Source organism: Anolis sagrei, chromosome 2, assembly GCF_037176765.1.
Source record: "Anolis sagrei isolate rAnoSag1 chromosome 2, rAnoSag1.mat, whole genome shotgun sequence".
Classification (NCBI taxonomy): domain Eukaryota; kingdom Metazoa; phylum Chordata; class Lepidosauria; order Squamata; family Dactyloidae; genus Anolis; species Anolis sagrei.
In genome coordinates, this window is record NC_090022.1 from 60,562,707 (window position 1) to 61,132,733 (window position 570,027).

At 39.2% G+C, this 570,027-nt stretch overlaps 7 protein-coding genes and 2 long non-coding RNA genes across 31 annotated transcripts; 6 read left to right on the forward strand and 3 right to left on the reverse strand.

Moving 5' to 3' along the window:
- The first annotated feature begins 397 nt into the window (after positions 1-397).
- Positions 398-3,717, forward strand: LOC137096393 (uncharacterized). Its single transcript, XR_010909430.1, has 3 exons — positions 398-713; positions 2,489-2,566; positions 3,358-3,717. It is a non-coding gene; the product is annotated as an uncharacterized lncRNA (long non-coding RNA).
- Positions 3,718-13,859: 10,142 nt separating this feature from the next.
- On the forward strand, positions 13,860-28,467 carry ACTR8 (actin related protein 8). Its single transcript, XM_060766058.2, has 13 exons — positions 13,860-14,224; positions 16,139-16,309; positions 17,516-17,626; positions 17,855-17,959; positions 19,047-19,220; positions 19,994-20,087; positions 20,954-21,086; positions 21,931-22,084; positions 23,477-23,572; positions 23,943-24,083; positions 25,783-26,041; positions 26,908-27,071; positions 28,218-28,467. Exons 1-13 carry the CDS (start codon positions 14,009-14,011, stop codon positions 28,359-28,361), a joined length of 1,962 nt encoding a protein of 653 aa, XP_060622041.2. The 5' UTR covers positions 13,860-14,008; the 3' UTR covers positions 28,362-28,467.
- A 1,449-nt stretch (positions 28,468-29,916) lies between these two features.
- Positions 29,917-48,816, reverse strand: IL17RB (interleukin 17 receptor B). Its single transcript, XM_060766060.2, has 11 exons — positions 48,693-48,816; positions 41,930-41,954; positions 40,876-41,001; positions 37,104-37,219; positions 35,842-35,968; positions 35,100-35,147; positions 34,028-34,182; positions 33,757-33,822; positions 32,930-33,014; positions 31,720-31,821; positions 29,917-30,482 (listed from the first exon to the last, which is right to left on the reverse strand). The coding sequence occupies exons 1-11, from the start codon at positions 48,750-48,752 to the stop codon at positions 29,917-29,919; spliced, it is 1,476 nt and encodes a 491-aa protein (XP_060622043.2). The 5' UTR covers positions 48,753-48,816.
- A 13,576-nt stretch (positions 48,817-62,392) lies between these two features.
- CHDH (choline dehydrogenase) lies at positions 62,393-83,743 on the forward strand. The gene is made up of 8 exons (XM_060766057.2): positions 62,393-63,079; positions 66,405-67,199; positions 70,495-70,646; positions 73,013-73,142; positions 73,249-73,383; positions 74,742-74,884; positions 78,803-78,905; positions 81,860-83,743. Exons 2-8 carry the CDS (start codon positions 66,449-66,451, stop codon positions 82,276-82,278), a joined length of 1,833 nt encoding a protein of 610 aa, XP_060622040.2. The 5' UTR covers positions 62,393-63,079; positions 66,405-66,448; the 3' UTR covers positions 82,279-83,743.
- A 6,821-nt stretch (positions 83,744-90,564) lies between these two features.
- On the reverse strand, positions 90,565-362,927 carry CACNA1D (calcium voltage-gated channel subunit alpha1 D). Of its 22 annotated transcripts, none has more exons than XM_060766034.2 (49): positions 362,189-362,922; positions 353,682-354,003; positions 350,510-350,615; positions 265,526-265,665; positions 262,894-263,036; positions 257,842-257,994; positions 256,641-256,837; positions 245,216-245,319; positions 233,196-233,365; positions 225,779-225,866; positions 224,721-224,747; positions 218,331-218,491; positions 217,374-217,599; positions 216,990-217,197; positions 213,954-214,074; positions 210,626-210,740; positions 208,657-208,726; positions 207,841-207,910; positions 207,597-207,741; positions 206,896-207,025; positions 196,572-196,631; positions 194,575-194,681; positions 193,168-193,255; positions 191,968-192,075; positions 191,821-191,873; positions 191,561-191,707; positions 189,480-189,681; positions 188,515-188,673; positions 186,935-187,045; positions 182,290-182,373; positions 181,891-181,974; positions 164,677-164,715; positions 164,132-164,260; positions 161,363-161,428; positions 160,574-160,665; positions 157,907-158,066; positions 157,426-157,553; positions 157,235-157,331; positions 154,767-154,869; positions 151,763-151,864; positions 147,392-147,522; positions 110,376-110,489; positions 105,852-106,252; positions 104,417-104,443; positions 103,075-103,224; positions 101,623-101,786; positions 97,586-97,707; positions 95,316-95,636; positions 90,565-92,809 (listed from the first exon to the last, which is right to left on the reverse strand). In XM_060766034.2, the coding sequence occupies exons 1-49, from the start codon at positions 362,235-362,237 to the stop codon at positions 92,516-92,518; spliced, it is 6,588 nt and encodes a 2,195-aa protein (XP_060622017.2). In that variant the 5' UTR covers positions 362,238-362,922; the 3' UTR covers positions 90,565-92,515. The 22 variants fall into 22 exon arrangements, 21 of the variants coding, with proteins under 21 accessions (XP_060622017.2, XP_060622018.2, XP_060622016.2 ...); XM_060766035.2 differs by lacking the exons at positions 196,572-196,631; positions 245,216-245,319 and adding exons at positions 196,432-196,491; positions 245,906-246,009; XM_060766033.2 differs by lacking the exon at positions 245,216-245,319 and adding an exon at positions 245,906-246,009 and having other exon boundaries at positions 362,189-362,921.
- Positions 362,928-420,822: 57,895 nt separating this feature from the next.
- Positions 420,823-459,394, forward strand: DCP1A (decapping mRNA 1A). Of its 2 annotated transcripts, XM_060766031.2 has the most exons (10): positions 420,823-421,004; positions 425,383-425,423; positions 430,696-430,823; positions 437,066-437,132; positions 439,231-439,345; positions 444,771-444,881; positions 446,369-447,121; positions 447,797-447,862; positions 453,026-453,244; positions 455,153-459,394. In XM_060766031.2, the coding sequence occupies exons 1-10, from the start codon at positions 420,870-420,872 to the stop codon at positions 455,231-455,233; spliced, it is 1,716 nt and encodes a 571-aa protein (XP_060622014.1). In that variant the 5' UTR covers positions 420,823-420,869; the 3' UTR covers positions 455,234-459,394. The 2 variants fall into 2 exon arrangements, with proteins under 2 accessions (XP_060622014.1, XP_060622015.1); XM_060766032.2 differs by lacking the exon at positions 430,696-430,823 and having other exon boundaries at positions 425,383-425,401.
- An 11,309-nt stretch (positions 459,395-470,703) lies between these two features.
- TKT (transketolase) lies at positions 470,704-510,521 on the forward strand. Its single transcript, XM_060766029.2, has 14 exons — positions 470,704-470,945; positions 484,654-484,771; positions 485,889-486,002; positions 487,275-487,372; positions 495,784-495,975; positions 497,648-497,766; positions 500,908-501,101; positions 502,690-502,854; positions 504,744-504,900; positions 505,810-505,940; positions 506,614-506,697; positions 507,262-507,355; positions 509,037-509,159; positions 510,178-510,521. The coding sequence occupies exons 1-14, from the start codon at positions 470,839-470,841 to the stop codon at positions 510,363-510,365; spliced, it is 1,884 nt and encodes a 627-aa protein (XP_060622012.1). The 5' UTR covers positions 470,704-470,838; the 3' UTR covers positions 510,366-510,521.
- On the forward strand, positions 471,672-483,668 carry LOC137096038 (uncharacterized). Its single transcript, XR_010909153.1, has 2 exons — positions 471,672-481,127; positions 482,339-483,668. It is a non-coding gene; the product is annotated as an uncharacterized lncRNA (long non-coding RNA).
- A 2,257-nt stretch (positions 510,522-512,778) lies between the features above and the next one.
- On the reverse strand, positions 512,779-533,712 carry TMEM40 (transmembrane protein 40). The gene is made up of 11 exons (XM_067463556.1): positions 533,466-533,712; positions 524,818-524,874; positions 522,551-522,643; positions 519,249-519,284; positions 517,950-517,982; positions 517,397-517,402; positions 515,754-515,822; positions 515,143-515,214; positions 514,988-515,062; positions 514,536-514,598; positions 512,779-513,662 (listed from the first exon to the last, which is right to left on the reverse strand). The coding sequence occupies exons 2-11, from the start codon at positions 524,864-524,866 to the stop codon at positions 513,643-513,645; spliced, it is 516 nt and encodes a 171-aa protein (XP_067319657.1). The 5' UTR covers positions 524,867-524,874; positions 533,466-533,712; the 3' UTR covers positions 512,779-513,642.
- Between the last annotated feature and the right edge of the window lie 36,315 nt (positions 533,713-570,027).

Sequence of the window (570,027 nt, forward strand, 5' to 3'; positions counted from 1 at the left end):
GTGCCTTCAGATTGTTTCTGACTTATGTTGTCCTCAGGCAAATATATCATGGGGTTTTCTTGGTAGGATTTGTTCAGAGAGAGAGTTTTACTTGTTTTCTTCTGAGGCTGAAAAAGAGGGATTTCCTCAAGATTATCCTGTGGGTTTCTAGGGCTAAGCAGGGATTTCAACCCTGATCTCCAAAATCCTAATCCAACACTCAAACCACTACACCATGTTTGTTCCACCTCCTCCTCTTCTTCCTCTTGGAGTCATGCCATCCTCCAGAAATTGTTGGACTGCATTTCCCACCAACTCTATCCAATGTGATGAGGAATGTAGATAGTTGAGTAATAAAGTCATGTTTTGTTCTCTTGCATAATAATGATGGGTCCTTGATCTATATCCAGTTGTTAATCTCAAGAACAGTAGACCCACTGATCTCGGAGAACATGCTAAATTAACTTTTATGTAAATTCCATTGATTCAATGGGTCTACTCTCATAGGGACTAACAGTGGATTTAGAGCCATGTTTTAACTTGTATATTATGTATTTTTAAATTTTAGTATTTTCCTATTTGTAGTAACGCACACTTAACTGCTTTGAGATTATATTTGTGATTTTCCCCACCTCTGTTGCAGGACAAGTGTTGGATAACTGGAGCCGAGCTCCATGGAGCTTCTCATCTATAACTGGCTTCTTTTGGGGAATAGCAGACTTTGTCGTTACGTTGTAAGTAGAATTATTATCCTAATTGACCGCTTTGAGTCCCCCCAGGGTTGAGAAAGGCAGTATATCAATACTGTAGATAAATAAATAAATAAATTCTTTATTTGCATAGCTTTCTTTTTAAGAGCCACCTGAATCTTGTGTACTGCCAGGAATGGGAGAGTCAATACATATATGTGCAGATGTGACTCAGTTAACAAAGCTCCTCTGCTTTTTGATGACCCACTTTTTTACCATTTTGAATTATTAGCATCTAGCCCACTCTTTCATGATTAAAACTGTATTAAAATGAAATCAAATTAAAATGACATCATTACATGGGCTTCCACATTTCGATGATTTCCAGTGTTTCACATTGCTCTGGTTCCTAACATGTCACATAAGTGTTAAATTTCCAATCTGAGATTAAAATGGGTGTAGATAATCTTTCTAAAGATGAAATGCCTGGAGCTGAGAAGCTTTAGCAGACATCAATACGTTGCCCAGAAACTTCATCTTGGTGACTGATTGATCATGGTTCAATATGGTGGGATTCAGGGAACTGGCATGGTATAATGGTTTGAATATTGGATTAAGACTCTAGGACAGGGGATCTCAAACTTTTTAAACAGAGGGCCAGGTTGCAATCCCTCAAACTGTTGGAGGACCGGATTATAATTTGAAAAAAAAATGAATGAATTCCTATGCACACTGCACATATCTTATTTGTAGTGCAAAAAAAAGCTTGAACACAATACAATAATTAAAATGAAGAACAGTTTCAACAAATATAAACCTATTAGTATTTCAATGGGAAGTGCTTTTGGCTGATGAGATTGGATTGTTGTTGTTGTTGTTGTGTGCTTTCAAGTCTAGACTTAGGTTGACCCTGAGCGAGGGCCAGGTAAATGACCTTGGAGGGCTGTATCTGGCCCTCGGGCCTTAGTTTGAGGACCCCTGCTCTAGGAGACCAAGGTTAAAATCCCTACTCAGCTATGGAAGCCCTTGGGCAAGTCAAAATCTCTTTGCCTTATAGGAGGGCAATCAGCAACCCCTTCTGAATTGAAACTTGACAAGAAAGGTCTATAGTAAGGTTGGCACTGGTCAAAGTTTACTTGTAGACACAGAAGATTTGGTGGACCTAAAACATCCAAGGCATTAAAGATATATAGAATTTAAAATAGGTTTTACTTCAAGAATAAATAATTCTGGTTAATTTTTAGTTCAGTATATATAAATGAGCAAAAAAGTGGGCCAACTTTTTAAAAAAACATTCAGTTACAAGACAACAAATATTTAATACAAATTTTACAATTTATAGTTCACTACTTTTGGTCCCCTGGTGGCGCAGTAGAGTAAACCATTGAGATGCTGAACTTGCTGACCAAAAGGTTGGCAGTTAAAATCCGGGGAGCAGAGTGAGCTCCCACTGTTAGCCCAATTCCTGCCAACCTAGCAGTCCGAAAACATGCAAATGTGATTAGATCAATAAGTACAGCTTCTGCGGGAAAGTAACAACTCTCCATGCAGTCATGCTAGCCTCATGACCTCGGAGTTGTCTTTGAACAATGCCTGCTCTTTGGCTTAGAAATGGAGATGAGCACCACCAGAATCAGACATGACTAGTTTAAATGTCAGGGGAAACTTTTTCCTTGCTGTTGCTGAATGGTGTTTGCGTCTCACTTAATATGTTGCTGAATATTGCATACAATTCTAGCAATGCTAAACTGTTTGGAGGGTTTTGTTTTGTTTGAGGTTTTGTTTCGGCTTTCAGATAACAGTAGTGTTCTTTTTATTAGTTTCCAGAGCATTATTCATCCAGACCTGACGAAAGGGTCTACATCTTCTCCTACTTCAAGATACGCTGATGGAAGAGGGTACAGTCTTTTCCCTTTAATTTAGATGGTACACATTATGCAAAATCCTGCTGTGTTAGCAAGCAGGAATAGTGTGTGGGTTTCTCTTCTAACTGAAATATAATTACATCGAATGGAAAGACTTTAGAACCTGTTCTTATCCAAACTCAATAAGTAGGTTTTACTCAAGATGTGGAATGAGAAGGACTTGACTTCTCATACGGGACTTGTGAATGAATATGCCTATACAAATCAACCTTAACCTCAGCCAATCATATCCTATCACAGTAGATCGATTGCTTATGGAAGTTTTGCTTTATGTTGAAAATTTGAATATGAATTGAAATGGCACATCAGTGCTGCATTAGACGTTAAACTTATGTGCAAGTTTAGTAAAATTAAACTCTTCCAAACTCAGTTCAATGAGAAGGACTTTTATTTGAGTACTTCCTGATAAGAAGTTTTCTCCATTATGTTATAAACTGATTCTAGTGATCTGAATGTGTCTCATCCTCTAATTTTAAAATAGTTACTGTGTGAAAGTCTATGGGATACCTCAGTTATTCTCTTTGAACAATATATCAGGATTTTCTTGCTTTTTAGCATTTTGTTAATGAGATCAGAAAGCTTAATTGGATTTATTTTAGAGTCAATGATAAACCTGAGATAATTGATTGTGGGCTAATAATTCATGCTGTTGTTCACTTATTAAGCAAACTGATGAGAGGTATACATAATTCAGCATTTGTTAAATTATGACGGAAAAATGGAGTCACTAGAGGGGCTTATGAAAATTTTCTCTTTCTTTTTAGACCTCCAAGATTACCTCGTCGTAGAATGGGCCAAATAAGTCATTTTGGTGGTCCAAGCCGCCCACCAATGGCTAGAGGTAGATGAAGAAGGTAATCTGTGGCCTCGTGCTTCTTATTTGCACCATCAAAACAATTCCATAGTAAATTCAAAATTGTATTGTGGCTTTTCATGTTCACACCTTATTTATCACCCAAGGAGTGAAGTCTTCAGCATATAAAATATATTTTCAGGTTAGGAAAAAAGATTTGTGAGTGGAAAAATAATTGAATGTTTAGGTTTATCAGGATTTTTCCTTCCCTTTCAGTAGTTCCCAACTTTTGGGCTTCCAGGTGTTTTGGACTTCAGCTCCCACAGTTCCTAAGCTGCCTGAGATTTCTGGGAGTTGAATACCGTATATTCCGGCGTTTTAGGCGACTTTTGAACTTTTTTTAAAAGTTGGGGGTCGTGTTATACGCCGGGTACAGATTGGCGAAGGTGGAAGAGAACTTCCCTCCAAGCCCGCAGGGACAACAGCGGCCTAGCGGCCTAGCGGCAGCCCTTTCCCAACCTAGCAATAATCGAATGCCTTCTTGGAGCGAGGGAGGCAGCGGCGTCCTACCTCTCAACACCTCCACCGGGGTGTTGCTGGTTGTTAGGCCAGGACACCTCTCCTCCACCCTGCCAACCTGCCACTGTGTGAGCAGGCCTAGAGGAGCAGCTGCAACCCAGCAGCAGCTTGACGGAGGCTGATGGAAGTCCTCCCCTGCCTGCAAATGGCTCCTGGAAAAGTGGGAGAGGAGGCCTTTCCTCCGCTCTGGCAGAGCAACCCAGCTAAGTCGCTCTGGCAAGAGAGGGAGAGAGGAAGATAAAGTGTATGCAGAGAAAGGGGGAAGGAAAGAAAGGTGCCCACGGAGTGAGGGAGAAAAAAGGAAAAGCACACACAAGATGAGAGAGAAGGAGAGAAAGGCACGCAGAGGGTGAGGGAGAAGGAAAAAAGGCACACATGGGGCGAGGGAGAGGCACACGCGAGGTGAGGGAGAAGGGAAAAAAGGTACACGCAGGGTGAGGGAGAAGAAAGGTGAACGTGGGTCGAGGGAGGAGAAAAGGGCACGCACATGGCAAGAGAGAGGGAGAAAGAAGTGCACACGGGGCGAGGAAGAAGAAAATAAATGTGTATGGGGCAAGGGAGAAGGAGAGAAAGGTGTGCAGCCAGAAAGCGCAGAGGAAAGAAAGGTGCAATGAAAGAGGAGGAAAAGACAGCTGGGTTGCTATGCAGAGAGTTGAGGGTCCTAGCAAGAGGTTCCTGCGGCTGAAAGAAGCCCTTCTTTCAGCCTCACACCTTCCTGGCATCATCCTCCGTGGAGCAGCTGCTGGGCTGCAGCCGCTCCTGTAGGCGGGCCCAGGAGCGGAGGGGAGCCATCCCCAGGCCTGCGGAGAAGAATGGAGAAGGCTCCGTGCTTTATGTTGCAGCAGCGTTTGCAGGCGCCTCCCAGGAGATAGCTGTGGCAGGAAGGAAAATGCAGGCTCCCAATTTCCAAGGTCTGTTTTCCCCAGAGCCCCCAGTATTCTCTTGTTATTCATGGGAGTTCTCTGTGCCAAGTTTAGTCCAATTCCATGGCTGTTGGGGTTTCAGAATGCTCTTTGATTCCAGAGAACTATAAATCCTAGGCAGCTCCCAGTTTCCAAGGTCTGTTTTCCCCAGAGCCCCCAGTATTCTCTTGTTATTCATGGGAGTTCTCTGTGCCAAGTTTAGTCCAATTCCATGGCTGTTGGGGTTTGAGAATGCTCTTTGATTGCAGAGAACTATAAATCCCAAGCAGCTCCCAATTTCCAAGGTCTGTTTTCCCCAGAGCCCCCAGTATTCTCTTGTTATTCATGGGTGTTCTCTGTGCCAAGTTTATTCCAATTCCATGGCTGTTGGGGTTTCAGAATGCTCTTTGATTCCAGAGAACTATAAATCCTAGGCAGCTCCCAATTTCCAAGGTCTGTTTTCCCCAGACATCTCAGTATTCTCTTTTTGTTCATGGAAGTTCTCTGTGCCAAGTTTAGTCCATAAATCCCAAGTTTAGTCTATAAATCCCAAACAGCTCCCAATTTCCAAGGTCTGTTTTCCCCAATGTTCAAATTTGGGCATATTGAGTGTTCATGCCCAGTTTGGTCCAGATCAATAGTTGTTTGGGTTCAAAGTGCTTACTGGATGTGTGAACTACATCTCCCATTAATTCTTTCCAAACCCCTCCAGTATTTTCTGTTGATCATGGGGGTTCTGTGTGCCAATTTGGTCCAGGTCTGTAATACATGAAGGTCTCATTGGTCTGTAGAAGAATCGGTTCAAGGTACTGCAAATCCGATCATCTCTTGTCTATCGTCCCCCAAACATTGTTTTTCTGATTAATCACTATGCTTTAATTATGTTCCATTTGTAACAATGAAATCCTGCATATCAAATTTTACATTACGATTCATAAGAGTAGCACAATTACAGTTATGGATTGTGTGATTTTAATAAATCGATGTAATTGTTTTTAGATGTTTTTAATTCTTTCGTTTGGATCTCCCTCCTTCTCTCCCTCCCTTCACAAGGTGGGAGGAGGAGGCAGAAGAGGGGTGGTCTTATACGGTGAGTATATCCCAAACTCCATATTTTAACTGGAAAAGTTGGGGGTCGTCTTATACGCCCAGTCGTCTTATATGCCGGAATATACGGTAATAATAATAACAATAACAACAACAATAATAATATATTAAACTTTATTTATACCCCGCTACCATCTCCCCAAAGGAGACTCGAGGCAGCTAACATGAGGCCAAGTCCAAAAATAACAATCCAGCAAAACATGATTCAAAGAAACAAAATAGCATCAAAATTAACACAAGAAATGACAAAATAAAATAAACAGTCTCAAAATAACATGGTAGAGAAATGAAACACGGAGCGGGCCAAATGTGCGAAGAATAAAATTGATACAATTGGTAAATCCCTGGGTGAGATATGAAAAATGTGTGTCTGGGGGATAATGTGTTTCTAAGGGAGGAGAAGCTAAAAAGCGGCAGAAAGAGGTAGGCATTCAAACATCTGGTGGCCCAAAGCTTGGGAACCAAATACGGAATATGTGCAATTGACATTTGGAATGGCCCAGTTTATGTACTTGGATCATGTGATTTTAATATTTTTATTAGGTGTTTTAATCTTTATATTTCATGTTTTATGTCTTTTTATTGTATCTTATGATGAATTGTCCCACTGATTTTATACTTTGTTATGGCATTGGTTGTAATTTGGTGTACGTTTGTAAGGCATCGAATTTTGCCACCATTTCTGTGTAAACTGCTTTGAGAAAAGCAGTTTTCTCACAGGTGTGAGAAAAGCAGTATATAAATATTGTAAATAAATAAACCACTGGACATCTCCTTCAAAGAGGAGGCAGCCAGACATACACATTCACAAGACAGGAAGGACCTGCCAGATGAGTTTTCAGTAAAATAAGTTGAGAAGCCCCATAAAAACGAGAGAATAACCTGACATTTACTTATAATGTGTTAATTGGTGTAGCAGTATGGTCGTGTTTTCTTCATGCAACCTGGATATTGTGAGTTATGTTCAAAATACATACTTATACACCAGGCTAGATATTCTAATGCATTGGCAAAGATACTAAGAGCATAGTTTCTCCTAGAACTAGTTTCTTTGGTTGTAGCCAATGTAAGGACTATCATGATGACAAATGTCAAAAAATTAATCAGATTTTCCTTCCCTTTAGGTAAATGCCTCCTTCAAAAAGGAGGCAGCCAGACATACACATCTGCAAGATGGGAATGACCTGCTGAGGGATGAACTGATGGGGGCCTGTGGGTTGCAATTGTGTTGTCTGAAAGATTCCCTGCTCTGCCAATTGGCAGAACCATGACGTTGTCCTGGGAATTCCTTGTTCTGGGATCCAGGGCAACTGAAAAGCAGTTCTGTTAAATTAAATGCATCTCTGTACTGCCTTTTTGTATAGCTTGTGATTATGTTGTTGTCGTTGTAGAGTTCCTGGGAAAATATATGGCTTTGCAAAACTCTGGCTTTGTGTCTTTATCTTAAAACGGAAAATTACTGGTATTTTAAAGGCTCACACATCATGGACATGAAGATATATTTTATAAAGGGAACTTCGATATACATTAAATATGGGAGAGTGAATAAAAAAGATCCACTACGTTCTCTTGAGTATTTATTTATATTATTTTAATTTATTGTATGTATAGCCTTCCTTTCTTCCAAGATGGGATTCAAGCATAGCTAGCAATGAATCAGGCCAGATTCCTTTTATCTCTGTTTGATAGGCTGACTCTTAATAGAAATATTCCCTCAGATGTAACTCTTTTAAATTTTACTGTTTTTTGCTGTCGAAAGGCCTGAGCTTTTAAAAAAGGTCATTCCATTCTTCCCCCTCTTGTTTATCTCCCGTATTGTTTACTGTTCTTAAGTTCCACAATTCCGTTTTTGTTTGTGTCAGTAGTTGGATGTGAGTTGACTGGATAGACATACAACTGAACACAACATAGGGTGAGGCCGGAAAGTGATAGCATTTGTCTTTGGCCTCTTCCACAAAAATCCCACATTATCTGCTTTGAACTCTGGGATATATGGCAGTGAGTATTCAGATAACCCAGTTCAGAGCAGATATTGTGGGATTTTTTTGCCTTTATATTCTAGGTAAAACCTTTGTGTCAACCATCAGAGTAGAGGAATGATTTTCCACCAACAATATTATTTGTTGTTGTTTTTAAATTGTGTTAAGATTTTAGCCCGTTCTTGTAAGCAGCTCCGAGCCCCAGGGGAGTGGCGGCATATAAGTTTGAATAATAAATAAATAAATAGATAAATAAATAAATAAAAATTGTGATCTATCCCTGCTTCCATGCCAAAAAATGGGGTTACTTGGTCTTGTATGAGCTATTAAAGATTAATTAGCTTTTACTGAAAACAGAATGAAAACTGCTAGAATTTAGATCCCACGGTGGCGCAATGGGTTAAACCCTGAGCTGCTGAACTTGCTGATTGTAAGATCACAGGTTCGAATCCGGGGAGCAGCGTGAGCTCCCACTGTTAGCCCCAGCTTCTGCCAACCTAGCAGTTTGAAAATATGCAAATGTGAGTAGATCAATAGGTATCGCTCCAGCAAGAAGGTAATAGTGCTCCATGCAGTCAGGCATTTGAGGTGTCTACAGACAACGGCTGGCTCTTCGGCTTAGAAATGGAGATGAGCAGTACCCCCGGAGTCGGACACGACTGACTTAATGTCAGGGGAAAACTTTTACCCATTACCTTTTACAGCTACCTTTCTGAGTTCAATTCATAGCAAAAAGGTACACAATCACAGTAACAATAGAAAGCTAGTGTGGTTCAGTGGTTTGAGCTCTGAACTATGACTCTGGAGACCAGTGTTTGAATCACCACTAAGCTATGGATGACCTTGAGCATGTCACACACTCTCAGCTTCAGAAGAAGGCACAAGCAAACCCCCCCCCCCCAACAACTTTTGGGAGAATAAAAATTGATAGGTTTGCTTTTGCATCACCTTTCCTTTTCGTGTCAGGAGCGATTTGAGAAACTGCAAGTTGCTTCTGATGTGAGAGAATTAGGCCGTCTGCATGGATATTGCCCGGGCAACGCCTGGATGATTGACGTTTTACCATCCTGTGGGAGGCTTCTCTCAAGTCCCCGCATGGGGAGCTGGGCCTGACAGAGCGAGCTCAGCCCACTCTCCTGTAATTCAAATCGCTTACCTGTCTGTCAGCAGTCCTGCTGGCAAAAGGGTTTAACCCATTACATCAACTTTTGCATCACCAAACATTGGAAATATTTTGAAGGCGATGATGTGCAGCTGATTACATGGTGGAAGTTATGCTCCTAAGTTGAACTTCTGTTCATCTCCCAAGTCAGCAGTGAGAAGGATGTCCAAATGCTTACGTAACAAGTGGCTGCACAAAGGATCACATGTGCAACCCCTGAGAAAGCAAAAATATTTCTGTGTCCACTGACAGTAAGCCCCTAAAATGCAGTATTTACCTCAACAACCCAGCTGCAAGTCAATGTGAACTATGCTAAGCAAGGACTGGCGGCTTCTAGTGCTATCAATATGCTCTCTGTTTTTATTTCTTTACAACTTCCATAGCCATCCATGACCAATACTGGGATTAGTCCAAAAATTTATAGTCTATGTGCACTTAGAATCATATAATTGGAGAAGACTTCATGGGCTATTTAGTCCAACCCCCTGCCAAGAAGCAGGAAAATTTCATTCAAAGCACCCCCAACAGATGCCCATCCAACCTCTGTTTAAAAGCCTCCATAGAAGGAGCTTCCACCACACTCCGGGGCAGAGAGTTCCACTGCTGAACAGCTCTCACAGTCAGGAAGTTCTTCCTAATGTTCAGATGGGATCTCCTTTCTTGTAATTTGAAGTCATTGTTCCAAGTCCTAGTCTCTAGGGCAGCAGAAAACAAGCTTGTTCCCTCCTCCCTATGACTTCCCCTCACATATTTATACATGGCTATCATGTCTCCTCTCAGCCTTCTCTTCTTCGGGCTAAACATGCCCAGCTCTTTAAGCCGCTCCTCATAAGACTTGTTCTCCAGACCCTTGATCATTTTAGTTGCCCTCCTCTGGAAACATTCCAGCTTGTCAACATCTCCCTTCAATGTGGTGCCCAGAATTGGACACAGTATATTGGACACACTTCTGTGTAATGACATGGGAAAACATAGGAAGAGATTTATTACCCCTCCAGTTTACACACTGGCCTATTAATTGTCTGTAGGAAACACACCAGAGCCGCTTTGGTTTACTTGTAATGCTTGGCAAGGGAAGTTATAGGAAAAGAGGAAGAGTGAAAGACTTCCAAGTACAGTCGAAGGCTTTCATGGCTGGAATCACTGGGTTGCTGTGAGTTTTCCGCGCTGTATGGCCATGTTCCAGAAGCATTCTCTCTGGACGTTTCACCTGCATCTATGGCAGGCATCCTCAGAGGTTGCGAGGTCTATTGGAAACTCGGAAAATGGGGTTTATATATCTGGAATGTCCACGGTGGGAGAAAGAACTCTATTCTGTTGGAGGTAGGTGTGAATGTTTCAATTGGCCACTTTGATTAGCATTGAATGACCTAGCAGTTTGCAAGGTGTGGCTTGTTACTGCCTGGGGGAATTCTTTGTTGAGAGGTGATTAGCTGTCCCTGATTGTTTCTTGTAAATACACAATTGTCCTGTTGCTATAAACTTCAGCAAAAGTATCAATTCAATTAATCATGAGAATACTCAATTAATTTGTATAGGACACAAGTGTGGGGAACAAGTACGATGGGACTATTTACAGTGGTGTAACTAAGATAATATTCATGTTTTCCAAATAATTAGTCTGACCTTCCAAAAGCCGTGTGGACAAACTTTAACATATCCAAAATAGTCAGATGTGAGTTCAAGGTGAGATCAAAAGTCTTGAGAATACTACAAGGATTCCTGGGTGTTTGTCGCCCTTGTTTCAGGAGGAATATCCCTTCTTCAGGTCTCTTTCAAGGTTTCTTCAATCGTTTGAAATAATATCTTCTTAGGCTTTATAAACTGAACTTGAAGAGGACAAAATAAAAGGTATGCTAACCAGCACCCAGTTGCAATATAATACGTAATATAAAATTTAGCAAAATAACATACATTTCTAGGTGCAAAGATTACTGCAGACGCAGACTGCAGCTAGGAAATCAAATTACTTCTTGGAAGGAGAGCAATGTCCAATCTCAATAAAATAGTGAAGAGTAGAGACATCACACTGGCAACAAAGACCCGCATAGTCAAAGCAAAGGTATTCCCCGTAGTCCCCTACGGATGTGAGAGCTGGACCACAGGGAAGGCTGAGCAAAGGAAGAGAGATGCTTTTGAACTGTGGTGTTGGAGGAAAGTGCTGAGAATGCCTTTAACTGCGAGAAGATCCAACCAGTCCATCCTTCAGGAAATAAAGCCCAACTGCTCATTGGAGGGAAGGATAGTAGAGGCCAAGATGAAGTACTTTGGCCACATCATGAGAAGAAAGGAAAGCTTAAAGAAGACAATGATGCTGGGGAAAATGGAAGGAAAAAGGAAGAGGGGCTGACCTAGGGCAAGATGGATGGATGGCATCCTTGAAGTGACTGGATTGACCTTGAAGGAGCTGGGGGTGGTGACGGCCGACTGGGAGCTCTGGCGTGGGCTGGTTCATGAGGTCACAAAGAGCCGGAAACGACTGAATGAATGAACAACAACAAAACATACTCACTTCTCATGATTAATTGAATTGCTACTTTTGCTAAAGTTTATAGCAACAGGACATTTGTGTATTTATGTTGTACTTAGAGATATCTGTGTAGTTAGACTGATTGTTTCTTGTCTGGAGTTCATCTGTTTTTGAAAGTCTATATCTGTGACATTCTACATTATATATTTGTGACATTCCACAGATATATAAACCCCATTTTCCTAGTTTCCAGCAGACCTCACAACCTCTGAGAATGCCTGCCACAGGTTTATTTGTTGTGTCAGAGCAACCAGTCCATTATATTACATTTCTAACAGAATAAAGCAAAACAAACAGACAAAATACAAAACTTGTGAGTTTGGTAGTTGGTTAAATGTCCTTTGACCAGTATCTGGCCACTTGGAGTGCTTCTGGTGTTGCTGCAAGAAAGTCCTCCATGGTGCATGTGGCAGGGCTCAGGTTGCATTGCAGCAGGTGGTCAGTGGTTTGCTCCTCTCCGCACTCGCATGTCGAGGATTCCACTTTGTAGCTCCATTTCTGAAGGTTGGCTCTGCATCTCGTGGTGCCAGAGCGCAGTCTGTTCAGCGGCTTCCAAGTCACCCAGTCCTCTATGTGCCCAGGGGGGAGTCTCTCATTTGGTATCAGCCATTGGTTGAGGTTTTGGGTTTGAGCCTGCCACTTTTGGACTCTTGCTTGCTGAGGTGTTCCAGCGAGTGTCTCTGTAGATCTTAGAAAACTATTTCTAGATTTAAGTCGTTGACGTGCTGGCTGATACCCAAACAGGGGGTGAGCTGGAGACGTCTCTGCCTTGGTCCTTTCACTATTGGCTGCTACTTCCCGGCGGGTGTCAGGTGGTGCGATACCAGCTAAGCAGTGTAATTTCTCCAGTGGTGTAGGGCGCAGACACCCCGTGATAATGCGTCATGTCTCATTAAGAGCCACATCCACTGTTTTAGCGTGGTGAGAGGTGTTCCACACTGGGCATGCATACTCAGCAGCGGAGTAGCACAGCGCAAAGGCAGATGTCTTCACTGTATCTGGTTGTGATCCCCAGGTTGTGCCAGTCAGCTTTCGTATGATATTGTTTCTGGCACCCACTTTTTGCTTGATGTTCACAGAACATCACAGAACCACATCACCACAGAACATCACCACAGAAGCGACCAGCATAGATGCAGGTGAAACGTCAGGAGAGAATGCTTCTGGAATATGGCCATACAGCCCGAAAAACTTACAGCAACCCACTTCCAAGTACCATCAAGAGTCCTGATCAGGTCTTGCAGGTTTAGTGCTGCGGCTTGACAACTAGGGGTGCATCTGCACAGGGCTGTAGCCAGAAAAAAATTTCAGGGAAAGTTGACAATTTTTGGGGGGTTTGACAATTTGGGGGGGGGGGGGTTGAAAATTTCGGAGAGGGTTGAAAATTTGGGGGGGGGGTTGAAACCTGCCTCCTAGCTCACGCTGAAGCAAAGAGCACAGCAGGGGGCAGAGCAACCTTCCATAGCCTGCAGCTCCACCCAGGCATGTAGCCGGGGGGGGGGGGGGGGGCTCGGGGGGCTTCAGCCCCCCCCCCCGAAATTTTCATGGTGGTTCGCGAAAAGGCCTTACTGGTGCATTATTTAAACTGTTATGTTTATTCATATCATGATCTGATCACCATACTCAATATATCCCATATGCATGGGGGTATTGGGGTAATGATACAAAAGGTTTGCTAGGCTAGACCCTCTTTCGCTCAGACTCAGCCCCCCCCCCCCCGAAACTCAGCCCCCCCCCCCCGAAACCCCCCCTGAAAAAAAATTCAGCCCCCCCCCCCCCCCGAAACGAAATCCTGGCTACGGGCCTGGCTCCACCCCTGTTAACCACCTCCACCAAGTCTGGCCTCCTTAATGAGAGCACCAAGTTCTCCTTAATGAGAACTTGGTTGCTTCACTACATCGGCTATTGCTGCAAGTAATGACAGTGTGAATAAATTGTCAATATTTGCTTGAGATAGTGCTTACAGTTCTGGAGGGACTCTTAATTGTTTGCATCTCATAGACTTAGCATGGGGGTTTGGTTAACCAGTTAAAATTCATCAGTAAACCAGGTTTTTAAAAAAAATCTGAAACATTTCGGGGGGGGGGGTTGAACCCCTAAAACCACCCCCTCGCTACAGGCCTGCATCTGCACCAGGCAAGGTGGAGCCATCCAGGTGTTCTGGACTTCAACTCCCACAATTCCTAGCAGCCGGGGCAGATGCATTCCCTGGCATAAGCCGGGGAAGAAGCGGAGGCCTGGCTTGTTCCTGGGGCGGCGCCCTGCCTGGCCCCGCCTTCTTCCAGGAGGAGCCGCTTCCTCCTCTTCCTCCTCTCCGTCTGCAGGGCAACTTCCTCGCCGTCCTCGCCACCGCCGTCCCGGGGATGACTCAAGCGGAGAAGGGGGAAGTGGCGGCGGCGGCCTCCTCCTCCTCCTCTGCGGCGGCAGCAGCAGCAGCAGCAGCAGCGGAGAATGGGAAGGACAAGGAGCGCGACAAGGAGAAGGAGCAGCGCGGAGGAGGAGGAGGAGGAGGAGGCGGCGGAGGCGGAGGATCCAAGAGGCCCATCGTCCCCGCCGCCGTCCCCGAATCCTTCCAGGAGGTCAGGCCCCTTCCGGGACACAAGAGCCCCCCTCGCCCCCAGCCCCCCCCCACACACACAGGCAGGGCCTGACGTCAGAGGGCCTCTTCTCATTGGACTAGTAGTATTAGTATTATTAGCAGCAGCAACCCTTGTGCAGAATGCTTGGGGTCGCCTTGTATTATTATTATTATTATTAGCTGAGCAGTCCTTGTTCAGAATGCTTGGGATCACCTTGTATGGTAATGATTTATTTATTATTTATCGTGTCATCAGCAACCATACCATTGTGTTACAATTCTAACAGAACAAAACAAACACACAGATTAAAAAGGAAAAGGAAAAAAAAAACACAGAGATTTTGCAAACTTGGTAGTTAGTTAAATGTCTTTTGACCAGTATCATGATGATGATGATAATTAACTGAGCAGTCCTTATGCAGGATGCTTGGAGGCGCCATTATTATTATTATTGTTATTATTATTATTTTACTGACATTATTATTATTATTATTATTATTATTTGAAACACAACAAGATGTTGAATTGGATCACACGTCGGACACTTCCCAAGGGGCTAGGACTGTGTGATGTATTGGCAAATAATGCATGCAGATCCCAGTAAGGTGGCCTTCTGCAGCTGGCAGATGGTAATTTTGTCAGCACCGATTGTGTTTAAGTGCAGGCCAAGGTCTTTAAGCACTGCACCCAGTGTGCCAGTCACTACTGGGATTACCTTGACTGGCTTCTGCCAGGGTCTTTGCAGTTCTATTATTATTATTATTATTATTATTATTGTTTTACTGACATAGAATCATAGAATCAAAGAGTTGGAAGAGAGCTCATGGGCCATCCAGTCCAACCCCATTCTGCCAAGAAGCAGGAATATTGCATTCAAATCACCCCTGACAGATGGCTATGCAGCCCCTGTTTAAAAGCTTCGAAAGAAGGAGCCTCCACCACACTCCGGGGCAGAAAGTTCCACTGCTGAACGGCTCTCACAGTCAGGAAGTTCTTCCTCATGTTCAGATGGAATCTCGTTTCTTGTAGTTTGACATCATCATCAACATCATCATCATCATTAACCGAGCAGCCCTCATGCATTAAGCTTGAGATCTCCTTGTATTATTATTACTACTATTATTATTATCTGAGTAACCCTTATGCATTCTGCTTCTGATCTCCTTGTACTGTTGTCGCTGTTATTAGCAGTTGAGCGGCCCTCATGTATTATGCTTGGAATTGCCTTGTATTATTATTGTTATTATTACTATTATTAACTTAGCAATCTTTATGCATTATGCTTTGGATCACCTTGTATTATTTTTGTTGTTATTGTTAGCAGCTGAGCAGCACTTGTTCAGAATGCTTGGGATCACCTTGGATGATGATGATGACGAGTAGCTGAGCAGTCCTTATACAGAATGCTTGGGGTCACCTTGTATTATTATTATTGTTATTATTATTATTATTATTCGCTGAACATCCCTCATCCATTATGCTTTGGATCACCTTGTATTATTATTATTACTGTTATTAGCTGAGCCCTTATGCATTATGCTTCAGATCGCCTTTTATTTATTTATTTATTTATTTATTTATTTATTATTAGCTGACCATCCCTCATTCATTATGCTTTGGATCGCCTTGTATTATTATTATTACTGTTATTAGTTGAGCAGCCTATATGCATTATGCTTCAGATCACCTATTGTTGTTGTTGTTGTTGTTAGCAGCTGAGCAGCCCTTGTTCAGAATTCTTGGGATCACCTTGTATGATGATGATTAGCTGAACAGTCCTTATGCAGAGTGCTTGGGGTCACCTTGCTAAGCACTGTGGGATTTCAGCCAACACTGCAAACAAGAGTAGCTTTAACTGTTTATCTTGGGGTTTTTTTTGTTGGCATTCTGTAATTTTTTTTGTTTTGCCTTTTAGCAAATACAGAGTAACTTCATCGTCGTGATACATCCTGGCTCAATGACCTTAAGGATTGGCAGAGCTACGGACACACTCCCCATCAGCATTCCTCACATCATTGCAAGAAGAAACAAACAGACAGGACAATCCATTTACAAAGACAGTTGGCTTCTAAGGGAAGGGCTCAGTGTAAGTCCTGCACATTTGCATATCACGTGAAATTACATCTAAAGCTGTTCATTTGGAGTTCTGTGTTTTCCACATTTTGTTTGTTGTGCTCAGTTTGCTTGGCCATCTACGCTTCCCATGGAGTGGGCCTGACTTGTACAATAACACTTGATATATATAGGAAGTTGTGTTTCTCTTGCATAATCTGAACCAGTTATGTATGGGAATTTACGCAGACTGTGGCAGTAAGTTATACATTGCACTAGATCGAGGAGCGGTAAACCTGACACTAAGATCAACATTGCACAGGATTGTTTCTTTGACATTTATATCAGTGCTGTGCAAGAAAACAGCATGCATGCTATTGTTTTTTGGATGTACACATTTGTACCTCACTGTTTATCTCTCAGAGTAATCAGCTCTCTACACATGTCAATGTTCTTTTCTATGGCTCTTCAGCTGTTGAACTCCAACTCTCCTTTTTAAAAAATGCAAGAACATTGGACTACAGAATTCTCTGCCAGGGTGAGGCAACGTAACATCCTTTTTAAAAATGTGCGCCATTCAGTCGGTTGAAGACATAGTGAAGTGCTAGTGGTCTCGTTCGAGAGGCGGGAGTATAAAGTTTTGTCCTGGCACAGTTCAGTCGCCATTATGCGTTGGAACAGTGAGGAGCATGCTTTTGCCGTTGAGGCCTACTTTTTGAGCGGATTTGGAGTGGCCGGCTGCCTCTTTTCTATGGGGTTTTTTGAAATCCTGTGTTTATGTGAACCGTACAAGGACCCTACAAGATTTGAAGACCAACATCCAGGAAGAAATTGCCAACATAACGCCTGCTATGCTGGCAAGAGTCATGACAAACGCCATAAATCGGTTTACTCAGTGAGTGGAGAATGGGGGATGTCACCTACCTAATTTGATCTTCAAAACTATGTAAAACAAAACTTTAGGTATGCGCCTACATTATAAAAAAAAAATGATTCATATAATGGGTTTTATTAAGTTTTGAAAAAAGGAAGTTATGCTGCCTCACCCTGTATAAGGTCTTCTTTCTAAGAGGTATAGTTAAAAGGTTATGAGAAAAATGAGTAATAAAAGATGGTGATCTGGATCTTTATAAAGATTTATTTTGCAGGGTTTTTGTAGCATAGGTTTTCCATGCACTATGGCTGTTGTAACATCAAGTGTGAAAAGAGGAAGGCTAATGTGTTGTTTGCTTTTATTTAGAAACCTGAAAGTACTGAGCAAAGACAAAATGGCCTCAAAATGGTTGACCAAGCAATATGGTCCAAGAAGATGTCAAACGGTGCCAGACGTATACCAGTGTCACCTGATCAGGTATCCCATCTGTGAATTGGCATTAATTAAAAAATATGTTTTGTGGCGTACAGCAGCAAAAAATATAGTAGTGCCTAAAAAACAAATAAATGATCTGAACAATCTTATGTGGCGAAGAATGGAGGTAGAGATTATTGACCTGCTACTTCTTGATCTAGGATTAGATGGATCTCAAATATGCTAATATTTTTTTTCCTCCCTGTTTCTTATTTGGATTCTCCATTTCAGGCTCGATCTTATAATAGACAGATGAGACCTGCTATTTTAGATCACAGCTCTGGGACAAAATGGACAAACACCGGGCATCACCCAGAATATCTTGTTGGAGAAGAGGTAAAAACTAAAAGTGAAAGTATTTGGATCATCTGCAGTGTATACAGAGCGGTTCGCCAAATCTACTAGTATTTCACACAGAAGTACAGTGATTAATCTTCCCCGATAAAACCCTTAGAAAAAGCTGAAAGCAATGTATAGCATGATAAACAAAGCAAACCAGCTAATAAAGAAATACAACTATTTAAACTAGCAGCAAAATGTATTTATGCAGGCCAAAATCCCATTGGCTTTTTTAGCTACCGCATCACATTATTGGCTCATGTTTTACTTGTTGTCCACAAGGACTTCAAGATCTTTTTCACACATACTGCTGTTGAGCCAGCAGTATGTGTCCCCCATTCTGCAAATATACAGTACGTGTGAAAAAGATCTTGGAGTCCTCGTAGACAACAAGTTAAATATGAGTCAACAATGTAATACAGCAGCTTAAAAAGCTAATGGGATTTTGGCCTGCATAAATAGGAGTATAGTGTCTTGATCCAGGGACGTAACGCTACCCCTTTATTCTGCCTTGGTCAGACCACACCTGGAATACTCGGTCCAATTCTGGGCACCGCAATTTAAGGGAGATGTTGACTCTAAGCTGGAATGTGTCCAGACGAAAGTGATTAAAACAATAAAGGGTCTGGAGAACAAGCCCTATGAGGGGTAGCTCAAAGAGCTGGGCATGTTTAGTCTGAAGAAGAGAAGGCTGAGAGGAGATATGATAGCCATGTATAAATATGTGAGAGGAAGCCACAGGGAGGAGGGAGCAAGCTTGTTTTCTGATGCCTTGGAGACTAGGATGCAAAACAATGGCTTCAAATGATAGGAAAGGATATTCCACCTGAACATGAGGAAGAACTTCCTAACTGTGAGAGCTGTTCAGCAGTGGAACTCTGCCCCAGAGTGTGGTGGAGGTTCCTTCTTTAGAGGCTTTTAAACAGAGGCTGGATGGCCATCTGTTGGGGGTGCTTTGAATGTGATTTTCCTGCTTCTTGGGAGGGGGTTGGACTGGGTGGCCCACGAGGTCTCTTCCAACTTTATGATTCTATGTAAAACAAAACAGATCAGAGATAATCTGATGTTGGAATTTTCTTTTCAGGCCCTATATGTTAACCCTTTGGACTGTTACAATATCCATTGGCCTATTCGACGAGGACAACTTAACCTTCACTCGGGGCCTGGTGGCTCCCTTACCGCAGTCCTGGCTGATCTTGAAGTAATATGGTCACATGCAATACAGAAATATTTAGAAATACCTTTGAAAGATTTAAAGGTAAGCTAATGACTGGCTTTAACAGAATCTAATTGTGACCCAGATTTTTCAGCATTGTTTCTGTAAAAGAATTTGACTACTAAAGGCAATAGTAGTAGTGAGGTAGCAGTTTCTTCCATATACCCCTCTCTCTTGGGAGAATCTGTTTGCCCTACTCTGTTTTAGGAAAAGAGGTAAGAAATTAGCACACAGTAGACCATAAAATGAGAGTGGAGTTAATAATAATAATAATCATCATCATCATCTTTATTTATAGCTTGCTCTATCTCCCCAAGGGGACTCAGCACGGTTTATAACAATATAACACACAATGGGAAACATTCAATGTTCAACAGAAATGTGTCAACAGAAATGAACAAGAGAACATATGATAAGTGGGAAAATCAGAAAAGAAACAGTTACAGTAGCTTAGATGATGCATGTTCAAATCATGTATTAAATTTTTAGCAGCAAATATAAAAAAATAGAGGTCTGGGAAGTGCTAAAAAGGAAGTAGAAGACTGCAGTTTTCTAGGAGGTAAAGTGGAAGAAAAACTTCATCTTAGATTTGGAGACCATATAATAACCTCACTTGCAAAAAAAAAAATGAAAAACGGGGGAGCAGTTTAGTGAAAAGTGATGAAATCAAGAGAAGAATGTGGCATCACAGAGCCAAAATCTAAATCTGTTATGTTTTCTAATACCCTCCCTTAACTGAAATACTTTAGATGATTAAATTAAGCAATTACTTAGATTTTTCCAACATAAATGCTAATTTTTCCTCTCTTTCTAAGTATTACAGGTGTATTTTATTGATTCCAGACATCTATAATAAGCAGCATGTTAAGGAAATAGTAAATATGATCCTCATGAAGATGGGCTTCTCAGGTAATAAAGTAGTGTCCTCTGTGGTCGTCTGTGAGGGTAGTTAAGTGAGAATTTGGAAATGTTACCTTTTTTTATCACAATTCCCAGAATCCAGCCAATGTGGCCTTGTAGGTATATACAAATATCAACTGCTTTTACCACGGGATTTCAGCATGGGCCCTAAAAATGAGACCTGCATCTCCATTATTGGGTGTTACATAGTTATGGGTATATATTGTTAGATATAGGAAGCAAGGTGCAAATGATGGTGACAATTATTTAAATATATTATTAGGTGAATGCTTCAACTTCACTACTTGTCAGACATCTGCAAACTTTCATGTACAGCTCTCTGGAACTTCACAAGGAGAGACTATCTCTGGTGGTCACGTTTTGTATGAAGGTGGTATGCTGCTTGCAAATCTAGATCTAGAGATAAGATTTTATTTAATGTCTCATTACTTCTCAGCCAAACCTTATAAAAATGAAACTGATTGGAAAGTGCATAGATACAATAATAGGGAAGCAGTGTCTTATGGCGACATACTGACCAATTTACAAAATAAATAAATAAGCACATTTTCTTTGTTCATTTGTAGCATGTACATGTGACAAATGTATCTGGAGCTACACAGTGGAATTAATGCAGTTTAATACCATTTTAACAACCATATCTCAATGCTATGGAATCCTGGGATTCGTAGTTCGATGAGACACCAGCACTCTTTGGCAGAGAAGGCTAAAGACATTGTAAAATTATAGCTCCCATTATTCAATTGCATTGAGTCAGGGCAGTTAAAATGGTGCTAAGTTGCATTTGTTCTACGGTATAAATGCACCCAAACAACAACAGTAATGATAACAATAGTCTGCTGCACTTTTTTCAGGAATAGTGGTGCATCAGGAATCTGTCTGTGCTACTTTTGGAAGTGGCTTGGGTAGCGCATGTATTGTTGATGTGGGGGATCAAAAGACAAGCATCTGCTGTGTTGAAGATGGCGTTTCTCATCGTAACACCAGGTAACTATCAAAAAGTAGAAGCGCATATATTTAATATTCCCTTATCATCGTCAAACCATGCCAAGGAGTGATATGCTATGTAAAGCTTTTTAACATATTGTAATAGTCAACATTTTCCTGAAAAGCTTTTGATATATCTTTAAAATACAGGTTGAGTATTCCTCTTCTGAAATGCTTGGAACTAGAAGTGTTTTGGAATTTGGATCTGGAAAATCTATATTTGCATATATGTAAGTCAAGAGACATCTTGGAAATAGAACTCACATATAAATGTGAAACTCATCTAGGCTATACAAATAGCCTGAAGTTAATTTTATACAATTTTTAAGTAATTTGTGGATGACACAACATTTGTGTACATTTTGTTTTCATGTCAGGAGCAGCTTGAATAACTGCAAGTCACTTCTGATGTTAGAGAATTTGCCATCTGCAAGGACATTGTCCAGGGGATGCCTGGATGTTTGATGTTTTACCATCCTTGTGGGAGGCTTCTCTTATGTCCCCACATGGGGAGTTAGAGCTGATAGAGGGAGATCAACCCACTCTCTCCAAATTGCCAACACAACTATCTCAACTACCTATTTAGCCAATTTTCAATTTTGGAGTATTTCAGGATTCCAGATAAGAGATGCTCAACCTGTACAATTTTCTGTTTGTGATTCTGAGATTAGTGAAACCAATGAAGTGCATAAGTGTAGTAAACCATGTTTCTGCTCAAAGACATAAATAGATAAGTAAAAGCTGACATAACATTACATTATTTGTCTTCTTGCCTCAACGTGCAATGATTTGTTTCTGAAGAAAGACATCAGAACTCTTAAGGGCTTCTTTATTTTTGTGGTAGGTTATGCCTTGCATATGGAGGCTCTGATGTCTCCAGATGCTTTTATTGGCTTCTTCAGCGAGCTGGATTCCCTTACCGAGACTGCCATTTATCTAAAAAGACAGATTGCCTTCTCCTCCAGCAGTTAAAAGAAACATTTTGTCATTTAGACCAGGTAAGGTCTAAAACATAAACTTCATGGTCTGCAGTGCTGGTGACTCATCTCTTGATCAGTTTGCTGTAATCAAAAGGGCCATAAATAATTTAGATGTGTGATGCAAGATGATAAAGCCTTATAAAGTTAACAAAAAGTTGAAAAATGTTAAGCACGATGAAGAAATTATTTCCTTGGGTCTGAAAACATTAGACTTTCGGAACAGCCAGTTAGTTCTCAGTTGAAATAAGACAATGGAGAAATACCAGATGTTTGTTTGGGAGATGAACTAAGCAGAACAACTCAAAAAATATTGCTGTTCAACTACTCATTTTTTTGTACTACGTTTCTGTATGAGCAGCTTTATTTGGTGTGTTCAGATGTTATTGTTTCTGTTGCATATGTATATTATTCTGTGCAACCTACCTATGTGGACAATTATTAAGTAGAGAAGAAATCCAATGAAATCAAGAGACTCAGAGGAAGTAGAACTAATTGCCAGGGGATATTATTGCACCCATAGATGTGGGTAATTGTAAAAGAAATGTCAAATTAAGGGAGGATATTTCTGTCAATGGCTGTTAGCTAGGAAAGCTAAAAATCGAGCTTATCTGAGAGCAATTTGCTTCCTGCTGCCAAGATCAGAGGACGTTCTCACTGTCAGATCTTGCTTGTGAGCTTCACAAAGACTTTTTCTGGCCATTATTGGAAAGACTGTGATGAATTCAGCTTTGATGTTATCTAGTAATGCAGTTCTTTTGTTCTTCAACACCAATTTTCCTACATTACTTGAAAATGCCAATATTTCCAGTACTTTTACAATTATTATGTCCATCCTAAGAGAACTTCAGAAGAGCTATGCTCTATCTAATGACAGTCCTATCTAGTCCAGCATTGTATTCATATAGTGGTTGATAAAGTTTGTCTATTTTTTTCAACAAAGAAACAATTGTTCATTTCACTAGAGTAAGAAGGAAAGCAGACGTCTTTAAGAAGCCAATGCAGTATTTCAGAAACTTTTTAACTTTTCTTGAATTCCTACTTGCTGTGTAATGCTGACGAAAATATTCACCAGCTGCAATGAATTAGGCCAGTGGTTTTCAACCTGTGGATCCCCAGATGTTTGAGCCTTCAACTCCCAGAAATCCTATCAGCTGGTAAACTGGCTGGAATTTCTGGGAGTTGTAGGCCAAAACACCTGGGTACCCACAAGTTAAGAACCACTAAATTAGGCAGAACTCTCTTTTGTCAACTGATCTCAAAGTTTTGCCCACAGAGGATTTATGGTCAATATTGTTTTTCTGGCTAAGATTGGTGTACAGATGACCAAAAAGGTCAGTTCAAACCTACTTCTGAACAGATAATTCTTAGGGTGCACTGTAAAACATTGTAATTTGTTGTGTTTTTGATCAGGATTTATCTGGACTAAAAGACCATGAGTTCCAAGTCCGTCACCCAGATTCTCCAGCTTTGTTGTATCAGTTGCGCTTAGGAGATGAAAAATTACAGGTAAAAATTATGTTGCATTTCTCCCTTGGGATTGAGGAGCTGTAAAGTCAAATGGAAAAGGTGTGATGTGGATTAGTTTCCTGTGTTTTATACTTCTAATCTTGTTCAATCTTCAACAAATGTGCACTAATCGAATCTTAACACCTCTAATGATTGCTTTTTAAATAAGGAGTTTCCCAATTATATGTCATCAAATCAACTATTTCTTTCTACCCATTTTGTTGCTAAGAATTATGTCACCTGTGATGGGAAGTTCATTTGATTCTGTGCCTTCTTGTTTTAATTGTGAAGCAAGTATAACCCAATATTGAATGGAATTCTTTTAAAAAGTTTGCGAGAAAGTGAAATGTTTTCTGTCTCTCACAAATAGGCTCCAATGGCATTGTTTTATCCAGCAACATTTGGAATTGTGGGGCAGAAAATGACATCTTTACAACAGAGGTCGCAGGGTGATCCCGAGGATCCACATGATGAACATTATCTCTTAGCTACACAAAGTAAGCAGGAGCAGGTGTGTGTGCAGCTGCTGCTTCTTTTTGCATATCCTATGGGACTCATTCTCTACAGAGATCCAATTATACTTAATTGGAGCTTTCTTTTTAGGGATCAGGTAGAAGAATTGTACTAACTGGGTAGATTCAGATGTAGTGCTAGACAATAGTTTTGCATTATGGGAGCTCTGTGCAGTATCATTTGAGCTAGCACATTTCCCCTTCTGGTGCAGACTTAAGAAATATCTAAGTTCTGTACCATATTTCAATTGTAATACACACACCCTAATTTCAGTACCACCACCAACAAAAATACATAAGATACAGCTATGATTCTCTGATGTACCTCATTCTCACAGATGTTTATATAGTGGGGAAAGTGTATCTTAGAATTGAAGAAATTCAGTATTTGCTTTCATTTTGGAGTAACCACAGCTTAGGCCATGACTACACCTGGTCAAAAGTCATCTCATCTTGTGACAGCTATTTGGAAGAAGCCATTTTCAGATCGTACTTTATTAAACAGGCATGTTTTAGCTAACCATAATATTAATCACCTAATTAAGATTCATCTTAAATAAAAGCAGTTCTCCTTTTCATCACTAAGTAGAGAAAAAATGCCATCAGAGAAGGGGGAATATAAGTCTTTGAGCTTCCTTGTAACTGAATACAACCTGCTGGAATGGCTTTCTAAGGCTCCATCTACACTGCCATATAAAATCCAGATTACCTTTTTTGAACTGGGTTTATGGCAGTTTAAACCAATATAATCCAGTTAAAAGCAGATGACGTGGATTATCTGCTTTGATAATCTGGATTATATGGCAGTGTAGAAGGGGCCCTGCAATAACGGTGGAAAGACCGCTGCTTTGCTTCAGATCTTCCCATATGACCAGACCTGTACAACCTGTGGCACTTCTGGTGTCTTGGGCTTTGGTTCCCAGAATTCCTGACAATTGGACAAGCTGGCAAGGGCTCCTGAGAGTCAGACTCCTAAACCCCTGGAGGGACACAGGTTGTGCAGGCCTGCAGATAAGCCACAATTTGGATATCCTCTTTCACATTCCTTCTGTAATTAATTGCTTTGATGCAATACAGTGCTGTCCCCACTGAGATATCAGTCTTTACTGTAAATTGGATAGCAGTCTTTGGAAAGTCAGATTGTGGAACTGGACGAAGATAAGTGCTAAGCCTATTGAATATAATAGAAGCCCCCAGTGGTGCAATGGATTAAACCCTTGTGCTGACAGGACTGCTGACCGAAAAGTCAGCTGTTCGAATCCGGGGAGTGGGGGGAGCTCCTGTCTGTCAGCTCCAGCTTCTCATGCGGGGACATGACAGAAGCCTCAGGATGGTAAAACATCTGGGCGTCCCCTGAGCGATGTCCTTGCAGACGGCCAATTCTCTCACATCAGAAGCCACTTGCAGTTTCTCAAGTCACTCCCGACATGAAAAAAAATGAATATAGTCAGTATAGACAAACAGAACATGGTCTGTCAAAGTAAATAAATGTAACTTGTTTTGCTTGTGTTACTTTATTATTTTACTTAGTGTTAAAGGCCACACACAGTCTTGGAGTTTTACAGAAATTGATGTTTATTGTCTCGACTGCATGGCTACTCCAACTTTTAAAAAGATGTTCTGGAGAATATACTTGCTTTATAATGTAATATGATCTTCTTGAAAGATAACTTATTGTTATTTTTTCGCATTGTAAAGTCTGCAAAAGCAACAGCTGATCGGAAGTCCAAGCCTGGTGGATTTGAGGGCGACATGCGTGGCCAATCTGCAAATGCTGCTGAAAATCTCTATCCTCCGGAGGTGGAGTTGGGTGCTTCTCATGGAGAGTGTATTCTTGGTGGAAATGATTCTGAAGAACCACTGACAGCTCACATGTCCAGAAAATCGGCTGTTTCACAGTTTGAAGGGAAAGCATTAGGCCTTGACAAAGCAATTCTACACAGCATTGATTGTTGTGGTAAGAAAACAATTACTAATTTTGATAATATAGCAAAGATTGCATGTTTTCATAAGTGTACATAAGATAGGTCTCTTAAGGTACATCTGCATTGTAGAATTAATGCAGTTTGACACCATCCTTATTATTTTACCTATATTCTGTTAATTGTGGGTTATGTATAAAGCTATATACAATCAGTTTCCAGGTTCTTTGAATGGCTGTACTCTTTCTCGTGTTTTGAGATCTTTGGAGAAACCGTTTCCTCTCATGCATCCACATGATATGGGATGTAGGGCCCTTCCACACAGCCCTATATCCCAGAATATCAAGGCAGAAAATCCCAAAATATCTGCTTTGAACTAAGTTATCTGAGTCCACAGATAGATACTGTGGGATTTCCTGCCCTTATATTCTGGAGTATAGGGCTGTGTAGAAGGGAGGGCCTTCTTAGTGGGTACTCCCACGCTCTGAAACTCCCTTCCTAACATAGAATCATAGAGTTGGAAGAAACTACAAGGACCATTCAACCCAACCCCATTCTGCCATGCAGGAAAAGTACAATCAAAGCACCCCTGACAGATGGCTGTCCAGCCTCTGCTTTGAAACCTCCAGAGAAGGAGACTCCACCATACTCCCAGAGAGCAACAGTATATTTCACAGAGGTTAGATTGATAGCTTCATCACTGTTCTTTAGGCAAATGAAGACTTCTTTTGTTTTGTTTCATCATGCCTTCAAAGATGGCTCAGATTGAAAAGGGCCTTGTCCAAAGGAATTGTCGTAGTAACTGTTGTGAGTTTGTATTAAAATAGCTGTTCAGTAATTCTGTACTATTTTAAAATTTAAAGTATACTTAGTGTATAACTCATATTTTTTATTTTTTCAGCATCAGATGATACAAAAAAGAAAATGTACAGTTCAATCCTGGTAGTAGGAGGTGGCCTGATGTTTCACAAAGCTCAGGAATTTCTTCAACACAGAATTCTCAACAAAATGCCTCCCTCTTTCAGGAGAGTTGTTGAAAATGTAGAAGTCATTACAAGACCCAAGGTACTTATGTGGAAATATTGTGTGTTCAAGTCATACTATAATGGTTGGAAACAAGGATAAGATAATGAGAGCTGCTATTGACAAAAGGAATGGGCATCAGGAAACCCAAGGTTGTTTTTATGGTGTCTAACACAAACTCCACAGATGGTTCTTTTTGGGCCAAAAAATATAATATAGTCAGACATTCACATTGCGTGGGTTTACGGATATATAGGACCCCTGTGAAAGTGGGAAAATGGAATAATAAAAAACATTTTTTACTGAGAAAACACCCTAGGCATCTCTAGGTCCTTCAGCAAGACTTTATGGAATCATGCTGGAGAACCTCAAGATTCCCAAAATAATATTAATCAAATTTGCAAATTGCAAAAGTCAAACCCACATATATGGAAAACCATATGTATTGCTCATCCTGGAAGCCTCCAGGAACATCAGTTCACTTTTGAATAGACTGCAGGTCCTCCTCTCACTTTTAGTAATATAAAATTCTTATTTTTGAAAAATATTTAGGGATTACAGTCATCTTCACAGCTTTTGTTTAATGGTTTGTTATTTCTAGCAGTCGATGTGGTTCCTGAAGGTGCCAAAGTAGAAGCCTGGTGCCTGGGCCCACCAAAATTGCCTTTTTTTGTATTAGAAGGAACTCAACTAACAGACAAGACTCAAAGAGTCATCCTCCTCTAATTAATTTTTAAAAAATAGGATTAGTTATCCAATATAAAACTTTCACATAGTCTTATATTGATTGTAACATTGAGTAATTTTCCATTTTATTTATTATGACTAGTTTTATTTCTGATGATTTAAAAAATTCATTTGTTATGTGTTTTATTATTTATGTTACTGTTTTGTTGACAATCGCCCTGAATCCATTTGAGAGACGGGGTAGGATATAAATAAAGCTTCATTCATTCATTCATTCATTCATAGATGAGCAACATTTTCATTTTATAGCTTTCTTGTGTATTTTTGTGGCGATGAGTACCTATGGGCATAATCAAGGAATTTTAAAAGAAAGCGCATTTTGCAGTAAAATTTAGCCACATTTCTGAACAAGAATTGCATGAAAACCACATATGTGAGGTTGTGCTATTTAGATTTCACTAACTGGCTGACCAATTTTGTTCATGCCTCTCTTAAACCCAGGACATGGACCCTCGTTTGATTGCCTGGAAAGGGGGTGCCGTTTTAGCATGTCTGGATACAACACAGGAGCTCTGGATATATCAACGGGAATGGCAGCGCTTTGGAGTTCGGATGTTACGCGAAAGAGCCGCTTTTGTGTGGTGATGAAGTGTAGAGAAGATGGGATGCTGGTTTTAATGTTTTTCCTTTAGAATTCCAAACATGCCCATGATCCCGATGTTTGTGTTTTTAATAAAATAAAGAAAAAATACGATAGATCTCCTGTAATATCTAAAAAAATGGGGGCATAACAATACAAGAGGATTTCTAAATACTTTGTAGGGATCTCTGTGCAATCTGCTGGTTTGATCTAGTACAATAATTTATGAACATACCAATAATTCTGAAGCAGAACATCATGAAACCGATCATTGACTGCCAACCCCATCTTTATTTTTCCATAGAGTTCCTTTTTAGCAAAAGCAAAAGAAAATTACATTTTTTACATAATCTTTTTTGAGATGTTTGTAGATTTTGGACATCTCTTTACTGGATTGACTTGAAGAAACATTCAGCAGCAAGTCATCTGTCATATATGTTTCTATTGTTGACTATTACAGGGATGCTTAGTTGCAGTAGCTGCAATTTCCAGAACTTTAGTTAACAAAGATACTCAAACACATACCAATGTTATTTTTCTTGAAACTATTTTTCTTGAAACTACAAAAAATACATAAAATATTCTATAATATTGTGATAGAAATAAGTCATATGTATATGCACTACTGTTTCCTTTTAGAGTTTGTAATCAGTGTTTTGAAACCTTCCAGCAGCAGGATAAAAACAGTGGAATAGGAACACTAAAACTGTTCTTAAAAATAGCAATGGGCCTTTTTATTTCAGATTATGTGTGTGTGTTATCCTTCCACTATCTAAACAGCATTCAAAGTTGCTTATAACAGTTTTAAAATAGATCTCCAAATACAATCCAGAAAATGGTAAAAGTAATTTTTAAGAAACTAAAGGAGCAACAAATCTAAAAACAAGGTGTACAGATACTGGAAAATGGAATCCAAGCCTTTTTTTTGGGGGGGGGGGGGGAATCTTAGTTTTAGAACTGGTCAGATAGTCCTGATGAGAGAGTTCCCCTAATTTAAGTGCAGGTGTGTATTTACACGCAGACACAAACAAAACTTCTTTCTTTGTATATCATTAGAAAACAACATTGTTTCCATCAGTTTAAGATGAAAGACTCATTTGACCCAAAAGGCCTATCCACACTGGCTGAAAGTTCTGTTACCTTCCAGGACTTTTTGTTTCAGTTGTAGCTGTAGATCTCTCTTTCAACTTCTAGAAGTTTCTTGAGATATCTTCAGATTGCTTTTTCAAATGTATGCTTCTCCAAAAAGTACCCCAGAAAGAATAGGAATCAAACCTGGATTTTTTAATCAGTGTCAATGATTAAAGCCCAGAATTCCATAGCACTGAGTCATGGTATTTAATGTGGTATCAGACTGATAATTCTGCAGTGTGGGTGCAGCCATGGCCCTATAGACATGCAGCTCTCCAAATACTGAACTGCAGCTTCCAGCATTTCTCATAGCTGTGCTGGTTAAAGTTGATGAAAAGTGTAATACAGCAACATCTGGGGGCTGCATGATTCCTCCTATCCTGAACATAGTCCTCTACTAGTAATTTGCTTCAAGTATGGTATTATCGACTATAGACTCATGAATTTCATCTTAGATCTCCAACTGCACTTTGTCTTTGTTCCTTCATGCAGCGAAAGGGAGAGGTCTCTGCAAAAGGAGTCCATATCCTTCATTAGAAAATATTTTGAACAACTGTTCAAAAGACTCGGGATACTCTTAGCCTGTTGTGTTTCACTGAAAGACACAACCATATATTTGTGAAGGGAAGATTGATTTTTCAAGTCACTGCAGAAGAGGTTCAGTGCAAGAGTGAACATACTTTCAGAGTTTTTGTTGTTTTCAATTGATTTTTCACAAACTGAATCGCAAACTGTACTCATATGGCTTTGGCTGAGAAAAATGATTTTATCTGCTGTCTCTTTCTGAGAAGCAAGCCACTGCACTGGTCCTGTTTCAGCAATCTTCCTTCTTTGCCATACATCTATTGCGACATCACTCCGGCAACGTTCACGTAGAAATTCAGCAAACACAAGGACTATATGTTGGAAACAAGCATCCGGGGAATATATAATAAGGATTCTGATAGGTATGGGTTTCACCTTACGATAGAAGAAAACCCTGTTGTTGGCTACACCTATTAATAAAATTAAAAGTACACACTGTTAAAGCCTTCTGGAACAAACAGATTTAAGTAGCTTTTCTAAATAAAAAAAACCAACATTTGTTATCATGGGCATTACACTTACTAAAAATGCATATTTTTTAAAGCAACACACTTTCTACAAATGCATATTTTTAAAAGATAGATGAAAGAAAGAAATTTATTGACAGGCGAGAGTAAGCATAGTGTTGTGGTTTGGGTGTTGGACTATGCCTCTGGGTACTAAGGTTTGGATCTTCACTCGGCCATTGAAACCCACTGTGTGACCTTCAGCAAGTCACATACTGCCAGCCCCAAGTAAGTCTATAATAGGATTACCTTAGGGTCATTGTAAGTAGGAAACAACCTGAAGGTACACAATAAGAGGAAATCTAGAAATCGGTATTGTCTAGGAACATAAAATATAGCACATTCACTGTGGCCATCTGCACCAATGTAAAATTGTTCTGCAGACCCAGATGGAAGAGAAGAGGGGAAAGTGCTCAAGGGACACTGGATCTGACCTAAAGCATGTGATACTACTCTGGACATAGTCCTATACTAGCAACCTGGTGGGGACGAGAGACAGGGCCTTCTCAGTGGCGGCTCCTCAGCTATGAAACTCCCTCCCTAAGGATATTAGATCGGCCCCCTCCCTACTGACATTCTAGAAAAAAACCCTGATTTTTTGAACGAGCCTTTGAAAACGCTGTGTAATTTATGAATATGGAACCCAAGAAAGAATGAACATGGAACGGCTTGACAATGTCTTTGGAAAATGAGCTAATAGGAAGTTACTGGTGTTTTATGCTTTTAATGCTTTTTTACAGGGTTTTTATAATGTGTGTTAAATGTTTTTAATTTTGTTTTAATTTTGTTTATGTTCATCATGGCATCGAATTGTGCCAGTGTAAGCCACCTTGAGTTGCCTTCGGGCTGAGAAAGGTGACATAGAAATGCAGTAAATAAATAAATAAATTCTATCATGGATCCAAAAGAGTACGCTGAGAAACAAATGTATCACAATGGGGGGAAAAACTACTCCACTCTATTGGTTTCAAATATATGTATTTTTGCAGAAAGGGAATAAATGAAAGTCAAATGTGAATAAAGCTTTCCTCCTTCCATACCACAAGTATTTGAGGATTGAGATGACATCCCCACACGTACATAGGTAGCAAAAGTGTTATGGTCTTATGGCTTTTCTCGTTAGAATGAAAGAAACTCTTACCATGCCTCCTCTTGAAATATAGTACAGCTGTAAATGTGCATATGATCAGAAGTAAAGCCACTGTTATGTAAACATAATTGCCTGCCAAAGCTATTTCAGGTTCTAGGATAGAAAAATTAGACTCATAAATAAATGCTCAAACAACTTCAAACAGGTGAGGAGAGAGATGCATTGTCAATTTTATGAAGGGATAATAAGATGCAAGTAGATAGGCTTGTTATGTACACTAACAGAAAAGATTCTATTTGGCATCACATTCTCCTAGTTCACATCAACCCTGTTGACCCCTCACACATTATGCACACCATGATGAACTCCCAATAAACACTCACTCATTTTCACATGGCAAACTCCCCTTGATGTCCATATTTCCAATACCTCACATTATCTTAAGGTTCAGAGCCATGGCCTCTCCAATTTTTTTTGTTGTTTTCCCCCCTCATGCACCTGAATAAACATATTTTCTGTTAAGTGGAGGTGTGCTAATGCTAATATACTGATATGCGAGTACCTGCAACAAATGAATCTTCTTTTTTAAAAATTCAACCCAGGAAAGAGCCACTTCCTGTTGGGAATGCTCGCTGCCCATCAACCATTTCCACCCACGGTTAGATCAGAGAAACATTCACAGAATCATAGAATCATAGAGTTGGAAGAGACCATGCCTCCAACCCCCTGCCAAGAAGAAGGAAAATCACATTAAAAGCACCCCTGACAGATGGCCATCCAACCTCTGTTTAAAAGCCTCCAAAGAAGGAGACTTCACCACAGTTTAATTCAACAGGGTTACTCCTAATTATTTCCTGCTTTTCTCCCAGTGTCCACACAGAATTGGGTGAGGACTTAAGCCAGGACTTCCTCCCTATCCCATATGAAGCAGACACTTGTCACCTTGTGAATTGACAGCCATTAGTTTTATCTACTGTTGTTTTAAAATTGTATTATTTTGATTTTATGCTACATGTGTTGATGGGGGTTGTTGTTATAATTTTATATGACTTGTTTTATACTTTTGTACTGTTTTTACCTGTTGTATGTTAAATGTGCACCTTGGAGTGCCTTGTAAGCCACCCGAGTCCTTTTGTTGAGATTGTGGTGGGATATAAATAAATATGATGATGATGATTATTATTATTATTATTATTCCAGCTCTCTAGCTATAGTTCATCATTTCTATCAATTAATCAAAAATACGAATTTCTTATCTGACCTTGTTCTTGATAATTTGTACATTGTTCTTGATAATTTGAGTATCTTCGGCAGTCACCTCCACATCTTGGAAAATAAGGAATTAACTGGGAGGGAGGGAGAGAGAAAGCATTTATTGGTACAGAACTAGAATACAACTCCTATACACAAAGGGGTGATACATGCATCTAACACAATATGTCAATTCTAGGAATTTCCTAGGTCCTCAATACATGCATTTGCCAGGGTTACAATAGAATCTTGCTGGAGGATCTAGTAGTTCTTAGATATGATCTCTCAAAACAATGAGACAAGTTGGACAGGGTTACACTCCCCCTGAAGACGCAGGTTCACAGTTTGGGAGTGATCCTGGACTCACCACTGAGCCTGGAACCTCAGGTCTCAATGGTGGTCGGGAGAGCTTTTGCCCAATTAAAATTTGTGCCCCAGCTACGCCCGTTCCTTGGGAAGTCTGGTCAAGGTGGTCCACACTCATTACATCCCGAATACACTACTCCAACGCATTCTACGTGGGGCTGCCTTTGAAGACTGCCCAGAAACCTTGGATAAAGTGAGAGCTAATCCCGTAAAGCATACAAGAAAATGTATTAGCCTTCAAAGTGCTACAAGAGTTTTTATTATTATTTTTAACTATATTTGGGAGCAGCTACATAGCATTTGAAGAACATCCCTTTCCACCTCTATAATTCCTCTCCCACAGATACTTTATAAAAGCACAACTTAACTTTAGATATGATCACTAATAGAAAGTCATGCAAATGAAATATTCACTGGAAACAATATGTAGAATTTCCATGGATTATTAATATAGTTTTCCTTAAATCTTACCTCTATAAAAATTTTGCTACTTTGATCATTCACTGATATTCTTTGAGAAATCCTCATATCATTACCCTGTGGCATGGGGAAAAACCCAGAAAAATATATTATATAAACCCTTGTAGAATTTTTAAAATAATAACAACAACAATACATGCATGTATAATACCTTTTATTGTTACACCTTACCCAGGAGCTTTGCCCATAAGACCCTTTAAAAACTAATATTTTAGTTATTTTTAACTAGTTCCCATCTTGTATCTTATGAACAAGAAAATACCTCAGATGTAAAGACATGCTGAACTGTGGGATCATTGAATATACTGGATTCATAAAGGAGGATTGTATATTCAGGACAAAAGGGACTAGTTGTAAAATTCACTTCCACTTCTGATTCTCTGTAGCATATAGTGATATTTGGGTCCCACAGACTTCCTGAGAAATACAAAGAAATTCTAGGTTATTTCAACTGGTCAACACACCAAGTCAGCATGCACAATGATTTTATTCATTCTTTAAAATTAGAACATCATGGCACCAAAGCAAAAAGAAGAAGAAGAAGAAGAAGAAGAAGAAGAAGAAGAAGAAGAAGAAGAAGAAGAAGAAGTAAAAAAAGTGCACCTAACAACACCTCAAATGGCCACGTGAGGAGAAGTGAACAGAAGCCTAGGACAAAATAAATACACAAAATGTAAACAATGAAAATTTAAGTCAAACTCCTTGCCGGTGAAGGAATGCAGAGTCAAAACATTCCTTGAAGCCTGAGAAATAAAAATATGGCAGAAGCTGCAACTGTTAGAAAGGAAATAAGTTGGAAAGCACTAACAATGTGCCGGGATGAGCACATGGGTACACTTAGCTTTGGAAAGGAGTGGAGAACATGTGGCCCTTCATATGTTGGGAAACTAAAGCTTTCATCATCTAAACTAAAGCTTTCATAGCCTACTCTAGTTGCTCTGCATATCTGCAAAATGTAACAATAGGACTCTGAAAAACAAATAAGCATTGACCCTGGTCAAAAAACTGCCTTTTCCCAGTAGCTATTCTGGCAAGGCATTGCACTCCAGTATCTGGAGAGGGTTGTATTTTCCTTAGCCTACTCTAGTTGCTCTGCATATCTGCAAAATGTAACAATAGGACTCTGAAAAACAAATAAGCATTGACCCTGGTCAAAAAACTGCCTTTTCCCATATGACCCAAAGTAATTAGTGCTCCTGCAATTGTTAGATTGTCTAGCAGAGGGTTTTTTGGGCCACTGTTACTTTTAGTATTGAGAAATGTTAGCTTAGGTTAAAAAGATTGTTCTACATTGTTAAGGACAAAATTTTAGTGAAAAATGACCTGGAGCTTACCTTTTTCTATGCAGGAGATGCTATGTTTCAAAATGTCATTTTGACAATCTAGATTGAAATAAAGATTTAATTTATATATTTAGATATTGTGAAAAAATGCATTAAATTATTCCATTAGAGGTGCAAACTGGGGGAAAAAAAACATTTCAATCAGCACGACATTAGGAAGCATGTACTAGCAGGATGAACTGTTCAACATTACCTTAGTGCTAATGGATGGAATCCTGTTGCCAGGATGGCATTGAGATGGGAAAAGTGGGGTAAGAGTCTTAAACCCTTTACCCATACAGTGCTCTTAGTCCACTTATATAAGTTAAAAGGAAAGGAAAAGGAGGAACAGTTGGATGCTATATTGTGTTTAGTTTAGCCTCCAGCTTCTCAAATTTGAAATGTATTTCACGAGTTTACATAACAGAATTTTTAAAAGTTACACAAAGGGCCTTTTTCACCTTACATAGCTGCACACCTATCACTACTTGTACACACAACATGATGCCTCTGCCATACTTAGTTTCCTGCCATGTATAATACCTGCATGAATGCACCAATGTTTTATTTATTCATTGGTTTTGAAAAAGCTTTTTACATTGAGGAAAGCTTTGCCAGATCCGAACCATTATTTCTTGTGCTGTAATATGTAACATACATATTAATGGTATCAAATGTTGCTCTCCTTTTAACTACGGTATTATAGGAAAGTAATTGTCGGATGAATTTATTGCAGAAGTATTTGTTCAGTTACCTGGAGAATGTAGGTATGCTATTTTATTTGGATGATCTTCATTTAAATTTGCTGGTGGTAGATTATAAGCAGAAATCATGTACTCTTTATTCTCTTCTACAGGAAATCCAATATAGTGAAATTGCCACTGAAAAGAAACAAGCATTCAAGGTCATACTGTCCTTTCAGAGTTTTCCAAACTATGCTGTATTTTTGCATCCAAGTAAAATGAAGATGCCAGAATACAAGCAAAAGTGCTGTGCAAAATCATATTTCTTGTTTTTCCACGTTCCATTAGTGTCAGCCTTGTGCCAAAAAAAAGTATTGAGTTGGACATGATGCCAAGGAGGGTCCTACAAGAAAGTTTGGTGGAAGAATTGCTGATAAGGCTGTAGGATTATTGATGTGCTTTCAGAATTTAAGATACAACTTAAGACCTATATCTTCCGGCAGACCTATCCAGTCAATTTTAGCTTGTGAATTTTAACCTGCATTTCATCAGTTGATTTTAACTTGCATTTTAACTCTGTGTATCCTGTTGTATGTGTTTTAATAGTGTTTTATCTCTTGTTTTAATAATGTTGTACCCTGCCTCAAGCCACAGGGAGAGGTAGATAATAATTCATTACTACTACTACTACTTTTACTGATACTGTGAACTGTTAAAAGACAAATCAATGGGTCCTATGAAGCTGAATTTTCAATAGAAACTATGATGAATAATCTGAGACTATTGCATTTTTACCACATAAATAAAAAGAGGGTTTTTTTTGTCGTGTCAGGAGCAACTTGAGAACTGCAAGTCGCTTCTGGTGTGAGAGAATTGGCCGCCTGCAAGGACGTTGCCCAGGAGATGCCCGGATGTTTTGATGTTTTATCATCCTTGTGGGAGGCTTCTCTCATGTCCCCGCATGAGGAGCTGGAGCTGATAGAGGGAGCTCATCCACGCTCTCCCCGGATTCGAACCTGCGACCTGTCGGTCTTCAGTTCTGCCAGCACAGGGGTTTAACCCACTGCGCTACCGGGTGCTCCTATAAAAAGAGACGACTCACTCGAAAAAACAATAATGTTTGGTAAGATAGCAGGCAGCAGAAAAACTACAAAGACTGCATTTCAGATGGATCAATTCAATCAAGGAAGCCATTACATGAGCACGACTGTTGAAGATCGGGTTATTTTGAAGCTTCTCATTCATGAGCATTCCATAAATCAAAGTTGACTTGACCACAGTTAACAGCAATCCAAGAATGGCATAGTACCATAACCTTTAAAAATACACTTACATTCTGAAGATCAGGTTTGGTTAGGTTTTGAAACTTTTCTGTGTAACGGCATCTAACACAGTATGGTTTTCCAGGTGTCACACATATTTTGGTGGCATTCAGGTAGAAGATGCCAGCTGAAAATGAGGAAGACAGGAAAGAAATAGAAGACTCAATATTATTTCAGATAAAAGCTACTAAAAGATGTTCTAAATGAATAGTTCAACAGTAGCAGAACTACATTTCATTGCAATCTCTGTTTTCTGCCTTGTGTGTCTATGCAGTACGAATGGTGGTAAAAGCACATCTGTTATATGCAAATTATCTTTCCATATGTAAATCAGAGTATTTTGTGTATGCAAATGAAGCAGGAACCATAAAATGAAAGACACTGAAAGTGAGGCAAAGAAGCACCACAATTTTTCTACAAAGGTTTTAACTAAGGGCACTTCCAGACATACATTAAACCTGCTTTGGGGTGGGTTTAAGAAACCCACTCCAAAGAGGATTAAAGTCCCCACAACCAAGGGGGAAAATGAGCTTTTCTGTGGGTAACTATCGAGCTGCAGTGGGGCCACTCCAAATCCCCCTCTAAAAGTCTTAAAAATACAGGGAAATTTACTGGGCCACCATTAGGCCTCCAGAGGGCTCCTGGAATGTTCCAATGTTGTACAAGGAGGCTGGTTTGGCTCCCCCCACTGCCTCCTAGTATTTATTTTATTTATTTATTTATTTATTTACCGTATTTGTATACCACCCTTTTCAGCCCTCAGATGATACAAGGCGGTTTACAGAGGCAACAATTCAATGTTCAACAACACCATAAAAATTAAAAACAATAATATATAATATAAAACTATAACAAGAGCAATACAACATTGGTACATTTCAGGAGCCCTCCGGAGACCTAATAGAGGCCCTGTAAGTTTCCCCATATTTATAACTTTTAGAGAGGGACCTGGGGAGGGGGTGGCTGCCCTCTTCACTTTTTCGGGGTCATTGAGCCCAAAGAAGCAAATTGGATTCCCGGGACTGTGGAAGCAGTCCCAGGAGTCTGTCCCTTCAGGGCCCAAACCCCATTAGAACTAGGCCTTCCAGAAGGCCCAGATCTAATTGGCTATCTAATTACCGTATATTCCGGGGTATTAAACGACTGGGGCTATAAGACGACCCCCCAACTTTTACATGCAAAATAGAGAGTTGGGGATATACTTGCCATTTAAGACGATTCCCCAAACCAGCCAGGTGGTTTCTGTCCTCGGGCTTCTGGGCTGCTTCCTGCACCGCCTCCAGAAGGGCCTCCTGCGCTGCTCAGGCCTCTCTCCCTCTTCCTGACCAGGCCTCGCGAGAAGTGCCTCTTCTCCCGTGAGACAACATTGTCTCGCGGGAGAAGAGGCGCTTTGCATGAGGCCTGACCAGGAAGGAGAGCGGCCTGAGCAGCGCCGGAGGCCCTTCCAATTAGGCTGCTCTCCTTCTTCCTTGCCAGGCCTCACGCAAAGCACCTCTTCTCCCGCAAGACAATGTTGTCTCGCCAGAGAAGAGGCACTTCTCGCGAGGCCTGGCCAAGAAGGAGAGTGGCCTGAGCAGTGCGGGAAGTAGCCCAGGGGACCGGCCACCAACAAATGAGAGGCCTGGGCCTGAGCAAGGAATGCAGCCAGGAAGGGAGGAAGGACAAGGAGCCTGCCCGGGAGGCCGCCATGAGCCAAGGTGGAGGAGGAGGAGGAGGGGAGCCCAAGGCCAAAGCAGACATAGTATGTAATTTTATTATTATTTTAATTTTATACCCGGCGTACTAGACGACTCCCAAAATTTATAAGGTTTTACATGCCTAAAAAGTCATCTAGTACCCCGGAATATACGGTAATTCAAGATAAAGTAGGAATTTCCTGCTTTGTATCAAATCAATTTGCTTTTACCGGAGGCATCGTTTGGATGCCTTCGGTAAAAGCACGGTAAAAGCTCTGCCTGGATGGGCCCTAAGAGTTTTGAGGAGAACATATACTTTATGGGAATATTTACTCGCAAATTGCTTTTTGTTTATGTATATCTTACACCAAAATGACAAAAGTGTGCATAGGATCACACCACTGAGCATCATATTTGGGGAGAGATCTAGAGGCAAGATAAAAAATATGATAGATCTAGCGGCAGCCGAATCAGTTATAAAAGGATCAGTAGCATTATTATTATTATTATATTGATGCTTTCATACATCCTAACAATAATCATTGCAAACACTAAAACACATTACTATAGGCAATATATACTAATTATATTACTATATACAATATATGCTAACACAATACAACACATACAAACATATTAGATCACAATTTTCCTGCCCCATCTCACAAAATGCAGATTCACATGAATTCCCATTCCCAAAACTGAAAATGGAAGTGCAAAGAGTAATCCTTTCCTTATCTACGCATAGTATATATTGATCTAGCTGTCTTTCTTTTACAGAAGATTTTAGCATAGCTTCCATATTCAGACACAATCAGATCATGGAAGGGTATTTAGGAAATGACAGGCTAAAACTGGAATTGTCAGAGAAATAGAGTTTCTATCAGGAAATGTAACACTGGCTCAAAATGAGTTCTGGGGAACTTCTTCATATAAGTAGGGCATATATTTGCTTCCATTTATTGTTTCACTCATGCTTTTGTAAATGATGAAAATAATATAATGGCACCATTCAGGCATCCCTCTGCTGTATGCTAAAAAAAATTAAATGACTAAACAATGACCAAAAATGCCTAAGGCATAAATAAATTCCCTTAAAATGATTCTGTTCCGGACTGGTAAAATGACTCTATTATTGGATTTGAAAAGGAAGTATCTGGAACAAATGGTCCTAAAATGCACTAATAAAACTTTTGTTTCCTCCTGTTCCATTTCATTATAAATGTATTCTACTTAAAAAAAACTTTAACCCTTACTCCAAATATTCTCCCTTTTCTAAAACTCGAATGGAAGCCTTTACTCTGCTATTATGGGACACATCTACACTACTGAATTACTGCAGTTTGACAGTACTTTAACCGCCATGGCTCAATGCTATAGTAGTTTGGTGAGGCCCCAGCACTCTTCGGCAGAGAAGGTTAAATATCTTGTAAAATGACAACTCCCAGGATTGCACAGCACTGTGTTATGGCTATTAAAGTGATGCTAAACTGCATTAATTCAACAGTGTAGATGCACCCTAAGATTATTCCCCAAGTAGATGCTGTGCTCTATTACAATCTTTATTTTTTGCTTGGGGAATCTATTATTATTTTTATTTATTTATTTAAAACATTTATATTCTGCCCTTCTCACCCTGTAGGGGGATCATGGCGGAGCACAACATATATACGGCAAACAGTCAATGTCGGGACATAAAACCATAAATATATACAAACATTAAAATCACTTATATTCACATTAAAATTGCTTAAAACCATCTCAGGACACCATTTGCCTCATTGCACTGCACCAAGTAGGAGCCCCTGGTGGTGCAGTGGGTTAAACCATGTGCTGTCAGGACTGAAGACCAACAGGTTGCAGGTTCAAATACGGGGAGAGCACGGATGAGCTCCCTCTAACAGCTCCAGCTCCTCATGCGGGGACATGAGATAAGCCTCCCATAAGGATGATAAAACATCAAAACATCCGGGTGTCTCCTGGGCAACGTCCTTACTGACGGCCAATTCTCTCAATTCTCAAGTCACTCCTGACACAACAACAAAAAATGCCCCAAGTGGAGAGCAGTAGTTTTGCCATATCTCCATTGCCCTGCAATCAGACTTACCATCTGCCTTCAGAATCCAGGTGATATTAAGTTGGCATGTCCCATCCATTTCAACAATCTCGGCACTGATATTAAAAAGATCCGACGGTGTGAAATCGTGCTTCCACCACAACTCAGGAGAAGGCCCTTGCAAAATAGAAGATTATGAATTTTGTGCTTTTTGAGGGATCATCTATTTGCGATGAGCTTTAAAAACAATGAGCATTGGTTAGCATGTAAGTTTTATAGGCCCAGAAAAAGTATTATATGAACAACTGGAATATTAGAGTATTTAATTCTGGCATTCTTGAAGTGACTGGCTTGACTTTAAAGGAGCTGGGGGTGGCCATGGTCAACAGGGAGCTCTGGCGTGAGCTGGTCCATGAGGTGACTGAACAAATAAACAACAATTCATAGGCTTAAGAGGATGAGATGCAGAATTTTAAGGAGAAAAGTAACTTATGTTCAGAAGGAAAAGTGGATCTGTTGCTGATATTCCTAGATAAAAATGTTTTTTCACTTAAAAAAAAATAGCCAGATGCTCCTCTGGACACCAAGTTGGTGCATATGAGGGTGAGACTAGGCATGCATCTACACGATAGAATTAATGCAGTTTGACACCATTTGAACTGCCATGGTTCAATTCTATGAAGCCATGGGATTTGTAGTTTGGTGAGGTACCAACACTCTGGCAGAGAAGGCTAAAGACCCTGGAATACTTCAACTCCCATGGTATCATAGCATGGTGGCTAATGTGGCCAAACAGCATTCTTTCTCTTGAAAGAGAAAGTAGTACATTTAAAAAAAAATCTGACTATGTTAGTGCTTCCTAAAGAGAACATTCAATTTCAATCATTTGTTCTTCATTTCTTAATTCACAATCTTTCTCTATTTTTCATCCTAACCCCCCCCCCCCCCCCCCCCCCCCGCCCAAACAAATAATTTTAAGCCTTTGTGACCAATGATTAGAACTGGTCGATTCTACATACAAAATAGAGACAATGGCAATAAGCATATAACCCATATACTATGCTGCACAGTTAATATCTAAAATGTTTGTTTTATGTATACATACCATTTTCTACATGACACACAATAGACTGTAAAAGAAAAAAGATAATCAGAAATCAGATAATCAGAAAAAGAGAATGTTATAGAACATAACACAAATTACAGATAACAGTGTTCCCAGCAATCTTCTTTACCTTTGACTGTATTAAAGATGCAGTAGACTCTCAGGATGGATCTACACTGCCCTATAACCCAGAATCTGATCCTAGATTATCTGGTTTGAACCAGATTATATGAGTCCAAACTGCCAGATAACTTGGAATAAACAGATCATGGGGTATAGGGCAGTGTGGATCTAGCATATGTTAACCAGCACCCATGGAGATTGGCAGATGCCAGATAAATGTAGTTTCTGGTTGCTTGAGAGAAACTACTAAAATTAGGCCTAACTAATACTATATCCCATGCTATACTACGCCATAAACTCTATTACTTTATATAGAATCATAGAGTTGGAAGAGACCTTGTGGGCGCCCAATCCAAACCCCTGCCAAGAAGCAGGAAAATCACATTCAAGCACCCCTGACAGAGAGCCATTCAGCCTCTGCTTAAAATCCTGCAAAAAAAAAAAAAAAAAAGAGCCTCCACCACATGCTGGGGCAGTAAGTTCCACTGCTGAATAGCTCTCACAGTTACAGGTGAAATCTGCTTTCCTGTAATTTGAAGCCATTGTTTCACGTTCTAGTCTCTAAGACAGCTCTGCTCTCTGCTCCCTCCTCCCTATGACTTCCCCTCACATATTTATACATGGCCATCATGTCTCCTCTTAACCTTCTATTCTGCAGGTTAAACATGCCCAGCTCTTTACGATGCTCCTCATAAGGCTTGTTCTCCAGACCCTTGATCATTTCAGTCGCCCTCCTCTGGACACATTCTAGCTTGTCGACATCTCCCTTAAATTGTGGTGCCCAGAATTAGACACAATATTCCAGGTATGGCCTGACCAAGATATATTATTATTGAAATAGAATAATTATAAGCAAATAAATACAAACTTAATGCAACACATCTTTATTATACATGTATGTTTCATTGTATTTAAAGTATTATTTCACTGATGTTTTGCCAGTTGAATTTGATTAAATGACAATGTAGACTCAAAGCAAATAATGTGAATTAACTGTTTGATAATCTGGATTATATGGCAGAGCTGAAGGGGCCTTAGTCAACTTTGATTTATAGTGTTCCTATCTGAGGATTTTCTTGGCAGACTTATACAAAGGAGGTTTGCATAAGTCTGCCAAGAAGGTTTACATCAGATACAGCTTAATGGTGTCACATTAGAAAATGTTGACCATTTCCGCTACCTTGGCAGCCACCTCTCCACCAAAGTCAACATCGACAATGAAATACAACACCGCCTGAGCTCTGTGAGTGCAGCATTTTTCCGAATGAAGCAGAGAGTGATTGAGGACCGGGACATCCGTAGGGATACCAAGGTGCTTGTTTATAAAGTTATTGTCCTCCCAACCCTGCTATATGCCTGCGAAACGTGGACTGTCTACAGACGTTCCATGCAACTCCTAGTACGATTCCATCAGAGCTGCCTCCGGAAAATCCTGCAAATCTCTTGGGAAGACAAGCGGACAAATGTCAGCATGCTGGAAGAAGCAAAGACCACCAGCATTGAAGAGATGGTCCTCCGCCATAAACTCTGCTGGACCGGCCACGTTGTCCGGATGCCCGACCACCGTCTCTCAAAGCAGTTGCTCTACTCCGAACTCAAGAATGGAAAACGGAATGTTGGTGGACAGGGAAACAGATTTAAAGATGGGCTCAAAGCCAGCCTTAAAAACTCTGGCATAGACACTGAGAACTGGGAAGCCCTGGCCTGTGAGCGCTCCAGCTGGAGGTCAGCTGTGACCAGCAATGCTGCAGAATTTGAAGAGGCATGAATGGAGGGCAAAAGAGAGAAACTTGCCAAGAGGAAGGCGCATCAAGCCAACCCCATCCGAGACTGCCTTCCATCTGGAAACCAATGCCCTCACTGCAGGAGACGATGCAGATCAAGAATAGGGCTCCATAGTCACCTACGGACCCACCCTGGAGGATTATCCTTCTTGGACAATGAGGGATCGCCTAAGTAAGTAAGTAAGTAAGCATAAGTTAGCAATTACCTTTCTTTTAGGCCCCTTCTACACTGCCATATAAAATCCAGATTTTCTGCTTTGCTAATCTGGATTATACGGCAGTTGTAGAAGGGGCCACAGTCTGTGTGACCTGCTCATGGCCACCCAGGAGGTTTCCATGATTGAGCAGCAATTCAAAACCTGGTCTCCAGAGTTCAAATCCAATGCTCAAACCACTACATGATGCTGGCACCCACACTCATAAAGCATGGAGAGGAGGGTAACTCAGTAAGAGAAGACCTGTTTTGCACATAAAAGCTCACTCAATGTCGATGCCTGACAGGAAAAACTGAAGGGAAAAAAGTCTGAGGGAACAGAGAGGTCATCAGTACAATTCCAGATGGTCTTCTCCTGAGTAAAACAGTTTCCTATCCTTAACTCTGTTAAGAAATGTGGGTGTACATCAACCATATAAAAGCTACCACTCATGCTGCTGAGCATCTTAAATTACCCCTTTTTCCTTCCTAAAGAAGATAAAGAGCAATTTAACAGCAGGTTATGTGAACACTGTATTAACCCTGTCCTTTATCATATATCTAATTTTCTCCCTGCATAAGGCTTACAATTTTTAAAAGGACAAATAAATAATATGAACAGAAGTGCCTTTTTTAACATTTAAAAAAAACACTAGGAAAAATATCTATAAGAATAAAATGGTGTTGCCAACCTCCTGAAGCAGTCATTTTGGGAGTGATGAGTCCATAAAGTGTTGTATGTTTGACAGGGCTTTTGAAAAGAAAACTATTCTGCTTTCCACTTTTGTGGGTTTCACATCCATGGTTGAATTATTCAGGTTTTTGGAGAGGTTTTTTGCTGCCACCTCTGCTGCTGCCCTGCACCATTTTTAATAGGAATTGCAAGCTTTGTGTGACTGAGGATTGTATATCCCTATGAAAATTGGCAAAGGGGAGCAGCAGAGACAGTGGGTAGGAGCAAATAAAGGCAATGAAGCTCAGGTAGAGAAACTGTGGGCAACTGGGCAGGTGGAGAAAGGAAGGGGAGCTCAGTTCCTGTCTTCCTTTGCCTGGATAAAACAGGCATGGGCAGCAAGAGAAGAAGGAGTAAGCCTCCCAAAGCCTAGGGACTGGCACTGGCAGGGCAACTGAGGTGTGTTCTGGCCACAGGAGAAAGAGACAGGAGACAAGCAAGCAAAGGGGTGAGTGACTGGAGACCTGTAAGGAGAGTGAATGGACAGTCACAGAAAAAGGTAGAGGTGAATGGGTGGCTGGAGTAAAGGGCTGGGGAGTCAGAGAGCCACTTCAGCTACTCCACGCACAGGCACACACCAGACAACAGTGGCAATATGCCATCTCACCCCAGCACCTTACCACCTCTGAGAGAATGCCAGAAATATTTGCATTTTTTGATCTTGGAGCAAGGAAGCTGCACCACAAAACACACAAAACTGAAAGCCAAACTAGACATTTTTCTAATTCACGATCAACGTAATCTACACTAGAAAAACAAAAAAAAAAAACTAAGCTAAACAAAACCATATAATTAAACCTAAAGTTAAAGCAAAATACTAAAACATTAAAACACGAAAGTCTAACTAAAACAAAAACAAAAAAAAGCTGTGATGCCTCAATCCAAATTGTAATAAAAGAAAAAAATACAAAAGAAAAAATTCCATTACAGAGCAAATGAAATAATCCTGCTAATTACAAATAACCATAACCATAGATTGTTTATTGCTCAAAACATAAACATAGACAGGTCAATCTTTCACTCTGGGAAACTGGATTCAAATCCCTGCTTGGTCATGAAGTTTATCCTAACTTGGGTTTTGGTTTCAACATTTGGGCTAATTCAGCCACTTTTAAAGACCCATTCTTCCATCATTGGTGCTTCAGTTCACTTCCAAGTTTGAGGAGACAATATTTTGCTGCAATTGCTATGTATGGAAGAAATCGTCCATATTTACTATCAATTTGTTTATCCATAATGCTCAACAAACATGTTTCTGATCACATAATAAAATTTACCTTTAAATTCTTTTTTAATTAACATATAATTCTTAAACCATAACTTTTTGTCTTTTTTCAAGTTCACCTCATCTAAAACAAAAATGTCCTCTTTGTCTGCAGCATCAGTTTGCAACATCAAACTGATGCTGCAGACAAACATCAGTTTGCAACATTCGGAGATGTTTTTGACAGTTTATTTGTGGGGTTTGTTTTTAAAAGGCATGTCCTCACCCCAGCCTGAACAAATTTTACAGGAACCCCAAAAAACATGCAGAAGATATGCATTCTGTTGCTATAAAATGAAAATGTCCAAGCCCTGTACCAAAGTGAGTCAATACATTCGGACAGCTTTGTTCCTTACATAATATTCCACTTGTAGCCAACTACGGGCTGCCACCTATAACTCACATTTCAATTCATTTAGATTTAGTACCTTTTGGAAACAAACTTGACATTTGGAGATGTGTACCATTTGTACCTGGAGCCAGCATGATATACTGGTTTGAATGTTGGACTATCACTCTGGGGAAACCTATGGGTTACCTTGGGCAAGTCACATATTCTCCATGGTTCACTTTGGAATCTCCATAAATTGGAAATGTCTTGAAGGCACAGAACATCAAACCATTTACATAGGTTTTCTTTTTAATTTTTTTTACACAGGATACATTTTACAGTGAGTTCTTGGTATCAGGATCTTGGTTTGGTTGCAGGGTCCAGCATGGATACCTAAATCTATGGATGCTCAAATCGTATTATATACAATGAGGTGGTACAATGGTGTTCCTCAAATAAAATGGCAAAATCAAGGTTTGCATTTGTGAAATAGTGAAATATATATATACACACACACACACACACACACACACACATACACAAGCCATGGATGGTAGAATTTGTGGTTGCAGAAGTATATACCTTTAAGAATAGGCAGAAGCCTGTATGTTCCAGATAAAGCAGGTTCGAGTTGTTCTCTTGGGAGAATGCAAAAGAGTCGGTTGGTTATGTTACTGGTATTTCACTATGTGACAACAAAGGCTCAATGTTTCTTGTGGTATGTAAAGCAGAAAGGATGCCACAGAAGGAATAAAAGCATTTTGTTTGGGGTAAACCAAAACACAAAAAGACTTTGACCCCTCTCCCCCCAAGTCCAAAATGTGACAGAAGAAAAAAATACCAAAAAATGTCTAAGGCTATTCAATCAAGGTGATCAATTGCAACATTCACACTTGCCTCAAGCAGACAAGAGTTCTTTCTCCCACTCTGGACATTCCACAGATACCCTGTTTCCCTTAAAATAAGACATACCCATAAAATAAGCCATAGCAGGATTTCTATGCATTTGCGCAGTATAAGCCATACCCCAAAAATATGACATAGTGATAGGCATTTTCCCCTAGCACCAACTAGCAACAGTCTGTGGGTCTCTCTCACCCCACCACAGACACCAGTAAAGCTGCTGCTTTCCAGCAATGTCCAACAATAGTCTATGGATCTATCTCACCCCAAACAAATACCAGGGGATGGGAGAAAACTTCAACAAGCAGAGAGATCATTTCATAACTGCAGATTGCTGTACCATACTTCATATCTATCCATTTATCTATCTGTGGATATAAACCTCACTTACTTAGTTTCCATCAGATCTCTCAATCTCTGAGGATGCCTGCCATAGATGTGAGTGAAATGTCAGGAGAGAATGCCTCCATAACATGGCCATACAGCCACAGCAACCCAGCCATGAAAGCCTTCGACAACACATACAAAAAAAATATTCTTCTACCACTACAGATCCAACTAAATAACCAAGCTATTTACTAAGAAGTAATAACCATAACCATTGATTTCCCCTTGCTCCAAAAGTCCATAAAGAGTTTCCAATTTTTCAGAATGTCTTTGGGGGTAAATAGATTTGGGGATGATCTGGTTGATGCCTATTTGGAAAGCAGGCTCACAATAGATGCTATATCGTGTCAGGAGCGACTTGAGAAATGCAAGTCACTTCTGGTGTGAGAGAATTGGCCGTTTGCAAGGAGGTTCCCCAGGGGACGCCCGGATGTTTTTGAGGTTTCACCATCCTTATGGGAGGCTTCTCCCATGTCCCTGCATGGGGAGCCGGAGCTGACAGAGGGAGCTCATCCGCGGTCTCCTCGGATTCGAACTTGCGACCTGAGGCACCTTGAATATTTCCAAGCCTGGGGTGCTTCTGCACTGTAGACTGAATGCGGCTTGACTTCGCTTTGCCTCCCTGGGCTCTATGATATGAGATCCTGGGAGTTGTGGTTGGATGAGGCACCAGGGCTCTTTGGCAGGGAAGGCGAGAGACAACCCCCGTGATCCCAGGGGGAATTCATCACACTAGAGAAAAAAATCCACTTAACACCCAGTTTCTGCCTCCTGCAGAATTCTGTGGTTTGTAGTTTAGTGTGGCTGTGAAAGGCTCCTCCCTAAACTACAAACCCCAGAATTCTGCAGAAGGCAGCAACCGAATTTTAAGTGGATTTTTCTCTCTCTAGTGTGATGAGGCCGGCGCGCAGATCAAGTGTTGTGGAGCTGCATTCATTCAATGGCGCGGCTGTCCTCGTGGATGCCAGGGCTGTGTGTGAGAGCCACTCAGAAAAAGGACACTCGAAGGCGCAAAAGCCGGCAGGGAGTAGAAGGCTTGGCTTACCGGCTGGGCTTCTCCCAAAGTCAGCGCCGCGCTCAGCAAGAGCAGCAGCAGCAGCAGCATCCCCCCTTCCGCGCCACGCAGGTTTCGGCGGTGGCAAAACGCTGGCTTTCTCCTCTCGGCGTGAAAGTGGGGCTGGCGGGCTCCCTGAGCCCAATTTATGCCTCCCCATCCATCCCCCCCCCCCCCACCGCCCGCGCACGTGCTCGCCCCAGCCTGCAACTCTCGCTACCAGTCAAGAGCAGGGAGCCAAGGGCGCGCCTTCTTCCTTGTCGCTAAAGGGCTCCCGATTGGCTTCTGAGGTTGCCCGAGCCACCTGCTTCCCCCGGGGGGAGCCCCATTGCAGCACCCGCCTTGCCCCCTTCCCCCCTCCCCCACAGGTGAGAGGCATTCAAGGAAGTCCCAATGTCCTCTTGCCTACTGTTCACTCTGGCAGGCAAAAAAAAAAAGTGGCACCGGGGTGAAAAAAATCAGCAAGGTGCACGAGATCCAGGGAAGTCATGCTCCCCATGCTCTATTCTGCCTTGGTTAGACCACTCCTGGAATACTGTGTCCAATTCTGAGCACCACAACTGAAGGGAGATATTGACAAGCTGGAATGTGTCCAGAAGAGGGCGACTAAAGTGATCAAGCCTCTGGAGAACAAGCCCTATGAGGAGCGGCTTAAAGACCTGGGCATGTTTAGCCTGAAGAAGAGAAGGCTGAGAGGAGACATGATAGCTATGTATAAATATGTGAGAGGAAGTCAGAGGGAGGAGGGAGCAAGCTTGTTTTCTGCTGCCCTGGAGACTGGGACGCAGAACAATGGCTTCAAACTACAAGAAAGGAGATTCCACCTGAACATGAGGAAGAACTTCCTGACTGTGAGAGCTGTTCAGCAGTGGAACTCTCTGCCCCAGAGTGTGGTGGAGGCTCCTTCTTTGGAGGTTTTTAAACAGAGGCTGGATGGCCATCTGCCAGGGGTGCTTTGGATGCAATTTTCCTTCTTCTTGGCAGGGGGTTGGACTGGATGGCCCAGGAGGTCTCTTCCAACTCTATGATTCTATGAGATGATCTGCTATCAGTGTTACAACAACCTGCCTCTTTTAAAATGCCAACCAGTTGGATTTAATTAGGGCTCCATTTACACTGGCCATTTAATAGTAAGTTAAAAGTTTTCCCCTGACATTAAGTCTGGTCGTATCCAACTCTGGAGGTTGGTGCTCATCTCCATTTCTAAGCCAAAGATGTGTTGTTGTTTTCCATAGAAACCTCTAAGGTAATGACTGCATGGAGCGCCCTTACCTTCTCGCCGGAGCAGTACCTATTGATCTACTCACATTTGCATGTTTTCAAACTGCTAGGTTGGCAGAAGCTGGGGCTAACAGCAGGGGCTCACCTTGCTCCCCAGATTCAAACTGGTGATCTTTCAGTCAGCAAGTTTAGCAGTTCAGCGGTTTAACCCACAGTGCCACCAGGGGCTCCAGCCACTTAATGCAAACAACAAACCCCCATAAAAACCTGCAAAGGGAAGTATTTCATGTAGAACAGTGCTCCATTGCTACGTTCAGCAAAGGACCAGGGGGATCCTCTCACCTCTGCAGGAGTCTACCGTATTCCATGCAGCTGTGGACAAGTCTACACAGGGACCACCAGATGCCACCCAGACACACAGCAAGGAACATGAAGGGCATCACAGACTAACTCAGCCAGAGAAGTCAGCCATAGCAGAACACCAGATGAACCAACCTGGGCACAGCATATTATTTGAGAACATGGGGAAAACCATACCCTGCCATGCGTTACTCTAACCTAGTCTGTGTATATGTGTTTTGTGTGTGTATATGTGTATATATGTGTGTTTGCATATATATATATATATATATAGAGAGAGAGAGAGAGAGAGAGAGAGAGAGAGAGAGAGAGTATTGTGCATGTGTTGTAATGTATTTTTTTTTTTTTTTGGCTTTTTAAGTCTCTTCTGCCGTGTTTTTCGGTGTGTTTAAGAGTGATGGTCACTTTTTGGCCTGTATTGTGTCCAAATTTGGTGTCAATTGGTCCAGTAGTCTTTGAGAGATATTAATCCCACAAATGAACATTACATTTTTATTTATAAAGATTTATAAATTCCCTGATTCCCTGCAAAAATTCTAACAGTTTAAATTATGAAGCCTTCTATAAAAAAAATCCTTCCATCTTTTTTGTTACATAGTTTAGAAATAGTTCCCAGTCCTTGGAAAGTTTTTTTTTTTGGTGCTTTTAATTTGTTTCTTCGTTGCTAAATTGTCCATTTCTCATATTGTAAAGACTTTAACCACCTATTGTTCTATTGTTGGGAGATCTGTCTTCTTTCAAAACTGTGCATATATTGTTCTTGCTGCTATTATTATGTAGTGCAATACTTTGTAGTTTAATTATTTTGTTTGATTTGACATTCCCAACAAAAATAATTTGGGCTCCATTTTTATCTTTGAATGAAAAAAATTATTACAGGTTTTTTTGTGTGTACCTTGTGCCAGAATTCTCTACTTTTTACAGGTCCACCACATGTGGAAGAAAGTTCCTTCCTGTTCTTTATGTTTCCAGCACTTGTTTCTTCCCTTATACATTTTAGCTAGTTTTGCTGGGTTCGGGTACCCTCTGTTCATCATTTTATTTTTTAAAAAAATCTTCTTAAAATCATAGCATCAAATTTTCTTTAAGCCAGTAGTCCAAAATACTGCAGCCATGTTGCTGCAAACCAACACTGTTTTTCTCCAGCTCCTACCATTCTCCCAATGCCGATGCTGCAAAACAAAACAAAAGAATACCAGCAACGTTTTAGCTAAGTAGAAGATGAGAAAAGTGGAAGCTGGACTGGATCCTCTAAAAAGACTTTGTAAATAGGAGCTTTCTTTGACAGAGGCTTTGTTAACCGAGGTATGCCTGTACAACTAAAAAAAAATATCTTAGTATAAAAATAAAATTACAAACAATGACAAATATTACTTCTATTTTAAAAACACAGATAAAGGCATATTAAAAACTGGAAATAAGAATACCCCCATTGAAAGCTCCTTCTACCACAACAAATGAAAAACCAAACATCTTCCTAAATAAAAAGATCTTTTCCTGCCATTGAAATCATATCAGGAATCAACTGTTTTTCTCAGGCAGTGAGATTGTTGCCACATTGTTATAATCACTCATCTTTAAAATAATTTTCCAGCATTTGACAAATTGAAGCAGATAGATTTCAGTGGATCAGCTTCAACATCTGTAGGCTGTTAACTTATCAAAGTCACTTCTGCGTCTTTACACCCCATTATGATTTTTTCACACTTCATTCAATAACAGAACAAATTACAACATTAAAGGTGTTTAGAAAAAACCCTCCAATACTGTTCTACTAGTTGGAAATTATCTGCTGATTGTTTTGGCGCTAAAGATAATTTGCTGAGGTATTAATGGCCACGGGCCATCTAAAGATATTATTTTTAATGTGTTTTAATGTTCCGTTGCCAAGGAACATTATTTGGAATCAAATAAGCTGTAGTACTTTCAACGTAATTAGAACAATACAGTGCTGGCTGGGGAAGGGAGGAATAAATCAAACTTGCTTGAAAGGCAGTAATATCCAGGAAAGAAAAGTATCCTTTCAAGACCTTTCTTAATTCATGGCACACTAATTGCTATATCTAACAAAACTGTATTGTACAGAGAAAGGTTGATTTTGCATGTAGTGTCACATAAGGCTCCCGCTCTTCTTTCTGGGCTGTATTTCCTCCTTGCACCTGTGTTAGGTGATTTTTTTCCCCCAGCTCACAAGCTTTAGATTAATTGGCATTTATACAACTGTACCATCATCATCTAACAGGCAATATAAATGTTCATATAGTTATTTTTAATCTCAGAAACACAATTATTCTTTTTCTGTATAAAGACTTAAAAGCATGAAAATCATAATAATGGCTGGAATTCAATAAAGCCTGTTTTCATCTTTGTGTCTACAGGAAATATAATTGAGCAGTTCAACAACATCTGTATTTACCAAGAGGTTGCTGTGATATTACTATATAGGACAAGGATCCCTGAACTAAGGCCCGCAGGCTAAATCTGCCCCCCACCAAGGCCTTTTCCCCAATCCTCACCTTTACGTCCACGTGTGCACACATGCATGGCTACACAGTCAGTGGATATATGCATGCAGTGGTGGCAGCAAGTATTTGTGTGTGGTAGTGGCAAAGGCAAGTTAATGTGAGTGGCTGTACAGTGATGGTGGCGAGTACAGATGCATGTGACTCGGCCGACACATCACACACACACACACACACACACACACACACACACACAATGTATTCACAGCACATGCACACACACACAAAGTCCCCCTCCCCCAATAATCTGAGGGAACATGAATTGTCCTTCCATAAAAAAAAAGGGGGTGACCCCTGATATGGGGAACCAGCAATGTGACAAGCAAAACAGGAATGATGTGTATCAGGTTACCTGCTGGGGAGCTCCAATGTGCATCGGAAAAGCCTAATGCATATCAACATGCCTTTGCAAGTGTCCTGAAATGCATCTGCAAAATTCATTAGCATTCTTAGCACCTCTGCTGCATAGCTTAATAGTTCTACATAAAGTTATGTAAAATAGACTGTTATAGCATACTCCTCCTATTAATACAATATGACCCCTTACAGGACTGGTATCCACAGTTTTGCCTACCCACATCTAACAAATATGCTATTTCTAGGGATTGTCTAGGTCCTCTGGGTAATTCTACGGTACTATTCTGCTGGAGCCATGTTGGAAGATCTAGCAAATGTCTAGGAAACATACCTATCTAGGAATTTTCTAGATCTTCCAATGCAATTCTATGATAACTTCCTGCACGTTTTAGCCAATTCAATACAGTTTGCTATTATTCATGGTTTTTGGTTTCCATGGTAAGTATCCCTGCAATAAGTAGTCACAGTGCAATAATAATTGTACATTTATGTTAAAGTAATAATTTTTATTGGCTTTGTAAATATTAGCTGAAAATTGAATTGGATATAACAGTGTTTAAACAGGATTAGGTGGAGATAATTCTAGGGAAATCCTACTTAACTGTAGCTAAATTGGGAAAAGTGTTAAATTGTTACAGGAGTTAGATTGCAATTAATTTCCAAGGCACTGAATAACAATAATCAGGAATGCAAAAAACAGTTGTCATAGAAACACAGAATGCGTAAAAAATTTTCAGTCGGTTGCTCAAAGAATTGCTTTATAAATTAAGAGTCAAAAACATGCAGAATTGTGACTCCATTCCAGTTAGGTAATTGTTTACATCAGGGGTCCTCAAACTAAGGCCCGGGGGCCGGATGCGGCCCTCCAAGGTAATTTACCCGGCCCTTGCTCAGGGTCAACCTAAGTCTGTAATGACTCGAAAGCACACAACAACAACAACCATCCTATCTCATCAGCCAAAAGCAGGCCCACACTTCCCATTGAAATACTAATAAGTTTATATGTTTTTAAATTGTTCTTCATTTTAATTACTGTATTGTTTTTAAGTGTTTTTGCACTACAAATAAGATATGTGCAGTGAGCATAGGAATTAATTCATGTTTTTTTCAATTTATAATCCGGCCCTCCAACAGTTTGAGGGACTGTGACCTGGCCCTCGGTTGAAAAAGTTTGAGGACCCCTGGTTTACATAATGGTGCAAAGACTTCTGTTGCTGGGTGCAATCTAGTGAAGATTATTACTAAACTCCGTACAGTGTCAATCTCATCTTTAACCCTCAGCTGGAGTTCAATATGTGTGATTTAGTCTGGAGCTGGCAGATGAGAAGTGCTTTGGTAAACCAGAACAGAGGGCATTATCCTCCCATTCCTGGGGAGATTTCCATAGAATCTATGATGGAAATCTAATAGTTAATCCCAACTAGACAAGCACCAATGAACCAATGAAATCTAATAGTTGATTTACCAAATTCCCATTGATTCCGTTGGAACTAATTAGATGTCAGTTGGGATTGGCAACTAAATTTCAGTCTGCAGTTTTTTTTTCTAGTGGAAAAACATGAAGGTATAAGCAACACAATTCCATACTTAGGTTAAAAATTTGCAGTCTAGAAAGAAAACATAATTTCCCTGTGTCGCATTCTGGAGGAGACTATTGCATATACTACAGACATCAAGATGAGTAGTCATTTGCAAGTCTGAGCCATACACTCTTGATTCCTATGGCATTTAACCCTTCAATAAACTGTGTCAACTTTATGATTTTGTGTAACTTGCATCTTTTAAGTTTATAAAGTTGTACAAAATGTGGCCTAGGAACAGTCACCCTTCATGACATTGCTAAGATACTCCTAAGAATATACAGGTGGAAAATATCCTCCTGGCTGTTTCCCAAGCTACATAATCATCAGATTCATTGTTTATATGTAAAGACAGACAATCTCCCATGACAGCCAGGTGAGCACAGAGATGTTTGTGTGACACCCCTGAAGCTGAGAGCCTTTTGCCTTCATGGAAACAGAGACTTAAAAATATGAGCATTTGGTAACTCTTTTATTTGACAACCTGGTTTCTGAGCCTTGTACCTTTGTTTCCTGAGCACTGTATCATTGTTTTGCACAGAAATAGACAGTTGAAGTAATCAAAGTTCATCAGCATATCACTTGCATTGTCTTCTCCCAATTCGTGCCCTCCCAGGAAGCATCCCAACAGCTGATTGGCACTTTGCCTGAGCAATCCCCAGCCATCATTCTCCCTACCATGGGAATCCCTCAGCAGAGCCTTTGGCCAGTTCTGGTGCAGATCCTAGCCAGCCTTTTTCTGGCCTCACTCCCCTCTCAGACTGTTCCAACAAGATCCTTCTTGAAGCAGGTTTTAAATGTCATCTAGGTTAACCTTCTTCATCTAGGTTAACCTTCAGAGGATGGAGCAGGAGGTTTGAATGGCTGCCAGAACAGTATAAAATATTTTGTGTTTCTGTGATCCTTATGCTTATACATTTTGAAACACATTGATTGTACTTGCATCCTTTTTGGCCAAATGACAATACATTACTGTGGCTTATCTTCAACCCAGTGAGTTGTTTCTCTGTCATGGCCCTTCTGGTTTTAGCATAAGCTCGCCGGGCACGGATCCTCTTATCTGCGACCCAAACTAAATCACTACTAAACTACATTTCTTGTTGTTGTATAAGATGTGATCATTTCCAAACTAAACACTGTGATCTGAGTCACCATGGCTTTATATTATGCTCTAACAATAAACATTACTTTTCCTAACAACAATAAAAAGAACCATTGTACCTCTATGACTTGTCCATTGCTCGAGTTCAGTCACGTCCTTACAGCTGTTCTACTGTCAAGTAGTGGGATGTATATTTCCACAATAAGGATTAAACACATTCACACTTGTACAAGGGTCAAAATGTTCTGCCAAAACAATTTGGAGTTTTATTGGTTTTGATTCTGAAAGATAGGTAATTGAGGAGCAATAGTTTAGCTTCTCTGGAACAATTAAGTCAAACAACATTTTCCTGGAAAGAGATTGTTTACATATCATAAAAGATTGGGAGACTTGGAGACAAGAGACACAAATAGAACTGGAAAGAAACCAGCTAGCTCAGCATGAAAAATTCTATCTTGCAAAGTTTTGGTGGGGGTGAAGTAGGACTGGGAATACAAAGAATGCCATTCATTCTAAATAAGGAGCATTTCTTTTTTCCCTTGCCTTAGACAGACACAGGCCTCACTCCCCTCTCAGACTGTTCCAACAAGATCCTTCTTGAAGCAGGTTTTAAATGTCATCTAGGTTAACCTTCTTCTTCCACTGCATTCCTTACCATGCTAAGTGTAGTAAGAGAGATACTGTCATCCCTCCATATTTGTAGTTTTGACTTTTGTGAATTTGATTATTTATTAATTTGATTAATAATCTTCTTTCTAGGAATCTCTAAGTCCTCTAATGCAACCTCTGCTCAAGTGCCCCTACCATGTCAGAGGACCTAGAGATCTCAAGAGAGAACACCTTTCTAGAATCCAAAGGGAGTCTATGTATATTCAGCTTTCAGCAGAAGTTGACCATAGAGTCATGCTGAAAGACCTAGAAATTCCTAGGGAAGTGTTGTCTCAGTTTAAAAAAAAAAACCCAATTACTTTACTTGTAGTTTTTCAATTTCACAGGGATCCTGTGCCCCTAACCCTAGGGAATGTGGAGGGCTGACTTTAGTTTTACAAAGAATAATTATACAGGATATCTGATAAATGTGTAAATTCTTTAACTGCATATTTTAGCTATGGAGATTATTTGAAGGCCAACTAAAGATATCTACATTGAAGAATAAATGTTATAACAATGTTTTCATCAGTTATTAATTCCATCTTGAATTATAATTTTGTAATTTTGTAATGTTTTCAAATTTTTGACTTACCCCATGTAAGCATGCACTACTCATACTTTCCCAATATTTCTCTGCTATTGGAATAGTTAATTCTTTCAATATGTATTTTGTAAAAAGTGCAAAAAAAGACCCCCAGAATTATAAATGGTTACTGGCTTGACATTTTTTTGAAAACCATGCAAAAGAATATCCAGATTGATTAGTTAAGCATGTATTAGTGTGTGTGTGTGTGTGTGTGTGTGTGTGCTTGGAGGGGAGATGCAACTATCCCCAAAAGTATAAATTGAGAATGTATGCCTTTTTGAAAAAAGATGTCCCCCAAATTTCCCAGATTTATAAGCTGGTGTGTGTGTGTGGAAAGAGAGAGAGAGAGCTTAGTTTATAATTCTGGGAATATTTTGGCAATTATTTTGGCAATCATGTATACACCTTGAAACACCTTACAGTTCCAGAATTTTGCAGTCTCTCCACCCTCCCTTTCCCTCTCTCTCTCTCTCTCTCTCGATATATATATATATATATATATATATATATATATATATTTCTATCAGCTATCTATCCATCTGAAGTGGATAATAAAGACCATGGATAAAAGGAGCCATGCCTGGTAAGCATATGCTAAACCAAATGGGCCAGGACAAAAACACTCACCAAGCTGAAGACAAGCCACAGGGGTTTATTCAATTCAGCCAAAAACATAGCGAGTACAAGCGAACACAACAAAAGTACATGCATAAAACATTCAGAGAAACATGACATCTTATACGGTTTGACAGCTATTCAAAAAACCCACTCCCTCCCCTGATTGGTCAGAAAGGGGGCTGGTCAGGATCCTTGCCCTGACTGGTTGGGAGTGCCACTGATGTTGCCACCTCCAGGCTCCCAGTCTTTGGTGGGAACAATGGATTTTGATGATTGCCTGGGAAACCTTCCTGTTCTCAGAAAATTATCTCTGTCGAGTTATGGAAAGGTTACTGTCTCCAGGCTACATTTTGAGAAATTTTATAAATAGGTTTATATGGTGTGTGTGTGTGTGTGTGTTTATGTGTGTGTAGATACAGTACACTGAAAGATACAAGTTACACACAAAGTCAAAGAAAGCAGATACCATTTATTAAATGGTTGGAAACAATAAAGTCTTTGAGGAGGTGAAGATGCAACTGGTCGCTTCAATACTTCAAAATAGCTCTCTCTATATATATATATATAATGCTCTGTTCATTTTGAGTGACATCATAACTCAAAATCTGCTGGACAATTGCCACCAAATTTGGCCACAAGACACCTACTAACCCAAGGAGTGACCATCACTCAAAAATTGATTTTGTCATTTGGGCATTGTAGTTGCTGGGATTTATGGTTTACTTTCAATCAAAGAGCATTCTGAACTCCACCAATGTTCAAACTTGGCACACAAGACTCCCATGACCAATAGAAAACACTAGAAGGATTTGGTGGGCATTGTTCTTGAGTTTTGGAGTTCACCTACATCCAGAGAGCACTGTGGATCCAAACAGTGAAGGATCTAGACCAAACTTGGTACAGATACTCAATATGCCCAAATATAAACACAGATGGAGTTTGGGTAAAATAGACCTTGACATTTGGGAGTTGTAGTTACTGGGATTTAAAGTTCACCTACAATCAAAGAGCATTCTAAACCACATTAATGATAGAATTGGGCCAAACATCCCACCCAGATCTCCCATGACCACTGAAACTACTGTGTTTTCTGGCGGTCTTTGGCCACCCTTCTGATACCCCCTCACAACCCCTTCCCATGGGTCCCGACCCTCAGGTTGAGAAATGCTGCCTTACGGTCATCCGGTCCAACTCCCTTTGCCAGAGCAAGAAAACATAATAAAAGCCCTCCTGACAAAGAACCATCCTGCCATAGATATAGATATATATGATTCACATACACACATACACATATATGTATATGACAGATATAGTATCATAAATTTGAAAGGGATCCCTAAAGAAGGACAATTATATGTTGCATGTTCCAGAGTAGTCAAAGCAGACAACATCAACACTAAGAAACTACAAGAAATACTGTTTACCCACAAGCATCAAGAAATCACATATATTAGAAACCAACACTTTCTCATTACTTTATTTTCCAGACGGCTAGTGTGTGTGTGTGTGTGTGTGTGTGTGTAGTTTAAAAAGCTTAATAAAAATATTTATTATGGTGTTACTGGCAAACTGTAGAACTTGTGTGTGTGTGTGCAGGGGGGGGGGGCGGTCACCATAGTTCGACAACACACAAACATATATAGTAAAAACTGCTGTGTGAAGTCTGCTGTGTGTGTTTATACAGTTGACTCATAATTAACTGCCACCTGTGGGGAATTGGTAGATGGCAGATTAATACAGTTTCTGGTTACTTGAGGGTTCCTATAGAAAATAAGCCTGAGTAATACTATAAAAGGTAAAGGTTTTCCCTGACATTAAGTCTAGTCATGTCTGACTCTTGGGGATGGTGCTCATCTCAATTTCTAAGCTGAAGAGCTAGCATTGTTTGTAGACACCTCCAAGGTCATGTGGCCAGTATGAAGGCATGGAGCGCTGTTATCTTCCTGCAGAAGCGGTACCTATTGATCTACTCACATTTGCATGTTTTCAAACTGCTAGGTTGGCCCAACAGCAGGAGCTTATCCCACTCCCCAGATTTGAACCGCCAACCTTTTGGTCAGCAAGTCCAACAGTTGTTTAACCTGCTGTGCCACCAGGGGGCACCAAGTAACACTATATCACACCATAAACTTTGTATTGACTTGATATTAATATTGAAATATGGTAATTAAAGGCAAATAAAGACATATAAAGACAAACTTAACTTAATGCAACAGTTTCATAGCTTTGTGGATACAGTATTATTTCTTCATTTTTTACTGCTGGTTGCTCAAGAGTTCTGGTTACCTGAGTTCCAGTTAACTGAGAATCTACTACACACACACACATTTATATGTCTATATACATCCACAAACACACCCACATATATACACAATCATATATCATTCTGGATTTTTGAGGGGCAATATGTATACAGTGCTGGCAGTCCCCGAGTTACAAACATCCGATGTACAATGGACTTATAGTTAAGAACGGTGCGAGTCAACAGGAATATTTTTTCTTAAATCTCTTTAAATCACTTTTTTCTTTTATTTGATTTGGGTTTTTTTAATAGCACTTTCTCCTCTTTCCTCCCTCCTGCCCTTTTTAATTATATATACTAAAAATTTCAAAATTTCAGTAAAATTTCAGATCTATATCCCAGAACTAGGTTATCTGTGCCCACACTCAGATAATGTGGAATTTTCTGCCTTGATATTCTGGGACATAGGGCTGTGTGGAAGGGGCCTCTGTCTCTGGGCCATTCCTATGCGCCAGGAGAGATCCAGCACGACGATAATGGAGGCTGGGTAAGTGCTTTTATTTTTAAATGGGGTTTTGCAGGGGTTGAAGAGGGGTGAGGGCTGTCTGCCTGGTCTCCTGATAGGTACTGGGAGATCATGTAGACAGCACCCATGGATAACCCAGATAATCAGATAACCCAGGGTCCTTCCACACTGCCCTATATCCCAGAATATCAAGGCAGGCAATCCCACATGATCTGAGTATGGACTCAGATAACCCAGTTCAAAACAGATATTGTGAGATTTTCTGCCTTGATATTCTGGGATATAGGGCTGTGTGGAAGGGCAACCAGTTATCTATCTACTTCCTTCCCCTCTTTGTTCTTGGGTGCATCTACACTGAGAAGTAATGCAGTCTGACACCATATTAACGGCCATGGTTCCATTTTATGGTATCACTAGCCATCCCCTGCCACGTGTTGCTGGGGCCCAGTCTGTGTATATGTTTTGTGTGTGTATATATGTGTGTGTATATATCTGTGTATATATGTGTGTTTGCATATATATGTGTGTGTGTGTATATATATATATGTGTGTATTTGTGTGTTTATATGTGTACATGCATATTGTGTATATCTGTGTATATATTTGTGTATATATGTGTGTTTGCTTATATATGTGTGTGTGTATGTGTGTGTATGTGTGTGTGTGTGTAAATATTTGTGTATTTGTGTGTTTATGTGTACATGCATATTGTGTATATGTGTATGTGTTTGCATATATATGTGTGTGTATATATTTGTGTATTTGTGTTTTTATATGTGTACATGCATATTTTGTATATGTGTGCTTGTCTATATGCATATTTGTGTGTATATATGTATGTATGTGGATAAGTGTGTGTATGTGTATATGTATATGTGTGTGTATATGTGTGTATATGTGCATATATATATACACGTGTGTATGAATGTGTGCATGTGCATAGGTATACGAGTGTATGTATTTTTTGGGTTTTTAAGTCTGTTCTGCTGGGGTTTTGTGTGTGTGTGTGTTTATGGGTGATGGACACTCGTTGCACTGTTTGGTGTGTTGTGTCCAAATTTCGTGTCAATTCGTCCAGTTGTTTTTGAGTTATGTTAATCCCACAAATGAACATTACATTTTTATTTATATAGATAGATGGTAACTGCACTATGTAACAAAATTTCTGTTCCTGGTATTAAAGAGTTATTTTTTTTTTGTTTAATTGCGCAGCATGTACTTTGAAAGTAGTTGTTATACTCCAGAAACTTGGTTTCTGTGACTGCCACAAACTATGTTGAATTTGTTAAGAATCTACGAGATATTCATTGAAAAACTGTATCAAAAGTGCTGTGGGGTGTTTTTGCAGTTTAATAAACTTTTCTCAATGTTTTCCTGACAGGAGCAATTAGGAAATGACATGTATTACCCAGGAACAACCATCATAGAGGAGAGATCTCTAGTGACTGTATCTATTTGTGGGGAGGGGGGGGGGCGTGCGTGGGAGGGTCTGCTCCCCGAGGGAACCTGCCTCCTTCCTCCTCCTTCCTGTTTCCCTGGGTGTCCTGAGCACCTGTTCCTCAGCCAAGGTAGGCGGGCGAGGGGCGGGGCCTGGGGCGTAGGAGGCGCTCGCGGCGGCCAGGCCTGTCTCGCGAGGGAGGGAGGGAGGGAGTGGGCGAAGTAAACTGGGGGGGGGGGGGGGGGAAGCGACACCCCCGGGCGGTGACAACCTGCACATTTGGGGAAGCTTTACCTCCCACTGCTGTGCACGCGCGCAAAGTGGCCCAAAGGTTTAACTTCCTGTGCCACTTTGGGAGAAGTTTTGGCAGAAGTATTGGCCAACTTGGGCCCTCTCTCCAGGTGTTTTGGACTTCAACTCCCACGTGGCAGGGGTCGGCTAAGGGGGGGAAAGGAAGGGGCCTGAGGCTGTGAGGAATGGTGGGAGTTGAAGTCCAAAACACCTGGAGAGAGGGCCCAAGTTGGCCCATGCTTGCCCTAGGTCCACCTCAGTCATGAATAATAGAAGAGCCAGTGTGGCGGAACGCTTTCAGCCTTGGCCCCATCTACACTGCCAGATAGCCCAGTTTCTGAATCCCAGCGATCTGCTTTGAACTGGGTTGTAGGGCAGTGTAGACGCAGCCCGTTTCATTGGTCTTCTGTCACGGTTGCTGTGAGTCGCAGGAGAGGAATCAAGTGACTCAAAAGAAGAGGGTCCACTTCCCCGGCCGAAGCCCAGCGGTGGTGGCGAGCAAGGCCAACTCTCTCAGCCTTTCCTTGCCCAGGAAGCCCAAGGAAACCCGAGAAGTGGGTCACGCAGAGTTGGAAACCTCCGTTGCCTTCAGTGCAAAAGTCGGGCGCGACGTGCGGAGGCGGCGTGTCCTTCCCCGTGGAGGTTCCCCCAGTCCCCGGCCACCCGCGAGTTCCAAAGGGCAGATTCCACGCCACGAGAACAATCGCGGCGCCGAGGGAGGGAGAGAGAGAGGAGGGGGGAGAGGTCGTTGCCCCAGAGAAGCGCCTCCTTCCCTCCCTCCCTCTCTTCTGCCCTTCTTCCCCGTGTCAAAGGCCGCTCGGAAGCGCTCGGGTTGTTTGGACGTGACCACCGGAGGCAGCCCTAAGACAAGCCCTCGGGGGAAGGTAATAAGGTCTGGGACCCGCCTCTGTCCGAAGGAAGCCCTCCCTCGCTGGCCTTGCCTTCCTCCCCCAGCGCCCCTCCTCCCTTGCCCTCCCCAGCCGGAGACACACACACGCAGCCTCCTCTTGGAGGACCCCGTCCCCACAGTACTGACAATCCTCCTTTGGCGTTTGGAGCCTGGACTTTTGGGGGCTTCATTATTCACGGATTTCATTAAAACGCTCATTCGAGGGCCTTCCACACAGCCCTATATCCCAGAATATCAAGGCAGACAATCACACATTCTCTGCTTTGAACTGGCATATCTGAGTCCACGCTGCCACACATTCCAGTTCAAAGCAGCACATGTGGGGTTTTATTGAGCTGTGTGGAAGGGTCCCCAGACAGACCCTATATCCCAGGATTTGCTTTAAACTGGTTTATATGAGTCCGCATTGCCAAATGATCTAGGATAAAGAGACAACCTGGCAGCAGATCCTGAGATATAGTGCCTATCTGGAAGGGCCCTAGGACTCTCCCCGAGGCCTTCCACACTGCCCTTTATGCCAGGATCTGATCCCAGATTATCTGCTTTAAACTGGAATATATGAGACCCCACTGCCAGATTACCTGGGATAAACAGATAATCTGGGATCAGATTCTGAGATAAAGGGGCAGTGTGGAAGGGGCCTCCCTGCCAGGCATGTGGGGGGGGGGGGGGGGCTTGAGGTGCTTCAGCCCCCCCCCCCCGAAATTCTTATGGTGGCTCACGAAAAGGCCTTACTGGTGCATTATTTAAACTGTTATGTTTATTCATATCATGATCTGATCACCATACTCAATATATCCCATATGCATGGGGGTATTGGGGTAATGATACAAAAGGTTTGCTAGGCTAAACCCTCTTTCACTCAGACTCAGCCCCCCGAAACTCAGCCCCCCCAACCCCCCCTGAAAATTTTTTAGCCCCCCCCCCCCCCAAAAAAAACAACGAAATCCTGGCTACGGGCCTGCTCCCTGCGACCCACTTCATCACACTACAGGAAAAAATCCACTTAAAATCCTGGTTCTGCCTCCTGCAGAATTCTGGGGTTTGTAATTTAATGAGTCTGTTAAAGGCTCCTCCCAAAAACTACAAACCCCAGAATTCTACAGGAGGCAGAAACCGGATTTTAAGTGGGGTTTTTTTCTGTTGTGTTGGGACTCCAGCTCCCATTCGCCCTTGTCCAATAGCCAGGTGCAACTCTGAGGTCAACTTCCACCAGTCATTCTGGAGGACCTGAAGATTAGATGACACTTCTCTAGGGGCACTTCCACACAGCCCTATATCCCAGAATATCAAGGCAGAAAATCCCATAATATCTGCTTTGAACTGGGTTATCTGAGTTCACACTCAGATAATGTGGGATAGGGAAGTGTCATCTAATCTTCAAGTCCTCCAGCATGACTGGTGGAAGTTGTGTCTGTATCTCTTATAAGGGGTTGGTTTAATATCAGAGTTGCCAGGAAAATTGAATTATTGTGTCACAAAATGATACATGTCTAAAACATGTGCCACTGATATTAAATATTTGGAAAGCTGTGCTCTAGATCCTCAAGTGCAATTCAGCATTCAGTCTCCAGCAGACATTGACCATAGAACCACACGAGAGGACCTCGAGATTCCAACATCCTCATCACACTAGAACAGTGCCCAGTGTTTCTCAGACTCTGCTCCTTCAGGTGTTTTTTGAGCTTCAGCTTCAGCTCCCACAATTCCTAACAGCTGGTAAGCTGGCTGGGATTTCTGGGAGCTGAGTTCCTTAATATCTGGAGGAGCATAGTTTGAGAAACACTGCACTACAGTATGGATCCACTTTAAATCTGGTTTCTGCCTCCTGCAGAATTCCGAGGCTTGTAGTTTAGTGAGGCCCAGGACCTGCCTGGCTGACTAGTTTAAAGGCCCCTCCTTAAACTAAAAGCCCCAGAATTCTGCAGGAGGCAGGAACTGGATTTAAAGTGGATCCATGTTCTAGTATGATGAGGTCCTAGAGAAGTGTTCTCTCAAGTAATAAAATAACACTTTATTTATTTGTAGTTTTTACATTCACAGAAGTCTTATGCTGCTAAGCACAGTGAATGTGGAAGACAAATATCCAAAATATCTGTTTTTTCAGCCCCCTCTTCCCCCGAAAACCTTTACACACCCTTAAGATTTGCATAGAAGAAAGGTGTCACAAAATGACACGTGGGGTTGCCTTTGAAGACGGCTCGGAAGCTCCAACTAGTCCAACGGGCGGCAGCCATGGCACTAACAGGAGCAGGGCGCAGGGAGCATACAACTCCTCTGCTGTACCAGCTCCACTGGCTGCCGATTAGCTACCGGGCCCAATTCAAAGTGCTGGCATTGGCCTTTAAAGCCCTAAACGGTTCTGGCCCAACATATCTATCCGAACGTATCTCGGCCTATCAGCCCACCAGGACCCTAAGATCTTCGGGAGAGGCCCTTCTCTCCATCCCGCCTGCTTCACAGGTGCGGCTGGCGGGAACGAGAGACAGGGCCTTTTCTGTGGCGGCCCTGCGGCTTTGGAATGCCCTCCCTATAGAGATAAGATCAGCCTCCTCGCTGATAGTATTTCGGAAAAAACTCAAGACATGGATGTTTGAGCAAGCATTCGGCTAATCCGATGCGATGAAATCTCTGATCAAGGACTGGCAATCACAGACAACGAAATTGGATTATGATTTTAATTTAAGAGATGCATTGGTCTGTATTGGTGGCCCAATACTGTGTATTGTATATGTATGTGTTTTATATTTTTAATTGGAATATTGTTGTTTTTAAATGTTGTAAACCGCAATGAGTCGCCGTTTTAGGCTGAGATATTAGCGGTATACAAGTGTACTAAATAAATAAATAAATAAACATTTAAGTGAGGTGTGCAACTCTGTGCTTCATCATTGCCAGCAGTGCATGGCAGACCAGGGATGATATCTTGAACACCAGACATAAAATTGTGATTTAAGGTGGAATCTGTTATCGATGAAATCACTATTATTACATTTGTTCTTCCATATAAATGTATTTCCAGTCAGCTCCTCATTTCCATGGATTCTGTACTCATGAATCCAATCATCCACCACGTGAAAATATTTAAAAACAAAATCCAAAAAGCTAAGCAAATGAGTGTGCTTATACAATGTTGTATAAGTGGATACAAAAGAATTAGAAAGCAGCAGTTAATGTTAACAGTGTTTTTGCTTTCAAAACAACAGAAGCAAAGCCCAAAACTACTATTCAGCCTGAACATTATCGACTTGGGTTCTAACGCATTTCAGTTCGGAACATTTTTCTGCCTCTTTTTCTAGGTGAAATCCTCTTATTGTTTCCACCCGAAGACACATAGGAAAAGATGTCTTACTTAATGAAAAAAGTTCTAAAATATAGGTCTGCCAGTCATCTTCACAATGTCGGAAGATTATTTAGTAAAATACAAATGCTAAGTGGTTCTAAAGCCTTCAGTGGTCAGAATATGAGAATACAAGCATTTTCTCAGGCCAGTTCTGAAAAAACAGACTCTTTCAGTTATGTGATAGTTGGAGCCGGATCCGCAGGGTGTGTCTTGGCCAATCGGTTGACTGAAGATCCTCACAGCACTGTTAAACTGCTGGAAGCAGGACCAAAAGATACCATTTTAAATAGCAAACTATTACTGTGGAAGATTCATATGCCTGCTGCCTTGACCTACAACCTGTGCGATGAAAATTATAACTGGTATTACCATACCACACCACAAAGGCACATGGATAACCGTATCATGTACTGGCCCAGAGGAAGAGTGTGGGGTGGATCATCCTCTCTCAATGCCATGGTTTACATCAGAGGCCATGCAGAAGATTATAACAGGTGGAGTAAGGAAGGGGCTGTTGGTTGGGACTATGAGTTCTGTTTGCCGTACTTTAAAAAAGCACAGACTCATGAACTGGGTCCTGACACTTATCGAGGTGGGAACGGCCCACTCCATGTATCAAGGGGCAAAACCAACAACCCCCTTCACCATGCATTCTTGGATGCCGCCCAACAAGCTGGGTACCCTTTCACAGAGGATATGAATGGTTTTCAGCAAGAAGGTTTTGGCTGGATGGACATGACAGTACACAAAGGTTAGTCTTAAAAATATTATGCTTGGAACGTTGTGTACCAACAACAATTACTCTGTATTAACTTACCACAAACTGTTTTGAAATTGTGTTCTTGGGAAGCCCTGTGATAACTCAAATTGATTTGCTGGTTCTCCGGAACTGGAAATGTTTATTTTAGCCAAGAGAATTTTCTAGATTGCGGCCAGGTTTTGTTGTGCTCTTGTGAAATAACCTCTGATAACACGAGTGATTTCTGTTTGGATTTTTGCTTCATTTGAATTCATGTGTAATTCTTAAATGTAGATGCAAGACCCACTTCACATTCACTGAGGATTGGGGTGCAGGACCCTTGCAAAATAGGAAAACAGTAAATCAAAAACTTTTTATAACCCATGAGAGCATCTTTCTAGGAATGTTACTCCAGGATCTCCAGTGCACATCTGTGGTCAGATGTGCACTGGAGATCTGGGAGTAACATTCCTAGAAAGATGCTCTCATGGGTTATAAAAAGTTTTTGATTTATTCCCTGTGGTCAGTGTTCTCTGTAAGAATGCCTAGTTTCTGCAACACAACTCTATGATCAACTTCTGAAGGAATTGATGATTCCTAGAAAGACCATATTGATCAAATCTTTGAATAATCAGATCCACAAAAGTCAAACCTGTCAATGTAGGATGTCTGTATTTTTTAGGTTCAAGGCATTATGCAGATAAGCCACTTATTTGTGACTGCAAATAATTAGTCCTTCCCAGCTATTACCCACTTTAGCCATCAGCGGTAGCAGCATGTGGCCTATGTATGTTGTTTTAAAAGTAGATTGGAGGAGGTGAAACTGGCAGAGTTTTCAGCAACGTAGTGATGTAAACCCTTTTAAGTTGGTGTGTGGGGTTGCATCAGGCTGTGAGCATGTACACAATGTACGCATGCTGATGCAATTTAACCTAGGGAAAGCCACTTAATGCATAATGTGGGTGATCCCTGGGTAAGAAAATACAGGGAAAGCCACAATCCTGTAGCATGATTTGGGTTTTCCCTCATCTTAGGGCAGTATAAACACCCCTTCCCCTAATTTCTATGTGAAATAGTAGCCGGTTTTCAGGCATAGCTGACTCAAGTGTTTGTTCCCTAAGATGTTTCAGTACTAAACAATGCACCCCTATTTCCTGGAAATTGTTCAGCCCTCAAATGAGTGATTACTGTATAAAGTTGTGTATAATTTGAATTTATTTAGATATACTAACTCCCAAAACCTGGGTTTATCCATTGGTCAGTGTAAGCTACAGTATTAACCTGGATAGAAAAATGGTGATGGCAGATGCTTAGTGTTTCTCTATTATGGCAGAAACATTAGAGGGGGCCAGTGTTTTTGAGCTTCCCAGAACAGACCAAGGACCCTTCCAGACAAGCCCAAAATGCGGGACCTGTCTTGTTTTTACCTGATGTGTACAAATGACACCTCAGGTAAAACTGAATGAATCCGTAGAAAACTGGGATTTTCCAGTTTTCTCTGGATTAATGAAACACCTAGAAAGTTCTGGACCTTAAGTTAAGCTCTGGATCTTTCCAGGTGAGAGCCCTGTGGGATTGCTTTTGCAGTTCCACGGACGATCCCCATAGTGAACCCAGTCCTTTGACCTCTGAGAGCCCAAAGAGTGGGATAGTTTCCCCCCCAGCCCCCCATTCCCCCCCCCCCAAATGTACCAGAGGGGTCTGACGGCAGCGCATAGGAAAGTGAGGGTGGGGAGGAGGGAAACACTGTGCCGTAGGGCTGCTCTGGGACTGTTGCCATCACTACCAAGCATGGTGGCTGTTCTTTTGTTTGAGAACCAGAAGAAAGAAGTGCATCGCTGCCAGAGCCAGGGAAGGAGTTATAATAAGAACATGAACACAGTGTCTCACCAGTAAAGAGGAAATGGCAGCTGCAGGTGAGACTGGAGACAGCCTGAGCAAAGGGTGGAACAGTAATCTTCCACTTGCTTAATTGCTTGTAAGCCACTCTGAGAAGCCTGGTAGGAGCTGCATAGGGGTAACACTATGTGTTCCATGTAGGTTGGAGGATTCTGGAAGTTGCAGCAGTGGCCATCATTTGGTGTTTCCTCTGTGATTCTGTCAGCCAGAGCAATCCACATCCCCCTAGTGACTCCACTTGTGAAAGGCCTGGATAGGAATGCTTAGGCAGAAAAATTGTGGTGGCAGTGGCCTGTGGTAGTACTACTTTCCCTCCTGTAAAATACCCCTGGGCTTATCCATGGATCATTCAAAATACATAATTCCGACCCTCAAACCTACCCCCAATTTATACATGAGAGTGATGTATATTGTAGCATAATCATTCTTGACAAATGTTGAAACTGGGAGTAACTCAATTGCACTTTGAGAATAGAGCACAAGGTGTTGGATATTCTGTTCTCTCCCTAATGCTGTAGACTGGGCCAGTATTGTATGGATAACCCAAAAGATGTAATAAGAGCACCTCCTGATCTAATCCCTATCCCTCCCAACTCATCTATGGCATCTTGCATACTAAACCTACGGACCCACTGCCAAGACACCACATTTGGAAGTCAATCATACTTGGACATGAGTGATGACCGATGATGACGGCTAAATCTGCATTGGTGGATGTCTGCTATAGCAATGGAATAGTCTCTCCCTTACTGCCTGCAGCCCTCCATAAAACTTGCTCCACAGGGTTTCTCAGACAATGGAGCCGGTTTTGTGGATGCCTGGGGCATTATGACAGCAACTGGGAGGACAGGAGCAGAGGAGATAAACAGCTTCTTCCCTGTACTTGGAAGGAGATAGTTCTATCAGTAGATTTACAGCATTGGATCCTTTTGCATGTGGGGAAATGTATGGGCACATATGCACACAAAGATGTGTGTGGGTGCATGCATGCACACACAAAGCTTTCTGTGGATGTAGCTCACCAGTTGCTGGTCTGGACTCAGGAGAATAAAGAATATGCCGTTGATCCTCAATTTTCATGGGGTTAGGGGCATAGGGTCCCAGCAAAAATAGAAAAATTACAGCTATGAATCTAAATCATGAACACTTTTTTTAATTGGTGAGGACACTTGTTTAGGCATTTTAGGTCCTCCAATGTGATTCTGTGGACCATATTTTTTTATTGCACATAGGATAGCAAATACAGTCATTTGTGAATAATCAACTCCATTAATGCTTAATTGGAAATGTAGAGGGACAATTGTATAATAATATTTTAAAAAGCAAATTGCTTATATATTACAATAGTACAGACAATCAATGTTGCACATTAGTTTGGTAACCGTTAACATAACAATGTATTTTATAGGTCTCAGATGGAACACAGCTAGTGCCTACCTTCGCCCTGCATTATCACGTCCCAACTTGTCTGCAGAAGACAGCACATTTGTAACAAAAATTTTGTTTGAAGGCACAAAAGCCATTGGCATTGAATATATTAAAAATGGAGAGAAGAAAAAAGTAAGATTATTTTTATTTTTTATTTTTTGAAAATAAAAAACCCCTTGTTCTTACTGCATTATGGCTATAAACAAGTTTACTGTAGTGTTAGAAAATCAACTGTTGAGACAAATTAAATGATAGATAAATTTCATCTCCTTCATTAATCCAGAACCAATGCCAAAATGATGTGATCAAGGGAGAGGGCAAACCTAACTCCACTTTCCTGCAGATATCCTCCAGCTAATGATGTTCTTCATTCACACAGAGCTTTTTCTCTGGGAGATTTTATTGGACAAAATTGAAGAATGAAGCTGTCTAAATTATTGCAGTGGGGAATTTCAAATATTACAATATTGGATAAGGAATCAGTGTATACAAAATTTCAGTAAACATGTGAAGTGAATAATCCAAATGAATGTTCTTGGACTAGGTTTTCTTGTCAGCGGTGAATGTTGTTCATAGAGCAAAGTGACTGTAAAAACAGATTCTTACTATCAGACATATGCTAGAGGATGGATTTTAAACCCAGGAAGCAATTGAAAGTGATGGTGATTATGATGGTGATGATAATTATTTAATACCCACCTCTCCTTGTGACTTGAAGTGGGGTACAGCATTCAGTGCTCTAGAGCTTCTAGGGAAGAAAAGGAAAGAGGCATGAAGAAAATGCTGAGAAGGTTAAGAGAAAAGAAGAAACTGCAAGCTGCATGCTAAAAACGGAAAGAACTGCCAATATACTTCTTCTCATCTACAATATGCATCTATACTGTAGAATTAATGCAGTTTGACGCCCCTTAAACTGCCACAACAACACTGTGGAATCATGGGACTTGTAGTTTGGTGTACCAGCATAACTTGGCAGAAAACTACACCTCCCATATCCCATAGCATTGAACCATAACAAACTACATACATTCTAGAGTGTAGATCTAGATCGCAGTGCTTCATGCCGGGCAACTCCTAAACCACACATTCCTTGTCATGGTAAGGCATATTAGGTTCAAAATTCCTGGTTAAAGAATATTAGCCACCTCCCAATATTCCCTGCAAGACAAAGCACATATTGCACCCCAAAACTACACATCAGCAAGGAAAAATGCGTGTTGAACTATGGCAGTTAAAGTGGCATCAAACTGCATTAATTAAACAAGTGGATTTGGCCTCCGTCGATATATCATAACAAGGCTTAAACAGCTTAAAATGACAGTGCTGTTTAACTTGTTGCATTATTTCTAGAGTTTTTCTGCCTTCATCAAAACCATTTGTTCAAGGTTTCCTGGGCAATGACTTTAAAAATGAAGGACCTGTGATGCATGAATAACCACTTGTTGTTTAGCAAGAGACATGTGCTTTTATACACTTTTTTTAACACTTCAGAGTAAGGGGTAATGAGTAAAAGCACCAACTGTGGTTTAGAAGCAGTAAACATTTTTGATCCAATACTTAACTTACTAAACAGTTGACATAGCTAAAAAATAGGAAATCAAATTCATCCTAGTCTCAAAGAAATGCTCATGTAGTGTCCTCTCATGGTAGGACATATTTAAGTAGAAATGGTATGATTAATGTTAAGCAGTCATCTCATATTAGCCATCTAGAATTTGAAAACTGTAGGCCTAATTCAAGTAAAGTGTACGTTAGGTATCCACTGTTGGTTGATCTGAGAAGCTCCCCCCAGCCACTGTGGATACAAAAATCCATTGAAGCTGAAGCTTATACAATGAGATCTTAACTGAAGAACATTCTAACTTAAGAACATTTTGAATTAAAAGCCATCACTCGACCCGGGTTTTGCTTTGACATACAAGCGGCATTTTGCTTGAAGATGAAGTGCTAGAGGGAGCACTAGCACCCAAGCTTGGTTTCATGAACAGAGAGAGAATGAGAGAGAGCAAGAGAGGGAGGAAGGCTGGAATTAGTACAGTATGAAGAAAATGATGTTTCTGCCTCTTCACTTTGTGCTTCTACCATTTAGAAGTTTATCTTATTTTATTGTTTCACATGAATGTGCATTTATATATTATTTATTATTTATAAACTACATTTTCTTATTCAAAACGCATAACAAAAATGGGGAATTTTTTGCTTTGAGATAAGAGCTATTTGGGTTAAGCGCTCAGCCACAAAACAAATTACACTCTTAACTCAAGGTATCACTGTATTAGATATAATAGCTTAGTAAAAATGTATCCCAAAATCAAGGTTTGCTTTTGGGATTTTTAAAACAATATGTTCAAATCTTGGATGCTTGAAGCCATGTTTGCAGAATCTGTGATATAGAAAATGCCACAGATATGGCAAAGTTGTTTTCTGGGAAGGCTTTTAATGGTATTAATTCCATTCTAAAACTACCACTATTTACAGTTATTTTTCTTTTCTTTCAGGTTTTTGCTAGCAAGGAAGTCATTTTAAGTGGGGGTGCCATAAATTCTCCACAGCTCCTTATGCTCTCTGGAATTGGAAATGCAGATGATCTCAAAAAATTAGGAATCCCTGTTGTATGTCACCTTCCAGGTTTGTACAAAATAAAATATAATTGAACTAAATAAGGTTCCCTTAGCTCTTTTGTTATATGTATTTGCTTTGAGATACATTCGTTGGTGTTTCTCATTTCTGCTAGGAGTTGGACAAAATCTTCAAGATCATTTAGAAGTATATGTACAACAGAAGTGCACTCAGCCGATAACACTGTATAAGGCCCAAAAGCCTCTTCAAATGATCATGATTGGCCTTGAATGGTTCTTGAAAAGTACAGGTATGATTTAAAATTATTGTCCCATTATGCTCTTTTTTGGATGATGATATCAATTTGCTTTTGAAATAAAAATTGATTGCCTATGCACTTGAACTAATGTACTGTGAATGTAAATAACCTTTGACTACTGATTAATTATGGGTTTGAGCCAAGTTTAGACATCGTTACATAGTTATTATAAGGATTAATGAGATAAAACACATTAAAATGAGTGCTATAGAGTGCTGAAAACATGCTAAGTACTGCTGAAAAGCCTGTATTCTTCCTTACCTTTTAAAGAAAGTGTTGTAAGAAGGGTTTAGGCTGAATCTACACTGCCCTATATCCCAGGATCCGATCCCAGATTATCTCCTTATCCCAGATTATCTGGCAGTGTATGTTGGGCAAGTGGGCTTATTAACAGAAGACCCTCCTCATAAATGTACAGCAGAGTAACTTATTAGCAGCAGTGTGACCCAGCAACACTAGCCCAAAGTGATAAAAAGAACAAAAACACCGAGACCAATGTTTTATAGGGCAGTGTAGATCTGGCCTTTGAGGGGCTGTTAATTTCAGTCAAAGGACCAAATCAGTTTCTGAGATGTCGCTGAAAGCCATAATCTTGTGACAGGCAGGACCAAAGACAAAAGGCTAAGACCATATTTTAGTTTAGAACTTTTACTGACAGCAGTGTAAGCCTTGGGGGAGACTTTTAATCTGTTTAGAATAGGAAATTATGGTACAAAATCTGGAAACCACCAAATAATGAGGAAGGAGGTGCAAGTGTCTTGCTGGGGCAGGGGGCAGATTCATCCCAAGGTCCCTACTCTTCTTACTACTTCATTGCTAGTATTCAGACCTCTTCCTGACTCTTGTTTTCATCACAGTGTGACCATAATATATTTCACACCTTCTGTCTTCTGAATTCACCAGATATCTCATTGAGTGCACATCGCCACAGCTCGCAAAATGCGTGAGCTCCCGTGCTTTTATCTGTGGGCCCTGTGTGGATTGGCTCCAGGGGTCACATTGCGCAGCTTCTGGGCCCAATCCACACAGCTGTCTCAGGAATTCCGGGCTCCTGGAGCCCAGAAAACCCATGATATCCCCACCCCTCCCCCAAATTACTTACTTGGCCACCATTACCCTGCTGGCGGCCTCCTCCTGGCACATCATTTCTATGTGCCAGGAGACAGCCAGCAGCAAGGTAATGGTGGCCAGGAAAGTATTTTTTACTTTTTAGGGTTTTTCGGCGGGGGGGGGGGGGGTTGTTAGTGCTTCATGTGATGTAGGGTGCTGAAATTGAAACTGTTTGTGTGGTTTTTAAATCTTGATGCATGATTTTTTTTTAATTTGGTCCATGATGTCCCCATTTCCAGGTAAGGGAGCCTCTGCTCACTTGGAGACTGGTGGATTTATTAGAAGTCGGCCAAAAATTTCTCACCCAGATATTCAGTTCCACTTCCTCCCTTCTCAAGTCATTGACCATGGACGTGTTGATTCCCAGATGGAGGCTTACCAGGTGAGTAGTACCTAGACACAAATCACCATGAAGAAGTTCCTAGACAGTTGAAATACTTTCTCTGTTGCCATTTTGTGAAGTAAAGGGCAAGATTGTGTCCATTTTAAGTCACTGGTCCTCCTCCCCCTCCCCCTCAGCTAGAGGGTTAAACCGAATGCAGTTGTCTTTTCTCTTTCATAATATATGTTGTTCATTCGTTCAGTCGTCTCCGACTCTTCGTGACCTCGTGGACCAGCCCACGCCAGAGCTCCCTGTCGGCCGTCACCACCCCCAGCTCCTTCAAGGTCAGTCCAGTCACTTCAAGGATGCCATCCATCCATCTTGCCCTTGGTCGGCCCCTCTTCCTTTTACCTTCCACTTTCCCCAGCATAATTGTCTTCTCTAGGCTTTGCTGTCTCCTCATGATGTGGCCAAAGTACTTCAACTTTGTCTCTAGTATCCTTCCCTCCAGTGAGCAGCCGGGCTTTATTTCCTGGAGGATGGACTGGTTGGATCTTCTCGCAGTCCAAGGCACTCTCAGCACTTTCCTCCAGCACCACAGCTCAAAAGCATCGATCTTCCTTCGCTCAGCCTTCCCTATGGTCCAGCTCTCACATCCGTATGTGACTACAGGGAATACCATGGCTTGGACTAGGCGGATCTTTGTTGCCAGTCTGATGTCTCTACTCTTCACTATTTTATCGAGACTGGACATTGCTCTCCTCCCAAGAAGTAAGCGTCTTCTGATTTCCTGGCCACAGTCTGCATCTGCAGTAATCTTCGCACCTAGAAATACAAAGTCTGTCACGGCCTCCACATTTTCTCCCTCTATTTCCCAGTTGTCAATCATTCTTGTTGCCATAATCTTGGTTTTTTTGACATTCAGCTGCAACCCGGCTTTTGCGCTTTCTTCTTTCACCTTGATTAGAAGGCTCCTCAGCTCCTCCTCGCTTTCGGCCATCAGAGTGGTGTCATCTGCATATCTGAGGTTGTTAATGTTTCTTCCAGCAATTTTCACCCCAGCTTTGCATTCATCCAGCCCCGCACATCGCATTATGTGTTCTGCATACAAGTTAAAAAGGTTGGGTGAGAGGATGCAGCCTTGCCGTACGCCTTTCCCAATCTTGAACCAGTCTGTTGTTCCATGGTCAGTTCTTACTGTTGCGACTTGGTCCTTGTACAGATTCCTCAGGAGAGAGACAAGGTGGCTTGGTATGCCCATCCCACCAAGAACTTGCCACAATTTATTATGATCCACACAGTCAAAGGCTTTAGAATAGTCAATGAAGCAGAAGTAGATGTTTTTCTGAAACTCCCTGCCTTTCTCCATTATCCAGCGGATATTGGCAATCTGGTCTCTCGTTCCTCTGCCTTTTCTAAACCCAGCTTGAACATCTGGCAACTCTCGCTCCATGTATTGCTGGAGTCTTCCTTGCAGGATCTTGAGCATTACCTTACTGGCATGAGAAATAAGGGCCACTGTACGGAAGTTGGAGCAGTCTTTTGCATTTCCCTTTTTTGGTATGGGGATGTAAGTTGATTTTTTCCAGTCTGATGGCCATTCTTGTGTTTTCCATATTTGCTGGCATATGGCATGCATCACCTTGACAGCATCATCTTTTAAGATTTTAAACAGTTCAGCTGGGATCCCGTCGTCTCCTGCTGCCTTGTTGTTAGCAATGCTTCTTAAGGCCCATTCAACCTCACTCCTCAGGATGTCTGGTTCTAATGTATTCACCACACCATCATAACTATCCTCAATATTATTATCCTTCCTATACAGATCTTCTGTATAGTCTCGCCACCTTCTCTTGATCTCTTCAGCTTCTGTTAGGTCCCTGCCATCTTTGTTTCTTATCATACCAATTTTTGCCTGAAATTTACCTCCAATGTTTCTAATTTTCTGGAAGAGGTCTCTTGTCCTTCCTATTCTGTTGTCTTCTTCCACTTCCATGCATTGCTTGTTTAAAAATAGTTCCTTGTCTCTTCTGGCTAACCTCTGGAATTGCGCATTTAACTGGGCATATCTCCCCTTATCCCTGTTTCCTTTTGCTTTCCTCCTTTCTTGGGCTACTTCCAGTGTCTCAGCAGACAACCATTTTGCCTTCTTCGTTTTCTTTTTCTTTGGGACGTACTTTGTTGCCGCCTCCTGAACAATGTCACGGACTTCTGTCCATAGTTCTTCTGGGACTCTGTTTACTAAATCTAGCCCTTCAAATCTGTTCTTCACTTCCACTGTATATTCGCTAGGAATGTTAGTGAGATCATATCTAACTGGTCTGTGTATTTTCCCTGATCTCTTTAGTTTTATTCTAAATTGGGCAATAAGAAGTTCGTGATCTGAGCTACAGTCAGCCCCAGGTCTTGTTTTCACCGACTGGATGGATGTCCGCCACCTTTGGCTGCAAAGGATGTAGTCAATCTGATTTCGGTGCTGACCATCTGGTGAAGTCCATGTATAAAGCCGTCTTTTAGGTTGTTGGAAGAGAGTGTTTGTTATACACAGCGAGTTTTCCTGGCAAAATTCTATCAGCCTGCGTCCCGCTTCATTTTGTTCTCCCAGACCATGCTTGCCTGTGATCCCAGTTGTCATTTGACTTCCCACCTTGGCATTCCAGTCTCCTGTAATGAAAATAATGTCTCTTTTTGGTGTATTATCCAGTAGGTCCTGGAGATCCTCATAGAACTGATCTACTTCTGCTTCTTCAGCAGCTGTGGTTGGGGCGTATATTTGGATCACTGTAATGTTGAAAGGCTTTCCTTGCACTCGAATTGAGATCATTCTGTCATTTTTTGGGTTATATCCAAGTACTGCTTTAGCGAATTTCTTATTAATTATGAAGGCTACTCCATTTCTTCGATGTTCCTCTTGTCCACAGTAGTAGATCTGGTGGTCATCTGATGTGAAGTGGCCCATTCCAGTCCATTTCAGTTCGCTGACCCCCAGAATGTCTATCTTTAGTCTTGACATCTCACCAATAACAACATCCAATTTGCCCTGGCTCATAGATCTTACATTCCAGGTTCCTATGGTGTGTTTATCTTTAGAGCATCGGATTCGTCGTTCACCTCCAGTACCGTCGGCCGCTAGCCTTCCTTTCGGCTTTGAGCTAGCTGCGTCATCACATCTGGGGCTAGTTGAACTTATCCTCTGCTCCTCCCCAGTAGCATTTTGGCCATCTTCCGACCTGGGAGTCCCATCTTCCAATGGCATACCGACATATCTCTGGTTGTACTGGTCCATTTAGTTTTCTTGGCAAGGATACTGGGGTGGTTTGCCGTTGCCTTCCCCAGGGATCACGCTTGGTCTGACCTCTCTGCCACGACCGTCCCGTCTTGGGTGGCCCTTCACGGTTTCGCTCATGACATCATTGAGGTGCTCAAGCTCCAGCGCCACAACAAGGCGGTGACCCTTTGCTAGAGTCATAATATATATTAGAGTCATAATATATACTATATATTAGAGTATATATATTCTTATATATATATATATATATATATATATATATATATATATATATATTAGAGTCATAATATATACTATAGAATAAAATCTGTGTTAGAGATTTTCTGCAACAGCTAACTTGCTTTAAAATAAAGGGAATTCTAATGTATTTATGAATCTATTTGTACCTTGTTTTCTTTGATTGTTAATTGACATTATTCTCAAGTCCCTAGTCTGGGTAGAAGAGTAAACTCTAGCATAATACAAGTCAGATTTTTTTTCTTGTGAAGCTTTTAATGGTAAAAGAGGGATAAAGGGTGAGAAAGGAATGCTTTGCCCCTTTGCTCATTCCTGATTTCCAGAACCATGGTTTATGAAACCTGGCAAAATAGTCTAACCAATATCATAATGTGTCCAGAAAATGTATAAGGAAACTCTGATTCAGAATAGTTCCTTGCTGGATGATTTATGACCTTTTCCATGGGTTATTCCAGGTCCATATTGGTCCCATGCGAAGTACCAGCATGGGATGGCTGAAGCTGAAAAGTGCTGACCCCAGGGAGCATCCTATCCTTGAACCAAACTATTTGTCTACAGGTAAAGACAGTGTTGGCTATGTTCTGGACTTTATCTTTTCAGTTTATGGTCCTAACACATCTATCAGTAACACTTATATCCCTTGGATAGGTAGGGCCACTTTATTTTTGTGTCTGTGGAGTCAGCTTGCTGCATTAGTGGATTTAACTTTTGCAGATTTGATTATTCACATATTTGATTAATAGGTTTGATTAATGCTTTGCCCCTATGTTTAGGTCCTCCAACATAGCTGTATGGTGCAGAACATAGATTTCCTATAAAGAACCCCTCTTCAGAAATCTCTAGTTTCTCCAGCAAATATTTGCTAGGTGTTGACCATAGAATCCTGTTGGAGAACCTAGAGATTCCTAGAGAGAACCTTTATTTAGGCATTTGTATGTCCTGCAGCATGATTCTGTGGACAACTTCAGCAGAAATTTCCAGGGAGATGTTCTTACAAGTAAAAATAATGTTTTTTTCATCCTTGTGAGGGGTTTGCACAGCAAAAGTGAAATGCCTACTTTTTATTTTTTTTTACCAAATGTGGATACAAGGTAACAAAGTGTAAGGAATGCTGGAGCTATAACAACTTCCATAGTTTTGCCAATTAATGTGAAACAGGCAAAAAATGGAGAAAAGACCATAAGAAGCCATCAAATTTAACAAAACAAAGGGAATTATTAATCTAATGTAGTCATCCATAGCCTTAAATGTTTATTCTCATAAAAAGAATTCAGAAAATGAAAACAAGACCAGGAATTGCATTGATTCAATATTGTATATAGTCTAGGGCAAAACTTTGTTTGTAATTTGTCATATCTATTTTGTAAAGTTTGAACATGGAAAGTGATATTAAGAAATGCAAGGGGTGCCCATGCAAAAAACTTAAGATTCAAAACACTGACCTATGACTTTCAGAAGAGTTATGCAAGTCTTGTAAATAGCTCCAGGTCTCAGTCACAGGCTCTACTTCTCCCCCAAAATGGCTGGCTTTGGTTCCCCCAAAAGGCCTTGAGGTGAGGCCAGAATGGAAGGAGGAGCCCTGTTCTTTCCCCAAAGGGGTGGTGAGAGAAAGAGGGATGCCTGGCTGGATGGCTGTGCAAGGAAGAAACTCCCCCAGCACATGGCTGGCTCAGAGAGAGACAGGCAGAGGCATAACACTGAGGCTTTAATGAGGGCAACCCCAATATTCTGAAGCAAGCAGAATTCTGTGAAATGTAGTTTAGGACAGGGCCTTTTTAATTCTCTGCCACAGGGGTCCTTGCTTTCCCAAACCACATTTACCAGAATCTGCTTACTGCCTTGTGCCTTCTCCTCCCTGAAAGTTTTGGTGGGGGAAAACCCGTGTTCATTCTCTAAAGGGATTTCAAGATAAAAGGGGGTTGTTGGGAGTTGAATCAACCCTATGAGGTAGGCAAAGTTGAGAGGCAATAACTCCAGAGTCTATCTAGTAGGTTTCCTATTATTTATTTATTTATTTATTTATTTGAAAGGCTGGATGGGAATCAGTTGAAGGTGCTTTTACTGTGTTTTCCTGCCTGGCAGAAGGGGGTTGGACTGGACGACCCCTGAGGTCTTCCAGTGGAATAATTCTATTAAGTTTATGCTGGTTAAAATTCCCTAAAAATAATTTTTTCTGAAACTCAGGGGTAATGATGCCCTTGTTATGTTGTGTCATTGAAAATAGAAATTCAAGGATATAGCTCTTGTAGGGTTTTTTTTTTAAGGGGGGGGGGTTGTGCATAAAAACTTTTTAAAATGTCCAAAACTCAGTGGATGGGTGAAATGTTCCAAAACGTAATGGGGGGAGTAACAGTGGTAAATGTGTTTAACCACTGTAGAAAGTTTCACCCCAATAGCTATAAAAACGAGGGAGAAAGAAGCCCCAGAAGCTTCCCCACTTGCACAATTACTTAACAAAAAATTGTTATATCATTATACTTATGATATGCACCCTTAATGATATTTTAGAAACACTTTAGAAATGATTCACCACCTCTCCTAATTTAGTAATGAGCATTGAAACATATTTTTCATTGTTTGCACATGCCTAATAGTCTTATATGAAATTTACCCAATAACAGGTTTTTTTAAAGGAAATGGGGAAAGCATGTATACAAATACGATGTCTTAAATTTTAATCTATCATTCCAAAATAAATGTGATATAACTCCTTTTTCCAGAAAAAAAGGATTTACAGAAAATCCAGTTTCCCTCCTGACTTTTTTCTGTGCCTTCACTTTTTTCTTTCTTTTTTGTTCATAATTTTTTATTGAAGATAAAAAAGAAAGTTCCTTTTACATAAAAAGTGAGAGAACAATGTGATTAAAGAAAAGTGGGGAATAAAGATACGAAAAATGAAAAGAGAAAAGAAAAAAGAAAAAAAGTTGACTTCCATCTATTCCTTGGTGGTTGTATTTGATCTCTTTTTTATATGGAACTGCTTATGTGAAGCATCACACTCAGTTGCAGAATACAGATACGAGCCATAAATTCCTCAGTCTTTTACAAATAGCTCAGTTTACACAAATTGCCATTATACTTGTAGTTACCAAGTAGCTGAATTGAATTGCGTAACCAATGCAGTCATAATCAAAATACTCAAACTTTTAATGATTACAGTGCTTTTTGCATAGTGGAGAAAAAGGTTAGGATTGTTCTCTCCATAAGCAATGAGAAAAGGAATATTAAAATTATCATTCCACTGAAAGCCATAAAGTGGATATTTTGGCCTTTCCAATTATTAAGATTTTATATGTGTGGAAAAAGATTTCTACTTCTGCTTTAAAAAGCAAAAATATGATAAAACATAGACATTATTTCCCACCTGTTCCTGCTTCATGTTTTGGCTGTTTTTGACTTGCTTTGGCTGGACATTGCCTCTACGCAATACATATACTGTACAGAAGTATTGTTCAGTGTTAAATATGTTCAGAACCACTGCCTTCCTCTTCTCCTCTCCTTTTCTTTTTCAGAAATAGATGTCTGGGAATTACGGCAATGTGTGAAGTTGGCTAGAGAGATCTTTGCTCAGAAAGCCTTTGATAAATTCCGTGGGCCTGAAATTCAACCTGGAGACCATGTTCAGTCAGATGAAGAAATTGATGCTTTCATACGAAAAAAGGCTGATAGTGCCTATCATCCTTCCTGCACTTGTAAAATGGGACAGAGTTCTGATACGACTGCTGTAGTGGATCCCCAGACCAAAGTTATAGGAACAGAAAACCTCAGAGTGGTCGATGCGTCAATAATGCCTAGTATTGTCAGTGGCAATTTAAATGCCCCAACTATCATGTTAGCAGAGAAAGCTGCTGATATAATCAAGGGTGTGCCCTCACTGCAAGAGAAAAATGTGCCTGTATATAAACCCAAAACTCTGGAAACCCAGCGCTAACTACCTCCTGTTTTGTGTCCAGGATGCAGACGTTTCTCACAGTATATGAATCGTGTCCTTAACTTTGCTGTGAGAATAAATATAAAAAGCTCTGCCTTATTTCATAGCCACTAATAAGTTTTATTTGGCATACATTTTCGTGGCCTGCAATCCACCTCTTCAGAGAACTTATTAGTGTGTGTTTTTCTGTAGAGTCCTATAGCTTTGTTGTCTTGTTGTCTTTTTAATGTTAACTTCTTTTATAATAACAAATCCAAAGCCACTTCCAGTTGCAGCCAACTGAAGTGATGAGATGTCTTATAGAAGTTACTTAGAATGAGTTGATTATACTGCCTTGTAATAACAACTTATCTCAGAAACTACTGGGCAAATGACACAAAATTTATCATTATGTTTGCTGATTATTTTTTTGTTATTGTTTGAAGCATGTATATCTTGCCCTGCAACCCAGACAGTTGCCTATGTTGCCTGCTAATAGTTAATTTGGCAGCTGCATTTTTCAAGATTACAATATAAGTAAGATGTCACACAAGGAAAAGAGATAGACATGGGTGTCTTGTGATGGAGCTGATCTGTCATCATGAATTGAGATATAAAGACTTGGGAGTATGACTGGAATATTGGGGGGGGGGGTTCCTCTCTGTCTCTTCATTTTAGGGGAGATGCTTGGAAACATGGGAGCAAATTGTGCCTTTTCCAGCATTTTGCATCTCTAATCTTGAATTTTCTTTCAAATAGCTAGAAAAACAGTTATCCAAGCTGGGCTGAAATTTAACCTTCTTGCTTATTCTGAGTTATAGGTGAAATGGATGTTAGCATGCTTCCTCAGATCTAGCTAAGTAAGACTAATGGTTTTATTTTTGTGTTTCTTCAAGCCATTTCTAATCTATAGCAATCCTATTATGGAGTTTTCTTGGAAAGGTTTATTCAAATGGGGTTTGCTATTGTCTTCCTGTGACTGAGAGACATGTCCAAAGTCTACCAGTTGGTTTCCATAGCTTGAGCAGAGATTCAAACCCTAGCCTTAGTCCAGTGCTCAAACCACTACACCAAGCTGGCTGTGTGCATCCAAGAAAAAAAAAATCTTGACAACTTCCATTGAAAGTCATGAAAGGGGATTTATCTTCTGCCTTGCTATCTTAATCCCAATGAGTTTTGCTTGTGATCCAAATGATTCTTCTTTGTTACAATAATATCTTTGCACTGGATCATATGAATAATATGATGTAATTTAGACAAGTGTTCTCAGGTAATGTTTAGTTCAAAAATAAAGAAAGAAAGAAAAAGAGGAAAAAGAGATAATCAAAGTATCTCAGTTGTACTCATCAGCCTGTTGTTATTTCATGCTTGACATGCTTTCAGAGATCTCTATCAGCTGTGTAGAAATCATGTCACTTTAATATTTTTATTGTTTTATTTTCCACTTCCAAAGAACCTTGTAGATCAATAAAAAACAAAACTGTCATTTTCTACATGATTACAGTCTGTAAGATGCAGCAAAGAGAAAAAGAAATGAGTGGTAAGAAAAATTTGACCAAGATACTATGGAGTAAAATGTAACTATGCCAGTGGTAATGGAGGAGGAACCATACCTACAGAGGTAATGTTGCTGAAGGCATTGTAATGATGCAGCAGAAGCATCATTACATAATGTGGCCAAAGATGAAGTCCTTTGGCTACATCATGAGAAGACAGGAAAGCTTGGAGAAGACAATGATGCTGGGGAAATGGAAGGAAAAAGGAAGAGGGGCCGACCAAGGGCAAGATGGATGGATGGTATCCTTGAAGTGACTGGCTTGACTTTGAAGGAACTAGGGGTGGCCACAGCCGACATGGAGCTCTGGCGTGGGCTGGTCCATGAGGTTATGAAGAGTCAGAAGTGACTGAACAAATAGACGACAACAACAACAACAGAAATCATCTCTGTCCATCTGGTAACTTGAAAGTTCCCTGGGAGCTGGCAGGGCAGCCGTTAGCAGCTTTATTTCACAATAGAACGGTAATCATGTTCACCAGTGCAACAAATCTTTATGCTAGCATAAACAGCTGGATCTAAACCACTAATGCTGAAAAATTACAAAGTTTTTATAGTACCCAGCTGAAGTAGAAACAATGCAGAAAATCTCTTAGTAGAGTCAGGTGCTATAGTATTTTTGTACTCCACTTCTGTGGATTCAACCATTTGGAGATTAATTTTTAATATATACATAAAATCTCAGTCCTGCCTCAGCAAAGTAGCTGGAAGATACAGAGGGTGCCATGAAAGTAATGTTGCAGAGCACCCATCTGTGCCATCATGTCACCAGCAGCCAGCAAATGGGGTTGGCCAGCTAACAATGCTGGACTTGCAGGCTCTGTCAGGCCCACCTCTTGTTCTTAGGTGGCAATTTTGGAAGATGATTGGTGTCTCTTAGCAAAACTGAGCATAAATTATCAGAGAACAGAATGTGTGAACTGACTTTGTGTTTGGATTAAGTGATTTGACTGCTGTTTGATCTGTCTTGATCTGTGGGGATTTTACATAGAAATGATGTGTTCTGCCACATAATGAGAGGGGATACTTGAGAAAATTCCTGTAGTTTACATTAGAATAAATATTCCACTCTAAAAGACAGCACAGGGTAAAAATAGTAATGAATTAACAGCCCTCCTCACACCATTTTACTAATCATCTTCTTCAAGGCCACACATTCCACCTGCAGAGTCATTCGTATATTTCAAAGCAAAAGAAGTGTATAGATTAATTAATCTTTCTGGGGGACTGAGTTAGAAGGAGTTTTAAACATATGAATCATTTTTATTAGAGAGTTCTAAACAATTTGTTATGTTTAGTTTTATGTACTTGTTTTATAATACCGAAAAACTAAAAACAATCTATCATCATACATTGAATTGACTGATTACTGTAGATAACACCTGTAGGAAGGATGTGGGATTATATTTTGAATCAATGTAATATGCAAATACTGGCGGGGTGGGGGGAGGAGCTTGGTGGTGATGCTTTCCCCTGTGGGATGAGTAAATGGTGAGGCGGGTGATGGAGCGATGGTTTCCCCCTGCTGCCCGCTGGATTTGTCCCACTGCATGGTGAATCTCCCTGCTATCGCCTGCCATGTGGACCTCAATGTGTTGAGGTTCTCAGTCTCAATGCAAAGTATAGGGTGCACAATCACAATGCACAACATGTAACCACAATGCAAAAAAAGGAGAAACGATCACAATGAAAGAGTAAGATGGAAGCTACAATAAGCAATATGCAATGCACAGCTTGCAAAGACGACAGAAATGAACATGACTTCTATGCAACTTTGTTTTTTCTATAATCAGCAGTATACATATATTACGTATTGGTTACTTTTTGACCCTGTACAATGTATACATGCATATGTCCCTAACAGGACAACAACCCATCATTTATTTCAGAGAAATGGAAATATATTTTTGGGAACACTGCTGACTCAGAAACTGGCTGGAGGGACAACTGCAGCCACTCTAAGCAGGTCTGGTTACCTGGTGTTGCTGCAAAGCAGTAAAATTATGAAGCATTTGGGAGAGGAACAGCTGGTTGGAATAAGAATGCTACTGAGGAGCAATTGTGTCTGCAGTGAATGCTGTCTCATAAGGAATCAGGTAAATACTTTCTGTTAGAGTATATAATTGTTCTGTCATTAAACAGAGGCCAGTATGACTCACTTAAATGTGGAAATGTCTATCACTCAACATGATACATAGCATTTTAATATTCAGAGATGTTGAGCTTTAACAGAGGAAAGAGGGTTGTTTTAGTGTGCAGTAGTACATTCAGAGTGTTCATATCATCGATGAATAGTATTATCTTTGTGGCTATTGGGCTGCAGACCTGCTCAAAATCACCTTCGTTCTATTGTCCTATTCTGATGCAATCTATGTGGGGATGCTACATAACCCTGCTGTCTGGTGTGTGTGTGTCAGCTGTAATGGAAAATAGAAGTCATTTATGTAACTAGGTGTGACTCTAGTTATCATATCACAGCTGCAACACAACATCCATTCAGCATAGCATAAATATCTGCATGCCAGCACTACACAAGCCCCATGTGCAATAGCACCATTGGACAACATATGTAAAAGACTGGGCATTGTTCCACACTTTGTAACCACAATGTACTATAGCAAGGCGAAACAACAATGTACAATATTGCTGTTAAATGCAACAGCACATCTGCCCACTGTCAGCAGAATAGGCATGGTGCAATATATGGGGGTGTGTGCCAGTCAAAGGGTACATCTACACTGTAGAATGAATGCAGTTTGACATCAATATTTGTGATGGCTTAATGCTATGGAATCATGGGAACTGTAGTTTTAGCTTTTTCTGTCAAATGTTGCTGGTACCTCACCAGCTCCCATGGTAGGCAAAGTGCTCACGCCGATCTGCATTAATTCTACAATGTATGATGATGATGATGATGATGATGATGATGATGATGATGATGATAATACTTTATATTCCGCCCTTCACACCCCTAAGGGGACTCAGGGTGAATCACAAGTACACACAGCAAACATTCAATGCCATTTGTATAGACAGTACACAGACAGACAGCACAGAAGGAGGTGTTGTTTTGATGCCATGGATGGTTGGGCTCGAGTCCACAGGGGGTGGTGTCGCTCCATCCTCTATGATGAAGAGCCATCAGGACTTCCTCATTCCAGCATTTTCTGATCTTTTTATTTCTGGCGTTGTAAAACACATCCCCTGCTTTTAGTGATACCTAATTTCTCTAATTACAGCTAAAGCTGTTTGCTAACTGCTTAGGTAAATTGTGAGCAGGGCTGACGGTCGGCCACTCATGCCAATTTGGGGCTTTGAATTTGCAACCTTTCGGTTGATAGAGCTTATAGTTGTTGATGATTTACCAGCTGTGCCGTGCCCTGCAGTATAAATAACTGTATGGCACAGTAGTTGTTCTTTATGTTGTCAGATAATTTTTAATCTGTGCATTATTTGTTGTTTATTTTTATTTCCCATATTGCTTTTATACAGTTGTCATGATAAATACTCCTCTTATCCAATACCTGACTTTAAGCAGGTTTGGAGATTAAAATCTTCTTAAAATTCAAAATACAGTTCTCAGTCATCAAAGATGATTCCCACACATTTACAACATGCTAACAAATGCACAACCAGTAATGTAACTTTTTCTTGATTGTTGTTAAGCTTGATGTATAAAGTGATGTGGTATGGAAGAGCGCGGTACACTTGTATGTCAGGAAATATAACCATATTTATTTGAAAACATGCTGTAATCTACCAGAAACAAGGAAGGATCAGAAAATAACCTCAGAAGTAATTTAATCCAGGAATTTTCTACTACAGTATTAGGTAACTACGTGGGGCTGCCCTTGAAGACGGCCCGGAAGCTCCAGCTAGTCCAGCGCGCGGCAGCCATGTTGTTAACCGGAGCGGGACGCAGGGAGCACACAACGCCCTTGCTGTCCCAGCTCCACTGGCTGCCGATTTGCTACCGGGCCCAATTTAAGGTGCTGGTGTTATCCTACAAAGCCCTAAACGGTTCCGGCCCAAAATACCTTGCGAACCGCATCTCGGCCTACGAGCCCACGAGGACCTTAAGATCATCTGGGGAGGCCCTTCTCTCGGTCCCGCCTGCCTCACAGGCACGCCTGGCGGGGACGAGAGAGCGGGCCTTCTCGGTGGTGGCCCCCCGGCTGTGGAACTCCCTCCCTGCTGAAATCAGACAGGCGCCTTCCCTCATGGCCTTCCGCAAGGGCCTGAAAACCTGGCTCTTTGAAAAGGCCTTCAGCTAGTGCTATGTTTTTTGGAATGACCACCGGAATGGACTATGACTATGAGACTGGCTATGACCCCAAACTAGACGAAGCGGATTTTTATATGTTGTGTTATGGTCTTATGCTACTGTAAATTGTTGTCCTTTCTATGTTATGTACACCGCCACGAGTCGCCTCCGGGCTGAGAGTGGCGGTTAACAAGTGCAAATAATAAATAAATAAATAAATAAATAATAACTATCCAACCTCTATTTAATTAAAACTAGGAATGGGAACTTGATCACTTTCCAGGGCAGACTAGTTCACTGCTTGAAAGTTTATAGCATTATGTCTTTCTTATGTCATCTTTCTTTTAATTCAAACCCATTGGAGTTGGAGCCTGACATCTAGAATGGAGCATTCCAAACATTTTATGTTAGTGACACACCTTTTTAGACATCATTTCGCAACACAGAAATTCAGTTCTACTGGCAAACCAGAGTTTAAACCAATCCCTTATAAGAGATATGGATATACACATGTATTATAAGAAGAAATGTATGGGGGCACAACATATCTCATTGAAATCTTTATATTTTTTATGATGTATTGCTTATTTCACATAGACTCAGTGGTTTCCCATTATGTTCACACAACACACCTACATACCACAGCAGACACACTAAATTGTCATGACACATAGTTTGGAAAGTTCTGATCTAGAGCAATGGAGAATAAATCTGCTCCGCTACCTATGTGACAGTTATTTAAATATTCATAGATCTGCCCTATCACTTCTTCACATTTTGTCAACTACAATATACACACAAAATGAAAAAAAAACACTTCTCATGATTTGAACAATATCCTTCTGAAGTAGCAAATTATATCAACCTTTTTGGTTATTGCATCACAGCCCCTGGTTGTGCAATGGTTAAACCCTTGTGCTGGCAAGACTGCTGACCAACAGGTCTGCGGTTCGAATCTGGGGAGAGTGGGTTGAGCTCGCTCTGTCAGCTCCAGTTCCCCATGCGAGGACATGAGAGAAGCCTCCCACAAGGATGGTAAAACATCAAAACATCTGGGCATCCCCTGGGCAATGTCCTTATAGACAGCCAATTCTCTCACACCAGAAGCAACTTGTGGTTTCTCAAGTCGCTCCTGACACGAGAAAAAAAAATCACATTGCTAACTTGTGTTTAGTTTGTGATCTACTGAAATCACAGGATACTGTTTTCAGCACAAATAGTTGCTACAGAAAGCGTTGCCTAACATGTTTGTTCATCTGCTTTCCTTTTTTTTACTTAAATGTAAAAGTTTACAGTCACCTTTATTTACATTGATTTTATTATTTTTGGCCATGTGCTCCATCCTGTTAAGATATTTTGAATCCTGATTCTTATCTTGCAAGAGATATTCATTGACCCTCCCCAGCTCAGTATAATCTGCCAATGTGATGAACATTTCCCCCACTCCTTTGATGAATTCATTTAGTAATATCTAGAACAGACATGTGAACAAGGATTTGTCTAGTACAAAAACATTGTAGCATACCATTGGTCTCTCCAGGCTGACCGGGAGTTATGGGTGAAAAAGTATTATTTGGACACTTACTAATAAATGACCATCGATCTGCAAATTCACACGGGTTTTTTTTTTTGGGGGGGGGGGGATATTGTGCTAAGACTGTGTTCTCACCTTCAAAGGAAACCAAACCAGGAAATACTGGGTACTAGACATGTGCATTCGGAGCAAACTTTGTCCCATTTTGTGTCCCGACTTTCGTTGAGTGCCCTGATCCTTTTTTTGAAAGCCTCCCGAAATTGGGATAGATGTTTTTGGCTCATTTGTTTTGGGGCCAGAAAATCAGACCATTATAGGGGAGCTTCCCACCCACTGGTTCTCCTTCCTGGCCTGTGGCATTATTATCTACCACCTCTTGTTTCTACACTAGAGTACTAGAGTAGAAGGTGCTCAGCTGCAGGCATGCTCTGGGCCTGCCTGCCTGCACGCCCCACCACAAACATCCCACCACACTCCAAGAGTGCATGTGGTGGGGTGTGCAGGCAGGCCCAGAGCGTGCCTGCAGCCAAATTGCAGACCTGCCTGCCCTGTCATTTTCCAAGGCAAGGAGGCCAATTCAGATTGAGCAGATTTTTGTGTGGGGAGGGGGCTTCTCGTTATGTGCTTCCAAAGAAATGGAAGACACAAAAGAAATGGTAGAAATGAATTTTACACACAACCCTATTGGATATTATTTGAAAGTGAAAGTAAATACATATCTTTATGATTTACCATGTATTTTATAGCAGATCATTTACTGGGAGCTATTCCCCTTCAAATTAATTGCACAATACCCAATTATTTCAATGGAGAATGTCCCCATGGATTGTGCCCATTACTGTCTAGTAAATGTTCCAAATTGTGATTTTCTCTTCCTTTGTATTTTACAAGGAAAAGTTTGCCTCTAGGATTTTATTTGCAAATACAAGTAAAAAAAAAGAGTCCCAAGTATAATAAAATTATTACACATTTTTATTCTGAAGAATGTTTTGCATTTCTTTTTATACAAAATGATGTAGGTCAAGAAACAATCTGCAAACCTTTAAATTCTTTCCTGGCATTTTAAAGAAGTGATTCAAGAAGAGGTCGGTAAGGTATCCATAGCAAATTGCCACTGTGTACAAAATGGTTACAGGAGCAGAATTCACATATGTCACACTTTGATAAATGTGACTGATTGCTACCTATTTTGTTAATATAGATAAAACCTGATCAGGTTACTTGGCCACAAGCCAATTGATTCAGTCTTAAGAAAACAGACACTGGACAGTACAGGTTTCCAAAATCGTATTAGCCTCAGTATCACTGCATCACAAACAACATCCAAGCCCTCCTTTAATTGCATAAAAATAATTCTGGAAACAGTACACATGGAACCACAAAATATGGGGGGGGGGGGGATCATCCTATATGTCCAATATTTGGAATATCTGGGATTTGTAAATAGTAGTTTCATCACATATTCTGCTTCAAGTCTAGCTTTTATATGCGCCTGCCAAAGCAATACTTAGTAGTTTCAGCACAATCCTATGCATCTTTATTCAGAAAAAATGCACTGTATTCCATGGGGCTTACTCCTGGGAAACAATGCATATGACTGGGATCTTAACCTACGAATAGCCATGTATTTAACCGCATGGTTAAAAGATATCTTGTTAAAATTGGCCAAGTTTGGTTCTTTATTTATATTTACCTGTTATTGCAGGAGTTCTAGCGTAAATAAACAGACAGCTTGTTGTCATTCAAACGAGATACAGATAATTCCACATCCCTTATCTTCCTTATATCATACTATAAATAGTAATCTTTCATGTCTTCCATTGTATAGCAAGACTGTTATTGACTCAAAATATTTTTAAAAAAATCTCTGTAGCATCAATTGTTTTAAAATCTTTACCTCAAAAGCATTTTACAATGAAGAAATAAGAGGTGGCTCTATTTAAATATTTAATCCTATAGCTCTATACAGTCCAAGTAAAAATACTTCTATCTAGAATCCTGTGGAGAATAACAATAATTAGGCTCCATAAATATTGCTGCAGTTCAATTACGGTACAATAATTACAAAATATAGAACATCTCTTTACAAATACAAATGATTGTAGATTACAATTTATTTACAATAATCTCTGCTATATAATTTTTTAAACAAACTATCATATTTGACTTTACTTTAACCTGGTTGCAAGTGCATTGGTAAAAATGCAATTTATTCCAGTATATTTTGCCCTTAATGTGACAGTCATAAAACAGACTATCTTTAATGATATTTTGCTATGTAAACTGGTGTTACATATGAGAGAAATGCTTTTCAGCATCAGTCCAATAAAATAATCTCTTGAAGGAATTTGACAAACTGGATTAGACAAATGATAATAACAATAAAAAAATAGGAGGCAAATTTGAAAAATAAGATTGGAGTGGATATGTGAAACGCAGTGGACATTTGATATGCTATGTAAGCAGAGGTAATGACATTTTGATTGTCATCACCACATCCTTCTCCTGAAGACATTTATTTTCAGTGCCAAACCTTCCACTGAGAAACTTTTTTCACTCTAAAGGGCAGCAGCACAAAACGGAAAGGCAGCTATCTTTCAAATTTTCTTTCATCATTTGAAAACAGGCTGGTTAGAATCTCCATGGATCTAAAGATCAATCTTCATTTACCGACGAGCTCAAGATTCAGTAGCCAAAGGCCTTGTTCTTCTGTAGCAAAGGCCTTCTCCTGCCACTCGGATCCTCATTCACCCTACTGGAGACTCTTATTAAAAAATAAAAGTATGGCTTCCTTGCATTGTGACAAAATCACCCGTGCAAAGCTTGCTTCCAACTAGTGCCTAGCATCTTGGAAATATGAGGCACTTTGTTTATTCAAAATCAAAGATATTTTTCTTACTAAATACTATAAGGTTGTAATGCATATCATTTCATCAGCTAAATCTTCTTCATATTTATTAATCTCTGGCTCTTCATCACTATAGCCAGGACCAAAGTCTTGAAGTTCATAATCTTGTCTATTTAAAATAGGGAACATATCACCATTGGCGCCATTGCTAATGTTCCCATTGAGAAGGTTACTTGCAGCACTTTCCATCTCATCAATAGTCATGTCACAAGCATCTGCAATTTCATGTTTTGTGGCAGAAACAAACTTTGGGTCCTTTGCGTATCGTCCTAGTCCTTCAGATATAAGTACCTGGAACAGATATAGAATAAATGTTAAGGACTAATTAGGTATTTAGAAAGCAAAGGTAAAGTAAAGTTTCAATATTTTCATTTCATTTTATATAGTGTAAAATCTTGAGCAGAGTTTGGAAACTTCTTAAAACAGTTAATTACAGCGATAGTTTCATGGACATCAATGTAGTCTTAACCAAATATTTACCATTTCAAAAGCTAATACTTTGTTATCAAAAAGTACTATTGTATATCATTGCACATTAGCCATCACTGCATAATACTTGCACTCCCCTTTATGGGTCCTGATTTCAGTATTTTAAGATTCTTCTTAAAATTTTAAGGCTGGGATAATAGCCACACCCTTGATTTATTGCAATGTAAACAGGCTAGCTTTTCCTTCTATGTGTTTTTCTGCCCTGTTCTTTACCCATACTTACTTGCTAAAGGGCTCTACCCACTTGCCCGCACCCTTCCAGTAAGGTTGCATCACTCACTCACCCATCCATCTGCACATTTTTCCTTGCTCAACAGGCACACACCCCCTTTTAATAAAAATATGTAACTATTATGTGATGAAATATGGTAGTTACTTTTAGTTACTCTAACAACATCAGAAAGCTATAACTTGCTTCTCTGAGGTACCAAACACAAATATCCTTTAACTAATTATAAATAGGAAGGCCACCCCACTCTAACTAACGTATATCTACACATAGATGAATCAGCCTACATATCCCCAAAACATTAGATCTCATCTGATCTTAGGTATTAAGTCAAGTCAGCAGTTGTTAATATTTGGATGGCAAACCACCAAGAACTGGCAAAAAAACTGTGTGAAAGAATTGACAAAACACAACTGAGAATTTCTTGTCCAAGAAAATCCTATGAAATTCCTAGGGTGGCTATAAATCAACACACAACTTGAAGGCAACACAAGCACACACAGAACTGTCTTTACTTCCTGTGAGACTGAGAAAGAGGGAGTTGCCCAAGATCACCCAGTGGGTTTCCAAGGCAAGATGGGGATTTGAAGTCATAGTCAACCTCTCAAAATACTGTACCACATTGGCTTCCTATTGCTAACATATGCACATCTAAAAAGCACCAAACACAAAGCATAACCAACTATTTTTAGTTTAAACAATTACCATCTGTATTAACACTGAATTATTATTATATGATGATAAGAGTATGCATTCTTGCGGTAGAAATATTTACATTTATAATGGTTCATTTTTTGAATGTTATTTTCTTGGCTGTTTTCTCTAAGCTCATTACTTAAAAAACAGAATGCATAAAACAGTATTCTCATGCATTTTTCTGTAACCAAATCAATCTTGTCACACAATCATTATTAAATTAAACCTTGATTGGGTTTCTTCTTCACAGAAGCTCATGTGCTTTAGAGTGTGGGTGTAAGTGATCCAGTTTACACCAGGGTGCCTACACTTGGGAACTGGGTGAAAAATTATTAAAAAAAGCCCCACAAAGCTCCACTGAATATCTTAATCCACATTCCGATCTGGATTGAGTGTTTCTGTCAAAATTCAGGATTTTTTATTACCTGCTGGCAAACAGCTTCCCCAGCAGTCACCTTACGGTTCGGCAAAGCAAGGCAATACATCTGAGTGTTCCCTGGGAATGCTGGGCATTTAGGTGGACACTTTATTTATTTCCCAGTTGAGCTGCAGCTCCTTTCTTATTCTGACTGCTTTCCCATTGCTGTTTACTTGAGCATTCCCTATTAGGTATTCACTCCTTTTTGTGCTTTCGTCATATACAGGAGAAATTCTGAGGATTTTATGACTGGACTTGGGATTTCTGAGCATCATGTTGTTGCTAGTGAGATGCAAGTTGGACCTTGCGGGGGGAGGGGGGATATTTTCTGGACACCCTGACCTTGAACTGGTTTTAAGCCAGATTTTACTGCCTCTATAAACAAGACCTCAGATGATGCCTCCAGTGAGTTTGTACTCAGATGAGGCACTGGAGAAGAACAGTCTCCAGCACTTCAACTTCAATTCAGTTTGGATCATTGTCCCATGCAGCATCCCTATAATTTGAGTTTTGATCTTGTACTTATTTTCTTCAATTACATGTTTATATTGTTGTTGTTGTTGTCATCATTATTTTTTGGTAAGCAGAGTGGAACTGGCCATTGGATCTGTAATAGAATCTTTCACAATTTCACATTGTTTTCATAGAACTAGGGACAGAAATTACAGACTGCGAAAACAAACACCAGATCGATCTGAAACCTAGCAACGATTGAATAAAGAAAATGTTTATGTTAGCTGAAAGCTGTGCTCTGCTTAAAGTAACCCTTACTGCGTGCTTGGGTTCATACAAGAAAACAAAGCAAAGTGCACTGATTCTCATTCTAGCTACAGTAAAGTTAACAATATAATATCACTTCTAGTGATTAAGGTAAAATGGACTATGTATAATACTAGGCAATGCCCCAGTTTTGAAAATTATTTAATTCCCATCACAAAGTATAAAACTAAAACCTGAAGTCTTACCGCTTCTACTAAACTGTCCGCACTTCTCTGTTTGTCACTGTGCTTATGCCTAAAGTCACTCGGTACAGTCAAATTAGCTGGTGTAAATGTCCGATAGGCAATATCAGGATCATCCGTGTACCAGGAACTCCTGTGCAAAGAAGGTAGGCTGCCATTCATATATTCTGTAGAGTCAGCTTGGTCTACTTGGATGAGAGGAGTATAATAAGGAGTACGATCACGATTGGGTGGGGTGGCTGGTGGAGTGGCCCACGAACGTGTTGAACGACTAGGAGAATGTCTATGAGCTTTTGTGGCATCCAGACCTGCAACAGCCATGACCTGAAGAAAAGATGAAAAGGTAATCAGTTCATGTGTTTATAGAGGAGGTAGCTTGAAGCATAACTGTAACTACTAACCAAAATGACTTGCTGTCTCAAGTCTTAAGCCATCTGTTGGGGGGGGGGGGGCTTTGATGGTGCTTTTCCTGCATGACAGGATGGTTGAACTAGATGGCACATGTGGTCTCTTCCAACTCTTTGATTCTATTATTCTGATTCTATAATTCTAAGTAAGATGTCATAAGATATTTTTTTTAAAAAAAATTCCATAAGAGTAAAGAACAGAAGTATGTTCTTTAACTGACTATAAATGACCCAGTGTTCATTTTGTTCATACATGGAGCTTTGATTTCCAATTTCTCTTTTCTGCTTCTTTTCATAAAATTTGTAAAAATAGGACTTAAAATGTTCTCTGTTTGGAAGTTGCCTGGGGGCTGGGGAGTTTGTGGTTTGTGTCTGATGCGAAGAGGTCAACCTGTAGCTCTCCACAGTGAATTTGCAATTATGTCCAGCCTCCATTCCCAGCAATTTAGAGTCTGGTGACTCAGAAAGTCTGTTCCCTTGTTCAGAGAACCCTAAATGTATTGTGTTCTGCTGAGATGAAGAGGATAATCTCCTCAGCCCAGGAGAGGAGTTGCTGGGTTTTCTTGTGTAGAGAGATTGTCAGGTTGAGATTGCTTTTGCCCCATTAGATTGTCCCCTTATTTCTGTGTTGCAGCCACCACTCTTCAATGGCAATGGAGCTCCCTCTGAACTCCTGGCTGTCACCTTTTGGATGTGCTGAGATCATAAACTGGTTAAGTAGACATTCCAGTCTGACCTCAGCAGAGACCATGCTTACAGGGAGTTCCATGGCTGGAGAGGACCAGTGGCAGGAAAACAATGATGGTAGCAATGTATACACAGACAATTGATCGGGCCAGAAATGGATTGAATCCAGCTATCCAGACTGACACAAATCATGTACTAGTATGTCCAGCCTCTGCTAATTGGGGCCTTTAAGTGTGTTTTGCAGCCTTAGCTTCAAAGTTGGAGGCACAAATAAGTTCAGCTTCTAAAGGGGATATATTCAATCATCCCTCCAATTTTCAGTGGTGACTCTGAAAAGGACAGTTGTTGTAGTGGGGGTTGCTGGTGAGTGTGCATCCTTACTGCTGCCATGAGAAGAGGATAAGAGTGCTCACCTGTCTTTCACTATTCAGATATAATTGAGGACTGAGGGACTCTAAGCAATGATGCAACCTTTAGATTTTGTTTTACTTTCCCCATCCTCAGCCCAACCAAAGAAAAGCAAGCAGAGACAAACAAAGACAGATATAAGGAATGAAGGAATAAAGAATAGAGGTAATAAAGTTACAACAATTTTAAATAAAGAAGTGGAGAAGAAGAAAAAGGCAAGTATCCAAGGGAAAGATAGACGAATAGGGTTAGACAACTTTTCCTGGGCTAGGCAAGATGAAAGAATTGGGGAGGAGTTAGGGATCCAATAGGAATACTTTCTGCAAGCATCCCTTGCTTCACCTGGGCAGCAATAGGGGTCAACAAATTCATGGATTGCTCCTTCGTTTCTGGTTTGGAATAAATTATGTGCATTTTGACTATAGCAATTCAGGAGGTAGCAAAGTGCAATCTTGTTGATTGTATATTCAGAAGCAAAGTCCTTGAGCTCATTTAGGTTTATTTCCAGATGAGTGAGCAAAAGGTTCCACCTCTAAATCCACATTTTGTTCCTAAACCAGTTTTTTTTAGAGAATTAGAAATAACAATAACGATTAACACAATGCTTAACACAATTAATTAACCTTTATGCCTGCAAACCACAATGAATTGAATGTTTGAATTTACCACCAATTAATTACATGGATGTTGTAAGTGCTGATCTTTGCATGTTCTCAAGCAGTGGCATACAATTTTGCATCTGAAACCAAGTGTGCATTTTCCTTAACTCACCTGCTGTTGCATTAAGTGCAGGGGTAAAGCAGTGCGGTGAGGAAACGTAGGGGAGAGGGGAATTTCATCTTGACTGCTCTGTCTGCGGAGGCATTCAAAATTAAAGGAAGAACGGCGATTTGCTAAAAAAATAAAAGAATTAGGTGTTACTATTTCCCCACAACAGTTTAGAGAGACTGTGCTAGTATGTTGCAACACAGATGAGAAAACTCATTGTTCACATTTAAGAACTGCTAAGCGAGACATTTTGTTGCTATTGTATCTGTGCAACCTCTCATTTTTCTCTTTCCAGTGTTTCAAATTATCCTACTGCCATTACAAGAAGTTTCCCCCTCGTTTTCTTCATCTAATACACCACTGTTATTAGGATGTGTTGATATTATGTTTTAAACCTACCTAGCAAAAAGTCGGCCCTCCCCCATTTGTATATAAAACAGAGCAGACTGCTGCCTGGCATTATTATAGCTCTTGGCTGTCTTGTTAAAGATTTCAGTCATCTTGTTAAAGGTTAATGCTTAACTCTGATCATTATCTTGTCTGAGAAAATGGTTTTATATAGCATTTCTATCTCAGAAATTCCAAATAAATAATTTATGGTGGATTTTCTGATGTTGATGGGAATTGAAACCCAACAACACCTGGTTGTAGACTACAAACACCCATGATAAAATGGCAAACCACAAAGTAGAAGGGAGGGTACTGAGGGGGTATTGCTTATATGAGAGAGAATCTGCAACTTTATTATTATTTATTTATTACTTATTTATGATATTTCTACCCCACCTTTCTCAACCCTGGAGGGGACTCAAGGCAGCTTTACACATAGGCAGCTATTTGATGCCATTAAAACATTGTACAATTAAAATGAACATTTTAAAATAGAATTATAAAATACATCAAAACACTCAAAAACATTTAAACCAATGTCACCACTGTTAAACCATGCTATTCATGCTAGCATTTTTTAGCAGTGACATAACTTTATCACATAACAGAAGAAAAATGGGGGTACAAATGGCAAACATCAATCCAGAGTAAAATAAATCAGTTGTGACTAACCACCATGTAAGCTCTTCCTGATTTGGCAGGGTCCCAGTTAATCCTCAGCCATCCCCCTTTGTTAGCTGCTTTTAAAATATCTGTTTTTCTCTTCTCCTACTTTCCTCTCAAACCTGGCTTACTTTAGTTTCAGTTCAAATTTGAGCACTCCCAGACTGGGGGTAAACCCATGATGAAGCGGGTTTAAGAAACCTGCTTTGCCATTGGTTTTCAGCCCATGCTTGAACAAAATCCTAGGCTTTCCCATGAGTGGGGGTGGGGTGGGTGCCCCCATGCCAGTGTGGTAACTACTGTGATGAAATGGAGCCACCCTAACCCCCAAAATCTTCACTGGGTCACCATGATGCCAGCCCTCCTGGCATGTAAAAATGATGCCAGCCCTCCTGGCATGTAAAAATGGTGCAAGATACAATTTGCTCATAAAAATAATGCACCAGGGAGGGCTGCTGAAGTAGTATCATAGTGATCTGGTATGGATTTTTTTTAAAAAAAAGGCTTAGGAGGGGGGTTGGGAAGAGGGTGGGCACCATCTCACATCTTTGGGCTCCAGGAGCCCAAAGGGTGCAAGATGTGTTTGGAGAGGGACCCTGGTGAGTCCCCACAGGTCCAAAACCCTATTAAACCCAGGCCTTTTAGGAAGGCCCAGTTCTAACGGGATATCAAATTAATTCAGAACAAAGCAGGGTATACCTGCTTTGTCCCGAATTAATTCTCTCTTCACAGAGGTGCCGTTTGGATGTCTTAAGTGAAAGCAATCTGCAAAAACTTCGTCTAACTTGTGGGTTATTTCTCATTCATAACCTTTTCTCTCTTGACCAATTCTCATCTGTAAAATATTGGATGGTATTCCACTCATAACACATGGCTTCTTGTCGTGCAAGTGACAGGAAGCTGCCAGAAAATGAGTCACTGCAATCACTGTCCTATTTACTGAATTTTATATCAATATTGTATTCCATTCATGTTTACACAATTGAAAGAATTTGTATGGGAAAAGGCAATATAAATCCCCTAATATTCTTTGCCAAGCTTAGTACCTAACTCTTTCAACAGAGAAACTTTGATTGCATCAGTTCCAGGAGAAAGGATGCAAAACCTGTTTATATGTATGAAAGATTATAGTTATTAATATATCTTGGGTGTAATCTTAAATCAAATGTAAATATATCTTATCCTGTCTATGAATCAGAAAGGCAGTTGAGTTAATCTGTCAAAATAAAACCAAAAAGATCACTGTGCCACCTTGAAAACTAACAACATTATCACAGAACAAAATAAAGCTCTTTGCTATTGTTTCTCCATTATTCTTCTAACAGGAGTGAAATGTTTACTTTGAATATAGTAGGCTTTACAACGTTGATTACGTGCATTTCTACATCTAGCTTTAGCAGGCTTGCATGTGGCTTTGTGGCTAATGTTGCCAGGTTGTCAAAACAGCAATAAGGTAGTCAGGCAGCAGTTCTCAACAGGTTTCTGTTTCATTTGAATACCAAATAAAAGTACTGATCTCAGTTGTCTTAGCCACATATTTCCCTGTAACATTAACTTAGGATCCATAAACTACATGATATACTTCTTTCTGGCTGTATGAAGGGCCCACACCTAACAACAGGGAAAATTTTTTGCCATATTGTTCAGTCACAATAAAAGGAAGTGTCCCAACCTTCAAAGCAAGGGAAGCCTGCTAGCCTTATGAGGTATAAACTTTCCAGCCTTCAAATTAGGAACCTCCCTTATAAGAAGTGATATTTGGCAACCCTGTTTGTAACCAATAATTTTGGACTTTAAATCAACAACAATAACAAAAGGGACTTCAAAGCAATCATGGCTTGTAATGTAAGAGCAACAGACTGGTGTATGTTGCAGAACTGTTCCTGTTCACAACTGGAGTGGCAAAAGAAATCATGTCATGCAAATAGCAACACAAACTGAGGAGGTACCCTGGATTCTTTCATGTGTTTGGGGGAAAATAAATCAGAGAAGTGTGAAGTTCTGTGTTTGCATAATATAATTTGTTTAACTGCTCTGACTATGAACAGGAGCAATTGTGCAGCACACGGCTAAACATTGCTCTTACACTACAGGCCCAAGTTCCTGTGAAGCCCAAACATGTCATGATGTGCCTATTTGCCTCACTGTTGCTTATGGCTTGGACTTTAGGCATTCAAAGACGTGAGACAGGAATTTGTGAAGGCTCTCCTCCAATTTTCCAGCTCCTGTAACTGTTGTTAGATCAGTCACACATGTCACAGCCAGCTTTAGCGGTTCTTATAGGGTAGCTATAGGGTAGGGGTAGCTCCCTCTAGCTATTTCTTTTGCTCTCCCTAAATGAATTTTCTGAGGAGAATACACCCAAGTTTTCTTCTTTTTTACTTCACTAGAGAATCTGAAGTAATTACCTTACTTTTCACCATAAGCTCATGCGGCCATGGTTGTGACTCAGCAAACCATGTTTTGTTGTGATGTGGAAACCCAGACCAGAAGCAGTTAGTTTAAATTATTTGTCTGAATAAGTCAATATCTGAGGATGGTTAATAAACCTTGGTTTATTGAGAAAAGCCATTGTCAGCATTAAACACAGTTAGTGACATTTGTTTGTTTGTTAATTTCATTTAGGAGGCTTAAAACGTCAAACAAAGAAAAATAAATTCTCATATTGCTACAAATATATAAAAATGTAAATATATTTCAATTGTTACTAAGCCCAATGAAAAATGCTCCACTCTTCTGTCTGTGGCTTTTCTGAAGGAAGTAAAGGGAAGGTTAGGGCAGAAATAAAAAGTTCATGACATTATGTGCTCGGTAGTTACTTAAAGAAATTGCAGTGTAAAATTCTTGCTTGTTAAAATGTCATCCTAGTGTTTCTGAATGACTTGTCTCTTCAAGTGTGATGGCATAGAAATCACTAAATAAACTTGGTAGTATGCATCCAATGAGAAACTATATATATATGATATGAGCTTTTCTTGTCTACTCACGTGTAGGAGTTGGAGGTAGCAGCCGTCTCCTTGGAGATCTTTTGGAATCATAACACATTTGTGACTCATCTTCCTCATAAAAACCATGGGGGTGATGGTAACCTTTTGGTCGTTCATAATCTAAGTCATTACAGTGATATCTACTGTGATAGTCATGTCTGTGCCTAAGATAAAGAAGCAGATTGTTAATGACAACCACACTAGCAATTAGCCTTTTGCTGAGTAGCTCCTAACCTCTAATGCAGACATGCACCTTGCTGATTTATTCTATAATGTATAGGCTGACCCACTATTTAAAGACAGTATTAACACATGGGGTTTTCAGCAATCACAAAATGGGTAATATTCATTTGCATATAGGAAAAGATGCATTAATCTGGGCAGGTATTCTACACAGCCATATAACCCAGAATAGCAAGACAGATAATCCACAATATATGTTTTGAACTCAATTATCTGAGTCCACACTGTCATATAATCCAGTTCAGTGTGGATTTTACAGAGCTGTGAGGAGGGGGCCTAAGAACTGTTCAGCAGTGAAATTCACTTCCTCATAGTGTAGTAGAGGCTCCTTCTTTGGAGGCTTTTTGGTAGATGCTGGATGGTCATCTGTCAGGGATTCCTTGACTGTGTTTTGACTGCATGGCAGGGGGATGGACTGGTCTCTTCCAACTCTATCATTCTATGATCAATATACTGAACTAAGTATAATTAATTAACCTTTCCTGGCCCAGCCTCCCAAACCCCTCTGTCATTTGTTTCTCAAGTTGCTGACAGACTAGATCTCCTTTTTCCTATGCAGCTGCTGCCCAGTAAAGGAGGTTCTGAGTTTGTGGCAATATGGTTGTGGCAATAGTGTCACAAAAATAAACAAGTAGTGTTCATGAACATGGAAAAGTTACAGACAAGTAAATGCAGGTAACTATTCAATATTCTTGATCATGACTTAATAACAAACCATCAGACTGAACTTACATTATGGCTATTATCATTCTGTTGCACAACTATAAGATATGTTTTATTAGTTTGCGTGCTTTCTTCTCTTTCCTCTACCTGACCTCTTTTCAGAACATATGATTCTCTTGATATTGCATGTGGAGACCACTCACAGTGCAGAATTATAGAAGTCTGACATCACTTTAACTGCCATGACTCAATCCTATGGAATCTTGGGATTTGTAGTTTATTGTGGCACCAGAGCCCTATGACAGAAACTACTATATCACAAACTTACAAATCCCAGAATCTAATAACATTGGACCACGGAAGTTCATGCAGTTTTAAACTGCTATAATTCTGCAGTGTAGACACAGTCATAGACAACAATCCTATACTCATCTAAAAGTAAATCCCATGGAACCTAGTGGAGTATACTCCTAAACTGGCACAATTGCAATGGTAGGCACATAGGATTTACTAAATTAATTTCATAGTGGAGACAAGTAATCTTACCTGCTTCCTGACAACATACTATCATCTTCATAATATTCTTCACCACTATAATACTCCTGATCGTCCAAATAACAATCATCATTATAATAATCTCGAACTTCATGATCTTCTCGACATATTGTGGGTAGATGCCGATCACCTGACTCTGACCTATATTTAACACAAAGATGTGGGAATACCATTTTATTTGGTTTATATTTAACTCAACCTCTTAAAAGAGAAACTCTTACATAAATCTTCAGTAGCTACATAATTGTGTTACAATATTGTTCATGGACTCCAATATTCATATTATCATGAATCTGCATATATGCCTATATTACCATTGTTGTATATGGAAAATATCATACTTGTTATCTTCAAATTGAGAGAAATTGACAAATGCAGAATAATAAGGAAACTTAACAAGATATGCTGCAGAAAACACATTCAAAGGCATCAACTCACAACAGCACATCATAGCTGCAAACCCAACTTCTGAAGCAACCAAATGACCATCAATGAAACCAAGCTACTGTGCTTTTACAATGACTTTGAATCCTAGACCACTGTTTATTTAAACTGTGAGTCCCCACCCCAAATGGCGTCCACTTAGCTAAATGTTTGGGTCACAAAAATTGGTAACAGTAAAAGGTTTCTGAATGCCACCCAGTTACACAAATCTGTTAGCATCAGCAGGTAATGTTTACAATGGACTCTACAAAAATGCTTTAGCTGTACTTCATAAAAACTAAAATCAGTCTGTTTAGCAAGCCTTTCAAATGCTGATTTATTATCAATAAATGTTTGATTTTTATACCTAGTTTTGTACACTTATATATCTGGGGTCACATTAAAATTTCTCAAGCAAAAAGGAGTTATGATTATACAAGTTTAGACCCAGAAGCAGATTTCCGCCGCCCTGGACTTTGGGGAGAGACAAACCAGCAGTATCTGCTGAATTTACTCCTCTCTCCAACTGCCATTCCTTTTTTCTTGTGTGATGGGTCTTATTTAGATTGCAAGCTTCAGAACAGGGAAATGTCAAACTAACAATTTGTAAGATGCTCTGATAGCCTTTATGGCTGAAGAGTGGGATACTCTAAATAAATACTCATAAATAAATAAATGTCATGTTTTACTTTCACTAGACATTATAAGATAAATTCACGAGGGAGATGTGGGTTAATGTAGTGCTAAGCTCCCTGTAACCCTACTAATTCTATCTCATTACAGAATGGCCTTAATATGATGAGCAATTACTAAGGACACCACAGTATTTAATTGCTTACTGACATCATTTTAAAAACATGTGATTTGCCATTGCATGACCTTGTATGTATTTTATATTCTATGTACTTACCTAATATAAGCTTCATAATAGCGAGATCTATTGAAGAAAGGAAAAAGGATAAATCAGTGAAGGTGAATGAAATAGTGTAATTACTGTTAATGAAAAAGAAAGATAAATCAAATTTCATGTTATATTTGTACACTGAATCAATCATTTTTTTTAAAAAAAACAAACATTTTAAACTGGAGAAGGGAATCAAACAGCTTTTCAGATATTATGACCACAAATCACTATTTGTGTTCCTTACCATCAGCAATATGACACGGAATGTCACAGTTCTTCACTATGAAGTTTTGCGTGTGGATGGGCAACACTCCTCCCACCAACAAAACCCAAAAGATAACACAAACACACGGCTGGAGTGAAAAATGGCCACAGCTAGTTTATTGATTACAGGAACAAAGAGGTTGGCAGCCAGGCATGGGTTCTGGATCATGATTGGTCAGCCCACTGCTGACCAATTCTGCTAAACATGTCAAGGTGCCACCGGCACAATACCGGCCCACATTACACGGCACCCCTGAGGACCACGAGACCAACTGGTGGGGTGGCAAGTTGAAGCAGGCACAGTGCCTGTTGCCCAGGGCAGTCCTTTTGAGGGCTGCTGGGCAGTGGGAAAGGCTGGCCCCCAGCCAATCAGGAGGCCTGGGCAGGGCCGGCTGCAGGTTGGCCAGCTGGCCAACTGGCGGGAAAAACGGCACAGTGCAGGGGGCTTCTGAGAAGTAGAAGCCCCCCCCCACCATTTTGTCTGGTGGGAGAATGCCCCCCCCCCCCGTCACAAGAAGCCTCACCCGATAAGTTGGGCAATGCATTTTGTGGGGACTTATGGAATCAGATGGCCAAATGTATGGAAATAGATGAATGAAATGCTACACAGAAACCATGGTCAAGAAGATCCTATTACAGTAAAACCCTCATGCAATAGAGCATAGGTTAAATGGTTTCACACTTTCATCACTCATACACCAAGACTTCTATGACCTCATTGCACAAGTAGGCAAAGGACAAAGGCAACCAATGTGTTCATTTGCAAGCAGTGTTAGTATGCTTACAGAACCTTCAGCTTTAGTTAGCTTTTGGCTCATGTTCTAACTGAATAAAGCCAATTGTTGGGGTGTTTTGATTGTGCTTTTCCTGAATGGCAGAGGGTTGAACCAGATGGCCCATGTGGTTTCTTCCAACTCTATGATTCTAAGGACTCCAGGTGAGAGATGCTATACTATCATTAAGCTAAATAACATACCAAGGCAAGCGAGACAACCAAGGATAAGTGGCAAAAGAACCAAAATGAATCCAAAGATTAATCAAAGAATTGACAATATTAGCTTTGCAATGCAGAACAGGAAACAAAGTTTTTAATTGTAGTTCCAAACTCTTTAATATTAGCAGTATGTACAACATGATTTGGAGATAACAGTGAATTCAGAGATATATTTGGATTTACCTCCTATTGGCTGATCTTCTACGCTTTTCATGACGATCACTCCTGGAGTGTGAACGCCGCCCAGTTTCAGATATATGCTCACGACTTCCAGACCTCGTGTGTTTTCCATTAGCCACTTTTGACATGTTGGCATTATTGAGGTTAACATTTGTTGAGTTTGGAACATGCTTCCCTACTGAGTTGTGATTATGATGGCTATGATGGTTGTGATGGCTATGATGGTTATGGTATAAAGAGTTTGCTGTTGGAGGATGCACATTTTTCTCTGTAGTTTCACCCGAGGATGGAATAGAAGGCCTTTGGACATGCAGGGGACGATGCGTAGTATTGATCTGCTGAAATGAATCTCTTGTCTCGCTGCTAACATGGTTTACATGGTTTCCAAAGAGTGTACCATTTCTCTGAAATAAAATAGTAATAGTTAATTAATATAATACTTTGCTACGAAATCAATCTTGCATCAGACTTGTGCATACTCTATGTGGCGCATCCAGGGTCCCAAAGTCAGGCTGTTGTACAGTCATAATGCTCTTTTTATTAAAAAAAGGACTTGGCGTGATATGGAATGTGCCCATGATCATGGCAGTTATATCATAATGTCCAATTCATAATTTGCTAGCAGTGCCAGGAAGCAATTGTTTTCTTAACCTTTTATCAAGCATTATGCCATAGATACCCAGATTATAGTGCCTGCAGGTGATAGCCAAGCAAAATAAATTCACCTGAAAATGTATCTATGGCAAATAAAAATCATACTACAAGCAGCAGAAAATTTATAATATCTACTTGCTATGACTGACTTAAAGCCATGCCACAATCATGATGGTATTGCAAACAATATAGAGGCCTGTGATTTTACTCCTATACAGGCAGAAGTTCATGTTGGGCCCTACTGCATTGGCCAACTATGTGGCCCTAGTTGACCATCCATGCAGCTCAACCTCTATGGATGGATGGAAGTTCATACAGTGAAGTGCTCTGAGTTTCTTATTTAAAAAGGTGAATACCATGCAACTCTACGATTCTTTTACACCTAACCCAGATGCTCCAGTCTAGCCAGGACTAAGATGGAGATAGGACCAGTATCTCTTGAAGCTCAATCTAGAGAAGACAGAAGCAATGACAATTGGCAGAAGGAAATGTCTGATGAAGAGTCTGCCTTCAAAATCTTACATCCCCATTATTAGTATCCATGCTGGTTTTAAATGTATATGTATGCATCTTCAAATCACCTGTTAACCTATGGTGATCACATGAACACCACAGGGGGTTCTGAAGCAGTGGTGATTTTGCCAGTTTCTTCCTCTGAAATATAGTCTGCAGCACCTGGAATTCACTGGTAGCCACACATCCAAGTACTAACTAGAATCAGATATGATTTATTGCCATTGGGGTATTTAGTCTTAAGTGACTAAAACTTCAATGTTACATTTGCAGAGAAGGGCTTTATTTTGTTCAACTTTATTCTATTGTCAGATTGCATTTTTATTCCCAAATTATAAGGCAGTTGACTCACAGGTTAAGCACAAGATGACAATAATGTGTTGTTTGGCTCTACTATGGTATTCAAAAATCTACTGCTTCTGTATATAGAGTCTACAGTTGTTGAATTCAGCTGACTTCCACTAAACTTATGTTGATAACTAAATAATAATAATAATACCAATTCATCAGGATTGCAGTGTGTAGGAATAGAGATTCAACCACTCCTTGCCCAGCCATAATTGTGTGCTCCTGTTACTTTTAGAAAAAAAATGGTAATTAGAGATTTTTTCCTACCTGAAACAAATACCACCATAACTGAGTATTTTCAATGAAAATCATGTCTAGCTGTGCTCTAAAGTCCTCATGAAATGAACTAGAGGTGGAGTGATATTGTAAAAGAGTTATTTCTTGGGATGTTTTGAAGTGGAGCAGTTTTCTATTTTGGAAAAGGATATCCTCTAGTCACTATATTTCTAAGAAATGCTGTTACCAGCAGGAAAGACTTTCTACTCTTCTAATGTAACTGGCACATTTCCTAAGATGACTTTAGCAAATGCCACAACAGAGACTTTCTGATCTTAAAGATTTGAATCATTCTTTTCCATCCACAGACAGAGAACGAGGTCAGGGAAAAAAAAGAAAGCATATCCAAATCAGTGGAGATGAGTGCATGAAGGGTTTAATTTCTTGAAGTCCAGCTCAGTTATATCATGTGCCACAGCTGCAGCATGGGTTCTCCTCCTCACAAAGACACAGGTGGGAGATAGGGTGAACACAAAGAAACAGGAACCTACCTAAATATGCAGCCCTCCAATTGGATGGCTTTTTGTCACTTGCAATTTGCAAAGAAGGAGAGGCACTTGGAGATAAATACTACTCAGGGAGCACAAGGAGAAAAGCAGGGGCACAAAAGTGATACCTCATCTTAAGAATTGGTCTTTACAATGATGAGGATTTTCAGGTGCATTTCTTAAGAAAAGGCAAGAAATTCTGGAATGTACCAAAATACAAGGAATGGCAAGGAAAGAAGGGACTGAAGACACATTTTCCACACGTTTGGTAAAGATAAATAAAAGAGAAAAACATCTAAGAGATCTGAGAGACAGCTGCTCAAAAAAGAGGGAGATGGTTAAATGCAGGCCATGATCTGATAGCTCAGTGCCCGTGGCAAACAAAGGCACCAGATTTATCAGCATTGCACCTGGCCACATCAACAGGAGAATGAGCAAACTGATCCATTGGAAAGTGAAAAATCCACAATGAAACTTCCCCCCCTCTGTTCTCCCAGGGACTCAGGAGCTCAGAGAAGGAAAGAAGAGCAAGGACAGTCTGGGAACTGAGGAGGAGAGTGACTCATCCCAAACTGATGGGGGAAGGCATCCCACCCCTGCTCAGACCACAGAGAAGACCATCATACAGAGGGGGTGACAAAGACAGATTTAAAAGGAAGCATCCATTTCCTTTGGGCAAAGTTTGACACTGACTCAGAGGCACAGGAAGCATAGAAATAGAGAGAGAGAGATTCCTGGTGCCAACATAAAGGATCTAAGTGCTTTTCTTCAAAGTGCTTTCAGAGACTTTTGGACAGGACTGTTGAAAATAAGTGAAAATCTGTAAATGGGATCCATATGCATGCTTCAAAATGTTATGTATTGAATTGTAAGAATATAACTATAGAATAATTCAAGATCCCATTGATAAATTCACCAGGGGCAGCCCCAGACTCTCATGATCTCCTCATAGAATAACACAACAAATGCACCAAGGTAATATTACACTGAAGCTTGGGCTTGGACTTTAACACCCTGAACTTCTCTACCTCTTTTAACTGAGAAGGGGGAAAACTGACTAAAGCTTAGACAGATTTCCTCAAGTAAGCAAAGATGAATTCTGCTACAATGCGTTCTTGAATGCCTTGTAGTAAACATATGTCTCCTGCACAATAGGTTGACTTGCTCTGCTATATCACTAAAATAAGAATACTACCCTCACTCCAGAACCTCGACAGATAAATCATATATTTTGGTTTTTGGAGATTCTTGTATGGCACAGTCATCTTGCTCTTCAAACTACAAGAGCCTCATAAGGAAGGATTCAGCAGAGCTGTAGACAACACAGCATTTATTTATTTTCTCTTTCCTTGTTTTCTTTGGTGTTGAACTCAGTCATTGGCTCATGGTTAAAAAACTATGGATCAGGAGGTGGAAAGGATCTGGCTTTCATTGTTACTGCCCGTTTCCTTAAAATATAAGACATCAGCGAGATCCTGCTTCTTCATCAATCTGGTCTGCATGGCCATGTGTTTGTCTGGTTATGTCAGACTGCATATTCCTTAGTGGATATGGTTTTTGGCAAACATATCTGGCAGAACACTTTGTAGGGTACTCAATATGTGTCTGCTGTAATGGACTGGCTTCCTCTGCTATGTCACTGAAATAAGAATACTACTTTCCCTCTAGAAACTCCACAGATTTACCACAAATTTTGGTTCTTGGAGATTCTTTTATGAAGCAATCTTCTTGCTCTTCAGAAACATCATAAGGAAGGACCCAGTGTGATTAAAGAGTTGAGTGAAGTGGCCAGTTTAAGACCCATTGTGTTTTCTTATCACTTATGCATCTTAAGACTTGCTAAAATGTAAGTGTCTGCCTATAGAACAATTGTATGTTCTTTTAAATTTATTGCCGGCCTATTATTTACTAGTGATTTGTGATACCATAACATTTTCTGATGAACATTCTAGATTGTTCCCCCTGACTGCATTATTTTCTGAGAAATACTAATTGGTTGCCAGAAGAAACAATTTCCCAAAAGTAGAAGACTGACCCACAATGTAATGTCTAAGAACAGATAATGTTGGCTAAGTCTGAAATTTGAATTTTTGGATCCATATCTAAGGTATTGTCAATCGTATAACTGAGAAATAAATCAAAAGCACTGAAACTCTTGGAGAAATCTTGAATACAGTGAGCAATAAGGTTTACTGTGTTATTTTTTCAAACATCATAAAGCCAATAAATATGTTATACAATTGTTTACTTTATATACTTCCTCTTCCTCATGGTGATTTTGCTCTGGTTCATCTTCTTGTAAATCACATGATATAGCTCGCCGTATTTCAGGTCCAATGTCATGAAGTGTCCTTAGTCCAGCCTAAATGAGTAAAACATAATGTGTTAAAGATAGCCAGATTTCCTCTTTTATATTCAGCACAGAGTTTGAGGAATGGTGTTAGAAGGACTTTCTATATTCTCACAGTAACACTATGATGGCATATATTGGTGTCAGATTTTATATCGAATTTAAGTGATTGGGTGCTATTGCTTTTGCTATTCCTCCTGCCCCAGGCCAAGCCAAAAAGGTTTTGCCACAAAATTAATATGAAGTATAATATTCTAGACTTCATTCAGGTCAATTTTAACCTAGTCCAATGGCCTAAATTGAACTATTAGTTCTAACAAGAGTATTCACATTCAGCAATGGAAAGTTGTCAGGTGTATATTGAGGTAAAATCCATTAATTCATTGGGTCAGCTCTAGAGGAAGAATAGACATTAGATTTATATTAATTGATTTCTGTTGTTGAAAAATAGCATTACAAAGGCTGAATCTGGTATCCTAACCACAGGAGGAAGATGTTTCTATGCCTTCTCAAATATCAGACATTAGAGAATGACAGAATTCATAGATGGAAATATCCACATTATGCAAAATGAGCAATTCACACAACTGGACTGATTTACTTGAGTACTTAAATTTCACAGAATCTGCAGCTTTCTGCCCCTTGTTTGATAATGGGTTTTAGTATAGAACTCTCTGTCATGAGTTCAAGAAGAGTAGAAAGCAATCATGATGATTAAATATTAATATAATCTCTGGTGACTGCACAGTTAAACGGACCAAACACACCATACAGGAATCAGACCACATTCAATATCAGTAAGTGAACAGGTACACTCTTAACTAAAACTTCATTCATGTCTACCTCTACCTTTTCTTCCCCTTCCTCCTCAGCTTCAGCTTTCTTCTGATATTCATATCATGGAACCTTTCTAACCAGAGCTTTAAAAGGTTGCTATTGTTACAGTCTACTGTGATTTGTGGAAGTCCTATCTTAGAGGCGCTTTATTTTCCTCTGAGACTGAAAGAGTGTGATTTACCCAAGGTTATCTAGTAGGGTTTGATGGCTGAGTGGAAATTGGTTTCCTGGTATATCAGAGTACCAGCCTAATACCACTACACTATGCCAATTATCATGGCCTTTGAATAGGGATACATAAAAAGAAATATAGCACCATTCAACATTTAAAATGTGTAATCCCATTAACAAGAAGTGTAACCAAATTAGCAAAATCAATTAAAGCAAAAAGGGGAAAACAGAATGTAATGATTGGCTTCCTTTTATCCTGTAAAATTGAATTGCAGGAGGAGAAGAGGAGAAGTTTTTCACAGATCCATTGCTACTCCACTTTCCCCTTAACACATCAATTTCTTCATTTAGGAAATATGCATATTAGCAGTCTCCTAGTTCTATGCATATATTTATGTTAGTTGTTTTGCTTGCAATGCTCAATGTGACGCACTTTAAACACCTATAGTTAAATCTCTCAACAGAAGTGCAAACATTGTGAAGTTATCTTTACAAAAATCAATGGTAAGAGTCTGTAGAATAAAATCTTCACTCGTTACTCTAATTTCTCCTTTTAAAATAAGTTTCTAAAACAAGTGGTGGCAACACAATTCCAGGATTTCTAGAGTGAAACAGATTACTTATGACCCCATCAAACACATCAACTCCATCAGCCTTGGACATTTTCAAGTCTCTTTTGGGGATGAAGTGCCACCCCGGCCACCACACGCCCTTGTGTGCCCTTTGGTGAAGGCCCCTTCCTCAACTGGGGTGGAAGCATCCTTGGATGCTTCCCTCATAACATGGGGGGCTTCCTGTGTTGTGCAGGCTCCAATGGAGCCAGCACAGATCCCCCCCCCCCGCAGAAAGTTGATGCTTTCCACATGTGATGGGAGAAAAGTCACTGTGAGGGAGTTGCATACAAGGTGATGGATTTGTCCTGTTACCCCTCTCTTTCCTCCATGAAGCCAGGTGTAGTGTGACGCTTCACATGGCCTTTGTGATAAGGTCGCTAGAGCCCTTCTAATCTGGCTTCAGGCCTTGGTTACCTTGGCAGAAGACTTATACCAGGAGTGGGAAAGGGAGGAATGAGTCCCTCTTGGTCTTCTTAGAAGTTTCTGTGGCATTTGATACCATCAACCTGAGTATCCTTCTAAATCATCTGACTGATATTGGACTTGGGGGCACTGCTTTCCAGTGGCTCTGGTCTTTCTTGGCTAACTATTCTCAGAGAGTGGTGTTGGAGGACTGTTGTTCAGTCCTTTGCCCATTAGCCTGTGGGGTTCTACATAGATCAATACTGCCCCCTCTATGGTTTTCAACATCTGAAATGAAGCTGAAGAGCTTTGAGGTTGAGTGCCATCAGTATGCTGATGATATTCAGTTCTAGCTCTCCTTTAGAACTGATGCCAACAAAGTTGAGGTTGTACTAAATCATTGGGTGCAGGATAGGATTCAATATGGGGGAACATATTGAGGCTTCATCCAGAGAAGATTGAAGTACTGTTCTGGATGGGATTGTAGGTTGGGGCTACTTCTGGGAAGCCAGGTTGCTGCAATGGCCAAAACTACTTTTACCCAGTTTTGCTTGGTGCGCCCGCCTTACCCTCCTTGGGAAAGGCAGATCTGATCACAGAGGTTTATCATCATCATCATCATCATCATCATCATCACCACCATCATATTTAATCATTTATTAATCGCCCTCCATCCGAGATGCTCTAGGCAATTTACAAGCTAAATTGTAATAGATAAAAATACATATATACAAAAATTAATAATTAACATAGATCAAATGCTCTAGTGAAAAGCCAGGTCTTAAGTGCTAGAGTAAAAGGCCCTAAGTCACGCATGGCTCTCAAGTAGGGCAGCAAGGAATTCCATAAGGCAGAGGCAGAAATAGAAAAAGCCCTGCATCTGGTGCTTTCCAAGTGCACTTCTCTAGGACCCGGTATATAGAGTAAGTCGCGTTGTGCTGGTCGCTGCGGCCTCCGATGATGGGAGAAGGAGAGGCGGTCCCTAAGGTACAATGGACCCTGGCCGTAAAGAATGTTAAAGGTCAGAACTAACATCTTATACAGGCCACGGTACTCAGTTGGAAGCCAATGTAAACATTGCAGCACTGGTGTTATTTGGCATTTCATGGCCCTTTATGCCTCTTGATTACACAAGTGTAATGTGCTCTACAGGGGGCTACCCTTGAAAAGTATTTAGAAGCTGCCACTATTGCAAAATGTAGCAATCAGCACCAGGTGCATTAAGCAGTAGCAATCTGCTTTTTGTGTATGTGTTCCTCACCAGCCCCATCTGGTAATGCCAGAGATTTTTTGTTTTGATTTTGCTTACTCTGAAGACAGGGAAAATAATACTACTGAAAACCTCCAAACAGTTATTTTCAAAGTACAAGGCCTTGCTTCATAAAAACCATTTTGATTTTAGATTCACAAAGCAAATAAAATAGGCAAGTCTCTAGTCACTTCCAATTTTGCGAGGTAGGCCTCCCAAATTTTAAGATCAATTCTTCAATATGGTGCAGCACATTGTGGATCCTAGGAATGTGCATGTAATCATGATCTGAACAGCCCCCAAAGCTGCCCACTGAGGTGGTTAATAGTTATGAATTTAAGGATGTTTCTCTCCTTCTCCAAAGAGTCACAAATTATATTTGCTGGTGTCCATCCCTACCCCACAGTTCTGATCTTTGTTACTCCATCTCTGCTAATCATCCAAATGAGCTTTTATTGTGGTTAATTACTGTCAAGCTGACTTTGACTAAGAAGCCTACTTCTCAGCCACCCTGGAATCAATAACCCTCCTCATCTCTTGGTTATTGATAGACTAAAATTGTCTTCATATTTTCCTGCTGCTACCCACCTCTCTATGCATTATTCCTTTTAAAATAATCATTCCACATAGGTTAGAGCCTACTGGATCCTAAGGATATTATTTAGACAACTAATTCTGGATGCCCTCATTCAGTCTTCAAGACTGTAGCCTTGAAAAATCTCCTCTCTGCAGTACTGCATCATAATAATATCAACCAGAAATACTGTTCTGAATGTTCTGGGGCCTGCTAAACTCTGCCCTTTCAGTCAGTTTGGTATAATCTTCAGTGATACGTTGTGACATTTTAACTTGCATTTGGACAACAAAATAATTTCCATTAATCATGCTTTGGACTCTACTTTTTTATGCAGTTCAGTCTGTGAAGTTGACCACAGCACCATAGGATCAGATGTTAGGATTGTGATTATTATTTCCTTAATTTTCCCAGGCCTTTGCAAAATCAGTATTTTCAATATTTTGATAGACTGCTTAGGTGCTGTATATTTGTTAGTTACCTGCTTTTATCATTCTCTCTTCTGGAAATGTTTACATTGCAAATTCTCATGTTATGATATTTGTCTTTTATAATTTAATATTACCTGTCCACAGGGCAATGTTATTATGTTTACAAATCCCTAAATTCAGGAACAAAAAGAACTTCAAGCCCTCTAAAGCAGTAATCCTATGGTGCTTTACCAAGCAGTAAATCAACTGGACATAAAGGAGTCAAACTACTTGCTCAACAGACAATAATCAGAACACTTTAGTAATTTCTGAGGCTCCTGTAAAGAGATATCCTGACTTCATTCTTCAAACAGAAGTGTGATTGGTGTGTGACTATGACTACTTATTGCCATGGTTTGATCTGGTTTTCTCTGCTGCCATCATCAGGGAAGGGAACATTTTAGGGCCCTTCCACACAGACTCAAAACCTGTGATGAGTTATGGATTAATCCAGAGTAAACTAGGATTTCCAATTTACTCTAGATTTGAAAAACACCTCAAGAGATCCAGACCTGCAATGTTTCCAGGTGCTGGGCCTGTGGGGACTGACTCTTGGAACTGCCTTCTGTGATCCCAAGAGCCAATCCTCATTGCCATCCTGGTTCTTTGGGCTCTAAGGTACATAATGTCCTACAAGAAACCAACTCTATAGTAAACTATGTCTTCAATGACTGGCCTCAGAAGTATCACACTGAAGCAGCATACTATGGCAGCGTTTCTCAATCTAGGAGTCGCGTTCCTGGGGGGGGGGGGGGGGGGGGTGTCGCAAGGGGGTTCCAGACATATTTCTGATGGTCTTAGGAATCCCTTTGGCAGAGAAGGCCAAAAAGCTCTCTACCTGTCCTTCTCTTCCTTTTTTGAAACAGATGGTGAATATTCCCATCGAAAGCCCTCCTCTGCTGTGATTGTAGGTGAACTATAAATCCTAGCAACTGCCACTCAGCCAAGGGGAGAGCTGTTTCTGAAACTCCAAGTGGTGAAGGGAGAGCAGGCATGCTTGGCACATGGCAGCAAGATGTGTATGTGCAGGCGAGGGAGAGCATGCGAGGTTGGAAGGAAGTTGGTACCAATGAGTCCATTCAAGGCATGGAGGTTGTGTGTGGAAAATTTGGCCCAATTCTATCATTGATGAGGTTCAGAATGTTCTTTGATAGTAGGTGAACTATAAATACCAGCAACTACAACTACCAAGTGTCAAGATCTATTTTCCCCAAACTCCACCAGTGTTCACATTTGGGCATATTGAGTATTTGTGCCAAGTCTGGTCCAGATCCATCATTGTCTGAGTCCACAGTGGTGCCTGGGTGTCGGTGAACTACAACCCCAAAATCCAGGGGCAATGACCATCAAACTCTTCCAGTATTTTCTGTTGGTTATGAGAGTTCTTTGTGCCAAGTTTGGTTCAATTCCATCATTGGTGGAGTTCAAAATGCTCTTTGATTGTAGGTGAACAATAAATCCCAGCAACAATAACTCCCAAATGACAAAACCAATTACCTTCCAAATTTGGGCATAGAGTATTTGTGCCAAACTTGGTCCAGTGAATAAAAATAAGTTCCACAATATCATATATTTACATTACAATTCATAACAGTAGCACAATTACAGTTATGAAGTAGCAACCAAAAATTATTTTATAGTTCAGGGTCACCACAACATGAGGAACTGTATTAAGGGGTCACAGCATTAGGAAGGTTGAGAAACACTGCACTACGGGAATGGTGCCTTGGGAAATCACCATCTCAAAGGCAAAGGTGCTTTTCCAAACTGCTCTTCTATAATGGCTTGGAACTAGATACTGTGACCAATGGGTCATTATACTTTACCACAATAAATCTTGGTCAGAACGAAGTGGACAGGCTTCCCTATGATCCAGATCAATGCAGTTAATCCCCATTTTGAAACTGGATTATAGGGCAGTGTAAATCTGGCCTAAGATACATTAACAGAGTAAGGCAACGTTGTCACAAAGTGAACCAGAGTCTATCACTAGCCAAACAGCCATGCAGATTACAGATGTTATAAATTAAATAAAACAAATCTATATCAATTAAGCATTATATCTGCAAGACAAAATGTATGATTATTTTAAGGGATTTAATTTGCCTAAGTAAGAGATCAAGATTGAAGCTGGTTTATTCATTCTGACAATGTTTAAATTCTTATTTATATTTAAAATTCTAGCATGCTAAAAGGGAAATTAATCACTATCAGAATTTTTAAAATTATTCTTTTGAATGCCTTTTCTGAAAACCTGCTTAAAGCTCAGGTGTCAGAAAAGAAAACCAAGAAAAACTCCTCATGAATCATAGAATCAAAGAGTTGGAAGAGACCTCATGGGCCATCCAGTCCAACCCCCTGCCAAGAAGCAGGAATATTGCATTCAAATCACCCCTGACAGATGGCCATCCAGCCTCTATTTAAAAGCTTCCAAAGAAGGAGCCTCCACCACACTCTGGGGCAGAGAGTTCCACTGCTGAACAGCTCTCACAGTCAGGAAGTTCTTCCTCATGTTCAGATGGAATCTCCTCTCTTGTAGTTTGAAGCCATTGTTCCGCGTCCCAGTCTCCAAGGAAGCAGAAAACAAGCTTGCTCCCTCCTCCCTGTAGCTTCCTCTCACATATTTATACATGGCTATCATGTCTCCTCTCATCCTTCTCTTCTTCAGTCTAAACATGCCCAGCTCCTTAAGCCGCTCCTCATAGGGCTTGTTCTCCAGACCCTTGACCATTTTAGTCGCCCTCCTCTGGACACATTCCAACTTGCCAATATCTCTCTTGAATTGTGGTGCCCAGAATTGGACACAATATTCCAGGTGTGGTCTAACCAAAGCGGAATAGAGGGGTAGCATGACTTCCCTAGATCTAGATACTATGCTCCTATTGATGCAGGCCATAATCCCATTGGCTTTTTTGCCACCACATCACATTGTTGGATCATGTTTAACTTGCTGAGTTCAATGAGTTTGAATCATTCAAACAATTTCTGAAGACTTCATCTGAACTGGGGTGACCATAATTTCTTAATCAGATCAGTGTTGTCTTTTTCAGTAGGCTGTTCCAAAATACACAGGGTTATAACTTCAAAATGACATGATAAGTCAATGCAGCTGCTTTGGGGAGGCACAACTGCACCTAATTTTTCCTTCAAGGCAGCATTAATCACAGTGCATACTATACCACAGTGAGTGCTATACAATATCTGAAAACATTTCCCTTTGAGGGAAAAAGCCATGAAATGGTTATATACATCTGTTCTTTTCAAATTTAGTGATAACTTAATATTGAGGGATTATTCAATATTCCCAATATATTTCTTGAGTTTTAGGACAGGTTTAATCAGGGGCAGCTCAACCCATTACGCAAAGGAAGCCTTCGCAGTATAGTTGATTTTGCCCAGGGGCAGGCCCATAGCCAGGATTTCATTTGGGGGGGGGAGGCTAAAAAATTTTCAGGGGGGGGGTTGGGGAGGGGCTGAGTTTTGGGGGGGGGCTGAGTCTGAGTGAAAGAGAGTCTAGCCTAGCAAACCTTTTGTATCATTACCCCAATAGCCCCATGCATATGGGATATATTGAGTATGGTGATCACATCATGATATGAATAAACATAACAGTTTAAATAATGCACCAGTAAGGCCTTTTCGTGAACCTCCATGAGAATTTCGGGGGGGGGGGGCTGAAGCCCCTCAAGCCCCCCCCCCTCCGGCTACATGCCTGCCCAGGGGCGCTCTTGAGGCGCTCTTGGGGGAAAATAGACCTTGACATATGCGAGTTGTCGTTACTGGGATTTATAGTTCACCTACAATCAAAGAGCATTCTTAACTCCACCAATGATGGAATTGAACCAAATATGGCACACAGAACTCCCACGATGAACAGAAAAATATATATCAATGATTGGTGTTGTTGGTTTTTTTTGGGGGGGGGGGGTGCCAAAATACTGTTTGTTTACTGTTGAAAATTACCTACGGCCGCCTCTGGGTTTAATTAATATCAATGTATTTCTTTCCCCTCTAGTTTGCAGAAAAATGTTTTGATGTAAGAGAGTAATACCCAGGAATGGTATTTGTAATCAAGCTGTTATACAAACGCTCTATGAATATCTCAAAGTCAAACATACATTTTAAAGCTTTCTCCTATATTTATGTTGGTAATTTCTATTACTTTGCACACTAATTGGCTTTTAAATGAAATTGCTTGCATATTCTGCATGAATTCTACTCTATAAATAAAAATAACTTCTTTTATTGAAGTAGCACATTATGCACAAAGTACACTTTAAAAGTACACTTTATTGATTTTATTGGGATAATGCATGAATTGTTGGTAATTGTGAATTTGTTGTAGTTTTGTGATGATTGTTTTGTGATGCAGGTATCTAATCGTGCCTTTGCTGTTGTAAGCCACCCTGGGTCCCCTTCGGAGTGAGAAGGGTGGGATAAAAGAACCCCAAATAAATAAATAATAAAAAAATTATAACTGTAGAATTTATTGTCGAAGGTTTTCATGGCCAGAATCACTGGGTTGTTGTAGGTTTTTCCGGGCTATATGGCCATGTTCTGGAGGCAATTTTTCTCCAGCACTTCTGTGTTCAGCTGATGAACCAACCTGGACACAGCATATTATTTGAGAACACAGAAGTGCTGGACCACTCTCACAACCACCATGTCAGACTAAACAGAGAAGCCATTGAAATCCACAAGCATGTGGACAATTTCAACAGAAAGAAAGAAACCATGAAAATGAACAAAATCTGGCTACCAGTATTAAAGGACTCAAAAATCACAACAGCAAGACAACAGAGGGGAAACAAACAGGCACAAAAAATCACTCTCAACAAGGGATCCCCCCCCCCCCCCCGGCAGTTCTAAACCATTGAATGCTAATCAAGGTGATCAGCTGAAACATTCACACCTAGCCCCAGCAAACAAAAGTCCTTTGTGTCACCCTGGTCATTCCACAGATATATAAACCCATTTTTCCTACTTCCAACAGACCTCACTACCTCTGAGGATGCTTGCCATAGATGCAGGCGAAACGTCGGGAGAAAAATTGCCTCCAGAACATGGCCTCCAGAACCTACAAATTTGTCAGGAGAAAAATTGCCTCCAGAACCTACAACAACCCTATAACTGTAGATTTACAAAATTCATCTAAATGTTATTATTTACTTACAGTGGTAATAGGCTAGATTTAGGGAAAATAATGCCATTCAATTAATTTTCTATTTGGATAACGCATTATGAAATCATCTAGAAAAAAGACACACTGTAAGATCAAAAGAGCAGCCCCAAATGTTAAAAGCTTGCAAATATTGTAAGAGCAAATATTACTATTTAAAATAAAATCAAGGCATCTGGACATTTCTATTTAGTTTCTGGCACTATTTTCCTGTGTTATAACAAGATAAGGGGAAAACATGCTTATTTAGCCAATTTTACCATGTCAGTAACTAACACAATAAAATAATATGCCAAATGGGCCCCAAGAATACTGGTAACTTTGAAACATGCAGACACAATCACAAAATTAAAAATAAAGGGCACCTACACTGTAGCAGTGAATATAAGAAACATAGCAGGCAAGTCTGGAATCCTTTGAGCCCTTTATCTTCATAGACCCCATCTTATTTCCGCCCCCTTGAAGCTTGCTCTCTTCACTCTCGCTACAGAAAGGGTTCTGTTCTCTGTTGTTGAATCCAGGCTCTGTTCAGCCCTGAAGTGATCCCAGACTGAATATGGCAGGCCAATGAAGTTGAAACAGAATGACGTACCAGCCTCGCTTCCATCTGATGTCTACTGAAACCCTCTTCTACATTTATATCCCCACATTTGTTAATGATTATGGTAGATAATTGCTGGTTATAGACAATTTTACCAAAACACTGTGCAGCTTTGTTAAACATAATTGCATTTTAGAGTTTAAAAAGAAACAGCAGTATCTCTTTTCCCTCCTCTCTCTCTCTCTCTCTCTCTCTCCCTCTCCCAATCTGTTATATACTTTAATCATACAGGGATAGATAATCCATATGTATTTTCCACAGGGGAAATGTTGTGAACAAACGACTTGTGCCTATGCTAAGCATTAGACATTAATAATTAAAGTCATTCATGCTTGGTTAAACACTTATTTGCAAATGATGTTATGAACAGCATCATTTTAAATTTCCATTACTTATAAACTGACAACAGCATCCCTCTTCCACAGTAAGAAATGATTATATTGTTGTGGTTTACCAGATGTGACTGGGCAGAAAAATGGTCAACACAACAATATATCTATATCAATAAAATGTAATGTTCGTTTGTAGGATTAACATAACTCAAAAACCACTGGACGAATTGCAGCCAAATTTTGGGCACAAGACACCTACTAACCCAAAGAGTGACCATCACTAAAAAAAATTGATTTTTTCATTTGGGAGTTGTAGTTGCTGGGGTTTATAGTTCACCTACAATCAAAGAGCATTCTGAACTCCACCAACAATGGGATTGAATCTAACATGGCACACAGGATTCCCATGACCAAATGGGCATTGATGGGCATTGACCTTGAGTTTCCATATGCCCAAATATGAACACAGATGGACTTTGGGGGGAAATAGACCTTGACATTTGGGAGTTGTAGTTACTGGGATTTATAGTTCACCAATAATCAAAGAGCATTCTGAACTACACCAACAACAGAATTGGGGCTAACTTCCCACACAGAACCCCCATGACCAACAGAAAATACTTAAGGTCACTCAGTCCAACTCCCTTCACCAGGGCAGGAAAATGTCATCAAAGCCCTCCTAACAAAGAGCCACCCAGCTATAGATATAGATAGATAGATATGATTCACACACACAAAGATATAGTATCCTGGATTTGAAAGGGACCCCTAGAGAAGGACAATTATACAGTATGTTGCATGTTCCAGAGTAGGCAAACCAAACAATCTCAACATTAACACTGACAAAGAAACAGCAAGAAATACTGTTTACCCACAAGCATAAAGAAATTACATATATTAGAAACCCAGATCACCAGACTGGGTCACATCAACGCGTGGCAGGGGGTGGCTAGTAAGTACTTAGAACCTGGGCCCTTTCATAGTATGCAAGTATAGCACCATAGATTCATTGTAACTGCCATAGTAAATGCCTAGGGAATCCTCTGATTTGCAGTCTGGAGAAGCATCAGGCCCTTCTGGCTGAGAGTTCTAAATGCCTCTCCCTAAACTACAAACCCCAGGACTCCATAGGATGGAACCTTGGCAATTAAAGTACAATCATAGCACTATATTTAGGCAGTGTAGAAAGAGCTCAATAGACCTCATCCCATGAGAGGGGGAAAGCATCATCTTACTGCGGTGTTTCATTCCATTACATTTAAAATCGAATTATACCATTTCTTAGGTCCCATCACACATTGTTCTTTCTTGCCTTTTCTCCTGAAATCATCTGCTTGCAGATTTATTACACGAGCAAGTGCAGTTCCAGCCCACTCCATTAAAAAAAAGCTTGGGGAAAAAACTTTTGAGATACTTGACTTTCCCTTCCAATCCCATTACTCTAGAAGAGACTCAAGGCACTGTTCTTAAAACAGGCACCAGTTAAGGGATGCTTAACTTTCCCCACCAATCCTGTTACTCTAGAAGAGACTTGAGGCACCGTTCCTAAGGTGCTTGACTTTCCCCACCCATCCCATTTCTCTAGCGGAGACTCAAGGCATGGTTCTTAAGATAGACACCACTTTTGGGACACTTGACTTTATCCTCCAATCCCATCACTCACAAAAGAGAGGAGGTATCGTTCTTAAGGCAGACCCCCCCCCCCCCCCTCCTTTGGGCTCCTCTCCTTTCCTTCTAGTCTCCTTCTAGGATTTTGGAAGCAGGATTTTGGAAGAGAAATTTCAATGCTTGGTAGGAGACTGCCCATAGGAATGCCCAGTTCTCCACATCACTGAAGCAATACAACATGGGCAAATTTGACAGATCCAATTTTTTGAGTTTTCCCCTGCTTTCTCCCATTTCCACTTGAATCATGAGCTCAGAAGATGATTTCTCCCTGTCTCCTGTCCCCTCTCACCCTTTCTTAACACTTCTAAAACAGTTCCTGATAAAGCATCAGGGACCAGCAGGCAAAAATCTGTCTATGCTATTTGATGGGCTCTGTGATGCTTCATCCAGGAACTGTTTAAAAATGTGGGGGGGGGGGGGGGCTGCCTGCATGGGATAAAGTTCTGTAATTTGGTTTGACCCCCACATGCCAACTAGTAAAGGCTGGCGCTCACATTCTTTTCCATTGTGATCATTAATCCCCTTCATTTCCTTAATAACTGAATTATCTAGCCTTATCAAAAGGCACATCTACACTGAACACTTAGGTCAGTTTTAAACTGGCATTGAGCTCCACAGAGGGAGTGTGTCATTATTGGAAAACAAGAAGCAGTACTTAGCTTGGCCAGATTGGTAAATAGATGTCTGGCTATGGTTGAGGACAAAATAGTGGAGGCCTGGCAGAGATGTTGAGGTTGAGACCCTTCCTTCTCTCTTGAATATAAGACAAAGTAAAGCAAAAACAAAACCCGCAAAACAGGCAGATCTAAGGCGCCACTGATTGCAGGGTACACCCTGCTTTTGGAGCCCTAAAATTGAAAAAGTGCACCTTAGAATTGGTGATTTATGAGAGTTACTGGAGCCCTTATTACTAAAGCCTTTCTCAAAACTGCCTCTTCTTTCCTTCCTTTAACATAATGTCCCCTTCCTATTTGACAATCACATCAAAAACAAAGGCTGCTATTGATCCACCTACTAATGGGACCTTAAGAAACTTCATTTCTTTCCTCCAAAGGAGTATAGTCTATGAGAATAATATTTAAAAAATCTAGTATTCTGGGAAGCAGGGAGGTAGCCAAGGGGTTAGAGGTTAACCCCGCCCCCCAAATTGTACAGGTTTTTTTTTAAACCTGGTTTACTCATGAATTTTAACTGGTTAATGAAACCCCCATGCTAAGTCTATGAGAAGCAAAAATTAAATGAGTCTTCCAGAACTGCAAGCACTATCTCAAACAAATTTTGACAATTTATTCACACTGTCATTACTTGCAGCAATAGCAGGTATAGTTGAAACTATCAATTTGGCCCACCTATAACTGACAGGCAAATCCTAAGGCAAGGGGTGGGGGGTTGACAGGGCAGAGCTGCAGGCTATTTAAGGCTGCTCCACCCTCCTACTGCGCTCCATCTTGAGGAAGGTTCCTAATGGGGAATTAGGCCTTTCCCTACTTGCTCCGTCCCCACCCCTTTTCCAGAGGATAATAGGGTTCCCATTGCTATGGGCCTTTGCCCCAAGGAGACACCCTACAATTTGTCTAAGAGGAGGTACCATGTCCTGCTTGCTCGGGCTCATAGTCTAGCCCCTTGAAAGGCACAGAAGTTAAGCAGACACACTCTCTCAGCCATAGGGTAAGATACACACACTCAGCTTAAAAATAAATCTTCAATATATTACTTATATTCATTATGGTGAATATCCTGGCAGTATCTTTTAGGGCTGTGCTTTTGTATTATGCCAAACCTCATCCATTTGGGGGATTGTAATCTCAAAAAAAAAAAAACCTCCATAAAAAACTTAATTTTAAAAATGTTTTATGATTTTTCCAGGTATATAACAACTGTTATAATTTGTGCTTACTTTAAAAGATTATACTTTAATTTCTCCTAAACTACCAAGTAATTTTTGAATAATTGGGTACCAGATTAAAGTTATTTTATGTAGTTTCTAAAAAATGTATGGGTCATTGATCTTGATTTCTAGATATGCCAATTTAAAATAGGTCATTTTCAACTCTTAAACATTTGAAAACATCCATAAGAAGCACAATAGAGCAAGAAAGACTGACTGGACTTGCACTTGAGTTTCCACCGAAGTTTATCAATGGAGCTTGATTTCTGTCAAAATGTATTGACACAGTTTTCAAGTGTTGCCAACAGACTTTGTGGTATTCTTTTGTAACTATAAATTACCAATTAACAGTCATTTTCATTTATTTTAAGACCTTAAACTTTGTGACTAAAATAGAAAAATGATTTAATTTGGTCTATGTAAAAATATAGAATAAACCACACTATTTAAATTATTTTGTGTTATGAAACTACTCTTCATGATTTGCTAAAAAAAGGTTCAGCACCCCCCCTTGCTGATTTTTCTTCTTCTTCTTCTTCTTCTTCTTCTTCTTCTTCTTTTTTTTTTTTTGCTAGGGTACTGCTGGGAAGTTTTCCATCCAACATGTATTAATTCTTTAATTAATACACTCTGGTAAAGGTGCACCAATCCCTTTACTAAAAATTTTAATTATTAAAGCCACCTTATTTCCTCTCTTGTCTTCATATTGTGAATCTCCATCTGGACTTTCTAATCCCAAAGTTTTAATCATTCTTTTAAATAGATTCTTGAATGCCTCACATTGAAATAAATGATTTGAGTCCAAATCTTTCTGTCCTTCTCATCATTTCATCTTGCTCTGTATCATCCCCTTGCCATATATCTATTTCAATTTCTGACCCTTGAGTATACATTCCTTTGTAATGCATATCTTTGATCTCTCCTCTCTAAAATCAACACTAGAAACTGTGCCTGTATTCCTTTTCCTCTTTATTGTCATTTACTGTTGATCTCCTTTCTCATCTCTTCCCACTGGCAGTTACATTTAAATTTTATTATTAGAATCTTCTTTGTGTTGAATTTAATTTCCACAGTATGACATTCAATATAACCATCCAATTTACTTTACAATAATGCATTGAGTTCATCTTTGATGGCTTATTGGGTTAAAATTTATTTCATTTACTTTGCCAGAATTCATTGTATTAAAATTTGATTGACAACTCCTTGGATTAAAATGTATCTCAATGAAATTCCTCCTTTCATTAGGCCAAATATATCTTGATGATATTAAAAACTGTAACTTATTAATAATCACTTCTTTAATAATTAAGCATGTCAGTGGTTTCTATATTTTGTGCACATACTTTTTTTTAGTAATTCTAGAAACACCTGATTAGCATTAGCCGTAGTGCCAAGATGCTTTAACGTTCTCCTTTACAACCTAGTGCCATGACATGCCTCTGTTCTCTGCTCACATTTCTTGGTTTCATTACATCCTGAAACATTGTATTGAAAAATTCCATAATCATAGGCAACATGTTTATAAAGATTAGGGCTGGGCGGTTTCGTTAATTCATAATTCGTTAATAATTCGTTAATTTTTCCAATTACAAAACGATAACGAACCATTCTGGAGCAATTATTAAAAAAAACGAATTTTCAAAAACGTTTTGTAAATGCTTCGTATTTCGATATTGTATTCGTTTCGTTATTGTTTTGAGGTCGTTTCGTTATTATTTCCGCATGTCTGGGCCAGTTTTATGGTTTAATTAGTGAAAAAAAAATTATAATATCACACCAACAGTCAAGAACAGAGGGAGAGGGAAGCTTCAGAAGGTTTTGGAGGTTTTTTAGCGTATTTCGCGGTCGCGTACGCCATTAATGAATCGATTCGTTATTGTTTCGGAAATCGATTCGTTAATTTTTTTACCATTTACGAAATTTCGTAAATATCAAACTTTTTAAAAGGAAAATTTTGTAATTATTTTAAATATCGAAACAAAAAAAACCCCTAAATACAAATCGATTTTAGAAACAAATTTTTCCGTTGTTACCCAGGCCTAATAAAGATTATAAATCATACCACTCCCATGAGGCTGCGGTATTTCTAGCATGTCTTCACACTACACATCTATTAATACTAATGCTGGAGGGAAGAGACTTCATGGTTGCAACAGAAAAGAATGTGAGCTCCTGCCCCATCTGGTAGACTAACTAGTGTTAAACTCAATCATAGTAGATAACTAGCTGTGCCCTGCCACGCGTTGCTGTGGCCTATAGTAAAACTTATCAAAGTTGAGGTAGATATCTGGACTATTATGAAAGAGAGGTCCCTACCTATTCCTTCCCCCTTTTCCTCCCCCTTTCTCTCCTTTCTTCCTTCTCTACCTCTTTCTTTCTTTCTTTCTTTCACTACTTGATTTCATCCTTCTCTCTTTCCTTCATTCCCTCCCCCTTTCTTCCTTTGCCTTTCCTCCCTCCCTGTTTGCTTCCTTCTTTCACTTTTTATTTCCTTTTATTTTACCACCATCATAACAATAACAATAATGCAATGCATTGCCTCTGGGACCTGACACCTCTCCCATTCCCCCAGGGTCTCATAGGAACAATAGCATAATAATAATAATAATAATAATAATAATAATAATAATAATAGAAATAACAATCTTTACCCGCCACGTGTTGCTGTGGCCAATCTTCCCTCTTTCTCTCCTTCTTTCCCTCCTTCCTTGTGGGGTTGCGTGTGTGCGTGCGGTGGTGGGGGGAGTGATGGAGCGTGGGATTGCGTGTGTGTGTGCGGCGGCGGGGGGAGTGGGGTTGCGTGTGTGCATGCGGCAGCGGGGGGAGTGATGGAGTGTGGGGTTGCGTGTGTATGTGCGGCGGCGGGGGGAGTGGGGTTGCGTGTGTGTGTGTGCGGCGGCGGGGGGAGTGATGGAGTGTGGGGTTGTGTGTGCGTGTGCGGCAGGGTGTGTGTGTGTGCGGGAAGCGGTGCGGCGGGGCTTGGATTTGGCATGGTTTCCGCAGAGGGAACGTTGGCCGGAAGGCCATGTGCGCGTGCCAGGGAACTTGCGGCTGGGCGCCAATGCGCATGCTCAGTTGTTTTGCCCTTTTGTGAGTGTGTTGTTGTGTTGTTTTTCATTTTGAGTAGATATGTTTGTACCTTGTGGGTTGTGTTATGGGCATGGGAATTTTGGTTAAGTTTTGTTGGGGGATTTTTGAGTTTTGTTGTTTTGCCGTTTTGTGAGTGTGTTGTTGTGTTGTTTTTCATTTTGAGTAGATATGTTTGTACCTTGTGGGTTGTGTTATGGGCATGGGGATTTTGGTTAAGTTTCGTTGGGGGTTTTTTGAGTTTTGTTTCTCCGTTGGATGCCCCTAACAAATTTATATATATAGATTGTGCCATCCCAAGAATGTGACATGTACCTGGAAAGCATTCCAGACTTTCAAAACAGCAGGATAACACCCTTTTTAGTTTGCCTTTTGCTTCTCCAATGACAATTTGTGTTAACATTTGGAGTGTACACTTTCATCTTGAAGACATTCTTTGCTGCACTGGGGAAATGTATTGTCAGCATCCCTGGTGCCTAGCTTAAAAGCATTCAGGACCATCATCAAGCACTTAAGCTTCTTATGAGATTTTTCTTTTCTGACACACAGTTATTATTCCCATAAACAACAGGGCATTAATGTCTCTAGTGAGTTAAACAAAAAAAATTCCAAAACCTACAAAAGAATGGTACTTTTATTGGTCACAGCACAGAAACGCCATCATGCAAACTTTCAACACTTCATTGGCTCTTTCATCAGGTAAAAGAGGCTGAAAATCATACAGAAGAACAAAAGTGAAGATAGATCCAGAGGTCTACATTTTGTATCAGATATTGTTCCTGTTGTAGCTTAGTTGGTTTGAAAGGCTTTCAATGAAGAGGCAGTTATCACTCTTGGCCATGTGGGAACTGAGACAAAGGACAATTAAATTTAAACTTCATTAGCAGCAGGAAAGTAACTTCTCTAAGGATCCAGGTCTGTTACTCTGACACTGTCACTTTTCTTCATTTGTATGGTTTGTAATATCTTTTGCCTGATGAAGGAATCAGTAGAACTTATAAAGTTTGCATGTTGTATTTTGGTCATTTGGGTTGGCTGATAAAGGTATCACTATTCTGTCGGTTTTTTTATATTGTTCTACGTATTTTGCTGCCTGGCCAACACAGTTAGCTACCTCTGAATATGTCTTCCAGTGACAAAACAGTTTTCAAGTTCTGCAAGATAATTTCTCCCTATTCACTTTTTGCAGCTTTCATCAAAATCTAGGCACTGCCTTTTAAAATATATTTATGATCTTTTCAATTAACAGATTTTATTGCTGAGACCGATCTTTGTACTATAGTATTCAGCCAGCGCCATTTTCCCCTTCTCCTTAGCCCAGCCCATTCCAAATAGTCCAGGCCCCTTATTGAAATATTTGTCCCTGGCAGCTTACCTTGCATGAAGAAGAGAGCGGAACGGGTTTTAAATTGATTTTAATATATATGTTGTGTTAACAGTTTATGCCTATATTTTTGTTTTATATTGTATGTTTTTGTATTATTTTGTATATGTGGAAACTGCTCTTGAGTCCCCTAGGGGAGATAGGGCGGTATACAAATAAAGTATTATTATTATTATTATTATTATTATTATTATTATTTTATAGATTCTTTTAGGGTTCCGTTTTGTTTTGTTTTGAATGAATGGCTGTGGGCAAGGAGACAAATTCACATAGTACACTACAGCCAATACTTTCTATCTCAGAGTTTTGTGGTATATGTGCATGTCTACAGCGTCTTGATATTTTCCATTGTATGACTGTAGCTAATACTGTACGAAGTTCTCAGTTCCACTGCCATCCACTCCCTCCTACTTTTTGGGCTCTGCTTGCCACTTTGCATTACAAAGTGTTCTGTTTCTTTTCTTTTTCTCTCTCTTTTTGTTAAATGGCTTGAAGTTGATCTATGCCTTGCTTTTGTTTTTGTGATGTTGTTGATTGTTCAATTGACTCATTAGTCTCTGGTTTTGATCTGTCTGCTGCTGTAGGCAGCAGCTGATCTATGGTGTTGATAAAAGCAGCCAATTGCCATGGGCAAGCAATACATTGAAACATATTTTACAGCCAACTTCATAATATCAAACATAGACTCATATAACCCTACTTGAAGGCACTGCCAATGCTGCTAGATTGCTCAGAACACACCCACAAAATATTCTGTGAAAGGAGTGTCATTGTTGAATATGTTCATGGAAACTACTATGACAGGAGCAACAAAAATTGCAGATAGCAAAATATACACACTGAAGATGTGGCAATTACATATAATTATATCCTGCCTGCATTCATTGATTCACTGCAATATTATTGCAGTGATCAAAAGCAACCAATTTCATATTGCTTTTGATCTTAACAGTATTGTTTTCCTATGCATTTAAACTGCTTTAAATTTTGTGTTAAAACAATGGAAAGGCATCCATTTAAGTGTGGGACATATCATATTAATAAGTTAAAATACACAATTATCTTGAAAGAAGGGGTTTTGTTTCTCCAAGAAACCATGAATGGGGTGAATGGTAACATCCCAGACCTTGACAGAATCCATTATGATGTATGTGTATATTTATGCTAACTGATGTACAATAGATACTGCTAGAATTAAACAGCCATAAGAAAAAATGGGAGTATTTTGAAATGATAGCTACATTATATAAAGGTAGATTTTAACAGTCAGATACTAGATATATGGTTGGTCCTAGAGACTATTTACATGGTTAGAGGAAATCTAAATTATGAATCACTGATTGGACATTAATCACCATTCTCTTAAAGCCAATCGGTGGAGGATAGATAGCTAGGGATAGAAGTGGCTGGGATATTGAATCCCTGAAATCTGATTAGAGAAAATTAAGACTGTCAAAACACATAAGAAGGAAGCACTGAAAGACGCAAATAAGTAATAACAGTTGGAATTTTAGAAGCTGAATGAGAAATTCAGGGAGTGAAAGAGCCCAGAAAGAATAAGAAAGCATAATCCTGCAGATGGTATTAGGTAGTATCAGTGGTAAGACCACTGCTAAAAGCAGTGTAGAAGGCAAAAGTACGGTTTGCACAAGAGGGACATAGAAGAAGACTATAAAGAAAACTGACAAGTGATAAAAGAGCTGGATCTAGAGAGTTAGATGAGGGATCTGATTTAGAAGAAATCAGTTATGGAATCTCAGACATATTCAAGGTCAAGCAAATGGAGATTGTCATAACTGAGATAAGGTCTAGCAAACCTTTAATAACATACCATTTTAAGTGACAATGAAAAATAATCAATTATTAGTTTTTTAGAATATTAAAATATATATAACGGAAAATGAACTTAATGTAATTAGTATACACTTTAAAGTAATAAAACCTGTTTTAAAATAAATATATTTTTGTTCTTAGTTTTCTTTTCTTTTTTCTTCCATGCCTAGCTACATCTACCTAAAGCAAAATTAGAGCTAATATTATATTTCTAACAGTAGCCCAACAGGCCAGTATAATGATGACATTGTGGTGATATTGGCAGGACCCTATCAGGACAGCCTATCACAAGAAAACCCAAGGACGGGTAATTTTTAGCATTATTTAGACCTAGGTTTTGGAAGGCTTTAGGAATTAGGATGGGATAAACAGAACAAAAAGAGTTAATTATTATTCATACAAAGAAGCAGATTTTCAATCTGGTTTAGATAGGTTGACAGGATTTGATTCAGTTCAAACTGTGACCAGGACTTGGGTGGATAACATTTGGTTCTATAGATATTTTGGATCAAAATTCATAGTACTTCACAACTGGCCATGGTCAGAAACATTGCTGAAAACAACTATAGTGGTAAAGGATTCTCTACAGCAGTGGTTCCCAACCTTTTTTTTTTAACCAGGGACCACTTGACCAGGTTCCATTATGACCAGGGACCACTCCCCAACATTAGTACCAAAAGGGTTACAAATCAGTTTTCGGCCAACTAGATTCGGTTTAGTTATTTGGGGTGCTGATTCAGAAAATTGCATTTGGTAGACCACATCAGCTCTAGTTTTTGATACAAATCATATGCTATCCAGTAGTCGTCATCTGCTTGCCCGCAGAAAACCATATTTAATAAGCTTCAACACCATAGAATCATAGAGTTGGAAGAGACCTCATGGGCCATCCAGTCCAACCCCCTGCCAAGAAGCAGGAAAATTGCATTCAAAGCACCCCTGACAGATGGCCATTAAGAGAGCAGTCACTCTCGTTACAATGGGGTAGTAATGGTGGGGCCGCGGACCACATTTTAGTTGTTGTGGACCACTGGTGGTCCATAGACCCCAGGTTAGCAGCCACTGCTCTACAGTTTCACAGTATACGTTGCATAAATAGCAGCTTCCTGTAAATGAAGATTTCAATTTGTAAGAGTCTCTATGAAGCCAGAACTAGGAATTGGCACATGTACATACATATTCAAATATCACTTGCACAAAGGAAATATAGCTGCTATCATTTTTTCTTGATTGCTACTTTCTCTTCTACAAATAATTATAGCTAAACTGTTGTCATAGGAATTAATTCTATCAGAGCTAATTTAGCCCTGTGGGTTGTTTAAAAAACTTGGAACCAAATGTTATATTGGAGTTATTTGACTTCTATTGGCCATATAAATTCTCCCCCACACACCACAGCAGTTACAATTGCTATGGAGACTGCTTAAGCATATTTAATCACAGTAGCAAAAGAAAAACACTCTGTAAGACACATTATACTATATACTGTAGTATAATAAAATCCGAGAACTCTTTCTCTATAAGCCTGGTATCACAGTCTGGCAATCAGCCACAGAAATGGGAGCGGGGTGGGATTTGCAATGCTGAGATGAAGGAACATAGCTTGAGGAAGTTATATCAAAGTAACCGTATAACATCCACAAGGGCTTGGAGAATCAAAAAGAATTAAAATGTACCAAAGCATGACTTGGCTAGATACAGAAGAGGAAGGATTTAAACTTGTTTGTCCCCTTGAAGTGATAGTTAAACTCTCTTATTCTGAATTTTTAAAAAATTAACAAAACTAAATTATTATAATTTATCTTACATATGATACAATAAACTGTTCATCCAACACCAGTGGTAAAACATAACAAAAAAATCATGCCACTCATGCTGGCAGCTATGTCAGAGGTAACATCTCAAGTTTTAATGTTTGTTCTGGATGCTGACTTGGGTTACATGGCAGCCTGATGAGCTGCCTCAGTGGTTGCAAGGAGTCCCAACTGCCTAGCCATACCATTGGGTAAGCACCCTAAATCACACTCTTTTCCCCATGCTGTGGCTGTAGCTAGCTGCAATACCCCCTCCTAGCCAAGTCTACTGGTGCACTGGCTGGCCTCAGCCAATGCACCTCTCGCTAAGGGTACCTGGGAGGGGGCAGGGAGCTTTAATTCAACTCAATTTAATTTAGTCATATACTTTAATAGTCTATTTCCCAAAGACTTTGCACTAAAAAAAAAACAAATAGCTGCTCCTATCTCTGCTGGTCTTCTATATGCAGGTGAAGACTTTTTTGTAGCAGCAAACATTTTGGGGAGGATGAGTAGCACACTGCTGGGGAGGTTGTGAGGAGGAAGTTTACTTTGAAATGCCATTTTAATTGTACAAGTATTGTATTTTATCTTAACTGTGTTTTAACTTATATTCATGACACAGTATTTGATTGTTTCTAATTTTTGTCTTGGCCATTTTTAAATTTATTGGGTTGTGTCATGTAATTATGAGCCACCATGGGCCCCTTGGGGAGAAAAACAAAGGTAGAAATAAAATAATAAAATAAATACGATAGATAGTTCAGATAGTTCAGAAACCATTCCTGTTATTGATCCCAAAAAAGCTATCTTGAAAGAAAGCAAATGAATAAGACATCTTCACATGTGGCGCCACAAATTGCTCGGATCCATGCAGGGGGTGAGGGAACCCATCATCACACACTCTGCACTGTCCCAGCTTCCCCTCTACCTCATCTCATGGGGGAAGCCTTCTTGAATTGGCTCAGTCCATTTTCCCTAATGGAAAGACATGGAGCCTCCCGTTGATGGCTATTTTGCAGCAGCGGAAGGGTGTTTGCAGCACTTCAGGCACAGAGACACCACGAAAATACTTTTCCGAGGTATAATGGGAGCCATCGGGCTCTGTGCCTGAAGTTTAAAAACCCTGTTTGCTGCCACTGAATATTGGACAGTGTGAAGAGGCCCAAAGAAGCAGCGCTTAGGGGTTCAAACAGAGCCTTTGCCCTGAGTCCCTTTGGGGAGATAGGACAGAATATAATAATAATAATAATAATAATAATAATAATAATAATAATAATAATCTTTATTTATACCCCGCCACCATCTCCCCAAAGGGGACTAGGGGCAGCTTACATGAGGCCAAGCCCAGAAATGCATTACAATACAGTAATAAAAAAAATGTAAGGCAATATCATAATAAAATAAAATAAGACAAGTATAAAATATAACAAAATACTACAATACAAAATCAAACACAATCACAAGGAGCGGGCCACATGTGTAAAATACAGTGATAAAAACTCAGGATGAGATAAAGATAAAAACCTACATATTTCTAAAAGAGACTCAGGAATGGAGTAGTAGTGACAATCCTTCGTACGGACAGGAGACAATACAATATGAGGGCACCCCTTATAGAGGAACATGACAAAGGAGATGAAAAATCATTCCCCAAAAGCGCAATGGAAAAGCCAAGTCTTGAGGTTCTTCTTGAAAATTTCTAAGGAGGGGGCTAGCCTAATCTCGCTAGGTAATGCGTTCCAGAGTCGGGGGGCCAAAGAGGAGAAAGACCTCTCCCTCGTTCCCTTAAGTCGGGTCTGTGGTAATGGAGGGGCGAAAGAAGGGCCTCCCCCGAAGAACGAAGGGAATGGGCAGGTTTGTGGGAGGAGATGCGGTCACGAAGGTAGGCGGGTCCCAAACCATTTAGGGCTTTATAGGTGATGACCTGAACCTTGAATTGGGACCGGAAAATAAATGGCAGCCAATGGAGCTCCTTAAACAGGGGGGTTGACTGCTCCCTGAAGTTTGCCCCAGTTATTAATCTGGCTGCCGCGCGCTGGACCTATTGAAGTTTTTGGGCTGTTTTCAAGGGTAGCCCCATGTAGAGTGGATTACAGTAGTCCAATCTAGAGGTAACTAAGGCATGGACCACCATGGTCAAGTCAGACTTGACCAAGGTATGGTCGTAGCTGGCGCACTAGTTTTAATTGTGCTTATTATTATTATTATTATTATTATTATTACTTTGTTAAGAAGGAGATGTATGTGCACTTGGTGCTGCCAAGAACCCTTTTAGAAACCTCTTCACACGGGGATGCATGGAAAATTGACATCCATGGAAACGTGTTTCTTTAACTTATTTGGTCTAAGATCTCTCACTATTCCTCCCTCAACAAATTTAAGTATGAGCTGGACAATACTACCGTTAGGCGGATCTGTAATTGGTTAAGTGACCAAACCCAAAGGATGGTCACCAATGGTTCCTCTTCATTCTGAAAAGAAGTGACTAGTGAAGTGCCACAGAGTTCGGTCCTGGGCCCAGTTCTGTTCAACATCTTTATTAATAACTTGGATGAAGATTTAGAGGGCATGCTTATCTAGTTTGCAGATGACACCAAATTAGAAGGGATTGCTCCTTGTGGAGAGAAAAAGCGGGGTATAAATAAGTATAAGAAGAAGAAGTCCAGAAGAAAGGATCAGAATTCAAATGCCCTTAACAGATTAGAGAGCTGGGCCAAAACTAACAAATGGAAAAATATAAGATACTACACTTAGGTAGAAAAAAAATGAAAAGCATAGATATGGGATGGGTGCTGTCTGGCTTGACAATACTACATGTCAAAAAGATCTTGGAGACTTAGTGGACCATAAGTTAAACATGAGCAAACAATGGGATTCAGTAGCTTAAAAAGCCAATGGGGATTTGGCCTACATTTGATCTAGGGACTATTTGATCTAGTCTCTAGATCAAAGGAAGTAATGGTGCCTCTCTATTCTGCTTTGGTCAGACCTCACTTGGAATACTGTATCTAATTCTGGGAACCATAATTTAAGAGAGATATTAACAATGTGTCTAGAGCAGTGTTTCTCAACCTGGGAGTTGGGACCCCTGGGGGGGGGTCGTGAGGGGGTTTCAGAGAGGTCTTAGGAACCCTTTTGGCAGAGAAGGCTGAAGATCTCTCTGTCTGTCCTCATCCTTGTTGATGTTGGTGAATGACAACTCCCAGAATTCAAAAACAACCCCCCTACCCCACCAGTAGCTAATGTTGGCCATGTCGGTAGTGTGCCAAGTTTGGTGCAGATCCAATTTGGGCTGGGTTCAGAATGCTATTTGATTATAGGTTAACTATAAATCCCAGCAATTACAACTCCCAAATGTCAAGGTCTATTTTCCCCAGACTCCACCAGTATTCACATTTGGGCATATTGAGTATTCATGCCAAGTTTGGTCCAGATCCATCACTGTTTGAGTCCACAGTGCTCTCTGGATGTAGGTGAACTACAACTCCCAAACTCAAGGTCAATGCCTAACAAACCCTTCCAGTACTTTCTCTTGGTCTTGGGAGTTCTGTGTGCCAAATTTGGCTTGATTCTTTTGTTGGTGGAGTTCAGAATGCTCTTTGATTATAGATTAACTATAAATCCCAGCAACTACAACTCCCAAATGACAAAATGAATTTCGCCCCCCCCCCCAACCCCACCAGTTTTCAAATTTGGGCATATTGGCTATTTGTGTCAAATTTGGTCCAGTGAATGAGAATACATCCTGCATATCAGATATTTACATTACGATTCATAACAGTAGCAAAATTACAGTTACGAAGTACCAATGGGAATAATGTTATGGTTGGGGGTCACCAACGCATGAGGAACTGCATTAAGGGGTCACGGCATTAGGAAGGTTGAGAACCACTGGTCTAGAGGAGGGCAACTTAAATAATCAAAGGTCTGGAGACCATGCTCTATGAGGAATGGTTTAAAGAGCTGGGTATGTTTAGCCTGCAGAACAAGAAGGTTGAGAGGAGACAATATTGTCATGTTTAAATATTTTGAAGCTGTCATAAGAAAGAGAGAACAGGCTTGTTTCCTGCTGCCCTGGAGACTAGAACATGGAGCAATAGGTTTAAATTGCTTGAAAAGAGATTCCACTTGAACATTAGAAAGAACTTCCTGACTGTAAGAGCTGTTGAACAATGAAACTCACTACACCGCAGTGTGTTGGAGGCTCCTTCCTTGGTTTTAAACAGAGGCTGGATGACCACCTCTCAGGGGTACTTTGATTGGCTTTTCCTGTATGGCAGGGGTTGGACTAGATGGCCCAGGTAGTCTCTTCCATCTATATGATCCTATGATTCTAAGCGCACCATCAACTTTGATTTCTGTGTAGCTATCTCAATATACTGTTTGCCACTTCACAAAGGCTTTCTTTGTCATGTCATATATCAGATGTGTAGATTCCCTTCTTGAAGCCAAAATTGTATCCACCACCTTACCGGTATACCCCAGTTTGAATAGGATGTCCCTTTCAAAGTCCAGTTGGTCAAATGCAACCAATTCAATTTTTATGCCCCATCAGGCCCTGTTGTATCTAGTCTGATTTTCATAAATGTCATTATGGATCCTTGATTGATATATGCAACTAATTTGGAAACCATAGTTTTATCAGCCAATATAGAACAATCAATATAATGTTGACTTTCTCCATCCCTATCTTTGTCAACACTTTTGAAGAATGGACAGAGGCAAAAAAAGCATAATGTTCTGATGACAACACATTGCCATCAATTGAGTAATATCCTGTTAAATGTAGTTCTTTCCAGAACCAACCAATATATTTGGAATCGACCAGAAAATACTGTATTTCATTGTATAGTCATCACAGAATATCTGTCTTTTTTTCTTTTGCCAAAAAGTGAGGCAGTCATTATGTGAAGCTTTTTTAAAAAGAGAAAATAAAAATAGGATAGGCAGTCTCGAGTGACCCGATCCCCAACTTTGTCTCCTCCTTTTGGTCTGCCTCTCAAGTTTTCCCCTCTTCTCCTGGCTGTCATGGCTAGATTGGATAGCGAGACCAAGGAAATGCTAGAAGGACCAGCAGAGATGAAGGCCAGCAGCTCCCAACAGTCTGCCATGTCTATCTCCGTTGCTGCTGAAGACAAGCCCTCAGCTGAAGCAAACACTCCACAGCAGTCTGTGCAAGCCCCTGAGGGTCAAATTGGAGCAAGCACATCTGGGCAAGCTACAGAAGAGCTAAACATAGAACACTGGTTACAGAGGGCAGGACTCAGTGGGTTTCTTAGATTAGCTGGAAAACGGTAATTAATCAAGCAGCAGCTGAGATCGTGAAATATAATCCACATAGCGATGTGACTCCCTTGCTGTGGACAATGTCATTATCTGTCTTGAGTCCAACACACATTTGTTTTTGACTTAAGGCCAGACTGTACTGCTTCCCAGCTTGATATCAAAGGACTTCTGACTTAAACTTCTGGAACTCTTAATCTTGACACTGGCATCATTGTGGTTTTTTTTTTTTTTTGGGGGGGGGGGTTGTACTTCATGTTTCTGATTTCAGACTGGACTCCTGGATATTCAGCTGTTTTTCAAGATCTCTTGCATCAAGCATCTCTGACATTGGATGGTTGACATTGGCTAGCTTACTCATTTCTAGTGTTTGTTTGGATTTCTATCCTAATCAGCATCCTCCCATTCAAGCAAAGTGTCACGCCAAGGATCCTCCATGGAAAATGACTGTTTCAGCCAACCAATCCTCTTCCCCCCACCCCCCAACTGAAGCCAAGTGGTATGTTGAGGGTCTGAGATGAACAGAATGATCCATGCAATGATAATGCAATAACCATTTTTTGGACTAAAAACAGGGTTCAATTATGCAGTAACATATGGTACTTTCAATTGCTAGAAGACCTTCATGTTGTATGTCAGGTTCCCCTGGCAAATGGCATGACTGCTTAAACTTTCAAAGAACCTGTTAAGTAAACTATGTTCAACAAAGAACCTTTTAAGTAAACCTTGTCTCTTGGATTAGACTAGAATATAATAACTTTATTGTCTTTGTATATTGTACAATGAAATTAAATATTTTCCCCAGCACACATCACAAAAACAACACACCCATCCCTCCACACTTCAACCTCCACCATACAGCTCCCAATGCCACATCAATGCGAAACCGTGGAGTTCAATATAGTTACAGCTTGAGGATAAAAGTTATCACTCAGTGGTTGTTCTTGTCTTTGTCACCCTGTACCATCAGCTAGATGGTAATAACTCAAAAAAAAAATATGCTGGGTGAGATGGAGCCTTATTAATGTTCTTCCAAAGAGGGGAGAGGGCAATCAATGATTCTCTTTAGGCCCTTTGGAGCGCCTTACTATCTGCCACTGTGCAGTTATCAAACCATGTGCAGATGCAGCAGGCTAGGACACTCTCTATAGCACAGCAGTAGAAAGTCACCAACCAGTTTTTCATTCAGTTGTTGGTTCCTTTGAAGTCTCAGATAGTACAATCTCTGCTGAGCTCTGTTAACTAATGCTGCCATGTGAGTGCCCCAGATCGGATCCTCCTTAACAGTGACACTCAGGAACTTAAAACTGGTCACCAGCTACATTTGGTCTTCATTTATGACCAAGGGCTGGATTTCTGGTCTATTCCTTCTGTAGTTCACTATGAGCTCCTTGGTCATACTAATATCAATAACCAGATTATTGTCCCTACACCACGAGAGCAGTCAGTCCACTTCATTCCTATAGGCAGACTCATCCCCTTCAGAAATAAGCTCCACCACTGTTGTATGATCTGTGAATTTGGTAATGATATTTCTATGATGGATGGGGGTGCAATCATCGGGGTACAAAGTATAAAGCTGAGTACTCAACACATAGCCCTGTGACATCCCAGTGTTGCGAGTGAGAGCTGAAGAAGAGGTATTATTATCTAATATAATCCTCCGGGAGCGTCCAGACAAGAAGTCAATAATCCAGAAACAGAATGAATACAACAATCCAAGATCCATAAGTTTAGACACCAGTCTATGTGAGAAGATTGTGTTAAACGGAGAAGTAAGGTCTGCAAAAAGCATCCTCCCATAGTTCCATCATTCCAGTGGGTCAGGGCAGTGTGGAGCATCATGCTATGGCAGGCATGGGCAAACCTTTTTGCCATGGGGCCGCATGCTGGGCCTAGCCAGGAGGGCAAGTGGGTGGCCCTGTGAGGAGGTGGGGCTGGGGGCAGGGCAGGACTGTGGGGAGGCAGGGATGGGATGAGGCGAGCCCAGGAGGGGGTGGGGCAGGGGCTGGAGAAGCAAGGGCAGGAGGGATGGGGTCAGATCACTCTCTGGCTTTCCTCCCAGCATAAGGATGGAGCTGCTCACTAAATCCTTATGCTGTGAAGAGGCTGAAGCTCTGGAGCTCCCTCAGCTCCTGTCTGCCTCTACCTTCTGGCAGTATCAGGATGGGGCCTCATTTCGTCCTAACACCAGGAGAAGGGAGAGGCAGGTGGTGGATGGGGGGGGGGGGGGGTTGGAGCTCCCTTGGGCCCTGCCTGCCTCCTTCCCAAGGGCAGACTTCTCCAAACATCAGGATGGGGCCACACCTCTGCTGATGCCAGAAGAAGGGAGAAGCAGGAGGTGGGTGAGGGCACTTTGGAGCTCCCTCAGCCCCTGCCTACCTCCTCCCTCGGGCCAGGCTTCTCCTGGCATCAGGATGGGGCCATGCCTCTCCTGGCGCTGGGAAAAGGGAGAGGCAGGCAGCGGAGCGGGCAAGGGGGCTTTGGAACACCCTTGGCCCCCACATGACTCCTTCCCTGGCTGTGCTTCTCCCAGAATCAGGACAGGGCTGCTTGCCCCATCCTTATGCTGGGAGGACAACCCAAGGAAGGCATACAGCAGGCTGAGAGCACTCCGGAGTGCTTCCAACAGCCACATGCCTTCCTCAGTCATTCTTTCAGCATAAGGACATGGCGAGCTGCCCAGAGGATGGTGAAAATTTGGAGGACCAGGCATAAGTGCCCAGAGGGTCGTATCTGGCCCGTGGGCCTGAGTTTGCCCATCCCTGCGCTATGGCATCCTCTGTCAATCTGTTAGCTCTATATGCAAACTGATGTTTGTCCAGTGTATGTGGAAGGAAAGAAATAATATGCTTGAAGACCAGTTTTTCAAGGCATTTCATGATAATAGAAGTAAGTGCCATTGGTCTGTGGTCCTGAAAATTGTCAGTGGGGAACATTTCTGATAATGGAATAATGATGGGGGCCTTCAAGTAAGATGGAATAATAGACTGACATAAAGATCAATTAAAAATTATAATAAAAACACTGGCCAATTGGTCAGCATAATGTTTAAGCACCTGGTCCGAAATGCTATCTGATCCAGTGGCCTTCCTAGAATTCGCAGTCCTCAAAACACACCTTACCTTACTTATGTGAAAGGTACAGATTGTACTCCACTCTTGTTGCAAATGTATGGTTTCTCTATGATGTTCTCTATATATATTTGTATGTGCCTTACTTTGACTTTGGGAGAAAATCCCAGGTGCATTAGCACACCACTTTCAGCCCCCAAATAATCTACGCTAAATAAATACTAGATCCATATGAGTACATTCTTTTTGAATAGACTGGCCCTAGAAGCTATGCTCCCTAACCTAAAATACTTGCATTCACGGCCATAACTACTTTTGAATAGGCTAAAAATCATGTACCCTTTTTCAAATTCTTATCTTATAGCCACCACTTCAAAACCCAGGTTAGGGTGTGCGGTAATGACACCATGTCATGTTTTTTTCTCATAATTGCCAACTGATGGATCATCAGGTTTCCTAAAACTTTTAAGCATAAAACTTCACCCACTGTATCAGCTGCACTGATACATGTAAGCATGCCTCCCTTAGATCAAAGCCCTTCAACTCTTGTCAACTACATCAAGTCTTTGGATGTCATCTTCTTTAGATTTTTCATCTCTATTTATTTTCATTCTTTTCTCTTTCAAAAGAAAAAGAAAAACACTCTGAGTATCTATTAAGGCACACAAATAAGTCAGAGATTTGGTTGGCACTAACTGACTTTTCTCATAGTGCACTTTAAAAACAACATGCCTTCATAATATCTGGAGGGTTCTGTCTCCTTGTCTCTCAATCAATCCCCTACATCCAGATGTCATGCAAATATGGGCACAGAGTACAGACTGAATGGAAGGGTTCTGAACTGATCACGAAAGTCCCTGAAATGGAGATGAAGATACGTCCTGCAAACTGGAGTCAGTAGTATGTGTAACTAGGCCTCCCTTAAACTGATCAAAACCATACATTTGTTGATTTATAAATTTTCACTCATAGTCTGCAATGTTTCCATTTTGTAACTTGATACTTTAGATTAGTGTCCAAGTAGCTTAAATCCAACAATGGATGGTATACCTGTTGCTCTTCAGCACAGTGGACAGAAATATAGAAATGACCATGAACCTTTGAATCATGACACCAATTCTATGATCCCAATTTGCAGGAGATATTCTATTTCCTTTTGAATAATTTTCTAATTCTTATTTGGTTTTACCTTCTGGGGGAAGAAAATTCATGCCCCAAGTAACAACCCGGAAATACTTAATGATCTGTGGCTATCTCCCTCCAAATCAGAAACAGCAATCTTACCTCTACCAGAAATTCCTTCATGTCAATATTGTTGTCTGCCATTTCTAGCACAATGACTTGCTCCTTCTCTTTGCTGTTGAAATTATTTTCTTCTAATCTAACCTCTATATCTGTTCCACTGTAATCTTCTGTTATAAACACTTTCTCTGTCCTGTTACAAAAGGTCTTTAATCTATTTTCTTCCTATGCAGTGTAGATATTACCTGTTTTTACATCCCTCTTTTCCCTCAAGTATTTTTCTAAAGCCTTCTCTTCAAAAAGTAGTAGTTTGAATGGGATATATACCAAATTGCCCTTTGTGATCACTGGTGTAGCCACAGAGATCTATAGCCTACAGTAGTAGTGTTTGTAACTCCTTGCTGAAAATGCCACCAAAATATGGTTTGCACCTGTGATGCACTGCAGTGCATTCTGAATTCTATGCAAAGACCTATTTAAATTTGTACTATTGTTTTCCTGCGCATTCACAATATCCTGTACCTAAACAACAGCTGCCTGAGAAAACATCATAGAGCCTTGAATGACCAAGAAAGCGGCTTCATGTGACATCTTCAATGATCCATCTTCTCATCTACCTCCTTGAGAACTGCATCTGCATTTTTTTAAGGAACTATAGCTTCATAAATAAGGGCAGCAATTATCTACCAAAGGCACCTTAAAAACTCCACATCCTGAGTAAGTACTACATCCAAGTGGGGTGTGGAGGAATCTAACAAGCTATTTGTAATCAATGGTGTTTTCCATTCCACTTCTACTACCTCCCTGAAAATATTTGGCAGTAGGTTCCTTAGTACTTTTGCAATCTTCGTATCAGTATTCTCATTCTCATTATGACCACCAGACTGGTTGCAGAAGCTTGCATTCCCATTGCCATGTTACCAGTAAGCTCAGGGTTTTTTTTTTTACTCTTTTTTACATCATTTCCCCAAAATGATTTGAATTTTGTTTTTGCTTTCTTTTTCTGTCAAGGAGGGGAGATGATGCTGTAATCCACCACATTCTTACTTGATAAAATAAATAAAATGCTGCCTTTTGTTTTACCTCAGACTCTTTCTGGATGGTGGGCATCTGAGTTTTTTGCTCTTTCAATTTTCCTGAACTAATAACACATTGGGCAGCAGTCAGTGAACTCAATTCTGTTCCAGAAGTGGCTTGGTTTATCTTTTTTCATGAAGTGATACTACAACCATATTATTGACTTTCTCATGTGTTGGCTTCCCCTTTTTAGTGTTAGTCTCCATTTTAGATCAGTTTATTTAACCATTTTAATCTCTGTAACACTGAAGGAGAACTGTAGTGTAAAAATACGAGTACAGGGAGTCCCCAAGTTACATGCACACACTAGCTTTGGATAGCACAGGAAAGGGTTAACACCCCTGTGATGTTTGTCTTCCTGTCTATGTCTCTGTTCAGAAGATTTCACTTTGCTTTCTGTTCCTGTGATAGTTGGATTTTGAACATTTTGGCTTATTGGTGAGAAAACTTCAACTGAGACATCTTTTCCTTATGATAACTCTTCCAGGGGTGAATTTCCTTTCCTAGAGGTAGATTTCTCTCACTTTCTGTGATCTCAGAACCTGTTCTTAAGTATAAGTTGTTTGTAAGTTGGATGTTTGTATCTTGGGGATTGTCTGTAGTTACTTTATTTGTCTGTGACATAACGTCTATTAAAAATATTTACAACAGCAGCATTTTTACCCCACCCTTCTCAACCCCCCTGAGGGGGACTCAGAGCGGCTAACATAAGCAGCAATTCGATGCCACAATACCAATAAACACCAATACTCTCATAGTACAGTGTACCTGGCATAGCAGATCATGTACTGCTGACACACTTGTTCACATAAGATAAAGGAATAACAAAAAAAGTCAGAAATAAAAGAACAGAACAGGAAATTATTGGATAGAATGCCAATCCAATTGTAATGATGGCAATTAGAAGAATTGCTTCACCTTGAAATCCACTACTGATGTCTTTAAGATTTTGTTGCAGATCTTATATGTTGCTACTCTGAAGGTAGCAACTTCCAGTATAATACCAGTAGATTTAGACTGTTCTGCCAACAGGACACAAATAATATGAGGCACTTTTCAACTTTTTTTTTTGCTCTCAAGCATTTTCCCAAAAGTGTGTCTTGGGGTCACTACCTAATGCAATAAATGCAGTGTAATAAATAATGAATTAGGTCCTCCTCCTCACCAGAGCCACAAATACATAGCCACTGTGAACACGGGATCTCTTCATACCTTTTCTCTAGATGAGCTGAAGGCATACTTTGAAAACAGAGGACAGTTTAGATTTTTCTAGAGACTACAAAGGTTACGTCTTGGAGTACTGCTGAAAATATTGTTCTCCTTTAAGATGGCTGTACTAAGGGGAGAACACTTGTTTATAAGGAAACAGAGTTTCATAGGAATCAAACTTAGATTCCATCTCTAGTAAAATATTTGTTTTATGGATTACAGGCTGACTACTCTCAAAATAAGACAGTAGCAATGAGCATATTGCTCCATGAAGCATAGTTTTGCTAAATTACATAGTGAAACATAGGCCTCATCTACACTGTTATATTTTTGAATACAGATTAACTGGATTATATAGAATCATAGAATCAAAGAGTTGGAAGAGACCTCATGGGCCATCCAGTCCAACTCCCTGCCAAGAAGCAGGAATGTTGCATTCAAATCACCCCTGACAGATGGCCATCCAGCCTCTGTTTAAAAGCTTCCAAAGAAGGAGCCTCCACCACACTCCGGGGCAGAGAGTTCCACAGCTGAACGGCTCTCACAGTCAGGAAGTTCTTCCTCGTGTTCAGATGGAATCTGAATATGGCAATTAAGATACACATAATCCTGTTCAATGAAGTTAATTTTCATTTGGAACCTGGATTATATGGCATTGTAGATGAGGCCATAGTTTTCCTCCATAGTTTTCCTCCAAGCTCATCATTCTTTTATCATAAAAACAAAACAGACACTTAATGAATTCTTGTCACTTTCAGTTTTGGCAATGAGGGGAAAGTTTACTTCAAAACCTTTGTTTTAATGGTCCGAACTGTTGTAACATGACCCACATCTCGATCACATTTGGCAATCAAGGTAATACTTTGCTATATTTTTAAAGGGTGAAGTCTATCTAGGAACCCCATTGATCCTCCCAGATGTCAGAACCACTTTTACTCCCAGATGTCAGAACCACTTTTACTGCCCTCCAGGCAAAAAAAAAAAAAAAAAAAAAGAAGTTTGCTTCTAAATACATGTTTGTTTTTTTAAAAAAATGTGACACTGCTCAATCAAATGACTAAGTGTCATTTGTGCTGGTGCTTTATTTTTAAAAAGATAATTACTTCCATTTCTTTTGTAATAATTAATAACTAGATTATCTTGACTGGAAATTCTACCCACTTTCCTCAGAAATCTCCTCAATACAATCTGGGAGATAAAAGGGCCATATAATTTGGATCTCTCTGTTTCTAGCAAGTGGAAAACAATCTGGAGAATTTATCTCAGAGATAAAATTATTTGCATAACATTAAAGAGAAAAGGGGGCAAAAAGTAACTCTGTCTGTTATCTCTTCTGTTGTTGACTTTGTCAGAGAGAGTATCAGCTAGATCAACCCACAATTCAATCAGTGTGGGAAAAGAACTGCTGCAACTAAATGTATGTTAGTATGTGGCAATTTCCCTCAAAGGTGGTCACTAATTGAGAGACCCAAACTGAAGATACGTGTTTCAAGTCACTATTTGATAAGCAAGTCATGTGAGCTTAAGTTGTATTCATGTAAGCAAGATTGTTTGAGGGGTCTGTCCCTCAAACAAAAATGGGACATACCCAGCTTGTTCCTCTCTGCATGATCTGTTCATGCTTATCACTGTATCTGCAGAACCCATATGTTAAACAGGTAACAGAGCCTTTCCCTGACATGCATGTTTGTCTCTCATTGGACAAAAGCCAAATGTTGATTAAATCAAATGTTGACGTACAATCCGCAAAGGCCACATACAGATTTCAAACTGGTTGCATCAGGCTTTTATGTCTCACTTTGCTGAGCATGAAACACTGGCCAATTATATTCCCACCATGCCAAAATCTAGCCTGACATTTTTATCTGCCCAGATTTGGAGTTCATTCAATAGGATCCTACCATAAACTTTTCACACTTTGTCCTGGGGGCTATAGCAGGCATGGCCAAACTTCAGCCCTCCAGGTATTTTGGACTTCAACACCCAAAATCCCAGCTTGCTTATCGCCTGGGATTATGGGAGTTGAAGACCAAAACACTTGGAGGGCTGAAGTTTGCCATGCCTGGTCTATAGTTTATAAAGTCAGAATTGTCATCCTTTTATGCAAAGGAATAATAATACTGGCTGCCATGCACATTCCAACATAGACCTCTTTATATTCACTTTGCATTCATATGCCAACTACGTTCAGGGATAGTGGTTTGCTTCTGGTGCATGTACACACTTACTGATACACAGACGATGATCTCCACTCAATCATAATATGCTCCTGCATAATCATCAAAGTATACTATACAGGCAGTGGTATTCCCACAAGCTTGAATTAATGGTGTTTTACCCACATCTGTTGTTTATTTTACACTTGTCATTACTCTTTGTAACTGTCTGTGGAGATGGGCATTCTAAAATGTGGTGCAGAGAGTTAGAAATACAACCACTGTATTCAACTTTTTATTTCTCTCCCTGAGATGTGAGAATGCATGTTCAAATCATGACTATTGTCTCTAACTCTCCGCTTCTGACATGTTTAGATATGCAGAGAGAAACAGAGCTCGTCCAGAGAAAATGCTACTGTAAAATCATACACAAGTGATATGTTACTTGAATTCTCAGGAAGCTTGATTCTCAGAGTTGTGTTGCAGGGCTTTGCAGACTGGAATTTTATATCGACAGGCCGATATAAAACATATCCCGTAATTTCTACAGGAACATCTTCACAGATATTTTGCAATCATTTGCTCTTTCATTTACAAGAAAGGCATTTTCCACTTACCTTATAATATACAGAAATATATGGTTACTCCTTTTAATGATGGAAGACCACAAAGTGTCTCAATAAAATACAGTCCTCGTGGCACTGCTTATTTCAGCCACAGCCATTTACCTGTTGTTATCAATAAACTTGCAACATGGTTAGTGGAAGGGTAGAAAACAAAGTCACCTGTAGTGCAATTGTGGTGTTCTTTGCAGGATATTTCCCCACCAGTCCTTGTTCTTTCCGTTTCTTGAATTTCCTAAAGTAGTCCTGTATCAGGAAGGTGGCATAGAACTTCCCCACGGTTACCTCATCATCTAAATGAACAGACCAGACAGATCTCTCCCAAGTCAGCACATTTCAATAATAGCCAGTAATACTCTTATTCCAATTCAGGAAAATGAAATATTGTGTGCGATGGGCTTGTTATTATGCAGCCTAAAATCTAGCATAAAACAATATTTAGCAGACAAACTAGGCTAAATTTTAGAAGTAGTTGGGCAAGTTACTGCTTTAAAAAGTAATAAATTATTTTATTGGCATTCAAGAAGATAAGAATATAAAGTGGATTGACAGTATAAGGGCCCTTCTACACTATCCCTATATCCCAGGATCTAATTCCAGATTATCTGTTTATCCCAGATTATCTGGCAGTGGGGACTCATATATTCTAGTTTAAAGCAGATAATCTGGGATCAGATCCTGGGATAAAGGGCAGTGTAGAAGGCCCCTAAGTAGATCTGAAATGATCATTTTGATCATTTTGAACCAGAGTGTCACAACAACAGCATTCATGAGGGCTGTATAGATTTTTGGATCTGGTCTCTTTTAAGATCAAATATATAAAATTACATTATTTTTACATGATATACTAAACTGGGATATAATTTTCTTAATCACATTGAATACTCAACAGAGTATTAATATAAGAATGAGATGAGGTTTTGAGGACAAACTGTAGCATTAACACTCAATTTATTTGGAGGTCATGCTTGATGGATTCTTTAGCATGATTTAGCAATGCTATGGGACTCTTCTTTGCCAGTTTCAAGGAACTCTTAAAATACAACACAACTGTAGGTAGACTTTAAGTAGATTGGTTGTAAGCCCAGTCTGTCCATGCCATCTTTTAAATAGCACTGTTGAACCTGCTCTCATAATGTAACAGATGTCTTCTCAAAGGCACTTATGTCCATAAACCTCCATCAGTTACCAATGAAAGCTTAGGGCAGTGGTTTTTAAGCTGTGGGTTTCCAGATGTTTTGGCCTTCAACTCCCAGAAATCCTAACAGCTGGCAAACTGGCTGGGATTTCTGGGAGTTGTAGGCCAAAACACCTGGGGACCCACAGATTGAGAACTACTGGCTTAGGGGTCCAGCACTTCAAGATCAAATCCCAAAAGAAAAAACCTGTTTATTTGGTTTGGATATTATCAACATAAAATTCAGCTATATCTCTGGGCTGGCATTTTTCAGATACAATATGAGTAATCTGTCTTGAAAATGCTTCCCTTAGCTAATTCTATTTTTAAGAAGGTTTGTTGAGAGATCCTTGTACACACAGGACCTTCTGAGATCATGATGTGTCCCGAGATAGGTGTACCAATCCAGTAAACTTACATTCACATAATAGATTTTAAAAACACAATTGTGTGTGAACCATAGTTTGAGAATATCCAAACAAGGCTACTTGAATATGAAGACATTTGTTGACTGGTGTGGGTCTAGTAAACCCAAAGAAAAGGAGTTTTCTGAGCATGAACTCTGACATTTATGGATCTAGAGAGGTTATGCATTACTTAATTTTTAGATAAGGGTATTTTTTTTGTTAAGACCATTGTTGCAATATGTCCATTGCCAAACTCCTCAAAAGGTTCTTCCCATCCTTTTTATTATTTCCGATAAAATATATGACCAGCAATAGTAAGGAAATAATATCTACAATATGGTTTTTGGGGAACAAACAAACAATTAAAATGGAGCTAAACACTTTCTATTGTAGTGATGGACACACAGCACACCTTATGTTAGCTCCTCATACTGTACAAGGATTTGTACAGCAAGGCATGTATACAAGTGGACAGACATACAAAGCACATCTGCAAAGGGGTTAAATTGGTTTGTGGCTTCCTAGCTGTAGTCAAATTTCTGGGTGTGTCAAAAGGACATACAAGATAGTTCAGAGACAAACATGGACAACAAAATCTGTCTGAACCATTTTGAACTTCTTACATTAGGCACGACAGACACAGCTGTATACATGAAGTAAAGCAGCTAAGCAGAAGTGATTACACATTACATAAGAAGTGAAATCAATATGAAAAGGAGATTCAAGGGAATTGATTTCTGCAAAGTAGATTCTGAAAGACAAAGGGTATCAGATGAGCTATTGTGCTCTGAAGCGTTAAGGATGGGAAATTGAGAGGAAACCTTGGAGTAAAAAAAGAACACGGACCTGTCAGTGGCCTGTCTGTTCTCTTTTTGCCATATATTAGCAGCAATAATCAATGTTAAATTGCAGGTTTTTAAAAATTAAATTGTAATCTGACATCTTTTCCCTATTATTAGCAAATGAAGGAAATACATTTTACAGATAGTGATATTAGTATCAATTAGTATCCATTTTCTTTTCTTAATTAAGTGTAATTATAGTGGGAAACAAAAAATTGTCTTTTTCTGAGCCACAATATTCAATTTGTTGAGAACTTGTTTGAGAAGTCTGATATGTAATTCAATACATACGTGGCCAATATTGTCACATACCATTAGTAGTTTGGCCTGTTTAAAGAGGTAAATGTGTATAATGTTTTTTTTAATTCAAAATTTGGACTCTTTGGCTTTATTAAAAATTAAATAAACAGTCTATATTGTCTTCCTCAGTTGTGATATTGCTTAAATCAAAGCTTTCATGTACTATTTCATTTATTAAAGTGTTACAGTTGTGCAAGAATCAGCTGGCACACTTTTCCGCATTGCCAAAATTTAGAAAATCATAGTTATTGTTCATTTCTTTTTCACTGTAATCTGTGCCTTGCAGTTGTGACATGTTTTCTTCATTGTATGTTACATTATGTTAATACAATTTGGCAGTGTTCTTTTTATGGCATTTTAATAGCGTTTGCTTTTACTTTGGTCTAAACAAGTTCACTACATCTCACTGCCAAAAATAAAAAGGAGATTAGCACAATTGAAAATCAATATTCACTTTGTAAGCCACAAAGAAATGAATCTGAACTTGCAATTGAACTCTGAAGAGGCAGTGTATTATGATTATGATTAAATGTATACTCAGCAAAGCATTTCCATGTGCTTAATTTGGGCTAGGCACGGCTTGCTATTCTGAAGCATGCGTCTGCATTTCAATAAAAAGAAGGGGAATCAAGTTGGCCAGAGGCAACGCTAATTCCATGCCACCACCCTAAAACAGAATTGCTTCAGAATATTCTGAAAAGACTGATAGTTGAAAGGAATAGAGGCTGCAGAAAAAGCTCAAGCACATAGTTACAACAAGAACAAAAGCAATTCATTTGGGCCATGCAAGCACTTAGGTAGAAGGCTAGAAAACAGCAGAGTAGAACACAGAGATGTTGTTTTAAATGTGCAGTATCCTTTTTGTCTTGACCACTGGGCTTTCTTAGAAATTGTTTGGCTTCATCCCATCCCCAGTCAGAGCTGCTTAACTGCAAGTGGCCACCTTCATTAACCAAGGCAATGCTACTTTTGGGGCCAGGCTGAAGAGTAGTGTGCACTTTTCCTAAAGACCAGGAATATCACCTTTAGAGAATCAATCTACCATCACCACCAGGAATGAGGTCTTTGCAGTCTTACTTCCAAACCTGAGCACTCTGAGCAGTTTTGAAAGTTGTTTACCACTATAAAATCAAAGTAAACTATAAAAGATATTGGATAATGAACTGGAATGGACTGATCTTTGGGATGGGACTGAGATATATTAGATGCCATGAAACAGATTCTGCACTTTTAAAACATGAAAAGCAAGTCGGAACATCACTTACAATTAACAGGTTATCATTGTTTTTTTACTAAAGAAAAACACGTGTGTGTGTGTGTGTTTGATACATACATTTGCACATGAGTGTAACAAAATACTAGGTGGATCATATCTTGCATTATCATAACTTGCCTAGTTAGAATTCAAAGACATAATATACAAATGGTTCTTGTAGCACCTTAGAGACTGAAAGCATAAGCTTTCATACACTAGACTTACTTCCTCAGATGAATGAAACAAATCCTAGAAACAAGCCTTCATAGGGAGACTGTATGTGTGAATAGCCATAGAAATGCAAAACATGTGTATGGTAATGAAGTGACAAGAGGTAGTTTTAGTGAATCAATTTTAAAAAGAGTAAAACACAAGCTTTGTTTAGTGTAGCAACTAAAATGTTTGCACATATACTGATAATTTAGAACCATTATGTTTTTAATTTCTTTAGAATTGACATGAGCATTCTGCTTTGAGTGTCTCAGTGTTTTTAAAACCTTACTAATGTGCAAATATTAAAATATAGAAAACATGTAATATTATTTCACTAACCACCAGCAGGGGGAACAACTTGATCTAGGAGCTTCATGCTAGTTTTCTTCCAGATTTTCTTTATAACTGCCCTGAGTTCTTCATTGGCTTGTTCTAGATTTCCTAGAGAGAGAAGGAAAGAGAGAGATTTTTTTTGGGGGGGGGGGTGGGCGGGGGGAGGAGAAAAGTGGGAAATAGGGCAAAATTGATATGGTTATATTTTATTTTGGATACCAATAAAATACAATTCCATTTCATGTTGTTATATCGACTAGGGATAAGTGAAAACTGGCAAGTGTGGTTCCACAAAGGTTCATGAAAAACATGCTTTCAGATGAAAATATCTCATCACTCTGAGTGCAGGAAAGAAGCACCACCTTTGCTCTGATTTGATTTTGTGATGTCAGTCTATGAACCAGGGTTGGCAAATTCCAGCCCTCCAGAAATGAAACAGCAACTTTCATTAGCCTGAGTCAGTACAGCCAATGACATGAGAAATCTGAACTAAAGTCCAACAACATCTACAGGGTCATATGTTGTCCACTCCTGAGGCAAATAATTCTGTTAAGAGGTACACATCATTAATTTTTTTACTTAAATTGAAAGCAATGTTTCATCCCCACTCCTTTCACTTTGTAATATATTTTTAAAAGCTAAATTAATGAGCTTGTGTGATTAACTGCCAGCTGGAATTACTTTAGCATCCCAACTCCCTTTTACAGATGAGGAAATACATGCTACATATCAATCAAAGTAATCATTGTAAGGGGAGTAAATATTGTGCAAGGAGGATAAGCTATAGTGGGGTTGCTCTAGCTTTCTTCCAGGTAAATCCTACTCTATACTCAACATTATATTTTCATAGAATCATAGAATCATAGAATCAAAGAGTTGGAAGAGATCTCATGGGCCATCCAGTCCAACCCCCTGCCAAGAAGCAGGAATGTTGCATTCAAATCACCCCTGACAGATGGCCATCCAGCCTCTGTTAAGAAGCTTCCAAAGAAGGAGCCTCCACCACACTCCAGGGCAGAGAGTTCCACTGCTGAACGGCTCTCACAGTCAGGAAGTTCTTCCTCGTGTTCAGATGGAATCTCCTCTCTTGTAGTTTGAAGCCATTGTTCCGCGTCCTAGTCTCCAAGGAAGCAGAAAACAAGCTTGCTCCCTCTTCCCTGTGGCTTCCTCTCACATATTTATACATGGCTATCATATCGCCTCTCAGCCTTCTCTTCTTCAGACTAAACATGCCCAGCTACTTAAGCTGCTCCTCATAGGGCTTGTTCTCCAGACCCTTGATAATTTTAATCGCCCTCCTCTGGACACATTCCAGCTTGTCAATATCTCTCTTGAATTGTGGTACCCAGAATTGGACACAATATTCCAGGTGTGGTCTAACAAAAGCGGAATAGAGGGGTAGGTAGCATTACTTCCCTAGATCTAGACACTATGCTCCTATTGATGCAGGCCAAAATCCCATTGGCTTTTTTTTTGCCACCACATCACATTGTTGGCTCATGTTTAACTTGTTGTCCACGAGGACTCCAAGATCTTTTTCACACGTACTGCTCTCGAGCCAGGCGTCCCCCATTTTGTATCTTTGCATTTCGTTTTTCCTGCCAAAGTGGAGTATCTTGCATTTGTCACGGTTGAACTTCATTTTGTTAGTTTCGGCCCATCTCTCTAATCTGTCAAGATCATTTTGAATCCTGCTCCTGTCCTCTGGAGTATTGGCTGTCCCTCCCAATTTGGTGTCCTCTGCAAACTTGATGATCATGCCTTCTAGCCCTTCATCTAAGTCATTAATAAAGATGTTGAACAGGACCGGACCCAGGACAGAACCCTGTGGCACTCCACTTGTCACTTCTTTCCAAGATGAAGAGGAAGCATTGGTGAGCACCCTCTGGGTTCGTCCATTTAAACAATTACAGATCCACCTCACTGTAGTTTTGCCTGGCCCTTGTCTCAAACGTCTCTCTTGGTGAAAATTTGCCACCACCATAATGATGAAAGGTTTCACAGGAAAATTAGATTTACAATACCTATCAGTGAACTGTCCCTCTTTCACTGCATCCAAAACTTTATTCAGTTATTACACCTGAAAACCTAGAATCCCTCAGCCAGAGTAGCCAATGGCCAAATTTAGCAAGCAAGGCCCAGTTTGGGAAGTTAATAGCCACACTGGTTGGGGCAATTTAAAGTATTTTGACACATATGAATCATGTATCCTAACAGCATGTCCAAATATTCAAACACATTTATTAGATTATTTGAACATCTGTGAAACAAGACTCTGGCTCTTGGTTTGTCTTTACATATATATAAAACTTAGTATATACTCTTCATGGGGTTTTGACTCCTAAAGGACGAAATATAACCATGTCTGGATAAAACAGAGAATGTATTTGACATGTGTTAGTTCTCCAATATGTGTTTGGGAGACATATTCACAAGATACCCTCAAGTTATCATAATCTCCAGAGAGATCCATACAAATCATGATGTAATTACAGCTACACGTGAGAAGATGGCTGGCTTCAGACACAGCTTTAAGGGCACTTTACTTCTTAATTATTGAAAAAGTAATGCTTTAAGTTCAAGAATTTCAGAGAGCTGACTCTTTGCAAAAGAAGCTGATATTTACATGAAAAAGAAAAAGTGCAAACTAGTTCTCTAAAAAGATGGATGGCGCAAGACTGCAGTCAGCGGTGCCGGATTGCTTGGGGCTAACTTTGTCTCTTCTCCATCGGAAAAGAGGCAAGAAGACAACTCCGTATACCAAATTTGACAGTACAAAAGATTTTGCCTTATAATCTTTGACAGTAAAGGAAAAGATTTTCCCAGAAGCCTGGGATTTGAGCCAAGTAACTCAGTTGGGAATATTTAAAAAGAACTGTGTGTGCAACCTTTTACACTTGGTACGTCTACTGGGATGGCCATGAGGTGCATCAACTCCATAGTACTGAGTAATAATTTCTGACAAGCAAAAAGAGATAGTGCTTGGAAAATCTGCATCTTATTCTCTTACCTTCTGTTTTGATCTTCAGGGCTGTTCTTACTAAAGCAAATAAAGTAGCATTAAACATAACTGTTCCATCACTGTTTAGGGGCATGTTCATGGCTACCAACCGCTGCAGATGTTCAAGAAAAAAGCACATACAAAGAAATCTTAGTGTATATTTGTTAGACACTGGGGAAAATACATTTCAAGACCATAAGATAAAATGCATAATGGTGGAAATTGCCATCAACTGGCAAATGATTTATAACTATGAGAGGCCTATCCTATGCCCATCCTACCTGATACAAATTCAAAAGCTGTTGTAGACAATATATGATTGTCACCGAAACCTTGAAGCTGGTGAGAGCTCCATACATTCTAATATTTTCTCTCTATCTCCCTCCCTCCTTGTGGGGCAAATACTGGGGAGACATTTCACATGTTTTAGTCTGATTGCTTTAAACTTACTCAGTATGAAGTTTTTGCTAGACTGAACCCCCTACAACAATTGTGCCCCCGACATGGAAGTGGTAGGTTTATTTTTTTTAATTATAAATAACTCTTTGTGCACTTCCAGGTTACAAATGACATCTGTGACAATCTTTCTCAACTACAGGACAAAAGCTGAATGTGGTTATTTTCTTCATTGGAGGTGCCCAACTGACAAAAAAATTGTCTCCCTAGTATGGGTGAATTGGAGAATCCCGCCAATGTGTCTGATTGCCAACCTTTGCTGCTAGGTGACACAAGTCAGTGCTGTTAAGCTACTGGTGGAATGGAGGAGACTGAGAAGAGAACAATGAGCTCTACCATGTTCTAGTCATTTCAAAAGCTGCTTTCTTAAGAAGCCCCAGTTAAAGAATAACAGTCTGAATTAAGGAAATTACCCAATAGATGGATGGATTAACGTCACCACCAATACTTCTACAAGCAACAAACTAAGTGAAACATTTTTAAATTTCATTTAGGACTGTGATCAGCACTTTCAAAATAATTGCTCAAGCTGAATATATATTTCCTTCTCCTTTTATACACTCTGAACTTTGTATTTAGAACATTTCATTTCCTGAATGGAGGTCTCCCACCAGCAGAGAGCAAGAAGGAAACATTTCCCAGTTAACTCTTTACTTTACAATCTCCAGTGCAACCACCATTTTCCCCATTCCACCACCAGCAGATTTTCAGGGTGGATATAGGACATCGGTGTGAAGACGGAAATTAGTGAAAATTTATTCCTTCATTGGAAATATCCTGCTGGAAGCTTTCTGATGGTGGAACTTCCCTCAATGGAAAAGAAACATTGCATCCATGCTAAGACAAAGTTTATTACTACATCTCAATTGGCACATGATGAATGCCAAATGAGATTTTGAAGCGTTGTTATCCAAAAGCAAACCATAGATTACAAGCCGTGGTTTCCTCCCCCTCCAGCCAGGCCCCAAAGTAAATAAGTGAACTACAGTACAGGGGTGGGAGAGAGAGCATAAGGCTTGTTCATGCAGACCAGGGACAGGAGATTGTGTGGCCTTCCAAATGTTGCCAGATTGTAACTCTCAGCATCCTACCACTGACTGTGACTAGTGGATTTTACAGGGTCCTGAAGTTCACTTGTTTGCCCTCTAAAGCAGACCAAAACATTTGGGGTTTGGTTTCACATTTTGTTTTGTTTCACAACTGAAACCCAATATAACAAGATAAACATTCTACAGAAACATTGTTTTACTCCAGCTAAATTTTAAAGACCTAGTTCTAGATTGTTGGCATAAACAGGGCTTTGTAATTTCCTCCTCAGAGTTGGAGAGGAAGCTAAAATTGGACTTTTCAGACTTCCTTGTTACTCCCAGATTGTTCTAAATCACTGAGCTGGGAGAGGAAGAAAAGGTGGGGCATTGTGTGTCCCTGTGACAAAATGTGTTTAAGATAGAAATGCATCAAATAACTTGAATGCACAGCAATTTTATCACTAGCAAATGACATCAGACCATTTGTCTCACTGGATTTCCTTTGAATTTACATGCTTAAGTTTTTTCCTGGATTGGATCACAGTTGTTTAATCAGCCACTTATTTTTGTTTTTACTGATTCCTTTAGTTGTATTTTCCTCTTTATTATGTCTTTTGGTCATGTCAGGAGCGACTTGAGAAACTGCAAGTTGCTTCTGGTGTGAGAGAATTGGCCGTCTGCAAGGACGTTGCCCAGGGGACGCCTGGATGATTTGATGTTTTTATCATCCTTGTGGGAGGCTTCTCTCATGTCCCCACATGAGGAGATGGAGCTGATAGAGGGAGCTTATTTGCCTCTCCCCAGATTCGAACCTGCGACCTGTCGGTCTTCAGTTCTGCCGGCACAGGGGTTTAACCCACTGTGCCACCGGGGACTCCATTTTATTTATTATTTTATTTATTATGTCTGCCATTTTGTTAGACTTCCACCATTGAAGTTAATCTGTAACAAATTTCAAATGCATTAAAAATACACAAAGTCAGAAAGCCCTACCTTGCAGGCAACTCTGTGAGGGCACAATTTACCAAAACCAAGAGGCGGCTGAATGCGTCGTAACAAAGTAACAACATCAAGGTGCTTTATTCTTCCCCTACAAAAGATGCAGTGTTCATTAAGTTGCCTGCTGTTTTTAATTGGTTCCTTAGATAGGCACATACTGTATCACAATGAAAACTCTAACTTACTTTGCTTCAGGATCATATTCTGACCATATTCTTTTAAATTCATCTAAATGATGTGGACCAAGAATAGACCAATCACGTGTCAAATAATCAAAGTTGTCCATGATGACAGCCACAAAGAGGTTGATGATCTTGAAAACAATTGAATATGCTATTTAATATTTGATATGAAAAATACAAATGATTAAAGGTACGATCAAATAATAAGTCAGAAGATTTTTGTGCTATATTGAGCCCTATATGATTTTCTCAGTTTATGACATATAAAATCACAATTGTTACCTGGATTGCATTTTGTAAATTTCTTTGGTGGAATAACTTACCGCAAGGAAAAGTATTAATTGACATTGAAATACATGTGATTTTGACAACAGGGTACAATGTTATTTTACTTAATGTAACATGCATTTTATAGACTCCTTTGGCTATTAGATTGTTCAGTCACAATGCTTAACATTTAATTTAGGCTCATTTTTGGACTCACCAAAAAAGCACACAACATATAGAAACTGATGAAATAAATAATAGCAAAGTTGCTTCCACATGTGTATTCTTCTCCTGGGCCAAAATCGGACTCTGGGTCACATCGTTTCCCAGGCATACAAGCCAACATGATTTCTTGCCAAGCCTCTCCAGTTGCACACCTTCATGGGAGTCAAAGCAAAGAGGAATGAGAATGATGCTATTATTTCAGTTCCTCTATTCTGACAGACTACCTCCACTAACTGTTTCAGTACATTGGATTGAGACAAATTTTCAGCATCTCTGATCCTTATGTGGGTCCAGGCCCGTAGCCAGGATTTCGCTTCGGGGGCGGGGGGGGGGGGGGGCTGAGTTTGTTTCGGGGGGGGGGGCTGAGTATACGTGAAAGAGGGTCTACCCTAGCAAACCTTTTGTATCGTTACCCCAATACTCCCATGCATATGGGATATATTGAGTATGGTGATCAGATCATGATATTAATAAACATAACATTTTAAATAACGCACCAGTAAGGCCTTTTCGTGAACCACCATGAGAATTGGGGGGGGGGCTGAAGCCCCTTAAGCCCCCCCCCCCCCCGGCTACATGCCTGTGCGGGTCTAAACATACTGCTATGGCCACCATTTTGAAAGACACATACCATCTTGTGGTGGTATAGTACTTTTAGAGTAGTGCTGTTGTTTTCATGTTTAGGGCTAAGCTGGTGGTCACATGGACTTGTGTTTCTGGGGGTTTTCAGGGATGCAAAAGCATTTTGGGCCACAAAATTAATTGGGAAGGGGTGTCCACTGAGGCCCTATATTTATTTTTATACTTATTTATCCATCTATTTACTTTCTAAAGGCTATAGACAGAACCATCAGTTTAACTCCAATTCAGGACAGGTGCACATATTCAGTTGAAAGTTCATTCCATTTGAATTCTGCATCCATTTATGACTATTAATTTTAAAAATGCTTGAAAATGAGCATGTTTTTAAATGTAGCCTTCCTTAAGAAATGCATTTTTTGTATATATTTTTGAAAGAAATTGTAAAGGTTAAATGATATCTATTTACACTATTGTAGGAGGCAGGCAAACTGGAAAACTAACTTACTATGGAGTGAGACAAGTTAAAAGAGGAACTGGCAACTTGATAGGGCAAGATGGACACCAAGGTTCACTATTATCAAGGCAAAGACCTCTGCCACATCCAGAATAGAGAAGAGCTTTATTTGTTTGTTTGTTTGTTTATGACATTTCTACCCTGCCTTTCTCTACCCTGGAGGGGACTCAGAGTGGCTTACATTTAGGCAGCTATTCAATGCCTTCAAAACAATGTACAATTATATAAGCATTTAAAATAGAATTATAAAATACATTAAAATTAAAAACATATAAACAATACCTTCACTGCTAACCACATTATCCAAAGTCATATTCTAGGCCATTCCAATAATAATTGCACATAATTTCATAATTTCATAATTGCCCTCCTGATGCACTTTACCTCATCCCCTAGCAGAAAAATTAAACACCATAGTTTGTCCCATCCATATCTCCCACCAGATAAACTACTCTATTTTCCTATCTCACTCAGAGTTGTCTGTTTTTTTCCCTGCATTTGGCCTAGCCCACTTTGTTCAGCTCTTTGTTTTTAATTTTTCATCTTACCTCATATCCTATGTTTACCCCATTGTATTATTTTTCTTTTCTTGCTTGTATTTTATTTGAGTTATTATCTGCTATATGTATTTTATTTTGTTTATTGTATTTGTCAGGCTTGGCCTCATGTTAGCCACCCCGAGTCCCTGTGAGGAGATGGTGGCGGGGTATAAATAAAGTTTAATAATAATAATAATAATCATCATCATCATCATCATCATCATCATCATCATCATCTATTGCACAGGATCTCCAAAGGCGTGATCAAAAAGCCATGTTTTCACTTTCTTATGGAAGGTCAGGAGGGAGGGGGTTGACTGAATATCCCTTAAACCACTAATATCACCAAGTGTAAGGAAACAAACTCTGCACTAGATTTAGGTCGCTAATCTGAAAGCATGTATACAGGCAGTCCCCAAGTTACGAATAAGTTGAATTTGTATGTAAGTCAGGACAAGTACATTTTTAAAGTATAATGCCAGCTATATGTGTGTGTGTGTGTATCATCCCTGTAGTGTTTGCTTTGCTGTCTCTGTTCCTGCTCAGAAGATTCCACTTCACTTTCTATCCCTGTGATAACTGGATTTTGAAAATCTTGGCTTATTGTGGAAACAGGGATTGGTGAGAAAGCTTCAGCTGAGACACCCTTTATGCATGATAGCTATTTCAGGAGTGAATTTCCCTTCCTAAGGGTATATTTCTCTCACTTCCTGTTGTCTCACCCCTGTTCTAAACTATGAGTTGCTTGTAAGTTGGATATTTGTAACTCGAGAACTGCCTGTAGTCATGTCCAAGCGAGGCAGTTACTAATCCTCTCTCTTCATTTTGCTGGAGTTCCAGCAGGAAGGTCACTCAAGTATTCTTAGCAGAAACCCATGTTTCTGATCTTTGAAAAGAAGAATCAACTTCACACAAGAAGGAACAACGTCATTGTCACATTATGCTATATTTAAACACTACCAGAGAACCTTTGCACTCTGCCAATCAGAAAGCATCAACAACAAAATAACCAAATAAATTCTACCGGAAGAGAAGAAGCACCGCTTGTGGGAAAGTCTGAAAGTTGTTGTTCCTGTTAATTTGACTACCATCCTTCAGAGCTACTTTGCCAAATACCTGTAAAAGTGAAAAAAATATTTACACAGCATTGTTTTTGTTTGATTTTCCAAAGAATAGTAATGATAACAGAAGAAAGGTTGTGATGGGTAAGATGAATCATCAGCTGGTTCAATTTCTACTGTTCAGTGATATCTCCCCATATTGATAACTTAGAACTGATAATTCTAATTTTTACTAATGTTATTGTACCATGAAGCTTACTGCTCCTTCATTTTTCCAGGAGCCCATGCCAACTGGCATTTCTGCTCCAGAAATCATCAAGTTATTGGAGAATGGTGTTTTGTTTTTTTTCAGTACTGGACCCTGGTTAAGAGACCACTGGTTTCATAAGCCTCTGGCATGGGGATCTTGGTCAAAAAGTTCTCACTAGTTCCTCAGTCCTTGAGTCTGTGTCCATGTCCACTAACAGACTCCTAAGTCATAGCAAGTTTACCACTAAAAGTCTCTTAAGATTTTGAAAGTTAAAATGAAAGCCATGGACTTCGTCTATCAACAACGTTTTCAAATACTGAGTTGAGATTTGAACAGCATGCAAGTAATCAATCAATTAGGTATCTTCCATCCCACCCAAATATCATGATTTAAAAAGTCAATACATCTTACACAATAGTTAAGCTATGAATAGCATGCTAAGAAATGTACGATTCATTATGAAATGATCAATGGAAATCCCTTTCTTTTATAAAGGAATTACCTGCATTCCAATAACTGCATAGATGAAAAACAACATTGCTATCAAAAGAGCAACATACGGCAGAGCCTGAAATAGAAAACATACATGATTTAAATAATGGTAAGTGGGTATTACATGAATATATTTAGCTAGTAGGTTTAAGATTATTTTCATATATCTATGGTCTCTGGTTTGAGGATTAAAAGCATATGCATATTCAAATGCTATGAGAACATGATGCCATTTCTTATTCAGCCAAATGCTATTATTTACTCTATTCACTAGTAACTATCTAGAGTCAGTTAAATATTATTAATATTGTTTAAATACTTATATATTAATGATGATTAATACTGTTTAATGCTTGTATAGTTGTATATTTTAAAATATATTGCAATGCTTTCAGTTGTGAGCTGCTTTGAGTCTCTGTATGAAGACAAAAAGCGGGACATAAATAAACATAAACATAATAATAATACTAGAGTTTCAGATGGAAATTCTTTCCAATGTTGTTATATATGAGGTCTCCACCCTCATACACTAGAAACTGGTTGTGGGAGTCTGAATCCTTTTAGTAACCCCAAGATCATAGAATTACTGCATGGATTGTTAAATGATGGGTCAATATGTGTGTAAATCACATTAATTTAATGACCTACTCTAGTTGGGACTACCAATAGAATTCAAACTCGTGTTTTGTATCATGGAGTTACACCTTTTCTATCTTGAATGGGTTGACAAGGGTGGGATTCAGATCCATGCATGCAGAATGCATGGGGTTTACTAACTCATTATTTTCCTTGCTCAGCAAACAGATACTAGCTGGACTTAAATTATATATCATATTTGCTAATAATCAAAGAAACTAGTCTACTGAACCACAGAGTGCTCTAGCAACAAATGCTTAACTTGTTAGCTTGAAATCAATTTTTTTTTTTACTATTAGGATGGTGAGACTCGAAAGATGACAAACTTCTTATATCTTTTACGAGTTGTGCAAATGAGATGATTTCATCTAAGGTATTATCAGTGAAATTTATTCTTCTGAATAACTATTAGAGGTGCAAGGCCTCAACTCTCTTTAGTATTTAACCACTCTGTCTACCACTGAGTCGGGCTCTCTTATGCAGTTTGGTTCTGTTCAAATTACCAGAACATTATCACTGTTTTGTATTTCAAAGAATGTCTGACCTAGTTTTGTACCTTGAACAGAAAAACAAATGGAAAGCTTCAACCACTTCCTGTTCCTAAATAAGTTAAAAGCCTGTGGAGACATTGTGTAAAAACTGCTAGAGATCACATCAGTGAAGTGTGGCCATTTTATGTCATTAGTAGCCGATTGCAATCACACATTGTGTCTCCAGTTTACCACTACCCAGTATCATGTGATGTTAGATAACGCAAGCTGCAACAGGACACAATACATCAGATTAAAGTTTCCTTGCACAACAAGATTTCTCAGTCAGCCCAAAGTGGAGACAAGCTGAGGACAAACTGAGCATTTGTTTTCTGTACACAGCATGTAGCTATGTATCCCGTTTTCAAATTAATTACCAAGATATGAAGAGGGAAGAATCTTTAGGGGGAACACAGACAGGGGAGGCTTATCTCTTTCTGCACCAGTGCCATCAGAACAAAAAATCCTTTCTTCTCTTCCATAACTGGAATGCCCATACTTCATGAGAATACATTAATCCCATAAAACCTTTTTCCTAGGTGATTTAACTACACACAGGAGTGTGCTATAGATTTGCTTGTGTCATGTTTATGTACAAAAAATAAACAATGTTTTGTCTCTTTACCTAAGAGACATCAGGATTTCATATTTTGGGGATCAATTTTTGCGAATGTTTCCCAACTGCTAAAGGTCTCAACTGCAGGACAGCTAGTGTCCTGCTGCAGGAAATCTGAACAATTAGAAGCATCAGGAAGCTTGTCTGTGTCTTTTTGATAAATGAGTCAGTCATTCTGTGCATACCTTGCTTCATGAACATAATAACTAGTCTTTTCGGGGGGAAATTTTGATTAATGTTGGAAACCCTGAAGAAGAAGAAAAGCTTTCCACTCTGAGTGCAAGCATGATCAAGGGTCTGGAGAACAAGCCTTATGAGAAAGCCCTATGAGGGGAAGTGATAGGGAGGTGGGAGCAAGCTTGTTTTCTGCTGCCCTGGAGACTAGGACACGAAGACTAGGACTAGGCTTCAAACTACAGGAAAGGAGATTCCACCTGAACATTAGGAGGAACTTCCTAACTGTGAGAGCTGTTCACCAGTGGAACTCTTTACCCAGAAGTGTGGTGGAGGCTCCTTTGATGGAGGCTTTTAAACTGAGGTTGGACGACTATCTGTTGGGGGTGCTTTGAACGTGATTTTCCTGCTTTTTGGCAGGGAATTGGACTGGATGACCCACAAGGTCTCTTCCACCTCTATGATTCTATGATTCATGGAAGGTGGTTCTTTCTTAGCAGGGGTTCAACAAGGTAGGAGTTACTACACTAAAATCCCTTCTGCCATGTGACATTATTACACGTGAATGGACAAGGTCCTAATGAGTAAGGTAATCCCCATAATATAATGGTCCCAAGTTTTTTAGGTAAACCTACCTTCTGGAAGAGGAAGATAAAATAGGAGGCAAGACAAAGATATTGTGTCCCCTTCAGAGTTGAGAATACCACAAATAAACATTGATATGTATAATTACTTTTCTATAATTATAGCTGATTCATGGGCATTTGTACCAGATTGTATTTTTATCATACAGATAAGGTAACATTTTAGCTTTTCTGCTTACTTGAAATGATTTAATAAACGTCCAGAGCAAAGTTCTGATCCCTTCACCCCTGCTGAGCAGCTTCACCAATCGCATCACTCGGAAAAGACGGAAAAAGGTGATAGAAATCCTCGCACTGTCTTCGCTGTTCTAAAAGGGGGTTATGGAGAAATCAGGCCAAGTGAAATGCAGAACATGGAACATTTTAGCAAAGGCAAAGCAACGACAAGAGCAAAGATGAAATAGGTAAGATCTGAAAATGTATTTCTAGGGCCGTTGAGGTTTATAAGCATGATATGACAGGAAAAAGTACATGCCAGCACACAGAACCTGTAGAAATGCTTCACACATCACATGCATTTCCAAGTTTCCCAGGTTGTTAATAGGGTCATGTTGGGTTTGCCTGTAGTAAGTAGGCACATTGATGACAAAATCAAACCACTGCAGACACCTTTCTAAGTATGACAATTATGAAAAATACAGAAAAACCAGTGGAAAAAGAGACATGGTAAAAAAAATAAACTGAAGTAAAGGTACATTTACTGGGGTTGGTTTACTAATCTTACCCCAGACTCATCAGTTGTGACAGTTTCAGTTGGCTTTGGCTTAAAAAAATTAAGAACATTATAGATTAAAATCAAATCAAAGACCTTGAAAAAATAATCAACATGATTATGAGGGAAAAGAAGAATACCTTTAATTTTAGAAAAATTAATAACATGATATATTAAAACTAAATCAAATTAAATCAAGGATCTATAAAATAATGCAACTAAAATTATTTAAAATAGAATATAAATTAAAGTTTGAGAATGTATTGCTGTTTGGAAGGGAGCTTTAGAATGTTCTTCCATTAGGACAAGCATTGCGTTACAAATGTCCAAAACCTTCCAAATGTCCCTTTGAAATTCTGTGTAATGCATTGCCTTTCAACACTGCAAGCTATATTTCCAGCTGAACTGTTCCAAATATTACATGCTATCATAACAAATTAGACAATTCTTACAAGTGGATGATGTCAAGGTAGCATGATGGCGAATCATTATGTTTATAGACCCCTGATTTTCAGTTTCTGAACTGTGATTCATCACTACTACGTATAATTGAGCATAAGTTGGGAAATTTTACTCAAAAATTGACTCAGAAAACCTGGGTCAACATCCATTGGTAAGTACTGCACTTTATCTCTTTTTAAAAAGGGAACTGTCCCCTTATCTGAATAAAGTGATGAAAGATGAGTGCTTAGTCCATCCAAGAAGAATTTAAAAGATGCAGCCACTCCCTCTACTTTATTTGCCATTTCTGCCCTTTTTGAATACCTGGTTGGAAAAGGGTGGTGGTTCTTTGGCACTTCTTCTCAAAGAAAGGCCAAGGAGGGGAGGGGGTCAGTGCTTCTTTTAAGTTCTCTTGGTATAGAATACGCTCTAGCTTTTCACCACTTTACTCAGAGAAGGAGGTGGTTCCTCTTTTAAAATCAATTAATACTTACTTTCATTTTTTAAATTCCCCTTTTCTGAGTAAAGTGATGAAAGGCTTTTTGGAAGGCCTAGGTGGGATTTGATTTCCAAGACTCATATCAAAATCCATAATTTTAGCACCCAAGACTGCTCTTGACACAGTAATTCCTAACTAATAAAAGTACAACCATATTTTAGAAAAAGAGAAGAAGAAATAAGAGGTAAGGGAAAAGACACTTAGAAGAAGGCAAATACATGTTAATACGTGTAAATATATTTTAAAGGGAGAGAAAGCATAAAAATGAGTAGGTCCCAGCTTGAGGTTAAAGGTGTGTTGCTTAGAATCAACTGAGTATTTATTTCTGATCCAAGAATGTCAATGAAGGGCCCTTCCACACAGTCCTCAAACCCTGAGCTTTCCCCCGGGGGTCATGGACCCAAACCCTGGGTTTCCCCAGGAGGGAATGGGAGGTCATGGAGGTTGATCCTGGAGGGCATGGAGCCAGCCCCCAGCCCCCAATTTAGCCCCAAATCTTACCTGAAGGGCCTAGCTGCATGTTCAGGCACCTCCACTGAAAGTTCCAGGTGCATCAAAATGAGGTTGGGAGGAGGAATTTTCCTTCCCTCACCTCCCGATGCATCATTTTGATACACTGGAAGCTTTCGATGAAGAAGCCTGAGCATGCAGCCAGGCCCCTCGGGTAAGTTTGGGGGGGGGGGATGGGAGGGAGGGCTGAGAGAGGAGGGTGCAGGCACCATCCTGCTCCTTCAGGCTCCAGGAGCTCAAAGAACTGGGATCGTTGTGAGGATTGACCTCGAGATTGTGGAAGTGATCCCAGGTGTCAATCCCCACAGGGCTCACACCTGGAAATATCTGGTCCTTACATTAAGGACTGGATCTTTCCAGGTGTCTAATTAATCCAGAGTAAACTGGGCAATTCTGATTAATTTGAGTTTACCTGAGGCGTCATTTGGACACTTCATGGAAACCTGAAACAGGAACCATGTTTTGGGCCTATCTGGATGGACCCTAAGAATGTAGTTAGGGATCTGTATAAAGTGATCCCTGACTATAGAACAGCAACTGATTAAATATTAAAGTTACTCATTGGCTGCAGAAGAACAAAGAGGAGCAGGGCCTAAGATGCTTACTTGGCAGATTGCATTTGAAAAACAGTGGTTTTGAAGACACCTGCTGTACAGATACAACAGCAGATTGTTGTTCCTACCGACATGTTTGCAAGCCTCAGGTTTGCATGCTTCCCCTCCTTCAGATAAGGAGGAGGAGACAAACTCAAAACAAACTATTTGTTGTTTCATCTATGGTTTCCTGCCACAAATCAATTTCAAATTATGGGTTGGAAAGTCAAGTTGTTCCAATAAAACCATAGTTAAGATTAACTATAGTTTAGGGTTAAACGTGGGAGAAAAAAATTAACGTATCCCTATGGCTGCATTGGAGGAGGGAGAGGAAGTAGTCCATGATTAATGCATATAATAGACCACTGTTCCTTATGATCAATGAATCATTCCTACATTGTAATAAGTGATTAAGAAGAATGTTTGGTAATCCCAGCCTAGCTCTCAACATGGAGAAGCTAAAGGCAGGAATTATAGAACATGATCTTGGAATACCGAAATGTACTTAAAGGGCCTGTTTGATGTTGTGAAAAAGCAAAGGCAGAAGAATCTCAGAAACAACTTGTTTTAAATCACTGGTTCTCAACCTGTGGGTCCCCAGGTATTTTGACCTACAACCCCCAGAAATCCCAGCCAGTTTACCAGCTGTTAGGATTTCTGGGAGTCAAAGGCCAAAAACATCTGGGGACTCACAGTTTGATAACCACTGATTTAAATGATGAAAAAGTGAAAGCTTTGATATGGCTGGTATATGTCAGCCTAATTTATCACATTCGGAATTGAAGCAATGTAAAAGAAATAAGAGACAAATTAAAGGAATTATATGATACCCTAAGCACAAGCACCCAGAGTGCACTAGTAATGTGACTTGTAAATACAAAATTAAAGAGCCTTCCATTTTTGAAAGAATATATTAATACAATTTTGTATACGCTAGCTGCTCTTCACATTCCCAGAGAATCTGTCCCAGAATTTTAGAAGCTTGGGCTGTTTGTTGCTTCCAAAACATTACTCTACAATTGCAAGTGATATGAGACATACAACTTGAAATTGCAGTTGCTATAATATTGGAAAACCAAGAGAACCATGAAGAGAACCACGAAGAACCACTCAAAATAAGATCTCAAACTGGAGAGGAACTAGCTCATCTAATTTAGGAAAATTTCTATGTAAATGACTCCACAATCTCCAGAATAATAAGGAAATTTAGTATTTGAAAGGCCAGAACCAAGCAAAATACCATATTTCAAGCAAGCAGCTAACAATAAGACAGACTTTAGCTCAAAAGTGATCTCTAACCAAAAGCTGATGTTGGTGTAGTCAAGGAACAACTCTTTCAGATATCTGAGAATCATACTTTCAATGCAATTGCTGTTAATAGTGAGGCCATTAGTCATTATTTTAATCAGAAGTAGTTTTTAACAGAGTTTGATGCAAATGTAAATTTCCCTGTTTACCTTCCAAATGTCAAAGAGATTAAGGCAGAAGGAAATGGCAGAAGGAAATGTCATAGTTGTTCTGCAAATGAGCCTTGTTACCAATAGTATATGGATTTTACAAGTCCCTGATGCCTTCTATGTGCCAGATCGAAAAGCCTTACACTTTAGTGTTCACACAACAACTATCAAAGGTAATCAAATCCTGTCCAGAAAGAAGAATTGTTTTGTTTTTCACAGGAAGTGTTTAATATTTAAATTAGTTTTGTGGAGTGACTGTTATAAAATGGCTGCTGCTCCTCCTGCTACAAACCATGTGACTCAATGCAACCATAATGACTGTCTGAATTTGTGGCACTATACACTGGGACATCATGGTGTAGAATACATTAAGAAACCTGCCAGTCAAAAACTTGCAACAGACATTGATTTCAAATAATGAGAGATGTAAAAATTGCTTAAAGGCAAAGGGAACCAGGGCTCCACATTTGCCAATTGCTGAATTTGATGAATTTTTAAAGGAGTATGGCAGAGAGCATCAAACCACAGAGGCTCACAGCCCAGAGCAGAATAGTGTAGCTGAGAAGATGAGTACAATTCTGAAAAAGATGGCAGTGGCTATGCTCTTAGAAGTCAAAATGTGCAAATGTTACTGGTCTAAGGCTATGCTGACTAAAACATATTTAAATAACAGATTGCCAACTAAATCTAGACATTTACCTCCTATAAGATGATCTAACTGAAGTCATCTTGAAGTTTTAGGAAATAAACCATTTGCTCATATTCCAAAGTAGAAGAGAGGCAAATTTGACTGCACTAGTAAAGAGGAAATATTTATTGGCTATGCTAGACATGCTTAACATTAACAACCTTACATACGCAGATGACACCACTTTGATGGCCAAAAGCAAGGAGGAGCTGAGGAGCCTTCTAATCAAGGTGAAAGAAGAAAGTGCAAAAGCTGGCTTGCAGTTAAACATAAAAAACCCAAGATTATGGCAACAAGAATGATTGGCAACTGGGAAATAGAGGGAGAAAACGTGGATGCCATGACAGACTGTATTTCTAGGTGCAAAGATTACTGCAGACGCAGACTGCAGCCAGGAAATCAGGAGACACTTACTTCTTGGGAGGAGAGCAATGACCAATCTTGATAAAATAGTGAAGAGTAGAGACATCACACTGGCAACAAAAATCTGCATCGTGAAAGCAATGGTATTCCCCATAGTCACCTACGTATGTGAGAGCTGGACCCTAGGGAAGGCTGAGCAAAGGAAGAGAGATGCTTTTGAACTGTGGTGCTGGAGGAAAGTTCTGAGAGTGCCTTGGACAGTGAGAAGATCCAACCAGTGCAAACTTCAAGAAATGAAGTCTGACTGCTCATTGGAGGGGAGAATAGTAGAGGCCAAGATGAAGTACTTTGGCCACATCGTGAGAAGAAAGGAAAGCTTAGAGAAGACAATGATGCTCGGGAAAACAGAAGGAAAAAGGAAGAAGGGCTGACCAAGGGCAAGATGGATGGTATCCTTGAAATGACTGGATTGACCTTGAAGGAGCTGGGGGTGGTGATGACTGACAAGGAGCCCTGGCGTGGACTGGTCCATGAAGTCACGAAGAGTCGGAAATGACTGAAAGAATGAACAACAACATGAAGACATGCTTACAAGATCATAGAAACTAAGGGGTGTAAAATAAAACTATTGAGTGTCTTTGTTGATAAAAGGCCAAATTCCAAACCAAGATGTGCAGTGGAAGATGACCACCAGCAACCTGAGCATGGAGAGCTCTTCTATTTTCTAGATGTTATACATCCTACTCATACTCCTGGCACTTAAGATCACCTGAGCTACAAGAAGCTGCCAATATAGGATACCCCCCAAGTGACTAGGAATCACTTAGTCTGCAAGTCTGAAGTGGAGTCAGATATCCATGTCAAGTTGAGAAAGTCCCGGAGTCCCATAGAGATGTGTCATCTGACAAATTTTCTTATCTAGCCACAGGATTTCCCCAGTCCTCTATTGGCAAGAGAGCAAGAGATTATCAGAGTCAGAACTGAGAAGTGGGTACAAACTGCAACCAAAGAGATATAATCTTTATATAAGAATGAAACATGGTAGTTTCTCAGAATCACCCAAAGGCAATTGACTGTATGAATCTTTGCCAAAAATAGGGTTGCAGAAAGGGAGATTCAAAGTTATAAAACAAGATTTAAAACAAAGAACTATTGTAAATTATGTGGTAAAGACTACAATGAAATTTTTGTTCCAATAGACACAAAAATAATCATTACAATTCTCTTAATTGTCCCTGCAACAAAGCAACAAAGCAAATACATGTTCATCACCTAGATGTTGAAACGCTGTCTTGTATGCTAATTGGGATAAGCAAGTTAACATGTTTCAGATTCCAGAGACTGCAAGAAAGGATGCAAGTTGTCAATTGGGGTACAAGTAAATAAGACAGGGAATTGTTGGAAATGCTTCTGAACCAAGCGCTCTCTTTAATGCTCTTCACCCATTTGTTATTAGAGCAATGCGGCTTTTAGACGATAAGCATAATACCCTATATGATTGTAACATTTGCGCAGTCATCCATTGTGGGAATGTGTCTAAGCAATCACACAATGTGACCAAAGGACCTTCCAGGTATGTTTACAAGCACATAAAAAAATCATTCCTCTCTTCCTCTCTCCTCTCCCCCCGCCTCTCTCTTCCTCCTCCCTATAGATGAATGTAGGCGCTGCTGAGCTGCACCCCTTCTTGAAACTTTCCTGGACTTAGGTATTACATATGTGTGCCTGTTTGGTCATAGCCTTAAATGTAATTAATATTTTTAAACTATAAAATTTGCATATTGTGTGCTTATCTTACTTTGTTGAGACTAATCTAATCAGTCTTAACTGATCCAGAAAATGGCTAAAAGCCTGAAAATACTTTCTACAATCTCATCTCCAGCACCACATTTCAAATGTGTTGATTTTCCTCCATCAACTTTCTTCAATGATCAGCTTTCACAATATAGAAGTGCATTCTATTTTCTCTTGATGATAAAATGGGAAATGCCAATGGCTGCCACATGCAAAAGATCCACATGGGCTCAGTAGGGCACCCACTTCCAGCCTACATTTGCACATGATCTCAACTAGCACATTGCTATATAGTCTGTGTGTACCATCCATTTATATATCTAACCAGCTCCTGCCACTCTATGAAATAACTTGCATTAAGCAGAGATAACATGTTGGCCATGAGAACACGATACACACTTCCTATATCCTCCAACAGAATATTAATGTAGCTTTGTATGCTAGTTAAAGGAAGGAGCGGTCTGCTGAATCTATATGGAAACTTTCACAGCCAAGTGCTGCATGTATGATAGACAAGTTCAAGCTGTAATTTTCAGTAGAATTCTAGGGGCTGGGTTGTTGTAGGTTTTTTTGGGCTATACGGCCATGTTCTAGAAGCATTGTCTCCTGATGTTTTGACAAAAGCCTTGTCCACTACCCAACCCAGTAATCTTATAGAAATTTTCATTTTATATAGAACTTTATTTATTTATTTATTTATTTATTTATTATGATCTAAGACAGGGGCCCTCAAACTTTTTAAACAGAGGGCCAGGTCACAGTCCCTCAAACTGTTGGAGGGTCGGATTATAATTTGAAAAAAAAAACATGAATGAATTCTTATGCACACTGCACATATCTTATTTGTAGTGCAAAAAAAACCCAACAACACTTAAAACAATACAATAATTAAAATGAAGAACAGTTTTAACAAATATAAACTTATTAGTGTTTCAATGGGAAGTGTGAACCTGCTTTTGGCTGATAAGATAAGATTGTTGTTGTTGTTGTTGTTGTTGTGTGCTTTCAAGTCATTTCAGACTTAGGTTGACCCTGAGCAAGGGTTAGGTAAGTGATCTTGGAGGGCTGTATCCGGCCCCCGGGCCTTAGTTTGGGGACTGTTGTGACTCAGCTGGAATCTCAGAGTGATTGTGTCAGTGATTCTGATGGGGATGGTGGGATTCAGATTCACAGTCAGGTGCAAAGCAATGATGTCCCTGTGTTAGACGAAGAAGACCAGGAAAAGGGGGCAGAAGTTCAGTTGTTTCCCACAGCAAGGGATGAAGCTGGTGAAAGTGAAACTACTGAGAACCAGGTGCATGACTCAGAAAGGGAGAACAGTTCTCAGCCAGGTAGTTCTCAGCCAGATAATGAGGGAAAAAAGCACTAACAAGGGAATTGACCTTGATGAAGCCAGAGGTTTAGATTGAGCTGATTGGTAGGAATTTAAGGTTCGAAGGAGTGTCAGGATCACTAGCAGGCGAGAGAGGGAGTCTCGGGGTCATAAGAACGCCTTCAAGTTGTCCAAAGAGTATTAAACAGACTGTTTAAATATGCCTCAGTGTCAGAGCAACTTCCCGCTTCAACCAAGAGACTTTAGATTTGTCGTACAGCTTCCATGTTCATGTTTCAGGACTTTGTCATGTTCTCATGGGACTTTTCCTTGCCTGTGTCTTCATGGATCTTATATGCCTATGCTACCTTGGACTGATCTTTTAAAATATACTTTTGCCTTTTTAAACTTTTTATCTTCTACTTTAATAAATCATAAAGACTATTGCTGGTGTGTTCTTTGGTGTGTTAAGCAAGGTGACTTTACTCTGAGGTGCAACAGGGACCCTGATCTAAGAAAACCAATGTAGTGTACTAGGTAATATGACTGAGGAGACCTGGGCTCAATTCCCTAATTTAACCATAAAGCTAATATGAAACCCTTGGACTGGTTATCACCTCTTAGCCTATCTTCTTCTGCAGCAGTTAAAGACTGAAAAAAAAAGACAGAGAACTGTAACTAATGCCTTGTGCTCCTTTGAGAGAAAGCAGGATAAAAATAACAGCTTTTTCTCAAAGTTGGAAGGGAAAATGGAAAATCACTCAATGTCCTGTTAATAATTTCTCTCTCTTAAAATGAGAGGGTGTGGGCGTAGTTAGCCTGAGAATAGCTATCCCACAAATAGAGAGCGACTACTCTCCATCTATTATATGAGAACCTAAAAATGCAGATGGATTGTTTGTAAAAAAAAAAAAACCAAAAACCAAAAAAACTCAGTATTTGTAGCTGCACTGTCAGTGTGATGGGGGAATGGTGGAAGACCACAAATGGAAAAGTATGAGGAAATATACTAAATTATTTACATACATTTATTTGAATGCATTGTCGAAGAGTAGAAACACCAGTCAAGGGAATCATTGTGAAATGTTGGCAGCTCACCACTGTGGTATATAGTATGTAGTAATGCAAATGACTACCTTTACCAAGAATACATTTGCCAAGAGCTAGTAGTCAAGAGGACCTTCTACTGACTCCTGATGAAGTTCTAATAATGAGAGGGGACTGTTGTTTTCATGCCTTGATTATGGGGCATCCTGGGCACTGTAAGGAAACAGAATTCTCAACCTTTGGCCATTGGTCTAACCCAACAAAGATCTTCATCTGTTCTTTATGAGCGCTCTTTGCTTCTATACCAGATTAGGAATGCTAGAGAGCATTTGTGCCACATTACAAATGTTAGAGAGAAAGCATTAAATCTTGTAGTCAGATTGGTGAAATGATAAAGGATAGAGAAGGAGAGAATGTGTAATCATTTATACACAATGCACAGAAAAAACAGGTTAAGAGATAAGAAGAGAGAACGAATGTAGGAGATAAGGTTTCAGTTGCTAAGATAATAATAAAAAAAAAACCCTCGCAATTGTCAGCCAACTGTAAATAATGTCTGACTCTTCTAAAGGCTTCATGGAACTAAGAGGTATCAAACATGTAGGTTTATTTATTCTTTTCCTTTCTGTTATTTTTTAAAAAGGAAACTGCATCAGTTAAACTGGCTGATCTATATTGATTTGTTATTTTATAACACTGATTGTCAAGCAAAAGGCCTACAAAATTAGCATCATATTTTAAGGGCTTGTCAGATAAAGCATTCTTGGTCGATAACTGTGTTTTTTTTTGTCATAAACATGTGCATATCAGCTACACAATGGTTAGTCCCTCCTTCAGGAAACCAAAAGATAACACTTTGAAGTAGCTAACAGTACCATTCTACACTTGTGAGAAGTCAGTCTGGAGCTTTGAAAGTTATGTTTGAAAAGTAATTTGCTATGAAACTGTTTAAGACACTAATTCTCACTAATTAATTGGTTTTATTTTGTATTTAGGTGGGCTTTAAAGTAATGTGTTATTTTTTATTTTTACTTTGCTTTTTCTATCATTTTTCTTGGGAGGGGCCTTTAAAAAAAACTGTAGGATTTATATAAGGAAATTTAAAACCTGAAAAATCCTGTTCCCCATACTTCCAGCATGCCCAAATATTGCCTTTTGGGTTGACTAGTATACGTAAAAGGTAGATAATATAAACATTCCATGCTTCTTTTGTTTGAGGAAAAATTACCAAAGGCAATTTCACAGATATACCTTTATCTGTGAAATTGCCTTAATCTATTTAATCATTCCCTCCCCACCTGTGCATGATTTTTTCGGTATAATATTCTATGATGTCAATTATCTTGGTAATTGTTATATGAATTATAAGGTTTTAATTACTTCCATCAATGGGGATCTTTCAACATTTTGTATTGTTACAAGATAATATGGTACATCCTTGTTATGAAAAAATAGTTACATGTAATATTAACCTTTATTTTCAGGTCTGGAATAGGGCTTACTAGATTCTATGATGTTTCATGCAAAGTAAGTATGCAGTGGATTGCAGCTTCATATAAAACAATGGGTTCTTTTGGGTTGAAGGGGAGCAAAGCAATGTTGGCAGGTTCCTCATTGATCTGTTCACTGAAAGCTTGAACAAAGGTCTTTCACACATAATCCTCCTTCTTTATCTCTTGCCACCTAATTTGCATTTGTCAGTATTTTGTATAGTTCATACATCTCTCTGTATTAAACCCCCTCATTTGCCTACAGCAGTGCAGGCTGATATCGTGGATACATTTTCTGTTTTTTTTATTTTTTATTTTTTTATGCATTTGAAGATAATTCCTTTAAGGAAATTAAGCACACAAATGCCTTATATATTTATGCAAGCAGTGCAGAAGGTGCTTAGAAGGCCAAAATGTTGCTGGTTTTCCTATGTAAAGGATGAATTAGCCTCTTCCTCTTAGAATTTGTGTCTTCCCCTCTAAATTTGGCAGTATTAGGGTGAAACCTGCTACATACAGCTAAAGGTGGCTTTTTGTTTTACTAAGCATGTGTAGGTGAGAGAAATTTAAACTGAAAAATGCCCATCTCTTTTTTACCTCCACATGTTTATTCATAAATGAATTATGCATCCTAATTAATCTTATAAAAATATTAAAGAGACAATGTCAGGAAAGATGCCTCTTTTGAATAAATGTCAAAATGATACTAATGTGGACAGGGCCAGTTTGATTTTCTACTCTGCCAAAAAAAAGTGTATTACTAAACAGACTGCACAGGAGGCACCTACCAACGAGAAAAGATATAAGCTCATTAGATCTAATGTACGCTTTGTACTTGAGAACATGTCAAGGACTGAAGAAAGCAAGGATTGTACTGTTGTGGTTAGTTTCTTCTTTTGCCAGCTACGATCAAACAGAGAAATGCTACTGTTGTTGTTTTTTCTCTCAAAAGGAAGCCACCCCCTAACTTACTAATACTATATAATGAAATCAGCAGAGAAATGCAAACAAAATTATTTGATGGAATGAGTAGGTGATATGGGTTGCGGGAATGCTAGGTGGACCTCTGACCCATTCCAAAACTTTCAATCAGAGACAGGGTATATGAAACAGAGGAAAAGATGTATCTCCCTCTATGTCCCACCTCACAGTTTAAGATCAACCGGGGAGGCCCTGCTCTCGGTCCCACCAGCTTCGCAAATGCGTTTGGTGGGGACGAGGGCAGGGCCTGCTTGGTGATGGTCCCCAACCTGTAGAACTTGCTTCCCAGTGAGATTGGGTCGGCTTCATTCCTCTTGTCTTTCAGGTAGAAATTAAAATCATGGTTCTGGGACCAGGCTTTTGGGCAGCAGATATAACAGCACTTTAGATGCAGAATTTGACTGGAATGGTTATATGGCTGACAATAATGCTTTTAATTGTTTTTAATTTAAGGTACTATCTATTGTTTTAAATTATATTGTTGTATCTGTTGCGGCATCAAATTGTTGCCGAATGTAAGCCGTCCTTGAAGGGTTGAGAAGGATGGGGTAGAAATGCAGGAAATAAATAAATAAATAAAATAGAGATGCAAAAAAGCAAGAGTTGATCAATTAAACCAAGTTTAGAATTTTAGGAATTATTTTCTTGAAGAAATTTTGCTTCAAGAAAATTATATCAATTTACTTGAGGCCCTGTATTACTGCAGACCTGCTTTTTGCTAACCAAATAATGCTTTAGTCCACTGGATATGGAATATAAGATAGCAAGTATGTGTCAGGACTTGAGGAACTGCAGGGATCAGTGCAGCCTGATGCATCACCAATCCTGACCGGCGAAGGAACAGAAATGCATAGGTAAGGTCAGTTATTTGTTGAATCCAACAAAAACTCTTGAGTCATGTTTTCTTGCTGGTCTGAGCAAGCGGGAGCTTGCTGGCTATAGACAGCCTTCATCTTGTCCAGCACTTGATAAGAACAAGGTCTGGCAGCAAGTGAACCCACCAAGGCTTTTTGAAATGTTAGCAATCCATCAAAGAGGCAAAAGAAATGGATTTTTAAAAACCAGCCAGCACTCTCTCCTCTATAAGAGCAAAGTTTTAAAGCTTTTTTTAAAAAAAAACAAAAACAAATCAAGCAGTGAAAACGCAAAGTGAACATGCTTTTGAAGCACCCTGCAAAAGCCATCCAAACTGCTTCTCAACTAGGTATGATGAATATTTTTGTGAGTTCTTCTAAAGCCAAGGTTTATGCAGCATGTGTATGTCTCATTGCAGCAATATCTGAATAATTTAGTCCAACTGGAGTGAGTTGATAATTGCAATAAAAGTGCATAGATATTGAGCTATTAGGGTCCTGAAGTGGTATGAGAAATGCCTACATAGTGATCATTATATCATTTTATATAATTCTGTTTTCGGAATATGAAGCTTGCAAATAGCCCATAATCACTGTAATACACAGTTTAGAAGAAACCATTTAGATGACTAGAGACAGGGCTTTTGTGCATGGTTGTAACATGTCTTTTAGACAAATGTGAGCAAAAGCACAAAGATATGTTATGGCCTTTAACAGACCTTTTGATCTGTAAATTCTTATACCGTACATATTCACTTGCCTTTAAAATTTTCTAAAAATAAAGAACATGAAAGCCTGTTAACAGAACAGAAATGCAAGATATCTAGCACTGTTGCATGATCACTTTAAAAAAAAAGCAGTCGAAAGAAAGAAAGAAAGAAAGAAAGAAAGAAAAAGAAAGAAAGAAATGTTTCTCTAAAGTATTATGAATCCTCTCAATATTTTTCTAGCTCTAGGATTTGATCAAATAGCTAAAGTACAAAATTCAGAGGTGGGGAGGCTAGTCTTACATTTCTGACTAATTTCATGGGCAATTGCTATCACTCCTTGGCTAAATTGTTGTCTCTAAGCTTTATCCTACTTCACAGTGTTATTGCAAGATTGAAATACCTCCCGGTGTCTCTGGACAACAGTTACATTCACATTGAATTGAAGGTTTTGCATATACTGTGGATGTTCCCAATTTTTTTTTTTTGCGGGGGGGGGGGGGGATATTTCTTTTTTTTTGTTACTCTTTCCCAAAGCTTCTTGGGGAAGCTAATGGTCTTCTAAAGCAGCAGTTCCCAATTTGTGTTCTTCAGAACCCCCAAAGTTCTGCAAAAACATCATAGGGATTCTGAAAAAAAATATTTATTTTAAAAAAATCTTTTTCAAATGTCCATGCCAGAATAAGGAAATCTTACTGAAATTCAATGTACCTCTGCTTTAAAAGCAAAAAGCCTGTATTTTTTGTGTCAGAAGCGACTTGAGAAACTGCAAGTCGCTTCTGGTGTGAGAGACTTGGCCGTCCGTAAAGACATTGCCCTGAGGATGCCTGGATGTTTTTGATGTTTTACCATCCTTGTGGGAGGCTTCTCTCATGTCCCCACATGGGAAGCTGGAGCTGACAGAGGGAGCTCATCCACACTCTCCCCAGATTCGAACCTGTGACCTGTTGGTCTTCAGACCTGCTGACACAAGGGTTTAACCCACTGTGCTACTGGGGGCTCAGCAAAAGACTGAATCTGTACCATTGGGTGACTTTGGGGTAGGACTGATAGATTTATAGCCATTGGTAGCCAGAAAGGCTATCTGAGTAATGCTTCCCTTTCATGTCCACCTATTGCAAAAACCAAGCTTTTCAAGTTAAACTGACACCAAAAACAAATTTAGGAGAAAGCGGAATGCCACCCCAAATGTATATATTAAGCTGTCAGACATAAAACGCACTTTCAAAATTACTTCAAGTAGAAAAATGAAATAATTTCATTCACCATTTTAATTGTGCAGGTCATATTTTCCTTTACCAGAATAAATGTTTGTGGTTATATCCAATGTTTTCTTATACCAAAATAAAGGTTTGTCTTTTTAATCAAAATGTTTTCTCTTTCTTTCCAAACCTACTACATTATGCAAAACACTCAGACAATTGGTGTAGCTGAAAGAAGAAAGAACCCTGTGGGTTCACAATGCTTAGGGACAGAGATGGGGTTTCGTGGGAAAGAAAAGTCTTTTAAAGGGTTTCATGACTATAAAGGTTTGGGAACTGTTGCTCTAGAGTAGCCACATCCAGATACTTAGTGGAGTAAGAAGCCAGAGAGCCTTAGTGTATGCTCTTGGGTGTATGCATGGAGCGGTGTAAATTCCAGGCACAAATTTTAAGGGCAGTTGAAGGTATTAAATATCTTTTGGGCTTGAGCATGCCAACAATACAATTGCATCAATTCTGTCCAGGACTTCTGCATAAGCTCATATACAAAACATTTTTCCTAGATCCTCATAATAGTTAGAATATGGCTTATGTGTTTACTGCACTATTATCATAATAAAGTAATATCTGTGCATAGGCAGCTCAGGACACTACCTAGATTTAATGTTCCAGAAATGGTTTCAGATTCATTATTCATATACACGTTTAGAATAAATATTGATCTTTCTAGAGTTCTATCATTCTATCAAGATTTTATATATACTACATATATAGTATTCACCTTTCATATACCTAACACAATTTTGCAAATGAGCATCACAAAGTTCTACTCATTTTTTAAAATGCACATGTCTATAGAAGAAAAGAATTCAAGAGGGCAATGGAAGCGCAACATGGCTCTTTGTTCTTTTTGCCATGGTAGAATGCAATTCCGAACCCTCTCAAAATACACATTAATCAGTTTCTCTGATACCATTCTACTTTTTCAACAGAGGAATGGGCAGAAAATATGGGGCCATTAGATCAGCTGCTAACATAGTATTTAGCCAAGTCAAACAATGCTTTCTGGGGGCCAGTAAGATATACAGTCAGCACAGGAGACCTAGATGCAGGAAACCTTTGATGTTCAAATTCTTGCCTGGCTACAAAGCTCACCAACTAACTTTGGGAATCAACCCACTCTATGATAATGTTGTCTGAGGATTAAATGGAGAACTGAAGATCATTATAACACTTGGAATTCCTTGAAAGATTGTTGATTTATAAATCAAGTGATTGATACTTTATGCCCAGAAGGTGGGAGTATGAGTTTGCACACTCTGTCTTCTACTAAGTCAGTCTTAGCTCCTCCTCAAGCAGATGCAATGCCTGGACCTGTTTATTGCTCCAGTTAGCCTACATACATCAATTGCCATACTTAAAACATTCCAAGCAATCCTATGGGATGACCCCTCTATTGCATAACCACCACCTCCCAACCACATTCCTGGGACTGAAAAAATTAAAATCTAATCCAAAACTATTTTCTTCCTTACTTCCAATAATGGTACTCTGCTAGCATTCTAAGCAGCCAGACATCGTATTTTCTTCATTTTTAAAAGGATGCTCATGTTTTTAAAAAGGTTAATACAGAAGACACAGTTAGTAACAAGTCACTGCAAGCTAAGTGTACAAATTATCAGAAATATAAAGCTATCAGTTCTGTTTAACAATAAGCAATTCTTGCAGGCTATTGCCAAATAAAACATTTTCTGCACAGCGTTAAATCCAAAGTGCTTAAAAAATCCATTAGATATCCACTATCCAAAATTAGCTGTTGTCACTTTTCGCAAAAGCTTCGCTGGATGAGCAAGTCTCTATATGCCTGGAGAATGAAAAACAATGTGCATACAAAATAAACAACTACACTGCCCTGCCCCCCCCCCCCCCCCACCTGCAGGCCTGAGTTTTGTACTTGGAGTAACCTTTCTTTTAAATGTGGAATGTGCAAATAAAAAGAGGGAAATAGACAAAAATAATAAAAATATTTTAAGCATGTCTGTCATCTCTAGATTTTTTATTTTCTGCATAGAATGTTTTTGCTAGAAGCAATAATTTAACCTATCTAAGAATTTCTACGGTAAACAAGAGGTGAACTCTCACATAAGAAATTGGATCTTCATGGGTAAATAATGGATATGAAAATGCAACATGTTCATGAAAATATAGCTTTTGTCCTGTGAACTTTATTTCAGAAACCAAACGAAAGGGTTTATAACATAACAAACAAGGTTATTGTATATGGTATTTGCCAAATTATTAAGCCAAAGAATCAGTTTTCAAAACTACTCTTTTAATGATTCACAGAGAAAGATATGCTTAGGACTAGATTGATCACATGGATGCTGACTAGTATCTATTTTATATGGAACATATTTGCTGGCATCACTGCTGGAAAAGGAAATGAGGAGAGGAACAACCATCTTTGGATCCATTAAATGACATACTTCGGGAAGTGGCTTGCTTATCTAATGGCATGAGCATAGTGTGATATTAATTTGACGTGATATGTGCTAACATGTAACACTTTGACAGTTTCCAGAAAACTGCCTTCAAGAAAGGTGAGGACAGTGGGTCTTCTTTACCTGTAAATGTTGATCAGCTAAATAAATAAAAACAAAACTGAAAGCAGAATCAATATAATAAAATCTATTCTTAATTTTATGTTAACACCTTAAACTGAGAACCATATGGTCTCTTTTTGAAATCTGGAGAGTTTTTCTTCTGGGAGAAGAGGAAGCAAAAGGTAATTGAGATACAGACTTCAACAAATGGCAGCCTTAAGAGATGAGTGACAATAGCTAAAGACAGGGGTAGCTATGTTAGCCATATAGCAAAATCCCCATACTGTGAAACCTTTACTGGACCAAAAATGGCAGACAACTTGTTTAAAGTTACTGGAAATGGAAGAAAAAATCCAAAGGATGGGCAAAGTATAGAATCATGAAAAAAATGGACAAATCTTTGAAAAGTGCTCAGAAACTTCCGTTGGCTCAAATTCTGTTTTTTAAAAAACTTTGCAAGATGGTCTAATGTGAATTAATTTTGTCTGTTCTAGCTTTTGTGCATTCATCCTCAGATATTATTAAGTGAAAAACAGGACCACAGCTTTAATAAAGAATAAAAACAAAGAAAGACAGTAAGAGAGAGACAGAGTTATGATTTGTCAACTCTATTCTACTCTTCTTTCTATTCTAATACTAGACCGTCAGTGATTACTTGGTTGTGGGGTGAACAGTGGTTACTTACATTAACTTCTGTTATAGCAATATCAACGACGCTACCAACAACAATTAAGGCATCAAAAGTGTTCCATGCATCAGTGAAATAGTGCTGTTAGGACAAGCATTCAGTAGCACGAGAAAACAGAAACAGAAAAGAAAGAGAAGAAAAAGGACAGTGTTATAACACGGAAACACAATCTAAGCTTCTGCAATGCACCAGTACTTTCCTCCTCAAGTTTGAGAAGGCAGAAGGCAAAAAGCAACTATTTCTTCCCCAGAACAAGATAACTGTAAACTGGCCTGGCCTGCAATCTAAGTTTAGAAACATATCCAAATTCTGTGACTTGTCCAGATAACAGAAATATGTCAGGAGACAGAAAAAAGAGAAGGTGGCACTGGAGGAATTCGGCTGGGGTATACTCACATCAGCTTCACTGAGAACGATGTCTACTATGCTGCCAAGAACGACGAGGGAGTCAAACGTGTTCCAGGCATCACTAAAATAACCCTGAACAGAGCAGGCAGGGTGCAAATGTTTGTGATTACAAATGAAAAGTCAAAATATTTGCATACTTCTGTTTAATTTCCTTTCATAAACAGAAATTATTTCATACAAAATTCAGTGGCATAATGAGAAAAACAACAATATTGTCTACTGAAGGAAAGGCAGAAATGTGACATAATTTGACCTTAACATGCCAGGAGGACTCTGACATGAATAAGGATTAAGCACACTTGTGGTGTGATAATATTTGGCAAAGGTACATCTACACACTGGCACTCCTTCAATAGGGACATGCTGGAAATTATCCTATATACTCATGTATAAGTAGAAATTTTATTCAAAAAACCAACCCTCAAAACCTAGATCAGCTTAACTATGGGACAATATGAATATTATACCATAACTTCTTTAAAAAGAGGAGCCATCCCCTTCTCTTAGTCGAGCTGATAAAGGTAAAAGCGTAGCCCATTTCAGGAGAACCTAAAATAAGCACTGACCCCATTTACTCTCTCAATTGTAGTGGCACTTCTGGCCTTTTTGAGTACCTGAGTTGGGAAATGGTAATAAAGGTGGCCTGGGGCAACTGGCTTCCTGGGGCAGCACAGATGTTTTCCCCTCTCCATGGAATGACACTTGACATATTCATTAGTCACATTAAAATCCATAATTTGGGACCCAAAACTTGTCATTGACTTATACATGAGTACATACAGTACTTTCTAAGGTACAGTAGATATCCTAATACCCTGATTCCGCCCTCTCTATCCCTGTGCCCTTTCAATATGTTTGATCAACAGAAAAAAGTCTTAAGCTACTGGAAAACAAGCTTAAGCTTATGTCCAGGATATACTTTAGTATTGTAAACTGATGCATTCTTTCTTTATTATTCACACACAAAAAGTTTGTTTACAATTTTATGGCCTAGAATTAAACTCCATCAATATCCTAATCATTCTAAGAACATAGAGGCACACATGTGTTTTTGGGAACTGACAAACTGGGAGCATGTTGAACAACAAAAATGGGTACAACAGTGCAAAGCTTCAAATACTGAGTTTTGGGGGCTATAATTACATGAATCTACCATTCAGCACAGTGGACATAGCTATGCTGACCAGAGGATTTGGAGAGATGTAGTTCCAAAATGTAACATCTCAAAAGCTTGGGGCAGTGTTGATGCAATTGCATCATTCAGATACAGACATTTTAAATCAATGTATAATTAATACTTATAAATAACATTGAACATAAAATTAAGCTATACTTTGGATATAAGATATTTCAAATGGGAAAAAATGGCCAGAAGAGAGGTACAGCCACATATACAGTGAAAGGGTGGGACAACACAAAGCTAATGGGCATCATCCAGGCCGTATGGGGGTTTTCAGCATGTATTTATTGAGTTCTGTTCCTAAAATAGATTTATACATGCACACAGAAAGAAAAATTGAAGCACCATTATTTTCTTTGGGTATGTGTATGTATTTCAAAAACCTGAATAAACTACTATAAATGGCACTTCTACATAGGTTTTTATGAGTCTTGAAGTACAGGTGTGCCTAATGTTCTGCCATTTCAAATTGTATGTTTAGTACAATGTTTCCATACTTGTCCATAGATCTTCCAGGACACTTCTTAACCACCTAGACTGTCACTGAATGAGGAAGAACCTAAAAGACTGGGTAAAATTCTGGTGTCACTGTGTACAAATCAAATCAAAGCGCTGAAGCTAGAGCATTACAGAACATGACATAGCAGCAATTTTGCCTTCATTAAACTGCACTGCTTTTTAAAATTCTTGTAATAATGTTGTAGCTTGTTGTGAGTGTCTACTGCCTCACAGTAGACACTGCTGTATATGTTCATTAGCCATAGCCGAAACGCTAATTCATACAGTGTACACACACACACACACACACAGAAAATTAGAAAGCAGTCTTTCAAAAACCATAGTAACTAACCAATGGACATAGGTCCATTAAGACGTTACAGAGAAAAGGATTTGAGAACGTGAGTTACAGTCAGACCCCATTAAAAATACTGCAACCATTCTGAACTGTTCTGTTATTGTGAAAAAGGCTGAAAAACAAGCTTAGCTACTAGCTGTACTTATTTGTTTCCCCATAGACCATCACGTTACTGTTCACCAAATTTTGTAAACAATATAGCTTAATACCAACATCTTTTTGTGAGCAAATTATCACATCAGAAGAGATATTGTTTCTCAATTTTCTTTTCTCTTTTCTTATATTAATTTTATGCAATTAAAAGAATTTTCAAGCAATATATAGTATGGTGAATTGTATTTTAGTTGGTTATTCAATGCATTTTCTCCCATAGCAACATGTGCTTATAAACGGGGAAGAACTATTGGTTGATGTGATGTGGCCACCTTGAAAGTGAAGAATGTACTTTTATGGGATATATATATATATATATATATATATATATATATAGGATATCTGGATATTTGAATCATATGTCACATATTCATTTCTTAAGGTGTTCCTTTCCTATCAGTACATACAAATATTGTTTTGATCATTGTGTAAAGCCAAAGCAAGCAAACATGAAGTAGCAGAAACAAAAGATGATTCTGGAAATGGGAAGATGCAATATATGGACAAGTCACAGCATGTAAACTTTGTATCACACATCTCAGAGTCTTCATCACTGCAACAACTCATGATCAATCTACTTACTAGATATCTTTTCTTTTTTGGCACACAAATCTGATACAGAATAGCAAGGGGAAATAATTCCATATTTAATTATGCAATATTTGGCTTTCATAATAATATACGTTTGAACTTCTAATTATTAAAATATAGTATGACCCTTCATCCACGCACTCTTTATCCACAGTTTCAGTTATCCACATTCCAAAAAGAAAACTTCCTCAGGTTAGCCCACCTAGAACATGATATCTGGGATCCATCTAGTAATACAGAGTCACTCTTTTTCAATGCATGACACCTTGTGTGTACATTACATGAATAGGGCTTGGTTGTATAACTAGGTATGTTTTTTAAAAGTCCCTGGGAGTATCTTACCCAATGTAATTGACCATAAAATCTATCATCCAAAGCATGTATCCTAAAATGTTGTGGTATATACAGGGTTAGTCAAAATGCATAGGCCAATAAGCCATGTATTAAGCATGGATTTGACAGTCAAACTACACATGTTATGATAACCCTGTGACTAAAATTTCTTATTCAGAGCCAGTTCAAGACATGTTGATGCATCAGGTAAAATAAAAGATGGCATCAGACTGGAAGTTTACATTTTCCCCACCACTCCAACTTGATAGCTTACTCCACAACTTGAGGGCATCAGCCTAGCTTTAAGAGGTATAGGGTAAGCTACTTTCCATAATACTTGGCCGTTAATATCACCTTTCAGTCCTAGTAAATGCTACCAAGAAAGATGCTTCATTCTAAATCCTAGTAGGGCATCCCCCACCCTGACATAATTATATTTTACAAAAGTCAATCACATGGCCATGATTTGCATCATAGCTGGCTTCTATTGACTGCCAAAGGAGAACCATACAGGTTTAAACCTAAACCCTTCATCAGCTAATAGTAGCCTGACAGGGATTAGTTGGGAAGCAGTCTAGAATTAAACCTCTCCAATATTATACCTCATCTCCAAATTGTCCTTCCCTTATGGCAGTTATTATAAAAGAAAAAAAATCATTGGGAGTTTTATTTATGGAATACCATATCCTATGTAGTTTGATTTTGAATTTATTTTTTATATACAGACAATAGTACACTATAATAATAAATCATGTCATCATTTTACACAGAAAAGGAGATTGTTCTCCAAAGAAAGTTGCTCCTTACTCTGTACAAAGAACAACTGTATTATATGGACATGTGCATAAGACAAAGGTTAAAAATAGATCATATGGATAAGAAACACATATCAAAACAATACAGTTTGCCAACATACAATTATGCTATGTATAATTCAAAGTTTATAATTTCATTTTTAAAATTTTATTTTTAATAGTTGATTTTAAACATATTTGAAATATTTTAAAATGTATATTCATTTACATGACTTTATATAGAATATATATATATATATTATACAGCAGTGTGTCCAACATGCTAATCTGAAAAAGCATGACATTTAGCTACTCAGTGGACACATACATTTACTGATCTGTAGCCTTTATCGGCTAACAGACCTAGTCTTGGGACTATGTCACAATTTTCAACACTAAGCTTAATTTCCAAATACGGAAGAAAAAAATTATTGCCATCTCTCATGTAAGAATGCTACAAAAGGGTGTAATTTTTATGGTATTCATAAAGTCACGATCTTATCTATTACTCAGCTATAACATTAAAAAAAACCCTACTTCATCTTATTTCATGCAGTAATATGGATAGGATCAGATTTAACATTTCTCTGAAGATTTTCTGACATTTTATCATGAAAACCTTGTTGATTCTTGTTGGTTATGCACCTATCTCATCAAAAACACAACAGATTGTCAAAGTAACACACCCAAAAGGCAATCTTAACTAAACCATGCATAATCTCTTACCTTCGGCTTAAATGCAATAAGCTTCAAAATCATTTCAACAGTAAACACTGCGGTAAAAACCATATTCAGAATATCCATTGCATCATTAAAAATCTTTGACTGTCCATAGTGCTGTAAGAAGAATATTAGGATTATTTTGAGGGTAAAAAACTAATGATAGTGATTTTTCAAATCATGAGACACCAGAATTCTCAAGTCTTAAGTATTTGTTTGGTTGGGAGAATTTTGGAATGGGCAGCCCCTCCAAAGAGAATATGACATTTTATTAAACAATGGTTTGCTAATTGGCTATTCCTATAGCCCTTTTTGTGTAACTGCCGTTGACCGTTAAAGTATCATATTTAATGATATCAGTGGAGCTGCCCCTTATTTTAAAATTATCTATTTCGATAAGTGTCAACAATAAAAAAACACCTAACAAGATAAATTATTTTGCAGTGTATTAATTCAAAAGTGTTCATAGCTAGTCTTACAACTAACAAAGACATGATACAGAACATCTCATGCTGTGAAAGAGATGAGAGCTTTTGCAAGTAGGCATTAACATATTCAACGAGAGTAAACCACTTTTTAGCAACAGGAAACATGTTATAACCACCTGGTTTTTTTTCCACATTATCCACACGTTTTTTTCCATCAAACTAGTATACCACATACATCTCCACCAAGTGGCCATTGAAAAAAAAACCCAATGTTCCCATTGTTAGCATTTTCCAATCTCACAATAATGAGAAGAGAAGCTATTATATCTTTATATTGTAACCCTTTATTCCCAGACACAAAGACAGGAAGTAAAAGGAGTGTAGGCAGTGGTTTCCAGTTGCTTTAAGTGTTTTATTTTGTGTAAATGTCTAAGATGTGATTATGCCTGCTAGGGTTGTTAGTTTGATTTTTTTGGTATATTATTATTTGGTATTAAATTTACAGTTAGGCTGTTTTATATTGTTTGATGTATCCCATTTTGATGAAATGTGTTGACACGTTTCTTTGTTGGCATTGAATGCTTGCCATATGCCTTGGTAATCGCCCTGAGTTCCCCCCGAGGAGATAGGGCAGTCTATAAATAAAGATTGTTGTTGTTGTTGTTGTTGTTATATTTTGTAATTTCATTCATGAGACTAATAATTCTAAGCCAAAATTGGGCTTTTTTGTGGTGCTCTAACCTACATGTAAATTAGCTTTATGGTCACAAGCCCTCCAACATGAGTATATGTACAGGAGTAATAAACCCGTTATAAATTAGTTTTGACATGCTTTCTTTTAATGTAGCAGATTTTGATTAAATGAGGACAAGTTCCATATTTTTAGCCAGTTAAAGTCAGAGAGCAAGAATTGCAAGGCCACCCCTTAGAACATCACCCTTGAAACATAATCAGGATGTGACATCAATCCCTGGGTCCCAAGCTTCTGACCTACATATTTTTCACATCATAGAAAATGGTTAAAAGGTTACTTCTAAGCACAACAAAATATGCAGTAACTCCATCATCATTAATTATACAATTTTAGCATCCAATGGGCTACACTTAGCTCATAGAGATCATGTTCAGGAGTAAATGGGACAGGGTTCCCATTCTTACCTGCATTGCCAAGCAAAGTGTGTTCAGCATGATGAGGACAAACATGATATATTCAAAGACAGTAGAATTGACCATATACCAGAACTTGTACTGGTAAGGATTTTTTGGGATGTATCTACGCAAAGGCCGTGCTTTCAAAGCATATTCCACACACTGACGCTGTAAAAAGGTGATACGTCCAATGCATCAGTAAAGTCACAGTTGCAGTTGAAAAACAATGAGTTTAGCACTATAGAAATAATCTATAAACTGGCAGTTATATGCATGAAACAAATTCAGGGATAGCCTTGCTGGATATGTAGCAAAATACAACAAAACCCACAGAACAAAGATACCCTTATCGGGCCAACTTAAAAAGATAAAATATATCTTGCAAGCTTTCAAACCCAAGTAGGAAAGTGGTTTCTGTCTGCACCGATATCCCATCTAGACAACAAAATGTAACACATGAAACAATGTGTAGGCCTAAAAGCCCCTATATTGGGAGAAAGGTAGGATAAAAATAAATTAAACAAACAGGGAAAGAGAAAGAGAGGGAGATTAAAACAGGAATGAGGCAACATCTTTAAAACTAACTGGTTCTTATTTTAGCACAACGAGTCATGTCTATAAAGAAAGATAGCTAAAGGACTTCAGTGGACAAAAAATGTAGACATAGTTGTGAAAATGCAACTGTTTTTATTGTATACATTCAACTTCCAACACACTTACAGACAGAAAGTCCCAATGAGCCACAAAGATTATAAAACTCTGAAGAATTGCTTTATTTTGGAATGAAGTAGGCTCTCTTATAATCTGTTACTGACAGTTATGTTTCATTATGACTTTGCAACAAGTGCACTCAAACTACGCAGGTCTGCTCATGAAAAGTTTGCCCAATAAACAAACTCAACTAAAGAGCGACCTCTTCTGAAACAACTGGTGTCAGTTTGGAATAATATTTTGAAATGTTATTTACGTATCACCTGATTCTTGTCCAGTTCACAGTTCTTGTATTCCTGTTCTCCCTGTTCTTGGAATGTAACAATTACAAAACCAACGAATATGTTCATCATGAAGAAAGCGATAATGATGATGTAAATGATGAAGAAAATAGAGATCTCCACTCGGTAATTGTAGATGGGGCCGATATTCTCTCCATTTGAATCTATAGCTTTATAGAGAAGCCTACAAAGTTCAAAAGAGTACACAAAGGAGGTGCTTTAGCATTCTAATTCTTTTTGAAATAGATTGGTACAAACGATGAAGCAAAACTACTGCATTCAGATATTTGCCAAAATATCCACCAATTCAAAGTGAACATGATCAAGTTAAAAAGTATCAATTTTTAATTTTGAAAATCTTCACTGTGAAGACAGTGAAAGACACCTGCCCTTGCGCTTTGCTACTCTGCTGCTGAGTATGCATGTCCAGTGTGGAACACATCTCACCATGCTAAAACAGTGGATGTGGCTCTTAATGAGACATGCCACATTATCACGGGGTGTCTGCGCCCTACACCACTGGATAAATTACACTGTTTAGCCAGTATTGCACCACATGACATGCAACCAACAGTGAAAGGACCAAGGCAGTGACATCTCCAGCCCATCCCCCGTTTGGATATCAGCCAGCACCCCAACAACTTAAATCAAGAAATAGTTTTCTAAGATCTACAGATACACTTGCAGGAACACCTCAGCAAGCAAGAGTCCAAAAGTGGCAGCCTAAAACCCAGAACCTCAATCAATGGCTGATACCAAATGAGAAACTCCCTCCTGGGCACACAGAAAACTGGGTGACTTGGAAGGCGCTGAACAGACTGCGCTCTGGCACCATGAAATGCAGAGCCAACCTTAAGAAATGGGGCTACAAAGTGGAGTCCACGACATGCGAGTGTGGAGAAGAGCAAACCACTGACCACCTGCTGCAATGCACCCTGAGCACCCACATGCACAATGGAGGACATTCTTACAGCAACACCAGAGGCACTCCAAGTGGCCAGATACTGGTCAAAGGACATTTAATAAAATGCCAAGTTTGCAAACTTTGTGGGATTTTTTGTTTTGTTTTTTAAATACAGTACAAATGTTTGGTTTGCTCCTGGTAAGACAAATAAATAAATAATAAAGAAAATAATAAAGAAAAATTATTAATATTTCAGGGCAGTGGTATATGAAAGTTAGAAGGACAGCTCTGAGAGTTGATAAAGACAAGTTTATTAAGTTTTAACTTCTTAAAATAAAAATAAAAGCTTTATTTCAAAGACTCAGAGGCAAATGGGATATAGAAAATATACAATGATGTATAAAAAGAAATAATGAAATAATTCAGATTTTCATTCAAGGTTTTCTGCAGGACAAGACAAGAAGGAGATCCAAGATCAAAAACTCCTTTCTTGAGCCACCTATTATTATTATTATTATTATTATTATTATTATTATTATTATTTACTGCTTTTTTCTAAAAGAAGTTCAAAGTGGTAGACAGTGTTAAAAACAGGTGGCAAGTCTGCTTTATCCCAGAATGCTAATTCCAGCTTCCCTGTTACCTCCACAGTGAGTAATTCTTGCTGAACGTAACTAAAAAAAATTGAACAAAAACACAAATCCTGATTCATTTTACTAATTTATTAATCAATATTCAGGAGTCTTGAAAAAAAGATTCTACATTGTCCAACATACATGCGAGAAGTAGTTTCCCTGAGGCTCTGGAAGAGATGGGAAATGGCTAAAAATGATCAGATCTCATAATAAGAGGAGAATGCCTAAGTGTGGCACAAGAGGAGTTCAACTATAACACATGTTTAGATTCTGTCTCTTTGCCATTATAAAATGCAATGGTTTGATACCTTGAGAGCACTAGAAACGTGAAGCACCAGTAAACATTTTAACCGTATTTCAAATAACAACAGTCAGAAATATGGAAGATTTCAATTTCCGCTTCAATGTTTGTAACACTCGTACATTCAAAACATTGCATGTCCTCAGATTCCATCTTCTGGAATCTATAAACAGTTGCTCACCACTGGCAAATGCCCAAAGAATCTTACAAATAATATACTTACGCAGGCCAGCCTTCAAAAGTAGAAACAGTAAAGAGAGCCATCATAGCCGTTAGCACGTTATCGAAATTGAAATCACTGTTTTGCCATGATCTCTCTCTCACCATTGGACTCTCCACATCTCCATCTTTATAAACAATAAATATTCCCCTATAGGAACAAAAGCAAACAGCTACAGTTGTCTATATGATAAGACTATTGAGAAGAGCAAGTTATTTATTTTAAAATGCATGCAGTTACGCAAATAAGAGAAACATGCTTACTGGCATTCTATAGGATTCTGCTTTGCTTCATCTGTACACCGATAGAACTTTCCCTATGAATAAAATAGAACACGGAGGTGTAAGGTATAATCTGCAATATTAACTATTGAGTACTCTTCATTTTTCAACAAACCTTCTTCTTCTTACCTTAAAGAGTTGTACACCAATACACGCAAACATGAACTGGAGCAGAGTTGTAACTATCATGATATTACCAATAGTTCGAATTGCAACAAAGACACACTGAACAACATGCTGCGGTGAAAGAAAAAGAAAAGAAAAGGGTGAGTATCATTCTAGTTAAATATCTCACCTTCCTCATTTGCTTTTTATTTTTTTATTTTTAAATTTTATGCATCAAAAGTTATCATTTCCATAAAAAATAATGCAAATTTTCTACACAAACTGTATAAATGATTGGAAAAATTGATCTCTTACACTGAGTTGGATGATACTTGTGATTTTTTTCCAACTCTATAATACTAAGTTCCACAAAATAACAGTGCCATTGGTAAGGCTGATCTCACTAGTGGACAATACTAATATGACACAATATAGGTTGACAGTGCAATCCTATACATTTCTATTTAAAAGTAAATTCCATTACATGCAATGGTGGTTATCCCCAAGTAGCTAAGGGGCCATCTACACTGATCATTTAAAATGGTTACAAGCCAATATTGAAGAAAAAATGTTACTCTGCTGGAGAATCACTTGATGGTGACTACACAAACCACAGAGCACTGAGAGCTTTGCACATTTTTGTGGAAGTTTGTTGTCTGACCAAAATTCAAATTGCATTAAATAGTCAATGCAGATGGGGCCTAGGTCTACCATTAGAGCCCCAAAGTTTTGCTGCTATTGCTTGAAACCTCAGGAACTAGATAAAATGAAAGGGCCCAAACAGATTTTAAAAGTTGATGTGCAAAATAGAAGGCCTGAGGAGGAGATAAGTGAGGCCTAGAAAAGGGAAGATGTGATGTGCTGGCATCATACTATTTGGATCCAGAATTGACAGGTATCATGAGGAAACCTAGAGGGTAGGGAGATTCCAGACATTCAGCACAAAATAGGACAGCTGAGTAGGAAGCCACATTAGGCTGTATAGAAAGGATGAAGGAAGCACCAAGAAGAACTAAGGGGAGAGACAATCCTCAAAATGATGCTTTTGTGTGTGTGTGAAGAGCGACTTGAGAAACTGAAAAGCAGTTTTATTGTAGACAATGTAACATTTATTGGTCCAATGTCAGGCAAAACATTGAAAGAGAGATTTTAATATTTATAACTATTATTATGTTTTGTTTGCAAAGAATATAAGAAAAATATAAAGAAAAATCAAACAGAAACCTTAAGTCCTTTTGCTCTGTTGATTGCCCTTAAGGGCCTTAAGACCCTTAAAACTCTCAGAATCTTCACAACTGAAATAGCACTTGATCTAGACGAAAAGTAGAAAAAAACCCCATTAGTTTGTTATGACTATTCTACTCATCTACAATGGTGAAAGTAAATAGTACATGCACAACAACCAGATTTCATTTACCTTTTGAAGTGAAAGAGTTTTATTGTATGAGCTATTTCTAGTTTTCTCTCCCTTTTCCTCCTCATTCTCTTTTGACACAATACTGTTTTCTGGCTGGGTTGTTATTAACAAGTTGAATTTTACAATGTTTCTTAAAATAAGTAGGCACAGAAAACTAGTACCATTTTTTTTAAAAAAACTACTTTTAACGTAATTCTTTTTCAATGAGTTACTTAATTTTTCAAAAAACAGGAATTCAAAATCACAGGACCTTATGTCACAAGTACCACCTGCCAGCAGTAAAGAATTGGTAGAATCATAAACCCGCAAAGGTCATGGAAAATGAACATGCAAAAATACTGTGGGACTTTCGAATCCAGACTGACAACATTTTGGAACACAACACACCAGACATCACGTTTGTGGAAAAGAAAAAAGTCTGGATTATTGATGTCGCCATATCGGGTGACAGTCGCATTGAGGAAAAACAACAGGAAAAACTCAGCCGCTATCAAGACCCCAAAATCGAACTGCAACGGCTCTGGCATAAACCAGTACAGATGGTCCCAGTCATCAATGGTGCACTGGGTGCCATGCCAAAAGATCTCAGCTGGCATTTGGAAAAATCATGATCTGTCAACTGCAAAAGGCCACCTTACTTGGATCTGCGTGCATCATTCGAAAATACATCACACAGTCCTAGACGCTTGGGAAGTGTTTGACTTGTGATTTTGTGATACAAAATCCAGCATATAGATCTCATTTGCTGTGACCTACTGTGCTTTTGTGTCAACAACAACAACAACAACAGGAATAATAACATACTATCAATAGCTGCAATCCTGTCCTGAATAAAAATCCAACAGAACTCAGGATGGGGCTAGAGAGATCCATCATGAAGTTACCAGTAAATAGGGACGGATTTAATTATTGGAGGACAGGGAAAAGATAACGTTTAACTCTCGTATCATTTGGTACCTGCTTTTACTTACTCCTGCATAATTTTTTGCTTGCTATGTATAGCTATAGGGAAAAGTAAATCACTATATTTAGAAACATGGAAGAAGCAAAAATCTGTCCCCAACGTATAACACTTGGTGGTTCATTGCTTTGTGGATGTACCAGGAGCATTGCACCATTGGGGGCTCTGCACAACTCAATTGAATGTAGTATAACCTATCAGGAGAAACAGAGGGTGGGAAACAGGGAGGGAGAACAAAAGATGCAGTACTTACTGAATGCCGAATGACACAAGAGAAACACCCACTACCAACAAGTCCAGCAAGTTAAAATAATTCCGGCAGAAAGATCCTTTATGAAGAAACGCTCCAAAAACGGTCAGCTAAAAAACAGAGTGGTCACAGTTTATTCATTGTTTCCTCTTCTGTTTCACTCATCTAAAGGCTGTTTACAAGATGTTTACAATCAACCAATCTTGCTTATTCAAGCAATCAGGTTACAAATAAGAATAACACTATTAAAATAAAAAGTAATTTAACTGTGCATCTCTAACTGAAATGAATATCAGGTACTCAATAAATAAAATACAGAGAGGCAGTTAAATCCTCAAAAGCCACTATTATCCAACACAATTATGGTTCAGTATCAGATGTTTCTTCAGGTTCTGGCTTTTACCATGTACAGTATTCTAGATTAGGGCACATCCATTTGAAATGGCTGTTGCATAATATAGCATTTACTAGAAATAAATTGGTGTTACATTGCTCTTTTTTTTTTTTTTTGGCTATTATTTCAAAACTCCTAACAGCATTTTAAATGATCCTTTGCTCTAATTAACAGCAGAAGAGAGATCAAGAAAAGAAACATTAAAATATTTTGGAAAAGCTGAGTATTCCTCACTGTTAATTTTTTTTGTTTCAATTGAATTAAACCTATTATTTTTCTTCATCTACAATTAACCTTTACATTTTCAGAGAATGACTACTAAAATCTGCCTAAAAGTAACAGCTGGCAAAACTAAAAAACCCTGACCTGTATTAAACTGAACATATTTATGGTTTTATATTGTGTTATATTGTGATATTGCGGCATTGAATTGTTGCCAGTGTTAGCCGCTCGGAGTCCCCCCTTGGGGGTTGAGAAGGGTGGGGTAGAAATGCAAATAAATAAATAAATAAATAAATAATCTTGTAAACAGCCCAAATCAGTGATATTATGTAGTATTAATCAAAATGCATTTTTAGAAACACACACAATCAAGTAGGAAATAGAGTTTGGTTATGTCTAATCCTCAGTTGGAAATGTAAAGTTTATGTACTGATTTGTAAAATACAGAAACTTGAGCATCGTATGGCAAAGCTAGCACAATAAGTGATTCAACAGTGATGAGGTTGCATGAAATGTATGTGCCCATGTTCATCTTCCAAAGGTTCACTGGTGTCATTTCAGCATAAATTGTATCTCAGGAGTATTTATGGGACTGGTATGCCAGGCTCAACTATATTTCAGAATTCTGAGCACCCCTGACAGTTATCTTTTTTAATCAGTACACAGACTATACATTAGAATACTAGTTCTGAACTCATGCATGGGCAATACATTTAAGCAGGCATGTGTATGCCTCTTCATGTATTTAAACGTATACCCTAGATAAAGTTATCTGAGTATGTCTTTAAAAGGGCATAGTATCTTGCAAGTTCTTTTGCAAGAAAATAGTGATCTACTATTTTGGTGCTGTGAAGATATAGTTCAGAAAGAGAAATGAGAAATCACATGCTCCTCCTTTCAAAGATTTAAGATCTTTCTTTTTGAAATGCCAGAAAAGGGAGGAGGAAAGCTCATGCTAGTGAAATATTTTTCCTTCTTCTGACAAGCCGGAAGTAGAAAAAAAAGGATAGTGTGAGTTGTTCGACTGATGCGATGATAAAAAGTAGCTTCCACATGCATCCAAAGGTCAAAAAAATAAGGAATAAAATCCATTTTTAAAAAGTATCCTTTGGGTTTTTTTGTATTTTTAAAGTTAAGCTCTGATTGCTGAGTGAAAAGGCAAAAACACTTCAAGTGCCTTTTCTTGGCAGGTGACAGACAGGAAAAAAGTCCTTTTAAGCAAACCTCTTTTATAAACCTGTTACCTTCAAAATGATCTCAAATGTAAACATACTAGTGAAGACATAATCTGCATACCCTAGGATCTGGAAGGTAAACAAAAAGTTACAAACATTATTGCTAAAGCTGTTTTTGAGTTAACAAGGATCAATTAACAGTTAATTACCTTTAACAGGATTTCAACAGTAAAGATGGCTGTGAAAGCATAGTCAAAGTAACCAAGTATCTGCAAGGCATAATATGTGCCACAGTAAGAAAGTCATCTACATCAGGAACATCAGAAATTATAACTTTGTTCATATATACATTTAAAGGAACAAAAGTAGGAATTATATGGAATCCACGTTATATGAAGAATGGCTGTTATTTCACTGAAAATTCCTTCACAACTATGCTAGCTCTCAAGTTTGCAGTATCTGCTCTTTAATTCAGGGATGGGAATCTGTGACTCTGTAGCTGTGGCTGGACTGCAACTCCCAGCATTCCATACCACAGGCTATGCTGGCCAGAGCTTTACAGAACAACATACAGAAGGCTGCATTATTTCCATACCCCATTTAAATCTATCATTTCATTCTTCATTCCATCCCTCTCTAGTATAGATGGCATGTAAACATTTAAAACAGTTGTATCCCTGCAACAATGATCAGCATTGATTTTAGAATAATATCCCTATGAAGAAAATAAACAGTAACACACAACACTGTGAACAATTAAGGAATAGGTGCAAGCAGCACTCAGAACTGAATTACTGAAAAAAAATGAATTCACAAAAAGTGCATTATCTAGTCGTGTTCCTTATCTTTTAAATTGGAGGTTCTCAAAATATGCTTCTCAGAGCCCCAAGGGCTCCACGAACCACAATCAGGGGCTCCGTGATTCCTCCCTCCTCCCTTTCCAAGTGTGTGACAGTGGGGAAGGAGGCACCAGCCAGATGGTTGCTTCCCCACTGCCAAAGTGGGAGCCCCATTGGCAGTAGCAGGGGCTCTTTGCTAAGAGCAGGTTGGGAACTGCAGCAGCAGTGATCTCATAAAGCATGGTCCAGAGCCCCAGGGGCGCGGAGGCAGCACCTGCAGGAAAGGCAGCCACTATGTCCTGTGAGGGGTAGCCCAGGGCCAAATGCAGAGCCCTTTCTGGAGGAAGTGGGTTCTTGCCCACCAAGGACTCAATGGAGAAGCAGTGCTTGGAACCATGATTTAGGCTGGCGACCCCAGCCACAAAGGGTTTCCTTCTCTTCCCTTCCTTGCCCTGCAGACCCTTTCATAGAATCATAGAATCATAGAATCAAAGAGTTGGAAGAGACCTCATGGGCCATCTAGCCCAACCCCCTGCCAAGAAGCAGGAATGTTGCATTCAAATCACCCCTGACAGATGGCCATCCAGCCTCTGTTTAAAAGCTTCCAAAGAAGGAGCCTCCACCACACTCCGGTGCAGAGAGTTCCACTACTGAACGGCTCTCACAGTCAGGAAGTTCTTCCTCGTGTTCAGATGGAATCTCCTCTCTTGTAGTTTGAAGCCATTGTTCCGCGTCCTAGTCTCCAAGGAAGCAGAAAACAAGCTTGCTCCCTCCTCCCTGTGGTTTCCTCTCACATATTGATACATGGCTATCATATCTCCTCTCAGCCTTCTCTTCTTCAGGCTAAACATGCCCAGCTCCTTAAGCCGCTCCTCATAGGGCTTGTTCTCCAGACCCTTGATCATTTTAGTCGCCCTCCTCTGGACACATTCCAGCTTGTCAATATCTCTCTTGAATTGTGGTGCCCAGAATTGGACACAATATTCCAGGTGTGGTCTAACCAAAGTGGAATAGAGGGTTAGTATTACTTTTTTTGCCGCCACGTTCCCCCATGCCTTCCTTGCTTCCAGGACATTTTCCTGCATGGCAGAAGGGGATTGAGCTGGATAGCCCCTGAGGTTGTTTCTTCTTCTTCTTCTTCTTCTTCTTCTTCTTCTTCTTCTTCTTCTATTATTATTATTATTATTATTATTATTATTATTATTATTATTATTATTATTATAAAAGCTGGATGGCCATTGGTTGGGGGTGCATTGATTTGTGCTTTTTTCTGCATTGCAGAAGGGGGTTGGACCAAATGGTCCCTGGGGTTGCTCTTATTACTACTACTACTATTACTACTACTACTACAAAAAAGGCTAGATGGCCATCTGTTGGGATGGTTTGATTGTGCTTTTACTGCATGGCAGAAGGGGGTTGGAATGGATGGCTCCTGAAATACTGTTTATGTTTATTATTTATTATTTTATTTATTAATGCGCTTGTATACCGCTAATATCTCAGCCTAAATCGGTGACTCATTGCGGTTTACAACACTTAAAAAACAACAATATTCAGTTTAAAAGCATAAAACACATATACAATACAAATTATTGGGCCACCAATAACCATCCAATGCATCTCGTAACTGGAGTCGCAATCCAAATTCATCGTCCATGATTACCAGTCCTTTAGTCATCATAATTTGTTGCAACGGATTAACCGAATGCTTGTTTAAACATCCATGTCTTCAATCTTTTCTGAAACACCATCAGCGAGGGGGCTGATCTTACCTCTATGGGGAGGGTGCTCCAAAGCCGAGGGGCCACCACAGAAAAGGCCCTGTCTCTCGTTCCCGCCAGCCGCACTTGTGAAGCCAGCGGGATAGAGAGCAGGGACTCCCCAGAAGATCTTAGGGTCCTGGTGGGCTGATAGGTTGAGATACGTTCGGATAGATAAGTTGGGCCAGAACCGTTTAGGGCTTTAAAGGCCAACGCCAGCACTTTGAATTGAGCCCGGTAGCAGATCGGCAGCCAGTGGAGCTGGTGCAGCAGAGGAGTTGTATGCTCCCTGCGCCCCGCTCCTGTTAGTATCATGGCTGCCGCCTGTTGGACTAATTGGAGCTTCCGGGCTGTCTTCAAAGGCAACCCCACGTAGAGAGCGTTGCAGTAGTCAAGACGGGATGTAACCAGAGCGTGGACTACCGTGGCCAAGTCAGACTTCCCAAGGTACGGTCGCAGTTGGCACACAAGTTTTAACTGTGCGAATGCTCCCCTGGTCACCGCCGAAACCTGGGGTTCCAGGCTCAGCGATGAGTCCAGGATCACACCCAAACTGCGAACCTGCGTCTTCAGGGGGAGTGCGACCCCGTCTAACACAGGCTGTAACCCTATACCCTGTTCGGCCTTGCGACTAACCAGGAGTACCTCTGTCTTGTCTGGATTCAATTTCAATTTGTTCGCCCCCATCCAGACCGTCACAGCGGCCAAGCACCGGTTCAGGACCTCGACAGCCTCCTTAGTAGAAGGTGGGAAGGAGTGACAGAGTTGGACATCATCTGCGTACAGATGACATCGGACTCCGAAACTCCGGATGATCTCGCCCAGCGGCTTCATGTAGATGTTAAACAACATGGGAGACAGTATTGAACCCAGAAGGTATCCCAGTAACACCTTCTGAGACCGACCCTCGAGGAATGAGCGGAGCCACTGCAGAACAGTACCTCCAAGACCCACCCCCGCGAGGCGTCCCAGAAGGATACCGTGGTCGACGGTATCGAAGGCCGCTGAGAGGTCGAGCAGCACCAACAGGGACACGCTCCCCCTGTCGAGCTCCCGACGCAGATCATCCACTAAGGCGACCAAAGCTGTCTCGGTACCATGCCCCGGCCTGAAGCCAGACTGTGCCAGATCCGGATGATGGTTAAAATTGTTATTCATTTTAAATATTGTATTGTTCTTTCTTTTTTGTACTACAAACAAGACATGTTCTGTATGCATAGGAATGTGTTCATGTTTTTTCCCAATTAGTTCACACAAACATTCTGCATCCACACGCCACTGGCCCAGTCCATCTGTTAAATACAGGCCCTGTGTCCAAAAGTTTACTCATGTCATATCTATCCATCCATCTATCTATCTATCTATCTATCTATCTATCTATCTATCTATCTATCTATCTATCTCTTGGGGCTCCACAAGAAACTTTTTCTTCAAAAAAGGCTCCACGAACCCTTTTTAAAAATAATATTGATATCTTATTTTCCACACAGGCAGGCATGTAGCCGGGGGGGGGGGGGGCTTCAGCACCCCCCCCCCGAAATTCTCATGGTGGTTCGCGAAAAGGCCTTACTGGTACATTATTTTAACTGTTATGTTTATTCATATCATGATCTGATCACCATACTCAATATATCCCATATGCATGGGGGTATTGGGGTAATGATACAAAAGGTTTGCTAGGCTAGACCCTCTTTCACTCAGACTCAGCCCCCCCCCCCCGAAATTCAGCCCCCTGACCCCCCCCCCTGAAAAAAATTCAGCGCCCCCCCCCCCCCCCCCCGAAACGAAATCCTGGCTACGGGCCTGCACACAGGAATGTCTTGTGAAATGATCTTGGCTTTATAGACAGATACTTCAAAAAGTCTCTCGGTACACATAATCTTTTTGGCATAGATCACAACATAATCCTTTAAGATATCCCTCTATGTTCGTATTTGTGAGAAAGAAATACCCAACGTCCACCAACATAACAGTTACCTGGTTATGTTGATGCTTTAAGTTTTCTTTAAAACAAATATTACAGACTGACAGACATTTGAGATTCTGGCATCTGAAGTAAAACCCTTCTATATATAACTGGAAAGTTGGCTAGGGATTCTGGAAATTGTAGTCCCTCAAAAAAAAAAACAACCAAAAAACCCTGAAAACTTTGCATGATATTCCTGTTAAGTTTTAAAGTCATTCAAACTCCGTAACATCTATTTGCAAAGGACAGTCTCTTATAAACTCAAGAAGACACAAAGCTATCTTGGGATGGGATGTTTCCTTAACAGTAAAATAACAATTCTCATAATTCAGAAGAGTACATAAATAAAGACCAAGAGATGTACTTTGTGCTATCAGCTTTGAGTGTGCCACTTAGCTCTCTGAAAACATAAGCAGCATGCATTTGTCTTCTTTGTCTCCACTCTGTAAAGATGAAAGCAGAAAAATAGATTCATATGCCCACCACAAAGAGCACTATGAGAACAACTACTGATCCTGTGCTGCATATGCAGCTTCTGACAAAGTTGCATGAACCATGAGTGTGGCATCACTCTCCCCATGTAGTTCCCAATGAAGCCTGCTGGATGAAGATATTAGAATTCCAGACACAGGTCTGATTTAAGAAGAACAGCAGCATAGTGAAATTACAGCATAATTGACATCTGTACCACAGTATCATCATTACACCATCACAATAATGTTTCAATGATTACACGTAGTAAACTCAAACAAACCTTGAATATATATAATTATTCTAAGTAACTCTTGTTGGGTTGCTGTGAGTTTTCCAGGCTGTACAGCCTGGTGCATTCTCTCTTGACGTTTTGCCCTCATCTATGGCAGTCATCCTCAGAGATTGTGAGGTTTTGTTGCCAAAGCCACACTTATGGTATTTCTCTATACTAATACACAACATCCCTTGGATTTTTTTTTGAAGTATTTACACTAATACAAATGTATATTATGGTTTAGATTTAGCCTATCTGAAAGCCTCTGTTTCCCAATATAAGTATATCTGGAGTTTAAGATCCTCAGAAGAGGACGCTCCCTTGCCTTCCCCACAGCCATCTCGGGTACAGTTGGTAGGGACATGGAAGAGAGAGAACTAAGGTGAACCTTCCTCTGACATCTTTCCTCTGGTAGGCAAAGACCATTAACTAGACATATGGAAAGTCCCTTAATGTGGGTGTTCCCCAGTACTTTTATCATCATCATCATCATCATCATCATCATCATCATCATTGCCATCACCACCACCATCATGATGATGTAATTGTCTTTTTCACCATTTTAAATTGATTTGTATGGTTGTTTATTTACTTGCTTTTTAACTTTTGTGTTGTTAGCATTGTATTTGCTACATTGCAAGCTGTATTTAACGCCATATTGAGGGAAAACCAGAATTATTAATTAAAATAATGAAGGAAGGAAAAAATAGAGGAAGGAACTGGCAAGATTACCTCTGAGTATACTTTTCCTAAGAAAATCCTATAAAATTCATCGAGATGCCATAAATTGATAGGTAACTGTAGGCACATACAGACACAGAGAAATAAATGCATGTCCCTTGTTAGTTTGTCAGTTTAAAGCAGGGGCCCCCAAACTAAGGCCCATGGCGCAAATGTGGCCCTCCACAGCAATTTACTTGACTCCCCACCCTAAACTTTAGACTTTAAGTCTGAAAAAACTTGACAATAAGAACAATTCTAATTAACTTCACGCTCTCATTAGCCAAAAGTAGGCCCACACTTCCCATTGAAATACTGGTAAGCTTATGTTGGTTAAATTGTTATTCATTTTAAATATTGTATTGTTCTTCCATGATTTTTTTGCACTACAAATAAGATATATGCAGTGCGCACTCAAGGAGGGAGACACAGTCACTTCCCAGTGTTCTTTCAGTGCTTGTTGTTCCATTGACTAACTAATGTTAGTTTTTAAATTGACTAACTAATTAGTTCATGCTTTTTTTCAAACTATAGCCTGCCCACCCAACAGTCTGAGGAACTGTGAACCAGCCCGCTGCTTTAAAAGTTTCAGGGCCCCAATTTAAAGTGAAGAAACTGCAAATGTAAAGTGAGGGTGAATTCCTTAAAAACAGAAGAATCCGTGGGGAAAACATCTTTCTTAAACAAATACTTGTATCACAAATAGAAAATGTAAAAACTGCTTTCCCACATATATCAACAATATGGCACTTAAAAATGTATTCACTTAAGTGAAACACGTAGTGCATGAATAATTCCATGATACAAGGAGTGAGTCAGAAAGTACCCTTTTCGTAGAATTCAGATATAATAATGACAGTAGAAAAAAATCTAATTGTGCCCAGCAGAAATACAGAAGAAAACTGAGAGTTTTGAAATTATACCTATAGTAGAGTTTACTCATGACTACAATGTCTTATATGTCCAATTTAAACGGAAGAAAACTTTATGATCTCATTTGAGTTAAGGCATTTATTGGGCACATATGGTGGTGCAACAGGTTGAACTGCTAAGCTGCTGAACTTGCCAATTGCTGACTGACACTGAAAGGTCGGCAATTCGAATCCAGGCAGCGGGGTGAGCTCCTGCTGTTAGGCCCAACTTCTGTCAACCTAGCAATTTGAAAACATGCAAATGTGAGTAGATCAATAGGTATCACCTTGGTGGGAAGGTAACGGTGCTCCATGCAGTCATGCTGGCCACATGACCTTGGAGACAACACCGGCTCTTTGGCTTAGAAATGGAGATGAGCACCACCCCCTAGAGTCAGACATGACTAGACTTAATGTCAAGGGGAAACATTTATCTTTACCTTTTATGTTACTGCAGACTACTTCCTTAGTTTGCATTTTCCTTATACACCACCCCAATTTCTTATGTTCTAGTTGCCTTCATGGGAACAACCTAAAATATGTATCTGTACATATACTATTCTCCAGGTCTTGTTTATTTAAATTAAATAAATGATATGCAGTGCTTTTCACTCAAAGCTTTATACAGACCTCTGGATGTTAGTGGTTTCTCTGGCGGTGAAATAGGGAATCATTCTGTGTTTTTGTCTGAACCCCATCTCCAAAATACGTTGAAAACTCTGGATCATGCCTTAAATTCTGCAATAAATTGTCTCAGCTGCTAAAAGGCAACCTCCAGAGTGGATTCACTATCCCAATGACATGGAAGCTATTAGTCACCACGGACATAACATGATTTCCTGCTCACACACTGAGGATGCACATTTCCATTAAGACTGTAATAACTGTTTACTCTGTTAGAAATGCTTCCATATCTATCTGCCCAGAGAGAAATGCTTTTGTTCTCCCTAGAAAGTCCTCTTGCAAGAAGCTGCAGGGAACCCATTCCTTAGTGCAATAAACAAACCAGAAGCCATAGCTTTGCTTAGAGCAAAGATTCTCAGTCAGAAGAGATGGGAAAGACCCCAGGCAAACAGATTGTTTACATATAATTTATGTGAGGAATGCAGGATATTGCCACACAGGAGCTTAAACAATTTGTCCACCTAATCTGCAATTGTCTACTCTGACAAGCAATGGCTCTCCAGAAACTTAGACAAGGGTCTTTCATATCACCTGTTATCTGAACCTTTTAAACTGGAGATGATAGAGGGCACCCCAGTTTCAATACCCTACAAAGAGAGAGACAGTCACTTCCAAGTGTTCTTTCAGTGGCCATAGTTGCATTCATATGTTTTTAAATGGACTAAGTAATTCTAATTTATTAGTGCTGACTTACAAATTGGTAATTTAGTGAGTTTACTTTTGGTGGGAACATCAACCAGATTTTGGCCATGGTATTTTATAGAGGAAGAACTTGCTAAATTTATCCCCTTCCTGCTAAATCACTGGACTTTAATCTCCCCTGATACAGTATATCAACTTCACCCATTTCAAGGTTCCCTGGATTTTAACCAATCAAGCATGAATGGATGGAGCCAGATTAGTTTTCTAATCTTGAGCTGCCAGAGTTCTTGCTGCTATCTATAAATGGAAAATTAATTCATTCTTGGACTTAGCACCCACCTCTTTCAAGATAACCTAAAAGAATAAAATTAGAGTCACTAAGTGCCTCTATTTTGGGGATAGTGGCTGGAGTGTCAGGGTCAGAACTCATTTCCTACAGGATCATCTATGTTGCTCCTGGCCTTCTAGGCTGACTAACAGGAGAGAAATGTGGGATAACGCTACAAGGCATATATGTGAAATAAAGCAGTGAGCATCATTCATCCCTACAGATGCTGCTTAACTTCAGTTCCCAGCATATCTCATCTGTGTTGGTCCCCCCAGAGAGGCTATGTTAGCATCCTCCTTACTATCTTTTGGCAAGCAGATTAAAAAATACCTTATTACATGACTGAAATTACATGGATGCCAAGCTCTGTTTCATTCCCATTTCTAGGAAATAGGACTGTTTCCTAGGAAATCTACATCTGCCCTCGTGTAGCTCTCAAAGGTAAAGATGCACTCTAAGCAACAAAAGCAGTAAAAAAAAGGAATAGCAATACATGTGGACTGGAACATTACATGGAAAGAAAAACAAACGTTCATCTGAATACTTTTCTGAAAAGAAATTTAGATGGGTGAAGGTATTCTGGTCAAACCTTTAATATATTGTTGAAGGCTTTCATGGGCTATATGGCCATGTTCTGGAAGCATTCTCTCCTGACGTTTCACCTGCATCTATGGCAGGCATTCTCAGAAGTTGTGAGATGATCTCACAATCTCTGAGGATGCCTGCCATAGATGTAGGCAAAACATCAGAAGACAATGCTTCTAAAATATGGCCATATAGCCCAAAAAAACCTACAGCGTCCCAAACCTTTAATAACTCTTCACATGATTTGCATTATAGCAAATAATTGGCAACCTCAACAGTTGTTCTAGAAAAGAAATATTCCTGGTGCTTCAAAAGGATGGAGAGAAGAGTTAGGACAAGGCAAGGCTCAAAAATAATGAGAGGCACCAGATTCTACCTGAACTTGGAAGCACGGTCAGTCCTGTTTATTACCTGGATGGGAGACTGGCAATTAATACCAGGTACTGTAGTCTATATTTCAGAGGAAGGATCTGGAAAAAAACACCCCTGAATATTCCTTTCTTGAGAAAATTCTTTTAAAAAAATGTGGGGTTATCATAAGTGGACAGGGATCTTGAATGCACATACACACAGGGAGAGAAAGCAAGGAAAATAAGAATTTAGCTGTGAAGAAAAGTGGGCAGAGGGAAGGAGGGATTCCAGGGATTGTGCTAAAGAAAACTGGGACCAACAGAATAAATTCAGGAGTGAAAAATAGTGCTGGGTGGAATAGTGGGCTTGAGCCCCAGTACAACTGTGTCCTTTTCCTAGCCAAAGCATAAAAAGAATTTTGCAGGACCAGACAGAAGACATCTTTAACCCAGGGGCCCTTTCACACTATGCAATAATAGCATGATTCCTCTCAGATGGCTAAATCCTGCAGCATCCTGGGATCCATAGACTAAAGCCCCCTGCTGAGAATGCTAAATACCTTTCTAAACTCTAAATCCCAGGATCCCATAACAGTTAAAGCAGAATCATAGTTCTGTAACTATATAATTCAATGTGTTCCCACAACAGCCACCCAGAGGTCCATGGGAGCCCCACAAGCAATAAACAAGTGCAGTAACAGCTTCCCACAAATGTGTTTATTTTCCAGCACACTTATTTCTGTACTGGCAGTGCAGAGGAAGACTCTGGGATTCATAGAGGAAAATAACTTTGAAACATAAAATACTTTTAAATTGTCTTTATAACTGAATAAACTTTCCTAGTTTGTTTCAATATCCTTAAACAAATACTCTATACAGTTTTAACTTAAATATCTTCACATATCCTTTGCCAACTTTAGCTACTTCTTCCCATTTTGATGGCCACATTTAAAAACAACCCAACATGCAGATCCTTTTGTGAGGTCTATTTTTTTCTTACGTTGTTTCGAAAAGAATGACTGCGAATGGGGTCCTCAGCTGCAAGGGAAGCACTGCTAAGCATGATGAAGACAAGAATGAGGTTGGTAAATATGTGGTGGTTGATGAGCCTGTGACATGCCACACGGATCCTGGATCACAGAATGAGAAAAGAGAACACCGGCATTACAATTGACAAGTTAATTACTTATGACATATATAAACCAAGCAGCCTAATTTGAAATGTCTTCATTTTTAAAGGACTTATCTAAAAAGGACTTCTCAAGAAATCAATGCTACTGTTTCAGGAAAATATAAGCCCACATATATCATACAGTAGGTGGAATATGTATGTATATCTCTCTTATGGAAAGTGGCCACTGAAAAATATTACAGATAACTGAATACAGCCTTTACTGAAGTCATGCTAATACTTTACTATTTGGTAGACCTACAACCTAAGTATTCCATCACCCTTCTAGGAGACAGATTAGCGAAGAAACAATATACAGGGTTAGTCAAAATGCATAGGCCAATAAGCCATTCAATTGAATGGCTTATTGGCCTATGCATTTTGACTAACCCTGTATTATCAACAGAAACAACACGTGGTTATCTGTTCAATTTTGTTCTATCGGAAATCAGCGTAAGTTAAGGAAGTCTCAAAATGGTATCCTTATTTAATACAATACTTCTGAAACGATGTATAAAAGATGTATTTACGGATTTGTAGCACTGAAAATAAAGAAGGAGCTTCCTTCAGGGATCGGTGTCATTTTCTCCTTCATATTAAGCTCAGATATTCTTCGGGGCCGAGGGCCAGCTGGAACTTCAGGCTCTTCTTCCTCTTCCTCTTCTTCTTCCCCTACTTTAAATCAAAACTTTTATTCATTATTAAATGAAATTAAATAATGAAATTTAATTAAATAGTATATTTCCATCTCAATGTATATAAATGAACTATTACCTGGAACATCACATGGTGGATAAGGATCTTTGTCTTCATCTTCTCCTTCTCCATATTCATTAATTGTAACCTATAATAATAATAATATATAATAATAATTATAATATATAATTATAATAATAATATATTGGAAAAACTTCTGAAGGAATGAAAACTTAATGGAAATTTTATCCCACACACTAAACTAAGTAATATAGATCTTCCTCCCCTACTATTGAAAATGCTTATAATTATTCAGCCATAAATTTTGGTTAAATCAATATATCTAAGGCCTACAAAGCTTGGGATAGGTCAGGTTGGGATATCAGCATTATCCTGATGTCTTAACATTTACATGCTTTGAAATTTGTATATTAATCTATACTTGTTTTAATATTTAACAAGATGCCTTGAGTTGGGTGGTGGTGGGAGAAGCAGAATATAAATACATTCGTCAGCAGCATCACTGTTATCATGATCATAATTGTCATCTTATGCACTATGATGACAATGAACTATAAACCATGAGCATCTCCAATTAAAATCTAGCACACAAATATCCAATTAAATTGCAAATGAATTGACTCAGCAGCTAAATATGCAGAACATGGAGGAAAAGAAGGGGCATTGAACACAAAAATTCAAGGAGCTGCCTAATTTGGAAGGTGTTTGCATTCTTGAGGGACGACACAAAGAGGCTACAATGACTCCACATATAAGACTGCAGGATAGAAAGCAACATTACAGATGGAAATTAGTGAACGTAGAATAGTAGAGGACAGTACGCAGCTCATGTTTTTTGTATCCATGATCTGCAGAAATGTGAACAGAAATTACCTTAGAATCCTTGGTCTTCTTTTGATCACCTTCTGCTTTGTCCCCCTTTTTAATATCCAAGCTTTCCTTTCTATAAAGAAGAGCAAGACAAGAAATGGAGAAAGATGTAAAATATAGCAGCTCAGGTGGAACATTACTGCTTCTATTAAAAGGAAAACCAAAAATCCACAGCAACATAGAATACTAGCAGGGTGAGTGAAATGTCAACATGTCAGGCATTTTTAACCATACATTATTCTGGGTGACCTTGAAGAATGACGGCAGGACTCACTTGATCATGAGACAGAGGCAACCATCTCAGGTGGCAGACAATAAGGAGGAAGCAGGCCAAAAGTTGTTCCTTCTAAAAACTCTAGGCTTTCTCCTCTCGGAGGATTGTGCCATGTGTGTCTGCCTCTCATTTCCTAAACTGGTCTAATACTATGATGTGGGACTGTTTTAACTATGAGTTCAACCAGCTTCTGCATGAAAAAGATAATATATGGAGCATCAGGGGCACCACTTCATCCTTTGCCTCTCTCCAGGTGTCACCAGGCAATTTAGTCTTGGATCAGTAATAGATTTGTGATTGTCTAAACTAAAAGCCAAACCAATGTAAACACCACCAAGTATGAAGGTATGTGCCTATTGCTATGTGAACGCCAGGTGCCAAATATCCTGCCAGTTTCGGTTTACAAAGCACATGGTTGCAAAATAAATGTGTACACTGTTTTTCACACATTTTCTCCAATAAATGCCAGAGAAAATATGTCTCTCTTCAGCTGTCACTTATGCCTGAGTTTTCTTCCTTTCTTTTTCCTGTTCCTTTTTCCTTTTAAGCTGTGCCTCGTTAGACTGGAAAGCCTGAGGGCAGTAACTGTCTTGTCTTTCTAAAGTGATGTGGAAAGTTATTTGGAAAGTCTTTCCAGTAGGATAGAAATATAGATACACAAGTATATATACATCCATAGATACTGACAGATAGGAAATTGCATAGCAACTGTAACCTACCCCAAAATGGATTTAGGTTTGACCATTTTCAAGAACAAAACTAGTGTTTGGATACAACTTTTCATGCATCACACATGTACTGTTTTCCTATAGTTGTTTCCATGTTTATTTCTTTTCCCTTCAATAGCTGAAGGACTAGGAGATGGAATTCCTGGGATGTTATCAATGGGCAGATTCTGAATTCCCTTGTCCACATACCTATTCTTCTCTTAATGCTGGACTCAGCGCTTTGCTTTACATAGAACTGAAGCAAAACTGAAAAATACATTTCCGTTCTTGTCTTGTGTAGTTTTTAAAATGAAACAAAATCAGAGTGAAATTGCACTAGAAAATTCATACATGATGGATTTTCATAAAATAAATATCTTGTTGTTTTAGTGTGTCTTCCAATCATTTCAGACTTACAGCAACCCTAAGACTAATCAAACATTGGGTTTTCTTATCAAGGTTGGTTGGGAGGGGAGGGGGGAGGGTCTTTGCCTTCCACTGCAACTGAAAGTGTGACGTGCCCAAGGTCACCCATCTTTGGGTAGGGATTTGTACCCTAATCTTCAGAGTCTAATCTGACTACACCACGCTGGCTCTTACAAACTAACACTGTGGAGTAACTGAACATTATTTGGCAACTGCTGGCCAGGCTGAAAATGCTGCTCCAAATTTGTATATAAATCTTATTGGAATCTAACTGTATCTCCTGATACAAAAAAAAACAGAACGTTGCCCATAAGACAGATTACAAAATACATATTTCGGTGATATGTTTACTTAGACCACCCAAAATTCCACCAAATAACAGTAACTTGTGCAGCCCTTTTGGCTATCATAAAAATTGTGTTTGGTATTATTGAACTATGCATTTTTGACAATCTCACCAACCTCCCACACAATTTACTGTGCTCAGATTTTTTTCCAAAAGAATCACAAAAGCAAACCAAAAGATGATGAAAGTGTTTGCATGAAATATTTATTTACTCTGTACCTGGCAGTCTTCTTTCTCTCTTTTTCTTCTGCTTCTTCCTTCTGAGCAGTGTTTAGACTTTCTGCATCTGCTAGGTTATCAACCGCAATGGCCAAGAAGACATTCAGCAAGATATCTAATTCAAAACATTTTAAGGATACTACACAGCTATGACAACTTATCTTTCATTAACAGAGAAGTATATGAATTCCATGCTCTTCAATTAACTAGGGTTAATATAATGTATAAGGACATATAAACAAAATCCCAGATCTCATTTAGTATGTTTGTGTGTAACACACAAACACACACACCAATTGCAAATATATCAATGAAAATTAAATAAGAAAATTTCCCCACAATATGACTGTTTTGACTTTTTGCCACATGATCATTTTATGAAGTGAACATAGAGATATAACTGTCTACTTTTGAAACAATGTTTTCCCTATGGCTCCTCTGATATGTTTCAGAGGTCCGTTTCTTTTCCCCAGGACCCCAGTTGACCCCATCCATCCCTAGATAAAACTACCTAGAATTTCTAGATTTGTAAAGTCCTTTCTAGCCTCTAGAGGCTTCAAAAAGCAGTTTTCCTCTCTTTTTTTGCATAAAAAATTGGGAGATGAAGGCAATTTTGGCTATCCATTTTATGGCTACCACAACAATACAGAATGATGTAAGAATAAATAACAGAAACAATTTGACAGGAACTTCTCTCAGACAAGCTTGTAATTAAATCACTCACTTTGGTCTTAATTTGTAACACACAAGATAAATATTCAACTCTAACAACATGTTAGAATTTCACAGAATAAATACTGCTAGCTGGATTTTTTTCCCCGCCTGGTCATTTCCTTTCAGTCTTACAGGATTTCTGAAATACACACAGGTCTTCTGTTCTTTCTTTCTTTCCTAGGGCCCTTCCACACAAACATAAAACCCAGAACATCAAAGCAAAAGAAAACCCACAATATCTGCTTTGAACTGGATTATCTGAGTCCACACTGCCATATATTCCAGTTCAAAGCAGAATATGTGGGATTTTATTCAACTGTGTGGAAAGGGCCTTAATCATACAGACTCACAAAATAAGCACAAGTATAAAAGGTGATTAATAATAGATGAAATCCTTAATGTCAAATATTTCCCCCGTATTTTTCAACAATACCAATTCTACCAAGTTAGGATGATGGGCATTTATTTCCATTGTTCTCTGAGAACTCAATGAGGTTTAAGGTGCATTATCTGTGCGTATGTATTTCTTTGCCGTTATCTGTGATACCGTTGCATTTACTATTGCTAGCACAATGTTGTTAGATGCAATATATAAGATGATAATAATAACAGTAAAAATGATCATGATCATTACTACTACTACTATTATTACTAAAACTATTTTATTTGCTCCCCAAATAAAACCACATGTCACAGATAGTGGATTCACTGTTCCTTCTGTGTTATGGACAGCTTGGAAAGGAAATGCTGGTGGAAAGCCCAGCAGTGCCCAGCAGCTCCCTCAGCCATGCTTTGAAGAAACACCCATGGAAACAGTTACTACTTCTCAGCCTACAGAACAAATGCAAGCAAGTTCCTCTGAGCAGGCTGAGAAAGACTCAACTGTTCCAGTTTTTGTGGACCTGTGAAGAGAGAGGTCTCAGTTGAGCGGGTCCTTGAGATTAGTTGAGAAGTGAGCCAGCAACAAGTAACATCTGTGGATTTAGGATTTAAGGAACTCAAGCATTGCATCTTGTTGCTGGCTGCAATGTCAGTGCTAGAAGCTACAACCGTGGACTTGCTGTGTTGTGTTTCCTGAACCTTGGACTTATATGGGACTTTGGCTATGGATTCTGATTCAACCTTGTACTTTGGATCTCTGGTATTTGACTTACAACCCTGTAATGGGTATTCAGCTTCTCTATAGTGTTATCCTGTTAATGCTTGTACCTCTGTTGGACTATCAGCTTGACCTTCACTTGTGGATTAACACTCTGCTAGTATTTGGCTTGAAGCTTCTGACATTCTGGCACATGCAAGAATCTCTCCTTTCCCTTATACTGTCTAAGCAGTTAGATTGTCTCCCATCTTCTGGTACCAGAAAACTGCACTAAAATGTGCATCTGATAAAGATAAACTGGTGACTCATAATTCTTTATTCCTATCTCCATTAAGCAAACAATTAGGAAAAGGGGCTCTTCAACCAGGTGGGGTGGTATGAGGTAGAATAAGAGTTATAATCATGTTTAATCAGATGGAATTTTATCTCATTCTATATATGTTAATAGGAAATTTGGAGGCAAAATGATGAAAGCTTTACAGCCAAAACAGCGCCAGCCATGTACAACAGAGAAACTTACAGAAGCAGGAAAACTATTTAGAGGGAAACGCAAGCAAAAAATACTCCAAAACAGCTCAAAGATATTTGAGAAAATTTAGTTCAAGAAATTGCTATGTGTCTGTTACATGCAGGGTAGAAAAACAAGAAACAGAGAATAAAATTGGTAGTATATGAGTTAGTTGCCTGGAACACTGAACGTGACACATTACAGGTCCAGTATGTATTTCCTACTCAAACAGACATTCCATTTCTGCTCTTATATTTTTCAATGCACTAGCCAGCAACATAATCAGTACATTGGAAATAATTGGCAAGAAGACTTGGGGCCCTTCCATACAACCTTATATCCCAGAATATCAAAGCAGAAAATCCCACATCTTCTGCTTTGAACTGGGATATGTGGCAGTGTGGACTCAGATAACCCAGTACAAAGTAGATATTGTGGGATTTTCTGCCTTGATATTCTGGGATATAGGACTGTGTGGAATGGCCCTAGGATCTTTTCATATGTTATGCTGAGATGTGGAAAGGCATGTGAATATGGGAATACAGTGTTCCCTCCCTTATTGCGGGGGTTCAGTTCCAGGATCCTCCGCAATAAGTGAAAATCTGTGAATTAGGGACGCCATATTAATTTCAATATTTATATATTATTTTATATATTATTTTCTTATCCGCGCTTCCTTACCCGCCTCCTGGTCCATCCCAAGGGCACCTGCCTGCCTCCCTGGCCTCTGCAGGACCTCCAGAACCACGCAGGCAACAGCAGACGAGGGAGGCAGGCCTTCCTCACTGTACCTCAGGCTGCCACACTTCCAAGGTCACTGCCCTCCACTGGATGTAAATATTTTATATTTTTTATTAATATTTTCAAAAACCCACAAAACAGCGAGTCCACTAAAAGCGAACCACTAAGTAGCAAGGGAACACTGTATCTGATTTAAATGCTTGCTCATGTTATTTAAAATGTGCAGTTATACTTTGAAAGATTTTTTTTAAAAAATGAAAGGATACAGTTACCACAGATGAAGAGGATAATGAAGTATACACAGACTACCATTCCAGATGATGAAGGACCACCATATGCCATAATGCCATCATACATAACAGCATTCCAGTCTTCACCTGTTAGAATCTAAAAAGTAGATGTCTGGTTACTTTATGAACACAGAAAATCAGCAACAGATGTTTTAATATAGTTCAAAGTACAGAAGTAAATATCCCATGACAAATGCCAAGCAACATCTCTGATTAATTAAATATCTAGAATTAACCATATTTTAGAAATGTAATGATCAAGTATATTAACCTGAAATTCCTTTAAATTGCACAAATGTTTGAAGGCACTTTCAAAAAAGACTTTTTTCATTTGTGGTCTTAATGAACATTTAGGGTTATTTTTGTCATTTTTTCATACAATTTTCAAGAGCATTAATACTTAGTATATAGTAACATAATTTAAACTAATGCAACTGTCTTCATATTGGCCTGATGTTGCGGGAACAGTGGATTGTGTAAATTAAGTAGTTATGTAGCTAAAATGAGATTTTAGTAGTCTTCTTAACCATTATTCTCTAACAGCTCTAAACTGACTAATCAGTGGATTCAAGTGAAAACAAATACAATAATTATTTAAAAATTGTAAAAACGGGATTTTAAAAAATACTGGATGAGAATATTTAGGATTTAATCAGTTAATTGATTAGTTATTTCATCACCAATATCTATAATGTCAATACATTTTCACTGAAATATAACAAGCTATGGTTTATAATTCCATGTCTAAACTTCATGCTTGTGAATTCTTTCCTCTTCTTTCCCATGTGGATTTGAAGAAGAGACCAGAAACTAACTTCTTTTGTATCTACACACTGTAGATTATTGAGCACATGTGATAAGAAGAACTCAAGTACATTAAGTACATTAAGAAAAAAACTGAGGATAGCATCTTTAGTACACCACAGCCAAGATTAACCACAGTCAATCTATCTCAGTCAGGTGTAATAATCATATTGCTATGAAATCAAATAACAATTGAAGTTAAAGATCACATAGCAACAAACCCTATTTATTATGGTTATTTTTTGGATGACAACTCTCAGATACCCATCAAACTTAACTACTCAATATGTGAACTGGAAGATTCTGAGAATCATAATCCAAAATAAATAAGTTGCCCAAGTCCTCATCCAAATGTGGTCACCAAGTGGGATGGCAACTAGACTAGCAAGTTACCTTCTAAACCTAAATTAAAAGCTTTGCATAGAAGTGAAACATTTCTAGAAAGCAGGCCACATTAATCAGGAGTCCTGAGTTCTAGAATTCCAAAAAGTCTGGAACAACTAAAAATCTTGTTTTCGTCTGTTTGGATTAAATTCAATTCCTTCTCCATATCACACAACAGAATTTGATAAAGCAGGAAAACTGAATGCCGAGTCAAATGGGGATTTCAGTCTCAGTGGAAAGAAGATAACAGATAACAAATATTTCTTCTCTCTAAAAGTCACTGCAAACTTATTCTAATATTAAGACTAATTTTATTTCAGACATCCCCTACAATGTCTGATTATTAGGAATATCAAAATCAGCTTCCGAATTTATGTATCCATAGAAAAAAATTACTAATCATAACATCTGACATTATCTGTAATCTTTTCAACTGGATATCTCCTTATAACCTTTTTACAAACAAACAACAAAAAGGTAAATTCAACTAATTATTCAACTAATTATAAATTGATGTATACTACATTTGCTTTGAATACTCTCAAATGAATTCAGTACATTAACCTCTGATTAAGAAGGAACTGGGGGTTGCCACAGTCCATGAGGTCATGAAGAATCAGAAGTGACTGAATGAGTAAACAAGTACAGATGGAGCTATCTAGTAAGGCCGAAGTCCTATTCAAACTAACTTGGAAATAAATCCCATTATGGCAATGAGATGTACTTCCAAAATAACCTAGATAGGACCACATTTTTTACAACATCTAACATATGTCAGAAAAGCAACTGCTGTGCCAACTGGTGTGTCATTTCCCAAGATTAAGATATCTAAACAGTAACACAGCAGGCATATTATTCTGGCATAAAGAGCAGTGAACCTAAAGAAAACACGTTCTATTATAACATATTCTCAAACTAATTTTTAATAATAGCAGTAGTATGTGCAAACTAGTAAACCCTTTCTATGTATGCAACTGCTTGTGTGAATCAATATGATTCTCTCCTTACTTTTCTTTCCCTCCTTTTCTTATAACTTTTAAATCAAGACACATCTGAAATTTATGCCAGTTTTAAAAGCAACTTCTCATACAGTACTGAGGTTGTATTTTGGAAGAAATTTGATAGGAAGAAAACAAGGAACAAGATCAAGTGTTGCATGACTAGATTTCTACTTATCCAACTAAGCATTCCCTTCTACCTCTATGCTACAATTTCTTGCACACTCATAAAACATATCCTGGAAGGCTCACTTACAGCTTTCCCAGTGGATCTGGGGTGGGGAAAACTACAGAGGACAAAAAGGAACTCATGTCTCTCATGGATCTTTTATATTGATGCACTGACATGGATTTCAACCAGAGTAAAGAAGGAAAGAAGCCCGTCTACCTACATGAATCTCTTTTTGGTCACAGCCCAAAGCCTGACAAATTTACCAAGTCACACACTTTAAACATATGAAGCAAAACAATTGTAAAAAAAACCAGCCAAACATGAGGGAAAGTTTTCTATTTTTGTTGTTTTTTAACATTTATATTTTAACATGTTTTATAAGCTAAACTTTGGATGAACAAAGACAACTTAATATTAATGACGTTAACATAAAAGCTATGCTGCATAAATAGATTGAATACATGATATGAACAGATGATACAAAATGATGCAGAAACTACTAGAATATTGACTATAATGAGCAGAATGCTATTTAACACAAACATAATTAATAAATAGTTGTGATAGTGATTTGGTTTTTTTTAGGAGACAGGATTACTTAGACACTTTTGTTTTCAAAGATAAAATGGCTTATAGTGGGTGAAAGAAATTTACCTGGAATACAGTTAAAAGAGCTTGTGGGAAATTATCGAAGGTGCTCCGTTTTGTTTGAGTTTCATCAAAATTAAATTTGCCTCCAAACAGCTGCATTCCAAGCAATGAGAAGATTATGATGAAGAGGAAAAGCAGAAGCAACAGTGAAGCAATGGACTTCATTGAGTTTAACAAGGATGCTACCAAGTTGCTCAGGGATGTCCAGTGCCTATAAATTAAAATGCGTGTGTTAACCAAAAAAAACCGTAAAAGAACAGTGCGTGATGAAATATTACAAAAGAGCTGCGGATCATACAAGTGTCAATAAAACTTAGCAAGTAAAAGAAAAACACAAAAAACAAAAACTAAACAAACTAACAAGTATCACTCTTGAATTCCTCTTACCTGGTTACTTTAAAAATCCGGAGAAGACGAACACAGCGGAACACTGAAATGCCCAAGGGAGACATGATTTCCAACTCCACTAAGATGGTTTCAACAATGCCACCACAGACCACGAAGCAGTCAAAGCGATTAAAAAGGGACACAAAGTAAGACTGCAGGCCCAGACTATACATTTTTATTAACATTTCACAGGTGAACAAAGCCAGGAGAACTTTATTTGCAATATCTGAGGGGGGAAAAAAACAGAAAATTAAATTAATTCATTTTGTGCAGAAAGTAAGCAATTATTTGTTTCTAGTTTAACCTTAAAACATTCCTCCCAGTGATACCGTGTATGCTTACTAAAATATTACTTACAAAATAATTCAAACAAATTAAATTTTCATTGCATTCCTATAATAAATAGTGTATTTACCATACATTTATTATAGGCATGATTCCAATTCCAATACTGTCCTGATGCAGGCACCAAGTTTAGCATATAAAGTGACTATCTTATTGTCTTCTGTAATATAGGGACCAATTGGGAATCTTGCACACTGAGAACAACTGATAAAAGTAATCAAGACATGACAACTGATAAAAACCAATAACAAAATCTCCCAATGTTCTGCAATGCAATGGGAATCTTTTCCAGATCTGCTAACATGGAGGAAGCATTTAGCAAGTGCAATCAAACTTTGCACAATTCCCAGAGGGGGAAAATGGATGGCACTCATTGGGAAAAGCAGGACTGACAAACAACGCACAGCCCAATAACCTAAGCTAATTTTCTTTACTGTGGATTTCTAAATATATATGCCCTGGTTAAACTGATACAATACCAAAAATTAGGTCATTTCTTCTCAAGGTTCTGTTTAAGACAATTTACATAACATAAAATGCCTAAATAAAAGTTACATGCTGAATTTGAACTAGCTATTGCATTAATATTTTTTTCTGGTATTTCATTTTTACCTTGTATTTGTGTCAACCAATCAGGCTGATTGTAATGCTCTGATGAGATAGTTAATGTGTTCAGGAAGACGAGTACAATAACTAACCAATAAAATGAAACGGATTTTACGGCAGCCCTGCATCTTCTTCGATTGAATCTGTTCCATCGTCGCCAGCGTCGACTAAAATTTAGAACAGTAGAGACATTAAATATAGACTACATTTAGAAAAATCAGGCATGAAGAAAAATTATGTTTGGCAAAGACATCTTAGTCTACCATTGTGGTGTTTCCACAGAACAGGTGCTACCCATATGCCTGTTCACAATAACACTGGGAGAAAAGGCAGATAAGAATCAGTACCTCATTTAAAGGCTCATGCAGGTCCATATAGCATGCAGGTATTTTTCTGCTTAAAGTCAGAATCTGCACTTGGAATTGAATTCCAGCATGTATTGGTAACCAGCATGGGAAATAAAGTTCTGGAGTTATGCACTCTGGTTTGTCTGATCTGAGAAGCATCCTGGCAGCTGCATACTCAAACAAAGGAATTTTCAGATTTTTTTTTTCAGAGGCAGCCTAGATAGGACACATCATACCAGTCCACTCCAATAGTGACTGAGGCACATATGACTTTGGTCAAACTTGAAATTTTGAACGACTGAAACTGAACTATTTGGATCAGTTTCAAAGATTTTACAATACAGAAATGCAATACAACCCTTGTAACCATGGGAAATAATTTCGCAGACTTTGCATGGATACGAGAAACTGTGGATAATAGCAGATCCTGCTGAAACAAAGACCCTTGGACCATGAATACCATAGAGCTGTGCTGGGAGACCTAGAAATTACATGTTTTGTCAAATGTGGATAAATGAAACCATAGATATTGGGTGCCCTACTGTACTAATATGTAAATGCCATCACTAAATCTAAAGTTGAAAGAACTGGGTAAAACCCCAAAGATTGTGTGCATTGACAAGTTTGTAGAACAGACATTGCTACTAGCACTGTTATCACAGACTGCAATTCAGGCAAATACTGCTTGAAATGTGAAAGCATATGGAATCTGCAAGGAAAGCATGAAGGCAAAGGATAAATCAGAATGGGAAATTAAAACATACATTACTCTTACATAAATATTTTTTGTTTCTCCAGCCCCATAGGTAGTTTATTCTTCTTAAACAGAGCTATTTGTACATTTTACCTCTACAAGCTAAAGGCAATTGTGCTTTTCCACATAAACACATGCACACTGAAAGAGAAAGTGGAATGAATAGGCCTAAAACATTCATCAGGCAAATATCTCCTCAATTGACAGACAGGCCTTTGACAAATAATCTGTGCTGCTCTTACTTTTCTGAGGTGTCTCTGTTGAATATTTTCCCTGAAGGTCCCCAGAACTACAGCTCTAGATCTTTCTTAAAAACAGTTCCAAAGACTTCTCCAGACTACAAATTTCAGGATTCCAAAGCATGGAGCCATGGTAGTTAATAGTATCAAATATATTACAGCTGGACAATTAGGGTACATTCAGAGGCTGAAGCAACCAGCAGCTATTACAGATGTAGTGGAAATAAGGGCCACATGACTACTGAACCAATCTCTGTGCAAGTCTCTTAAACAGCCATTTGATTTGCAGCAGTACAGTTCAATTCCATTAGATGATTTCATTCCTCTCATTCAGTGCTTCTGTGTGTAGGCAGAACCAATTTGACTTGCATGCCAAGGAAACAAGGAGTCGGACTATTTCAAGCCATTTAAGTGTACACTCTGCATTACGACTAGACAAAAAACCCTGCTTCCATTACTCAAAATATAAATATATATCTTGGTTTTTTCCTAATAATGGAAGTAGCCACAGCAATTTTTCATACGTTATGCTGATCACACCTATAATTTACTACAAGTCGTTTTGTATGGAGTACTGGAGGCTAAAATGGATACAAGCTAAGCCTCCAGAGCCTGCTCAAACCTAGCAATCAGGCAGCAGGGGTTAAAATAATGCAGTTTTCTTTGTGCAGTTCATGCCAATCCCCATTCTTCTAGGCTGGTAACAGAAAGCAGTTTAGCATTGTTTCAAGAATGTTGCAAAGAGTGCTCCACAAGCATAAGCCAATGCTGATATTACTTTAAAATGACAACAACCATGTCAAATTTGCCAAACTTGGTCAGACTAGCAAGTTTATTTTTCTTCTTGTCCACATATGTAAAACACTACCAACAAATATATTTGCTTTAAACTGTGCAATCAATCAATATTATATAGCAAGACCTTGTGCAAAGGAAAATGCAAAAAATAATTGTTTAAGTGATTTCAGACTCTCTGATCTAAAAGTATTATGATAATGATCACCAAAGACTTCAGATTGCAGCAAAATAATAATAAAAAAGTGTGAAGACTGAAATCTCCTGCTCATATTTGAAGCATCAGATGTTCTATAAAAGAATTGTTGCTTAGGGTGCGAATATGGAATATATTTTGTAAGTTTTTTAAACCACTGGTTCAGTGGAGGGAATTACAAGGCCTGCAGACTGCTTATGACCTCTGGGGCCCTTTCTTCTGCCCTCACATCTTCTCAAAAGAAAAAATTACAAAAACAATTTCTGCTCCAGACTGGCTCCAAAACAACTGGCTGCAACAGACAACTCCTTAAAGAACTCCTGTAAAGAAAACTCAGAGTAAATGTCCTAACAGCATGACTAGCTCCTTCAGCGACTGACCCACCAAACCCATCCTTGCCCCATTAGATCTCTTAAATGCATCTATACAAAGATGTCTCTGATTCTTTTGTCACTGAGTTTTTCCTGACTTTCAAAAACTCCTATGAAGAAAAATCCAGAGCTCAGTAAAAGTTGTATTGACAGTTTGAGGGAGTGAAGTAAACAGATTTAAGAGATTATACTTTATAGCGTAGTAGCCTGAATAAATGAAAGAAAGAGAAACTGTTGTGTTTTTTAAAGAAGCACATAGGTAGTTTTGAAACACAGTGCTTTTCAAAAGGTAAGAATCAGGAGAACAGAATACGAGGAACTTTATGTTTTCAGTTTTCGATTTCAAAGACAGCAAAGATAAAGTTAAGAAGCCAAACAAAAATATTGGGAATATGACTGATTTTTTATTGTGATTGTAAATTTTATTTATTAATAATCCATGAAATCCTGCTTGCATGCACTTCGTAAGATATTATATTTGTGCTATGATTTGGATACATTTTTACATTGCAGTATTCTAGAAATGTAGCTTAACGTATTTCACAGATGAAACTTATGCAAACATATCTGAAATGTTGCAAGTGTAAAGATCCATTCCACAAAAATTTCAGCTTGTTTTTTCTTCTTTCAATAACATAGCACAACACATTGCAGGAATCCATGATGTGCTGAAGATCTTGACAATTATGATGACAAAACATGGACATGACTGGTGTTACAGCTGTCATTTGTTTATGAATTCAAATATTGCTCCAAAACACATTCAGCAAAAAAAAATCTGAAAATTAATTACAGACTCTGGTTTCAGATTATACCAGCACAATATTAATCATACTTTAGCCATGGATTTGACTAATAAATAATGCAAAACCGTGATTTAGCATTACATGCACAAGCCTCTGTGAGTCCAAGTGATGCTTGAGTGCTCCTTGTGTTTGGTCCTTTCACCACATGGCTGGAAGGAGGGATAAACAAATCTTTACTTTTGCATTCCTCAAATCCTAGCCTGTCACTAAATATGGACCTAGAAGCATTGTTACAAATACACTAGCCAGCTGCTAAACAAGCTATCTTCAAACAATGGGTGATAAGTCTGATTCATTTAAAATCATAGCTAATTCATCCTTCTGGCCATGTAGGAGCAGAAGGGTAGCACGAATGCTGAGAGATTGCTCAAGCCTGCAGCAGGGCTTAGTGTTTCAAATGGTGATGCACACAATCTGAAGTCAAAATGTAGTATGCATGGCTTCGTACTGTAGTAGTATGGAGTAGTGACAACAAGTCCAATAAAATCAAACATGGTTGAGCTTTAAAACTCCATTTATGTCAAAATCCAGAAAAACCGAGTGAGTTTTTCTGGGTTCTGACCCATAATAGAGATATTAAATAAGGCTGACTGATTAAGAGGAAAGTGTCTAAACCATCTAAACCACCAGAAGCTAATTTTACATCCATTTTTTAATTAAAAAGGAGAAAATGAACAGAACCAAAAACATAGAGTAATGCAATATGATCTCATTTGGACATAATCCTGCATGATGGCTTAATATTAAATGAGTAAGGTCTCAATGTAACTCTATCCTCCTCTCTGCAGTCCCAGAGTAACTGCAAGAAGATCTGAGATACTTGTTTCTTCCTATAGCTATATCCATGGTTTACATCAGGGTAGGCAGTTTTTATAGACAAGGGGGCCTCAAAGGGCTGTACCTCCACCACTGTTGCAGTGTCCCTTCAAGTCATTTCTGACTTATGATAAATCTCTTCTTGGGTTTTCTTGGCAGAATTTGTTCAGAGGTGATTTGCCCTTGCCTTCCTGTAAGACTGAGTGTGTGCTATGTGCCCAAAGTCACCCAGTGGGTATACATGACCAAGTGGGCATAGGAGCCCTTATCTCCTAGTGTTCTAGATATAATATTCAAATTACTACACTATTATATTTTTTAAAAACCCATTTATTTTGTTCCAAAATGCATCAAGCATCCTCTGGGGACAAATCAGCTTATGGGTTACTACTTGGTGAAAAAAAAGCTCTCTCTGGGTTCCAAATGGGTAAGGGTCTCTCAAAATATGACATCATTGCCTACTAATAAAAGTAATTTGGGAGCATTGTGAGACTAAAAACCGTTTAGACCTGAAGGATACAAAGTATACCTGAGGGGTGTATGTGCCCACTTTCCTTATCCCGAGAATGTATATGACTAGTAAGAAATATGATTTAGGATAATAATTTTACTTTAAGACATGGTTTATGATCCTAGCTGCCCAAACATGATATATTATACTTCCTGTATGCATCTGAGGGAGCTTCCACACAGTGCCAAAACACAGCTGAAGTGGGTTCAAATAACTTGTTTCAGCACAGGTTCCTGTTCCCACTCCCCAACAAAAACCTGGGCTTTTCTGGGGAGGGGGGGGGCTACATGTGGCCACCTTGAAGACCTCCAATTTTCATCTAAAAGTTAATTAAAAGGCACCTGACCACTGCAACTTCCCTCCTTATGTCCTCCAGGTGTGGGGAAATCACACCTGAGGAGTTGGGAGAGGCACCCCCATCTCCTTGCCCAAAGGGTGTGGTATTGCAGTGGAGAATTGCCCCTGGATAGTCCTGGGACTACACAGAAGTGAGCATCCACTGGCCCAATACCCGATTAGATCCTGGCCTTTCAAGAAGCCCCTGATCTAATGGGGTATCTAATTAATTCATTTTTAACAGAGGCATCATTTGAACTGAGACAGGTTCTGGCTTTTCGGCCTGTCTGGATGGACAGTTTGAATCATGAGAGGTTTATCATTGTCATACCCTGTGAAAATTACTCTCCAGATAGGGATTAGCATGAAAAGAGATTTTTGTTGTTTTTTTTTAAAAAAACCCTATAATATAAAATATATCCAAGGTTCCTCATATCCTGCCTCCATTATTAGTTGTCCTTGGTGACATCATCTTGCCCAACTATTGTGATTGGCTGATGATGGTTTCCTGTTACATGCAATTGTATAAGCCACACTGGAAGGCAGCAATCAGAGAAGGGTACTGGTTGCAGGCTATGCCAATCATTTCTTTTTCTTGTTTCTTAATATAAAATTCCACACCTACAACTCTAATACCTTGCAGAATACCTTGGAGCTGGCAGGACTGGTCAACCAACAGGTTGGCGGTTCGAAATCGGGGAGCAGGGTAAGCTCCCGTCTGTCAAGCTCTGGCTTCTCATATAGGGACATGAGAGAAGCTTCTCACAGGATGGTAAAACATCAATCATCCGGGTGTCCCCTGTGCAACATCCTTGCAAGCTGCCAATTCTCTCACACCAGAAGCGACTTGCAGATGCTCAATTTGAGCAAATTGGGTGGGAGCAGAAAAAACCACAACCACAACTTCCAAAGTAACTTCTCAAGGGAAAGGGGAAATGCATTTAGTTACTTGCATACACTGGATTTTTTTTAAAAAAAAGAAAATCTTGAAAACAAGATGTCTACTCACTTGTAGTTCAGTTAGCAGAGCAATCTGAAGAAAATTGTTGTTCAATGACAACAATAGAACATACTAAATCATATTGGCACATGTTCCTTGTATATTATTTACTCACACAATTTCAAAAATTCAGTCACATTCCAGCATAATTTTAACAGATTAAAAGCATAAAGAGATAAGGTATATTCAAGGGAAACAGAAGGTTAAAGAGAAGAGAATACTGACCTGAACTTGGTTTTTGAGATAACTTGACTAAAAGAAAAGGAAAACACATTTTTAAAGAATATTTAGAAGCAATAATCTATACAACCCCTTCTTCCTTGAATCCTATACAATATTGGAAATTAAAAGCTGGTTGATTTATTATTTCTTAGATGGCTGTCTGATGTAGAGAAGTCTGATATCTAAGTGTATACTGAAAAATGCATGTCTACTTTTGACTGCTTTGGCTGGATCAAATAGGTAATTCTATAGATAAAAAAATAACAGTCCTTTACATTGACTTGTAATCCCTTCATAACAAGGACTATAATTTTTATAGAAGCCAACATAAAATCAGATTACAGTCATAATGTAATAATGAAAAACCTTTTTAGAATAGTTGTATTTGGCCATTTCTCCAAGGTGCTCAAACCTGATTTTCTCCCCTCCTTAATAACTCTGTGAAGTAGAAAATGCTCACCCAGCACCACATAGTTAACTTAATATGGATTTACTTGTGGTTCCACAGTCTAAATCTAACAATCTTAGTATTACATTACTTTGCAATAAATCAGAGTTCTAATTATGCATCAAGGGCAGCAGTTCTAAGCCACTAAATCCAAATCCCAAGGTAACAATTTATGTGATAATATTCTTAGCTCCATAAACAATGCATCCAATTAATAGGAATCTATAAAATCAACAATCGTGTAATGTCCATTAATTCAAGAGTTCTAGTCTAGATGGAACTAACAATTGCATTTAAGCCATTATGCTCCCTAGTAGTGAAACACTCACTAGATAATTTCATGAATTAAACAAGTAGCACAGTAGCATTGAAATGCGTAAAAAAGCATTGGAATGCTTAAAAAACCCATATATTTTAGAAAAGTCTATTTTGTCCAACAAAATCTACATCATAATTCCAGTTATTTTTTTTGAAGGGGGGGGGGTCATTAACATCACCGGCAGAGCTAGCAGTTCTAAATATATTCATCTTAATACATAGTTCAGGAGTTTCTTGCTTGTTTGTTGGCTGTTGGGAGAAAAAAGAATGGCATTCCTGCCATATTTATACATACCACAAAGTTCCACAACATGCTGGACTCTCTCCTTCTCCAGCCACATTTTCAGTATTCACAGATTCCGTTTCGCTTGCTTGCATGCTTGCTGTTGTGGGAAAATAAGAATGAATTAGATTTTGGGTGATTGAATGAAGCTAGCTATACTGTGATGGGAGCATGCACTGGGCAGAAAGTCTGTGCTGCAAATTGTTTTTAAAGGGTTGGAACCAGCTTTTTAAAAGCTGACCAGTTTCCCTTCCCTCTTCTTTGATTGAAAAGACCAACAACAAATGGAGCTTAATCCATAGTCTTTCTCACAGCCAAACTAAGTATCTAATGCTGGACTCATGTAATAAATACTCCAGGTCTCACTTCAAAAGTACTGAAGGACTGTGGACAGGTTTCCAAAATGGACCTTGAGATCATGTTGGACTGTAATTCCATGAATTCATATCACTGACTCTGCTACTTAGAGCTGCTAGGACTTTCAATCCAACATCTAGAGAGTGATACTCTAAAACAGTTGTTCTCAACTTATGGGTTCCCAGATTTTTTGGCCTTCAACTCCCAGAAATCCTAACAACTGGTAAACTGCCTGGAATTTCTAGGAGTCGTAGGCCAAAACACCAGGGGACCCACAGGCTGAGAATCACTGCTCTAAAAGCTTACCATGGGGTCACAACCCAAAGAAGATGCTAGTTTACAAATCCTGCATGTGTTTTGGATACTCCCAGGGTTGGGTAAATTATGCCCCAAGGAAAAATACAACAGTCTATGTTTTTCTATCATGTGGCACTTTCACCTAAGCTTGAATCTGGAGCTACTGAACTTAGTGGAATATAATGGTGCATGGACTTAATGTCAGGGGACTACCTTTACCTTTATACATGTATTATATATATATATATATATATATATATATATATATATTCTTGCACCATGAGATTCATACAAGTTTTCTGCCCTCAACCAGAGCTATCCAAATGCAACAAAATTTACTTAGATATGCAAAGCTTCTACAAATTATGGCTTTAGAAACCAGATCCAAAAATCATAAAAGTTAAAAATATTAAAAATAAAAATAATTACTAAGGTTTTAAATGATGTTTTTGGATGTTATAATCTATACTGGTTTTAGTAACTTGTAATCTGACTTGAATCCCATTGCTGAGGGAAAGGCAAAATATAAATGGACAAAGGTAAGTAAGGTTGTGGATGTAGCATCTTAACATGAACAAGATGTTTGAAAAGTTGAAACTCCAAAATTTCCCCCTCAAGCATGAAGTCAGTGACCATGCTGGCTGTGGAATTTTGACAGCTGCATCCAAAAAGTACTTTCCCTAGCTTTTCCACTACTCACTTTCTATGAATGCTGATAATACCCACTGCGCAGCAGAGGAAGAATATTTCTGCCAATAGGAGAAACTGCACAAAAACAACCATTAGAAACTAGAGCATGATTACGGTGCCTTCATGTGTCAGTTAAGATGAAAGGCTTGCCTCAGCAGACACCGACACAGAGGCAATTTCCTGCCAGTCTAGGAAGACAGCCTGCCATCTAAAGCGGAACAAACAAACAATGGATTGACTTTTAAATTACTAGGACCAAGTGCCAGTTACATTTCTGTTTTCAGCATATTAGCAGGTTTTGCAGAGGACAATGCTGACAGCTTTCGTTATCTTGGTACTCCTTCTAAATAAACAATTTCCTCAGATGTCAATGTTTTGAACAAGATTTGTTCCTTCAGAAGTTTTAAGGAGCAGCTAGGCCAAAAATGCATCGTTTCGGTTCAGCAGAATTTACACTACTGGAACATGGCCATACAGCCCAGAACAATCACAGCAACCCAGTGATTCTGGCCATGAAAGTCTTTGACAACACACAGTATTTACAATTTGTATAGTACCATCAAACCAAATGCAACCTACTGTTGTGATTCCTTCTCAATAAAGATAGGAAATTTATTTTACCAGTCAGATTTTACCAGTCATTTTACCCCCTATCTAAAAGTCAGATAGGGGGCTCCATAAAAATAAATAAGTAATCTGTTGTCACCTAAATTTTTATGTATATTCTATGCTTCCCTGTTGCTTATTATTATTTATCTTAACAGCCAAGTTGCTTTAAAAACATTAAGCTATTTTCTGAAATGGCCTATGGTTTCAGGAGGGATGGTTCATCCCCCAAATATCCAAATGAGGTACACATATACCTTACTCATACCACAAACCATCTCTGCTTTTTGATTGTATGTTCTGGCGTCTGTCCTACAAAAGATGCTTTTATCCAACAGGATTGATCCTACTGTGGGTTAGAGATTAAGTGCATCTTACCACTAATAAAATGGCTAGAGAAAATTAGTTTCATGGTAGATGGTGAAATGTGTGTATGTAGGGGAAGGTGCGGCCATTTGCACCACATATTTCTCATGTGTGTTCTGTCACATTTAGGAGAGCTAATAATTTTATTACATTAATTGAAATACTAGCTGGCTTTCCCTGTGAAGCCCTTCCTGTTTCTCCATGTTCTTTGCAATGGCAAGAACAGCTTTGCTCATATCCAGGAGGAACATCCACCATAAAACACTGTTGCTTGCCCACTTAAATTGGGGGACATGGAAAGAGCCTCCTCAAAGACTGAGTAAATACAGTTGGGCATCCCCTGGGCAACATTTCTTGTAAACAGCTAATCTTTCCAAACCCAAAAGCATTGCTTTAAAACATTTTAAGGTTAAAGCTACAGATAATGTGGTCGCTGTTGCTTGGTTTTGTTCAAAAATCATTTAGCTGCTTTTGCTTCTTCAATTTTTTTTCAGTTTTATACTTTTTTTATGCAATACTTTTGACATGAAACAAATAAAACCTAGTTTAATTCCAAGTAGTTCAAACTGCATATGTTATAAGCAAACTAACTTAAGTATCTGACAAATTAGAGGAAAAGTCTGTTCAGAGTCCTTTCCCATTTGGTCTCAGCAGGGAGTGGTAGATGTACAAGATCTCCCAATTCTCATTGAAAGGACAGCCTCAGGATTATAGTTGGGACAGGCAACAAGGCAACACTGTGAGTTGGACATATGACAGAAGAAATGAAGGGTTCAGTAAAGAATTTGATTAACTCTTCACAGCTTCCTCCCCATGCCCATGTGTCATACTTTGCTCAAAAGGGATATATGTCTTATCCCAATTCACCCTTTCTGTGTGATTTACTAATTTTAAAGCATAAAATAATTGGGTCAGCAGATGCACAGGTCTTTGTGGCTTGGAATTTGAATAGTGGAAAATCCAATAACTGTGTGGAACAAGAACACTCGATTCAAAATTCCCAATTGACATCAAGGTGGGTGTATTGTCAAAGTCTAGCATATGTAAATATACAAAATGGACACAGCTGGTATTTTGGGAAGACAATCTGTTCTTTAAAATTCCCTGTAAAAATGTGTTTTCAGATATTACATATAACTAGTTACCTGCAATTGTAACATTGTAAGTAGTGCGCTAAATATTGAATTAAGAAGAAAAATACCAGAAGAACAAAAATCAAGCTGTTCTGCAACAAATTGTTTACAGCCTATGCTCCATTAAATTAGGGGAGGTTTTGAAACGCTTTGATTTCCCCTCATATCGGAACTAATGTAACATACTTATTTCTGGCTCCTTTGCCTTTTTAGATGCTAGCACATTAGCGTGACTGAGAGCCATTCTGTGGAAATCTGAGTAAGTATAAATGACATTCCAGCATATTTAAAGCACTCCAGCAGTTATCTCTTTGAAGCATGCATTCAAACAACAAATCACTTCCATGCAAGATAGGAGTCTGCATGCACTTTAGGAAATATGTGCATTCCTGAAATGTGTGGTATGTGTGTCTGTGTGTGTTTAAACAAAAGCACTCAAAAACTCATTGCCTAGACTAAAACACCCCACTGCAAAACAGAAAAGATTTTACCGTGTTTGTTGGCCCCACGGCAACAGTTAAATCTGCTTTTCTTCTTGTCATCTAATAAATCAGCCAGCGTAACCCCTTCATGTTAAACATATGCAATCCCATCAATAATACAGTAGGTGGCAATAGAAGCAATGGAGAAGACAATAAAGGATCTATATCCAGACTTAGCCAGTTGAGATGTGACACAGAATGGCTATACTGACTGCTGGTAATAAGTGTAATCTAAATCTTAAACCATATGCACTCTGGAGCAGACCTCTGGGTTTTACTAAGCTCTCTCGACTTCTTTCTTCATAATCTGATCTATGGATCAAATCTTGGAAACTGAACATGTACACTGAGGACTGGCTGTTTGTGAACACAGTGAACAGGTTTTCAAGAGTTCTAGGATGAAGTGAATAACTTCTGCTACTTGAAAGAGAACTACAGTATGGTCCTCAAATCTAAGGTGGACACATTCCAGGATATCCTGAAACCGGTAAATACATGAATCCTATATTTTGACTATATTTGCACCTGAGGCATACAGTAGAACCACAATGCAAGCCTTGGAGAGGCCCACAAATATTTCTGCAGGGAATATATTTTGAAGAGTAGTTATGTGAAACCGTGGTTACTGAAGTTGTGGATAAGAGTGCCATACTGTATATATAACAAGCCAATGGGACCTCTGTCATTTCTGCAGGCTACACAGCTGTAGGTTACACCTAAAGCAGAAGTTTTGAATGCAAACATGGTTCAATCCCATACATTTCCACATAGGGATGGGAAAGATTTCTGTCTGTAACCTTGGTGAGGTGGTGTCAAAAATGCAGACAATGCTGAGACAAATGGAACAATGATCCGACAAAGCTACTTCCTACATTCTGAAAATAATTTTTATTTTGTGATTTTAAACCATTATTTCCTTCTTCAAAAGCAAATCGTGCACGAATTTCATGTTCTAGACCTAAGCTGTGGGAGTATCCACAATAGATTCCAAGAGAAATAAAATGAGTCATTTCTAATAGTTTTGCAGACCATTCACAAAGTCTTCTTTTCAACTATTAGTAATTAGCACCCAGATCGCTCAACAAAAATATTGCACAGAGTTAAAAAGGTTAAGGACTGATTCACAGGAAAACAGGTTGTGCGTTTCTTTCAACTCAAAACTAACTGGTTTGACTGCCAGGGTCAAATGAAGCGACTCCCACAAACATCAACTGTATGTAGATATTAGCACATTACACAACTCATCACAGGCACTGGCCTGGATCGGTGGCAAATAGTTTGCCGCACATACATTTCATTCAGGTCAACAAAGCTTATTTTATAAAATCAGATGTATTTGCATTCCTGTGACTCTGCACAGTCAATCCTCAAAGAAAGATAGTGGGTTTGGATCTGAAAGACTAAGGCTGCAAGTCTGTTAGATCAATCTAGGAATACCTCAATGAACACTGCTGGAAACCCTTCCAAGAACTTATATATGCAACCAACCTGCACATGGATTACTAGCTTACCCCTAGATTTTCAGTCCATGGCTAAAGAAATCTTAATCATATTTACTAATTCTATCTTGGTTATAAAAAAATGGAAAGGGAACAATCCTGAGGATTAACAATGGCATTGCAGGTTAATAATAAGGAGCAAGAACACCACAATGGACATGTAAAGATTAACAGTAACCTAATGCTAATTTTACTGTTTTGCAATTAAATTGGCTGTTACCACATTATGTTGATGAAAATAAAAGCATTATTGTATAAAAATTGTCACAAATTCTCATCACTGGGGCCACCTAGTATCACTCTGCACTCATTGACAAAATCAGTTGACAAAGTGAGTGTCATTCTCACATAAGATAGCAAGTGTTTAATTTTTTTGTAGCCTATCTACAGTTATCAGACAGTGACATTTTAAATGGCAGGGTTTTCATGAGTGTTAAGAGAAGGGATCTCTGTACTATTTCATGCACCACTCTAAATAGTGTTTTGTGAAGTGTAGATTTATTAATGAAGGCAAAACAAGCAGACCAATAAACAAAACTTTTCCCCATAATTAGGTAAATTATAAGTTACAATGAAATATAATAGCTGTGCTGAGTAACTAATCTGAGATGGATTCCATAGCAATATTGTTCATATACATATTAACTCTTCCACTACTAGATGTTACTCAACACAATACAAACTGCTTATTTCAGATGCTTTTAGCTATAAGCTTGAAAGATATTGGATGTTTGACTGAGATAAAAAGCATATCAGTAGAAAACAATAGTATAAGCACTGTTGGAAACTGAAATAGGTGACACCTAAAATTAGTTGAATTCTAATTAGTTGAACACTAAAATATTCATTCTTCTTTAACAAGCACAAATATCTCCTTATAATAGAATTTCCTCCACATGCAAATGACGTTGATACCCTTTCAAAAAAATAACTTGTCACTGGTTTGAGGAAAAAGACTAAAAAGCCAGGAATTTTCTCCACTATCCAGATCTGCTTTCAGCTACTCCAACCCAAATATATTAAAAACTAATCCATTTTTAAAGATATCACTTAGCTGGCTACTCTACAAACTAAAGGAGTCAGTGCAGACATGGAAAGCTACATGTTAAAGAGAGTTTTAAAGCAATGTAGAACTTGATATTAAGTCAAAGAGTTCTAATCTGATTCTCAAAAACATGATGGTTTGACTTCATGCTTAATTGCCTTAGGGTCAAACAACTTGAAGACACACAACCAGCACCACCATTCCTTACAACATTTTTGGCTAACTACATAAAACTTATGTCAGAAAGCATTTAAGTAATATAAAACACAATCTGATATTTCACAGTAAAACAAACCTATTAGATCTCAATGAAACATCCCAATACAGCATGACAGTGAAGAGATCAATAGATTTTGTGTCTGTTTTCAATTAGCTGCATTGTATTGTTATTCCAATTTCTAAACTGGGGTTAACTGTTTTAGCAAAACATGCTATCTTTTTAACCATTCTTTTGGAGCCCCTGGTGGTGCAATGGGTTAAACCCCTGTGCTGGCAGGACTGAAGGGACATGAGAGAAGCCTCCCACAAGGATGGTAAAACATCAAAACATCCGGGCATCCCCTGGGCAACGTTCTTGCAGACGGCCAATTCTCTCACAACAGAAGCGACACAGCCAGTAACATTATTCCCATTTCTAAATTTTAATTAAGAAACCTTGGAATAACTTGGTGGTAGTTATTGTGGAAACAAACTGAGTTCTGTTCTATTTTAATACTCAAAATATACTGAAAAGTATTTCAGAATGTGCTCAGAAGGACCCTGTTTTTTTTTCATTCTAAGGGTATGTCATTTCAGCTTGGGTCCAGCTGATAGATCTTGGTCATCCAGAAGGAAAGAAGAAAAACAGTATAGATTTTTTGAAGCCTAAAGTCTGTCCACCCCTGCTGTTAGATATTTCTGAAGTACACTACATTCTTCTGTTAGTAATCAATGAATTGAGAAAACTTGACGTACTATTCCGTTTGCCTTCGCCATCCCCTTCTTCTTCATTCTCAGGGTCAATATCTTCTGCTTGGGTAATCCAATCCAAATAGCCTTTAAGATCTTCTTCAAGCTGCTGCTTTTCACGCAGCTTCTGAAAATCTCCTCTGGCCTTGGCTTTTTCTCTTTCTTTGGAAAATTCCCTATTGGGTTTAGATAAAAAATAACAGAGATATTGATTTATATTCTGAAGAAAGAGTTTAGATAGCAGTTTTTTCTTCTAGACACAATTAAGCAACAAAGAAACTGTACAAAATGTGAACAGTTTCCACATATCACAACAGTGGTGCAAATTAGCATACCATGCTGCATTCCTGATGCATTACATTTTTAAACAGTGATAAAAATGCAATTTACAAAAAGTCTGTTTTGACACAATATAGTTACCAATATTGTTTACTGTATTGTGCCATTTTAGGTGCTATATTTTACTTTATTCTACTCTCTCAAAAATGTTAATTGTGATTCTAGCATCAAGTTGGAAGGAATATGACTTCATGAGATTAGTTTAGGAAAGATGGTGTGTATAAATGGAATACATGAATGAATCGAGACAGTTCCTTTCAAAGCCAACAGTAGGATCTGTGGACATGACCCACATATATTACAGTGTATCCTGAGGAACCTTTTAGAATACACAAAAACAAAGGTTCCTATATACAAGTATCCAACTAATATGAATAGAGGAAACACGTGATTGACAATGGAGGCAAAATGAAACCCAGAATGGCAGTGTTTTGAGAGTGTTGGTTACAATTTTTAAAGCAAAAACCAATAAAGCAAGACAGAATAATCTGCTTTTGATAAAGACTCTTATTAAAAGAAACAACACAACACCTTTACCTGAATAGAGATTCTACTGTCCTTAGAGGTGAATGACAGAACCACAATTAGCCTAATTCAACTGAAGACTGGTTTTGATAGGCTGTGATTGCTCACACAAAAAGCAATAGGAGCAAAAATGAAAGGGCAAATCTTTATGGCAAGTATAATACCAATCACCCTGTCATTTTACTTGTCCAGAAATATTATTTCTCTTATTTATTAAAAGGAATATGCATTAGGAAGTCAATTTCTTTTGACTGGGAACCACACTGGAACATAAAAGTCAGAATTCCAAAACAAGGTCAGGTTTGCATATGCATATGGTCTTTAATAAGTTTACATATTCCTAACTCTGTTTTTCAAAAGGGGAAGCTAGCTACATTTAAAAAATGATGTGATTTTTTTCATTATAGTTGATGAAATTTCAGTCCCCAAACACAGAATAATGTGTTTGAGATAGAAGCAGATTGCAACAGTAAGGGCACTTCTACACAGGCCCAAAACCTGTGATAGATAACAAGTTTACCTGAGGGTCCAAATGACACCTTGGGTAAACCCAGATCAATCCAAAGTAAATTGGGTTTTCCCAGTTTAATTCAGATCACTGAAAGGTCCAGATCTGTTGAGGTACTAGGCCTGTGAGACCTCGTTCTGCGATCTTGGGGATCAATCCCCACAGCCATCCCAGTTCTTCAGGCTCCTTTGGTTGACCCAGGATGACATCTAGCCCCCCCCCCCCCCACCAAAGGAAAGCCCGGGGTTATGAGATAGGGTGGGGACTGAAATCTGAGAGGAAGTGGGGGTTTTTAACCCGCTTCCTCTTGAGTATTAGTTAAGTGTAGAAGGGGCCTTAGATTATGTCTTCAAGATTTATGAAAAACAAAAAGCTGTGGTACTGCAGTCTTCATTTTGTTTCTTCTTCCACCTTTCTTCCCAACCAGCACTAATAAAGCCTCCAATTATGTTACAAATCAAGCAAAAGAAAGAATATAATGTAAGGGATAGATAGGTAAAGTTGCATCTCCATAGTAACAGTATTCATAACTGCAAAATATGGATCTTCAGGTCATACCTTGCATAAGTTTAATACACTAAGATTAGACAGTAAGCCTGATGGCAAAGGCTGCCTTGTTTTCATTGATCCACCACTGTGGTAGACCTTCTGACTAAAAAGCAAGTATAAGTCCTTGAAATCGATAAATAATTCCATTTCAGAACAAGCTTTGAACTATAAACCCCTTGCAAGCAGACTGACTGAAGAAGTTATCTTCTGAGACACTAAGAGCATTATCAAAAGCCCTTCTTAAGTGTGTTCCCACCAAGCAAGGTTGAGTGGGTGGCTAAGAGAAAGGGACTTTTCAGTGCTATACCCAATTTGTGGAATGCTTTCCACAGAGAAGCCCACTTAGTTGTGCTTCTTTTGGCATCAGGTATGGACCTTATTATCCTCCTAAGCCGTTCGATATAATTCAAAGGTTGTTATATTCTTTTAAAAGCATTTTTCTAGCATAGATACTGTTTGATTGTTGCTGGTTTTATCAATTTAGTTTATATGGGAGATTGGATTAATCTGTTCCATGTTGACATTTTAGGATAGTTCAAATACGGGGAGAGCATCCCCTGTGGAGGGCATCCCTTGAGCAGTTTCTCAAGTCGCTCCTGAAATGAAAAAGAAAAAAAATCCACTTTTCCAAGGACTGTGAGCTAAATCCAATGTTAGTCTCAATTACTGTAGACCCACTAAAATTATGAGATTTATTAACCTTAATTTAAATAAACCCCACATATTTCAATTGTATTCTAGAAAGATGTAATGTTGGATTTCATTGTTATTACCTTGGAGATGGTGAAAACTATACTTCATAACCTAGTTGGGATTTAGATCTTACTTTTAACAAACGTATTATGTATATTATTTTGAATAGTTTTTCCTCATGGTTTAAATACTCTATTGTAAAGTGTCCCAAGTGTTGCTATATCATTTGAATGACAGTATGACCCCCATTTTTGCAGGAGATATGTTCCTGAATTTACCTTGGAAATATGAAACTGAGGATAATAATGAACTCTGCTGAAATTAACAAGTTCTGCCAGAAGTTATCATAGATTCTCATTGGAGAACCTAGAAAATTCCTAGAAAGGTATCCTTAGGAATGTTCTAGGTTCTACAGTGAGAATCTTATGCTCATTTTTGATGGAAGCATACTATAGGATCACCTGCAAAATATAGAGAATTCATAGCACATTGTATTGTCGAAGGCTTTCATGGCCGGAATCACTCAGTTCTTGTGGGTTTTTTTCGGGCTATATGGCCATGTTCTAGAGGCATTTCTCCTGACGTTTCGCCTGCATCTATGGCAGGCTTCCTCAGAGGTCATAGCACATTTTTTGTGGAATGCCAACAGGCGAAACTGTCAATACAAATCCCATATATATATCATTTTTTAATTTTAAAAAATAAAAAGATTAAAATGTCAGTATAATCCTCAACCAATTTTACAATTTTAAATAAATTTGTAAAAATACAAAACATTTTAAAAGGCACTTTTAATTCCTTTCTGTATAAAAAATATTTATGCATTTACAAGTCATATGGATGCTAAAAGAAATTTTTTACTTTTGAAATTGTAAATTATATTTTTAATGCTCCAATGCAGTGGTTCTCAGCCTGTAGGTCCCCAGGTGTTTTGACCTATTAATCCCAAAAATCCCAGCCAGTTTACCAGCTGTTAGGATTTCTGCAAGTTGAAGGTCAAAACATCTTGGGGGCCCATGGTTGTGAACCACTGCTCTAATGTAACATGACACTACATGTTTTAAAAAACTTTAAGATGTGTAATAGATAATAAAATAGAGCAGATCCCACTTATGTAATTTTTTTTCATGTCAGGAGCAACTTGAGAAACTGCAAGTCGCTTCTGGTGTGAGAGAACTGGCTGTCTGCAAAGATGTTGTCCAGGGGATGCCCGGATGTTTTACCATACTGTGGGAGGCTTCTCTCATGTCCCTGCATGAGAAGCTGGAGCTGACAGATGGGAGCTCACAAGGGTTTAACCCATTGCGCCACCAGGGGTTCCAGTTATGTAATTAAGGTGTGGGCTAAAAATGTTAAGTCATCCCTCCTCCTTCATAAATAGACACACAAACCACACACACCAATTTAATTAATACAACACGTGATTTTAAGAGGTATTACATTGGTATTTATTTTATTTGCTTTTATGCATGTGAGGAAGGGACACTTCTTTCCTCTCATTTTAGATTCTTCTTATTAATTCCTGACTCTGCTGAGAAAAGGAATATTGTCAAGACTTGTTCCTTTTCCTCTGCCAGAAAACTGCAGCTGACAGTTCATTGCCATCTTCTATTTTGTGCATCATTATTTAAATGCCTTCTCCTATTAATCTTCTATGTACCAAGCAGGGAAGTCTTCTTAGGTATATATGTGTATAAGCACCACTATATTTATTGCAACATTTAATATTATATACAGCACCATTTCGTATCCCACTAATCCCTAAGCATCCATTGCAAGAGCAGCATGACTGCTGTGTGAGGCTGCAAGAAACATCAGAAGATATATGCTAACTGAATAAAAATATTTCTTTAACCTGCAATACTTGCCAACAGAAGAATGTACATAGGAACATTTCAGTGCACATTCATTTGCTGTCCTCAAGCAAGGAAGTAAATGCAACTTATGGAGATTTTATTATTGTGTGTTTGAAAAGATCGTATTTGTTCCCATGGTGACCCAAAGAAATATCATGCCTTCAGCTAAATCTGTCTTCCACAGAAAACATCCTCTACTGGTTAGGACAGTTCTTGAGGAATAGATTATCATGCTTCATTAAAAGCTGTTCTACTTGTAAATAAAAATGATGCTTACAACGTCAGATTTTCTTTGCTAACAGTAAAATATTTCAGTTAGAAATTCTAATCACACCATGTGAAGGTGATTTCATGATCTATTGCATTTCCTCCAGTTACTGTTCCTTCAGGTTTTAACCAAAAGACTGCAGGAAATGCAATCCTGTACGAATTTTCATGCTGAACATGTATTTATTTATGTATTTATTTTATACCCCGTCCTTCTCACCCCGAAGGGGACTAACAGTGGCCTACAATTACCACTCTCAAGCAAATTTTCTGGGAAGTCATGTAAAACAGCTAGGAATCTCCTGTCCCAGAAACTGGGAATTGAAGAGAAGTGTGATACTTCTTGTTAACAGAGGTTATATCTTTTGAATTGTAGCTATTTATTTTGGCATTCACCAGGCTCCAGGGATGTATTTATTCCTTTGAGAAGCTATTTGAAGTACAAATCATCACCACATCTGTCTTGTAATCAGAACCTGGAAAAATTGCCTTTCTGTACTACAACTCTTAAATCCTTCAAAAGAAGGGGAGCTCTGGGATATTTGGTCCAAAGAGGTAGCTCTGAGTTGTGAGGGCGGCATATAAATGTTGTAAATAAATAAATAACTTTTGTTAAGTTCTGGTGATAGGCGACACTATAAAAACCTTGGATGATCCAAGGCTGAATGGCTATCAGAGACTGAACTGGAAGCTCTTAAATATTCCATTAAAGACTGACACTGATTTTAATTTAGATTCTTTTAATTTAATTTTTATGGTCTTGCTATATTTTTAGCAACATTAAAGTCACAATGTTTGGTGCTTATTAAATTATTTCTATCTAGTTAATGCTTTTTATTGTAACTAATATCCTTTAATCAGCCAATTGAATTCACATGCATAGAGTAAGGCTTTGGTGCACTCTTTGTGTTCAGCAAAAACTTCTTTTTATATTTACAGCGCACCCCTGAAGAAACTCCCCTTCCTATTTTAGTGACAGATATTTAAGTTCACAACCTACTCTAGCTTTGGATTTGCTGGGGGCCTAACATAATATATTTTTTTTAAAAACTATCCTTCTGACTCTGTAAAGTTAGAATAGTGCCTCATAAGTGCATTGTGAAAATGAAAAAAGAACAGGATTAGAAAATGTCCTGTACAATTCTTTGGAATTTTATTAAAAATTACACACAGAGAAAAAGAGAGAATTCTTGCAATAATATAACTTTTTAAATCGCATCCTGCACATGTAAGATTATAATACATGTACACCCTCACCCCTATGAAAGCTCTGCATGAAATGTGCCCTTACAAATGCATAATGAGATTTGCACATTCAGTTTAAAGTTTACATAACTCACACTCTTTATTGGGAAAATTGTACTTCCAAAATGTGGCTGTAAATCTTAGGTTGCCAAAGGATAGACCTCGGGATCCTGACTGCAACTTTCAAAGTTCCTCACCACTGACTATAACCACAAACGCTGCTGGAAGATGCAGCACAACAAATGGAAGGTTGGACTTTACCATTCTTTCCTTAAAACAAAGTCAGTTTGAGAAGAATGCCAAGCATGCTGAAGGAAAAAAGTGAGCTCCACTCAGCAAGACTTTAATCTTAAACATTATTCTCAACAAGACCAAAATGCTATTTCTAGGCTGCTTAAATCTAGGCATTAGACAGGATCTGTCTGTCTGTCTGTCTGTCTGTCTGTCTGTCTATCTATCTATCTATCTATCTATCTATCTATCTATCTATCTATCTATCTATCCATCCACCCACTCACCCAACTATCTTCCTAGGTAAACAACTTACAAATTCCATAATCAAAGAGTTTTCCAGGAAATTACAACTGTTTCAACCTTCAGGATTTATATTTGGAAAGACATACTTAGAACTACTGTATGATAATGAGAAAATAAATTAATGGATGTTGACAAAATGAATTAAATGTATGATAGCCATCTAACATTTGTGTCCTTCAAATACACAGAAAATGTCCTCTGCTGCCAAGTCTTCTTGATTTAAAAAGGCTGCTAAGGACATGCCTGCTCCAGGTTCTGTATGTTATAAAAACTAACTGATAACAATTATCATATAAATAACGGCTTCATGTGTAGTGCTTTTAAAGCAATGCCAACTGTTAATTTTCATACACTTACCTTCAGAGATGGCTACATGTAAAACAAAAGATCTCTCAAATTATGTCTTATCTACATATTCATCATTCTAACACATGCACATCACAAAGAGAAAGACAACACAGAAATACATTGGACACGTTTCGAGCAAAAGCCAACATTACAGGATATAGTTATATAGAAACAACTTTAGGACAACATTCCAGATTTTAATTACTAAAATCCAGAAAATTTAATACAGCCATGTTTATACATTGCAGGGATTATTTAGAAAACCTCTTTGTTTCTTCAATTTTTTTGTGAAGTTCAAGTAGTGTTTTCTGAAACAGATCATTTATATATTTTTATGTAGACTTGCAACTGCAATCTCCTAGTAAATGGGACTCACTCACAAGTAAATGTGCATATAATTGTAGGCAGAATACTATTTTAGACCTTCAGCCTGCAAAAGGTTAATGCAATTTTATATATTGATGTCCTACGCCGTGAATACAGTACTTCTTGTTCTCACCAACATTAAAAAAAAATTTCCAAACTAAAAACTAAAGAGCATGAAGTTTGGGAACAATCTGTGAGAACTATTCCTGAGTTCTTCAGGAAGAAGAAAATAAATGCTTACATTGGGTTGTTGTTGGTTTTTCGGGCTGTATGGCCATGCTTCTAGATCATGGCCATACAGCCCGAAAAGTCTACAACAACCCAGTGTTTCTGGCCATGAAAGCCTTAGACAATACAATGCTTACATTTATTTCAAAACTTCTCGCTCAGGAAAAATTCCAGTCAGATGATAATTTTCTCCTTTAATTACATTCGAATATATATATATATATATATATATATATATATATATTTGTCTAGATCTGAAAATATTTTAATATATATGGGTTAGAAAGTTAGAAAAATATGCTTTGAAAAACTAATGTATGTATCATCTCACAACAGAACAGTCAACAATGCCCTTTGATGAATATGGCAAGAATAGAAGAGAAACAGCTTGCTTTATTTCATATCCTTCATAGCCATTATAATCTAGTTAAGTCTCCTTTTCTAAGGTAAGGATATGCACAAATTTTATACAGCTATTAAGGATTTGGTACACACATACACACTGCACTGGTGACATCCAACTCTACTTCGCCTTTCCACCCAATTCCAAGGAAGCTCTCCTAGTTCTAAATCGGTATCAGTAACATATTAGATGAGGGTGACCAAATTGAAGCTTAATCCAGAAAGATCAAAGGTGATCCGGTCAGTCAAAAGCAACTCACGGAAGGGGGATTTAACCTATGTTGGATGGGATTACACTCTCCCTGGAGATGCAGGTTGGGGGATGCTCCTGGATTTAACTCTAAGATGATGTGTCTGTGGTGGCCAGGACTAAGTTTTCACAGTTATGAACACTGCTCTCATTCCTGAAATTGTCAGATCTGGCCACAACAATATATACCTTAGTTATATTTGGTTTAGAGTATGAAGTTCCACACAAGGATGGCTATGAAAAGTATTCAGAAACTACCAAAAAATCTGGAAAGAACTCTAATAATAAGCAAAGATACCAAATAGTCCATAATTATTTCATTTCAAGAATCTCGATGAAACTGGAATCAGGAAACATTTTGCACAATATCATGAATAATGCTGACTTTGAAGGATCATTGTCAACTCAGTGTATAAAGAGGTAGTCAAAGACATTAGCAGCATAGCTTTAACAGATTTAAATCTGCTTCATCAGATGTATGAGCTGAAGTGCCTAGAAAAATACATTTATATCTAATAATGAGTTGGCTGTATGTACGAATGACAATATAAATGCAAAACCTAAAGATATTATGATGAAGTGACAACTTTACAGATGGGGGACAAAGGCAGAAGGAAAGATGTTCCCTAAAGACATGTTACTATGTTGCCTAAAGCTGCAGGTGACAGACCATTAGTGAGATTCTGCTATTTCCCACCTTTAGTTTGTTCTGTAATAGATTAGACCTTGGTACAAATCTTCCCTTGTTGATTTGCTTTTAAAAAAAACATATAGTGAGTACTGCAGCTTGAATAATGCTTTTTAATTTCCACAAGTTTGGCATCTCTATGGGTCTAACCAAATGTGATAATATCAGAGGATGCAAACTATGGATTTGGAAGTGTTTTCAGAATGGAAATTGGAGGCATGTCAGTACATGTGGCAATTAATATTTGTGATATAGGGTGGTATAGCCATCTTCACACTACGTTCCAATAGCTCCCTCCGCCATACATATGCTTATCTACTCATCTTGGCTTTAGGCAACATTTCTCCTGCCTTTGTTCCTCAACAGCTACCGTTAAAACTGAGTTTGTCACCTCTTCATCATATCCATGAATTTTATACAGACAGTTCACAAGTTACAAACATCCAACTTAAAAATTACTCATAGTTAAGAATGGGGGTGAGACAACAGGAAATGAGAGAAATCTACCCCTAGGAAGGGAAATTCACTCCTGAAAGAGTTATCATGGGAAAACAGTGTCTCCACTGAAGATTTCTTACAAATCCTTGTTTCCACAACAAGTTACATTTTTCAAAATTCAGTTATCACAGGGGGGTTAACACTTCCCTGTGCTATCTGAAGCTAAAAGAAATATACATTTGGCTGGAGTTCCAATTTACATACACATTCAATCTAAGAACAAACCTACAAAAGCTATCTTGTTCATAACTTGGAAGCTCCCTGTATTATTATTGCTATTCAAACCTACAGCCTACTCATTCACAACCATAAAGTCTGTTCTAGGCACTTCACTCCATGCATCCTGATGAAGCAGATGCCAGTCCACAAGAGCTTTTGATACTGAATTTCTAGTCTGATAAACTCAAAGTTGCTCCAAAATCCCTTTACAAGAGATATGTCATTATTTAATTTGGCTAAACTGTAAGAAAAAAAATCCATAGTTCAAATATCAAAAATATTGTAACTTCAGTGGGGCAATTTTGAGGATCCTATATAGAACATTTTTTCTACAACATGGCTGTTCAAACACAAACAATCAACATAACACAAATGGGAAGGGGTTAGAGTGACATCACAAGCCTTAGTAGTTTTGCTAAATTTAGAATTGCTGCTCTGTTCTGAAGCAAAGCTTTGACAGTGACCAGTAATGGTTTATAACTCTTAGATAACCACCCTGTTCATTTTACCACAAAACATTGAGTTGTATGTGTTGAATCTATTATTATATGGAAAATACCAATACGATAATTATGACACAGCTACATTGTTCAAACTTACATAGTTCATGAAACCAACAGTTTGGAGAAATACAGCTTACTTTTAAATGCATGAAACAATGCCATTGCTGATAATTGCATTATAGAAGCCCATGAAATCCTGACTTTTGGTCCTAACATCCAATAAATGATTTTGTCAAAACTCTGTGTAGACTTTTGTCTATAATGCCTACCTTCTTCTCCTATGCCTAAGGGGTACACTGAAAAGGCATGTGGGTACACACACACAAGCCCTGCCTTGAGCATTTACGCACACATCAATGCTCTAGAGGTCCTTGTGTGTTTCAGACAGAGATCTGAAGGGAGGCTTGTAAGTGTCTTTGGCTGAATCCACTTACTTCCAAGACTGTTACCCAGAGACCCCAGTAAGACAGTGTTGCTGCCAGGCATGGGTAGATTTGAAAGCACGTTCAGCTGAATGTCCTTACATAACCTTCTTTTAAATCTGTTTTCAAAACACTAAATAAGAGCTGGCTGTATGCAGAAACAGGAGAAGGGTCTCACATGCACACCCATGTTCCTTTCCTTGCACACCCATGCACACCCATCTCCCGTTTCAGTCCTCAGATTTTGAAGGTTTAAACCAAGCACCAAGCAGAAAGTATTATATTCTAATTAAGTAAACATGCACAGAGTGAAGAAAGTGATCCAAAGATTTGGGTTGAAAATTATAGCCAAGATACTTTAGCAATTCAGAGGCTTAATCCAAGTGCTAGTCAAAATTAGAGCAAACTCACTGAATCAATGGCACTAGGTAAATCAATACTTATATGCATTCCTTGGATTCAGTGCATATATTCTAGCTGGGGCTAACAATTAGATTTAGGCCATATACTTGTTGCTGTCCAGTGATCCCATTCAAATTAATTTAATTTTGGAAATCTGCACTAAAACTATATCTCTGGGGAACATTAATTGCCAGGCAACAAGATAAATCTGTTCTTCTGTGAGCGCTGTTGACTTGGGCTAAGGCTATAAGATGAAGTTGAAAGCTGTGAAAAGCATTTATAGGCTTTACTAAACTTTCAACGCTTTTTTTTTGCTTGTTTTTGAAAAAATATAGGATACAGGGGCTTTGTACAGGGCCTAATCACCCCAAAGATCTTATCTAATCTTGAAAACTAAGCAGGGACTTCCAAGGAATATCGTATTCCGTGGGCTGTATTTCAGAGGAAGCAACTGACAAAAATCCTCGGGTGTTCCCTCCCTAAGAAAACTCTTATGAAAGTAATGTTCCACAAGCAACCTGAAGGGACCATTACACGTAGGAGCTATGTGAATGTCCTGGGGATACTGGGAGTTTTATTGGATGTAAATATAATACATGTTATGCAGGGATTTCCTTAGGCCTGTAAATTATTTCAAGGGTTTCTCCATGCCCAAAACAACCAAAAAGGTTGAGAAAGGCTGATCCACAAGCTGGAAGCATAGAATGATTTGTAAGTATTAACAATGGCTGTAAGTAAAAATAAAAACTGGGAAGCATCTGTTAACAAGCAAACTCAGTTAGCTCCTTTGTTTGTACCAGCTTTTGAGTTCTGAAACTAGTATTTCAGAAACAGACAATGGCCATAACAAACATCTAAAAATAACTGGGGTTACATGGATGTTATTGATCACCCATTTGCATGATTTTCTCTAGCTACTGGAAGTAATGTTTTAGGAGGTCAGAACTTCATTTAGTGACCCTTCAGAGATGGGGGCTGACAAGCACTGTGAACACAAGAGTGTCATAGGCAGATACACACACCACGTTCACGCGTTCAGAAGAGCAAACATCAGTAAAATGACATACCAATCCAAGGCACATGCAGAAAAGCCATCACTTGTGAAGCTTCAGCAAACGCATAGGCCATTTTACACACTGCAATTGCGATGGAATATATGCAAGGTTAATCTAACTGCTTACCCACTAAGTACACCAAGAACCAGGTTAAGTACGAAAAATGAGCCAAGAATGATAAGACTAACAAAATAGATCCATGGCCATTCACATCCTATTGCATCATTTACCTGTAAAATGTAAGGAAATATGTTATAATTCAGCTATTCACTACAGAGCAGAGTCCTCCTGCAATTGACTGATCACATAGGTATTGGAAGTAATAGGAAAACCCTGATTCTTAAAAACTGACAGTGCCTACATTTCATTCCACTGCAGTTCATTATGTTTACCAACACTCCAGAAGTATGGAATCCATATCCATATGTCTACTGTGTAGGATATAATTTTATTTCCTAAAATGCTATTGTCATTTGCATGGTTATAAACCTTCTCCCATATATGAAGAAAAACATTAAAAGTTTTATTTTTATTGATGGGCATGTAATAATTAGTATTTATTTAAATTTCTCTACATATAATTGGTAGGGAATTTTGCAAAGAAAAGTCAATATGGCTTCCTTCTACAGTATTAATTCTCACAGTTAATACTGTACTGGCTTCATATTTGTTTTGGTAAATAAAATAAAAAGCCCAACATTTCATGTTAACTATCTTACTCCCAATTCTTTTTGATCCCAGTTATATTGTATACCTTTGTGATCCTGCAACTGAATGTCGGACTCTGCTTTTAGGACAAAAAAGGTGTATGCTTACCCGCTCAATACACCAAGAACAAGATTTAGAACGAAAAATGACCCAAAGATGACGAGACTGACAAAATACACCCATGGCAATTCAAATCCCATAGCATCATTCATCTGCAAAAAATAAGATGTTCTTATAGAAACAGATTACTTTCATTTGTAATAGCAAATAGTCAGTGGGCAAACAAAACACGCAGTATAGAGAAATGTACTCCTTTTCTTCAGGTATAACTGGAAAAAGAAAAGAAAAATACCAGACACATTTCATTTGACTTCAAATGCAAAACACAGAAAGCATTAAAACTCAACACATATATATTATTTAATGTTTAAAGAAATTATTGCATATAACAATGTTCAAAGTCCAGTTTATAAGACAATATGTGGAGAGAAACTTCTAAATGTTGAAACAGATAGACTTCTAGCCGAGGTATATATATTCTGTTCTTATGTTTTCAAAGCAATAAGGGAACATTAGGGTAAAAAGTTTAATTCTGCATTACTATTCAGATTTGATGTCAATGGGTTATTTAGTCCCTTGTCTTTTATATATTATCAGCTTAAATCACTAAATCTAGGCATTGACAAGCTGAAACCTGGATAAAAGATATAAAATATGAAGCAAATACATTGAATATATTTCTCACAAGACTTTTCAATTAGCATTTTAATGTGCAATACATACAAAACAGTTATTCTTTAGTCCTCCTTTAGGTACAACGTGCCTTAATTCACTCCATTGGTTCTATTGATAAGATAATGTATTTTTTGTGATATTCTGTTTCTGGAAATATGTGATCCTCCTGCTAGGCTATTTGGACTTAGTAGAAAAAGGTCATCCCACAATAGTTGCCACACTTCTCTCCTTGTAATCTGCACAATTTGTCAATACTTAAAGGCAAAATGTAATAGTTTACAATAAAGGCCATCTCTTATGTTTCCTAATACATTCAGAGGCCTAGTGTCATAAGTTGTCAAGGTTACCAACACTGAAAATAAATTGATTTTACAATGTGGCAAAATCTTGTCTGTACCCAACTTTGCAGGGAAAAAGCTGAAGTAGTAAAAATGCCAGCTATTACACATTTTTAACATAGGAATGCTAAATTCACAGGGAATGATAAGTCACATTCAGATGCCGCAGAACGGCAAACAGGAACATGTTCCATTTCTACTCTAGAACTTCATTCATTCTAGCATTTGCCCTCCTTCAGTCACTTTTAGTACTGTTCCTCGCTATGCATGTAGACAGCTTTTCCAAACCAGGCTTTAACCATTCATTTATTCCATTTCAAAGACATTTGTATTTGAGGGCAGTTAATTCAGCTTGAAAAATAAATCAATGAACATTTCTGACTGCCTCTAATCTTGCAGAGAAAAATATTATCAGTATCTAAATGCCTGGCTAACCAAATGAATACACATCAACTCAGATATCAATCCCATTGCATTCAATGAGATTTATGCACTGCTGTTTCTGTGCTGCAGCCAAAGGTTCTCTTCATATTAGCCATTTTTACAGTTACTGTTTGGATAGGAATGATATTCTTCTTGCTTGTGTTTTTGCAATATTTCAGTTAGCATGTTAAGGTCCTTCCACACAGCCATATAATGCAGAATATCAAGGCAGATAATCCACAATATCTGCTTTGAACTGGGTTTTCTGAGTTCACACTGTCATATAATCCAGTTCAGTGTGGATTTTATACAGCTGTGTGGAAGAGCCTGGTAGTTTTATCAGTACTTGGAGTAGCCTTGGAACTCAAGAACAGTTAGAGCTGTTCCAACAGGCTTTGATGTCCACACAGTAGGCCAACTAACCTAGGAATGCAGACTTCAAAGCATGCTGGCCAGTTCCTCATGCCTTTCGAGGACAACAGCCAGTTCCTCAAACCTTGATCATTTCAAAGCACTCTGCTCTGGCCTCTTGGAGGCTCAAATATCAAGCTGTATAAAAAGGGAATGCCTTTCAACTTGGGCAGCTTACCAACAGCTTATCACTCTGGCAAAGGCAGCTTGACTTTTTCCTATGCTCTTTTTGTTTCAGAATACAAGTAGATGTTAACCTCTTTCTCATTTTATCTCATGAGAAGAGCAAACACAATAATGATATCACTTCATGTTTCAAAATCCAAGATACACATGAGAGACACCTTTATTGGGGGCCCCAGAAGCCACAAAAAGGCACCATGCTAGATTTCAAAGCTCACTGGCATCTTCACCAGTCAAAGATGGTGACAAAAATAATGCAAAGAAAACAGATTGTTGTTGATAGTCATAAAAACCTACAGATCTGTTTCTTATGATTTTGGATGTTACAGTAAGAAGTGTTTTATGCAGGAAGGAAGCTGAATCGCAATGGTTGACAGGGAGAAAGATTTTAACAGAAGCACATAAAAGCTCAGTTTTCCATTGCAGCCATGAGGTCTTTTCTCTTCATATCTGTCCAGACCCTATCCAGTGAATCCCAAAAGTACCTACATTGGCATTAATTTCTTTGCAAAAAGAACTCATGTAGACAGGCAAGCATGCCAACAGAAGTCAATTTAAATCTCTGTACATTCTCTTCCAGATAACAGGCAGCATAACACAGAGACTGTGTCTGTGTAGAATGATCTTGGCTTATAAAGGAAAAAGAACCCAGGATTCTATTCAGATGGTATATTAAACAAATGCTTCCTACAGTCACACTACCAGAGCTAAGCAAAGAGGATGCAAACAGACTACAAGAAGTTCATGTGTTCTATGTAAGAACTTCTCTGTTTATCATTCTGTGCCAAAAAGGAATGTTACGTGACTGGGGGTTTACACTAGCAAAACAATCCAGCTACAATTTAGACTGCTCCTTCTAGTGCCACATTTACTCATAATACAAAGCACTGATGGTCGCATATTTCCCCTGCCCAGATTCAGGGTGCAAACATTTTCCGCTCCTTCTCCCTGGAGCCTCCACCTGCACCTTAGCTGAGCCCAGTCAGAAGTGAGATCAACAGTGAAGGGGTAGATCAGGGGTCCTCAAACTTTTTAAACAGAGGGCCAGATCACAGTCCTTCAAACTGTTGGAGGGCCAGATTATAATTTGGAAAAAACATGAATGAATTCCTATGCACACTGCACAGATCTTATATGTAGTTCAAAAAACACTTAAAACAATACAACAATTAAAATGAAGAACAATTTTAACAAATATAAACTTATTAGTATTTCAATGGGAGGTGTGGGCCTGCTTTTGGCTGATGAGATAGGATTGTTGTTGTGTGCTTTCAAGTCATTTCAGACTTAAGTTGACCCTGAGCGAGGGCCGGGTAAATGATCTTGGAGGGCCATATCTGGCCCCGGGCCTTAGTTTGAGGCCTCCTGGAGTAGATCATGGGTCCTAGCATAAAAAAGCAACATAAAATGACTTTCTCCTCTGAGTTGCCAAGGTATCACTGCTGCCTTCCCTGCCGAGTGTGTCCATCAAGTTTGGAATATCATCATAATTGCGGGGGAGGATGTGAAGATTGAGATGTAGAAAGCCTCACTATTATTTTATTTTTTTAATGTAGATCAGAATCCTCACCATTGAAAAGACAGAATAAACTATGGCTTTCTCCTCTGGGTCACCAAAAAGGCACTAAAGCCTTTAAAAAGTGTTTTCCCTAGTAAAACAATTAGACAGTGTTTGGTTCTTACAGCACTGGAAAAGAGATGGGTGCTGATGTTTATTTATTTATTTATTTGGCCATAGGTAACTCATGTGTACTCCCCAAACACACACTCACCTCAACCAACAAATACTACAAAGTCAAACATATGTTACATTATACACCTAATCTAATATTGGTTGGTATCCTGTTACTTACATACACACAGGTAATTCATCCTATGCCTGTGTGTCTCTCTCTTATGGATGATGTGGAGGTTGATATTCCCTTCATCCTTTTGCATGGACCAAAGTCCCAACATCTGACTTACTAGAAAGTGCTGCAGTTTCCCACTGAGTGGACATAAGTGTTTGTGTGTCAGATAAGCCTCTGACTATGTTCACATAGTCAGAGGCATAATGAGCATATCATCTAATGAGACCTCCTGAGGACCCCTGCTGACCTTAGCCAATGCTTCTATAATCTCGGTTTACTTTCCACAAAATGCTGATCTTATAGTTCTAAATGTAAATTTAGCAAGGATGAGGAGAGAAGCACAGTTCACTCAGGTGGAATTCATGCAAGATTCCCTGTCGTAGGACTTGGTGTAGGCAAAGGTAAAGGTTTTCCTGTGACATGAAGTCCAGTCATGTCCAACTCTGGGGTGTGCTGGCTCTTCTAAGCCGAAGAGCCAGCATTGTCCGTAGACACCTCTAATCATGTGGCTGGCATGACTGTATGGAGCTCTGTTAACTTCCCACCTATTGATCTACTCACATTTGCATGTTTTCGAACTGCTAGGTTGGCAGATGCTGGGGCTGACAGTGGAAGCTCATGCTGCTCCCCGGATTCGAACCTGCGACCTTTTGGTCAACAAGCTCAGCAACTCAGCACTTTAACCCACTGCGCCTTAGTGTAACAGGTTCTAATTGGTTTGGGTGGTCTTACAGCTAATAAAGTACAGAAATCCCAAAGACTTTCAAATATCCAATTTTGTCACTCCAAATATGGGGGCGCAACTATTATGTGATGGCTACTATTATGCAAGCACATATTCTCACAAGGTATACTGAACATGGTGATATCAGTGGTCGACTCTGACCCAGGAGACCAGGGTTCAAATCCCCACACAGCAATGGAAACCCTATGGGTGACTTTTGGCAACTAACACCAAAAGGAAGGCAATGGCAAACCTCTTCTTATCAAATATTGGCAAAAAAAAAAACCCATGATAGTCTCCCTTTAATGTTATCATAACTATCTGAAAGCACAGAACAACAAACAGTGATCTTACAAGAGAGCTTTTTACCTTTTTCTCTGACACACCTTCAAGTGTTTCATGTATCTCGGAGAAAAAAAAGCATGTTCTGTTCTGTTGGGACTGGGCATTCCCTTGTAAAGTATTTCAAAATATTTTTTTCTCTAGGTGGAATCAGCATGGTACAATGTTCATCTGAGACTCTGACATTTAATCAGCATTACCCGGTGCTCTCTTCTAAGACAAAGACTTCTTAATATTTATAGTTTTTCTTTGGTAGTAGTACTCTATCTGCTAAAATATCTGTAGTGGTCTCTCTTCCTCCTAATCTCTGCTTCTGTGTTTCACCATGTTACAAGAAGGGCAAGCAGTTCTTTCATGTTTAAGATTTCAGAGGAGTGATTATCCATAAGTATCCATTTAATGATCAAAGGGGGATAATCCACCATAAATGAAATGCTCCTTCGTTCTTTCCAATTCATTCCAGTGACATATGCACAAGATTGTCCAGAAGAATGTGTGCAAGATCAACACCTGAAATATTTTCTGCTGTCTTATTAATATAAAAGTGAATCTCAATGCCTGCTATGTAACTTTGAAAGGAATTACATATTATGTATTTTCTTCAATTATGATATTACTTCCTTCAGAAGTGCTAACACCATAAGAATTTGTAGCACCAGATGGTTGGCTTTTGCTTCCTTAAAAACTAAGACTGAGAATACATGACACAACTTGGCTATATTTAATTTATTGAAAGTATGTGGCCTGCATACCCTAGCTCTCATTTGAACTGAAAGGCTAAGCATGGTCAGTCCCAGTTAGTACTTCAATGAGAGAGCACTAAGGAATATCAGGTGACGTAGACTACATTTCAGAAAAAGGAACTGGCAAACCCTATGAAATTCATGGAGTCACCATAAGTAAACAGATGAGTGGAAGGCACATACACACAAACTTTTATGGAACTCCAGACTTCTGATTTTGCTTAACCACTTTGATTTTAAATTTCCAAATGTGGGCACCATTCGTATGCTTCTCAGATATATTTTATAAGAGGTGTTTAAATATACTTGTGTTGTTGTTGTTGTTGTTGTTGTATGCCTTCAAGTAACTTCTGACAAGGTTTTCATTGGCAAGATTTGTTCTGGAAGAATTTGCCTTTGCCTTCTTTTGAGACAATGTGATATGCCCAATTAAATGAAATTATAAAACAATCAATATTTTGCTTTGCTGAATATCTGTTTTGATGAAGTAATTTGCTATGAATATGAATCACCACCAAATATTGTAAATATTATATGAGCCCAGTGTGTTTTATCTGTAGTGACATCTGCATGTTAACAGCAGGCACCACTGCCAGACCAACTGCAAACAGGATGACAAGATATTAAGCTACTGTTGAAAATGCCCTTCAAAGACATTTCTTATCACTGCACAGCATGGGATGGGCTGTGAATTGGTAATTAGATGAGTGATATGCAGCAGATCATTCTGATTTCTAATGTTCTTCAAAATATTTATATCCAGCCTTTTATCCAAATACCTTAAATGAGCTTACAAGAAAATTCATTTAAAATAATCATTATTAACAATAATATTGAAAAACTAAAAATACACGAAATCATCAGTTAAAAACCTACAATTTAAACTACATTAAGGCAATGTAAAATAATGCTGGGCATAGCACATGTGCAAACTGGATACGATCAATTAGATTCAAAGGTTTTAATAAAAAGCCATGCTTTGTCATAGTGTTGGAGTGACACCAACATTGGTGGCAATTGAGCCTCCAAGGGGAGAGTATTCCATAATTGGAGTGCCACTACAGAACTGGAGCGAGAAACAGAAGAGGATCTCTCAAACAGACTTCAAATTGCAGGCAGGCATTAATAGAAACAGCAGTAATAAACTGGATCTTTCTGCCCCAAACCATCTTCTTGAAATGAATGCTTGGGATAACCAAGAGCAGATTGATATGTAATCTCTATTCAGTTTTGGAACTGAAAACACATTCATAGAATCATAGAATCATAGAATCAAAGAGTTGGAAGAGACCTCATGGGCCATCCAGTCCAACCCCCTGCCAAGAAGCAGGAATGTTGCATTCAAATCACCCCTGACAAATGGCCATCCAGCCTCTGCTTAAAAGCTTCCAAAGAAGGAGCCTCCACCACACTCCGGGGCAGAGAGTTCCACTGCTGAACGGCTCTCACAGTCAGGAAGTTCTTCCTAATGTTCAGATGGAATCTCCTCTCTTGTAGTTTGAAGCCATTGTTCCGCGTCCTAGTCTCCAGGGAAGCAGAAAACAAGCTTGCTCCCTCCTCCCTGTGGCTTCCTCTCACATATTTATACATGGCTATCATATCTCCTCTCAGCCTTCTCTTCTTCAGGCTAAACATGCCCAGTTCCCTAAGCCGCTCCTCATAGCGCTTGTTCTCCAGACCCTTGATCATTTTAGTCGCTCTCCTCTGGACACATTCCAGCTTGTCAATATCTCTCTTGAATTGTGGTGCCCAGAATTGGACACAATATTCCAGATGTGGTCTAACCAAAGCAGAATAGAGGGGTAGCATTACTTCCTTAGATCTAGACACTATGCTCCTATTGATACAGGCCAAAATCCCATTGGCTTTTTTCACGCCACATCACATTGTTGGCTCATGTTTAACTTGTTGTCCACGAGGACTCCAAGATCTTTTTCACACGTACTGCTCTCGAGCCAGGCGTCCCCCATTCTGTATCTTTGCATTTCATTTTTTCTGCCAAAGTGGAGTATCTTGCATTTGTCACTGTTGAACTTCATTTTGTTAGTTTTGGCCCATTCCTAAACTCATAATTATTTAATTTTTTTAAACCATGATCTATTGAGCAATCTAGTAAATCAAAGTATCTTACATCCCACAAGGTCTAAAATCCACCCGCTCCTAGTATAAGTTAGTTTAGGGTTAGGATTTAGCCTTAAGCAATTCATCTAATCTAGTAAGGTCAAGTCAACTTTATTTGTATCACATCCCATCTACTTTGGGGACTCGGGGTGGCTAACAACATGGATGGCAGACTCAATGCCACACAAATTTAGTTGCTTGTCTGGTGATTAGGATAATGTCTATACTTCTAGAGATGTTTATAACCTGTTCGGAAATTCTTTCAACCACCTCATATGCATGAAAGCCAAATCTTCTGCTAGTCTCCTCCTGGTTTGCATGCTCTGCTTCTGCTATTGAACTTCTTGAACAAAAGTAACTGGTTTTTTTCCTTTTTGCTAAATAACTTCCTTGTTCTGAAATTTGGGGCTGCATCAGGTGTATAGAGAAAGTTGCTACCTGTCCAGGTTATAAGCCCACTGCGTATCTGAAACTTCTATGAAACTGGTGAACAGTTACTGATTTATTTTGTAAGCTTCATAAGCTTATGTAACTAAACATAACTCCTGGTACACAACTCAAATTTCTGTATGTCCATTTCTATCTTTCAACTGTGCTTTTCATCTTCTAACTGCTTTGAAGTTTATGGTAATGTCTGATATTCAGGGTCATAACTTTGTAAGTATTAATCTATTTTAGACAGCATAAATGATAGGAATTAAGTTGTTTACTTGATATAATATGTTTTAAATATTATTTGGGATGGTTAAAATAATGCTACATTAGAAAGAAATTAATATTTTTTTCTATAGTATTTCTGACAACTGAGTCCTTTCCATTGCCAAAGCAAAGAATTCATCAAGTTATTTTGTATTTAGACAGCCAGTTCCTTTTTGTCATTTAGGGGGGCATTATATGCCATTTTGGGGGGCATGTTACTGTTTTCAACATCATTTAAAAATTTCCTGATAGTAGACTAAGCAACAATGTATTGTAACATCTGACGTTGTAATTGACCCTGAAGTTAATTTTTAAGGGTCATCCACCCATATCTGTAAGAAATCATATGGACCATTGTCCAACCTGCTTTCATGCAGAAACACAAAATCAAAACACACCAGAAAGATGGCCATCCAGTGTATGCTTAAAAACCTCCAGGGAATAAAACACCATCACACTCCAATGGAGCATATTCCACTTTCAAGTAGCTCTTACCTTCAGGAAGTACTTCCTAATGTTTAGATGGGTTCTCTTTCTTTGTAGTTTGAACCCACTGTTTCATGTCCTAGAGCAGCAGACAACAAGATTGCTCCTCCTTCTAGTGCATTTAATTTCCCTGTGACCTCAAACACAAATAATTGCTGGCTCCAAGGGAACTATTTTTTCAGAGTAGTCTCTGGGATGGGTGGACTGCAAAATTGCTCATTCAGCATCACAGGAAAGTTTGCAAACCACTCTTCTCAGCACACCTTCAGCTTTGAAGATATCTCAGAAGGCCGTCACTGGAGAAAAAGCTGATTAGATTCACCAGCATTCTTTAACCAAAAATGCAAAAGCGTCAGCCTTCCTTCACGGTGCCACACAAATCAGGGAGATATGCACAAAGTAACAATGTGGTTGAAGACTCCTGTATTCAACTCTTCCCTAGTTTTTAGCAACTCCTGTTTGGGATCATTTACTGTGCTTCATCAGGGGTGTCTACAATGTGCTCCAGATTTTGCGTAGTTAGTTAATTTCACCATGGATCTGGAATACACCAGGATCAGTTGTCTGAACTTGGACTTTACTTTTTAGAGCATCATATCACCTCTGATGTACACTGCCGCACATATCCCCATTTCTTGGCTTTTAACTACATTATAGTGTCAGTGTAGGAGGCCCTTTATCCCCTGTAAAAATTATTAGTTGGTAATCCCAATGGTGCAAATATGCAAAGGGTTACAAAGCAGATATTTTGTATAAACCTCTACAATAGATTTCTTATTGTCTCTAAGTGTAATAAAATTAGTCTAATAGTGAGAATATGTGTTATTCCATATATCATTGGAGAATACTGATAAGGATCTGGGAGTTGCAATCTGGAGGGTCATGTGTTACCCAACATGCTCTAAGGTCAAAGCATATGACTACAAAAGGAAGCTTGCAATGCCTTGAGTCCCTATAATTTTAATTATTAAGGCTAAAAGCTTTTAAATGTATTAGCTGATTCAGCTATACTGATCCCAAGGATACTAATTAATCTCAGTGTTTTCAGTGGATTGTGTTCAATGGACAGTGTTCTCTGGGCTGAACATTTCAATAGCAATTACTGTCAAATATCCTTCTTCAAGTGAATCGTTATGCACGGCTACAGAAACATTTGACACAGAGTCTTAAAAACCTTAAGGCATAATTTGAATAACTTTAAAAACGTAATGCATAATTTAAATTATCACCGTTAATGAACGCTCCTTATAATAACATGTTAGCTATTCTCAGCATCGGGTACTACACCCATAGCAGGTAATTCTACCAAAGCAGAAGATGATTCATTGTCCTTTTATAAGGCAACAGAAGTAGGAAGTAATTTAATCACTGCTGATGATTATACTTTACAAGTTGCCTTTTTGCTGGGTGGTATTGCAAGCTCAAAAGAATGTAAATCGTTTTGTGATCATGCTGATATGTATTGTAAATAAATAAAATAAAACACTAAATGTCAGCTTTTATGAAAGATCAGATCTCTACAAAACTGAAGGTTTGTATCTGACAGCACACAGAGAATATAGAATTGATGCAAAATTCCCTTTAAAGTAAACACAAAGAAAACATATTAAATGTGGCATTTTAACCTCAGCAATCCAAGAAAATCCTTTTATCTGGAAGAACAGCAGGACAGTAAAGTGATTCACAATGATTTATGATCAACAGAATAGTTCAGGACAGAACAAATGTCATTCACATATGTAAACCTGTTTACAAAAACACATGAAGTGTCATGGATTAGTTACTTACCCAGTATAGCACATCCGTCCATCCTTCCATGGTTATACACTGGAATACAGTTAACATTGCATAGCCAAAGTTATCAAAGTTGGTTATGCCACCATTGGGTCCAGGCCAACCGCCCTTACATTCAGTGCCATTAATTGGACACTGACGTCCACTCCCTGAGAATGCACATGGTGCAGGATCTTCTTCAGCTAATATTTCTAAAAGAGGATCAAAAATATTTTAGAATGAGAAGTCCTCAATGCTGAGCTCGGAGAAGGTCTACTGTTCATAACCATGTAGAACAGTGTTTCTCAACCTGTGGGTCCCCAAATGTTTTGGCCTTCAACTCCCAGAAATCCTAACAGCTGGTAAACTGGCTGGGACTTCTGGGAGTTGTAGGTCAAAACACCTGGGGACCCACAGATTGAGAACCACTGTTGTAGAACAATCTCTTATGTGCAATGAATGAACATTAACCAGAGGAAACTGAGAGTAAGTTCACAGGGGCAATCTTCCCTACTTTCAAGCAGTCAGGGCCCTCGATTGGACACATATGTGCAAAAAGTCACCTAAGGCAATGCTTAAATGACCTGGGCTATATATATAAATGCAATCACTGACATTTCCATGATTATTGTGATATTTTACTTGTATATTGCTAGCATCTAATGGTTACCTTTTGTAAGCTGCCCTGAGTACTCCTTCAGGATGAAAAGGATGGGATATAAATACTCAACATAAATAAATAAATATGACAGGTTGGAAAATATTCAGAAATTGTCACTCTGCACATGAGGTATTTTTCTGCTTACTGGATATATAATCCTTAAAGGTGCAGAATTCAATACTGATTGTGATTTTTAAAAGAATAAAGTTAATTTTTCCTCTGTTGAATTACAAGAGACAATCTCAGTATCAAATAGTCCTTAAAATTATTTTTTCCAAATTGTATAGTAAACATTGTTTAATTAAAAAAATTATAAGATATGACCTTTACTAGCTACCATCTATAGAGCCCATTTTGTGAGTTACAGTAAATCATACATCTGGTTTTTTCTCCTTTTCAGTTATGAACAAAACCAACCCTGACTAATGCTCCATTTTCATTAAAGATCAATAGGAAAACCAATATTTCAAATGCTTGAGTGCCCCCCCCCCCACACACATATTGTTTACTTAATACAGAAAAAAAATAGTTTAAATTAACAGCTCCTCCACTTACCTGTAGCATCAAAATAACATGCTTTGTGCATTTTTCCAATAAAAAGTTCCAATCCTATAATAGCATAGATTATGATAACAAATAATACCAAAAGGGCAATATGGAGCAATGGAACCATGGCTTTTATAATGGAGTTCAGGACAACCTGTAAACCTGTAAAACACACAGACAGACAAAGCATTCTGGTGATTATTGTACTGTTTTGTAGGCTCGTATCATTAGAATAAATTACAACAAAGGGATATGTCAAATGTCATCATCGTAATTAAATACCTTGGTAAATTGAGCATAAAATCTTGACAGTCAAAGCCTGAAAAAGTTCTTACAGCTGCATGTTCTATTTCAAAAATCTAGTTCTAGGGATGCATCTACATCGTTAAATTAATGCTGTTTGACACCACTTTAATTGTAATGGGTCAATGGCATGGAATCATAGGAGTTCCAGTTTTACAACTTTAGCCTTCTCTGCTGAAGAGTGCTGCTGCCTCACCAAACTACAGCTCCCATGATTCCACAAAATTGCACTATGGCAGATGCATTAGTGTCAAACTGCATTAATTTTACAGTGTAGGTGCATCCTAAGGTTCTGAAGAAAGGTTCCTTGAAAAGAAAACCATCACTTGCAGAAGTCTATTTTACAAAGAGAGAGTTTTCTTCAGTGTTGTTCCCAGACCATGAAGTATTTCTCTCAAAGACGGAATCCATTGCCATCCTCGCTGCTTTTAGGATGAGCATGAAGACACATTTTTTTCAGATTGGCCTTTCAAATTAATTTGATATCTCCTGATTATCATTCTGATTTTATGGTTTTAATGTACAATTTGTTTCAGTTGTTCAATTTCCATATCTTAGCATTACAACAATATATTTTAAGTGGAAAGGCAGGATAAAGTCGTAAAACATAATATGGAATAAATGGGATTACAGCTATCGGAGAGGGAGGCAAAATGAGTGCACTACCCTTCAAATAAAAAAAAAATCTGTCCCCTAAATGAAAATATCCTTTAGTTCCCAAATTCCCAGCAGTGCAGTGATTTATATCTAAATGCTGATTTGGAGTTTTAGGATTTTAAGCATTCAAAGCAAAGGAACAGGGAAAGTTACCAAGGGAATGCAAACACAGCAAATAAATGAGTCCTAGGTGTGAATGACAAGCCTGAGGGTGGAGAACGTATAGCTTTTTCACTGCTATACCCTTGAATCGTTTCTCTGTCTTTGAAAAAAAATGTACCAGCCATTGTTCGCTGCCTGCCAGACTCTGGAAAATCACCGCCAGTCAAAATAACAGTACCAGGTTATGTATAAAGCAGTTTCTTATTCTGCTACAAGACAGGAAGGCTCAGACCTGGGGCCCTTCCACACAGCCCAAGGCAGAAAATCCCACAATATCTTCTTCGAACTGGGTTATCTAATCCACACTCAGATAATGTGGGATTTTCTGCCTTGATATTTTGGGATATAGGGCTGTGTGGAAGGGCCCCTGGTGCTGCTAATCAACTTTGGTATTACAGGGGCTGGATAAGCTACGGAGGTGGAAAAATGAAACTCACCCCACCCTTCTTTTTTTATTGGCTCTCTATAGGTCTGCATACCTTCCACACAGCTGAATAAAATCCCACATTTTCTGCTTTGAACTGGAATATATGGCAATGTGGACTCAGATAACCCAGTTCAAAGCAGATATTGCGGGATTTCCTGCCTTGATATCCTTAGTTATATGGCTGTGTATAAGGGCCCTGAGTGCACTTGCTCTGTTCAAAAATAGATATATTTCTGTGGGTTCATCTCACTTTCAAATTAATAGAAACTCAACCACCTGATTTCAAGGGACTTATCCCAGAAAGTAGTTAAAGAGCACACATAGAATTTTAGAGGGTGGTAGGCATTTGTCCCCATTTTAGAATAACTGGAAGCATTAAACAGAAGATGTTCAATGCTTATTAGATATAAACTAGAGCAGTGGTTCTCAACCTGTGGGTCCCCAGATGTTTTGGCCTTTAGCTCCTAGAAATCCTAATAGTAGGTAAACTGGCTGGGATTTCTGGGAGTTGTAGGCCAAAACACCTGGGGATCCACAGGTTGAAAACCACTGAACTAGAGGTTTAAAAAGTTTCTTCATGAAAAATAACTCGCCTATAGTTCTTGGATATTCTTAATAATAAAAAAAATCTTCTCATTATGCTTTTTTTTTTAAGCCCATTTCTTGCTAGGAATGAATGAAATGCACCTACAAAATAAGGCCCTTCCATACAGCCATATAACCCAGAATGTCAAGTCAGAAAATCCCACAGTATCTGCTTTGAACTGCTTTATCTGAGTCCACACTACCATATATTCCACTTCCGAATGCATTTCCACCTATGAACCGACTAGAACATTAAGATCGTCTGGGGAGGCCCTGCTCTCGATCCCGCCTGCGTCACAGGTGCGCTTGGCGGGGACGAGAGACAGGGCCTTCTCAGTGGTGGCCCCTCGGCTATGGAATGCCTTGCCAACAGACATCAGACAGGCACCTTCGTTGCTGACGTTTCGGAGAATGGTCAAGACCTGGCTTTACGAACAAGCGTTTGGCTAAGCAATGCAACTAATTAAGGAAGACGGTAATTGAACATAGGAACGGCACAATGACTATGAGAATGGATCTGACTTTAACGGAGGTGTTATATATGTTGTTTGTTGATTTGTTTTGTCTGATGTTAATTGTTGTGGAGTGACGTCGTCGTCCCTGTTGTTGTATTGCTGTGTTTTAATTGCACTGTAAACCGCATTGAGTCGCCTGTCAAGGGCTGAAAAATGCGGTATAAAAGTGAAGCAAATAAATAAATAAATAAAGCAGAAAATGTGGGGTTTTATTTAGTTGTGTGGAAGGGTCCTCGGAGATAATGATTTGTTGAGAGTGAAAATGTTGCATCTGACCAAAAGATCTTCTCTCCACTCGTGGCATATTTCCCACAGTTGCTTGATCCTCCATTGAAGTAATTTTGTTAAATCTGTAGCAATTACCACTATTTCCATGGCAACAGATTATGGTCTAATAAACACAGCATTATGACCTTGCTTCTGGATCAAATGTTATAAGCAAGAGATAAGAGGGAGAGAGAGGCTTCATTCAATCCAAAACATCTTTCTCCCTCCCCCAACAAACAGCAATGAATGACAACAAAACGGAAAGGATTAAAACAAATCCACATGTCATTTTGTTGAACTGCTTGTTTTTATAGCTTTTCCAGATTTAGTGATCCAACTTTTACTTTCTATAGCTATAGTTTGCACAGTATTTTCCAAGAGTCCTAGGGAGTCATCAGAAGTTTGCTGCATAATATGCGAAGGATCTTTCTTTTGTGGTCAATATTATTATTGGTGTTGTTTTTATTTTCCAATAAGCAAAGCAAATGGTGTGAGGTGTATTCTACTGTGCACCTTGTGTTCATGCAGGATAAGGGCTGTATCCAACAGAATGAGTAGTGATTATATACCCTCTAATGTACCTTGATACACTGGAGTATGGCTATCAAAAAGGAGAAACTGCCTTCCTCAGAAATTTTCCAAATTTTCAGCATGGCTAATAGAAAGATACTCAAAATCACACAACTTAGAACTTTTTCAAATGCTGTGTTCACACTATCCTGGTCACTTTACCTGCACATTTTCTTTGAGTGTATAAATTGTACTTCTAAATGCCCAATGGCAGTTTTTAGTTTGCGTATTAGTTGACATTTGGGAATGGAAGGGAACTTTTCTAGGAGGGATTCTTATGCAGGGAGGGGTAATGCCTTTATTTTGCTCCCTCCCCTCTGCCAGTTATGCAGCTGTGAGAACAGAAGGGTTTATGTTAGCTACCCAGTACTCCATGACAGATCTGGTCTCCATGGTGTAAGAAGCTTGAAAACTCTTGCTGTAAAGAATTTACATTATCCCAAGGTCAAAGTTGGTGGGGCAATATACAAATAAAGAAAAAGTTCATTGAAACAACTCGTGATGTGATCATTTCACTGATCCAGTTCCTGACAAGATCATTCACAGAAAAGTGAGAGCTAAGGAGTTTCTCATATGGGGCTCATCCAAGAGTCAAATGAGACATTATAGTAAACATAGGACTACCACCAAACCCAATAAATATAAGAACCTTGTCATATGCACCGTTAGAATCTGCCAGTTTCACTTTGTCCTGGTGGTGCCTGCACAAGGGGTATGGGGACCTGTCACTCCACATCACGGGTTCCCCCCTACCTTATCACATGAGAAAAAATCTCCTTAAGCCGACTTGACCCATCTTTCCTTCCGTTGTCCACTGCTGGCAATTTTTCAGTGGTGAAAGGTTTTTTTTTCCAGTTCATCCATGGAGCCACCTCTGAAGTACTTTTCCAGAGTGTGATGGGAGCCATCAAGCTCCATGGCTAAACTAAAAAAAAACCCCATTGCTGCCACTGAAATCAAGCCCATGTGAAGAGGTCCTTAGTTCCTGCTCTCGGTCCTTCACGGTAAGGTCTAGACAGTGGTTCTTAAACATTGGTCCTCCAGATGTTGTAGACTTCAGCTCCCAGAAATCCTAACTGTTGGTAAGGTCAGCTAGAGCTTATAGGAGCTGAAGTTCAAAACACCCAGAGGACCAATGTTTGGGAATCATTTAGGCCCCATTTATACAAATCATTTAATGCAGCTCCAAGCTAGTTTGAAAATAAAGTGGCTAGACTGCACATGCCACAAAAGTGTGTTGCAATCCAATACAAGCAAAGTTGGAGAATAGTCCAAAATAGAGCCTTGGGTGCATATTACAAACTCTAGTTCATCAGTTCTGCAGAATGCAAATCACTGTGGGGACATGAAGAGTTCCACTGATGCATACAAGCACATTCCAGAGGGGAAAGCTGGGAAAAAAGCCTGCAGTCTCTGCAGCTGTCTAATCATCCACACACCAAAACCATTTTTTTCTATGCTGATTTGAAACTGGCATAAGTGGTCAGGGTATATTGTGAAAAAGCATAGCCAGACTCTGCAACAAAATACTGTTTGCATTCATAAAACGAAATAAAGAAAGTAAGAATTACTTACTGGGTACTCCTGATACAAGCCGGAGAGGTCTCAACACACGAAAGGCTCTTAGGGCTTTTACATCAAAACCACCCGGTTTACCACCCGAATGGCTTCCCCCTTCTGCTTCTTTGGTTAATTGTTCCAAAATTACACTAAACAATCTGGGAGACAAGAAGTAAGAGATGTATCATCTTCCATTCAAGAAAGAAATGTCAAACTTAATCAAACAAACAAAAAAAGCATTAAGTCACATTAAAAGGGGGAAATTAGCTTCCAACAGAAGATGCACATTTATGTATAAAATTATAAAAGGAAATTATTACAAAAAGCAAACAGTTTTACGTTTTCAGATATTGCTCAGGGATGCTCACATGCTTGGTTCCCAAAACTACTATACATTAACTTTCAGCTGTTACATAAAAGATGACTAACTTCACACTGAATCATGTAAATGCCATCACACAATTCCCTGTACATGGCTAAGACATGTTTGGGGCATAATACTACAATAGAAGTTATGTAGCATTATGTACACTTCTCTTATTTAAGGAATGCTCTCCTCTTCTGGGGTAAATGGCCTGCAAAGAATGCTATAGAGATTGTGCAGTCAGAAACCGGGTGATGATATATTTTGTGGGATGGAAATGAAAAACATTGGAGTATAGTAGTTTCCATCCAAAACAGTAACCCTAATACATTTGTTTCAATTTAACTCTATATTCTAGTCTTAAAGTCTTTGGAAAGAGTTCATTGAGTACATAAATATATTCTGATTTGAGGGGACATATTAAATTGAATTTCCCCAAATTAATGCTGTTTATGAAAAGTTGTTGTTGTTTATTCGTTCAGTCGCTTACGATTTTTCGTGACCTCATGAACCAGCCCACACCAGAGCTCCCTGTTGGCCATGGCCACCCCCAACTCCTTCAAGGTCAGCCAGTTACTTCAAAGATACCATCCATCCATCTTGCCCTTGATTGGCCCTTCTTCCTTTTTCCTTCCATTTTTCTCAGCATCATTATCTTCTCCAATCTTTTCTGTCTTCTCATTACATGGCCAAACTACTTCATCTTTGCCTCTATTATCCTTCCCTCCAGTGAGCAGTCGGGCTTTATTTCCTGGATTATGGACTGGTTTGATCTTCTTGTGGTCCAAGGCACTCTCAGAATTTTCCTCCAGCACCACAGTTCAAAAGTGTCTATCTTTCTTCACTCAGCTTTCCCTATAGTCCAGCTCTCGCATCCGTAGGTGACTATGGGGAATACCATTGCTTTAACTATGCAAATCTTTGCTGCCAGTGTGATTTTATCTATTTTATTGAGATTGATCATTGCTCTCCTCCCAAGAAGTAAACTTCTTCTGATTTCCTGGCTGCATTCTGCGTCTGCAGTAATCTTTGCACCTAGAATTAAAAAGTCTGTCACTATCTCCATGTTTTCTCCCTCTATTTGCCAATTATCAGTCAGTCTGGTTGCCATAATCTTGGTTTTATTATGTTTACCTGCAAGCCAGCTTTTGCACATTCTTCTTTCACCTTATTTATAAGGCTATTCAGCTCCTACTCGCTTTCAACCATCAAAGTGGTATCATCTGCACATCTAAGGTTGTTAATGTTTTGTCCAGCAATTTTAACTCCAGTCTTGGATTAATCAAGCCCCGCACATCACATGGTGTGTTCTGCATACATGTTGAATAGGTCAGGTGAGAGTATACAGCCCTGCCGTACTCCTTTCCCAATCTTGAACCAGTCTATTGTCAAAGGTTTTCATAGCCGAAGTCACTGGGTTGTTGTAGGTTTCTTTGGGCTGTTTGGCCATGTTCTAGAAGCATTCTCTCCTGACGTTTCACCTGCATCTATGGCAGGCATCCTCAAAGGTTGTGAGATTTGACCTCACAACCTCTGAGGGTGCCTGTCATAGATGCAGGTGAAGCATCAGGAAAGAATGCTTCTAGAACATGGCCATACAGCCCGAAAAACTCACATCAACCAATTGAATCAGCCTGTTGTTCCATGTTCTGTTCTTACTGTTGCTACTTGGTCATTATACCAAACTATTAATATTATTGATATAGGATACTTTGAAAACTTCTTTTCAGTCAATTTTATCCAACAGTGATCGATTACTGTTATCCTTGGTTGATTTCCTAGATGTTTACATCTTTTGTTAAATTGAATTTTCAACAAATTTTAATAGTCCCTGTTTACTTTCTTGATCAAATTATATTTTTCACATTTTCTTGATGGCTTTGTGGGTTGCCCCAGATTCCCAATGCCCTCATTGTGTATTTTCCTGGAGGTGTATTTTGCTGCAGATTGTACTTTAGAGTGTACGCACGTATTTCTTGTGCAGGAAAAAAAAATACTGACACATGAAATAGCCCTAGGAACATGTTCCCAAAATTTGCTTGCTAATGCCCTGGTGGGAAAACAATAGCAAAAGACTTATTGCACAGATGTTGGAGAGATAGGGTCTTATAAGCAAAGCAGGCAAGCACTTGACATTCACACTGAAAGCTAGCAAAACTGAAAGGTTTGTTGTTGTTTTATCCATTTAGTAATATGCCCACATAACACAGACTACAGAAATGCTACATACAGTGTCAAAACATTTGTTGCATTTATATTTTTAGAAGATCTAATCAGACTTACCCTACAATTACTATTACAAAATCCAATAAATTCCATCCATTTCTAACATACGCGTTGGGATGTAGTAATAATCCATATGCTATAATCTTCAAAAATGTTTCAATTGTAAAAATTATCAGGAAGGCATATTCTACTTTTTCCTGGAAAAAGAAAATAATATATTGTTAATGGGTCAAATCATTAAAATGTTTATTTCCTCAAAACATTTACTTTGGCCCCTACAAGTGCTTCAAGCACCATTAAATATCGACTTAAGTTTATATCTTTCTGCTTATTTCACAGAAACAAGCTCTGGCCTTGGCATCACAAAGGTATAAACATAGCTTTCAATACATTTCAAGAAAACAACTAAACCACTCTTTAGAATTCCATCATGGTTAGACAAGTCACTTTCTCTCTAAAATGGAATTATTAAATGCAAAAAGCATTATTTGAAGTATGGCAAACCAAAGATCATGAACTATATTTCATATTCCATTAAACTTTTTCTGGTTCATCAACCTGTAGACAGTACAAAAAATGCCTTATATTCAAACAAACATGGTTGATTTGTAGTATGTTGGGGAACAGAAAAACTGAAAGCAGTATGTCACAACTATAACATTACCATGTTGTTGTTATAATTCTTTAAAAACTATGTCTGCACAAATATTTTGGACCAATGGCGTAAATCCTATACTAGTTCCCTTCCCTTCTCCATTGTAACTTTCCAAACCATCCCAAATCCTACTTCAGAGAGCTTCCCAGGCACCTTCCACACAGCCATATAACCCAGAATATCAAGGCAGACAATCCACAGTACCTGCTTTGAACTAGATTATCTGTGTCCACACTGCCGTATAATCCAGTTCAATGTGAATTTTATACAGAGAGTACTGTTTATACAGAGAGCACTGTGTGAAAGGGGCCTTCTGCCATATAATCCAGATTATCAAAATAGATCATCCACATTATCTACTTTGAACTGGATTATATTTATTTATTTATTTATTTACTTTATTTGTATACCGCAGTTTCTCAGCCCGTAGGCGACTCAACGCAGTTAACAAGAGCAAAAATTCAGTGCTAACAACATACACTATTTAAAAACAATTAACACCGTAGTATACTAAGTAATTAACATCAATAAACAACACATTAACATCTCGTAACTAGAATCGTGATCCAACTCGTCATCCGTAATTCCGTTTTCCTATATTCATTATATTCATTGCACTGCTTATCCGAACGCCTGTTCAAATAGCCAGGTTTTCAGTTTTCTTCGAAACACCATTAACGAGGGGGCTGATCTAATGTCCATGGGAAGGGCGTTCCACAGCCGAGGGGCCACCACTGAGAAGGCCCTGTCCCTCGTCCCCGCCAAACGTGCCTGTGATGCAGGCGGGATCGAGAGCAGGGCCTCCCCAGAGGATCTTAAAGTCCTGGTGGGTTCATAGGTGGAGATACATTCGGATAGGTAACTTGGGCCAGAACCATTTAGGGCTTTATATGAGTCTACACTGCCAAATGACCCAATTCAAAACAGTCTGTATTTTATATGGCAGTGTAGAATGGGCCCCAGTTCCAGGAACAAGCAACTTTGTTAGTTCAATGTCCTGTCCATCTTGAATCCCTCTGTGAATATAAGATTCCCTTAGATCTCAATAAACAAAACATCTGTTCTAGTTTTATAGCTCAGACATGAAAGTTTCCCGGATATAGCAGCATCAATGTACAGTATATTTCAGTAGCAACATACACACATTTTTGTGAACATTGATCTAAATGGTACTTAGGGGAAAGAAGCATATTCATCTGCTCCAGCATTTCTTAAACCTGGGGGTCGGGATCCCTGGGGGGGGGGTCGTGAGGGGGAGTCAAAGGGGTCACCAAAGACCATCAGAAAACAGTATTTTTTGTTGGTCATAGGGGTTCTGTGTGGGAGGTTTGGCCCAATTCTATCATTGGTGTGGTTCAGAATGCTCTTTGATTGTAGGTGAACTATAAATTACAGCAACTACAACCCACAAATGTCAAGGTCTATTTTCCCCAAATTCCATCTGTTTCCACATTTGGGCATATTGTGTATTTGTGCCAAGTTTGGTCTGGATCCATCATTGTTTGAGTCCACAGTGCTCTCTGGATTTAGGTGAACTACACTTCCAAAACTCAAGGTTAATGCCCACCAAACTCTCAGTATTTTTGTTGGTCATGGTGAAGGGTACCCCTTTAGTTAGGCACCCCAAGGCTGGCAACAGAAGGCAAGCAGTCTCCGTAGGTGAAGCAAAAAATCTCTTTATTTCAAGTGTGGCCACACAGGGAGAAACAGCCAAGACAGACCAGTGTCTTCAAAGAGAGCTGTCTCTGACATTTGGATCTTTCAGTCTTCTTATATACATGTCTTTTCACTGTGTCATGGGCACACACCCCTCTTATTGGATCAACCATTCAAAAACATGTTTTTCTCATATTTTGCCACTTCAGTGTCTTTAACTGATAACCCTCTACAAACTACGTAAACACACACATTATTGTTACAGATAAGCATTTTGGGTGTTAACCCACCCTGGGTACTCCCTGGGTGTACTAACCCACCCTGGGTACTCCCTGGGCATACTTGACAATAGAGCATCTTGTGTCTTCTAGATACATTATCTCCTCTTGGCTTTTGGTCTTCTGCAGGCCAGAGGAGAGGGACAAACCCCTCTTTAGGTTTGCATTTCAACATTTCAACCTTTCTAAGTTCTGTTAACCCTTTCAATGGGAGTTCTGTATGTCAAGTTTGGTTCAATTCCATCGTTGGCGGAGTTCAGAATGCTGTTTGATTGTAGGTGAACTATAAATCACAGCAACTACAACTCCCAAATGACAAAATCACATACCCGCCCCCAACTCCACCAACTCAACACAATGGTTGGCGTATCGGCCAACCATTGCATCAACCAATGGTTGATGCAAAGGAAAGAGGGGGATGGAGCCTGCCAAACTTACAAATATACTACCAGGCTTGTGTGTTAACATGGGTGAGGGAATGGTCCACACTATCTAAGAGAAGATTACTAAACCTAGAAGGCTTCGACATCAGAAGAGGATGGCACGCCTATTTATGGCACGGCAAAGCAAAAATCGAAAAGAATTTTACCAGTAATTTTATAAGAGCGGCCCTCCTCAAGGTTTGGGAAAAATATAAAACAAACTTCTACCAAAAAACTCCTCTGTGGCTATCTCCTATCGAAGCATACCACAAGAGAGAATTCCCTAGTAGTAAATGGCACACCTACAAAACGTTACTAGAAAAAACAGGCAATCAGTGGGAATTAAAATCAATAGAATCCCTAAGGAAGACTGATGAAAACTTGTCTTGGTTTCATTATATCCAAGTTGCAGAAGCATTCAAGGAAGACAAAAAAAAAGATTTTGCATCGCCTGACAACTTTTGGGACTCAATAATGGTAAACGAGAAGAAATTGATCAAAGTGCTTTACAGTAAACTGCTCGAATGGGACACGGAAACGGAGCTGGTTAAAGAAAACATGATCGCATGGGCAACAGACCTGGGACACACCATTCTGCTTCAAGAATGGGAACACATCTGGAAGGAGAAAATTAGGTTCGCCAAATCAGCGTCTATAACAGAACTGGCGCAAGATGTTTTATCGATGGCACCTTACGCCCCAAAAAATAGGGAAGTATTATAAGGGGGCAAGCAGCAATTGTTGGAAATGCGGCACGCAACTAGGATCCTTCTTCCACACCTGGTGGCAGTGTAAGAAAGTAAAAAGTTTCTGGACTGAGATTCACAGACAAACCCAACAAATAATTCAGACAAAATTTGAATTAAAACCCGAATACTACCTTCTACACCTGCTAGACTTCAGCATAGATTCTAATAAAGAAAAGATATTATATCATGCAGCAGCGGCAGCAAGAACCGCCCTGGCATGCAAATGGAAAAAAAAAAGATCTCCCAACCGTTGAAGACTGGCTCTTAAAAATCAGAGACCTAATGGAAATGGATTCGCTAGCAAATCTGGTGTATGACAAAAGCCAAAAAAGAAAAATAGATTGGAAACCAATGAGGACATACCTAAAGGAAAAGAAGAACATCACATTAGAATGTCGGTGAAGAAGACAGTGGAATAAATATAGACGAGAGGATGAATGGAAATACTAAATCCACGCATAACCCCGCAGACTATTTAGGAAGTCAAGATTATCTTTTTTAATTGTACCCCCTCCCTTACGTATCGAACATCCCCCCCTCCCCCTCTTCCTGCTCCCCTTGCCTTTTCCCTTCCTCCTTCACTTTCTCTTCCCAAACTCCCCCCCTTCCCCCCTCCTTACTATCTACGTCTGCACTGTAATGTTTGTAATGTTTTTTAAATGTCCAATGCTAATGTTTGTTGTGTTACTACTGAAAACGTGAATAAAGATTATTTATTAAAAAAAAATTGGGCGTATCGGGTATTTATGCCAAATTTGGTCCAGTGAATAAAAAAACATCCTGCATATCATCACGATTCATAACTGTAGCAAAATGACAGTTATGATGTAGGAATTAAAAATAATTTTATGGTTGGGGGTCACCACAACATGAGGAACTGTATTAAGGGGCAACGGCATTAGGAAGGTTGAGAAACACTGATATAAACTGAAGTGGAAATGGGAAGCATGACATGAAACTACTTGGCTATACATTGTAATCTGAATTAGATATATATGTAAAATCGCAAAATGATTTGGGTAAAATAGAGGCTGTTAGATGTTCCCGCTGAAGGAACAGAAATTGTTCAGACATTTTATATTTGGTTCTTAATTTCTAAAATATTGGCTTTCTGGTTAAAGGCTATTCTTGCAAAGGAGGGACCCACCACACACCAATCAGTAGTGGGCTTCAGTCTCAGTTAGGTAAAGGATCTCCCATACATGGTTAGTTTGCATATTCTCAAACTGTTCTGATCTGGTAGAGACAGTTCTGATAAATCCTTTGACATCCTGGTTTTACAGCTGTTTTTAAAAATGCAGTTAATGTCTATTGCTTTGTTGGATTTTCAGAAAAATACTTTCAAGATGTTGATGTTTGAATCTGTGGATACAGAGGGCCAACTGTACTCCACAATGACACTTGTACCAACTGAGAATAAGCATAAAATTATCATTTAATTTTTTTCTAACACTCTCTGGAGCAGCTTGGTTCTTCCTGTTATCAGACCTACTGATGGATGCTTCTGAAGAAAGTTAGGCCATCAAATACTTGCACATACAACAGCATACATTGCTGGGGAGGGTCAGCATAAAAACTGAAACCTATATGAGTTCCTACTGCCAGATAATCAGGGGCCCTTCCACACAACTGAATAAAATCCCATATTTACTGCTTTGAACTGGAATATATGGCAGTGTGGAGTCAGATAACCAAGGGCCTGTCCAGACAGGACCTTTTTTGCAATACCTGTGTGGAAGGAACCCTGGAATAAACAGAAAACCTGGGATCAGATCCTGGGATATAGGGCCTGTCTGGAAGGCCACTCAATCCCAAAATTTGCTCCATAACAGTTTTTTTCACAACTTGCTTAGATGTTTTTATGTTGTAATATTTGCCTCGATGAAATGAACATGAAAATTAGTAATGAAATTTGTGAAAGAACTGTGCGTGGCACATTTTTAAAATTTGGCTGAATGTTATGCTAAGCCGAACTGAAACCTTTAGGCTGGTGGGTGGGGAAAAAAAATCAGAGCTGGGGGTAAGGTTTTGTTGAAGGTAGCCAGGAAAATAAGACATTCGTCTTACTGATCACAGGAAGGCGATAATTTGCTGTTTGTCCCTTCCTTCTTATGGTTCAGGCTATGTAATGGTACAACTCATACCTCATTAGTCTGATGTTTAATTTTTTACACTGTAATTCATTTGTTGCAAACAAAAATGCAAATATCACAACCTATGTAAAAAAAAAAAAGCTAATAATAACAACCAAAATAAGATTTCTTTCTTTTTCTCATTCTGACCCCCTCCTATGTTCCCTCCTAAAGAAACTCTGATGTTTGTTGAATAGTCATTATCCAGAATTCTAAAATCCAAAAGACTCCAAAATTCACAATTATTCATGTGGGTGGCTGAGATAGTTAAACCTAGATGGTTCAATGTACACTATTAGTCCACCCACACACCTACATTCTCCACTGAGACTCCCTACCAGAGACTCCCCAGGCACTGTACCTGATCCATGACCCATGCCAACCACCCTTTACAACTTAATGACAAATTTAATGAAGCAAAAGTTACAGTGGAATTGTAACGTTTAGTTTTTCCAGACTATCAGATGAAGCTTTTAGGGTGCATGGTGTGGAAAGAGAAAAATTGAGCAATTCTATGAAGAACCCTTTCCCCTATATTTCCACAGCTGCTTTTAACCCACTTCCTAGGTAAGGCAATGGAGCAAAATGAAGACACTATTCACTCATTTAAGAGTCCCTCACCCTAAGGCAATTTTTCTTTAGTCTCCAAATTTCTAGTACAACAGAAAAATAGACACTGAAAACCACTCACACCTAGGACTCTTATATTTACTATTTTTGCATTTTCTTGGTAGATTTACCTGCCATTTTCTTCGGATGCTTAGCTCTATTTCTAAATGCTCAGCTACATCCCCCTCCCATCCATTCTTGCATCAAGCAAAGGGAAGAGATGTTACTGACCCAAATCTATAAAATATAGATATTTAAAACAAGAGTGCTTACGTTCCTGTTTTAAAAATTGTCAGACGATATAAAAACCCCATTTTCATGGCAGAGGAATGGGTTTGCTTCCTTCTTACAAGTAAATCAGCTTAGCAGAAAGTAAGTTCTCAGTAAGAAATCTTTATTTCCTCAGGCAGATGGTACACATTAGTCATCATTTATCTTTGTATTTTCAAAATCTTCAAAGAAAATATGCAAAGCTGTTGCTACATGAAACAAGTATTGAAAGCGTGCTAAGAAGTTTCAAAAATGGTTTTGAATTATGGGTAGCTTGCAAAAAATCTTTAAGATATTATATTGTAACTTAAAGGTCCTCACTTTCTAAATATATCTGCTGCATGGACATCTTAATGCGAGATTAATGTCCTATTTTTAAAAAGGTTCAGTCGACTCCATTCAAAAGTACTAATTTTCAGTATCCATGAATGAAGATGGAAAATACTTCTAGGGTGAAAGAATTCATATAAAAAGCAGACAGACTTTTAAAATTTATGTCAATTTGTGTAAAGGAGAGTGCAAGAAAAATATACATGGGAAGAATGTTATTTTTCATATATATCTTGTGCTTTTAAAATCTGACTGGTGTCTTAAAATCTGACGAGGGGCCACAGTGGCGCAGTGGGTTAAACAGTTAAGCTGTACAACTTGCTGACAAGAAGGTTGACGGTTCAAATCCACGGAGTGGGATAAGCTCCTGTTGCTAGCCCCAGCTTCTGCCAATCCAACAGTTTGAAAACATGCAAATGTGAGTAGATAAATAGGTACCGCTTTAGCAAAAAGGTAACAGCACTCCATGCAGTCATGCGGCCACATGACCTAGGAGACATCTACGGACAATGCCAGCTCTTTGGCTAAGAAATGGAGATAAGCACACACACACACATCCGCCCAGAGTTGGACTTGACTAGACTTAATGCAAAAACCACACCTTTACTAGTGTGTTTTTTGCATCTCAACAATGTAGCTCAACATCTCAACAACAGAATGACTGTAATTATTCAATAGAGACATCTGCTGTTACTAAAATCACCCCTGATGTCTTTTGTCCATCAACCAACTTTATTAGTAAAACCAAGTAAAGGTTTTAGCCAAAAGGAAAATGAAAGAGGAAAAAACATGCAAATAAACATTTACAAAATGCAAACTATATGCAACAACAAAAGTACATAAACAAAAGAAGCTTGTTAAAAAGTTTACCTAAGTGCAGATGTGTGCTATGCTAACATCTGCTATTACACGCCTCATGTTAGAAATACTTCTAAATTTATCTTCATCGTTTTGATGGTATACATTAATACTTAGAATGTGACAATAAAATGCTTCCCTGGAGACTAGGACGCGGAACAATGGCTTCAAACTACAAGAGAGGAGATTCCATCTGAACATGAGGAAGAACTTCCTGACTGTGAGAGCCGTTCAGCAGTGGAACTCTCTGCCCCGGAGTGTGGTGGAGGCTCCTTCTTTGGAAGCTTTTAAACAGAGGCTGGATGGCCATCTGTCAGGGGTGATTTGAATGCAATATTCCTGCTTCTTGGCAGGGGGTTGGACTGGATGGCCCATGAGGTCTCTTCCAACTCTTTGATTCTATGATTCTATGAATAAAATATACACATACTTTCAAATCCAGACTGACAAAGTTTTGGAACACAATACGCCAGACATCACGATTGTGGTCCACCTTCTTAATTTTATTTATTTCCATTTATTTATTTCCAATATTTCTATCCCGCCCTTCTCAACCCCCGAGGGGGGACTCAGGGTGGCTATTTTAAGCTATCAGGTCAAAAGGTATACAGAACTATCTGATTTATCTGACAACTATTACAGAATTGTGAATTACAATCCTGGAACCAGAGTTCAAATCCCTACTTGGACATGAGAAACCTTGGGGAAATCACTTTCTCTCAGAGCCCATCCAAACAGTACCTTTATTGCAGTATCTACCACAATAAAGAAGGGACTGTCCAGACAACATTCCGGACAGTCCCAAATTAATTCACCACAAACCAGGGAAACCCTGGTTTGTGATGAATTAATTAGATAGTGGGTTTATTTTGTGCCTTCTTGGAAGGTGTGGGATAAAGCCACTACTTCCGGTGTCTGGACTATAGTCCAGACACCATTCCCACAGTTTACCGGGCTAAATAAGCCCAGTAAACTGTGGGAATACCCACCCTCCTCTCCCAAAGCCCCCAGGCCCTTCTGAAAAGTAATAAAAACTTACTCAACCTCCATTATAGGCTTGGAGAAATGATTGGGGGGCACATAGAAATGATTCGGGGGGGGAGGGGGAGGAGGGAAGAAAATCTCTCCAGGCGTGTCATTTCTATGCCAGGAGTTTTCATTGTTTTTCAAAGGGGTCTGGGGTCTTCAGAGGAGGGGGTAGGTCCTCCAGACATACTCCTGGACTGGTCCTGGGAGAATGTCTGGACACCCACTCCAGAAAGCACATGCTTTCTGGGGTGTGTGTGAACCCCAGAAAATCCACATTTTCTGGGGTTCACATTTTTGAAACGCGGATTCTCCTGGAATGGAAGCCCATGTGGAACCGCCCTCAGAGAAAGCCAAAGGCAAACCCTGTTCTAAACAAATCTCACCAAGTAAACCCTGTGATAGGGCTGCCAGAATTTGAAAATGACCTGAAGACACACAGCACAGATAGCCCTTCCATAGAGCCCGTTATCCCAGAATATCAAGGCAGAAAATCCAACATTATCTGAGTGTGGACTCAGATAACCTAGTTCAAAACAGATATTGTGGGATTTTCTGCCTTGATTTTCTGGGATATAAGGCTGTGTGGAAGAGCCCCTAGACTTACCATGATTACACTCCTCAACACTGCTGCATCATGTCAGAGTCTAAACATAAGTCTTCAACCCAACAAAAACCTTCTATAATATCTCTATGCATTAGTGGCCCATTTTGACTCATTTGCAAAACATTTTGCACATAAAACCATTCACAATTAGGACTCTATATTCACAATACAATTAGAGATAATGTTTTGAATCACAAAAATCACACATTGGAGATGTGATGCCATCTGATCACAATGATTAAAATTTTCCAGATTTTTGGCTTGACAGATTTCTCAGGAAAATGAATGTGTTAAATTGGGTGCCTCTCCCTGAATCATATTAAGGAAGGTGTGCTGCCTTAGAAGTAGTATTAGTGGAGGAAATGCTACTTGCTGTGTCACAGTGTACACCATGTCCGAAGTCTGAATAGCATATGTAATGTATTTGAATAAGTAAATTCGAATTTATACAAAAATTGTGTGAAAATATCTATGTTAATCTTAAGGATGTCACAAGAGTATCTCTTCAGATTCTTCTAGAGCAGTGGTTCTCAACCTGGGGTCCCCAGATTTTTTTAGCCAATTTACCAGCTGTTAGGATTTCTAGGAGTTGGAGGCCAAAAACATCTGGGAACCCCAGGTTGAGAACCACTGTTCTAGAGTTCTCCATGCCTGTTGACAGCATAGCACCCTCTGCAAGACCGGGGCCTCTTTCACACAGCCCTGTATCCCAGAATATCAAAGCAGAAAATCCCACAATATCTGCTTTGAACTGGGTCATCTGAGTTCACACTCAGATAATGTGGGATATTCTGGGATATAGGGCTGTATGGAAGGGCCCTCTATGTATTTCATGGTAGTAGTCATCAACTATCCTACCCAGTGCTATTGGGATCCTATGAGATACCATTTTGGAATGAGATAATTCAATCGTTTGAATTAATATGTAACAGTATTCAAATTGTATACCATATCTCTTCTTCCCATCATCCCATTCCAGGGAGGAAATGGATCAGTTAAAGTCAGGAGATAATTCAGATGAAGATGAATTATCAAAATGAAACTTAAAACAAACATGCTGGAATTAAGAACATTAAAGATCTTAATGTGTTCGGTTGTTCTTTTCCTGATTTTCAAAAATCTAGTTTGTAAAAATATCTGACAGTCACAATATAATATAAAAATATCACACACTTTGGGGAGAGAGGGTGGGTTATAAATAAAGTTTTATTATAATTCATATAATTCATATAAACTAGGAAGGGGGGAAACTGACAGTGGCTGGAGAGCTACACTTGTCTCCATGGGATATGGGAGAGTCATACTGTCCATTGTCACTCTTCCTGTACCCCCAACCTGCCTCCAAAGATTTAATTACATTTAATGTCAAGCAAACATCAGGCAGAACAAAAACATTTCATCCGTGTAGATGTAATCTACAAAAGGCCTGTTAGAAAAAAAATGTGATATTCTTTATAAAGAGGGGGGGGGGACCCTTCCATTTATCTGTTTTGCAAAGCCTGTTCTGTAACAGGTGATGTACAGATAAGATTTCACCAGAGCCATGTGCCTTTTATAATGGATGCTTTAATGGCCTTGCGGTTTTTAATTAGTTATTTGAGTCTGAATTACTCTTTAATTACTTGTTAGTTTTACAGTGTAGAGGTCTAGTTGAATAACATATTGCATAAAAAGGCAACATATTAAAGTATATAAGGAAAGAAATCAGTTCTCCAGAGATCTAAAAGCCTTCAGACAGTTTAATGTATGCAGTAAAAATAGGTTAATTCCGCATCTGGATTAATTTAAGTTGGAAAACTAAAATATAGCCCATTTTTCTACTGTATCTATGTATTTGCAAGAACTGAGAAATCACCCATTTTGTTAAACTAATGATAGTATGGACTAGCAATCCCTGCTCTATTGAAATAAAGGAAAAAATGAGTTGTGCCCATACTCGTTCCTATTCTTCCTTTGATGAAGCCTTTTCTGTTGATACCAGGTGTTGGTTTTTATTTCTCTAGCTATATCCACCAGCATTATGACAATACAAACATTAACAAAATACATTGCCATTCTGAGTTTTGAGACTATAATGAATGCCTTACTATTTGAGCCTTATGAACAGTTGGAACTTCATATATATCAACTGTGGGGCTGGTGGCTTCTTTGTCCATAAAGCAGTGAATACAGTCTGAGTTTAAGGGGTCATTCATTTTGGGAACAGTTTTAGGATTTTGGAAAAACACGTTTAATGTTCATATTAAAACGTGTAAGAGATTCATTGTCCCACTGACATTCATTGTTCCACTAACACCCACCACCTGCTACTAATTTCAAACTTTTGTAGCAAAGTACATTTTTGATATGCTGATGTTGCTTTAAAGATGATGAGAGAAAAATCTTTCAAGCTATCAAACACTCTGATGTTGTTCTCTGCCAGTAATTTGGCATATGTTGTGATAACATGTTTAAAAACTGAAAGGGCAATATAAGCCACTGTTCAATGAATTTCTGCACACATCTTGTCTTCTTTTTCCAACACGTTATTTTTAGTTTTCTGATTTCTGAAAGTCTAAGGCTAGAAAAACACGTAAATATTGTGAAAATAGTAATTTCCACAGCATTTTATTATATATTATGAAATATGAAATGAAATTAGCTTTTGGTTCATTATACTTTGGTCCATATAGTCAGCTCAAGCAGCAATATGGAGAATATGGACAAACTGCAATATTTCCAGTTGGTAAAGATACATTTATTATCCTATCTGTTTAACCCATATGCTGAACATAGCAATTGAGGCATTCACAGCACCAAGTTTGCAAAACCAGAGCAGGATCGTAGGGGTAGGGTGACTTAGTCCCCTTCTACACAGCTGAATTTGAACTGGGATATGTGGCAATGTGGACTCAGATAACCCACTTTAAAGCAGATATTGTGGGTTATTCTGACTTGATGTTCTGGATTATATGGCTGTGTGGAATTGCCCTTGGAGGTCCTTCCAGACACAGGCATGTAGCCGGGGGGAGGGGGGCTTTGGGGGCTTCAGCCCCCCCCCCCCAAAAATTCTCATGGTGGTCTGCGAAAAGGCCTTACTGGTACATTATTTAAACTGTTATCTTTATTCATATCATGATCTGATCACCATGCTCAATATATCCCATATGCATGGGGGTATTGGGGTAACGATACAAAAGGTTTGCTAGGGTAGTCCCTCTTTCACTCAGACTCAGCCCCACCCCCCAAATCAAACTCAGCCCCCCACCCCGAATCAAAATCCTGGCTACGGGCCTGTACAGATAGGTCCTATATCCCAGGATCTGATCCCACGTTTTCTGCTTTAAATTTGATTATATGAGTTCGTACTGCCAGATAATCTGGAATAAATAGAAAACCTGGGATCAGACCCTGGGATTTAGGGCCTGTCTGGAAGTGCCCCAAATCATAGGGTCACAACAAGTCAAAGTTGACTTGATGGCAATAACAAAATTGTACTTTGGACAAATCACAAGAAGTCATTGTTCACAAGGAAAGTCAGTAATGCTTGGTAAAGTACAAAGCAGCTGTGTGGAAGGGGCCTTAGAAATCTCTCATTGATAGGGTTGTCATGTGTCAAACTGATCATAGTTAACAATCATCAAAGTGAATGGGATATCCCATTTCCATTCTGGAAGATGCTGGTAGTTTTACAAAGGTATTTGTAAATTAAAAATTCTGTGGTTTATAATGTTCTGGGAAATAATTTTGCATCAGAATACATAATTTTTATCAAGCCTAAATAGAGACAGTGGAAAGAGATAGCATTAACTTCTATTAGGCTGAGAGGAGATATGATAGCCATGTATAAATATGTGAGAGGAAGCCACAGGGAGGAGGGAGCAAGCTTGTTTTCTGCTTCCTTGGAGACTAGGACGCGGAACAATGGCTTCAAACTACAAGAGAGGAGATTCCATCTGAACATTAGGAAGAACTTCCTGACTGTGAGAGCCGTTCAGCAGTGGAACTCTCTGCCCCGGAGTGTGGTGGAGGCTCCTTCTTTGGAAGCTTTTAAGCAGAGACTGGATGGCCATTTGTCAGGGGTGATTTGAATGCAATATTCCTGCTTCTTGGCAGGGGGTTGGACTGGATGGCCCATGAGGTCTCTTCCAACTCTTTGATTCTATGATTCTATGATTCTAAGATTCTACTATCTTCGATCCTTCCACATTAGGGGTGCATCTCCACTGTAAAATTGGTGCAATTAAGCTCCACTTTAACTGTCATGTCTCAGTATTACGGGATCATGGGTGTTGTAGTTTCTTAAGGTCTTCTCTGCCAAAGAGTGTTGGTGCCTCGCCACATTACTTTCATAGGATTGAGCCATGTGGTGTCAAACTGCAATAAATCTACAGTGTCAGTGCTCTCTCAGAAGAACGAACAGATACCATCATTATTCCTTATTTAATGGAATGAGTAGAAAACTAAAAAAACCCAATTAACACAGGCTGGTAATATTAATATAATACTGCAGGAGAAGTAAGAATACGTTATCCATTATCCATTATATATTAAAACATATATTTTTAAAAATCACTATCAGTAATGCAGTGGACCTTTTTTTTTCAGAAATAGCTTTTTGAACAATTTAGGGTTGGAAATTTATAATTCAAGTACCATATGTACTCTTGAGTCTTGCCTCTACAAAGTTGAAATGTGGAATACAGCTTTCTGATGCATCATTTGGCTTTTTTTTTTCCAGCTTTACTTTCTGGGATCTGAACCATTCTGTTAGCCTGCTCCATTCTATTCAATGCCAGATGGTGGCTTCTTATCTCTGTTCCAAGTGCAGTGGCAATGCTGGTAGCAGTAGTATAATCCCATTGCTCATAATTAGTGGCATCGTTTCATTTTAGGATAAAATGATGACATTCAGTATCGTGACATGTAAGACTAGAATCCTGTTGGTTGTTTCCAATTAGATCCACTGAATTGATTGTTGATTAGTGAATCAACACATAGGTAAAGCTTCAACTAGTATAGAGATTGGGGGCCAGATTGCTAACTAGAACGCAATGCAGGGGGCAGACAACTCCTATGCTACGGCAGCTCCAATGGCTACTGGTCTGCTTCTGGGCTAAATACAAAGTGCTGGTCATTACTTATAAAGCTGTAAATGCTTCGGGCCCAGACTATTTGACAAATAACACTGCAATCAACAGAGGGGGTCCTGCTCTCAGTCCCACACCCGTCTCAAGAATGGCTGGTGGGAATGAAAGAGGAGGCCCTTTCTGTGGTTGCCCCCTCCCATGTTTGCCCCTTCCCTGAAACTCCCTCCCTAAAGAAATTAGAATGGCCCCATCACTTCTCTCTTTTAAGAAACATCTGAAAACTCATATGTGTACATTAGCTTATGGAAAGGAAGAAAAGTAGACTACCACCGTCTTTACATTGTTAATGATGCTGACAACAGATAATTCTAATTTATGGAAGATCTATATTTTTACATACATTTTAACTGTGTAATTTGTTTTATATGATATTTTTGATTAATTCACATGTTTTAGCAGGATATATACTGTACAGGATATATACTGTACATACATCACCTCTTTTCTATTTAATTTTTATTGCTGATATCCATATGAATCCATCTAGTCACTATTCGTGGGAGTTCTCAGGATGTATCTGAATCGTGTGCTCACTTTAAAACTGAGCTTGCCTTTGTTGTTGCTCACTACAGATCTTATTTTGAGAAATACCTTAAGGGCTCAATCCATGAGGTACAGCGGTCTTCTTCCAACAGCACACAGATAAATCCAGGTGCTGTGTAGGATATTCCTTATTTAAAGAACAACCAAATTAATTAAAGTAATTAAAGCTACTTATTTTGGCTTACCGCTTCCCCCCACATCACCCTTAAATTAAGATATGCTAAAGGCTGTGTTTTACTTGCATTCCAATGGAATATTTAGCACAGCATGAAATGGATGGCATCTCCTTTGTAGCAGAAGCAAAAGGTTGACTTCTGCCTTGGGCATCTTTTATTCTCCACTGAAAGCTTCAAGCTAGAAACTGAAGCATAACAATTGGACCTGCAGTGAAAAGTAGTGACATTCTAACAACTGTTTCCTCCACATGGTAAGTGATGTGATAAAGCTATTTAGAATTAAATGGCTATGTAATTAATAGACAAATTATAGAATAAACTAACTTATACTGAATGTACCAGGACGTGCTACACAGTAAGATGGGTCGACCTCCAGAAGCAGCGCTCTTCAAAGATGCCTAGAGCTATGCCAGTGGTAGAGACAGAGATAGGATATCTTTGACAGACAGGATGTTATTGATGGTTGACTCAATCAAAGTAAACAGGGCAGAAGGGAAACTATGGAGAGGCTAAATCGCCTTTAAGAAAAGTGGGAAAAAATAACATGGGGAGATACAGGCGCAAATAAAATGTATGTTTTATCTATAGAAAAACAATTCTGCTTTTGTCACAAAATGTAAACAAAATCAGCATAGATTTCCCTCAAGCACTGCTAATTCAACTCGTTGTAAGCATAAACTAGACTTGAACCCTTTTTGGCCACTAGAAAAGTTATAAAATGGAGCAGCACTAATTTTAAGAGTATTTAAGCAAAATGGTTGCTGAGAATCACTGAAAATTGCTAAAATGGACGTTCCTATACATATGCCACAATAAATCATTTAGCATGCCAAAGAAATCAGGCAATGTCCTGCCCAAAAACTACAGACCAATTGAGAGAAGTCATCCTGAGTAAAAATGCATTTTGCCTTTCATCCCCCCCAAAATGCCGCTCCTTTTAATCAGTCCCTGGTAGAGGCAAACAATTCTACCTTCTTTTTGAATCAGATTATAACTAGAATCATATCATGAGAATACATGGCTCACTAGACAAGACAATAATACTCGTGAATTTAGAAGGCAGTAGGAAAAAACGAAGACCACATTCCTGATAGACAGACCCAATCAAGGAAGACATGGCCCTAAATCTGAAAATGACTGCCGAGGATAGGGTGACTTGGAGGTCTTTCATTCATGGGGTTGCCATAAGTCAGAATCAACTTGATGGTAGTTAGAAATGACAATAATTTGAATACTCAATAATTATCAGTACACAGGTTTAAAAAGAATTTTCTGTCTTTAACTATGTTGAACAAGTATATTTTTGCCTGCACCACAGCTTTGCTCTTACCCTTTCATACTACACAAAGAAACCACTATGATTCCACCAAAACTGCTATGGTTTTGGCCAATGAAATCCTGCCATTTACATTTAGGGATAGAGTAATTAAAATTCTCCACCAGAGACAACAAGCTGCTGGCACTAGCACACAGTTCATTCATTATAAGGCATAATTCTCCACAACCTTGGCTTATTGTTTTGGCAAATACAGGCAAACAGAGGTGCAATAATTATTAATAATCTCATCTCATCTTTAATTACTTATTAATCGCCCTCCATCCGAGATGCTCCAGGCGATTTACACTGCAGAAATTACACAGGATAAAACACATACATACAAATATTAAAATTAACATGAGTCAAATGCTCCAGTAAAAAGCCAAGTCTTAAGTGCTAGAATAAAAGGCCCTAAGTCACGCATGGCTCTCAAATAGGGAGGCAAGGAATTCTACAAGGCAGGAGCAGAAATAGAGAAGGCCCTGCGTCTGGTGCTTTTCAAGTGCACTTCCCTAGGACCCGGTATATAGAGCAATAATGACCATGAGAAGTATGAATTCATCAGAAAAATATAGTGTGAAGAACTCTAAATCCACCCTTTCTATTTCATTGTGTAATGAACTAGAAAGGGCCATACTAGGCCAGGCAAAGGGAAACTTTCCAGCACACATAAGCACAACTGCACCTTCCTATTGCCCCTGATACTGAAGATGACAACAGGACACATCAGTCCAGTCCTCAAAACCATGCTCGGGGGCTCCCATCACTATTAAGGATACCTGGTCACAAATATCCCAGCCTCTGAAATTTCAGGGCCATAACCTTTGATTTAGGGTGACATCATGTAATACTACAGAGGACTAGACTTGGTGATATTATAAAAACCGATGCATTAAATGTCAAACACGGATGTACAGAATATCTGGACACCAAGTCTATCGAATGAGTAGCATACATACATTCAGTCCTGTTAGGTGTTAGGGGTTGTGGGGCCCCTATGAATGTGGATAAGCCACAAATAAGAAAACACCTAACAGAGCACATCTCTAGGAAGCTCTAGGTCCTCCTGAATGACTCTATGGTCAGTTTCAACAGGAGGATCTAGAGATTCCTAGAGAGAAAATCTTAATAAAACTAAGGAATAATCAAATCCACAAAAGTCAAACCTGTAAATGTGAAAAGCCAACTACACACACACATCCACTTTTCAGAGAAGCATTCTCTGCCTGAGGCCACTTCCAGACAGCAATTTATTGCAGGAGAAAATGGGTTAAAGTATCCCATTTTCTCCTGCATTGCTGTCCACACAACCCCCCAAAAGAAGTGGGTTTTCCCATGCGTTGTCCTCATTGAGGTGAGGTAACAACTGCGCTACAATGAGGACAACCCAAATCCTCCTGAAAAACCTTAAAATAAAATTAAAACTTACCGGGCCACCATTAGGCCTCTCTGCATGCTTCCTGGAATGTACGTTGTGCCAGGAAGTGAGGAGCGATCCCTTCCAGTGTCCTAGAGCTACATTGGTACATTCCAGGAAGCATGCAGAGAGGCCTAATGGTGGTCCAGTAAGTTTTTCTTTAATTTAAACGTTCTTTTGGGGGGTTAGGGAGGCGTATGTTCCCTCTTTGGTTCTCCAGGCTCACAGGGCCCAAAGAAGTGAATTGTGCTGTGTGGATGGTCCCCTTGGTAGCCTCAGGACTACTGAGGGGTCAGTTCCCACAAAACCCATACTCCATTAGTTCCAGGTCTAATTGAGTATCAAATTAATTCAGAACAAAAGAGGGTTTTTCTGCTTTGTCTTGAATTAATTCGGTTTTATAGGAGACATTATTTGGACACCTCTGGTAAAACCATGGGAGCTCCCGCATTATGAGCCCTGTCTGGATGAGCCCTGAGGTTCTTCCCTGTCACCTGAAAGCTGAAGAAAAAGAGCCAGTCTTGAGATCTGGGAACTTTAATCACTATAGATGTTTAACAAAACATGTGTTATGTGAAGACGTATTTCCCAAGCCTCAGATCACAATCCTATGAACATACTCTAACACCAATTTTAATTCTAGATATGCTCTCAACTGAGCTGTAAATCTGTATACCTCTAAGGAGGATGTTGTAGTTCAACGTGATGGTAACGTTACTACTACTGGTAGGAGGGAGATAAGGTCTGTGCAGGTGTTAGAGGAGGAACAGCAGCGAAAGCAGATTAGGGAGATAATCATGGCCCCAAGTGATTCTGTTTGAGGGCTTCTCCAATTGTGAAATGGGGGATGTGGAAGAGAGCAGGGGAGCAAAGCAGGCTACTCGCGATCAAGAGTCCGACGAGGAGCTTCAGAGGAAGCGCATCCGGGAAATACTTAGCGCTCCTACAGAGGACAAGGATTTCATGGGGTTTGAAAGGAGTGATGGGTCTGGGAGTGATGTGGGAGAGGAGGATGGGCTGGATTGGACCCGTGTTCAAGAGATTAGGGACATTTGTAACCAACCCACCTCCAGTGATTAATTTGAGGGGTTCACAGGGGATTGGCAACCAGGGAGCACTTCGCAAGACCTAAGTCTTGACAGACGCTGGCAGAGGTGGAGAGATGGGCGCTCGGGTTCAGCTGCGGGGATGGAGGCAGCTGAGAGCGATGAGGAAAGGGTGGGGAGCTCATCATCCTCTAATGAGGAGCTCTAGGATAAAAGTGGGTTTTGGTTGTATGGCTCTTTGCAGAAGGCAGTGTTTCTTTTGGGATGTGAATCTTTGTTACTGCCAACTCTCGAGCTTGGGTCCTTGGACTACAGATTCCTGTGTTGCTGTGTTCCTGTGCTCCCGTGTTTACCTTCACTCAACGGTTTGACCAACGCTTTTGTGTCTTGGATCTCTCTATTGCTAACTTCGTGTTTGGACCTTGCATCGTTCTGGGACTACGTTTTCTTATCTCTTGTGACTGTGTTTTTGAGTTGTGTGAACTTTCAAGCAGATTGCTGAACTTTTCTGTTAACCCGGATTGAACAGCGATATAATCCGGGTTATATTTTTGTTGCTGGTATCGCTTCGTTTTTGATGCCAAATTACTGCCTTTATTCACTGCACTGAAGTTAAGTGCTTTAAAAGACTCTTTTTGTGTAATAAAGCTGTGTTTGAACCTTCAACCTTGTGTTTGGCTCTACTTAAGGCTTCTGGGTCTTGACAGAGGAAACTACACAACTAGCCCCAGCAAACAAAAGTCCTTTGTCTCACCCTGGTCATTCCACAGATATATAAACCTAGTTTTTCCTAGTTCCAACAGACCTCATTACCTCTGAGGATGCTTGCCATAGATGCAGGTGAAACGTCAGGAGAAAAATTGCCTCCAGAACATGGCCATATAGCCCGGAAAAACCTACAACAACCATGGATTCCAGCCATGGAAGCCTTTGACAATACAATGGTCAAACTACAAATCATGTTAAATATATGCATTACATTCATGTCTGTGTTGTGTATATTTTGATCAGCCAGTATCAGCTACTGAAACCCATGACTAGAATTGGGGCTAGGACCAAATGAGAGCTTGAATCTTTCCCACCTGCAACCTTGTGGACATCTTTTGAAAGGTTGCCTTTAGATAGAAGCTGCTATTGCCACCAAGGGAAGCTTCCCTTGGATTAAATACTTTTAGGAGATAGATTTCTTATTATCATGTTGGAGAAACACTTTAATGCCCCACTCCTGCTGACAGCAGTTCCCAAACAAAATATTTGAAGTTCATTTTTGTTGTTTGTTTGTTTTTTTAAAAATTGTTCCATTTTAATCCAGTAATTTCACCTTTAAAACTGGTGAATGATCACTGTTAAACCAGAAAAAGATTGCAAAAAGTGAGAACTGATCTCTGCCTCAGAATTTAAGGCACTTCATAATCCAGGGCACACAGGAAAAAGAGCAACACTGATCCTTTTATGTAATTAATTTGCTCATGAGAAAAGATGAACAGAGAAAATCTATTCCTGAGCTGAATCTGTGAACACTGGCAGAAACCCACAGAGTGGATACAGCATAAATGAAACAAATGCTCAGCCTCTGAATTACTGAAGTAAATCCTTAACTTTTCCTTTGTAATATTCAGCTAGCAGCTCTACAGTAGTTACAGAAGTGACAACATGCAGGATCCCCATACAGCTCTTATTAAAAGGAATTGCATTGCATGCCAAAGAAGTCACTGCATGGATATAAAGGCAAGTTCCAGAAAAAACAGCTCAGTCTTACATAAGTGCTTGTTTACTGTGCTTTCTAATGAAACAAAACGGAAGTACAGTTAGGATGCACATCATTTATAAAGATATCCAACAGCACAAACATGGTGTCCATGAATAAAACAAGAGAATCTGGAAGACTGAGGATCCTGTCCATTTCAAGAATATGAGTCAGATGTCAAGAGACCACATGGTAACTAGAGGAAAAGTGTCTAACGAATTACATCCAATTGTCTTGTTACAAACATAGATTACATGACATACAGGTCTACTGTAAACTGTATGTTCCAACGACCTTAATTATTTTAGATTTCGAGGGCCAGTTGGGTGAATATATTTATCAATCAACCACTCTCTTGATCAGTCCTCTTTGCCTATAGCCAGAAGACGCCATTGCTACAAATGCTTCCCCTTGAATTAAATGAGCAGACGTTATCAAAAATATTAGCAATTCATGTTTCAAAGGAAAATAAACCTTCGGGATCTACTTTATGTTGTTCTAAATACATAGCATCAGTAGTGGAAGATGCTCATAATCTCATTTCCAAACATAAAATAAAATGTCTCTGGGGAGAATTAGGAAACAGATGCAGTAAACCCACTGCAACACGAAACATTAAATGTGCCACTGCAAATGCAGTTGTTTTGCTTGTGACATAGCCATTTCAATTCCCAGTTTCTGATCTATTTATTTTAAAAGCTGGGATTGTTGCTTTATCCAAGCATCAAGCTTCTACAGTGAGGGGTGTCATAAGTAGTGCCAGAAAATGAAATTTATCATAATTGAAAATAATTCATTCTGTCACATTTACTGTAACCAAAGGGTCACATCTCTAGGGATACAAAATCTGATCATGCTAATCGTAACTGACACCAACTTCCTCCTTCAGGAATACTCAGATGTACTACATAGCTTAATTCTCATTCTTTCTAAACATCTGAAAATTGTAAATGACAGCTACAAGGAGAAAATTAAAATAACAATAAAATGTGCAGTCTCTAGTTATAGTCTGCATTTATGCCATTGCCAGCACTATAGTTAAGAACAGATTACTAATTGCCTTCACAAATGTTAAAGAACGAATTGAAAGGTTTGTACCATTGCTGCTGTTTTTCTGCAAATAAACACCAGCAATGGTGAATAAGTAGTAATAGTTGGAGTCACAGTGAAGCATCCTCAGAGTATATGGGAAAACAACACATAAATTACACAATTTTTATCTTTCATATTTCTATGAAATAATATAGATATTTGTGAGAGCCCACTAGGGATCTGTCATGCTGAAAATGGAAGTGTTCAGGATAATTGATTCTTTATTCTGCGGCAATATTTTTTTGGGAGGAGGGTATAATTGGGCAAGTTCATATCACCTAGATTAGAAATTTCCAATAGGACAATTGAAACTGAATCCTATAAAACCTGCTAGTTTCTATTGTGACCGGGAAGTTGAAGTGCAGTAACAACAATAGGATAAAATCCCAGAAGCAAAATAAAAGAGATTGCTAAGATATTTTATGTTATTTTTCATTTGTCAAAGTGCTCTGGATCGAGATTAACTTCCTTTCCCCTTTATTGAATTCTGTCTCACCTACCCTGGTGAGAACACTGTGATACCTTGACAATACAAATGACTGATCACCTAGTGACAAGGTGGATTTCATACATTTATCTGGAAAAATATATTTTGGAACTTGCTATGCTAGCATGACTTGCAGAATGCCAAATGAAACTTGTAGAAAATCGAGATAGATATCTTTTTATGAAGAAGAACTATGTCAACATAGATGGCTGTTGGAGATTTGTGAGGTTGGTATTAATGGGGTTTCTTAATGAAAAATTAATTCACTGACTATTGCAGTTAAATATTAATGCTTTTTTGAGGATGGTGATGTTTGAGAAATTAAAAATTGAAGAAACAGGCGTCTTTATTTGTTATCATTATGTGACTTCAGGTAAACCCCAGTTGAGGGAGATTTTATCATAAGGTTTTCTTGGCAAGCTTTGCTCAAAGCCTTTGGCTTTTTCTGAGGCTGAGAGAGTGTGACTTGCCCAAGGTTTCCATGGCTTAGTGGTGAGTCAAACCTGCTCCCTCATAGTCCAAAGTTCAAATCACTAAGTCATGCTAGCTCTCTCAACATTATAGTCAAAATACTTAATTTGAAATAAATACAATTGAATCTATCAAAAGCAGTAAAAGACAAAGGTAACAGCACATAAGTTACAATCATTTAAAAGGCTCAGTAAAATTAAGACATTTGTAATTTGGCTTCTAAAAGCTTGCAGTGAGAGTATCTCATTGTTCAAAGAAAAATCAATCATTAATGTCTTCATTTTTTTCTCTTTCTATTGAAAACTACTGCATAAAAAGAAGAGGAAAACTTTAAGTCTCAAGTCTTGCATTTATTCCTTCCCTAAAAAACTACTGTCCACTCCACCACCACCAATCAAACTATACTTATCTACTTGATCTACTTAATTCTATAATCAGGTCGCTGGCTTTTTGGAAAAAATATATATGTAATACCCCTTTTTAACTCTAATGTAGTTGCCATCCACTTTCTTTGTAATTTTGCAAAAATGCTTCACTCATAGAAAACAACTTTCAAAATAAAGCAAGAGGTCCTCAGAGCTAAAAGGAGAACTGTTGTGTTCTCATTTCTGACTTATGGCAACCCTAAAGTGAATCTATCACAAGGGTTTTTTGGCAAGATTTTTTAGAGGAGAGTTGCTCTTGTTTTCCTCTGAGGTGAAGAGAGTGTGACTGGTCCAACCTCTCCAAAATCTTAATTCAACAGCCAACCACTATACAGTACCAGCTCTAAATTCATCCAGGTACCAATGCCACACATATGTCATCACCAATGCCACACATATGTCAGATGAGAATCAGATGTATCTGACACAATGTAAGGACTAAAATTCATTTTAATTAAACAAAAGCTGTATTTATTGCAGTTGAAATCCCAATAAAAGGTCCTTTTACACTAACAGATCATGTAGAACTGATCCAACATCACAGATGCTGGATCGGACTTGCATGACAGCCATATAGGCTCTTCCTATGCCACCTCAGAGGTGGCAGCAGTCCTAACCACTAGGGCTGGGCGGTTTCGTTTCGTTAATTCGTAATTCGTTAATAATTCGTTAATTTTTTCAATTACAAAACGATAACGAACCATTCTGGAGCAATTTTTTAAAAATGAATTTTTAAACACGTTTTGTAAATGCTTCGTATTTCGTTATTGTATTTGTTTCGTTATTGTTCTGAGGTCGTTTCGTTATTATTTCCGCATGTCTGGGGCAAGTTTTTTGTTTAATTAGTGAAAAAAAATTATATCACACCAACAGTCAACAACAGAGGGAGAGGGAAGCTTCAGAAGTTTTTGGAGGTTTTTTAGCGTATTTCGCGGTCGCGTCCGCCATTAACGAATCGATTCGTTATTGTTTCGGAAATTGATTCGTTAATGTTTTGTAATTTTTTTCACATTTACGAAATTTCGTAAATATCAAACTTTTTAAAAGGAAAATTTTGTAATTATTTTAAATAACGAAACGCAAAACCCCCCCAAAAACGAATCGATTTTAGAAACAAATTTTTCCGTTGTTACCCAGGCCTACTAACCACCTCTAACTGTGTAGTGCCCAGCCATAGCAGCCAACCTATTTTCTCTTTGGCACTCTGACTGACATCAGCAAAAGTGTCCATGCACTACGTGGGAGAGTGGAGGGGGAAAGTTCCCCTCTCTTTTCCATAATGCCATGGATGTTCTGCTGACAGTATGCCCAAGAGAGGCAAGTGGGCTGCTGTGGTTTATTACACAGCTTTGGAAGCCACCGAGAAAAATAATATGCTGGAATATTCTACAATGATGGCCCTCTAGATGTTTTTGAATTTCCATAGTTCCTTAGAATGGACTATACTAACTGGCTCTGATGAAACGGGCTCTGATCACCGTCCTCCCCTCATGTTGATTCATGTAGGAACCAATGATACTGCTAGGCATACTTTTCAAAAGATCACAAATGATTTTCGAGCTCTAGGAACAAAGCTAAAGCAATGTAATGTACAGGTGGTCTTTTCATCCCTCCTCCCAGTCATAAAACACGGTCCTACAAGGGCCAGAAAAATAGTACAGGTCAATAACTGGCTTAGAAAATGGTGTCAGGAGGAACGCTTTGGCTTCCTTGACCATGGCCTGCTTTTCCAGGAGGATGGCCTACTGGCAAGGGATGGGGTGCATCTCACACAAGTAGGAAAACACCTTTTTGCTCACAGACTCACAAACCTCATTAGGCGCACTTTAAACTAGGCCCACTGGGGGAGGGGGACAACAGCTTAAGAACACTACTTTACCCACAATATCAGGGAACCGCCAGAAGGCTAAACGGAGGGCTGCACAAACACAAAAAGGACCAAGTACCGAAAGCACAATAATCCCAATTAAACAGCTCAGGGGCAGATCTCAGGGGCTCACATGTCTTTACACTAATGCACAGAGCATGGGAAACAAACATGACGAACTCCAACTTTTAGCACAACACCACAAATATGATATCATAGGCATCACTGAAACCTGGTGGGACGACTCCTATCGCTGGAATGTAGACATCGAGGGCTATAACCTCTTTCACAGAAACCGAACAAAGGGGAGAGGAGGCGGAGTAGCCTTATATGTCAAAAACTCATGCTGCAGAAGAAATGCATGACAGCAATCCGGGAAACCAGCTTGAAAGCATCTGGATAAGAATCAAGGGAACTGGGACTCAAAAAGATCTTGTTGTAGGAGTCTACTACAGACCTCCAAGCCAGGAGGAAGAACTTGATGAAGTCTTCTGCCAACAGTTGACCAAACAGGCACAAAGAAGAGATGTAGTAGCCATGGGCGATTTCAACTATCCCGATATTTGCTGGAAAACAAACTCGGCCAAGAGTACAAAGTCCAACAAATTCCTCGCTTGCCTTGCAGACAATTTCATGGTCCAGAAGGTAGAAGAGGCAACAAGGGGATTGGCTACTCTTGATCTCATCCTAACAAATGTGGAGGACCTGATCGATGTGGTTGAAGTGGTAGGATCCTTAGGGGCAAGTGACCATGTGATCCTGCAATTTGAGGTACAAAGAAAGGCCAAAACTAAGACAAGTCAAACCCGCATTTTGGACTTTAGGAGAGCTGATTTCCAAAAAATGAAGGAAACGCTGAGCAGCATTCCGTGGACACAGATACTAAAAGACAAGGGAGTTACGGATGGATGGGAGTTTCTCAAGAGTGAAATACTCAAGGCGCAGTTGCAAACCATGCCAACAAAAAGGAAAAAATAGGACAAGTGCAAAAAAGCCAGAATGGATGTCCAAAGAACTTCTAACTGTGCTGAGACACAAAAGAGACATGCATAAGAACTGGAAAAAGGGAGAAATCACCAAAGAAGAATTCAAACAAATAGCCAACAGCTGTAGGGAAAAGGTCCGCAAGGCTAAAGCACAAAACGAGCTCAGGCTTGCCAGGGACATTAAAAACAATAAAAAGGGATTCTTTTCTTATGTCAGTAGAAAAAGGAAAAACAAGGAGGCGATAGGGCCTCTTCGAGGAGAAGATGGGGCAATGCTGTCAGGGGCTAGGGAAAAGGCAGAACTACTAAATACCTTCTTTGCCTCGGTCTTCTCACAAAAAGAAAGTCATCTTCAACCTCAGCAAGACGGAGTGGATGAGGGATTTGAGGACATCCAACTCCAAATTGGGAAACAAGTCGTACAGGAATACCTGGCTGCTCTAAATGAGTTCAAGTCCCCAGGGCCAGATCAACTACACCCAAGAGTATTGAAGGAACTAGCGGAAGTCATTTCGGAACCATTGGCAACCATCTTTGAGAGTTCTTGGAGAACAGGAGAAGTTCCAGCAGATTGGAGGAGGGCCAATGTGGTCCCAATCTTCAAGAAGGGAAAAAAGGATGACCCAAACAACTACCGTCCGGTCAGCCTCACGTCAATACCAGGCAAGATTCTGGAAAAGATTGTTAAGGAAGTGGTCTGCAAACACTTAGAAACAAATGCAGTCATTGCTAATAGTCAACATGGATTTATCAAAAACAAGTCATGCCAGACTAATCTGATCTCTTTTTTCGATAGAGTTACAAGCTGGGTAGATGCGGGGAATGCCGTGGATGTAGCGTACCTGGATTTCAGTAAGGCTTTCGACAAGGTCCCCCATGACCTTCTGGCAAGGAAACTAGTCCAATGTGGGCTAGGCAAAACTACGGTGAGGTGGATCTGTAATTGGTTAAATAGACGAACCCAGAGGGTGCTCACCAATGCTTCCTCTTCATCCTGGAAAGAAGTGACGAGCGGAGTGCCGCAGGGTTCCGTCCTGGGCCCGGTCCTGTTCAACATCTTTATTAATGACTTAGATGAAGGGTTAGAAGGCAGGATCATCAAGTTTGCAGACGACACCAAATTGGGAGGGATAGCCAATACTCCAGAGGACAGGAGCAGGATTCAAAATGATCTTGACAGATTAGAGAGATGGGCCGAAACTAACAAAATGAAGTTCAACAGTGACAAATGCAAGATACTCCACTTTGGCAGGAAAAACGAAATGCAAAGATACAGAATGGGAGACAATGCCTGGCTCGAGAGCAGTACGTGTGAAAAAGATCTTGGAGTCCTCGTGGACAACAAGTTAAACATGAGCCAACAATGTGATGTGGCGGCAAAAAAAGCCAATGGGATTTTGGCCTGCATCAATAGGAGCATAGTGTCTAGATCTAGGGAAGTAATGCTACCCCTCTATTCTGTTTTGGTTAGACCACATCTGGAATATTGTGTCCAGTTCTGGGCACCACAATTCAAGAGAGATATTGACAAGCTGGAATGTGTCCAGAGGAGATCGACTAAAATGATAAAAGGTCTGGAGAACAAGCCCTATGAGGAGCGGCTTAAGGAGCTGGGCATGTTTAGCCTGAAGAAGAGAAGGCTGAGAGGGGATATGATAGTCATGTATAAATATGTGAGAGGAAGCCACAGGGAGGAGGGAGCAAGCTTGTTTTCTGCTTCCCTGGAGACTAGGACGCGGAACAATGGCTTCAAACTACAAGAGAGGAGATTCCATCTGAACATGAGGAAGAACTTCCTGACTGTGAGAGCCGTTCAGCAGTGGAACTCTCTGCCCCGGAGTGTGGTGGAGGCTCCTTCTTTGGAAGCTTTTAAACAGAGGCTGGATGGCCATCTGTCAGGGATGATTTGAATGCAATATTCCTGCTTCTTGGCAGGGGGTTGGACTGGATGGCCCATGAGGTCTCTTCCAACTCTTTGATTCTATGATTCTATGAAAGTTGTAGTCACACAAACTGGAGAGCCAGAGGTTCTTCCCCAGTCAACAGAGATGTTTTCAGACTATAAACATTACCTAATAGCTTTTCTTTATAAAGGTGGAACAAAAGCACTATTTAAACAATTCTTGTATTATAACCTTCATTGTCTTTATTGCTTAATCTGTGTCAATACAAAGATGTGCCATCTGAATATTTCAAAATCATCTGATCATTTTCTATAAAACAGATATATTTGTCTGCAGGTGATGTTTTTAAGATGACTTGGAAAACTATCTTGACAGCCAGATGAACAAGACCAGAAATCCATCAACTGTTCCAGAGGAAATAAAGCACCTGCCTCTGCCCACTCAATAGGGAAACTTAACACTGACTTCAGAGGCAGTGCTCTGCAACATAATTCTGATTATGTAACCAAATAGGATGATGTGTAAAATCAGAAGCAGAAACAAGAAGCAGTAAAACAGATGCTACACTGTTTTTTCTCTCTTCCAAACTCAGACTAGAGTTAAAGGATGAATCAAACATTCATTACAAACACTGTGATTTGTGAAATGTATACTCCATCATGAAGATTTTAATATCCCCCCAATGAAAGTAAGTCTGTGAAAGCTTCTGATATGCCCCAAATAAAGAGCAATTAACTTCTAGAAGTTTCTGCAGGATTATGGCTGAGCTCCTTCTTCAAGACTGAATAGAGAAAATCCCCACATACGGAGCTACGATGCACTGATTGTCTTATGTGACCTATATATTCAATGGCAACATTGTGCATACAAATGGACAACAGAATGCATCATGGAATGTGGTACTAGTTGCTCAAATAATGGCACAAAGGAATGCACCAGAGGCAACTGAATACAAATGAACTGAATGAAATTAAATAAATAATAACCAGCTGACAACACATAGCCACATGCACAACAGCACTGCATGCACAACTGCACTTCCTTAGTCTTGGACTGAAGGCAGATTGGACAAAAGCATTCAACTGTTTCCACATGGGAACTTTCACATGTGTAAACTGGTCTAAACATTGGCCTAAATCCAATAGCTGGTCCCAACTAAAGCAAACTAGTTGAATCAATGGGATTCAAGTGTTTATTTAAATAATCTAGCAGTGGCTCTAATATAGCTGGGACTAACAACTGAATTCAGCCCTCAGTTCTGAAAACTTATGTTCTATGTTGATTACAAAACTGGAACTAAAGCAGTCCACCAGTGTGGATGATATGTTGGTTTAATGTGCCTTCAAGGTGACACCTATTTGTGGTGATCGCATCCTACATTTTTCATGTCTTTGAATGCTAGATTCCCACTGTCCTAGTTCAACAAACAAACCACTACAACACTGGTTCTTTGGTTTGTATGTGAAACCAATAACATGTCTAAGAACTGCCTTTCTAAACATTCCAAGGACATTGCATTTCTTTGTATCTAAAATGTTTAGTTTAGTTTAGTTGTTTTAATAAAATAATTTGTCACAAAATGTGCAAATGTCTTCATATATGATACTAGCTTTCCCTGCCACACGTTGCTGTGGCCTACTCTGTTGATCTGGAAAATAAAGTAATGAGAAAGTGTTGGTTTCTAATATATGTTATTTCTTTATGCTTCTGGGTAAACAGTATTGAAGAGGTAGCTTATCTGTCGTGAAGTGGAGGGGGCTGGACTTTCTGCTGGATGTCCCTGCCTGGAAGAGTTCGCGGGTGGGCTCTGAGAGGAGGGAGGAGGAGGAGGGAGGAGGAGGAGGAGGAGGAAGAAGCAACTCTGCCCTGCCCACACCCCTCCACCCAGCCAGGCCTTCTCCGCCTCTCCTCCTCCCGAGGCTCCCACCCACACCCGGAGGCCTGGCATAGAAAGAAGCCTCCGTCTCAGTGGCCCCGATGGGAGAGGAAGCGGAGCAGGGCCGGGGATTGGAGGGGCTGTAGTTTCCTGGGAAGGGGCGTGGCCGGCGGAGGAGGAGGGGCAGCAGGAAAGGATTGCGCTGCCCCTTCCCGCAATGATGCAATCCTTCCCTCCTGCTCCTCCTCCTCCGCTGACCACGCCCCTTCCCAGGAAACCACGCCCCTCCAATCCTCGGCCCTGCTCCACTTCCCCTCCCACCGGGGCCGCTGAGGCGAAGGCTTCTTTCTATGCTGGGCGGGGGAGGGAGGCAGCGTGGCGTGAACATGGGGGGCGGGGCGGGGAAGGGAGGTGCGGAGGGTGCATTGGCCATTTGGCGCATGCTCAGTTGTTTTGTCCTTTTGTGAGTGTGTTGTTGTGTTGTTTAGTATTTTGAATCAATTTCGGCATACCTTGTGGGTTGAGGTATGTGCATGGGAATTTTGTTAAATATTCGTTGGGGGTTTTTTTGAGTTTTGCTGTCCTGTTGGACGGCCCTTACAGATTTATAGATATAGATGGAAACAATTATTTTCAAATGGACATGAGAAAACAGATCGATTTGTTCATTTGTGCCCCAGGCTTTGAATGCTTCTTAAAAAATCTAGGCTTTAATCCCTATGTTCGTGTTAATGGATGGGGTGAATGTGGTGCTTTATGTATTTTAAATAGGTTTTTAATGGATTAAACTATTTATTTTTAAGTGTCTGGTTTAATGTTGTAGTCTTTAGGTATTGTATTGTATTTTGCATTATTTTAGCACTAATCTTTCACTGTTTTGAGTCTCTGTCAAGAGAAAAAGCAGCATAAGTTAACAACAACAATAAAGTATTGTTGAAAGCTATCCTTTGAAGGCAATCCTCTGAAAATGCCAGCCATAGATGCAAGTGAAACTTCAGGAGAAAATGCTGCAAGAACACAACCCTACAGTCCGGAAACCACACAATAAGAGGTAAAGGTTTTCCTCTGACATTAAGTCCAGTCTTCTCCGACTCTGGGGGTTAGTGCTCATCTCCATTTCTAAGCCAAAGAGCCGGCGTTGTTCGTAGACACCTCCAAGGTCATGTGGCCAGCATGACTGCATGGAGAGCCATTACCTTCCTGCCAGAGTGGTACCTATTGATCTACTCACATTTGCATGTTTTCGAACTGCTAGTTTGGCAGAAGCTGAGACTGACAGCAGGAGGTCACGCTGCTCCCCGTATTTGTACCTGTGACCTTTCAGTCAACAAGTTCAGCAGCTCAGTGCTTCAATCCACTATGCCGCCTGAGGCTCCAATAATAACAGTTGCATGCCTTTTTCTAAAAGACTACTAACTCATCTTTAACAAAGCAAGTACAATAGCATCCTTTTTGTGCTTGGGAATAGCTCCACCTTTGAACTGAGGCAATGCAGATGAGGAAGAATTTTTTCCTATTTTATTTTTCAGTAATCCATTTCAATTGGTTATTTTCCCTCCTGACTTTTCCAAAAACTGGAACTCCATGAAGATCTTTGTACAAGTACAAAACTTTATTACGGTCACTGACCAGCACAAAGAGGGGCACAAGTGTCCTGGGAGGGGAAGGACAACTCCCCAGTGAAGCAGTTATTAAAAAGTAGATTAGAAGACAGTTTAAAATCACATTTTAAAACACAGGTTATTGTTACAGGTATGGAACCGAAGGGGGAGGAGATTGATAACAGGGGGTTAAAAACACTGGGGGGGGGGGCACTAAAGGGGAAGGGAGGGGCACATTGCGAGTCTAGTAGCATTTCAGCTGTAACATGTTGCTCTACCTACATTTCCAACAGGCCTTGTGGGGTCAATCATCATCCGTCTAATTTTAAGTGCAACAGCACAGAACTTAGTAACACTGTAAGTTATTGTAGTGTTATAGTCCGAAAGCAGCAGGGTGGAATAATATTTTTCATGAAGACCTTTGATGAATTTACCAAAATTTATATTTTTTTAGAACAAGGAAGAAAGAATTTGAGACAAAGTCTCAAATCTAAGAGGTCTTCATGCACCTGCAATATAAGAAGACAGCACCAGGGCTCTGCAACTATTACAAACAAATACACTACTATTAACAAGGTAAACACAGTGATTCTCAAGAAAATGTTGAGATACATCCTCCTGCCCCATAAGAGTGTAAACAACCAGGGGCGGTGGGTGGGATCAGCCTGGAAACTCAAAGCCGATTAGAGTCAGCTGTGGCCTATGAGGGAAATCAGCTGACTTAACACACAAAGCCTCAATCGCTGCCGAGAAAGGGAAGCTTAAGAGGAAACCGCTGACTAAAAGAGTTCCATTCAGCAAACATTAATGGCTGCCCAGAGGAAAAGAGGAAGAAGTAGGTGCTAACTGTGGAAAGACTGAGAATTCGGATGAGCTATATACTATGCTGAACACCAGGATGTCCAGCCATGCAGAAGCACTTCATTTTTGTTTAAGGCATTTGCTCAGAAAGGTGCCCTACAGATGCAGTCATGCATCCCTAGACTAAGCTGTGCTGCCTGCTCCAACGTTAATAACTAACCACCGCCTTCTCTTCCTACAAAGGTTCCTCCAGAACCCTTTTGTCCTAGATTTTCCTTTCTTTGCTCCCTGGCTGCATTGAATGTAAGAAAGCTGTTCGGTAAGTCAGTTTTCATCAGCATCAGCCACTCATTATCATGGGAAGGTTGTGGGCAGGACTGTAAGGAAGCATTGCAATCATGACCCATCAGGCACACAAGGGATAGTCAAAGCCAATGAAAAGGAGGCTGGGTCCCTTGAGGACGTTTCACAGGCACGTGCCTACGAATAACAGTTCAAGGAAGATTTTGCCCCATGTCTCTCAAGGAAGCAGCTCCTTCACATGAAAAATACAAGGAACCGTTTTCTAAAATTCACACAATTTTCCAGCTTTGTTTCAGGAAACTTCCCATATGGTGGTTTTACCCACACAAATAACATCGCAATGCAGGGAAAGATCACAGTCGGAGTTGTAGTGTATTATATGTACCAGGATATGTATGAATTAATGTGAAGCTGCATTATGTATAAAACTATACTGTGTAACTCCAACTCTGTTGTTCTTTTTTCTGCATTTGCTTATTCTGTCTATATTTTGTGAGAAAGTGAAGTAGGGCTGTTATGTATCTGTATCCTACTCTACCATCTTGGTTAAAAATATCATTACAATTTGCAGTGCCAAATTTGTAACATCTGCTTGCCTTAATAAGATTTCTCTTTTTATCCCCTTTTTAAAAATCTTATTTGTATGAAAGGAAGGAAAACCACAAGCTGTCACTAATTAATGGTGGTCCAAAATGAAAGGAGATTTCAGGGTTTCAGTGTATTGAGAAAGCACATAGAGTCTACCATCTGTAAATCTACATTAAAAATATGAAACATGATGTAATTCATGTTTATGCAGAATGAATTCTATTAGGCTACAAGGTGCTTTCTCATTTATGAATAGCACACTAGCATGGGAGAAAACACTATTGTACAGAGTTTTAGACATACTTACAAGTAAATGTATGCTTCAAATGAACATGTTCTAAGCCTACTTCAGAACATGGCCATTTGAAGAATCATCCGTGAGTACAGTAAAAAAAAAGTGTCATGAGTGACTTTATTTTATTTCGTATCAAAAGCACTGCATAAATTAGTATAAAACTGATAAAAATAGAAGGAGCACAGGTGGCTAAATATCTTTTGGCCAAAAACAGGCAAGAACAATGGCATTGTCTATAGCAATTCTTCCTCTGTACATGAGGCAGTGCATAGTGAACAAGCATACAGATGCGGAGTTGTCTGTTCTGCTCTACAGTCACGCAAGGTGTGGGATTCTTTTAGGTAGTGCCATTTTGCCAGGTTGTCTTTTGATCTGCCCACTCCACTTCTGAATCTGTTCAGGGACTTTCAAGTTGCCCATTCTTGGTTTGCCCCTGGAGGAAGACCCTTGTGGGGGGCCATCCAGTTGGGATTTCCTGGTTTAGCTGCCCAGAGAGATACCCTTGCTGTTGCTGGGGAGACGCCAAGTGGAGTGGTAATTCTCATCAAGCTTTTCCTTGATTTGAGTCTACTGGGAAGAGACTGGTAGTCATGCAGTGGATGGCTTTCACAGTGTTCAACCTTATTTCTCTCACATTTAGCAGCAACTTCCCATCACACATTGGGGGGGGGGATGTTAGCTAGCTTGTAGAGTTTATCAACAGGTGTAGGTTTAAGAAATCCTGTGATCCTTCTGCATGATTCATTCAATGCTGTGTTCACCTGCTTTGCATGGGCAGACTTATGCCAAAAAGGGCAGGAATACTCAGCAGTTGAGGAAGACAAGGATTGACTTGAGAAACTGCAAGTTGTTTCTGGTGTGAGAGAATTGGCTGTCTGCAAGAACATTGCCCAGGGGATGCCTGAATGTTTTACTACCCTGTGGGAAGCTTCTCTCATGTGCCTGCATGAGAAGCCGGAGATGACAGATAGGAGCTCACCCCGCTCCCTGGATTCAAACTGCTGACCGCTCTATCAGCAGTTTTGCCAGCACAAGGGTTTAACCCATTGCACCACCAAGGACTCCAGTGAGTAAATGATCGATCTCTATGGAAATTATATGCTCAGTATTCATCTATTTTGCAAAAGGCTGGCCAATGGAATTACGATTTCTAATTCTTTATAGATAAAGATTGCAAAATAAAGTTACTTGCACAGTCCAACCCTCCTTTCAATGCAAAATCTAAAATTGAGGATGAAACTAAAGTAATCATGGCACATGGCTAACTTATTCCTGCTTAAACATTCCTAGTAAATGACAGCCTTACCCCTCCCGAGGTTCTTCTGTTGAGCATATCCTAACAATAAAATGTTTGCCTAAATATTTAATCCACTAAATTGTTATTTCAACTTCTCTATGATTTATACCCATTGGTTCCAATCCAATCATCTGAAGGAACTGGAAACAAACTTGCTTTATGTTTGGTATGATAGGCCTTCAGGTATTTGAAGGTAGTTATTTCTCTTTGATCATCTCTTCTCCAGACTAGAGAGATTAGATCTTTCAATCATGCTTGATAGGGATTAGCTTCCAAAACCATCACCATCTTCCTCGTCCTCCTCTGTGTGTGTGTCTCTGTGTGTGCATGTATGTATGCATACATACAAACATACATACATACATATCTTCACCATCTTTCTCAAAGATCTGGACACATAACTCCAATATGTATAGGACTACACTGCGTTCAGAAAGCTGGGTCTTAATTATGTTAATATATTTCATTTGAACTAGTAGCGCATTACTTATCCCATAGTGCTTTGATACATGGGAACAAAATCTAGATGCAATTATGTAACTGACTTGGTAATATTTGCATTTACTGTTAATAAACATTTTAAAATGTGTTTGTCGCCTGGTAACAGTATACAGATTTTCTTATATGGTACTATTACACTTTCTGTGTGAGAACTAAAATATTTGTTAGCAAGGAGCTACAGTAACCAAACTATTAAGTGTAAACCCTACTGCCTAGCCATGCAGAAGCCAGTTTGATGCTGCTGGACAGGCATTGAATTTGCATAAATGTCACAATGATCTTTAACACTGCATCTATACAGAAAAGGGTATCCTTACGCTATGAATACTGATTTGAACACTGTAAATAGAACGTTAAGACCATTTTTATTATCATTTACCTCAGTATAGTAGTGGAGCAGAAGTATACAATTTTCTGTCTAAATGTGGAATGCAAGACCTTCCTTTTTTTGAGAAGCAAACAACAAATGAATCACGCTTTTATAGATAAAGGCCTATAATGCAGTGGCCAGTTTACCAATTACAGGTAGTTCCTAAATTAGGTTCTGTAGGTTTGGTCTTAAGTTGAATTTGTATGTAAGTCAGAACAGGTAAATTTTAAGTGTAACTCCAGCCAAAAAAAGTTTTAAAGCTTTGGATAGCATAGGGAACAGGTAATACTGTGGTCTTGGTTTTGCTGCCTGTGCCCCTGTTAAGAAGATTTCGTCTCACTTTCTGTCCCAGTGATAATTGGATTTTGAAAAATATGGCTTGTGGAAACAAAGATTGGTGAGAAAGCTTCAGTGGAGACCCCTTTCCCCATGATAGCTCTTTCAGGACTCATTTTCTCTTCCTAGGGGTAGATTTCTCTGTTTTTGTAAGTTGGCTGTTTGCAGCTTGAGCATTGCCTGTACTACTCTCTCTCTCTCTGTGTGTACACAGACACACACATTCTTTTTTCCTCAGCAAAAGAAAATACAACACAAGTAGCTGAATGCAAGCATCCGCTTGTCAAGACTTACTGGCATTTCTATATTTCTGCTATGAGCATCTGAGGTCAGTCTGATGAAATCTTCAGAATGTGAAAGTGACTTTTAAACTGACATTCATCTAATCACTGTAAGGTAACGCAGGCATTATGATGTGAGAAGATAAAGAGAGGTCACTGACAAATTAGTAAATGATAATTCTCAGATACTGTGATGTTTCAGCAATGAATGGTAAAGTTTAAAAGTGATTGGTTTGAAAGTATTTTCATTATTTTACTTAATTATCATTGCTATTATGTCACAAAGAATCTAGTGGTGCATTCCAGTGTCGTTCTTGTTAACTGTCATCAAAATGACTTTGAGTTATGTTGAGCCTATGAATGAGAGACCTACAAGTCAACTTATCATCAACAGCTATGGCTTCCTTCATTAAGTCCTTCCATCTATAACACAGTCTTCTTTTCTACTGCCTTCCATTTTGCCAAGTATCATTATCTTGTCTAGTGAGTCACATCTTTTCATGATATGTCTCAAGTTTGGGAGTCTCAGCTTAGTCATCTTGGAATCTAAGGAGAGTCCAGTTTTGATTTGCTGTAGGATTCACATTTCAATTGTAAATAATAAATAGTAAATAATGACCTGTAAATATAGGATAACTACATACAAAATGCCTTGACTGAGATACCTATGTAAACATTAGAGGACATTACCTCCCCTCTGCAGTTAGCAGTGACACTAGCGAAGGGGGGGGGGGGCACAAAACAGCAGAAATCCATTCTGTTTTTGTTTCAAATTTCAGATGCCTCCCTTTTCTGTTTTCAGGAAGATTCTTCCCAAAATGGAAACAGGACTCTAGATCCCAAATTATGAATCTGAACAGCCCTCCTCCTAATCTCCCAGAATCTTCCCAGAAACAGAAAAAAAGAAAAAAAAAGTTTATTTTATTCTGATTTTTTGTTACTCTCATCTTTCTATTTATAGATAAAGCTCAGGGCAGTTTGCATTCTAAAAGCCTTTGTATCACCTCAAATTGTCCAACAATTTCTATTTCTGAGTGAAAATGAAGTCGATTTGTTCAAGAATAGAGAATCTTGATGTTTTGAACACTGTTTAACACAGTCACCCCTCCCCCCTTAAGCTTAAATGGTTAAGGAGCTGAGCCCTGATCATAGATAGTGGTAGAAATTAGTAAAACAGAGCCCATCCAGACAGCCCCTCTATTGCGGAAACTTCCGCAATAAAAAGGGGGTTGTCCAGAGGACATTCTGGCCAGTCCCGCATTAATTCGGCACAAACCAGGAAAAGCCTGGTTTGTGCTGAATTAATTGTTAGTGGATTTATTCTGCGCCTTCTTGGAAGGTGCAGGATAAATCCAGTACTTCTGGGTCTGGGCTGAAGAATACTGCAGACACCATTCCCACAATGTACCTGGCTAAATAAGCCCGGTAAACTGTGGGAATACCCACCCCTCTCCCCAAGCCCCCAGACCCTTTAAAAGTAGTAAAATCTTACCTATTGTCTATTAGAAGCCTTAGACAGCTCTCCCGGTGCATAGAAATGATGTGGCAGGAAAGTGGGGGGGGGGGGGGGGAGGAAAATCACTCCCTCCACCCCCAGCTTTCCTGGCATGTCATTTCTATGCACCAGGAGAGCTTGCTGAGGCTTCTAATGGATGATAGATAAGATTTTACTTTCTAAGGGGTCTTGGGGGGAGGGGGAGGGCCTCTGGACATTCTCTCGGGTTAGTCCCAAGAGAACATCTAGACACCCACACCATAAAATGCACGCTTTCTGTTATTGTTGCAGGCAGACCCCCACAAACTGCATTTTTTTAACACGGATATTTGCAGGATAAAGGGCTGTTGGGAACTGCCCACAGAGAGAAGAACTGTATTTACAGTTCGCCCTGCAATCCAACCCTCAGCAAGGAGAACAAGACAAACATTGCAGGCCTTATTTGGCAACAATAATGTTTTTCTCATCACATCAATGCTAAATAGAACACTTTATAGATTAAGACTTTTAAACCTCATTTCTGTTTTAAATGAACATGCATACAGGCAAACATAAATCTCTGTAATTTCCCCTCTTTTGATAGCTGTAATAGCAATCCATAATAAGGGCACAAAAACTGAAGATGAACTGTAGATTAGAAAGCATTAACAGTCAAGAAGCAAAGAGTAAATATTGAATTCTGTTGGCTAGGCAAGAAAAGCAATAAGCAGATGAGAGCCAATGTGGTGTAGTGGTTTGAGTGTTAGACTGCAACTCTAAAAGCTGAAATCTGAATCCTGGCTCAGCCATAAAAGCACACTAGATGACCTTGGGGAAGGCATACTCTCTCAGAATCAGAAAAAGGCAAACCACTTCCGAACAAATCTTGCCAAATGTGACAGGATCATATCTTAGGATCACTGTAAGTTGGAAGTGACTTGGAGGCATACTGCAACAGGCAAGAAAGGAAGGAATCGTGATTTTGCTGGAAAAAAAATCATTATGTTCAATGCTAAACTTGAATAATAGGTTAAATGTATATTTGCAATTGTTATATGCATTTTAATTATTTAAATAAAGATAGGATTCTGTAAAAAATCTTTTTTCTTTGCAACAAACCAAGCAGTTACTCTCCTAGATAACTATAATTTAAGAATTATTTTCAATGCCCATTTAATCTCAAGTTACCTTTTAACAGGTCCCAACTATTTACAAAAAATGTTTTCAAATAAAAAATGAGTAGATGAAGATACTTCTTTCCCCTAAGTAGCATTTAAGGCTACTCATTCTCCATTTGGCTTCATCATTTTCCCCCTTCATTGAATTTTCAATAGAAACCAAAAAGCAGAGTTAAGTTATTCATATCAAAACTTTCCCTCATTTTCATACCAATAGCTTTGAATCAACTGAGTATGTCCAAGACTGTCATCTATTCATGTTAACAGAAGTTAAAGTTATAGCTATGACAGTTATATATGAATTCCATTTAATAATAGAAGCATAAATCCATGAGAAGTTATGCTACAGTAAATGTGATACTCTTTAAAAGGTAACAATAATTTTTATTATATTTTGCAGATGAAATTTACACAAATTACAGAAAGGGTTTTGATACTATTCAAAAACATAGCTGCACTTTTCCACCAGCTCTGTTCTTGAAACTCTATTGCACAAGCTCCTGACCTCCAAGTTCAGTATTTATTATTGTTCAGGCTATTGATTGTTTTATGTTGTTTATGAGATTGTTTTATATATTCTATTGCATTGTGTTTTTAATCTATATCTGATCAGGCTTGTCCTCATGTAAGCCGTCCCGAGTCCCTTCAGGGGGATGGAGGCAGGATACAAAAATACAATTATTATTATTATTATTATTATTATTATTATTATTATTATTATTTTACTGACACAAAAGCACAGTATGCTACAGCAAGTGAGAACTATGTGCTGGATTTTCTATCAAAAAATCACAAATCAAACACTTCCCAAGCGTCAAGGACTGTGTGATGTATTTTCGAATGATGCGCGCAGATCCAAGTAAGGTGGCCTTTTGCAGTTGACAGATCGTGATTTTGTCGATGTTTATTGTTTCCAAATGCCGTATGATATCTTTTGGCATGGCACCCAGTGTGCCAATGACCACTGGGACCACCTGCACTGGTTTATGCCAGAGCCTTTGCAGTTCAATTTTGAGGTCTTGATAGCGGCTGAGTTTTTCTTGTTGTTTTTCCTTAATGTGACTGTCACCTGGTATGGCGACATCAATAATCCAGACTTTTTTTTTCCCGATGGGTGCTACCTTGTCATGGTGGGGGGCTTAACTGCTCCAAGGACGCTGTTGGGGTTCAGCCTGAGTTTGAACTTGAACCTGATTCTCTGTTTGTTCCTCCTGATGCTAATGAAAGTATATTTACTGATGCTAGTGGAAATGTACCTTTTGATGCCAATGCTCCTGAAATTAGTGAGGAAGAAACTGCTGTAGGTTTGGAAAATGCCAATGTTCCTGAAATTAGTGAGGAAGGAACTTCTGTAGATTTGGAAAATGAAAGTACCAGTGTTCATGAGAATGTTTCAGAGGGAGACCTTGAACTTTCCCTCCCTTCTGCACCTGTTAACTGTAATGACAACAGAAGGGGCCAAATTTGGGAAGACAGAAGTAAATCACTCAGTTTGCGTCTATCCTCCCGAATTCAAGAATTAAAAACATTGGCTTCAAAACAGAAGGGCGGTTCACGGAACCAATTCTTGAGTTTTAATTGCAATACGCCGAGCTGATTGTCTCAGTTCAGGCATCGTTTCAGAATTGATGAAGACCTTGGCAGTTCTCCCGGTTCCCTGGCCATAGTTTGGGAAGATTTCTAGGATATCAAGTACGGTTAGTGGATTGCTAACAGATTCCAGTATTTCCCAGTGAGGCTTTTGGTTTTGCTTTGTCCATTTAAATTCATGTTTGCTGATTTTGCTGTGGCTTTTGACTTGCATTTTTCCTTTATTTTGTAACCATTTTTCTTCAATAAAAAAGGATTGTTTTTCACAGCCAAGTGTGGTGGATAGTTATCTTAGGGCCTCGTTCCCTGCTCTGGACTGCAACAGACGCTGAGAGCTGTGCTGGCGGTAGTGTAACTACCAGCAGGTCCAACCAAGCCAGAGAGGTCTCAGCTGAGGAGTGGAACCAAGAGCACCTAACCCAATAGCATTATGGAGAAACAAACCAAAATAAAGTCTATACGGCTCGATCAACGCCCAGGATAAAAAGAACCGCGGTGGATGCTGCTGATTCTGGACATCCATCGGCAAGTGGGCCATTTAATCAAAATACAAATGAACATTTACAGAAGCAACAGAAATATACAATGCCAGAAAACCGCACAATTGTTGTTGTTGTTGTTGTTGACACAAAAGCACAGTATGTCGCAACAAACTAGACATGTATGCTGGATTTTGTATCACAAAATTACAAGTCAAATACTTCCCAAGCGTGTAGGACTGTGTGATGTATTTTTGTATGATGTGCACAGATCCAAGTAAGGTGGCCCTTATTATTATTATTTGAAATGCAACAAGATGAGTCCACAGCAGACAAGATCACTCTGCTGGCTGTTGTATTGGGTCACACATCGGACACTTCCCAAGTGTCTAGGACTGTGTGATGCATTGGCAAATAATGCATGCAGATCTCAGTGAGGTGGCCTTCTGCAGCTGGCAGATGGTAATTTTGTCAGTGCCGATTGTGTTTAAGTGCAGGTCAAGGTCTATGATGATGATGATGATGATGATGATGATGATGATGATGATGATTATTATTATTATTATTATTATTTGAATCACAACAAGATGAGTCCACAGCAGACACTCTGCTGGCTGTTGAATTGGATCACGTCGGACACTTCCCAAGTGTCTAGGACTGTGTGATGTGTCAGAGAATAATGGGTGCAGATCCCAGTAAGGTTGCCTTCTGCAGCTGGCAGATTGTAATTTTGTCAGCGCCGATTGTGTTTAAGTGCAGGCCAAGTTCTTTAGGCACTGCACCCAGTGTGCCGATCACCACTGGGACCACCTTTACTGGTTTGTGCCAGAGTCTTTGCATTATTATTATTATTATTATTATTTGTTAGTGTGTTTCAACACAAAAACAATGTTATAGCAAAGCATTTATGGACTCCAGTCCAAAAAAAATTGTGTGCAAGACCTGCTGAAAGGAATGGAACTTGCACAAGAATATGTTTCAACAGAGCTTAATGGATGATGCTCTGCATTTTCTCCTTAAAAATAAACAACTTGTGGGAAAGGCTTCCATACTTTCTGAATAGCTAGCTACTGCATAAAGAAATACAGAAGCTTAAAAAGATTTAACCAAAACAAATGTCTTAGTCTGTATGATATAAACAGGCTTTTTCCAAATGTCCTACTGCTTTAGGAATTGGTTTTAACTAGGTCCTTCATTAAAGAAGAGTACTTTTCAAATGGAACAACACATGCACTCCCCCAAATGGTTACAAAAGTAAGAGCAAAAAAATAAGCAAGGGTTCTGATAAATGGAAATGTCTAACGCAGTCTAAGCTGTGGTAATATTTACAACACGTATATTGCATAAAGAAGAACTCTGTATAAAGAACATGTACTATTGCTTCAGCCTGCTCAGATGGGTGCATAACAGTAATGAAAGATTTCAATACAATGTTGGTTTTATCTGGAATCATTGGTTCAGCAAGGAAACAATCAGGGGGAAACAATTGATCCTGCATGTGCTTACAAACCTAGTTGCAAACCTGAAACAGTTATTGCAGAGGGTCAGGAAAGGGTTATGAGTTGGACACAGGACAGCTTGGCTTCCTTACATTAGACTCTAGTCCATATATACTGGGTTCTCTAGTTCCATATATACAGAAGATTTATTTTCAGTTCAGGATACTGCAAATTCATAAGCTTCAAACTGAAAACTCTTTATCTGGAGGGGGGGGGGGGAACTAATGTTTACAACATTATGAAATTTTCATGTAGCACACACTTGCCCGAAATATAATCAGTAGGCTAGAACAGACCTATCAACCCAACTAGAATAGACTTGTTGAGTTAATGGAAGCTTGGTAAATCAAGCATTTTGCATGTTCCATGAATTCAATGGGTCTACAAAGGTTGGGACTAAAATTTCAATTCAAATCTAACGCTTTCTATTATCTTAACCTATATTTACAGAAATAGATGCTTCAAGTATACTCCAGATCAGGGGTCCTCAAACTGAGGCCTCCAAGGTCATTTACCCGGCACTCACTCAGGGTCAACCTACATCAGAAATGAAAACACACAACAACAACAACGACAATGACTTGAAAGCACACAACAACAACAACAACAACAACAACAACAATCCTATCTCATCAGCCAAAATCAGGCCCACATTTCCCTTTGAAATACTAATAAGTTTACATTTGTTGAAACTGTTCTTCATTTTAATTATTGTATTGTGTTTAAGTGTTTTTTGCACTACAAATAAGATATGTGCATGGGAATTCATTCATGTTTTTTGCAAATCATAATCTGTTCCTCCAACAGTTTGAGGGACTGTGACCTGGCCCTCTGTTTAAAAGGTTTGAGGACCCCTGCTCCAGATAGATAATTTTCTGGAATGGAAGCCAGTAGCATCTGGTGGTTTCTATGTCAGAGAATTGGGGAATTTATTTGATTTTTAGTCCAAACATGAAAGGTGCTAAGTTGCTGAATCTATCCGATAGGTGAACTTGAATACTTGGATATTTCTTTTCAAATCTGAAATTGATTCATCACCCCACAGATATGGAGAGCACCAATAATTATGGATATAATTTCTCTTTTAAATATTTTTACAATCTATACTATCAAAATACTGATATTTCAGGGATATCATAATGGAAGTGTTGATCTCTATCCTCAAGTCTGCTACATCAAAAAGATCAAATGGATCAAGGCTTTATACTTGTTCCATGGAATCAGGGATCTTTTACTCAGCCTTTGCACCTGATTCCATTCTGGTATGAAAAGATGTCTGCAAGACACTGGAGTTCCTTAAGCTGTGAAGCCCTACACCTCTGCCTTTCCTCTGCCAAAAGAAAATTAAATGACAACCCTAGCTCACTATCATTTTAGGGTTTAAATTAATTAAGAGTCTAAAGTAATAGAAAGCAAGCATTGTCATTTACTTCTCTTTTGGCAGATGAACCTTTTTACCCTGGATGAACGCTTTAACTAACATTCAAGTTATACGAGGGACCAGCCCTATAGATCTAAAATTTCCCCACAAGAACCAGTTCTTTTCTGTTGGGATGAAAATCCTTCTCTCATGAAAGAGCTGCTGAAGCTAGTCTGCCTAGGATGGGGAAAAGGATGAACATTTTTTTTCTCCTTTTATGAAGTTCTCTTGGCTGCTCATGGCATATGAGAACTTTACTGGTACAGCTGTACCAGGAGCTCCAATTTTGTTTGCTTTGCTTTTAATGTTTGATGCAGTCCTAAGTTGCAGGGACTCTGCAGATAGGTGGCTTCTTTTGGCTGCAATCATAGGGCAAGCCACCTGTCAATTATAGCTAGGTTCCCTGGTCCCACCCCTTTTTGAGCTTTGGAGGGAATAGGAGCCTTTTTGAGTCAGTTCTCACAGAGAAGCCTTTCGCACAGGACATAAAACCTAGAGCTCCTGTAGAAAGCTTCATCTTCTACAGCTTGGCCGGGAAGATATACAGCCTACAGCTTGGCCGGGGTTATACAGCCCTACAGCTTGGCCGGGGAGAAAAGGCCCACAGCTTGGCTGAGGATTTTACAGCCTTACAGCTCCTTTGCTGAGGGACTTTAGCCAGCCATCACAGCAACCTGAACTCCTTCTTTTTCCCTGGACGTCTACAGAGCTCTGCTTGGTAGGGGTCGCTCGCAGAAGCCAGACGCAGTTGGTACCGGGTGCAGGGGCTCCACGCCAACAGAGGCAAGTACAGACTGCCCAGATTAGAAGTTAAGGATTTCCCCATTAGTTAGTATACAGTTATGAAGATAGTGCCTGTTCCCAGTGAACAAGATTGCAAGAGCCTATAGACTGTTAAGAAAGCTTTAAAGTACCTGTTTGTTTTTCATCAATAAAGAACTTTGTTGGACTTACTTTAAGCCTCTACAGAACTTTGTTTTAGGGAGGTCCAAGGGCCTTTAATCTGAGGCAGCCCCGCCGTCCCGTTGGGCACACAGAATTTATGTCCTGTCTACAGTCATATGCACAGGCCCAGTGTGCAACAGCACAAGAACCAATGAGGATGGCTAGTTTCAAATTAGGATGCACCATTTCCTCTTCCTCTATATGGATAATTTCTTGAAAAGACACACTGTTGCTTTTTGACTATAATGTTCTTCTTACAGAGAAATATGTCCACTGACGTCTTACGTTGGGACCATTGCTTTCCCTGCACCTAACCTTGCAGTGCCAATGGTATGGCTATTTTTATAAACTGAACATTTTAAATTTGAACATGATGATGCAGATCCATTTGGCACCATCACAAAACATGAATTTTTATTTTATTTTATTTTATTGGGAGTTAGCCACTATTGCGGTGTCCTTCCTTCTCAACAATTAAAAGCCAACTCAGTGTGCTAGTGCCAAGAGAACCAGGTCTTCTGTGCTTCCAGAAAAGAAAGATAATTGAGAAAATGTCAGGAAGTTGAACAAACCCCTTGCCAAGGCCCAGCAGAAAGCACTTTGGAGATTGGCACAGATCCATAGACAAGTGGTTGAAAACCCTTATGGTAAAACATCTAGCAGTAATGTTATTATGATTAATAAGCTGTGCATAAAAAAGAACTTTATTGTCAAATGCCCTGTTATATACATATTTCCCAAATGGTCCTTTGACTTGATTTAAATTAATTAAAATCTATCCTGCTTGCTATTTTCATAGATCTGCTCTACACAGTAGCACTGCCAAAGTCAGATAGGTTCCTCTGTATCTAATGGGTGGAGAAAGCACCGTTGCTACTTCCCTACATAAAAGCGACCTTTCTTTCAAAGATAAAATGCTGCATGGTTCCTAATTGCATATCCTTATCATGATCTCCCATGTTGTTGTTGTTGTTGTGGGTTATACCCCACACTTTTTCATGACAGCTCAGGGCAACTAATGGCATTTGTAAAGATAGTTTATGTATATAAAGTGTTAGACAGCACTTGATGATTCTCAGTCAAATGTGTGTACTAACTCCTTTGAGAAGTACTGTACTATATCAAGTCAATGCTGGTTCATGTGAATGTTATATATATTCTGGCTCATGTATATATGTATGTGGGGTGACTGGGACAGGGGGCGAAAATGGAGGGAGAATTCTTGCCCATTTGGACATACAAATCAGTAGGCAAGAAGAGATGAATATTTATGTGTGAACCAACACTTATAAATCTTAGCAATGACAAGATACTACATAAAGCTGTTGGCAAAACAGCTAAGGCAGGTCTTCTGAACAAAGTGGAGGTCTGTAGGTATCTAATGTGATCATTTTTACAAATTCTTTGATATTCTGCTGGTATCATTAATATTTCGGTCTTTAGATCAATAGATTATTATTACCATACATCACCTTTCTACTTGGGATCTTAAAACAAAGTGAAAGCTCTATTTGAAACTATTTTAACTCTCAAAGGAGTCAGGATACACATAGTCTCCTTCCTATCTATGTTATCCAAGCATCAGTATTGCTTAAGACAATTTGAATGTTATGTTTCCAACTGCATTTTAAGGTGACTTTCAAAACTTTGAAAAGAAAATGTCATCAATTTACAAAGAAATAAGATGCCTTGACAAAAATGTGGAAAGGGTAAATGAAATTTGTTTATGACAGCACCTCAACTACAAAGGCTTTTTCATCCTTTTCTAACAAACTTCACAAACTGTCAAAAACTGTTTATATTCTTCCAAACACAGTATGATAAAAAGCTGGTGAATTTCTCTTGATCTTGAAATAGTTGGAGAGGGAAGTTTTGAGTATCCCAAAGAGATTCAAATGTCAGAATTTTAATAACTAGAATGATGAAAATACTTGAAAAAAGCAATGTGTTTAAATATATTTTGTCAAATGCCTATTGCAATCCTAGGAATCTGCTTGAAGTAAATCCTTTTCAATTTAGTAGGTCGTATTTTAATATCAAGTAAATAATTGGTACAAAAGTTTCTAAATTTGGAAATCGGTGCCAGTCAAGAATGTATTTCAGTAAAATTAAAGAACTTTGGTCTTGCCCTTATCTATGATCCCAGTTCACAGTCAAAAAACAGTGTAGACAACTCTTGGTTTGGTTCCAAGACCAAAGTCCACTATGTAAAATGGTGTCCCATATATAAAATGGCAAAATCAAGGTTTGCCTTTTGAATTTTTAGGAATTTGGTTGTTGTAGGTTTTTCAGGCTACGTGGCCATGTTCTAGAAGCATTCTCAAAGGTTGTGAGGTATATAAATACTGTAAATAAATAAATAAATAAAACTAGACTATACACATTGAGACCCCAAGCCTTTGAAGGCTTTTAAACAGAAGTCAAATGGCCATCTGTCAGGGGTACTTTGATTGTGCTTTTCCTGCATTGCAGGGGGTTGGATTGGATGGCCCATGTGGTCTCTTCCAACTCTATTAGTCTATTATTCTAGGTGCTTCTGATTGCTTGAAAGACAGATCAGGAGACAGAGATATAGCCTGTGTGGGATGGGATTACACTTCCTCTGCAATCTTATTTATTTATGTAAATTTAAAACATTTATATTCCGTCCTCCTCACCTCAAAGGGGACTCAGGGTGAAGCACAGCATATAAAAGCACAGCATATAAACAGCAAACATTCAATGCCGGGACACTAATTCATATACGCATACATAAACATTAAAAACATTTATCTCAATATTAAAATACACCATTTAAAACCGTCCTAGTCATCAGTGTCAAATCTTGGTTGATGCTGCACAGAGTAGCCTGGTGGACAGAGCTGGGTAAGATTACCCCCCCCCCCCCCGCCTCATCCAACCAGGTCTCTGTTACGCACGCCAGGTCTGCGTCCTCATCCAGAATCAAGTACTGGATGATTACAGTTTTGTCATTCACAGACCTGGTGTTCAACAGCACTATCCTTCACCCACCCTTCCAGCCTAATTTAATGCCCAAATGCAACATTGAGTCTTGATGTCCAGGTTTTAATGGTGGTCAGAAATGCATCTGAACAGTTAAAATTGATGTGCCTGATCCACCCATTCCTGGATGACTTAAACTAGTTTCACTGACAATGCCTTGATTACATTCTGTCTGGACCACTGGAATGCACTCTGTATGGGACTGTGCTTGATAACTGTTCAGAGACTTCAGTGGGTACAAAATGATGTTGTCCAAGTACAGATTGGAGTCAATAAATATATCATTCCCATCCCAAGAGAAAAGAAGAATATAAATAAATCCATCATTTGTTAATCACTATTTTGGAACATTTTCTCCAGTCAGGAAACATTAGACCAAACCACAAGCTGCAGCCAAATATTTAAAATTATCTTTAGAATAGTAAAGGTTTAATCACTAAATCAATGTTGGGATTTTTCTTTAAATGTCTGCAAGAAAATGCTTGTTAAATAAATCTTTGCATGTTGGAATTCTGGCACATTATCCAGGTGCTTACCGTATTTGGCAGGTTACCTGTATGCCATTTCACATATCACCCTTGGCCAAGACTAAGGGCTCTTACCCACTGTCATGTAACCCGGAATATCAAGGCAGATAATCCACAATACCTGCTTTGAACTGAGTTATCGGAGGCCGCTTCCACACAGCCCTTTAACCCGTGCCCAATCAGGTTGAAGAAACCCAGTTGGGCGTGGGTTAAACCCCCAGAACTTGCACTTTCTGAGGGGGGGGGGTTCTAGATGCCCTGCTGGACCTTCTGCCAGGGCACCCACCCCATCCCCCCGAAAATAGATTAAAATAAAAAAATAGTCACCTGGCTGCCATTAAACCAGTGGCAGAGCTCTCCTGGTGCATCATTTCTTTGCGCCAGGAGAGCTCCAGCATCAGTTTAATGGCGACCAGGTGACTATTTTTTTTTAGCCCTTTTCAAGGTGGGGGGAGGGTTGGAGGGTGCTGTGATTGCTTTTCTGGACTCCAACAGCCAAAAAAACCCAAGACAGCTGTGTGGTTTGGACACCTCCAGTAAAACAGCAGGATCTTTTGCATTATTTATTTATTATTTATTTTATTTACTGTATTTGTATACCGCCTTTCTCAGCCAATTGGTGACTCAAGGCGGTTTCCAACAAATCAGTATATATAAAACATAATAAATAAAAAAACATTAAACAAAGCTTTATGGGCTCTGTCTAGATGGACTTTGAGTCTACACTGCCATATAATCCAGTTCAATGTGGTTGTTATACAGCAATGTGGAAGGGGCTTAAGAGAAGCCCAGAGGCCAGTCACAAATCCATGACTCTGAGTCAGATTCCCTTTGATGTTCACAGTAAAATGTTATTTCAAATTACACCAGACTATGATTAAATCATGATTATATAATTGGGATTCAGTTAATTGACTTGAAATACCATCCACAAAATATATCAGTAAAAATAGCATGCCCATTTTCCTTTTCCGAACTATATCACAGTGCAGCTGCTATCTATTAAACTGCTCAGTTATCTTAAAGAGATGCTGAAAACACAGTAATAGAAGGACAAAACCTTCCATCTTTGAGTTTTTAATTTTGTTAAGTTTTTAAAATGAGAGTGATAAGGCATAGAGCTATTCCAGACCACACATGTACACACCCACAAGCCTTGGTTTGCCTCAAACTGGAAAAAGGAATCAATAGAAAGATGACATAAATATATTTACAGATTATGTTTTCACACTGAAACAGATGAGCAGGATATGAACTCTACCATACCTCATGGATCCATGATAAATTGTGTGGGAATTATAAGATAAATGAAACCCCACAGACCATCTATTTTTACACATCATCCAAACATCTGCACTAGTATTTGCACCTCCACGACATACATATAAATTGGTTTCTGAACCATGGATGCTCCCAATTAATGTTTCTTCTCACTGAAAAAGGCCTCACACTTTCCTTTTCTCCATTGTTAGTTCTGGGTCTTCATTTCTAAGAGATATCGGATGTTTGTTGGTTCACTAAGGATATCTTAGTGAGTTATCCAGCAAAAGACAGACAGCATAATGTAATAGGTTGCATGTTCAACTAGCACTCCAGGGGATCAAGGTCCAAATTCCTGCTCAGTCATGGAAACCCACTGGGTGAACTTGGTTTTCTTAGGCAATAAATACTCAGAGGTAGTTCTGCAAATTCCTTCCTCTGAAATATTCCCATGGCATCTTAGAATCACCCTAATTCAGAAACAACTGGAAAGAACACATAAGCAGCAGCTACAACAGGGATGGGCAAATTTTTAAACTTGGGGACCGCATGGTGGGCTGGAGCAGGATGGGTAGGCTGGGAGAGAGGGGTTCTCTCCAAGTCCCCTCCCTGCCCTTTCCTCCCCTTCATTTTCTGTTTTGGAGGGAGAAAGTGAAGGAAAGACAGGAAATGTTTGGATCCCAAAATATTTGGCCTTGGTCAGGATGAGATGGTGGACAGGAGAGAAAAAGTATATCCATTAGATCCCATCTTGCCTACTCCTGATATAGAATCCTAGAGCTGGAAGAGACCCCCAAGGACCATCCATTCCAGCCCCCTGCCATGCAAGAAGGCAGAATCAAAGCACTCCCAATAGACAGCCTCTGTAGAAAAGCTCTAGAGGAGAGTCCACCACACTCTAAGGCTGCTTATGCCACTCTCCAACAGCTCTTATTCTCATGAAGTTCTTCTTAATCTTTTCAGTTGAATCTCATTCCTTGCCATTTGAAACCATTGCTCCCTTGTGCCCGGGTCCCTTGTGCCCAAGCAGCCAAAAATCATCCCCCCCCCCCTCAATGGAACACCCTTTTAAATCTTGAAATATGGTTCCTTCTCTACCTTCTCTTCTCCCAGCTAAACATCCCCCAGGAGGAAAGGAGGAAGGAAAAAGAGAAGGGAAGGGGGAAGAGAAGGATGGAAGGGGATTGAAGGAGGGAGGGAAGGGAGGAGGAAGGAAAGACAAAAGGGAAGGAAGGAATGAAGGAAAAACGGCTGTTTCCTGTGCAAAACCCTATAAAATTGGCATAGAGTTGATTTCAAACTGCGAATAGTTTTAAAATGTAGTTTTCAAAGATGTTGTCACAATGAGGAGAAAATTACTAAAATTAGTTGTTGCTTCCTATGAGAATACAATTAGTGAAGAATTACATCTCTAAGAAGTCTTCAAGTACACAACCAGACATGTTTTTAGAGGTTATTTCAAAATGTTTTTCTTCCTTGATGTTATACCAGCAGACAGAGACAACATATTTTAAAGAAAGCAGTGGATATAGCATAATTTTAACAGAAGACAACAAAGGTTTTCACCTCAAATAGCCCCATTCTTTTATTTTTGTATCTCAGATGGTGAGACAAGATGAGGGCAAAATATGAAAGAAATGACTTTTTTTATAAATCTTATGGCAATTAAATTGATTACCTGTCCAGGTGAGGTTTACTAGAGTATAGATTAAACATACTCCTAATAATTATTGCATTGTGACCAGAGGAGGGTTTTTACATGAATATGCAAGCCACAGAAGTATGTGAACATGTGTGAAGAGTGCCAACTATAGTCATAGCATTTTAAGGTGGCATAATGGAGACTTCCGAGTGGTAACAATGAATTTACCCTCATAACAGCTACATTCACCCTTCCCAAAAAGAATGAATTGCACCAAGTTGTCCAGCTCAGTTCTGAGAAAACTACTGACAACTAGGAAGACAGAGAGCTTCCTGACACTTCAAAATGAGAGAAAAAGAGAGATTTCTGTAGATTATCCTGGAACAGAGTGGAAATTGATTCGTGTGAGATGGGTAAAGCCATCCTTTTTCCTTGCATTTGAATTATCTGTATCACCTAAGTGTTGTTTTGTTCAGTCTTCACCAGAAGCAAATGCACTGTACTCACACTACTCTATGTGTATATATGTCTACAAGTTGCTGTTCAGCTTATCGCAACCCCATGAACTATACTTTTCACCATTAATGTTCAATACCTTCACTTTTCATTCTGGGAGCCTAACGCTATCGTTTCTACTGATTTTGTTATTTGAACAAGAACATAACCATGTAAGTACTGATGCTGGATAATCTCTTCTAGGGCACATCCAGCCAGCCCCTTAAAAAACGACACCCCACATAAAAGCGAATGCATTTGGCACAAAGCAGGAAAACCCTGCTTTGTGCCAAATTAATTTGTCAGCTGGAAAGAAAACAAATAAATAAAAAGAAAGTCACCAGGAGCCATTTGTCATCTTCTCCTGTCTGAAGTAACATACCAATGACACCGAAAAAGAAGGGCTCCTGGCTCGCCCTGTCTTCTTGTGTCATTGGCATGTTCCTTCAGGGAGAAGGAGAAGTCAAATTGCTCTTTGGTGAGTTTCCTTTTTATTTTTCGGGGGGGGGGGGGGTGGGGGGGAGTTGGATGGCCACATGTCATCCTGAAAGTATTTGGAGATGGCATGTGAACAGCCAGTGGCCAAAGCCCATTTTTCCCTGATGTGTGTGAGTTTAAACTCCCTTTGGAACGGGTTTCTTAAACCTGCTCTGAAGTGGGTTTAATGTATGTGTGGAATTGGCCTCAGATGCTAGTGGGATAGTGAATCTACTCCAGGTTTTATTCCACACTAGAACGGCAATGAACCCTATCCCCAAAATAGGCTCAGTACTCATTTCAATAAAGCCTGGATCCACTGCCCCACTGACACAACAGTCACCAGCAGATACTGCTTGTCTATATTGTAACATATACACACAGCTCAGCTGAGAGTATGTGAATGGCATCCATGTGTATGTTTGCTCTTTTCCCTCAAACTGAAAATTAGTAAGTCACTAAGTAGGTTTTTAAACTTTCTCTCTAAAGCATCCAGTTTTCTATGGATGGCATTAATGTTGAGAAACATTTCATCATCTATGCTATCAACCTGAAGTAGTACTTTGCAATTACATTAAACCTAAGGTCATTTGAAGTAATTTCAGTGGAATATCAGCACAGCTAACATTTTCTGGAGCAAAAAAGCAAAAATTAACCCAATGAGAAAGGAAATGAAAACTGACCAGGGTGAGGGATGGGGTGGGGGTATGACAGACAAGCAGAATAAGGACTGTTGATTGTGTGTCATGAGCAACATTTTTTATAATTACGAAGCTACATTAGACTCTTGTCTCCTTCACTTCATCAGCCTTGCTTCCAATGGATAATCATATTACTCAGCCTGAGGTTTACAGGAAGGCCAAACAAGGATAAACCCACAATATTTCAGAATTCAGAAAAGCCACCATTGTGATTCAACGGGATCTTATTCCTAGCCTTTCCCTCTTGATGTTCACCAGGACTAGGAAAAAGTTATTATTTTTACTATAATTCCCAGAATTCCTCAGGTGCAAGAGCTGGGGATGATGAGAGAAATCCAAACAAGTACTTCTCTAACCACTGCTACTGATAGTCTTGATCTATATGTGGTTATCTTCATGTCTGTCAAAATCCAACATAGTCTCAAGGAGGGAGGTGCAACTTACAAAGTGCCTGAGTGATCTTCATTTGAAGACATGGGACACATTTGACAACTGAGAAATGAAGTTGGCTCTTTTGCTTATACAACCAACCCACCTACCCTTACCTGTCTTGCATGTGATCTGGGACCCATTCACACTATACACCTGTAACACTATGCTTTTATGTAGCTGCCATGGATACATCATATGGTAGCCCCCAGTGGCGCAGTGGGTTAAACCCCTGTGCCGGCGGGACTGAAGACCGACAGGTCGCAGGTTCGAATCCAGGGAGAGGTGGATGAGCTCCCTCTATCAACTCCAGCTCCTCATGCGGGGACATGAGAGAAGCCTCCCACAATGATGATAAAAACATCAAATCATCCGGGCGTCCCCTGGGCAATGTCCTTGCAGACGGCCAATTCTCTCACAACAGAAGCGACTTGCAGTTTCTCAAGTCAATCCTGACACAACAAAAAAATCATATGGTATCCTGGGATTTTAGTTTGGCGAAGCTCTAGAGTTCTCTGGCTGAGAATTCAATATCCTCCTCCCTACAATGCAAATCTCTGGATTCCATGGGACACTGCCATGGCAATTAAGGTGGAATCACTTTGTAAATATTCAGTATAAATGGGCCTTGTTGTTTTTCACTGCCCCCATTTGCCTTTTTTCCATTCCTCACATTTAGCATTACTGGGTTTGATTTCTGGGTCTGGAGCAAAACAGGATAAAACTACTTTATTTATTTTTTTAATTCAGGCAGGAGGTTGGATAAGATACATGGTCTGCATTCTACAATATATGCCTCCCATTCACTTTTTATTTTTATTTTAGTTTTACAAGAGATGTGATTTTGTTTAAATCCTAAAACAAATTTCTGAGTATCTGACCACTGTATCCATTTGGATCTGTCTCGCACACCCAATACACATTGGAAACTGTAGCCAGAAATACCTTGTAAATGACTGAGTATTTGAGAGGCTGTCAGTCTGGAGACTGTCCTCTAACTGAAAAGCTGTTCAGTTCAAGCCTGGTTTAAAGATAATGAATTATGGGCAAAGAGCCACATCCACATGCAAGCCCAGACATTTATCCCCTCCAAATTCCTTCTCTGCCAAAGCTGCTTTTCTTATCTTTTTTTCTTTTTAAGCCATCAGGCCTCTCCTAACACATGCTTGCTGCTAAAGTGTAGAAGCAGGTCCCTGTGATCTCAACATCCTCTTTCCCAGGGAAAGAGCATCACCTTCTCGAGAAACAAATGTTCAATTCCCTAGATAGATAGATAGATAGGATTCTTCATTTGATCTTGACCTCAAAAGCTGTGATATTCTATGGTTATAGCCTGCCAAATTTAGGGCTAGAGAAAAGATTCAGGCTTGTGGTTAACAATAAATTAAGAAATCATATTAAATCCCATGCAAATAATCCATCAGAACAGAACAAAATATACCATGAAATTCAGACTAAATAATGTGTAAAGTTGATAAACATGTTACCAGCTTTACTCCCCTCCCCACCAAATTATCCAAAACAGGGATGAGTAATAAGCTTGTGTCATTGTTCTGATTTTCTAAATACTAACAAGACACAGAATTTTCAATGTGTAAAGTGTTCTTGACTCAGAATTGTGTGATCTGAATTTTCTACTCACACACAGAGACAACTGCGTTACTTCCCAACTATTGTTCATAACAAGTGGCAGTGAAAAATTAGCCTCGCAAATTTAATAGCCTATTAAAATCTGGGTACGAAAAGCATGTCTGAGATAAGCCCTTTAGAAGAAATCAAAAGAACATATTGGTTATTTTCACTACATAATAATGTTTCTAGCATCCACACCATTTCACAATGCCTTTATATATTCATCTTGTGAAAATAAACTCATACCAGTTGCCCAAAGATACAAAATATGAAACAAATACAAGCAAACACCATCATCGCTGAAGGACAAAATAACAAGCAGAAAGAAAAAGAAAGAAACTAAGGCCAGTATGTGGTTCTGAATCAATGAGTTTCACAATTATTTTCTTTTACAGTAGGACATCTTCATTCACAGGATTCAGGGATGCAGAACCCCCATGAAAATGGGAAAATATGAATATCTCTAGCCCCCCTAAATTTCACTCTTAACACCACCACCAACAACAATTTTATTTCTTAATTGTCTCTCCTCGTGGTTTTGGGACCAGGCATTCAGATAATAGGCTTGACAGCAATTGCAGTGTTTTGAGAACTAACTATGGACAGGCATTGAACTGGGTCGTTGGTTGTTGAATCGGATTCGGATATGGCTATATGGTTGATAATAATGTTTTAAATTGATTTTAACCTAATGTTTTTACCTACTTTGTAATGTCATGTTGTATTGTGTTTTTGTATGTGTTGGCATCGAATTGTTGCTGCTGTAAGTCGCCCTAAGCGCCCCCCCCCCCCAGGGGATTGAGAAGGATGGGGTACAAATGTTTGAAATAAAATAAATAAATATATAAAATACATCAGCACAGCAAAAACACTACAAATACACACACTAAAACATACCTCCATAAAAGTTACACACAAAAACAAAATACATACTAAAACACACAAAACAGAGATCAAACAAAGGTCTTTACATGGTTTTTAAATTCAGACAGCTCAGTTGTGGGGAGGCTGATGAAAAGGTCTTCTGGGTAGTATTTGCCAGTCGGATTCTGGCTGGTTAGAGCAGACGCCCCCCAGAAGACCGAAGTGTGTGGGGTGGATTGTATGAGAAAAGGTGATCCTTTAATACTATTGAACTTACAGTATTTAACACACACAAAAACAAAGGATATGTATTGTATGCATTCATGGCTTTATGATATATATATATTTACATTTTCCAGTCTATACATGTTATCTGCAATTTTCCACAGTAGGCTGCAAAACTTAATTGATGGCTAACTCATGAATAATAAGTTAAACCCTCAAAAGTTAAACCCTCAAAAGTAAAGATGCTACTGTCTTTGTGTTTTGGTTGTTTCTCTGTTGAAATATTTCTATCTTGCATCTCAATCAAGGACACTCAAGATAACAAGCAGTATTTTTAAACCAACAGACATGTGAAACACACAAACAAATAATAAACTACTAAAATATTAACTTATTGATTACTTGACATGTGATAGAAATTGTTAAACTTATAAAATGTTCATATACTGCAGATCTTTAAAAAGTAGATAACATAAATATATTTAGGGCTCCTGGGTGCACAATTGACAATTTTTAAGCTGAATATTTAGTAATGGAGAGGAGGGCAGTGTAAGAAATCAAAAATAGTGGAAGCAAGTAGGGCCCAAGTCCCAGGAGTGGGTTATAGCTCCCAGTTCCTTGGAGTTGTAAACACATTGTTTTAACTAATTAGATGTATCCATCATTTATGTGGCTTGCTTTTATTGACATGCCAGATATGCTTAAGTGAGGCAGTAGGTTTTACACTATCTGGAAATTTTAAATATTCTATCTTCTTCCCATCACCAAACAAATGATTGGTACTGCTGGTATGGACAGTACTAAGACTCTGGGCAGATCTACACTAACTCATTATCCAAGGGCCAATCCCGCATTGTATATGCCAATTCAGCCCTGGGATGTTTTTATTGTCCCCTGCTCTTCCCCTTTCACCCCAGCCAATATCACTGCAGGTGACAACCAACTGGGTACAACCCAAGTCACACTCAGAGATCACTGTGTCACAGAAAACGAGAGGGAGTTATAAGTACCATCATGTGCCCTGGCCTCCTAAGTCCAGGAAACACAGGATTGCTGTGTAAATAGGTGTGGCCAGTTTCATCTCAGAACCAACCCAAATACTGACATGGGACCACGGTCATGGGTTGCTCCAAATCTTGAGGCAGGATTCAAATCAATCTTTGACTTTGGTTAAACATGGGTCAAAGCTGCATTATGATGGGTCTGCCCTGTGTTATCCTGGACCAATTCCATGTGTAGCTAGGTTGCTGTGGAGCTGATTTCAGTGCCCTTCATGGTAAATGGTCAGTACAGATGTGCCCTCTGTTACAAATTTGAAAGAGAAGAAAGAGTGTCTAGACGGAGAACATACATTGCCACTTACTCCACCCCCCCCCCCTCCCCAACCTGAGGAACTGAGCCACTGTGACAGAGGAGAAAGATGAAGAAGCTGCTTAATTCCATCAGAAGAGGTGCAATCTACCCGATATATATTTTGTTTATTTGTTCATTGTTTTTGATGTCCTATCTGGTTGTCAAGTACCTCGCCATGGAATCTCCAACAGTATAGTTATACAGTCCAAGGTCAACCTGTCAATTCTCCATAACAACAAGCTTTTAAGGAATAAGCAGAAGAGTAGTCAAATCCAGTCCAGAATCAATCCAGTAATCAAACATACAACCAACAATCAGACCAAAACCCCAAACAATGTCCACAGCTCTCCAGAGTACAAACTCCAAGATGTGGTCTCAAATGTTGTCACCAGCAATTAGGCAGCACACTGCAAACCCTTAAATGCTGCTTTCACAGCCAGGCATGTAGCCAGGGGGGGGGGGGCTCGGGGGGCTTCAGCCCCCCCCGAAATTCTCATGGTGGTTCGCGAAAAGGCCTTACTGGTGCATTATTTAAACTGTTATGTTTATTCATATCATGATCTGATCACCATACTCAATATATCCCATATGCATGGGGGTATTGGGGTAATGATACAAAAGGTTTGCTAGGCTAGACCCTCTTTCACTCAGACTCAGCCCCCCCCCCCCGAAACTCAGCCCCCCCCCGAAACCCCCCCTGAAATTTTTTTAGCCCCCCCCCCCCCGAAACGAAATCCTGGCTACGGGCCTGTTCACAGCTGATCTCTATTTCTGGCCATTCTCTTAGCAATTATGATTGAACGTCTCAGCTGAGACTTTTCTACGTTCCAGAAAAGAAGGTGCTATTAAACCTTCCTTAGCCTGCCCCACCAAACACTCTTGTGCTTGGCTAACAAGCACAGTAGTTATTGCTTCTGGGCGTGCCTTCAGGAGTTCATGTTCTTGGCTAGCTCTAGTTCCACGGCCAACCCCTCATTCACACAATTCATGACACTAGTACTACTTAACTGGAATATAGATGCATAAATATCCCAATAAACAGAAGAGTAAATAAGGTCTTGCCTTTTATTTGGCATCATGGTTAGTATAGCAAAACATCATTAAGGAAGTATAGCAGAGGAATGATCATAAACAAAAGGTGTTGTCATAGACTATGCCCTATATCTTTCTATGATTTGACATTTGTGTTTTGTTTATAATATAATTACTAATATCTAAAGTATTTATTTATTTCAGTATTTCACTTCTTGTGAAGGAGACAATTTCAGAGGTGTAAACAAAAAGGGATTAATTCGTAATGTATTTATGAATGGCTTCTTACTTTTTGGCCTCAAACAAGCAAATATTTCTAAAGGAAAATCAACATCAAGGACATTTATAATCAGCACGAGCATTACCGCCACATGCCACCAGCTGTTGATGTTTAACTGTGCTTTACAAATAAGCATAATTCCAAATAAGGAAACAACTCATGAAATATTACTTTGAAATTACACTTGACTAATTTTCCTTTACAAATCAAAGGAATAAGACATATATGATACGATTTCACAAATTTACAAAGAGCAGTTGGTGATCCAGAGAATCTTCTGTACGTAAGCTTATTTGATTTGATCATGTCAGTAAAGAAGTAGAAATAGCTGATGCTGTGCTATTTAACAACCATATAACATTTTACAGAAGAATTCGGTCTAGATGTTATTCATAATCCATAACTTGATCCTTTTATTTTCACCTTCCTTGCATAAAGAGCAATATGTTTGAAAAAAAGTTCCTATTGCCCTTTCAGGCTTAGAGCAAGGGAACAGCAAACCCTCTTTGAAGAAGTCTTGCCAAGAAAATCCTATGACAAATTTACCTTAGGGTTGCCATAAATTGGAAACGGTTTGAAGGTATACAACAATAAGGTTTCAGGGCTGTTTCCTCCCAGAATATTTGCTTTGAAAAATGTTAGGTATTATTTATTTATTTATTTATTTATTTATTTAAAACATTTGTACTCCACCCTTCTCACTCCAAAGGGAACTCAAGGCGGAGCACAGAAGACATACGGAAAACATTCAGTGATGAAACATAAAATAAACAATAAATATACATAAACACTAAAACCAGGCATCTCCACTTTAAAATCAATTGTTTAAAACTATCTCAAATCAGCCATACTGATTCTAGCCAGCAGAATAAAGTTTCCTATTGTTGCCTTATTGCACTGTCCCAAAGGCTTGGTCCCAAAGCCAAGTTTTTACCATCAGTTTTTACCATTTTATTATTATTCTATTCTGTAAAAATATTTTCTTGCTGTGCAAGCCCCTTACTTTTTGCACAATATATTGTGGTGGGTGTGTTGTTGCTACTGCTGCTGTTGTTTGAAATGGAGTTTTCTGCATAGCAAATATATTTTCTGTGCAAAACAACTACACAGAAAAAAATGTTTTCCTTTTCAAAATAATTCCACTGAACTTTTTGCAAGACAAAACACCAGGTGTCTGGAAAACCTCTATCCTGCAATGTAGAGAAGCATTACTGCTGTCCCTTTACATTCATGAGTCCTGCATCGATGGATTCAGCCATCCACCTTTTGAAAATATTCAGAGTGAATTCCAAAAACCAGACTTTGAATTTGCCAATTTATATAATGAGATTTGAGCATCAATTGATTTTGGTATGTAAGGTGGGGATCAGTGTATGCTGAGGATCCACAGTAGTTGTCCTTGTATGCAAGGACAGAATAGACTAAGATAGACATCTCTAACTTAAGCCTTAGGTGACTGTTAATATTATTAAAGATTCTGGCAAGCCATTGTGTGGGTCAGGATGAAAGAAAGCAGATTATGAAGGATATTAGTCTGTTACAGCCTATGCAACTTTATTAGACCTATGGCATGTATAGGTAAGAAGTAGGACACATAGTGTTCGTGGGAGTTTACTCTCAAGAAAGAGTAGCATTTCAGGCCTAGAGTGCTTGTCTGTATTTTCGTTTAGTGCTTTGGTTTCCAAATAAGTGTTACATGCAGAAGTATCTAAGAAAACCCAGCCATATGTTTCATTCCTATAAACTAGCTTTGAAAGGGCTAATTTGGAGTGGCAATTCATCAGAGAAGGAGTAGCTTAACACTCTCCTGATTCACTACATGATTTGCATAATTAGGAGATAATTTGCACAACATGCAAATGAAGCACTCCAGATTTAGATAACTAACATACTGGAAACCTACATTACCTGATGAGTAAAGATAAAACAGGCATATACATTGTGTCCATACCACACTGATGTACCCATTCCTCTCCACTTTCATCCCATAGTGATACATGCAACTCAAAAGAGGAGAGACAAAACAGTCATTGGATGTCATCAGAGGTCATATCTTGGTGTGTCAACATCAGCAAAGATATTTACACGCCGTATCAAAAAATCATAGAGCTGGAAGATACCACATGGGCCATCCAGTCCACCCCCTTACTGCCATGCAGGAAAAGCGCGATCAAAGCACCCCTGACAGATGGCCATCTAGCCTCTGTTTAAAAGCCTCCAAAGAAGGAGCTTCCAATACACTCTGAAGCAGATAATTCCACTGTTGAATAGCTCTCACAGTCAGGAAGTTCTTCATTACGTTCAGGTGGAATCTTCTGTCCTGTAATTTGAACCCACTGTCCTGAGCCCTAGTTTCCAGGGCAACAAAAAACAAATCTGCTCCCTCTTCCTTATGATATCCCTTCAAATTTTTATACATGGCTTGCATATCCCCTCTCAAACTTCTCTTTTGCAGGCTAAACATACTGAGTTCTTTAAGTCACTCCTCATAGGGCATGATCTCCAGACCTTTTATTGTTTCAGTCACCCTCCTCTGAAAAATGATGATTGCATACAGCATTGGGGACTACTCACCCACTACCACCTCCAAGATGTCATCCTCACTCCTTTTCCTAATTTGGCACATAAATATATATACAGAGAAAGAGAGCCCTGCACAGAAATCAACATGAAAAGGTCTTACTTTTACAAAGGTTTTTTTTTTCCAAAAAGGAGGGGGGTTCCTAATCAGGACAGATGAGACTTATTAGAATTATTTAATCTGTTGCAGAGGAAAGGCAGCAAATACTGATCTATTTGTCTGACTATCCCCATGCCAGCAATTAGTATGTCTGGAGGAAGAAACATCAACAAAGAGGCAGAGCGTTGATGAAATAAATGCTCCTTTTACACTGTAAGCATTTTTTGGCTTTTCCTCTTTCCACCTCTGTATTTGTAAGTGTGAGTGTGTGTGTGACAATGAGAGTGTCAGCACACCAGGGCATTCTAGGCTGTAGCAAAAGAGGGACTCCAGAATTGGGGGGGGGGGGTTCAAGGAGGTGGGGCAGAGGGCAAGGAGCCAAGTTTTGGTTTCCTGATAGGTCCCAATTGGATGGAGGATGTAATGGAGTTTTTCTTCTATAAAGAAAAAAAATGTAACATTTTTCATAGTTACTTTGCCAATTGAAAGTAAACCACACTGAAATGTCTACCCCCCTTTCTTCACCTTCCTCCCACTGAATGTGGACTGATATTTTCCTCATATAAAACCTACCTACAGATCTTGCCAAATCAGCACAAAGGCACAATTAAATGTTAGCACAGAAAGATGATTAATGGGTTTTGTGTTAAAAAGAAATACTTTGCAGTATCCCATAAGAGAACAGTACAACAGCAGCTGATATGCCTAACTGAAGACACTATTATTCTCATATTTACCTATCTCATGTGATAAAACCCATAGTTTATTATCTGTGGAGTCTTTTGTTCTGATGTCATTGGGGCAATGAATGAACTTTCAGTTTTAATCTGTATAGGAGCTATCCAAGGTGCTCAACCTATTTTTCCAGATAGGATTTAGCTTTCTCACAGCCCTATATCCCAGAATATCACGGCAAAAAAGTCCCAGTTCAAAGCAGATATTGTGGGATTTCTGGAATATAGGGCTGTGTGGAAGGGCCCTCAAATATTTTCTTTAAAATTCAAACTAAAACCCAGATTGAATTAACTGTCCCATTCATATTGAATCTACCAGCTTCCATGATCTTTTCCAGGATTAATTTGTTAAACTTCCCTTAAAGCCATTGATGCTTGTAGCCATGGTTACACCAAGAAGTAATGAATTCCATAGTTTACCTTATAAACTGTCTAGATTCAGCATAGATTTGAAAAATCTATCCTGAATCCAGGCCTATAAGTCATTGAGAAGACCTAGAGTATGGTGCCCTGGCCACCGCAAAAATTCATCTGACCTCCTCTCCCAACATAGGAAAGGAGTGGCCATTAATTTCACCAGGCTAGCATTTTGAGCATTAAACTACAACTCTTGAGACCAAAGTTTGAAACACTGCTCACTACAGAAACTAACTGGGTGGCCTTGAGCAAGTCACATTTTTCAGCCTCAGAGAATGGTAAAGACAAACTTCCTCTGAACAAATCTTGCCAAGAAAACCCCATGATATGATATATAAAAAGTACCCTAGGCTGATACTCGAGTAAATACAGTATATTCTACCTCAATGGTTTCAACCTTTGGCCCTCCAGGTATTTTGGGCCTCAGATTCCACAATTCCTAACAGCTGGTATACTGGCTGGAACTTTTAGTAGATGAAGTCCAACACACCTGTAGGACAAAGGCTGAGAACCACTATTCTACCTGATTCAATGGTATTTACACACAGATCTGTGCATATAACAAAGGTGGACAACTTGCAGTCTCCAGATATTTTTAAACAGGTTCAATGCTTATCATTGTTGGTGCTTACTACAGCTGATAGAAACTGCAATCCAATGACATATGGAAGGACACAACTTTCTAACCCCTGCTACACACACTGACCCAAACATAAATGCCATTAACGTTGTGTATACCAACCCCCTTTGGCAAAGATCACCTGCATGAAAGGCTTTCATCAATAGAATTAGTCAGGCCATCAATTACATACACTTGAAAATATTTTCTGGAAATACAGACTTTCACATGGCACTTAGAGCTCAAGAGAGAAAGGAAAAAAGGTGGAAAAGGCTGTCATACCAATAGAAGTCCACTAGCAAAGTATTACATTTCAGTCTCTATATTTTTCTCCAAATTTCCATTTTTCATGTAGGGATAAAGAACAACTGTCGACCTTTACAAGCTGTCAAAAGAAAGCAAACGTTTGCTCTCACATGACAGTGGCAGCATGAACCTGAAGGCAACAAAAGCCTGTGAACCTTTACTTAACTCTTCCTGCTACTTGATCTGCATTTAGGTAAAAAGCATCACCTGACTTCTCTTCATCCAACTTTATATTTGAAAATGCATATCAAGAAAATGTTGTTTTAGCCTTTTATTCTTTGCAATTACATATATATCATAATGAAAACATATTTGCAGAAAACAATGAGGCATATTTTCTAGTAAGCTTGTAGCTTGCTAATATGATGCCTAACACATTCCCCAAAAAGATGACCTGATATGTACCCACGTATTATAAAAAGGAGGATTTTGCATACAACGGGGTTCTATATCACCTAACTATCTGTTCATATTCCATCCACCATTGTTCATGACTGGTGTTGAGTTTTTGGAAACATGTTCAGACTATATGCATGGTGGAAGAGGTCTGGAAATCTTTAAGTCCACTCATATTGGGATCTAAGGCAACCCTTAGCCCTTGCCAGTATTTTGTAACATAGTAATTTTGTATAGATCATTTTGAAACTACCAGAAAGTTGAAGTGAATAGAAGGGTTCTACAATATATATATTTGCATGCATGCACATGTATATTCTAGATTCAAACAGGGAATAAATCTATGTTATGGGTTCTTTCAGATGGATGACTACAGGAACTTCTAGGCCTCTTATGTCCCTCCCTGCTGAAATCTTCCTGGTAAGCAAAAAGACTGAACAAATAGTGGGACAACTTGGGAAGGTTACAAATGGAAGACAAGATAATCTGAATCACAGGTAAAATTCTGTGAATGACACAAAGCAATTGGACAATAAGTGCCTCATTTGACAGCACCTGAATTGCCTTAGATTGATTTATGTGAGCAACTTAGAATTTTTCTTATTACTTGAATATATTCTAAGTCAGTATGTGTTCAATACCAGCCAAAGTGTCCAGGTCTATACAGTATTTCAGATAATGACATGCGACCTTGTATATTGCTGCATATGCTGTTAGCTGCCCTGAGTCCTCATTAGGGAGATAGGCCAGGTTATAAATAAAGTATATTATATTATTTATTTATTTATTTGCAACTGAACTAGAATGGAAAAATGAGTAATTATTATACACCATTTTTAAAACATAAAAACTTAAACACTCTGGCATAGACACTGAGAACTGGGAAGCCCTGGCCCTTGTGCACTCCAGCTGGAGATCAGCTGTGACCAGCAGTGTTGTAGGATTTGAAGAGGCATGAATGGAGGGCAAAAGAAAGAAATGTACCAAGAGGAAGGCGCGTCAAGCATACCCCATCCGGGACCGCCTTCCACCTGGAAACCAATGCCCTCACTGCGGGAGAACATGAAGGTCAAGAATAGGGCTCCACAGTCATCTACAGACCCACCACCAGTACACCGATCTTGGAAGACAATCCTACTTGGACTACGAGGGATCGCCTAAGTAGTATAACATACCACACAAGTGGAAGCATAATGGCTAAGAATGTTGTTGTTATTGTTTAAGTTAGCCTCTCCATTACACTTCAGAAACAATTCTTAGTTCAGTGTTCTGCTTACAGGATACATTTCTTTTTCACACACTTTACAGAATTCCTTCCCAGGCCTGCACTGATGGACTCCAAAACCAATTTCCTGTCAAGCGTTCACCATTTTAAATTAACTGCTCAGTGGGCAGGTTGTTAAAATGGCTGAAAGCCGCTTTTGGGAGAAATGAGCTGCAGTTTTTGTCTTCTACACAGAGATGTGTCTCGACCCCTTCAAATAAGAGCACCTTTCAAAATGATTTAAGCTTTTTTACTTATTCTGCACCACCTAGTTCAGTCAAGAAACATCTATGCTTTTCACACTTTTCCCTTCTAATAAGAAATAGTTCCCATCATGAAACTTAAAATTCAACATAACCAAATTATTAGCTTACCTAGAATCTTTGTCATGCAAGATGGAAAATATAAAGTCAGTGGTTTATAATTATGCCTGTCCTAAAATCACTTGCTAAGCTTTATGTGCTCTCTTGCATTATCTAGATTGACATGATGCAAAAACAATGGGGAAAGAATAAACAGGAAAGTATTGCATCTACATTTATATTAAATTATTTTATATATAGAGAGAGAGAGGGCTCCTTATGTCTACATTTTACTGAAGGAATGTGCATTAACAGTAAATTCTGTCTCTTTTTGGAGGACCCATCTGGTTTTGAATGTAGCCCATTGAGTATCTCTTGTTCACTGAAGAGGAAACTTCTCCTTGAGGCAGACATGAAGACACAACAGGCTTCCTCCTTTACAAGAAACCAACTAATATCTGGGATCCTTGAAGCTAACAGAGGAAAGCTAAGAAATGTGACTCTGGGCACATCAGGCCTTTCAGTTCTATTTCTTTTTAAAGTATCAATGCATTTCCATTTTATGAATTTCCTAGGGTAAGATATTTATTTATAACATTTATGCCACTTATGGTGGTAGACTTCTTTTCCCCCTGTGATCTCTCTTCCATATATTGATCAGAACTTTCTTAAGTTTAGCAAATTTGTGCGATCACAAAGAGGCTAGTTTTGTCAATAACTTTTCCTAACTTGTAGCACCACAAGATTGATAATTCCAAAGCTTGACACAAACTAGAGAAGGAATGAAGGAAGACATGTTCCTCACTTTCTACCTGTACACTTTAAGAGGTCACCTGGAAAAGAAGAGCTAAATACAAAAAGATTTCTGTTGCTATTTTAAGATGGAAACACATGAAATAATATGCATTTTAACAATTATTCAGCTTTCCTCCAATAAACAGTTATGTTGTCAGTCTTTCGCTTCTTCCCCTTTACTGAATTCATAAATGGATTTTATTATCTACACTATTTTAAGGATAATGTTTTCTCCTTGGTATTTGCCTTTAGATTTAACCATCAATTATGTTCCATTTAAAATTTATAATGCTCCATCCCCATTACAATAGTTTGTTTTTAATCTAATCTTTGATGTAATGAATTATCAAAAAACAATGTTAGTTTCTAAATTTTGAAGATTATCATAGTTTTCCCCATAACCTATCATGTTGCAGAAAATATATTACTATGTCAAACCCAGTACCGTTTGAGCAGAATGGAGATCATGATAATAGCAATCCTAAGTATCTAGTTCAAGTGCATTAAAACAAAACACGTAAACTAGTTTCCTGTGGACAGAGAAGAATTTTCTATCCAAAGGACATACTTTTTTTTCCCCACTGATAAAATACTGGTAATGTCCATGCATGCCTTCAAGGATTTATAAACCTAATAGCTTTAATTAAAATTCATGTTAATATAAAAAAAATTACTTATAGCGCAAGTAATTTAGCAAAATATACATAGAAAATTTGTGAAATAGTGGGCTATTAGAACAGAGTAGAAGCTATTTATTTGGCTTATATCTCACTTTTTCCCAAATGGAACTCCAAGTAGCTTACAATATAAATTAAAATAGAATGTCTAAAACAATATGAAGTCCAGTAAGACCCCCGTATCTGTGAGGATACATTCCCAGTCAGACTATGTTTGCCCAAAACTGTGGATATGACTGAATGCCATTACAATACCTTGCTTCTGGTCCCAGAATACTATAAAGTTATATTGGAAAACCTAGATATTCCTAGAGTGATAACTTCTATAGGAATTTACTGTCTTCCAATTTTGTTTGTTTGTTTGTTTGTTTTGTGTCGAGAGTGACTTGAGAAATTGCAAGTTGCTGCTGGTGTGAGAGAATTGGCCATCTGCAAGGATGTTGCCCAGGGAATGCCCGGATGTTTTGATGTTTTACCATCCTTGTGGGAGTCTTCTCTCATGCCCCCGCATCCGCATTCTCCCTGGATTAAAGCCTGTGACCTGCCGGTATTCAGTCCTGCCAGCACAAGGGATTAACCCATTGGGCCACCGCGGGCTCCTGTCTTTCAGTACAATTCCAAGACAATTTCCAGGGAAAACATACCTAGAATTACCTGGAGGGCCTACCATTTTTCCTGGGCATGGGTATGTGAAACTGTGGATATAGGTTCTGCATATATAGGGGTCTTACTGTACAAAAGGTTTAAAAACACTAAACCAGACATCGAATGAAAAGACAACTTTTAAAATATTAAAATGTTTAATAACTATATTACATACTAAAAACTGCACACCCAAATTCACATCACCCTAGCCTAGTCAGACAGGGCAAAATGCCTGTTTAAAGCAGAAGATCTGCCTTTTGATTCAAAGATTGTAGAGAGGAACCTCCCACAGGAGGGAGTTACAAAGCCTAGGAGTAGCCATGCCTTCCATGTCCTCACCAACCACACCTGGAAATGTGGTGAGATCGAGACAAAGCCTTCACTCAAAGATCATAAGATTCAGACAGGCTTGTATGGAGAGAGGGGGGCACTTTCAGAAAGTCTAAACCTGAACCACATAGGACATTATATATCAGAACATTATAGGTCAGGAGGTGGGACTGAATGGCCGTTGTGATCTCTTCCAATTCTATGAGAATGAGGACTTCAAATTGTGCCACAGATTAGTAACCAATGAAGCTCTTCAAATGAAGGAATTATATGCCCTCTGTAACCTGTCCCTGTGTTCTGAATCAGGATTAAAAAATCTTGCCATTTCAGCAGCATGGACATTGATTTTTTTTCTTCATCATCATCTCCTTGCACCAAGGTTTCTCCTAAAACACAGAGATTCCCACCCCACCTCCCCAAGGGATGTGTTGTCAAACTAATAGCCTGGGTTAATTCCAAGCACATGCACTTGCATATACTGTACTGTGTGTTATGAAATCATTTTCTGCAGTCCTTCAGGGAGATCTCTATAAGAACTTGCTACATGTTTTCACATTAAAGCAATACTTAACAAAAGAGCCCAAACCAGATAGCTTCAGTTCTCTTCTTTATAAGTCATGTCCTTCCACAGATCCTTTCAACCAACCAAACACCTATCATTCCCTTAACTTGTTCTTAAAGACTAATCTGCCTACAGGCTATCACATTCATATTTGTGTTCCTTGGCACTTGCATAAAGGCAAGGAAAGAGGTTTTAAGTAGTTCCCCAGAGAAAATGTTTAGCTAGAGGGTTTTGAAAGGATTGGATAATATTATTTTGCAAGTATTTTTCGCTGGAGGTTTCAGAGAGGCTGAGTTGCTGCCCCCATTTTCCTCCACAGTATTTGCATTTCCCACAACTGTACACTGGCATTCATAGTCCCTCTTAGCTGCTACTTTGACCCCATTTGTTCTATTCTAGCTATATTTTCTTTTTTTTCCTATGGATGTGTACCAGACAATTTCAGCAAATACAAAGACATTACTGTATCTCAAAACCCAGGCAGTCAGTATCTGTATATATAACACAACAGGCATTATGATAATTGTTATGAAAGCAATTCAAGTAATTTCCTTCATTCTGTATTGGCTTTAGTGTAATCCCCCCACTACCAATTAAGAGTGACATCTGGAAATGCCCGTCTCTGGTGGGTGATAGGAAGAGATCTTTGCTTTGAATACCTTTGCCTTTTTTTTCTTAGTGAAGGAGATACTACATTTCATGAGGAAAGTGGAAAAAATGTGAACTGCATGTCACATTAAAGTTGAACTAAAGGTCTTGGTTACATGCTATTTAATAACTGTAAGGGGAGCCTGATGAGTATTCCAAATTACTTCAATGACTCCATGATCTGTACTGGTTTCCAATATGAATTTGAATTTCATCAAGAAGAAGAAAGTTATGGCTGTGTCTCCACTAGAATCATTTGGTTGATCCTCTTAGTTTGCGAGGAGTATTGGGCTGAGAAATTCAGACCAAACTCCCCTGCATCTCTAAGGAGGTTATGGTAGCACGGATGTCCTAAACATCAGAGGACGTTTAGGTAAAAAGAGCAAAGTTCCAGTGAGAGCAATGGTAGTATTTAATTATGATAGCATATATATTTGACATTGCCTGGGTGTTTTATGAGTGATGATCACTTGTTGACTAGATAGGTGTATTGTGTCCAAATTTGGTGTCAATTCATTCAGTGGTTTTTGAGTTATGTTAATCTCACAAATGGACATTACATTTTTATTTATATAGATAATCCTGCCTTTCCCTTTCTTTTCTCTTCCTTCCTTTCCTCCTTTATCATTCTTACCCCAAACCTTCCTTTTCTTCCATCTCCAGTCCTTTCCTTTCCTTCTTTTTCTCCTTCCTTCCTTCCTTCCTTCCTTCCTTCCTTCCTTCCTTCCTTCTTTCTATTTTTCTTCCCCTCCCCTTTCTCCCTTTTCCAGCTCTGAGACGGCCTACCTCACACTATCTCCATATGGCTCTCTTGGTGGCTCTTTCCTTCCTCCCTTCCTTTTTCTCATACACGTGTTATCTTTTATTCCCAGTGACATCACAGAGGGCCACTTCACCTAGCAACAGCCAATCAAGGGACATCAGAGGAACATCACCTAGCAATAGCCTTTGTGGTACAAACAGACAGAGACATACTGTGACTTTTATATGTAGAGATGATAGATTATAAGACAGTGATGGCTTCTCTTCTCTGCCACCTTTGATCAAACATTTACCACAGCCTGGTTGACACAATTGACGCTCAGATTCCGAACACCTATAGAGAAACTCTTTCCTTTTTTATGATTATGTGAAGAAGCTAACATGGAGTTCTCTCTGCATGAACTGCAGTCATTGTCTTAGAAGAACTATGCCTGCCTGAAACCATCAGATTTTTACTAGTACGTGGCCCAAGAACAGCTACAGAACTCTGGAGAACAAAAAGCCTTCAAAAGGCAATTCCTGAAACATGTAATATAGAACAAAGAAAAGACCTCACAACCTCTGAGGATGCTTGCCATAGATGCAGGCGAAACATCAGGAGAGAATGCTTCTATAACATGGCCTATAGCCCGAAAAACCTACAACAACCCAAAGAAAAGATCGTTCTTTGGAGTGGAAGAAGAACGCCTCCACTTTCAAAATATGTGATAAATAATATGATTTGATTCTATGTGCTCTCTCTTAGCATGCCCTCCAACACTTCACAGATGAAAACAGGGAACATCACAGTGTGGCTAAGATGGCAAAAGTTCTTGATGAGAAAGAACAAGCAAACCAGAGGCATATCTACACTGACCACTTTAAGTCAGATTGAAACTGGCATTGCAGAAAGCTGTTTCACTGTGCAGATGGATTACACAGGAAATTCTGGAACCAGTTTGCAGCCCGGATGGTAATTACACCAACCACAGAGCACTGATACACAGTAAACACTTCCTTTTGTGTGCCTTTGTGGACATTTCTTGTCTAGCCACTACAGTTTTAAGATAGCTTCAAACTACATTAAATGGTCAGAGTAAATGGGACCTAAGAGTGGCTGCAGTAGTTTGCTTTTCTGTGAGCCTATTGGGATGGGCAAGATTCTGCCTCCTCCTGTCCTTTTCCCTCCCTAAAGGTAAAGGTAATTTTCCCCTGACATTAAGTCTATCCATCTTCAACTCTGGGGGGTGGTGCTCATCTCCATTTCTAAGCTGAAGAGCTGGCGTTGTCTGTAGACACCTCCAAGGTCATGTGGCCAGCCCGACTGCTTCCTGCAGAAGCGGTACCTATTGGTCTATTCATATTTGCATGTTTTCAAACTGCTAGGTTGGCAGAAGTTGAGCCTAACAGCAAGAGCTCACTCCATTCCCCGGATACAAACCACCAACCTTTTGGCCAGCAAGTTCAGCAGCTCAGTGGTTTAACCCGCTGTGCCACCAGGGGGCCCTACACAGAGTTAATTAAATATAAGTTAGCTTTGTAGTTTAAACTCAATTTGCAGCATCTGGAATAAGCAGAGAACAAAGAGAGGAACTGGGACATTGTACAATCAATTGAAAAAAGGACAACAGAGGTCTAATAAGGACTGTTTTAGCATAGTGTTTACTGTAAACTAAGCACATACAGACCAAGGTGAATGTTTGCACATCTGTTTTAAGGATATACTGTTAATATATTAATTCACAGATCTACATAAATTAGTACATAGCAAATATATGGCAATTTTATATAGCCTGCCATAAATACGAGTATATCTTCTTGGTATATCTTTGCCCATGACTGAACGACTCTTGTACTGTATAAAAATATATCTCTCGGGCAATATTTTAAATGTAGATGTGTCTGCTGCAAGCATAGTAATTTATGCAGAAATAATTATATGGTTATTACAAAACCTCTGCAGACTGATTTTTAGAAGCACTTGGGGTTGTCAATCTTGTTTGCATAATGTGGATATTAATATTTCTTTAGTCTAAGGCTGCAGTCTTAAATACACTTGAATTGTAGGCTGTACTGTAAATTTATTTTTATCTGGTGCCCTCTTTTGTTATGGCTTCTGCCATGACATTGACACTATACGGCTGGCCTTTCTTCTCAGCACAGGAAAATGGACAAAACAGAGCTGTCTTTCTGAGATGGTTAGACTTGCATTGTCCTTGAGGCCATTAAACAAAAAATGACATTTTTGAACTATTGCTAGTTTCTCTGCCATCTACAGACAATGCAATGTGTTGCTTAAGGAACATAGAGTGCACCTACATTGTAGAATTAATACAGTTTGGCATCACCTGAACTGCCATAGTTGGGCTGAGCTGTGGTGCAGCTCATTAGTAGCCAGCTGCATTAAACCACTAAAGATCAAGAGGTCATGGGTTCGAAGCTAGCCTGGGTCAGAGTAAGCTCCTGACCATTAATAGTCTAGCTTGCTGTTGACCTGTGCAGCCTGAAAGACAGTTGCATCTGTCAAGTAGAAAATTTAGGTATCACTATATGCTGGGAGGCTTATTTAACTGATTTATGACACCATAAAACCTTCCAGCAGCGTGCTTAAGAATGAGAAAGTACTCCATTGTCCTGAGTTGCCCTTCAAAAACAGCCTTTAGACAATGTTGAAAGTAAAAGAAAAAATACTTTACTTCAGCAAACACAAAGGATAAGCAAATGCAATTAAAAAGTGCAAAAGAAAGCAATGAAGTCTTAATCCAGACACAAATTAAAGTCTCTTACAAAGTCCTCAAAAGAAACACCAGTCTTCCACCAGACAATGGGCAATGAACTAAGTCCTTAGCAGCAGACACAAAGCAGGTTCCACTGGAGTGAAAACATCAGTATCAGGGTTGTTGTTACCAGTGAAAGCTGACTGCTCCTGCTTCTGATTTGTAGCCCTGAATTCCCCATGCTAGGGCGTCTCCCAATTAGCTCAGCATTTTTAGCAGCTATTCTAGCTGAATGCTGTCTGTGCTCTGTCTTTTTTCGTCTCTCTAGAAATGTGGCCACTTTCAAACCCTCATCGTCTGATTCTTCTTCTCCTTACAATTCCTGAGCACTTCCCTGCTTGCCTTCCTCTTCCAAAGATGAGGAATCCCTAACATCCATCAAGGTCTCGGTGTCACAAGAGGCAGCTCCCCCTGTGGTCAGAACTGAGCATATCCTCATGAAGCCAGAAAGCTGGAGTGTTAAATTGCCTCTGTGTCTATCTATATATGTTGAATGACTAAATGGCATTGAATATTTATCATGTATATGTGCAATGTAATCCGTCCTGAGTCCCCTGTGGGGTGAGGAGGGCGGAATATAAATACGGTAAATAAATACATAGTTCAATGCTACGGAATTCTCTGAGCTATAGTTTGGCTAGGAACCAGCACTCTGGCAAAGAAGGCTAAAGACCTGGTAAAACCACAACTCTCCTGATTCCATAGCATTGAGCCATACAGTTAAATTGGTGTCAAATTGAATTAATTCTACAGTGTAAATGATGCACACTAAGTTACCACTATAAGCTAGTCATTCACAACTTGAAGAAAAGGAGTGTGGTTTAGATTGAAATGATTAACTTGTACATGTCATCAGGCTACATGTACCACAAGTTATTCAGTACTGTATCAACATCGCTGAATAAAGCTGCTCAATAACCAGCATTCCAATACTAAAATAATCATCTTGGGAATTCTAGCTGTTTTGTAAGCAATTTAAAATGCATTTAATTGTCCTTGCTAGCTAACCATCAACAGCATAGATTTTACAACTGAAATTAACAGCAGATCTGTACTTTTTAAAGGACCCTTGTGAATATGGCAGTGCACATGAGGCAACCATAATGTGCCTGAGAAACACAATGCAGCTTTAGGGAATTTGCTATTCAGATTTTTCCCCCTGAGTGGCTAAGTGGTAAAAAAATGCCTCAGGCAATTCCACCATTGGAAAAGGCCAGTCTAACGTTCTGTCACACTCAATCTTCTAAGGTTTCAGTCAGAGTTGTACAATGATTGAGCAACAAAACTGCATTAATAAACACACATTACGCAGAGACAGACATTTCCCTTTTATGTAATACAGTTGAAGCTGATGTTATGACCTACATTGTCTTAGGAAGAGATAAGGAAAATAGCCCGGCTGGAATGTTAAATCAGGTGCTTTTTAAATGCAACATAACTGCCAGAAATCTCAATACATCAGTTGAGTCTCAAACACATCAAGCTCTATGAGGAACAGCTTAAGGCACTGGGTAAATTTAGACTAGAGAACACAGAACTGAGGATTGGCATGGTAGCCATCTAGGGATTGGATTGGGTGACCATTGTGGTCTTTATGTTTCTGTGGTTCCATGAAATATCTGAAAGGATAGGGCGAAGATGGGGCAACCCTGTGTTCCACTGCTCCAGAGACCTTACTGTAGAATTAATACAGTTTGACACCACTTTAGCTGCCATGGCTCACGGCTATGGGATCCCGGGAGTTGTAGTTTGAGGAGGCATTAGAACTTTTTTGAATTAGATAGCCATGCGAAATTAAAACTCCCATGATCCCACCGCATTGGGTCAAACTGCATTAATTCTACACTACAGATGCACTCTTTGACAGAACCAATGGCTTCAGATTTCAAGAAAAGTATTACATAGAATTTTTTTTTATTATAGGAGCCTTTCAACTGTGGAACAGCCTGTCTTGGAGACTTCTCCTTCACTGGAAGTCTCTTTTTTTGTAAGTCAGGGTTTGGAAGGCCACTTTTCAGGATCTAATTGTGCTTTCCTGTATGTCAAGGGACTAGGGTAGAAGGGCCTTGCGGTATGATTCTGTCATTCTATTATTCATAGCACACAATTAAAAGGAAATCTGTAAACATAAGGTATCATGAACAGATTCATCCACACTCCCATTCCCAATTCAATTTGCATCCCCAAATTTTGGACCACAGATGCAACCTGGCTCAGCATCTCAAATAGATTCTAGTCTCAATGCTGTTTTTCAGCCATGTCATTGCTAACAGGAGTACAGGAACAAAGACCAAGTAGAATGGGAGTAAAGAGGTGGATCATTTTACCAAGGCAATTAAATAAGTTCACAAACTTTAAAATTGAGGTCTGTTTAGCAGCAAATCAATCTCAAGCAGTAAACAGTGTTTCTCTGCATACTGTAAAAAAAATAACAAACTGATTTTACAGATCAAGCTGCCAACAAAACACAGCAGCACATGTGCAAACACACCCACACCAAATCAACTGCCTACCTATAGCAAGGTGAGAAATATCTGTTCCTTTAGATATTGCATGATTTCAGCTCCCATCAGTCCTAGCTAGATGTCTATGGTGAAGAACAAAGAATATCAGGAGGCCCCCACGTCCCTTACTGCTGTCCTGAAGACAGATATCGGCCAGAAATATAGAACATCTGAAGAATTCATGAATTTTAAAGATGCAAAAAACCACCTTCCTGCTTAGCTATATAAATAAAAATGTAATGCTCATTTGTGGGATTAACATAATGCAAAAACCACTGAGCAAATTGACACCAAATTTGGACACAATACACCTATCAGGCCAATGAGTGACCATCACTCATAAAAACACTGAAAAACACAGCAGAAGGAACTTCAAAAGTCAAAAAAATATATACATTACAATGCAAGTGCAAAACCACATAAATACACATATATGCACACACAAAACACACATACACAGCAATGTGTGGCAGGGGTCAGTGAGTACTTAATATTTGAGTTTTCTTATAAAATTGTATATTAAAACTTTTAAGAAGAAATACTTTCCTTCAAATTCTCCTACCAAAACCCATTTACTAGGTTTTGCAATACGTAAATGCATTAAAATGTAATATTTTGATCACTTTAAAGCCAAATATTTTAATGTATTCAATTTCAAGTCCATATACAGTATACAGTAGTTAAGAATCTATAAAATACAGAGAGACAAAAGGATGGGGGCATTTAATATTTTAACCAGTCAGATCAACTGGATCTTCCTCTTGACCATTGCAGAATCAGACCGTATGAACCATCTAGGACCTTAAGATCATCTGGGGAAGCCCTGTGCCTTTGTCACAATTATGTTTGGCGGAGACGAGAGATGGGGCCTTCTCGGTAGTGGCCCCTTGGCTGTGGAATGCCCTCCCTATAGATATTGGATCGGCCACCTCCCTTTTTAACAAAGTCAAGATGTAGCTTTTTGAACAAGCATTTGCAAATGCAGAGTAACTGACATAGGAAAATGGAACGACTAGATAATGAGTCCAGACAACATTTTTAACAAGGAGACACTATGAATTTATATTTTATTGATTTGTTTAGTTTTTATTATATGTTATGTTTTTAATTATATTTTTGACATTGTAAGCATTTAATTTTGCCTTGAGTCACCTACGGGCTGAGAAAGGCGGCATACAAATACAGTAAATAAATAAATGAATTCTGCAAAAATTCACAACTCCTAAAGGTTTTTGCAATTATTTTAACAAAATCTCTTAATTGCACCTAGAAACAAAGCCAAAGGACAGCGCAGATCACTGTGTAATGGTGCGAAAACAACATGCTTTTAGCAAATACTCTTTCATCAAACAAGGAGATGGGGGTTTCCAGGGAGCCCAGTAGAGGAGTTCATCGTGGAGGCAATTGAGAGCATGCATCTTCAGAAACATTGGTTTATACAGTGTTTACTCAGCAATTGCTGTCCTTCATTTATTGGGAAGCAGAGCTTGCAAAACTGGTGCTAGTCTCATGATAGCTTTCATTCACTTTTACCAATAACTGCATTGGTCAGATGATATTGCTTTTATGCGTTCACTCAAAGTCTGGTTCTATAACCTTGTATGTATCTCTCGCCTCCTCAAGCCTACTTTCACGAGAAACCAAACCAACCTTGAAACTTTAAATATCAACAAAGACAGCTGTTTTCTTACAAATCCCTCCAGGGAAGTAACAGTTAAAACGTGTTCTGGAATTGCTTAAGCTTTCCATTGCAAGTATGAATATACAAATCCCACTATTATGAGCAAAGAAGAAAACAGTACAGTTATCTTTGTAGGTAGCCCTATGGAACAGATAACTGAAATACTCTGAAATGCAAAGGAAGGTCACAATCTATGTAGAGATATAATTGGAGATACTTCAGGATAATTGACAAGTATTATTGCCAATTGCTTTGTGTAGTCCTACAAGCAAAGAATTTTCATGTAAACTCATAGGATGTTTGCACTCCCTATGACTTGGTTTAGAACATGATCTCTGTTTCCTTAACTGTAGTTACTAAATCCAAGGTACAGTTTAGAGCAGTGGTTCCCAAACTTTTTATGGTCATGCCCCACCTAAATATCTCTAAAATTCTGGTCCTTCTCCCCACGCCTCGTGACATATAATTTTTGTTATTCAAAAAGTGGACTCCTAAATGGCTATTAACTTGGTTTAAACAAGCTTCCAAAGAACATGGCATCCATGAAAGAGAAAAATAAAAGAATGACAGGACAGCTGAAATACTGAGGAAGAAATCATTAATAGTTAAAATAACAACATAAATAAATAAATAATATGAAGATACCTCAGGAAATTTGTGCTTTATCAACAAGGGAATGGATGACACTTTCTTGTGGGTCCCATGCTTTATAAGTGAGACAAATATAATAATGACTATAAAACTCTAAATACAAATGGTAAGTGTATTTAAAGCATTAAATAAACTTTGGTCACAATTATTTTCTAGTAAATTATATCATTCTCTAACTTCGCAAAAATTATATTCCCAGAGCTTCTTGTACATTTTTTATGTTAGGAGTGACTTGAAAAACTGCAAGTTGCTTCTGGTGAGAGAGAATTGTCCATCTGCATGGACATTGCCCAGGGGAGGCCCCTATGTTTGATGTTTTACCATCCTTGTGAGAGACTTCTCTCATGTCCCTGCATGGGAAGTTGGAGTTGACAGAGGGAGTTCAACCTGTCAGTCAGCAGTCATGCCAGCACAAGAATGACATTTCTTAATTGGCTTCTGTGTACAAGGATGAGAGAGAAAGAGAAATTTGAGGAGAAGGGAAGTGAGAGATTATACTCTTCATATCTGTCAAAGGGTGGTTTGTAAATTGCCAAAACAAATAAATACAAATATAAGTATTGCTATAAAAATCTAATTGAACAGATTTTGTCAAAGAACTTCAGCAGATTTCACATGAGAAAATGTATAAGACATTAAAACCATAAAACAGTTCAACAATATGGACAATAACATTAGAAGCGGCAGCATCACTAACCCATAGCAACCTGGTGCCAAGATACCTGGAAGACCGCCTTCTCCCATATGAGCTTGCTAGAAATTTGAGATCTTTAGGGAAGGCCCTGTTGCGTGTCCCAACACCATGAAGTTGTATTTGTGGAGACATGCAACAGAACTCTCTTTGCAGCAGTTTCTTGACAGTGGAACTCTCTAACCAAGGATGCTAGGCTAGTCCCACCACTGTTAAGCTTCTAGGGGGAAGCCAAAAGGGTGCTATTATGCATGACACATATTGTTTCGGGGTGCCCGTTTAAATCTGGGTTGTAGGATTATTTTAAGAGCTTTAAAAGTGTATTTTAATGTGCTTTGAAATGTTTAGCCTTTGTATTGTTTAAACTGAGTGCCAGAGATTTGTAGTGGTTTGGCTGTTGGACTAGGTAATGTTCCGAAGACCAGGGTTAAAATCCCACTTGGGTCACAGAAATCCACTGGTTGACCTTTGCCCAATCACACTGTCTCAGCCTCTGAAAAAGACAAAGGCAAACCCCTTCTGATCTAACCTTGACAAGAAACCTCGGTGATAGTTTTGCTTTAGGGTTACTCTAAGTCAGAAATGGCCTGAAGGAAGACAACAACAACATTTTTAAAATGGGTTTTCATTTGTGTTTCACCTTGGAAATTCTTATGGGATGGAAGGCAATACAGAAATGCATACTTTAAATAATAAATAAATAGCCCTGATATGCCACAAAGCATATATCTCACAATATATATTTATATTTCTAAGTTTGAAATGATAGGCTCCTGATAGATGTGTTTCTGAATAGCATTGCACTACAAGACAGGCTCTTGTGATTGAATGCTCTTCCACAAAGTAGAAAATTTGTCTATCAAGAAGTGGGGATATTATATATAACATGATAATTTCCTTCTAAGTGGGAGAGTTTTGAATAAATCCCTTGTTTTACTTTAAAGTGATACAGCCTAGACACAGTTTCAAAACCAGTGTGAGAATCAGATGGTGTCTTCTAGGGTTTCAAATATAGATAATAATGGTAGATTTTTTTTTAAAAGAACCATTATTTTGAATGGAGAAATATCAACCCTACTCTAGGAATAAAGGCATAGTGTAAAAAAAAAACTTCATTCAATGTTCTGATCCAGAGAAATAAATCACGAAATAATGTATTAGTAGTGCATTGCTAGATATTTTAGTAATCTATAATTGGATGTGCATTTCCAACCAGAAGGTATTAGCCAGCCTACTGGGGAAAAAGTGACTAGATGGACACTTGTCCCTTTTAGAGCTGTGATCCACCAGGAGGTACAGCCAAAGAATTTTGATTGGCCTTCTGGATCCTTGGCGCATGCATGTCCTTGGAGGTGGTTAGGGGGAGTGATACCTGGCCCAGGGACAAGGCTCACTAGGTGGCTAATAACCCATGAGTTATGTTTAACAGATTGATTCCTCTTAAGGGGTCCCGTTCCCCCCCCCCCCCCCCCACCTTACAGGTCATTCCAAGTTCTTTCCAAGGTCAGGAAATTGCCCTTTATATCCATTTTCCTATGTTTGGTCTCTTTCTTTCATTGTAGGAGTTAAAAGCCAAGCCAAATCGGTCTTGGGAAGTCATCCAAGGGAAATGAAAGCAAAAACATCATGAATGATATGCAGAGAGATTACCGTGTTAGTCTGTTTTAGAGTAAAAAAGACAGAAAGGAATCAACTTGCATTTGATTAAATGTACTGTGTCTCTCAAAAGCTTATGTTAGAAATCTCTTCTTGCTTGTTAAGTGTTAAAGGTACTATTGAGCACCTTTATGTCTTTGTTTGGTGGTCAAAAGATAGAGCTAAGTGGTGCTATTGAGATAAGATATTTATGAAAGTGGAAACAGGGAGTTTCAATATGGTACTGAGAGCACACTACCATTTTTTTCATGTACAGCTAAAAATATGTTTTATAAGGGATTCAATGCAATACTGCTGCATTCGGTGGCAGGAGAATATAATAAAAATCAAGATAACCATGATTGTAGTTTCTTCTCAGTATGCTTTTCTAGAAGGAAAGCCAAAGGAAAACAAGACAGACTTTTAAGATAAGGCACAGTAACCCTTATGAATTATTGGAATGAGTCAATTCATCAGATATTTCAGAGAAGGTGGCATCCAGCTTTACTATGTCACAAGAATCAATTCTCAAGAACCATGTTTGAGTAAAAAAAAATGCATTTGTTTACATGTCACAAGGCTTACATCATCTATAAAATATAGGTCCTTTTCTCTTCAAACTTTATTACTTCAGGCATGAACATAACTTATGAGCTCATGTGAACTGTACGAAGAACTGTACAGTTCACATCAACTGAGTTTCCATTGTTTATGAGTTCATTAAAAACAGCTAGGGATTTTCAAAAATTCTTACTATAGGCTACAGCAACACGTAGCAGGGCACAGATAATATCATATAAAAACCTAAGTGATTTTAGGAGCTTGCATTATAACAAACCTCATCTATGTGAACATCATCCAAGTATTCATATCTTGGTCTGGCAATCAGAATTCTTTATTTGCAAGGTTGCTGCTGCTGCATCACCAAGTCCATCACCTTGGAACAGCAATATTCCCATGTTGTTTATCACTAAACCCTGTCTTTATCTCTGTCAAGAGTTCAAAGGTATGTTTGCTGGGTTTTGTTTTATCCCTGAAACACATTCCTTATATAAGTGACTCAAAAATTTGATGTCGTTTAATGTCTTGCAAACACCTGCTGCAAAGAAGAAAAGAAACTGAGGACAGAAAAATTGTTCCTCCTAAACAATCTTTATGCAAAGAATTTATGGATGGTCCAATTATATTGAATGAAAGAGTGTGACAAAAATATAAGACTAGCGTTGAGTTCACTCACAGTGGTATTGTTGTGAACTGCTGTACAATGTATGTCTTGGCATTGGGTAAATTGGTGTGTATATTTTATTTATAAACTCTGGTAGTCATAATCATTTGTATCAATCTGACTTCTGATGTTCTGGCTTTTAAAAAGTGCTATGAATGATTTCCCTTACCTGCTATTCTGTGTTGATTGCCTTCAATGGAAGATGGATTAAACTTTGTAATTTGCCACGTAAGTCACTTAATAGAGACTATGTCAGACTAATATTCTTTACTAAAGTGAATTGCTCACTGGCTGTGTAATCAGTTATACCATTAATGCCATGCTGTCTGGGCAGAAATAAAAAATGCCTGCAACTCCTTTCTATTCTTTGCACAATATGCAGCAGAACATCTTCATTTCCTAAAGTAAACATGAATTACAGATGTCACAAACTGAAATATATCTGATAGTGGGGTAGAATGGGAGACAGTTCTCTATTTTAATGAATCCAATAGTAAACATATTTCCAGAGCCACCTTGCTCTTACGTAAAATCAAGCAGCTACTTCAGGCAGAAGATTTTGAGTCATGAAAGAACAGGAACTTGTTAACAATAAATGTATTAATATATTTCTACTGTGAAAGAATGGTATTCTTTCTACTGCCAGAGGAGGAAAGGTGTCCTTATGGAGCATTTTACTTGGGTGCAAAGTAGTTTAAATGGGCTTGGGAAGGTGAGAGGTGCCATTTGCTCCTCTGTTTCAGGATCTTGAGTTGCCCTGTACTCTTTCTGTTCATTCACCTAAAGGGGGAGCCCCCAGTGGCACAATGGGTTAATCCCTTGCGCTGGCAAGACTGAATATCGACAGGTCAGAAGTTCAAATGCAGGGAGAGCACAGATCAACTCCCTCTGTCAGCTCCAGCTCCCCATGCGGGAACATGAAGAAGCTTCCTGCAAGGATGGTAAAACATCTGAACATCTGGACGTCCCCTGGGCAATGTCCTTTCAGACAGCCAATTCTCTCACACCAGAAGCGACTTACAGTTTCTCAAGTTGCTCCTCACACACAAGTAGCAATTTTTTTTCCTGAAGTTCAGAACCCTTATTGCTTAGTTCTTTTTAATAGATAAATGCAAAGTTACAGACAGGGAGACCATCTACTTTACAAAATGGCTGTGCTTACATTTTAGACATGTTATTTTTATTCTGCCTTTCTCCTGGAGAGATAAATACTGTGCTGCCAACATCATTTTTTATATCAATATCTTCATACACACTACTTTGGGACAAAACCAAAGCCATCCCTTTTTCTCTTTCCATCTCTAACACACATGCAGAATGTATATGTCTAATCCCAAAACAATGTCAAGATGCATACAGAACTTATACTCATTGTAAAAAAAATGGAAGTCCTACAAAATAAAGTATTTTAACTTATCCTTGGATTAAAAGACAAAGAGTTCATATTACCTCCTGCTTTAAAAATCAAAATTTTAAAATTCTATGAAGCAGCCTTTTTCTGGCACTTCACTCACATCAAATAAGGTCAGCTATAAACACAATCTTCCTATCAGTTTGACAGCAGCACAAACATTTCTGCCCTGAATTTCTAAGCAGACTTGCACACTGCTCGTTGCCTCAGAGACACATTGGAGGAGTTGTGGGTTGCTTTCTTTCTTTACATTGACCTGAATGATTCTACCTTTTGCAAAAGCTCTTGTTGTCTGAGTCTAATATTGAAACTCCAATAAATGAAAAACACATACCACGAGGAAATCTATACAAAATCAGCTAAAATATTTTTACATGAGCAGACCTCACAGATCACTATGAAAAAATTATGTGCTGAGAAATACACAGATTTATCTGGAAGAATGGGGCTTATCACAACTAAAGCCAAGTCCCAATGGGATAATGTATGGTCAGAGTGATTTATGTCACTGAAACAGAAAGCCAACTTTCTCCCCTCATTCCTTCAGCTTCTTGGTTTAAGAGATGGGAAATTATCTGGAAACAGGTTTTGGTTGGTTGTGTGGAAGACTACAGGCAGCAGTCAGGCATCAGTAGAACATTGGCTTAAGGCTTAGCAAGTTCATGATAGGTTTTGTAGACTTTAGTGTATTTCATCAGATTCGGGAAATGCTTTTTCCCATACCTTGCTTCAGTCATTAATCAGAATGGAGACTGTAGTCAAGAAACCAGAAGAGGACTAGGACAGTTACGAAGAAACTAGGCAAGATCCTCAAGTGTAAAGCTATATTACTGAATGCTAAAGTTAGAGTTGTCCGTGCTACTGTATTTCCAATTTCAATGTATGGTTGTGAGAGCTGGATAGTGAAGAAAGCTGGTAGGAAGAGAAACAACTCATTTAAAATGTGACACTAGAGAACATTTCTACAGATACTATGGGTGGCTAAAAAGATAAGCCATCAGGTCTTAGAACAAATCAAGCCTGAAACTCCCCCCAGAAACCAAAATGATTAAACAGGATCTCAATAGGAAAAGAGGAAGACAACATTCCAGATGGAAAAACTGGATCAAAAAAGCCATGGCCTTGAGTCAGCAATAACTGAGCAGGGTGATGGATGATGGTCTCTATGTTAATTTGATAGCAGTTAATAACAACAAAATCAACCTGAAACTTGGAAAAGGGAGTTGCATTTCCAATGGTAATTTACATCCTAATAGTCAATAAATAACAAGGAACCGTTTCAATGCAAAATAAATTCACTGTACTAATTTCAAAACGTAACATCCACATGTGAAAATGTCCCACATGAGAAGTTTGCTATCTTAATCACAGAGAAAGATTTCCATAGTTCAATGTCTCATTATGTATGGTGTTGTGTTGCAATATGAGAAACATGGTAAAATAACAGGAGTCTTGTAGTATGTATTGAAATGTATCTCTTATGCCTAGATAAATAGGTGTAGGGCTATAGTCTAATGAGGTTATAGATTTAAACTTTGCTTTGTGCTGTCAAGTTGGCTTCAGCTTATGATGATCCTGTGAATGAGAGCCCTCCATTTAAACTTTAGTATGTCATTAAAAAGGTTAAACAAAACTTGTGAAACTCTGAACTTGCAAAAGGAAAAAGCACTTCTTTGGAAATCATTTTTTAACACAATCTCCTTCTGCTAGATTATACACAGTGTCTTCATGAGCCTTGAGATACTTGAATCCAATTCCACAATGGTCTGTCTATCTGTCCACATACCTTTAAACATCAGCATTTACCAGCTGAAAATAAAAAATCTCCCTTAAACCACTACTCATCTTTAAAAATATATAAAATCTCATTAAAACACAATATCCACACATTATCACACTCTTCTTCCCAAATTCAGTAATCTGGTTCAGTAATCTAATTCAATTATCTAATTAAGGAGGCAATGATGTACATTATATTCTGATAAGTTCTTATCCTTAAATAATGCATTCAAAACCAAATATATCATTAGACCATTAATTATTCCCACTTTTTTCTTTAAAATATTACAGCAATAGAAACTTAAAAAAAAGCCTCATGTGAGAGCCAAGTACAAAATATTGAAGAGTTCTAAACAAACAGCATACAACCTAAACAAAACCAAGATCCAATCCAATCACTGTTTATATCACTCCAAGTATTTATCATTATCTTAAACAATTTATTGCAGACACCAGAGCTTGATTATCAGAAATTGCAATCAAAGTAATTCTTTTAAAAAATCACACCTTTTTCTCAGGACCAAATGTACACCACACTCTACCATTTCCTTTTTTTCCAGAAGCTTTGTGCTCACATTAAGAAACAGAAATATAGAAGGAAATTAGAAACGACTTACCAAGTTATGATTTGTTGAATTAGAATCATCTTCTGGGAATGGGATGTAAACAGCTAAGGCCACACAATTGGCAAAAATAGCCAGTAATATAAATATGTCAAATGGTCTGAAATATCTTGTTAAGCAACATACAAGTGCAAGAATGAATACATATAAACATATCTCTCATCCTAATTTTAGTTATGAAGCAAAGCTGACAAAATCTTGTAATTCTTCTGAGTACTGGATGTGACCAGAAGTCCATTATATTTTCCCCATCAAGTTGATTTCCAGTATCACAACCTTTCAGTGTCCTCTTTTTAGTAATAAAATGTGATTACATTATGTTAAATCAATATGTTCACCTTTTGCAAAATGCCTTTAGATCAGTTCTCTGATCAGGATCTACACACACATATTATTATTACTAATGGAACTTGCATACAAAATCATAGAATAATAAAGTTGGAAACATAACTTGTGAAAACTCATGAAATAACAGAATTGGAAGAGACCATATGCAGAACAACTGTAAAATAATAGACTGCAGAATGAAGGTATCTTACATTAATCCTATGCAAAAAGAATCTATCTATGCTCTTCATTCAGGAAAGGCAGAGAGATGATAATACTGAGTGCCTTTGCCAATATCAAAAGACATTGAAAATCTTTTCAAAATTCTAAACAACACCAGTTATTTTGATGGCGTGACAGATTTTTTTTAAAAAAAAATGCATTGGCTCTAATTTATTATTAAGGTAATATGAAGAGTATGACCTCAGGACAGTTTTAAATAATCAAGTCAGACATATACTATTTTTGGTCTTCACTACCATGTCTATGAGACATTCAATCTCACAAGATATATTCTTAATGGTAAGGGAGAGGCCAGATAGTTAGTTATTATACTCTTTAAATGGAGATGTCCAAGACTGAATCCATAGTTGTAACAAATGGAACAAACTTTAATGGAAAAAGTCACTGAGATTAACCATTCCCAACAGAACTGGAAAACAAAACACAGAGTCATCCCAATACTGCTGAACTCCCATCAACCTGATATGGCACAGCCAATGGTGAGAGATCCATTGATGTGTTGATGTGTGTGTCTTTGGGTCACCTGACAAGCCCATTAATTTCATATGGTTTTCTTAGGATTCTGTTACATTCTGGATAGGGGTAAAGACATACTGTTGACATTTCTACAGAAGAATCCATAATCCCATTGCCACATTTCATAGTTCTGCTTTATATCTTATGAACTGGGACTTGGATCAGAAATATTTTATGAATATGCATCACTAAATGCATTTTTAAAAACACTTTGTAGAACACTACTGTGATGTTTGCATTTTGCTTTAAGCAAATGTAAATCTATTTACAAGTCCCATTTCTAGCAGTAAAACCTAACCCACGTGAACATTCAGCTGCCATATTCTCTCTGCAGTAGCTATGTACATTTTAATGATTTCAATTTTACAAGATTATGCTTTGAACAAATGGTGAAATGACATCTTAGTGACATGACCCATAAAAATAATGTCTAGTGTTTAGATATGAAGCCTGCAAACTGAGTAGTCTATTTAAAGGAGAATGGAGAGGTTTATTCTTATAACTGTTGCTTTTCTCCCCGGCATTCTCATAGTCTTTTGATGTAATTTACATTTACAAAAAAAAAAAAAAGATTTTACATTCAGTATCTCTTAAATAACAGCAAGCTGATGGTGTAAAGCCCAGAGTGTTGATGGTGAGCAAGAGACAGAAGCTGCCACTTCTCTCTCTCTCTCTCTCTCTCTCTCTCTCTCTCTTGGCAAGGCCAGGGTACTGGCAGTTGAAATGGAAGGAGGGTCTTATCATGATGGAGTTGTGCCTGCCTTTTCCTTTCTCTCACAAAGGCCAGAGTAGTGGATAAGTGCTACTTATCTATAGCAGCCTGCATACACATCATCATTTGAAGCACACACAATAATTTCCATCCTCACAGTACAGCAAAATGTGCTACACAGACTTATGGCATATTGCTTCTTCAATCGGCACTAGTAACAGTTGGACTGTTACACAATCAGCTATATAGAGATTTTTTTTGTCAATTCTAGAAGTTCCTGCTGTTGATATACTGAATATATAGCCTCCAAGGAAGGCAGTTCAATGCAATATAAAGACCAAAACACATCAAGCTTTTTACAAAATCAGATAATCATAAAGGTATTTTTATCTCTTCCTTTGCTTGTGGATCTTGGCACATTATGTCTTAGAAACGTAAACTTCAAGAGAAAAAGGTAGTTCCCCACATCTACATCAAAATAAAATGTATGTTCCATTGAGTCAGATCCAAAGCTCACTTTTCTATGATGGAAGGAGTTTTTGCTAATGAAAACAGCCTTCTTACAATTAAATGTTCCTTGCAAAGAAAAGGACTTTTTCCTATATAGTGGTGCTTTCAGAAATAAAGTGTAATGGTTCTGATAATCCACATAATTATCTGATATAGTAGTGATGACAATAGGAAGATAAACAAGTTTGTCCTGGTGCTTTAGGCGTCTGTAAAAATATCCTTTAATTAGTATGTATGTATAGTAGTATACAATTAGTATGTATGTATGATCATGTGTTAAATTCATGAACAATATAGACAGCAGTAGTTTAAGTGTGATGCACATTTTTCAATCTAAAGTTTGTATTGAAGCATGTTTCTCACACTGCAAGTTCAAAACGTAAATGTGCTTAACAACCTCGCCTTTCTATCTACAGTTCAAGCTAGACATTACACAGAGATTTGTGATCTTTCTTCCAGAATTTTGAAGTCCAAATCAACATGGTCAGGTCGCAACTTAGTAAATTTAAAGCCCACAATTGACGGCCCTGTGCTGCTTTTGTTTTTCACTCACTGTAGAAAATGTCTGTGGAAGATACTGCTTGTTTCTCCCTTGATTTCGAGCTGAAAAATGACCAGAGGGGCAAACGGTTTAAGCGGCTTTTCTCTGCTTTCAGTTTCTCCACTCCAGCTCACAGCTTGCCCTGGCTGATTTTTTTTATTTAAAACATATACATCACAGAGAAGCGGCGGGGGGGGGGGGGGGGGAGGAAACAACATGGCACTCATGTTACCATGTCCTTTGAGCCCTTCTCATTGACATACTTTGAGCACACAGAGAACAGATGGCAAAGAACACAATTCCAGCAAAAAGGATACTTCCATTCTACTATACTAATGCAGGCTCTTCGGATGGGGTTGTTGAGGGATAAACAAAAAAGGGCACGGGCTGGCCGACTGTTGGACGTGTTACCCTGTTTTTTGCTCTTGGCATATTGCTGGCGCTTTCTTTGGGACAGCGATCCTGCCGGTTGGCCTGGGGTGGCGGTGCTCATGCTTTGGGCAGCCTTAGCTTGTCTCGCAGCATCGATTGCAGCCTGCCAAGATAGCACAGTTTGCTTGGGCGGTTCTGAGCTGTTCGGCTGCAGGGCTGGTCCGTCACCAGGGAGAGGGATTCTGGTGCTATTTGCATAGCTTGCTTCTGTGGGGAGGAAAAAAATGGAGGTAAGAGAGAAGACACGTTTCCATCAGTTTAAAATAACCCTGTCCTTGTACACTTTAAAATACATGTAAATTACTGTCATTCATAACATCTTGAAGCATTTCTATTGGGTAGAAGAAAATAAATGCTAGAAAGGTGTTTTTCTCGGATCTCCCCCCCCCCCCTTTGTGTGTGTGTGTGTGAGGAGCGACTTTAGAAACTGCAAGTCACTTCTGGTGAGAGAGAATTAGCTGTCAGCAAAGATGTTGCTCAGGGGATGCCCGGATATTCCCACATGAGAAGCCGAAGCTAACAGACAGGAGCTCATCCTGCTCCCTGGATCGAACTGCCAATCTTTCTATCAGAATCCTGCCAGCACAAGGGTTTAACCCATTGTGCCACCGAGGGCTCCTCTCCCATGCCTGTTACTAAAAAAAAAAAAAAAGAATCCTTTCTACCATGATTTACAGTTTTAGGAAACATCATTACATATACCACCCTTGGTCTTCATACTTTGTAACACTAACCAAACAGAAAGTGTGTGTATGTGTATGCATGTGTATGTGTGCACATAAAGGCATATAACAAATATGATAAATCCCTAAAGTAATAAATTATTCACATTCAAACTGCACAGTCCAAATTATAAATAGCAATATGGGAGAAGACCCATGAGATAGAAATCATTTGTGGAAGGAAAATAAATGGCCTACGGTCTCATTAGGCTCTTTTTTTACAAGCCAGATGTGCTTCAACTCACAGTCTTCATCAGTGGCAAACAAAATTGTTATCCTGCCTACTGTTTTCTCCAGACCAGAGGCAACACTAGAGTACAGATGTTTACAAAATAAGAATGGTGGGGTCGGGAAGTGGAGAAGAGGAGGCATTTTTAAACAGCCATACATTTGATATTCATGTCCTTGTTACCTTTGTTTTACATTATTTTAGTAGTCTAGGTCTGGAATCCTCCAAATAAAGAAATTTAAAGAAGCTAAACATTGTCAGTTCTGTAAGAAAGAATTCCAGTTTCTTCTCAATAAAATTTTGTTCTGTGACAGTTTGGTGTGCAGAGCTCCAAATATAAGAATAAACATTAAGCATTCTTTAGAATGTAAAATATCCAGTCATTTCAATCACTGGAAAGCCTCAAAGGCCTCCACTGATATAGAAAATCCATCCAACTTGAATATGAACCTGCGTTTTGGCCAAGAAATGGGTTATTTAATCATTAACTGCAATTTCCAGTAAGAGAATAGATTTGATTCAGGCTTACTTTTAGGGTAATTCAATGAAATTGAATTAAACCTGCCCCATTCATTTTCATAGGGGCAGTTAAGTGCAGCTAAATCTATATTCTAACCCTCTATTCATTTATACTATGAAAGGGGAGGAAGCAGACTGGGATCTGAATAGTTTACAGGAGATTTATGAAGGGTGAGCCTACACTGCCATAAAATGCAATACGAACTGCAGCCCCATCTACACTACCATATAATGCAGTTTGAAACTGCATTATGTGACAGTGTAGATCCATCCTAAGTCTTTGAATCTCACCCATTTAACAACATCAAAATGTGTTGTTGAAAGCTTTCATGGCCGGAATCACTGAGTTGCTGTGAGTTTTCCAGGCTGTAAGGAGAGAATGCATGGCCATACAGCCCAGAAAACTTACAGCAACCCAACATCAAAATGATTCCCCCTCAACCTGAAATCTTAATGCTGAAATTAAGAAAGAGGGGGAGGTTTAAAAAAATTGGAGAAAAGAACCGAGAGGTCTGTTTGGATACGGTACTTAAACAAAGTCTGTCTATCCCATTTTATACCATAAGTGTGTAGCTATACCTTAAATAATAATTTTGCTTTCTGCCAAATCTGCCTGGCAACTACAGATTTCTTCACAAAGGATGGGGAAAGGGATGGTGATGATAAAATATTCTCCATAACTTTGCACTGCATTTTGGAGACACTTATAAAGAACAGGATAAATTCAGAGACCGTTCCACTGAATATCAGGGTTATATGTGCTTTGGGGCACATGAGTCTAGGGCCTTAATAGTGTCTGTGAGCACAGAACTTGATTCCTTCTCCTACCATTGGAATGAATGGAAGACATACAACAGAAATTTAAAAATTGCACTCTGCTGCACCATTGTACTTGGAACTAAATCTGCTTATCTCCCCCAGATGACTCCTATGTTTAAGATTAAAGACTGTACCTACTTTGAACAGAGCCAGTGTTGGCCTAGGACTCTGGAATCTCCCTTCAACCACACTATCCCTCTCAGAGTGCATCTACAGTGTAAAGTAATGTGGCTGAACACCACTTTAACTGCTATGGCTTCGGCAATGGAGTCCTGAGATCTGCAGTTTTACAGGGACTTCTGCCTTTCTACCAAACAGTATGGATACTTCTCTAAACTACAGTTTCCATGATTCCATAGCACTGAGCCACAGCAGTTAAAGTGGTGTCAAACTGCATTAATTCGACTTTGATTTTTGACCATAAAATCAAAGTCAACTCTAAGGTGTATTTTAATGGCATTGTATTTTATCTGGATGTTTTAACTGTGTTGTACCCCATCTTGAGCTGGAAGGAGAGGCAGGTAACAAATACATTTATGATTGTGATTATTATATAACAACAAAATGTTGAACAACCCATCTGCAATGTGTTGCACTAGAAGGAAATGGAATGGGAGAAGACAGACTGGGAAGTGGCTCTGGGAAATATTAGACAGACACAAAGTTAGTTATATAATTAATGCAAATTGGGGCATTTTTGTTTTGTTTTTACTCCTTTCTTACGTTGCTGGTTTCGATGATAAAAATGTGTTAACATTGAAGAGATGTGCCCTTCACTAATTTGGTTAAAATACGCATTGTATCCCTATGTTTATAAATGGGGTTGCCAGGATTCTGCCAGGCCATAAGGTATCAAGACCAAGAGCAAGATGACACCCAGCAATGATCCTTTTCAGAGGAAATGGACACCGGGTGAGATTAAAAGGGACAGCTAATAGTGGTGTCATTAGGCATGGTGATACATTAAGCATCAACTACAGTTGGAGAGTATGCTACTCATTTGTTAAATATATATATACAAATATACAGACACACTTTTCAAGGTAGTGTTATCCCTCTGTTATCCCTCTGGGTATATGCAGACCAGGCCCTGAGGCTTGGAGGAAGGTTCAGAGACCTGGGAACCCAGCTGATGAAATCTGAAAGCTCTTAGTTCAGTCAGCCATTTAACTAAGTGCAAATACTGGCCTTGGACAAATGGAGACTTCAGAAAAGCAGTCCCAGAAGGAACCAACCTCTTTATAACCATGGAAGCTGGTATCTGGGATGTGTGTGTTATGTGTGGGTGTGTGAAGTACTGCTGTGGATATAATGTTAATGTTCAATGTGAAAGTATATAAAAGTGAAGGATCACACCATTTCCATCTCATCTCTTTCATACTGTGCAATTACAGCACTTTGATCCCACTTTAATTGCCAAGTCTGCATCATATAGACTCCTGGGATCAGTAAAGAGACACTACAGCATTCTGACTGAATATTTTGAATACTTCATAAAATTGAAAAGGCCAAGATTCCATGTGATGAAGTCACATGTCTAGGTTGCTGTAAGTTTTCCGGGCTGTATGGCCATGTTCCGTTCTCTCCTGACATTTCACCTGCAACTATGGCAGGCATACTCAAAGGTTGGGAGGTCTGTTTGAAAATAGGAAAATGGGGTTTATATATCTGTGGAATGTCCAGGGTGGGAGAAAGAACCTATGTCTCATCTATAACATGTATAAATACTTTCTGCATGATTTATTCTTTGAATATATAGTCCATAGGAGAACTTCAGTTGAAGCCAGAGGTTTGGCTAACTTCTTCAAATGTTATTTCCTGCAGTTTTTGAGTTTTCCCCTATCACTTGATTTGAATGGACTACATTCCAGAATGGCAAACTTAAGATTTAGCATTGCAACCGCAGTACAATATGGGAAGAGCAAGAAAACCACACTGTAAACTCTTTCTCACACTGATACACTGAGGGTCAATTGTGTGGATCTCTGGATATTGTTAATGCAGCTCCCAATATCCCTTAGAAGCTTAACCAATGGTGAGTAACACTAGGAACTGCAGTCCAACAATTTCTGCAAAGCTGCATGATTCCTACATCTGCTGCAGAGAAACATTTACGTTCAATGCATGCAGAACCAGAATAATATAACAATAATAATACGCACAATATACCATATTTTGCAGGATTGTGTATAAAGGTAGTGTATTGAAAACTTCATGCATATCATATGAAAATCACAGAGCCTATTTGAACTTAAATTCTGTGTTCACACAATGAGTATTTCCATTTTTAAAAAAACAAATCAGCAAGTGACCTTCTACTTCATGCAAAATATAAATGATTTTCAACCATTTTTGCTATAAAAGACCAGTATTTGTGTTTCCAAATTCAGAAATGCATCCACTTTAGTGTCATCTAACCGGAGAACACATTCTACATTCACACATACTCTGCTGCCTTACAACTCAGTCTTTTGCTCTCAGGTGGTCTTTCCTTCCCAATGTGCTTGGATTGCAAGTTAGGGACAACACTGAAACTTGTAGTAACTCACTTTGAATTAGGCAAATATTTCAAAACTAAAATTCCTAATTCTAGTAGGCAACCTGTGTAAAGCATATATACAAGGGTGGGTCAAAAAGTTTTTCCTCTTGTGTTATAAAATGTTATGAATGAACCTATATAACAGCAGAAGTTGCTACAGATCATAGCCTAAACTATCATCTACGCAAAACTACTATTCAGCATAGTCATCATCAATTTGTACACATTTGCACCATCATTTAACCCAGGCATCAAAACCATTTTGGAAAAATTCAGGGTTTTGCTTTGTGACCCATGATTTTAAAGCTGTTTTAAAGTCATTCAGGCCACTGAATCTGAAAACACATTCAGAGATCCAAACAGGTAAAAGTCAGAAGGGGCCAAATCAGGGCTGCAGAATGGATTAAAACAGCGTTAAAATCCTGGATCAGGAAGCAAAACCCTGCCTTTTTTCAAAATGATGGCTGGGTTAAACGATGGTGCGACTGTGTACAAATTGATGGTGACTATGTTGAACTGTAGTTTTGCATAGAGGACAGTTCAGGCTATGATCTGTACCAACTTCTGCTGTTATAGGGGCATTCATAATGTTTTTATGATGCAGGAGGCAAAACCTTTTGACCCACCCGCATATTATGTGCATTATGGTGAAGAACAGGCTTAACCAATGATCAAAGTAGAATGTGGGGATCTGTTTGTAAAGTCCACCAATTTAACTAATTTATTTGAAAATGAGCTAACTTGGGAAATCCAGGCAAAAAAACATGCAGTTGCAAAAGGCAACCATTTGTCTCCTGATTGCTCTTCCTGACCTATGCGTTGGCTCATTACGAAACATGCATTGGTCCCAGTGCTTGTATTTTGCCTTCCACCATATCCCTCCTCTACCAACCTTGTTCTTCCACCTCCCCAATATATATATGTGTATATGTATATGTATATGTATATGTATGGTGTGTGTGTGTGTGTGAGAGAGAGAGAGAGAGAGAGAGAGAAGTCTCCAGCGTCAGTCTGCTTTTCATTAAAGAATATATATTGACATAAACAGACTAAATGACTAAAAAAGGGTATGCAAGATAACATGACAAGGGATCTTTTTGCTTTAGGAACTCCCTAGACAGCACCTATGGAAAAGAGCTCTTCCAATCCTATCCTAAAGTTACAATCTCTGTGGAAAGGGGCAAGAAGGAGGGCTGCAATTAGAGAAGGAGAAACAGTACTGACAGGAGGGATGAAAGCAATACTGAACAATCCTGGATGATCAGAAAGAACCCTGAAAAAGTAAGATACATTTTGGTAATAGTTACCCCCCCCAAAAAAAAAAAATCCCAGTACATACTTCTTTTAAATGCATGTACTAAAAGTGTGGGATGGGGATTTATGCAATAAGAAGTGTGGGTGCAGCCTGGCTGAATCGCAGAGCTGTGCAAGGGAGCACATAACAAGTCGAAATGCAAAGCAGAGCTGGAAGTGAGGGGGATGTTTAAGATGGCTCCCTGAGCAGCAGCTGGAAAGAGGAGGCAACCCCTGGATGCCGGCAGAAGGTGCTTGCTCCTTTGTTCCTGGTCCAACTCAGGCTCTTCCACTGAGATCTCAGAGCGCAGAGAGCGCTGGAGCAGAAGCGCAAGAAGCGCTGGGCAGGTGAGTGGGTGGCTCCTTGGATGCCCCAACAGATGAGTCCAGGTGACTCAAGGAGACCCGGAGGGGCGCCGGGATCCATTCCCTCTCCCAGTGTCCCCCCAACACTGGGAGAGGGAAACCACTCCATCATTTTCTTTCCCTTTCGACCCCCACCATCCCTTTCCATGGCCAAGCTGCACGCATCTCTCTCCCCACTCCTTCCTTCTTGCTATTTATGGGCTGCCTCGGAAGAAACCTCTCTCTCTCCCTTTCTCTCCTTCCTTTGGCACCTCTGAAAGTGAAAGGGGAAGGCGAGAAAGCTCCGGGGGAGGGAAGGAGGGGGGCGTGAGGAGGGTGGGGGGCTCCTCGTGCCCTCCGGCTCCCCCTCCCCACACTCCCAGCCCAGGGGGAGGGGGATGAATCACTTCCACGCAGCTCACAGGGAGGAAAGCAGGGAGGAAGGGAGGAGGAGCAGCAGCAGCAGCGCCTGCCTGAGCCTGTTTGCAAAGGCGATTAACACACACGAGCCCCATGTGTCGCCTCTCCCTTGACGCTCAGGGAAGGAGGAAGGAAGGAAGGGGGAAAGGGAGCGGGGAAGGAGGATGGGAAAGAGGGAGGGAGGGAGGAAACGCTGCCAGCCGCGCTCTTCCTCCCCCAAAGCGCCTTTCCCCCTGGATTCACCTCTCTGTGCCCCCTCGGCCACCATCCCGCCATTTGCCTCTCTTTCCCCCCAAAATAAATAATAATAATAATAATAATAATAATAATAATAATAATAATAATAATAGATGTGGAAGCCAAGCCTCAACACGATGAGGAGCGGCATAGAGAGCTGGGTACGTTTCTCTTGGGGAAAAAGGAAGGGTGAGAGCCATGTTTAAATATCTGGAAGGATGTCACATTGAGCTGCAGGGAAGAGGCATTCCACCTCAACCTGAGGAAGAACTTCCTGTCTTGTCGAAGGCTTTCATGGCCGGAATATCTGGGTTACTGTGTGTTTTCCGGGCTGTATGGCTATGTTCCAGAAGCATTCTCTCCTGACGTTTCGCCAGCATCTGTGGCAGGCATCCTCAGAGGTTGTGAGGTCTGTTGGAAACTAGGAAAATTGGGTTTATATATTTGTGGAATGTCCAGGGTGGGAGAAAGAACTCTTGTCTGGGTTGTGGTAGGTTTTTCGGGCTGTATGGTCATGTGCTAGAAGCATTCTCTCCTGACGTTTCGCCTGCATCTATGGCAGACACCCTCTGAGGATGCCTGCCATAGATGCAGACAAAACGTCAGGAGAGAATGCTTCTGGAACATAGCCATAGATCCCGACAAACCAACCACAATCCAGTGGTTCCGGCCATGAAAGCCTTCGACAATACACTGAACTCTTGTGTGTTTGAACTTCCTGCCGGCAAGAGTGGTAGACCTCACAACTTCTGAGGATGCTTGCTATAGATGCAGGAGAAACGTCAGGAGAGAATGCCTCTAGAACATGGCCATATAGCCCGAAAAAACCTACAACCACCCAGTGGGAGAAGCTGCGTGGGAAGGTGGCCGAGTCTCCTACTCTGGAGGTTTTGAAGCAGAGGCTGCGCGGCGCTCTGTCGGGAGGGCTTTGCTTGTGTCGCCCTGCGCGGCAGAATGGGGTGAGCCTGGGTGGTCCTCGTGGGTCTCTCTCTTCCTTCCAACTATAATGCTCTCTCTGCCCTGCAGGAGCCTTGGAGGCGATGGGCAGACGTGTAAAAGGGAAGGCAGAGGAGGGCGGTCCTTCCTGCCCTCCACCGGGAGCCCCCCCCCCGACCCGCTGACCCTCCTCTCCCCCTGCCCCCTTCCTTCCTTCCTTCCCTCCCTAATCCCCTAATCCCTCTTTTCCTCCCCAAAATCCCCGGCTCTTTAATCCTCCTCCTCCCTCTCTTCCTCCCCCATTCCCGGCTCCAGGGCTGCTCTCTTCCTTACCATCCGGGGCGAGCGGCGGCGGCGGCGGCTGCTGCGTTTGGGGCATCATGGTCCCTCGGCCCGGGCCCCCCGAAGAGCCCGGCGGCGCGACGGTGGCCTCTTCCCTCCTCTGGGTGGCCCCTCGCCCTTCCTGGCCGCCCTGCTATCCGGCCGTGCCCATGGCGCAAGGGGCGCCGCCCGGCTGGTGGCGAGAGGCAAGGGCTGGCCGGGGGGGAAAGAAGGAAGGATGGAAGGATGGAAGGGAGAGAGGGAGAGAGGAAGGAAGGGAGGAAGGGAGGGAGGAAGGAAGGGGGTCACGGCGCCCGGCTCCTCCGCGGGCTCGCCGCTCTCCTCCGCCTCCGCCTCGGCTTCTTCTTCGCCTCCGCCGCCGCTGCTTGCCAATCTCCCCCGGTTGGGGCCAACATGACACTCTCACATCCGGGTGAGGCGAGCGCTCGCCATCCCTAGCAACCCGCTGCTGCCGCCGCCACCGCCGCCGCCTTCGCTCCCGATGCTGCTGCTGCTGCTGCTCCCGAGGCTGAGGCTGCCGCTGCCTGGCTGCTTCCCGATCCGACGCGGCCGGGCCTTAACCCCTCCCTGCCCGGCGCCGCCACCTGCTGCCGCTCCGGGAGGAGGAAGAAGAGGAGGAGGAGGAGGAGGAGGCTGGGCTCCGCGGCCAAGGCGCACCGAGCAGCCCAGAGGCCAGCGCCGGACGCGCCAAGAGGAAAGCCTGCGCCTTCGCCGCTCTCTGCGCCCTCCCCCCTCCCTCCCTCCTCTTCCTCCTCCTCCTCTCCCGCTGAAGGTCTCCAAAGGATGGGAAGAGGTCTGCGGACGCCACGCCTCCCTCCGACGTGGAAAGCGCGTCCTCCCAGCTATCCCCCCACAGCAAGGCTGCCTCTGGCCCAGCGCACCGGGCGCACCTGCGCTCTTCACAAGAATACAGTTTGGAAGCACTGGCAATAAATAACATGGCTGGAAGAAACGTTAAAAAAATTAGATATGCAGATGATACCACTTTGATGGCTGAGAGCAAGGAGGAGCTGAGGAGCCGGTAATAGTATGATAGCTGGGTCCGGAAGCTCTGAGCATTATGGAGATGCCACATCGCTCCTTCGGGAGCACTGTTTGAGCAGGAGAGACTTCGCTAATGTAAGCCAGGCTGGAGACAGATAATATAGAAGGAATGTAAGAGTTGGGTTGTTGTAGGTTTTTTCGGGCTATATGGCCATGGTCTAGAGGCATTCTCTCCTGATGTTTCGCCTGCATCTATGGCAAGCATCCTCAGACAGCTCACTACCTCTGAGGATGTTTGCCATAGATGCAGGCGAAACGTCAGGAGAGAATGCCTCTAGACCATGGCCATGCAGCCCAAAAAACACCTACAACAACCCCGTGATTCCAGCCATGAAAGCCTTCGACAATGTAAGAGTTCTTTAACCCTTACCCTAACCCAGCGTTTCTCAACCTGGGGGTCAGGACCCCTGAGGGGGTCACGAGGGGGTTTCAGAGGGGTCGCCAAAGACCATCAGAAAACATCTATTTCCAATGGTCTTAGGAACCCCTTTGGCTGAGAAGGCTGAAGATCTCTCCGTCTGTCCTTCTCCTCCTTTTTGGAAACAGACAGCGAATCCTCCCACCAAAAGCTGTGATTGGCTGGCCTCTCAGCCAAGGGGAAGGCTGTTTCTGAGACTTCAAGTGGAGAGGGGGGAGCAGGCATGCTCAGCGCATGGCAGCGTGGTGCGCATGTGCAGGTGAGGGAAAGCATGTGAGGCTGGAGGGAGGCTCGCGCCACTGAGTTCCTTCAAGGCATGGGGGTTCTGGGTGGGAAGTTTGGCCCAATTCTATCCTTGGTGAGGTTCAGAATGCTCTTTGATTGTAAGTAAACTATAAATCCCAGCAGTCCTGGTCATATTGAGGATTTGTGCCAAGTTTAGTCCAGATCCATCATTGTTTGAGTTCACTGTGCTCTCTGGATATAGGTGAACTACAACTCTAAAACTCAAGATCAATGCCCACCAAACCCTTCCAGTATTTTCTGCTGGTCATGGGAGTTCTGTGTGCCAAGTTTGGTTGAATTCCATTGTTGGAGGAATTCAGAATGCTCTTTGATTGTAGGCGAACTATAAATGCCAGAAATGACAACTCTCAAATGACAAAATCATTCCTCCCCCCAACCCCACAAATACCCAATACAAATTTGGGTGGATTGGGTATTTGTGCCAAATTTGGACCAGTGAATGAAAATCCATCTTGCATATCAGATATTTGCATTATGATTCATAACAGTAGCAGTAGTGAAGTGGCCACTAAAATAATTTTATGGTTGGGGGTCAACACAACATGAGGAACTGTATTAAGGGGTCACAGCATTAGGAAGGTTGAGAACCACTGCCCTAACCCTTACCCTAACCCTGAACCGTACTGTAAGCCTAAGCCTAACCCCTTACCCAAACCCTTGCCCTAACCCTTACCCTAAACCTTACCATAAACCTTACTCCAACCCTAACCCTAACTGTAATCCTTAACCCTTACTATCCCCTCCTTTCTCTCCTTCCTTTGCTCTCCGCGCTCTCACTCCACCCCATCTCTTCCCTTATTCACAGCCGCATTTGCGGCATCTCTGTAATTCTCAGAGCTTTCGGACCCAGCTATCATAGTATCGCCGATGAGCCTTCTAACCAAAGTGAAAGAAGAACATGCAAAAGCTGGGTTGCAGTTAAACATCAAAAAGCCAAGATTATGGCAACCAGACTGATTGATAACTGGCAAACAGAGGGAGAAAATGTGGAGGCCATGACAAACTTTGCATTTCTAGGTGCAAAGGTTACTGCAGATGCAGACTGCAGCCAGGAAATCAGATGTTGACTTCTTGGGAGGAGAGCAGTGACCAATCTTGATAAATTAGTCAAGAGTAGAGACATTGCACTGGCAATGAAGATCCGCATAGTCAAAGCAACGGTATTCCCCGTAGTAACCTATGGATGTGAGAGCTGGACTATAAGGAAGGCTAAGCGAAGGAAGATAGATGCTTTTGAACTGTGGTATTGTAGGAAAGTTCTGAGAGTGCCTTGGACAGCGAGTCCATACTTCAGGAAGTAAAGTCTGACTGCTCATTGGAGGGAAGGATAGTAAAGGCAAAGATGAAGTACTTTGGCCACATCATGAGAAGACAGGAAAGCTTAAAGAAGACAATGATGCTGGGGAAAATGGAAGGAAAAAGGAAGAGGGGCTGACCAAGGGCAAGATGGATGGAATGGCCTGCCCATTGTCATTGTGATTGTGTGTATGTAATTTTATATTGCTTAATGTATTCATATGTTTTTATGTAATTAGCATGTTATTATTTGTTGCTTAGTGTTTTTTGTTTTATTTTGCTTTAATCTGTTGTTCGGGCTTGGCCTCATGTAAGCCGCCCCGAGTCCCCATTGGGGGAGATAGTGGAGGGGTATAAATAAAGATGATGATGATGATGATGATGATGATGATGATGATGATGATGATTGTATCCTTGAAGTGACTGGCTTGACTCTGAAGGAGCTGGGGGTGGTGATGGCAGACAGAGACCTCTGGCGTGGTCTGGTCCATAAGGTCACGAAGAGTCAGAAGCGTCTGAACTAATAAACAACAGCACTGGCAATGGCACCCTGGGAGGCAACAGCAGCCTTGGGTCGAGAAGGCTACCAACCTTATAAAGTGACAACTCCCATGATTAATTGCAGGGAGCCCTAGCAGGATAGAGAAGGTAGAGAACTACTACTACCAGGATTCCATAGCAGGCAGTCCTAGCAGTGCCAAGCTTCAGCCCAGCTACTGAAGAGACTGTGGGTCTGCCCACCATGGAGAAGCCACCTGAGATGAGGAGGGTGCCTTCCTTCACCTGGCCCCACTCTCAGGTGGCACCAGCCAGACCAGGGCTGATGGGTGAGGTCATTTCCTTCATAAGGAGCCCCTGGTGGTGCAGTGGGTAACTTAGTGGTTCTCAACCCGTGTGTCCCCAGGTATTTTGGCCTACAACTCCTAGAAATCCCAGCCAGTTTACAAATTGTTAGGATTCCTGGGAGTTGAATACCTACACATCTGGAGACCCACAGTTTGAGAAACACTGGATTAAACCCTTGTACCCACAGGACTGGTGACCGCAAGGTTGGTGGTTCGAATCCGGGAGTAGGGTGAGCTCCCATCTGTCAGCTCCAGCTTCCCATGTGAGGACATGAGAGAAGCCTCCCACAGGATGATAAAACATCTGGGTGTCCCTTGGGCAACATCCTTGCAGATGGCCAGTTCTCTCACATCAGAAGCATTTTGGAGTTTCTCAAGTCACTCCTGACATGAAAACAAAATCCTTCATAACTTTATTCTACAAAATCAAAGGTCCCAAGTGCATTTTCACCAGGAGGCTGTTGCATGTGCCTCAGGGAAGTTCGGGCCTAGCCGCCTAGGTATCAAAGTGCCACATTTTTTACCCCAGAGGAGGGTCATCACAGGCCCCTGGGCAAGCTTATTATTAGTACATTCAACAAAATGAGTCTGCTGACATTTTAAAAACGTGCTGGACATCAAAGATTAATCAGTACAAACGTTTGGGCAATATAACATGAGCCTTGAGCAATTGTTGTCCCCAGCCTCAATTGCCTCCTGTGAATCTGTTACAATATTCTGCTTCCATAAAACTGCAAGCAATACAAACAACAAAATTTCTCTCACAAATGCTGACATGCCAACTCTCTACAAGAAGGTATAATTTTTCTCCTTCCACCAAGTTTAGCAGATGATCAGAAAAATAGTGGTAATTTTTGGTCTGTGCATAGATTAGAATGGGCCCCTTATGCTTGTGGCAAACTGCCCAGTATGCCCATGCGTTAAAACCGCACTGCACCAGAGCACAGTTTACATGTATACATATATACTTTTTTTGACCAGGGACCACTTGACCAAGAACCACTCTCCAACATTAATACAAAAGGGTTATGAATTAGTTTTTGGTTAACTTTAGATTAGGTTTGGCTATTTGGGGTGCTGATTCAGAAAACGGTATTGGATAGACCATATCAGCTCTAGTTTCTCATACAGAATATATGCCATCCAGTAGTCGCTATCTGCTTGCCCACAGAAAACCATATTTAATAATGTAGAGTGATGGGATAGTAGTAATCCTTCATGGGTAGACAGTCTTTCCCCTCCCAACATGCCCATTGCCTCGGCTTTCACAAGACCAGGGTTTCACAAGACCAGTCACTTTGTTGCCATGTGGTTTTGAGGCAACTGTGCAGTAATGGTGAGACCACAGACAATATTTTTGTTCTTGCGGACCACTATTGGTCCATGGACCACAGGCTGGGAACCACTGATATATGCAAAGTAAGGGGGATGAAGCTTTTGCTTCATCATTGATTCCCCAAATTGGGGATTAGAAAGAAGACTGAAATCACCAAGCTCTCTGAATTATCCACTCCACCTATTAACCATTGATCTCATTTTCAAAATAAGTCTCCCTGTAGTTAATGAAAGCATGTGACCATTATCATTGATCTAGCAATGTGTTGCCATGTGCCTTCAAGTGATTCCCACATAAAGTGACCCTATCATGGGTGTTTCTTGGCAAGATTTCTTCAGAGGAGTTTTGCCTTTGCCTTCCCTTGAGTCTGAGAGAGCATAACTTGTCCAAGGTCACCCATGGCTGAGTAGAAATTTGAACACTGGTCTTCCAGAATCCTGATCTAACCCTCAAACCTCAATAGTATACTGAGTCTTAGCAATATGAACTGACTAATTAAGCAAGAAGAAAGTTGTGATAAGGGTCCAAACCAAGGTATGTATTTTGCTGCCTGGGTTTTGCAAAGAGAAATGAGATGGCATTTCAAATAGAACATGCTGAGATGTGACAACAAGCTGTCATAAAGCTTGCCCTGCAAATCCAAGCTAGATAGCTCCCCTTGGATGCCATGAAGAATGCTACTGTGTTCTCCATGTTAAAAGGAAAGCTTTTAACATTGAAGACATGATGGCATTTCCAATTCATTTTTGCATATGGAATACAAAAGGGACGTCATCTTGTTCTTTGCCACAGCTGACAAAATGCCATGGGTCAGTATGCACTCGTTCTGACTTATATATAGGGCAACTGGATGTTCCAAGTAATCCCTTCCCTTTTTGACTTGCATAGTTCAGAATGGTTTTAGTATCAGTTTTGTCAACCAGGAGGAGCAAGTGTGTGGAAGGGAGATGCTTACAATCTTCATTCTCACTTGATACAATGTTACCATTGCTATGGACTCACATAGCAGTATGCCCCATATGCAAAAGTCACCACAATATGTATATTAATTTCAGTAGGTTCCAATCCTTGCCATCTCTATATAGAACTAATTTAATATTAGTCTTGCCACTGTAAATTATATAAACTGGGAGCAGTTTATATCTACCTCTCACCTAGCCAGCACCTCTCATAGTAATCAAATATTCATGCTTCTACCCACCTGCAACCTCTTTCTTATCCCACATTATTTCCAAGTCCTTATTGCCAAATCATTAAAGCCTAAATACCCCAAAAGTATTCAATCTCAACTGATTTTGGAAGGTGTGCAGAGTCAGCCCTAGTTAGTACTAGAATACCAATGAATACAGGTAATCTGAGCTATATTTCAGAAGGAGGAACTGGCAAATCCACCTCTGATTATTCTTTCCCTAATAAAATAATAATAATAATAATAATAATAATAATAACAACAACAACAACAACAACAACTGGGTTGTTGTAGGTTTTTTCGGGCTATATGGCCATGTTCTAGCCTTTGACAATACAAATAACAACAACAACACTTTATTTGTATTCCATCCTGTCTCCCCGAGGGGACCCAGGACAGATTCCAACATATACAAAAACACAAGGCATTCAGTGCCTCAGAAGAATGAAACACAGATGCATAGGCTTCCCCTTCTGGCTATGAGGCATGGTGCTAATCTCTGGATCTGGGGGTGGTGCTTATCTCCATTTCTAAACCTGCATTGTCCACAGACACTTCCCCTAAGTCATGTGGCCAATATGATTGCATGGAGTGCCATTTACCTTTCCGTCAAGGCAGTACCTATTGATCTACTCACATTTGCATGTTTTCAAACTGCTAGGTTGGCAGAAGCTGGGGCTAACAGTGGAAGCTCACCCTGTCCTGTGGATTTGAACCACTACCTTCTGGTCAGCAAGTTCTGTAGCTCAGTGGAATAATAATAATAATAATAATAATAATAATAATAAACCTTTATTTATACCCCGCTACCATCTCCCACAGGACTCGGTGAGGCTTACAAGAGGCTGAGCCCAAACACATCATAAAACATAACAACAACAAAACAACAATAAATAACTCATAAAAGCAAAAAACAATACAATAATAACACAACACATTTTAAAAACCTGTGGCAGGGCCAAATGTAAGAATTAAAATTTTAAAATGATTAAGCCATTGTGCCACCACAGCCCCTAAGAAATCCTATGAAATTCATGGGGTCACCATAAATCAACAAGGTGACTTGAAGGTACAGACATATGCACATTACTAAATCAGTATAGGCAACAAGGTGAGGGAAAATGCAGCCCATGTGTCTTTACAGCCCCTGGAACCCTGTTTTGTGGTCACCAAGCTCCTCAGGAGACTAAAATTCCAACACTTGCCCTGCAATTTTAGAAATAAGTCACATCTTTTTCCAGTCCTTCCTCAGGAAAATAGCAGAAGGCAGCCACGTTGATGACAAATTCTATGACCAAAAGTGACATGATATTACTTCCAGTTACACCATTGGGGCAGCCCATTTTCAGCTCCTCATTGCAGCCACGCAGACTACTGACATCTCTGTTTTTCCCTCTATAATAGAGTGCTTGCTTTATTTACCCAAATATACATTAATAATAACCATAATAACATTGATGCTATGTTGTTCTTTTGTTTATGAATGAAGTGGGTTTCTACCAACATGCTCTATACTGAGCCTTCCAACCCACATCCTACACTAAAGTGGGTGACTCTAGACCTAGCCAATATAAGTGGGAGATGGGAGCCACAGTCCAATAGCATCTGGTGAGCCACAAGTTGTCTACTCTTGTCCTCCAAAGATTCCCCAACCCCAGGGAAGATGTTTTCAACAGAGCACATGGCTTTTGAAAGAGAAGGAAAGGAATTCTCCAATCACAGCAAGAAGGTTAAAATTCAAGCTAACGTTTCTAAATAATTGTCATAACACTCTTGGCTTGGTGCTTTGGCTACTGAAAGTCAAGAATGATGCGAAATGTCTATTTCATTTGTTGTGACATTGTTTAATTATTATTTTTCATTATTTTCACCCATAATTCTGTATCTTAATTTTGTCATGCTAAAATAATATATGGAACATCTTAATTAAATTATCATGGCAAATATACATTAATGACTTTAGTTATTCATCCTGCAAAGGAGGTAATTTTCATCCACTTTAGTAAACTGTGGTATTCAATTATTTTTGCTCAATTTAGTTTTTCTTTATTCCATTAATGGAATACACTTTTAACTTACTTATTTGATATTACATTAGTTACAGGCACCCTGTCAAATTTAAATGTGTTTATATTTACTAGCCAATCTAGTGAATAATAAGACGGAGGCATGAATTTAGCTTGCAGTGGAAGAAAATGAGAGTCCTTTGCTATTATATTGTACTATATCATGTCATGTCACAATATTACCTATTGAAATTATTAATATCAGTAAATTTGCAGGTGGGGGGGGGGAGCAAATAAGATACTAAATACTCCCACAGCCAATAATAATCATTAGAGCATGCGAATGATAATAACGTTCAGGAGAACGCTCAGTATAAAAGTTGCTCTTTGATCCTCACTGACATCTATACCTTTGTGGACACTAAAATAATTGTGGACACTAAAATAATAATTAACAAAGTTCAAAATCAGGAAACTCTCTGGGCAAATGAATTCTTTATTGATGATGGAAACATCCTAACTGGGAATGCTCCCCATTGCATACAACCTAAGGATGTATTCATATTATTCAAATACAACACTATCTCCTATAATTTGTTGGGATATTCTATAGTTGGTTAGGAAATATTGTTATGGTACTTTAATACAATATTCCTATTGAGTGCCAACACTCTGAAACATTAGTTCAGGGCACTGGACTAAAGAATGCTATGTATCTCATAAAACTAAAAATCCCAGAATCCCAACAGATAGAGTAGTTAAAGAGGCATCAAACTGATTTAATTGTCATGTTTGGATACACTTTAACCACTTTTTCCTCAATCCTTCATGTAAAAACAATTTGTAGTAGTTTCCATGTCAGGGGAGCAACAAATCTACACTGGATTTTAGTCTTAACTTTAAAAGAGCAATCTAAAGTGCTGAAACTGATCCCCAAAATAGGTTCAGCGCTTTAGATAACATCCTTAAAGTTCACAATAAATCCTGGAATAGATTCAAACACACACACTGACTTGTAACCCAACAACAACAACACTGTTACAATAAAATAGGAAAAGACTCTTAAATTTCCAGAGTAATTTTTTGTAAGTTAACAGGGACTGCCTTGTGACCTTTTTGTTACCAGAGAACACTGTGTCCTTGTGCAGTGATAGATGGGATATTATAAAATGCTTGAAACCTATCCAGCCCGGTATCAACTTAACATTTCTGATATGACAAACAAATCTCTTGGCAATGTTCCAACTCCCTACAAGTTGCCCTTGAACATAATGGAGACCCTTTGAGAACAACTGCATCTCAACATTCCTGAACTGCTGATCCATTGATGTTTAGAAAGAATGTATAATGATGTTTAGAATATTAGAATGAACTTATAATTTAGAACTAATGGATTAAGTAGCATTATATTTTAGAGACTGATGAATTTGCATCCCAGTATATGGTTTTAGTTTCCAGTAATTAAACAAGTGTTGCATATCCAAATGAACACACGTTGGCAAGTCTATCAACACAGTACAATATGGTTCTTCATTATTCATGTGGAAGAAAGCTAGCTCAGGTTGACCATAGCTTGGGGTTGTTCCAGTTTACTAGTGTGGACTGCTTATTTTAAAGTAGCTTTTCTGCACAAGGATTTGGATATGAAAAATGATGGATATTAATATCTTCAGTCATTTAATCTGCATGATGTACTTTTTTGGCTGGGGGTCATTTCCTCTCATCAGCTAAAGACACAATTCTCCAAAAACTATGCTTAGTCAGCTTGGCAAGCTTTAAAAAATAATTTCAGGGTAAGAACCTTATAGCCTCAATTATTCTGGTGGTATAAAACACCTTACTGATGAACAGAAGAAAACTCTGAATATAGGAAATGTTAACAAATGCAGCTGGGTTGAGAAAAGAAACAAGACTGTCATGAGTATCTATAAAGACCACTAGAAGATTATTTGCATTTTAGATGGTCCTTGTACCCAACCACCCAGGTTAATTTCTTAACTTTTTTAAGTCAAAGGACAAAAAACACAGTAACTGGAGAATTAGAGCACTGAATTGGATGTTATTTTTGTCCTGGCTTTAAAGCAGTGGTTCTCAACCTGTGGTTCCCCATGTGTTTTGGCCTACAACTCCCAGAAATCCCAGCCAGTTTACCAGCTGTTAGGATTTCTGGGAGTCAAAGGCCAAAACATCTGGGGACCCACAGGTTGAGAACCACTGCTTTAAAGGGTTACTTTTATGGTCAAAAGGTTAAAAAATAGTCTCCCCTACAGTTTGGTATGGTCCTCAAGTTTCCATAATCCCCAGTCAATATGGCAAGTGGTCAGGAGTAATGATTGCATTTGTAATATCTCTAGACCCACAGGTACCTTGCCCTAAGTCAACAGCAGTTTTACAACAAGGTATCTAGTTCTCAGAGCAGTTCCTAACTAGTTTTTTTTTCTCCATTTACAAGAGGATTCACATGATGTCTTACTTCCTTTCCAATTCTCCCTTGTTTTCCACTGATACTTCTTTTATGAATGTTTGCTGCTTCTTGCATTTGCTGGTGGATTTGGGTATTAGACTGTTTAGGTCAGAAGAACCAAAACAATTACTCAAGAGCAGTTCCAGGGGTATGAACTGTGCTACAGGCTTTTGAAGTCTCCAATCTCTCACACAACAAGGCACTTCTCCGTGTATTAAAGAGTTATCTGGGTACTGAGTCCTATTCTCAACAGATTTTCAGCACTTGGATAGCTCCAGTAAGATCTAGAAGAGATGTGGAAGATGCTGCTGTTAAAACCAAAGGTGCCCTCGCTACCTCACAATAACAGATCCACTGGCCACATCTGCCAACGCCCAGCCCATTAAAAAGTTCAGTAAAACAATAAAAAAACCAACATGAGAATAAACAATGAGACAACTTTTCCTTCTACTGTTCAAAGTACTATCTGGCCTATATCCAATGGCTAGTTCTAACTACAGCAGATCTGCTGAATCAGTTGTTGGATTATAGTTCAGCACTTCTTTAAGATATTAATTTAGCAGGTCTACTCTTTCTGTGAGTAACAGTTGGATTTAAGCCATAGTGCTAATGACATTTTCATCCAAACATTCTGAGATACAAAAATTCAGTTCCACAAACACTGTATAAGAATGTTTTATTTTTTTTAGCAAAGTAGCTATTGGTATTTCTGGAGACATATTTATATGAACCTAGCACCATCTGTCTCATCATAGTTGCCCTGAAAATAGTAGAGAAAAAGGAGAAATTGCCACCACTCTCTTTCAAACACACACACATATACACACTTCCCTTCTCTCCACATCTCTCTATCTCTCTCCACCAACATCCTCTCTCTGTAGAAGAAAAGTGGGAGATGTTGGGGGTTAGTGGTTAGAAGTCCAGGAATGACATTGTTTTGGGAGGACATCTCTGAAAAACAGGCTTCTGTATTTAAGATAGTCTAAAAGTAGTCAGTCTAAATAAGGAAGATACTAGAAGGCTCTAAAAGCTTATCTCCTACATCTCCATCCTTTTTCATTTCCTTGAAAAAAATCCATTTTTCTTTTTTCCTTCACTCTTTTCCTTCTTTTTTGCAATCTCCCTTTGAGTCTATATTCTTAATTTTCATATCTGGTTTTTTTTTTTTGAAGCAACCATTTACTGTTTCTTGTACTGTTTTTAGGTACAAATGCTTTATGCATTTCCATGCTTGCAAGACCCCTTCTGGACAAGTTGTAACATGCTTTGGCTGCACTTCAACCAAATGTCATCAATTAAACTTGCAAACTGAGACTGAAAGCTAGATATTGTTGGAGAATATTATCTCATTGGCATGCAGGGAGTGCTAGAAGAAAGGGGGGTTGAAAGGGAAAATGTGGGGTAAAACATGTCCAGTCATGCAATACTAGCCTTAGTAGAATTGCTTTCTTGCATTTATTTTCAGAGCTTGGAAAAATATTATTCATTGGATTAAAAACTGCCTTAACTGGGGAATTCTGAGAGCTGTAGTCCAAAAAGTAATATTTCCAAGGTCTGTTTATTTCTAAATTGTTCACCTTTTCCCTGTAGGTTGTTTTCCATTGCTCTGATGTAGATTATTTTGTTTTTTGTTCCTTTGTCTTGGCTTTAATTTCATCAGGAACATAAATTATGAGCACCTCAGATTACCCCTGGAAGCAGAAATCCTGGAGCTAGTAAAGAAAGGTAGAAGGTCGAGAAACAGATATGATTCCATTTTATAATCCATAGTAGTCTGATTTGTAAACTCAGTCCCTGTGGCTGTGCACAAACACAGCAGCTGGTTTCATAGTATACAGTGCAACGTAGGGATAAAAATAGGATGTTTTATTTTTATTCTCTCCCCCTCCTTTTACATTGTTTTGGTGGGATCTACATTCTATTTCAACTATTATGCAAATGGAGGTGTACTATGCATTCTGTGATCTTCTCCCTGCATCATTGCTTAGACTACAGCTTTCTTTACTAAGCATCAGCATTCCCCACTCTTTGTTTGCACCAGTAGCACCAGTGGTGCCCATGCTCTGCTATTCAAAGAAGCCAGCAGTGATGTGATGGCTTAAAGGCAAAGACTGACTCAGAATCACTGGCACTAATTATGGATACTCCCTTCGCACAGAGATGTCTCTATGTGTATCTCATAACATAATAGAGAGAAATATAAAACTAGGAAAAGGGGGCAAGTCAATGAGAAAAAGAGAAGTGAAGGAGAATGCAAGTAAAGGGAGATAAAGGCTTCAGGAATAATGTAAATGGGGAGGAGAAAAGAACTCAATGCATGGCTAAGAACAACTTAATTCAGGAGTGACAGCTTGTGGCCCTTCATATGTTTTTGCACTATAGGTCCCATCACAGTTTGGCATTATATGAAATAGTAATGATGAATGCCACAATTTTGGGTTGCTTCATTTCTTCATGCATACTCTCTGATTCTAGATAGCAGTGCCAAAAACTTGTGCAGAAAACATGGCAGTCTATTTTTTTTAATCTCTGACCATCATTAGAAGGAATACCAGAGAGAGAGGCTTGATTATAGTTGTCCATGCCTTAGTTGCCTCCTGCCTCCAGGTTGGATTATTGTAATGCATTCTATGTGGAACTGCCTTTGAAGATGGCTTGAAAAGTAATTAGTGCAAAGGTCGGCAGCCAGTTATTAACCGGAGCGAATTACAGGGAGTGGTCACCCCCCCCCCCCCCCCCCCCGTTCAAACAGCTCCACTGGCTGCCAATAAGTTTCCGGTCTCAATTCAAGATGCAGGTTATCACCTATAAAACCCTAAATGGTTCGGGACCTGCCTATCTTCGCGATCACATCTTCCCCTACGAACCTGTGCAATCTCTAAGGGGATGCTCTCTTCTCGCTCCCTCCTCTCTCTCAGGTGCAGTTGATTGGGGTGAGAGAGAGGGCCTTTTCGGTGGTGCCCCCCCCCCCACCCGGGCTGTGGAATTCTCTCCCCAGGGAGATTAGGCTGGCACCCACTTTGTCCATCTTTTGCTAAGAACTAGAAATGTGGATGTTCCACTGTGTTTTTGATTAGATGACTCCCAAGGAAATTTTGCCCCCCAGCTATGAACTAAAATCTAGTCCTTGCACTTTTCTACTGTTCCCTGCCCAGAGATCTAAAGTTCCACCCTATATTGCCTTTCATCCATAGTTTTGTCATCTGGTATTTGCACTTTATTCAGTAGCCCTGTCCTCACAATTGATTTTCATCACCCCACTCAAGACCAGAAACTGCTACTATTTCAGGCCACTGGTTGTTGCTCAATGGTTATTTTATATTGTGTTATGTATCTGTTTGTTTTATATTGTTTATGATGTGTTTTATTAATTTTAATGTGTTACATTTTAACTATATTGATTGGTTAATATAATTATATTATTATTATTCTCACTATGAATTTGAACAGAGTACAACTTTTCAGGTACAGCCATATCTCTATACCCACAGATTACAAGTCTGCAGATTCAACCATTGATGACTTGAAAATATACTCCCACCCACTCAAAAATCCCAATGATTTTATCATTTTATATAAGAGACACCATTTTATACATTGGGATTTGAGCATCCAGGGGTTTTGGTATTCACAAGAAGTCCTGGAACCAAACCCTAGCAGATTACAAGGACCCTCTGTTCATGCATTAGATATTTAGCCTGATGTTATTATCATATCCAAAATAATACATTATTGACTTCCTCTTCAACAGCTATGTAATTAACCAGGAATAATTTAATTAATGGCATTGGAAGGACATTGAAATGGAGCAAAAATGTGAAAGTATGAGGGCTTAATGTCCTTCACCTACAATTAGTGAGAATTTGGCAGACAAGAAATGCTGAAAAACAGTGGCAAATTATAAGTTTTTGGAGAACTGTGTGTACCCAACTTCCTGGACTAAGGTGTGTAGAGATATGATCCTGCCATCAGTGCTGAAGCAAAATCAATTTCCCCAACCATTAATAAACTCCTTATCTTGTCAGCATCAAAACAGAACAGATAATTCAGTGACTGGGAGAAATGAATGGTTAACATTAAATTTGAAATATATATTTTAATAAGAAAGCATGACAATGCTTGTAGCATTACATGTTTACCAGCTTTATTCCTGATGCGTTTTTTCTTCCTTTGTACAAAAGAAGGGTGAATTCAGAAGAAAACACATACTTGTGTTTTCTTAAATCTGCTCTTTAACCTTCCATAGAAAAATCCAGTTTGATTTGACACAACTAATTACTGAATTGTGTTCTATAATCAGTTCTAAGTCCTGCATTGGAAGAGAAAGGGCATATAAGGAATGATATCTGCTTTGAAATATAGACAAGAAATACCATTCATGATGCTGGATAAATGAAACTCTTTCATGTGGAAAACAAAAAGAGAAGAGCAGAGAATAATAACCTCTCTTTCAACGCACACACTCATTCTCTCTCCCTCGGCCCGCTCAACTATGCTAGTATCCTGTCAAGGAGTTTGTTTCTTTGGGAGCATTCAACGTTGTCATTCAAAAGCAGTATTCTATCATTCTACCACATTATTTCCATAGCCCCACTTCTTCATATTGGCTGGTAGCTGCCATGCGAACCTCAAAGGAGCTATCCAAGGTGCTGAACTTACTCTGATGCTCCTGGGAGGACTCTTTTAAAGTCAGGTCATCAAGTGTCTTCTGCCTTATTCAGATGCCTTGTAGGCAGATATTAAAACTGGGTGGATCAACATTTGGTCTTTTGGATATGGATGAAATATAATCCCATTGGCTCATGGGAAATGGTAATGAGAGATCTTACAACGTGTTTGTGTTTGATTCATTTTCCAGGGTGGTCCCTAAGATCCAAGTCCTTGGGCACCTGTTACTCACCTTGCCCCCTTGCCCCTCAAAATTGCTACCTGGACCTTAAGGTAATTTCTATAAGGACCCTTATATGGGAAGGCTGCAATGCCACATGTCCTGAACTAAACCCAAGGAAACTGACAATGGGTGCTTCTTTGATAAAGTTTTAAATTATACAACCACCCAATCTTATGCAAGAAATTTTACTGAGGAGCCAAAAGACTACATCTTCCATTTCAGACAAGGGTGGGAATTATGTGACCTTCAAGCTATTATTGGCAGCATCTAATAGCATACTTGATCAATTACTGTGTTGGTTAGGAATGCTGGCAATTGCAATATAGGGATGTAATTATTGGCCTTTTTCCCTTCTCAAAAGAAGCAATAGGTAATTGTAGCCAATTTATTCTCACTGCAACAAAGTCTTCACAAATTTTGCAGTGTTTCAAAAACTGGTTCAAGACTTATTCTGTGCATAAGTTGCTCATGATGTAACATTTTCTGCACAGGATGGAAAACAGGATAGATTCAATATTTCCGCACAGAAGCATTATTTTCTGCACAGAAAATGCTGTTTCTTGTAGAAAATCCTGTAGTTGGAGAGTTATTCCACACAAAAATGTATGTGTTTGTGATGAGTGTGTGTGTGTGGAGGTAACAATATTTTTGTTATAGTAGCACAAACTATTTAATATTCAAACAAATCAGTCAATTCTTAACTTATTTATTTATTTACTTTATTTCTATTCCACTCTTCTTATCCTTGCAGAGGACCCAGAGCGATGAACAAATGGCAATATTCACTACTGCACTTAACTTTATATGTATTTCAGCCATATTACAAGACAAGTCTTCCTGGAGGCTGCTTCTCAGCTGTGCAGACTTTTGCCCTGGAGATTGATCAGCTGGGGCTTCAGCCAAGGTGGGTTTCAGGTACTGATTGATTTTAAGGAGCTTAACTGAAGTTTTTGCATTTCATTTTAATCTGTAATAATATATCTGTGGTTTTGGGTCTGGCTAGGGAATAAATTCAGAGAAAAAAAATCAAGAATTTATATTTAAGCTAATTAACAACTCACTTCTAAACATATTTTTAAAGATATTAATTTACTGACTTTTCTCCAAAGTAAATGTTCTGAAAGCACTGGTATGACACTAGAAATATGTTACTGCAGTATCTTTTAAAATGTTTTAAACGGCAGCAGCTGCAAGGCTGGGTTTAGACTTGGGTCACAGCATGTGGTGGGTGGTTTAAAAGGATGCAAATTGCCTCTTCTTGTGTTTTCTGTTCAGTGGCTAATAACAAATGAGAGGGGTTTGTATTAGGAAATTTGTCCTTGGGAAAATAAGTGTAAAATCTCCATGCTCCTAATGTGGATCTCACTTCCACAATTACTCCTCTGTTTTGAAAAAATAAAAAGTCTCGCAGATCAATTCCAAGATTTTTTTACCACATTATATCTTGATGTTACAGTATTAACCCCATGGAAGTCAACAGGAATAAAAGAGGCAAATTCTAAATTACCCAGTGTCACTGTGCAATGCTAAAAGAATGGGATGCCAAACAGAGACTCACACACAGTAAACAATAGGCACTTCTGTTTGTAATTATGTTTCTCATTTCTGAAATCCATCTCCAGTCTTAATGAATTCTTAGTCAAGGGTTATTTTGTATTGCCAACTAATTCTTAGGTGACACGGAGCCATATTGTATGAACATAATGAGTTCCAAGTATCCTTAGAACTAAAATACAGCAAAGCTATGTGTAGTGTTTTCTTGAGAGCTCTTTTGTGATACTGTGCTGTGTTTTCAGGCCAATTTCAGATCGTATCAAATGGAAAATGGGATTATAATCCTAGGAAGGAGGTGTGCTTCTACAAGCCATTTCTCCCCTCTAAGTCTTCTCTCTGTTATATACATTTATGTGTTTTGACAACACAAGGATCACAATCACAGGTATCAGGACTGTGCATGCAAAAGGAATTCCTCCATGCATATATGGATACATGCATACATATCCAGAAAGAAACTATTTTGATTAAATTCTGAAGGTCTTCCTTTACAGTTATGAGTATGGAGTGTAGGTAAATTTTCTTTCAATCTCCAGTATGCATTTTGTCTGCAAAATACACACACTCGCCTAGGATTTTATATTCAAGTAACCACATTTTCAGTCTTTGGCATCTAGATATCTTGGCGTGTTTTAGCATACAGATCCATAGATCTATAGAGAGAGAGAATGCATGTGTGGTTGGATATGTGAGTTAGAATAAAAAAAAGTGTGGCTGAAATGCATGCCCACAGAACAAATTTACCAGCTATAAAATTCAAAACAATCCCCAAGTTTATAGGCAGTCCCCAAGTTTATTTATTTATGACATTTCTACCTTGTTTTTTTCCACCCCGGAGGGGACTCAAAGTGGCTTACACTTAGGCAACTATTCGATGCCTTCAAAAACAATGTACAATTAAAATAAACATTTAAAATAGATTTATAAAACATATAAAACAATACCTTCACTGTTTATACTGTTACAAACAATATAGATTCTGTAGTTGAATTTTGTATGTAAGTCAGAACAGGTAGATTTTAAAGTGTAAGTCCAGCCATATATATAAGCTTTGGATAGCATAGGGAAGCCCGGTGGTATTTGTTCTGCTGTCTGTGCCCCTGTTCAGAGGATTTCATCTCACTTTTTGTCCCTGTGATAACTGGATTTTGAAAAATGTGGCTCATTGTGGAAGTAAGGACTGATGATTAAGTTTCAATGGAGACACGTTTTCCCCCATTATAAGCCTGCAGAAGGGTAGATTTCTCTCACTTCTTGTTGTCTCACACACCCTGCTCCCCATTCTTAGTTAGGAGTCATTTGTAAGTCAGATGTTTATAACTCATGAACTATCTGTATACTAAGTGGCCTTGAGATGCTATGAAGAAGCCTGTGGCAAACAGAGCCTCTCTAACTTATTATTGCAGTCTGGACTAAAAAAAAGTACTATACAAAAGTTATCCAAATAATCATACTGCTTTGATTGTTCCAAAGATCCTTTCTTGCATCTATATTTTATACTCCAGCAAAACATCACCTTGAAAGTCTCTTGTCACTTCCAAGTGATCTGAAACAAAGCTTGATCTCAAAAATGTCAAACATAATGAGAAACAGAGAATTATTAGTTACAGTTATCTCTGTAGTTCCTGCTCTCCAAGGCATTGCAGTTTCTTTTAACTCTATTAATTAAAGGTGGCTTAGAAGAACACGTTGCCACTTCTCCTGTGACTGTTCCCTACTGTACTGTTCCCTCCTGTGCTGCTGGAGTTATCTTTTCTCACAAGACTATGTTTTGGAGAGAAAAAAATCAGCATAAACTGCCAGTGTCCCCATTTGCCTTTATGCATGGGATATTATTAGCATATATTGTGTGACTGGGAAAATAGGCTATAGGCACCTTCAATTTCTCACCTACCCAACATCACAACCAATCCAGCTAAGGAGTGTACCCTAACTGCCCAGTTGTTGCAGTTTGATACCACTTTGACAGCAATGACTCCACCTTATGGCATCCCTGGACCTGTAGCTTGGTGAGTGGAACTTGAATTCTCTACTCTACTTCCTTTAATGACAGCATTAGCACACTTTGTTAAAAGAGACCTCAGGAAACAACACATTCCAGGGTTCATTGGATAGAGCGCTGATAGTTAAAGCAGTATCACAGTGCAATTTTCAAACAAGAATTCCGTAAAAGCTGAACACTCCTTTTCTCAGGACCCAAACCTTTGTAAAAGGGCATTTGGTCTTAGACTAGTGGGCAACACACAGTCTTCCCATCTAGAAACATTGGTATGATCCATAGGCTGGGGGGAAAAAGGTAGATTGAATGTAAAATTAAACTAAAAATGTATATAAGACTTCAGACAAAGAGGAAGTGGATGTTAAACAAGAGTCTATGATACTTTTATATGTATTATATAAATAGTAGACTGTGCCCCCTTAAAGGAAATATATTATCTGAGAAATGATTATGAAACATGAATAGATATTTGTTTCTAACTATCATGTTTTATATGTTGTCTTGACGAAAATCATATCATATGTCACCCCCCTCCCCCCCTACCCCCGTCTCAACCCCCTTCCCCCTTAACCAATCTTCCACACCCTCTCATACCTGTTGTCTATGTGTACACTTATGTAAAATGCACAATAAAAATCATTTATATAAAAAAAAGAAACATGAATAGATGGAAAGTATTGCACTATACGCAACAAACACTTCCAAAAGTATGTCTATTTGAATAAATAAACAAACATTTTTTTTTAAAAAAAAAAGGTAGGATGGTATTCTCATTCATATGCACATTCATGTTCATTATCTCAGTGACTATAACAGCAGTAGAACTCATTCTGTTGCCTTTCTGAGTTACAACTCTTTCAGTGACTGGGAGTTATTGACGCACAAGAACCTTGGTAGTTAGATACCTCTTTAGCTAAGCAACATTTAAATCAAGGATAGGCAATAATGATTTCCAAGATATCACTGGACCACAGTTCCCAACATCCTTCAACATTACTTATGCTTCCTAGGTCTAATGGGAGTTGCAGTCCACCAACATCTGGAGGGATACCATGGTCCAGCCCTAATTTAGATAGTAGTCAAGCTTGGAAAAATTCCTTTTTGGATGATAACTCCCAGTATCCCCACTACTGGTGACTTCTGAGAATTACAACTTTTCCCCATTCTCTGGAATTAAGGATCTGGTTTCTGAACTCTCACGTAGGGATTCTGGAGATGTGCCACAGCCTGCTATCTGAGAATATGATTTGCTAACAAAAGACTTCCAGTTGCTTGTCCATTTTGGAGGCCGCTGGCTTATTTTCCCTCTCAGTTATCTCAGAAGGAAATTGCACTTCAATCTGCCAATTGAAGGTTAAGTACAACTCCTAATGAGCTGAATTCAGCCTCCGCTATTGTATTCCGGTTGCTGGGAAATTATATGCTGTTTGCTAAAGCTACAGGTCAGACATAGCAGAGTACTTTCCAGACATTCTTGGTTTGCATCTTATGCAGCCTTCTGGTCTTTGAAAAATGCAATTATTTAGTGCACCAGTATTGCTAATGTGACAGGTGGCAAATGGAAGCATAATGAAGGGCGAGTAAGAAGAACCATAAGAGACTGTTTTTGCTGTGTCAATAGATGGGCTTTTAGGAGGTCAGATTCAGAATTATGCGATGTTTGGCCTTTTTGATAAGAGCCTTTTATTGTTTATTGCTGCTATCACAGCTGCAAACGGCTATTTCTAAAGAGGGCAGAAAGGGAAAGAAAGACAAATATAAGCTATATACATAATATGCATTAAGATAAAACAGACAGATGGGAATAATTGTCACTGCACGTCTCAGATTACATTTCTACCTGACTGGTGAAACCAGATTTTCGTATGGGGTGAAGTAGGTAGAGATTAGATGAACTGGTGCTAGAAACAAAATGGGACAGAGTTGGGGTTTGTTTTATATATTAACAGTTTCATACACAACACTCAATGTAGAGAAGCAGTTGCATCTCATGGTATGAATTGTGATGTGTTTCTTTCGTCCGTAGAAAAACACAGATGAGACATCTGGCGGCCAATCTGTGTATTTATTTATGCCAGGGGGAAGCAAGCATTCAAAACACATACCCCATATATTATTTCACCAAGAAACTGTAATGTTTGAAAAAGCCGTTAGAATTGAGGAATTTTAAAGTAAACTATGGTTAAGCGAGGGAATCTGTGAGAGGATAAACATCTCTCTTGAATCACTATAGTAGTTGCTGTGTTGGGCTTCAGAGAGCCAGGTTTTGCCAAAAAAAATCTCACCAGGTGAACTCGGGGTAGCGTGAGAATTATAGATTTAGAAGGACCTTGTGGGTTACTGAGTTTAGCATCCAGCTCAATGGAGAGCACCCTCATTCAGTATGATTACTCCACTTGATCTTTGTGAATATGGAATGGAGAGGAGGAGAGCTATGTTGCCGTTGTTGGAGGAAGGATGGGATATAAATAGAACTAACAAAATAGAAATATATAGAGAAAATTTTGCCGAATATGCCCAAATTTACAAAGGAGGATAGCAGTGTAGCAGTTCATCTGTCTTCCAAATATAAAGTTACAGTATACTTTCATAGGAGTTAGTGGTACGAACCCCTCAAGTGGAAAAACTATAAATATATCAGCCTTTTTTTACCCAAGAGAATACATCTCTAAGAATTTCTAAGTTGCTCATAGAGTTGCACTAAAGGATCTAGAGATTCCTAGAGATAAAATAGTAATCAAGTCTGTGAATAATCAAATCTACAAAACCTAAACCTGAAAATGTTGAAAACCAACTATATTACAGAATGTGATCATGCCCCCTGGTGGCAAAGCAGGTTAAACCACTGGGCTGCTGAACTTGTTGACCGAAAGGTTGGTGGTTCAAATCTGGGAAGCGGGGTGAGCTCCTGCTGTTATATCAGCTTCTGCCAACCTAGCAGTTCAAAAACAGACAACGCCAGCTCTTCAGCTTAGAAATGGAGATGAACACCACTGCCCAGAGTCGAATACAACTAGACTTAATGCCAGGGGAAACCTTTACCTTTACCTTATGTTACAACGCATAGCTAGTTTCCCAAGGTATCACTATAATGCCTAGAATCCCTTAATCAACAAGGTCTTTAAAAGATCCTAGAGAATTCTGAAACTTTTAAACTTTTGCTATAGACAATATTAAGCTAGCCTGACCAATCTGGTAAAGAACAAACATAACTATTTACTTTACTAGTACATTTTATAATTTAGTACTTAGAATAATACATTACATTTTTTCCCAAAACAGGGTTATTCCTACATGGGGACAGTCCTTTCACACTACACAATTGTGGAACTCTTTTGCCATTTTAACTGCCATAGCTGTTTTCTATGGAATCCTGGGATCTGTAGTTGGATGAGGTACCAGAGCTCCCCTTGAATTGCAGCTCCTAAGATTCTTTAGGATGAAACCATGACAATTTTATTGGAGTCACATTATTATAACTCCGTAGTGTGAGATATCTGAGAGTAACTCAGACTTGGTAAGTCAGATTTGGCCATGGTAATCCACACTCTGGTTACATCCCAAATAGTCTACTGCAATGCACTCTATGTGGGGTTGCCTTTGAAGACTGTTTGGAAGCTTCAAGGGATCCAACAGGCGGAAGCCAGATTTCTCACCAGAGCAGGGTAAAGGAAGCATACAACCCCCCTGTTACGACAGCTCCCGTAGCTGCCAGGCTCCTACCAAGCACAATTCCAAGTGCTGGCTTTAGCCTATAAAGCCTTGAACAGTTCCGGCCCAGCTTACCTGGGCCGGAACCTATCTCTTTCTATGAACCATTTTGGAGATTAAGATCATCTGGGGAGCCCTGCTCTCAGTCCCACCTCCTTCACAGGCACTATTTGTAGTGACAAAAAACCAGAGCCTTCTCAGTGGTGGCCCCTCAGCTACGGAACTCCATCTCCAGTGAGATCATATCAGTCTCTTCTTCCTGACCTTACGGAAAATACTTAAAACATGGCTTTGGGACCAAGCTTTAGACAAGTAATTGGAGCAGTGCAATGAGTGACTATGAAACAATGTGATCGACAAATGGAATGGCACTGGATTATACTTTGGTTGGCGTGATTTTAATTGATGATTTTAATAATTCTGGTTTTAATTGTAATTGTTTATTTGATATACGTTTGTGTGGCATAAAATTGCTGCCTGTTGTGAGGCCGCCTTGAGTCCCCTCCAGGGTGAGAAAGGCGGGATATAAATATGGTAAATAAATAAATAAGGTAATTGCTCCCAATGAGCCATGGCAGATGCTGGAAGAACTGAATGCTCTGTGTTCGGCCTTGTGCTATCTATGCTTGCCTGCTGCCCTCAATTGTAGCAGAGGATGTTGTCTGATGGCCAGTGTTGGAAAAATAATCATTGCCCATCCAGATGGTTTTTGCACATACAAAGGTATTCCATCTTGCACTTTATACCATTCAACCAAAGGCCTGTCCCTGTTGCAAAATGCAATCAAATTGTGATATAAGTCAGGAGATTCTTATTAAGAAGACATTTCAACATCTCCAAAGGAGATAGATAGATACCATGTAAAACAGGTTATTACTGATGTTGATGCTGCAGTTTTTAGCCTGTGTATTTAGATGATATTGTAGAGATGCTCAAATGCTAAACTTGGATGTTGGAAATCAAGATCCAAATATTTCTAATTGAGTACTTGGAAACATTTCTTTTGAGGGCGGAGGTCTCCAACATTCAGAACCAGCCAGTATGGTCAGTGGAGAATTCTGGGAGCTGTAGTACAAAAAAAGTAAATTATCCAGATTCATTCTGCATCACAAACTTCTTATAGGGTCACTATGTTATTCTGAGCAATGAAAATGAAAGGCACACTGTGCTTTGATTATATTAAATAACATGCAGTTGGTGCATGAAGATGATAGCTGCTTCTGGAAGCATAATTGTCAAGAATCTAATTTGATTTCTATTGAAAAGTTAAAATGCATAATAATGCTCATAAAAGTATGGCTTAAGTCCAGAAGCAAAGGCATACATTTAAAAAGCAAAAAATCCTGCTTGCTCAAAGTCAATGTTAGAAAATACAAATGTTAGAAATTACAAACACAATAGTTCCTCTTCAACAAACTGGAAGAGCAATAACCTATCTTTGATTGCTTCTTAAAGACAGATTAGAAAGAAGTTCAAACTAGCATGAGTTATAGAAGCAGCTTCATTCCAAAGATATATTTTGATATTTCAGTATATCAATAAGGGTGAGAAATTTATCAGGTTTTTTGGATTACCAGTTTTCATAGTCCTGGCCAACATGGCCAATGCCAAGGAATGAGAAGACTCTTAAAGTCTCTTAAAGGACTTGTAATTCTCACCACAATCATGAACTTTTAGAGTGTTTCCATAACCACCCAAAACGGTTGTGTGAATCCATCTTTTTTAGTACCTCATTAGTTGGCATTTCTCCCTGAAGTCCTAATATTTCTCCATTATATTTTATATGTGTATATTTGTATGCCATGTGAAAAATTTACTTTCAAAGTGAAAAAGACATACAGGGTTTACTTCAGTAGCATATTCCAGTTCAACCATAGTTTACTCACAAAGCCCACCAGCTCCCATCCCACGATGCGGAGAAAGTTCAGGCTGGATAAACTAGCATGGAACTGGCATTCCTGTGTTGAACCAGAAGCAACGGGGGAAGCTGGAAGGGTCAACACACCCCCCCCCCCAAGTATCGGCTTGCTAGTAAGCTGGGTGATGTGGGGCACAGGGCAATGGGTTCCCCACACTCCCCGACGGGCACTACCAGATTTGCCATAATCCGTGATTATTCCAGTGGACCATGTGAAGAGGTTCTACAAACTCTTATGTCCTCTCTCCAAAAATAAAATAATTTTGCATATAATAGTAAGACCTTACAATATGAATTTGGACAAGTTGCAGACTTTCTCCTCTTACAAAAAAACCCCCTGTAAGTTTGATACATTTAACAGCCCTCCCCAGCATAGTGCCCTTTTGATGTATTGGACTACAACTCCCACCAATCCTTGCCTGCATGGAGTCACTCCATAGCATGATTTTCAGTCCAAAACGTGGCTGAGGATAGGAGAACTTGTAAATCAACACCGGTAGCAGGACGGGGAGAGCTGTTTTCTCAGTGAGGAATGAATCAACTTAGTTCCAAGGCAAAGTTTTAAACAGTAAGATGGTATCTATTACACAGCTGAACATTTAACATGCTACCTGCTGCTGCCAAGATTCATTTTTAACTATTCAAAATGATGACATAAAGCTATATTCAGCTCGATTAACCAAACAATTAGAGGTTCCAGGGGCAAAGGGTTTATTTCACCTTGGAAAGAAGTCACTAGATGCTAATTGGTTTCTGGAGACACCAAAAGGGGTCTTTTCAGTGGTAGCCCCTACAATCTGGAACCCCCCCCCCCTTCCTGTCCTTCCAGTGACATGCTAGAGCTTTTTTATTTCGACAGGCTTTTAAAACAGGACATTTTTATGGAACGGGGGGAGTTGAACTGGTTTTAATAGCTTTTCATTTATGTATTTAAATTGTATTTTAACTTAAATGTTTTAATAACTGTAACTAATTCTGTTTTAAAATTTGCTTTTTGTATGTTTTTATTTGTTTTGCTTTTAGACAGACATGACAGCCTTGGAACATACCAGCACACCACCAGAAATATTGGAATTACTTGTTAACAAATTATACTGCACACTCACAGAAACTGTCCAGTATAATTTGCACACTATATTTATTTGGGAGACTAGTCGCTCTGTAGCTTTACCAGATCATAGACTATACTTGAAATATATTATGAGTGTACCTTTGCTAACTATAATACTTGCCTGCATGTTGCTTATGGAGGCTTTTTCATTTAATTGCTTTTTTATTTGTTAAAATGAACAAAAAAAAACCACATTTTTAAAAGTTAATGGCCTAGATCTTATTGGTCAGTCCAAACTAGAGACCAATTGAATCAATAGTGACTCAATATATGATAAATTTCACTGATTTGATGGAATGTTTTTAGTTATCCAGTACCTAGTTTAAACCTGAACACACAAAATTCCAAATGGCAAAGAGGAAGGGGTGGGGGTGGGAGGCGCTAAACACTGCAAAACTGGCAAGACTGATTTTTGTTGTCATCCAAGTTCAAGAGACTAGTTTCAAATCACAATTCCAAAAGGGGAAGACTGCCTAGAGGCAGCTACTTGGGACATTGTAGCAGATGCCACAATGTTTGATAGGGTGTCCTTGGTAATTATTCAAACAGGGGTGGCCACTTTTAAATTTAAATTCCAAAATAGGGTCTCCTCAAATCCATAAAGAGGCAAGGATTGATATAACTTATTAGAACTTTAAAAAATGAAAACAGGAGCGAGCTCTCTGAAGCATTGCTTCTAAGACTTCAGAGGTTACAGCTTTCTCCTGAGTTCTCTGACATTCTGCAGGAAACACTCTAAGGACTTTGTTTCTACATACTTCAAAGACAGATTCCCATGGAGCCCATCAAATAACACAGGACTGTTTCCAATGGTGGCTTGTGGGACTCTGCCTCCACAGCATGTAGAAATGGGAGGATTAGAAAGCCAATCAGGAATTGACTCCACTCCTCTGTCTGCACATAAAACCTCCAAAAAACAAGTATTTTTCCTTGAGATGGGAAGTGGTGGAATTCTCAATTGTATTGGTTTCCTTGAGAGAAGGGATTCAAAGGGAGAAAATGTCCATTGAAAGGAGTGTTTAAAAGTATGCTGGTTCCTCAAGAGGAGGGATTCGAAGCAGGGAAAGATCCATTGGAAAGAGTGTTTAAAAGTGTGCTGGTCTCCTCGAGAGGACAGATTCAAAGGGGGGAACGTTCCATTAAAGGGTTTTTTTTTTAAAGTGTACTGGTCTTTAATAAAATTTCTTTTTTAAAAAAAGTGTACTGGTCTCCTTGAGACGACAGATTCAAAGGAGGGAAAGATTCATTAGAAGAAGTGTTTAAAAGTGTTCTGGTCTCCTCCAGAGGAGGGATTTAAAGAGAAGAGGCAGGATCCCACTGAAAGGAGTGTTTTAAAACTGCAGGTCTACTTGATGTGGAAAAGACATTATGCCAGCCCATGTGATGGGAAATTTATTGGATAACTTAGCTAAAACAGAAGGAGGTGATGCTGTCTGATGGGGGTGAGTAAATTCTCCATTTCTTTAAAACTGGAGCACCACAAAAGTCACACAAAGAAACACAATGTCACCCACTCCCCCCCCCCCCAATTGTGGGATGAGGTCCTAAGATGCTTGCAGAACTCGTATTCTCTGTGCCTGACTCAGATCATAATCAGACACCTGGATTGCCTCCTTTCCTTCCCAGATGAGCCTTTAGCTAGGGAAAATAATCTTTGTGTATTAAGTAGAAAATATTTATTCCTTGTAAACTTATAATTACCTAACAAAAGAACATGCTCAGCAGTTTTACTAACTTTAAGCATTCTTTGGGATCCATACACCTGACTTCTGTTGAGAAGGTATTATTTTTACAGAATGTGTGTGTTTTTCCATTGCATTTTTTTCAAACAGAATATGAATAGTCACCATATGCAGCTAATTCCCAGCATTTTCATCACCACCAATTTCTAAAAAGAAGGCAATTGCATTCTTTAATGCTTCCTTTTCATCCCATCCTCAAACTTCCATCATGTCCTGAAAATGTTTGTCCTAGAGATAGGACTTCATCACACAGATGTACTCAAGCTGGGAGAAAGCAGGGGCATCTGGTATGCAGCAGGGGAAACCATTACCTTGCACCCAGCATTGCCCTCATCACCTTCTTCCCTATCTCACGGCTCCCCCCCCCCCTGCTCACCCGCGCTTTCCCCAGTTTACCATATAAGAACAAGGGAAACCTCCCATATTCTTTGGGCTCCATCCTCAGATGCTTCCAGGATGAAGCCCCACTGGAAGTAGTCCTGTGTTATGTGATGGGCTCTAGCAGTCTCTGTCCTGGCTCTGTCCAGGAAGCATCCCAGGATGGAGCCCATACCTTATATGATGAGGTCCCCTAGTCAATCAGACTATACTCATTGCACAAAGAAACCTTCTGTTACACATTTTTCAGATTTAAATACATGTTTGCGCATATCCACATCATCTACCACAATTCATTTCAAAAATCCAATAAGACATTCTATTTCAGAGAAATGAATATCACATACATGAGACGTTTTAGTAATATGTAACAATAAAGATGGGTGGTGGGCTAAAACAAGCTTTTGGGAGTGTCCCTGACTTTTACCTCCTGTGAAATATGAGGGTACACACAAATTGCCCGTGTCTCTTAAACCACTGGGAATCAAAATTAGTAAAAAGGGTCCACAAAGGTAAAGACAAGTGACAATGTCATCCGGCACATGGAAACCATGGAAACCAGCTCTTGAGAAAGGCGAATAGTTAAATCTGAGTTTGATGCATTCTGTTGAAACACACTGTAGTGTATTATGAAGTTAGCCAAAACAATATCAGATTTTAAAAAATAACTGTAACTTAGAAAAATAAAAAGAAACAATTGCTTTACCACCTCTGACTTACTTAAATTGATTGCTGCTGCAGCTGCTTCATGGGCAAACAAAAACATGTTGCACAATGTTAAAAGCGAAGGTCAGCTGCACACCAGAAATTCCATTAAGTAGCAGCACTTACCTGTTCAGGAAGCGGCTGATTTAAGAGCTTGGTTTTATAGGCAGGAACAACAACAGGAACAACAAAAATCCTCACCAAACAGTATGAACATAGCTGATTTTATCTGAAAAATCGGGGTGAATAACTTGTGACATACAATGACACAGAATGCATCAATAATAGTAGAATTGATGTAGTTTGGCTCTACTTTAATTGCCATAGCACAATTATGAGAATTGTAGTCTAGTGAGCCACCAGTAATCTTTGGATGAGCAGGCTAAAGACCTTTTCAGACTATAACTCCAAGAAATATATAACACTGAGCCATGGCAGATAAAGTGTGTTCAAAATGTATGAATTCTACAGTGTCGATCCAGCCAAAGACTAAAAATGTTGTTAAACTTCACACCTTGAAGAACTAGTTGCCCATCCATCCACCCATGCTTCTGTGTATTCTAGTGTTTCTTTCAGGAAGCTCCAGGGTCACCCCAGGCTTTTCAGAAGTGTTGATATAGCTGGATCCAACCTGATATACTGGATTCAACCCATCCAGCAGACCTACCATAGCTGGTGGTGTTGCTTCACACATCACACCAGGGTGATCAGCCATATGACCAAAATGCAACATCTCCAGCAAGCCTTTTGCTAGGAGCTGCTTGTTGTCAGCACTGTGGTGTTGGCACCAATGCTGTTTCAGCCTTGTCAATCATCTGGATGGCCAAAGGACAAAAGCTGCACTGGGATAGATCTGGGGCCCTTTAGCCCAGAATAATCAGGTAAGTGCAGACATGGCCTGAAAGAGCTATTTAACACTAAAATAGATTCATTTGGAAGGTGGCGGACTCTCCTTTTTAAACAGAGGTTTGAGCACCATCTTTCAAAAGTGCTCTAATAGAGTATTCCTGCATGGCAGGAAGTTGAACTAGATAGCCATTGCAGTCCCTTCCAACTATAAGATTCACTTAATGCATTGTGCCTAGCCAAACCAAGGCTTAAGATACCTAAGGCCAGCCAAGTTACATATTTTGTTACACCTCTGTACAAACTTTGTAAGTGCAATAATAATCAAGTAAATAACATTTTGTGGCCCTTTTGTTGTTCATTCATTCAGTTGTTTCTGACTCTTCGTGACCTCATGGACCAGCCCTCGCCAGAGCTCCCTGTCGGCCATCACCACCCCCAGCTCCTTCAAGGTCAATCCAGTCACTTCAAGGATGCCATCCATCCATCTTGCCCTTTTATGACACCCAAAATCTGCTTTGTGATGGAACCATCCCATACTGCCCAGGGCAGGACCAGTGCTGCACTGCTTCATCCAAATTCAACCTGCCAAACAATTATTAGCTCATAATTAAAATGACAAAAAGTATTTTACTGAGTTATTTCTCCACTGTACATTGAAATGCATCACAAGAGAAATCACAGAGTAATTACAGCATAGCACTTATTAAAGCAATATGTCTTTTATCTGTGACACATTGCTTATGATGCTGGATCAGTTGAGAAATTAATATAGCCAAGAAATGCAGAGTTGGGACCAATCTCTCCACACACAAATATACTCACAATGCAAGCAATGTACTGAAAAATTAGCTATTTCTTTTCTCCCCTCAAGGGGTGAATAAAAAAATATTAAAGCATTTGGATCTCTCCTTTTTTGAATTAACAATGTATGCTACTTATGAGGAAAGAAAGGATGAGAAGTTGATTTTCTTCTCAGTCTCTCAAATATTTATAGAAAACAACAAGTGCATCTCAATATTCCACTGTAAAATATATGGGTGGCTTGCATTCCTCAGCCTCTTTCTGCAAAACAGGATGTAATTTTTTCTTAATACAGTTAAGCAGTGAGAACAAGGCATGGAGAGGAGGGCACCGGTGCCATTCTGATGTAATCCCTAACACTGTTGTCAGGATGAGGTATGGAATACATTTTAGAAGGAATCAATTATATAATAACTACAAGTTCTTCTCACTTACACCCACACAGTTCCAGTGACGTCAGTATATCTGACAGCAGAACTAAGCCTTCCTTATTCTCTGTGTTCACTGCAATGCACAAATCTTTGAGAGCCTCACTGTTGGTGTGCAGTGCATATGTGAATAAATAAAATACCAGACAGTGATGGACTTACTTAGTTAAAAATATTTCCTCTAAGTGAATATTTTGTCATTGTTTTCAAACCCATGCTGGCAGCTGAAGTAACAAGACAGAAAACTCCTAAGAAGCATGATATGTATAAGACATTTTTTAAAAAAATAAAAATAAAAATAAAAAATACCAGATAAACTATTGTACCTTTTAAGGTTATAATATTAGTAGCATTTACAGATGGAATTTTTATTTATTATTTTATTTACCCTATTTATATACCGCCTTTCTCAACTCTGTAGAGGACTCAAGGCGTCTTACATGTATAGGCAAAGATTTGATGCCATGTAAACATACATATATAGTAAAATAAACAAATATATTAAAACAGTCATTAAAAACCAACATATCAAACTTTAAAACACTATTTAAAATCACATGATCTGAAATCATAGTCCATGACCATTCCAAATTGTCATTCCACATTCAAAAGTGATATATTTTTCCAAACTACTTTGATATGCAATAAGGGGTTTAACGTCCTCATCACATGTGAAAAAATAAGTATCCTAGGACTCTTCTGCCCCAGTTCACTCTCAGAGCCCCATGCAACCCATCAGATGACATAGGTTGATTTCCAATAGGGCTCTGTGAGTGAACTGGGTCAGCAGCAGAGTAGGACACTACACCGCCGACACAATAGCCTCTTGTGTTCCATTAGGAACAACAGGGCTACCGCGAGATTAAGCCGCATGGCGACACTTCCCCACATGTGATGGGGAAGCGTCAGTTGCTAGCTGGAGCATTGGGATTGCCTCACTGCCACCCCGATTCACCACATTGGACCTCATCTATGTGATGAGGTCCTTAATAGAGGAGTGGGCAATTATGGTCCCTTCAGAAGTTCCATAAGTGCTAGCAGAATAGCTAACATGAAAGGATTATGGGAGTTGCAGGCCAAAAACACTTGGACAACCACACTTGTATGCTCCTGCTATTTTGAAATTAGAAAGGTTGCTTGGCCAACAGAATTAATGTATTCTAAAAGTTAATGTTCTTTATTGTGATTTCTGAAAGGTAGCTTTTAATTTGCATAAAAACATACTTTGGCAGTTCTGTGGGAGTAAATATTCAAATGCATGCAAAAGGAGCTTCATTTTAGTATTACAGCTGAATGAATGGATACAGCAGACACAGACCAACTGAGTTTGTGTTACAATAGAATTACTGGAGAACAAAACCTAGGGTTGCCATATTCTGGCTTCACAAAGGTTTGCACTCCAGCCTACCCGATATACCCTGAGAGGCACTTGTGGTGACTATAGTACATCTACATGACTCAATGATACGCATTTGTGAGAACTGTAGTTTAATAAGGCACCAGCATTATTTGGCAGAGAATGCTTAAGGTCTAGTAAAATCTCAGCTCCCAGAATTCCAGAGCACTGGGCCATGGCAATTAAAGTAGTGCCAAACTGCATTAATTCTGCAGTGTAGATGCACCCTTAGTGGGAAGAAATGAGTTTTAAACAAGCAAGGAGACAAAACAGGTATACATAAGATATGTCATACACTAGACACTGTTCTTACATAGCAAACCCCTTGTAGTTCACATGCAGCCTCTCCTTTTATACTACAGTTTAAGCAGCAATGCGCTTAATTCATTTTCAAAAATAACAGAATGACATTGCCCTTCAATCATCTCCAATGGCCAGCAAATAACCAATGATCCATGAAGAACAGGCTGCACTTGGGTGACTATTAAGCAGAAGCTGCAAAGTAGTTTTAAAATTCAAATGAAGGATGATGTTGAAATAAAATAGGCAGCAACAAACGAATGACAAATCAGACTGCTTCCAAAATTATTTTATGGCTATTTTAAAACAAAAGTAGTGCCCCTCTTCCTCAACACTGACAACAACCTTACAAGAGAATTAGAGTAACCCAGTCGTTGTGGGACCTGAATTTCTGAATTTCTACCAGCCCCTGATACTTAAGTATTCTTCAGACCCTGCAAAGGAATACCTGGGAAACAACTGAAGAGATGGGACAGGTGAGCAATTCAAGAAGAAAAGGAAAGGAATGGAAAAACAAGAGTCTTGGTACAAAATAAGATGGGTTGGGATTTTTTTGCTTAGCTCTCAAGCAACAATTATCTTTATAGAATGTAATTCCCTTTACATTTCAAATGCCCTGCACATGCTCAGAAGCATTCAAAACAAATCTGATTAAGAATTCCTAATTAAGATTTTTGAACATGGACAGGTGTGGGGTTTTTTTTGCACCTAACTATTTAACGGGCCCCCAGTTGTGTAGTGGGTTAAACCGCTGAGCTGCTGAACTTGCTGACCAAAAGATTGGTGGTTTGAATCTGGGAGCAGGGTGAGCTCCCACTGTTAGCCCCAGCTTCTGCCAACCTAGCAATTTAAAAACATGCAAATGTGAGTAGATCAATAGGTACTGCTTCTCGGGGAGGTAATGGCGCTCCATGCAGTCATGTTGGCCACATGACCTTGGAGGTCTATGGACAACTCCGGCTCTTTGGCTTAGAAATGGAAATGAGCACCACCACCCCAGAGTCGGACACAACTAGACTTATTGTCAGGGGAAATCTTTACCTTTACCTTTAACTATTTAACACTGCATTGACAATAAATAAAATAGAAACATAATTCAGAGTTACCTTTAAATACAGATGGGAATAATGTAGTTTTCATTTTTACTTGGACTACAGCTTCCAGTACCCCTAGCAAGCACAGACAATGGTAAGGAAAGCTGGGAGTTGAATAAAGTTGGACAAATCTTGAAGACTGCATTTTTCTCCTCTGATTTAACTTAATTCCTTATTAACATTTTATAAACAATGTGTTTGAACATGTTAGCAAAGGATGGGGTGATAAAAAGAGAGAGAGAGAGGAAAGATAGAAATCAGAGAGGAAACTTAATTGAGCAGATTGGAACATAAGATGAAATCCCAGCATGGTGTAGAAGTGGTATAATCATCAAAGAACAACTCTGGAGAACAGAGTTTGAATCCCCGCTTGGACAGAAAAACTCACTAGGTGACCTTGGGCAAGTCACAAACTTTAATTTTCAGAGGAAATAAAAGACAAATGCCTTCTAAATAAATCTTTCCCCCCTAAAAGGCATAGTATAAGATGGTTCAATTATCTGAAGTTCAGAAACATGTCCCTTATTGAACTGGCGGATGTTATATCATTATAAAAATTTCCCGTTACGTGAAATCCAGAAAGCCTGGGCTTTATAGGATAAGCAGATGTCACTTGTATGGGATGGCCTACTTGAGGGTTGGAAGCTTTTCATTCTATATAGACTGAACAAGATATTGAAAAATCTCATATTTAAGGGTGTAGGCCCTTCATAAAGAAATACATACATAGTGCAATGTATTCACAAGGACAATATTTGGTTTTACTGAGAAACAACTGGCTAGGTTATCTGAAATCAATACTTTCATATGATAATATTTAGGTAGATGGTAGATTGTCAGACCTGTATGTCAGGTTTTTCCTCTTATTGCTGTATGAAAATCTGGCAACACTGCTTGAGCTAGATGAACCTGAGACCTAAATTAGTATATGACAAGTTTCTGTGTTCTTTAAGAATGATTTGCCTCAAGAAATTGACTTTGATATAAATTGTAAGAGTCAAAGAATCAGAGTTGGAAGGATCCTCATGGCCCATTAAATCCAACTCCTTGCCATGCAGAAAAAGCACAGAGTACCCCTGACAGATGCTCATCCAGCCTCTCTTTAAATGTTTCCAAGGGGGAAGCTTCCACCACACTCCGAGGCAGAGGGTTCCACTGTTGAACAGCTTATATGGTCAAGAAGTTCTTCCTTATATTCAGGTGGAACCTCCTTTCCTGTCATTTGAACCCCATGGCTCCGAGTCCTAGTTCCAGGGCAAAATAAAACAAGACTTCTCCCTCTTCCTGATGGAATCCTTTCACATATTTATACATGTCTCCCCTCAACCTTCTCTTCTGCAGACTAAACATCCCCAACTCTTTAAGCCGCTCCTCAAAGGGTATGGTCTCCAGACCTTTGATCATTTAAGTTGCCTTCCTCCCATCAGCTTGTCAATATCTCTTTTGATCTGTGGTGCCCAAAATTGGACACAATATTCCAGGTGAGGTTTGACCAAAACAGAATAGAGAGGCACCTTGATTTTCCTAGGCCTAGACACTATACCCCTTTTGATGCGGTCCAAAATCCCATTGGCTTTTTAGCTGCCACATCACACTGTTGGCTCGTGTTCAACTTGTCTATAAAGACTGCATTTAAAGCAGGAGTCCCCAAACTAAGGCCCATGGGCTGGATGCAGCCCTCCAAGGTCATTTACCTGCCCACATGAAACTTTAAACTTCTGGTTGCCATAAGTCTAAAACGATTTGAAGGACCACAATAGCAACAATCCTAATTAAATTGACAATCTCAAGTTTGGCTGATGACAATCTCATCAGCCAAACCCCCCACTGGCAAGTTTCTGTTGGTTTAAATTGCTCTTCATTTTAAATCAGTGGTTCCCAGCCAGTGGGCCACAGCCCACTGGTGTACCACGAGACTTAAAATAAAGTTCGCGGCTCTAGATTATTAAATATGGTTTTCTGTGGGTGAGCAGATGGTGATTACTGAATGGCATATGTTCTCTATCAGACACTAGAGCTGATGTGGTCTATCCAACGCAATTTTCTCAATTAGCACCCTAAATTATCCAAGCAAATCTAAAGTTGACCAAAAACTGATTCATAACCGGGGTTTTGTAGGTTTTTTGAGCTATATGGCCATGTTCTAGAAGCATTATCTCCTGATGTTTCACCTGCATCTATGGCAAGCGAAATGTCAGGAGATAATGCTTCTAGAACATGGCCATATAGCCTGAAAACCCTACAAGAACCCAGTGATTCCAGCCATGAAAGCCTTTGACAATACATTGATTTATAACCCTTTTGGAACTAATTTTGGAGAGTGGTACCTGGTCAAAGTGGCCCTTGGTTTTTTGTTTTGTTTTGTTTTTTTATTAAAAAAAAAAGGCTGGAAACCACTGTTTTAAATATATTATTTCATGGAGTTTTGCTCTACAATTAAGATATGTGCAGTGTGCATAGGAATTCTTTCGTTTTTCCCCCCAAACTATAATCCTCCTCACCCCCCCCCCCAACAGTCGTAGGGAAACATGAACAGTCTCTCTGCTTTAAAAGTTTGAGGTTTAATTATTATGATCATATCACCCCTGTCTTCTCTTTTCATATTAATTTCTTCCCAGTTTTCTATGTCCTTTTGATTTCTGTCCCTACCCTCCAATGTACTCTCCACCCCTCCAAGTTTTGTATCATTTGCTAACTTGATAAGGATTTCCTCCACCCTGTCTTCAGAGTCATTGATAAAAATATTACAGAGTAATAGCTCCAGGAAAGAAACCTGCAGCACTCCACTTAAGGCCTCCTTCTAGTTTAATGACAACCTTTTGGCACATTTTCTAACCAGTTATGGGTATATCTAACAGTACTCCCATTTATTCCACATTTAATCATTCTGCTAACAAAAAGGCTGGGGGGAACCTTACCAAAAGCATTGCTCATATGCAGGCATGTAGCTGGGGGGGGGGGGGGGCTTGAAGGGCTTCAGCCCCCCCCCCCCCAAAAAATTCTCATGGTGGTTCGCGAAAAGGCCTTACTGGTGCATTATTGTCAATCTTTGATTAGCGTGTTACATACTGTGGACATCTCGTGTTATAGCTCCTCCATATTTGCTGCTAATGTGGGAATAAGATCTTTACATAGCACTTTAAAGGCGCCTGCCTCCATTGCCGACTGATCTGCACTTTACCTTACCCGTATCCTCCTGCTGCACTTTAATAATATTGAGGGCTAAGTTTTGGCTTATTGCACTTTAATACCTTGATGCACTTTAAAACTTGCACCTTAAGAGCGACTCTTGTTGCCGTGGTAATTTGCTACCTGCTGTGACTGCTGCACTTAAGACCCCAGCACTCTAGGGACCACCTTGCTCTCGGTTGAACGTTCACTACCGTGTCTTCCATCTACCGAAGTGTGTTGTTCCATCCATGTGGTCCCCTACCCTCCTATGTATCCTGTCCCTGTCATTATTGATTGGTGGAAGGAGCAGGGGAGGAGGAGGGCTGGTGCCGCTGAAGAACAATGAGGAGGGGAGGGGGGATAAAGGAGACCAAAACAAGTGGCAAGAAAAAACGCTAACATCTCAAACATCTGTTGGAATAGAGAATAAGACCCGGGTCATAAACTGCGGCATGGAGGAAGGGAGGTGTTCCGCTAGCCAAGGGGCCCCCATAGAGGTCGTGGTGGGAAGGAGGAGATGCGGGAAAAGGAGACCTCAAATTCGGCCTAATTCGGACCGCTTATCCATATTAACAACCCCCAACCGGTCTCCTAAGGTAAATTGGTGTAACCGGGTGAGCGGGCCCTCTGGTTTGAAGGTGGTGTTGTTGAACGCCAGATCTGTTAACGGAAAAACGACCTGGATCCAGGACTTAATCCTGGAAGAGCGGGCAGATCTGGCGTGCATCACGGAGACCTGGCTGGATGAAGCGGGGGGCGTAAACCTCTCCCAGCTTTGTCCTCCAGGTTTCTCCGTGCAACACCAACCAAGAGCCGGAGGACGGGGAGGCGGGGTCGCAGTGGTCTATAGAGATTCCATCCATCTGACCAGGAGTCCCATCCCGCAGACCACAAATTTCGAATGCGTCCACCTGAGGGTGGGTGACCGGGACAGAATAGGGATTCTTGTAGTGTACCGTCCACCTCGCTGCACTACAGTCTCCCTGCCTGAGCTAGCGGGGGTGGTCTCGAGCCTGGTGGTGGAGTCCCAACGGCTTCTTGTGCTGGGGGACTTCAACATCCATGCCGAGGCGACCCTCACAGGAGCGGCTCAGGACTTCATGTCTGCCATGGCAACCATGGGGCTGTCCCAGCAAATAACTGGCCCCACCCACTGTGCTGGACACACATTGGACTTGGTTTTCTGCCAGGGATGGGAGCAGGGTGGCGGTGTGGAGGAGTTGTCTATCTCTCCGTTGCCATGGACCGACCACTTCCTGATCAGATTCAGGCTCACTGCGCCCCCTAACCTCCGCAAGGGTGGAGGACCCATTAAGATGGTCCGCCCCAGGAGGCTTATGGATCCGAACGGATTCCTGACGGCTCTTGGGGATTTTCCCGCCACCTCGGTAGGTGACCATGTCGAGGCCTTGGTCGCTCTCTGGAATGGGGAGATGACCAGGGCAATTGACAGGATCGCTCCGGAACGTCCCCTCTCAAGTAACCGAGCTAAACCAGCTCCTTGGTTCACTGAGGAGCTGGCAGCGATGAAGCGAAGGAAGAGGGAACTAGAGAGCGTGTGGCGCTCGGACCCAAGCGAGCCAAATCGAGCACGGTTTGTGTCCTTTCTAAGGGTATATGCCGCGGCAATAAAAGCCGCAAAGAAAACTTTCTTTGCGGCTACTATTGCGTCTGCAAAAAACCGTCCGGCGGAGTTGTTTCGGATTGTCAGAGGTCTTTTAACTCCCCCTATCTTAGGTGGGAGCCCTGACAACTCAGCCACGCGCTGTGAAGCATTTGCTCGGTTCTTTGCAGACAAAGTCGCTTTGATCCGCTCTGGGCTGGACGCCACATTAAATGCAATCTCTGTGGATGTGACACAAGCACCTGCTTGTCCTATTTTGATGGATTCTTTTCAGTTTGTGAAACCCGAGGATGTGGACAAGATACTTGGAGGAATGAGGCCTACCACGTCCATCCTAGACCCCTGCCCATCCTGGCTTCTGAAAGAGGCCAGAGGGGGATTGGCTGAGTGGGTAACGGTGGTGGTTAATGCCTCCCTTCGGGAAGGCACGATTCCAGCGAGCCTAAAACAGGCTATTATAAAGCCGCTGTTGAAGAAACCATCACTGGACCCCACTAAATTTGACAACTTTCGGCCTGTTTCCAATCTTCCCTTTCTGGGCAAAGTCATGGAAAGCGTGGTGGCCTCACAACTCCAGGTATTCTTGAGAGACACGGATTATCTGGATCCGGCACAGTCTGGCTTCAGACCGGGACATGGTACCGAGACGGTCTTGGTCGCCTTAGTGGATGATCTCCGCCGGGAGCTAGACAGGGGGAGTGTGTCCCTGTTGGTGCTTCTGGACCTCTCAGCGGCCTTCGATACCGTCGACCACGGTATTCTTCTGGGACGCCTTGCAGAGATGGGCCTTGGGGGCACCGCTTTGCGGTGGCTCCAGTCATTTCTGGAGGGTCGTACCCAGAAGGTGTTATTGGGGGACTCCTGTTCAACACCACAGCCTTTGACCTGTGGTGTTCCTCAGGGCTCCATACTGTCCCCCATGCTGTTTAACATCTACATGAAGCCGCTGGGTGAGATCATCCGGAGTTTCGGGGTGCGGTGTCACCTGTACGCAGATGACGTCCAACTCTGTCACTCCTTCCCACCTGCTACTAAGGAGGCTGTCGAAGTCCTGAACCGGTGCCTGGCCGCTGTGACGGTCTGGATGAGGGCGAACAAACTGAAATTAAATCCAGACAAGACAGAGGTACTCCTGGTCAGTCGCAAGGCCGAACAGGGTATAGGGTTACAGCCTGTGCTGGACGGGGTCGCACTCCCCTTGAAGGCGCAGGTTCGCAGCTTGGGTGTGACCCTGGACTCATCGTTGAGCCTGGATCCCCAGGTTTCAGCGGTGACCAGGGGAGCATTTGCACAGCTTCGGCTCGTGCGCCAGCTGCGCCCGTATCTTGGGAAGTCTGACTTGGCCACGGTGGTACACGCTTTGGTCACATCCCGCCTCGACTACTGCAACGCTCTCTACGTGGGGCTGCCCTTGAAGACGGCCCGGAAGCTCCAGCTAGTCCAGCGCGCGGCAGCCATGTTGTTAACCGGAGCGGGACGCAGGGAGCGCACAACGCCCTTGCTGTCCCAGCTCCACTGGCTGCCGATTAGCTACTGGGCCCAATTTAAGGTGCTGGTGCTAACCTACAAAGCCCTAAACGGTTCCGGCCCAAAATACCTTGAGTACCGCATCTCGGCCTACGAGCCCACGAGGACCTTGAGATCGTCCGGGGAGGCCCTTCTCTCGGTCCCGCCTGCCTCACAGGCACGCCTGGCGGGGACTAGAGAACGGGCCTTCTCGGTGGTGGCCCCCCGGCTGTGGAACTCCCTCCCTGCTGCAATCAGACAGGCGCCTTCCCTCATGGCCTTCCGCAGGGGCCTGAAGACCTGGCTCTTCGAAAAGGCCTTCAATTAAGTGCTTTGTTTTCTTGGAATGACCACCGGAATGGACTATGACTACGAGATTGATTATGATTCAAACAAGACGAAGCGGATTTTTAGCTTAATTAGCTGTGTGTTAGTAAGATGTATGTTATAGTCCTAATCTATTGTAATTGTTGTCTTTATGTTCTATGTTCTGTACACCGCCACGAGTCGCCTTCGGGCTGAGAGTGGCGGTTAACAAATGCAAATAATAAATAAAATAATAAATAAATTATTTAAACTGCTATGTTTATTCATATCATGATCTGATCACTATACTCAATATATCCCATATGCATGGGGGTATTGGGGTAATGATACAAAAGGTTTGCTAGGGTAGACCCTCTTTCGCTCAGACTCACCCCCCCCCCCCCCCAGCTACGGGCCTGCTCATATGGAAACCAATGGCACCACAGCATTTCTGCTGTTTACTACATTTGTAACCTGACTGGAAAAAAAGATAGGAGACTAGTTGGCAAGATTTGTTCTTGACAAACCCATATTTGCTGCTATTGATCACTACATGGTCATCAAGATTATTGCAGACAGGTTCCTGTTTAATCCATTCTAATATTTTTCGTTGTATTGATCTCAGACTGACTTTTGTACCTTTAATCTTCTTTTTCCCCCCTTTTTTTGAAGAGAGGGACAATATTTGCTCTTCTCCAGTCACCTAACCTGTTCTTCAAGGTTTTTCAAAAATTGTGGCAATAGTTCACAGATTATGCCAGCAAGTTCCTTCAGTACTTTGGGATGCAGTTAGTCTGGCCCTGCTGACTTGAACTCATTTAGGTTATTTAATTGTTCTCTTTTGGTGAATAACTAAAGCAAAATAAATGTTTAATATTTTGTATTTTCATTGTATTTTCATTTGCTATCCCTATTGAACAGAGTCTCCTTGATCATTTTGTTGCCTCAAATGGAGCTGAAAAACATTCTTTTTGTTGTCTTTTGCTTGCCTAGCCAGTATCAGCTCATTTTGAGCTTTAGCTGTCCATACTATTATTGCAAGCCTGGACTACACAACTGTCTTTTTCTTTGGTTATTAGTCCTTGATTTTGTATTGCCTTTTTTAGATATCCCTCCTCCTCTCCTCCTCCTCCGTCTATGGGATTGTTTGTGACTATCATTTTTTCAGTCCTTGAAGAACTCCTTATTTTCCAGGATGCCATTATCATATCAAGCTATAAGTAAAAGTCCATCTTTGACAATAGTCTTCTTTGCCCTGCCCCACAATTGCGAATTCTCACATTACATGGTTACTCTCCTCCACAGTATCAGCTGCCAAATCAGGTCTTGAAAGTGGAAAACAGATCTATGTAGAACAACAGAAACCATTCCCAATTTTTTAATAATATTTGTATTTTAAATAAATACATATTATGATACATAGCATTTGTCACACAAATTTATATCTATATATCGTGCAGAAAGTACTGTTAAAACTTGATATTTGAACACTCAGTTCATAGCAAAATACATGCTCCAAAATATTGAATTTTACTGCCTCCTGGTCCATAGGGATGTTGTATATGTCACTGGATTGTAATGCTCCACTGATTTTGAGTGGTAGGGCTTGTAAGACTAAACTATGTCAAATCCACAAGTCAAAGACTATTACGTCTTCGTTGATCCAGAAAGAATTTGTGTCTCTGTTAGATCCTCCCTACTGTTTGACTGTTTGGCTATTGATTCTGTGTATAATTCAGAAAATGTTTTTTTTCCTTGTAAGATTAAATATCCTGCTGTTCTGTAAGCATAATTACAGGACATATTTTCTTTAACCCATTTCACTTATCCTAGTTGTCATATAGGGCAGAATATTCGCCCTTCCACACTGCCAGATAATCCAGGATATCAAAGCAGATAATCCACATTATCTGCTTTGAACTGGATTATCTGAGTCTATACTGCCAGATAACCCAGGTCAAAGTAGATAATATGGATTTTATTCAGCTGTGTAGAAGGGGCCTATATCTACTAGGAAAAAAATTTAGATAAAAGGGTCTGCAGCTACTTTGGTCGAGCCCAAAAGAGTTCCTGGAGCCTTCTGTCCATGCAACATGGCCAGCCTGTTCAAGAGTTCATCGGGGCCACCGCCACTGCTTTGCCATCAGCAAGTTTCTCTTTCCCGTAGGCTTGCTAGTGACATTGCATTTCTGGTCACAAGGTTCAGCACTAGAAATGGCATCACCAAGTCTCTATTAAACAACAGCTTGTCAGAAGGGATGCAACAGTGAATCTGTTGGCTGTGTGGACAGCAGATCTGGTCGACTCCAGCCCGGTCTGGTTGTCCATACTTCCCAAACTGTGGGATCACATGATACATAGCTGTGAACCCAGCCAGCTTTGTGGACTCCCCATAGCAGCTGAGTGGTGAGTCCACCTTATTTTGGCCATGTAGAAATATCCATAAGTAAAAACATTTTTCACCTGGCCCTGATTACATTATATTTTGAATTACAGATCCCAGAATCCCACAAGGGTCATGTATTTATTTATTGACAACATTTAGGCCTGGGGTCTGGGGTGCAAAATAAAAATAAGGCCAGTGTGGTATTAGAAATTTGAATGTTGGACCCAGATCTGAATTTCCACAAGTGGGTGACCTGGTCAAGTCTCTAAGAGGAAGGGACCCTGAACAAATCCTTCCTAGAAAACCCTGTGATAGATTGTCTTATGGTCACCATAAATCAGTACTTACTTGAAGCCACACAACAAACTCCAAAGAGTTTCCAAGCTCTGTTTTTCATTGAAAAATCAGTGTAATAGCACATGTGGTTCAGCATTTCCTAATAACTATTCCATGCATCTTTGTAGAGATCAAGCTATCAGTCAAAGTCGTTAAAATTATTGCAGCGCCTGCTGTTACTGCACCCGTGGCTGTATGTTCTGTCATGTTTAAAGATAAGAGGATCAACAGAGCAAGGGGCTGTTGTTCTCTGTTGCTGTTATCTTCTTTGCCTTTAGAGATCAAACGGAAAAGCAGAGATCCTGGCTCAGTGAGGTTAGCAACAGGGGCTTCCTAGCTAGAAAATTAAAAACCCAGTGAGGATTCTTTTTACTACAATCCCTGACCCCTATTGGCTAGTCTATCAATACAGTATGACTCCCCATATCCACAAGGGATATGTTCCCAGGTTTCACATGGATATACAAACGTGTACATAATTTTGAACTCTTTTGAAATGAAGAATCTCTAGCCCAAGAACCCAGAAAATGTCTACAGGGGACAAATGAAACAGCTGATAACAATTCCTACAAATATGGGAGTCACTTCACAGCAAATTCATGTTTATATATACCGGCAGTCCCCAAGTTATGAAGATAGGTTCTGTAGTTTTGCTCTTAAGTTGAATTTGTATGTAAGTCAGAACAGACATATCTCACTTTCTGTCCCTGTGATAATTGATTTTTTTAAAAAATGGCTTTTTGTGTAAACAAGGATTGGTGAGAAAAGATCAGTGGAGACATCTTTTTCTCATGACAATTCTTTTAGGAGTAGATTTTCCTTCTGAGGGGTAGATTTCTCTCACTTCCTGTTATCTCACTTAATCGTTTGTAAATTGGATATTTGTAACATAGAGACTGCCTGTATAAGAAGATGCTACTCTTTTCCTACTTTGGTTACCTGTCCAGTCATATTCCCTGAAGGACATGACTGCTCTTCTCAACCTAATGAGTCTCTTGTTTAATTTTTTTTTATTGTAAATGCAGTGTTGTTTCTACTAAGCTTCCTATCTCTGTTGAATTCAAAAATATAGCTATATTAGTCTGGAATATTAGTATGTAAAATCTATGAAAATATATGCTACCATCTTAGTTCTCTCAGTCTCCAGGTGCTACAAGATCTTTTTCCTATCTTTGATTAGTAAGGAAAGAAACAGTGAAAGGAATAGTCACCTGGAGGCTTTGAAACACTGAGGTTGGCCTTCTGTCATCCTGCTTCCATGATCAAGGGCTCTCTGGACTATCACTCAAATGCACTGTTTCACTACAGTCACATTATCATTGATAGTGGATGTATACCACATTGAGCAACTTTGAAATACTTCTCTTCATTTAACATTTGCTCCTATTTGCCAATTCATTGTCCAGTTATTTTAATTCTGTAACCCTGCCTTCCTGCACTACCACTTTCCCTTAATTTTAATATTTTTAATGCAATTGCAGAATTCAACCATTTAAAAACACCAAAAAGGCAAAAATAAACATAAAATATAAAATAAATGGAAAACAACCTGCTTGGGAATAGTGAGGGGGAGAACATTAGAATCCCATCCATGGAAGGATCCATCACACCAAGGTAAATGACAGGAAAGATATGAGATTGGGAAATATTGATGAGTTTTATCTGTTCATAGCTAGAAATTAGAGGGAAGCAAAAGCTGATGATGATCATGACATCATAAGATAGTGACTATCACCAAAGTTGATGGTCCAGCTACAATGCCTGTTTGCTTCCCTTGTGCAATAAAGTTCTCTGTCTAGGAATTCCAAAGCTTTAGTAGCCCTTAGAATATTATCATTAGTTGTGTTGTTAGATATTATATATTCTGGTCTGCTTATTTATACTGCCTGATAAATCCTTTCATGAGATAAAGCTCTGTATCTGTATCTGAACAATTTAAATATCAGTATTTTACTTTCAGTGCTTCATACAGCTTCCAAGTAGCACACTGAGGAAGGGCATGGCAGGAAGATGAAGGTAAAATATGGTTCTTATTTAATTGTTCCATTCATAGTCAATGCTCCGACTGTGGATACAACACATCAGTAGTCAAGAATGTTGGCACACTGCAGTTAAACAAATTGTACTGAAGGGAGTTTATTTTAACCAAGAGGTCTTGAATATTAGACAATATATTAAAGAAATTACAGTAAACATTAATTTTCTTGTGCAAAAAAATTCTTAATTTTGCTCTATAACACCTATTTAAAATTACAAGAAAGAAAGAAAGAAAGAAAGAAAGAAAGAAAGAAAGAAAGAAAGAAGATTTGCCAACTGGAGTGCAGTGATTTTTTCAGGCAGCCAAGCTATGAACTAGACTGCAGTGATTATGAACATTTTGATTCAAAATTTATCGCTGCCATGAACTAACACGAACTAGCAAGTTTTACCCCTGTCATGAACAAACATGCTAATATGAGGATGGGGTGGGAATATACCCTCCAATTTTTCACAGAGTAACATGGGACACATGAAGCCAATAAATATCAGAGTGTGGTCAAGGTGGCAAGTTATTAAGGAGAAAGAACAGATTAATTTGGAGGGGTTTCAGCAGTTTGCTTTTGCCTGCATCCTACATTCCTCCTGAGAAAACATCAGTGAAGTTGCCACAATGGTTAAAAAAAAGAAGCAAAAATCACCACTGGCAAAATCCCTTCCATTCTCTTAAATGTTACTTCTTGCAACAATTGTGATAATAATTGTATTAGCAGTAGTGGTGGTAGTAATAATAATAATGATAATAATTGTAAAAAATGTCAATAGCTTCTTAGACCTTTACAAACATTTTAAACATTGTACCAAAAACTCTCTAAAGCTATAAATAATGCAACTGAATAGATTACAGCCTATTTATGAATCTGAAAACAAGTATTGAATTTGCTATCAACATAGATTTAAAAGACCTAATACAGCCTGTCACATAAATGGGTCAATAAGGCATAGTTAGTCCCCAATAGTGAGTCCCCAACAATAGTAGACTCGTTAAATCTACAGTAAGTGGACAAGACTTCTGTAATTTCCACTGATTCAATGGGCCTACTCTACCTGGAACTAATAGATTAAAGCCTTTTTCATCATTACAGTCTACTAAGCAAAGTCTTATTGATTCAGCAACCAGTGACTTCACATGACATGCCCATTTTGTAAAATCCCCCTGGTTCTATTCTAACTCAACATTAATAAGGCCATATGGTAACAATCATTCCTGCCCCCTTCCCTCTGCCACACAAAAGAAATCCTGCACTGACAAGTTTACAGGCTGCATGTAGTTCAATGACATTTTTATCTTCATCCTGGTCGCTGGTTTTCTTTTCTTTTATATGATTCTAGCTATGTTTGACAATTGAGATGATTTAGTATCTTTCGACTTTGAAAATTAAATCCCCGCCCTGACAATAGCATGTGTTTGTATCTAGTATTTTTCTTAGAAAAACTAGATAGGTGCCAGATTTCAGAGCCTGGTCCTGAGCCCTCAGTTTCAAGGGACATCTTCAGGCAGGCAATGAGGGGGCAAACTGTCTGTTTCTGGTGGGCTGAACTCCAGGCAAGAGGAAAAGGCTGTGTGCAAATCTCCAGATCTCCTAGCAGAACTGCTACTACTTGCAAATCTTGATTTATGCCTCAAAATATGTATTTAATTTACTTCCTCTTTCCTTCCTAGTTATTGTGACACCAAGGCCCGTTCGGTGCTCTGCATCCACCTTACAACTAAAAGCAATTAAATTAAATTAAACAATGTTCTTATCACATCTCCTTAGCTTAGTGAGAAGGTTCATTTTGCCTTAATATGGGAGCAGACCCCTTAGATAAGATATCCCAATTTCCGAAAGAGAAAATCAGTGTGTATGTGTGTGTGTGTGTGTGTATTTGAATGACAAGCTGTGGGCAAATATGGTAGGTACTTAATGCATACCACTTAATTACATACAGTATCCATAGGTTTTGAGTTTTGGCCCAGAAACCCAGAATAATCCTGAACAGACAAACCTACAGCTAGATGGATGTGCAAGTATTTAGTAAATTTGCTAGCACTGAGCTCAAAGAGGGAGCTGTTCCTGTTATTGAACAACATGGCTACCTGCCAAAATGACAAAGACGGGGGCACAGTTTGATCCAGGAGAAGTTACTTTCTAGAATCAATTAGCCAGCATGGTACATGGCCATTCCGATTCAGTTTCTGTCACAGTCCAAAAAAGTAACACCTCAAATCTCTGGCTAGAAAACAATGTTACAGCTCAGCAAGGCTTCTCACCCTTGAATCTTGTTGCCACTCAGGAGCTGTGGTGGCGCGTTGTATTAAACCCTTGTGCCAGCTGAACCGCTGACCCAAAGATCAGTGGTTTGAATCCACAAGATGGGGTGAACTCCCATCTATCAGCCCCAGCTTCCCATGCGGGCACATGAGAGAAGCCTCCCATAGGGTGGTAACACATCCAGGCATCCCCTGGACAACATCTCTGCCGATGGCTAATTCACTCACACCAAAAGCAACTTGAGGTTTCTCACGTCACTTCTAACAAGATTAAAAAAATCTGGTTGCCTCTTTGGTGGATTAAAAAACAACAACCTGCTATTAACATGTACAACTGTTTAACCTACATAAATTGGTAAGTTTACTTCTGGAAATATTTAAGGAGCCTAGGCAGGACATAGAACTTTGATGTAAGCTTGAAATTTGTCATCACATCCCTTTTATTATAAAAAGGTCACCTTGGGTTATCTGGCACAGGTGAAGCATGAAGGAAGATACAAGGCTGGTGCCAAATCCAAGGCTGATTATATTTCATTATTTATAAGCAGATCAATCATGCATATACTTTAATATTTACATTGTAATAACTTTTAATAAAATGACCCCAGATAATGCATGTGGTTTCAGTTAGATATTTTCTACTTGGTTATAGTATGCCCTTATTTTCAGGAAAGTTGGTGGTAACCACTAGTGGAATAACATAAAAGTTAGCTCAGAAAAAAGTAAGATGTTCCTATATACCTCAGGGCTCCAGAGGTAACCAAACGTAAGTATTATTGGGAGGAGCTGTATCTCTGTGTGTTTGTGTGTGTGTGTGTGTGTGTGTGTGTGTGTGTGTGTGAGAGAGAGAGAGAGAGTTCTATCCAGACTATTTTGATGATGATGATACCTGTGAAAAACTACCCAACAGAAAAATAATGGTGAAGAGTTCAGTGTTTTGACAGTAACAAAAAGCCAGACATTAATGCAAGGACATCCCTCTCATCCTTTATATAAGGAAGAGGAACAATTTACCTAAGTGATTTACTGTCTAGCATTTGTCATAAAATTGGGACACAAGGCAACTCACCACAAGATAAACGATAAAAACACAGAGATAAAACATAAAATATTTTCCCCACTGCATAACCATAGTACTATAGTACTATACTTATGCCAGCTCCACTGGCTGCCGGTCCATCTCCGAGCCCAAATCAGAGTGCTGGTTTTGACCTATAAAGCTCTACACAGTTCGGGCCCAGCTTACTTGTCCGAATGCATCTGCCCCTACATCTCACCTCGCAATTTAAGATCATCTGGGGATCTTAAGATCATCTGGGGATCCTGTCAACAGCGCAAATGCGGCTGGCGGGGACAAGGAGCAGGGCCTTCTCGGCTGTGGCTCCCTGGCGACTTGACTGATGAGACTGTTTTATGGTTTTAATAACTGTTTTGATATTTGATGATGTACCAATATGATTGTGGTTTTACTGTTGTGAGGCATTGAATCTTTGCCATTATCTATGTGTAAACTGCTTTGAGTCCCCCTAGGGGTGAAAAAAGCATTATATAAATGCTGTAAATAAATAAATAATATATAATGATACTACTTTAACTACCATGCCTTCAGCCTATGGAATTCTGGAGTTTGTAGTTTAGGATTCTCAACCAGAGATTTCTTTTGGTGCCTTAGCAAATTACAAAACCCAGAATTCTATAGGATCCTGTTATTAAAATTGTATTACAGTTCTGGAATTGTGTAATGTGAAAAAGTCCCAAAAGTGTTACGACACTAAAACACAGCCTGAGTTTTAAAAATATAAAATACATCTGTATGGGATGTATACCACAGATGCCTTAGTGAGAAGTTGGGTGAATCACAGCTGCACTGCTGAAACCTGCTTCCAGTAATACAGTCTGGACACAATGTGAGATAAAGTTCCCCCTCCTACATTGCAAGTCAATTGCTACTGCTAGTTGAGTGATATGCTGGGTAGACACCTTTGAATGCTCCACTCAGTCCCACCCCACAGTGGCACAGGGGACTCACTGAGTCCTTGAGTCTAATCTTGTCAAGAAACCCCATGACAGTTTTGCCTTAGAGCTGCTGTAAGTTGGAAACAAGCTGAATGCACACACCAACAGCCAAGTAAATTCACATGCCTAAATCTCTCTTCACAATGTACTTTGCAAACAGATCTATCAAGTACTGACACACAATGAATTACTTAAAATCAAGATCACTGCTGCTTATATTCTTTTGTGTACTATACCATGCAATATAAAACAATGTTCTAAATAGTTTAACAAACAGATTCAATCACAACACAACAAGGATATGTTTTCCATATAAGTAAATAGTCCTCTTTATGAGATCTAATAACACAAACTCTGGGGAGCTTTCTGGCATAGAAAATTCTTAAGACTATCTCTTTCCTTATATAGGATTTGGTTATCACAAAAATATACACCCTTAAAGACTGATTACTGAGTTTCTGTCACTTTTTGACAATCCTTCATTTTTAACCAGTATTTAATCATACAGTTGCTGTATATACTTGACCTCATGTGTAAGTCAGATGCAGGTTTGGGAGTCAAAATTATGATGTGACCCATAGACAAGCTGATGGTATTCAAGAGAGAAGGGAAAGCACTGGTACCACCTCAGGAGGTTGGCCAGGCATTCAAAAAGGTCCTTCAACACACTACTGACAAAAGGAAATGATTTCTTTTTTTTATTAAAGTTAAGGTGCTGTATTAATTACTGTTAAAAAGGGAGCCATTCCCTTCTCTGAGTAGAGTTGCATTGACCCATTGATAATTTGACCCAGTTTTTAAAATCTATTTTTGATCAAATGTATAGACTTATACATGAATATATATATACAGCAATCTATATTCTTATGTCACATGAGACACAACATCTAGATATTTACCATTTCTTTGCTCTTTTGTATCCTGATGAGTATGATCCTGGTTTTATGCCTTGTTTGGCAGATATCTGTTTAACTCACATTGTGCAAATGTTCTTTTAATTGTCTTGCTAGACCTGCCTTTTTAGCTTCTTAAGGTGTCTATGTACTTCAATTCTGTTCTATTTTTTGTCTATTTATTTATATTTCTCCCAGAGGGGACAGTACAAGTGCTTGTCCTCTACTCGGTAAGCATGGCTGAACTACATTTAGCCTTGGCTAAGTGATTCAGCATTTGTTTTGAGGTTAACTATAGTTCTCTCCTTCAGAGATGGTTTTGTTTTGGAAGACTTTCTAAGACAGATTCAGTTACCTCAGCTTTTTATTCTAGAGACCAGCTGCTACATCATTTCTTGCACTATTTTAATGCTATGGTCTTTTTACTTTTTAGCCTTACTGCTTTTTAACTGTAAAGCGTTCAGTTGACATCTCTGAGAAAACCTTACATTAGTTGGAAAGAGGGTGACCTATGCATTTTTCACTCCCAATGACAATTTGGAAAAGATATGGCATTATATGTACATTTGCAACTACAGTAGTACATTTAACATAAATACAGTGCTCGTGGGAAGACTGCAATGAATTGCTGGCCCCAGATCCAGTACATTGGTAGTAGGATTGGTCAGCCCTTCAGGAAGAAGCCTGTCCTCCAACAGCCCTTCAAAACATATGAACATTTTAACCGTGGAATATAACTTTCCAAGTTTCTGTTCTCATATCTAAATGTCATAAGCATGACTGCTTCAAACTTTAAAATATCCCAGATCTGGCAATTTAAATTAAAACAAGAAATGGCATAAGCTTTTATAAAATGCCTGGCAGTACAATTCCATTGAAGGAGCTGGGGGTGGCGACGGCCGACAGGGAGTTCTGGTGTGGGCTTGTACATGAGGTCACAAAGAGTCAAAGCCACTCAACAAATAAACAACAACAATTCCATACATTCAGAAGTAAGTTGCCACCTTGGACACACAAATGCTAACTGCTTTCAGAAACTAAACAAGTTTGGTTTAGAACACTAGGCAACTGAAAAAAAGGACCAAGAAACCATCTGGTTTGCAAATTTGGAAAGTCATTGCTGGTCAAAATAGACAGAAATGGGCTGGACTAAAGATTTATCTTAATAAACCACTACAGGCTATATTCGAAAATGTTCTTGAGTTTAATTCTGTTTTCCCAGATAAATATTTATAGAATTACATCTTTATTAGAAAATACAGCAGCACAATCTTCATTACGGTGTTTTGGCAAACATGAACCCTAGAATTATTTCACTAGAACTACAATTAAAGAATGGTCTGTTACCAAAAGTACCTTCACAATTTTAGATGTCTGGCTGTCTACCTCTCTTTGGTCTTTCAGGCACCGTTTTAAAACATCAGTTTGTACAAGCTTTCAGGGATGAAGGTTTTGATCCTCTCCTGTTGCTTATTTCTATTGGGGTTTTGTATTGTAATGTTACAATAGCAGGCATTCAAATTTTTCTATTTTTGATATTTGTCATTTCTGATTTTAGTTATCTGTAACTTCCCTGCTTAGCCAAGAAACCCAATGGGTGACATTGAGCAACTCACATACTCTCAGCCTTAAAGGAAGGTACAGTGTTCTCTCACTTATTGTGAGTGTTATGTTCCAGGACCACCTACGAAAAGTTAAAATCCGTGAAATAGGGGCTATATATATATATATATATATATATATATATATATATATATATAGCATTCAGAGGATGAGGCAGAAGTGAGGAAAGATTTAAAGGCACCACGCACCCCCCCCCCTTTTTCTTTTTTTTTTGCTAGCTATAAGGAAGGGGCTATAAGGCTGTGATTTACATACTGCTTTGTATCTCCTCTCTCTCTTTTTTATGATTGGCTATCCTGAGGGGGAGGGTGAAACCCCCTTCCACCCTCCATCATTGCCAGGAGGCAAAAACCCGCAAAACAGCGAGTCCGCAAAAACAGAACCATGAAGTAGTGAGGGAACACTGCAATGCCAAACCTCTTCTGAACAAATCTTGCCAAGAAAACCCTGTGATAGATTCACCTTAGGATCACCATAGGCTAGAAATCTACTTGAAGGCACACGACAACAGCAATCACTTGCAATTTTAGCTCTGTGTTATGATGTTGACTGCCCTGGGGCTTTTAGGAAGACAAGTAGTATATCAAATATATAACATTAAGGACAACTGTATGACCTGTTAATTTACCAGACGTTATGCTCAGTTAAATGCTATATTTTGAGAATTTGCCTACTTTGTAAAACACATCAGAAAAATGAGAGAACAGGTGGACGAAACAATGTCAAATACTGAGGCTTCTCACAATTTTAAAAACAGTTACAATTTCTCAGAAGTGTAAGTCTCTTTCTGAAATATTTTCAGCCTGTGCCAGGAATTCCCAAATGTTAGAATTGGCTTTTCTGTAGACATTGGAGAGAGAACATAATGATAACAGTGGGTCTTGGCAGTGTAGTGCCATACAATGTTAGATTTGAGATTAAAGGACAAAGCATCAAAACTACAACAGGGATAGCCCTACTGTCAATCAGCTAATGAATACACCCTGAGGTTGAGTCTGAACTTAAAAGGAAATGTCTAATGTCTGTCCCCTACTACCAAAATAGGTCCAACACCTTGCATAGGTTCTTTAGAAATGGTCTGAAATTTGGAGTGGATTCAGTTCTTTGCCAGCCTCCATTGCACTTCTATTTCAATGGCACAGCAACCAAGTTTCCTAGGCCTACCCCTGTTTTCTCAGCCTATATCAAGGGCATGCATTGTTTTCCTGGCGAGTCTTCCCCATGTTCTCTACTGGTTTTATTTGTTTGCTTGCTTTTACTATTTTAATCCTCACTGTGCTATTTGTGATGATCTGAAAAAGACAAGCATTCAGATCAGGCAGCATCAAAGAGAGATTTTCAGACTTGTAGTCCATGAAGGTAATTTTTCTAAGTCCTGGTCCATCCAGCTTTTCTCACAATTTTCTATCACTGGTTTCAGTAAGACACTTCAGCTTGAATCCTATTGTTCATTTCAACTACAGCAGTGTTGATTCTGTTTTTAAGAATCAATTCACTCTAGTAGTTGGGACTATTAATAAATCCCGGTCTTAGAGGAGTTTCAGACAAGGCTTTTCACACTTTACTACACTGCTCCATTTATTAAATTTTACTGAGTTTTGCAGCAATGTCCTCTGTTGATAACCTACCTTTGTCACTCTACTGTCTTTTCCCATCTATTCTCACCACAAAAAATACCTTAAGGAAAAAAATACAGAAGATCTCCAAAATGCCTTTAATTACTCTTGTGAATAGCTCTCCATCTGCAAATGGGTTCATTTTGAGATCAACATGTGCAGGCTTTGCACAAAGGTTGATAAGTCCCTATATTTAATTTTAGAAGCTACTATATGATAACTGCTCATCTTTAGATGACAATATTATACATCTTTTATTTAATATATATGCCATTTATGTTATGTTTGAAAAAGCGGATATTTCAGAGTTAGAATACTCCTATTTAGCCATGGGGTTATTTCCAAAAGAAGTTATACAGCTTGTAACTGAATTGGGAAGAAATATTACTATCTTCTGATTTAGATTTTAAGAATAAAAACATTGCAGTAGTAGAAACTTCCACCATATAAGGATTTGCATGAAAGAATAGACACACACCAGAGAAATTAGCAGCTTTTGGACATGGATGAAAAAAAGAAACAGGAGTGCAAATTGCATCTTGGATCAGTTGCTGGCATCAGTTGTCTTCTTTTACCTTGTGCTGCATTCAGAAAAAATATTATTTACGATCAAAACTGCTTCCAACGTGTAAATGACGCAATGCCCAGCTTCACCTGTGCAATTGAACCACTTACCCTCATCCAGTGGAAGATGTCATAATCATGAAACAAATTCTTGCAATTTGTATGTCTCCAGCTGGCAGGCAGCTGCTGCCTTTCCGGAAAAGTTGCCACTCATGCACAATCCCCTGATGAAATGGCACCCCATGTTAGAAGGATACAGGATATTGGATTACCTGTCTGCACCAGATCATTGTTTCTAGGAGATAATCCATAAATTATTAATCTTTTGAATGTTCTTGAGCAATGTAAGGAGGGCTACTTTTGACCTATTTCAACCTTTCCCATTGCTGTTGTGAGAAGAACAGAAGGATTAAAATTAGCGATCCACGGCATCTGTCCTTTTAGGATCACTGCTGTGGTTTACAGCCTTTTCTTTCTTTCTTTCTTTCTTTTTTTTTACAATGAGCATTTCCTATCTATTCGCTTCACCTTAAATGGGTGAAAGAAAGTTAAATTCATAACTATAGGGAACACTCCAGTAGAGTAAATGTTTCTTTTATGCTGTTATACTTGTACTTCATTAGATTACATGGTTTCAATTATTCATAGTTCCTTTAATGCTTCCTTTTCCATATAATTTCCTAAAGGATTTCACCAGCTTCGGAAGAAAGAACAAACAGCCTATCGATTTGCATTAGTCTCCCTGTTCTGCCTGAGAGGCCTGGAGGTATCTACACTTAAAAGACAAAATAGCAGAAAGAACACGCTTCTGTCTCCCCCAATCTGGTGCTCTCCAAGTGCTTTAATTTAAATTTCCCAAAAGCCTCAGAGAGCATAGGCATTGGTCAAAGGTGATGGGAGATGCAATTCAACAATTCAAAAGGCTACCAAGCTGGGAAAGGCTAGTATAACTACATAAAACAGTTGTTCTATATCATAAACAGGTTTCATAAGTTATTACACACATTTTGTTCAGTGTAAATAGGGTGTGATTGCTATCGGATCTGTGAAAAAAGAACTTCTAAAATAAAGCATGGCTCCCATGCCTGCAGGACTTGTCCACCTCCAACAAAATATATCCTTTCTAGAAATTCTGTGGTGTGCTTATACCAGAAGTTATTAAGGTAAAGGTTTCCCTTGACATTGAGTCTAGTTGTATCTGATTCTAGGGGGCGGTGCTCATCTCTGAAAAGCCAGCATTGTCTGTAGATACCTCCTAGGCATGTGGCCAGCATGACTACATGGAGCGCTGTTACCTTGCTGCCGAAGCGATACCTATTGATCTACTTGCATTTGCATGTTTTCGAACTGCTAGGTTGGCAGAAGCTGGGCCTAACAATGGGAGCTTACCTTGCTCTCTGGATTCGAACTGCTGACCTTTCAGTCAGCAAGTTCAGCAGCTCAGCGGTTTAACCCGCTGTGCCACCAAGGGACCCTCCAGATGTAATTACATAATGGTATTGGACGATCTAGCAAATTCCTAGAGGATACCTCTTTAGACATTTTCGAGGTCCTCAAGGGAGGTTCTATACTAGTAAGAAGTTATTTATTTCAATAGGGTTAGCTATTATCCATGGTTTCCTGTTTCCCCTGCAAATTTTAGGAACACATTCCTCACTGATACAGGAGTTGTATTGTATTACAAAGCAGAATGATTCTTACATTAAATTCTTGAACTAATATAATTAGTTCTGCTTGCAATGTGCTTTTATATTACATTATACTACATAATGCAATTATAATGTCATTATATTGTATATTAGAAATGTTATTAGGCTGGATATTTTTTGTTGCTTAAACAGATTTAAAATATAATAATATATATGCTTATAATATTATTTTTATTGTAAAACAATGTCTATATTATAATGTAATGTTTCTTTAGAATAAGCCCATATATTTGGGATTAGGACCCAGGGTTTAAGAAACAATGCTCTAAACCAGTTCTACTTCAGAGTGGCAGTGCCAGGACCAAAGGTGGTCCCAGAGCCATTGGTTGCTGGTGTCTGCCAAGTTTCCAGGGAAAAAAAGGAAACATTTGGACTCAATACACACAATGTTTATCCATCTTTTATACTACATACATAGAAATTAAGTATTTTATCCCAATGTCATGAAATTTGGTATGTTATCAAATGAGACAAAAAGTCCACGGTAAGGTTTTGGATCTCATCTGTCAACTGCTTTGGATACCTCCCAAGCAAACATTACTGTTTAATTAAGTGATAACTCTCTCTATCCAAAGAGTGCTTTTTTGTGAAGTGGTTCCCCAGTGCCTTATTAAGAGCACTGCACTGGGCACCACTCCATCACCATATATTTAGTATAGTCTGTGCCCGCCCAGTCATTCATATTTCTTTCCATAAGAGATTACTGGAAAAGGTACCCACCATATAAGAATATCAGCTAATGATACAGAATCGGGGTGGGGAGGCATGGGGTAACCCATTTAAGAACATACACTCTACTCAAATTCAAAATTCATATTAGAGAACTGAAGAAGAAAATACTCTATCAGAGGCAGGAATTCGGCAGCTTTGACCACATGAAGCTCAAGAAGGCTTAGATTTATTTCTCATTGTTCCTCAACATTTTGGAAAACTCTGCCGCCAGTGATGAGAATATCACCTCCAAGGTCACAAAAACAGTGTCATTTGGTCTCCAGGGTCCTGGAGAAGCTGCAGATGCAGTTCATACAGCAACCTATATTGCAAATGCAGTACATACAAATAAGTAAGGGTTGGGGTGAAGGGAGAAGAAACTGACTGACTTCATGGTGTTGACAAATGTTTTAACTGCTTTTAACCAAATGATTTATTTATTGTTTTAAACTATTGCTATATTGTTGTTTGTTTGTATTTATGGCATCGAATTGTTGCCAATGTAAGCCATCCTGAGTCCCCCTTCGGGGACTGTGTGTATATGTGTGTTTGGGTATATATGTGGTTTTGCGCGTGCGTTGTAATATATTTTTTGTGGAGGCTTTTTTTTTGCTTTTGAAGTCTCTTCTGCTGTGTTTTTCAGTGTTTTTATGAGTGATGGTCACTCGTTGGCCTGATGTTATGTTTTTGTAATACAGGCATCGAATTGTGCCTTGTTTGTGTAAGCCGCCCTGAGTCCCCCCGGGTGAGAAGGGCGGGGTATAAGCAACCGTAATAATAATAATAATAATAATAATAATAATAGGTGTATTGTGTCCAAATCTGGTGTCAATTCACCCAGTGGTTTGTGTGCTGTCGCCTGGGCCTGTGCATCAGACTGTAGACAGGACATAAATTCTGTGTGCCCAACGGGATGCCGGGGCTGCCTCAGATTAAAGGCCTTTGGATTTTCTTAAAACAGAGTCTTTAGATTGCTTAAAGGTTCAACCAAGTTCTTTATTAATGAAAACAAACAGGTACTTTAAGGCTTTCTTAACAGTCTATTGGCTCTCTCTCAATCTTGTCCACAGGGAACAGGCACTATATTCATAACTGTAACTAATGGGGAAATCCTTAACTTCTAATCTGGGCAGTCTATCTTTGCCTCTGTTGGCGTGGAGCCCCTGCACCCGGTACCAACTGCTTCTGGCTTCCGCAAGTGACCCTTACCAAGCAGAGCTTTGTAGACTTCCAGGGGAAAAGAACTCAGGTTTCCGTGATGGCTAACTGAAGTCCTTCAGCAAAGGAACTGTAGGGCTGTATAACCCCGGCCAAGCTGTGAGCTGTATATCTCCCCGGCCAAGCCGTAGAAGACGAAGCTTTCTACAGGAGCTCTTGGTATTATGTCCTACATGGAAGGCTTCTCTGTGTGGACTGACCCAAAACTGGCTCCTATTCCCTCCCAAAAACCCAAAAGGGGGCGGGACCAGGGAACCTAACTATAATTGACAGGTGGCTTGCCCTATGATTGCAGCCAAAAGAAGCCACCTATCTGCAGAGTCCCTGAAACTTAGGACTACAGCAAACATTCAGTGCAAAGCAAACAAAATTGGAGCTCCTGGTACAGCTGTACCAGCAGAGTTTGTGGGATTATGTTAATCCCACAATGTGCAAACATACATGCACATATGACACACAACCCCAAAAACGTTAAAATTAAACCTCCTTTATGTGTATGTGTGTGTGTGCAATCATACCTGGGCATATATGACCCACAACTCCAGAAACCTCTTTGACATTAAACCTCATTGGGTCCCAATTTTTACAGAAAACTCCATCACGTGCCACCCCAAACACTGAAGAGCCGGAAATGTATTTCTAGGTGAAACAGTTTCCGTCGCGGCAATCGTTAAATAGCAGTCAGAGCTGCGGAAATACATTCATTTGGGTTTCTTTCCCGGCGTTGCCCATTCCCTTCTGGAATTAGTTCAGTTGAGAGAAACACCAAGGACGGGTTAGAGAGGCGCAGCAGAGTGGAACGCAAAGCCGGGCGAAGGCGGTTTCCGACCGGCGGCTAGAGAGGGACGGACCAGTGCGGGTGACGCTCCCTGGGCCTCCCCTCCTTCCCTTCCCCGCCGCGGCCGAGGTCCCGGATCCAAGATGGCGTCTCTGAGTCAAGCGGGGCAGGAGATGAGCCTGGCGGCCTTAAAGCAGCACGACCCCTACATCACCAGCATCGCCGACGTGACCGGCCAGGTGGCCCTCTACCGCTTCAGCCCCAAGGACAACGAGTGGGTGAGTCCACGGGGCCCCGCTCGCTGGGAGGGAAGGAGAAGGGCCCCGGCCCCTTTGGCGGCCATTCGCAGAAACACGCCCACCTTTCGGAGTTCCCACAGAAGCTGCTGCTGCTGCTCTTAGCGCAGGCCTGGGCCAACTTGGGCCTTCCAAGTGTTTTGGACTCCAACTCCCACCATAAGCGGCTGAGGGGGAAAAGGAAAGGGCCTGAGGCTGTTAGGAATGGTGGGAGTTGGAGTCCAAAACACCTAGAAGGCCCAAGTTGGCCCAGGCCTGCGCTAGTAGCTCCTGTTTGCTCCTTGTCTTGTGAGTTTTATATTCACCTTCTATTTCTATTGTATGTTTATCACTCTTGCACCGTGAATTGTAATACAGATATTTTGTGGCCGTGTTTTTCAATGTAAATATTTTAGGGTATTATTATTATTGAATCATAGAGTTGGAAGAGACTTCGTGGGCCATCCAATCCAGCCCCCTGACAAGAAGCAGGACAATTGCGTTCAAAGCACCCCCGACAGATGGCCATCCAGCCTCTGTTTAAAGGCCTCCATAGAAGGAGCCTCCACCACACTCCGGGGCAGAGAGGTCCCCCCCTGAACAGCTCTCACAGTCAGGAAGTTCATCCCAATGTTCAGGTGGAATCTCCTTTCTTGTAGTTTGATTTATATTTATTTAGGTTAAAGGTTTTCCCCTGACATTAAGTCCAGTCATGTCCAACACATCTCCATTTCTAAGCCAAACAACCACCGTTGTTCGTAGACACTTCCAAGGTCATGTGGCTGGCATGACTGGAAGATGCGCCACTACCTTACCACTGGAGCAGTACTTATTTATCTTCTCACATTCACATGTTTTCAAACTGTTAGGTTGGTGGAAGCTGGGGCGAACAGCAAGGTGCTCACGCCGCTCTCCAGATTTGAACCTGCAATATATTTATTTATACCCCACTTTATCTCCCCAAAGGGGACTCAAGGCAGCTTGACCTAAAAACATTAATATACCATTTAAAATAAACAAGATTGCAAGCATTCAATAGAATTAAACATCAGCAGCATTTGAAAAAAATCGCAGTTAAAATCCATCAAAACAGTTCAAAAGCACAGAACCCCCTGACTAGTTCTTGGACACCTTCATCTTTAAAAGTCTGTTTATTTATATCCTGCTTTTTTCTCTCCATACGGAGACTCAAAGTGGCTCACAACTAAAAGCGTTAAAATATACACGTATTAAAACAGGATTAAACATCATTTAAAACATATAAAATCACAGTGGTCCCTGATAATCTTTAAAACCTTCTTCTTTAAATGCCTGCCTGAATAAAAAGGTTTTAGCATGCCACCTGAAGGGTAGCAGGAGGGGGCCATTCTTGCTTCCCTGGGCAGGGAGTTTCAGAGTCGCAGGGCAGCTACCGAGAAGGAAGGCCCACTCTCTCATTCCCAATAACTTAACTTGAGATGGCGGTAGGACCAAGAGAAGGACTTCGCCCGGGTAGGCTCATACAAGTGGATGTGGTTGACCAAATAGCCTGGACTTGAACTGTCTAGGGCAGTCGTTCCACACCTTTTTTTTTTTCGACCAGCGACCATGCACCAACATTAGTACCAGAAGGGTTATGAATCCGTTTTTGGTCAATATTACATCTGGTTTGGTTATTTGGGATGCTTATTCAGAAAATTGCATTGGATGGATCACATCAACTCTAGTTTCTGATACAGAACATATGCCATCCAGTAGTCACCATCTGCTCACCCACAGAAAACCATATTTAATAAGCCTCAGCACTATAAGAGAGTTTTCCAAGACCAGTCACTCTTGTTGCAATGGTGTAGTAACAGTGAGGCTGTGAACCATAGTTTAGTTCTTTCAGACCACTGGTGGTCCACAGGCCACAGGTTGGGAATCACATGTCTAAGACTTTAAAGGTCATAACCAGCACTTCGAATTCTATCTGGTAACAGACTGGCAGCCAGTGGAGCTGTTTAAACAATAGGATTGTCTGCTTCCTGTAGCTAGCCCCAGTGAACAACATGTCTGCAGCTCTGTGGACCAGATGAAGTTTCTGAGCCCTCTTCAGAGGCAGCCCCACGTAGAGTGCATTACAGTAATCCAGACGATGTATGTATTTTATAGTAGTGTGTTTTAGCTGTGTTGTACCTGCTTTCAGCCATGAGGAGAGGTGGCTATCAAATAAAAATATTATTATCATCATTATTATTATCTTTCCCCTGAGATCCAATAGGTGTACAGTAGATCAGGGCTTCTTATACTTTTTCTTCCTGCAACCCTTTTCCACTTGAGAAATTTTTACATGATCCTGGGTATATAGGTACATTAAATAGGTATAAAAATCACACATTTACTGGTAATAAATCAACATTTGCAAGACTTGCTAAATAGGCTGATTTGTTTTCTGGAGTGTTTTCTGGGAAGTAAACACTTCATGTTGTTCCTAACTGATTTGTGTAAATAGATAGTGTTCAGAAACCTTTTACTGTTGCAATTTTTTTTGTTGCACCCAACATTGAACCAAGAAGAGACCACAGTTTTAGAAGGAGTGCAAGAGAGCTTAGGTTTGGTTCTAGGACCCCAACAGAAGTATCTGTTTAGGTTTGGTTCCAGGACCCCCCATAGAAGTGTGATGCTATGTGTTACAACTCCCCACAAAAGAAACAAATACTATCTCCTGCTCTTTGGATACCTTTCGTTACAAAGGAAGATTTAATAGTGTGCTATAACCTCTGCATGCAAAAATGTTTGCTCTAAAGTACAGAGAAAAACAAGAAGCAATGTAATAGTCAAGCAGAAGATTATTAGTGTTTCCAGGTAGATTTCATAGACTTTTTACATCCTTAGGATACAGCTATCTCTTCTTTCTGTTCATCATGTTAGGACCAACTCAGAAGGTGGTGTCCCATCATTTCTAGTGGTCATGGATAAAACACCATAACCTGCACTAGTCCTGATACTTCCCCCAACATTTATTTGCATGCTGCTTATGCGCTACAAGAAGACAAAAATGTTGTATTCCTGTCTAATGTTCACATTGCTGGCCTAAACAAGCAATATTAATTCAGGAATAAAGAAAATAGATGCATAAAAGAGAATTAATCAAAATTATTGGGAAGTGTCTGTCTGAACAACATGTTTTAGGCTTTTAACTTTGGCCCCATCTACACTGAAACTGCAAAATAAGGTTAGTGTAGACTTCTATAATTCAGTTTAGCTGCATTATATGAGTCATAAACTTCATTACATGGCAGTTTTGTCTTGTCCCTCAAAGAGTATGTAACTGAGACAGATAAATACACTGTTTCCTTCTAAAATAACCCAGCACCAGGATACCTGAAGGACTTGTTCCATGTGTGAGATTCTCTGTTGAATCAGTGTTTCCTTGTGACTTGAAATGTGCACCGAGATTATGAGGGCTAGAACTATTCTGCTGCTTAGCCCAACTTCTAGGGTTCTGTTCCCTAGGATAGCTGCTGTCACTTCTGGCTCCTGAAGTTCAGTGAAACCCATTTTGTCTTGTGTGTAGTGGTACTCTTGTCTTGTTCCTTGATGTTCTTGTTTCTTCTAGTCTCTAGTGATCTGAACTAGATTGAGATTAGTTTACTCCATTTGAATACATTTGAATTGTAAGTTGCTCTGCATGTTTACATCTAGCAGAGAAGCAGTCTGCAAAATCAAGTTTTCAGTTGTACACTTCATATTTGTAAGCCTTATTTTTAAAATCTTGCCTTTCCCCTCTACCCACTCATGTACATTTCAAGAAGATACTGTGTTCACTTTTCTATTTTTAAAACTTGACTTTTCAAACATACATGCTAACCTCTTTGTCAGACTTTGGTTAATGTGAAAATTTATCGCTCAGAGGCACAATCTTTTATGTGTTATATGGCAGCTAAAGAAAAAGTTTTAAAATACAGATGGCTGACATAAAGGAAAAACAGGTCTGCCTTATTAATCCCATTTGTCACTAATTTATAATGACTTATGCTAATAAAGACCGTTTAATCTCTTTTTGTAATATGTCTGCAAAAGACACAAGATAGAAAAAATAATTAGACTTTAATTTTTTTAGTATTACTTTAACAGGACTGTCAGAGCAAAATTATAAGGTTATTAACACACCACGGAAAGCTAAACTGACCAGACCAATCAGCATCAACCAGTGCTGGTTGGTGTGCATAATTTAAATGCTTATTTATCAGCATGGTGCATTGGAGAACTGAACCATAACTGTTCTCTTTTTTCATTCAAACAGATAGTAACAATTAATTGTCATACAGTCAGAATATCAGCAAAAATATGAAACCGAAGAATGCTATACAAATCTAGTATTTGAATTAATGTTGCTGTTTTTTCTTGTTCATTATAGGAGAAGACTGACATAGAAGGTACTTTATTTGTATATAAAAGGTAAGCTCAAATCTTTCCTCATATCTACCTTAAAACATTGTGAACTATAAATTAATATATGTATTTATGTGTTTGAATTAAAGCATCCCTTCTTTTGTTGATGCACTTTGAAACCTTAATGTTATGTTTTCCTTATATGTAGTCCTAAAAAAAATCTGGGATTTCTTTGGAGAAACACAAACTTTCTCGAAGATAAAAATCTTCACAACAGTTTTGAATTCTAAAGATAGTTACTACCAATCAGAGTGCAGGATCGTATTCATGCTAGCCCTCATGCAAGGTATCAAAGCATTTTTACTGCCTGTGCAGAAAACTTACACTTTCCATGGGATTGGTACATGCACAGTTACAAATAGTGGTGATTCTGCATCTGCATTAATGTTATAACCGGATCTTTCACAAGCATTTTGTGTTTGCTATTAACAATTATGAAGTTGGTGTTTGGCAGACTTGGTGTGAATGCCACCAAGCATTGCACAGGAATGCTGTGAAGTGGGGCTTGAATGTATCTAAAAGCAAGGCTTGCCTCTATGAGATTGAGGCAGGGATTTGAACTGGCTCTGACAGGGTTTGAAGTCGGCCTAGGGTTTTGAATGGATTTTGACAGAATTTTTTATTTTTAAAAACGGGGAAACTACCTGTGTTTTAAAGGTGTTTAAAATAGATTTTTTTACAGGTTACTATACTTTTCTACTTTAATAAAGCTGTTCTTGTGTATCAGATAAACTTGTCTCTGTCTCCCTGTAAGCCTAAATTAGAGTCAGGCCACATATACCAAAACAAAGAATCAACACAGCCACAAGTCCACACAATAAAGCAAGAGAAAATTGGGGAAACAAGGGAAGGGTGAATGGCAGGATTCTTAGAGCCTAGGTTAAGGCATTTGTCACATTTATTTGGTATCAAGCAGTGGGCCTGTGTGGTTAAGAGAAAGCCAAACAGAGCTCTTGAGTGGTTGGTGCAGGACTGACACTAAATTAGGGCGAACAGTCTAAAATATAGGATCCATTCATACTTTTGAGGACAGAAGAGGGAAAGAAACCATTGGCATAAGACACACAAAAAGAACCCTTTTTTGAGATAGAGGCCCACAGAACCTGTCAGTTCTCTAATACCAAAGTGCCAGAGATAAAAGCCTTTGGCAGCAAGGAATTCTAAAGCTAGCCCACAGGACACCAAGAAGTGCTATGAATGTGAGGATGTGAGAGACATACATTTTAACTTCCCTATCTCAAGCAGGCAGAATCTACCCCGAATCATGAGCAAGAGATCTGCGCATGAAAAGTCCAGTCTGAAGGGGCAGGCAGGTAATTAAACACTAAGCAAGACAGATCACTGACTAGGCTGGTTACCAGGGAGACAGAAGGCCTCAGTGAGGCAGCTATCATGTTACATTCTGAGCTGGCCAAGTGCTCTATGGTTGTATCACTAGATTCAGAAGAGTGGGGATTTTGAATAAAAAGCAGAATTAAAGGGACAAAATGTTGGCTGTAAAAGACACAGAAGCTCAACTATGTGTAACTCAATTTCATCTTGTCAGCCAGAATGGCATACTGGAAAACATAGTGGAAGGATGGACTAGTTTTCTAGTGCCATAACAAGAATAAATATGAGATAGAAAGATTGGCAGGAACCTGGGATCTTACTGTTCATTCACGTATTCCTGTTTTGGGTCTGATTGTAATTTTGCAAAACATGTAGCACAATATGTGTAACTATCTGCTACTATGCAGAGCAATGTTTGCATATTAAGTCAGAATGTGGGAATCAATGTGAACCAGGGGGTCTTAGTTCTGTTGGCAACACTGAGAAGAGAAATGAAAGGATTGATCTACCAGGAGCCGATCAACCTTTCAGAGAGCAGGACTTCTGGTAACTCATTAAGAAGTAAAAACTGGATGACAGTTTAAAGTCGCTCAGAGAACTGGCAGCTTCAGTTTCCCCTGTGGTGTCTAAAGAGAAATCATCCAGATATGTTCAAGACAAAAATATGAAATGCAAATAAGATGCCATTGATTGTAAGACACACCTAATTTCAGTACCACCAGCAGCAGCAGCAAAAATACATAAGGTACCCCTGCGATTCTAAGATGCACCCCATTTTTAGAGATGTTTATATATGAAAAAATGTACTACTTAGGACTGAAGAAATACAGTATTGTATGGAAGGAAAGTTCATGGTCCTCTGGACTTGATCAGACAAAAATGAGAAGGGGAGAAAGATAAATCACCAGTAGTAGTTGTAACTTGTATGTAAAACCTGTAAAAATAATTGAGAGATACTATGCAGTTGGCTGGAGAGACTTCGGAAAGCCCAGATCAACCAGGTGTGACCAGAAAACAAGAGACTGCACATGTAAACTGTAGATGGTCCTGATTCTTTCTCTAGAAAAGGGAAATAAACTACAACTTGCCTGGACTGAACTAATTAAAATCCAAGTCAGATCGAGTGATGCAGATTATGATGTCAATTTGGGGAAAGAGAAAAATCTATCAAAGGTGTTACATATAAATATGTTTAAAACCTATATAGGAGAGAAAAGTTGATATGTGCCTTTTCTGAAATAGGGAGGGGAAGAATCACATTTACCTCCCTATGAGAAAGGGGAAAATAGAGGTAGCAGGTACATTGTTGCTTCCCTATTCAGGAGCAGGTAAAAGAAGTGCAAAGTATGCAAAAACATACAAAAAGTTATATTCTGATTTACGGAGGAGAATACAAGATAGAGTCGGAAAATAACTCCTTGTATGTTTTTAGCACATTTTGTTCTTTTTTAAAAATCTGCTTCCTGGCCTTCCAGTAATTTCTAACATAAGGTGACCCTAAGACAAACCTAGCATGGGGGTTTCTTGGCAATATTTTTTCAGAATAGGTTTGTTATTCCTGAGAATGTAATTTGCCCAAGGTCACTCAGTGGCCCCTGTATTGCATCAGTTTCTGTAATGTGTATTTTATTTATTTTATTTACAAATTTCTACCCCGCCCTTCTCAACCCCCGAGCTGGGGACTCAGAGTGGCTAACACTGGCAACAATTCGATGCTGCAAATATCACAATATAACAACAATATAAAACCATAAATACACAATAGATTAAAAACAATGGCATTAATTATGCAGTCATATTGTCTCTGGTTTGATGCTATTTCAAACAAAACAAGGCACAACATTACAAATACATTAGATGGCTATCCACTTGCTTATGAAGTACAATCTGGTTAAGATTATCGTATTACGCAAATCTAATGCGCACCCTAATTTTGGTGAGGTAGTTTAGCCAAAAAAGGGGAGCATTAAATTCAAGTAAATAGGGTATTCAAAGTAACGCTGTTTGGGATTATAATTACCCTTCATCGGCTCGCCAAAGTTACAATGTACATAGCTTCACTGGTGAAATTGATAGAGCTGTTTCATAACATGACTGCTGATGTTCTAAATGGTAAATCTGGCAAGCTTTCAGAAAAGTATTCTGACATATTGTAGTAATTGTTTATTAATTATGTAATATGTTAGGTTGTTAACTGTTTTTACACAGTAGCATTGAATTTTTGCTGTTCTTATTTGTTGTGAACCGCTGTGAGTCGCCTTCGGGCTGAGAACAGCAGTATATAAGTAAAGTAAATAAATAATAAATATTTATATTGAATTATAAATCACTATGCTGGTTACTTGGAGTCTTTTATATTTTCAGGCAAACAACTCCCCCCCCCCCCCCCCCCCCAGAAATCCTAAAATCAAACTCTGGTGGATACCAAGAGCTCACTGTGTTATAGTATACAGGCAAAATTTGAGTTATAAATACCCTGACATGCAAATAATTAATAATTACAAATGGGGGTGGGACAACAGAAAGTGAGAGAAATCTACTCCTTGGAAGGGACAGTCACTCCTGAAAGAGTTATCATGGGTCGAAGGTGTCTCCACTGAAGCTTTCTCACCAATCCTTGTTTCCACAACAAGCTAAATTATTCAAGATCTAATGATCACAGGGACAGAAAGTGAGGTGAAATCTTCTGAACAGCTGCACAGACAGCAAAACAAGCACCACAGGAATGTCAACCCTTCCCTATGCTATCCAAAGCATATGTATGTATGTATGTATGTATGTATGTATGTATGTATATGCACATACATCTCCACACACTTATATGGCTGGAGTTACACTCTAAAAAGTACCTGTTCCAACTTACATACACATTAAACCTAAGAACAAATATACAGAACCTATCCTTTTTATCTTTCTAAATGAACCTATCTGAGCTCTAAGATTCAGGTGTACAATCTTCCTAGACATCTTTAGTTTTGACATGAAAGTGCTTTGGATTATGTCACTAGGAAGGTTGGGATAGTTCTCTCTTTGCTGTCCTTTTGTTATCAAGTGAAAATTTTCTATTGTATCTAGTTTGCATAGTTATAGAATTCACATTTTAATGCTAGAAGTCCATATATTAACAGTACATCATTTTTCTTCAACGTCTTCTCAGAGGTCTAGAGAAAATAAGTCAAATTCTCAAATGTCACTCTTCTTATTTTCACTGTTGCAGTGCCTTGGGCTTTTAAGCATGCTATTTCCAGACCTTTAGTGCTTTAATCATTAATTCGCTGAGTTTTAATTATATTTGACATGCTAGCTCAGGCTGTTAGCCCATCTGTTGTAATATATGCTTAAAATGAATATAAAATGATGTTTTGAAATGACCTCTTACTTTGGGCCTCAAATACATAAAACAATAAAATGTCTTTTTAGTGCTTAAATTTTCTTAAAATAATGGACTTGCTTGCTTGACAGTATTCTTAAGCTCCTAAGAACTCCTTGGTTGGCAAAAACTTTATTGCATTACATAGTAGACTGTTTTTGTGATACTATTTTGTGCAGAGATACTATTAGAGACCTTGGCTTGGTTCCAATGGTGCCCTTCTGCAGGCAAAAGAGTTCTTTCTGTCTTGATTGCAAGACCCTTGAACATGAGGTGGGAATTGAAAACCATCAGGGAAACGGAGACATTGCACCATTTCTTGCTCAAATTCCTAACCTGTGTATTCTTTTTCAAGCCCTTAAGTAACAATTAATGGAGCAGGATGCTGTTCAGATTTTCATCTAATTGTGCATCTACCCCCTTGGAGGCCTCAAAAAAGGCAGAATAAGGGAGAGTGATTAATTTTTTTGTCATTAAACCGAATTCTACTAAATCATTATCACTTTGATTTCCTGAAAACAGATGGTTATCTGTAGTATCCTGTTTATGCTGTTCTGTTTTTCCCTGAAATAATAGGTCTGCTTCACCTTACCATGGGTTTACAATTGTGAATCGATTGAACATGCACAACTTGGTTGAGCCTGTAAACAAAGATTTAGAATTTCAACTGCATGAACCTTTTCTTCTGTACAGAAATGCTAATTGTGAGTATAAACCTGAATGTTTATATTTTTTTAATTGAAAGCTTGAGAAATGTTGCTGCTAAAATAATGTGTGCGGCAGAAGGAGCCAGTTAAAATTTCCCATCAGCTTCAGTATATTCTTCAAACTGTATTCCCTTTAAACTTATATTGTTAAACAGTGTTAAGTTCCTCCTAATGTAATTTGTATCAGTCTGTCCTTAATGTCCCTTCCGTTATACCTCTCTCTCCATAAACCTAATTCACTGACTAACAGGAAATCATGGTTCTCATTATTGGCATTTTTGAGAATGAGATGATATGAAAGAATTGCTAGTTAGGGAAAAGACAAAGGGGTCAGAAACAGTATCTGAAAATAAATGTTCTGGCCTCTTTAGAGTGTAAAAATGGTGGTGCTGCTGCTACTGGTATAACAACTAACAAGAGTAATAAATATTAGTGGGCTGCTGTGAGTTTTTCTGGGCTGTATGGCCATATTCCAGAAGCACTCAGCCGTACAGGCCATGGCCGTACAGCCCAGAAAGCTCACAGCAGCCCAATGATTCAGGTCATGAAAGCCTTCAACAACACAATAAATATTAGTATTTCACTGAGCAGCCCAGATCTTTTCCCTTTTATTCAAGGCTTGACCATAAGACTAAATTTACATGTTCATTTTCTTGTCATGTGAGAATGTTTATGCAAGTGCCTAGCACTGTATCCCTAAGAAACAGTGATTTTACCAGTGTGTCTTTGAGTCATACTATAATATGAATCTGGCAAATGATGGGTATCTGCTTTTTTTGTCCAAACATATCTCCAGCAGTGTAGATTTTCCTTCATTCTTTTAGTTTTTCTCGCTCATTGTAAAGTTGTTAACTGATTTAAAATCAAATTAGATTTACACTTTTAAAAATCCATTATCACATATTCTATTTATTCACAGTATCTTAAAAATAATGTAAGAAAATTGTAGTCTACATATCTTGTAATCAAATTTAGTCAGACTTACTTTTCAGTCAGTGAGTAAAGGAATTCAGACTAAATTCAATACAAAAATGCTATAAAATATTGATTTGTAATTCCCTTCTTCTATTTAGAATGTAGTGAACCTTTTTATAATTCCCATTATAAGATTTAGAATAAATCATTGTAATCCTGACATCTTTATTTATCAAGCTGAGAAATCTGTGTAAATAACACGTCAGTTCATAAAGAGAAAATGAATAGAAATAAAAAACAGCTTGCAATATACCTGTCTTTCCTTAAATCACTTGAAAATGAAGCATCCTATATTTAAACACTTTAATAAAACAAACACATTGTAAATTATCTAAACTTTTCTGAAAGAACAATTGTAATCAGTTAGAGTATTGGTGGATAATTTGTATATTATTCTCATCTTTGATGTATTGAGATTTTGAATGACATCTATTCTAATTTAAGTTATCATGTTTGCATGAATTAATTCTCTGCTCAAACATTCCTTCATAGTTAATTCAAATGCTAATGTTGACTTTATGGTGCAGGATTTGCTTCATCTGTCCAGAATTAATAGATGGTTTCTAAACTCCTCAAAATTACAATTTATCCCAGACCCTAATACAAATTTGTTTCTTGAGAATAATTTTCAGTTTTAGATTGCATTTTTAATCCATTAACAGTTTCAACAAGTTTAACAAGTCTTAAATTGGCAAAACCCTACCATATTACCAACACATATCAGCTCTTCCCAATCACTACATGTTCAGTCAACATCAACAGATTAGTTGTTTAATTAAAAGTAATTTATTATTTGTCTAGTTCTCAATATATTCATTTCAAAATTGTGTAACATCTTCAAATGCTCAAAAAATAAATAACTTACCTCTATAGGTCCTTAAGAAATAATATTCCAAATCTGTTTCATTCACAACTTTTCCTTTGAATCTAAATTCTCTGTCTTGATGTAAAGGATTGATTTCCATAATGTTAAAATATGGGTGTGGTATACAATTCTGAATTCTAAAATGGAATAATAGCCGTTCTTTTTCTGTTCTTCTTCAAGTTTTGTATGCCTTTCCCTCTGTTGAAGTGTAGCAGTGAAGAGTGTGCTTTAAATGCTGTTATCTTTGGCATAACAGATTACTTATATACAACATTGCGTATTTAAGTTGCAATCTTATATTTTGACTGTAAAACCATCAAAGTGGTTTCACCAAGTGAAAGAGGAGCCACCTGTGGATATCAGCAGTGTTGTCAGAATGGCATGTGTTTGATTGTGGAAGGAGAATGGATCTTCAGTAATTGCTTTAATGCAGACTTCTCAACCGAGATAAAGAGTGAGGTTGCTGTTGCTATTTCTGTAGAAAGAAATTGTAAAATTGCATTTAGTGTTTTTATAATGGAGTTTAAGTTGAGGGCAGCCAGACCAGTAGAACAGTGACATGCGTTGAGCTAATGTGTCAACAGCAGTCACTCTCTGGTTCTCATTCTCCTATCTGTGTTCTGTCTTTGATAGCCAGCTCTGTTTAGGACAAATCCATTAGTTCTTGGCATTGATATCCACTTTAACCTAATGTAGTCTTTCAACATGCAAGTAATTCTAGAGAAAAATAGAAAGCTTTTCTGTTATATCAAGTAATCAATTTTTGTATCTTTGTCCTTCTTGTCCTTTGTGATAATGCAAGTTTGTGATATTGAAAGTTTCTTGTATATGCTACTTTCCTGTAGGTATTTGTAGGTTCAACACATTTTCTTGTTCTTATAACCTTTCTTTCCCCTGAAGTTATTAAACTTTGTGAAGAGTTGCCTCTTCTAGTTGGCTAAAGATTGTACAGGCAGTCCTCAAGTTACAAACAAGATAGGTTATGTTGTTTTGTTCTTAAAGTTGAATTTGTATGTAATTTGGAATGGGTACTTTTTAAAGTGAAACTTCTATATAAGTTTTGGATAGAGTTCACTTCACCTTCTGTCCCTGTAATAATTTTGAAATACTTGCTTGTTGTGGAAACAAGGATTGGTGAAACAGCTTTACAGGAGACACCTTTTCCCCATGATAACTCTTCCAGGAGTGAATTTCCCACCCTCATTCTTAACTATGAGTAATTTGTAAGCGGAATGCTTGAAACTCAGAGACTGATTGTATTCCTTTCTCCTTAGGAATAAACCTATGATCTAGCTTTCTTAACAGACATAATTCCATAGTACAGGGCTGAATCCTGTGGTGTTGCTTATGTGCTTTCCATCCTGTTATACCTCACAATAGGCCAAAATCCAATATAATTTTTCCATTGGTTGAATAATTTCCACAAGAAACTTGGTGCCCAATGCCTTTTCTCTGGAGGTCTGCTAAATCCTCTGAAGCAGATCATCCACTTCTGACAGGGATGTCAATCTATTTTCATTGATGGCCACACCTGCCTTATGGTTGTTTTCAGAAGGCCATTTAATCCATGGATGGAGGATTCATTGATACAGGGGGCCAATTACATTTTTAATATAATGGTTGATGCTCTTTAGTCTTTACCCAGTTTGGGTTCCCAGATGTTATTGAATGACAACTCCCATCACAGTTTATTATCTGCCATGCAAATTGGGGATAATGGGAATTGCAGCCCAACAGCACTTGTAGCTCTGAGGTTGGGGAAAAGTTAAATGAAAATTTAAAGTCAGATGTAATATCCACAAGGTTTGTATCTAAATTCATACTTCACTTCCAGATGTTACTGTATCACAACTCCCAGCAGTTTATAAAACAGGGAAATTAAAAACAGGGCAGTGTGTAAGAGAGTCATGTGTTCAGGAAGTCAAAATCCTTGACTAAAAAAAGCACTAAACAATGATAGTTCAGGCTATATTTTGCTGGACACAGTCAGGTCAGAGGATACACACCTTTATTAAACAAAAAATATAAATTTCACTAAGAGAAGCTATGTAAAGCAGGAAGCAAATAATTGGCAGAATCATCTGAAAAGGGGTAGAGAGATGGAGTTGATAATAATATGTTATGTCAACTTTGGACATGTTCTATTATAACTGTAATGTCAAAATCCTGATGTGTGCAAATAATTTTATCCCAAGGGTGTACTGCCAAAACTTCACCAGAGGTTCCACACAGTCTTTGAATCAGGCTGCGAAAAGCTCCTAACCATTCAATGGTGTCTAGAGGATTCAATGAAAGTAACAATGAAACTTTTTTTTAATTTAATTTTTATTAGTTTTACAGGGATAATATAAAACACGGTACAACACAGTATGCATACTAAGAATAAGATAAGAGTAATAAGCAGACAGGATGGGAGAGAAAAGGAAGAAAAGAGGGGGTTGAAAGTATACAATTAAACTTTTTGTATATTCAAAATACAGATTGGTTTCATTGATCTCAGTTCATGCATACATCATGTAGCTAGTTACTTGTAGCATGTAAGAGCTGGGAAAAACTGTGTCTACCAGCTTGAGAGTTTCTGCATTCAAAAAATCCTCCAGGACCTTGTAGGACTACCGATCTAGCACCCAGCCTGCCCTTGCCCCAGACCTCTCTGAAAATCAGTTGGATTTATTTGCTAAAGTTTTCAGACAGTTTTTGTATGACCCTCTCTTAATGTAGGCCACCTTCATAATTACTTCATCTCTGCAGAAGAGAAAAGATGTTGATAGTTAACTTTCAGCAGGAGGTAATGTCAAGAGAAGCATCTTGGAAGCTAAGCAGAGTTAAACCTAGTTAGTACATGCATGGGAGGCCTCAATGAACTCCAAGTGCTGTAGGCTATGTTTCAGAGGAAGGAACTGGTGAAACCACCTCTGAATATTCCTTGTTTAAGGAAACACTATGAAATTCATTGAGCCTTCATAAGTTGACAGATGACTTTGGGGTACATACACACACATTTGGGGGTGGGGGGGAATCAGATTGGGTCATTGTATGGTTGAGAAAGGCGGGCTATAAATGTTGTAAATAAATAAATAAAACATGCTATCAGTGTGTATTTTGGGTGTAAGACTGATTTCTCATTGAATTGACATTGGCAGGTAGTCCTGATATACATATATGTTTGTATGTGAGTGGAACTGACAGCAGATAAAATTTTCCAAAGCTAAAGATGGGGAGAGGAAGCAGTTTACACTATTCTTATTTTCTTTTTATGTGTCGTCTTATTGCCTTATTGTATTGGAGATGAATTATCCAGTTCTAAAACGTAGTGAAGATCAGGGAATGAAGATGCTCAAGTGTATTAGTTCTAGCCATTCTTGCGTTGTGAAGACTTTTGACAGTAGTCTTACTTAAACTGTGGCTCCCTTACTTTTGCAGGGAAGGAAGGACTGGGCAACATCAGGCATGCCACTTAAAGAATACTTCTGTGTATAGCAATATTTCAAGTACATATAAATCATATAAATGTCCTGGGTCCTGTGCTGAGATATTAAATAGAGTGTCCATTTTGACATTTCTTTTTGTCAGTGTGTCTCTGTCCAAATAACACAACACTTCTTTGGTTCTCAGCTATATATGTTTTGTTCCATTGATATCACAGCTTTGCTAGTTTCATATTTTTTTTCCCTTAGACTTCTCTTTTATGGCACAGTAGAAATTTTGACCCCTGTCCTTCAAACATCTAGCTTTTTACTCATCCTTCATCCAGTTTTTTTTTTTAAAAACTGTCCTTTAATGTTCAATTATGATTCTATTTAGAATTACTCTCTCACATATGTTACTGCTGTTTGAAATATTAATCTGAGAGCAGTACAATCCTTTGCATGTCTACTCAAAAGCAAGTTGAAGTAAACTCACTGGGATTTCCAAGAAAATGTAAAACACTGCAACCCAAAGTTTCCTTTATATGTAATTGCCTTTCAAGGAATAAAATAAGAGTTTTATTTTAGTTATACATTCGTAACTGAAGTGAAGTTTATGTTTGGTGCTGCATCTTAGGTTTTGTTCTATTTCAATGTCCGTTTTATCTGACATGTTGTAATTAACTTGTCAGATTTGGAGCTTTGTGGATGGAACCTTTTTGTGGCTTAAGACTAATGCTCTTACTTGGGCACAGGATGGTTATTTTTAGTATAGCTTGTACATATTAAATTGTTCACTAGCATGTAATTTAATAACCAAACATCTATTTTATTATTTGTTTAATCATTCCAGTATAGGTGACTGAAGTAATACATTTGAAATCTATGTACTGTACTTTTTCAGTTTTTCATGTGAGGCACATCTGTAATCACTTGGATTTTTAAAAAGTAACCTGTTGATATTAACTAGTTCCTTTTTTAATATCTTAAAGTGTCCATTTACAGTATCTGGTTCTATGACAAGAATGACTGCCATCGAATAGCAAAACTCATGGCCAAGTAAGTACTGTGGCTTTTAAAAACAAGTTCGTATTTTTCATAGTATGTTTCTCTAGCTAGTAATGGCAAGACCTTTTATTTCAGCCATCACCTGCAGTTCCTGTGGATGTACAAAGTAACACTGTTTTTAAAAGATGGCTTCATCTTTTGTTAGAAGGAAAAAAAACTTGCAGGCTACAATATTATACCCATTTACTTCAAAGTAAAAATAGCAAAGTATTGTGGGACCTTAAAGATTAACACATTTATCATAGTGTGAATTTTCATAGACTTTGACCAGATAAAGACCTTTCTGTGCCATCAGGCCTTTGTGGGAGAATGAGGGGCATTCTGGTGGGGAGTTTATGGGTGGGATTTGGGGAGGGGGAGGTTTAAACATACTTTTTATTATATTTATTATATCTTAACTGTATTTTAAGTTAGTTATATTTAAGTTAAGTCAAATATTTAATAGTTTTTAAATAGTTTTTAATTTTTTATTTGCCTTTTAAAAATTATTGGGTTGGGTTATGTAATTGTGAGCTATCTAGAGTCCCTATGGGGAGAAATTAAGTACATACATACATACATACATACAGTAATAGTTTACACAAGTTTATGTAGGAATGAGTTTTGTTATTATAAGATCAGGCCTGTTCCCCAAGGACTTTACTTTGGAGACTTGATAAATGCAATCAACAGATCACCTTTTTTATTCGTAGAGGTTGAGTATCCCTTATCCAAAATACTTGGGACAAGAAGAGTTTTGTATTTTGGATTTTTTTCTAGCTTTTGGAATACCTTTATTTCCATATACATACAGAATGTGATATGTTAGAGATGGGGTCTAGGTTTAAACACAAAATTCATTAAGGTTTCCTAAATACCTTATACACATTGCCTGAGGGTATTTTATACACTATCATTAATAAAGTTATACATTAATCAAAGTTTGTGTACATTGAACCCACATAAAGCAAAGGTGTTGGTATCTTAGCCACCCATGTGGACAGTTTTGGATTTTGGAATATTTCAGATTTTGGATAAGTGATGCTCAGCCTTATGTGGTTGATATGGGAGTGTTTGTTGAAATAGCTTTGAACTATTTTGCTATAAGGAATGCTATGAAGCAGTGAAAGAGGTTCATGTACAGCAATTGCCATTGAAATAAAATAATTTTAATTGGCCATTGAAGAAACCAAATGTACATCTTGTAGTAACTAATTTGTATTTTCCATATTTCTGTTTCTTTAATTTTGTTCATTCTGCTTTGCATAGACTGTTTCTTGCTAAGATATGCGAATTATCCTATTATATTAATTTAGTATTTGGAAATCTTTATTGTTATTTATATGAAACTCTGTTCTTGAACAGTTGTTGTCCCTACCTGTCCTGTATTTGTTGTCATTCAGTCCCTTCTGATCAACTCTGAACAGTTTTCTTAAAAATTGTACCCCTTTCAACTTTGTTGATGCTGAAACATTTATCCTGCCATGACTAATAAAAATAAAATAGAGAAGTGGTCTGACTTGGTGTCTTCAGCATAAATAGAGGGTGCATGAAAGGTGAATCAGAGACTTAACTTTGCTGGGTAATTATGCCAGTATAATGGTGAAGCCTTTCCCTTCCAGATTTGAAAATGATGGCTTTGTATATTTGCTGCTTTTGGCTGTCCTGCAAAAAGTGCATCTGCTAGCATCATGGACTATTGCACTGGCATAGTGTATACACCAACAGGATTCCTGTGGATGGACAGGTCTCGAAGCAGTCAAGTATTGATGAAAGGATTCTAAATATATATTCTCATTTTTTCAAACAGTTGTAAAGATTATTATTGTTTGTAAGCAACATACTGCTTACCTTGAATTTGTCAAATTACGATCTAAATTGGTTACAGCCATCAGATATAAAGAATCATCCCGCAGTACAACATGTTTTTGTGCTGCGCTATTTTACTGTTCACTTATCTAACTACAATACATAACACACAGATTTTGTGAGGTACAAATTCAAATGGATACAGTAACATGTAATCATAGCACCATGTTTCAGTGAATGATACATGTTGCTACATATTTTAATGCATTCCAAACATTTGCAATCTTGTTTTCCCCTGCAGAGTAGTACAAGAAGAAACACAAAGATCCCAACAGGATAGAGGAAATATCAGTAGGATTAATGGATGCACTGATATTCTAGAGATGCTAAGCAAAGCCAAGGTTGAATATGAACGGGTAAGCAAATGCATGTTAGCATCTAAAAACAGATGATTATTATTGTGTATTTTAATAAAATCTAGACTAAATCTAGACTAAATTGTAATATTGTTTCTTTCTAATATGCTGGGATAGTTGTTTCTCAGTTTTTACTTGCTTGATGTATCCATTCTCAGTAAAGCTGAAGGAGCAATCCACAACTCAAGGGTTAATCCCTTGTGTTACCTGATTAAGACAGAAGTCCATTCCATCAATTGACTTCTCCCTTCCTCATCCCTTTTTAATTTCTTGCCTTACATTACACTCTTCTCTTTCTATTCTCGAATTAGTTTCTACTCCATGTTTAAAGTAGAGCAAATGGCATCAACAGACAGCAGTGTTTTAAGGGGGGAAATGAAAGCTGCAAGAGTTGGATGGTGATATACATGAGTCCCGGTTCCCTTCAGAAAAATGATATTAGCAAACAAAAAGTGAATCAATGCCCAACACTTCTCTGACTCCATGTTTGCAGGTCATAGATTAAGAAATAGTAAGAACAAGATTGTGGAGGAAGTCTGTAAACAGACCTTCGGAGTCAATTCTAAGAGGACTGTTTAATTCATTCAGTGAGAGTGAGCTGTAGCAAAAATAAACAATTATCAGAAGTAGTAAACATAAAAATGTTTGAAAGCTCATTGAAGAAGAGTAAAAAAGACAATAATTGGGAGAAAAAAAATATTTTAAGAAGTACCTGACTCTAAGTGTGCAAATGCTCTCTGAGACAAGAGGAGCTTCAGGACATGATTTTAAAAGAGGTGGTGGAGAAGAACTAAAAATGAGGTTTGAAAATAAGGTTAACAGATTTATTGTATGATGGGGATGTTAGTTTCCACAATGCAGTTAATATATTTGGACAAGATTTCATAAAAGGACCTTGCAGCTTTTCCTGAGACATCCTCAGTACTCTGTAATGAGATGTCATCTCAGATCTGACCTTACTAGTTACTGTAAAGAAATACTTGAATTGGTAGATCAAACATCCTAGATGAAGGAATTTTATTTGTACTGCAAAGCAAAGTGACAGTCACAATGAGCTTCTGTAGAATAAGCTTCTATATGAAAGAGATTCTGTCTGAACATTAGGAAAAAAATTCCTGGCGACAAGACCTGTTAGACAGTGGAATAGGCTGCCCTGAAATGTGGTGGTCTCCTCCTCTGGAGGTTTTTGAGCAGAGACTGGATGACCATTTATTGGGAGTGTTTTGATTGTATACCTCTGCATGGCAGGAAGTTAAACTGGATAGCTCTTGTGGTCTCTTCCAAGTCTATAATTCCATGATTGTGTGATTTTTGTGTGTCAGGAGAGCAGTGAAGATACGTCCAAGACACTGGAACTTAGAGCAGCAATGGTGATGATTTCAAACTATGTAGATATGGGGTTGCAGTTATCTATATTACATTTTCCCTATACTCACAACCTCAATAGCTGGGGGTTCATTCTACAAGTTCTATGGCAAATAACAGTGACTTTGATGTTTTTCTTGCTAAAATATGTGTGTAATGCAGCAAGTTGGAAAGAGACTTCAACATTTGTTAGGCACTACAAAATTGACACTACAAAGTATTGGCCTACAAGCAGTGCTTCAGAACAACAGCAACCACTTCCATAAATGAGATTTCAGTATACCCCACTAGTTATAGATTGTTCTTTCAATCCTAGGGAGAATAAGAGGTTGACATTTATCTTGAATGATCAGTCTAGAAAGTCTAAAGAAGAAGCGGTCTAGCCTCACACAGTGGCTACCATTTTTTTAAATATTGGATAGAGGGTTTGTCTTATTCTTCTTAGTAATACTTTCTATCTTTAAGGCTTATGGTGTTGGTGAGCATAGGAATGTATCAACACCGACAAGGTGTGGGGGGAGGGGGAAGAGTCAATAGATGACATGGATTTAAAACTTTGATTTTCTGACTTGATCAGCAGGCAGGCAATCTCTGCCATGGATTGTTTCTTTAGCCCTCCTAGTATGACTGTTCACAGTGAATTCCAATATTTCATACCGTTCTCAACATTTTTTTTCTCTTTCCTAGTAAGACACTGTAGTAAAATGCAACTGTTTTGGATTATTTCTCTGAAAAACATAATATCCAGACTTCCATCACTGTTTCATCTTGAACATAATCTGTCTTTAAAAAGGTTAATATCAATCTCAGATACCGTCTTTCCAAAGAGTAGGATAAATGCCAGCCGTATACTGCTTTAAACATTCTATTCAATATGCTTTTTACTCTTTATAAATCTGATTATATTACAGATAGCCTAGGAAAGGTTGTAACATTAAAGTTCTCAGTAATTCTTTCCAAGCATAGCATAAGGGTGCATTCTCAACACATTGTATATTTCCTTACCCAAACTGACTGAGCAAAACAGAAACAAGCAATGAATCACCATCGTCTGGGAATACTCTTCAGTCTTAAAATGCTTGAGGGGATGTTGAATCATGATGTAAAAGGTTAAGGGCTTTCAACTATCATAGAACAGCAATTTTGGGCATACTTAAATTTGTCTAAAATGACTTACTGCAATTTTAAAAAATGAATACCATGGCTTGTAAAATGTTGTGGTGTCTCTAGTTTAATAGTATTGGTTGAAAATTGTGAGGAGGACTTTGCCAGTTCCATTTTTCTTGGAAGGGGGGGGGGTGGGGTTGGGTGGGAAGCAATTGAGGACTGTGCTCTAAGCTTTGACATTTTATTTTGTGGCCATTACTTTGAAATACAGATATTCCTTATACTACACCTGATTCCCAGCTTGAAAGAAATTGTGTTTGTTCACAGCCTTTGTTGTTGCAGAGAGATGTACAATGGTGAGGTCTGCTCCCCTGCCAGCTCTTTTCATTTTGTCTCTGGAGTCACTTGCTCGTGCTATTAAATAATGAAGGGTTTCAAACTTTGTGCCCCATCCCATCAAAGTTTAAAGCACTTTATTCTTTGAATTGACTTTATATGTGGGTGGCATACAAGCATTTATCTGGGATTGAACCAAAATGTTTTCTGTTGTGTTTCTCTAATTGACGAGTTCAGACTCATATCAGGATTTTCTATCAAATGGAAAGTCAGAACTATTGCTATTAGATATGAATTCTCCCAAGCAAGATAATTGTCCTGGCACCATTACCAAGAATTTTAGTATCAAAAAGCAACTTGACAACGGTACGACTGTACCAGTTGTACTGCGGTATAGTTCCTTTTCCATAAGCATATAGGATCAAATAAATGTGATAAAAATTAATGTTATCACCTGACTGTTTGACATCATAAGAGATCTGTCCTCCATGTTCCAAAATACAGATTACCATTTGAGAGAGTCTGCTGATGTGGTGCAAAAGATATTTCTCCATAGCCAATTCAGAAGTATGAATTAAGTAGATTTTTGTCTGCCATCCTATTTACTACAGTGCATATGTCTTATCTCCATAAAGAGTGTAATAGGAAAGGGGATGCTCCTGTTAAGACTACGAAATGTAGCTTTCTGGTCTGTCAGAACCTGAAGTGACAGACCAGGTACCCACTGACACATAGTGGGCAGTACCTAGGTTGCAGTATAGATAGATATCCCTCTGTTTGAAATGCTGGTGACAAAGATTGAAAATTGGGTCACTAATTCATATGATAATACATGGAGTTAATACATAATATTAACTCCTTTTTAGCGTGACACTTTGGTAATAGCCCTGCTTTTTAAAGACATACACATTTTAAGCTACAACACTATTTGGAATATTTAGTCCCACTATTTGGAACCTAGTAAAAATTCACAATTGTGGAGCTTATTTCCAAAATGTATCAAATTCTCTTGAACTAATTTTACAGAAATTGAAAAAATATCCTGAGAATATGCATTATTTTGCTATAAAATGCAATTTTCCAAGCTCTGGACCAAATTTACTGTATTTTCTGGTATATGAGATGACTTTTTAATCCTGGAAAATCCTTTGAGAAGTTGGGGGTCATCTTATACGGTGGGTATAAAAAGATGGAGGTTCCGAAATACCATGCGAGAGAGGCAGACAGCTGCCCTCTTGCTGGAGCAGGGTGCCCAAAGCTGCTGCTGTTAAAACTAGAGATCACCTCTGACAAAATCTGTCTAGTATGTTCCAGATGGATCTTAAAGTAATCCTGCTGTGCAGTTGAGAGGAGACTGTGAGAGAGTCAGTATGAGAAATGGGCAGGGCAGAAGCAAGAAAATACATTTGTAAAGGCCTGGGTGATTTAATCTAGGATTGTAAATCAGTATAATCCTTCAAGTACTTTCTGCATGCAGTCCATATGTGAAAATGAATGTATTTGGTTGTATTTTCTTAAGGGGCTTTCTCCCTTTTGTCCTCAAAAAGAGAATAACAGTATCACAACCTGGAATTACACACAAGGACAATATTTGAAGATCATAAAATTTTCAAGGAGTTTCAGTCTAGACTGTAAATAGTCTAAATAGGAAGACAACATTAAGGCACTGTCTGTTGCAAGACAAACCCGTTAAAGCACCAGAAACCATATATGCATTGCATTTTAAATCTGTAAAATATTTTTAAAAATGTCTATTTAAAATGTATTTAAAAGCCACTAGAAATGGAAGTGAAATCATAAGTTTCCTTTTACTAGCAAACTTTACAGTTGTTGCAATATATTTCTCTTTCTTTGATCGTTAGCTTTTGATTATTATTCCTCAAGATATCCTAATGTAAGGTAAAGAATGCATTTTTCTGTGAACTTGAGTTCCCTTGACGTGATTGCATCATAAATAGCATAGTCAAAAAAATGAAAGTGACAGATCACCTGAACCATGAAGCTGAATCATCATTTTATTTTAGTGCTTTTAGTACACTTGCGTGATGCTTGGCAATCATTATGAGCACAAAAGTCTAAGCCCAATTTTGAGCTCTAACCCGAACAGACCCATTCAGTCAATGGAAATTTGAGATATAAATACTAACATGAATTCCATTGATTCAATGTGTTTATTCAAATTGGATGTACAATTGTACTGAGGTCAAGCTGATTTTGTAATTGTTTTGCACAAACCATGGTGGTATGCAAGTGAAAAATATTAATAATCTCTTAAGAAAAAATGCTTCCTACTTAATAGTGGATTGGGAAAAAAACCTTTTTCATTCATTTGCATAACAAACCAGGAGTACATCCCTTGTTTAGCTGAGAGGGCAAATTGGAAAACTGTAGTTTTACATAGCAATCCTGACCTTTCCTTCATCAAGATATTTTATAACTCAAAACATAGACAGGACTATTCAGTAACCATATGGTCTGATACCACAGTATTGTATAGTTTTCCCTTTATGAAAAGCTGCTGTGTGGAAGGAAAGAAGAGAAGAATGAGACAAAAAAGTATTCTAAAAGTTGTTTGTCTGTACAGGAATCAGAGGCATTAATATGTTTTATTTTCTAGAACCAGAAAGGTGATTTAATCAGTGTGACACGAGAAAGTATAAATTCCACAAAGGCCGAAAACGCAGAGACTTCGGAGCATGGGTTATCGATGCTATTAATGCAAGACCATGTAAGTTGGGTTATATTTAATTATATCTAATGTGGATATACATTTATTCCCATTATTCTATTTCTCTATTTGTTCTTCCTTTGTAGGTTTTAATTCTTCTAATTAAAAAATAATATTATTTGTTGAAAGGTGGCTGGTCTGATGTGTTAGACAGGAACGTGTTGATGGAATGTATTAGATTGGGACTTTTCTGTCAAGCTTTTAAAATAGAAAATATAACAGGAGAACCATGTGTACACTTTTCCTAGCTTTCTGTGTTGTAAATACAGAAAATTACTGTGAACATTAGAGCTAATTCACCCTGATTTTGCTGTTAGTTATACTTGTTATAAGAGTAGGGATGACGGGAGATACCTCTTGACGATTGTCTGCAAGAAAACTGCATTTCTAATTTAATAAAATTATTGCTGATTTTAGATTGTGCATTTTCCCTGATATTATACGATCTTACTGACAAATATGCATATCATATTGGTTTAGCCAAAATAAAATTTTAGCTGAGAAGTGAGACAAAAATCCAAAGAATAAATAATACATTGCATAGTGGGTTGCAAGAAATAAAATGGTGATCACATCTGTAGGATAATTTGTGCCTGCAAGTGGTACCACCTGGTGGAAGGAAGAGAGTGATGCACAGCTTTCTTTCAGGGAATCTCCTAGAAATGGGACTTCTCCTGTTCCCCAGGTATTTCTGTTGTTAAATTGATATGTTTAATCAGAGGTGGTGTCAACAGTTTTTTAGGCTGTTGGTGTAGGCTAGTGAGGACAGATATGGTCATGGTACTCCTTTATGAAGTCTTTATTTGAACTGGAGTTTTAAGTGAAACCTAATTGGGATTGGATTGGTTGCTTCAAAAGCTTTATCCATTTACAATATTTGTACTTGTTGCATTTTGTTCAGTACTAGGAAGCTAACAGACATTCTCCTCAATGTTTTCTGACTATTGCAATTGTGACATTTGGAGTAAGAACTTATTTCTGTTTCAAACAATTCCAAGCAACAGGGCAGAAGGTGTTTGCTTTGGCTGTGATGTTTTCCCTCTCTGGCTAAGGTTTAAAGAATTGAACAACTCCACTTGGAATATCTTGCCTTAGGATGATGTGTGCGCAAATCGGCTAAAGCATATCATTGGGAATAATTACTATATTGGGACAAATGGATTTATGGCTCATAATTTTCTTGATTCTTTAAATATAATTGCAGATTTAAGTATAAAAAGCAGAGAAACAGCTGGAATTCAGGAATTGTATGTGAACTCAGTCCCATCAGTGTATACTTCACACTGATCAGTACTTCATGTAACTATAATTATACCAATGGCAAAGCATTACGCTCTCATAGATCATATACTCTTTAGATGATTCCCAAACTTTAGAAGCAGTGTAATTATTAGTGCTCTCAACACTTGTGTGTATAAAAAGAAGTACAAGAGCCATATCAATGTATAATACACCAAATGTGAGTTTCTGATCTTTTTCTTTCCCAGCCATGTCAATCCATACCTAAACATCTAACAGTGGAAGAATTATTCGGAACTTCATTACCAAAGGAACAATCTGCAGTTCCCTGTTGTAATCCAGAGAGAACAGAGAAGGCTGACACCTCATGTAGAGAGCACAGTTTACTTCTACCTTTTTCCTTTGAACAATCAACCGTAATTCATCAGCCTATAGGAAAGCTGGACTGCCCAAGCTTCAGAAGTAATGCTTCTACCTTACTGCCACTGGAGTGCATGCCACCCTTGCTAATTGCCTCGCCTTCTGTTTCCCAGTCTGAAGTAAATAAAGCTTCAAGCTATACTGGGCAGCTAAGCCCTATAGTTAATTCAGCCGTGGCAACAGAAACTCCATGTGCAAATATGCTTCAGAGCATGAGTACAAACAATAACATAATGCAAGTGATGCAGCAAGCAGCCAAGCAGGTACCTCCACTTGTGAATCAATCATTGTCTGATATGAACCACAGTCCACAAAATAGAACTCCTGTTCAAAGCCAGTTTGTAACATCTTTGTCTGCAACAAATACAGGAGACACATCAAACACACCACTTCCAAATATGGATCTTCTTCAGAAACTCAGGTTGACCTCTCAGCATGATCAAATACAGCAGTCACTTAACAAAACCCCAGTAGCACCAAGCTCTTCATCTGCCATTAGTCAGTTGGCAACACCAGATTGTTTCAAGGAATCCCACAACAAGCAGCAGCCACTGACTGGTAAAATTATTCCATCTGTGCAGGTAATTTGTTGGTTAATAGGTCTGATTTTTTTTATGATGATGATGATGATGATACTAATGTTTTAACCTGCTGAAAAGCATTTCTGTAAATCCTGTATTTGATAGCCATGGCCCTCATGCCATCACATTGTGATCTTTCTTGAACTGAAGAGAGTCTGCACGATTTCTGTCTTAACTTTGTGACTGATTTGAGATTATAATACTTTTTGATTGCTCCAGTTGCATAATTTTAATGAGATCGGGCATTTGAAGATTTTATTTGAAAATTGTGAATGTGTCAGAAGAATATAAGATTGTCTAATTGGCTATCATAACAAATGTTTCTGAAACAAATAATAGTAGTGGATTGAATAAATACATCTGATGCAGGACATGCACAGGTTTGCAGTCAAGAAGCAGCCAGGCACTTAGACAGTAAGCCTTACAGTACTATAAAACCAGTGATAGAGAGGAGAATAATAACCAAATCTTTGAAAGGAGGAACTACAGTAAAGGCAATAGGAAATGGTTTTCACTATTTAGTTAGGTTTTGAGGACACCAGATGTATTTTATTTAATGTATGACTTGTAGCATCATAATGCCCCATATCTACTATGAAAATGTGAGATCAAAGCTATATATGAGAGAGGCAAGCTCTTGTTTGTGGATTATTTTATTTCTCTTTTAATGTATAGGTTACTCAGCAAAACAAGGAGCTTGAAACATTTCCACATCACAAAGCTTTGTCAAAAGGAAACCAGGTATGCATATAAATCCTCACATAACTACATTGCCATCCCACTGGATGATTCTATGATTTTAACACATTGCTTTCTCCCCTCTTGATCAACTTGATGCAAGTCTGTATGTGTGTGTGTGTAGCTATTACTTTATGTTATTTATTTCTATAAAGCCCTGAACAGTTCTGGCTCAGCTTACCTGTCTGAACATATCTCATGCTATGAACCATCACAAAGTCTATGATCGACAGGAGAGGCCTTCTCTCAGTCCCAGCATCCTCACAAACGCGAAGTGGAGACAAGAGACAGGGCCTTCTCAGTGCTGGCCCCTTGCCTGTGGAACTCTCTACCCAGTGACATTAGATTGGCCCTCTCCCTCTTACTCTTTAGAATGAAACTCAAAACCTGGCTATGGGACCAAGCATTCGAACAGTAGAGAAAGTAATTTAGAATGAGACCCAATTTGTCTGAATGATAATGGACTGACCTGGACTACAATTTCAAATCTGCATGATTTAAACAACATTTTAGTAATTTTAAAGGATTAAAGAATTGTTTTAATTGCTTTTGTCATTTATTGCTGTTGTTGGTATTGAATAAATGCCTGTTGTGAAGCTGCCCTTCGTCCCTCTCTGGGGATAAGAAGGGCGGGCTACAAATATGTGAAATAATAATTATTATTATTATTATTAACTTTATTTGTACCCCGCTAGCATCTCCCGAAGGACTCGATGCGGCTTACACGGGCCGAAGCCACAAAACACAATACAATAGAAAACATAACACAGCAATAAACAAAGCAAATCAAACAATTAAGCAAAATAACCACAATGACAATACATCAAGACACTATTAAAACTGGTTCGGCCAGCGCAATGCGGTACAGGGTTAAAAGTGCTGAGATGGCAGGAGGAACGTAGGATTAAAAGTGCGGTGTGCAGCAACATTAGTTGTGCTAAAGTGCATCTAGGACTTGGGATGGGGATTCCTAATCTGCGAAGGCACATCGGAACAGCCAAGTTTTTAGGTTCCTTCTGAAAACTGCCAGAGTAGGGGCCTGACGAAGCTCTTTTGGGAGGGCATTCCAAAGTCGGGGGGCCACCACAGAGAAGGCCCTGTCCCGCGTCCCCACCAAGCGCGCTTGCGACGTAGGTGGGATCACGAGCAGGGCCTCCCCAGATGACCGGAGCGAGCGTGTGGGTTCGTAGATGGAGATGCGGTCACGCAGGTAGGGTGGTCCCAAACCGTTCAGGGCTTTGTAGGTGAGCACCTGCACCTTGAATTGGGCTCGGAAAATAAATGGCAGCCAGTGGAGCTCCTTGAACAAGAGGGTTGACCTCTCTTGATAATGAGCTCCAGTTAGCATCCTGGCTGCTGCCCGCTGGACCAATTGTAGTTTCCGAGCCGTCTTCAAGGGCAGCCCCACGTAGAGCGCATTGCAGTAATCCATTCTAGAGGTGACCAAGGCGTGGACCACCCCGGCCAGATCCGCCTTCACGAGGTACGGTCGCAGCTGGCGCACAAGTCTCAGTTGCGCAAAGGCCCTCCCGGATACCGCCGACACCTGAGCCTCAAGTGTAAGCGAAGAATCCAGGAGGACACCCAAACTGCGGACCTGTGGCTTCAGGGGGAGTGTAACCCCGTCCAACACAGGTTGCCACCCTATACCCCGATCCGGTTTACGATCGACCAGGAGGACCTCTGTCTTGTCGGGATTGATCTTCAGCTTGTTCTTCCTCATCCAGATCGACACAGCGGCCAGGCACTCGTCCAGCACCCGAGAAGCCTCCTTGGAATTAGGTGGAAAGGAGTAGTAGAGTTGTGTGTCATCCGCATAGAGATGGCACCCAACTCCAAAACTCCGGATGACCTCTCCCAGCGGTTTCATGTAGATGTTGAAGAGCATGGGCGACAAGATAGATCCTTGCGGGACCCCACAGGTCAAAGGCCAGGGGTCCGAGCAGGCGTCTCTCAGCTTCACCATCTGGGTGCGTCCCTCCAGGAAGGACCGGAGCCACGACAAAACCGTGCCCCCAAGGCCCATCCCAGAGAGGCGACCCAGAAGGATACCATGATCGATGGTATCGAAAGCCGCTGAGATGTCCAGGAGAACCAACAGGGTCACACTCCCCCTGTCCAACTCTCTGCGGAGGTCATCCACCAAGGCGACCAAGGCTGTCTCGGTGCCATGACCAGGCCTGAAACCAGACTGTGCCTGATCTAGGTAGTTGGTATCGTCTAGGAAGCCCTGGAGCTGGGAGGCGACCACCCGCTCCAGCACCTTACCCAAGAAAGGGAGGTTGGAGACTGGCCTGTAGTTATTCAGCACCGTGGAGTCAAGGGAAGCTTTTTTGAGGAGTGGACGAACCACTGCCTGTTTCAAACCAGATGGAAAAATCCCTTGCTCCAACGATGCATTGATAATCAATACAAACCAGTCAACCAACCCCTCCCTGGCTGATTTAATGAGCCAAGATGGGCATGGGTCTAGAGATGAGGTGGTCGCTCTCACAGCCCCAAGAATCTCCTCCACTGTTTCAGGGAGAACAAGCCTAAAAGAATCCCATAAAACTGGACAAGCAGGTGCCTCCGTCACCTCTCCTGGCACTGCGATGGAATTGGAGTCGAGCTCGAGGCGTATCTGGGCGACTTTATCTGCAAAATGGTGTGCGAAATCGCGACACCGAACTGCGGGGTCGTCAGGGACCTCCTCCACCGCAGGTGGGTGGAGGAGTTCTCCCACGACCCGAAACAGCTCCGATGATCTATTTGCTGCAGATGCTATACGAGCGGTCGTGAATGACTTCCTGGCCGCCCGTATGGCCACGGAGTATGCCTTAAGAGAGGCTCTAGCCCGTGTTCGATCAGATACATCTCGAGATTTCCTCCATTTGCGCTCTAGCCCCCTTCTCGTATGCTTCATCACAGCCAGCTCCTCGGTGAACCAAGGAGATGGCCTGTCACGACGCAACGAGATGGGGCGTTCGGGTGCGATCGTATCTAACGCCCTGGCCATCTCCCCGTTATAGAGAGTTACCAAGGCGTCGATAGAATCGCCAGGCTCCAAGGCAGGAAGAACCCTAAGATTCCTCAGGAATCCGTCCGGATCCATCAGTCTCCTAGGGCGGACCATCTTAATTTGTCCTCCACCCCTGCGGAGGTTTAGGGTCGCAGTAAGTCTAAATGTGACCAGATGATGGTCAGACCATGACACTGGAAGGATGTTTTGATCTTCCACTCTGATCAATTCATCGTCCGCCACAAAGACAAGGTCGAGAGTGTGCCCAGCTTGATGCGTGGGGCCAGATATTATCTGTGACAGTCCTATGGCCGTCATGGTGGCCATAAAGTCCTGAGCTGCGCCAGATAAAGTGGTCTCGGCGTGGATGTTAAAGTCTCCCAGCACCACCAGGCGCTGGGAGACCAAGGCCGAATTAGAGACCACTTCCGCTAAGACCACTTCCGCTAATAAATAAATAAATAAATAAATAAATAGGTATTTATTTAAATAGCCACTTACATCTAAATATTTTAAAGTGGTGAGCAACAACCATAAAAACTATACGCAAAGGGATCTCATAGGCCTTTGAAGACTGAGAAAACAAAGTTGCTAGCATTATCTAAGGTACATCTAAGGATTTAGGATTGGTCTGTAAACATTTACGCTACCAACTTGGTTCTCTCAGTTAGTCTGTTAGGTGCTACAGGGTCCTTTTGTATACTGATGCTCCAGACTAACACAGCTATGTTCTTGAGTTCTTCTCCCATGAAATAAATTTGTGCTATCTTTAAGAATTAAAAAACTGCCCAACAAAATACCGTCATCCCTCCCAAATGTACATAAAAATGAGAATTCTTGGAACAGGCTTAGTATCAAGGGGATTCCAGACAGTTGTGGACATCTTGCTGAATGTACTGCTCCAAACAGCAGGGGAACAGGCCTCAGGGCTGCCAAAGGGGCATTTCTGGTTGGCCTCGAGGACAGAACCAATGTAAAAGTGAGAAGAAGGCATGTTCTCAAGCAGTTTGTGTTGCTATAATGTTGACATACATAACTGAGATGGTGGGAAGCATCTTCAAATATGCTTTTTTCTTGCTTTTTTTTTTTTTTTGAGATTTCCAAATCTTGACAGAATGAGAATATTTACAAATTTTGCCCTTAACTGTATAAAATAAGAATGCAGTTAGCGATTACTTTTGATAACTTTTTAAACATTCCCTACTTTTTCGAAAGCATATTGTAGTCCTTTTTCATTTTTTCAATGTAATTCAGAATGTTTTTATAAGGAAGCCAAGAAACAGCCAACAACTATAATGCCCATATTATTATTAATGAGACATATCTCTGAACTACATTAAAATGAAACTTTGATTAGTATGGATTCATTAGTTGTTTCCTGTATTTATTCATTTCTCTATTTACTAGTTTATTTATTGGGTTTGTGCCCTGCCTTTCTTCTGGGATGGGCTCCAAGGCATACACAAAAATTTGCTGTAATCCTATTGATTGTAATGGTATTTCAGCCATAAATCACTTAAACCATGCTGTCTTTTATTCTGGTTGGCAGTCAGTGTGGCATGTTTTTCCCCCATTCCGGTACTAGCAAAAGAACCAAATTACTTTAGAGCAGAGCTTTACAAACATTTTATGTTGGTGACACATTTTTAAACATGCACTATTTCACACATACTAATCCAGTTTTACTAGTAAACCAGAGGTTAAACCAACCCCTTATAAGACATACATAAATAGCAGTAATGAAATATATGAGGACACAACATCTCATGAAAACCTTTCATTTTTAATTTTAAAAATACATGATTTCTTGCTTATTTCACATAGCCTCGGGTTTCTCATTACATTCATGCAACACACCTACTGCAACCGACACACAAATATGTCGTGATACACTAATGTGTCGCAACATACAGTTCTGAAAGCTCTGCAATAGAAGCCAGCAGTGAGCCATTTCGTATCCCTTTCTCCTGTGTCTTAGACAAAGCTGACACGAAAAGGAAGTACATTATTGCTTTATTGGATTGTAGACTGGGGTTCTCAGGTTACAAAAATAGGATATGTGCCATAATGATGAACATATGCTGCTGAAGTAACATTAGAAGGGACTCTTAATAAAGGTATACAGGCAATGACTTTAATATCTACATTGGCCCCTTCCTTTGCAGGTTGCTTCTCCACAGTTTGCTGCAGCTACAACCACAGTGGTGCCCTCAGTCCTCTTGTCACCAAGTATGTTCCAGCAGTCAGCTTTGAAATCATCTGAAACTGAAAGCAAAGTTTGTTCCTCTTCTCCACCTGCCCTTGGAGCAGTAGATGTTCAGGCATTCCCTCCAACAGCTCTTAGTAGATCTCAGCTTCAAGAAACTTTAATACATCTAATAAAGGTATCATCTGTAACTTAGAATATGAGAGCTCATATTCAGTTTTGATAATTTGCCCTTCTCTGTATGGTGCAGAAGAGCAAACCACAAATATGTTTCAGGCTAGTTTCAAAGATACAATTTCCAAATTTTTTACTGTTGAAATCATTTACTCCTGTTCAGCTCTCAGTTTAATTGCCATATTTACTCAAATCTAGTGTGCTCCTGGTAGCGCAGTGGGTTAAAGCGCTGAGCTTTTGAGCTTGTTGACCGAAAGGTCGCAGGTTCGATTCCGGGAAGTGGCGTGAGCTTCCGCTGTCAGCCCCAGCTTCTTCCAACCTAGCAATTCGAAAACATGCAAATGTGAGTAGATCAATAGGTACTGCTCCGGCAGGAAAGTAACGGCGCTCCATGCAGTCATGCCAGCCACATGACCTTGGAGGTGTCTATGGACAACACCGGCTCTTTGACTTAGAAATGGAGATGAGCACCACACCCCAGAATCAGACATGACTGGACTTAATGTCAGGGGACAACCTTTACCTAGTGTGCCATCAAATCTAATGTGCACCTCAGTTTCAAGACCCTGAAACAAAAACAAAAAAGGGGGATTTGCTGGCAAATCTCATGCTCTAATAAAGATGTAAACCCAATACAATTTTTTGTGATTTTCCTTAGACTTGAATGGCTACCCTGTTTTTCTTTTTAGAAATATTTGAGTTCGCAGCATTATGTTTGCCATTCGTGTTTGGAAATCAAAAGAAACTTGGCAAATTTGAAATATTTAAGGATGCTTCTCAATTATACTTTCAAGTTTGCTTTATAAGTGTGTCAGTAAATCCAGAAAATCACAGAGAAAAATCTTACACCAAGAACAGGCTTGTATTAAGAGGATTGTTTTGTCCTCTCTGCCACCCCCAGTTCACAAACCTTTGTGCTACATCAGTACATTCTGGTACTTTCTACACTGATAGCAGTGAGTCTTGCTCTGCATACAGAGTAGAGATCTGAAAATAACAGGACATGAAAACATACTACTTTGATAATAGAATTGTTAGGGCTGAAATGGGCCCCTTACTAGGTCATAAAATCAGCTTTGTGGCCTATGTTTTGTTTCTTTGTCAGATTTTTTTCTGCACAACCTGTTATTTCTTTTTCCATGGCAGAACCATGCGAATAACAAAGGAACTTGCTGACTATGAAGTGAGAAGGAAAAATACTGTGAACAGAGCTGAGCTGTCAGAAATTTTACTTTGTAATTAAAATCATGTCAAACTTTCAGGTTCCTGCTAGTGGCCCTGAGAACACATTTTGTAATGCAAAGGTTGTTGGGGAAAATGGCAATTATGTTTAGTGTAATCAGCATCGTGAGACCCATAAAAACCAAACAATTTTTTTTCTGTTGTCATTAATATATTGGGATTGCCAGCTTAGGATACACAGATATCTTTTCCCAAAAGGAAATCAGAAAAGTTAGTAACAAAGATAATTATTATTGTGGCTTAAATTATTCAGCTGACATTGTAGAGACATGAAAAAGTACAGACAGAACAAACAGGCTAATTGTCAGAACAAAACCCAGTGAACAGACTAAACAGAAAAATGGTCTTGTTGTGGTATACTATTTGTTTTCTCCTCAGCTGAAATGTCTGTATATCCTTAGGGTTTTCTCATTCCTTTTGTTTTGTGGCATAATATATTTGTTATTTCATAATAGATTAATGTATATAGCCTGTATTGCCTATGTTTGCATTTTAGTTATGGTTCTTTCTTTTCTTCCACCCTTTCCCTCATACACCTTCTCCCCTCTTCTTTCTTTTTTCTTCTGTTCTTTTTCTTTCTTCTTCCATTTGTTTTCATTCCTTTCTCTTCCCTTCTTTCTGTTATGATTTTTTGTACTGATCTCCTCAAATTCCTCATTTTCCCTTGCAGAACGATGAGAATTTTCTCAGTACTCTTCATGAAGTCTATTTACAAGTTTTGACCAAGAATGCAGACAGCATCAAGTTATAACCGTTGTGAATTCAACTCCACTGGATCGCATATCTGCTTCAGAAACAATTATGCCTCATCTGTAAACCTGTACTCTTTTTGGAGACTGTTTTTAGTTCTGGAACTCTTGGTTTTAGCTTCCTAATAGAGCTTGTTATTTAGAAGAATTAGATGAGTAATGTTCGCAGAAGTGATATAGGTTTCACTGTGACAAATCACCAGCAGGCTTTTATTTCTGTATAGGAAAAGTGGTCTTTTCAGCACATTTGTTTTCATGGCTTTGTGTAATGTGAAAGTGTACTAATTTACACATACACAAAGACACCAGAATACTTAGTACAAATGATTTTTTTTTTTTTGCATTACATTGAAAATAAGAGTTCTGAAACCAGCTGCTAATTTACAACATACAGGTAACTGTAGGGCTTTGGAAAATAATGGATATGCAATGCAAAAATTCTGCTTTTAGCCTTATAACTGGAGGGCCTTAGGGTATTACTGACTGATTTCCACAGAATGCAGAGCTAATATGCATATTCCATTTTCTTTTACTAAGGCAGTATGAAAACTAGGTGAAAATGTACCTGTGATGATATCTTTAGTGTGGTGTTTTTGGTAGTGGTACAGTTTTAAAACAAATAGTTTTTAAACATGAATGGATAGAACATCATTGTGGTTGCTTTACCCAATCATCCTCCCCTGTGTAAGTACAAATGGTTGAAGAGGGTTTTCCTCTATAAAGGATGGACTGATTCCAGAGAGGTGTGTGTAATTCATTCAAGAGGTGGTGTTACATGGACAAGTGTGGTCTTAGATTCTCCCCATTTTTTTCCAGATATGAGCTATTTTCAGATATGGGTTAATATTTCACTGTTAAACTGCTGTAAAGATCAAACTTCTTCACAAAGAAAGTCAGATTCTGATCTCCATTCGTTTTATATGCTGCTATGGGTCTCTCCATGACTAGTATTTATTTCATTATGGCATGTAATAGTAGCTAGCAATACTCTAATATAACATAGACTTCAATTTATTCAAGCAATAGTAATTGTTAAAGGCTACTCTTTTCTGTCTCTTGGTAGTAATATCTTGGTTTAATATTTTTAAAAGAAATTTTGTAGTCCAGTTAACCTGCACTGCTTATGTTTCAGGGCACTGATAAAATGGTGGAAGAACATCGTTTTGGTTCTCTGTTATAAGAACTTTCCTATCCAAGCCATTCAAATGCATAGGGATTCAAAAAACCCTTATTTACTGAGAGTTTACAATGGAGACATATTGAATTAGAATATATATATATATATATATATATATATATATAACTCTTACAGATTTAACTGTGGGAATGGTGGCAGTGTCTTTATCCAGATCTTATTTACTTCATCAAACAATTTTTGTGCTAAATTTAGTTTTAACCCCAACTAGAATAGACACATTGCCGTTAGTGACACTAAATAAGTGATGGCTAACAAATCAGATATTTGTTTGAATAGGTCGTCTTTATATTTCTATCCCATAGCTCCACCATTAATCAGTGTTTTGATATAAATAGTGCATGTTGATTTTTTTAATGCGTCAAAATGATTTAAGTGATTTTAGGTGGATGTTTTTATGTTTAGCAAACTGCCTTTGGAGAGAACCTCTTCAGCCTTTGAACTCAGTGTTTCTAGTTATATAAACATAGTATTTTATATTGGAAGAGTGCAGAATTCAGGGAAATGTGTTAGTAGTGACATGAACATTCAACCAATGTATTGGCTTTAATGGAGAGATGTAAACATGTCTTTTCAGGCTTTCTAGACTTTTTGTAGGAAATGTGAGAACTGTCTATTTGTATGCTGGACATTTAGCAAATCACCCATATTTACGTATCAGCAAGAAATGCTTGCTCATTTTAAATAGCCTGTTCCTTAGCTTTTTTGGGATAGTGCCAGTGGACTCAAAGCCACTCATTATTTTTCAGTACATTGCAAGTGTTTGTATTACCATACCCCCCCCCCCCCCTCAAACCAAATGTATACCAACCTTCATTTTTGGATGGCAAGCATTTAGCTATTGGTAATTATTCTGAATGGGAAAAGAGATACTTCTCAACCATGAAGAAGATTGGTGGTGAAAGAGCAAGTTAGGGACAGTGATAATGAAGAACTAAAATTGATTCACAGCCTTTCAAACAGGCGTTATATCCAAAGACATATAGAAGTGAAACTGTGTAAAGATTTTGCTGATACTGAATGTACTGTTACTGTCCTATGTTTTCAAAGTTAATATGAAAGGGAATACTTCATTGACATTTCCAGTTGTTTTTCTCAGTACACTTTATACTTCTATTTACCATTTTGCATTTTAATTCCCTAGAAACCTCAGTCAGTAGCTGGCAGATCAGAGTTCTCAAGTGTTAGAGGCATGTACAATATCAAGAAATAGGTCTCTGTTCCCAAAGAGAATGTCCTTAGCTAGAAGTTATAATGAAAGTTTATTTTTTGATTACAGGTTTGTTTCAATCTTGAATTTAACGCACATCAATGTTACAGCATTTATGTGAGGAAACAGAGTTGTACTACACCATACAAAGCACTGTTAGCAACATTTGATGTACCACACGAGTGCTCTTATTGCTTGCCGTAATGTGACTAAAAGTAATGAAAAACCTTTTAGGCATTGTTTTGGAAAACAAACTTGGCGCGAAAGTTCCAAATGTTTACAAAATGTAGAAATGACCGGACAGCTTTAGTCTGGTTAACCTTAACTTTTTTTAGTCTAAGTTTGAATCTGTAACAACACATTTTAGTTTTGTTACCTGCATGCAATAGTACCAAATGTGTAATGAACCAACTTGAGCAATTTCATTTGAAATCTTTTGGTAAGGCATTCTGCATTTCTTCAAAGTGGATGGTATTTTTAGACTATATCCCCAAATGACTATTCACTATCTAAGCATGTATTTTTGTTGTCTATATGCAGCTTTTTGTTAAAATACTTAATATTTGTCTACTCAAAAGTGGCTTTAAAACATGCAGCTTATTCAAAAACGGATTGCTGTATTATAGGTCAAGGTTCTAACAACTGCTCCATTAACTATTTAATAGTATTTCAAAGATGTGCCTAATGGCTATATATTTGTGGCAGACCTTACATAAATTAGTCTGCAAAGATCTATGGCACAATACAAAATGGAAGGGCAGCTTACATTGATTTTCTATTATGAGATGGAATTTATTCATACTACCAACATATTAATTTCTACTGTTGCCTAGATTTTGAGTTTTCTTGGGTTGGTGCATTCATGGAACCCACCAATGCCATATAGGTAAGGCATAGTTTTTGAGAAACAGTTCGGGTAGAGTATTTCATGTGGAGTATTTGGACACACACACACACAAAAAAACCCCAGCCACTTGTTGGCTACTGAGTTGCTTTTTAAAGCATATCTTAAAGAGGAATGTGTGCAATATATATTTCACCTCAATTTTTGCCATCTTTGTGAAAATGTTAGGATGCAATATCTTCACTTTTAAGTGGGAAAACAATTGCAATAATCTTCCCCTTGTGATTTGTTTTTGTATCAATTTAACATTGTGAGCACATGGTGGTTCTTTGTTTTTAAAAATGCACACTACTATACTCAATGTTTGGGTTTTCTGCTTTTAATTTGCACTCACGTACATATTAAAGTTTGGGTTGCTTCAGATCTTTGAGGTTTTAAGCAATAGCTTAATCGGAAAGAATGGGCATGGCATTTTTCAAAGGTATAGCATACTCACCTGAAGAATTATTTAAGATCAAAAGAACCCTAGTTTTGTGGGAGACTCAGAAAAAAAAGCTCTAGCGACCATTGGGGTAAGTGGACTCTTATGCAGCTTTTTATTTTAAGTGGTGCAAATTGTTTGCACAGTTGTAGATCAGATAGTTGGGCATAAGAATATATTGTTCCTATTTGAATCTTCAAAGTGTTGATGCTGAACCTCTGCCAGAAAGATTTATGCCCAGTGGTTTTTGAGCTACTTTTTAACTGTCACCATAATGCATCATTAACATTTCAGTATATGGATATGTGATTTGTGCCATCTTATTACGTTGGCAAATATTAAGTTATTGCATAAATGTTTAAGAGAGAACATTTTTCATTAAAAATTTTGTATGTTTGCAAATATATTTTTGTAATAAAACTTCAAAGACAAATGTTTCAGCCTGTTGTAAAATCTTCTTGCTGACATATTATGTTATAAAAAACTGCAAGATATAGGGAAAGAGTTGAAAGTTAAACACTTCCTTTGATTTAAAACAAACAGTGGAACAGTTTGGAAACTGAGGAGAAAATGTTTTGGGCCTTCCATTTAATATAGTATTTAATGGGGATTTTGTTCCATTTAATATAATATTTTACTCCATTTATTTAGTGGATATTTTACGAACAAATATGTGGCTACATTAGATAGATAGATAGATAGATAGATAGATAGATAGATAGATAGATAGATAGACAGATAGATGCATTGTCAGAATGAGTCAGGCAACGTGGGGGATGGAAAGATAGAGAGGAAACCAATGGGTATCTTGGGAAACATTACCCCAACCCTTTCAAGGTGGTGATGGAAATTGTGCAGCCTCCTAGATTGGTCGGCATCCTCCAGGTGAGAAATGCTGGTAGTTGCTTTTCAGCAATACCTGGGGGCTCATTAACCCATATTCTTCATTTCAGGGGTAAGCCCTCTGTAAAATTCACTTTGAAGACACCTGTACAATAATAGTATCCTGTGTGATTCTGATGAGTTTCCTCAAAGAAGTCATTGCTGTTCCGCAAAGAAAATTGTAATTAGGTATTCCACATCACTGGATAGACATTTCAGATATTTTAAACTACTTTAAAATACAGTAAGACCCCAGTGTCCACAATTTATCAATTTTTCACAAAATATGCCCTCTAGAAATGTTCTGGGTCCCCTAGCTTTTTCGTGACCCCTTTTGGCCTGAGAATTTTTTCCACAATCCCGGGTATATCTTAATATATAAAAAGCTAATGGTCGTCGTTAGTAGCCTAAAAACAAACAAACAATGGGGCTAACTGACATCAAATTTGGCCTCCAAACTTCTCATACCGCAAGGTATGACCAACAATTAAAAAAAAAACCCAAACCTGTGAAAACAGCTTTACAATTCTTAAAAAAAAAACTTACCACACATGTGTAAAACCTAGCTCCGCCCCCAGACAAACAGCCATCCGTAGCTGCCTCTCCCTGCTTTGGGAGCCAAGCCAAGAAGCCAGAACAGCCTAGCAAAGCTGCTCTGAAAAGCAGCCTTGAGAGCCTTCTGAGAGAGAGGAGGGAGAGGGAGAAGGACAGGCGGAGGGACAGAAGAAGCCAAGAAGCAATCAAACCTTTTCCATTGGCCAGGCAAGGAAGGCGAGAGGGAAAGGAAAGAGAGGGAGGAGGAGCCACGCCAGAAGGAGGCTGCACAGGCCTCCAAAGAGGTTCAGTAACAAATCTCATACTCCAGGCCTGGGCTTACTTGGGCCCTCCAGGCATTTTGGATTTCAACTCCCACAATTCCTAACAGCCATGCTGTTCTGGCTGTTAGGAATTGTGGGAACTGAAGTCCAGAACGTTTGGAGGGCCCAAGTAAGCCAAGGCCTACACACATATACAAACAACACACATATGCACATATCTACACAAACACGTATGCACTCAGATATACATACACACATATATATACACATACATAACATACACACACATATACATATGCACATACATAAACATATACACATATATATATACACATGCAAACCACACATATATACATATACACAAGCACACACAAATATACACATATATACACATGCACACATATATATCATATACACATACATTGCCTACCTTCATAACCTTTGAAACCCCTTACAGCTTAAAAGCCTGGCGTCTTCCTTCCTACAGGAAGTCTTTGTGGGGAGGTGTTCCCTAGCCCAGATTGTTTCATGTCCGGGATTCCTGTTTTCTGAGGCCACAGCAACGCGTGGCCAGGGTACAGCTCGTAGATTATATAACATTTAAAATTAGATATTTACTGATAACAAATCAGCATTTGCAAGGCTTGCTTAAATGGGTGGATTTTCCTTTTTCTGAATAACAGTGCAACTAAAACATTACATTGTGAACAGATTCATGTAAATGTCTAAAAAGGTTTCAGTCAATTCAAAGATGCACCCCTCTTTTTAGGAGCTTCAGTTTTAGAAAAAATACTTTAAATTCCAAGACACACCTTCCTGGAGCTCCGATTTCAGAAAAGCAAGGGGACCTGGATCATCATTAAATCCTATCTTTCAAGGAGACCAGCACAGTTAAACCTTCTTTCAAGGGGATCTGCACCATCTTTAAACCCCTTCTTTCAAGGAGACCAGAATACTTTTTAAACCACCCATTTCAAAACTACTAGGGCAGTAGTTCTCAACCTGAGGGTCCCCAGGTATTTTGGCCTACAACTCCCTGAAATCCCAGCTAGTTTACCAGCTGTTAGGATTTCTGGGAGTTGAAGGCCAAAACATTTGGGGACCCACAGGTTAAGAGCCACTGTACTAGGGAGAACTGTTTATGTCTGTGTCCGATGTTTTATAGTTTTAATGGTTTTAATTCATAGTTATATTTTATTTTAGATATGTGATGTATTTCATATTATGTGAGGCATTGCATTTTGCCATTCTTATGTTGTGAACCGCTTTGAGTCCCGCCAAGGGTGAGAAAAGCAGTATAGAAATGAAACAAATAAATAATAACTCTCAAACTGAAATGGTAATGCCATCAGCAAAGTGCAAGAACCTAAAAAAACCTCACGCTTCTATGACACCATCCATTTCAAGACACACCCCTTTTTTGGAGCCTCAATTTTTGAGAAGAACCTCCTAAATTTGATGCAATACGGTAATATGAGTTTGTTAATTTTACCTATGTATGGAGACTTTTGGGACACCCTGTAGTTTCAAAGATGGCCTCCTTACCACTTGCTTTGGGCTAGTAGAAGTCACACAGTTTCACTGTCCTGGATAGTCAAATATCAAGAGAACAGCTGGTGAGCCTCAATCTTCCAAGCAGCATTGTCCATATATATTCTCTTTCTCTGAGACATGAATGTAGTAGCATTATGCATGATGAACTATAGCTAGCTACATCTTTCTGATACTTAATGTAAATATTCAGAATGTATAGTAGTAATTGAATGTAATTATTCAGAATGTATAGTAGTCGCTTTACCATCGACACTGCTTTGTTCCTGTTGTTTGTTGTCTTCAAGTTGATTTATTTATCATATCAGGAGTGAACCAATGTATTTGAGAAACCACAAAGTTTAAAAACTTAGCATTATACTAAATGCGCTTTGAACAGTAGTTGGCCACTTGGAGTGCATCTGGTGTTGCTATAAGAAGGCCCTCCATTGTGCATGTGGCAGGGCTCAGGCTGCATTGTAATAGGTCAGTGGTTCTCAACCTGAGGGTCCCCAGATGTTTTGGCCTTCAACTCCCAGAAATCCTAGTAGCTGGTAAACTGGCTGAAATTTCTGGGAGTTGTAGGCCAACACACATGGGGACCCACAAGTTGAGAACCATTGTAATAGGTGGTCTGTGGTTTGCTCTTCTCCACACTCGCATGTTGTGGACTCCACTTTGTGGCCCCATTTCTTAAGGTTGGCTCTGCATCTCGTGGTGCCAAAGCACAGTCTGTTTAGCGCCTTCCAAGTCACCCAGTCTTCTGTGTGTCCAGAAGGGAGTCATTTGGTATCAGCCATGGATTGAGGTGCTGGGTTTGAGCCTGCCACTTTTAGACTCTCGCTTGCTGAGGGGTTCCTGTGAGTATCTCTGTAGATCTTGGAAAACTATTTCTTCATTTAAGGAATTGGCGTGCTTGCTGATATCCGAACAGGGGATGGGCCGGAGATGTCACTGCCTTGGTCCTTTCATTATTGGCTGTTACTTCCTGGTGGATGTTAGGTGGTGCAATACCGGCTAGACAGTGTAATTTCTCCAGGAGTGTAGGGCGCAGACAGCCTGTGATAATGCGGCATGTCTCATTAAGAACCACATCCACTGTTTTAGCGTGTTAAGATGTGTTCCACACTGGCCAAGCGTACTCAGTAGCAGAGTAGCAAAGCACAAAGGAAGATGTCTTCACTGTATCTGGTTGTAATCCCCAGGTTGTGTCAGTCAGCTTTCGTATGTTTCTAGTACCCACTTTTGGCTTGATATTCATTCAGGCAGTGCTTCTTGTAGGTCAGAGAATTGTCCAGGGTAACTCCCAGGTATTTGGGTGTGCTGCAATGCTCCAGTTGATGTTGACTTATGAGTGAGAGACGTCCAGTTCGTTTTACCCACAGCAGCTCTGCTCAGGCCTTGCAAATTCAGGATCATGACTTCCATGTTTGAATCTATCCATCTGTAATGGGGTCTTCCTCTTCCCTACCGCCCTCCCCCTTACCAAGTACTTTTCTAGTGAGTCAACTCTTCTCATTGGTAAGGCTAAATTGCAACAGCCTCAGTGTAATCAGCTTCTAGAGAAAAGTCCAGGCCTGATTTTCTCTAGGACTCCTTTATTTGTCTTTGTAGCAATCTACTGTATCCTCAAACTCTTCTCTATCACATCTCAAATGAGTTGATTTTCTTCCTATCAACATTGCTACAGGATAATAAAATATAAAATGGGTGCATAACTATGTGTGTGTGTGTACAGCCTGCTGTCTTCCAAATCTCCCATTACCTTGAGCCATGTTAACTGGGAGTGACAGCCACACTGATTGAATCTGACGGGAGCCCTACAAAGTCTGGAAGACGCTAGATTGAGAAAAGCTGGCTGAATACCGCAACACTCCCAAGTGAAATGTTATTTTCATTTTAAAATAAAATGGCTGATGCAGTGTTTATTGCTGCTATTGAAAGACTGATTTTACATAATAAAAATGCCCACTGCTGAGCTATGATCATTGTTTTTATCCCTGACAGATGACTGTGTGCATCAGAACAAGAAAATACTTGTTCTTATTCCTTACAAAAAAAGAAATCCCATCTCCACCTCTTTTAAAATACGATTCTTCTTTGACTCCTCTAGTGGCAATCAAAACATTTATTGTTTAGGATTTTCTTGCCCTCCATTCATAGGAACATTGCCCCACCCTGATACAACATAACATAGCTTTGAGCAAAAATCTAAGGTCTACAAAAAACAAGTCTGAACTTCTTACAGAACTTTATATCACTTTCAGGCATTCTTGGAAATTTTACAGCAGATTTCTTTGAAAAAGATGGTCAAGTGGTTCACAGATTCTCTCATTTCTTTGAGGGCTGTTTTAGATGGAGTGGGAGTGGGAAGAGAGAGTGGATTTTCGGGCTGTGGATTTATCATGTCTGCAGATTCCTCCATATTGCATCCTATGTGTGATATAATTAGATGGATGGATAGATAGATAGATTTTATTTACATACAATAACAACTTACAGTGTAAACAAAACACAAAACAGTGAACTTTTTACAAACACATAGCCCCACCACCAAGGCCTGAACAAGTATCCTTTCCTTCGCCATATATTTATAAATCAACCATTAATCCAATGTCATATCCAAAATTCCTGACCAACAAGATTATATTGTTTTCTATTTTCACTGTCTGTGTGATATAATTTTAGTAATGTAAGTTTAAATATGGGAAATCTTGAGTGGCAGCTTACTGATTGGCTCCAATTACTTTAGACCCGTACTGGCGAACCTATGACATGCGTGTCAGCACTGACATGCGTAGCTATTGTCGACGACACATGGCCACATGCAGTCACATACAGAGAACTAGGGCCGCATGCCGAGGATGTTTCATCCTCGGCTCCTGCATGGCCAGGTGCAGTAGCCAAGGATGAAACTTTTGCTATAGTGTAGACACTCTGTGCCAGAGGTCTGGAGGCCAAAACAACAGAACTCTGGCACAGATCGTCTAGTTCTGGGACTTCTAGTTAGGCTGTTAGGGGATCTTTGACCTCACTTCCGGTTGGTGGAGCAAGAAGTAGCAGAATGCCATGGGAGACACATCTCTGGGCGCCTGTGATCACCATTACCAGCAACCACATAACTACAGCAACCATCATCCAAACTACTGTTCTGGGATGTCATGGATTTTGAATTGACCATCATTACTGAGATAAGTTGGGCGGGGGGCAGATTGACAGATGAAGTTAGTAGTGCTTGCTTGGGCTTGAAGTGTACAAAATATCAACCTTCAATTGACGATTTAGCCAATGAAATTCAGCAACAAAAAAGTCACTAATAGGCAGGTTAGTTAAAGAAGTCCCCCTCCCCCTCACTTATCTTAGTTCACAGCACCCCACACAAGTTAAATAATATCAAGACCAACAAAAGAAACCAACTGATAGATGAACAAAGAAGTCACTAAGCAGGTAAGTTAAATATACAACTGTTTTTGGTTTATTAAATATAGTTATATATTACAATTATACATTTTTATTATTTAAACTATAAATATCAAGAAATTATGGGTTTTTTTCTTGAAGTGACACCCCACTCGAGTTACGCTTGGTTTTTTGGCAAATTTTGACACACCAAGTTCAAAAGGTTGCCCGTCACTGCTTTAGACAAACTCATAGAATCATAGAAACACAAGAGTTAAAAGAGACCACAAAGGTCATCTAATGTAACCCCCTGACATACACACCTGAGAGATGGCCATACAGCCTTTGTTTAAAAACCCCCAAAGCAGTAAAGTCCTTTATTAAATAGCTCTTAGTATAAGGAAGTTCTTAATCATCAGGTGGAATCTTTCCTTCATGCAGTTTGAATCCAATGCTCTGAGTTCTGCTCTCTGCAGCAGCAGAAAAATAGTCCGCTCTGTCTTCAATATGACATCCTTTCAAATCTTTAAAGATTTATTTATTTATTTAGGACTTTTATATCCCGTCCTATCTCAACCTCCTCAGAGGGACTCAGGACGGCTCAAGATGAATATCATGTCACCTCTTAACCTTCTCTTTTGATCATACGGAGCTCAATAAGCCGCTTCTTATTGGACATGCTCTCCAGACCTTTCACTATTTTGGTCACCTTCCTCTAGACACTCCAGTTTGCTAATATCCTCCTTAATTGGCAATGCCCGGAACAAGACACAAGGACTCCAGGTGAGATCTGACAAAGGCAGAATAAAGCAAAATTATTACTTCTCTCAATTTAGAAATTATATTCTCATTAGTGCAACCTAGAATTGCTTTTTGAAATGCTACATTACATTTTGATTCATGTTCTGCTAATGGTCTACTAAAACTCCTACATCCCTTTCACATATACAGTTGAAGAATGGTGAGCCAACACATAAGTAAATCCCATAGATTCAATTGATCTATTGTATCAATACTAAGTAAATATTACAAGTTGTGGTTAAACATTAATGAAAACTTTCCAAACATAGTACATTCATTAAATAATATCGAATAGCAGCATTTCTATCGGAACTGTTTCATGAGAAAGGTCAGGAGGCTATAGCTGCACTCCTTTTCCAAATAACTGCTAATTCCTCTATTGAGCTCCACCCTATTTTATTCAAGGTGTGCTCCGTAGGACTGATACATTATCTTTCGTCTGATTGCATTTCAATGAACTCTTGCAGAAAACTCTTTTGCTTTCTTGCCTGATCATTTCACACTGGTCCCAACGACCACAAACATCAATAGTCAGCTTCCAAAAGCTGCTATAGGTACCTCCTCAGCTCAGCAGGTTTTCTTGGGTTTGCTTTCATTGTTTTCTGCTTCCAACGCAGATGTCTTGATTTTGCTGCTGATTTTACTGTCTTCAGCAGCTTACCTGAACACACAAACTCTAATTTAGTCTTACACACAGAGTGAGTGCTCACTCAGGCTTTATCTCTGAGTGTCTGCAGCAGCAAGTCTCATGAAAGTCCCAACTGTCCTGATTTGTAATTAATTCTCTGCTATTCCACTTTTGCAAGTGATTTTAAAATATCCGAGTTCGCCTCTTCCCTTTCCACCAACAAACTACAAATCCCCTGATTCCTTAGCATGGCACCTAAAGTGGGTTCAAAATGCATTCATTCTACAGTGTAGATGCACCCAGAGGAAAAGTGGCAAGAGCAAAAGGAGGCAGCTGTTTCAACCTCTCAGGGCACATCTACACTATACAATGGCACCACTTTTAATTGCCACAGCTCAATGTTATGGAATTATTGGTGTTGTAGTTTGGTGAGGCACTAGCACTCTTTGACAGAGGAGGCAACAGAACTTGTCAAGCTACAACTCACATAACTCCATAGCACTGAGTCATGGCAGTTAAAGCGGTGTCAAACTGCATTCATCCTACAGCATAGAAGCACCCTAGGAAGGACACAGAACTCCAAAACCGTGGAAGGGATAGAGAGAGTGTGCGCCGGGAACTTCCCTACTTTTCCAACCAATCTCCTCAAACTCTAGGCCACAGCTTTTTAAACTTTTTTCTACTTGACACCACTTTCCTCATGATAAATTTTTACTGCTCCCATTTTTTTCATGACCCCACACTGAGCTAAGGGGACCCCATTTGGGATCAGAACCCACAATTTAATTTTAAATTGTGAATTTTAATTAGTACTTTATCAATAGATTTTAACTTGTATTTTAACTCTGTGTATTTTGTTGTATGTCTTCAAATAGGGTTTTACCTCTTGTTTTAATGATGTTGTATCCCGCCTCAAATCATAGGGAGAGGCAGGTAATAATTCATCATCATCATCAGTATTATTATTATTATTACTATTATTGTTATTATTATTATTATTATCAAGAAATAGTTTTCTAAGATCTACTGAGATATTCGCAGGAACACTTCAGCAAGCAAGAGTCCAAAAGTGGCAGGTTAAAACCCGGAACCTCAATAATACCAAATGAGAAACTCCATCCTGGGCACACAGAAGCCTGGGCGACTTGGAAGGTGCTGAACAGATTGCGCTCTGGTCAAAGGACATTTAGTATAATGCCAAGTTTTTAACTTTGTGGATTTTTTAAAAAATATATATTATAACTCTATTCTCAATTTGCTTCTGACATGATAAATAAGATTATTATTTAAGAAGCAGTGGACTAGATGGGAGAAGGGGGTGCCCCAAAAGTCAAGAAAATGGGGAGGAGAAAATGAGGAGGAAGAAGAAAAGGAGCAAGAAGTGCATTTGCAGCTATGGGAGAGATGTAACCTGTTTTTGTCCAACCATACATATTTTATTACAAACAGAATAGATTATTTCCCCAGGTTGCCATTTACATCAAAAGAAATTCCATAATGTTGCATTATATTATATTATATTATATTATATTATATTATATTATATTATATTATATGATCCCAGTGGGGTGATTCTGCATGATTGTAGATTTTCACACATGGCTTTTGAACTATTTGCAGTTTTTCCAAGTGCTGTAACAGAATGCATGAATTTATTTATTTATTTACTGTGTTTTTACCCCCACTCTATCTCATCCCAGAGGACTCAGAGCATACACCATACATTAAAATCAGTAGAAAAACAGAAAAATCATATTAGCACTTTAAAATAAACTGTTAAAACAACACAAGATCCAGAGCCATTCCTATCGTGTTACAATCACTTCACAGCTGCCTATTTCACTGTACTACTCCCCAAAAGCTTGTTCCCATAGCCAGATTTTTAGTTTCTTTCTAAAGGTTAAGAGGGAGGGAGATGATCTAATTTCACTGGATAAGGATTTCCACAACTAAGGGGCTACTACTGAGAAGGCCCCATCTCTCGTTCCCACCAGCTGCACCTGTGAAGGGGGTGGGACAGAGAGCAAGGCTTCCCCAGAAGATCTTAGCCTCCAAGGTGGTTCACAGAGATACAGTTGGACAGGTAAGGTGGGCCAGAACCGATTAAGGCTTTATAGGCTAAAGGCAGCACTTTGAATTGTGCTCAGCAGCAGACTGGCAGCCAATGGAGGGTGTTGTATGCTCCGTGTATAACACTCCAGTAAGGAATTTGGTTGACGCCCATTGGATTTCTTGAAGCTTCTGAATAAATCTTCAAAGGCAGCCCCATGTAGAGTGTGTTGCAGTAGTCTATTTGAGATGTAACTAGAGTGTGGACCACTGTGGCCAAGTCTGGCTTCTCTAGACAAGGACACTAGGTAATACGAGGTAGGTAGTATTTATATTTTATAATTTAGCAATGGTATGGCATTTCATGTATGTCTGGGTATCTTTTGAGACATGATCTAATTTCACTGGATAAGGATTTCCACAGCTAAGGGGCTATTACTGAGAAGGCCCCATCTCTTGTCCCCACCAGCTGCACCTGTGAAGACATGTATGAAGAAGAAGGAGAGAAGGAAGAAGAAGGAGAGAAGGAGGAAGAAGAAAAGGAGGTTGAAGAAGGAGAGGAAGAAGAAGTGTGAAGGAGAAGGAAGGAGAGGAAGAAGAAGGGGAGAAGAGGAGGAGGAGGAGGAAGAGGGAGGGGAGGAGAAGGAAGATTTAGTTGAAGGAGAAGGGGAAAGGAGAGGGAGAGGAAGAAGAGGAGGTGGAAGAAGAAGAAGAAGGGGGGAGGAAGAGGAAGCTGAAGAAGGAGAGGAAAGAGAAGGGAAAAGGAGAAAGAAGAGGGTGAGGAAGAAGGGGAGAGGAGGAGGTGGAAGAAGAAGGACGAGAAGAAGAAGAGGAGGCTGTTGAAGAAGAGGAAGGAAAAGGGGAAAGAAGAGGGAGAGGAAGAAGGAGAGAGGGGGAGGAGGAAGAAGTAGAGGAGGCTGAAGAAAGACAGGAAGAAAAGGGGGTAAGGTGAAAGAAGAGGGAGAGGAAGAAGTAGGGTGGAGGTTGAAGGAGGAGGGGAGGAGGATAAAGAAGAGGAGGCTGAAGAAGGAGAGGAAGGAGAAAAGGAGAAAGAAAAGGGAGAGGAAGAAGTGGAGAGGGGGAGGTGGAAGAAGAAGGAGGGGGAGGAGGAGGAAGAAGAAGAGGTTGAAGAAGGAGAGGAAGAAAGGGGGGGTAAGGTGAACGAAGAGGGTGAGGAAGAAGTAGGGTAGAGGTTGAAGGAGGCGGGGAGGAGGAGGAAGTAGAGGAGGCTGAAGAAAGACAGGAAGGAAAAGGGGTAAGGTGAAAGGAGAGGAAGAGGGAAAAGGGGGAGGAGGAGGAGATGGAACAAGGAGAAAAGGCTGAAGAAGGAGAAGGAGAAAGAAGAGGGAGAGGAAGAAGAGGGAGAGTGGAGGAGGAGGAGGAAGAAAAGAAAGTCTAAGTGAGCCCTGCCTCCATTCCTTTTACTGTACGTGATGTGTTGCCTTGTGTTTATAAGAACTAGAGTTCTTTCTGTCTCCGTGGTGCTCGCCAGGGCTCTAACGCAGCAGTGGGTGCGCTCCCGTCCGCTCGAGTCCCTCGGAGGCAGAGGGGCGTTTCCCTGGCCACCCTCCCTCCGTCCTTCCCTCCCTCTTCCCTCCCTCTTCCCCGGCGCCGGGCTCCTCCTCGGCCGCCTCTCCAGCTCCGCCTCCGCTTCCTCACTCGCCTGGGCTCGGCCTCTTCGGTGCCTGCCAGTTGCTGCTGCTGCTCCTGCTTCCTCCTCCTCCTTCTCTGCCTCCTGCCGCGTAACCCGAGCCGGCTGCCCGCTTCGCCATGGAGGATTACCACAAGCCCGACCAGCAGGCGCTGCAGGCGCTCAAGGACACCGCCAACCGGCTCCGCATCCTCTCCATCAAGGCCACCACGGCCGCCGGCTCCGGGTGAGCGCCAGGAAGGGAGGGAGGGAGGGAGGGACTCCGGTGGGGCCACCTTCCACCCGAGAAGGAAGACGACTAGGCACGCAACGAGGAAGCACTCTGCACATGCTCAGGAAACCTCCCTTATCCTCCCCCCCCCCTCCTGCCGGGCCTCTTGGGGTGTATCTACTCCAGGTATGGGCAAACTTCAGCTCTCCAGGTGCTTTGGACTTGAACCCCCATAATCCTAACAGCCTACTGGCTGTTACGATTGTGGGAGTTGAAGTCCAAAACACCTGGAGGGCTGAAGTTTGCCCATACCTGGAGTAGATGCGCTTTGATGCCACCAGAACTGCCAAAGCTCCGTGCCATGGAATCCTTGGAGTTGTCATTTGGTGAGGCAGAGAAAGGTTAGGAGACCTGGCCCGACTCCCACCTCTCATCCTTCCATAGCCTTAGGCCATCAAAGTGATATCAAACTGTCTTAATTCTACAGTCCAGGGGCATCCTTACTTTTCCAGGCAGGTTGCAAAGCTGGGAATGTAGCTTTAACAGCCATGACTCAATGCTGAGGAATCCTAGGATGTATTGTTGAAGGCTTTCATGGCTGGAATCACTGGGTTGTAGGTTTTTCGGGCTATATGGCCATGTTCTAGAAGCATTATCTCCTGATGTTTCATCTGCATCTATGGAAGCATCCAGATAGATGCTTTCCATACATGCAGGCAAAATGTCAGGAGAGAATGCTACTAGAACATGACCATATAGCCCAAAAAACCTACAACAACCCATCCTAGGATGTGTTGTTTGTTAGACTGAAAGCCAAACAGGAATCAACAGTGTGATATGCCAGAGAAGGCTACAGATCTCGTGCCCTTCGTTTTCCAGGCTGGCTGCAGAGTCTGGTCTTGGCTCAGGTGTCACTGCTCCTAGCCAAGGCTACATCTGCACTCTAGAATTGATTTTGGAACCATTTTTTTCCCCTGCTGTGGAATCCTTGGAGTTGTAGTTCAATGAGGGACCCTTTGTCAGAGAAGGCTAAAGGCCTTGTAAACCTGCAACTCCCATGTTTCCATCTTATTGGGCCATGGCAGCTAAAGTGGTGCCAAACTGCATTCATTCAACAGCCTAGGTGCACACAAGGCGGGCTGGCAGCGTGCCCTCTTTGCTCCACGTACTCCACGTTCCCCCCTGTAATCTGAGCCTGACAGGGAGGCAATGACTGCAGCTTTCTCCCCTGATCTAGGCTGCATCCCTACTGTAGAGTTAATGCACTTTGACACCACTTTAACTATCCTGGCTCATTGCTAGCCAACAATGGGAGTCATTAAGCAGTCATAGAATCATAGAGTTGGAAGAGACCTCCTGGGCCATCCAGTCCAACCCCCTGCCAAGAAGCAGGAAAATTGCATTCAAAACACCCCCCAACAGATGCCCATCCAGCCTGTGTTTAAAAGCTTCCAAAGAAGGAGCCCCCACCACACTCTAGGGCAGAGAGTTCCACTGCTGAACGGCTCTCACAGTCAGGAAGTTCTTCCTAATGTTCAGATGGAATCTCCTTTCTTGTAGTTTGAAGCCATTGTTCCCCATCCCAGTCTCCAGGACAGGTGAAAACAAGCTTGCTCCCTTCTCCCTATGACTTCCTCTCACGTATGTATACATGGCTATCATGTCTCCTCTCCACCTTCTTTTCTTCAGGCTAAACATGCCCAGCTCTTTAAGCCACTCCTCATAGGGCTTGTTCTCCAGACCCTTGATCATTTTAGCTTTCTTTGCTGAAGGGCACCAGTGCCTCGTCAGACTACAAATCCCGTCATTCCATAGCATTGAGCCATGGCAGTTAATGTGGTGTCAAAGTGCATTCATTCCATAGTGTAGTTGCATCCTAGTTTTTCCTTTCCTACATAAAAGCAGATGCCGATGTGGCTTTGCCAGCTCTTGTGGATTTCTGTGCCGAGAGTGGTAAATGGACCTCTGGTGCTGTACGTGCGCACAGTCTGGGAGATTATGAAATGTGTCTGAGGGGTATCTGCCTGCCTGACCCTCTGATCCATGACTGCATTTTTCTTTCGTAGGGGTGTGTCATGTAGAACAACCACAAATTTTACAAGTTTCCTCCCTCAGAACAGACTAATGGTAATTTCTCGAGTCCTGTTTGCCACTATGCATTTTTGTTTCTTAAATGCACATTAGAATTGTTTCCATTGGATCTTGCATTTTGAATCGGAAAGTAGTTTTGTTACCGGTGCCTTTAATGCCTTGATCTAAGATCAGGTGTTGAAATGTCTTTTTGAAACCGGAGGGCAATTATATTTCATAACACTTGCAGCAAGCAAGGCTGTGGCAACCTTCTGTTGGCGGTTTCAGCCTTTGCTGGTTCAGTTTGTTTCTTTGGCTGTAAGCCATAGCTTGTACAAATAAGGTGTAACCTGAGGATTTAGTGCTAATAGTGCTTATATGTAGGTGAAGCATCCAATCCATGCGGGTGATTTTTTCCCCTCCAGTCTCCATGTTCAAGCAAACTGTGTGTAGGACTCAAAGGGTGCATCTTCACTGTAGAATTAGTGCAGTTTGACACCACTTTAACTTCCATGACTCACTGCTGTGGAAACTGTAGTCTTACAATGTATTGTCAAAGGCTCTCATGGCTGGAATCACTGGGTTGTTGTGAGTTTTCTGGGCTGTAAGTCCATGTTTCAGAAGCATTCTCTCCTGATGTTTCGCCTGCATCTGTGGCAAGCAGCTTCAGGGGGTGTGAGGTCTGTTGGAAACCAGGCAATTGGGGTTTATATATCTGTGGAATGTCCGGGGTGGGAGAAAGAACTCTTGTCTGTTGGAGCTAGGTGTGAATATTTCAGTTGGCCACCTTGATTCGCATTTGATGACCTGACAGTTTTTAGGTGTGGCTTGTTACTGCCTGGGAAATGTTACTGAGGATGGCTGCCATAGATGCAGGCGAAATGTCAGGAGATAATGCTTCTGAAACATGGCCTTACAGCCCGGAAAATTCACAACAACCCACTGTAGTCTTACATGTTTTTCTTTCTATGCCAAAGAGCATAGGTTCCTCATCAAACTAAAATGTCCAGAATTCAGACATTTTACATGAAGGAATTCGGACAGTCAACATTGACGCATGGCAGTTCAAGTGGTATCAATCTGCATTAATTTTACAATGTAGATTCACCCTGTGTTTGTAATTTTCTTTCGGAATTCATCAAGGTTCAAAGGAAGAGGGAGTTTTTTTTTCATGGTTTATAGCCAATGGCTGTAGTCCTACTATAGCCTTGTATATTGCTGAGGATGTTTAGTGCGTTTTCTTGTATGCTGTTAGGAAAGTGTATGTTGTATGACCAGCTGTGTTCATCCCATAGTGTGCCTCGAGAACAAAGCAGAATAGGCTGCTCTTAAAAATAACCATTTCCAACTGTATTTGCCTGGCCAATGGAAGATGTTTACACTTACATATGCAAAAGCCTTTGTCTTTAACTTTATGCTGCCCATTTTAATATTTTTCTAGAATTCTGGGCAGCTAAAATTAGAAAGATCCAACATGCATGACCTCATTTTACTGACAAGTTTGTTTCAAACCTCATGGTAAGATGCTGTATAGTGCCTTAAAAATATTGTGATATGACAGAATAAAGAAACCTGGAATGCCAAATTGTTAACACAGTGAGAAAAGACAACAGCAGCAAGAAAGCTTTAGGCCCAATGGTTCTTTTCCACTTTGTGCCCATCAGTCACAACTCATTGTCTGCAGATATTTCAAGTTAGGCAAAGTGGGATTATTTGCCAAATGCCCTGCAGTCTCAGATGAACAATTTATTTAGGCTCCTGGGTACAGTTTATTTTGGGCTCTGTTGTCTGCAAATTCCAGAGTTAGCCTAGCTTTGGTTGGCCTGTTGATGAGAGGATGGGCAGTGTCAGTATCCCTTCATGCAAAAAGTCAGTCTGTTTTTCCACAGTGAATAGATTTGATTCATAGTCTGTTGACAGCCATTGACTTTTGCTTTCTGTCGGTTTGTGTTTTTTTTTTTTTTTTTTTGCAAAGATGGGTTTGGCTGAGAAACTTCCTGTTACTATGTGTGATGGAAAATTTGGTTGTGTTCTATACATTTTGAGGGCGTTCTTTTTTATGTATAAAATTAAGATGTATAAAGTTGATGTGTCCACATTCTTCTCTAGAGCAGACCCTGTGACAATCTTAGTGTTATAGGAAGAATCATTTGGCAAGGAAGCTCATTAATGTGGTTTTCTACAGAGTTATATTGTGGCTCATCTGAAGTTCAATGTGTTATGCATATTCCAGCTCTAGGTTGTCCTGAAAAAATCAACGTGTTGGTGCTTGCTACTGAATCTCTCCCATTTGCAATAAGAACAGTTAAGCTTTTCAATGATACAATAAATAAATAAACCGACCATGGAACAAAACACCTTGGTTTGTTTAGCCCCGCCTGCTGCAAGTGGAAACAGTTGAGCAGCATGCACCATCATGCTGGCCATTCATGGCTAGATAAGTACCCGAACATCATTGGTGTGTCTTTTCACATATGAATTGATTGTTTGAACCTAGATTATGAGCATGAGGATCTACAAGAAAGAGAAGCAAAGGGAAAAGAATGGACTTGTAAACCTGCTCTCCACCCATACTGGACATGCACAAAAGCCCAGTTCAAATCTAGTTCACTTCAAATGTTTAGATATTAAAGGTGCTTTGCAAATCAAATATTGGGGTTGTTTGACTATTCTTTGATGTGCTGTCTGACCTTAGAATGATTTGTGATGAGCCAACAAACCAATATCAAGCCTAGGCTTGAAGTGGGCTCTCAGTTGTGCTAATTGGAAGGCAATGAGATGTTCAATTTGGCAAATCTAAATGAAACATAACATGAAGATTGAAACTGGGAAGAAAAGCCCATGTATGGCCCTCAGTTCTCTGTTCAGCTCACACATCAGTTCTGCCCATCATCTGCCCTGTAAATGGTTCTCCCCAGGAAATATTCACAATATAATAATCTGTGTAGAAAAAGTCTATATAGCAAATTTTATTTATAAACTTAACAGCAGCATGAACTTAACAAAGCCTGCATCTACACTGTAGAATGATTGCTGTTTGATACCACTTGAATTGCGATGGCTCAGTGCTCTGGAATTTTGGGGTATGTAGTTTGTTGAGGCACAAACTCTCTTTAGCAGAGAAGGCTAAATGCCTTGTAAAACTACAACTGCCAGGATTCCATAGCATTGAGCCATGGCAATTAAAGTGGTGTCAAACTGAATTCATTCTACCGTGTGGACGTATCCTAAGTCTCTGTTTTGAGACAAGGTTTGTTTCTAATAAGGCCATCCGGAATGGTTACAAAGTTTTCCACTCCAAATTATTTAAACAAACCCTTAAACATTGTGGCACTGATCAAATCTTGATTCTCCTTGATTGAGAGCAGAAAGAGCTGGGAAAAAAAGTCATTTCTAGTAATAGTTATCAACTGTATATATAAAAAACTGATGTTTTTTGTACATATGCACAGATGCACATATGCATCTAGGACTGCACCCAAATGTTTAAAAAAACAATGGATCTTTCTAGAAAATGAAACCCAGAATCTTGCTTTAATTTATTTTATTGTGATTTAGTGTTTTTTAAAGGAGATTGTAACACATTGTTTACAGAACCAAACTAAAGAGATTTTGTTTGTTTGTTTGTTTGTTTGTTTGTTTACAGTATTTATATACCGCTTTTCTCACCCCTAGGGGGACTCAAGGCAGTTCAAACAAATACAGGCAGTCCATGTTGATTGGACTACTTTTTTTTCCTGCTCCTTTGGTTCCAGAAAAAAAAAACATCAGTTGGTCTTTGCCGCAGCTCCTGCATGTGTACATTTAAATGTAGCTGTGCCATACATTTGCCTTCCAAATTGTTTCCGTTTTTTAACGGAAACAATTTGGAAGGGAAAAAAGTTAGATATGAAGAAATAAAGAGAAGCGCCTAACCATAAAACAGAACCTTGCTAATCCATGGGAGGAAGTTGCCTTTCACCAGACTTGCATGTTGCTGCAATTGCTATGTTTACCCTTTTACGACATCCAGGCGTTTCCTCTTTTATTTTCTAAAAGTCACTGAAGCCAACTGGAATTCCACTTAAAGGAGTCCATGAGAATACCATTACTGGTCTTTCAAAGTGACTCATTGTGTAAATAGGATATATTAATTGAAATGAACAGCGTGGGTGTACAGTGTTGAAATCCCACAAGTCCATGACATGGTGTTTCAAAATAAGGATCCACATTAGAACAGGACCATAATAGTGGCAGGAAGCAGAAATGCTTTAATGCAGCACAACATGGTCTGATTGTATTTTTTCCTAAGGAAAGCATTCTTTAGTACATGGAAGTTATCAAATTGTGACCAGGAGTGGTGCTCCCTCCACAGACACACACGTTCATCTGCACATAGCCTTGCCCCACCCATATACCCACCATCACACCCTTTAAGGCTGGCACGTACCACACAGCTTCCAGAGAAGGAGGCACTTTACATCCCCCCTCCCTTTGAGTTGTGATTAAATTGTGCATCCGTGCATCCTTCGGCCTAGCTATCCAGCACTTTTTACTAAGCCCCAAGAGCTAAGTGGGAGAAGGAAGAACCGTACAATTTATCTGATGACAGACAGGCATGACTACGTGCATCTACACCAGGCATGGGCAAACTGTAGCCCTCCAGGTGTTTTGGACTTCACCTCCCACCATTCACAACAGCCAGTAAGATGGCTGGGATTTCTGGAAGTTGAAGTCCAAAACACCCTGAGGGCTCAAGTTTGCCCATGTCTGATCTAGGCTGTATAATTAATGCAGTTCGATACTACTTTAACTGCCATGACTCATTGCTGTGGATTCTGGGATATGCAGTTTGGTGTGGCACCAGCACTCTTATAAAACCATAAGTCCCATGATTTTATAATATTGAGCTAATGGCAGTTAAAATGGTGTCAAAGTAAATTAATTCTATAGCCTAGTTGTTACCACCCTGTTTCATGAGCTTAATGGAGTATAATGCAGTTAGGAAGGAAAATGCACAGAAAATGTAACTGCAAACATCACATCCCCATCACAGTAATATTCATGAACAACTTGCGAATGAGATTTTGGGGGCTTGGGCACTTGCTGCACATGATGGCTAAGGTTTGTAACAGGCGGATGTGGCATGGAAATTGTGGTTTGTGAAACTGTGGCCTGATCTATTTTCAAGCTATTCCTCCTCCCCTTTTGGAGATACAGAAACATGATGTCCCTATACTGATCCATAGCCTGGGGTCTAACTGTTTTCTTACTTTAGACTTGCAAAAAGGTAGATAAGGACAAGCATTATGTGCTCATTCAAACCACATTGAGGTTTCATTGCATTGTCCAGGGTTATCTAAAGCTTGACTATAGAACAATGTGAAGAAACCTTTGGTGGTCTGTTGTAATCCTTTTGCTGTTCAGCTTTAAGGAGAAAGCCTCTTGTATCCATCTCAGCAGCAGAATTTGTGGCGTCTATCATGTATTTGTTCCCTGATACTATTGGATTTTTTGGCGGGACAAATTTCAGGTGACTCCTGAAGACATGGACACTTATTTTTAGTTTGGACTCATGGAAGCTTTTGTGAAACTGCTTCTGATGAAATCTTCTCTAGATCTAGGTCTTGAGATATGGGCCTGCCTCGGTTCTGTGTGAAGTCACTGGTTCCACTTTAATACGGTTTTAGATCTGCTTTCTTCACAGAAGAAACATTTGTCAGCTGATACACTAATCATTTGGCTGGCCTTGGTTGCTAAACCAAAACTGTAGCAACCATGTTTCTGTCTCTTTTATCACAATATGGCTGAATAAGGTGCCTTATCTTCTTATAGGATGCAGAGAAGTTTTCCCATGTGGCAGAGACAAATAACAATTGCCCCAATAATACCTTTACTGGTCCTAGAGTAAGAAAGGTTAGCTATAGAATTGGTCAGAACCAATTGTTTTGTTCTGTCCCAGTTTCCAACCACTTTCCTTTCAACCAAAGAGCTGGGTATCATGTGGAAACAACCGTGTATCTTCCAGGATGGTTCTTGCCCATCTGTGCAACTCTGTAGTTGTAAGGTTTAGAAGGTGACTACCGCTTCAACAAAATCACAGTGAGCTAAAAAAAAAAATTGTCTGTTGAAGGGTACACTATGCTGGCAGAAGGGTGGGGGAATGCAACCCTACTACCTCACAGTAGCTTTCTGTACAACTCACCACAATCTCCTTCTGGCTATGGTGTTTCAGACTGTGAGGAATCAAGAAAATAGAGAGCTTGGACTCATAGCTTTTGTGCTATGGGATTCCTTGTTGTTTGGCCTCGCACACTATTTAGTATCTATATCAATTTGGAAGAAATGCAATCAGAAATACACCGATGGATCCAAATATCAACACTCATAAATATATGTGTATGTGCAGGCAGGCACACACACATATATGTGGAGTTGACTTTGAAGACTACTTTGAAATCTCATATAGTTCAAAATATAACTTCTAGGCTGATAACTGGGATGAGGCAAACAAATACCCCCCCCCCCCGCCCCAAGTCAACAAGCTTCATTTGGGTTTCTTTACTAATTCAGATATGAGCTTCATGCCTATAAACCCCTATATGGATAACTCTACTATATGGCTAAAGACCTAGATCATTTTAAAGTCCTTTCTCTGGTGTGCTGCCTTTTCCAGGTACTCTGACAGATGTGGCAAGTGGTCAAGTAATTGTGCCCTCTGTTTAGGGCTGGCATGGGCAAACTTTGGCCCTCCAGGTCTTTTGGACTTCAATTCCCACAATTCCTAAGAGATGGTAAACTGGCTGGGATTTCTGGGAGTTGAAGTCCAAAAGACCTGCAGGGCCAAAGTTTGCCCATGTCTGCTTTAGGGAGATCTCTCGTATCGTTTGGGTACCAGTTTTTTTAAAAAATATATATTTCCAGGCCTTTTAAAATATAAGATTGGGATGTGTCTGAGGTAACTGTTTTGTTTTGCTACTTTAATATGTTAGCTGCCTTGAAAGGTGGGGTACATTTTGAAAACAATGCAGTTATAAAACAAATATTCTGGTCTGTTAGTAACATGGCCTGTTACCCATCTGGTCTCTCCCCCCCCCCCCCCCAATTATATTATACAGGCAGGTGAAAACTTCATTATATGACAAGGGATATAAAACTGATAGATTATTACTTGAAGTTTGCATTGGTATGGGTCACCTTATTCTATCTCATGATTCATCCAGCTCTTGTAATGTGTTTTGTTGTACTGTTCCCAGAGGGAGGGGTGAGAGGGTTGTGGAAAACAGAGAGTGTAGTAAACAATTACAGTAATGGAAAGGCTAAGAATACAGGTGAGACCAGAATGGCGTGAGTAAATATGTGAATTTTTAAAATCTTATTCCTGTTTTTTTCCTGTAATGTGAATGTTTAATGGGATACTCTATTTATATAATCTAATAAAATGAATGAATAAATCAATTATAATGTGTTTTGCTGGAAGTAAACAGAGATACAAATAGAACAACTTGTGGTAACTTCCTATTTTGTCTCATTCAGTCAGGTTGATACAAAAACATTCATTCCCTGGAAAGAACTAAGAAAAGGAAATCAAGACCAGTAATTGCAGTAATAGTATGTTACATAGTCTTACCAAACAGTTCCCTGTTGCATAGCTTTTCGCAGTAACCTTAGGGAAGTAAATATATGAGCACCTTATCGTTTATAAAAAAACCCAAATTAACAAAAATTCTATAATCTCCCACCATTTTCCCAGTGAGGGTGAGGATTTGAGAAGAATGGGGAGGGGCTGGACTTGCCTTTTCCCCTTTCCCCATCACCCAGCCTTTTCCCATCACATGTCTTGCTTGGAAGTAGTATGGAAGTCTACGTGATACTACCTGGCTTGGTATAGTCCACTACACTGTGCAAACAGCAACTGTCTCAGGCTGACCTAACTGTAGTGTAAACCATGGCTGTGGATTGGCCGTTTCCAAACTTTCTTCCTGCTGCAACATCTTCAGATTATACAATGTCACCGTTTTTGCTTGGCCCTTATCAGGTCATCGTCCAAGATGGTTTCTTCTGCTGTTTTATTCGCCAGTTTCTGAAATGACGGACCCTTGCCTCTCAGCCTGGGAGCGCCTCTTTTCAGTTATTGTATGCTTTCAGGTAGTTGTTTTCCATTCCTTCGGGCCATTTGTGCCTGTGCACAAATCCCCCTTGCACCTGGCCCGCTTTTGCTTAGTCAACTGTTATGTGCTGAGCATGCATCTTTCTGTTGCAGCTCTGTTTGTTTTGCCAGCGTAAAAAGAGCTTTTGTGTTAATGCAAACAGTTTGACCAGACCAGAACTAATTGAATTTGACCATTGGTAGAAAGAAGAGAGAATTTATTTTTTTAAATGGAGGAAAGAGCAACTGACATGTGGGGGAATTTATTTTTAAAACAGGCTGCATGATGATCTGGCTTTTAGAACTGAGCTACTTTTTGTGGTTCATGTTTGTATAGAAGTAATAATATTGGCATTCCTTTTTTAAAAAATGGGGGGGGGGGGAGAGAGAGAGAGAATCATAAGAGGAATGCCATTTGCAAAAGAATATGGAAGAATCCCGTGTTCCAGATTAAACATTTTTTCCTCTCTCACTTATATTTTAGAGTACAAGATTCCAGTTCTGGGTGGAATCTAAGATATAGCCAGTGTGTTCTTGTAAACCTTGAGATTGCAATATTTATTGCAATACCAGGAAATTTTGAAAGCCTTGCACAAGTCCCATTAAATTCACTAGAAATGGCATAGCAACAATACCTAGCATTTTTTCAATCAACTCTTAAACCTCCAAGTCTGTAGCATAGAAGTAATCATTAAATAATAAATTATTATTATTATTATTATTATTATTATTATTATTATTATTATATGCATTTCTACTCAGTAACCAAGGTGGAAATCTTAAATGCAGTTATTATTTTCATCATGTAGAATAAGTAACACAGTCTTCCATATTTTTTGAACACCAGTCTAGTTTACTTTTGAACCATGATGTTTTTAAAACACCAGTGAAATAGAAATCCTCCACCACAGTCAGGCCATGATTATGCATATTGATTTGGGAATGTCAAGTGTTGTTGCAACAAAAACAACAAAGATTCTTGAGATGATATAATGGAAAACAGTTCACAAATACTTAAGTAGGCCACAAAAGTGTGCAAGAAGTCTGTTAACCTTCAACATGCCACACACCTCAATTGAATTCATTGTGAGAGTCGTTTCTGTTACTTCGTTTGGGTGTGAACATGTTTTCAATCAGTATTTATCTCTTTATATTGTTGATTTATCCTGTGTTTAATTTTTTTGTTTTATTTTTATATGTTCACCAATAGGTTTATTAAACCTTTCTCCCCAGAGCAGCAGTTCTTTAGCAAGATGGTTAAGTATACAGTTTACAAGATCTGAGTAATGAAAGCCTTAAGCAAGCATGCAAGGTTTATTGATTAACTGCCATGTATAAATATTTACTAATATGTGTTTGAGTCATGACTTTAATTGTTTAATACTGAGTGTGCAAGTACTTACCAAGAGACAGACACTAACCTTTATCCCACAAGTTTTAAAAGCATTTGCATGTATTTAGAAATGGTTTATACGAGTATTATTTCCAAAGGGTTTTTTTTAAAACTTACAAATTAGTATTTAATTGGCAGCTTGATCACAGACTTAAGTCCTATTGCTGTCATGCAACTTTTGGATGGTGGTTGTGGTGTAAAAATCCTAACATGCATAGGAAATGTAGGAAATTGAAACATACCATGTGATGTTCAAACAATGAGACTTTTATTGTATCAGCAGGGTTTCTGACTTTTAACTATTTCATTGAAGCCACAGCACCAATAATATGTTAGCTGATCTGCATTTATTTCACTGACTCATTACAAGTTATTGATGCTTTGCTTTTAAAGTGGTCAGTGTTTGAATGTGAGTGTAATTCTGTGCAGTGAATGCCAGGGCAATTCCACTCCAATCTGGAAGCATACGCATTGGGTTTATAGGAGAGTCAGTCTCATTGAACCCAGTGTGATTTTCTGAGTAAACACAGGAATGAAATAATAATACCGATATCAAGAGAGTCCCATTACGAGAAACAGTCTGTGAAATATACTTCAATGATATATACTTAAGTAAATGATAAATCTTTAATTGAAGCGGTAGGCTAAAAACCAAAGGCCCTGTTTATAGGCTACTATTATAAAGAATAGATATAAACTCTGTGTTTCAGACAAAAGTTGTATTTTCTTAAAGTTTTGTGAGCCAGAATGGTTTGAACATTAGGATATGACTCTGGAGACCAGGATTCAAAACCTTTCCTGGCCATCATCATTTATATATATATATATATATATATATATATATATATATAGTGCCATCAAATGTGTATGAAAACCACTGGGTGACCTTGGACAAATCACACTTTCTCAATTTCAGAGGGAAGCAAAGTTAAAGCTCCTCTGAACAAATCTTGCAATAAAAAAAACACATGATAGGTTTGCTTTAGGGTCACTATAAGTTGCAAATGACTTGGAGGAACACAGTAAAATGTACCTTTAAGCTTATTCAGATCTAGAGTAGCAGACTTCGGAAATATAATATTTTTGGACAACAAATGTAACATGAATCCATTCTGGGTTTTGAGAATTGTAAGAAAACAAAAAACCACCTGGGTTTATTTAGTAGCATTGTGAAGAACTGTATATATTTATTCTTTTTTATTATTAAAAAAATCAGAATTAAGTACCACAGAATGCCTAGAAATATACCTTTCTAGTTTTCCATGTTAAAAAATCAAAGATGCTCTGAATCTCATTCCATTCATCCAGTGGTTCTCAACCTGTGGGTCCCCAGGTATTTTGGCCTACAACTCCCAGAAATCCCAGCCAGTTTACCAGCTGTTAGGATTTCTTGGAGTTGAAGGCCAAAACATCTGGGGACCCACAGGTTGAGAACCACTGCATTAATTAGAACCCAAGTTGGGACTTTAGTCAACCTCTTTTAGACTTCCTCTGTTCTTACAATCTGAAAATGCAGTGTTAAAAAGTCACCCTTGATAGATCATAAAAATACCTGTGAGTAAGAAGTGAACATTTTGATTCCATTTAAATTTTACGCTAATTTAAAGATTTGGACCCGTAATATCCTAAAATTAACATATTTCCTCATTATTCTAATGTACCAAAGCATAATCTCAGTCCAGATAAGCTTTCTTTTGTAGATCCTTAGAGTATTTGTGTAAAGCATTTGTGACATTCTGCCTTTATAAAAAAACCAAAAAAACAAATCTAAGCACCAGAGGAGCTATGATTAAGTTTACGTAATTTATAGGTTTTTTTTCCCTCTCCCTAACTACAGATAAATAGGAAACATAATGTTCCCTGTTGTTTGGAGGGAGATTTGTGCTCAGTCTAGCCCTGTCTTTACAATTACATTTAAGCACCGATTTTGGACTAAATAGCATGACATTCTGAGCTTTCAACTGAGTGTAGCTAAATTACAGTGGAATAACAGTAGGTCATATAAGTTCTCATATATGCAGCTAATAGCATGTTTTCCAGGAGAAGATCGGAAGACCAGCATGCTTTTAATTCAGTGATAATAATGTGACCTGACAATGTAGTCATGACGTCCCATGTGCTTTGACTTGCAGCCACCCGACATCATGTTGCAGTGCGGCAGAAATTATGTCAGTGCTGTTTTTTCATACCATGAAGTACAAACCACAGGACCCAAGAAATCCTAACAATGATCGATTTATTCTCTCTAAGGTAAGTGAGGGATCCTTTCATTCATATACAAGATGATATTTCAAAGGCAAGCTTGAATTCTCAATCGGTTTCTTCAGGATTCTTAGCAAAGTGAGGAAATAACCTCAACAGAGGTTCTTGCATGGTAATATGAATAAATGGCACTATCCTATCTTCTTTCAAAGTGTCTGTCCTGATTACTTGATTCCTATGCCTGTTTTAAATGTATAGGGCTATTCAGACAAACCAGAGAAAGTTCATCATGCTTCAGAGCAGCTGAAATCAATGGTTCAGCTGAATTGTCCCATTCATTTCAGATGATGCTTGATGTTGCTAATTAGATTAGGAATATATTTTGGTTTGATGTGATTTTAGAGATAAGGAAATGACTGTAGCAGGAAGTCCAGCAGACTCCGGGGGATCTTGTGTTCATGTAAACCAAGAGTGGGCAAACAATACCCTTTCAGATCCATCATTATTTGACATGCTTCCTAGAGTAGATGGGAGCTCTGGTTCAACAACTTCTGGAGGCCAACAGCTGCACAACTTGGAATAAATGCACCATCTCTTTCTTTAGCGATTTGCATTTCATGATGAGAGAAACAGAACTGAATAGAGAGGGAGCCATCTCGTTTCTGAATTCCCTTTTAGAAATGCAGATATTATCTCAGTCTTGGATGAAAACACCAGGTTGCTTTGAGTTTCTGAACTGTATGGCCATGTATATTCCACAGACCTCACAACTTCTGAGGATACTTGCCATAGATGCAGGTGAAATATCAGGAAAGAATGCTTCTGGAACATGGCCATATAGCCTGGAAAATTCACAGCAACCCAAATATTATCTCCATTTGTAATTTCCATCTTCCTATACCCACCTTCTTTCTTATTTCATTCTTTTTCTGTTTCTGAGACATTCATTGATCTTTATTTAATTTAGATCCCATCTCTCTCAGAACAAGACTCAAGGTAGCTGTTTACCATGCTATCAGACCACTTTCCTCTTGCCAATCCTAACTTTGTTCCCTCCTGCATCCATGGCATAGGATGTGCCTCTTACGTTTGTATTAGTATATAACAGGTAGTTTTCAGGGATTAAACTTTACATGTTACAGTGTTGTTGTTTTTTCCCCAATAGGGCCATGCAGCACCCATCTTGTATGCTGTCTGGGCTGAGGCAGGTTTCATCCATGAATCTGAACTGTTAAACCTGAGGAAAATTGATTCCATTTTGGAAGGTCACCCTGTGCCAGTGAGTGTTTCGACTAAACTAATTTCTTTTTTATGAATTGAATTGCAACAGTTATTTATATCGGTATTTTCCAGTAATATCTGCATGTCTTTCATAGCCATAGTGAACTATCTAGGTAACTGATAAACTCATGCTACCATGATGGTAGTAACCCCATAATGTTGACAATATAACATCCAGAAATTAAATGAAGATGGAAAGTTCAGCATACAAGACTGCATGAAAATAGTTACAAAATATTTTAATATGAGTTTTCTTGCTTTTAATTTATTGCCTGCCAGTGTTAGTCATTGCTTTAAAACAAACAAATTTATATGAAGTTTCAGCACATCTCTTCTGTCCTAGAAAAAGTTGGGAGTAGTTACTTCAAATGCCTATCTAAGCAGCCCAAGTCACCTTAAAGTGGTGTACCAGATTGTCCCAGTTCCAGAAGCTTATGTGGAATTTGATCTTTATGCTCTTCCTCTTATTGGTAGCAAGAGAAGAAACATAGGGCCAGCTGCTTATATGTGAGCTTCATTTTTGGATGGATGTTAAGAGAAAGAGCTTCCAGACACACTTTTTTATCATGTTACTTCAACTATACATAACGGGTCCAAAACAATTATTTTTGTAATGTAGAGTTAGTTTATACAATACTTTGGGGGCATTCTTAATTCATTAGAGTGTGGGAATGTATCCAGTGCAATTGGCTCTATCTAATGACAGAAAATGGGACTATAGATATTCCAGGCATGAGCAAAACACTGGAGTCATAATGTTTGAAGTAGTTACTCTTATTTGGTACACAGTAAGATGTTTTTGTTTTTGAAAACAGGCATTCACTGATATGCTCTTGTAGCTCTTGCATTTCAGAGCTTTGTAGGTCAAGATTAGTCAGATGCTAAATTTATTTCCAAAACTACATTATTTTTTTAAAGACAAATTAACTACTTGATTAAGATTTCCAAAGGAATGCTTGATTTGGCCCTGCGTAAGTCTCAGGTACCAGAATTTGAGATTTTTTGTTCTAGAAAGACTTGGACAATATAAATGGTTAATTATCTTAAAAGACTGGCTTTCATGCATCACGTTTGAGGGACAGGGGAATCTTGCATTGCTACAGTAAATATATTGGTGGTAGGTCAAAGTTCAACACACAGTCCAGGCTCTAAAACTTTGTTTAGAATTATGATCACCTGAGATTCAGTGGTACTAATTTTTATAAGTATGGAAGGCTTCCTTAGAATCTTAGTATTTGATTGTTTTATAGTGTTCCCTTCTTGGTTTTAGAAACAAGCATTCACTGATGTAGCTACTGGATCACTTGGCCAAGGACTTGGTGCTGCATGTGGTATGGCCTACAATGGGAAATACTTTGACAGATCCAGGTAACTTTCTTGAACACCTTTGGCTCTCTGGGGTTGTGATGAAAACATGGAAGAAATTAAGTTAGCTGTTACTGGGATCCATGATTCTGTTTCCATAATGCATTTCCACATGTTACTCCTGAAAGCTGCATAGCTACATTTCTAGTAAGCCTAGTTATGCTGGAGCTTTTCTGCTCTGTGTGCAGCCCTCCCTACAGTTTAGCTAATCCTTTCACTGTAATGTCCTACTTCATACAATTGGTAATATGTTGTCAAGGGCTTCAAAGCAATTTCAAGATATAGCTTAATGCTTTCTCATTTTTAGAAGCTATTAACTAAAGTTTACTGATTGCATTTAAATATTTAGTTGTTTAGTTCTTGATTTGTATGCACCTACCATGACTTGGGGCACACAAACATTATGTGTTCCAGGGATGCTCAGTCATCTCTCTTCTTATCAAACTAAGATAGTGTCTTTTGGATCAATCTTGTGTATGCAAAACAGAATACTGAATGATTGTTCACAGAACAAAGACATTAAAAATATTTTCTGTTGCCCTTGAATAGCGATGATATGCTGGTTGTGTTCTATGCCCCTGTATATGTATATGTGTGTGTGTGTTTACACATGCGTGCGTGTCTACCTCCATGCTTCTGAGAGAATAACTTCAGAATTAATCACAGGAATGTGAGTTGTACAAAAGCAACCTCTAGTCTTTAGACTGAATGGAGCAAGTTTTGCTCAAAGGTTGTTATGGAAACACAGCTCTGTAGAACAAAGGTGGGTGGTAGGGAATACAATGCGGAATATCCCGTTGTGCAACCATTGGATTGCTTTAGGGGGTTATTGTTGGGCCCTAAACCCAGGATCCAAACCAGTCCTGTTGAAACTGGCATAAAACTATGATGTACAAGGAAAATAGAGATCCAGAGGCATAGCTCTGCTGGGGAAGTTGATGTATTCTGCTTGACAGTATTAGAGCATGAAAATCTGGGTTGCTGAGTAAATGTAATCTTACATTGCACACTTCACTTGCTTGAAAGCATTTCTGTGTACAGTGGTTAATTGATCTTAATGCAGCCTGGCAGGTGGTTTTCATAGGAGAACTTTCTCTGCTTGCCATTGGTATTTGGTGGAGGGTTGTATGTAACACAGGAGAGAAGGCAGTAATATGGTTAAGTGAAGAAGATGTCTGTAGGTATGTGTGGAATCGAGGTTCTCTGTGTACTCCAATGGGCAAGAAGGTATAACCAGAAATGTCCCGAGGCTATTTATAGGTGAAATGCATTTCAATGATTTATTCAAAACCCGTCAGTGGGGAAAATTATTAAAAATTATATGTTCTACATTTTAAATATCAAAGAATATGAACATATGGAGGAGAACAAAGGCAAAAAATAACATAATCAGGAAAAAGTAAAACATGTAATAAGTACATAGAAAAATGCAATTGTAAATATGGATTGCAAGGCCAAGCAGTTATTACATGTAACAATTATAATGTGCAAATTAGGCTACAATTATCTTCTTGTTATTAAACAAATACAATATGAAATAAATAGTTTGGGGTGAAATAAATATGTCCCAACAAAATTGGAAAAAGTTGCAATTGTTTCTCCACCAAAACTTCCAATAGTTCAGATAAGTTAAATACAACAACTTAAACTGTTAACAGTTTAAATTCTATCGCATGTTCATCCATAAATTAAAAATGTCTGTGTGTGTTTGTATGTGATCTCCCATCTACATAATTCACAGAGGAAGGGGTTTGGACCACTGCATAGATTCCAACCGTAACATCAAGGAAATGTAGAGTTGGAAAATTGGTGAAAAGGTTGAAAAAGTTGAAAAATCATTTATTTTATAGCCTTATTAGGAAAAAAAATCTGAACACCTAAAAAAGGAAATGGAGAGGAAAAGAAAAGAAAAGTAAATAACAAAATAAATTAGTACTAAACAAAAGGAAACCCACCTTAGGGAAAGGTAGTGGTTGTTATAGGATATTTGGTCAAACTGTTCGGCATTATAAAGGAATGTACTTTCAGAAAGAGATAAAAAAGCAAGGTATGGTCCATAAGTCTTCAATTAGGTGAGATCTGCTAACCAAATGAATATATAAATACAGAACAGCTGAGCAAAATGAAAAATATTAAGATAAGCTTGTTCCTCTCCTGGAATATGAGGACCTCACAACCTCTGAGGATGCCTACCATAGATGCAGGTGAAATGTCAGGAGAGAATACTTCTAGAACATGGACATATAGCCTGAAAACCTACAACAAATCTCTTGCTTTCTGAGTGGCCTCTGTTCTCTCCCCTCAGTTGCCAATTCAAAAATGTGCAATGTGATGAAAGGCCAAACCTGCAGAGATAGTTTTCTATTATTGTTATCGGTTAATACAACACAAGAATGCCCTAAGAATGTCCCTAATGCCATTTGCTCGGGGATCAGCAGACTGTATTTTCTTCCCATAGTGGTTCCTTACTCCGTGGCCTCAACAAGCTTTGTCGGCCTAACTGTGTTCTGCTGTTTCTCTGATTCCAGGCAGCTAGAGCTTTCTGGCCGCAGGGAAAATGAGGCCAGCCCACAAATCAAGACTTTGCTCCGCATTCCACTCCATAGCTTCCATGTTATCCCTTTGTTCTTAGCACCTAAGAAGTCCAAACATAACCTGAGTAATGTGTCTTCTAGCATAAATTATATTTGTATAATTACATGTGCTGCTGTTACCAGTATTCATTTTTCATTTTGCTGCTACATATTCAGACTTTCCTCCATGCTTCACTGCATTGGTTTATACACGGATGTTTGCGCAGACAGACAAGTCTGCTCAGAAATAATGCAGCTATCTGTAAAATCTCTGAAGAAGTAGGTAATGCATTAAAACTAAATCTAAAGGGGAGGAGGAACACTGTCACTTGCAGTTTCCCATGAAATTTTAAGTCTTGGAAAGGTTATCAAGACCATCTGGGATTGCTTGCTTCTATATTCCAGAGGCCTCCTGGACCTTTAATACGTGCATGTTAGCCTAACATTCATCTGTGAGTGCTTTGCTAATGTCATGAGATTTCCTGGCTCTAAACCTCAGTGTACGTGGCATAAAACAGATCCCCTTTGACTTCTTTAACTGGAATTTGTAATGGCCCCCACCTTACCCAAATTCAAAATAAGATTTGCTTTGTGTCATCTTTCTCCAGTCTCTGATATCTCCACTGGTAAATAACACAATCAATATCACCATTCGCCAAAGGCAGAGACAAAACAAAATATGAAGATAGTAATAGAACAGATATTTCCCAGTGATTCATTCCACTGAACTAAGTAGCTTCATTTGAAGGCAAACACAAGGGGAGTGTTTTCTCCCACCTTCACTATGACCATCATATAATCCTTTGTACAAACAGAAAATAGACGCATATCTCCAGTGCATCAAATAGACTGCTGTGCAATTAACAAAAGTCTAGCTGATTGACTGCAGTTATGAGTAGTTTATATCATTATTAATGCCCATGCAACCAAACAATAATTTAGTTCTAAATGCCTGTATATCACAGAAGACAACGTTGTAAAAAAAATTAAATGCTTCCCTTATTCTATGAGAGAAAAGAAATGCCCTTTCTGGTATCTGCCCTGTTTGGTTAAGTTCTCAGTAAAATTAAAATTCAAGTTGCATTCCACCCCCCACCCCCACCTAATGTATTGTTATACAAGTCAGACCTGATCAAAATATATTTAAAATTATCTATTAATGACTATTCTAATTCTAGTTTTGATTGGTTTCAAAAATCTTTATAATTAATGGTCTAGATCGAATTGCTATTCCCAACTAAAGTGGATCTGTATAATCAATAAGTAGCTGGCAAATCAACCTTTATGCAAATCATATTGATTCAACTTGTTGTGTCTAGTAATTAATTTGATTTACGCCAATAGATGTCACAGTGCCTTGGAAGAAGGAAAGGAATTGACGTTTCTATTGCCAACAGTTGAAATACTCCCCAGAGCTAATAATTACTGGATCATGGCAAAGAAAGAAGTGATTCAACCATCCCTATGAGCTATGATCCCAGTCAAAATTAACATCCCTTTAACTGCCCAAAGCACTTGTTAATTACTTCCCTGAAAACATTTGCAGAGGTTTAGCATCACATCTATATTGTGGATTTGGATTTAACCTAAACACTCTAAAGGCACCAGATCCTGGCTGGTCCTGGAAGCTGAGAAGGATCAGCCCTGGTTAATACCTGGATGGAAGACTGGCTATGGAAACCAGGTGCTGCTGGCTATAATTCAGAGGAAGGAACTGGCAAAATCACCTCATGGGTTTTTCTTGCTTAAGAAAACCCTGTGAAATTCTTGGGACTGCCATAAGTTGACAGGTAGCTTGAAGGCACCTACACACAAACATGCATAACAGCCTCTGATTGAATGGGTTCATTTAAAGGCATTGCTTCCATGAAATGAAATAATATTAATATCATAATAACTTTATTTTTGTACCCTGCCCCCATCTCTCTGAAGGAACTTGGGGCAGCTTATAGAGGGACATGCCCAACAAAACAGGCTAAAATAAGCATCGAAAAACAAGCAATATCAAACATCAATAAACATAAAATCAGACACCATTACAAAAATGATTAAAGGCTCTCATGGCTGAGCAAATAAAGTGCTGGGTTTGGTTCATAATTACTAAGTGCAATTAATCCTAAGAGGAGCCGGGAAAAGTGTGACAATCGGAGGGCTGGGCTAGGAGGCAAATGGCCTTAGGCTATTAAAGTGTTAGAAGTGCCAGAAAGGGATCACATTAAAGTGCAGGAGATGGATAGGTCAGGAAATTCTGTGGTGAATTGCCTAATCAAAGGCACAATGGAACAGCCAAGTTTTTAATTCCTTATGGAAAATGGAGAGTGGGAGCCTGTCTGATCTTTCTGGGTAGAGAGTTCCAGTGCCAAGGGGCTACCACAGAGAAGGTCCTTTCTCTTGTCCCCACCAACTGAGCTTGTGAAGGTTGTGGAAGCGAGAGAAGAGCCACACTGGATGATCTTAAAGTACGTGCTAGTTCATAGGGGAAGATGCGATCACGAAATATTGTACTTATGTGCTAAAATACAACACATTTAGTAATGCTGAAAGGAGGAAGTATGGGGCATGTATTAACTAAGAGCTGTGCTTCCTCCCTGATCATGCTGAGTCACAGTGACCATCCCTTTAGCAGGCACGCTCTTTCCAGCTTTTACAATAAGAGCCTTTGTTCAGACACCTTCCTTCGAAAGGTTATGTTTGTATACTACAATAACTGGCATGAGTAATATTCCCTACCCCATTTATTTACTCTCTTGCATTAGTTATACACAAGTGTTTAAAAAAACAAAACAAAAAACCCAAAAGTAAGGAATGACATTTGTATCTAATTATTCTTGACACTCTCAAGAGCTTTCCAAATGCCTTGCATTGTGCACAGGCCTCTTTCCAACTGTAGCTGCATAAAAGGCCCAAAGTAGGCAATTGAGTGAACTAATGCAAGAGAGCTTAAATTTGATTATTATTAATCTAAACAGCTGGATAATATGAGTGCTGCAGTCTCTGTTTCCCGTGCTGTTAAAAGTGTGACCCTTTGTTTTTAATCTGTTTTATGCATTCCTTATTTTTTGGTTGGGTTCTTATGTCTAAGTTCTTCTTTGTGTTGCTTTTGCTTTGGGGAGTTCTCAAGGCATTGTTGGGTTTTTGTTTTGTTCTCTTTGCTCAATTGTACTATTAAAATAAAAAGGGGAGAAAATAATAATTTAAAGCCAATTTAGATCATGTAGTTCATTAAGAATATTGGTTTTGTCAGCGTGCAGACAAGTCTGGGAAAGAGTCCTGTCCCTTCTAGCAGAGTGATAATGCAAGAGGGGTCCTCTGAGGACAGGCCAAGTGCCCTTCCAGCACTGCTCTCCCTTGAGCATCTCTGGGAAGTCAACAGGGATGACAGGAGGAGGAGGGCCATTAGTCTTCTCTGGCTGTCTTCTCCCAGTGGGCTGCCTCTGATCGTACAGGCAACATACAGGCATTGTGAGTTGCAGTCTGAAAGACATGTCATGTAGAAGATGGAGTGAGCTTGTTTTCTGCTGCTCCAGAGACTAAAACAGAAACCACTGGATTCAAATTGCAAGAAAAGAGATTCCACTTACATGTTAGGAAAAACTTATTTACTGTAAGAGCAAATCGGAAAGGTGGTAGGGAGCATCAGGAGTTGGTGAGTGGGTGGACTGTCATTCTTTAGGAGGTCTTTCAACAAAGTTTGGGCATGCATCTTCAGGAGTGCTGTAATTGTGTCTTCCTACTTGGCAAGGGGTTAGACTAGATGTAGTACCTTGCAACTATATGACTCTGTAGTGACCATAAATTTGCCATAGCCCTTTACAAGCTGTCTTAACTGAGTGGCTGCTAACCCATGTTGCGTAAATGCATTCCATATGTTATCTATGCATGGTGTGAAGCAATACAAATAATCCTTATGATGATTTAGGTCTCAGTATTGACAGGTAAAGCATGGTTTTTGAACAAATATGGCTGGTAACCATAATCCAGAGATCCTGCATCCTCAATACCCAGATTTTTTTCCTGCTTCTTTCAGCTGCAGCATCTTTTCCTCAGATAACAGAACCTAAATATATTCATAAATTAGTTTAGAACTCTGGGAATTATATTTGCCTAAAGAAATGTATCAGGAGTTTAAAACATTCATGTTAACATTCAGTTTAACCATTAACAGCTTTAAAATGTTACCAAAAAAATCTTTGTTTTGGCATTGTACATAAGTGACAGCACTTTATTATAGCATTGGATATAATGGAAGTTAAGCATCCACTGATTTTTATATCCACAGGGAGTCCTTGACCCAAACCCAGTGGATATAAAAATGTACTTAAAATGAAATTTCTGTAACTGTTTTGAATTTTCAAATGAATTGTTTGTTATTTTAAAGTTATGATTAAAGATAATAAGATTTAAAAATAAACTCCTGATAGAATGACAATAAACCACTATTTGATCTGGATCCAAAGACCATCACCGTGTACTTAAACATTCTATGTTATAATTATCCTATTCTGTGTGTTGTTTAAACTGTTCCAGCATAAACATGTGACAAACCAGAACAAACCAAAAGCTGAGATAGATCAGTCTAATGAGATCTGACATTTTCTGTTGCTTAAAGAAACAAATTAAAATAAACTGCCCTTGAAAAATCAGGATGAGTTTTCTTCTTGGATTAGGTCATTGTTTAGTTGTCAGAACCCAGACAGAAATAACTGGGAGCACCTCAAACCCTGGAGTAAGAATACAGAGATTCATTTTTGGATGTAGCAAGCAGTCTAAATTGTAGTAGACTTGAAGCAGAGTTAATGCCTAAGCTAACTGTTGATGACACATTTGGAGTCATATAAAAAGCAGAAGGAGGTGGCTATTGTATTTTTGGCTGGTCCCTTTATGGAAATGCAGCTCCCAAGGTCTTTGAAATGGAGTTTGGACATTGGACTGGAAGAAGTTCACGAATCCTATTTGATATAGAATCCTAGAGTTGGAAGAGACCATATGGGCCATCCAGTCCAGATCCCTGCCATGCAGGAATACACACAATCAAAACACTCTTGACAGATGACCATCCAGCTTCTTTATAAGAGCCTCTGAAGAATAAGACTCCAACACACTCCGAGGCAGCATATTCCACTGTCAAAAAAAAAACCTCTTACCATCAGAAAGTTCTTAAAGTTTAGGTGAAAACTCTTTTCCTGTAGTTTGAATCCATTGCTCTGTGTCCTAGTCTTTGGAGCAATGCTAAGCTTAAATATTTGAAAGAAGTAAATATTTAAGCTTATCATATCATCTTTTAACCTGTTCTTCAGGCTAAACATACATGGCTCCCTAAACCACTCCACATAGGGCTTGGCTTCCAAATCTTTTATCATTTCAGTTGCCCTTCTTTAGACATGTTCCAGGTTTCAATATTCTTCTTGAATTATGGTGCCTAGAACCTAACGTGATATTCTAGGTGAGGTCTGAAAAAAGCAGAATAGAGTGGTGCTATTACTTTCCTTGGTCTAGACCCTTAACTTCTATTGATGCAACCTGGTAGGCACAGATCAGTGCTTAGACATTGATCTGCACATCTAGTTTGGAATTGTGATAAAGATACAACAGGATTGGTTAAATTAAGAGAGGGAATAAAAAATAGTTTATTTACATGGTGGACTTTGAGGGGAAAAGGAGGATAATTCACAATACTGGTGGTTCACCTGGGTTAGTGTCCATTGAAATTGAGGTATTTCATTTTGAGGTACATTTTGGACTTTCCCTTGTTAGCAGACCAACCCGGAAAAGGTCTGCTTCCCTTTGCCTTTAGCTCAGAGTGCTAAATATTTAATGAGCTTATTCCTGTTTGATGTACAGCTACCGAGTTTATTGTGTCCTTGGAGATGGAGAGTTATCTGAAGGTTCTGTTTGGGAAGCAATGGCCTTTGCTGGGTTCTACAAGTTGGACAATTTGGTTGCTATTCTAGACATTAATCGACTTGGACAAAGTGAACCTGCTCCTCTGCAGCATCATGTTGAAATCTACCAAAAACGCTGTGAAGCCTTTGGGTATGTATGTATGCATGCATGCATGTCTGCATTGCCAAAGTACTAGATGCCATATCATGTTGATGTATTGTTTCAAATCTGTGTTGCATCTGGAAGATAATTAATGAATTAGCAGTGCTAAGCAAGGTGAAGTTTTTAAAGTTTATTTCCAGGATCTAGTCCCTTGGACTGTATGTGAAGAACACAAAATGGCTAAGGATGGATCTTACTTGTTAGGTTTTTAATTATGTATTTTTAGAATCCATTCTCTCCTGAGCATTTACATTGTATTCAAAACATGTGAGCATTCCTTTTATTTTAAAATATTGTATTTGATAGATTAATAGTTAGCATATACTATTCCACATGCAATTGGTCAAAGATGAAATAGAGGAAGCTCCATTTGTTAACCCAAGTTTTTTCTTTGGACTGAATTATTGTGGCTAATTCAAGCCTCCAAATTATTTTTGGACACTGTCCACCTTCTTGTGTGTAGCCAGAATCCCAGTAACTGTATGACCAGTTCCATGCATTTAAGAAGCCTTTGGGTTAGGTTTCACAAACAGCAGTTTCCCAAGATGTGGGAAATCACTTTTGAAACTGAGGACACTAAAGAAAAGTGTAATAATTACATTGCAAGTTCTGCAGTTACAAGAGAAAGGGGATGTTAAAAACAACCACACTAGGCATGCCCAAGTCTTTGTGACATGTCTCAAAAGTCCCTCTTTGGATCTTGGCCATTTTGAACATTTCCCAAGAAGATTGTCATAACAAAGCTACTTCCTGTTTTAATTACCGTATATTCTGGCGTATAAGACTACTTTTTAACCCAAGAAAATCTTCTCAAATGTCAGGGGTTGTCTTATACGCGGGAGTAGTCTTATACATGGGGGTCGTCTTATACGCTGGAGTAGCCTTATGCATGGGAGTCGTCTTATATGTGAGAGTACACTTATACACTGGGAGTCATCTTATAGAGCGGGTGCTGAAACTTCCAATCCGGATTGGAGAATTTGTGGTTGCTGCATATTGTGGGGGGAGCTCAAAAATGGCAGTGGCCATGTCCCTGCCGTATGCAGCGACTGTATGAAAGCATAAAGGACGACGCTGTACAAGTATGGTAGAAGAAAATCCATTCATCAGGATTCATGGACTTAATGTGGTCCCGATGGTGAGGTGAAGGGGTGTCTCACCGGGAAGGCGGAGCAAGCTGCAGGCATCCGGGGTATGGAAAAAAGAAATAGAGTTGCTCTGGGCCCAGAAAAACACACCTCTTTTACCTGTATGGCCCACCCTTGTATCTTATTACCATACCTCCTCCTCTGCCTCTCGGATCTCACTCCTGAAGACTGCAGTGAAGCGGCACAGGTGCGAGATCTGAGAGACAGAGAAGGAGTTACAGCAATAGGAAAATTACTGTATTGAAATCAAATCTGATGCTTTTAATTTTTTTATTTGGTGTGTGTTGGAAGAGGGATAGTCTTATACGGCGAGTATATCCCAAACTCTGTATTTTAATTGGAAAAGTTGGGGGTCGTCTTATACGCCCAGTCGTCTTATATGTCGGAATATACGATATATGTACTAATATGAGACTTCTCCTCCCCCACCTTCTTATTTGTGTGAAAGCTCTTAGAGGAGGTTTTACTTCTGTGAATCGTTTTACAGTTAATCTGTTTGTTTGCATTCCTAGCTGGCATGCTATCATTGTTGACGGGCACAGTGTGGAGGAGCTGTGCAAAGCCTTTGGTCAGGCAAGGCACCAACCAACAGCGATTATTGCTAAGACTTTCAAAGGCAAAGGAATAACCGGTAAGGCCAAGTGGAAGAGCCCCCTGCTTGTTAAGTCATGTTTTAGGGACATTAATTTAATCTAGCACTTCTGAGTGTTCAAAGCAGTTGCATACATTAGTTTCTCATCCTTGCAATAAACCTTTAAGAGAGGTTAGTTTTTCCCCATATTGCAAATGCGGTCTGAGCAAACAGCATGCCTAAGCCAGATTTGAGATTGGAAACAGAATTGTCCTGATCCATAGCTCTGAGGTTTTGTGTCCCATGTAGTACCCTCAAATAATGCAGCTGCTTCCATCAGGAAAAGAGTGACCACATTTAAACACACTCAATCTGCTCTGGAGGGTTGCAAGATCCCGTTGCTAAATGTTCTAATGCCTAGTCTTTTCCTCATGCTACACCCCACCAGACCACAGATCATGTAATCAGACTTAATGATCACAATTAGGCCAGAACTGAGTACTGAATGGCCCTCCAGACATTGGACTACAACTCCCAGCATTCCTCATCATTAACCGTGAGTTGCTGTAATCAGGAAGCCCTCACAATTAGAAATCACTGAAATATTTTAAGATCTGATTCTTAAGCATGAAGTGGCTTAAAACTTCCCCTCCCTAACAACAGTTATTTGGAATGACTTTCTTTCCAGAAAATGTAGTGCCTGTTTCAATTATTCAGCACTACAAGAATGACAGTAATGGTACTGTAACTGATTCATTTTCAGACCAGAGAGTGGCTTGTACCAGTAGAATATTTGGTCAGATCTCTTCCTCTTGCACTGAGCTTTAATCTGTGTATAATGTGTATATAAATGTAACCCTTTGCTATGCCTGCTCTACTATTAACATACACATCCCTCAGTGCTTGAATCATAGTTGAACCCATACATTATATGAGATGTGAGTGATTATGCATATAAGAAATTCTGCATGAATAGTCAAAGACTACTCTTAAGTCTTACTGTGAAGCTCTTTGTACAATAGTAACATTGTTTGTACAAAAAAAGCTACAAAAGAATTTTGCTAAGAGATATTCCAAGATGAATACTACAGAGTTTTAGAATTGATTCAAATATGTGATGTGAAGAGAATAAAGAAACATAAAGAGGTATTCCTCAATACTCTGAGATATGCGGATGCAATCTCCATATTAAGTCGTAAGGAAAGAATGGGGTATGCTGTATTCAAGTTATTATGCTGCTCCATGAAAAAAAAATAGATTAAAATTTGTTCAGTAGTTGATAAGAATATTTGCATAGGAAGGAGCACTATGGACCATTAGGTCCAACTTCCTGCTTCATGCAGGATTTCCAACTAGAGCATCCCTAGAAGGTCAAAGATGTATGAAATACCTGCCTCTGAGGGCATTTTGTGCTTTGAGATATTTATGTTAATTGAGGCTTGAATTTGCCTTGGAAACAACTTTCACACTCTTCCCAACTGAACCACTTTATGTAATCTACCTAATTTCAGTACACTGCAGGTAGACATAGTATTCTCTTCTGCTCCATTATGAATTGTGAGTTGTCACAGCTGGCAGGACATATCATACCTTTCATTAGTTGAACAGCAGAGATCTCAGTGCTTGTCTTGTCTTCTTGGCAATTTGCACCCATTCAAAACTCAGCAAAGCACAAGCACATGGCCTGATTTTGGATCTGTTCAAAGATGTGAATTCCATTCTGTGCAGGCCCAGGCCCAGTGGAAAACACATCCATAACTCATCCGTTTGCACTGGGCAAGCATATAAGTGTGGGTTTGTGCCACCACACATTTATCATGTCTTTCCTCTGCCTCCCCGTGATGTTGCCATTTTAATCTTGTGCATCCATCAGATGGCTTAAGCTTTTTCAAAAATAGCTAAATAAACTTAGGATATTTGTCATTTTTCAGGAACAAATGCTGCCACTCTGTGAGACTACTGTATGGCGAAAAGAATCCTGTATTTAGATCCTGTTACTGTGAGAGCTCAGTCTGTCTGATGCTCTTTCCTGAAGCAGAGAGACGTTTCGTGCTTGCACAGAGTGCCTGCTTATTCAGGTCCTTTAATTACAGAATACCTAGCATGTCATATTTGCAGTCAAGATTACTGATTTGCTGACTTGAATTTATTCATCTATCTAGACATACAGCCTTACCCCGTGCCAAGGATCCAGGGCTGGTAGCCGTATCACAGGCATGAAAAATAGGATCATTTGTGTTCAAGAAGCTCATAGAAGAGATCAAGGAGGGAAATAACAATATATATTTATGTTTTAGATAAAAATGACTACCCGTATTGACGCTTATTGGGATGGTAGTGGGGATAGAAACCAGGAGACCACACAATCAGCGTGGTGTTGAGAAGATGGAGGGAGGTATTATAAGGATAATATTTAAATTGATTGATTGGGTTTTTAATGGATTTTTATTCTCCCTTTCCTCCAAAAAGCTTGGGGCATTTATTTATTATATTTATTGCCTGCCCTTTTCTCTGAAGGCAGTAGTGCAATTTCTCCCCATTGTTATTTTTACACCAGTCCTGTGAGCTTGAGAGAGAGTGGTCACTCAATGTCCTTCATGGACAAGTATAAATTTGAACTTGGGTTTTCCAAGTTCAAGCCCATACGTCTAATCTCCATATCACGCAGTTGTGGTTCTCCTTCCTCTGCTCTTAATTCTCATTTTCACAATGCATTGGTGAGCTAGATAAAGATGAGCTAACATCTAAATGATGCATTGGGTTTTATATCTGAGAGTGGAATAAGATCAAAATCCATATTAGTTTGACACCCCCTGTCAATGACTCAAATTTGTCAGTGACTGAGTCCCTCCTCGGAGGTTGAGGAGACTGGGGTATAAAAACTCTAAATAAATAAATAAATAAATAAATAAATAAATAAATAAATAATAGACTTGGAATGCAGTTGAGGGGCGGAAGAAATTGAACTGTAGAACTATAAGGAAGACATTTTGGGGTTGTCCATCAATAAAACAATAAAGAAATAGGCAAGCTGTGGCAAAGGTTGGAGGCAATGTTAGAACAAACCTAAGAGGTAGATCATCATGTTTGCAGTAATAGTGTTATAGCATTTACTCAATCATTGCTGGTTTCAGCAAAAAAAATGATGTAAATTGTGGTTTAACCTCTTACTTTTTAAATTATGCATATAATAATCCACAGGTATTGAGGATAAGGAAAATTGGCATGGCAAGCCTCTTCCCAAAAATATGGCTGAGCAAGTCATTCAAGAGATTGATAACAGAATCCAGAACAAGAAAAAGCTTTCTCCAGCCCTTCCACAAGATGATGTCCCTATGGTTAATATCAAAAATATAAAGATGCCATCCCCACCAAACTACAAAACAGGAGAGAAGGTACTATGGTGTTTTCCATCAGTAATACATTAGTTTTATTGTATTTTATTTGTATCTTCCAGGACCATCCAAGTTGAATGACAAAAATTGAAACAGAGGAGCTAAAAAATTACACATATAGGTACAATCATTTCAAGGATTATTGTTAAAATATGAATGGACTAGCTATATATTTTAAACAATTGAAATATATCTATGAAAAAGAAACAAACTCGGTATAGAACAATATTTGAAGCTCTGTCTTATAAATGATCAGTTCCCAAAAACCTAAAAGTCATTCTTTAAAAATTCTTCACTTGATAATGGAAGGATAATAAGGTAGGAGCCAGCATGTTCCCCCTAACATTTTCTTAGATGCTACAATTCAAGATATGCATATTACACCATACAACTAGCAGATAATAGTAAATATATGGGACAATTACTGAAGATAATCAAGGAAGAAAGTTTAAACACAGGTTTATAGTTGAACATTAAGAAAACAAAAATAATGACCACAGATTATTTACATAACTTTAATGAACATTGAAATAGTTCAAGATTTTCCATACTTTGGAAAAGTCATTAATCAAAATTGAAACTGTAGTCAAGAAATAAAAAGAAGACTAGGACTTAGAAAGGCTTCTTTTGCAAAACTAGATAAGATCTTGAAGTATAAAGATACAATATATAATTCCAAAAATAGGATTATCCATGCCATCATATATCCTATGTGTATGGGGAAAAGCCGATAGGAAGAATATCAACTCGTTGGAAATATGGTACTGGAGAAGGGGTTCTATGAGTGGACTGTTAAACAGACAAATTAATAGAGCAAATCAAGCCTCAACACTCCCTAGAACCAAGATCTAAAACTGAGAACAATGGTGCTTGATACGGTAGAATTCAGGAGGAAAAGAAGGAGACTGCATTACAGATGGAGAGAATGAATCAAGGAAGCCACAATCCTGAATCTGCAATACCTGAGGATAGAGTGACTTAGAGGTCGAGTTCGACTTGATGACGGTTAACAAAAACAGATCATGTTACCCAAGCAGTAAAGCTTAACAAATCCAAAAGGGACATTGATGATATATTTTAGGCCAACCAAATGCATAGAATACATCATGCACGTTAAAAGATTCTGTACTGACACATCTGGATACAAGGTTAGGTATTGCAAAATGTAAAATGGGTCAAATCAGATTGTTTTACCTTCGTTGGATGAGAAAGTATCAAAGAGTAAGTCCCAGTCCATTTGTTCTCACTAGTTCAGGATTCCCATATAGAGAACTGAGTTGGGAATTTTCAAATAAAAAAAGTATATCCAGGGTTAATCATATTGGTCAAGCAATAAAATAGAACAAATCCTAAAATACACATAACAACAAAATCTGTAGCAGACCAATCAAAAGACATGTTTCAATAAAGGTATTATAATGTGTATTATGAATTGTGTGATACAGTGAGATACTGATTATTTGGTGTTTTTTAAAGTTTCTTTGACAATTTTATTTCCAGGTTTTAGTTGTTTTCTTAATTAATTGTCTTTTTGTAGAATATTTGGACACAATGATAATATATGCCTTTGTTGGTTTCCTCTTCACAGTTTGCTACCCGCAAAGCTTATGGCTTGGCTCTTGCCAAACTGGGCCATGCCTGTGACCGTGTGGTTGCTTTGGATGGAGATACAAAAAATTCTACTTTCGCTGAGCTCTTCAAAAAAGAGCACCCCAGTCGTTTCATTGAGTGCTACATTGCTGAACAAAACATGGTAAGTCCTTCCAGGGTGTGTATGACAGAATAGACAAAGGTCTGATGGATAAAGTTTTATCCTGTGCTTGGAGTTGTTCAGTACATCAACAGCTATGTTGATTCAAGGTCCCAAACCATATGTTCTCCTGACATACTTTGACCATTCTGTCACTGTAGCTCTTCTTCCCTCCCATCCCTTTCAGCAACATCTTCAGTCTTCCTTCCTTCCTCCCTTCCTTCCTTCTTTCTTTCTTTCTTTCTTTCTTTCTTTCTTTCTTTCTTTCTTCAGGGCTTAGATAACTGCAAGCTTATCTCCTGGTATCCAGGTCATGGTTGCTTTGCTTCAGAGCTCTGTAGGTCAGGCCTCTGTAACAATAACCAGCAGATCTGATATCTTAAGGAGTTTGAACAACTGTCTGTTGAACGCTTGGTGAACACATTATGAGCGATGCCTTTTGAAAACATGCACTCTTTCATTAAAATGACTTGAAAGAATTAAAAATAATGAAATGAACGAATGAATTTGGTATTTCTGAGATGCAGGCCAGGAAGATCTTGATGTTTTGGATTTTCAGTGTAGGATGAGGAGTAGTGGGGATAAAGTGGCCATTTCTTAAGATTGGGATTCTTCTAAACTGATGTCATTCTGTGAGAACTGAGCAATGTATGACCGTTAAGTCACATCTGGCATCCCAGGCTGTTTCTGCAGGCATCACCCCTCCATACTCCTGGATGGCTCCTTTTCATCCTCCCCACCCCAAAAAAAGAAGTGAAAATACTTGGAGATCTTCTTTTAAACAGACTCTCTTGCACTGTTTAATATCTCTAAAAATCCATTTTCAAAATCAGGTTAACTTTTGGGCATTTCCAAATGTTTCCTTTGGAGGGTGTTTTGTTTTGCATTTTTGACAGTCTTTGTGTCTGCTGGAAGGTCACAAGGGCAGAAAACAGGGCGCTAGAGCAATCCATTTGCTCATCCCTGCTCAGTGATACAACAGATTGCTACATGCTAACTTGAAAATTGATTAATTGTTCTTAAACAACTCATAGTCAGAAAGCCACTACATATTCAAATTAATCTTAAGTATAAACACCTTCCCACTCCCCGCACACTTAAGCACCATTTTTTGAATGTTGCAGTGTTGTGTTAGAGAGTTAGGCAAAGTACATAGAATTCCAGTTTAAAATATCCATTTGAAACTGTTCAGCTGATCTTGAGTCATTTCATCCTTTTCCCAATCTTTTTATGTTTTTCACAGCATAATGGACTTTGTAAAGAGAAAATATATGTGTGTGGGAAAGAGGGGACAAAATATATATGCATTTGAGAGAAAAACATATAAATATAAAACTGAACATGTAGATATGCATGTATTATAAAATATTTGTAGAAGCATTACTTTTAATTTAAAAAGAGGATGGAAAAGATAAGAGGGAAAATGAATAGACGTGCTATTAACAGCAGCTAGATTATTTGTTGCAAAATATTGGAAAGGAGAAATGAAAATACAAATTAATAGATAGTATAAAGAAGTCTGGAAAATGGCATTGAACAATAAGCTAACATCCAACTTAAAAGTAAAGAGGGGATTATGGAAAAATGACTTTGAAAGTATTTGGAGAAAATCTCTAGAAAAAGTATTGGAAGAAGAAAACGGGAATTTACCTCCAAATGAAGAATTGAACTTTTGATGGGACTTTAGAAGATGAGATGCCTCTGGAGAAGGGGAGCACAGGGATGAATGTAAATGAAAGAGGGGAAATGTTTAGTATATGCCTATATAATTGTAATTTTTTTTATCAAATAAAAATGTATTAATAAAAAAGTTCACTTCAGAATATGACACATTGTGTTGGCATCAGTTCATTTTCTTCCTCCCTTTCCCATTTTTCCTTTCCTCTTCACAGGTGAGTGTCGCAGTTGGTTGTGCCACTCGTGACAGAAACGTTGTCTTTGCTAGCGCCTTTGCCACATTCTTCACCAGGGCATATGACCAGATTCGTATGGCAGCCATTTCAGAGAGCAACATCAATCTCTGTGGATCTCACTGTGGTGTATCTATTGGTAAGTATATTTAAATGTTTTCACCAGGATGTCCCAGCCCTCCCAAAGTGTAAGAATGAGCATATGCAAGTCATATAATGGACAAGTCCAGTGAATCATTTCCTCATATCTCCCACATTTCACCCGGTATCAAGTGGAACCCTAGTGACTGTTACTTCATAATCCATTGTCATTTCCCTCAACATATCTGCAATTATTTTGCAGTTTTTTTTGTAGATGTTAATTGCAAGTCATTCATATTTGTTGTTGTTGTTATCATTATTATTATTATTATTATTATTATTATTATTATATACATTTATAACATGCTTCTTCTTCCTCAAAAAAGGCTTAGAGCTGATAACTGAAAATCATACAATATAAATTAAATTTACAATATGTAAATTAAAACCCAAAGCATCCAACCATTAAAATAGAATTAAGTACATGATTTATTTAAAATACATGTTGGAACCAATAGAACCATGTAAAAACCTATTAAACGACATATCTATTTCTGATTGCTAGATTTCTGATGAAGCCTTGAACTGTTTTGTCCTCTACCTAGTATTGGGTAGCACCTATTCTATTCTTAAATTCTTATTTTCTTTAATAGTATGCTTATACTTTCTTTTGCCCCATTCTCCCTTTGCACCTTGTTCCTGCTGATTCCCTTTTTATCTTTTGTTTGCTGCTTTATTTACATCTGCAATTTCCCCAGATTTTTTCTTTATAACCCCCATTTTCTTTCTTTTTAGTTTCCTTCTGTCTTCTTTCTTTACTATTTAGTGGGTTCCAGGTTTAAGGAAAAGATGGTAGGTTTTCTCCCATTTCCTATGAATGTCTTACGTTCATTTACAATCTTTAAGAAGAATTCAGAGAAGTAATTTGTTCAGTGTTAACCTGGTGTCATTCTTTCATATTTTTAAGGTGAAGATGGGCCTTCGCAGATGGGTCTGGAAGACTTGTGCATGTTTCGTGCCATTCCTAACTCAACTATATTTTACCCTAGTGATGCTGTTTCCACTGAAAAGGCAGTAGAATTGGCTGCAAATACAAAGGTCTGTAACTCTTCTTAGTCGGGGAATACCTCTGTCTCAGGTTTTTGAAAGACATAATCCCCATTTACATATTATATCTGAATATGTGGAACAGAACCATGCAATGTTAGTGTCACTCTTTTATGTTGGCACATTCAGACCACTTTCTGAATAACGCCTATTTATTTATTTATTTATTTATTTATTTGAGGGAGTGAGTAATATGAACTCTGAACTTTTGAAAAGAGAGCTTACCTCCTCAAGTTTGAGCATGGCACACTTAACACAATGAACCAAAGTTGCCTGCTATATCTTAACTGAGAAACTATACTTTCTCAATTTGAAAAATGTCAGAATCTTAAACTGTGGTCTGAAATAGGGTTAAGATCTGACTTCCCTCAAGATGATGGCCATAGTTTTATATTTAGGTGTAATGGGAAATGATGGTTCATTGGATACCCCCAAACTTATCCAGAACATCAAGAAGAGTGGAAGGAAAATGATGTGAAGATTAGAAGGAAAGGAATGATATGAAGATTGTCTCAGTTTTATCTTCCTATTCTGAAATTTGTGATTATCCCTGTAGTGTACTGTCTTAATCCCATTATTTAAGGCTCCTGGGAGCCGCTGTGCAACAACTGGAAGAATCCATGATCCTAAATTAAAATCTATCTTGTATTCATTTTCAAAATAGGGGATCTGTTTCATAAGGACCAGTCGTCCAGAAAATACTGTGATTTATAGCAGCAATGAGGACTTCCATGTTGGGCAAGCCAAGGTGAGTATCCTAGCCAAAGCTACTTGAACTATGGGAGTGCCCTCATTTAAATTCTGTGGCCAAAATTCCACATGTATCCCCCTTCCATTCTGACTATTAGACAACAGTCACAGTGAGTGGCATTAGAGTCCTAGACTGTCCTGTTGATTGGGATACAGCAGACTGATATTTCACTACCATCCTATAATCAGTCTCCGAAGTGAGAGTCAGAAGCAAGATCCATATTGCAATTCCTCCTTGCACCAGTGATCACTAGCAGAAGTTGTGGAGTGGAAAAACATCAATTTTCTGCATCCCATTCAATACAAGAAGAGGCCCCTGCTACTCATAGTAGCTGGTAAATCAGGATTAGGGGGATTTTATAATCCCTTCTTATTTCATACACTATTAAATATGTAGGAATTGTGTACAAGAATCAGTTATTAATTCATAACTCTAGGTTACACATTAGTAACTGTGATAGTGAATTCCATCCTATGGCCTTAACTAGTTACAACTAGTTTTAAAATGCATTCATATACACATTCTGTACTATTTCTAATTTGTGTTTCATGTTCTCATCAGGTGGTATTCAAGGGTAAGGATGACCAAGCCACAGTTATTGGTGCAGGAGTGACTCTGCATGAGGCATTGGCGGCTGCTGAACAACTGAAGAAAGGTTCGATACTGAACTTTTAATTGGCATTCATAAACCAGAGGTCTTCCTTCTTAGGATCAATCACAGTTAATGAAATTAAAGATCTAGCACTACACATAGTATGATGAAAGAGAGAAAGGGAAAGAGACCGATCTAATAGTCCCCTTTTCCTAGCAGTCAAGAAAGTTTTATTTTAATAAGTGCTTCAACCTGTTATCTGGCAGTAGTTCATCATTTCAAATTTTGAACCAAGTGTTCTTTCTTTCCCCTCCTACTATGCACATCAGAACCCTGGTAAAAGCAAAGTACTGAACCCAATGTTTCAATGTATTGGCATCTTCCAACAAAGCCTTGAAGAATTTGTTTTGTGGAAAAAGGAAATACAAATATTTCTACAAGACAACACCCTAAGGATCAATTACAAAATATAGTACTAAGAAGCGAATGCCATTGTGCTATTGTCTAAATTAGTAGGTAGCTCTTCAAGTGGATCAAAGCTCGACAATGCCCTTGTGATGCCTTGATCTTTCCATATTCCATAAATTAGCTTCTTAGTATCAAATGATTTTTCTTTTGATCAGAATTTTCACTTTCTACATTCTTAAAGGTGTGTGTGAAAGAGTAATTTCTACTAGAAGAAACAATGCTATGGTGCATCCCACCATTCAAGACATAATCTAAGTTAGAACCTATTCAGTGAGACATACTGATGTGACTTTGGGTGGTTAAAAAGATGAGGCCATACTTTGCAACACCCGGTCTCTAATCACAATGGACTCTAGTCCTGTACAAATCAAATACAGTGTGGCTGCAGAATGATAAGAGTACTGATACCACTCCAATGGGCATGCAAACCCAGAAACTTGTTGATCTTGGTGTTGTCTACATTTTCTAACCTAAAGCCACAATAAAGTATTACTGCCATAGCATTATTGTCTGCCTCAGACAAAAAAAACCAGTGCCTTTAGGCCTTTGACAAAGTTGACATACAACTTTGGAGTGTGTAATTTGATTTGTGTTTTGTTGTGGATTTCTGAACGTGTGGCATGACTTCCAGGAGAAAATACTGCATTTGAAATTATTGGCCAGTTGTGCTTGTAGTTTTCTATCTTGGACAGTTCATTCAGACATGAAAGATGTTTAATTGATACTGAAATCACCAGGGCATGTATGTGTAGATTACTTCTTTAGTATGGCACCACTTTTCAATGTGCTTTCAGGCAATTCTGAGTGCACATAAGATTTTAAAGTGACAACTAGCAGTGTTCAGATTCTTTCTTAGTAGGTTGGGATTTTGCCAATAAATGCATAGATGTATTGTTACCAAATGTATGCTTCTCCTGGGGGGAAAAGGTAATAGAATTATTTGGTTTGTGATCTTTACTGTGTAATGGTCAAAATAGGACCATGGAAATGGAATCTTGATACAAAAGTACTTTAGGCAACTAAGAAGGAATATATTAATGAATGAAGAAAGAGGAAAATACAGCTTGCATATAATTAAGTGTGCCTGTTTTGATTTATCTGCTGGCTATTTTTAGAGGCAGATGTCTATAGTTCCAGACATCCTCCTGGGATTGCTTTAATAAGTGGGATTCCATGTAGTGTTAGATTTCCACAGTAAAATCTGTGCTTTCTAGAATTACCCTTTTCCTACATTGCTGTTTTCCTATATGATCACATTTCTTCTCTTTTTTAAAAGAAAAAATGCCCATCAGAGTGATTGACCTATTCACTGTCAAACCTCTGGATAAGAAAACCATACTTGAAAATGCAAGAGCAACCAAAGGCAGAATTATCACTGTGGAAGACCATTATTATGAAGGTGAGTCAACTTAAGCAAAAACATATTCAGCATACAAATATGCTGCCAATCCTTTTTCCAGTTCCTGTTCATTTATATGGCTATCTTTGCAAGTTCTGTGTTGTGTCTCTCATTATGGTCAATGGAATCACCTGTGAGGAAACTACTTCCCCCTTCTGTTGAAATAAATAACTCATAAGACTTGTGGCATAATATGCAATTTGGTAAATGTGCATCAGATGAGTCACTAAATCCTCGATCCTTGGGGTGTTCAACTGTGTGGCAACCAGTGGCCTGTCCCCCTCCCACATATTCCCTGTTGCTACACCTTTGAGTGCACCAAAATACCTTCTTTTTCTTCCATTTCCCCACCAGTCTGACAACTCCAACTGACATGGTTTCGCATTATATGATTTTGGGAGGAAAAGAGGGTCTTTGAGAGGGTGTTAGAGTTAGGAAGTTAAAAGGCATTTGGATGCTTGACAATTTTTTGTCATGTTTTGCCCAAAAATCTTTAATGAGGTGGGTTTTAGGGAATTTTGAGGACTGATGGGCAGTTACAGTAGAGAGGGCCACAGGCCATCCGTTTTCTACCCAGTTGAGTCTGAAAGGTGTCTCTTGATTCTCAGCTCTTCTGTCCTTTTGTTATCCTACATCACTTCTTGGAGATAATTTCTTGAATCTGGGCCTCAACAGCATAAATCTTGCTTTTGGAAAACGTTTTAGGGGAAACAACAACAACAACAACAACAACAATATACTCAGCTTTATCTCCCCCGAAGGGCACTCAAAGTGGCTTAACATAAAAACGTAATCATAATAATTTAATATACACAAATATACAAACATAAAAACAGGATTAAATATGAACAGTATTTTTTTAAAAATCCAGTTAAAAACTGGGACAAGCAGTTCAGTCACCTTTCTAATCTCCCTGATTTGTCCATTGTTTTCTTTTTTGCTAGCTGCATTAAGCAGCATATGAAGAAATAAAGCCTGCCAGACTTGGACTTAACTGTTGTGTATCATCTTTCCATAGGTGGCATTGGAGAAGCTGTCTGTGCTGCTGTTGTGGGAGAACCAGGGATCACTGTTACCCGCTTGGCTGTGTCCCATGTCCCAAGAAGTGGGAAACCGGCTGAGCTGCTTAGGATGTTTGGCATTGATAAGGAAGGCATCATCCAGGCAGTGAAGATGGCAGTGTCCAAATCCAGAAATGCAGAATAGCTTGGATCATATTCCCATTGTGCAATGATAAAACAGTGTTTGGGTTTTTTTTGAAAAAACCATACTGAAACATTCAAACACATGTTTCAAATTCTATGCGAAGAGTATTAATGAGAGAGCCTTCTAATAAAAATAAATGTTTGGGGAATACAACAATGTCTCATTATTTTGACAGCAAGTGTTATTTTGAGGGCGTATTTAAAAATTCACATTCTCAGAAAATAATGTACAAGGCATAAAATAGCAATATCCAAATTATATCACCTCTCCCAAATCATTACATTGTGATACTGTAGTGTCATTGCTGTTTGTACCACAGTATTATTTTTCTCTCTTCGTTAAACATTTCTGAGATAATAGGCTAGGCTGCTAAAAACTGATTTCCCAACTCCATACAATAAGGTAACCTTTCACATTTCACTATTGTAGCACTATAACTGACTCCATTATATGGCTTCATGAGATTTGTAGTTTGAGGAAGATGTAGAAGACTTCTCTGACTAAATAAACCTAAACTGCAAATCCTATAATTCCATAAGATGTTTTCATAGCAGTTTTCATGGAATTGTGGCATTATAGTAAAGTAAAAAGGTCCAAGGACATAACATGAATCTTTTGTTTAAACCATTTGCCTTGTTTCTGCTACTTGCCTTGAGGATGCAGTAATATTTTTCTTCCATATTGACAAATATAAGGGATGTAAGTCAAACAGATAAAACATTAAGATGTTTTAATATACTTTCCCTGTATTCTATTTGTATTTTCTAGCCACTTATCATCTGCCTCAGTACATCCAATCTGCTGGGCCACATCAGTGCAGATGTCAGGAGAAAGCAAAGAACTATGTGTTTTGGTTTAGACCAGTGGTTCTCAACCTGTGGGTCCCCAGATGTTTTGGCCTTCAACTCCCAGAAATCCTAACAGCTGGTAAACTGGCTGGGATTTCTGGGAGTTATAGGCCAAAACACCTGGGGGCCCACAGGTTGAGAACCACTCGTCTAGAAAGACCAAGGGCGATATCTCTCTATTCCTTGCCCTATCCTGCTGTAGTGACTGAGCTGGACTATTTGGGCTTGCTCCAGCCTTTATTCCTTTCAAGCAAATGGTGCCCATGGACCATTTGTCCTTGGGCAGTTCTGGTTTTTGTGCTCTATTATTCACTTGTTCAGTCATCTTTGCTTGGAGCAAGGTTTAGCATGCAATCTCAAGTGTACAGGGAAATTATTCAGAAGAGACTGAAAGCAAACAGAACTTTATTATTTATTCATTATATTTATCTCTTGCTCTTTGAACAATTCATGGAGGCTAGCATGTTGTTTCCAGATGGTTTCTCATTCAGGGCCAGACTTCAGCATTTGGGTTTCTCTATTGAATGTCAATTGCTGAGGAAGGTGAACAGGATGATGAAATTGAACTGCCTGCTTTCCATAATCATCTGCTCTGACTATGTGGCAATCAAATGTTGACCTAGATATCCTTCAGGTTAAAGGTAGCTCATTCCTAATTTCTTGAAATGCATGTGTCCTCTACACAGAGCTTGCTAGCTGCCAACATTAAAATAAATAGGATAATTTCATACCTTTCAATGACAACATATCTATAACATAATTTTAAATTTGCGTTCAGGTCAACATTCAAAAGAACAAAAGCAAAATGCATACTATTACTATTGAAAACATTGTTTCCTGGATTTTTTTTGTTGAGAAAAATAGTTTTAATTCAACTTGAAATAGTGTCAGAGGAGTGGTTAGATTTTTCCAGGAATACAGCCAAATACCCCAAACGCACCAAGATGCTGTGAAATCATCGAAGTACTGCAGGGTGAACTTTGATTAGTATTTGAATGAGAGAACAGTAACCAATACCAGATGCTGAAGAGTATATTTCAGAGAAAGAAACCAGCAAAACCTTTGAGTATTTCTTGCCTTTAAAAACCCTATGAATTTAATGGAATCCTAAGTCAATAGGCTACTTGAAGGCACATACACACTCACTTTAGCCTGTTGCTGCAAAAACAAGAAGTCCTTGTGGCATCTTAGTGACTAATAAGGATTTTTTTACACAGAGTTTTGTAGATTGCTACCCCCAAGTGCACAGCCTGAAGCCTCAGTAGGCAGATATTATATGTGGATGGGAAGATGTGGAATTTTAACAGATACAAGCTTCACCAAAAGAAATAAAGTCTTCAAAAATTTATTAAACAATAAACTAAAACAATTCAACAATTTCACATTCATCCCATGGCTCTTACCAGATAAAACAAGAGTGATTTGCTCCTTATAATGGATTTCCTCTGCTTATGGGAAGACACATGCATGCAGAACAGCAAGAGGTATTCAACATAAGCCTTCTTGAAGTGGTTTAAATGCAAAAGGATTCTATCTATTTTTACTTTTCAAACATCTCTCCGAAAACTGAGCATTATAACTATAAGCCATAGCAAAGTTTTTAAAATGTTTTCTCTGTGTTAGTAATAACTAGGTATGAGTATGGTGACAAGAAGAATCAGAGCTCACTTTATAGCAGTTCCATTGCAAGGAACAGATTTTGCCCAAATGCAATGGATCTGGGCTGTTGTATACATCTAGGTGGGCCTGTGGAAGCTTCTTTTAAGGTGCTCCATGTGCCAAGTGTTCATGAACAGTGATTATACCATGAATGGGCTGACTTTTCCAATTCATTTTAAGAGCCTGAGAATAATGTCTAATCACATTGAGGAGCCACGACACACTCTACTTGTTGTATATCTTGATATGCAGTGATAGCCATGTTATGTGCAAAGATCCTCTGGAGCAATTGTTGTGTTAGTGGTGTTATTGTCAGATAAGTGCTTCTTAAAGTTTGATCCTCTGGGTGTTTTGCATTTCAACCTCAGACATAACAGCCAATTTGGCCAATGGTCAAGGAAGTTGGAACTGAAGGACCAAAGTCTGAGAAACCGTGGTTCTAACTGATGCTAAAAACATGCACTGCCTTGTGTGAGAAACCTCGTGCACAGCTGAATACGACATAATAGAAAGAAGACAAATTGTTAGGAAAGAAACATGGAGCACTGTGACTACAATTATAATTCTCAATAGAAGGAAGAATCCTCATGCACTGTAATATATTGAGAGGAAGAAAAGAGCCATTGGAGTAGAGTTCCTTGCCCCAACTGAGAAACCCTTCAGTTACAGTTATGAAATTGTTGCTTTATATTACAAATGGCAGTCCTGGAAACATTATCTCAGTCCAGTAAGCAAACAGATACTTTATGGGGCTGTCTTGAAGTCCTCCATTAGTTAACCTTTCTGAAACCTACACAATAAGAGAAAAATCAATCAGTAAGATCATTTTCAGAGACCTACTAATACACTTCCATCTGTGTTTAAGGAAGAACAGCAAAAATGTTCATGAAGAATATATTTATACAATGGAATCACAAATTTTAGAAATAAGTAAGTGAGATTCAGGCTGTTGGGTTAGAATTGTAAACTGGTTTCCTGTTCAGAGATTAAACAACTGTAATTTGGACTTGTGATCTTGTAATTGCTTGTTATTTATGGTTGTTAATTATTCGCAAACCATAACTTTGCAGTCTGGCAATGTCCAAACTGAAGCATTTCCAGGGTGCTGTGGATCACTGTTGTGGAGAGTGACATCTGCATTGTGGGGACCATTGAGACATGCAATTGTGGTAAGATGCCAAGCAACTTTCAAGCTGCTTGTTCTTAATAACAGGAGCATCATTCCCCAGCACCCCATTCTCCAGCACCTTGGAGACAGTTTGGTTGGGATGCTTCCAGCCTGCAAAGGCAAAGTTTTGGGAATGTCATCACATCTAACTACAATGACAAAGCAGTCTTATTGAAGAGGCAGGATCTTGACCATAATATTATATTTACTTATGACTTTGTTATTTAAAAAAGGAAATGATTATAAGTATTTTGCTGTTTCAGATCTATTACTTTCAAATTTGGCTAGATCACCTGGACACCAGCACTGGCCATGTCCTTGGATTTGACATACAGATGCACTGGTTTCTATCTCTATTCTAGAACAATTTTCTGGGGAGGAGACTGACAGCATGAATAAAATTAATTGTAGAACAACAACTAATAAATGAAAGGACATATTGATGCAATCGAAAATGTAAAACCGTCATTCTGAACAACTATAAGGGGAAAATACCTGGTGTTCTGATTCTCTGGAGGAGAGGAATAAATGCTTCCAGAATGCTTCGAATACGGTGCACTGTTGGAAAATAATAGACAAATGTTTATGCTCACAGTCCCATGAACAGAAAGGAAATTAGAAGGGACTGTAATACATCTTCTGCAAGCTAGTGAGTTCCATTTCTGCTTCAGTGTCATACGTAATATAAACCTTCAGTCATATCACTTATTTTATTTCTATCCTAGCATACAATATCCATGGACAATGGAACTTACTTTGGAACACGTAATTGTAGATCGTACTAGAATTGGGAAGTCTTATATCTGAGCATGAAAAAGTTTATCGGCTATTTCATATAATTTGTATAAAATATACATAAAACATATTTGTTAATATTTGCTGTCAAGTTAGTTTTCACTTTAGGCAACCTTATAAATAAGAGACCTCTAAGAGCACAAAACACATACCAAGGCCAAAATATATTCCAGTTGTTTCTAAGCCTGCAAAGGTCATCAAACCAATACCAAGGGAAACGGTCCAGTCTAAAAAGATAAGCATGAATAAATTGATGTCTGTTCTCTCTTGGCTCAAATCAAACAAATGCATTGCCATTTTTACTTACTGTTATATTTGTAATAGCAAACTAATAAGATTCCAACAGCAAAACAAAGAATGACAAAATGGAAGAATTCATCTGGAATAAGAAAATAAAACAAATTCAATTGGTCATCACACTTGAAGATCTAATTAATAGTCTGCAATTTTCAAAAGATCCTATATATAGTTAAAGCTGTATATATCAAAGGTTTTGAAGTATGAGTAATCTGATTATTCACATAGTTTTATAACCGCAGACATTGTTACTAACTGCATGCAACATAAATAATGTATATAACCCTTCCCAGTGCATTATGAACCTTCAGATTTGAAAGATTTTGAGTCAGCAGACCTCTTATCCATATACATTATGAATGTCTTTTTATTATTCACACACAAGTAGAGATGCTGCAGTAGGAACACATTCAAAGGTTGGAGGCAGGAAGACACCATTAAGAAGAGTACTATAAACTTGTTAAGGGCTTTTAGTGAAAATTCAAGATGCGTAGTCTAACTATGATTAATTATTCTGCTAGGGAAAACTGTATACTATTTTACAATTCTAGGACGTTAGCCTCACATTTAAAACAAGTATCTGGGGTTGATGATTAAGTCTGTGATCTGATAAATACTTACCATCTTTTCGGATGCCCAGTGTCCACCATCCTGGATGGTGAGGAGATGGGCAAACACCCTTTTCAGGCACTGGGAAAAACAAAATTTGATTAAAATGACAGGCAAACAATTTTAATGCAGGTAACAGCCAGGAGCTGAAAATGTTCATTTAACTAGTGGGCTATCTCAGGGTATTTCTAGATGCTGGATTCCTAGGGTGACATCAATCAAAAGATACAATGAATCTCTCTAGTCTTTTCTGTTTTAACTAATTTTGCATGCAAGCATGTGAAGAAACTATTGGAAAATGTAGAATGGTTGCAAATGGAGGACACAATTATCTCAGTGCTACTTGAAATTTTGGTACATGGGCTAATGGCAATGTATGAGCTATGAGCTGTCAGTCTGTGGTGAGTTTCCAGGAAATAAAGAATTATAGTCAATGGGTACATATATAGTGCAGGTGATCCTGCAGATACCTTAAGCACTACTGTCTTAGAGATCACACCCACGAAATTCTGAGAAATGAAGTAGGGTGATTATATGATACCCATGACATTCCAAGGAATGAAGGAGAGTAATTATAAGATACCTGCATCATCTGGAAGAACACTTAGATACTGGACAACAAGTAAACCTGTCAGTAATCCAATCCAAGACTGAGCACAAAAGCTACATGCCAAGATGCCACTCCTTAACTGCAAAGGACTGCCAGTTCCATTTACTCTACATATCTTTTCCCCAAGCATGACAATGCCTGCCTGCCCAACCACCTACCCACTTTTTGGGGGGGCTTTCTTCATCAAAGGGAAATGGTAGAAGGGGTTCATGGGGACAATGTAGGTTCAAGCAGAAATGTAATGTAAACTAAGCCCTATTCAGCTCTTCAGGTTTTGGAGAAAAAGGAGATCATGCTTTTTTTTGCTGAACTCAATGCCACTGTTATCACCCTGTTCTCTTTGCATAAGATTCCCTCCCCCCTCAGTGCTGCAAACTATTGCATTACACCTGTGTCAACAAATAAACATTTTGAAATAGCCTGCATAATTAGTTGCCACATATCTTTCAATGACTATAGGGTGTTCATTGCTTAGATTCCTCCTCCTTCCCCACTCCACAGCAGTTACACGCAGTGCAGAGAAGAAACAACCAAGTTCTTCTGTTCTGTGTTGATCAGAGGAGTGGCAACTAGTTCAGTGACTTCTTTGGGGACCAGAGATGGGTGTTTAGCATAGACAATTGCTAAGGAAGACCCTCACATATTTCCCATCCTGGCACCAGTGATCACTGACAAATATTTATTTGAGAACATAGTTAATAGGAGTGTAGCCAGATGTTTATAGGAATGTAGCCGAAACCCCCTCTGGCACAGTGGGTTAAAGCACTGAGCTGCTGAACTTGCTGACCGAAAGGTTGCAGGTTTGAATCTGGGGAGTGGTGTGAGCTCCTGCTGTTAGCCCCAGTTTCTAGCAGTTTGAAAACATGCAAATGTGAGTAGATCAATAGCTACCACTCCAATGGGAAGGTAACGGCGCTCCATGCAGTTATGCCAGCCACCTGACTTTGGAGGTGTCTACAGATAACGCTGGCTCTTTGGCTTAGACATGGAGATGAACACCAACCCTCAGAGTCAGACATGACTGGACTTAATGTTAGGGGAACACCTTTACCTAACCTTCCATGATGTAGGAATGAAGGAATTGCTCCCGCATAAGAGTTCTATTCTTCATCAAATTTGCCTACATTTCCCAAATTTCTAGCATTGCAGAGAGTGAGACATTGGAAATAGTCCACTCCTACAATTCTCATATTTTCTGCATTCACATTCCCTTAATAACATTCTTTGCAATCTTTCTTTAGATGCCTAAACTGTATTTCTAAAAGCTCAACTGAAACTTTAAGGTAGTGCCAGAAATTTCAGAAATGAAGGAAAAAAATGATGGATTGGAGAATTCTTATTGAGGAGTAATGGCCTTAATTCCCACCCACCCCTAAAACTGCATCCCTGTTAGTCAACAAAAACAAAAGCCAATGGGCAAGGTATGCAAGAATTGATTTTTTTAAAAAATCTCTTTCACACTTGAAATCTTTTATGAAAGAAGGTGGTGCCATGTTAAGCTTTTATCCCAGATGAATAACTAACATAATATGAGTTAGGGGAATTAAATAAGACAAAATTCAAGAAGCCCTGTTTTTCAATCTGCCATTTATATTTACCAGTTGCAGGTGCCTCTTCTCTCTTCATAACTTCTGAAAAAAGAACAAGACACCAAGGGAAAGGCTTTAATAATCTGCCCATATTTTTATATTGAATGTGTGCACGCATCAGGATTCTTGCCAAAGATTTGAGCGCTGTAAAAGAACTATTTTCTTAATCACTTTTTTGTTACAGGTTAACTCCAATAATAATAATACAGTTGTATCTTAACACCAATAATAATACAAGGCACCAATACAGTAAAATCCTTGATAAGGAACAAAGCCTTCTTTTTTGGTCCAGATGAAAAGTAAGAACCCTGAGATGTACATAAAAAACACATCAAATATATAAATAATCAAATCTATAAAAGTTAAATCTTCAAAAGTAGCAGGCCAACTGTATTATCTTATACTGCATATGCAATAATCCTTTACTGCAATAACCACTAGAGGGAGTGTCAGGATACTTTTCTTTAAAAGAAAAACAACTACCATTTTGTTGTTTGCCCAATCTGTTTTTAAACAACTGGTGCAAACCACATCCTTTCATTATCTAACTTGAGCTTTTACCAAGTAATTCTCCACACATGCAAAAGGAGACTACTCCTTTTGCATGTCTCCCTTTAGGATACATTCAGTGGTGAGTGATTCTAGTGTCTAGATGGTATTTTGATGTCTACATGTCATAGATATGCCCGCCATGACATGCAGTATTTATGAAACTGTAAGATTGACTTATAATCTCATAACTGATGTGACAACACAGGTTACTTAGGGTTTTGGCTAGTGCCATTTGCTGAAGTGGGGAGAAAAAGCAAAAATTGAAAGACCACCAACACCCAGTTATGTCCACAGAAGAGGCAAGGAAGACTTGGACCCATGCACAGCATCCTGCGTAAGGACTCCCAAACCCTGGACCAGGGGTCATCAAACTTTTTAAACAGAGGGTCAGGTTAGGTCCCTCAAACTGTTGGAAGGCCGGATTATAATTTGAAAAAAAAAAAACATGAATGAATTCCTATGCATGCCACACATATCTTTTTGTAATGCAAAAAAAAAAAACCACTTAAAAACAATACAATAATTAAAATGAAGAACAATGTTAACAAATATAAACTTATTAGTATTTCAATGGGAAGTGTGGGTCTGCTTTTGGCTGATGAGAGAGGATTGTTGTTGCTGTGTGCTTTTAAGTCATTTCAGACTTAGGTTGACCCCCAGCAAGGGCCGGGTAAATCCGTATCTGCCCCCCAGGCCTTAGTTTGAGGACCCCTACCCTGGACAAACCATTGCCAGTTGTGAATGTAGATTACTTGCCTGTCTCACCATATGGAACAACTTCAGTGGACGGATCTAAAGTGGTGCACACACACAGAACAGAGAAACAGAAAATTGCTGTTAGTTCCAGTTTCTAATTTGGTCCGATATGTTTTGATGTAATTACATGGGAGATTTGCAAAAACAGAGGCTTTATATGAGTGAAATGCCTATTCTTTTGAGGGGTTGGCAAAGTCCACCCCTAGGTCTCCATATAATTTATGTCAGGTTCCAACACCCCCCCTCCCCCCCCCCCATGTCAATGTTTCTAGGGATAGTGTTAAACTGTCTCATGCAGAAGCTTCCAAAAGTGGCAATGCACAATTTCAACAAGTCACATGGCCCTATCACAAAGTACCATTCAAGATGACTGGAATGGGTATCCAATCATTCCCATTTATATTTTTCCATATTTTGGCATTGCTTTGGAAGTTCATGTTGGCCTCAAGGAGTCCTGAATAAGGACCTGATTCACTGGGACTCAACAAATTGTCCTCATGTATCAACAGCTTCCAGATGAGAGGGGAGGATATATGAAATGTTTTAAGGATTATTTCTATAAAAAGTCCTTTCTTGATGACACCCCCACACAAAAATATTATTCCAAAATATCAGTAAATGAAGATGCAAATGGACTCTGGATTGCTGCAGCCTTTTATTGTGTTTGTCAGAGCTGTAGACATGGAGAGCTCTAGTGCTCTCTTTTGAACCTGTCCCACACATGTATTTCATGGATAATAGGTGTTGTTAAAATATTTGAGGAAGTTCCCTCTTTGCCATTTTATTCAATATTGGTCTGAAATAGTCTATTAGATTTATACAACTGTTGTGTAAGAAACACAGCTTCAATTCTTCTACTTTCACAAATAGTGACTGGGCTCTTCACAGGAAATGGCAATAGAAGGTATACTGTCAAGGTGCATCTATTAGAACTTGGAAAAGCCCTTACTGAACTTCTTTGAATTTACTACCAAAATGCGCAAGCAACTTGCTTACTGATGATCCTGATGGGAAATTCCATGAGTTGTTATAGAAAGTAGCTCTGCTACTTCCCCATCCACCTTCTCTTTCTACGTCATCCCTTGTATTTATATTTATTGTTTAATACAGTATTTTAACCTCTCTTATCACTGTCATCATGATGACACGCTATTACACTGAAAGAATACACAGACCAAAATGAGCAACCCATTAGGAATGAATAAATGAATATGTCCTTTATGTATATGTAGGACCTTTTTGGGATTGGGATTCCCTTTCTTCCTATGCAGCACGTATAGTAGTTATACCATAAAAACCAGGAGTGCAGAAAATGTAGTATGTGGACTACATGTTGGCACCCAAAGCCATTGTTGCAGACAAAGCAATGCCAGAAATACAGCTTAATGGTGTAACATGTTGACCATTTCCGCTACCTTGGCAGCCACCTCTCCACAAAAGTCTACATTGACACTGAAATACAACACCGCCTGATTTCTGTGAGTGCAGCATTTTTCCAAAGCAGAGAGTGTTTGAGGATCAGGATATGGATACCAAGATGCTTGTTTATAAAGCTATGGTCCACCCAACCCTGTTATATGCCTGCAAAACATGGACTGTCTATAGATGTCACACAACTCCTGGAATGATTCCATCAGCGTTGCCTCTGAAAAATCCTGCAAATCTCTTGGGAAGACAGGTGGACAAATGTCAGCATGTTGGAAGAAGTAAAGACCACCAGCACTGAAATGATGCTCCTACGCTATCAACTCCATTGGACTGGCCACGTTGTCCAAATGTCCGATCACCATCTCCCAAAGCAGTTACTATACTTCCAACTCAAGAATGGGAAACATAACATTGGTGGACAGGAAAAGAGATTTAAAGATGGGCTTAAAGCGAACCTTAAAAACTGTGTCATAGACATTTAGAACTGGGAAGCCCAGGTCCTTGAGCACTCTAACTGGAGGTCAGCTGTGACCAGCAGTACTGTGGAATTTGAAGAGGCATGAATGGAGGGCAAAATGTGCCAAGAGGAAGGTGCATCAAGCCAACCTTGACTACAACCACCTTCCACCTGGAAACCAATGTCCTCACTGTGGAAGAATACGCATGTCAAGAATAGGGCTCCATAGTCACCTATGTATTCTCCGCCAAGACATTGCACTTGGAAGGCCATCATACTTGGACAACGGGGGATTGCCTAAGTAAGGTCACCAAGGCCAGTGTTACAGATCCTCACCGCTTGCCACCATCCACATTTCATTGTGGCTCCCCTCTATGGCTTTTTGATGCATTTAAACAATAAGGAAGTCAACTGGAAGACCCTGGGGACTACTAAATCCCAAAAGCGGGGGGTGGGGGGCGTGGGAGGGAGAGAGAGAGAGAGAGTAAAACATTTCCCAGGGAAGTTATTTCTTAATATTAAAAATCCAGAGGACTGGGGAGTAAAACAGGGACACTTCACCAAAAGTCATAGAGGGCATCAGTGTTGCCTTCTTTGATGTAAACTAAAGATAAACATTTCTTGGGGAGGATGCATAATCCCCAAATTGCCAATATACATGTTATTATTACTGACTGAGCATCCCTTACCTGAATTCCAAAAATTTAGCATACTCCCAAATTGTCCATTTGGGTGACTGAAACAGTGACAGCTTTGCTTTCTGATGGTTCTCATAATGTGTATCAAATTACTTTCACCCTATATGTACTAAATGCATATGAAACACACATGAATTTTGTCTTTAGACTTTGGTGCTATCTCCAAGATTATATAAGTATATGAAAGTACAGGTATTCCAAAATCTGGGGGGGGGGGGGGGGAGGTCTGAAATGCCAAACACTTCTGGTCCAAGCATTTCAAGATAAGGGATATTCTACCTTTACTGGTCTTTGCTACCACATACACAAAGTGAACTATACACGTACACAAAATGACCTATCACACGGATTTGGTAGTGATGTGCCTGTTGGCAACTTTAAAACATTCTGTGTCATATTTTACATTTTAAAAAGAAGAAATAGAAAGTGGTCTCCACAAGAAGGTCACAGTTCATGGTCCCAGATCCTGGCATGCAACAGAGGAGGAACAACCAGAGCTTTTCAACCTGAATAGTTTTTAGTTTTTATGCTATTGGTTTTATCTTTTATTGTATTGTGTGTTTATTTTATGCGTCGTTTTAGAAATTTTGTGACATACATAAGCCACCCCAAGTCTCTTCAGGAAGATGGAGGTGTGGTACAAAAAAAAGTTGTAGCAGTAGTAGTAATATCCATGTCCACATTGAACAAAGTAAATCATAATGGTTATTGTGTATTACCTTGTGACTGATTCTCTGTTTCAAACTCTTCAAAAGAGTCATCCTCACTCTCTTCTTGCAGGTTGGATCTTTTCTCTCGTTTTTGTTTCTTGCCTGTTAAATTAGGGAAAGAAACACACGAAGAATTTACTTTTTACATTACATTGAAGATAGAGGATGTTTTACATGCTTATACACATCTGCTAACAATGACAGGGCTGGAGTCAAATTCCAGGTGTGTCCAGATGGACAGAACCTGTCAAATCCACATTCATTGTGGTAAGAAAAAGAGTGAAGAAGCAGTAATAAAATGCTGGATTACATTGAGAAGACGATCCCATACCCAGCCCAGGAATGAGTATAAACATCACACATTAAACACATGTTACAAATTAGTACTCTCACAGCATTTAAAATTCTATAGCTCTTGACACCTTTACATACATTGATTGCACAGTGTGATGTAGTGGTTTGGGCATTGGACTGTGACTCTAGTGATCAGAGTTCAAATCCCTGTTTGGCAATGGAAACCCAATGGTGGCCTTCTCTCAGAAGAATGCTATGGCAAATTCCCTCTGAACAAATCTTACCCCAAAAAACTCCTCTTTGATATGTTTGTGTTAGGATTGGCATAAGTTGAAAATGACCTAAATAGCAATTGCTTAATATGGGGCAAAGTCCCCTATTTGAGTTTCAAAAACCACACATTACGTTTCGCGAGCAGTAAATGCTATAATGGCTTCATACAGCAGAAAGGGAGAAAATCTAATAAACATCCTGCTCAGATTTAACATACCTAAAGAATTGTTGTATATTCTCTGCTGAAGGAAATTCTATTATTTCTTTTCTTTTTTAAAATATATAATTTTTATTAAGTGTTCTCTGAAGTTACAGGGAAAGTGGGGGAATATTTGCAAGGAGATAGGGCAGTAGGAAAAGACAGTTATAACAAGAAAAAGAAGGGGGGGAGAGAAAAACAAAACAAAAAATATATAAAAATAAAAATAAAATTGTAGAGTTCTTCATGACTTCCTGGGCATCATTATTGGGGGTGTCTTCCTTTTGTTTTTCTTTTTTCTTTTTTTATTTAAACATTTTCTCTCCTTTCATTTGAGGTTCAGTTTAGTTATTTTAAATTATTGTCTTATATTTCTTCTTTTTTAAGTATTCTGTAACTTTTTCCCAATTTGTTTCTTTTATTGGCGTGTCTTTGTGTCTAGATAGTAGGTATGTGAGTCTGTCCATATTTCTTATATCAAGTATTTTTTGTGTCCATTCTTCTATATCTGGTATTTCCATTATTTCTTGAATTAATCTGTTCTACTGCCAAACAACTCTCGCTGTAAGGAAGTGTCTCCTAATGTTCAGTCAAAATGTGCTTTCCTGTTTTTTCCATAGAAGTGGTTACAGTTCCACGTTGTTAGACAATAGAGGAAATGTCTGTTCTATTTTCTGCATGAAGCCCCTTAAGAAATTGAAGACAACTATCATATTTTACATTAAGCTTCCAGGTGAACCAATGTTTCAAATGTTTTTGAAATTACTCAGTTTCCAAACCACTCCCATTAGTGATCATTCTTTCTCTGCCTGTGATCTAATTTGTCAATATAACTTAATTTGTGAGATCCAATACTATATACTTAGAAATAATGCAGAATAGAGCCACTTAGTGTTCCGGTAAATCACCTAGTTCCTCACTCCACATGCAGACAAGGTCTCCTACATCCTGTAGTTATCTCTTTTATCTTTCCTGTACATACAGCTGATTTTATATTAACCTCATGACTGCCACTTTGCAATCTCAACAGAACCTTCAGCCTCAATTTCCTCTTGAAATTCTTATCTCTTATCTCATTTTTGGTTTCTACTTGATAAATTATGGGGGAAGGAAGACACACTGTTGAAATTATGGTAGGATGGGATACCTCATAACTTGACTTACAAGCCAACCTCTGTTTAAATTAATATATGGGCTTGTCTCCTTTTAGAAAAAAATGTTTCAATAATAGCTCCTAACTGCCAAACCTAAAAGACATATACAGATAAGTTGGGGGGAAATGTAAAACAGTACAGTGCCCTTTTCCCTCATAAAAAGCAAACTGATTTTTCCATTTAATATAAGGAACACCATTTAATATAAGGGGGGGGGGGGTGTTCTGGAACAAGTCCCCAGTGGATACTAAGGCCCACTGTACTGTATTAGACAGGCAGTTGACCTGGAAACACATATAATTGTTTTGTAGGCAGCCTATGAACCATCCCTCCCTCATATCATTGATTTACATTACCTTTTCGGTTTTGTGTTCGATGTGAGTCAGGGGAATTTGGGTTACTCATTGCTGTATCTGTAAAAACACAGTTTGGAAATGAGGTGAGTCCTTCAATTCTTCTTGAATGAATGATCTTGTTTAAATGGTTAATCTCAGATATGGCAGAATCATTGAATCACTGGAATGTAACACCACCACCGCCACCCTTCTAATATCACCTATGTAATACTAATACAATCTGTTTCCTGTGACATCGTACTGGGAATTCCCAAGGTCTCCAGTTTTGGCCCTTCCCTAGCAACCCTATTTGTCATGGTTCTTTGTTTTAAAATTATATTGTATGGATATGTTGTCCTTCAATAAAAGGTATTTCTATGAAGGCTAACAATAATAAATAGTTGCATGGGAGGGCACCACCATGAAAACTTTGCAAACAGACTTTTATTGATCTTCAAGATATTTATAGGATTATCTCCAAAGACTGCCATAATTTTCATGACCTGGTAGTATCTTGTTTTCGTAGCTACAATTCATTTGATGTCCCACTAGTCCTGGAGACAACTCAGAAAGTTCTGATGCTTAGAATTGCATTTGCTGCCAAATTACTGTCTGGAGATGGCTGGCTGGCTGGCTCGAACATGTTTCACCCAGGATCAAAATATCTTCAGGTAGCTTCCAGATTGCTTCCAGGCAGAATTCAAAGTTAAGCTTTTCAACTATCAAAGCTTTCAGGGCTTGGGGCCAAGGAACAGAAAAGACCTCTTTTGAACTGGCAATCTGAGATCTTTGATAGAAGTTCTACTCAGAAATTAGATGGGTAGTGACCAAAATGCAGGTTCCAATTTTTCCTAAGGTTCCAATTTTTGGAATCCCCTCCTATCAAATGTTTAGCACCTGTAAAGATAGAATATTAACAGCATCTGAAAATAATGCATTACCTCAAGATTTTAATAGATGACTGAATACAGGCAATCATCAATTTACAAACAGCGAATGTACATATGACTCTTAGCTACAAACAGAGTTGTAAAACAACAGGAAGTGAGAGAAAATCTACTCTTAGGAAGGGGAATTCACTGCTGTAAGAGTTATCATGGAGAAAATGTGTCTCCACTTTATCACCAATCCTTGTTTCCATGACAACCCAAAATTTTCAAAATCCAATTATCACTAGGACAAGAAGTGAGGTGAAGTCTTCTGACAGCAAAACAAACAACCCAGGGTGTTTACCCTTTCCTATGTTATCCAAAATTTTAAAAATTGGCTGTAATTACACTTTAAAATGTACCTGTTCTGATTTACATATAAATTCAACTTCATTACACTTAAGAACAAACTTACAGGCCTTATCTTGTTCATAACTTGGGGGCTGCCTGTACTCCCTTTAATTGCCAGTGCAGTGTAGCGCTCAGAGTGCTGGACTAGGTCTCTAGTAGAAGAAGTTTTGAAACCTCTGAAACCTGCTTGGTGGTGTTGGGCAAGTCACTCTCTCAAACACAGGGGCAACCCCCCTCTGAACTAATATTGCCAAGAAAATCCATAAGTCAAAGGTCACCATAAATCAGAAGTGATCTGAAATCACACAGCAACAAAATTCCAGTAGACTCTCAGTTAACTGACACCCATGTGGATTGGGAGATACTAGATAAGTTAAAGTGTAATTTCTTTGGGGTTTTTTTGTTGTTTTTGTTTTTTTGTTTGTTGTTTGCTTTGTTTTCCGCCTTTTGCTTAAGATTTCTGCCTGTTTGGCTTCCAGTTAACTCAGAGTCTACTCCACTCCTTTCCTCAGTTTTCCATGTTATTTTTGGTTGTACTGGTGTTTTTGCTGCGGTGTTCCTCCCATTGTGGGAAAAGATGTCCAATACCTTCTTGAACAGTGTCCCTCTCTTTTGAGTGCAAACGCAACTCCCACAGCAAATTAAAAGTTGGAGAGACACCCAGACAGAATCTGGTTTCATTTAAGCAGCCAAGGAAAAGTGAGCAACACTACTCTCTCTAATATCCAGTGTTACGGTACACTGCATGATTTTCTTTACAGGTAGCAGAGAGTGATAGCTGTCTCTTTTCCTAGTTGTCCATTTGCAGCTACATAGTCCCTGGTATCTCCTGCCTCCTTGGCCACTATGAGACTTTGGGGCTTTGCCACCACTAATCTTACTTGCATAGTAACTCTGGCAGTGCTTTATGCTCCACTGTGATATTATTTGGTTGTGATTTTAGAAATGGACACTTAAGAGATGGAGGATGCATAACTCAGCAATACTACATGTGAAAACAGGTTATTTTTATTGAAAGTTGAACATGAGTCAGCAATGTCATGCTGCAACAAAGAAAATAAATGCTATTGTCTCATGAATTAATAGAAGCATAGTTTCCAAGCTGAGGGAAATAATAGTCTCACTATATTCCGTACTACTCGGGTCTCACCTGGAGTACTGCGTTCGGTTCTGGGTGCTTCCTTTTAAAAAGGATATAGACAAGTCTCTAAAAATGGCAACAAAGATAAGAAGTACGGAGAAGAAAACATATTTTAAAAGGTTGAAAAAGCTAGACATGTTTAGCTTGGTGGGGAAAAAAAGGCTAAGGAGGAAAATGATTGCACTCTTTATACACCCCAAGGGCTTTTACAGAAAAGAGAGGCCAGGTTTGTTCTCTGATGCTCCAGAAAGTAAGACCGGGTATAATGATTTGAAGTTACTGGATAATGGATTTTGGCTGAATATTATAAATAAACTTTTGATAGTGGGTGGTTTGACAAGGGAACAAACTGCCTAGATACGTTGGCAGCGACCTGCTGGGGATGCTTTATCTGGAAATTCAGCACAAACTAGGGGATTAGCATAGATGACCCATGAGGCCACTTCCAATTCTATGAACATTACAAATGTGCCACCAAACACACAAGCTGTCTTCAAATATAATTTAACTTTTTAGTGATGCTGGAATCCACTTGAAAATGTGCATAATTTTGTTTTACTATAATACAGCAAGGCAACCTACCCTAAAGTAATGTAACTGACTTATACTGGATATAATTTTTCATACTCTAATGTATCACTCCTTAATTCCAAAAACCGTAAGAGGGAACTTTCTTGAAACATTCAAGCAGACACTGTGACTCTCAGAAAGCTTGCTCTGACAGCCAGTTCTATCCTGCAGTGCTTTAAAAGGAACCAATGGAATTATAAATGGAAGAGTTAGCGTGAACAATATTACCCCTCATGCCAACTTTAAATGTAGAAGAAAGGCTACTACAACCAAATGGTTGCTTCCTGGTTAAACAAGAAACAGACCTAAATACTGATATGAAACAATATTCCTTCATTATTTGTTCTATGTACCTTCTGAAAGAAAGGGAAAACATGGCATCTAATGACCTGAGAGGAAATTTTATGTAAGCAATATAAGCCAGATATGGACACACACTGTTACAGAGGATCAAACAGGTTGTAATTTAGCTATGTGTCACAGTGGCTACTCCAGAACAGGATAACTGGTGTGCATGGCTCAGCTGTGGCAACTCCTTTCTAACCACCAAAGAAATTCCAGTTTAGAGCTAAATCTAGGAGTACAATGATCTCATCACAAAGGCTTCACTAAAAAAAGGAAAGGTGCAGTGGGATGAATCCAATGCCCCATGCATAGCTTCCTCTTTGTGACACTTCCCCTGTCACATGGAAGAATCATCACCCTCTTGGCGAGACCCCATGCTGGCTCCATTGGAGCCAGCACAACATGGAAAAAAGAGATGAAGGGTCAGAATTTTAGGCCACTGGCCTAAAATAGTAACCAACATGGTTTTGGCCATCATCCAGTTGTTTGTTTAATGTTTCTTATTTAGTCATTGCATCTGGCATTGAATGTTTATCATATTTTGTTGTGAATACTACCAAATATTCAAAGGCTATGTTCATCCCACCAACCTCATACATCTAATTAAAATAACAAGTAGTTATTTTATTTTTGTTTTAAATTCTTGCAGGTATTTACGTGTTATTCATAGATGACAAAAATATTGGAAATGTATGCTATCTTTCAAATCAAATATAAATTAAAGGATTTCAGGAGATATGTTGTGTCCCCATACATTTCATTTGTATCTCTTATAAGGGGTTGGTTTAACTTTTGGTTTCCTAGTAAAACTGAATTACTGTGTCACAAAATGATGCATATCTAAAAAGTTTGTCATCAACATGAAATCTTTGGATGGTTCTGCCTTAGAAGAAAGGTGAAATGTAAATGTAACAAATGACATACACGTTATTTTTATGGAGGCAAGAAAAGTTTTTTTCTTTTTTTACACCTTTGAAGACAGTTTTCTCAAACAAACAGCTCTTGTATGTGTTATAAAGTAATTTTGTGTCCATGAAACCTTAGGTGTGGTAGTGTTTATCCTTATCTGACAAAAAGTGTCATCCCTGGGCATTTTAAAGGCACTCCAGCACTATAGCCAGAAATCCTTCATTTCAATATGATTTTGTGTGTCCATACATTTGGGAATATATCAGGGTTTGTACTATATTGTCTTTCCTGTTGTCTTTTTAATGGCTACATTTTAACTGCTCTTAGTTTTATTGATTTAATTACATTTTAAACTGTTGTAAAAGGTGAATTTTGCTCTGTTTGTTTTAGTTTTGGTGAGTCCCCCCAGAATTCTAAATACGGAGAAAAGTGGCCAACAAATAATAGTTATAGATACATGTAGCTGCATTTTCCCATAGTAATAGTGGGAAAGGCAGTTAAGAACATGGAAACATGCTGGAAGAATCAGTATTTCAGAATTTTAAAAGTAAGCAATGGCCTGTGTGCAAAGATTCCTCCCACCAGCCCCAGCAGACAAAAGTCCTTTGTCTCACCCTGGTCATTCCACAGATATATAAACCCATTTTTCCTACTTCCAACAGACCTCACTACCTCTGAGGATGCTTGCCATAGATGCAGGCAAAACGTCAGGAGAAAAATTGCCTCCAGAACATGGCCATATAGCCCGGTAAAACCTACAACAACCCATTCCTCCCACCGTCACTTCCAGTGCCTCAGCCTGAGATTTATCACCTTCCTCAAGAGTCTGAGAAAGAGGTCTAACCTCTTAAACTCTGAGTTATGCCCTGGCATGTGCCAGTTTTACCACAGACCAGTGGAGTTGGTGAATTCCCAACTTTGTGGGATTCGTGGGGTTTGAATCCATTCTGGGTTTTACATTGAACTTTAAAGAGGCAATTCTCTGTGCACAAAATGTTAGTGCCTTGGATAACTTGTTTCTTGTAAAGGATGAAAAACCTGCCCTGGATTGACTGTCTCCTGACTATGGAAGCCACAACTACAAAGTACACTTACTCTGAGGTTTAAAAACATGTCTCACATTCTTAGCCAGGACCAATAGGGTTAATTCAAAAGGAAAATAATCTCCAAATCAACTGTAATCCAGGTATATATATTTTAAGGGTAATGTTGATTCCAGCGGAAAGCTTATGCAGCAGCTTCCTTCTCCACTTTTCAGTTTAGATGGTGATCCCCTCAAGCCCTTTCCTCTCCAACAGTCTTGTTTGCTAATTTGGATTGACTTGCACAACAAACGTAAGATGTGTTGAACTTCTTCCAACAGCGATGACTCATGTTGCCTAAGAAAATTCTTCTTCAGACTATATGACATTGTGGGATGATTTATTGTACCCAGCCCTGTAAGAATGTGTGTGTGACATACACACCTAGTTATCCTTGTTGTGGTAAAAAATATTCGCTAACCACTCATATTTCCTTTTGTCTTTCTGACAGCACAATCCATCTTTAAAAGAAGATGACCAATAATATTTGATTTGTACAGAGATACTAAAGAGGGAGTTATACATAGTCACCTTTAAGGTGAGTAGGCAAAGATTTCTTAGAGTGATCTTTTTATCTCACAGACAAGGCTGTGGTTTTCTTATTAAATATGGAGCATGTGTGCATTGAGGCACCTTGAATGGATCCAGGCAGCTAGTTTCCTCCAAAAATGTGCAGTTAGCCAGTTACCATATTGAAAATCAAAGGGCAATAGGGAATTTGATGAGAGTCCAGTGGATCATAGTCTTCATTGCCAAGAATGTCTATCAGAACTCATGGAAACTATTAACTCTTAGACCACTGAGAGGGGAGATTTGTGCAATGCATTCCTCAAGGGGAGTGGCTCCAATGCAGCTCTTGGGAACTCTATTCATTCACCTACAAGAAACTAGCACTTCTTTTAAAAATTTAACTAAGAAAAAAATGGAGGGGGAGCTAATTGTGGCCCAATTGTGTTTAAATATATTGTCTTGGGAGGGGGCTCAATTACGCAAAACAACTGTCCCCATTAGTTCAAGAGGTGATGAGGCATGCACTAACAATGTCCCTTCCAGCCACCCAAAATGGCATCTATGATTGCATTTTGCAGCCACCTGGAGATTTTGAGGACTCATCAATCAGCTGGTGCCACCATATGATTCCCAGAATATTTGCAGCCTGTCTGTAAGACAACTTGATTCACATAGGACCTCATTGGATAAGGGAATTTAGCATCCTAGGATGATTTCACCCTGTTTAATGGATGGAGCCCCATGCCATCATACAATGTTGTGTGACTTCCAGCAGGGGCCCCACTCCTCACCCCAACTGGGGTGAAAGAAGTAGCCCTACATCATGAGATGGGTATGGCAGGATCCGTACCAGCTCCATGTTGAAAACGCCCTATTGGACAAAAGCCCCATGTGATAAGGTAGTTAGCCAAAATGAAAAGGAGCTTTCTAAATTTTGATTACAGGCTACAACTTGCCAGTATTCCAAAGCTATCAGTCCAATTCTAACTACCAGTGACTGACCCACTCCCACTATTAACTTCAGTGTCATTCGTATTAACTTCCCTATCTTATTTCTATTGGCAGTTTAATTTTAATCTGGCTTGTTTTTATTTCCTGACTATGGACTAGCTTGGTTGTCTGGAAAGGAGGCTAAATTAGGCTCTGTGGGAGATACTATAAGGTATGTTAGGACAGCTTTGAGATTAGACCTTATGATGTCAGTTTTAGAAAAACCTAGAAGGTAACAGAATTCTGAGTACATTTACATTACATGCTTGAAAATGGTTTAATTAAGGTTATCAAGCAAAAGAAAAATGGACACATTTACAAACTGATTGCTTCAAGCCACCTATTGCTTAACTATCAACTGCAATAAGTTGTGATAATTACTAGAAATATTCCTACCTTCATTGTATTTAAATATCAATAATTTTATTATTTAGCAATAGTTTACAGTATCAACAATCAATCTGTTGACTCAGCAATACTCACAGCTTAGATGAATGGCCCATTCTTCATGCTTGCTCACCCACTACTCTAGAATGTTCCCATAACTATGAGATAGGGCAGAATCAGGGAAAATTTTCAAGAAATTGAGCTATGTTTGGCAAAGGGGACAATGAATGGAGGGTCTTGACAAAAAGGAAAAGAGAAAGATAACCATTTGGCTATTCCAGAGAAGAGAGTATTGATAGCTGTGTATGTCAGGATTGTTTTGATTGTGTATTCCTATGAGAAAGAGGCTTGGACTGGTTGACCTCTAGGGATCTCTTCCAACTCAATGAACAGGAAAAAAAAAAAACCCTACTGCCACTCCATATTATGCAGTAGTTCCTTACTCACGGGGGCCACTGTGACTGTCAATCTCATTTCTCTCTCCCACCTCTCTTTACAAGCCCCATTGCTACAGACCAATGATACAAGCCATAATCTTGATCATCCCTAGCAATAAGGCATTCTCTATATGATGCTTCATTTTGTCCCATAAATTGAAATGATTAGACTTACAAAATCTGCTCCCCACCATTTTCAAAGGTAAGGAGACATTGTAAGAAACCCCCAGAAAAAAAGATAACATATCTGGAGAAAGTTTGATGTAATGTGTTTAAGTGCTGGAAGCTTTAAAATGAAGCTTGTCCAAGTTGTGAACATTACACATTAGTTATCCCATTGGCCCTTTGCTTGACAACAAGTAGTATTTAATACATTTACATTCAGGGTGCAGAGGCCTAGTAAAAATGCATCTGCTAATCTTTAAAAGATACAAACACTGTACAGTCAACTCTCCACAATCGACTTTGCAGATCTGATTTGCAAATTTGATAAAATGTTCTCTGCAGGAATGCCCAGCTGGAAGTTGAAATCTATCTAGGAATCTCTAGGTTTTCTAGTGTGCTTCTATGGCTAATTTCTAGCAGAAGTTAGCCACAGCATCTTGCTGATGGATCTAGAGGTTTCTAAAGAGCTGTTTTATCAAGTAAACAATACTGTTTTTTTAATTTGCAGTTTTTCCACTTTCACAGGGGTCCTACAGCCCTAAACCCAGTGAATATGAAGGGATGACAACCCTAAAAATCCTGTACATGTTTACTTGCACTAAACTTCACTGAACTCAATGGAAATTATTTCTTCCCACAAATGAATATACATAAGTAAATACCTATATTTGTTTAATCATAATTCAACTTCCCTAATTAAATATTTGAAACCTCATTTAATCTTTAATAGATTCCCAGCCCAGTCAGCACCAAATGTTTTTTAAAAACAACACAATTTTAAAAACAGCAGATTTACACTTTGGTCAGGATAGATAGAGTACAAAACAATTTATCAACACAAAAAAAATCTTACCAACGTAATCCCCAAGCTTTCAAGATCTGTTTTCTCAGGCAATGCACCAGGGACTGCTCAAGATCTAACCCACAGCTCAATTAGTCCTTCGTTGAAAGAGAAAAACAGGAGGATATACAATTCAGAGGTGACTCCTCACATGTACCATCAGAAACAAGAGTTACTGGTCTGCTGAGCTCTACTCCTCCCTTTGCTACAAAACATCCTATCTGATCTATATGTTACTCATTCGCTTTCTTTCCTATTGCAAAAACTATATATGTACAAGCACATGCTAATTTTATTTAAACATAGGGAGGTTTCATAATAATGTGCTGGTATGCTCATGAAAGAACCCTTTCCTGCGATTGGTTTGAGCAATCTTGCACAACACAGCATAACTTCCCCCAAAGTTGGACTGGGAAGCTGAAAATACTTGTTTGAGAGATTTTTTAGAACTACTTTATTTGAAGAAGAGTTTTTGGGAATAGGAGGAAAGCTAATCGTTCTTCTGGTGTCTGGAAAAATCAGATGCTGAGAAGACGTTTACCATCTGTTTCAGATACACACACACACACACACACACATATATTCATTCATTCAAATTTTTTGTTTGGTTGAACATTCAAAAAATAAATTTTAGTATATCTGATAAATAAGATTTTACTGTATCGTCCTCTCCTTGAAGCGAGGGCAAAGAGAGTTTGCTGTTTCAATTTTGACAGAGAAAAATCTTCCCTTACCTGACCCAAAGAATCAGGAAAATCTGGTGTTACAAATGAGAAATGCATTCAAGGTTAGCTCACATTTCCCTCCCCAGGCTCATCGGATGCGAGTAAATATTACTTCTAAGCCTTTGCCACTCACAGCATGCCACTTTTGCAACTTCAAAGCACTGAGCAGTAATATAGCTAATTATCTATGTGTGTTATCAAACACACCCTTTGCCAGAAAACATCCTTTAGCAGAATAGACAAGATTATAGATAACAGGTATCTGTATTTCAAGGCATCTTCAAGGCATCAAGGCCATCCTGGGAGATTTTGTTGCCTGGGCCAGAAATGGAAAGGATGCTTTGCCCATATCCACTCAAGTCAGTCACATAGTACCAGCCAGACATGTTATTTTAAAATCTCACATAACACCCCAAAATCTCAGCTGATTCCCAATGATAAGACTGGTCTCTGTTCCTCATTTTTAGGAGTTTTCCTTCACACCATTTTATAATAAATTGGAGTTTTGCTTTCTGTTCCCAGCTATATTCACATACAGTGTCCATCACTTAGTTGGGAAAACCTATGGAGTAGAGTTGCAGAAGGAACTGACAGCCACAAGGACGACAAATAGAGAAATGAAAGTCCACTGTGGTCCTGTGTTCTCCTGACCCAATGATATGTGGTCATTACATGTGGCTGGAGAAGAGAGCTATTGGCCATCTGGAGGGACAGTGGAGGGGCAACCTATCATGCATCAATCTAGTGTGAAGTGGTCTATTGGCAATAAAACCAGTGACAGAATGATCCTATATTTAGTGGTGATCTGAAAGTCCCAGTCTTCCAATATAGAATCATAGAGTTGGAGGAGAACACATGGGCCATCTAGTCCAACCCCCTGCTATGCAGGAAAAGCATAAACAATTGTCCCACCACAATTACAGCCACGTTTGATGAGAACGCAGAAGTGGGCCTTCCCAGGCCCCTTCCACAATGCCCCTACATCCCATGTTCTGATTAGGTTTCCAATGCTTTTTCATTAAAATATTTTTAGTTGAAAAGTTTATTTAAAAGTTATTATTTCAAACAGTTTTTTTTAAAAAATGTTACCATTTATTTGGAATTCTAGAATCTTAAATATTCCAAAATCCAAAGTTACCCACATGGGTGGATGAGATAATGACACTTTTGCTTTCTAATGGTTTAATGTACACAAACTTTGTTTCTTGCACAAAATTATTTAAAATGTGGTGTATAAAAATTCCTTCAGGCGATGTCTCTAAGGTAATTAAGAAGCATAAATGAATTTCAAGTTTAGGCTTGGATCCTATTGCCAAGACATGTTTATGCAAAATACAAAATACAAAAATGCAAATTTGAAAATACTTCTGCTCCCAAACATTTTAGATAAGAGATAACCAACTTGTATAATGTTTATAGTTTTTTATTGTTATAACTGGTTTGTAGCTTTTCTTTCCATGTATGTGATGAGCTACCTTAAATCCCATATTGGAGAAAGCAGGTTATGAATTAAATAAAGTATCAGCTAGAGCAGGTCCATTGAACTTATGGGATCTGTATAAATGTTAGCTTGTCCTTCATATTTAAGAACATATATCTAATAATATATTTAATGTTCTAAACAGTTATTTTAAAATTAGTACATATTTCATACTTCAGAATATATAATATATTTAAGGAATTCTTAATATGTTCATGCTAAATGGGGAGAAATATGGACAAGATTATGATAGGATAAAATAAGAAGTACAAAAAATACTTTATACTTACATGGAGACTTACTACAGGAAACATCATGAACACAGATGGTAGTGAAGTAGCCAAACAGGAAAAGAAGGTTCTGATTTTTAAAAGGCAAAAATAGAATAGCTAAAGAGAACAATAACGTAGTTATTCAAGGTCAACTGGTATGGTTCAGAGGCAAAACAAACAAACCCTTACACTTATATAAAGCCTTCATTCAGCAAATAAAATCTTGAAATGGAGTTAAAACTGAAATACAGAAATTAAAAAACGTAGGTACCAATCTTAATAATGAGTCTTCATGGCCTCCTTTACAAGCCACATTTTATTTCCTTGATTAATTAATTGGAAGTGATTTCATCTGTTAAAGGAGACTCATCCTTCAGAGCACAGGTGAATGGTTTACTCCCTACACTTTGAAATATTCTAGCTGAGTTCATAGGCATATTTATTAGGTGCCTACACTGCTAATTTTTAGGAAACCAAATAAAAAGCAGTGGGTGTTGTTATTTTAGTATTATTCTGTTTAGTGATAATAATTATGATTAGCCTCTCTGAAGGCCTAGATTTATTAGAAATGTGTAAGATGAACATTTTAAATGAAAAGCAAACAAATATAAAGAACTAGAAGAAGATAATTATAACAGGATTTTTTCAAAAATTTGAACATTGCCCTATATACATCCCCAAATTTATTGTATCATCCCCAAATTTAAGAACTTGAGACAATAGTTGGAACAACACTTTTAAAATTCAATTCAGAATGATTATGTACAAAGTTTGTGTTATCTATCCACCCCACACTTAAGAGATCTTGAAAACTGATGGCTTTACATCACTTATATAGATTAGGAATGTTTATAATAAAGTGCAGGTTATTACCTATAAAGCCCTATACACTTCAGGTCCAGCTTATTGTCGAGACTGCATCTCCTTCTATGAACCAGTATGGGCTCTAAGATCTGCTGGGGAGCCCTTCTCTGGGTCCCACCCTCAGAAATATCTGAAAACATGTATTTTTACACAAGCTTTTGACCATCTTTAGGGATTATGATCACTATATTCAAGGACTTAGTGAGTGGTCACTGTTGCACTTTATAAGGACAGATATTGTACATAGCCACTATTTTATAGCTTGTCGACTTTTTATTGCTCTTTTATGTGTAATGGGGCTAATCTTATTGTTATTGTTGTAATTGTTGTACTTGTATTGTGTTGCACTATTTAGTGCGTTCTGTGAGCCACCCTGAGTCCCTCCAGGGATATGGTGGTGGGATACAAATAAAGATTATTATTATTATTATTATTATTATTATTATTACATTGAAATATATAAGCTCTGTGTAATGTTACAGGTACAAGAATGAGAGTCATAGTGATACATAACAAACTTTGTTCATACATTATTAACTTACTAACAGACTATCTTGATTTTTTAAGGTAATAATTAGATTTAGATAAAGGTTTAAAATCTGACAAGAATGACCAAGATGAACTTTTACAGAGGAAAGCTGGAAAAGAAGAAAGAACAATGTGAGATGATGCAAGAAGATATAAGAAGACATAGCTATCAGATCTTAAATTAATTGATAATGTCACTCCTCTCTTTGCAACAGAAGATATAATGCACTTTTAATACTTTAATACAAATAAGTATAATGGAAATAAAAAATTAGATGTAATAAAATCATAACTATGTACATTACCTTTTCTCTTGTCTCCTCACCCCCCTCTCCCTGTAAAATATTCAATATTGGAATAGACTTAATTTACTAATAATAACTCCAAAACCCTTATCTTCCTCTTTTCTTTCTTACCAAAATTTTACACCTTTCTTCCTTGTGAGATATATATATATATATATATATATATATATATATATATATATATATCTCACAAGGAAGAAGAAAGGTGTAATATATGTGTGTGTGTGTGTGTGCAAACAAATATCCAGTTTCTACTCACCTGTACTTATGAGATGGCTTATAACAGTTTGGTTCAGTTACACAGGAGTTTCTAATAATTCCATTGCAGCCCCTCATTTTGTGATATGCAAAACCTATTGTGTAATGATCCCTGGAATGCACCTAGGATGGAAATTACATGATAAGGTGTAGCTTCATAAGTTTTTCTTTTCACTGCAACAGTACATCTCAGTTTGTAGGTGATATTTAGGTGAGTAATAGTCTCATCTCAACAAAAGATGTTCACAATTTGGAAACCACAGCATTATGTAGAAACCTCAAAATGAACCAGCTCTGACATAACCAAGAGATGGCATATCTTTTACAACACAGTAGCATGAATCCTTTTGATTAGCCTTGATTAAAGTAGATGCATTGAACCAATTATTGAATGGTGAGGCAACATCATGTCAAAAGGTTGACAGTTCAAGCCTGGGTTGGAGTGAGCTCCCAACCGTCAGCCCAGCTTCTGCTCACCTGGCAGATCGAAAACAATAATGTGAGTAGATAAATAGGTACCACTTTGGTGGGGATGTAATAAAAATACACCAATGCAAACATGCTGGCAATTTGATCGGGAGAGCATCTTTAAAGACAACAAAGCTCCTCGGCATGTAAGATGGAGCGACAGAACACACACCACTGGTGGCTGGAGTCAAGCACAGCCTCCAGATGCCTGAGATGGAAAAAGATGGGAAACCTTTATCTATGTTTATGTACTGCTTGTCTTTGTTAATTGTATAATTAAATTGAATATTTGCCAGATATGTGTACTGTAATCTGCCCTAATCTGCCCTCGGGGAGATAGAGCAGAATATAAATAAAGTATATTATTATTACATCTCAGATTCAGTTTCTTGCTATCATTGATCCTACCTCCACTTTCCGACCTGCTACTCAGTTGCAAGTATGTACCATTGTGGAACATGGTGATCTAGTTGCTCCCATAACTCCTAATGTAATCCCAACAACCTGGGATCAGACCTCAGTCTCCTCACCCCAGGTATAGTGCTTACATTTACGACAATGCTGCTGATTCTTCAGGGTGAAATGAAATTCTAGTCCCTTATAAGTGAACTAAAAAAATGGCACCAGAGATATAATTACAATGGGGGAAACGGACAAGTTACTACACTCCAGAAGAGAAGTGTAATTCACCATATTTTAGCACATTATTTAGCTGAAGACTAATAGTATGCACTTATGAAATAAAAATAATCAAATAAAGTAAATCTAAAGTAAACACAAATATCTTGAGCTTTCTAGAGACCTTTCATAACACCGCATAACCTTTTCTTTCACAAGCTTCCACTTTTTCCCCGTGACTTCTATTTTTACTTGTTGAAAGTTGCCTAACATGTCAACTATGGAAGCAAGGTTTGGAAAAGGGGGATATATTGTTCAAACCTATGCATGTTTACTCAGGAGTGGGGTCTGCTCTATTCAGTGGGCTTACTCTGATGTAAGTAAGTATAAATTTGCAGTTTGTATGTGTATGGTTGTACTACAGCAGTTTGTACTTTAGCTATTTCAAGAGATTTGTGAAAAGCAGTGTGCAAATGCCTTCCATTTCCTTATTCCATTCAAAGAACCATGAAGAATTATCACCACCTTGTGGTCGACTTTTGCATGACATCTCGCTCATTTATGAGCAGTCACAAATGGACAATGAAACATTCCTTTTAAATCATATCAAACTCTTTCTCTTCACAGTTCTAGCTTTAAAACAGCAACAAAAACAGCATAGCAGCAATAGTTTTCAAAAATAAATGTGAAGTTGGAGGTAAGTGAATGAATCTCAGCATTTTAAATCCCAACCAAACAGCTTAAACAGCAGCTGTAGGAAGGTGCAATCCAAATGGGAACTGCTGCAGAATTGCCCAATTAAGCCTTGAAGGTGAGGTTTGTCCCTGATGAGAAATAAATGGGAAATGTGTGGTTATCTGTTTGAGGTCGTTATCACACCCTTTATTAACAGCCTATATCATCCTGGAGTAGTAGGTTCTGGGGAACAAAAAACTCTCTGAATAGCCAAGGTTTATCTATCCTTATATGCACATGGTTATTTGTATGTTTGTTTGTTTGTTTTGCACAACTTTGGGTAGTTTCTGTGACTTTTCTCCAGAGAATGTCCTCATAATTTTCTCCCTCAAACAATTGAAATACATGAACACATATCTGTTGTTGCCTGAAGCTTGATCCTCAGAACACAATGCATTGAGATGGAATGCTATATGTCCTTTGTCATATAGCACCGACCTCAAACTCACCTTTCTTAACTTTGGTTCCTGAGGATGTGGAGACCAATTTCTTTGCATTGATAAAAGAAGCAGCTTCAATAAATTATTTCTGTAATATTTTAACTGTTATGTGTACATTTACAAACCCACAGTTTTCATGGTTATGATATTAATATTATAAATAAGGTTGCTATCATAATTTGGGCTCAAGGAATGAATCAAATTACTTTTTCTTTTATAGGACCTCATCACATTGCAGAATGAATCCACTTTAAATCCAGTTTCTGCCTCCTGCAGAATTCTAAGGTTTGTAGTTTAGGGAGGAGCCTTGAACAGCCTCAGAATTCTGCAGGAGGCAGAAAATGGATTTAAAGTGGATTCATTTTCCAATGTGGCAAGGTCCTTATAGTCCATTGCATCTGGGACTTACTGTGTACATAATTCTAATCAGTAAGTTTGATCTTGTGCAGATCTTGCTGACTCTCTATCTGGAGGATTGGCACCAGCAGTTGTTAATAATTAGTAGAAAATTACATGCAAATGAACCTACACATTTTATTTCACTTACTGCAACCATATTCCACCTTGAGACATCCATACCTTTAGTAAAGTTATTTTTCTTAGGAAATTCTGCATGTTATTAAATTGCTCCTGACTGTCTGACTTTGAAATTTCTAGAGAAAGTATAAATTTTATTACTTGGCACATATGCCAGGCATTGTCTTTCTGGCTTTTTCTTTTCATTACATCCTTTTCTTCATACACCTTGTCCCTCTCCCCTTGCCTCCCTTCTTTGCTTTTCCCTTGCTTTTTCTCATACACTTCATACCTTTTCTTTCTTTTTTCCTTTCATTTCCTTATTTTGTCTTCCCTTGTTTTTCTTTCTTCCCTCCTTTTTTTGTCCCCGTATTTCCCTTCCTTTTTCTTTCCTTCTTTCTATCCTTTGCTTCTTTCATATCATTCCCCTTTTCCTTCTTCTTCCTTCATCTGGTCTTTTTTTTTGCAAGTCACAGTCTCTCAGCCAAAGAGCAAGGCCCAGCACACTTACATTACATAGCTTACATTTTATGGGGTGGCTGTCCTAACTGTGACCCACCAAAATCAGTTATGAATAAATAAAATTATCTTGTCCAAGTATGACTACTATATCTGGATCAATTTCCAATTATGTCATTATTTATGAAATGTGCAAATGTATACATTATTCAGATTTCTATGTAGGCCATAAACTGAACCTGAAACTGAGCTCTTGGTGGTTCCCATGTACAGAGATGGGTTAAGTGTCCTGCCTTAGATGGGGCTGAACTTCCCCTGAAGAAACAAGCATGCAAAGTATTCCTGGGTCTATTTCTGCCACTGGGAGTTTGAGGTTTAGGAAGGATTGTAGTTTAGGGAGGGGGGCTTAAACTACTCATCCAGAGAGGTCCTAAGTCTTGCTAAACTACAAACCCAAAAATTCTGTAGAAGACAGCAACTGAATTTAAAGTGGATAGATGCTCTGTGATGAAGCTCAAAATGACAGAGTGTTTGGGCCTCCCTCTGTCCCACCATCTATCACTTCTCCTAGTTTGAAGAGCCACAGCAGTTCATGTGTTCATAACATCCAGATTAGACTACTGCTGTATATAGTCTACACCAGTGGTTCCCAACCTGTGGTCCATGGACCACCAGTGGACCGCAAGAACTAAAATATGGTCTGCGGCCTCACCATTGCTACGCCATTGCAACAAGATGCAATGGTCTCGCAAAACCCTCTTATAGTGCCAAGTCTTATTAAATATGGTTTTCTGTGGGCAAGTAGATGGTGACAACTGGATGGCATATGTTCTGTATCAGAAACTAGAGCTGATGCGGTCTATCCAGTGCAGTTTTCTGAATCAGCATCCCAAATAACCAAACCAAATCTAAAGTTGACCAAAAATCGATTCTTTTTGGTACTAATGTTGGAGTGTGATCTCTGGTCAAATGGTCCCTGGTCAAAAAAGCTTAAGAACTGCTGGTCTATATAGAATTGCCTTTGAAGACTACAGAGAGTGCAAATGCATCAGCTACATGTGTAATTAAACATCTTACAGTAACTATATATCACGTACACTTCTCTATAAGTTGATGTCATGTATATGTTGGGGGCAAGCTTTGAGGTCAAAATTATGCATTTTGATATGACTCATGCATAAGTAGAGACCATCACTCCCATTTTCTCATCCATGCATAGTTAAACTGTGTACATAAGTTATACATTAAATATAAATATAAAGGAATTTCACTAACTCTAATATACTTCTGTTATGAATTCAGGGTATTTGTGACAAGACAAGCCCTATGAGGAATGGCTTAGGGAGTTAGTTATGTTTGGCTTGTTAGAAGAGAAGGTTGAGAGGGGACATGATAGTCAAGTTTAAATATTTGAAAGAATGTTACATTGAGGAAGGGGCAAGCTTGTTTTCTGCTGATTTAGAGACCAGCACATAGACTAATGGATTCAAATTGCAGTAGAAAAGCTACCTAAACATTTAGAAGGACCTCCTGATGGTAAGAGATGTTTGGCAGTAGAATATGCTGCCTCAAAGCATGGTAGGGCCTCCTTCCCTGGAGGTTTTTGAGTAAAGGCTGGATGGCTGTCTTTTGGGAGTGCTTTGATGGGGTGTTCCTTGGACTGGATGGCCCGTGTGATGTCTTTCAACTCTATGATTCTATAACATTAAAAAGCTCTTATTGTCGCACTATACCTGGAAGAGCACATCTTACAAAATACATCTGACAGAAGGGCTTATCGTTGTGTCTTACCAGTGAGAGCAATATAGTGTGAGGATTTGGGAAATGTCAAAGCTTTTGAGCTCTAACAAGTTTCCCCCAAATTGTATGTGTTTTTAACTTTTAATTCCTAAATGGTTTAATATTCATTTATTCATTTATTTATTTATTTAATTTTATTTATAGCTTTTATAACCCGGTCTTCTCGACCTCCGAGGAGGGACTCAGGCCGGCTAACAACAGAGAATCAGTATACAAATAAACTAAAGCATAATAACATCATAGTACATTAATACATTAAAACACATTAAAATACAGATCAAGAATTACATAAAGCCAATTCGTCAAGGTAAATCACAAATTCACCATCATCCGCCTTGTGGTCAATAGTTATTGATTCAATCATCAATCTGAGAATGCTAAGTTCCAGAGCCAAGATTTTACCATCTTTCTGAAAGTCAGGAGGGAGGGGGTAGATCTGATCTCTATCGGGAGAGAGTTCCACAGCCGAGGGGCCACCACCGAGAAGGCCCTGTCTCTCATCCCCACCAGACGCGATTGCGAAGGTGGTGGGACCGAGAGCAGGGCCCCTCAAGAAGTTTTTTTTATCCTGTTTAAATTCTTCCTCCCAATTGTAAGGTTAAATGACTCTTTTTCGGTTTACTGTATACCACTTTGGGATCCTATGATGTTGAACCAGATATCAATATTTAATTTAATAAAGAAAAGAAAATTTTGACCTTGAGGGGTGACATAAATTCTATATGGAAAATGTGCATTTGGGACCATTTATTCCCTTGGGACCATTTATTCCCTTGTTTCCCTAGATAAGCATATGTGTTTTGAAATTGCTCTTCTCTTTCCGCACCGGTGCTTTGAAAGACCTGGGAAAAAAAAGGTCAATGATCATTTGATCAGATTTCAGCTGACGAGCCAAGGAGAATCTGGCCTTTAAAGGAACTGAACTGAAAATTATGTGGCTCTGCTGTTACACAATTAAATTAGGCACTCCAAATGCAGTACTGCAGAGTTGCCTTGGTGCTCCATGGACTGTATTAAAAATATCCCTTTTCTCAAGCCATTGTCCTAATCTGAAGTGACACACCTCCAGGGCTTGAGAAGCATGCTAGCTCCTTACATTGGTGAGCTCAGAGTTATTCTACTGAAGCATTCCTGCTGAGGAACCCATGCCATATTCCTTCCTTTTATCAAATTGAACGTACAGACAACCAACCCATGCAGTGTTTTCTATTGGCTAGCTTCCTACAGCTGAGGATAAAGAGTCTCGTGCTACAGAGGAAGCAGAGAGAAACAAAAGGAAGTCAAAGCAGTTAATGTGCCTGTACCTCTGATTTGCCAGCATTCTGGTCCTTGACCCATTGCTTCCAACTGATTCTTATCTAAGCCTTGAAGGCTATATTCTAGCAATATAGAAGTTTCACATTGTGTTATTATAACACAATGTGAATCCTTTGCTATGAATCCATGGGAAGCAGCGCTAGAGGGGGGGGGGGGGGAGAGGTCTATCAAAACCATGCTCGTACATTGATTTGTGCATGATTTCTCCATTATCTCATAATCTCAGGACTGAAGAGGAAGGAGATCGGATATCATTAAAAATGTGTCCAGATGTATTATTTTATTTACTACATTTGAGTTCCCTCTAAGGGAACTCAAAGCAGTTTACAACATTATAAAGGCAAAATTCAATGCCATACATACATGTGAAAACCAAAAGCATATAATATATAACTATAAATTAACCTAACCAAATTAAAACATAACCATAAAAGAACATTTAGACATAAAAATTAAACATTGATAATATAACAACAATCCACTGCTTATGAAATGATTTTCTATTCTTTCTCCAAAAAGGCTTTGAATATGATTTGTTCTGTTTACAGTCTCTATTTTAAGAGTTTTAAAAAAGCAAATAAATATGATTTTAAAAAAAAACCCTTTCACCAGCATCCTGTGCCCTTAGTTCCAGTGAATGTGGAAGCCTGGCCGTATTTATCTTGAAGTATATTTAAAATTCTCTCTTCTTGTGCAAGCTGAACAAAAAAAGAAGCAGAGATTTTGTTGGCAGACAGTGAATTTTTAGAATTTTACAGCATTTATTATATGTGTTGTATTTGATATGCACGTATATTTAAAAACAGGCCAACACAATAAGAAGCAATCTGCATTGTGTCCTGTTTGTGGGGTACACCCTTGACGAGGCAAAGCATGAACACAAATGCATTTGTCTAATCCCTTGAAAGCTTAAGAAAGTCACTGTATGTCAAGAAGACAATACTTATATGGGCCTGTGAACATATGCCAAACAGCCAGATTACCTTTTAACAAAAACTCTTTAGAAGCTGTCCTTCTGGGATTTCCTTAGGAAATAACCAAGGAAGAGGATGAGATTATTAATGCTTATTTAATTTGTTTGCTATAGCAGATTGTTATTTCTTTCTTTATTTCTTGGGTGAGTATGAAGAAAAAGATTCCCTTTAGGAAGTCTAGAAAGAAAGCACAGATATTCAAGGAATTAGAGAGAGGAAAATTCTTTCTGTTGTTTAATTTCCCCCATTCTGCTGTTCGATAAATGCCCATGAATAAAGACTGGGGGCCAAGCTGTTTGTCAAATTGCATTCTCACATAAGAACCTGCCCAATTTTAGGTCCTTCTCTCTGTTCTAGCATGGCTGAAGGAATGTTTGATAGGGAAATGAAAGAAGGACTCCTTGTCATTAGCTGCTTCTTAGTCACCTGCCTCCTGGTAGGCAAGGACATCTTTACTCATGAAGAATTAGGAGGAGCGGGCAGGGGGTGAGCAACAGGCAACTCAGAGAGGACTGAACAGAAGGGGAAGGCTTAAGAAAAGGGTGAAGTAAGGTTTTGCTGAGGACACAACAACTAACACCTACCAGAGCCCAAAACATTTGACAGGTTAGGATGCTTCTGGTTACTGTTGGCGATGGACATCCAGAGTCTCGTGAAGGAATAGGGAACATCTAGTGAAGATGTTTTATTTATTTATTTATAACATTTATATCCCACCCTTCTCATCTCAAAGGGGACTCAGGGTAGAGCACAATATATAAACAACAAACATTCAATGCCTGGACATAAATAGACTATTCACACACATAAACATTAAAATCATTTATCTCGATGTTAAAATTCACTGTTTAAAACCGTCTCAATCATCCACATCAAATCCAGTTGGCATGGTAAGGTTTCCTATTGCTGCCATATTGCACTATATCAAAATCTTGGTTCCACAGCCAAGTTTTTACCATCCTTCTGAAGGACAGGAGGGAGGGGAATGATCTAATCTCACCAGAAAGGGAGTTTCATAGCCAAGGAGCAATCACTGAGAAGGCCCTCTCTCTCATCCCCGCCTATCACGCCTGTGACAATTGTGGGATGGAGAGCAGGGCCTCCCGGAGGATCCTAATCTCTGTGCTGGTTCATAGAGGGAGATGCATTCAAACAGGTAAATTGAGCTGGGGCCGTTTAGGGCTTTATAGGCCAAAATTAGCACTTTGAATTGTGCTCGGTAGCAAACCGACAATCATTGGAGCTGGTGTAACATGGGTATTGTGTATTCCCTGTATGCTGCTCCAGTTATTCATCTGGCTGCCTCACAGACCATTTGAATCTTCTGATTCAGATTTAGATTGCAGACTAGTTCTGAGCTAGTTAGCAAAGCTATTGGACTAGAGTCTGGAGTGGTGGTGGGTGGAAGCAGGTTGTTCTCATTCACTTACGTATTCAAAAGAACAGAGCAAAAAAAAAAATGAAGCATGGTACAGCTTTGTGAAAGAGCACCAAGAATAAAGTTCTGTCAACAAAGCAGTCACGACATAGATTTATTTGACACACATAATTCTACTTTTCTCTGTCTTTCTGATTCATCCCCACAATCCCAACTCTAGACCCATATGTTCTGCATGGGGGAATGACAATATATACAGGTCATGTCAGTGCATGGGCAAGGTGTATTTATTAATTTCCTCTCTTTCTCCCAGCATGGGACCCAAAGGTGCTTATAACAAGTTGAATGTATAATATCAAAAGTATCATTGCCTCTGGACAATCGCAGATCAAGGTTGCATCCACTAAATCAGTATTAATTTTAGTATTCAGGTCAGAGGAGATCTGAGCTTTTTTTAAAAAAAATCTGTAATTTACTGGGTAAGTACATTAGAGATTTAGTTCAGTATGTTAAATTCAGTCAGAAAATGACTGTTTTTCCCCTATCTGAATTGCCATGAAGTACGCCTTTGGATTTGCTGAAGCCCATGTTAGACCAGATTTTCTCCTTTCCATAACCATCACTTTGGCCATTTCCCCATTCAAGGCATCAACCAGGACTTTAACAGAACTGTTTGCCAAGGTAATAATAAAATCCCTTCAAACTATCAGGAATCCATCTAGCTCTGTGGTTCCCAGTCTTTGGTCTTCCAAGTATCTGGGACTTCAACTCCCAGAAGTTCCAACTACCTTGGCCAACAGGATTTCTGGAATTTCAAGCATCTGGAAGACCAAAACTTGAAAAACAGTAGTATACATTTATTTACTGCATTTGTTGACCGCCGTTCTCAGCCCTAGGGTGACTCACGGCGGTGTACAACATATAAAAAGACAATTTACAATGAAAGCAATATCATAAACAACAATAACAACATCATTATTAATAATACCATTACACTAAATCATTCGCGACGTCTCATCATAGAATCACAATCCAATCTCGTTATCCATATTCCGTTCCACTCATCATTACATGCATCATTATTCCTTCTGTGAAGAGTGCCAGTAGATCTAAATATGATCAGGTAGTGATCTGTCCATGTCAATTCAGTTACAGAAAGTTCTTCCACATCAAGATCAGCACCATCTAAGATTAACGAAGAACTGAGATGGCAATACCAAGATTAGGAGTCACGGTGACCAAATATTGTACATAGCCTTACATAAAAGTCTTCTTGTTCCATAGTTTTTAGAAATAATTTGGGGGGAAGCGGATATATGAACACTTTGTTTGAAATGTCTTATTCATCATTCTAAAATAAAATAGTCCATAATCTATTTTTTTTTTTGAATTTTTAAAAAGAAAATCCAATTTATCTAATATTTCTAGGAAAAAAAGACTTCAGGAAAAATGATTGTTCCCATCCCACACATATTTTCTGTATCCTCTCACTTTGCACCACCTCTTCCTCTTGTCTTTAAAATAGATGGTGGGAATCGTCTTGAATGGTAAATGATGCAAGAATACTCAGAAGCACACAAGAAATCAGTGTTTGCATCATTGAGAAAATTTTCCAACAAAGAAGGGCATGTGTTGCCATTTTATAAAGGTTCAACAGAACCTTTGAAGCCTTACTTTAAAGCTTGCGTCAGTTGATGTTTTTAATTCCCTTGCTGTTGTATCCCTTTTGTCTATTCCAAAGAAGAACTTCTACCTTACACATTAGCAAACCACTGCTATGGTCAGGAAGCAATACTGGTCTAGATGGACCAATGGTCTAACTCACAAGATGTTCATATACAACATTGCTGAATCTGTACTGTGGTGCTTAAGAGAACATCTCGTGACTGAAGGTGTTCAGACAACAGCTGGGAATGGCATTAGTTCTGCATAGATTATCTACTGTGCTTAATTGCCACTGGGGTTTATGCTTCTACCAACATTATCATGCTGCAAAAAGGTCCTAAAGTAAAAGCAAATTGTTTGTTTCTATTTGTTCATCTTGCATGATAATACATACTTAAATTTCAATTCATTGACAAATTTGTCTTTGAAATCTTGCAGCATCTATACTGCATAAGTATAGCATGTCTAAATTTCTAAATAATCTCATGAAAAATGCTTGAAATGCTTGGTCTTCTTGTTAGACAGAAGGGCAGATCCCACCATGTTTCTATTTATGTAGGCTTTTCTCTTCTTTTCGAATATTTAGAATTTTTACAAGGCAGGTGGAATATAATAATATCACAAGTGCCCCTTTAGCTGATTTGATGTGACTTGCAACCATAGAACCTCATGACTGTTTGATAGGCTGATGTTTATTTGATAGAACATGCTTCCCAAAAGACAAAATGGTTGTCACCAATGTGACAAAGTGGCAGTGCAGGAGGTCTCTTGGTAATGCTTCTGAATAGAGATACATAAGATAGTTGGGGTATGTATCTGTTCTTTCAGATCTTGTAAAAGCTATGTTTTGGGGGGAAACTAATTTGTAGTGGTCTTCCATCATCAGGGATCCTGCTACTATTTTTAAGGTGTGGCCTGCCTGCCTTCCTGTCAGCAGTGGCTTGGAGGGCCTTTGCACAACTAAAACTTGTGCGCCAGCTGCGACCATACCTTGAAAAGCCTGACTTGGCCATGGTGTTCCACACCTTAGTTACATCTAGAATGGACTGCTGCAATGCACCCTATGTGGGGCTTCCTTTGAAGGAGGCTTAGAAACTACAGTTGGTGCAAAGGACGGGGGGCAAATTACTAACTGGAGCTGATTATAGGGAGCGCAGCGTGCCCAATTAAAGCAGCTCCACTGGCTGCCAATGAGTTTCTGGACCCAATTCAAAGTGCAGGTTATTACCTATAAAGCCCTGTACACTTCAGGTCCAACTATCTTTGAGACCGCATCTCCTTCAAACTGGCACAGGCACTAAGATCTACTGGGGGAGACCCTCCTCTCGGTCCCACCTCTGTCTCAAATGCGGTTGGTGGAGACAAGAGAGAGGGCCTTCTCGGTAGTGGCCCTCCAGCTCTGGAATGCCTCCTGAGAGAGATTAGCTAGCCCCCACTCTCCAAGTTTTCCACATACAACTGAAGACATGGCTATTTCAACAAGCCCTTGACCATGTTTAAAATCTCTTAATGAACATAATTGTGGACCTCGAGACTATTTCACCATGCACTTTATGAGACTGATATTGATTACAGTTGTTTTATACCTGCAGCTATTGTTGCATTTTACTGATCTTAACCAGAGGAGTTTTGTGATGTTTTTGTTGGTTGTTATTGCTTTTGTGGTATTGTCTTTGCACTTTTGGTATCTTGCATATTTGCACCTTTGACTGCTTTATGAGCCACCCCGAGTCCCTCTGGGAGATCTTGGCAGGGTATAAATAAAGTTTATTTATATTTATATTTTGTTTGTTTTTTGGTTTGTATTTTGCCTGATGCCACTGCCTCTTGCTTTTTTGTGGGCTTTGAGGCACCCATGAAATTTAAAAGGGAAAGTGTTTTGGTACCACACAATAGCAACTTGTGATATTCAGATCTTATGATTGTTGTAACAAAATTTTAGTTCCTTCTGAGAAACAGGAAAATACAGAGCTGCTCTGAAAATAATCTGAAGCTATAAAAGTGATAAATTCCAGCACTAGTAGTTGGATTAATGAGTGTAACTTGTCATCTGTTTAAAATGTAATTTTGTAGACTCTGATTCTATGTAAGATGACTCTTTGTGTGATCTCCATGTGAAAGAGCTCTAACTAGGGCTCATTTGCTGTTCTGAAAATAGTAACACATGTGTATGTGTGTGTGTGTGTGTGTTTGGAAGATAGTAATTCTGGGAATATTAGCACACCACTGAATTAAAGGGAAATTACCCTTTGAAAGTTTGAAGGTAAGAGAATAGTGATAAGGGGGAATAGCAAAATTAAAACAGTTCCATAGGTAACATTTGTTACGCCATATAAGCAATAATGGTGTTAGCACCTCTTCTCTCTTCATGTTCCTCCTTTATTGTCATCTACTATCAAAGTGATTTTGATGCCTCTCACTTAAGCCCTTCTGAAATTGCAAAATGAAGTCTTTGCTGGTGGGTTCTGAGTTATCAGTGCCAAGTGATGTACTACAGGGAAGACATTGATCAACCGTCAGAAGTAATATAATCTTCAAATGAAAATGCATAATTCTTTCATTGAAATTCTCCAGTCAGGAGTCTTGAGGCAATGAAATTTTCAGTTCTAGGTGTCTTCCCCCCTCAGCTGGTGAATAAAATCTCCTGTGGCTTTTAAGGAATTAATCTACTAATCACTTATTGCTATGAGTGTGACATTTCTCCTCCTTTTACCTTTGGGCAAGGCATAGTCCCTGTAAAATAAATTATCTGGAGCATTTAGTAATTATTGATAATTAACAATGCAATCTTAGTTAATTAGCTAATTAACTTCATTTTTATCCCATCTTTCTCTTGCTATAGAGACACAAGGCTGCTACTTGGAGAGAAAAAGTTGTATATAAATAAACATAAAAACAACAATCATAGAATCTTAGAGTTGGAAGAGACCTTATGGGCCATCCATCCAACCACCTGCCAAGAAGCAGGAAAATCGCATTCAAAGCATCCCCGACAGATGGTCATCCAGCCTCTGTCTAACAGTTCCCAAAGAAGGAGTTTCCACCACACTCTGGGGCAGAGAGTTCCACTGTTGAACAGCTCTCACCATTAGGAAGTTCTTCCTCATGTTCAGATGGAATCTCCTTTCCTGTAGTCTGAAGCCATTGTTCTGCATCCTAGTCTCCAGGAGAGCAGAAAACAAGCTTACTTCCTCCTCCCTATGACTTCCCCTCACATATTTATATGTGACTATCATGTCTTCTCTCAGCCTTCTCTTCTGCAGGCTAAACAGCAACAACAAATATAAACCAATGCTAATTCATCCAATTCAAAGACACAAAATATAAATATACATTTTAAAACAACAACTAAACAATTGATACTGTCAAATGTCATTTCAGGTGCCACTAGACAGTCAAATATTTTGGGCAGTCATAGTGTTTGTTGCTGTCATTCTCAATTTTTTTAAAATATTGTAACAATGGGTTGTTGTAGGGGTTTTTTTGGGTTATATGGCCATGTTATAGAGGTATTCTCTAGAAGAGAATGCATATAGAACATGGCCATATAGCCCGAAAAAACCTACAACAACCCAGTGATTCTGGCCATGAAAGCCTTTGACAATACATTGTAACAATGTTTCTGTTGTTACAGCCTATTTTCTGACAAACGTCAGCACCTACTGCAACATTTTATTCTGTCTTCAAATGGGTTTCTTTTTAATTCTGAAAACTGTCTGGTGTGGTAGGTCTCTTGTTCTCTTTTCTTGCCTTTTGAATTAATTTTTTTTAATGCTGCAGTGAAATGATATTTCAACTATAATACTGTAACTCTAAGGGGGATAAATCAAATCATAAGGTAACTTCAGCACACCATGGATAGGGATTCACAAAGGTTTTTCTCCTTCACACAACACAGATCATGCATCAAAGAAAAATGATAGAAGATTAAGAACTGTGAAAAGGAACTACCACTTCACACAGTTCATTTTTATGGTAGATTGGTCTGGACATCTACAGCCCTAAATATACTGATTAGGTTGTCAGCCTCATCGAGTACCATGAGACTTATCCAGTCTTTGCAACTGGAGAAAGCCTTAGAGATCGGAAAGTCCAATATTGAATGTTCAATGCACAAATCATGCAACCAAGTATTTCTGATTGCCATCCAACCTCTGTTTAACTATCTCCAGGGAAGGTGAAACCTCTGCAGTAGCATCTTCTATGTCAACAGGGAATCAACTACATCTTTCAATCACACTTTAGAGGAGCAGTCTAGGGTTCTTTTCTGTGAATAACAAGTCTTGTTATTAACAAGTATTGTCTTACTATATATGAGTAAACTTGTAAAAAAATGGCAATGTAAGGCAATGTTAAAACAAACTGATCAAATTTAGAAGCCCAGGAAAATGAAAAAGCACTTCAAAGATATTAAAAATAAGCACAAGAGGAACTGTTTTTTGCATACAACCAAGAAAGCCATCTCTCCATCACCAACTCTTCATTTCCAAGGCTGCAGGAAACCAGGTGAGGGCTTTGGACACTGCTCTTAAGAGAAGGGTGGGCAAACATTGAGGGTTGGGTGGGAGGCAATTTTCACTATCTAGGACCCATTGCAGTCTTGTTGCTATGCCACTTCAAGTCATTTTTGACATATGGTGACACTAAGGTGAACACTCACATAATTTTCTAGGGCTGAGTGTGTGACTCACTCAAGGTAATCCAGTGGGTTTCCATGGTTGAGTTAGGAACTGAAACCTGGTCTCCAGAATTGTAGTCCAATGCTCAAAACACTAAATCAGCTCTCTGACTTGTTGCATATGCCTCTTTTTGAAGACAACCAGAGAAGTGGAGTGTACCACCTTTCTAGGCAAGTGGGTCCAATGCCAAACTGCTCTTATAGTCAAGAAGTTCTTTCTGATGTTCGATCAAAACCATTAGACTTCGTTCTACCTTCTGGGGGCAGCAGAGAACTAGCCTTAAGCCTCCTTTTTTGTGGCACTTCTTGAGGTAGTTTTTTCTTCAAGCTGAACATGTTGAAAAAATATATAGGATTAATTTGGCAGGATTTGTTTTTGTTTGACAAGCCCATGGTGGCTCCTTTTGATCATGGGACATATGTCACCAAGCAACTTCAGTGTGGTCAAAATGGCAATTCACCCTGTTACCTCAAAAATAAGACAGTATCTTATATTAATTTTTGCTCCTAAAGATGTGCTAGGTCTTATTTTCAGGGACGTCTTATTTTTCCATGGAGAAGAATTCACATTTATTGTTGAACAAAAAATAAACATTTATTATACACTGTACAGTAGTTGTCATTAGATAATAAATATACTGACCCTCACACACAGGGCCACAAAAAGTCAGGGCCGTAAAGTACCTGGTTCCCACACACTATCTGGAGACTACTGATCTCCTACAGGAGTTCCTGGACCGCTTGGCCACCAGGGGGAGCATGCTTCCAAACAAAAATTTTGCTAGGTCTTACTGTCAGGGGAGGCCTTATATTCAGCAATTCAGCAAAACCTCTACTTCAGGGGATGTCTTATTTTTGGGGAAACAGGATAGTTCCCAGAAGTGCCTTGGAAACATAGAAAATAGTTTTTGGGAGTCTTAATATATTGGCATGTTGGTGAGAAGGTGTCTTTTCTTTTCACCTTTAAATGGAAGCAATCCTGTTTACTGGGGGCCTGCTGAATAGAAGAAACTATTGCTATATCATTTTCATTTAATCTGTGTTTAATTGTGATTATTTTTAAAGAAAGGGCATTTCAAAACAATGAAATTAGACCTGCTGGGCATTCTTTAACAAAAATAATGTTTTAATTAATAGAATTACTTCCCTTAATTCTTCCGTAATCTGATCAAGAAAGCTAGCTGTAGAAAACATTTTCCTTTCAGCAACAGTGCAAACACCAGAAAGTATCCATTTCACACCTCATCAAATAAGCTAACTAACAGGTTAATAGAGACCTGGAGAACATAAACAACAAGGATAATTTGCAGTGTAAGACTTTTTCTGTGGATGGAATGTTTGTTCCTGGATCTCTCTATAAACCACTGAGGAATGTTTAATCCATTCTGGGCCTCCAAGTAAATATTGTAAGTGGGGGAAGGAACCGTATTTTGTTAATACTAATGAAAATCCCATCTTCTCTAGTTCTAGAACAAATCAGGTTTGATCTCTCTAGAAGCCGATTAAATTGAGGTGTGACGCAGACCTTCCCAGGCTGGCACTACCATTTCTTGCCTTGGATGCTTGCCATTCTCACTCTGCCCTTTGATCTCCACTTAAATTCCCCTTGGATTTGGATATTGGTGCTCCATGAAACCTTGTTCTGGACAAATTTATTTTATGATTAGTTTCTTTAATGATAAGTGTTACACTCTCTACATTTATTTATATTCCTAAATTTATTTGTATACCACTTTTCTCACCCCAAGGGGGACTCAAAGCGGAGTCCCCCTAGGGACACTCTGTGTTCCAGGCCAAAGGAATCGGATCAGGATGAGTTTTAACAAAGTAAGAAGTACCGTAGTTCAACCTTACTTCCATAATATACATAATGCTGTTGCTTTATTGGGTTCCATTGCTTAATTCCAAAGAAACAATATAATAATATCCAAACTGAGCTAAATCAGACCTTTCCCTTGCTCAATTCTGACACACATTCACTCCCCTTTAACCCTTAAAATGTACTCCTTCAAATGTCTCTTCCCAACTGTCATCAATGAACTCCTTTCTTTGAAAACATCCTCCCTTCCCTCATGGAACTCTCTGTACTTGCATTGGCTGCATCCATCATTTCAAAGTTGCTACTCGTTTTTGCATGATTGAGATCCTGTTTGACACTGGCACAATCTAAATTTCTTGTGGTGCACTTATACATGAGATCAAGGAGGATAATGTCATGAGAAAACTTTCCCATTAGACTCTGTGGGCATGTTCGGGTCAGGGGACAGGGTTGCATACAGTTTTGCAGCTGTTGTGAGGCTAAGGAAGAAAGTTGCATAAGAAGGTATGGATATTTATATTTATATGAATATATTTTGTATCTGTACTGATAAAACTGCTAGTAAAACCAAAATAAGTCACCAACAGAATTCTAGTTGCAGGCAAGTAAATAATGTTTGAGAAATCCTACTTACCTAGGCTACATCTACACCATAGAATTAATGCAGTTTGAACCACTTCAACTTTCATAGCCAATACTATAGAATCATAAAAGTTGTTGTTTTATAACTACAAACTATGCAGCCTGTGAAGTAGTACTGGTGCCTCACCAAACTACAGCTCCCATGATTCCACAGCATTTAGACATTGCAGTTTAAGTTGTTTTAGACTGCATTAAGTCTGCAGTGTAGATGCATCCCTAATTGTCAAAGTACCTAGAAAAGTCTTAGGGCCCTATAACAGTAGACAGTTATGTTATCAAGCCACGGTAACCTCTCCCCCAATGGCTTATAGTTCACCAAGAACTAACAAAATATATGATTTTGTCCTTTTATTAAAAACCCTTTCCAGAGGTCTGGAGTTGCACAAGTTCAAGGCTTCCAGAAGTAAAGAACAGACTCAGCAGCAGCTGTACCCCCATGAACTATTTGTATCTATCCCTACAAAAAAATTGCATCTGCTTTATGATATTTGTGTAAGTTGTATCTTTCAGCTGTGTACTATATCTGTTTCTTATATGTTTGTATGATTCACCTGAGGCTGAGAGCTTGATGTTCGCTCATGGAAGCAGGGGTTTGGAGTATGTGCATTTATTAACTCTTGAGAGGCTTGGGATCGCACCTTTTGTCCTCTGAGTCTCACATCTTTGTTTCCTGAGCTCTATATCTTTGTTTAACATGAAGTTGGATAGATGAGCTAATAAAAAACTCATAAACATATCATTGATATTGTCTTCTCCCAGATCGCACCCTCCCAGGAGGTATCTGTCCTGCTGATTGGTCCTTCACCTGACTAATCCCCAACCACCATTCTCCCTGCCTAGAAGCTGGGACAGCAACAGAGCTTTCAGTCAATCCCAGCATGGATCCTAGCCAGCCTCTTTTCTGACCAGAGGAGGGAGTGGGAGGTTTGAATTGCTGTCAGAACTATACAAGATATCTTGCATTTCTCTGTATCTTTATGCTTGTATCTTTTAAAACAAATTGCTTGTACTTGCATCCTTTTAGGCCGAATCGTAACAAACCTCTGTGACTTGTCTTCAACATGGTGAGTTGGTTTCTCTGTCTTGTCCCTTCTGGTTTTGCAAAAGCTCACCAAGTATGGATCCTCCTGTCCATGGTCCTAGCTAAATCACTTCAGTTACAGCATTATTATTTCTCTTTAATTGTCATGGCAGCATCAAATGGAATCCTGGGATTTGCAGTTTAGAGAGGTACATTTACAGTTCTCAGCCAGAGAGTTCTTAGGCCAAATTAAACTGCAAATCTCAGAATCCAAAGAATGTTGTCATGGAGTAGAATGATAGTGCTATAATAGTGTAGTGAGAAAGGGCCCTTAGTAATCCAATAAACATTTCATCTTGCCCTTCAAAGGATACCTGTGATTGGATGTTAGGCACAAATTTAATTTGATTTTTAAAGAACAACCCCCATCACCTTGCCCCAAAAGAACCATCAAAAACATTATATCTCACATAATTAAATGTCAGAGACTATAGCAGGTAACAAATGCACAAGCGGAAAGGAGGCAGGAAGAAAAATACATGAATAAAGATTAAGAGTGGGATTTGGAAGAAAGGATGATTACTAGTCCCTGAGTGACGCCTTAGCTGGCTTTACACAAAAGGGCTGTTTGTATCACTAGGTGAACAGCTGAAGATTAAATATTTTCCCTCCTTCTGCATACAAGTAGTCTATCTCTGCCCAGCCAGGGTGTGTGTTTCTTGTTGAGGACACCCAGGATCCACTCCTCAATCCACTCTGGCAGATGGCATGCCAGACATACTAGAATTTGGGCTTTCCATTCATCCCACCCCCTGCGTCTCTCCCTCTCTGGCAGTAAGCCCAAAGTCTGCCATCAAAATTCTGCCTTGCTCTCCTCTCCATATGGCAATTCTTTCTTAAAATTCAGTAAAAAGCAGTGTGCCCAGATTTTGTGTGATAATAACATCATTCATTGCATCCACTATTCTTAACAATGCTTTATTTAACACACACACACACTTTTTGCATGAAATTATCTCAAAAATTATCTATGTATATATGGGTCTGCCTGAGTTTTCCACACCATGGATTAACACTTTCAGTCCTGGCAGACTCAGAAGAAGCAGGTACAGCTCTATCTGGAGTAGAAGTCAATGAAAGGCCTTTCCCTCTATCCCAACTGCTTCTGCCCTAACAATGGAGGGAGAGAAGAATTTGTTGCATGATTTCATCACATTTTTAACTTATGGTGACTCTGTTACAGATTTTGCTTGGAAAGATTTTTTTTAGAATGTTTATTTGGTGATTTATTTCTCCCAAGTGTTCTGAGTGCAACTTCCACTTCACTTTCTAAAATTGTAGGTTCATTTTCATATGGTTCTTCCTTGAATGTATCTTTCAACCTTTCATTTATTTGATACAGTTACTTTATGTATTATTTCCATTGGTTTTTAAAAATCATATAATATGTTTCCCTGCTTGTTGTAGAACATCCCTACTCTTGGTTAAGATTCTCTTTGATTTCTCAGATCTTGTGGAAGAGGTCTATAATTCTTCCTTTTTGCTGTCACATTCTATTTTTGGCTGTCACCATTTCTTTTTTGCTTCTTATTTGTCCTTTTTTAATTATTATTCCTCTGTGACTTGAATTCAGAATTCTTCTGCCTCGATAAGTTAAAAGCTCTCTCTCTCTCTCTCTCTCTATATATATATATATGGGTGAATTGTTCAGAACAGGCATTTCTACTCAACAAATATAGAATTTTCCAAAGATGTGTTGGGGAATTATTCCTTGACCCCAGTGTCCTGGCCAGCTTGGAAAGCATGGATGAGATGTTGGTGGAAAGCTTAGTGGTCAAGCTGGAGCCCAGCAGTGCCAAGCAGGTCACAGCCAAGCTTTGAGAAAGCACCCATGGAAGAAGCTACTATTTCTCAGCCTGCAGAACAAGTGCAAGTGAATTCTTCTGAGCAGGTTGAGGAAGAATTAACTGTTCAAGCTTTTGTGGACCTGCAAAGAGACAGGTCTCAGCTGCGCAGATCCTTGAGACTAGCTGAGACGAGGGCCAACAACAGGTAACATCTGTAAACTTATGATTTAAGGAGCTCAGGGGTGCCACCTTTTTACTGGGTACAACATCAGTTCCAGAAGCTATAACCTTGGATTCGTGCTATCTTGTGTTCCTGGACCCTGGACTTACCTTGGATCTCGGCTTATGGATTCTGATTTAACCTTGTATTCTGGATACTCTGATAATTGTTTTACATCCCTGGAATGGACATTTGGCTCCTCTCTAGCATTAACCTGTTAATGTTTGCACTTCTGTTGGACTGTTGGCTTGAGCTTGGACTGTTGGTTAATGTCCTGAAGAATTTGGGGTAGAGGCTTCTGACACCCAGTGTGTTAGCTCTGGCCTTATCCCAGTGTGCAATCATAATTGCAAACTTTTATTATGCTTGTCACATAGTCTCATCCCCTCTCAAGAATGTTTGTCCTTTGAGGACCTTTATTTCTTTTTTAAACACAGCCAGATGCACCTGTGAAATAACAGTTCCTGTTTACTCCTGAATATTGTCCTTCCTATTTGAAAGAAAGAGTGCTCTTAAAAGGAAAAACTGGACCAGAAAATACTGAGGTTACTGATCATCCATGACAATTAATTTTCCTTATCTTCAGAAACCTGATCTCTCTCTTCCTTCAAAATTGGTTGGGTTTCAACTTTGCCTTGTCTTTTGCTTTTGGAAGTACACATGTAACAAGTCCCTGTTCAAAGTCCCTAATATTCTGCCAAATGCAGGGTGCCTGGTTTCTACATGTACATGCCTGCCTGGGATAAACTTGGCATGCCGTTCATAACCTGAAGGATTTCAAAGTCTATGTTTAACAAGTCAGCAATTTAAAAGACATAATGTGTTTCTTGACGTATGTTTGGTGTATGACTAAGCATGATGACTGCTAAGTTCAAGGAGACATGCTGTTTCCTAATACATATTTAGCTATGACAACATCCTTAAGCTGGATCTATATAGGGCAATTCACTTGTTAACTGAATACATTTTGTACATTGGTATATAACTTCCTTATATAGGGTTCATTGGGGAGGAGATAAGAAAAATGTTAATGGTGGAAGAAGCAAACATAAAAATAGGAGAGAAGGAAGGGGCAGTATCCAGCTACACTTTCTACCATGTTTCATAAACTTGGTTAGATTCTGTGTTAGGAGATGCTGGGTAGAATAGGGTTGCCCCCAACCTAGGCTGGGTGAACAGTGAAGGAGTAGTGACAGTTCATACCTTGCAAAGTTGATGCTAATGTGTAGTTTTCAAATAGCAAGAGAGAGCACCCTGTGACATGCATGTTTGATATATAAAGGAGTAGCCTGCAGGTATCAGCATATTAGCTTGACAAGGAGAATTTTCTTGACTATTCCTACTGAATATTGACCCAATATCATTTGACAGCAGTGATTCCTAGGCTATCTGATGTGGAAGACTACTCCCCCTCCCCATACTTTACCTTGCCAATTACCAGTACTATATGTGTCCCCAAAAGATAAAATTGTTTAACCCTTGAAATAGGAGAATAGAAGCTGTGAACCAGTACCTCTATAGTAGAATGGTAACCAAAACTTTACAGTATTTAAAATTCAAAATTTTACTGTAGTGGTTTTTGATTCTGAATTCAAGTGATAAGTATTCCATCTGAAAAAAGGGTCCAACCTGTTCATAACAGGAAGCCATGCCCAATGCTGTGTTTGAGAGTGTAATGGATGTCTCCACCCTAAACTACTATTTGGTAGCAACCAAATGAAAATGTTTGTATGGTAAAAACAATCTGTGTTTTTGTGTGTGTCTCTTCAACAATCAAAAAATTGTTAACTGGAACTTGATAATTAGGATCCCCAGTGACACAGTGTGTTCAACCCATGTGTGCCAGATGAACTGCTGACTGAAAGGTAAAATTTGGGGAGCAGGATAAACTCCCACCTGTCAGCTTCAGCTTCCCATGCAGGGACATGAGAAAGGCCTCACACAGGGTGGTAAAACATCCAGGTGTCCCCTAGATAATGTCCTTGCAGACAGCCAGTTATCTCACACCAGAAGCAACTGGCAGTTTCTCAAGTCACTCCTGGCATGAAAAGAAAAATCATGCCAGGAGTGACTTGAGAAACTGCTAATTGGAGTTGATTGAGAAACTGGCTCATCATCTAAAAAACTGAAAGTTATTGGAAACAGAGATTTCTTGATTCTTGTGTATTATATACATTGATGCTTTTTCAGACAACTATTTTGTAGTTGTTTCAGCTGTTATGAAGTATCTCATTTTACTTTATTTCATGATAACATTTAAATTAAAATGTGATGTATATTATGTTGATTTCTAGTAAAAGTAAAATAAAAAATTCAAATATTCAAATTATATTGTCAAACTGGAGGTCTTTGTTACCTTTTTTGGTGGCATGCATCTGAACTAGCTTTCAGTTTACTTGTGCTATTTTGGATACACAGTAAATAATAAATATCATTTATACCCACATTTTCAGAATGTCTTCTATATAGGATTTAAAATGCAAAGCCAACAAATTACAGAGAAATACTTCATATTAAATCTTGAACATCTGAATTCTATACCAGCTTTGAAGAACAAAGCAGTAATATTTTATGCATCTTTTGCAAAATATCTGCAGAACAACTCTAACAAGAAATTGACATCTGCCAGTCCAACAATAAAACATGAAGCTTCTGATACACCAAGTAATTAATGTTATTACTTTTTTCTGTTGTACCCTAAAGCTTCTTACGTTAATTTACCTAATGCAGCTTCTGATAATACTTTAAGTTCTTTGTGTGTATGTATTAAATGATGAAGGATATCTTGCAACATTTTATCCCTGGTCTCTTCAAAGCAAGCTGTGATGGTTGCTTCTCAACTGAGCTATGTTAAGATAGATTAGTGTAAAGGCAATCAGAATGAAGTAAATAAAATCTGATAGGAAAGACAAAAGATCAAAAATTATTTTCACCACTGAGTTTCTAAAAGTTAAACATTCAGCACTTTGCTGTAACTGGATGTGTTGTTCAATAGCAAATCTTTCTAGCTTTTGCAAAGCCCTTGTTTGGATGTAACCTAGGGAGATATACTCCTCAGCTTGTGGCTACATGAGTCCACAAGTAAGAATTCAGAATGTGGTGTTCCCGACTGTTGTGCCAATGCAATACAAAGGAGAGAAGAATTACCGTATTGTGGGAAGAGATGCTGCAGCAGCAAGTATTTCAGTGTAGAGAGGGCTTATTGTGTGTCAAGACTACTGGCACGATTGTGCTTTCCTTATCAGGACAAACTGAAATGACATCAAAATCTATGGGTTCTGTCAGATTCTGGTATCACCTTGTTTCTCTTCTGCACAATTATGGTGCTTTGATACCTATAGAATCCTGGCTTTCTTGTCTTGGCAAGGTACTTAGAATCCCCTAGTGTACCTTTTGGAACAGCCATTCAGTGATACAGGTAAGAGGTAGAAAATTCAGAATTCCTCAAAAAATACAGTGGAATCTCAACTTATGAACATCCAATTTAAAAGCCTTGCTCAGCCCTGGTTTCACCTTGACACACAAGCAGCACTTTGCATTAAGGGCTAGTGTGAGAAGGAGCACTAGCACATGAGTATGGGGCTTTAGCCTTGTGCTCTTGTCCACTTTGGGAGATTGCTGTTGCTTTTGCAGAAATTAGTTTGTGTGGTTTTTACTCCTATTATGTTTGGTTTCATGAAGAAAGCAGGAGAGAGAAAGAAAGGGAAGGAGGCTGGAATGAGTACAGTATGATGAGTACAGAAAGATGCTACTGCCTTTTTGCTTTGTGTATCCTTGCCACAACTTTGTGCTTCTACCATTTTTATTGTTCCATGTGAATGTGAATGTGCAAGTTTTGCCTTGTTGTTACACTGGCCAACATACATTTTGTTGCCTCAAATGGGTTTCCTTCTCACAGCTTTGTGCTTCTACCATTTTAAAGTTAATCTTTCTTTTTTATTGTTTCATGTGAATGTGCACTATACATTTGGTAGCTTGGCTTCAGCTGATGGTGAGTCCAGAGTTTTGTGCTCTTGTGGTTCTTTGTGGCCATACTGAAACCAAAAATGCCCCAGTGGACAGAAACCCAATTCTTGTTTTGTTATATATTGAACAGTCTAAGAGACCCTATGCCTATTTAAGATATGGATTTTCATTCTTTGAAGGTTCCAGGAGAGGCAATTTTCTCTCATACACTTTTCTTGGTCAGAAAGCGAGTGATCTGGTCTTGGGGAGCCAAAAGGCAACATAGGATTGCTTTGTTTAGTCCTAGTGTAAATAACAAATTGAAACTCTTTTTGGTACATTCTGCTCATATAGCTTCTGTGAATAGTACAGGCATGCAAATTCATCTTTGGTCCTTGACACTTGGTGGCCTGGTTTCAGCTGATGGTGAGTGCATCAAGATGCAGTGAGATTAGATTTGCTGCCTCTACCCTGCCTTCCTAGAGTTCATATCCTCTCCTTTCCCATAAAACAGCCTATTACATTGCCTGCCATTTATCTCATTCATCATTAGAGAGGAGTGGGTCTCTAAGCATGTGCAGATCTCATTTCCATTGATGGTATTTAGATTAGAGGTGTGGTTTCCAATTAGTTATGAGTGCCACTTCCCCCTGTCAAAATTAAAGACTGGGTGTTGGTCATGAAGAAGGGAATCTTCCATTCAGTTTAATAATGTCTGGAAACTCTTTACAGAAACCTGCCTTATGCTTTTCTAGACCAGAGACATTGACAAACTAATGAAATCTTGGGAGGCACACATCTTTTCAGCTTATATACCAAGGCAGGCTTTGCTTTTATCTTAACTCATCTCAGGAGAGTCGTTAGACCAAGAAAGAAGAGTATGTGGTCCTCCAGATGTTACTGGATTGCATTTCTCATGCTCACTCACTAGTACAATATGGAGATGCATTCCAACATCTGGAAGACCACACATTCCCCACCTTCTTTTAGTCATTACCTAGATCTGTTCCCCACTCAACTCATCAGCTAATGAGCATGTTGCAATTTACCCTTTCTGCTAGTTTATTTTTAATTATTAATATTCACCATGATTACGGAGACTGAATTGACAGATCACATTCACTAGAAGGGAGGATACTTCTATGATTTCACCTGTTTTTGTAAGATGTTTGTACAGCTATACTATAATCTATGAAAGAGATATATCCTGAGCCTTTGTTTCTTTAACAGAAAATGTAGTAGCAGAAGCAGAAAAACATGTAAGGAATGGGGATGGGTTCTTACACTACAAAAAGAAAAGCAGTTCAACATATTCAAACAATCGTTTAATTCAAAACTAACTCTACACATGGAAATGAAACTACCAGATTTGGTAAGCCTTGCACATGTAAATACAAACTTTTTCACCTTTCTAAAGACAACCCCAAGTCTTCATCCAAAATACACCATGTAATTTTTTTTTCTTCCACAAGCATTCACTTTTCTTAAGATTTTGATTTTGGTAGTGAAAGTTCTAAATGTATGCTTTAAAAACCTATGTTGAGGGGATGGGGACGGGACCTGGTGAGGCTGCCTTCTCTGTTCTCTTCCTCTCTCTTCCTTTTCATGTTCATACATGCTCAGTAAGGGATTCAAGAGGCAGCTGCTGCTTACTTTGGCCAGGGTCACAAAGCTATATTAGGATTGGCTAGGATAGAATCCCATTCTTTCCCAGCCCAAGATTTTGGGGGATTGTTTATTATAGATATTATGCTGCAGCCAGGCACAAAAGTCTGCATTTCTCCGGCCTTTATTCACCTTCCTCCCAATGCCAATGATCTAAAACTTTTCTAACTAAACAGAGGATGGAGACAAAAACGGAGAGCTCAGCAGGCATAATAATCTTTTTTTAATATGATATTTATTGGAAAGAGCCATTGTTAATTATGTATGTCTGTATTTTAATACATCTTGCTGGAGGTGGGGGGTAATATTACAGCTGTAATCTCTACAGTAGGGTAGGTCACTGATTATCCACAACATCCAAATGTATATGCTCTTGAGAGTTGTAGTCTCTTGATTCATTTTAGCCAGGTACTTTGCTTGGTCTGAGCTTTGAAATGTGCTAACTAAATGGTCCTGTAAGCTTTTTTCAATTTCCAAAATCTGGCTTTGGGCTATTAGAATAAAACTGTAGATTTAGAGACTGCCATTGTTACCTGTTTGTTTGGAAATTGAGGCGAGACTGAAGTCCATTCAGCTTCAGTTTCTCCTGAATTTCTTCCTGGAACAGCGTCACGGGTTCCCTGGGCATAGCATGTTTGTTTCCTGGATTACCAATTTCCTCCTTCTCAAGATATATTGCCAAAGCCAGGTATATGCAATCTTTACACTTCAGCTAGAAGTTAACAGCAGTCTAGGGGCATAAAAAGTTAACTTGCAGCAATAATCTTGTTGGAATATTTTTTCCATTTACTTTGCAGTTTGAGGTTGAAAACAGCAATGAAAGCTGAGAATGAACTGGAGAAATGATTTCCCCCTCTATTGCTGAACCACTTATACAGTTCTCATAGCTATTAGCAGGGAGATGGGTCATGCTTGAGCTCTTCCCTTTTTGTTACTTGCTTCTGCACTATATAACTCCAAAGAGCCCATCTTCAATTAACTTCAGGATAAAGTATTTTCCCCAGACTAGGGGAGTCTGACATACTGTATTCTAAGCAATGGGAAATTTGATTACCAGCCAAGGGATAAGTGGGTAGAATTTGTTTGGGGCCCAGTTCTACCATCAGCTGTGGGAACATGCTGGAGCCCTTCAATGAAATGCCATGAATGTTTCTCTGAAGTGTACCATCTGCTGCATCATTTACCACCAATGTGTAACATGTGTCAGTCTCCAGCACAAAAAGAACCCTTGGAGAGGCCTGGAATTGCATACAGTACAGGAACCTAGAGGAATGTCAATTGTTTATTTGAGGAGCTGTTCAGAGGGGAATGCATTGGCCATTTCCTTATCTGGGTAACAAGAATGTCTAAGCCTGTTTAGTCCCCAGCCTTCCAAAACTGCAGCATTGCACAGTCCCTTTTGATGAAGATTTACATAAAATTTAATGATGCAGCCAGAGCTGCACTTTGGGACCCTGCAATAAATGTCCTCTCTCCATCACAAACTTAGATGGCAGCAGTTGTGGGGAGTAATGAGAAAGAGGCTTGGCATCAGCATCTGCTTGGTCCAGACAGGACTGATGCCGAAGTATCCTTCCTTGCTCATTTATAAAACATTTTAAAACCATGGAGTGAGAAGCCAAAAATATACATGGTTAGATTTTACATGAAATATATATTACAATACTTCTTTCTACAAGGAACAGGAGTGAGAGAATTGCATGGGGGCACCTTCCTCTAGGAGACTGTGCCTCAGGGAGATAATCCAATTAATAATTCTCTACTGTGTCCATCTTGGAGAAATGATAGGATTGCCATTTTTAAATATCTGAAGGAGATCATATAGAAGGTGAGAACTTGTTTCGGTTGTTCCAGGAACTAGAATATGAAGCAATAGATTTCAATAAGAAGAAAAAGAGATTCCATCTAAACATTAGGAAGGACATTTTTTACTGTGAGAGCTGTTCAACGATGGAACAGACTGCCTTGGAAGATGGTGGACTCTCCGTTTTTGGAGGTCCTTAAACATCTTGGAAGGGCATCTTTTAGGAGTGCTTGAGCTATGTCTTCCCATATGCCAAGGGTTTAGACTATATGACTCTTGTGGTCTATCCCAGCTCAAAGATTCTGTGAATCTAACAAAATAGTGTTTGTCAATACATTTAGTATCAGGGTCATCTGAAATAAATTGAACTCCATTTTATTACTATTATGATAGAAGTGAGCTTAACATTTAACAGTAATAATAACTTTATTTTTGTACCCTGCCTCCATTTCCCCAAAGGGACTCAATTTCCCCAAAGGGGTGGCTTACATGGGGATGAGCTCAATCAACATAGTTAAAATATAAAAACAAAATAAAAATAACATCATTACCAAATATCAAAGCAAACATCAACCAACAACATATGAATCTTCAATAATGATCAGTTTCTGCACATGCTCATGTTCTAAAACTTTTGTACTGTGCTTTTTAAACTTGACTAGCTGTGGGATTGTTAGCTACCTTGAGCCCCCACTGGGCAAAAGGTGGGTATAAATAAAGTTAATAATAATAATAATAATAATAATAATAATGCTCAGACTGCTTTTTAGAAACAGGGAGTGCCAAACTGTCATTTTTGTTTTGCTCTAAAAATATGAAGAATGCACCATTTGTAAAGCATGAAGTGGCAGAAAGAGGTGCAAAAGACAAATGTTTGGGTTTTTTTCTGAAATGTTAAACATGGACATTGAAAGCTCCTCCTCTTTCATTTACTTAGACCACTCAATTCAAGGTCTAAAATCACTTAACTATGTTACCAGTAAACCACATGAGCTAATAGACCAAACGCCACTAGGAGTTCAATTAAATTCAAGCCACGTGGCCTAACATGAATTGAAGGAAAAACTGAATACATGCTGGGTGTTCAAGAACATGTGAATATTTTCATGCTTGATGCAATTAAATTTAATTTCAGAATGAGGGAAGAAAAATAGCTGATTACATCAAACTTTTATATTTTTGTTTCCGGAAAGTTTTATAACAGTGAAGAATTTAGTGTGTCATTGCAGTTTTTTTTTTCACGTGGTAAATCCAGCCTCACCGTGCACACAACATGAAATGCTCAGATTGCAGATACAGTGCATGATTCTACAGGTGAACTTAAATGTCCTCTTAATAAATGCTGATGCTTTAAGCATGCCAGGTTGGATCAACATGACTGAAAGGTAGAAGATGAAAGTGTTTTATAAAGCCCTTTGGCAGTAGGCAGGGCAAGTACTGCGTGGTTTAATCCCCAGGTGTGTGCAGGACGGGTAATTGTTTTTGGTTTGCCTTCTGAATTTGCTACCATTTATTTATGATGAAAAGTAACATGGTGAATTACATTAGCTTCTGAAAAATGGGTGATTCCAGGAGGAAATTTGAAGTACTCCTTAAAAAAATAATCCTGAATTTTAGGGCTATTATATAATGCCACTGTGAGAGCTCTCAAATGTTTTCCAGTTCTATAGCCACTTTATGGATTCAGAAGATCTCTTTCTCTTTTTCCATGATTAAATTTACTCAGGAAGCTTTTGGCCACAGACTTTGTAATAAGCTTTTTGAAAGGCCAAGCACAGAGATGGCACTTTGAATGGAATCTAGGACAAGTTTGGAGCATTAAAGTAGGGTTTCCATGACGTGGGAAACCCAGCTCCAAATCCTTTTTCAGCTCCACGACCTGCTGGGTTTCCTTCTCTTATATTGGTACCCTGCTGGGGAATCTCTGAGACAAAGCTGCTTATTCCCACTGGGCAAACCCAGAAGTGATTGGGGAAAAGATGGAAGGTGAGTCATCATTGCCCAGTCCTTAGCATCACCTTAGTGGCTCTCCACCTTAGCAACAACGTCTTCCTTAAAATAATAAAACTGTAATAATGCATTTCCATGCTGTTTTGTTAGATTAACAGAGAGACTGTTGCAATTCCTTGGGGTGAGGAAGGAGCGGTACTGTTCTTTTCATTTAACACAGTGAGATGTCTGTCTCAAGACAACAGATCTGGGGTATCATAAAAGTGCATTGATCATCGAGGGTCCTATCACACTACACTGTTATAGCACTATCTTTCCACTGTAACTGTCATTTCAACATCTTATGGAATCCTAGTATTTACAATTTGGGTATTCAGCAAGCTTTTGGGCCTCACTAATAATAGTTTCTTATCGTGTCAGGAGCAAATTGAGAAACTGTTGCTTCCAGTGTGAGAGAATTGGCTGTCTGTGCGGGCGTTGCCCAGAGGATGCCCAGATGTTTGGATGTTTTACCATCCTGTTGGGGGGCTTCTCTCATGTTTCCGCATGGGGAGCTGGAGCTGACAGAGGGAGCTCATCTGTGCTCTTCCTGGATTCAAATCTCTGACCTGTCGGTCTTCAGGGGGCTCCAATACTGCTACTACTATTACTACTACTACTAATATGAATAATATGCTTTATTTATTTTCTGCCCTATCTCCCCAAGGGGACTCAGGAAGGATTACAGAATGCATATACAGCAAGCATTCAACGCTATCATACAATTGACAAGGACAGACAATACATAAACAGAGGTAAAACTAAGAATTCTACAGGATGTTCCCATGGTAGTTAAAGTGGGATAATAGCACTATAACAGTGTGGTATGACAAGGTATTTATTTGTTATAATTTTTCATTTTACTTCAAGATGTAGGAGATGTAGGCAAAGGAGGAATTTATTGCCTCATGTACTGTCTTGATTGATTTAGTATATTGATATAGATGAAAGGGGAAACATGTCCTAAGGCCTGCTCACACTGCACGGTAATAGCACAATTATGCTTAAACTGCCATGACAGCATCCCATGGAATCCTATAATTTGCTTTTTAGTGAGTGGTATTCAGAATGCTCTATAGAATCATAGAATCATAGAATCAGAGTTGGAAGAGACCTCATGGGCCATCCGGTCCAACCCCCTGCCAAGAAGCAGGAATATTGCATTCAAATCACCCCTGACAGATGGCCATCCAGCCTCTGTTTAAAAGCTTCCAAAGAAGGAGCCTCCACCACACTCCGGGGCAGAGAGTTCCACTGCTGAACGGCTCTCACAGTCAGGAAGTTCTTCCTCATGTTCAGATGGAATCTCCTCTCTTGTAGTTTGAAGCCATTGTTCCGCGTCCTAGTCTCCAGGGAAGCAGAAAACAAGCTTGCTCCCTCCTCCCTGTGGCTTCCTCTCACATATTATACATGGCTATCATATCCCCTCTCAGCCTTCTCTTCTTCAGGCTAAACATGCCCAGCTCCTTAAGCCGCTCCTCATAGGGCTTGTTCTCCAGACCCTTGATCATTTTAGTTGCCCTCCTCTGGACACATTCCAGCTTGTCAATATCTCTCTTGAATTGTGGTGCCCAGAATTGGACACAATATTCCAGATGTGGTCTAACCAAAGCAGAATAGAGGGGTAGCCTTGAGTCACCTTGACTTCCATCAAGTCAACCCCAGGCCCGTAGCCAGGATTTCGTTTCGGGGGGGGCTGAATTTTTTTTCAGGGGGGGTTTCGGGGGGGGGCTGAGTTTTGGGGGGGGGGGCTGAGTCTGAGTGAAAGAGGGTCTAGCCTAGCAAACCTTTTGTATCATTACCCCAATACCCCCATGCATATGGGATATATTGAGTATGGTGATCAGATCATGATAGGAATAAACATAACAGTTTAAATAATGCACCAATAAGGCCTTTTCGCGAACCACCATGAAAATTTCGGGGGGGGGGCTGAAGCCCCCCAAGCCCCCCCCCCTGGCTACATGCCTGGTCAACCCTATTTCTTTTCATCAAGTCAACCCTATAAATGAGAGACCCCTAAGCCACCCAATGTTCATTTAGCCCTGCTCAGGTCTTCAAGACTCAGGGTCATGGCTTTCTTGATTGAATCACACCACTTGGAATGTGGTCTTCTTCTTTCCCCATTGCTTTCTACCTCAC

What these genes read in the sequence shown, in the direction of transcription:
- ACTR8 (XM_060766058.2), top strand. Translation starts at nt 14,009, where the DNA reads ATGACTCAAGCGGAGAAGGGGGAAGTGGCGGCGGCGGCCTCCTCCTCC. An exon ending in CATTTTGTCATTTAGACCAG is followed by an intron (nt 22,085 to 23,476) that starts GTAAGGTCTAAA and finishes GTTTTTGATCAG; the next exon opens with GATTTATCTGGACTAAAAGA. An exon ending in CACAAAGTAAGCAGGAGCAG is followed by an intron (nt 24,084 to 25,782) that starts GTGTGTGTGCAG and finishes CGCATTGTAAAG; the next exon opens with TCTGCAAAAGCAACAGCTGA.
- IL17RB (XM_060766060.2), bottom strand. Translation starts at nt 48,752, where the DNA reads ATGCTGCTGCTGCTGCTGCTCTTGCTGAGCGCGGCGCTGACTTTGGGA. An exon ending in CATCTCCTGCATAGAAAAAG is followed by an intron (nt 34,183 to 35,099) that starts GTAAGCTCCAGG and finishes TGTATTTCTCAG; the next exon opens with GAAGTCTGTGGGACCCAAAT. An exon ending in TACAAATTATCAAGAACAAG is followed by an intron (nt 31,822 to 32,929) that starts GTCAGATAAGAA and finishes TTTCTATCCTAG; the next exon opens with AACCTGAAATAGCTTTGGCA.
- CHDH (XM_060766057.2), top strand. Translation starts at nt 66,449, where the DNA reads ATGTCTTACTTAATGAAAAAAGTTCTAAAATATAGGTCTGCCAGTCAT. An exon ending in GGACATGACAGTACACAAAG is followed by an intron (nt 67,200 to 70,494) that starts GTTAGTCTTAAA and finishes TGTATTTTATAG; the next exon opens with GTCTCAGATGGAACACAGCT. An exon ending in CCCAGATGGAGGCTTACCAG is followed by an intron (nt 74,885 to 78,802) that starts GTGAGTAGTACC and finishes GGGTTATTCCAG; the next exon opens with GTCCATATTGGTCCCATGCG.
- CACNA1D (XM_060766034.2), bottom strand. Translation starts at nt 362,237, where the DNA reads ATGATGCCCCAAACGCAGCAGCCGCCGCCGCCGCCGCTCGCCCCGGAT. An exon ending in ATTTTCAGTGCTACAAATCC is followed by an intron (nt 207,026 to 207,596) that starts GTAAATACATCT and finishes TCTGTGATCCAG; the next exon opens with GATCCGTGTGGCATGTCACA. An exon ending in ATATGTTGTGTGCTTTTTTG is followed by an intron (nt 157,554 to 157,906) that starts GTGAGTCCAAAA and finishes ATTGTTTTCAAG; the next exon opens with ATCATCAACCTCTTTGTGGC.
- DCP1A (XM_060766031.2), top strand. Translation starts at nt 420,870, where the DNA reads ATGGCGTCTCTGAGTCAAGCGGGGCAGGAGATGAGCCTGGCGGCCTTA. An exon ending in CCAAGGTTGAATATGAACGG is followed by an intron (nt 439,346 to 444,770) that starts GTAAGCAAATGC and finishes TTTATTTTCTAG; the next exon opens with AACCAGAAAGGTGATTTAAT. An exon ending in CTTTGTCAAAAGGAAACCAG is followed by an intron (nt 447,863 to 453,025) that starts GTATGCATATAA and finishes CTTCCTTTGCAG; the next exon opens with GTTGCTTCTCCACAGTTTGC.
- TKT (XM_060766029.2), top strand. Translation starts at nt 470,839, where the DNA reads ATGGAGGATTACCACAAGCCCGACCAGCAGGCGCTGCAGGCGCTCAAG. An exon ending in ACCACGGCCGCCGGCTCCGG is followed by an intron (nt 470,946 to 484,653) that starts GTGAGCGCCAGG and finishes TTTGACTTGCAG; the next exon opens with CCACCCGACATCATGTTGCA. An exon ending in GGAAGACCATTATTATGAAG is followed by an intron (nt 509,160 to 510,177) that starts GTGAGTCAACTT and finishes ATCTTTCCATAG; the next exon opens with GTGGCATTGGAGAAGCTGTC.
- TMEM40 (XM_067463556.1), bottom strand. Translation starts at nt 524,866, where the DNA reads ATGAGTAACCCAAATTCCCCTGACTCACATCGAACACAAAACCGAAAA. An exon ending in TCGAACACAAAACCGAAAAG is followed by an intron (nt 522,644 to 524,817) that starts GTAATGTAAATC and finishes CTAATTTAACAG; the next exon opens with GCAAGAAACAAAAACGAGAG. An exon ending in ACTGGGCATCCGAAAAGATG is followed by an intron (nt 515,215 to 515,753) that starts GTAAGTATTTAT and finishes TTCTTATTCCAG; the next exon opens with ATGAATTCTTCCATTTTGTC.